Source organism: Stenella coeruleoalba (assembly GCF_951394435.1).
Source record: "Stenella coeruleoalba genome assembly, chromosome: 15".
In the NCBI taxonomy this organism is placed as follows: domain Eukaryota; kingdom Metazoa; phylum Chordata; class Mammalia; order Artiodactyla; family Delphinidae; genus Stenella; species Stenella coeruleoalba.
Genome location: NC_137161.1, coordinates 57,825,492 through 58,400,151, shown reverse-complemented (window position 1 = coordinate 58,400,151; position 574,660 = coordinate 57,825,492). Strand labels below are relative to the sequence as shown.

Genomic DNA, 574,660 nt, shown 5'->3' with positions numbered 1-574,660 from the left:
ATTGAAGATGACACAAACAGATGGAAAGATACACCATGTTCTTGGATTGGAAGAATGAATATTGTCAAAATGACTATACTACCCAAGGTAATCTACAGATTTGATGCGACCCCTATCAAATTACCAATGGCATTTTTTTTTTAACAGATCTAGAACAAAAAAATCTTAAAAATTTGTATGGAAACACAAAAGACCCAGAATAGCAAAGGCAATCTTGAGAAATAAAAATGGAACTAGAGGAATAAGGCTCCCTGACCTCAGACTATACTACAAAGCTACAGTAATCAAAACAGTATGGTACTGGTACAAAAACCGAAATATAGATCAATGGAACAGGATAGAAAGCCCAGAAATAGACCCACGCACCTATGGTCAATTTATCTATGACAAAGGAGGCAAGAATATACAGTGGAGAAAAGACAGTCTCTTCAATAAGTGGTGCTGGGAAAACTGGACAGCTACATGTAAAAGAATGAAATTAGAACATTCTATAACACCATACATAAAAATAAACTCAAAATGGATTAAAGACCTACATGTAAGATCGGATACTATAAAACTCTTAGAGGAAAACATAGGCAGAACACTCTGACATAAATCATAGCGATATCTTTTGGGATCCACCTCCTAGAGTAATGAAAATAAAAGCAAAAATAAACAAATGGGACCTAATTAAACTTCAAAGCTTTTGCATAGCAAAGGAAACCATAAACAAAACGAAAAGACAACCCACAGAATGGGAGAAGATATTTGCAGACGAAGCGACCAACAAGGAATTAATCTCCAAAATATACAAACGTCTTGTGCAGCTCAATATAAAAAAAAACCAAACAACCCAATCAAAAAATGGGCAGAAGATCCAAATGGACATTTCTCCAAAGAGACATACAGATGGCCTAAAAGCACATGAAAAGGTGCTCAACAATGCTAATTATTAGAGAAATGCAAATCAAAACTACAATGAAGTACCACCTCACACTGGTCAGAATGGCCATCATCAAAAAGTCTACCAACAATAAATGCTGGAGAGGGTTTGGAGAAAAGGGAACCCTCCTACACTGTTGGTAGGAATGTGAATTGGTACAGCCACTATGGAGAACTGTATGGAGGTGCCTCAAAAAACTAAAAATAGAGTTGCCATATGATCCAGCAATCCTACTCCTGGGCATATATCTGGAGAAAACCAAGATACATGCACCCCAATGTTCATTGCAGCACTATTTACATAGCCAAGACATGGAAGCAACCTAAGTGTCCATCGACAGATGAATGGATAAAGAAGATGTGGTATACACACACACACACGCACACACACACACAATGGAATATTATTGAGCTATAAAAAGAACAAAATAATGCCATTTGCAGCAACATGGATGGACCTAGAGATTATCACACTAAGTGAAGTAAGTCAGGCAGAGAAAGACAAATATCATATGATAACACTTATATGCAGAATCTAAAAAATGATACAAATGAACTTATTTACAAAACAGAAACAGACTCACAGACTTAGGGGAAAAAAACCCAAAAAGACAACTTTTGGTTACCAAAGGGGAAAGGTGGGGCAGAGGGATAAATTAGAAGGTTGGGATTAACATATACGTACTAGTATATATAAAATAGATAATCAAAAAGGATCTATTGTATAGCATAGGGAACTCTACCCAATACTCTGTAATAATCTATATGGGAAAAGAATCTGAAAAAGAATGGATATATGTATAACTAAATCACGTTGCTGTACACCTGAAACTAACACAGCATTGTACATCAACTATACTCCAATATAAAATAAAAATTTTAAAAATAAAAAAGTGGTCTCTCCATGCAATGGAATACTATTCAGCCTTAAAAAGGAAGAAAATTCTGATGCATCTTACAACATGGATGAACTTTGAGGACATTATGCTAAGTGAAGTAAGCCAGACATAAAAGGACAAACGTCATAGAATTCCACTTATCTGAGGTTCCTAGAGTAGTTAAACCCTTAGAGACAGAAGGTAGGTGAGGGTTGCCAGGGCAGGAGAGAGAGCGAAGGGTACTTAGGGTTTAAGGAGTATAGAGTGTCAGCTGGGGAAGACCAAAATGTTCTGGAGATGGATGGCGGCGAAGGTTGCACAACACCGTCAATGTATTTAATGCCACTGAATTATCCACTTAAAAATGTTTAAAATGGTAAATGTTATATGTATTTTACTACAATTTTTTTTAACAGAAAAAAGAAAGGAAGGAAGAGGCTCAAAGGATTTTTTTTCTGAAATTGAGGGGCTGGGGAGCAACGACCAGTGCTTGTTTATAGGGACAGAAGCCTAGAGGGTGTGCGAAGGTAGACACAGCAGTGAGTGAGGAGGAGGAGGAAGGAGGTAGAGGCAGCTTGGTGAGGAAGCAAATACCCTTTCCTACTTGAAGGTGGAGTTCTAGTTTCAGGGAAAATAACATGCAAGCCATTTGCTGGCAGAAACTTGTGTAAGGAAGGGAAAAATTGCTTTTCTCTCTTCCCATCTTAGGTTCATTGGCTGGGGCCCTGTAAGTGAGACTGAGCAAAGACAGACAGAAACAGAAGTTTGCTAGCACCTGCATCAGGCATGCACATGGGAGCACTCAGAGATGAGTAGCTCAAAGGAGTGGTTAGCACTTGGGCTTATGTAGCATCGTAACAAAAGAACAATACATTTTTAGAAAAGTGACCAGATAAAGGAAAAGGACTTGGAGCGTCTACGGGCAGTAAATTGTGGTGGGAGGGTAAATATATGGGGAGCTAGGGGTAGAGAAAGGCTAGTTTTTGGCAGGATTTGTTATGTAGATTACTCTGTGCAGACAAGGGCCTAGTGTTGTCTCCAGTAATTAACCTCTGTCCCTCTGGTAGAGAGAGGAGGGGAGACACATTCACATATTACGTCCTGCTTTCAGGCGAATAAGGGGAGGGCAGAGCTTTTCTTATATCTGCTTCTTCTCAACTGCCTTCAGCTCAAAATAACCTAATTTACACCGAAGTAGCATATTTTGGGGTGCCATGTTCTGCTCCCCTTCACCACCATCAGTCTCACTCTTGCCATGTGTTGGGGTTACGACCAAATTAAAGGGTGGCTATTGTTTAAGTGTGAGCCTGAGTTTTACAACAGAAGTGGAAGAGGAAAAACAGTTCATGTTGACCCTTGTCAAGTGAGGAGGAAAGTGACCCAGTCAACCCACATCTTATGAAAAACTTAGTCAGCTTTTATTACCTAACCTCGCTTTTCAATTCTTTTCAAAGACAGGGAAGGAGTGGGTGGAAATGAGGTCACGCTGAAGCACTCTGGCCAGTAAACTTGGAATTGAGCTGCCCGGAGAGGAGCAATACGCTTGACTGTCTAACAAAGATGCTTTCCAGTGAGTTCCTGTTGCCCCGGGGGGTCTGGGATGTGATGTGTGTCTTAGTGTATTTCTCCTTGGAAGCATGTGTCCATTTCCTGAATGTAAAAGTTTTCACAAATTAATAAATGAACAGAAAAATGCTGACCTTAAGTCAATCCAAAAGTTGTTTTATTGGGGGTGGGGGGTGTTGAGCTAATCAAGATGAGAAGGGGACAACCAAGGCTGACTGTCTATGCAAAAAAAATTTGAAAACTTAGAGGAAATGGATATTTTCTAGGGGGAAAAAAAGTACCCACAAATACCAAAACAGAAAGTATCTAACTAGACTACAAGAAACTACATCCATCCCCCAAGCCCCCGTGGTGGTGGCGGTGAGGAACAGAGCCTGATCTCAGGCAGGGATGGTTTCCCAGGTGATGTCAGCCAGTTTAAATGCTAACTCCAATGCTATTTAAACTGCTCCAGGGCCTAGAAGAAGAAGAAACACTTCCAAATTCTTGATCAGGAACCTGTAGAACACTGATGCCAAAAGCCAACAACTATAGCACAACAAAGGAAAACCACAGGCCAATTTCATTTATGTAAATATCAGTGCAAAGGTCCAAAATAAAACATTAGCAAATAAAATCCACAGGAACATCAAAAGGGAAAAATCACCAGAACCGAGTGAGACTTGTACAGTACGACAAGGACGGTTTGATATTAGGACATCTTTTAATTCACTTTATATTAATATATTAGAGAAGAAAAATCATGATTGTAACAGATGTTAAATGGCATTTGACAATATTTACCCATTTGTTAGAAAATCTTTCACAGAATCAGAAAAGGGATACTTCATTAACATGATAAAATTACACACACAAACGAACGCACACACATCCAGCCGAAATTCAGCATCATTTGTGATGGCTGGAAGCAACAAGTTCCCATGAGACTCTGGAACAAAAGAATGCCCTACACCACTACTTTGTTTGGAAGTTTCTAACTGATGAAAGTAGGCAAGAGAAAAAATAAGCAATTTAAGGAGAAAGAAAGAGGTGAAATAATTATGTTTACTCTGGAAACTCCAAGAGAAGCAACCAAAAATGTGGCAGGCAGTGAGAGATTTCTCTAAGGGGTCAGCTAGAGAAGTAACCGACCAAAACAACTAGCTTTCCTATGTACAAACGGCAAGCAGCTGGAAAAGTTAACAGAAGAATATATCCCGCTTACAACAGCACCCCTCCTCAGTAAACCTCCCAGAAATAAATGCACAAAGATGTGTACGATCTATGTGAAGAAATCTATTAAAAGCTGCGAGGGATGTAAAACACTACAAATGCAAAGAAAGCCATACTGCGTATGTTCTGATCTAGAAAGGTTCAACACTACAAAGATATAACTATCAATACCAAGCGTTAGGGAGTGTGTGGGACTGGAGCTCTCACGCATGCTTGTGGGAATGTAAGATGGTGTGGCCACCCTGGGAAACTAGCAATTTCTTAAAAGTTAAACATAAATTTACCATATGGCTCAATGATTCCACTCCCAGGTATCTACTCGAGAGAAATGAAAATGTACACTCACACAAAGACTTGTGCACAAACGCCCATCAGCTGTTAAATGAATAAACAAAAGGCAGCATGTCCACACTACAGGATGCCACTCAGCAATAAAAAGGAACAGAGATGAATCTTAAAAACATGGTGCTAAGTGAAAGACAGATGCAAAGACCACATGTTGTATGATTCCATTTATATGAAATGTCCAGAAAAGGAAATTAGACAGAAAGAGAAAACAGGTTGTTGTTGCCTAAGGATGTGGATAGAGAAAGTGGCTGCAAATGGGCACAGGGAATTTTCTTGGGTGATGGAAACGTTCTAAAATATGTAAAGATGGCAGCACAACTCTAAATTCACTAAACATCATTGAAACGTACACTTAAAATGAGTGATTTTTATAGTATAAAAATAAAGCCATTAAAAAGGTAACTTCTCGGGGCTTCCCTGGTGGCGCAGTGGTTGACAGTCCGCCTACCGATGCAGCGGACATGGGTTCGTGCCCCGGTCCGGGAAGATCCCACATGCTGGCGGAGCGGCTGGGCCCGTGAGCCAGGGCCGCTGAGCCTGCGCGTCCGGAGCCTGTGCTCCGCAACGGGAAAGGCCACAACAGTGAGAGGCCCTTGTACCGCAAAAAAAAAAAAAAAAAAAAAAAAGAATTAAGAAAAAAATTAACTTCATAAATTTAACATACAAATAACATGATCTCAATAAAAATACCCCACAGGGATATACATGCATGTATGTGTATATGTTCATGCATATTTTTTAAACTAGACAAACTGATTCTAAAGTTTATGAAACTTTTGGGCTTCCCTGGTGGCACAGTGGTTGAGAATCCACCTGCCAATGCAGGGGACACGGGTACGAGCCCTGGTCCGGGAAGATCCCACATGCTGCGGAGCAACTAAGCCCGTGCACCACAGCTACTGAGCCTGTGCTCTAGAGCCCATGAGCCACAACTACTGAGGCTTCGTGCTGCAGCTACTGAAGCCCGCGAACCTAGAGCCTGTGCTCCGCAACGAGAGAAGTCACAGCAATGAGAAGCCCACGCACCACAACAAAGAGTAGCCCCCACTCTCCACAACTAGAGAAAGCCCGTGCGCAACAACGAAGACCCAACGCAGCCAAAAATAAATACATTTATAAAAAAATAAAGTTTATGAAATTTTAAACAACCAGAAAGTTTCTGAAAAGAAGAATAATGAAGTAAAACTAACCCTACTAGATACTAAATCAGATTATACTACAGTAATTAAAGCAATTTCATACCAACAAGTATCCATGCATGTATACATACGTATAACAAATCAATGGCACAGAAGAAAAAGTCAGATACACATAATACATTCAAAAATTTAGTATATAAATAAGACTTTATTTCAAATCAGTGGAGAGGGGGCACTCTCTAGTTACTGGTACTAGAACAACTGGGTAGCGTCTGGGGTAAAACTTGTTAGGTCCCTCTACCTTATTCCTTCCACCAAAATAAATTCTGAATGAGTAGATGATTTAAACATAAAAAATTAAACAGTAAAAGTACTAGAAGAAACTTTTTAAACCATCTCTTGTTAGGGAAGTCCTTTCTAAGCATGACTCAAAACCCAGAAATCATATATATATATATATACATATATAAAATAAAAAGTTGTAGAAGTTTGCATGGCCAGCCCCAAAGGATTATCCCTCCCTCATCATAAACAACTCTAAAAGTAAACAGTATATATATACCAGTTGTTTGCAGGAATTGGGCAGTGCAGCACAGAACTGCAATCCTTGAGAGAAGGGAAGTACATGAGATAAAATCTCACCAAGGCTTTCTTTGGAAAGGAGCACTTTCCAAACTGCTGAGTGAGGATGTACAGTTGAAATAGAAAGCAGCAGTCTTGTTAACTGGAGGAAACAGAGATCAGAGTTCAAGGATGCTAGGGAATCTGGGACTTCCAGGACGAGGCACAGAGCGGGAAGGAGCCGCACAGAAGGAGGCACAGAAATCTGCACAGGGGATCCTCAGATCGTTGGCCAAATTCTAAACCATGCTTGTATACAGTGAGACTCTATGAGGTGCAGTGGAAAACCCATTCTAACAAAGTTGAAAACCAAGCCTTGATATGTTCAAAGGTGATCAGTCACTAATTTAACTCTCTGCAAGAACAAAACTCAACATTTTTTAGAGCAAGATAACATATCTGGAATCTTTACATGTTATCCACAATGCTCAGCATACAATCCAAATTACTAGCTGTGTGAAACAGGAACACACTGTTCATAAAAGCAGATCCGTGCATGACCCAGATGTTGGAACTAGCAGACAAGGACTTTAAAGTATGTTAAAGGGCTTCCCTGGTGGCGCAGTGGTTGAGAGTCCGCCTGCCGATGCAGGGGACGCGGGTTCGTGCCCCGGTCCGGGAAGATCCCACATGCTGCGGAGTGGCTGGGCCCGTGAGCCGTGGCCGCTGAGCCTTCGCGTCCAGAGCCTGTGCTCCGCAACGAGAGAGGCCACAACAGTGAGAGGCCCGCGTACCGCACACACACACAAAGAAGTCGTTCACACCTAAGAGAAATGATCCTATGTGGAAGCCCAAATCTGCAGAACAGGATGAGAAACAATCCAAAGAACTGATTTTTACAAGTGTTTTACTCCTGCTAATCTGAACTGGGAAGGAAAGGATAAGAAATTTTACCCTCTTCTCTCGACTGGGCACTACAGAGAGATCTGGAAGAGCTGACTTTGGTAAGAATTTTTATTGTCCACTGGCTTCTGCCAGTTTACTCAGAATCCCATCTTCAGGATCCAGAGCAAGTAGGGCATCCCAGTGGGTCTCATCTGGGTCACCAGAAACTGAAGGGGAGGAAACATAATTTTCCCTCTATCCTTCCTAGTTCTTAGCTGAGACTTTTGTAATAAAAGACAGATTAACAACAGAAAAATGAATAGAAGTTTATTAATACGTCTACCTCATGTAAACATGGGAGATACTTGGGGGGAAAAATGAGTTAACACCCCAGGTGACCTAAGCCACCAGCTTAAATGCTATCCTCAGCTAAAGACGAAAGATGTGGAGAAGTCAGTTGTGGGGAGGTTACCAGGAAAAGCATAGTTAACAAGGGTAAGAGAGGGAGGCACCCTTACAAATAGAGATTTCCTTTAAAAATGTAAATTTCCCTACAAAAGGGTAACTTCTGCTCTGTTTTGAAGGTTTCTCATGTATCTGCTATTTCTCAAAATAATCAGCTCAAAATAATCCTATGTCAAAGAAACGTATTTTGGGGTGGCATATTCTGTTACCCTTCAGTACTTTTGGATGGAATGGTTAAAAACTGAGAAATGGGCTTTTTTAATGAGGAATACCAAATACTACACTATCTGTTCCCTAACTTCCAAGTAAATGTTTCTGTTTCCTAGGAGCCAGGCACAGCTCTGAGATTCCTGTTTCATTAGGTGTTAGGAGTCCCTTTTCCCAAAAACTAGAAACAACCAACTGCCCATTGACTGATGAATAGATAAACAAAATATGGTCTCTCCATGCAATGGAATATAATTCAATCATAAAAAGGAATGAAGCACTGACATGCTATCACATTGATGGGCCATGAAAACATTATGCTAAGTGAAAGAAGTGTGAAAATTAAACCAGAAACCTCATTTAAAATGGAGTCAGGAGGCCTGAAGGGGGAGTTCTCATGCCCCACTACTGGATGTCAATCCCAGACCCCAATAGGAGGGGATGTACCTTGCATCTCCACAGTACTACTTTACTACCCCAGCAGAAGGAAGATTTTCTCCTCACCCAGCAACTGCCCAGCCAATGAGAGACTGTCACAATTCAGCGAGTGAAAAGCCACTACACTTCAAACTCCCAGTTTCCTCCAATGGACTCTTTGTTTATAACAGCCCCTCCCAACTCTCCTTTCTCCTCTATACAAGAACCTGCCTCTCTTTTGTTCTCTATACTTGCCTGTGGTTCGCCATGGATTGCATGTCCTGAATTGCAATTCTTTGCTGTTCCCTACTAAACCTATTTTACTGGTAAAATAATTGGCTGTTTTATTGTTTTAGGTCAACAGAAGCCAGACACAAAATGCCACGTTATATGATTCCGTGTACAGGATATGTCCAGAACAGATAAACCCAAAGGGACAGAAAGTAGATTCATGGTTGTCAGGGCATGAGGGGGATGGGAGGACTGTGGGGAGATGATGGGTATAGAGTTTCCTTCAGGGGTGATGGAAATGTTCTGGAATTAGTGGTGAGGGTCGCACAACCTTATGAATACACTAAAAACACTGAACTGTACACTTTAAAGGGGTGAATTGTATATTATGTGAATTATACCTCGATTGTTTAAGAAAGACTAGTAGGAGAAGGAAAGTGCTGCAAATGGTATTTTGGTTTCATAATAAAACAAGGGATTTTCAAAAAAAAATAAGAAAGGAAGGAAGGAAAAGAAAAAGAAATCTCTTTCAGTCTCTGCAGACTTCTTTCATCCCCCCATCCACCCACCCAGAGAATCTATTGTGTGCTCCCACCCAATCAGATAAAAGGCCTTTGTTTGCCTTTGAATTTGGAGCCCAGCAGGTAAAATAGAAATGGGTCCCAAGTAAAGAGAGGGGAGTCCCGCAGCCCCACTTAGATCTGAGCCTCCCATACTCCATGACTCACTTTACTCAGTAACAGCCTTCCCTTCCTGTTTACCATCTGCAAGAAAGAATAAAGTGGCACTCGTTTTTCCTTTTTCGCCAATAATTTATATATGCCAAACTTTGCAAACAATGGTTTCCTTAGCAACCTCTGACCCAGTCTCTTCAGATACAAATTGCTCTCCAGGTGAACTGTCCTTTTCCAGCCAATCTAAGTTTATTTCGAAATCTCACTTAAGACAGAAAAGTTGAGGTTTTCACAAAGGTTGGCCATGGGCAAAGCATTAGCAGGAATGCCCAGGGCTGAGGGCCAAAGGCCAAGGAAACAAGGAGTAAGTGCTTTTACCATGTTTTAGTTTATCCTTCCATGCCCATGGTTAGTAAGGTCTGGCAGTAATGGATTTGCTTTTGAAGTTCATCAATTTGGTCTGTTTTCTCCAGTAGCAGTAAAAAAAAAAAAAAAAAAAAAAAAAAAGATGCATAATCCAAAATCACAGATAGGACAAATTAGGAAAAAAAAAGTGGTTTTGGAAAATGTTGACTTGGGGAGTGACAATTGTAACACATCATTGTCTGGTTTTACTTTGAACCCTGGGAAAGATGATCAGACCAGGTGTCCACGCTCAGGGACCTTCTGTTCTAGAGAAAAGACGCTGCCTGGAACCCTGCCCCCCCTTTGTCACTGCATGTCACACTCAGCCCAACTCTCAGCTCTGCTCATCTCACCAGCCTTCCCCAACCAACAGTCTAGAAAAGAGACGTGTCCACTCACCCAAAGGGTAGGGTGGTCACCCGAGTACTGTGGACCAGCTGCCTGCCTTGTGCTCTCTCTCCAGACCAGGGCTGGCTTCACAGGTGAGCAAAGTGTACAGCCAGGGCCCTGCGCTCAGAAGGACGCGCACACTTTCCTGCATGCTCTGTGTCACCATCTTGATTCTTAATTTTTTTTTTTTTTTTGGCTGCACTGCGTGGCATGCAGGATCCTAGTTCCCCAACCAGGGATTGAACCCATGCCCTCTGCAGTGGAAGTGTGGAGTCTTAACCACTGGACCGCCAGGGAAGTCCCTTGAATCTTAATTTTTGAATGAGGGGCCCTGCATTTTCATTTTATACTGGGCCCACCAAATCTGGTGGCAGGTCCTGCTTCAGAGCTGTTTAACGCAGGTCCTCAGGTGACTGGAACAGGTCAGAGTGTCCATAAAACAAGGGGCTGGCCAGCCATGGGACCCCTCCCAACAGGGAGACCCATCCCTGGCTCTAGAATCACTGTCTCGGAGCCACTTCCTAATGGAGCCTTAAACAGCTTGGTAACCGACCCCGAGACTATTTTCAGATTGGCAGCTCACCGCTGCAAGAGCAGGTCTGTTTCACATAGCTGTGGCATTAATAGTAACAAGAGGGGCTAGTGCCAAAGGACTAGGACCTGTTGTACGCGTTCTATGCTAAAAATTCCTGGGAGGCACAGGACCAAGTCTGTCCTTATGGTGTTACTCTAAGTGGCATGTCCTGAGCACAAGACCTGACCATCCTCTTCATCTGTGTTGGAGCACCTCTCAGGGGTGTACAAAGGCGATGTTTGCAGGATGGCTGGTAGCACCCAGCGGTTGGCCAGCTGTGCCTCAGTGGCCCTGGTGGATCAAACCCACAACCCAGCCTAGTCACCCTGGGCTCCAAGCCATTCCCAGCTGCGTGCCGGGATCTGAAAGGCCCTTCCTTTCCCGAGAAGCCTCTTCTGGAAGGAAGTGAAGACAGAGAGGAAACCACAAACCCTTATAACTCTAATAGCAGAGTCACCTTTTGGCCCACGGCCCCCTCCTAGAGACACGCTAGGTGGGGGTGGGGTGGAGGGATGGGGGAGGGAGCTGCATGTGCTGCATTTCATCCTGAAACCACCCTGGGGAGGGGAGGGTGTCATTCTCCCATCTTTTTTTTTTTTTTTTGCGGTACGCGGGCCTCTCACTGTTGTGGCCTCTCCCGTTGCGGAGCACAGGCTCCGGACGCGCAGGCTCAGCGGCCATGGCTCACGGGCCTAGCTGCTCCGCGTCATGTGGGATCTTCCCGGACCGGGGCATGAGCCTGTGTCCCCTGCATTGGCAGGCAGACTCTCAACCACTGCGCCACCAGGGAAGCCCCATTCTCCCATCTTATAAGCAACGCCATAGTGGCTGTGAGAGATGAAGCCCAGGCACTGAGAGAGGCCAGCAAAGCCGGGACAGGGACATGCTGAGTCTCTCTGACCTGGGGGCCTGAGGTGGGCCATTTGTTTCTACACCACCTGGACCAGAGGAGCGGTGGTGTTAGCCAGGGCTGAGTTTCACTCTGCTGACAGAGGCTTCCCTCTTAAGGACACTGGTGGGGCAGGGCCCAGCCAGACCATCTGTCCCTGGGAACATTCTCTTACAGAGAAATCCAGCAAGGAAGTGACCGTGGGACCATCAACTTCTGCATCTCTGAAAAGAACTTCGTAAAAGAATGGAAGGACGCAAGCACTGTGCTTACGATCAAAGGCTCAGGGGTTTCTCAGCTCAGAGAGGACTGTCGGCAGTTTCCTTTTCCTGTCTGGGTCCCAAATTCTGCCTCCAGATTTCTCAGTTCCAAAGGCTAACTTTAAAGCCAGAATCAACCCCTACTCTCTACTATGCCTGACACCTACCCCTTGGCCCTCGCCAGGAAGGCTGGTGACCCACCAGGTCTTTGCTCCCCTAGACCGAGCTGGCAACAGCTGCAGGACTCTCAGACGCAGGCATGAGCTCTTTGCCCCCTTTTTCACCGTAATGACCACCCTGGGAGCCTATTAGGCCCCCTTAAACCTTCTGGGAACACTTAAGGCCTGAGCACTGCAAAAAGGATTAAGGCAACCGAGAAGAGGCATGTTTTTCCAATTAGTTATAAACCACCCATGTTGGAACTTTTGCAAAAACTGGCCACTCGCTTATGCATTATCCACGATTCCTCATTCTTTCTTTCTGCATTAATAAGTTCACAAGGTTTTCAGGCAGACTTGGTACTAAAGGCCCATAACCATGGACTAAACATGGAATAAACCATGGCAAAATGCCTACACCAGAATCCCAACACCAAAAGTCCCATCTTCCGTGAGCCGTGCAACGAGGGAGGAGATGGAAATTAACCTCTACCTACCAAATGTTCCCCACCTCGGGCTATTAACACAGTCCAATGCGTGCAATTACCTTTATTTTGGATTTGGATATACATTTTACTATGCGCATACGTTTTTAAAAAGATTTTCCCTGCTGACATTTCTACCCCCTGTCAAGTCCGGTCCAGCCTGCCAAGAAGGGGAGACCAAGGTCCCAAGCCATGAGCTCATTCTCCTTAAAGAGCCGTGTAAGAAAGGCAGGGAATGTGGGGAAAGCAGGGGAAACGCCATTCTCACGTCTACAAAGTAGGTCTGACAATGGATAGGGCGGCTCTGGCAGCAGAAAGAGAACAGCAGGAATGCCAGAGCATCAGTGCCAGATACAGGCCGCCTGGTGAGCTAACAAGGTCATTCTGATTCCCCTTTTGCAGATGAGGAAACAGGCTCGAAGAGGCTGTGTGTCCCAGGCCACACACACTTTGAGTGGTGGTGGAGCTGGGTGCTGAAACCATGTTTTCTGTCTCTAGAACCTGCTTGACCCCTTATGCTGCTGCACCCAGTGGGTCCTTGTGATGGACAGAATTCTAAGATGTCCCCTCCCTAGAGTCCCACCCTTGGTGTGTACACATCTTCTCCCCAGTCATTCAATCCAACACTAATCTAGGTGTGGCTGTGAAGGGAATTTAGAGATGTAATGAAAGTCCCAAATCAGCTGACCTTGAGACAGATGGGCCTGACCTTATCATATGAGCCCCTTAAACTGGGGCTGAGAGGACAAATGAAATCAGATTGGAAGCACGAGAAGAATTTGACACTGTTTGGGGCTTGAAGATGGGGAGGGATACATGGCAAGGAATGAGGATGGCCCAGGAGCTAAGAGCAGTCCCCAACTTACAGCCAGCAAGGGAAGGGGACCTCAGTCCTGCAAATGCAACAGTGCCGCATCAGAGAAGCTGCTGAATTTGGGCCGATTTGTTAGGAGGCACTACAGTCCCTGACCAATGGTCTGGAGCACCAGTCCCGGCTGTCACACCTTCCAAAGACTGCACGCTCAATGCCTCTCCAGGCCCCCGAGGCCTCACGCTGCCCCTTCGGGCTCCCACAGGCCCTTAGAGCACCATTCTTTTCTGCAGGAACCAGGTAAGTGCAGTGAGAAGAGGACTGCCCTTGGAATTAGAAAATTCTGAGCAAGTCTTGAGCCTCTCAGGGCCTCACCTGCTTTAACTGCTGACCTCAGGGTGAGCCAGACAGCTCTACACCTGTGCCACCCAAGACTACCTGTAGCCATTAGCCACAAATGGCTGTTTAAATTCAAATTCATGAAAATTAACTAGAATTAAAAATTCAGGGGCTTCCCTGGTGGCGCAGCGGTTGAGAGTCTGCCTGCCGATGCGGGGGACACGAGTTCGTGCCCCGGTTCGGGAAGATCCCACGTGCCGCGGAGCGGCTGGGCCCGTGAGCCATGGCCGCTGAGCCTGTGTGTCCGGAGCCTGTGCTCCGCAACAGGAGAGGCCACAGCAGTGAGAGGCCCGCGTACCGCAAAAAAAAAAAAAAAAAAAAAAATTCAGTTTGGTGAGTTGGCTTGCCAGATAAAATACAGGGCTCCCAGTTAAATTTGAATTTTAGGTAAATAGATCATTTTTTAGTATAACCAAGTCCCAAATATTGCATGGGACATACTTATACTAAAAGAAGTTTTCGTTTCTCAAATTCAAATGTAATTGGCCAGCCTTATTTTTTTTTACTAATTCATTTTTCAGAACAGTTTTAGATCTACAGAAAAATCATGACAACAGTAGAGTTCCCAAATACCTCACACCCAGTACCCATTACTACTGTCTTACATTCATATGGTACATTTGTTGCAATTAATGGACCAATGTTACTATGTTATTATTAATGAAAGTGCATACTCTATTCAGATCTTAGTTTTTTCCTAGTGTCCTTTTTCTGTTCCATGATCCCATGTTACTTTGAGTCATCACGCCAGCTTGCCCTGGCCATGACAATTTCTCAAGCTTTCCTTATTTTGATGACCTTGACAGTTCTGCAGAATGTTTAGTAGAATGTCCCTCAACTGGGATTTGTCTGATGGTTTTCTCATGAGGAGACCAGGGGTTATGGGTTTGAGGGAGGAAGATCACAGAGGTTAAGTGCTGTTCTCATCACATCAGACCAAGGGCACATGCCTTCTTTCTTTCCTTTTTTTTTTGGCCACGCAGCACAGCATGCGGGATCTTAGTTCCTCCACCAGGGATTGAACCCATGCCTCTTGCAGTGGAAGCATAGAGTCCTAGCCACTGGAGCACCAGGGAATTCCCAAAGGGCACATGCTTTCAACATGACTTACCACAGCTGATGTTGACCTTGATCACCTGGTTGAGGTGTGTTTGTCAGGTTTCCTCCACTGTGTTTACTCTTATCCTCCTCCCCCCACCCCGACGGTGTCCTCTCTGGAATGGAGTTACCACACACCGCCCGTGCTTAAGGAGTGGGAGGCATCCTGTTTTTTGGGTTTTTTTTTGCGGTACGCGGGCCTCTCACTGCTGTGGCCTCTCCCGTTGCGGAGCACAGGCTCCGGACGCGCAGGCTCAGCGGCCATGGCTCACGGGCCCAGCCGCTCCGCGGCATGTGGGATCTTCCCAGCCCGGGGCACGAACCCGTGTCCCCTGCATCGGCAGGCAGACTCTCAACCACTGCGCCACCAGGGAAGCCCATCCTGTATTTTTATTTACTAAATTTGGCAACCCTATCAGTGGTACCCGCCACATGTCAAGTGCTCAGTAGCTACCTGAGGCCAGTGGCTACCATAGTGGACAGCATCAAGTCAAAGCACACGGGCTGTCCAAACATGGGTTGTTCACGTACCGCCCCCCACTACCGTTCACTTAACATTTTCCTGTAAATGCGCTCACTTTTTAAAAAAAGGAAACGGAATATCACTACCTTACGACATCATTAGCAGCAGCGCAGCACCGAGGATGCCTCAGGACGTCCAAGAGTGCTTGTAGGTGGTCCGGCCCAGTTCCTCCCTGTTGGCTTTTTCCATCCTCTGTTTCTCCTCCTCTTCAGGGAAGCTGGGGGGTGAGTGGCCCCCTTGGTCCTGGTCCTATGGGCTCCTGAGTTCTTCATTTGTCCTTCCTCTGGCCAAGGCCCATTTCCCCTGGACGCAGGATCCCCAACCGAGGAGGCAAAGCGCTCAGCAGTCAACAAGTGCGGGGGCAGCTCTGACTTCCGCCAGGTGCCTCCAAGCTAAGAAGCTGTAGATCTGCAGCTGCTACACCTGGTTGATTATAAGACTTGCCTGGAGAGCTTTCTAATGCTTATATTTTCCTGAGCCCCACCCATGCGGATTCAAATTAAAGACGTTGGCAGACCAGTATTCATAGCAGCACTATTTACAATACAGTAGCCAAGACATGGAAGCAACCTAAATATTCATACACAGATGAATGGAGAAAGAAGATGTGGTGTATATATATACAATGGAATAATACTCAACCATAAAAAGGAATGAAAGGACCTCCCTGGTGGCGCAGTGGTTAAGAAGCCGCCTGCCAATGCAGGGGACATGGGTTCGAGCCCTGGTCCGGGAAGATCCCACATGCTGCGGAGCAACTAAGCCCGTGCGCCACCACTACTAAGCCTGGCTCTAGAGCCCACGAGCCACAACTACTGAAGCCCTCACGCCTAGAGCCCATGCTCTGCAACAACAGAAGCCACTGCAATGAGAAGCCCATGCACTGCAACAAAGAGTAGGCCCCACTCGTCGCAACTAGAGAAAGCCTGTGTGCAGCAAGAAAGACCCAACGCGGCCAAAAATAAATAAAAATTTTTAAAAAAAGAATGAAATAATTCCATTTGCAGCAACATGGATGGACCTAGAGATTATCATACTAAATGAAGTCAGAAAGAGAAAGACAAATACCATATGATATCACTTATATGTGGAATCTAAAATATGACACAAATGAACTTATCCACAAAATGGAAATAGACTCACAGACACAGAGGACAAACTTGTGGTTACCAAGGGGAGGGCGGGGTGGGGGAGGGATGGATTGGGAGTTTGGGATTAGCAGGTGCAAACTATTATATATAGGATGGATAAACAACAAGGTCCTACAGGGAACTATATTCAATATCCTGTGATAAACGAAACGGAAAAGAATATGAAAAAGAATATATATGTATAACTGTAGAAATTAACACGACATTGTAAATCAACTATACTTCAATTAAATAGATAAATAAAGATGCGGGTAGAGAAGAGGCTAAAAGCAGCCCAGTGGGGCTGGTAATCAGCCCTGAGGCTGCCGTGCGGGAGGCCCAGGCTGGGCGGTTCTCTGGGAAAGTCTGCAACCAGAGGCAGCGCAGTTGTACCCTGAAGACCCCAGGGCAGGGCCTGAGTCTGACTGACGTTTTAAAACAAGCACTACCTGTTTGATGAGAAGTTCTGCTTCTGCTTCTTCCTCAGTGGACACAGAATTAGGTGCTAACAGACCTTCAGAGAAACTCCTCTCCTCGTCCTTCTTGCCCAGGTGGAAGAGAAGCTTACTTAGTATTTTGTTATTTTCAGGTGCTAGAGCCTCATTGTTTCTTCTTTCTTCTTCTTTTTCTGGCCCATAACACATCTCTGGTCCCCTTGGATCAGGGACAGAGCTAGACTGCATCCCCTCTGGGTTGCCACCCATTGTATTTTGGGAGATTAACTTGTTTCTTGGGATCCACACGTTCACAGATGGAAAGGAACTGCTCTCAGGATGAATTACGTCCAGACCCTCCCCCCACCAGACACAGATAATTTAGATAATGAGATTTGGCTGAGATGTGGGACTGAGTTGTGCTGTAAATGGGATGAGATCTTCGGGGACCTTGGGACCAGGTGAATGTATTTTGCATTTGGGATGGACGTGCATCTTTGTGGGGCAGAGGGCAGGCTGGGTAGGCTGAATGCCCTGCCCCAAAGGTGTCCATGTTCTAACCCCTGGAACCTGTAAAAATACATTACCTTTCAAAGCAAAGGGGACTTTGCAGATGTGATTGGAGATGGGGAGATTGCCCTGGTGAGCCTAATCTAATCACAGGAGTCCTTAAAAGTAGGGAAATTTCTTGGGCGGTAAGAAGGAGAGATGAGGCAGAGTGGGAGGGCAGAGAGACAACCACATGTCTTTTGTTCATGTGACTTTTCGTGTCACCGAGCCTGGAACTTCTCAGGAAGTGCTTGGTGACAGAAAGAACAGTGAAGTGAAAATGTTTTGAGCACCTGCTAAGACTGGATTCTATAACAGCCACGTAGACAAGTTACTTCACCTCTCTGACCCCAAACCATCCCTTTTCTACAGATAACAGAAATAAGGCTCAGAGAGGTGAAGTGACTCACCCAAGGTCACCCAGTTAATAAACAGCAGGGCTGAGATTCAAAAGTGGGACCATCAGAAGCCATCTGGTTGCCAAACTCTACCCACCCCATTAGGGCTCGGCGATAATGGGCGAAACTGCCGGGGTGGACAGCCTCGAAACTGCTCGTGGCCCCATTTGTTCCTTTGCTTCCTTCTGTGGCTTTTCATTCAGGTCACTGGCTGTCAGCCCGTTTCTGATGGAACGGGGCAGCTCTGCCCGGGACACACCAGCAGAGGGTGCTAGCACCGAGGAGTAAAGACCTAACGTTCCCAGAGGATCTGACGAGTTTCTCAGAATGAAGGCCCTGGCCACCTCTCCCACGGCGAGGGACACCAACTGGCCTGAGACCCGTCTCTGCCATAGCCTACTGGCCAGATGTCCTGGGGCAAAGGGCTCCATTCCTTGGTGGCACTTTTCCCAGAGGAGGGGGAAAGCACCTCCCAGGGGCACTGACACAGAATGAAGTAACACAAGGGAAAGCTCCTAGCCCAGTCCCTGGCGTGCAACCCTTGCTTGAATTTGCATTCTTTATCAAGAGATGTTCCATGATTCTCATAGGACTATAATTTCAGATTCTGCCCAAACCACATGAATCTTTTATTTTGACTCAGCTGTCTCTCTCCTTTTCCTTTTATGTTTTTTACCAAGTCTTCCCTATTTGTACTTCAGAGGGCTCTCAAACATTCTGGCATGCACCCTCAGGCCGATTATAAACTACCAAAGAAGCTTGATTCAAAAGGCCCTCTTAGACGGCCTGTCACGGGGCTCCTGGCATTTGGAAACTCTGGAGTGCTGAGTGTAAATTCAAGAACATGGTGCCTTTCCACGTGTGTTTCCTCTGCCTTCCTACCTAAAAACCAGCCATTCACGGAACATTTACTGACTGCCGTGTGTGCTATGCATGTACGGAGACAGATAAATAAGATACAGTCACATCACCGGAGGCCCCTCCGACAGGGACAGAGATACTAACAGACATTTCAGAACAATTTATGTGTCTGTCTACAAACCGCACTAGGAAGGGGCATCTAATCCAGTTTCCATGACCCTACCACGTACCATCCACTTCACAGACTGACCTCCAAGCCCAAGGTCAGGGCTTCCCTGGTGGCGCAGTTGTTGAGAGTCCGCCTGCCGATGCAGGGGACACGGGTTCGTGCCCCGGTCCGGGAAGATCCCACATGCCGCGGAGCGGCTGGGCCCGTGAAGCCATGGCCGCTGAGCCTGCGTGTCCGGAGCCTGTGCTCCGCAACGCGAGAGGCCGCAACAGTGAGAGGCCCGCGGACCGCAAAAAAAAAAAAAAAAAAAAAAAGCCCAAGGTCAGATAGGCAAGAGCAGGACCAGGACTGCTCAGGTGTGGCTAAGCCTCTCTCTCCCTCATCCTCAGCAGGCAGGGGCCCCTGAAAGTCATCCTTTGCACAGGCTCCACGATGTCTGCTAAATGTAGGTCACTATGGCCGAGGATGTGTGTTTTCCCCTCATCCTGACACACAGGCAGCTGCTCAGTGAATCTGGACCATGACCTGAGGTTTAGTAACACCAGCCTAGCCCATCTGGTGACCCAGCGGATTTCAGGGCCGCGCAGTCGCAGCTGGATCCCTGGGGTTCGAAGATGATTCTGTCCGCGGTGTGTTCCCCAGGTTCTTTGCCTTCTCACCATTAAATCACACACAACAGGCCAGGAGACAAAACACTCGACTTTTTCATGTGGTCATTCCTTCTCCTTCCTGCTTCACCTGATGCATAAGAATTTTGCGGTAAAACTTCAGCTTTACAAGAATAGGCAACAGAAAGAATTAGGGAACTCAGTGATCCAAAACTAGCTAAATGAGGGTTTTTTGTTTTTTTTTTTCTTATAATGTAAAGCAGTTCCAAGAAAAGTGAAGTCACAGCCCAGGGTGCTTATTTTCAGTTCTTAGAAAAGAGCCAATTTCAAAAGGGAAGCTTTGCAGCCAGAGCACACAGCCTGCCCTTGTCTGGTGAGGGGAGCTTGCTGATAAACCAGCTTTGATTTGGCATCAGGAAACTAAAACCCCCGCCCGAGATGCATTTTCATTGGTGATGTCAAGGAGGAAACGCTAGCCGAAACAGTGAGAGTTCTTAATATTCAGGGAAACCGCAACAGCTCAGCTAACAGCTAACATGCTGATGGCACACCGCCAGCTCGGAGCCACCGGGAGCCGTCGGCAGTCTGCGCGGACTGTCGGAAAAACATGGGGCACCCTCGTTTTCCCACCTCCCACACTCCTGAGGTTGTTCGCTGCCCAGGCGACGATACCGGCCCAATCAGCGATTTTCAATCAGGCATTTGTTACCAGAAGTTAGGTGAGGACGAAGTGGGCAGGATATGGTTCTCAGCAGCCTGGGTCAGTCTTCTAGCAGAAGAGCAGGCATCACATAAGGGAACCTCAGTAGGGTCGACTTCGGTTTCAAGGTCTTCGGGAGGCTACCACACACCCAGCTCAGGGGCTACTATTGGGAAACCCACACTAGTTTTGGAATAGTGTTGACCTAAGAATCCTATAATAGAGATGCCATGGACTACATCAAAATTAAATGTCAATGTAATCAAAAGCAACTGGTCAACCGTCCCAGCCAGAAGGAGCCTAAGGAGACAAGATGACTCCATGTCACAGGGTGTCCTGGATGGGATCCTGGAACAGAAAAAGGACATTAGGAAAAACACTAAGGGAATCTGAATAAAGGATAGAGTTTGGTTAATAACATCTCAGTGTTGGTTCACTAATTGTAACCAATGTGTCATATTCATGTAAGATGTTAATAAAGGAAACAGGGTGCAGGTGTATGGGAACTCTTTGTATTGTCTTTGCAATTTTTCTGTGGATCTAAAGCTATTCTAAAAGTATATAGGGAATTCCCTGGCAGTCCAGTGGTTAGGACTCTGCACTTTCACTGCCGAGGGCCTAGGTTCAATTCCTGGTCGGGGAACTAAGATCCCACAAGCCGTGTGGTGTGGCCAAAAACAAGAAAAAAGTAAAAATAATAAAAATATATAAAATTTTAAAGAGGCAACTAATGGATGTGAGTAGGAACTTACTGCTCTTCCCAGCAACAATCATTTGGGGCCTACCATGTGCCAGACACATGTAAAAGTGATTTACACACACCTTCACAACAGTGCTGTGAGCTCGGTATAATCTACATTTTATAGATAAGGAAACTAAAGCACAGAGAAGGTAGGTAACTTGCTCTCAGTCACACAGCAAGTTTAATGACAAATGAAGGGCTTGGGGGCTTCCCTGGTGGCGCAGTGGTTAAGAATCCACCTGCCAATGCAGGGGACATAGGTTCGAGCCCTGGTCTGGGAAGATCCCACATGCCGCGGAGCAACTAAGCTCGTGTGCCACAACTACTGAGCCTGCTCTCTACGCCCACGAGCCACAACTACTGAGTCCATGCGCCTAGAGCCTGTGTTCCACAATGATAAGCCACTGCAATGAGAAGTCTGTGCACTGCAACGAAGAGTAGACCCCGCTCGCTGCAACTAGAGAAAGCCCACATGCAGCAACAAAGACCCAACGCAGCCAAAAATAAGTTTATTATAAAAACAAAAAAACAGTGCACACTTTCCAATTTTCCCACCTTTAAAAGAAAATGCTAGAGTTTAAAACTATGGCACATCCAAAACACTGACAACATCAAATGTTGGTGAGGCTGCAGAACAAGAACTCCGTACACTGCTGATGGGAAAGCAAAATGGTGCAGCCACGTTGGAAGGTAGTGCTATAGATTGAATATGTCCCCTCCAAAGTGCTATAGACTGAATATGTATTCTCCCTAACCCAAGTTCATACGTTGAAACCTAGCCCCCAGTGTAATGGTATAGAGGTGGGGCCTTTGGGAGGTGAACGGGATCAGTGCCCTTACAGGAGACCCCAGGGAGCAACCTTGCCCCCTGGTACCATGTGAGGACACAGTGAGAGGACAGCCACCTGTGAAACAGGAAGCAGCACCTTGACTTTGGCCTCCAGAACTTTGAAAAGTAAATGTCGGATGTTTTTAAGCCCCAGCTCTATGGTGTTTAGTTATGGCAGTCTGAGACAGTCTGGCCGTTTCTCACAAGGCTAGACACAGGCTGACCGTGTAACCAACAATCACGCTCCCAGGCATTTACCCTGGTATGTTGAAAACCTATGTCCACACAAAATCTGCACACGAGTGTTTACAACAGCCCTATTAATAATTGCCACAAACTGGAATCAAGCAGATGTCCTTCAATAAGTGAATGGATAAACAAACTAGGGTACATCCATCCAGTGGAGGATTAGGATAAAAAGAAATGAGCTATCAAGCTACAAAACTACATGGAGGGACCTTAAATGCATATTGCTAACTGAAAGAAGCTGGTCTGAAAAGGCTATAGACTGTGTGATTCCAACTATATAACATCCTGGAAAAGGCAAACTATGGAGACAGTAGAAAAATCAGTGGTTGCCAGGGGTTACGGTGGAGGGAAGGATGATTAGGTGGAGCACAGAGGACTTTTAGGGCAACAAAACTATTCTGTATGATACTGTAACAGTGGATACGCGATATTATGCCTATTGTGCGTCACAAAGCATGACCCCTAAGTAAACAATGGACTTTAATTAATAATAACGTATCAATGCTGGCTCATCGATTTTAACAAAGGTACCACACCAGTGCAAGATGTTAATAACAGGGGAAACTGAGGGAGGGCATGTAAAGGTCATCTCTATAGGTTCTGATCTTTTTTGTTTTTCTAGAAATCTAAGCCGCCTAAAAAATAAAATCTATTTTAAAAAATACGGCATAGAAAACAATTTACTAGTGGTAGAGATAAATAATCCAGCAAAACTCCACAGCAATGAGGAGCATAACCCGACCCCCTTGATATTTACAGCAAAGTGAAGGTTGTGCAAGGAGTGAAGAGCTGCCACCCAACACTGAACACAATCACAACAGAAGGACATTCCCTACCAAAAACAACATAAAGACTCTAACCAGGAGGCTGCCTCCTCACAGCATCTCACCAAAAGTTATGAGGCAGAAGTTGAGTTCATGCCTGGAAGTTGTTCTTAGTCTTGATTTTTAGTTTCAACAAGAAATTCTGAGAGTGTTTCAACAGCCCTAAGTGAAGGAAGAAGGGCAGACATCGTCGTCCGCATCTGCAGGGAATGGACCTTACACATTTAGGGCTGAGTGGTGTCTGAAGCAGAAAGAGGGCTGTGTCTTTGAGAGGCCCCAGTGCCTGCAGTTAGAAAATGCCGTTTGACTTGCAAACTGGATACGGAGCTGTTGATGGAGAAGACTGCCGAGCCATGAGGTCATTCCTTTTTTATGCAGCCTCTTTTCCTGCCCATAACCACACACTTTACTCTCTTCTGACAATGACTGAGGTTCAAATTCTGCCTCGTAAAGTAGGGTTGCAGTGGTAATGGAAAAAGTATCATCACTTGTAAAACTTGGAAAATGCAACATGAGATTTCTGTGTGCTTTAGAGAGAGAGAATTAACACACATAAAGCAAAAAAAAAAAAAAAAAAAAAAAGGAGAGGAAAAAGAGAACAAAACATCTGCTTTTCATCAGCAAACAGTCATAGCAAGGGGCAGCAGGGGCTGAGTTCACTGGAGTGTCCCAGCATTTAGAAATCCTACATCCAGACTCCTCGAAGCAAAGCTCTCTGATAAACTTTTGAGAAATACATATTGAGTGATGTCCATGAAATCCATACGGTATAAGAACCTAAGTTGTTTCTGAATTTCGGTTGTTTTTATCGACGTTTCCAACATCCTCTAAGGAATATTCCTGTGTAAATCTTCCACTTCCAGCTCCCACATGCTTTCATGGAGGGGATTATCAGAAAGATCTGTCATCTTCACAGCCTGCAGGCATGGCTCCGGTTTGCAGGCCTGAACCACTCCCATCACCATCACATACTTTCCTAGAAGAAGAAAAGCTCAGTGGTAAAGTTCACATTGATAGAGAAGATAAAAACAAAACAGACACCTGAAGTCCTTGAGAGGGCTTAAATTTATCAGGGAGGCAAACTGGAGACAAAAAAAAAGCAGAGAGTAGATACCAAAGTGCCAAGGCAGCTAGTGGTCAAAATACATATATTGCCAACAAATTCCGCATTTAACCTGGAGAATGACATTTGTATCTTCTTTGGTTTCTGGTTTTAAAATGCTAAAACAGGGACTTCCCTGGTGGCGCAGTGGACAGGACTCCGCACTTCCAGTGCAGGGGACCCGGGTTCGATCCCTGGTCAGGGAACTAGATCCCACATGCATAACACAACTAAGAGTTCACGTGCCCCAACTAAGGAGCCAGTGAGCCGCAACTAAGACCCCACACAACCAAATAAACAAATATTAAAATAAAATGCTAAAACAAAATCACAGCACACTGCATAAAGCTATCACGCCCAAAGAGTGGAAGAGTCTCTCACATCAGAGAAAGAGTTGTAATTAGACAGACTGCTCTAAGGCGGGGCCTGAAAACCCGAGCTTTTCTCTTCTCCCTGTTCCTTGCTCCATGCCAGAGCCTGTGACTGGTCTCTGTGCACAGGACTGGTCCCCCTTCTGCAAAGACAACCCCTGACAGCCCCAAAGCAAATCCAATTTTCCCTTTATGTTGCCAAAAGAGCTGGGCAGGTGGTAGCACCCCCATGCCACCGTTATTGCAACTGCCTGGGACCAATGCCTGCCACCTCCTGCCGCCAGCTGGGCATACACAAGCAAATCAACAAGAGGGCTGGCTGCCATCACAAGGATCTAGTGACATATTAACCACGACGCTATTCCCATTCCCTTGGGGAAGTGGCTCTCCTTGAAAGCAAAAATGGCCAGTCTTAACCACACAAAACTCAACTGTGTAAAAAACCCCAAACACAGCAGGAAGAGCAGGCACGTCGCCAGCCCCCACTGAGTGCCCCTGCGAGGCTGCTTTAATCACACTGCTTCCAACATCAGGACTGGGTTGGTACTCGGGCCTGGGGCTCTGACTGAAGGAAGCCAGGCAGGCTGACACCTTACCCTCTGGTCTATCAGCTCCTGGCACGGCGTACTAAGGTTTCCCTGAGCCCATCCCTACATTCTACCTGAGCAAGTAACGTGGGGTTCCTCAGCGACAGAGGCTCATTCTGAAAATACACTTGTCATACCCTCTGAATGGGCCTAAAAAGCTGGTGGAGATGGAGCCCTCAGAAAATGACTGAAGACCCTGGAAAGGAAGAACAAGCCCACAGACAGGCCCAACAGGCGAGGTAAACACAGAATCCACGTACTCAAAACCTACATACACCAAGGCGTATAACACAACTATACGGGTGAACTCAAAGGCCTGAGCTCTTTCCTCCAGAGAACAGACCACCTGGTTACTAGTCTGGTTCATTCTACCCACACTCTCTCCCCCAGCCAGAGTGTCTCTCCACTGTCTCTCCTTCTCCTTCCCCATCACGCCGCTCCCTTCTATCAGGCCTTCACCCCGACCATACAGGCCTGGATCAGTTGTCCCTCTTCTGCGCCCACGACATCACTTTGTGTTTCAGTGGCCTGCTTACTCTTCAGGCTCCCTACCTGAAGCCAGCGTCAGACTTGTCAATCAAGCCCTGGTATTAATTAGCAAGAGGAAATGGTACGGCCCAGGCACACAGGCCAGTAGGTAAGTCAGATGGGTTCACCAACGTGCAATGCCCACTCAGGTACCTACTGGTGCCAACCTTATGCCAGGGCTGGGGCCAGACATGGGAGACAGCCCCAGCTTGCCTTCAAAGAGCACTGCCTGGGGACCAGCACACCAAACAGCTCGTGCTACATGCTACGCCAAGGGTGGCAAACTTTTTCTGTAAAGGGCCAGATACTAAATATTTCAGGCTTTGAGGCCATCGCGTCTCTGTTGCAACTATTCAGATCTGTAGCTGTAATGGGAAAACAGCCCTAGACAATACCTAAATGACGGTGCCCCAATAAAACTTTACTTATGGACACGGATATTTGAATTTCATATATTGATACTTTTCCCATGTCATGAAATCTTCTGTTTTTTTTTAACCATTTGAAAACATTTTTAGCTCACGGGCCGTGCAAAAACAGGTGGCAGCCTGTAGTTTGCCGATCTTGTGCTAGACTAACATTGCAATGGAGGGCAGACAGAGAGGGAGGCTGAAGGATGGCGCCAGGGTGGGGTGACAAGCGTGCAGGAGCACTGCCTAGTAAAAGAACATTGGTCACTATGGCCTAGGAGCTGTGGTAAGGACATTTTTTAAATGTATTGAATCCACACAACGGGCAGGAATTATTGGTCCCTTTGGTAAGAGGTCCAGAAAGGTTAAGAAAAGTGCTCCTGGGAGCTCAGCCAGAAAGGGCCAGGGCCAGAAAAAGTTCAACCTAACACTGAGAATAGTTGTCAGAAAGACACAGAGCCCGCCCTGCCGTAGTCTGGCCCAGTGGTTCTCAAAGTGTGGCCCCCAGGCCACCGGCACCAGCAGCACCTGGAAGCTGGTTAGAAATGCAAATTCTCAGCCCCGCCCAGACCAACAGACTCAAACTCTGAGGGTGGTGCCCAGCCTTCAGTTTTAACAAGCCCTCAGGGTGAGTCTGATGCATGTTCAAATTTGCACACCACTGGTTTAAAAGGAAACAGTAGTGAACTACAGCCTAAGACAGTCCCACGAAGAAGGGGTACAGCAGGGCTCCTCATTCCTGGGAACTGGGGAGAGCTTCCCAAAGGAAGGTACATTTGAGTAGAGTCGTTAGGGATGTACCAAGTTCCCCACTATGATATTTTCCAAAACTTGATAGGGAGAAAAAAAATCACCCGTGGGGAAGGGACTCTGTTAACAAATACACATGCTGGGGGTCCCTCCCCCGGAGACTCCAGCTGGGAGGGCTGGTGGAGTCCTCGGAAACTATTTTTTGAATGGGCTGCAGGTGATGCGTATCATCAGAACTGCTTGGGTGGCGCTTGGCTGGGGAGGGGAGGGAAGAAAGGGTATCGAGGCGGGGGACCGGCACCGCAAACACCGGGAGGTGGGACGGCCAGGCCCCGCCCTCGGGCGGTACAAACCCAGGGTCAGCCGCGCGATGTCGACTCCGGCTGTTACCTGGGACGAGGCAGGGCCGCCCGCGCGGCACCCGCTCCAGGCCGCAAACCGAGAAGGCCCCGCTCGGGTCCCGCAGCCGCGCCTCGCCGCCGCCCGCCGCCAGCACCGTGCCCTGCATCCATACGGCCGTCAGCTCCAGCGGCCCGCGGCCCGCCGCCTCCCGCGACAGCCGCCACGCGCCCGGGCAGCCCTCCGCGTCGCGCCGCAGCTGCTCCGCCAGAACCTTGAGCGGCGGCGACCGCGGCAGCCTCACAGACGTGGGGCACCCGCCGGGCGAGGAGGCAGTGGGCGCCGCCGCCATTCTGCCCCGCCTCCTCTTTCCCGCCAACCTTGATGAGCGGCGAGACCCGGTCCGCAGCCACCAATCAGGGCGCGCTGGCGGAGCCGGCCAGTGGTCGGCGTTGGGAGGCGGGGCCGCCGGACAGAGCGGCCCCACTCCCACCCCAGGAGTGCGCAGGCGTACGTAAAGTAAATAACCGACCCGCAAGCTAGGAATGGATGAAATGAATTAAAAGAGAAAAAATAAATGGAGGGAGGTACAGAACTCCCTGTTTCCAGGCACCTCAAAATTTGGCGTGCACGCAAATCATCTGGAGAATGTGAGTATTCATCTTTATATCGCCTTGCCTAGTACGGTTCTCTGAGGCTAACAAATAACCTGCAAATACTGAAATGGATTGTAGCAATGGTGAGCCTATGTTTATTGGGAGTTATCAAGAATCGAGTCGAGAGATAAGGCTGTAAAGAGGGACAGGAACAGCTAGTAAAATTGCCCTTTCTTTTATTACTATTTTTATTTATTATATTTTAATAACAAAATACTTTAAAAGTTAATAAGATATATTACTATATTTTTCACAAAAGGAATGCACGTTCATTGTAGAAAATTTAGAAAAGGAAATCTAGAATAAGAAAAGAATTGTAAAAATCACTCAGAGATATCTACCCACTATTGGTGTATTAGCATTCAGGTTTTAAACTATATACATGTGTATATATATTTTTATACACAAATATTGTTTTGTATATTACTTTCACTTAATAATAAACATCTTTCCATATCAACAAATATCCCTCTGCGTCCTCTTGAATGACTGCGTTAAGATTCTATTTGTCTCATCACCTACCTAACCAATATCCTAGAGGTGGACATTAGGCTATTTCCAGTTTTTCACTTTATAAGTCGCTACTGTGAACCTATCTAGAGCTAAATCTTTGTGCATGTTTCAGATAACTTTCTAGAAATGGAATTGCTCCCTAAAAATTGCATGTCCCCAATCAGTCAAATCCACAAATCCTAAACCAAGCAATCCTGTAAATCAAGACCAGTTGTCAGAAGACTTTGTCCTCCCAGGGCCTCCCGCAATACCTGGCTCACAGAGGGTATTCACCAAGAGGTCGATTTTTATAAAGCAGCTAAGAAATACTCAGCCAGGTTCTGACCTAAGAGCTTTAAAGGGAGTATCCCATGTACCCACACCCTGTAAATACTGTTCTACAAAGGGGGAAACGAAGGCTCACAGAAGCTAGGTGGCTTGCCCACAGCCTCTCTGGCAGTAGCCTCCGTGGGATCCTGGCCTCTATACCTCAACCCTAAGTTGTAGAGTAACCAGGCTTCTAACTTCAGAAGGAAGCAGAGATTTTAACCAAGAGAGAATCCCACCCCCTTCAAGCCTGGTGAGTCCCCACTGGCCTTCCCCAAGGCACCTGAAGGCCAGAAAAGTGATGGGGAAGGGAGTTGAAGTAAAGGCCTGGGAATTTCCCACCATTCTCTTGGCCTTCAAATTTGTGTGTGTGTGTGCACGGACACACGGACACACACACACACACACACACACACACACACACACACACACACACACACACTGGGCACTGATATGTTCAGACTAGTGTTTTGGAAAGATCACTCTGCCAGCAACACGCATGGAGCTTGAGGGGTGTCCCAGTTTATAACCTCCTATGGTGTCATTCCTCCACCTGGAATATGAGCATCCCTCCAGGTAGAGCAAAATGTACAAGGAGGGCCCAGAAAGGAGAGCGAGCAGGAAGCATTGAGCAAACTGCCAGGATATCAGAACAGCTGGGACACAGAGTGCAAACAGAGGAGTGGGGATATAGGAGGCTGTACCTACATAACCTCACTTCTTACCCCCATTTTACAGATGATGAAACTGAGGTTCAGGCTAATGACAAGGCTGAGGCCACACGGCTAGCGAGGGGTGGAGCCAGGACTCAACCCAAGTCCATCTGACCCCAAACTTCATGCTCCTTGAACCACATCTGCCATCTCACTCTCCACACTATCGCCCATCTCCCCATCAAAGATGTCTCAGGGGCTTCCCTGGTGGCGCAGTGGTTGAGAGTCCGCCTGCCGATGCAGGGGACACGGGTTCGTGCCCTGGTCCGGGAAGATCCCACATGCCGCGGAGCGGCTGGGCCCGTGAGCCATGGCCGCTGAGCCTGTGCTCCGCAACGGGAGAGGCCACAACAGTGAGAGGCCCGCGTACCGCCAAAAAAAAAAAAGATGTCTCAGTACCTTTGCTTATGCTGTTCTCTGCCTGACATGCCTTCCCCCAGTCTCTCCCAGCTAACTCAGTCACCACATGCCTGCCACCACCAAGACCACTTCTCTTCAGGGAGCCATTCTTGAGCCCACAACTGGAGTCAACCCCTCCCTTCCAGACCAGGCTGCTGACACCCCTAATCCAGGGTTTCTCAGCCTCAGCCCCACTGACTTTTGGGGCGGGGTAATCCTGTGTTGAGGGAGCTGTCCTGTGTGCCCTGTGGGATGTTGAGCAGCATCCGCGGCCTCCACCCACTAGATGCCAGTAGTACTCTCCTCAAGGTGGCAATCAGAAGTGGCTTCAGGGCTTCCCTGGTGGCGCACTGGTTGAGAGTCCGCCTGCCGATGCAGGGGACACGGGTTTGTGCCCCGGTCCGGGAGGATCCCACATGCCGCGGAGCGGCTGGGCCCGTGAGCCATGGCCGCTGAGCCTGCGCATCCGGAGCCTGTGCTCCGCAACGGGAGAGGCCACAACAGTGAGAGGCCCGCGTACCGCAAAACAAACAAAAAAGTGCCTTCAGACATTGCCAATGTCCCCTGGAGCGTGAAATCACCGCCTGCTGAGAGCCACTGCTGGCATCTACAGACTCACTGCATTCTGTCTTGAACCATAAATACTTGAGTCTGAGTCCGCCTCACCAGCAGATCAGGGGTCTAAACTCTGATGCCAACAGCAGCCAGGCAGGTAACCCTGGTGGAGCAGTGACACACTGGCCTTCACAGGCCCCAATAAAGGGGCCAATCACACTTATGTAGGGCCTTCCTGGGCCCCAGCTTCCCAGTGAGATCAAAGACTCCTGCAAGGGGGTTTCCTGCCACCTTGAGGACAAAGGTAAGGCAAGGGGAATTTTGGGCCTTGGCCTCACACTCAACCTACACATTCACCAGTTCCTGGGCAGATCAGGCCCCAAACGCTTCTGATTGCCAGGAACAAAACCAAACCCTAGTGCCCAAGGAAAAGAGTTTGTTCTGGAAGATTATCCACGCAGTAACATCTACAAAATGGCAAAACTGTCATTAGCCAAGTGCTTACTATGTACTAAACACCATGCCAGACGCTTCACGTGCAGAGTCTGTGACTCTTCAGGAAAACCCTAAGATGTAAGTGCTTTGCTTTTCTTTTTCTTTAAACTTTTTATTTTATATTGGAATATAGGTGATTAACAATGTTATAGTTTCAGGTGTACAGCAAAGTGATTCAGGTATACATATATCTATTCTTTTTTTTTTTTTTTACATCTTTATTGGAGTATAATTGCTTTACAATGGTGTGTTAGTTTCTGCTCCCTCTTGAGCCTCCCTCCCACCCTTCCTATCCCACCCCTCTAGGTCGTCACAAAACACCCAGCTGATTTCCCTGTGCTACGCAGCAGCTTCCCACTAGCCATCCCATGTATCTATTCTTTCTCAAATTCTTTTCCCATTTAGGTTGTTACATAATATTGAGCAGAGTTCCCTGTGCTGTACAGTAGGTCCTTGTTGGTTATCCATTTTATTTTATTTTATTATTTATTTATTTTGGCTGCGTTGGGTCTTTGTTGCTGTGAGCGGGCTTTCTCTAGTTGCAGCGAGCAGGGGCTACTCTTCGTTGCGGTGAGAGGGCTTCTCATTGCGGTGGCTTCTCTTGTTGCTGAGCACAGGCTCTAGGCGTGTGGGCTTCAGCAGCTGCAGCACACGGACTCAGTAATTGTGGCACACAGGCCCTAGAGTGTGTGGCCTTCAGTTGTGGCACACGGGCTCTAGGGCGCACAGCCTTCAATAGTTGTGGCGCGCGGGCTCAGTAGTTGTGGCTCGCAGGCTTAAATATAACAGCGTGTACATGTCAATCTCAAACTCCCTAACTATCCCTTCCCCCCACCCTTCCCCCCGGTAATCATGAGTTTGTTCTCTAAGTCGGTGAGTCTGTTTCTGTTTTGTAAGTTCATTTGTACCATTTCTTTTTAGATCCTGCTTATGAGCGATATCATACAATATTTCCCTTACTCTCTCTGACTTACTTCACTCAGTGTGACAATCTCTAGGTCCGCCCATGTGGCTACAAACGGCATTATTTCATTCTTTTTAATGGCTGAGTGATATTCCATTGTATATATGTGCCACATCTTCTTTAGTAAGTGCTTTTCTTAAGCCCATTTTATAGATGGGGAAACTGAGGCTTGGACAGGTGATGTGACCTGCCCAAAACCACACAGCTGGTAAGAGGTAGGGCCAGGGATTCCAATCCTCATCTGGAACAAAGCATCCCTCTCCCGTGTCTTTCAATAATCAGGACCCCAGATAAGGTGGGGTCTTACCCACTATCCTGGGTCTTCACCAGGGTGAATTCCCTGGGGAAACATTTTTAAGTACAGGTTCTATCAAAAAGACATATCTTGGGGACTTCCCTGGTGGTCCAGTGGTAAAGAATCTGCCTTCCAATGCAGGTGACGCAGGTTCGATCCCTGGTCGGGGAACTAAGACTCCCATATGCCTTGGGGCAACTAAGCCTGCGTGCCACAACTACTGAGCTTGGGTGCCTCAACTAGAGAGCCCGCGTGCCGCAAACTACAGACCTGACTCAGGCAAAAAATAAAGAAAGAAAAAGAAAAAATAATAGAGACATATCTTGAACTTTAGTTAACAAAATACACAGGGATAAGTGGGTGTACAGATGTCTGCAACTTGCTTTGAAGGTCAGCAAAAAGTAAGGTAGATTGAGGGGTGGACAGAGGGGAGGATAGGAGACTAGATACGTCATATGGCGAGTAAATTTCATTGTAGAATCTAAGTGGTGGATGCAATGGGGGTCCGCTGCACAATTCTTTCAATAATACAGTGATGGGGGATAATTCTAGGTTCCAGGGCCTCACCACAGCCTTCCTACATCAGAATCTCAGGCAGTGAGAACCTAGAATGATTCTGAGGCCCAGCCAACACCCAGCCCCCACCCAGTGACCAGCATGCTTCCTATTCCTTCATCACAGAATATCACCAGACCATCTCAGGACCGTCTCTGGTCGCTTCTTGGTCTCTGGCACCCCTTTTTCATGACTCCACGCCAGAGCACGATGTCCTCCTTTCCACAGGCCCCAGCCATAGAAGCCGCAGTGCAGGCTAGCTCTGGGCTGGGCTCAGAGGAGATCAGGAGGAAGAGGTGGAGTTTCATGCCTTAGTGCATGATGACCGGCACTCCTGGGCCCTGTGAAGCAATGGTGATGTCTGCTCTCCACTGCATACTCGAGGTGGCCAGCCGCTTTCCAGCTTCCTGGAGGAGCCCCAAAGCACAACCTACATTTTGAAAGTAAGAACCATCCTTCTAGGCTAATAATAATAATAAAAGCAACTGCTTCTGCCACGACCACTACAGGCCAGGCATGGTACCAGCTGCTATATCTAAATCAGCTCATTTCATCCACAAACCCCTGCTGGGGACCTACCTCCACCCCTACTTTACAGAGGAGGAAACTGAGGCTCAAAAAGGCACTAAGCCTAGAACAATCAAACCCACGTGGTACTGACATAGGAGAGACAAATAGATCAAGGGAGTGGAATTGAGGGTCCAGGCATAAACTCATGTACCTAGGACCAGCTGCTTTTTGACAAGGGTCGACAAGGTCATTCAGTGAGGAAAAAACAGTCGGTTCAGTAAATGTGCTGGAACAACATGCAAAAGATGGAAGTTAGACCCCTACCTCATACCACACACAACACGGATCAAAGACCTACATACAAGAGCGAAAACGATAAGACTCTTAGAAGAAAACATAGGGATAGATTTTCACGACTTTGGATATGGTGATAGATTCTTGGAAATGGTACCAAAAGCACAAGCAACAAAAGAAAAAACACAAACTGGACTTCATCAAAATTAAAAATGTTTGCACATCAAAGGACATTATAAAGAAAGACAAGACAATCTACAGAATGGGAGAAAACATTTACAAATCGTATATCTGATGAAAGTCCAGTATCCAGAATATATTCAAGAACACCTGCAACTCAGTAACAAAAAGACAACGCGAGTTACAAATGGGACTTGAATTTTCTCCAAAGAAGATATACAAATGGCCAATAGGCACATGAATAGATGCTCAGTGTCATTAGTCATCAGGGAGATGCAAAAGCACTAAGCTAGAGTTTGAGCCTGGATCTGTCTGACTCCAGAGCCCTGAGCTTCCTGGGTCTGCTCTCTTACCGCCCCCCAACATGAGCCCACACCCTCTAAGGGCCTCTACGGGCCAGCCCAGGGAGCTGAAGCACAGTCAGATCACCTGGCCACGGCGGCAGGGGGTGGGGCTGGCAATGGTGGGGCTGGGAGATGAGTTGGTCTTGGTGAAGTCTGAAAACCTGATTGCCAACATCCCTCAAACAAACAGTCCTGGTCTGTCTGGAGTTGCTGCTGGGCCCCAAAACGATGTCTGGGACATTGTAGTTGTTCAATACATATTTGTTGAATGAATGAATGCTGGTCCAGCTGGAACAGCCCCACAGGGGTGTCCTACCTGGGGAAAGAGGGCTGGACCTTTGTATTCCACGTAGGCCAGTCATTGGAGTGGTATGTACGACTTTGGGTCATTTCCAGAGAGGGACTCAGGTGGGTGCCGTCAGTCAGCCACCAACTTCCTCAGCAGCCGTGGAGTGAGCACCTCAGTCCAGAAGGTGGATCCAGGCAACACCACAGTCGCCACTGCAACAGGCAACAAATTTGTCCTCTCCCTCCTGGCTGCTCAGTTCGGCTCAGCTACACTCAGTTCCCACTGACATGCATTCATTCATTCACCAGGCATATAACAGGCACTTACTATATGGCAGGCACTGTGCTGACCTCTGGAGTTATAAAGACCTACAGGGCAGACCCAGCCCCTGCCCCAAAGGAGCAACACTCAAGTGGGGGGACAGACACAGGAACAGACACCACAAGGTCACCTCTCTGCCTTCATCTCCTCTCTCTTTCTCTCCGTTTCCTCCACTCCCACCCCACTTGCCTCCCTGCTGTGCCTCAAATACACCAGGCACCCTCCTGCCTCAGGACCTTTGCACATACTGAGTCTTTGAAATCCATAGTGTATTGACACTGACAGCCCATCTCAACTCACATTAGCCACAGTTCAAGTGCTCAGTCATCTCATGTGGCTAGTGGCTGCCGTGCTAGACAGTGCAGCTCTGAGTAGAAGGCAGGGCACTCTCAGCTGCTGGCAACAGGGCCCTGGGCGTGACTTGACCCACGTTTTCCTTGACTTTTCAATAAATCACAAACCACTGAGAAGCAGATCTGTTCTGTCTCTGGCAGATCCATCAATGCCCTGAAGTCTATTTGCAACCCTGCCATGTTCCTGTCATTAATTCCTTCATTAAGAAAGTTGCTTTTATTGACACTTACTGTGTGCCTGGCACTGATACGAGCTTTTGCACACTTAACTCATTTAAGCCTCTTGATGACTGTATTTGGTACACACAATCATTATGCCCATTTTATAGATAAAGAAATTGAGGTTTGCCTCCTACATTGTTGGTGGGAATGTAAATTGGTGCAGCCACTATGGAAAACAATATGGAGGTTCCTCAGAAAACTAAAAATAGAGTTTCCATATGATCCAGCAATCCCACTCATGGACATATATCTGAACGAAACTATAATTCAAAAAGATACATGCACCCCTATGTTCAATGCAGTACTATTTACAATAGCCAAGACATGGAAGCAACTTAAATGTCCATCGACAGATGAATGGATAAAGAAGATGTCATATGTGTGTGTGTGTGTGTGTGTGTGTGTGTGTGTGTGTGTGTGTGTGTAATGGAATATTACTCAGCCATAAAAAATGAAATAATGCCATTTGTAGCAACAATGGATGGACCTACAGATTACCATACTAAGTAAAGTAAGAAAAAGACAAATACCATATGATATCACTTACATGTGGAATCTTAAAAAATGACACAAATGAACTTATCTCAGAAACAGAAACAGACTCATAGACATAGAGAACAGACTTGTGGTTGCCAAGGGGCAGGGGGGAGGGGTGGATTAGGAGTTGGGGACTAGCAGATGCAAACTATGATACAGGGAATGGATCAACAGCAAGGTTCTACTGTACAGCACAGGGAACTATATTCAATATCCTGTGATAAACCTAATAGAAAAGAATATTAAAAAGAATATATATATATATAAAAAACGGAATCACTTTGCTGTACACCAGAAACTAACACACATTGTGAATTAACTGTACTTCAAAAACATAAATTAGGGGCTTCCCTGGTGGTGCAGTGGTTAAGAATCCGCCTGCCAACGCAGGGGACATGGGTTCAAGCCCTGGTGCAGGAAGATCCCACTTGCCGTGGACCAACTAAGCCCTGCGCCACAACTACTGAGCCTGTGCTCTAGAGCCCACGTGCCACAACTACTGAAGCCCGTGCGCCTAGAGCCTGTGCTCCACAACAAGAGAAGCCACCGCTATGAGAAGCCCATGCACCGCAACGAAGAGTAGCCTCTGCTCTCTGCAACTAGAGAAAGCCCGCACAGCAACAAAGACCCAACACAGCCAAAAATAAATAAATTAAATAAATATATTTTAAAAAATAAATTAAAAAAAAAAGAAATTGAGCTTCAGCGAGGTCAAGACACATGCTCAAGTCACACAGTTCTATGTGAGGAAGAGCTAGATGTGAAAACCTGGAAGGCTGGCTGCAGAGCCTGTGCTCACACCTGTTACACTGCTCTCACTCACTCATTCACTCATTTATCAAACACTGGGCCCTGGAACCAAGGTGGGGTTACACTGGGCTGGCACATCAGGAGCCCTGGGGCCAGGTCCTTCTCTGCCACAGGCTGGCTGGGTGGCCTTGGGCAAGACTCCATCCCTCTCTGAGCTTCAGTTTCCCCTTCTGTGGATTTAAGGAGCGAGGTCATCCTAACTCACAGCTCTCCTGCAGATAGGACCTCTGTCTGCAGCCAGACTTGAAAATGAATTCCCCAGGAATTCAACATCTGGCCCCAGAAGGGAAATCCTCTGGTCCCAAGGAAATCCTCACATCTCAGCTCTCATGCCAACATTGGCTGGTAACCCCCCCCACTGAAGGTGAAAAGTTGGCCCAAAACATGGATGACCACACACCCCTAAAAGAGCTAGAACATTTACTCTATGCCTTATGAACGTCATTGCATTTCATCCTCACAATAACCTGATGAGGCAGCAGTGTTATTACGCCCATTTTACAGATGTGAGAGACTGAGGCCCGGTGTGGTTTAACTTACCCAGGGTCAAACGTAGAAGAATCACACACACTCACGTTACAACCCAGCGTTCCCACTCCTGGGAATCTAGCCTAGAGAAATGAAAACTTAGGTTCGCACAAAAACACGGATGTTTATGGCAGTCTATTCATGATTGCCCCAAACTGCAGACAACCCAGATGTCATTCAACAGGTGAATGGAGAAGCAAACTGCGGTACATCCACACCACAAAATACTACTCAGCCTTAACCAGGAATGGACAACTAAGACACACAGCAACTTGGACGAATCTCAAATCCATTACAGTGGGCAAAGGAAGCCAGACTTAAAAGTTCACATACTGTAGGATTCCATTTATACGACATTCTTGAATGGCTAAAACTATAGGGACAGAAAACAGATGAGTGGTTGACAGGGGCTGGGGGAGGTGGAGGGGGCTGACTAGAAAGGGGCATGAGGAGGGAACTTTTGGGGTGCTAGAATTATTTTGTGAGCTGGCTGTGGTGGTAGTTACATCACACAGTGTCTACCTGTGTTAAAGTTCAAAGAACTGTACACACACACATACACACCCAAAGCAGAATCCTAGCCCCAGGATAGGCAACTCCATGAAATGGACAGCAGGTTGCCTGTTGTCACTGGCTGTGGCCCAGCTGGAAAACACCATCTCTTCTTCAAGGGACTCAGCCTAGGAGACCCAGGGAAGTCCGGCATTATGCAAATTAATGCTTAAAAGTACTGAAGGAGTGGGGAGAGTGATTGCTCATGGGTACAGTGTCTCATTTTGGGCTGCTGAAAATGTTTTGGAACTAGATAAAGGTGGTGGTTGTACACCATTGTGGATGTGCTAAATACCATTGAATTGTTCACTTTAAAATGGTTAATTTTATGCTACGTGAATTTCATCTTTATTTTTTTAAGAAGTTTCAAACAAGAAAAAAAAGAAGTATCCAGGGATAACTGTGCCCTAAATCTACCCCAAGGAAGCCAGGCCTCAGAGAGGTGAGGTAACTTGCCCAAGGCCACACAGCCAGTAGGAGGCTGACCCTAAGTCAGTCTGCCTCCAAAGCTTGAGTCCTTTCCATGGGCAGATGTGATAGAATGGGTTAAATATTACCCCCAAAAGTGAGTGGTTATTACCAGGAAGCTCTAGCCGACCTTTTCTCCTTTGCCAAGGACAACCTCTGATCAGTATACGTGTGGCTTCACAGAACATATTTTTCAAACCAAAACCAGGGACACAAAGCCTAGTCCAGGTTTCCTTCCTCCCTGAATGGTGTGACCTGATTTACATGAAAAGTCTTCCAGGGCTGTAAAAGACACCTGGGCCAATATATTGTACTGTAATGAACCGCTTTCCCAAAAGGATCACAATTCTGTGAAAGTAGAACTATTCTAGAAAATCAAGGCTGGGCACCACTGTGCACATCTGCACAGAAAAAAACCCTTCTGAGCAAGACAGGGAATAGGAATGCCTTATTTTGTGGGGTAGGAAGGGAAAGTACGGGACATGTGATGTTGAAATGGCCCCCCAAGGGCAGCAGGTGCCTTTTTCTGCTGGGTTTCAGGCAGTCTTAGGCTGGGAGGCAAAGGGGTAGACATGATGACTGCCCGCAGAAGCCTCAAAGCAGTTTCTCCAAACCGGAATGCCCCAAGCGCCAGAAAGAGTTGTTTCCCAACTGTCTTGAGATTGAGGTTTTCGAGGAGGGGCATGATCCTCATTACAGGGTCACTGAGGCAGACAGCAGAGTCAAACCTCAGCCTTGTAAAACAGCAACACTCTTGAGTGAACCCAGCTGGGAACAAAGGAAGTATGAGTCAACCCCAAAAGTTCTTTTAAAAAGGCTGTATTAGGGTGCCACAGCTGCTGGGCCGGGAGACAGAGTTTGCATGAGCCTGGGGCTGGGGCTCTGGGGGCCAGGCCCTCAGCCATCCTCAGAGACCTGTGGGCAGAGAGCCAGCTGCAGAGAGCCGGCTGGACTGGGCAGTGCCAGTCCAGGAGCTCGCAGGACAGTCCTTCCTTCCAGGGAGCACTTGGACGAGGGGAGAAGAACTCCGGCTATGCGCAAGCATTACCTCTGAGCCACACCTCCCTGTCAGGGAGCTCTGATGAGGCCCCACTTTACAGACAGAAAGACTGAGTCTGATCTCTCTACTCATTTCTCCACTTCAGGTATTCACCTGGGACTTTCCTGGCGGTCCGGTGGTTAAGACTCTGAGCTTCCACTGCCGGGGGCATGGGTTCGATCCCTGGTCAGGGAACTAAGATCCCACATGCCGCTGGCCGCAGCCAAACAAAAACAAACAAACAAAGAAAAAACAAGTATTCACCAAGTGCCTGCTATATGCCAGGCAGTGGGATGCAGCAGTAAACAAAAGAGACGAGGACTCTGAGTTTAGGAAATTTATAGCTTCGTGAAGGGTGAGGAGATAGAGGCCGTGTATGTGTACGGGTGATGTGTATGCAGGGGGCCAGGGAGCGGGTCTTTATCTGGAAAGGCTCTGTCAGCTGGCGATGTTTAGTCTGAGACCTGAAGGATGAGAAGGAACCAGTGATTCGAGGAAGGGCACTCCTGGCAGAGGGACCAACACAGGCAAAGGCCCTGAGGTGGGAATGACCCTTGTGAGAGGAGCAGAGAGGCCAGCATGGGTGGGTGACCTGAGTGGCGGGTAGTGTGTGGTGAGGTCAAGAGGTCGGCGGGGGCCTGATCAGGCAGAGACTCACGTTTTGTTCTAAATGCAACAGGGATTCTCTGGAGGGTTGAGAGAGACAGGGAAAGAGAGGTGTGCTCTGATTTCCATTGTTAGCAGATGCTGTCCGGGCAGAGGCGCAGGGAGATCAGCCAGGAGGCCTGCAGTAACCGGAGATGCCAAGGCTTGGGCAGGAGGTACGAGATGAGGGGAAGTGGCTGGTTTCAGCCCAACCCCTGTGGTCCGATAAGGGGTGACAGAGGAGTCAAGGATGATGGCCTGGTTTGGAGCTTGAGCAACTGGGTGACTGAGACAAGGACGATATGAGCAAGTCACCCAGCCAGGAACTGACTCTGCCCTTCCCCCTGTGACTCCCATCGCCTGCTCCCGCCCCCCGCCCGAAAAGCCTAGAGTGCTCACGGCTGCGTTCAAGCACCGCTGTGCTCCGACCTTCTGGCTTCTCCATCCTCATCCCCACCTCACGCTGCTCCACAAGGGGTTCTTCCCACTCTCTCCCCTGACACGCCACGCTCACGCTCGGTCCCACCTCCTCACCTTTGCTTTCTCCCTTCCTCCAGCCTGTTCCTCTTGTCTGAGGGCTCTCCCTCCTCCTGGGACAGAGTGGAAGCCCCACCCCCTTCTACGGAGGCCTCTGAAGGGCTATCTGGGGCAGCAGCTCTAAAGCCAGTCCCTACTTGACTAGAATTCCCGCTTCACCACCTCCCAGCAGCGGATCCTGAGCAAGTTCCCTAATGGGATTCAGTTTCTTCATCTGCAAAATGGGTTGAAAATAAAAGTACCCACCACATGTGGGTAGGTGCAGGATTAACAAAGGACCACTCACTCATCTGGCCACTCCAACATAAAGACGGTTAGTCAGTGTTATTTCCAGGTGGAACAGAAGTGGTGTGGGGAAGCAACTGCTCTTTGATACGTCCGTGCTCAGGCCTCTGTGCTCACTCAGGGAAGCACATATGGGTGTATGAAGAGGCTGGCGCCCACGAGGACTGTCCCATTCATGGCTGAGTCTCCAAAGCCTCACCGATGGATGCATGAATGACTGCATGGTCCCCTGCACTGAGGACTTACTACCCCTCTTTTACAGGAGGGGAAACTGAAGCCCAGGGCCATATGGCTGGATATGCCGATAGTGGATTTCTACACCAGTCATTCACTCCGGCCAGTTGGACCCGGGTGACCCCTGAGAAGGGGTCCCAAGATGCACCCACATTTCCTGAGGCAGCTGTGCCCTGGCCAGCCTAGGTAGTGTGTGACTTTCCTCGGGCTCTTACAGTTGGCTTCATGCCACAGATGCCACAGCCTGCGAGCTTGCAGCTGGCAGTGGGGACAGGTGTCCTGCCCTCATTAACATCCCCTCCACCCACTGCAGCCAGAGGAGTGAGAATAGGAAGCCACGAATCAGACCCAGCCGAGGTCTTGGTGCCCATCGCCACTGCCGCACAGTCTGCTGGAAACCAGACCAAGAGGTTTACAGGAATCGGGGCCTCTGAGCAGCAATGAATGCGAAAGCAAAACTCTCTCACACACACACACACAGGCACATACATGTGTGTGCACATGCATATGTGCACACACACACACACCTCTCATACAGGTACATGCAGAGACGATCATAAGGCAGGCACGTGCAAGGCACACACACTCCTGTCCCTACAAACCACCACCCATCCAAGTGGTCGGCTCCCACCAGCCCCACCCACCAGGAAGCCCCCTCCAGCAATCACTGCTGCTCAGAAGTGGGGGACACATGGGCTGGGGTCCTGGCTCGCCCTCTCAGCTGGCTTGGTGCCTGCCACAAAGGATTTACCCTCTCTGGACCTCAGTCTCCCTTGTTACTAGAGTTGAGATAATTATAATCATAACAAGAACCTTTGTCCTTGAGAGGGGTTGCATGGCCAGCCAAGCAGGCAGTAGGTACTCAGTAAAAGCTCATTAAAGGAATAAGAACGACATTTGTGGCAGACGAAGGCTGGCCATGTTTACAGGAGGAGCCCTGTGAATGCTCCAGTGACTGCAGGAGGCCAGAGGGCTCTCATCTCCCAGAAGAGGAAACTGAGACCCTGCGGGTCGTGGTGTCTTGTCCAAGTCACCAAGGTCAGCAGCGGAGCCCAATCTACTGACCCCAGCCTCACCTGTCTGCATGGGAGACAGGTCTAGGCACAAACCCACCGCGGCCCATCCAGTGCTGTCCCAGGGGAGGCTCCCCGGCCCGCCACACTCCCCACAGGTCCTGAAGGGGTCCCCGGGCAGCTGGCATCAAGGGCCAGTGAGCAGGGGACCTGGCAGCTGCACGGTGGGAGCTGAGGCGAGGATAGAGAGGCCCAGAGAGGGAAGGGGACTTGCCCAGTGTTACCCAGCATATCAGTTTCCAGGGCTGTGGTAACAAATGAACTTGACGGCTTAAAACAATAGAAATTTATTCGCTCACAGTTCTGGAGGCCAGAAGTCTCAAATCAAGGTGGCTGCATGATTCTAGTCTCTGCCACCATCTTATTATGGCCCCCGCCCACCCCATTCCCCGCTCCCCACCCCCATGTCTATGTGTCTCAAACCTCCCTCTGCCCTTCTCTTATAAGGACACCTGGTGATGGATTTAGGGCCCACCCTACATCCAGGAGGGTCTCATCTCCAGATCCTTAATTACATTTGCAAAGACCTTCCTCCCTCCCCAAATAAGGTCACATTCACAGGTTCGGGGGTGTAGGACAGAGACCTATCTCTTTGGGGGACACTGTTTAACCCACTACACCCAGTAAGCCAGGGTTAGTACCAGGCAGAGCTCTCCCCACACCCCAGCCCTGATCTGGGCTGTCATTACCAAGACCACAGGTGGGACAAGGGACAGATTCTGGAGCCTTCGAGCCTGGCTTGGAATCCTGACCTTACCTCTTATTTGCTGTGAGACCTCAGGCAAGTAACTTACCCTCTCTGTCCCTCCGTTTCTTCACCTGTAAAATGAGGATAAGCGAGTCCATTATCCTTCTCATAATGGAAATGAAGTGAGTTGATAAACATAGAACCTCAGAGCAGTGCCTGCCTGGAACCTAGAGAGCTCTCAATAAATGTTTGATAACTAAATACGTAAAACGGTGTCTGGCACACTGTGGATGCTCAGTAAATGCCAATTATCATCTGAGGGCGCCTGGTAAAAAGGATTCCTTACCAATCATCTCCTGGTTCCCCTCCTTACTCCCCTGCCCCCTGGAGAGAGACAGAGAGGGGCACAATAGTCCCATTTGTCAGATGGGACCACTGAGCCCTGGTGGTAGGGGGGCAGCCCAAATCTGGCATCCTGGCCCCACTGAGGGTACCATGTGCTGGCTCCCAGACGAGGTCTGACCCCTGACAACATCTTCAAAGCAAAACGAGAAAAGCAGAACAAGTTAGCAGGTGTTTCCTAGAGTTAAAGCTAACCACAGGGACAGTATCACAAAGACTAGTGGTTCCCAGAGGGTGATCCCCGGGCCAACGTCACCTGGGGACTTGTTAGGAATGCACGTTCTCACTGATGCCTGAAGTTGGGGACCACTGGCCTAGGGCTGCAAAGCACAGGTGGAGAGCTGGCCCCCGTGGGCTAGAGTTACGTATCTGCCACCTAAGAGCTCTGTGGCCTCAGGCACGTCCCTTCATGTCCCGCAGCATCCTCCTCCCAGATGGAAACGACGTGTCTGGCTCCTGGGGCTGCACCTCAGTGAGTTCAGACCTGGCACCGCTGATCACTGTAATTATTGCCTAGGACTAGCTTGCATTTGACATTATGAGCTTCCTTGTGTGCGTGCGTGTGTGCACGTGTGTGTGTGTGTGTGTGTGTGTGTATGCACACATGCACAGTGAACATTTTTCCTTTTAGGAAGGGATGAAAACAGTAGATATTAGTTGGTTTCTTCAAAACTCCATACTTTGTACATTTTTAAAAATTTTAATTAATTTATTTTTGGCTGCGTTGGGTCTTCATTGCTGTGCGCAGGCTTTCTCTAGTTGCGGTGAGCAGGGGCTACTCTTCATTGCAGTGCACGGCTTTCTTATTGCAGTGGCTTCTCTTGTTGCAGAGCACGGGCTCTAGGTGCATGGGCTTCAGTAGTTGTGGCACATGGGCCCAGTAGTTGTGGCTCACGGGCTTAGTTGCTCCGTGGCGTGTGGGATCTTCCTGGACCAGGGCTCAAACCCATGTCCCCTGCATTGGCAGGTGGATTCTTAACCGCTGTGCCACCAGGGAAGTCTTAGAATTTTAATATTAAAATATTTGCACATTTCATTCTCACAAACGTCCCCACGAGGTCGCTTTTAACAGGCAAGAAAATCAGGGCACAGAGAAGTTAGGTAGCGGCCCACGGTCATACAGCAGGTCAGTGTGGAGCGATTCTGACCTCACACACCGGTTCCAGATCCCACACTTGGCACCCCTCAGCTCTGTGGCCCTGGGGGACCAGAGACTCAGTGGGGAAATGAAGGAATAGAGAGAGGCAGTGGGGTCTGGAGGAGATGGGCAGGACACAGCGAGAGCGGCCAAGGGTGGGGGCAGGTGGGCTGGGCAGAAAGCCCTGGGGGTCTCTGACAGCAAGGGGTTGGGGGGACAGCGGGAGAGCGGGCCCTGCTGCAGAATCATCCCTGCCTGGACCTCACTAAGCAAAGCAGGGCTTGTCTGGGCCCTTCTGGAAGGCAGTTATCAGTTATCAGCCGCCTTGAGCCGTGCACTCCCTTCACAGCAGTAATCCCACTTCTTGGAAACCCTCCTAAGGAAATTCCCCCCTTCCTCCTCCTGGGGCTAAGCTACTAAGAGGGTGGCTTTGTCTCTCAGCCCGGGGACCACACACATTTCCTGAGAAAGGCGAGGCTGCTGGGTGTAAGGCGCTCCCCTCCCCCCAGCACCTGGTGGGAAGGGTGGATGGGAAGGGTAATGTGGTGGGGTATGGAAGGCGGAGGCTGAGGGGCCCTGTGGGTGGCCAAGGCCAGGCCGGGGTTCATTAACCTTTCTGAGTTCCTCTTGAGACCATTTTTGGGCTGAATTTTTTTCTGAATGTTATTTAATGCTGTTTAATTCCCTGTCCATGTGGCACCCAAAATCGATCGTGTGTGTGTGTGTGTGTGTGTGTGTGTGTGTGTGTGTGTGTGTGTGTGTGTGGTTTTTTTCATCGAGGTATATACAACCTACATACAGTAAAGTGTACAGCTTTGGGAATTTTTACACCTACGTACACATATGTAAACCGAGACCCAGATCAAGATTCGAGCCCTGGCTACTCCAAGCGTGGTCCTTAGACCAGCAGCATCCACCTCTCCAGGGAGCTCTTGGAAATGCAGAACTGCAGGCCCCACCAGTATCTCGCGTGGGTCAGAATCTGCTTCCACTGAACAAGACCCCAGGGGATCCGTCAGGTCCTGGGTCTGGAAGCAGGCTCAGCCGTGCCTGGACCTCACTCTCACCAGGCCTCACTCTCTCACGACTGCTCAGAGAGCCTTTCCAACGGAGGGAAGGGAGTCACACAGCGGGTGACTAACGGGTCCAGGGCACCAGTTGCCGCAACCAGGCCTCTTGCCCTGGACATTGCTACTTTGGGTCTCTACTTACCCATCTGCAAATAGGCATAAATATCTCTTCCCAACCGCCTCCCACAGCCGTGGGAGCCCTTGTAACACGGGGCCTGTGCCCCACCGGGCACTTTCTCAGGCATGTCTGTGCACCGCCTCACTTAAGCCAACAAGCTTAGAAGACAGGAACTATTATTAATACCAACACCATATCGATACAAATATATCATCTCAATAACGGGCCATTTTACAGGGCAGAAAACCAAGGCTTGGGGAGGTTAGACAACTTTCCCGAGATCACTACAAAGCAGGGCAGCCAAGCTTTGAACCCATTCTGTCTGAATCCAGAGCCCTGACTGATTTTAACCTGAGTCTCTCACACAGTAAGCAACATGGGACGTCCCTCCAGCAAGCTAGTTTGAGAAAGAAAGCTTCTTTCTTCTCTTTCTTCCTTTGGGAAAAAACAAAAACAAACCGGAAAACCCAACCACAAGAATAATGCATGCACATGATGTAAACAAATATTCAAAGCATCCAAAGGCTTTGCTGGAGAAAGTAGGCTTCCCTCCCACGCCATCCCCAGCCTCCCATGGCCCTCCCTGGAGACAATCCCTGTGATCAATTTCTTGTGCCCCTTTTCAAACATGCTCTGCGTGGACAGTACGTGGAAATACATACTGTGTTTTCTCACTTATATTGTACAAATGGGGGCATGCTCTATATCCAGACCTGCTCCTTGCTTTTACTGCCCTGCACTTTGTCTTCCTATCAGCCCATAAAACCCGGGTTATGGTTTGGCTGTGCTGTAATTCACCTCGCTGCCTCCAGATTGCCCAGCACATGGGTCGTCTCCAGTCTTTTATGACCACAGCATTGCTGTGCCCAGGCCCCTTGCACTCCCATTCTTTCGAGCTCCGATGAACCTTTCTGTAAGATGCCACCCAGAGGTGGAACGCCCAGCCCTGGGTGTGTGTGGTTTCAGGCTTGGCAGATACAAGGGGCATTTCTTATCTGCCAGCCTTGGACCGGGCTCAAGTTGCCTGAAGCCTCTGGTGCCCAGATCCTGGGTGGGGGCTGACGGGAGGGGCCCAGGGTAGGGAACGTCAGTGCTTTCCAAGAAACTAAAAATGGAACCAGAGAAAGGTGCTAGCAGCTCCTTGGGAGAGAGGGACCTGGCTGTGCAGCTACTTCTCCAGAGATAAGGGTCTGGAGCTTCCCTTTCCCTGAACATCTTGGGGGACAGCCTTGCCGCACACCCACCCCACTCACATCCTTCGAGGCCTCTCAGACCTGAGCTTTGCCTTGGACCAGGGCCTGGAAGGCAGCGGAAGATTTTCTGTGTGTTCACTTCATCGACGGTCATACGGCAGCGACGTGCGAGGACGCGTTGGTGCCAACCTCCCTGGGCCAGGCAGAGCCCCTCTTTTACTTTCACAGCTATTTGTTGGGTGCTAGCTAGGCGCCAGTGTTTATTTCAAGTTCCAGTGACTGTGTAGACATTAGTTCACTTAATCCTTGAAAATATACCGTGAGGTAGGTATGGTTATTATGCCCATCTTACAGATGAGGAAACAGAGGCCTGACAGGTTAAGAACCACATCAAGGTGACACAGCTAATGAGGAGCAGAGCCCATGTCCTCACCATTAAGCTGCAGGCAGTGGCTCTCACGGGTGAGTGAGCTCCAGCAGCCCCTGGGGGACTTGTTAAAACATGTTGTGCTGTCCACACCCCCCAAGTTCTTGACTCCATAGGTATGAGTTGGTCATCAAGGCCCTCAGACCAGGGATTCCTCACGAAAGGTCTCATGTGTGCCCACCCCCACACCACGGCCTGTGGCCTTGGCTTCACCAGTGTCCCCAACCCCAAATAAGGAGCCACTCAGGACACACCCACCAGAAGTTGCAAAATGAAAAAGAGACCGGACGTGGCGAGGGAGGGCGGAGCTGCTGCTTGTTGCTGGGGTGAAGGTGGTACAACGCTGCGGACATCTGCTTGGCAGCACTGACCGAGGCTGGACGCAACCCCGCAATCCCACCTCTGAGTCTCTGCGAGACTCAGAGAAATGCAGCTGCATGTTCACCAAAAGACAGACAAGAGTGCTCGGATCGGCGCTATTCATAACAGCCCAGTTGGGGACGTAGAACTCATCGATAATAGAGCAGATAAATAAACTGTGGTCTGTTCGTACAACAGAATATTATACAGCAATGAGGATGAACTAATGTAACCACACACATCAACAGAGTGAGGAAAACAGACCTAGCGTTCAGACAAAGAAGCCAGACACAAAAGAGGACGCCTGCAGGACTGCATTTACGAGGAACAGGGCAGGGACTCTGGTGACACAGTCTGATGGCCAGGGACCTGTTGGGGGAGGGGCATCGGCTGTGCAGCGCGGGTGGGAGCTGCCGGGAGCTGCCTGTCCTCTGTCTCAGTCTGGTGGCCACCACACAAGCGTGCACACAGGCGTGCGCACATGTAACATTCCATCAAAGTTCTGGGAACTCTGCTATTTACGTTTTCCCACAATAATTTATTTTACAATACAATAAAATTTATTTTAATTGTAGCAAAATACACATAAAACTTACCATCGTAACCATTTTTAAGCATCCAGTAGTGGTAAGTAGGTTCATATTGTTGATAGCCAATCTCCAGATCTCTTTCCCCCTCACGAAACGGAAACTCTACACCTAGGAAGAAACCACGCCCCATCTCTCCACTCCCTGCAGTCCCTGGCAACCACCATTCCACTGTGTCTCTGTGACTGTAACTACTCTAGGGACACATGTAAGTGGCATCATACAATAGCTGTCCTTTTGTGACTGGCTTCTTTCACTGAGCGTAGTGACCTAGTGACCGTAAGGTTCACCCATGCTGTAAGATGTCAGAATTTCCTTCCTTTTTAAAGCTGAGTAATATTCCGTTGTATGGATACCCCACATTTTGTTTATCCATTCCCCCGTGATGGACACTTGGGTTGTTTCCACCTTTTGGCCATTGTGAAGAATGCTGCTATGAACGTGACTGTGCAAAGGCCCAATTTTGTTTTACGATTTCACACCCACAAATGACGAGGCACGGAGGCTGGCAGGACAGAGGTTCTAAGGCAGAGTTCTGGAGTCAGACTGGGTTGGAGACCCAGCCCAGGCACTGTCAAACTGTGTGACCTTGGGTCAGACACTTTCCCTCTCTGACCTTCCATCCTTATGTCCTCATCTCTACGGGGTGAATAATGGAGAGCACTTAGCGTATCAGCTACTGTTACTATTCTCACTATCGTCACCCCCACAACACACACACACACACACACACACACACACAGCCTCTGTACTCAGCTCCCAGACCCTAGAAAGGGTTTTGATCTCCCTAGATCAGTCATTCTCACAGAGTGGGGCAGGGGCCAGGAGAACCCCCTCGAGGAGCACCAAAACCACTGAAAATCCAAAGGCTGCCTTCTTTTCCTGAAGGCCAGGATCTACCTGTTTTTCAGTAGGGGTGGGGGGCGGGGGGCCATGGAGATGTGGAGGGAGGCTTCTTACAAAGAACGGAGTGAGTTATTGAGGGTCATTAAAAATGGGACAGTTTTGGGCTTCCCTGGTGGCGCAGTGGTTGAGAGTCCTCCTGTCGATGCAGGGGACACGGGTTCGTGCCCCGGTCTGGGAAGATCCCACGTGCCGCGGAGCGGCTGGGCCCGTGAGCCATGGCCGCTGAGCCTGCACGTCCGGAGCCTGTGCTCCGCAACGGGAGAGGCCACAACAGTGAGAGGCCCGCGTACCGCAAAAAAAAAAAAAAAAAAAAGACAGTTTTAACTTTACTTTATTGCCCTCCAATCCTTTGTTACCACCAAGCTGATTTCTCTTCAGTTACAAGCTGCTCGCGGTTGTGTCCTGTGTCCCAAGGGCCCAGGGGTCCTCAAGCCCCTGAGATCTCGGCATCGTGCAGTTTCTGGGCAGAGGGTCCTCGCGCTCGGCAGCTGGGCCCCCTCACGCACACAGCTGTCTTAAACCAGAGGGTTTAGTCCTCGCATGTGGAGGTGTTTTAAGATCCACATTCCCAGCCCCATTTCTCTACAGCATCGGATGAGGGGCTGGGGTGGACCCCCAGAACCTGCATTTTAATAAAACTGCAGGAGAGGCCACAGTCCACGCTTGGAACTACCCGGCTCCCACCTCGTCCCTGCCTCCTCTGCCTCTGGGGGCCCGTGGGTACCAGGTCCTCTGTGCTCACCTGCCCCAGCACTATGGTTCTGGGCCAGGGCGAGAAGATTTTCTCTCCTAGAAAGTTTTAAAATAACAGCTCTATTGAGATACAACCCACAAACCATACACTTCGCCCATTTAAAGTGGTTTTTAGCGCATTCACAGAGTTGTGCAACCATCCCCACAATCAATTTCAGAACGTTCTCATCATCCCAAAAGACACCCTGTACCCATTTACGGCCCCTCCCCACATCACCTCCCCCCAGTCCTAGGCAACCACTAGTCTACTTTCTGCCTCTATGGATTCATATTTAAACATTTCTTATAAATGGAATCATACAAAATGTGGTCTTTTGTGTCTGGCTTCCTTCAAATAGCATGTTCTCAAGTTTGATCCGCGGTATAGCATGTGTCAGCACTTCATTATTATTTTTTTTACATCTTTATTGGTATATAATTGCTTTACAATGCCGTGTTGGACTTCACTCATCTTTTATGTTATTTTATTTATTTTTTATATAGCAGGTTCCTATTAGTTATCCATTTTATACATATTAGTGTATAGATGTCAATCCCAATCTCCCAATTCATTCCACCCCCTACCCCCCACCACATCCAGAATTAGAGTCTGTCATACAGAATGAAGGAAGTCAGAAAGAGAAAAACAAATATCGTATATTAACGTATATATGTGGAACCTAGAAACAAGGTACTGATGAACCGGTTTGCAGGGCAGAAATAGAGGCACAGATAAAGAGACTTCATTCATTTTTATCGCCAAATGATATTCTGTCATACACCCAGGAGCTTTTTTTTTTTTTTTGATCGATGATTGATTATTTTGCGGGGGGTGGGGGGTGGTTCTTCCTTGCTGTGTGCGGGCTTTCTTTAGTTGCGGCGAGCAGGGGCTACACTTCGTTGTGGTGCGTGGGCTTCTTATTGCTGTGGCTTCTCTTGTTGCAGAGCTCGGGCTCTAGGTGTGCAGGCTTCAGTAGTTGCAGCACGTGGGCTCAGTAGTTGTGGCTCACGGGCTCTAGAGCGCAGGCTCAGTATTTGTGGCATACGGGCTTCGTTGCTCCGTGGCATGTGGGATCTTCTTGGACCAGGGATCGAACATCTGTCCCCTTCATTGGCAGGCGGATTCTTAACCACTGCACCACCAGGGAAGTCCCACCCAGGAGCTTTTATTTATTTATTTTTTTAATGTTTTTTGTTGTTGTTGTTTTGTTTTTTGGCCTCGAGGCATATGGGATCTTAGCTCCCTGACCAGGGATCGAACCCATGCCCCCTGCATTGGAAGGCAAAGGCTTAACCACTGGACCGCCAGGGAAGTCCCCACCCAGGAGCTTTTAAAACATACTGATGTGGCCGCCCCACCCCAGACTGATCCAATTAGTTGGAGGGGAGGGGACAGGACAGGATTTGTAAAGCTCCCTGGACAGACTAGGAGAATCCCTGCTGTCACTCCTTCAAAACTCCAAGCCATAAAAAAAAGATAAAATCTTGCCGTCTGTGATGAGGTGGATGGACCTTGAGGGTATTATGCTAAGTGAAATAAGTCAGATGGAGAGAGACATATACCGACCGCATGATTTCACTCATATGTGGAATGGAAAAAACAACAACAGAAACGCACACACAAAATTAATGAACACATCGAACAAGAACAAACAATTTGATTCAGAGATCAGAGTGGTGGTTACCAGGGGGGTGGGCAGGGGATCGAAATGGGTAAAGAGAATCAACTGTGATGGATAGAAACTAAATTTTTGGTGTTGAGCACGCTACAGTGTATACAAAAGTAGAAATATAATGTTGTACACATGAAACATATGTTATAAACCAATGTTACCGCAATAAAAAATAAATTAAAAAAAACAAGATTCCAGGGCAGGTCTTATGAGCACCATTTCACAGACTAGGAAATTGGGGCTCAGAGAGGGGATTGTGTCACCAGCCCAGGGTCCTGCAGACAGAACTGCTGAAGTGGATCTGACTTCCTCCCTCCACTTGTTCAACATCAACAAGGTGCCAACTGTATGCCTGGCACCATGAGATTCAAATGATCCAATGACTGAGACATTCCTTCATGTTATTTAGTTATTTAGCCTGGCCTCTGTTTAACCACGAGTAGAATGAATGGAATGAGGATGGGAAGGCCGAGCGACTGCAAGGGCAGGTGATGGGTTCATCAGTGTTTTAAATCAAGTGGTGCTTCTCAGTCTTTGGGGAGTGCCCACCCCACAGAGAATCTAATGGACACAATGGGAAATGCTTTTATGGTGACCACATTTTTGCCTATAATTATAGGGGATTCTCCATCCTTTGAAGCCCACTGGTAAGAACCCAACCATACACTGAATACCTTCTTCTCTGAGCATCTGTGATTTGCCAGGCGCTGGGGCTGCAGCCATGAGCTGGTCCACGTCCTTGCTCTCAAGGGGACTGAGATCTGGTACAGGGCGGCAAACAAATAAGGAGGCAGGACCGTCCAGCTGTGTGGAGGACAGAGAATGCAAGCGGGCTGGGAAAGGCTCCCTGTGCCTGGGAGGGCAGGGCAGACCTGTGACATTTTGCTGAGATCTGATGATAAGAAGGGCATTCCAGGCAGAGGGAACAGCCCGGCAAAGGCCCTGAGGTGGGAACAGGATTGGAATTCTGGGAACTGAAAGAGGGCCATACATAATGCGTAAGAAGGTGGGTAGGGGCCAGGGTCTGGCTCTTTTCTAGGCAAGAGGACGGGGCAGGGAACAGGCCAGACTTGGCCAAGTCCTCTTGGAGCTGGGGGTGGACAGAGCCAGCGCTTTCACAAAACACATCTCAACAGCCGGGAGGGTGAGGGCCGGGGCATGGTGTCTAGGCAGGGAGACGCGGAGGCCTGAGGTTGGGCAAACAAAGGCCCATTTGCAGGCAAAGTGTCACAGGAGGGACTTGCACAGACCTGAAGCTGGAATAGTGGTTGTTTCCCAAGCGGAGAATGAGACTAAAGGTGGTTTCAACAAAGTCCCGAGAGAAGGGGTCCCAGCTGCAGTCAAACCCACTGGCATTTGCTAAAACTTCTAAACTGGGCAAAACCGGAGCGCCCAAATGTTTTCTCTGAGCCGGAACATTTTATATATGGAAATAAATGTAGACATTCTTTTGAGCACCCACAATGTGCCTGGCCCTGGGCTGTAGGCTGATATAGCTACTATTCATATCCTGGTTGTTATTTTCAGACAGCTTCCTGAGTCCTTTCAGCATATTTACCTGCATCTCCCATGGAGTGGGTTGAACAGTGCCTCTAAAAAGATATGTCCCTGTCCTAACCCCCAAAACCTGTGAAGACGACCTAATTTGGAAATAGGTTCTTCGCAGATGTAATTAAAATAAGGCTCTCAAGTTTGGGATTGACTGCTATATTTAAAAAGGATAACCAGCAAGTATAGCACAGGGAACTCTGCTCAATGTTATGTGGCAGCCTGGATGGGAGGGGAGTTTGGGGGAGAATGGATACATGTATATGTATGGCTGAGTCCCTTTGCTGTGCACCTGAAACTATCACAACATTGTTTTTATTTTTTACTTTTTTGTGGTACGCGGGCCTCTCACTGTTATGGCCTCTCCCGTTGCGGAGCACAGGCTCCGGACGCGCAGGCTCAGCGGCCATGGCTCACGGGCCCAGCCGCTCCGCGGCACGTGGGATTTTCCCGGACCGGGGCACGAACCCATGTCCCCTGCATCAGCAGGCGGACTCTCAACCACTGCGCCACCAGGGAAGCCCTCACAACATTGTTAATTGGCTATACTCCAATATAAACTAAACAGTTTTAAAAAACACATAAAATAAGGCTCTCAAGATGAGCTAATCCTGGACTAGGGTGAGCCCTAACTCCAGAGACAAGAAGGCCATGTGAAGATGCAGGCAGAGCTTGGAGTGACATATCTACAATCCGAGGAACACCAAAGCCTTCTGGTGGCCTCCAGAAGCAGGGAAAGAGGCCTGGGGATTCTCCCCCAGAGCCTCCAGGAGAAACCAGCCCTGTGGACACCTTTTTTCAGACTTCTGGCCTCCAGAACTGTGGCAGAAGACATTTCTGTAGTTTGAAGCCACCCAGTCTGTGGTCACTTGTTACAGCAGCCCAAGGAAACTAACACAACATATATAATTTATTACAGGGTTCACATACACAGGGGTTTGTGCTGACCTTTTACACTGATATGGGAACGGAGCTCAAAAACTTTGGGGGAGGGCTTCCCTGGTGGTGCAGTGGTTGAGAATCTGCCTGCCAATGTAGGGGACACGGGTTTGAGCCCTGGTCTGGGAAGATCCCACATGCCGCAGAGCAACTAGGCCCATGAGCCACAACTACTGAGCCTGCGCGTCTGGAGCTCGTGCTCTGCAACAAGAGGGGCCACAACAGTGAGAGGCCCGCGCACCGCCATGAAGAGTGGTCCCCGCTCGCTGCAACTAGAGAAAGCCCTCACACAGAAACAAAGCCCCAACACAGCCAAAAATAAATAAATAAATAAAAATTAAAAAAAAAACAACAACTTCAGGGGACCCCTCGCTTAGCCTGCCTGATTTCGAACCTCCCCCTCACGCTGTAACCTTGGACAAGTTCTTTGGTTTATCTGGCTTCAGTTGCCTCATCTGTCCAAAGAGATTAACCAATGGGTTAAATGAAATTCCGATATGAGGCTCATGTGGTGTGGACATGTAGTGGATCTCCATCACCAGCTGCTGGGAGTTCTGTTGTCAGGGCTGCTGCCTTAGAGTCAGTGGTGGCTTCCGCTTCGGCAAGCCCTGTCTGGCCCCACGATCCCCCTCCCTTCAGGAAAGGGGCAGGAGTAGGTTTCCGGGTCATGGGGTAAAGCCTCCAGGTGGGATTCCGCAGAGGGAACACTGTTCCCTGGAAAATTCTGGGCCAGGTTTTCAGTCCAGCAATGGAGGCCTCCCAAGAAGAGGTCAGGGGGGTGATTTATGAACTGAGAAAGCCCAAGCAGGGTGACCTCTCTGCTGGGCTCAGAAGGAACAGTCCCTGTGGCCAGGATACTTCTGGGGGCCCACTGAAATGTTCTGAGTGCTTTTAACATAGGAGGGAAAAACAGATGTGGTAATAATGAATATGTAATAATGACTCCAGCCTAGATTATAGTCACTTCATACAATGTGGCCATAAAATACAGCTTTATTTTTCCTTTTTTTTATGGAGGAGGTATTCATGGAAGCATCCCTGGACCAACGACCCCGGAGAGGGATTGAAGCTGAGGGACAAGAGGGCTTGGCCGGCCCAAGTAAGGAGTTTCAGAACCCAGACCAGCAAGGGAGCAGAGAGCCCTGATCTGGAAAGCGGTGCCGGCCATGCCCATACTCCCTGCCCTACTGGTCATCAGGCCACCATTGCGGGAGGGCCGCTGCTCCTGGAACAGCAAACCAAGTGCTCGCTGACCAGGTGCTGTGCCCAGGCTACATGGGGAAAATAATATTTAATCCTTCCCATGACCCTGTGCGGGAGGACTGTTATTCCCATTGGGCAGATGGAGAAACTGAGGCCAAGAGAGTCCCTGCACATAACGCAGGGCCTCAATAAATGTCTGCTGAGTGTGAACTGGATGCATAGAAGGTCCTGCGCCCAAACTATCACCACTGGTAAGGGTAGAGCTGGGATTTGAAACCAAGCATCCCTGCTCCAGACCCTCAGCTATAACCACCACCTTCTACGGCCTTGCGGTACACATGCCAGCCCTGCTCTGGTGGTATTTCTAATCCTGTACGGTTGACCTTACCAGCCCTGTTTCCAGGTGAGGAAACAGAGGTTCAGAGGGCTGAACACGCCTGTCCAATTTCCACTTGACTCTGTAAGTGGCTTCCTTTCCCTCCCTCTGCAGTGTCCTTTGATCCAAAAGCCGGGGAGGGGCAAGCGGCAGTGCCTATCCAGGCTGCAGAGCGTTGGTGTTTATCTGACGCCCTACCCGACCACAGCAGGCTGACCCTTGCCCATTATCCCAGCAGGAAAACAAGGGAGGGGTTCCTGCCAGCCCTGGGGGCAGGGGCAGGGCTGGCTGCTGCCCACCCCTGTTGTCTTGATAGCCAAAGGGCCACCATCTGAATTTCAGGGACAGGCCTTCCCGGGCTGTGGGGCAAGAGAGAAGGGTCTGGGCAGGGGAGGCTCCCCCAGGGGAATGAAAAGAACTTCAGACCCAAGTTCCCCCAGTTGGCTCTCACCTTGGATAAATCAGTTCGTCCCTCTGATCCACCTGTGAAATGGGGCCTTCCAAGAGGGGCTTCAGGGATGAGACAGCCAGTGTGGGCCAGCCTCGGCTTCCTCACCTTTAAACTGGGGATAAGGACACCGACCCTGAGGGCTTCTCCTGGAGCGCAGATGTGGGAGGTGCCCAGCACAGCCGCCCTCATCACATGATGCATGTAGGCTCCTGCATTTTTTTAAAAAAAATTAATTGATTAATTTTTTAATGGCTGCGTTGGGTCTTCGTTGCTGCGAGCAGGCTTTCTCTAGTTGTGGCGAGCGGGGGCTACTCTTCTTTACGGTGTGCGGGCTTCTCATTGTGGTGGCTTCTCTTGTTGCGGAGCACAGGCTCTAGGTGCACGGGCTCAGTAGTTGTGGCACGTGGGCTCAGAAGTTGTGGCTCGCGGGCTTCAGAGCACAGGCTCAGTAGTTGTGGCGCACGGGCTTAGTTGCTCCGCGGCATGTGGGATCTTCCTGGACCAGGGCTCGAACCCGTGTCCCCTGCATTGGCAGGCAGATTCTTAACCACTGAGCCACCAGGGAAGCCCAGACTCCTGCTTTTTAACAGATGTCATGGAGGTTCTGACCCAAAGGATCTGGGGACAGCTATAAATAGTTCTCAAAGCACCTTTTTCTCTGGTCTTATTAGCTTTTTGTTGTTGTTTTTTAAACCACAAAACTACCACTATGTGTGCTGGATCATGTCACTCAGGACAAGGCAGCTGTGCTGAAGGGCCCATCATCTCCCTTACTTTTTTTTTTTTTTTTTTGCGGTACGCAGGCCTCTCACTGTTGTGGCCTCTCCCGTTGCGGAGCACAGGCTCCGGACACGCAGGCTCAGCGGCCATGGCTCACGGGCCCAGCCACTCCGCGGCATGTGGGATCTTCCCGGACCGGGGCACGAACCCGTGTCCCCTGCATCGGCAGGCGGACTCTCAACCACTGCGCCACCAGGGAAGCCCCATCATCTCTCTTCCTTTAATCCAACCTTTGGGGAAAAACAGGGGTAACAGTTCGGTGTTATACAAGTTTCACACTTTTCTCTCTTCTCAGACAAACCTATTTGGACATAATTTGGGTTCCCTTCTTCTAGGTTTTTTTTTTTTTTGGCCACGCTTGTGGGATTTTAGTTCCCCTACCAGAAATCAAACCTGGGCCCTCAGCAGTGATCACACAGAGCCCTAACTGCTGGACCGCCAAGGAATTCCCTAGTTTTTTTTTAAATTGAGGTATAGTTGATGTACCGTATTATACGTTACAGATGTACAACATAGTGATTCACAACTTTTAAAAGGTATGCTCTATTTATAGTTATTATAGATTATCGGCTATATTCCCCGTGGTGTACAGCATTTCCTTGTAGCTTATTTTATACATAATAGTTTGTACCTCTTACTCCCCTACCCCGATGTTGCCCCTCCCCCCTTTCCTCTCCCCACTGGTAACCACTAGTTTGTTATCTACATCTGTGCATCTGCTTCTTTTTTGTCATATTCACTAGTTTGTTGTATATTTTAGATTCCACATGTAAGTGATATCATAGAGTATTTGTCTTTCTCTGTCTGACTTATTTCACTTAGCATAATGCGCTCCAAGTCCATCCTTGTTGCTGTAAATTGAAATATTTCATTCTTTTTTATGGCTGATATTTTAAAAATTTTATTTAAAAAAAAATTCATGTTTTCTGCATTCTTGTTTTGACAGCCCCTAGTGTCGACACACAGAGCATGGAGGAGGGGGCTTTGGGGAAACGGAGGCCCGCCTGGAGGGAGTCCCAGCGGAGGCACTGAAGCCTCGGAGGTGATCTGGGGACCGGGCGGCCCAGCAGGGGTACCTGGGCTTCCTGCAGTCCTCCCCAGGGAGCTGCTCACGTGCCGCCTCCCCTGCCCGGGTGCGTGAGGGCCCACGACTAGCTGCACAGCCCGGCCAACCGCAGACCAGGCGGGAAAGTGAAAATAAACGCTGGCTGGCATCCGAGTTTCTGTTTCCTGTCACACAAATGCCTTATCGTCCCCTGGGCCGTGTGTGCAGTGGGGTCACCTGGGCTGCTTTTGATTTTCTTAAGGAATAACATTTACATAACGAGTGTAGGAACCATATCAAAAAATTGTCAATGCCCAGCTCGACAATTTTATACATTCGCCACTCAAATCAAAATCAAGGTCATGCCCAGCCTCCCAGAGGGTTTCTTTACACCCTTTCCCACCCACCCCCTAGCAGAGGTAACCACTGCTCTGCCGTCTAGAAATATCAGTTAGCTGTGCCTGTTCGTGAACTGTGTACAAAGCAAGCAGTCACACGGTATGAGTCTCTCTTTTCTGGTTTCTTTCACCCAGAGTGACGTGGGTGAGGGTCGTGTATGACGTTGCATGATGGGCAGCTGCTCCGTTTTATTGCTGAGACGTGTCCTACTGTGCAGATATGCCTCAGTTTGTGTATCCAATCTCCTGTTGATGGATATTCGGGATGTTTCCAGTTTGGGGCTGTTAGGAACAAAGTTGCTGTGAGCATTTGTGTGCGAGTCTTTGCGTGGACACAGGCTTTCTTTCCTCTTGGGTAAATACCTAGGAATGGGGCTGCTGGGTCATCAGCTATGTTTACTTTATAAGAGATTGCCAAATGGCTTTCCTCGCTGGCTGCTCACAGCTGTTTCTAGACCTCAGAGGCTCCGCTCCACATCACAGCAAACCTATAAAACGACCCGTGAGCCACATTAAACATCTTTGTTGTTTTGGAGTAAAAATAGTTTTTTTCAGGGGCTTTGCTAATTTTGCTTTTTTAAATAATTTGGCCCGAGTAACTCATTTGCTCAGGTGGGTCTGCTGGAGTTTCTCAGCAATCACGTTTGGGCAGTCTGACAAGGGAGATAACTGAACACCCAAATTGTTTTTCATTTAGAGTAAGGTTTTTATGAATAATACATTTAGAACCCATGAATGTCCTTCCCTTTCTCAATGGATTTGTGAACTCCTTTGCACCCCTCAAAACCCCACTCAAAGGTCCACACATCCATGAAGGCTTCTGGTTATAGACAATGGCAGCCTCTCCTCCCCCACCCCACCCCCAGCGCAAAGCCTGATGGCACACTCCCTTGGAGGAGAGCACTGGGCACTATCACAGTTAGTGCACCGAGGAGCGTGTATCTGGAGTACAGGGAGTGCTGCACGCCTTCCCGGATGCTTGGCCCAGGCTGGATGCCTGGCACATGTTTGTTGATCTGATTTTCCAGAGTTCTCTGTATGTCAGGTGCCCTAACCTAGAAATGCAGGGTCCGGTGGCAGAGGAGCTCATACCACCTTGAACATGGATGTAAGATACTAAGTGCTGGGGGGGCAAAGACCATGTTTTCTTCCAATTCTCTGAGAAGCTGTCTGTGACCCCCAAAGGACTGAGGGGGAGAATCTTTGATGGCCCTGGAAAGAGTGTTCCCTGGGAGAGGGCACTGGTGACTTGTAAGCATGGGGAACAAAGGAGGGGACAGAGGGGGTTCATTCAATGAGCATTTAGAACACACCACCGCCCCTGCACTGGGCCCTGGGGATGTGGCAGGAACAAGACAGACAAGGTCTAGGGGTAGACAGTAAGCAAAGAAAGATGACTTTAGATGTGAAAGATGCGATAAAGAGGAGGAGCGAGAGCAGAAGCGAGCTCAGGGAGGGCCCCTCTGAAGAGCCAAAGCCCTGTATGGCAAGAAGCAGCCAGCCAGGCAAGGCTACAGGCCAGCGTGCTCCACACTGGGGAACAGCCAGTGCAACGGTCCTAAGGCTGGAACACCTTGCTGTGCTGGAAGGCTAGCCAGGTGGCCCTCGGCATCCCAGGTGTCTGCAGCATGCAGAGTGGCGGAGGTGAAGATGGGTGTGTGCAGGGGAGGGGAGTGGGTTTGTCTCAGGCCAGCTCTGGGGGCCCATGGGACTTGGGGCTGAGGGGATTCCAGGCATAGTGACAGCCTGGCGCCTCTAAGTACAACCAGGACAACCCAAGTACACCTCTGGGTGGGTGGCAGATTAGACAAGGGACAAGTGACTTGTCCAAGGTCCCTTGGCACCCTGTGCATGCTCCCTCACTGTACCCCAGCCTGCTGGTCCTCTAGCATGTCCTGACTCCCCAAACTCTCTCCCTTCTCAGGGCTGTTCCACTGCCCAGAACACCCTTCCCTGTGCTCCTCCCAGCCAACTCCTACCTGCCCTGTCGGCTCTCAGCTTAAAGAACATTTATCAGAGACGCCACCCAGACTGCACCCCCAAATTAAACTAGGTCCTCCCTTCAATCTCCCTCTTACAAGCTTGACCTTTTCCTTTGTGGCGTTTAACACAATTGGCAATTTATTTTACGTGTGTATTTGTGTAAGTCTTTGTTTACCGAGGGTCTCCCCACCTGAGAGGCCCTGGGAGGCTCATGCTCTCTGCCATCTTGCCCCACAGCACAGTGCTGGCCCACGCTTACTACAGGAGGGAAAGGCCTGGATTCTAAGTCCAGCCCCCTCCGAGCCTCTTCCCCCTCTCCAGCTTCCTCTACACAGGGGACCCGAGTCCCCTTCCCCAACCTCTCCCATGTCCCCAGGATGTAAAAGCCCAGGTTATCCCCGATCCCTCTAATTACAGTGCCGCCCTGGAAGCCCACCCACCCCAGGGCCTGAAGATGACAAAGCCTCCCCCCAGCCCCAGCCGGCCAGAGGAGCAGGTCCCTTGGCCAGAGGGGAGAGGGACCCACCAAGGGAGCCAAGCCCCTGGCCCTCTAGCACTGCCCCTTCCCCGACTCCTCATGGAACACATCTGCACTTGTAGGGTTTTCTCCAGGTTTGCTCATTACTAAATTAATTTTAAAAGGAATACACCAAATGCAACATGGAATTCTGATTTAGATCCTCGAACAGAAAGAGGACATTAGTGGGAAAACTTGAAATCTGAATAAAGTCGGTAGCATCTTTTTTTTTTTTTTTTTTTTGCAGTACGTGGGCCTCTCACTGTTGTGGCCTCTCCCGTTGCGGAGCGCAGGCTCAGCGGCCATGGCTCACGGGCCTAGCCACTCCGCGGCATGTGGGATCTTCCCGGATCGGGGCACAAACCCATGTCCTCTGCATCGGCAGGCGGACTCTCAACCCCTGCGCCACCAGGGAAGCCCCAGTAGCCTCTTAATGTGCTGTGTTTCTAGTTTTCACCAATGTAATGTGACAACGTAAGATGTGAACAGTGGGGGAAACTGGGTGAGGTGGTTTATGGGAACTCTCTGTACTAACCTCGCGAGTTTTCGGTAAATCTACAATTATTCAAACAGAAGAGGTTTGGTTTCAAAAAATAAATTAAAGGAAAAAGAAAGAAAAGCAAGCCACCCATCAGATTGGTAAAAAAGGTAAAGTCAGACAATGCCAAACGTCCGTAAGGACTTGGATAAAGAACAGGGGTGTGTGTGTGTGTGTGTGTGTGTGTGTGTGTGTGTGTGTGAAGTGGAACAAGCACTCTGCAAAGCCAGGTAGCACCTGGGGTCAAGTTCAAAACGGGTCTATCCTGCAGCCTCACAATCTTCTACTGCAGGGGCTCTCAGAGTGTGGTACTCAGACCAGCAGTGTCAGCATCACCTGGAAACTTATTAGAAATGCAGGCCCACTAGAGATTATCATACTAAGTGAAGTAAGTCAGAAAGAGAAAGACTAATACCATATGATATCACTTATATGTGGAATCTAAAATATGACACAAATGAACCTATCTACGAAACAGAAACAGACTCAGAGACACGGAGAACAGACTGGTGGCTGCTAAGGGGGAGGGTTGGGGGAGGGATGATTGGGAGTTTGGGATTAATAGATGCAAACTCTTATATATAGGATGGATAAACAATAAGGTCCTACTGTAGAGCACAGGGAACTATATTCTATCCTGTAATAAACCATAATGGAAAAGAATATGAGAAAGAACGCATATATATGTATAACTGAATCACTTTGCTATACAGCAGAAATTCACACAACACTGTAAATCAACCAAACTATAATAAAATAAGTTAAAAAAAAAAAAAGAAAGAAAGAAATACACATCCACAGGCTCCACCCCAGACAAACTGAAAAAAAGGAAAACAAAACCCAAAACAAGTCAAAGCCCTGGGCTGGGTGGCAGCAATGGGTGTTTTCACAAGCCCTCCAGGTGACTCTGATGCGTGCTGAAATTTGAGAACTACTAGTCTACCAATGTATTCTAGAGTAATCCTTGAGCATGGTCACAGAGAGAACTGGAATCAGCCTAAGTGTCCATCACGAGGAAATGAAGATATTAGGGAAAAGGCGGAGTGCAACAGTGCAGATGAGGCTCAGCCCCACTGACCTCTTCCTTGCGTGTCCACAGGGGTGAGTCTCACACACAAAACCCCGCAAACAAAGCAGGTCACAAGATACATGCAAAGGTTTCGTCGCCCAAAAGTGTTCTGATTGGGAACATACACGTATGGATATAAAGATGGGCCCAGGAATGATACACACCAATCTTCTAGGAGAGAGAGGGAAAGGGAATGAGGTGGGGAAGGAAGGAGTGGAAGGGGGGATTCAGATCGGCCTAAAGCGTTTTAAGTCTTAAGCCAGGGACTGGGGAGAAGATACTCTGCATGTCTGAGAAGCTTCGTTAACATAATTTTTATGAGTACATGCTCTTTAAAAGTGATTCATCGAAAAAAAAAAAAAAGTGATTCATCGAGACCCACACAAAGTTAAAAGTGAGGGCCCCTCATTTCAACCCCACAACTACTCTGAATATTTGGTGAATATACCTGCAAAATTGAGTCTCTGCATTCTTTAAAGAACGATGAGTGTAATATGCTGGAAAAGACAAAACTATGGAGACAGTAAAGAGATCAGCGGTTGCCGGGGTAGGGGAGAGGAGGGAGGGATGAACAGTTGGCGCACAGAGAATTTTTAGGCCCGTGAAACTATTCTGTACGATACCATCACTGGGGACACATGTCATTATACATCTGTCAAAACCCTAATATAAAGCCATAAACTTTAGCTACTAATAACGTATCAATATTGGTTCATCAGTTATAACAAATGCACCACAGCAATGCAAGATGTTAATAATAACGGGGAAAGTGGGGAGGGGCTGCCGGGAGGGGTTGGAGAGGGGGTATATGAGAACTCCCTGTACTTGCTGCTCAATTATCTGTAAACCTAAAACCGCTCTTAAAAAAAAAAAGCAATTCATTTAGAGAAATAAATCAACCCCCCAAATGAATGTTTTCTTTGATGATGGATGTTGTAATGTTTTGTAAAATGCACAGCAGCTCTCAGTAACACGTGGACCTCACCCTCCAGGTGCGTATTCTCCGAGCAGGTAGCCTTGCCACGGACCTGCTGTAAGTTTCTGGCCAGCCTCCGGTGAGGGGCACTGAGATTGGCTCCAACGCTGGCCAGCAGGGCTGCAACGAACTGTGACCTAGTCTCTGCTCATCCTTGACAGCTCATGGCTCATCACCGTGGGCCGCACTTTCCAACGCAGGAGCCTCGAGCCCTGCGTGGCAGATGAACACCTGAAACGTGGCTTGTCTGAACTGAGAAGTGCCGTGAGGGGGAACCTACCCAGACCTCCCGGACTCGGCACAAAGAGAAGGTAAAGCATGTCGTCATTTCTATATTGACGGCAGCCGTCCCTCCTCCCGCCAGCACTGACACAGCCGCCCTTAAACTCCGCCCGGCAGCCCTTCTCCACGTGGCTCCCAGGACTCTGTACACTCTCCCAGCTCCCTCAGACCCGGCTGCTCCCCAGCTCCCCAGCTTCCTAACACTGGGGGGCCCCAGGCCTAGTGCTTGGGACTGTCTTTGTCTCCATCTCCACTCACCCCCTTGATGCTCGTAGTGGGCCCCCAGAGATGTCCCCATTCTAATCCCCGAACCCATGAACATGTTACCTTACATGGCAAAAGGATTTTCCAAGTATGATTAAATTAAGCATCTTGAGATGGGGCGATTATCCTGGATTGTCCTGGTGAGACTAATGCAATCACAAGCAACCAGAAAAAGGGAAAGAAGGAGGGAGGAGGAGAGCCAGAGTCGGAAATGTCTGAAGATGGAGGGGAGAAAACACCATGAGCCAAAGAACATGGGCGGCCAGAGGCTGAGAGAGGCAAGGGAACGGATTCTCCCCTGGAGCCTCCAGAAAGGACTGCAGCCCTGTGGACACCTTGATTTTAGCCCCATAAGACCAATTTTGGAATTCTGACTTGCAGAACAGTAAGGTAATAAATTTGTGTTGCTTTACGCTGCAAGTTTGTAGTATCAATACTATGTCACAGCAGCAATAGGAAACCGAGACAGTGATATGATCCAGTCTCATAATTTAAATGCTGACAATGCCCAAATGTATCACCTCCAGCCCTGACGTCAGGTTCAGAGCACCTCCGCTTAGATGTCTGAATTCTGGACCTTTTCCCACAAGCCTTCTCTACTCCTTGCCTCCTACATCTCAGCTGATGGCAACTCCATCCTTCCAGGTGCTCATGCCAAAAGCCTCAGCTTTGGAGAGTCCTTGACTCTTCTTTCTCTCTTGCTCCCCTCATTCAGGCTGCTAGTAAGCCCTGTTGGCTCCATCTACAAAACTGAGCCAGAATCTGACCACTCCTCGCCAAGCCCGCCACTAACACCCTGCTCTGAGCCACGATCGCCTCTCCTCTGCAGGATGGACACAGCCTCCGAACTGGACCCTCTGCCTCCACCCCTGTCCCCCACGTCCTTCCAACACAGTAGCAGCAGGGGGGCCCTTGAGGCAGAGAACGTCATACCTGTGGTCCCCATCTCCTTCAGAGTAAAGGCCAAATCTTTAGCATGGCCGACAAAGCCATCCATACTGTGCTACCCACCCCCCACCTCTATGACCTTGTCTCCCCCAACCCTCGCCTCTCTCTGCTGCAGCCACACCGGCCTCCTTACTGTTCCTTGAACACGGCAGATACATTCCCAACCAGGAGCCTTTGCACTGGCTGTTCCCTCTGCCTGAGTATATTCCCCAGATATCCACATCACCGACTCCCTCACTGCCTTCAGGATTTGCTCAAATGTCACCTTACCAACAAGGCCTAGGGCTTCCCTGGTGGCGCAGTAGGTAAGAATCCACCTGTCAACACAGGGGACCTGGGTTTGAGCCCTGGTCCGGGAAGATCCCACGTGCCACACAGCAACTAAGCCCGTGTGCCACAACTACCGAGCCTGCACTCTAGAGCCCGTGGGCCACAACTACTGAGTTTGCATGCCACAACTATTGAGCCCGCGTGCCTAGAGCCTGTGCTCCGCAACAAAAGAAGCCACCGCAATGAGGAGCCCACGCACTGCAGCGAAGAGTAGCTCGTTGCAACTAGAGATAGCCTGCGTGCAGCAATGAAGACCCAACGCAGCCAAAAATAAATATAAATAAATAAACAAATTTATATTAAAAAAAAAGAAACAAAAAACAAGGCCTGCCCTGATCACCCTGAATTGCCACTCATCCCAACCACCCGCAGCAAGCCCAGCCATCCTCATCCTGTTCTACTTTCTCTGTTTTCCTCTCAACATACTATATGATTATTTATTATACTTATTGCTCTGTTGCCTGCACTAGAATATAAACTCCATGCGGGCAGGCATCTTTGTTTTGTTTATTGTGCTTAGGACAGTGCTCAGCACAAAAGGCATTCAATAAATATCGGCTGAATAAACTTATAAAAGGAAAGGTATTGGGGTAAAGGTTAACAATTCTAAAACCACTATACATGCATGCTGGAGTTGAACATAAGAAAATGGACGGTGGATGGTAGGAGCCAGGTCTCCCACTGTTGGGGTAAGAAGTTAACAGCTAAGCAAGGGGAGGAGGCTGGAGGCTAGAGTGATCCATGTGGTGGTGGATTAGGGTTAGAGACATCAGGATGAACTTATGTTTAAAAGTGATACAGATGGCTACACATACAGATATTTACAGATTTGTATACATACACAGGTTAGTATACACATTATATTCCCCAGAGAGCCTAGAAGAAACAACACCCCACAGCAACGAGCACACCTAGTATCCAGACTTTGGTTTCTAACACCATTCTCCAATAAAAGGAACTAGGGCTCCTTGGAGAAATGGTTGATTCTAGGTTTAAAGCAGGAAATACACAATATGGGCCTGGGGTATCTAACAGGGCCAGAAAGTAAGGAGGCATGAAAAACTCACAATGATGGGCCATGTCAAAGGGACACAGGGGCCAACTGAAGAGCTCCTATAGGCCGAAGTGGGAACAATTTGAGCAATACAATAAAGTAGTACTGGATTATAACCCACAGTATGAAATATCCATGAGCCTATACTGATGTAAATATATGACTGAATAAATAAATGAGGGAGCACAGGCACATTTCCAGTGCAGAAGAATTTCAAATAATTTATGTATATACTCTGCCCTCAGGGAGGTGGGGCATAACTTCCCAGCCCTTACATGTGGGATGCACAGTGACTCACCTCCAAATACTGTATTAAATGAAGTAGAGAAACCTGACACACAGTGCCTCAGTCAGGTGATAAGGGTCAACTTCAACCGTTATAAGGCAGCTCAAGACCATGTGCCCTTGTTAGGAGGTGGGGAGAATGACCCTTTCCCTCTGTGATCTTCCTCCTCCAAACACATAATCCCCAGTCTAATCATGAGAAAACATCAGACAAATCCTAATTGACATTCTGCAAAATACCTGAATAGTGCTCCTCAAAACTGTCACAATCATCAAAGACAAGTCTGAGAAACCAGCACAGTCCAGAGGAACCGAAGGAGACATGATGATTAAACGGGATCCTGGAACAGAAAAAGGATATTAAGGAAAAACTAAGGGAATATGAATAAGGCATAGAGTTTAGTTAATAATAATGCATCAAAATCGGTTTATTGTGACAAACACACTATCCCTAATAAGATGTTAATAATAAGGAAAACTGGATGTGATACCCTGAACTAGATCCTGGAACAAAAATGGGCATTAGTGGAAAAATTGGTGAAATCCAAAGAGAGTCTGGAGTTGGTTAACAGTAACGTTCCGGCGTTGGTTTCTCAGTTGTGACAAATGTGCCATGGTGATATAAGATGTTAACAGTGGGGGAAACTGGGTGAGAAGTAAATGGGAACTCTCTGTAACTAACTTTTCAACTTTTCCCCAAAGAAAAGTGTATTAAAGGAAAAAAAAATAACCCGTATTAAAGGAAAAATAAATAACCTGACAACTAAATGGGATCACGGCACGTGGCAGTTGCTCAGGTAACAAGGTAACGTGTATTATGAGTTTCCATTATTTTTTTCCACATGATGGAAATAACTCATCCAGTATTCAGCAATGCCATGGCCCTTAGGTAAAAAATTCCAAACAATAAAAAAATGAATAAAGTAGAAAGTGAAACCTTCCCCACTGCTAAGTCAATATATTATATTCTGGACTTTTCCCTATGCTTATGTAAACATTTATTTAAAAATTTTTACAAACGTGGGGTGACACCCTACATCTCAGTTTGCTTAGAGCTGATAACACTGTGGACTTCCTTTCGTATCAGGGCACATAACTCTACTGTTCTTTTTATCTTTTTTAATTTTTATTTTATATTGGAGTAGAGTTGAGTAACAATGTTGTGTTAGTTTCAGGTGTACAGCAAAGTGGTTCAGTTATACATATACATGTATCTATTCTTTTTCAAGTTCTTTTCCCATTTAGGTTATTACAGAATATTGAGCAGTTCCCTGTGCTATACAGTAGGTCCTTGTTGATTGTCTATTTTAAATATAGCAGTGTGTACATGTCAATCCCAGACTCCCAATCTATCCCTCCTCCCTTCCCCTTGGTAACCATAAATTCATTCTCTAAGTCTGTGCGTCTGTTTCTGTTTTTTAAATAAATTCATCTGTAGCTTTTTTTTTTTTAGATTCCACATATAAGTGAGTGATATGTGATACTTGTCTTTCTCTGCCTGACTTACTTTGCTTAGTATGATAATCTCCAGGTCCATCCATGTTGCTGCAAATGGCATTGTTTCATAGATACAATGGAATATTACTCAGCCATTAAAAAGAATGAAATATAGTGTTCTCCTGAACAGCTGCAATATGGATGTAACAATGGACCATTTCCTTAAGGTCAATAGTAAGGCATTGCCAATTTTCTTCCCACAAACAGTGCTCTAGTGGGCACCCTCCTACACACACCTTCATGCCCACATGTGGGAATTCCTGCAGGACAGACCCCTGGCTGCAGAATGGTGGGCACAGTGGCACATTTAAAACATTGTCTTCCTACTGCTGATCATCCTCTCGTTACCCTGAGAATGAACTGCCTGGCTCTGTCCTTCTCAAAGGCAGAGGGGAGCATATAGCCCCTACCCCTCCCTTCATCTCTTTGGTGACATCTTCCCTGGATCCAGGCAGCCGCGGTGGCCATTGTGACCTCACGGATGTGGCTGGGAAGGGGGGGGACACAGGACACACCATGCGATTGACCAACTGGGACCTCAGAGGACAGAATTGGACATCCTTCTGAGATTCAGGTTGTGTTTGAGATGACAGGAGTCTTGGGGATTTCTCAGCAGAGCTAGGGCAGTGGGCAGGGAGAGGGTGTGTGACATTTCAAAAGTCGTAATCTGAAACCATGATTTTATATTTGAAAATGACAATAAAAGAATTTTACCACACAAAGCATCCATTTATTGTTCAGTTCTTCAACAAATATTTGGATTTCTTTTATGTACTGATTATTCAGTGCTAGGATGGCCTCAGTGAACAAAATTAAGTTCCTGATCACACAGAACTTATATTCTCCTTGGAGACAAACAATAAACTCAATAAGTATGAGTTAGTAGCAAGTGCTGCATTATTTAGGGTAACAGGTGGCTGCTAGAACCCAAAATCCCAACATTTCTGGTGGCCCCCGCAGTCCTCCGACTCCAGAGCAGACCAAACGTCCCATCCCAGAACTCCGAGGGCCTCCTCTTTGCAGGACGCCTCACCTGTTTCTGTGATGATTTGACTCATACCCATCTCCTCCACTAAACCGTAAGGCCGAGAACTGCTTTCTCCTCTGCAGCCACAGGGGCCTCCTTTCAGTTCCAAACTTTTTCCTGTCCCCCTGCCGAGTCCTCAAACCAATGGGCTGCTCCCGCCAGCCAAGTCTCGGCTCACATGTCCCTTCCACCGAGCGGAGTCCCTGAGTGACCGCTCCCTCCCCAGCTGGGAGACCCACATGGGACAGATGTTGGCACACCTGGCTCCTTCTTCTCACTCAGCTCTCAGCTCAAATACTGCCTCCTCAAGAAGGCCTGTCCCCAGCATCCTAAACTAAACCTCCAGTCAGCTGCTGTCATATCAACTGGTTCTACGCACACTTGTAATAAAATTCAAAGCCTTTTGTTCAGTTGTTTGTTCACTTGAATAATGCCGTCTGTCCCAACTAGAATGTAAGCTTCTTGGGGGCAAGAACTTTGACCTCTCTTGCTCATGCTGTAATCCCACCGCCTAGAAGAGTGCCTGGCACAGAGTAGATGCTCAATAAAAACCTGAGTGAGGGAGGGATCTGGCCTGGGTGTCTCAAATTCCTCATCAGCAAAATAGGGTAAATTCCCATCTCTGTCATCTCATGGGGTTCCTCCGGGATCATGTAGGTTATCTTCAAAAAGTACTAAGTGTTACAAGATTGGGGGTGATAATTTTAAGTCAGTCTAGACATGAGTCAATAATCGAGAATTTACTGCTGACCTCCTATGTGCCAAGTGCAACATGCTTGTAACTTACTGGACTTCAGCTTCAAATTCATGGTTTTCCCACCTTGCTGTGGGTTGCAGGGTGGGGTCCTGGAAGTTTCTGGGTGCACCCCCTCTGGGTATTAACTATCCACTGGCCCCGTTCTCCTTCCTAAGAACCACAGCTTTATCCTCAGAGGCAGGGTGCTCTCATGGTAAGGAAAGTGATCAGAAGAAGTTGCTGGGTGGGGGTGTCTGGGAAAGCTCTTTATAGAGTTATAACTCCTTTGCCCCCCGCCCCCTTTCTTCTTCTTCATTTATTCTTGCACAGTGGATAGAGCTGAATTTCCAGCAGGGCCGAGCCTAGCCCTTAATGTGCCTTTGTTCAAATTAGGAAAGACTTCCACTGTGAGCAGTCTAATTAGAAAAAGATAGCTCCCATGGGCAGAAGCATGCTTATGGGTGCTGGGCCTGGCCTGCACCATTCAATCCCCTGGCTGAGAGCTTTGAGCAGTACACGAACTGCACAACCGTCCATGGCAGCCCTGATTTTGGACTGCGAGGCAACCTTGAGGATGGAAAGTACTTGCCTAGGGCAGAGGCGAAAGATAAAAGAAGTCTGGGCCCTTGTTAAGGGTGGAGTCCCTATACCAGCCCTGGAAGGCCTTCCTCCTGACTTTCCCCGGCACCCCCCCCCCTTTTTTTTTAATCTCCATAATTTATTTTGAAATAACTTCGAATTAGAGAAAAGTTGCAAGAACCATACAAAGAACTTCCCTTCATCCAGACTGGTCAATTGTTAACATTCTATTCCATTTACTCCACTCCCCCTCCCTTCCTCCCTCCCTCCCTCCCTCTCCCTCTTTCTCTATGTAGATACGCACCCCTTGTTACTGTTCTTTTTCTGAATCACCTGAGAGCAGTTGGCAAACATGATACCCATTATCCCCAAATACTCCAGCGTGTGGATCCCCCAAACAAGACACTCTAATGATCATCGAAATCACCTCTGACTTCTTCAATGAAACAAAACTTCTATGCCAAAGTCACTTCTTTTGGTTTCCTGTTATAGTTAATGAAATCGAATTCTAACCGCTGCCCTCTTTATCCCTAAAGTTCATGGGGATGTGGGAAAGGTTAGACGAAGCTGAGAGTGGTCTGGCCCTGTCTCGCCCCCCTCCGCCACAGTCTCTGCTCCTCCGCCTGGGCCTCCTTTTGATTCCTTACACCTTTCAAGCACCTTTCAGCCCCAGAACCTTTTTTTCTTTCAATTGAGGTAAAATTCACATCATGTAAAATCCAGCCTTCTAAAGTGAAAATTCAGTGGCATTGAGTACAATCACAACGTTGGGTAACCATCGCTACTCTCTGGGTCCCAAGCATGTTCATCACCCCAAAAGGAGACCCTGCCCCCGCTGAGCAGCCGTTCCCATTCCAGCCGCTTCTAGGCACCCACCCACCCATCTCTGTGTCTCTGACTCTCCCTCTCTGGACATTTCACGTGAGTGAAATCACACACACGTGCTGCCTCTGATCTTCACAACAGCTGTTCCCTCTTCCCAGATGCTTTTCCCACCTCCCATTCTGACTCATCCTCCTTAGGAGGCTTTCCTAGGGCCTCTCCTGAGGTCAAGCACCACCCCCCCCAACACGCATTCTCATAAAAACCTGAAGTTCCTCTCCTCGGCACTTTTCACAATTATAGTTACTCTGCGTGGTAATTTCATTCACGTTTCCTGTAGTTAGACTGTAAAGTTTATTAGGCAGGAACACGTCTGCCTTGTTTATCACTGTGTGCTGGGGTCTCGCCAGAACCTGGCATATAGCAGGTGTTCAGTGATGCTTTGCAAACTGACTGACTAAGTGAAGGAGCGAGTGAGTGTCCTTACAGGGAAGTCACCTCGTCTCCCCTCCGCTGATGACCCGGAGGCCCACACGCATCACGTCCCCGCCCTCCTTCAGCGAGGGCCTCCCACATGCCCATATATGGACATGATGCAGGCCGGCTCTGGCCCTCTTCTGTGACGTCCAGGCCTCTGTGACCTTACAGTGAGCAGGGCCCCTGCCACACCTATAAGAGGCCCAGGGGTCAGCCCCTGGCTCACAGCCCACAGAGTTCCACCTGCTCACAGGTTGGCTGGCTCAACCAAGGCGGCATCCCCTGCTCTGAGCATCCAGGCCGATTCCATCCGTCACCATGGCCAGAAACAGATGCCGCAGCCCGAGCCAGAGCAGATGCCGCCGCCCGAGGCGCAGATGTCGCAGGAGGAGACTGTGCTGCCGGAGGCGGAGGAGAGGTGAGGGGGTCCGCTCCGCGGGTGGGGGCCGGGGAGCTGGGGTGGAGTGGGGGTTCAGCCCATGCTGAAGTCTGCTCTCGCCCCCTCGTTCTCCGCAGTGTGCTGCCGCCGCTACACCACCACAAGGTGTGCAAGACAGTAAGCGCCCAGTAGCAAGACCACCACACTCCTGCCTGAAACGCTACCAGCCTTCAAGACCCTCTTGCCACATCTCGAACATGCCACCATTCCGATGAAATGAACAGCAGCCTGCCAGCGAACAATGCCGCCTGTCAATAAACGCTGAAGGAAAAATGTCACTCTCGTCTCTTTACTTTCAGGGACTCAGTGGCGAGGAGGGCTTGGGGACACCGGGAAGAGGGGACGCGAGGGATGGTTGTCGCACGGGATCGTGTTTCCAACTCTTGACTACTCCCAAGTCACAACCCAAATCTGCCTCCCCAGCCACCCCTTTACAGGCCCCACGGCCGTGCTGGTTTCTGAACACACGCTCCCCAGCTCTGTGCTCAGTGGCTTTCCGCTGGCAGCCTGAAATGGGCCACAAACTGGCAAGTGCTACCAATCAAGACTGGCTTGCCACCCCTACTCCCCACCCCCGAGAGCCAGTAAACATTTCCCAGCTCAAGCTCGATTCACCAGCCGTCACTACATCCCACCAATTCCCCAAGGTGCCAGATGCCGAAATTCCCGTTTTTTAAAAGATGGCTCCGTTTGGGTACAGTGAGAGTAACCTGTCCAGACAGTGGTTGAGCTAAGCTTTCATTTAATCCTCGGGTACGACATCACCCCTGGCTGAGGAAACAAGATAACTTGGTCCACTAACCATAGGATACACTGAGATATGCGAAGGTGGTTCACAAAACACTTCCGTCGCCTGGCCTCAGAGAGAGCTGTCAGATCTTTTAACACAAGAGCCTGGGTCACGATCTCATTGCAGACCAAAGCCCAGGGCATTTCAGCAGTGACCAGAACCCTGACCCAGTTGCCTTGACAGGGCCACGCCTTCCATTTATAGAGCACAGGTACTGGGCATTCGCCACTTCCGGGCCTCACACCCAACCTGCGAGGCAGGTATTGACTGCCTCGTCTTTGCAGGTGAGGTCACTGAGCTGGGAGATGAACTTGCTTCCACGACCCAACTACTAGATTGGTTCCACAGCCAGTCAGAAGATGCTGGCAGGACGGCTGAACATGGGCCCCCGGGCAGGCTCCAGCTATGGAGGTTCTGACTTAGCAGGGTCTGGGGGTAAGGCCTGGGCATTCGTATTTTGAGCAAGTGCCCTGGGGGAGCCTGAGGGCACTAATATAAGAGGCCTCTGTATTAGTTTCCTATCACCATTGTAATAAATTACCACGAACTTCATAGCTTAAAACACAAATTTATTTTCTCACATGGGCCTTATGGCGCTAAAAGCAAGGTGCAAGCAGGTTCTGAAGGCTCTCGGGAAGCATAACCTTTCTCCTAGTCTTTCAGCTCCTAGAGGCCTCTGGCTTTCCTGGGCTCGGGGCCCCTCCCTCCGCCTTCACAGCCAGTGGTGTAGCATCTTCAGATCTCTTCCTGTGACCCTCCTGTCTCCCTCTCCCATCTTATAAGGACCCATGTGATTACACTGAACCCACAGTGAATCTTCCATCTCCTTAAGTCACTCACATCCAGAAAGTCCCTTCTGCACGTCAGGTGACAGTCACAGGTTCAGGGCTTAGGGCACAGACATCTTTGGGAGGAGGCATTAATGTGTCTATCACATCCTCCCTGCAGTTGCTATGACTCCGATTCTAGATTTTAATGGGTCATCAAAGTACAGTGAGAGGTGCAGGAGGAGGCCAGAGGTGGAGGGAAGAGGACACATTTGTCCCCGGGGCTGGGGAGGGGGCGGAGGGCCAAGGGCATGGAGTCTGAAGCCCAGCCTTGCCTCTTACTTGCAGGGACCATGAGCAAGTCACTTAACCTCTTCGTGCCTCAGTTAATGAGTAAATGTATGGAATTTCCGGAATTTCTGGCATAGAGTAAGCACAAGATAACTCTGTGGACAGATAAGCCCCACCCCGACCCCTGAGAGACCCCGGCACAGCTGCAAAGGCGGTGAGGAAGCTTCCGGAAGGACTACGTGTGGATTCGCACCAGCTGGAGGGGTTGGGGAATGAGGGCTTGGATTTGGACAAGAAGGCTGGCGCTCTTCTTGTGAGAGTCCCCCCGTTACGAGGCACAGGGACACGTTTTATGGGCGGGGCGAGGGGCGGCTGCTGTGCTCTGTGCTGCTTTCACAGAAGGTGGGGGGACTTATACACACCTTATACACAAGGCCCCAGAGAGCTGCCGACAGACCCGACCAACACTGTTAACAGTAAGAGCAGGAGGGCAGGCCTCAGCCTCCTCCCCCTACCCCCAAGGCCAGCTGCAGCCTCAGCCCCAGCTGCCCCACCCATGAGCATGATGGTCGGATGCTGCCTGAGGAGCCCGAACGAAGGTCTCCGTCCGCAGCAGGGCTCTGGGCAGCAGGGCAAAAGCGAGCACCTGCATCAGGTGCAGGAGCTGAGGCTGGAGGATGTCCCGATCTACGGGAGGACCCACAGAGGCCCTATCGTGACAGACAGGAGCCACAGGTGGGGGGCTTGTGCAGTGCTGGGACCCCACCCTGTCTGAAAGCCCCCCAAGCCCATCCCCACCCAGATTCCCCAGATGGCCCCGTAACTAGAACTTTTTCCAAAAGGCTGCAGAAGGATCGGGAGGAGGAGAAGATGCATAAGGCAGCTCCCAGCCTCCCTGGGCCCACCAGGAAGAGTCGCCTGCCAGGAAGCACCTCGCGAGACCATAGCAAGTCCCCCTCGAATGCCCAAGCCCCAAGTTTGCAAGGAGCCCACAAGATTTTGAGTAAAATGAGCAAAAGTCATTTGCCAGATAAAGCTTGAGATAAGAAACTTGCTGGCCTGTCAGGGTCTCCATTATGCAAACGGCACAAACAAGGCTTCTATTCACCATGGGGTCAGGGGAGGAGGAGAGGGTCAGGGCAGGGGCCTCATCCCTGAGTGCTGTGCTGGTGTGTTACCCTGTGACACTGTGCGTGTCCTCTCACCCGGAGCCATCATGATGCCCAAGGCCACACTACTCCCCCCTTGACCTTTCCATTTCCTTGTCATGGAAACATGATGACAAAAGTGTGAAAATGTGACCCGTTATGAGATGGGAAGCAGGTCTAGCGTGCTCCAGCAAGAACAAGGCCAGCGTAGAGGGAACAAAAGGCAAGGGGCAGAACTGGGTGAGGCCTTGTGGGCCGCTGGGATTCTGAGATGGGACCCTCATTATCACAACAGGGCCATGGAGGCTCACGGGCAGAATCCATTCCTGCCTCTTCCGAGCTTCTGGGGGCTCCTCGTAATCCTTGGCGTTCCTCTGCTGTGGCCGCATCTCCAGTCTCTGCTTCCTGTGTGAAATCTCTCTGCCTCCCTCTTAGAGGGACGCTTGTGGTTGCACTCAGCGTCCACCCAGATAACCCAGGATCATCTCCCTGTCATCTCCCCGTCTCACTCGAGGCAGGGGAAGTTGGCAGTCAGAGTGGAGGGGTGCGGGGAGTGGTGGAGAGGGTCCAGAGACCCAGACACAGTCTTCACCACGTGGCCCCAACCAGCCCTACTGGGACCACACCAGGCAGGGCCGTTAGAACAGAGCCGCACGTGCCTCCTTAATCCCCTCGGAGGCCTTAGTGACCACGAGGCTGGACTAGAGGGGATCAGGCCCGACTCTGAATCCAGGCTCCACCACTGACTAGCTGTGGGACTCTGGGCTGGTTACTCAGCCTCTCTGAGCCTGCTCTCCCTTTGTAAAATGTAACAATCGTACCTACCTCACGGGGTACATTAGCTTCTTTCCTCTCAGCCTACCACAGCCACCGAGGATCTGGGACAATATCTGTATTATACGTCAGAAAACAGATTCCTAGTGCTCAGCAATGACCAAGGAGACTTAACCCCCTCCCGGGCTGAAACTGTGCTGGGTGGGCATGTGTAGCTAGAGGCTGGTGGCCCCAAAAGCTTACAAGCCGCTGCCTTTAAAGGGTGATTTTGGAGAACAGGAGAGAGTGAGTAGGGTTTTCTTTAGTTTTATAAAAGTATAGTGCACAAGTTTTAAGTATGCAGGTCAAGAAGCCAGACATTGCCAGTGCCCCCTGGAAGGCTCCCTCGTGGCTACTTTTCATCACATACTGTCAGCAGCTCTCTTGGGCTGGATACTTCTGGGATGTGGGGAGGAGTCTGTGTGCTCTCCTGCTTCTGGAAATTCTATCCCCAACTCTCATCCCAGCTAAAAGGGGGACTTTTGCCAGGGCAAACAAGGCCAGACGGAGGAGGCAACACAGCAGGGCGAGGCTGCACGGGTGTGGGCCCGGCATTTGGCCTCGATCCTGCCCCGTATGTGGCAGGGGCTCAGTGGGACAGCTGGTAGCCTAGGTTTGAGTTCAGGTGTCGGCTCAGACTCAGGTATCCCAGGGTGACATCCCCTTTGTGATGTCAGCGCTCTGCTTACCACCCTCGCCGGCCCCTCCATACCCCACCAGTGGCCTTTCCTCCCAGTCCAGAGAGGCAGCCAAAGTGGGCAATGGGTTCCCACTGTGCCAAGCTCGGCACGGGCCACGGCCGGGGCCATGAATCCTCCATGAAGAAGTTCGTGGCCTGCGTGAGTCAGGATAACTTCTCCTTGTCGTCGGCGGGTGAGGAGGAGGGAGAGGCAGAGGGAGAGGCGGAGGAGCTCCCGGTGCAGGGCAAGCTGCTGCTGCTGGAGCCTGAGTGGCAGGAGGAAGGTGCCAAAGACGACTCTGTGGCCCAGAAGAACCCCAAGCCCAAGCAGACGCAGTCCTGACCCATGACGTGGCCCGGGCAGAGGTGCCGGTCGCTGTTCCAGAGAGAAGAACTTCAGAAGAGAGTAAATAAAGAGTCTCCAAGGAATCCTCCTCCCGCTGCTCTCCCCCCGCCGCCACACCCCGACCCCGGGCCCGTGGCACCGCGCGCACACGTGTGCGTGTATGCAGGGAGGTTGAAGAGCAGGAGTCACTGAGCCCCGTCCCTGAACTCCAGCCAGAAGCCCTCACAAGGCCCACTCCCTGTGACTTCTCAGCCGCCGTCCCGTGCTGCAGGGGGTGGAGAATGTGGTAGCCTGGGCTAGAAAGTCACCTCAGCCAGTCCCGTCTCCAGGGAAGATTCCTCCCCGAGTCTGAGCAGATGCAGGCTGAGAGCACCCGATGGGACAGTACCATCTCCCTCTGCAAACCCCCATTTTGCTGCTCTAACCATAAACGGTCTTAAAGAGCACAGACTTGGGAGGTCAGCAGACCTGCTTGCAATTTCTTTGCGCTCGCTGTGTGACACTGAGCAAGTCGCTGTCTGTCTCTGAACCTCAGCCTGCCCTTCCTGCCTAAGGGTGACGTTAATAGCTACCCACAGGTCAGCGGGTCGGGAGAAATGACTGAAACGCTGGGTGGGACCGGGCCTGGCACGCAGTGAGTGTTTCACCAAGACGGGCACTGTTGTTGGAGCCACGGTGGTTCCATCCGACTCGCAGGCCCCAGTTTTGGGGGCTGAGCAGGTTGGAGGGGTCTGAGTCCTTCTCAAGCCACTGATTCTTCTGCCATCCCTACACTCAAGGTGACCATCTGTACCCTCATGAGAGGCTCACTTCTGCCTTGTTCAAGGGTTCCAGCTGTGGGGGCAGAGCCAATGCCCTCATTAGAACAATGGGCAGAGGAAGCCCAGAGAAGGGGCCAGACACAGACCTAAGACCCAGACCCTGGGTCCACTCACTCTGGCCTTCCTCAAGAAGCATCGTAATGTGTCTGCTGCCCCTCCTGTCCCTGGCTCCCTTAACCTTTTTCTTTCCAATAGAAATAACAAATGTGATCTCCACCCTCTTCCCTCAATAGCCCCCAAGCACCAGCTATCTGAGCCCGAGAAGGATCCTGATCAGGGCTGCTGGGAGGGGTGGGGAGGCAGTATTTCCAGGGACGTCTCTATTTCTTTGGGGGCTGGGTGAGGGGTAAGGAGAGGCCTTGGGCTACTCAAAGAGGAGGCCACCACTGAGGCCTGCAGATGGCCCACGGCACCTGAGGCTTGAAGGAGGTGGCCCTGCTGTCTGTGACCACCCACCCCCGTCCTGACCAAGCAAGTCGGTCAGCAGCTTTGTCCTTCTGTCCAAGGCCTACAGATCCACCCGCGCATTCATCTGCCCAGCAAACATTTGTTGGGCCCCTACTGTATGCCAGGCACTGTGCCAGTCATACAGTATGGGCCCTGGGATCAATAAACACAGTCTCTGTCCCACTACATACTCGAGGCTGGGGAAGTCGGCAGTCGGATTGGAGGGGTGCGGGGAGTGGTGGAGAGGGTCCAGAGACCCAGACACAGTCTTCACCGCGTGGCCCCCAACCAGCCCTACTGAGACCACACCAGGCAGGGCCGTTAGAACAGAGCCGCACGTGCCTCCTTAATCCCCTCGGAGGCCTTAGTGACCACGAGGCTGGACTAGAGGGGACCAGGCCCGACTCTGAATCCAGGCTCCACCACTGACTAGCTGTGGGACTCTGGGCTGGTTACTCAGCCTCTCTGAGCCTGCTCTCCCTTTGTAAAATGTAACAATCGTACCTACCTCACGGGGCACATTAGTTTCTCAGGGCTGCTGTAACAAATGATCACAAACCTGGTGGCTTAAAACAAAGAATCGTATCCTTTCACTTCTAGAGGCCAGAAGTCTCGAGTCACGGAGTTCTCTGGGCCACATTCCCCCGGAGGCCCCAAGGGAGAATCCTCCCTCCCTCGTTGAGCTCACCGTGGCTGTGGCTGCACAGCTCTAATCTTGGCCTCTGACTTCCCGTGGTCTCTTCTCCCTGAGCCTTCTCTTCTGTCTCTTATAAGGACACTAGCCATTAGATTTAGGGCCCACCTGGATAATCCAGGATGCTCTAAATATCTTTACATCTGCAAAGAGGCTTTTTCCAAGTATGGTCACACTGACAGGTTTCAGGGGTTAGGATGTGGACACATCTTTTGGAGGGGCCACTGTTCAGCCCACTATGAAGGGTCACTAAAGCCGCCTAGAAGGAGTGGGGCCCGGACGGAGCCCAGCCATGTAGGAAGTGCTCTGTGAACGAGGGTGGTTTTCACCATGAGTGCTATGACATGTTTATTAAGAAATAAACTACAATAAGAGCAGACGATAGCAAAGTTGTGCACGAGCTATAGACAGGGGTAAGTAGACATGGGCTGGGGGGCCTGCCAGTGGGAGGGGAGATGGAGATGGAGGGAGTTTCCTGAGGGGAGGAGCAGGCTGAGAGTGGCCAAAAGCTAAGACCAAGGGCTTCGGCCAAGGCGTGGGGAGGGGTGGGTGGCTGTGGAGAGAACACCCGAGACTAGGGAGCTCCCACTGGGCCCCGTGTGCACACACAGGTGGGCTTTCTTCCACAGGAGGTCTGAGCAGGGATGCAGGGCCCTCATTAGCAGGGAAGGGAGCTGAGTTGGCAGGCAGGAATCGAGGGAGGAAAACAGTTTTCAAGGGCCTCCTGTGGTTTGACAGACATCTCAGGCTCACAAGAATACCAGGAAGGAAGGGATGACATTCCTTTGTCAGATAAGGAAACCAGGCCTTGAAAACCAAAACGAACTACCCGAGACTGGACATCAGAACAAAGTGGGCTTTGAACCTGACTCTAAATCTCCCAGCTTTAAATCTTGCTGGGGAGGTGGGCTTGCCAGTCAGGCCCCAGGACCACCGTCAGTCCATGTGGTTATTCTTATCATCTTATCCAGTAAGTCATCCAGTCATTCACCCATCCAATTCATTCATGGATGTATGATAAATGGATGGGATAAACAGATGGATTTGCAAGTCAAGAGGACCTTAATGATTGTCTCAGGTCTATCCATGCCCCATATTCAAATACACATGAGCATCCAAAACCCAGCGGAGACAGTTAAGCGACTTTAGGAAGCACTCAGCTATTAAAGGCTCCCTTCCCCATTCTCATCTCTTAGGTTGAAAGTACAGCTAAGATGGCACCCCATGGCTCTGTTCCTGTGTCAGGTTCGCCCAGATGAGAAATGCCATCATGCATGGAACGCTAGAAGGAGGAAGTCAAACTCTCCGCAGGAACGTGTTACTACAGTGATTTCTATGCAACACCGATTAAAGCTTGTACACTGGATGACTTATCCTTGAGTCGGCATTTTGAGTTCATTAAACGTGTCACGTGTTTGGGGGCCTGGTTTGGAAGCACAAAGCAGGGAAGAGGTTGGGTAGGGAGGAGGGACATGCCTTGTGATGGGACCTCACGAAAGTATAAGGAACAAATCCTCACACAGGGTCACAAATGAATGGGAGGTGGAGACATCAAGAAGACTTTGGAGTAGATGGGCGACACTTTACTTGGGCAGAGCCCTCCTTTGTCCTATATGCTCCCATGTTCATGCACACAGGTGCACACACACACACTCACACACGGGATGCCCACGGGCCCACACACTGTTCGTGTGATCCACATGCAGTAGGCAGTCCAGAACCGTAGCAGGAAGAGGGGTTAGGTATGTGCATTTTGCAGTCCAGAGTTTGAATCCTGGCTCATCCTGTTTCCCTGCTGCGTGGCCTTGGGCTGGTGATCAACCTCTGAGCCTCACTTGTTTCAACAAACTTTACCAAGGGACCAAGTGTTTTCAGGGGCTGGGCTAGGTTCTGGGAACACAGAGGACACACAAAGCCCTGTCCACAGAAAGAACACAAACGTGTAAGCACAAGACTTGCCGGTCACAATAAGCAGTATCAAAGGAGCAAGGTCTGGATGTAACGCAGAGCAACTCTGGTGCAGCAGGGCTGGGGACAGAGGTCAAGGAAGGCCCAGTGGAGGAGACCTGAGGGAAGCACATTCCAGGTCAAGGGGACAGTATGTACAAAGCCCCAAGGAAGGAAAGAGCTTGAGGTGTTCCAAAGACTGGCGGGCTGGCACAGATGTGCAGGTGGCCGCCAGGGGGTGGCAGCACCAGGTGGGGCCAGGCCACGCAGGATCTGCAGGGCCTTGGGGAGCTTGGACATTTTATTTGGTGTGATAAGTCACTAGGGGGTCTTAATCAGGCAAGAGACAGGGTCTAGTGTCTTTGCTGGGTGGAGACTGAATGGTAGGGGAAAGAAGGGACAAGAGGAAGAGCTGTGGGAGGTCATGGCCAGGAGGGAGGGAGCAGGGCCTGGACCAAGGGCGGCACAGGAGACCTTCCTCTTGGAGGGCAGGTCTGAGATCTGAGATTCATGCTTCCTTCCCCCCAAACCTCCTGGTTCCCTGTTTAAGAACAAAAGCCACATAACGTCATGATAGTCATTGACACCTCAGTGCTGAAGAGTTTGGGAAGTGCTTCTAGAGAGCAGTTTTAAGGGAGGAGGTGGAGACAGAGGGTCAGAGGATAAGGTCAGGGACTTTGAGCCCCACTCACCAAAGGACTTCCCTATTCCCTGGACAGTGTCCTTTTATGATACAGTCACTGAAGGCAGGAGCTCTACTGTAGAGACATCAACTCTGTAATAGAGGAAGTGAACTGGGAAGCAGACAAACCGGGTCGCGTGTGTGGTTTATGGCCCCATCTTAACCCCACATTTCCCTGAAACCAACACTCAGAAAAAAGTGGTACAAATACACAGACATCCAGTCACATATACAAAGAAATTGCCATTCAAACCCACTCAGACGCAGAGCCCGAGGTTCACGTGCGGACTCCCAGCTCCACACCCCCCCATACACACACGCAGGCTCTCACCCGCCTCCCCTCCCACACACCGAAACACACACAAGCAAGCACATGTGGGCACACAGCTGCCCTCCCGCAGGCAGACACACGACGACAAGAGGACAAAAATCAAACCACAGATTCATTCTTTCACTTGCTTGGTTTGGGGTGGGGCGGTAGTAGTTTGGGGGCAGGCCTGCGGAAAACCCAAATTCAGGAAACAGAGAGAAACAGATGCTAAACTCAGCCACCTAGAGGTCCTGCACATTCCCCCCACCCCCACCCCCGTGTTGGGATGTTGGGTTGAAGTGAGGTCTGAGAAATAGACACAGCCCCGCCTGTGGTGGGACTGCTCACTCAGCTGCCCGGGCACCACTAAGGGGACCCAACAGTCCTGGGGGTGGCGGGGGGAGCAGCCAGGGAAGAGGGTACAGAGCCTGCGTTGAGATGCCCATTTGAGGTATGATTCAGGAGGAAAAAGACCTCAAACTCTGTAGATTCAGCTCCCCTATTCCCTCGCTGGGTGACCCTGGGGCTGTCTCTTAACCTCTCTGAGCCTTATTTGCACCTCAGGCTTTGTCAAGAGGTCCAAGGCGCCATGCTGTTCTTGATCGCTACATCCCCTGTACCTAGCACATATTAGAAGCTCAGCAAATATTTGCTGAATAAATGAAAGAATGTGCAGGCATTAAAGCAATAGTGAGGGGCTTCCCCGGTGGCGCATGGTTAAGAATCCGCCTGCCAGTGCAGGGGACATGGGTTCGAGCCCTGGTCCAGGAAGATCCCACATGCCGCGGAGCAACTAAGCCCTGGCGCCACAACTACTGAGCCCACGTGTCACAACTACTTAAGCCCATGTGCCTAGAGCCCGTGCTCCACAACAAGAGAAGCCACTGCAATGAGAAGCTCGCGCACCACAACAAAGAGCAGCCCTCACTCGCCACAACTAGAGAAAGCCCGCACGCAGTAAGGAAGACCCAACGCAGCCAAAAATAAATAAATTTATTAAAAAAAAAAAAGCAACAGTGAGATGCCACTTTTGAACCCAGTGAATGGGCAAAACCAGAAAAGTTTTGATAATAACAAGCACTGGGAGAACCCAGTGAAGCAGATACAGTTGAATGCAGTTGCCAAGGGGTCAATGTGCGTGCACATGTTGGCAGGCGAATGGGGCAGTGTCTCTGAACATTTACAGTGTGCAAAGCATTTCTCTCATGTGCGCCAGGGCCACATGGCTTGCAAGAGCAAAAAACTGCAAACAACCCATAGGATGGCTAAATGAACACGCAGGTTCACTGAGGACTATCGTGCAGTTTTTAGAAGAATGGGGTTGATCTCTATGCTATCTAGTCAGATTGCCAGGACATGCTGTTGGGTGAAAAGGGCTAGATGGAGAAAGATATACCATTGATGGAGGGGAAAAATTCTACACAAAGAATTCTACACTGTACTTTTATGGGGGAAAATGCAGGTATGTAAGTGCTTAGAAAAAGATCTGGAAGGACATAGACTAAGCTGGTGCCTGGGGATATGTCTGGGGAGGAGAAATACTTTATTTTCCACTAGGAAATGAAAATCAGGGAGAAAAGGCATGAGCATCAGTGAAGTATCTAATAAGCGCTCAGCAAAGCTCTGTTGACTCTGGAAAAAGATAGCACAGGAATGCTGAATGTAAACTCTGCCTCTGGAACTGGTCCAGGCAAGGTGACCCAGAAGGCTCTCCTTGGTGGGACTCACCACCCCAGGGCAGGGAAAGGCCACGGCTAGCCACCCACTGCCTTCCCCCAGCCAAGCCTCTGCCTATAAACCAGCAGGGTGGCACCAGGGCCTCTCCTGCTCCCTGGAGCCTCATCTCCTGCCACCTGCCATTCGGGTCCTCAAATTTTGGCCTCCAGGCCCTTGCTGACGCCATGCTCTGCCAGGAGTGCTCTCCCTTCTCCTCCCAGAGGCTGCTCATCCCTGCTGGCTCGGCCAGGGGCCCATGCGGCACGGGCCACCGTCAAGTCTCCTGCTGGTCAGTGTGCCCTGAAGCAACGGGCCTTAAGCGAAAGAACTGGGGCGCGATCAGCCCCTCCAAACGGCTTTCCCATGGTGTGGCGGCCGCAGAGCTGAGAAGCCCTCCTGCCCCCGCCCCCAGTGTCCCCAGACTGTGATGGTCAGCCCTCGTGTCTAGTTGCACAGCTTCTGCAAATTCTTGTTTCCCCTCTGTGTCAACTGCCAAAGGTAACCACCATTGCTCTTTTCATCAGCTGCTAACACCTACTTTGCCACTTATGGGATGGGGTAGGGTGGGAACCAGATCGGCCTATTACAATAATGCCCAAAAAGAGGCTCCAAGCAAGATCCTGGGAGATTTACTGATGAAAAGGCACTGGGCCTGCCAGGCTTGGGCTTTCTGACAGCTCTATCGGCCACTGCATTAAGGGAACTTGCCTGAAGCCACAGGGAGGGTGGGAGGGAGGGGGGTGGGGGTGGGGTGGGGAGCTGGGACCAGGACCTGGTGTGCCACAACCGGGGCTCTCAGAAATCCTCCTTCCCGCCCCTCCTTTTTTTGAGTTATTAACACAGTACCAGCAACTGCTTAATGAAAGCCGGTTAATACTGGATACTTCACGTAATCTCTGACCTAATCTCTCCTTTTTCACCTGTTACCCGGGGATAATAGGCCTGCTGGAATGTTCCCACCAAGTCTCCCCAGGACCTTGGAAGACCAGCCACCAGCTCAGTCCATCACTCCTCCTCCGCCGGACGAGAGCCTTCTCCTTGGGCTCGAGCATCCCCTCCCCTCCACGGAAACACACCACCTTTCCTGCCGGGACTAGGTTCCAGCTGGGACTAGGTTCTACCCCATGTAATGCAGCAACCTCTCTGCACAGAGGCCAAGCTCCAGGTCTCTCCAAAACACTTTCACCAAGTTCCATCAGCTCCCCGAGTAGCGCTTTTCTCATCTGGTAAATGGCGACATAATTTCTACCTCACAGAACCATGGGGGAGAGTAAATAAGACAACATACCAAGACACTGTCACCTGGCCCACAGCAGGCTCAGCAAATGGTGACTCCTCTTCCAGGGAGTGACGGGTGACCCCAGAACTCAGGTCTTGGACTCCTCAAGCAGTGTTCTCTACTACAAAGCTTGAATGTCCTGGCTTTCCCTTAGGACTGTCTTTGTACCCATTTGGGGGGCTAGTGTGGTAACATCCTGGGAGAGGGAGGTCAGGGACAGTTGTGAGGTGTGTCCCAAGGCCCCCACTGTAGGTCTCTGTGGCTAATACCCAAGCTGTCCAGAATTTCAGCAGCCAGAGGGTTTTTTCTACACCCAATCCTGTAGTGTCTCCTGGGCCTGAAGGAATGTCTCCTGCAGTCAGGGTGAAATCCAAACCCCTCCCACGTTCCAACAAAGCCCTGCCCCATCAACTGGACCCCTGTCAACCTCTATAACTCACCCCTGCACTCACCCTCTGGCTCTCTACACCAACTATACACGTCTCCTTTCTGATCCTCAACTATGCCAATCGCTCCCACCACAGGGCCTTTGCACTGGCTGTTCTCGCTACCTGGAATCCTCATCACCCCACTTTGAGAAAGGCCTCAACTCCAGCCTCCAAGAGGCTTTCCCTGACTGCCTTATCTCAGTCCAGAAACACCTTGTTGTTCCCTTTTTCCCTCTTTATTTTCCCATAGCACTTACCATGATCTGAGATGATCATGTGAATTCACTGTCTCCCCTATGTCTGCTTGAAGACCCCTGAGTTCCCAGTGCCTGGCAGATAAATACCTACTGAATAAATACTGAAAGAGTGAAATAAATGTCATTACCCCTATCTTGCATATGAGGAAATCGAGCCACAGAGAAGCTAAGAAGCTGGCCCCAGGCCATGTGTTCATTAAGTGATAGATTGAAACCAGAATCCATGCTCTAAGCCAGCAGTCCCCAACCTTTTTGGCACCAGGGACCAGTTTCATGGAAGACAATTCTTCCACAGACGGGGGTAGGGGTGGTGACGGATCAGACAGTAATGCGAGCGATGGGGAGCGGCAGATGAAGCCACGAAGCTTCGCTCTCTTGCCGCCGCTCACCTCCTGCTGTGCAGCCTGGTTCCTAACAGGCCGTCCGTGGCCCGGGGGTTGGGGACCCCTGCTCTAAGCCCCACAGCTCGAGGCTCCCCAGAGGCACAGACTCCCATGGGAATCATGGCTGTAAAGAAAGGCTGATGAGCGCTGGGGCAGAGGGCAGTTTCAAGATTACACGACCTGATCAGGGACTGTTTTTCCCGGCAGGACTTTGCCAAAGCTAGAAAGAGAAACTGAAAAACTGAGCTCCGAGGGCCAAGATCTTGACTCTCCCCAGCTGCTGGCTGGGCTCCTCACTTCTGGGGCAGCCAGGGCTGCTGAGGGTGGGGGTGGGGGGAGGAGAACCAGCCGACAGGTCTGGCTGTGACCCAGCAAGCTGTGGACATGGGGCTGACCCAACTGCCCTGTGACAAGAAGTCACTGTGCTAAGCACTTCTCGGTACCTGGCCCTTTGCTTCCATGCTGCTCTGTGAGGCACAAAACCTCCACAGCTCATTTTGCAGCTGGGGCAAATGAGGCCCAGAGAGGGCAAGTTGCTGGCCTATGGTCTCCACAGCTGTGGAGCCTGAGCTCCTCAGGGCTCCCACGTGGCCTAGCCTCCTGCGAGTCTACTGCCAGTCCTCCAGGGAGAACAGCCCAGGAGACAAAGGATTGTCAATCAGTGTATTTCTTTTTCCCTTTTGTATCTGGATTCGGTTTCGTTTTGAACTCAGGACTTCAGAAAATGAAACCAAAGCTGTAGTAACTGTCACTACTGGTGGTGAGGAGAGCCCATGTGTGCTCGGCAGCTTGTGCCTACCTCACGATGGCTTGCACAACCAGGATCTGCTCAGGGTAGGCGATGAGGCCCACTGTACAGGCAAGGAAACCAAGACTCAGAACGGCCCAAAGCCACAAAGTGGGAGACAGAGGCTTGGCTGGCAAGACCTGGGGCCTCCACAAGCTTATAAATAGGAAAGTCGGCAGAACGGTCCTCGCTCCTCCCCAAGCAGGCTCAGGTTGCAAATGAATCTGATTTCTTTGGCATCTACTGTTTTACCAGAAGACAGACTGGGATTCGAGATCACCAGGAATCTGGTTAGGGTTGGGGGGGGAGGAGGTGGGGAGGGAGTTTACAGCACAGTAGACAAGCGCTAAAGCTTTGGGGTCTGACACCCTGGGTATGAAGCTCCGCCCTGCCCCTTCTGAGTTGTGTGCCCCTGGGCAGGTGACTCCCCCCCACCTCAGTTTCCCTATCTGTAAAATGAGCAGATTGGATTGTTGTGTCAATCCAATGGTCTGAGGACTGTAAAGCATTTATCACCCAGTCAGTTTAGGCCAATACACCATAGGTATCAGTAAATGAAATGAAGGCGGGGGCTCCAGGGGGATGGGTGGGCATGTGGCAGCAAGTAGGGGGCCGAGAGGAGGAGGCCCCGGTGCCCGGGAAAAAGAGGTGGCTCTCCCAAGTAGTCATCCGGTCTGTCAATGGAAGGTGGGGGGGCATATGGGCCATCAGCTATTTATAAATCTCCCTCTGCCCAGAGGCCTGCCAAGGAGACATGCTGGCAGGAAGACAAGTCGTGCAGGAGCCAGCCCAGCCTGGCCACCTTCTCTGAGCCTGGACCACCCGCCTCCAGCTCAAGTGAGAAGGAGGTGCTATGCCTCCCCACTGCCAGCACCCAGGGGCCTGGTTTACCTTCTTCTACTCCACCCATGCCTTCTATGGCCTGCTTTCCCTGGGCTAGAACTTCTGAAATGAAGCCACGTGTCTGCAGGCTCCATTTTGCTGTCACAGCCACGGACAGCCGCTGATAAACAACAGCAGCAACAGCAAACACCTACTGAATGCTTATTATATACCAGGGACTGGTCTAGGCATTTGACCCATAACCACTCATTTAATCCCCACGCTACGAGGAGATATTATTACCTCCTTCACAGATGAAGAAACCAGGCAAGGGAGTTAACTACATGTTCAAGGTCACAAGGATAGAGAGTTGCAAAATTGGAACTGGAAACCAGATAGATTGGGTCCAAAGTCCAATACTTTATATTGTCACCTACCACAGGGCAGCCCCCCATAGGTGCTCCAGAATGACCACAGCACCTGACCACTGACACATGCATGGCTCTGCATCTTCTCACTCCCTTGCACACAAGTGCATGAGCACTCTCTCTCTAACACACACACACACACCCCAAGACAACCACATTAATGACCAACACCAGCTGCTGCCAACACGAATTAATGGAGACGATGGGGCCCTAAGCAAGGCTGGTTCTGGGCCACCCCTTTGTGTTTACGAGGAAACATGGGGGTCCTGGGATCTACCTAGGGCCAGGGAAGGAAATCACCAGGGAGGCGGGCAGGAGGACCTGGCTCCAGCCAGGGCTCGGAGCAGAGGAGCTAGCTGGGCTGCAGCCTGAGAGCTGCCTGTAGAGGGCAGTGTGTGCCAGCGTGAGGCCAGTCCCTGCCAAGCCTGGCGTCTTCCCCGGGACCCCTCCCAGACTGTGAGACAGGCTACCCACCAGCCCCCAAGCTCATTTGTTCTTTCTTTCATTCAAAAATACATGTACCAGCCAGGCACCTTCTCCGTGCCTTCCCACGACAGAGAGGATCACACACAAATGTACAAATCGTAGCTGGTACCCCATCATTCCAAGGCGGAGGTGTGAGTGTGGGGAGGGGACAGATGCGAGCAGTGGGGGGGAATCTGTAAAGCAGAAGTCGGAGGAGAGGAGGGGCTGGCCAGGAAAACTCAAAGTAGGTTTTTGGAATTATCACATCTGAAAACGAACTATCTTTTCACTGGGCTCCCAAGTGCATTTAGGGGTGTCCAGATGCGACTTCCTCTCCCCAAAATAAAAGCGAGGAGGGCGTGCCTCGTTTGGAGCTCCCCCTCTGCCAACCACTGGGCCTCGGTTTCTCCAGCAGTCGTGCAGTCGAATTATCACATCTGAAAACGAACTATCTTTTCACTGGGCTCCCAAGTGCATTTAGGGGTGTCCAGATGCGACTTCCTCTCCCCAAAATAAAAGCGAGGAGGGCGTGCCTCGTTTGGAGCTCCCCCTCTGCCAACCACTGGGCCTCGGTTTCTCCAGCAGTCGTGCAGTAGGGAGGGCTGGCCAAGGCCGCCGGTACCTTGCCGGGCCTCACCCGGTTTCCGAGGAACTGGGCTCGCAGCCGAGGCACCCCTCCCGTACCGCCAAAGGGTTCCTCCGAAGCCTGTGGTCAGGCCGCCGCTTCCTCGGAAGCCCACACCAAGACCAGGGACAGCGACAGGCAGGGAGGGGTGCGGAGGCGGCCATCTAGAGGCTCCGAGACTATGTGGGCAGGGCAGTGGAGGGAGCAGTCCCGAGGGGTCCGAAGTGGGACCCCAGGGTCGGGTGGAGTAGAGGACACAGCTCTACCAGAGATGGGTGCTGAGACACCTGGAGGGTAAGAGGGGTGTGTCACGGTTAGTCCAGAGTATCCTAAAGGGCTTGCCTGCAGAAATCTGCGACCGAAGGTACGTGGGGGCAAAGTAGGGCCGCCAGTTCCGAAGGGGGCTTCTGAGAAGTGCCCAGGAGGTTCAGAGGTGGTGCTAGAGACCTTGACAGAGGGGGGTCCTAGGACAGATGCGAGGCTAGGTCAGGGCGGGGGGCTTCCCCGGGTAGGGCTCCCTGATTTGTGGAAAAGGTCGAGCCGGCTTGGCTTCCACGGCGCGCAGAAAAAGAAACCGAAAGTGGCGCGGAAGGGTGGGCCTGTAAGGGGGTGGGGTCTGTAGGGGGAGGAGCCTTCTGCCGACCACGCCCCCAAGCCAGTTTAAAAGACTGGTGCAGGGGCAGGCGCGCAGCAGACAGAGCTGCGGCCGTGGCAGCTGCACGGCTCCTGGCCCTGGAGCATGCGCGAGAGCCGCCCCGGAGACCCCAGCCGCCCCGCTTGCGGCGCCCCGCGCCCCGCCGCCAGGTGAGCGGGGCACTGGGCTAGGAAGCGGGAGGGAGAGGGAAGGAAAGCACAGGACAGCCGGGTGTCTGGCGGCCTCGGGGGCTGCGTGGTGGGGTCGCGGCCACCACGCTCCTGGCCCCCTCTGGCCCCACCCTGGCAGACCCCGCGCGTGGAGTTCCCGCAGCGCAGCTTTTCTCCTGCCTTTGCCCAATTCGCCCGGACAAGGCGCCAATTCCAGGCCTGGCCAGGAGGCGGCGGTCACGGGGCGGTGAGCCGAGGGCCGGTTGGCCGGAATCGGGGCAGGCTTCTCCCCGGCACCTCTCCACGCCCCCTTCTTGTACCCAAACTCGGAGCGACTCGGGGGCTGCACTCCGCTCCACCGAGCTCCCACCCGCCTTGAAGTGCTCCGCAAGCGGGGAAGCCCATTTTCTAGATGAGCCCACTGAGGCTCAAAGGGCTGCGCGGACTTGGTCTTGAGCCCTCGGCCCTTTAGGAGCGGCTCACCCCAGAGCCCCACCCCTCCCAAGTTGCCTCGCGGGCCCTCACCTGCCCAGCCCCACCCAGACTCCCTGCTGACAGCCTGTCTCTCCCATCAGCGCACCCCCGGACGCTATGGCCCACCCCTCCGGCCGGCCCCGCGTGTAGGATGGTAGCACACAACCAGGTGGCAGCCGACAATGCAATCTCCACGGCAGCAGAGACCCGACGGCGGCCAGAGCCTTCCTCCTCCTCCTCTTCTTCCTCCTCCTCGCCCGCGGCCCCTGCGCGCCCGCGGCCCTGCCCGGCTGCTCCGGCTCCGACCCCGGGCGAGACGCACTTCCGCACGTTCCGCTCGCACGCCGACTACCGGCGCATCACCCGGGCCAGCGCTCTCCTGGACGCCTGCGGCTTCTACTGGGGACCCCTGAGCGTGCACGGGGCGCACGAGCGGCTGCGCGCCGAGCCCGTGGGCACCTTTCTGGTGCGCGACAGCCGCCAGCGGAACTGCTTCTTTGCCCTCAGCGTGAAGATGGCCTCGGGCCCCACGAGCATCCGCGTGCACTTCCAGGCCGGCCGCTTCCACCTGGACGGCAGCCGCGAGAGCTTCGACTGCCTCTTCGAGCTGCTGGAGCACTACGTGGCGGCGCCGCCCCGCATGCTGGGGGCCCCGCTGCGCCAGCGCCGTGTGCGGCCGCTTCAGGAGCTGTGCCGCCAGCGCATTGTGGCCACCGTGGGCCGCGAGAACCTGGCGCGCATCCCCCTCAACCCCGTCCTCCGGGACTACTTGAGCTCCTTCCCCTTCCAGATCTGACCGGCCGCGCACGCAGCATTAACTGGGACGTCTTATTATTTTCTATTATTATTATCTCCCTGGAACCACGTGGGTGCCCTCCCCGCCTGGGTTGGAGGGAGAGGGTGTAGGGGGCGAGGCGCCTTCTACCCTGGGTTGGAGACAAGGCCGCAGACCCCTCCCCACCTCTTGTGGGGATGCCCCCTCCCGGTGCTCCCTCTGGGTCCCCCTGGTTGTCGTAGCAGCTTAACTTAATTGTATCTGGGGCCAGGACCTGAACTCATACCTCCTACCTCTTCATGTTTACATATACCCAGTATCTTTGCACAAACCAGGGGTTGGGGGAGGGTCTCTGGCTTTATTTTTCTGCTGTGCAGAATCCTATTTTATATTTTTTACCACCAGTTTAGGTAATAAACTTTATTATGAAAGTTTTTTTTTTTAAGAAAAAAGGTTTCTAGAGCGTGTGCTTTGGGCAAAGGTTTTCCATGGTTCTGAGTGGGTCCAGGTTCCTAAGACTGACCCGTGTGGCCGAAGATGGTGTGTGGCCTGTGTTCTGTGGCTGGGAACCCTGCATGGCTCCTCCCTCAGCTCTCAGGGGTAGACGAACCGTTGGTCTAGTTTTGGTATTGTGTGTAAAATGGCAGCTCACGTTTGAGCTCTTAATGTGTGCCCGGCCCTGTTCTGTGCTTTACATGCTTAACTTTACTTTAAAGACAACCCTATGAAGCAAGGCACTTATCCCCATTTTACAGAAGAGAAAACTGAGGTGGGGTAAATTTGCCTGTGGCCATTCTTGTGTCAGAGAAGATACTGGGGCCTTTTTTGGCTGTCCTCCCAGAAATCTGTTTGAATGGATGACAGAGAGGAAACTTCTTTCATTCTATGACCACAACTTTTTCCAGGAAGAGGGTGGGGGTGGGGGCTTGTTGAGTTTTTGGAAGGAGGCGTGGCACATTCTGAAACTCAGCATATAGGAAGGCATATTTTAGATGGGATGGGGATACAGGGTTGGGTCTGAACTTCCTTCTGCCCACCCTGTTCTGTCCTGTGTACTTTTTGGTGAACACACAACTTGGAGCCAGAAAGATGCTCTGTGGTCTGTGGTGTCAGAAGGGCCCTGTTGGCAGCTTTGGGCAATTCCCTTTACCTCTCGGGGCCTCAGTGACTACCTCTAAAATGGGCTTGCTGGAAGAGGTGCTTTGCTGTAACCCTCAGCAGCAGGCACTGATGCAAAGGGGATGGAGGAGGTGATGTTTTCTGGAGCTTGGGCCTGCCAGCATCACCAGAGAGTGCCCAGGAAACGGGTTTTATGGCTACTCCTTGTATCTGTGGCCGGTCTGCTGGCCACTCAGGGCTGTGTTGCTGCACCCAGTGAATCGAGTCATTTTCAGGTTTAGGGTTAAACGGCTTTACAGACACATTTTTAGAAGTCAGAATGGCCCTCTGCAGCCTTGGACATGCTTACAATGGAGTGTCCTAATATTTAACAATACCTTTCAGACTTGAAAGTGCAGCATAAAATTAACTTGATAGTTGGAGAGCTGCAGCGGCCCAGACTTGTCTTAGGGATTAAATAGGTTCCAGACCTCAAGGTTAAGAATGACCAGGAGAGGTTTAGTATCTCAGAGAGCTTTGGCAATATCATCCTTCAATGAAGTGGGGTGGGAGGAAAGGAGGTGATGTCTGTGTGCCTCCAAGGAGCCACTGCTTTTTCTTCTTCGGACCATCTCCCTGCCCTTTGTTCTCTACTGTGTGGACCAACTCCTGTCCTTGTTCTGACTCTCCTGTCTCCTACCCAGCTTGGGCAGTGCCGGGAGAAACCCAGGAAAGCAGTGCTTGCGCATATGGCAAACACTTAATGAGCGCTTACTGTATGCTGGGCCCTGTGCTACCTTGTTTAAGCCGCACAACCAGCCTGTGAGTTAGCAACCTCTCCCCCATTTTACAGATGGGAAAACTGAGGCTCAGAGAGGCAAAGTAGGGCATACAGCAAGTGGTGGAGTCAGATTTTCAAACTTAGTACTGCTTCAGAGGCTGGGTACCACTAGGCAACACAGTCTCCCACAAGGGCCTAATGGTTGCAGTAATAATAACAGTAGCAGCTGCTAACATTTATATATAGCATCATTGGGCAGGTACCATTCCGAGCACCTAGTTACCTATGTTAAGCATTCAACCTTCACCCGAGCCTTAGGATTTAGGTACTATTAACATCCTCATTTTGCAGACGAGGAAACAGCTCCTCATCTAAAGAGGGACGAATCGCAGTTAGTTTACAATATTTCCAGGGTTTTTTTCCTCCTTTCAAAAAAAGCTTAAATATCACATCTTCATTATACAAACTCATACACAAACCCATTCCCCTTAGCAAAACAGCTAAGACTAAAGCTCCTCTAATCACACTTCCCAGAGTTGGCCCCTTCTCTTTGTGAGTCATTTTTAAAAAAGCTATACCGGACTTCCCTGGTGGTGCTGTGGTTAAGAATCCGCCTGCCAATGCAGGGGACACGGGTTCGAGCCCTGGTCCAGGAAGACTCCACATGCCACAGAGCAACTAAGCCCATGTGCCACAACTACTGAGCCTGCGCTCTACAGCCCGCAAGCCACAACTACTGAAGCCCGTGCGCCTAGAGCCTGTGCTCCCCAACAAGAGAAGCCACCACAATGAGAAGCCCGCACACTGCAACGAAGAGTAGCCCCCACTCGCTGCAACTAGAGAAAGCCTGCGTGCAGCAACGAAGACCCAATGCAGCCAAAAAAAAAAAAAGAAAGAAAAGCTATATTAACACACATACTGTGACCTAGAAGCCCCCCAGGAGCTGCACTCCAGGCCCTGAGGGACAGATCTCCGGCATACACCAGTGCAGACACACTGCAGAGCAGGAGGGCAGGGAGGGGGGCAGTGCACGCTGTGTGGCTTCCCCGTGGTATAGGTTCTCTCAAACCTCAGCTTCATGATTCAGCAGTGCTGACGTCAATTTACAAGAATAAAAAGTGAGAGGAGGGTTGGTGTGTGTGGGTGGAACTGGTCTGGGGGCCCAGGAGCGTCTGAGCTGGGCAGTGGAGGGCAAACAGGATGGAAAAGGGGCAGCTCTTTAGAAGGTGGGGACTGCCTGTGGGTGTGGGAACAACCTCTGACCTGCATCAAAGCCATTCCAGAGCTGGGGACGCTGCTCCCCATTTTAGAGATGAGGAAACGGGGGCTCAGAGAAGTATAGTCACTCAGGGTCACACAGCTCAACAGTGATAGCCAAGACTTGCACCAGATCCACCCCACTCTCAAGGCAATTGGTTTCCTCAAGAGTGGAGGAGGCAAGAGGGAGGAACCCTGTGAAGATGCATATTCCCAGGCCTCACCTCAGCCTGCCTGATCCTCCCAACTTTATGAGTGGAACTGTTACTGTCCCCCAGTCAGGAAGTGGAGAGGTGAGCCTCTTCCTGAGGTGAGGCACGTAAGGCATTTAGCCCAGAGCCTGGCAGTATGTCTCTGCATGATGTGGTATTCAGTAAATGATAATGAGGTTCATATAACAAAGATTCACTGAACACCAACTATGTTCCAGGCATTACTCTAAGCCCAAAGGATACATGAATGGACAAAACTGAGGGAGTCCAGTCCCTGCTCTCATGGAGTTCACATTCAGGGCCTCAGACAATAACTAAATATGAAACTAAAGGCACGAGAACAACCAAGGAGTGACAGTACTCAGATGGAAACTCAACAAGGTGGTTGGGCAGTGGGTGGGGCTATTTTAGAAAGAAAGGTCAGGAAGGCTCCTCTAAGGTGACGCGGAAATTGTGCCTGGAATGACAGGTCAGCGCCAGCCTGGGAGGCAGGCGTTCTGGGCAGAGGGAACAGCAAGTGCAAAGGCCGTCGGCTGGGAACAAGTTCAGCCCATTCCAGTCGCTGGCTGAGCTGGAAGGGAGATGATGGAGTGAAGGCCAGCGGCAGGAGATGAGGTGGAATGGGTGGACAGTGGGCAGAGCCACTAGTGAGGAGTGTGGATCTGAAGTGTGATGGGGAGCCTGGGCATGAGCTGATCTAATCTGTTAGATCCTCTGACTCCTAGGTAGAGGTGCACCAAGGCAGGGAGGCTTGGGGAGAAGGTCTTAGGCTTCTTGCCTTGTTATGTGTGTATTTGGGGATTGGGGTGGGGGGTGTCATTCTTGGTCAGACCCCTCAATCCCTCAGCTTAAGCCAATCAGGCCACAAAGAGGCAGGGAAAGCCACAGGACCAATGCTGAGACCAAGTATGGGCCAGGCCTGGTGTGGCCAGCCCTGGGGCCGGCATCAGTCAGAAACCCCATTTATTATCAGACCGCAAGCCTAGGTCTGAACACAGCCCCAGGGCATAGCCCCCCAGAGTCCAGTGAGGGGCTTCTTGGAGCAGTGCTCACCTGTGCAGGGCGGAGCTGGCCTCAACTTTGGGGAAGGACACACAGGACCTGAAAGTAGGTGGATTAGGCTGACACAGGGTGGGTGCGGCCACCTGGAGGCTTTGCTTTGCATCCCCCTCACCTGGTGTCTACTACCATCATCCAGAGACTCCCCAGGGTGAGGCTTCTGGGGAATAACATGGGCCTGGCCTGATTCTAGGGGCTCTCAAGGTCCCTTACAGAGAGGAGTGCAGTCTTCAACAAAGCAAATTCACAGAGGGACAACAGTGCCCAAGGTGGGCGCTCAACTGCCCCTCCCACCTGGTCCTGGCCCTCAGACAGCCCACAGGAGAAACAGGTTCCACGATCTACACGGGTTGTTTGGCCCCAATACAACCCCCTACCCTCCCTCCCACCCCCACCAAAACCACACACTCCATGTGAGGTCGGGCATCTCCAAGCCCCAGTCCTCCAGTGGCTCCCCGCCGCGCTCAGAAGGCCCACCTCCCACGAGGACCCATGAGGCGGCAGGGTGTCCCTGCCCACGCGTCTGGCCTCAGCACTCACCTCACTCCCTCCCGCTACCGGGCCTTTGCACATGCTGTTCCGCGCCTCCAGCAGTTTTAAGGTGAAGGGCTCATACAGGTACAAGTGCCGTGACCCAAGGGCTCCGCACGGCTCCGGAGCTCCCAGGCCGCCACGTGCCGCGCGCTGATGACGTCACCACGCCGCCCTCACCTGCCGCTGTCTCGGATCCCACCGGACGCGAACTCGTATCTGTCGGCGGCGGGCCCCGGCGATGCTCGGCTCTGTTCGGCCGCACTCGGCTCCCCGAGGCCTCTCCGAGCAGCCGCAGGATACCTGGCCCCTCTGGGCTCCGCGTGGTCCTAACGCCGCCCTGTGCGTGCTGCCCACTTGGAAGACCCCACGCCCCCACAACCCCCACCCCGCCACCCACCCAGAGGACGGTCGGGTCAAGGCCGTAATAGCGGGCCCTCCCCGCCCCCTCTAGTCTTAAGAAACCAAAAAGCGCTTCCACCGCATCCCAGTCCGCACCGAACCCTGCTGCCCCAACTCACACAGCCCTTAGATCCCGAACCCCATTTTCCTTACCTGGAAATGAGATTAATCACTGTACCCACCCCATGGACGAAATTAAGTAAGAGGGTGCCTGTAAGGTGCTTAACACGTGATAGGTATCCAATAATTGGGACTGCCCTCTCTGCTTCTTGATTCTTGTACTGCTGCTGTTTTAAAATAATGCCAATTACTGAGCACCTAACGGGTGCTAATACTTCACCTAGTTTGCATCATAGGAGTTGGCCTCAGAAAGGTGAAGGAATTGCCCCCCTAATGTGTAAATGGCAAAGCCAGAGTTTGACTCCCGTCGCTTACCCACTACAATGCTCAAGGGTTCATGGGTTAATGTGTTTCTGACACTTAGGACCACCCTGGAAGATGTTCAGAGCCATAGAACCAGCCAGGGCTCAGAGCACCTCACTCGCCTGTCCTTTTCCCCCAGCACAGCCTGGGAAGCCAGGCGAGACAGTGGGCTGGTAACTTACCTGCAAGGCTGCATCAGAGTTCAGCCTAGGAGAATGGCCAGGGCTGCTTGATCAGAAAGGACCCTGGGGGAGTGGCTCTGGGTCAGCCCTGATAGCTGGTGGGGGGAGCCATGAATGCAAATGAGGATGGGCAAGAACAGAGCCGGGAGGGTGACGTTCAGGGCTGGCCCCACCTGGGGACCTGCAGGGGCCTGTGTGATGACATACTCCCCTCCGTACCTCTCACACCTGGGTGCAGCCGGGAGGGGTATCCAGAGGCAGGATGGAGAGGCGGGGGCAAGGCCTGGGTAAGTCCACCTTGGAAGGCCCCTCCCCACCAACATTTCACTGTGGGAGGCAGCACAGAGGAGCAGGAAGAGCTGGGACCCAGGCCCTGGGTTTGAGTCCTGACTGTTAACAGTGTGACTGTAGTGGCCTTATCTATAAAACAATAATTAGACTCAATTAGACCCACTCTGCCTTGCTTCAGAAGGGTCATGAGGATCAAATGATTTACCATAAGTGGAAATAAAATGGATCACCACCCAAATATAGGAACTGTAATAATTATTACTATCTTGCATCACACGGGCTGCACAGATGTATTTGAATCAGCACAGCCATGAAGCCAGACAGACCTGGTTCCATTCCCAACTTGCCATTTGCTACGAACAGCAGTGGCTACCAGCTCGTCCATGTCAAATGCTCACTAGACAGTAGGCATTGTTCTTTGTATTGATAATTCATGCATTGTATCTCATTTAACCCTCACAAGAACCATATGAAACAGGTACTATTATGGTTATTATACTCATTTTGCAGATGAGGAAACTGAGGCACAGAGAGGTTAAATAAAGTGCCCAGGGTCACACAGCAGCTAGGTGGCAGAACCTAGAGGGTTCCAACACAGGCAGCCCGATTTTACAGCCATTCCCTCATTTTAAGCTTTAAACTGAGGTTTCCAAACCGTCAGACGCTGGAGATACACTTTTATGATTTTTGCCAGTTCTATTCAAGTTCCAGCTGTGATGTTATTCAATTATATTCTCCAAATCAAGTTACTTGGTTTCCTTAAGTTTTATTCAAAGGGAAACAGAATTACTATACATGGAAAGCCAGAATCACCTGCCACAGAGGTAACCCTTAAAAAAATGCAGTGAAATTTAAACAATGTTATTAAGTTCCAGCTAGAGATTGGTGTCTTGCTCTGCTCTGAGAGAAGGTCTGCTTTGTGTTTGGTTGAGAGGGAGGGAGGGAGAGAGAGAGAGAGAGAGACAGGGAGGCACGTGTCAAGTGTCAGGTGTTTAACACACAGTAGCAGCCATATGAGACTGTCTCCTTGTCTTAAGGGGAAAATCTGAAATCTCTGTTTCACAGCAGCTCAATGTTTTATCAAAATGTCCCTGGGTCCCACCAAAAACCACCATCCAGGGACCCTTCAGGGCACCCATCCCATACCTGGAAACACTGCCCAACGTGGCTGCCAGCTGTGTGTCGTGGGCACTGACTCTGAGCCTCAGTTTCCTCACCTGTGAAATGGGGTAAGCATCTGGATCTCACAGGGTACGAGGGATTAAAAGGAAGTGATTATAAGCACAGAGTACGTGCTCAATAAGAGTCATGATGTTGGCAGGGCAGGGTGGGCCCTATATCAGGGGCCCTGGCCCCCACCCCCACCCCGTCTCCAGCTTGGGGCACTGAAAATGAAAGCCCAGTGTGGCCAGCCTGGGGCTCTTCTGTGCTGTTTATCTGATCTTTTGCCAAGTGCCCTCTGCACTAACCTGGTGACAGGAAGGGCCACAGTTTCTGGAAGGTGGGTCAAAGTGAAACTACTTCAGGTCCAGGCAGGAGGGGTCCTGGCGGGCTCCCCCAGCCAAGTGGGCAGGGCGTGGGAGTGGGGCAAGGAATGCAGGCTTGAGCCTTAAAGTGGCCTCCCCTTCACTGGATTGGAGATGGTGAAACTGAGGACCAGAGATGTGGGCTCAGGCTCCTTTGCAGGCACTGGAGGCAGTTGGGTGTGATCATCTAAATTACCAATTTGATCACCTCACACCCCTGGTCACATACACCCCCTCACTCCCACTGCAAATGAGTATTGCTGTTGGCTCCCTTTTATCTAGCCCTTTCTAAAGAGGTACCATTATTGTCTCATTTCACAGACAAGGCACCCTAGCCCAGGAGAGGTTGAGTTCCTTGTCTATGATCTCACAGCTGATAAAAGTAGTAGAAGCAGTATTTGAACCAAGCTAGATGACCCCAGAGCATTCTAGCGGTTCCCAACTGCTAGATACTGAAATATGACCACTTTCCCATGGGATCTGTGGGCCTTCACTGCCTGGTCCCACCGTACATGTCTAGTCCCTCACCGTTCCCTTCACGTTCCTCATCTGCTTCAATCATCCCCATTTTCTCATCATTCCTTTGGCCTTTTGAGCAACCCAGGGAAAGTCTTTAATGTTTCTCATGCTTGCTTGTCACTTGGCAAACTCCTACTCAACCTTCAAAGCCCAGCTCAGCCATCTCCTCCCCCAGGAATAAAAGGGCAAGTGAGTCAGAGAAAGGGGGGAAGAAAGAGATGGAGACAGGCAGAGAGAGGGAGCAAGAGGCAGAGATGGGGAGGCGGGAGGGGTGAGAGGAGAGGAGGGGAGAGAAGAGGAAAGATGAGAAGGGAAAATAGGAAGGAAAGAGCAAATAGAGAGAGGGCCTAGGAATGAGAGAAAGGACTTGTGGATGGATGGGTGAGTAAATGAATGAGTGCATGAATGAATGAATAAATGAATGAGTGGGTGAAGGAATAAATAATCCAAATCACGTACAAAATAAAGGGCAAGTGAATAAAGAGGAAGCATTGGCGGCCGGGCCGGGTGGCAGGCTGTTACCCCCAGTGGCCCCTTCTCCTACCCTCATGGCTCTGGATGGGGCCGGGCAGGACCTCTCTGGGCTCCAGGCCTGGTCCATGTCCTGAAGTGGTGGCTGTGTCCTTGACATTTGACAAAGCCTTGCCTGCAACACCCTCCCCTCCCAACCAAGAACCTTGGGCACCTACTCTGCTCCAGCTCCAGAAAACTGAAAGTAAAAGCCATGCTGAGCTTTGCCCAGCCTTCGTGTCCCTCAGTGGTTTCTTAGAAATCAGCTGCCTGGGCGACCAGCTGCAGCCTGGACTTCCTCCCTCACCCAAGGGCCCCCTCCCCTGGTGGGTGTCATGCTCCCAGAAGAGATGGGACCAAAGGCCTGTGCTGGAGTTGGGGGGACCCCTCCAGAAAGCTTGGGAGTCATGCATTCATCCCACAAATGTTTATTCATGCTTTCTGTGTGCCGGGTACAAGGGAACAGATGAACCTGAGCCATTCAGAGAGTTAGGAGAAAAAGGACTTACATAGGGTCGCCGTATCACCTGATCCAGGCCCCAGGTGGCTGGAGGGTGGGTGGGTGGGGCACCAAGAAAAGAATAGCTAATTAGCTTAAGACTCATGAGGAGGAGGGTGGGAGATGCGGAGTCAGGTGAGGCTCCAATTCACCTGGGCAGCCAAGGTGGGGAAGGGCATCTCAGGCAGAGGGAACAGCATATGCAAAGTGACCTATGTTATCTCCCATAATCCGTATAGCTGCCACTGAAGTAGGCATGTTTCTCTGGCTTTTGCAGGCAAAGAATCTGAGGCTCAGAGAAGTGTGGTGATTTATTTGCCCAAGACCTCACGGCTAGAGTGGAGATCTGAATGCAGCCCATGTGCCTAGCCTCTCTTAACTGAGCCCCAGGTAGCATCCCAGATCCTTACCATGGCTGTCTCACTGGAGCATGCCCTCTGCCCCAGGCCCTGGACTCCTGCACACCTCACTTAAATCCTCAGCACCACTCTGTAGAGAGACATGGTTAGGAGAAAAAATAAGGCTCAGAGAGGTAAAGTGACTTGCCTAGGCCACACAGCCTGCTGGGGCAGAGCAGGGATTCACATCCAGGTTTGTGGGATTCCAAAGTGCCCCCTCCTTCCTCTACATGAGGCATCTGTGTCCTCACAGAACACAGACCTGACCTGACAGTCTCTTTCCCCACATTCGAAAGAGGTGGAGGGGACAGCAAGTACAAAGGCTCAGTGGCTGGAGAGCAGCATACACATAGGGTGTACTGCGAGCTAGAGCTTTGCTCTCAGGGAACTGCCCCACATCATTCTGTAAGGTCCTGAAGGGGCTGTCGGTCACAGTGCTCTGGCCACAGGTGGATGTGGACCAGACCCGGCCAGAGTTCCCCATGCCCCAGTTCAGGGAAGGCACGTGACCTAAGCTTGACCAGTCAGAGGCCCTCCTGGGACTTTTTTGCTGGAACAGGAACTCATTCCTCTATACTGAGGCCTGCTGGCAGCCATTGTGCCCGTTGGGTCAAAGAGTGGAAGAGAAGGAGCACAAGACAGAGCCCTGATGCATTGTGGGAGCTCCTACATCCAGCCATGCCTGAAATCCACCTCTGGACTTACCTGTTACACACGTTTCCTTTTTTGCTTATGTTTGTCTGAGTTATGTTTCTGCCATTTGCAACCCAAAGAGTCTTGGGTAATCAGAGTTTGAAGAGCAGCAAGGGGTCAGGTTTGGCTAGAACGAAGGGTAGGCGAGTAAAATGGAACCACTCATCCTAAGAAGAGGCCAAACAACTCTCCTACTGAGAGAAGCGAGACTACTTTTGCCAGGGGCTGGGGCCCACAATGCTCCCCTCTCTCGCTGATATCTGCCCTCAAAGAAAGCTGGAATGCAGACTTTCACACCTCCTGATTCATGGTTGCTCTTAATAACTTCTTTTTGTGCTGGAAAAAAAAATTCCACATTAAAAAAATTTTCCTTCCCTTTAAAAAACAGACTTTATTTTTAGAACAGTTTTAGATTCACATCAAAATTGAGTGGAAATCACAGTTTCCATATCCTTACTGCCCCCCTGGCCTCCCCCCACCACTATCAACATCCCCCATCAGTTCACATTATGTTTTTTTTGTTTTATAAATTTATTTATTTTTGGCTGCGTTGGGTCTTCGTTGCTGTGTGTGGGCTTTCTCTAGTTGCAGCGAGCGGGGGCTACTCTTCGTTGCAGTGTGTGGGCTTCTCATTGCGGCGGCTTCTCTTGTTGCGGAGCACAGGCTCTAGGCGCACGGGCTTCAATAGTTGTGGCACGCAGACTCAATATTTGTGGCTCGCGGGCTCTAGAGCGCAGGCTCAGTAGTTGTGGTGCACGGGCTTAGTTGCTCCGTGGCATGTGGGATCTTCCCGGACCAGGGCTCGAACCCGTGTCCCCTGCATTGGCAGGCAGATTCTCAACCACTGCGCCACCAGGGAAGCCCCCACATTATGTTTTAATCTCCACATTTATTTTAAATTTGTAAAAGCATCTACCAATAATGTTAGTATGAAATACATTCTATATTTTCCTGATTTCCACAGATACATATATTTTTTCTTTTTTTTAAAAAAGACACCATTCTTTATGACTCATATGGTAACCCACTTTTTCCACTGAGCATTTCGTGAGCAGCCTTCCAGGTCATTGGTTGAGAAGGTAGGGATGATGGTACCCGTTTCATCAGTAAGGAAGCCGAGGCCCAGCGGGAACCGGGAAGGGACACATGTTGACCTTGTGAGGCACATTTCATTGGATGCTCTCAACTGCCCACTGAGGTTTTGTTTCTTCTTCAGGGATGGGAAAACTGCTGTGCAGAGAGGGAAAGTCACTCTTTTTTGGGGGGAGGGGAGCCCCCAAATCCCTGGGCGGGGTGAGGGGGAGGGGCTGCTGGTCAACAGGGCTACACCAGCAGGGGCTCTAGGCGCTCTGTCCTGAGGGGAGGGAGGCTGGTCCTCTGAGGAGCCCTCTGATGTGTCCCTGAGGGACAGCCTTGCTTCACGCCTGCCTCAGCCATGCTGCTACTAAACTTTCCAGGATGCATCCGGCGCAGAAAAGATTTGTGCCTCTGGCTAATTCTCATATTCAGGCTGGTACTGAGTACCTACCGGACACCGCTGGGGGCACCATGCACACGGTCTCGGTTAGTCCTTCTTACCACCCTGCAGGGTAGGACTGTTAGCATCCCCATGTCTCAGATGAGGAAACTGAGGCCCAGAGAAGTGAAATGACTTGCCAAAGGCCACACAGCTAACATGTGGTAAAACCAAAATTGGACCTCAGTGAGGTCTGAATCCAGACAGAAGCATCAACATCCTGGTCGGGCCTCTGACTTTGTAAATTGTTAACCACACACACACACACGTGCACACACCCCCCAACTGGCCAAGAGGTCTTGAGTGGTGTGCCCCAGAGCTCTGGCCGCAGCTACATCCTTCCTTCCATCTTCCCAGTTTCCTTCATGAGAATCCAAACAACCTGCTTATTGCAAAGACGGTGAACCCCCTGGGCAACAGAGTCAGGATCCCAAACGAGCCCTGCATTAAGACATTGAGTGGACACCAGGGTGACATTTAAGACATTGATATAAAGTCCTACCCTGGGATTAGAAAAAGCAATCACTCCAATACTGGTTGACTTCTGTCCCTAATACCATGGTTGAATGTAGCTCAAGACGACCTGTGAGCCAGCTGCAGTGTGCACAGGTTGGCAGTGGGACCTTCCAGTAAGGATGCTTGGGATGACAAGCGACACGCAGTGACAGTGACAGCGTTGGCTTAGGCACCTGTGTACACAAATGTTGAGCCCTCGCCTCATGCCTGCACAGGGCACATGCTCAGGAATCAGGGGTGACATCAAGCGTCGGTGACAATGAAGAATGCTTACACCCCTCCTGGGCACACGCTGCATGATCAATAAACATGGATTTGACAAGGGGAGGATGGGGGAGAGAATGGATAACATTTAGCGTCAGTAATATCATGGGTGTTATGTCATTAGATAGGAGATAACAAGTATTATCATATGACATAAGGGCTATTCTTGAGTTAGCACTAATTACATACAGGCATGGTGCTAAGCACTTCACATTATCTCATTTAATTCTTGAAACAGTCTTGCGGTGGATCGTGTTAAGCTGAATCACATGAAATTGCTGTTTTTGTAGGTCAAAAACACAAGAGTATTGGCAATACGGTTCAACCTCACAGCATCTTCATTTCTACAGACTGAGTAAACCCCACTGGCAGGGCCCGGAGGCGCCTGCCTGCTCGGAGGACTCTGGTTTTGTCCTTGCTTCCTCCTCTTCACCCCCCCTCTCATTCTGGCGACGCGTGCCCCCGCCCCCCGCCCTGTTGCGGCCAGGTCTATATTTACAGCCTGGGTTTCTGTGAAGTGGGGACTCGAGGAAGTGACTTATTCCAGAGTCATCACAGCCACCCAGAGATAACGACATCCAAGAACCTTCAGTTTGACTGTCCCCCCTCCCCCGCCAATATGGGACTTCCCCCCCCGCCCCCTCTGGATTTCCAAGGCCCAAACCAGCCAGACAGAAACAGAAATTGTATGTCTGTCTACCAAGTGTCCCCCATCTGGTGGGCAGATGAAATGGAGCAGAATATCTGTGTCCATTTTCCTACCAGTAACACCGAGGAAAATCTGTGCCCAACCTGGTCGTCAACTGCCCCCGTCAGGGGCAGAGAGGAGACAGGGTGGGTTTCTGGACATCCGGGGTCCCAGCCCGGTCCAGCTCAGCCCGAGCATCCCAGAGGTCATTGGAAGGACTTTCTGGACCAGCCTTACCCCGCCACTCCTGGGGCCGGTGCTGACCTGACAGCCAAACCATAGGGGTGCTGGGCCCGGAGGGGTGGAGTATTTCCAGGTAGTCAGACTGAGATAGAGAGTGGCAGCTGTGGGGGCAGCGGAGGAGGAAGGCAGCAGCCCGGTCCCCTCCGTGCACAGCCCGCCCGCCAGGCACAGCCGGTCTTCGGGGAAGTCGCGGAGTCGGAGTTCCAGGAAGCGATAATGCTTGTTGAAACCTCTTTCTTGTGGCCTGGTCTCGTCACATGGCTTGGTGGGGACCAACGTCAAGCAGGGCCACAGGTCTGGGCCAGCTCGCACCCTGGCAGCTGCTGCCACCCTGTGCTCTTCCCCAGAGGCTGAAGGGGGAGGGGGGGTTGGGCAGGAAGGCAGGCGTGTGTGGCTCCCATCTCCACGCACCTGTCCCAGGCTGAAAGCAAACGACCCCTGGGCCAAAGGGGTTCGTGAAAGTGTGTAGTAGGTGCTGAGGAGATAGAAATTCTTTGTTCCTTTCCCATGAAGCCAGGGAACGCGTTTTTCTTCATTCCAGAGCAGGGCTCTCCACCTTGGCACTACTGACTTTTCTGTTGTGGGGATGGTCCTTTGTATTGTAGCAGCATCCCTGGCCTCTACCCACTAGACACCAGTAGTACCCACACCCACTCCCCAGTGGTGACAACAAAAATGTCTCCAGACATAGCCAACTGTTCCCTGAGGGACAAAACCCTGATCCAGATTCAGCGTCTGGCACATAGTAGGTGCTCGGAAATTAGTAGGTCCTCATCCCTGATGGCAGAGCATGTCTGGTTCATTTTTAAAAAATATATTTATTTATTTATTTGGTTGCGCTGGGTCTTAGTTGTGGCAGGTGGGCTCCTTAGTTGCAGCTTGCAGGCTCCTTGATTGTGGCTCTCTGGCTCCTTAGGTGTGGCACACGGGCTCCTTAGTTGTGGCGTGTGAACTCTTAGTTGCAGCATTCATGTGGGATCTAGTTCCCTGACCAGGGATTGAACCCGGGCCCCCTAAATTGGGAGCACGGAGTCTTAACCACTGTGTCACCAGGGAAGTCCCTGGTTCATTTTTATACCCCAACATCTGGCATCATGGAGGTGCAAAGTGATAATTTGGGAGGCTGTTAGCCCTCCAATCTCTATCAGCCACTAATAAACATACCATCTAAATAAAAATTGTGCTGAGGGCCTTGAACTTGAGGACAGGAGGCTGAATTGAGGGTGGGGTCAGGCCTGACACGAGGGGTAAAGGGAAAGGCCATGTGCCCGTCAGTGAGACGCCCTTTTTCCCCATCCCCCTGTATGGTCTCTGGAAGCTGGCCTCCCTGCTTTCCCCGAGGCAGGAGATTGGGGGATGCTCTTTGGAGAAACTGACATGCCTAGGAGAGGACACTTCAGATGCTGACTCTGGGATTCTACTGTGACAGCCAGATCCTGCCCAGTCGCCTGGATAAGACTCACCCGTCCACATGCCCTGCCCACAGGCAGGGAGCTTCTGATGATCTGTTTTCAGTTTCCTGCTCTTCAATATGAACTCACAGCCAAGGATCACTGGACACGGGAGGCCGGCTTGTACAATGAAAGACAGAGATCAAAACCAGCAGAAGAAAAGAACTCCTGGAAAACAGGGCCAAGGCAGGGAGGAGGAAAAATCAAGACAACAAAAGCCCCCGTAGAAATAAAATATGTTGCATCTATAAAACAAGAACAAGAGGCTGCGTAAAGGAACATTCAGTGACCAAGAAAGAACTAGAGAGGTGAGAACAGAAAGAAAAACTTCAAAATTAGCATTGCAAGAGGAGATTGGAAAATCTCCCAGAAAGACAAAGAGATTGAAAATATGACATAAAAGATAAAGAAATGAGGGGATCATCCCACAAGATACAGCATCTGACTCATAGGTGTTGAAGAGAGAACAGAGAAAATGGAGGGAAAAAATTTTCTAAAACTGAAGGACTTGAGCTTCCACATTGGAAAAGCTTATCAATAACTGCATTAGTTTTCTATTTCCATGTACAAATCACCCCAGCTCTCGGCGCTACGGTAGGAAAAATTCTAAGATAGTCCCCATCGTTTCCCGCCACCCAGTCTAATCCCCAGGACGTGTATATAATGGATTTTGCTCCTGTGATTAGGTTATAGTATAAGGTTGGTTTTACAAAAGCCCTTGAAAATCGGAGCATTTTCTCTGGCTGGTGCCAGAAAAGGAAGTCAGAGATTTGAAGCACAGGAAAGATGTGATGCAGTGTCGCTGGAGTGGAGGAGGAGGGGCCGCGTGTGGATGAAATGTGGGTCACCTCGAGTTAAGAGCAGCCCTCGGCTGATACTCAGCAAGGAAACAGGGACCTCAGACCTACAACCACAGGAACTGAATTTTGCCAAAAATCAAGAATGAGCTTGGAAGCAAATTTTTTCCCTGGAGCCTCCAGATGGGAACTGGAACCCCAGCTGACCCCTTGATTTTGGCCCAGTAAGACCCTGAGCAGCAAACTGCACCGTGCTGTGCCAAACTTCTGACCTGAGAAAACTGTGAGATAATACATTTGTGGTTTTTGAAGCCACTAAGTTTGTGATAATTTGTTATACAGAAAAGAAAGAAAGAAAGAGAGAGGGAGAGAGAGAGAGAGAGGGAGGGAGGGAGGGCGGGAGGGAGAGGGAGAGAGAGGGAGGGAGGGGGGGAGAGAGAGAGAGAGAGAGAAAGAGAGAGAAAGAAAGGAAGGAAGGAAGGAGGAAGGAAGGAAAGGAAGGAAGGAAAGGAAGGAAGGAAGGAAGGAAGGAAGGAAGGAAGAAAGAAAGAAAGAGAAAGAAAGAAAGAAAGAAAGAAAGAAAGAAAGAAAGAAAGAAAGAAAGAAAGAAAGAAAGAAAGAAGGAAGGAAGGAAGAAAAAAAGAAAGAAAGAGAAAAAGAAAAGAAAAAAAGGGAAAGCCCATAGACCTGCTTAAAGGAACAGGTATTTATCTCACGGCACTGTTTCTGTGGGTCAGGAATCAGGGAGAGATTCAGCTGGATGGTTGTAGCACAGGGTCTCCCATGAGGTTGCAGTCAAGGTGTCAGCTGGGGCTGGAGGACCCGCTTCAATGGGGGCTCACTCACACAGCTGTAGGCAGGAGGCCTCAGTTCCTCAATGCAAAGGCCTCTCTGTGGGGCTGCTTGAGTGCCCTCACAACATGGAAGCTGGCTTCCCCCAGAGCAAGTGAGCCAAGAGGGGGTAACATAGAAGCCACATGCCTTTTATGAGCTGGCTTTGGGAGTCACATTATTATTATCATTGTCATCAACCCAGATCTATTCCTTCCTAGCCAAGTGACCCAGGGAAGGTTCCTTAACCACTTCGAGCCTCAGTTTCTCCATCTGTGAAATGGGGAGATACTCTCCACCAGAAGGATAAGAACAGAGCTGAGATGAAATAAAAATAATACCCCTTGAAGGACCCAGCATGCAACTGTTGGGTCTGAGGAATCTTACTTTGTCTCCATCTCCCACTCTTCTATCCAAGTCCAAATCATCCCTGGGATCTTAGGCCCAAGCGAGAGAGGCTGAGACCCACGGCTCAGGGAAGGTTTGGGGCCTGAATTGATCACGGAACAGTCCCGACTCTGACTCCTGAGCTGTGAGGGACACTGTCCTCTCTGGAGCTGGTCCAGCCCCTTGGGGCTCCCTCCTGTCATCTGCTTGCTGCTCAGAAACGTCTTTGTCCACTTGGGTGGCCCCTGGTGACTCCTGATTCTGCTCCAAGCCTCCATGGCTCTGCCTGTCACATGCCACCATTAGAGGACACACAAGATTTTGCACAGGTACCAACAAGAACAGCACTGTTGGAGTCCCGCCCTGTATCAGGCTCCATCTGACAGATTCAGGAGCAGAGGCAGGAATGAGGACGAGAGTGACCTGAGATAGGTGCTGGGAGTGAGTCCTGGCCCTGAAGTTCAAGGCCTGGGTTCTGCCAGCTCCGGGTTAGAGTCCTGCCACGGCTCCTTCTGTTGTATGACCAGAGCACGTTTTCTTCCCTGAGCTCATGTATCCCAGCTAGAAAATCAGAGTAACACTGGTATTTATCTCTTAGGGGCATGCATTTGTTCATTCACTCAACAAATATGTATTGAGCACCTACTATGTGCCAGGCATTCTCCCTGGCTCTGGGTTCTCAGCAGTGACAAAAACAGACCAAGTTCCCTGCCCTCCAGGACTTCACAGCCTAGCAGGTGGAGAGACAGACCATAACCATGAAGCACACTAAGGAGTATGTCAGAGGGAGATAAGTGCTCTGGAGTAAATAAAGCAGGTGGGCGCTAGGAGATGCCAGGGATGGGTTGCTAGTCTATTTGTATGGTCAGGGAAGCCTCTCTGAGAAGCAGAAAACTAAAAGAGGTAAGTCAGCTACCCATTTGGATGTGGAAAGAGCATTCTAGGCAGAAGCGAGAGCAGGTGCAAAGGCCCTGAGGCAGCATTTTCAAGGAAAGGGGTAAGCGTAGCTGGTACAGCATGAGTGAGGGGGTGAAGAGTAGATGAGGTCAGAGAGGTGGGGGGTGGTATCTGATCAGGTAGGGACTTGTGGGTTCTTGAAAGGGTTTTGGCTTTTACTCAGAGTGAGATGGGAGCATAGAAGTGTTCTGAGCCTAGGAGCTGCTAGGAGGATTCAATGAGACATGTATGTAAAGCCCTCAGCAGTGTGCCCGGCACATAGTAGGGCTCCATAATTGCAGGCTGTTATGACTGTTGTTATTACTGTTTAGGTACTAGGAAGCAAATTGGAAACTATAAAAAGCTATAGGGATGCAAATCTTCATTGCCCGACAGAACTTCTAAGATGTTTTCAAATGCTATCATTAAGCAACAACCATACAAAAGGTAGGTTTCGGTTCATTTTCTGGAAGAGCGACGTAAGGCTCAGAGAGGTGAGGAGACTTGCCTGACTGCACAGTGAAAAAGGGCAGAGCCCAACTCACCAGAACCCAGGACTTCTGAATCCAGCTGATGCCCGCTGGTTCGGCCGTTGCGGCTGAGGGTCCTCGGTGCAGTGGGCAGGTGGTGGTCCCTGTGCAAAACGCAAGTAGAAGCTTGGGGGCTGCATTTGGGACCATCCAGCATCATCAAAGGGAAAAGCCTAGAGCCTCCAGTTCTGACCTGGCGCATCAGGCAGAGCAAGTTCCCAGAGACCAAAAGAGTCCCCAGGGCATCACTGAGGATGCCTTTGGTCCAAGGAACAGGAAGCCTGATGTAAAGTGGCTTAAAGAAGCTGGAAATGTAATATCTTGTTCAACAGGAAGTCCAGAGGTAGGGTAGGTTTCTGGCCTGGTGGATTCAGCAGCCCCACCCAGCCTCCGCTGACCCAGGTTCCTTCATTTCTCTGCTCTGGCGTCTCGGCCTTGGTTTCACCTGCGGCTGGACCTTGGATGGCAGATACAAATACAGGCGCCATAACCAGAAGGAAAATAGAGGCCATCTCTCTCCAGGGCTCCCCCTTAGGAGCAAGGAAACCTTTCCCAGAAAACCCCAGCCGGCTTTCCTCCTGTCTCATTGCCCAGAATTGGGTTACCTGCCCGTTGTTGAAGCAATCACTGACCAGGGACTAGAACTTCCTTAACTGATACGGAATGAGGTTGGAGCGTGGGTCAAATTGAGCTTTGAAAATAAAGCCCCCATCTTCCCTCCCTCCCTGTATCCATGCCCTTGACAATATGACTTTGCTGCTCCTCTCATGAAGAAATCTAGGTCTCTATCCTAGAACCTGGGCCGCTTTAGCCAACAGGAAGTGATTAGGGTGATGAAAGCACGTCCTGCTTCCTAGCCTGGGCCTCAAGATGCCTTCCGGCTTCTACTTGTTCTCTTGGGATTCTGCATCCACCACGAGAACAAGCCCAAGCTGGCCTGCTGGGTGACGAGAGGCCACACAGAGCAGAGAAGAACCAACCTAGCTGAGGCCACTCGAGACCAGCTAGCCCCAGCTGACCCACCAGCTGACTGTGGACGCAAGAGTGCACCAGCCAAGATCAACCGAGCCCCGCCCAGACCAGAAGAACCACCCAGCCAACCCACAGACTACGAGCAATAGTAAGTGCTGATCATTTTAAACCACTCGTTCCGGGGGTGGTGGCGGTTATGCAGCAATAGATAACTGATCCAGGGAACTGACCACCTTATGCAGTTAGCCACTCACTGGAGGCTAGTCCTTTTAGAGGTGCAGGAAATGTCATTCATTGATTGACTACATCTTCCTGCCCACTCTGAGGCAGGCAACTCAAAGACTGATAAGGCCTGGTCCCTGCCTCAGGAAGTCCCCAGTCTGGATGGGAAATGAATTTGTCAACTGAAGTGTATAGACATCCCATGGTTCCCCACTGCCTGGGGAGCAGGATCTGACAGGCTGTGTGAGCTGTTCCTGCAGGCCAGCCTCATTCCTTCCCCCCTACCCCCACCCCCCACCTCACCTGTCCCCAAGCCCCACACCCTCTTCCCCTGCACCTTTGCACACACTGATTTCTCCCTCTGGACTGCTCTGGCCCACCTTCTATGATCTATGAACACTACTCTCCTCTGTGACTCAGCTCAGGTGTCCCATCTCCCAGGAGCCTTCCCAGAACCACTTTCCACCCAAGTCAAGAGTGCCCTTGGGGCTCTCACAGTCCCCTGGGCTCCCTCTAGCTCTGCCTTCATCTCTCTGCGTTGTGACTCTTTGTCCTTCAGTCCAGCTGCCCCACTTCACAGATATGGAAACTGAGGTCCAGAAAGGAGAAATGGCTCGCCCAAGGCAGAGCCAAGCTAAGCCCCACCCGGGGCTGTCTTGGCTGCCCCACCTGCAGTTTTGCTGCTTTCCTTTCCTCAAGCCCCATGGGGGGCGGGACATGGCAGCAGGGGGCTGGGGGGACTACCTGTGCTCGGGTGAGATTCCTGGGAAGTTCTCCTGGCAGCCTCCATCCTCCCAACGGCGCTGCAAGGTAGGCATAGCATAAGCAGCATCCCCCTCTCAGGTGGGGACAGGGGGCTCAGAGGGAAGAGGCTTGCCCAGGTCACACGGCCGGGAAGGGACAAAGCAGGGACTCGAACCCAGACCTCACCACACTCTGCATCTGGCCTCCTCTAGGGCTTTCAGGCTGAGCTGAGGCCACTCATGGTGGGAGAGGGGTATGGAGAGAAGGCTGGGGCGGGCAGGGGGGAGCAGGGGATGTCGGGGAACCACCGAGGCAGGAAGAGGCAGAGCAGAAAGTGAAAGGGGCTAGAGGCCAAGAATAGTTGCGGGTGACAGAAGCAGGGGACTACAGATGCCGCCAGAAAGAGAAACCAGGCTGGGCCCCAGGGAGGGGGTGGCGCCCACTCCCCAGCCCCCACCTGACTGGCAGGCCTGGGAGGATGCCCCAAAAGGTGGGAAAGGAATTGGGGGTGAAGGGGCTGTCTGGAGGAGGAGAGGATTTCATAGCTGGCTTTACGCAGACCTCCACTTATTTCAATGAGCTTCGAGGTTTTGGGGACCAATAAAACCCATCAAGACAAAACAGCCTGTGAACCGCCAGCCTTTGCTGCAAAGAGAAACCGGTTTATCAATGTCTCCACCATCGGCTACCACTGTCTCCAGCGGCAGTTCAGTGCAGTGGTTAAGCACCTGGGTTCAATCCTAGCTCTGCCACTGGATGGCTGTGTGACCTTGGGCAAGTCACTTCACCTCTCTGGGCCTCTGCTGACATCGCCTACTTCGTGGGGGTGTCCTGAGGATTAGTTGAGTGGGTATGTATAAAGCACACGGAACAGGTCAGAGAAAGTGCTCAACAGACATCTCAGCTTGTATTCTCCATCATCTATATCTATAGTTAACAACACACACACACACACACACACACACACACACACACACACACACAGTCCCTCCAGAATGTAAATGGTGCAATAGCAGGGATTTGGTTTTGTTCACCACTGTGTCTCCAGTGCCTGGAGCAGTACCTGGCATACAGCAGGTGCTCAAAAAATGTTTGTGGAAAGAAGGAAGGAGGGAGGTATTTCCAGGGGTGGGGCTTCCATTCTGTTTCGCTGTATTTTATCTTTTATCATGTTGCCATGCACCACTTGGATTGAAAAAAAAAAATTTTCAGGGAGATCCAAGAGGAGAGGTGGCTTGCAAGCTGTGATGGCTTTCAGCTCAAGATAGCTCCCTCCCTGCTGGGAGCCCCAGAGACTAGCCTCTCCAGGGCCCAGCAGGGGTGGCAGCCGTGGGGCCAGCAGGCAGTGAGAGAGGCAACAGGAAACTCATCAGGACAGGCTGTTCCCAGCCTACCGAGAACCGCAGGCGAGAGAACACGCTGTTCAGGGTTGAGATCTGTACGTCCCCCCTGCCATCCCCCACTACCCCCGCCCCAGGGGAAGTGTCACCAATGTCCAGGGTGGGGATCTCTGCCCTGGCCTGGGGTTCTTGTGGCTCCTCTGATCTCTACGAGGAATGCGGGGCAGCTTGCTTTCCAGGAACCCTTCCTGCAACAATGGGTGATGGCTCACAGCCAAGGTCTGGGAGGCTGTGTGACCCCGGACGGATCACTCACCTCTCTGGGCCTTCACTTCCTCACCTGCCGAATGGAGAAAATAGGGCACCATTCAGCAGCATGGTGAGGATCAAGAGGGAGGTTCAATTGTTTTGCTTTACCATCAGTTAAATTATTTTATCAAAAATTGTAATAAATACACATAACAGAAAAGTCATCATTTTAAAGTGTGCAGTTCAGTGGCATTTAGTACATTCCCAAAGCTATACGACCATCACCTCCATTTAGTTCCAGAACATTTTCATCAGCCCCAAATAGAACCCTGTACCCATTAGCATTCATTCAACACACCCCCCTGCTCCCAGCCCCTGGCAACCACTAACCTACTTTCCTCTGTGGACTTGCCTATTCTGGACGTTTCATACGAATAGAATCATACAGTCTGTGGCCTTTCATGTCTGGCTTCTTTCACTTAGCATGGTGATTCCCAGGTTCATCCATGTTGTAGCAGGTGTCCGTACTTCTTTCCTAGAATCCATCAATTATTTTTTAAAAATGATTTTCAAAAGTGTTTATTGGGTAAAACACACAATCATAGTGTGTGCTCATACAAAGTGTCCAACTTGATATATTTTGACATAGGTGGATGCCTGTGGAACTACCACCTGGCTTAAGATACAGGACATTTCCGGTACCCAAGAAGATTTCCTCAGACCACCCTGACCCTCCTCCCCGCAGACGTAGTCACTGGTTCTGGTCTCTGCCACCGTTGATGAATTTTACCTTCAGATAAGTGGAATTATACGGTGTGTGAGGTTTTATGTCGGACTTCTTTCACTCAACACTGTGTCCGTGACCTCCATCCATGCTGTTAATAAGGTGGGAGTTTGTTCTTTTTCTTCACCAAGCAGTGTTCCGTCCGATGGCTGCATCACACTGTTTATCCACTGTCCTGCTGGGACGTTCCCTGAGTGCTGCTGCTGCTGTGAACATCTGTGCATCTGCCTGTGGGGGAGGGCCCCTGGGGTCTCGGGGTTAACCCCCAGGAGTGGGATTGCTGGGGCCCGGGGGCTGTGTAGGTTTTCTGAGGTGGGGGGGGGTTAGTGACTACCATTCCCCCGCAGTGGGCCTGAGAGTGCCTGGGGGTCTGCATCCCCTGCAGCCCTCGGTGTGGTCAGCCTTGCTGATTTTAGTCCTTCGGTTAGGGGTTGTCATCACTCCTTTAGATTAAATAAATACAATGATGAGAGAAAACGACAGGATAAAATTCTGCACCTATACTGAAGCAAATAGACAATTGTTTCCAGAGTGAGATTTGAAACCGAGGCGCTGGCAATAACAGCAGTTAACGCCTTCCATGGTTCCCACACCCCGGGGCCTGGGCCCAGCACTTTCTAAGTAGCAACCCCTGGAATCCTCGCAACCATCCTATGAGGCCCGGGTATTATCCCCATCTCACTGATGTGCAAACCGAAGCACAGGAGGGGTTACGTGGGCCACCGAGGTTACACAGTCAGCAAGAGGCAGCTTAGTCTCAAGTCGAAGAACCCCAGTCCCCAGGCCCCCCGACTCTGCCCTGAGACTAGGGCATGGCACGTGTGGTTTGGGGGTGTCTCAAAGAGCTCCTCTGGAGCTTGATTTCAGAAGGGTGGAGTGCCCAACCCTCACCTCACAGCCCCACTCACACCCTCCACACGGCCCCACACACCACACACACTCACACACACACCCTGGCACAAGTACATTCACACCCACCCACACACCACACACATACACATCTGACACCACACACTCCACATTCACAAAAGACACACACTATACACTCTTACACAAACGCCACACACCATACATGCTCACACACTCTTATACACACACACGAATACGCTCACACACACCACACACCCTGACACACATACTCACACACCATCACACATGTCACTTACCCATACACACCACATATACCCTCACTTGCACGCACACATATACACACACACACACACACACACACACACACACACACACACAGGCTTTAGAGAGCAGAGCCTTGTCTGGGACACCTGCATACAAAAGGCGGGTGACAGGTGACACATTGTTGCAAAGCAAAGCTGACCCCCCCTTCCCAGACCCTCCTGTCCTCAACTCTGACCTGGGTCCTCTGGGAACAATCCGCTGGGGTAGCACAGGCAACTTCCTGACAGCCCCCAGGCCTGCAGGGCTCACTGACCCCAGGCCAGGCTCTGGGCCAGGAGATTTCCCTGGGTTGTTTCTCTTGACCCTCACGTGAGTCTGTGAGGTGGGATGTTATCCCCCTTTTCAGAGGAGAAAGCCAAGGCCCAGAGCAGGAAGCCACCTGGGCGGCTGTCTCCTGCCCGGGGTGGCATTTAGAGACAGGTGTCAGGCACTGGCCTGCTTGCTCTCGAGCCATTCCCGCTCACCTCTGTGTGGCGAGAACTGACACTCCCAGGCTGCCTTGGCCCTGGTTTCAGCTGGGTTCCGCCAGCAGGAGACTGGAGGGTGGAGGAGGGGAGAAGCGGGGGGTGGGGGTCTCCCTCTGCATCAGGTGGCATCTTTGGCAGCAGCGGGGACTTCTCTGTGGCACCAGCTCCCGTGGGAAAGTCCTCCCCCTGAGCAGTTCCACGGCCATTCCTCCGCCCACGGGTGGCCCGGCTCTTGGGCTCTGGAAAACCGTCCCCCCGTCTCCCTCCCATCTCGCGAGTGCTCAGGGTGCCGTCCTATTGGTGCTCATCATACCCTGATTTGACCCATCATTCAGGTAACCATTTTCCTTTGCTAGAAACACCTGGTGTGGTTTCTGTTTTCCTGACATATGTCAGGGCGGGGATTTAAACCCTGAACACCTGACTCCTGAGACGGCCGGTTTCACCGTCAGGCAGCACTGCTTCTTAGTGGAGCCTTCCTTGGAAGTGGGTCTCCTGTGTAAGCTGCTCTCACCTCCCTGTGGTCTGAGCTGAGCTGCAATACCACCCACCACCAGTAGGGGAGAAATCACCCAGGGATGGGGACTCCACCTACTCCCCAGCAGAGTGCTTAGACAGAATCCCACGTTTGGAGAGCTTTCTTCCCCCTAAAGGAAGTAATATCTTCATTTGTTTGTTAATCAAAGGGGTTACTAACTGCTAGAAAAAACCTCTGACCCGCCAAGGTTCTCAATGAACTGAATTCCTGGCAATAATAGAGAGCTTACACAGTCTTCCCTGACTAAACCACACTGGCAGAGAGAATAAACACACAATTTCCATGGGGTTATTGCCAAAAATAGCTCCCAAAGGTCCCAGGCTTGGAACTTCTAATCTAACCCAGTGTGTTCTTCAGGTCTAGGAATTCCATACGGTTAAGACTGAAAGTTTGGTACAGTGACTTGCTTCTCTCCTTCAGCAGACAACCCTGTGACCACATGAGAGGGTGGGTCTGGAGTCAGAAAGACCCAGGTTAGCATCTCAGCTCTTTGAGTCATCTGCTGTGAGGTTTTAAGCAAGTTGCCAAACCTCTCTGAGCTTCAGTCTCCCAATCTGTAAAATGAGGATGATAATACCTGCCCTGAAGGATTGTTAGGAAGATGGAATGAGCTAAGGTGTGTGTTAAGTGCTTGGCACACAAAAAAAATACCCATACCCTTTATTCCAGTTTTCTACGGTTTATTTCTGCTCCATGAAGTCTAAGGCCTCAGCTGGGGGTGACTCAATGTCTGGAGGCTTCTTCTTCACTCTCATGAGTGGCATCTTCGCTGGCATGACTCAAAGGCTGGGTATCACTGGGACTGTTGATTCATGTGCCAACATGTGGCCTCTTCATGTATCTTGGGCCTTCTTACAGCTTGGCAGCCTCACACGGTGGTTCAGGACTCCAAAGGCAAGCATTCCAGCAAACAAGGTGGGAACTGCATGGCCTTTCATGAACCAGCCTTGGATGTCACATAGCATCATCGCTTCTGCAATACTCCCTTGGTTAAGTTCATCAAAAGTCCACTTGGTGGGCTTTTTTCTTTTTTCTTCATCAGAAATTTTATGACTACATTTTCAAAGCACCACACCCTTTGACTTAGCCATTCCATCCCTGAGTATTATTCCTCCAGATATACTGGAAATAATTCCTGTACAACGACAGTCATTGCAGCCCTGACTGTAACAGCAAAACATCAGGAACAACCGCAACAGAGACCTCAATACAGGACTGGGTAAATATTGGGTTGGCCAAAAAGCTCGTTCTGGAAAACCTGAATAAATCAATCAATCAATCATGGGGCACCCACGTGCAATACCACACATTTAAAAAGATGAGGTCACTCTATGTGTACTGATATGGAACTATTCTGAAGACCACTGCTCAGTGAAAAAAAGGAAGGTGCAGGACAATACGTGTGGCAGGCAGCCTCCAGGTGAACCACAATAATTCTTGCCTCCTATTATTCACGCCCTTGTGTGGTCCTCTCCCACATTAACCAGGGCTGACCTGTGTAATTAATAGGCTATGGCAGAAATGTGTGTCTTTCGAGCCTAGGTCATAAAAGAGAATGCAGCCTCCACCTTGTCCCCTTTGGACCACTCGCCCGGGGGAAGCCAGTTGCCATGTTGTGAGGACACTCAAGTATCCGTGTGGTGGGAACTGAGGCCTCCTGCCAACAGCCACATGAGTGATCCATCTTGGAAGTGGGTCCTTCAGTCCCCGTTGAGCCCTCAGATAATTACAGCTCCAGCCGACAACTTGACTGCAACCTCATGTGAGACTCTGAGCCAGAACTTCCCAGCTGAGTTGCTCCCAAATTCCTGACCCTCAGAAACTGTGAGGTAATAAAGATTTATTGATATTTTAAGCTGCTAAGTAGGGGAGTAACTTGTTATGCAGCAATAGATAACTAATACAGTATGTACAGTATACTAGGATTGGGGTGAATGCATTAACTATCTCACCAAGGAAACTTAAGAAACTTGCATCAGAGAGGGTGGCTGAGGGACAGAGGGGTGGCGATGGGAACCTCTTTGTCCCTTTGGCATCTTGAACCATCTTTTCAAAAAGATCACCTGAATGGCAAATAAGTAAATAAAAACGTAGGCAGCCCTCAGAGAGTAGCAGCTGTGATTGTTCATTCCATGGATATTTCTCAAGCTGCCAGAAGCCCCCCCTTGAGTATGCATGGCTGAATCTACAACATGGGTTTATGAAGAATACAAAGGCCGGGGATTGAGAGTCGCATAGGGGTCCCACCTTGTACTAGCTGTGTGCCTTGGGGTAGGTTGCTTAACCTCTCTGAGCTTCAGTTTCCTTATCTTAAAAATGGGGATCATCAGTACAACGACAAGGGGCCTAATGTTCAGCCAAAGACCAGGCATGGGGTAAACACTTAATAGACTTGGTTGTTATTGATAATAAGCTTCCAGGATCCTGACCTGGGCCAGGAGACTGGAGACCCCACCGAGTCCCTTGCCCCCAGCTCTGGAGGCAGGCTAGGGTAGGTGGCCTACAGGGGACAGCCGAGCCAGCCTTCCAGGGTAGGAGCTGGGCGAGAGGGTTATGAAGGCCAGGAGAGACCAGAGGGAGAGAGAGACCCCGCTCCAGGATCACCTGCCCACCCAGCCCCCCATCCTCCCTGTGCACGTTCTGGCCTTGCCCCAGGACTCACAGCTGGGAGCGGCAGGGCGGAGGCCCACCAACCACGAGGCATCACTTGGAGGAGTTGGAGGGTCTAGGGGTGCAGGGAGGGGCTGAGGGGTCCTGAGGTCAGGGTGCCCTGGGCTTCAGTCCACCCAGAGCTGGGCTCTCTCCCTGTCCTGTGCTGGGAAGGGCGTTCGGATGACTGGTACCCACATGCCACATGACTCTACAGGGGGCCGGCGCAGGGGGCGGGGCGGGGCCCTGGGGAATTCGTATGTGGGAAACCGGAGCATCAGCTTGGTCGAGCAGAAAGGTGTCAGGAAGCTGGCTGAGGCTCTGTGCCACCGTGTGAGCCTGGTGAGTCCTGAGGCCCAGCCACCCCACCTGCTGATGGGCACGTCTTCTGGGCCCAGGGGGGTCTGTGGGCTGCCTGGGATCAAGGCAGAGATAGGAGGAGGGGTCCCCATATCCGTCCTGATCTGAGGATGACAGGGAGGCTGAGTCCCTTTGGGGCAAGCGCCTGGGAGGCACTGCCTGCCCTGGCCCTGGGGAGGGGGAGGGCAGGGGCCCGACTGAGTTGCTTTGCTCATGACTCACGCTTTCTGGGACCAGCCCTGTCCCCGGGGAGGCACTTTCCAGGAAGGCTCCCTTTGGTTCCCTCTGTCCTGTGCAGATGTCCGGGGTTCAGCTGTGCCCGCCCATCCAGGCCAGGAAAAGGCTCATCAGCCCCCCGCTGGGAGGGGAGCCTCACCGGGTTGGGGCACCTTTTTTTCTGGATGGTGAACTGCCCAGTGCACTTCTGGCAACGTGACCAATATAGCAACTTGTCCACCAGGAAACCTGCACCCCTGCCCTGCCTCCAGCCGGGGCTCCCAGTCCAATGCGCCCTGTCTCAGGACGGCCGCCCTCGTAGCCTGGACTCAACGTCTCCCCTCCTCTCAGCCCCCAGATCTGATCAGCGACTGTCCTCAGTGTGGGTTCCCTGGAAGCAGACCCAAGGTGAGGGTCCAGCTGTGTTCCCAGGAAAGATATGGGTGGGGGGAAGCTCGGCAAGGGGGCGGACCCCGTGGGGGCCTCACGCCGGAGCAGTGAGGGCCACCCCGCGGGGGACCTGATCAGGCCAGTGAGGTGGAGACTTTTTACCCCCATGTCCCGGGACTGGTAGGGGCACACCCCTTGCGGGAGTGGATGCCCAGGCTGTTCGGCTCTCTTGGGTGCAGGCAAAGCTGGTGCTGCCAGTGAATGGTGGTCTGACAGAAGGGCAGGTGCTGACTGCTGCAGAGGAAGTTCCTTGAGAGGAGGCAGGAGGCTGTGAAGGGCTGGGGGACGTGGACGGGGCACCCACAGCATCTGCGGCCGCTGCTGAATACTCCTGATTTGACTCCTGTTTCTGGAAAATGTTTGCTTCTCTCCATCCCCACAGCTACCTTCATGTCTCGTGGGGATGCCCAGGGGCCTCCTGACGGGAGTTGTGGCCTCCCTCCGGCCCCGCTGTCCACACAGAGCTCGTGGATAACACCCTCCTCTCAGGTGGCCCCCAGCCCTCGGAGGTCGCAAACTCAGCTGCCTCTAGGTGCAGGGAAGTGACATAAATGAATGAACCAAGAGTGGCCTGTACCAGCCCACCGCCCTCCCCAGACACCCCGTTTGATGGAGACCAAGGATGAGAAATGCACCTCACGTCTAAGAAGACGATAAAACAAGTGCCATGATAGATCGGGGGGTGGAGCCATGGGGAGCAGAGGGCCCAGGCTGCCCAAGGGGGGAGCCCCTGCTTGACTTCAACTAACCGGTCCCACAGGGCCGAGGGACCAGCATGTGTGAAGGAGGCAGGGGGGTCACAAGGATTCAGAGGTGCAGACAGGGAAGGCAGGTGGGGTAGGAGCATGGAGAGGGGTGGGCGGGGAGCCCCACGCAGGGGTCCTCCACCTGGCCTTGCAGGCCCAGGCCTGGACCTCGTCCTGACAGCAGGCAAAGCAGGATGGCAAGTGGAACAGTGGAAGAGTGGGGTTCAGGAGACCAGGCTGTTGCCACGAGCAGTCCAGGTGAGAGAGGGGGCGCCTGGACCAGGGTGGTGGCCACAGGGATGGAGAGGGGTGTACACACATGGCCAGGAGCCCTTGCTGAAGGGCTGGGTGTGCGATGGGGAATAGCCACCGCTAAATCTCGGGTAGGAGGCTTAGAGTCAAGACCGCCCATCCCAGAATGCCCCTTCCCATTGCTTCCAGGAACCCCCAGGGCGCTCAGGCAAGGAGGACTCCTGGTGGATCTAAGAGGCGTTCCAGAGTCCCAAAGCTCCCTGGGGTGGGTGGGAGGGAGTCAGGCTTGGTCCAGTCTGAGGTCAGGCACGTCCCACACAGGTTCTGCGGTGCAGCAGGCGGGGAAGAGGAAGAGGTAAAAGGTCCAGAAAGCCCTTCAATATCCAAGAAGGGATGGAGTCCCTAACAGCTCCCAGTGTCCGCATCCAGGTCCTACCCTGGGTTTGCTCATTCCCCTGCAAGGTGGTGCAAGGTGGAGAGGGGGTCCCCCATTGTCCAGGTAAGGTTCAGAGAAAGCGGGGGGGGCATGCCCAAGACCACCCCTGGTCTAGCTTCCCCCGAGCAGCAGAGTGAGTTTTCTAAAACACAGATCTGATCAGCACACCTCCAGTTAAAGCAGTCATTTGGTCCGTACTGCCTGCAAGACAGCATCCACGCTTCCTCTTGTCCTGGCATTCGGGGCTGTCTTGGATCTGACCCCTGACATCTCCTACCTCATCCTCCACCTTGAACCCCACATTCCAAACCCAGATGAGCCGTCACGCCTAACACTCCCTATATGTCCCTGAAGCCTGACCTTGACCCTGGTCAGCTGTTCCTGCACGCGAATGCACTTCCTGTCCTTCCAGAAACACTGACTCCTCCTTCAAGTTGACTCCAGTGGTGCCCTGTCTCCCCAGGGGACTCCACGGTTCTTAGTGACAAACAACAGAATCCAACCGTGGCTCATTTAAACAGAAGAACATACTGAACAGATATTGGGGAGCTCACCGAAGGCCTAGGAGGGCAGGCAGCCCACATGAAGAAGCCCAACTCCAATGCTGCCACAGAGCCAGCCTGGCGATGCCCACATTCCTTCACAGCTGCCCCAGGAACTCCATGCTGCCCAGGCTCCCTCCAAAAAGACTTTCCAGATCCTTCCTTTGCATGGCCAGCTCCTAGTGCTAACTCCAGAGCAGGTGCCTCTGATTGGCTGAGCCCAGGTCACATGGTCACAGCAAGGGACGATGGGAAAGTAGGTGTGGCCTATTTGTGCTCCTCCAATGGGAGGCGGCTCTGTCCTGCCCCAAGGCCCATGGTAGGCAGGACAGCGAGATTCCTAATGTGGGAAGGGGGATCGGGCGGTGGGAGGCTCTAAGGTGACCAAAGTTTCAGTGTCTTCCTGACCCCCAGCATTCTGGCAAAGGAACAGTGCAATATCCTGTCACTCCTTCCTTGACACCTCCCTCTACCTCCCACCATGTCCAATCCTTCATCAAACCTGTAGGCTATCTCCCTGCCTTCTCTATGCCAGCTCCTCAAGGAGCCCCCAGGTCAGGGGAGGAGACGGGAGCTAAAGGGGCCATGACAGCCCAGCATGACACATGCGGTGATGGAAGGACATGCAGGGTTGGGGGAGCCCAGAGGAGGCACCTGGTCCTGCTGGGGGTATCTGGAAGGCTACCTGGAGGTGGCAGTGCTGTCTTAAAGGATGTATAGGAGTTAGAGAAGCAATGGTGGAGGAAATGCCATCCCAGGAAAAGACGACAGATTGAGCAAAGCTACGGAGGCTCAAGAGGGACCTTGGAGGAGTTCTGGAAGCCTCCAGGGTATGCATGAGGCAGGGGTGCTGAGAGATGAGGCCACACAGAGCGGAGGGGCCTGATGATGGGCCATCTGTGGGGCCCGGCTTCGAACGAGGACTTGATGCCAGGGTGGAGGAGTGAAATGGTCAGATGTGAGCTTGAGAAGGACCCCTTAGACAGCCTGACTGGTGCGGGGTCGGGGGGCAGCCAGGGGTATGGCGAGAATCCCAGCTAGCCAGGTTTGGGCTGGCCCACTAGGCTGGTGAGGCAGCAGAAACCAGAAGACGGATTCAGAGGCCCAGTAGGCTTCTGGTGGCAACCAGAGGTTTGCCACGGTGCTGGGATGTGTCCAGGTGAGTGGGAGGGGAAGAGATCTGGGCAAGTTCCCAGACCACCCTGGGGTCCTCAGTTTCCTCATTTGTAAAGAGGGGATTGGCTGTGGCCGTCTCTGGGACAGGGACCAACAGCCAATGAGGCCACCTCTGCTTCCTGCTCCCCCACGTCCCACGAGCTGAGGACACAGTGAGGAGATGTGGAAGCTGCCACCCGGCTCTCCCGGAAGGCTGGGCCAGGTGGGTTGGCCACGTGATTAATCCGCCCAGGTCTGAGCTGAAGATGCTTTCCCAGCAGGGCAGCAGCCCAGCACACAGCTCCGGCTCCTGCATCAAGTGCTGCACCAGGAGACAAAGGGATCTTAGCCATTTACACCCTCCCCCTCCCGTGGGGGCCCCACTGGGGCCAGGTTTCTCGGGACAATCAATGCCATCATTCCGGGAAGCCTGCTCCAGGAGAGGCCCTGATTACCCCCCATTTGCATAGCCACAGTAACAGGAAACAGGACTCACATTGCCTCATCAGCAGGGGCTGGGCCCCGGCAAAGCCAGCTCAGGGCTCAGCTGGGATGACCTAGCTTGGGCTGCCCACCCCAGCTCCCCGCTCCCCAGACAGCTGGCAGAAGCCCGAGCTGAGTGCCCTGTCCAGCAGTCAGACAAGTGGCCAGACATGTGGCCTGATAGGCACACCTGGATTTCAGACATACAGACTCCAAGCAGGCCAGCTGTGCCGTCAACAGTGACAGCTCGGTGCTCCTCTGGGGTCAAAGTGCACCATGCTATTGTTGAGCCACTCTGTTTCCCAGAAGTGACGGGTAGACTTTATTCCAGCAGGAAGTACGCCTGCCTGCTACCTGACCCACTCCACATCCCTTCCCAATTCCCCCAGCGCCTTTCCCAAAAGCAAACTGGACTTTGAGCTGGAAGCCGATTTCTCAGATGCCTCTCAGCCGGCGCTGGACGGGGCTCAGTGACTCCACGTACCGAGCCAGACTCAGAAGCCAGGAGTTCAGGGACCATGCCAGGGCTTATCCGCATCGGAGCCCGGTAGCCTCGGAGCCCTGGATGGCCCCCACCCCAGGGCCTTAATCTCCCCATCTGTACAATGGGGATATACGTGCCTACCTCTCATGATTGGCAAAGAGGAGAACTGAGGGAGGGCACCACAGACATGTGAGTTACTGCAAGTCTAGGGCTCACATCTGACCTAGGCTGCTATGCTTTGGGCCTCTTTACGGCAGTTATAGAACGAGAAACCAGATTCTAGCATTTTCTGAAGATGTAGCATGGCGAAGGAAGGTTAACCCCCGAGACACCCTGCAGACACAGCCCGACCCAGGTTTGGGTCCTGGCTCTGCCACTTGCTGGTTGTGTGACCCAGGGAGAGTTGCTTAGTTTCCTTGAGGCTCGGCTTCTGCATCTATAAAATGGGAATGAACAGCGGTACCCGCCCCTTAGGATGGTGGTGAGAACTGCATGAGATGAGGCATGAAAAGGGCCTGGTGGGAGGAGAAGTGCAATTCCAGGTGGCCATGAGCCCACCAAGCTCCACTCTGCAGAAGCCCCCATGGGAGGGGCTGAGATTACAGAAATGAACCCTACATGGCTGCGTCCATGGCTCTCAGAGAGGTCAGGGTTGAGGGGAGGAGGCTGGAAGCACCAAGTCTCATATGAGAAGTCCAGAGAAGGGCTAAGTGGGGATATCCAGGGAGGCTTCCTGGAGGAGGGGATAGCTGAGCTGGCCTCAAAGACTGACAGGTTTGACAATGAGGATGGAAGAGGAGATAGCCCAGGCACAGGAGTCAGCCTGGGCACCAATGTGCCTCCCCCGAGCCCCTCCCACCCCACCCACAGGGCCCCTGAGCCTCCCCACCTGGACACTGCCACTCTCTCCCTTGCTCTGGGGTCCTCAGACACCCATTAAAGGGGATGTCCCCTTTCCCAAGACATGGGAGCTCTTGTCACAGATAAGGCAGAACAGCTTTGTGGCACCATGCCTGGTGGGCTGCGCCCCACCCTTCCCCATGGGACCGCTCTCTCCCTCCTTCAGGGTCACTGCTGCCAGCATTGTAACATACAACTGTTTTCTGCTTGTTTTTCTATGCAAACACTTGCTAAATGAACGAAAACAGAGTTGTCGTTTTCAAACTCTTGCAACTTGCTTTTTCCCTTAATGAAAGACCATGGGCATTTTCTCAGAGGAAACAAATTTTCCAAATCATCATTTTAATGTGGAGAGTCCATGGTATGGACAGACTGTAATAAACTTAACCAGGTCTGTAATTTCAGCAAACATTTCTGGAGGCAGCTGAGGTGTGTGGGCCAAAAGAACAAGGGCCCAGAATCCTTTGGTTCTGTGTTTTGATCCTGGCTCCACCTTCCAGAGCTGTGCGACTCTGGACAAGTTACTCAGCCTCTCTGGCTGTTCTTGGCTTCTTGGAAGATGGGGAAAGAGCAGCCTCTGCTTATGCTTTATGGTGGGACTTCTGGAGACCCTGTGTAGGGGGTACTTAATTAAGCACAGTGCCCTGTAGACAGAGGATGCCCCATCCACGGGGTAAGGGGTGTTGGTGTTGTTGTTGGTGGTGGTACCTGAGCCAGGCCTGAGTTCACAATCTGGGGGGTGAAGGGTTCCCTTGTGACCACATTTCGAAGCAGAAGGAGAAACTGCTTCAGGGCTGCTTCCTCCCCTCCCCACCCCCTTTCACAGAAAGCATCTGCATCTCCTCGAGGTTGGCCAGATTCCAATTCCCAGAACCATCTGGGGCTGGTTGGCCCACAGACCAATTACATGGGTGCCCATCTGCCCAGAGGGTTGCCGAGTTCTAGAAAGGCCTCCCCACCCTCCCTGCCCACAGAGGAAGCCGGGCTCAAGTCTGCCTGAAGCACCATCATCACCAACCCCTTCCTTTGAGTTGGCATTCCCCTCTGCCTTGGTCCCCTTTTCTTAGGCAAATTAATGCCCCAGGGAGGCTCCGTAGACTGCTTCAGTGAGGGTCACCCCTGGGGTGGGGATGGAGGCACAAGCACCCCCACTCCCCAAGGGGCCCCAGAGGAAGGGCCAGAAAGCCCCAGCCTAAGACTCCAACTGCTCAAATCCCCAGCACCAAATTCCCCTGCGGGGATCGCCAGGGGCAGCCTTCCATCCCCTGAGTCAACACCCAGGCCTCCTTATTCCTGCCCCTCCTCCCCAAGCGCTCCCGACAGTCTCCCCCCTCCCATCCCCCTCTCCAGGCTGCTAGGCTACCCTGAGCCTCAGTTTTCTGCAAAATGGGGCTATCGAAACAACTAGATGAAGGACACCCGGGACTGTCGTTTCTAAAATCAGTGGCCTGTCGGTTGTGCCCTGGGGCTCCATCATTTCCACCCGTCCCCGCCACCCCATAGGTAAGAGAACTGGATGAAGAAATGAGCAGCAGCCCTTGGCCCCGTGCCTGGCTCCGTAAACCTTTCGTTGCCATTACTATTATTCCTTGTGGCGGGCAGGGCTGACTGAGACGTGTGACCTCAGCGCCCAGAGGCTCATCCCAGAGCAGAGGGGCGCAGGCGGGCCACGCGGTCCCACCCCAGGGACCTCCAAGCTCTGCAGCCATGGGAGGGTGGCCCCTACTCCAGGGAGGGGCCAGCCTCTGACTTGCTGGGACGCTCTTTGCTGAGTCTGGATTTTCACCCCTCCTCACCCCTCGAAAGCCCCGATTCAGTGTCTGCCTGGCCTGGGGTTGGGGGCGTGGGGGTTAGTTGAGTTGCAGGCCTGGAGGCCTGGCCTGCAGGAAAGGTGATCCAGGGGGATCCCGCTAAGGCCCTTGGCATGTTACCACGGGGGAGTGATTAAGTGGGGTGTCATGGGTGTGTGCCCTGCGCCATGGGGAGCCATCATCTGACCTCTGGCCAGGTTCTGACTCAGGGCGGGCATCTCCTCCCCTCCCCGGGGCTAAGATCCCCTCTCGGCAGGCAAGTACCTAACTTTTCATTCATTGATTCATTTCTCTCATCTGCCCATTCATTGCATCAGATCGATCAGGGTGGCTCATTTGGGTGACTCATCTTCATTCATTAATAATAAGCCCAGCCATCCTTCTGCAGGCCTGGGCTCCCAGCAGCTGCCCGGCCAAGTGCCTTATCTTTTACAATCCTCCCGGGGCCCCGGAGGAGGGCTGTTATTACCCCCATTGCACAGAGGGGAAAACTGAGGCACATGAAAACTCAGCACCATTGTGTGGAGTCAGATTTGAATCCAGGCCTGCCACCGTCTCTAGAAAAAAAATGTCACTGTACCTCTCAAGCCGTGCCTCTGCCACTGGGTCGGGGACCCCTCCTCTGTTCTCCTGTACCAGCCCCGGGGCACCCCACACCGCTCGAGTCATCTGCCTCGCTCTGGGACTGTGATGGCAGGGACCTGGTTGACCCCTTGGATTTCTGCTCCGATCACGGCATCTTCACACTCAGCTCTTGGAGATTCACAGCTCTCCCATCCTGCATTCAGCCCCTGCGGGAGGCCCCGCAGCTGTCTCCAGTTCTCTGAGGACTTCTAGAGGCTTCAGTGCCTGTGGTCTCCCCACTGCACACTGCACCTGGGCTCTCTCTGTCTTCACTTCGTGTACCCAGGGGAGACAGCTCCTCCCGCACCCCGGAATTCCTCAACATGAACCCCAGGCTCCCACGAGGAGCTGGTGAGAAGCGTGGTTTCCCAGGTTTGGGAGTGTAGACAGGCAAGGGGGTTGGGGCAGGGGATGGCAGAGCTGCTGACTGCTCGGCGGGTAAAGACCGCCCAGGTGAGGCTCCTCCCGCCAGGTGGGATTCCTCTGGTGGTTTCTAAGGTTCACTGTGAGCTCATCTTCAGTGGGAGGATCTCGAGCCTGCTTGTGCCTGTGCGAACGGGAGTCCCACTTGCCTCAAGATGGGAGGCTTCCCCAGAGGCCTGTTGAGGCTGCTCTGCTGATACTGCAGGGGGCTTGCCAGCGGGAGACAGGTCTTCATAGGATGCTCTGGTTTGAGACTGTAGTGACCCAGGGCAGCATCAGTCCGGATCCCAGATCCACCTGCCCCACTCCCACCCTCCCAGTCTCAGACTTTGAAGTTCTCACCAGATGCTTCAGCCCCCTTGTCTTCAGCTGCATCCCTGGGTGGGTGGGCAGAGTGCAGCCCCCTTTCTTGGAGGGGCGGCCTCACACGGTCCTGCGTCATGCTGGTTCTGCACCCCTGGCCCCCTCCAGGCTCCGTTCCAAGATCCCGTCTGCCGGCCCCAGGTGGGCAGGAAGTTCCAGCGTCCACCTTAGGTCATGTCCAGCCTACCTTGAATTCCCTCTTTATTGCTGGCCCCTGGGATTTGCTTTTCTTTCTTCTCAGCCCATCAATATGTATTTTAAAATTTGTTCTATTTATTACATTTGATCCCCCTGAAAACTCCACCGGGCTCATGGGCTCATGACGAAGTCCAGGCTCCTTGAAGCAGCCCCGCCAGCCTACACATGATTTCATTTAATTTGCACAATCCCAGGAAGAAAGTATTACTGTCTCCGTGAATCAGATGAGAAAACCGAGGCACAGGGAGGGGAGAAGGAGGCCTGCCTGGGGCAGGGGTGGAGGGGGAAGGGGACCTCAGAGTCGGAGCCTCCTGCTTTTCCCACCTCCTGGGTGCCAACGGGAGGGCGGATTCACAGGAGCCCTGCCCGAGGCGCCCTGACTGCTCGCTGTCTCCCCTGGAAGGGGACATGTGACAGAGCCCGCCGGCCACGGGCACCTGGTGCCAGCAGGTAAACGCTGGGTGAGGCCCTTCCTTCTAGGAACAGGCTGCCTGAAGGTTTCCTTCAAAGGTGTCCTGCCCATCATGGCCGTCCCCATGCTGAGCCATTCTGTGCCGGGGCTGTACGGGCAGAGAGCACTGGCCATCCTCGTCTTGCTGGTGACCATGCGCTCGGTCAGGGGGCGAGAGCCTGGGCTGAAGCTGGACGTGTGGCCGAGCGAGACCTCACCCTGGCTGCATTCAGCCACATGTTTCTCGGCAGACCCAGGCCGAGACCTGAGCCAGGTGGACACACAAACCCTCGAGCCTCTAGCTGGATTCCGGAATCCTTAGGACCTGGGCGCGTGGGAACTTCTGGAGTTTCTGCAGTCCCTTCACAGGTTGAGGACACCGGGGTGGGCACAGTCTCAGGCCCTCCCTCGGCTTGTGTGTGTGTCGCAGCCACGTCAACCTAGACGCCACCCACATTCAGCTGTGCCCCCTCCGTCCTCTCGGGGTTTACACAGCCCCACACCCATCCTCCTGGGCTGAGCCAGAGCTGGTCTCCCTTTTTTCACCTGGTAACAACAAATCCGATCTCTGTTTCTATGAGTTCATTTGTTTGTTTAGATTCCACATATAAATGTGATAGGCCGGTATTTGTCTTTCTCTGACTTATTTTATTTAGCATAATGCTCTCAGGGTCCATCCATGCTGTCTCAGGTTGTGGCAGGATTTCCTTCCTTTTTTGTGGCTGAATAACATTCTATTGTGAACATATACACATCTTCTTTATCCATTCATCCATTGACAAGACACTTAGGTTGTTTCCGTGTCTTGACTATTGTGACTGATGCTGCAAGGGGCCGCAGGTGTGCAGAAATCCCTTTGACACGGCGCCTTCATTTCCTTCAGATATATACCCAGGAGTGGAACTGCTGGATCGTATGGTAGTCCTAGTTTTAATTTTTTTTGAGGAACCTCCACACTGTTCTCCACAGTGGCTGCACAAATTTACATTCCCACCAACAGTGCACAAGGGTTCCCTTTTCTCCACACCCTCTCCAGCGTTTGTTATCTTTTTGATGACGGCCATTCTAACAGGTGTGAGGTGATATCTCACTATGGTTAATAAATTTATTTTAAAAGCTAATTTTAATCAAAAAGGACATTTCACAATATCACCACAAGAGAAACACCAGTCCCACTTGCCGTAAGTAGCGTGTAACTGTAAACAAGCACAATGAAAATAAAACAGTTCTGGCTCCAGAGGTTGCCAGTTGAAGATTGGGGGCGGCAGGAGGGGGGTTCTTTCTTTTGCAAAAAGGGGAAATCAGGAAATGTTCAAAAGGCTGTTAAAGATAGACAAGCACCCAATGGAGGTTTTCTCTTTGTCTCCACCTGAAGGACCAGAAGGGAATAAGAAAAGAGGAATCACTTTCTCTCCTGTGATCTGAGGTTATTTGAGACCCCAAGGCATCTCTCTCACTTGGGGGGACCCAGTGGGGACATCAAGAGCCACTGGGGGAACTTGAGGGGGGTGGAGGGTGGTTTTAGAGCCTGGAGGCTGCGGTGGAGGGGGGTATACTCCGTGGTTGGTAACACTGTCCCCAGCCTCACAGGCTGCCCCCCTCTCACCAGCCCCCCACGGACGCAGTGTGGGGAGAGGACTTGGGTTTGAATCCTGCGCTTACTACCTGAGTAAGTCTGCCTCTCCCCACCTCAGTTGCCCCCTCTGGGAAGCAGGGCCGATCCTCCCTGACCCAGGGAAAGGGAAAGCCCTGAGGGAGAGGCAGGGCATCAGTGCAGACGTGGACGAGGTACAGTGACCCCAGCAAGGGCAGGGCCTGCGTACAAAGCCTGCCAACAGGGCCCGGGCCATGACTGGGGCTTCCCCACTGGGCTGGGGTCAAGGTCAGGGCACTCAAGCAGGCCTATCAGCGTGGAAATCAATCCCAGCTCTGTCCCCCAGACCTGTGACTTTGGGCAAGTCTTGTAATCTGTCTGTGCCTCAGTTTGGAAAATGGGGAGATCATAGTACCCACCTCACAAGGTTATTGAGAGGATTAAATGAGATGGAGCGTAACAATATGCTTGGCACAGGGCCTGATACCGAGGTGACGCTTTGTAAAGGCTAGTGAAGACGATAACGAGGATGAGGATTTTGACGAAGAAGAAGATGAGGATGAAGAAGATGGTGATGAAGATTATAATGAAGACAATGATGAAGAGGATGCTGAGGATGAGGATGAAGGGGATGATGGTGATGAAGATGAAGATGAAGAACATGATGAAGATGATGAGGATGAAGGTGAGGATGAAGATGAAGAAGGTGAGGATGAGGATAAAGAAGATAAAAAAGATGAGAATGAAGATGATGCTGAGGATGAGGATGAGGATGAAGGTGGTGAAGGTGAAGGTAAAGGTGACGAGGATGATGATACGTGTTTGTGGAGTAACGCAGGGCAGGAAAGTGTGGGTTCGACCTTCGGAACGTGCTTCCACGTGTGTTTCTCACGGTTACCGTCTCACAATTTAGAAGCATCCAAGGTGGATCTGTGAGGCTGGAGGGTCCCAGACCCTCGGCTGGACCCTGTGGTGGGCTGTTTATGGGGATGCCTCCCCAGAGGCTGGGCACTCCCTAAGGGCAGAGGTGGTCCCTTGCAGCTCCCTGCCCAGCCTGGGACAATCCTGACCAGAGGCACCTTCCGGCAGCCACTCCCTGGAGTCAGAAGCCAGGGTAACCGGTTCATTCACCATCCACAGCACGTCAAGGAGAAAGGGTCATTGTGTGGGTGCCGCTGGGGGCCACCCACTCACCATCCCTCCTCTCGGCAAATTGCAAATTTGCCCATTGGTACTTTGGGAAGAAGGTGTCTGAACTTCCATCTTCCAGGAGGGGAAACTGAGGCTCAGAGATGGGAAGATGCTGACTCTTGGTCACAAAGAAAGTTGGTTGTGGGGTCAGGGGTGGAGCCTGGGTCTCTCTGGTCCCAAGGTCTACGGGTGTGTGTATGCACGTGCACGTGTGTGGACGTGTGCACATTTACACGTCAGCGTGTGTACACGTAGCCCTAGGGGCAAAGCTACAGGGCCTCGTCAGATTGGTGAGCTGGATTTTTGGCAATTGCCTCCATTCTTACCCTGATCCAGAATTTTCTCCAAGAAGCAGTCTGGGTGACCCTGTTAAAATCTAGGTCATGACATCGTCCTCCTCTCCTCACAGTCCTCCCAGGGCTCCCCATCTGCCTCAGAGAAAAGTCCAAGGGCCCCCATGGCCTCCCAGTCCATTCCATTATTGCTACTCATCTCAGGTCTCACCCTCCTTGAGTCCTCCCCAGCCACACCAGCACTCACAGTTCCTCCAATGTGCCCCAGGGCCTTTGCACTGGCTGTTCCCGCTGGCTGGGATACTTTAACCCCAGATGTCTGTCCCTCCCTCACTTCCTTCCATCTTTGTTCACATGTCCTTTCTCAGCACAACCTTCCCTGATCTCCCTGATTAAGTTGCAGCAGCCCCTTCTTCTTCTCACCAGTTGGCCTGAGACCCCTACCTCAGCTCTATTTGTATCTTCTCATGCACTCAGTACTTTTTCTAGTCACTACGGAATTTCTATACTTTTTTTTTTTTATTGCTGGCCTCCCCCTCCTGGGAGGTCTGCTCCAGGGGCACGGAGTTCTGTCTGACTTGTTCACTGCTGCCTCCCCAGTGCCTGGTACACAGTAGGTGCTCAATCAATGTTTGTTGAATAAATGTTCAAACGATGGGGGAAGTGAAACCTTTCCTCCTTGCCCACCGGGGCCTCCCAGGGAGGGGCCAGAGGGAGGTGGGGCTTTGAGTCACCTCTTCTCAGTGACAGATGCCACCAAGGCCAGGCAGATGGTGCAGTCTCCAAGGTATTTGGCAGTGGGTGCCCCAAAAGGGCTGTTCCTGCCCAGGTGGATTGGCAGGAAGGCCAAGTCAATAAAGTGCAGGAGATAAGCAGGTTCAAGAGAAGATGCGGAGATAGGGCAGGATCCAAGCAGTTCCTGGGAGCTCGCTGGAGTTGGTGAGGGGCCTGCTTGGCCTGGCCCCTCGCACGTGGGGTGGTGGTTCCTGGCTTTGCTCTCTGAGAGGCGAGAGATGTGACTGGAAGCCTAACAGACTCCGGCTTGAGGCTCCACCACTCCTGAGCTGGGTGACCTTGGGTCTCGGGTTCCTCATTTGTAAAATGGGGATAATAATTGTGCCGGTCGGGTAGGGTTGTTGAGGTACATGAGATCAGGCATGTACCTCGCTTAGCTGGGCTTGGCCTGAAGAAAGTCTCCGTTAAGCAGGAGTTGTTGCTATTCGAGCCCCTGCAATACCACTTAGCAGCTGTGCAACCTTGGGTAAATCACTTGGCCTCTCTGGGCTGTGTCTCAGTTCCTCCTCTGTAAAAGAGCATAATGCTGACCTCATAGGCTGTTGGGGAAGCTTCTTGGCATCTTACAGCGGCTCAAAATGTGCTGGCTAGTTGGGGCCAGGAAGCTGGGTGGGTGGGGGACTCATCTGCCTGATGCCTGGGAATATCAGACCAAAGTCAACCACAGCTGGGATGGACTCGGGGCAAGTGGAGGGAGGGGAGCGACTGGCCTCGGAAAGTGGAGGATGGAGAGGAGAAATCCCAGGAGGCTTTGCAGAGGAGGTGAGCTTTGAGCTGGGCTGTAAGAATGGGGAGGATTTAAAAATTGGCAACACTCAGGCAGAGGAAGCTGTGGTGAAATGGCACATGGCTGGTGGGAGTGTCGATGGGCCGACCTGAAAGCCACTTGGCAGTTTACAGCCAGAGCCTTAAAGTGATTTATGTTTCTATGACCTATGCTCGGAACCTCTTCTAGGGACTGATAATATAAAACATGGACAAAGGTTTATGTGTAAAGGTGTTCATTGCAGGGTAATTTAAAATAATGAAAGCGGAAGCAACTTTAAGGTCCACCCCTGGGCAACAGCTAACCCGAGGGACACGTCCCCCCACATTTTATACTCTTTGGAAATGGAGCTTCCAGTAACACGGGAAATGCTGACACCAGGGGGCTAAGTGTCAAAAGCAGGACATGAAATCCCACCCACTGTATTATGTCAATCGCTAAAATGCATAGAAAAAAGACTGGAAGGAAATCTGCCAGTGTGCCGACAGGAGCTGTCCCTTCATGGTGGAACTGTGGAAAATACTATTTTTCTATGCTTTGCCAAATTGTCACCAGCGTTCTGCAATCCTTTGGCGATCCGTGGAAGCAACAGAGTAAAAGAGAAGCAAACACATCAAAGAAGAAAGGAGTGGAGAGAGGAGGTGACAGCTGGCTGTTTGGAGGACACTGAGCTCTCTCCCCTGTGGCCAGTCCAGCAAACCTGTCGGTCTTACCTCCTAAATATGCCTCGGGCCACCCACTTCCCTAGCGACCCCTCCGCACTGCGATGGGCCTCTCCTGACTGTCCTTCACCTGCAGGCCCAGTGATCTCTTGCAACACGCATCAGATTACATCACTTTTTGGCTTTTAAACCCCCACTGCATCCACTGCTCTCGGCACGGAGGCTAAAGCTCCTGGAACAGCTTCAGGGGCCTCGAGTGGCCGCCCAGGCAGGTGCCTTGGGCCGAGGCTCACATTCAGCATGCCCTCCTGCCTTTCTTTCCATCTTATTCACCATCATTTATCTATGCGGAGCCCAGCCCGGCACAGAAGCCATTGCAAATCAGGGGCCTCGGCACGGATACACAGATTGAATGAACTAGGGAGGTGGTTTCAGGTGGCAGTGACATTCAGGTGTTGAGCCTGGTGTGTCCAGGTGGGCACCTGGTACTGTTCTGGGGGGAAACCAGGCTGGGTTGGATGGCTGTGGCCCAGGAGGAGGACTGGCAGGGCCAGAGGAGGCTGAGCTGGGGGGGTGTGGAGCAGAGGTTCTGGTGGGGGGTTTGCGGGGAGGCCTTGCACGGCCCCATCTGTACTCTAGTAAGTTCCCAGGAAGCCCCCGCCTGTTCCCGGTTTGGTGATTCAAGCCTATCTTCCTTCAGAGAAAAGCACTTCAGATGTTGAGGGTTTTTTCCCCACTGCCCTTAAGGGCTGTGAGGAGGCAGGACAGCAGGGGGAGGGGTTTCCAGCCGGCGGCCAGCTGGGAAGTGGTCATCCTGTGCGGGATGCAAGGTCACTCACAGGCAGAATACTGCCCGCCCGCCCTCACCTGCCTTTCCACTTTCTAGGTACCGTCAGAGGAGGCTCGGCTAGGCCTGCCGGGCACCTCCCCCAGGGCAGAGCCCCAGGGGAACACGGGGCCACTTCCAGTTGGAGGGCACACGTGGCCTGGGGGCTCCTCAGCCTGCCTTACAGACAAAGAACTGGAGACTAGGAGAGGCAGTGACCGGCCCAAGGCCACCAAACAGGCCATGTGCCGTTCCCGGGAAAAGGGTGGTGGAAGCTGCCACTGAGGGTCTCACACCAAGAGCCCGGGGCCCCCAGGCCGCCTGCCCTGAGTCGAGCACTACGCCTGTGAGGCTCTCCCCATCCGAGCCACCCACGGGTCAGCCTGTTTCTGTCCCTGCTTTGCTGACAGGAAACCCAAGCATGCGGGGGTGACCTGGCTCCAGACTCTGCCTCCTGAAGAGAGGCCGGCATTTCCCTAAGAGCCGGGAGGCCCTCTGTGCCACGCTGTGCAAGGGTCTCCTGCCGGACACCATCTCGGCTCTCACTTACCCCGTCTGGGGCGGCACGTGGTTCAAGATGGTGGACAAGTGTTCCAGATGATTCTGACAGCCATTCACGTCCCAGAACTGCTGCTTGCCTCCTTCCTGTAAACAGCCTGGGATGCTCGGCCCAGCAGCCTGGGGGTAGCACAAAGCGCAGGCCGGCTGTGCTCCAGGGCTGGTGCGTGGGAAGGTTGCAGAGCCCTGCTGGGCCTGTTTCCTCACCTGTGCGAGGGCAGGGCTGTGCTGCAGGAGAGCGCCTGCCCGGCTCCTCGCCCCGCTCCCCTGACCTGTTGCCCCCTCCTCCCACCAACCCCGAGGCCTGGCCCTCAGCTGACCCAGCTGACCCAGCGAGGCTCTGAGGCACTCTGGAGGGAGCCCTGGGGCAGGAGGGAGCCGAACCCCCAACAGCTGCTGTCCCTGGTTCTACCCGTCCTGAGGCCGGTCTTCCACCTTTTCCCTGGGCATCCTTCCAGCGAGTGCCTTTTTCTAGACCAAAGTCGTCATGACACGAGTGTCCATGTGCCTGCGAGGCTGCAGGCCGGTCCCGGCCCAGCACCGGGCACCCAGCAGGCCCCCGGTGCAGAGCGGGGTCCAACCTCAGCTGCAGGCCTCATGGGCAGATTTCGGAGGAACCTACTGGGGCTGAACCCCTGCTGGCAGCCAGTGCGAGCCTGGACGCGGAGCAGCGGCCCACACTTTCCACCAACATCACCTCAACCCTCGGCACGAGTGGGGTGCCCCATTCATGCCTTGCACTCAACTCGGGTTTTACCTCAAGGCCCAGAAGGTCCGGCTGTTTCTGGGCCAGGCTTGAGGTGGAGAGTCAGAAGTTTCTGGAAGAACCGTGATCCCATCTCCAGGGATTTCCAGAGCTCATGCTGGTGCACGTCGGTGTGCTCAGGAAAGTTGCCCGCCTCAGCACGACTTCACCTGACTGTCCTCGAGACAGGAATGTGAGGAGCCCGCCCTCCGGGCGTGGAACCTGAGGCTCAATGGAGCCCAACAGCTGAGGGATGGAGACATGGACCAGGCTCACGGCACCTGCCTGAAGCTGGGGCCCTTTCTGAAGGGAGCACCTGAGGCGTTCTCCCAGCCCTGGGTAGGAGCTACGCCACCTCCCTTTAAGGAAGTGGGGATCCCGGGGCCCAGCTGCTGTCCCTCGCCAAGCAGCTGCAGACGGCCAAGGACCTTCCCCTTCGCCTGGCCGTGACCTTCCCGCTACAGAGCCATGGAGCAGCAGCCACACTCTTGGTAACTTTTTTTCTTTTATTGCCAAGTTCAGATTTACAAGGAAGTTCCAGTTTTCATTTCCACCCTCGTGTTCAGTACCCACGAAACATGAGTCATGCTGGCGAGAGCAGGTACTTCCCTGGAACGGTCCCGTAGCCCAGAAGCATGAGGTTTCCCAGCCCCGCTCCTCCTTGGGACAAGAATTATTTACATATTTTCAACTCAGAGGAACTTAAGGAACCCTTACAGTTTATGCCCAATATCATCATGACTACATTAAATATTTCTTATTTATTGCGTCTAGAAAAGAAGATGAGAATTGGTTCACCCTGTGCCTTTTTGAACAGTGCATCTTGAGACCTTAGAGAAATCTTGGTGTATGCCTGTTAAGACGTGCGTTTCCTCGCCCACCCCCAGGTCGCAGTGCCGGTGCTTGGGTGGGAGCTGCCTTCTGCAGAGAGCAGCAAGCAGGGCAGGCGTGATGGGGGGAGGGGCAGCACAGAGGGCCTGCTGGTGGCAGGAGGACAATCCCTCCCCCCCACACCCCGCCTCCCGGGGCGGGGCACGTACCTGTCTGACTCTGAGAGGCGTCCTCGCTGGCTCAAGGTCCCAAACTGGAAAGGACATGTGCTTCTCCCCAGCAACTTTCAAAGCTGACGTTTGGGGGTTCATGTGGCCAGCCCTGCCCCTGACTTGGCAAACTCAGTGGGCCCGATGTGGACTTGGGGAGGGTCTCTGCGGGGACATGGAGATAGCGGGCTGGACGGGCCTGCTGAGGCCGAGTCTGGTACTCACGTGTCACAGGCCATGGCCCCTGCCCCGGGCTCGCCAAGGATTCCTGGCTCTACCTCTCTGCCCCAGAGTCCCAGCACCTGCTGTCTGGACGGGCCCCTCTGGAGGTGCCCCCACTGTTAGATTTTCTGGGGGCTCCTGAAGACATAGCTGTGCCACTGCTGCCAAGACAGTGGAGACCTGGCTGCCAGCCGGCTGTGGGCTGCCCACAACCAACCCCTCGAGCCCACCCGGGGAGAGGCCTGCCCTTGGGCCAGACGTGGGGCGGAAGCTTGGTCTGATCGCACCTGCTATTCAAGAGCCCATGGAGGCTGGGCTGCGTTCAGCTCTCCTGCCTGGGTGATACTGCTGCGGGTCCTCCTGGGCATGCTGTCCCCCGGCCGAGACTTTCCTCCCGTAGAGCTTGAAGCCACCTGGAGCCACTGGATTTCAGACAGCAGGCTGGTGGTCCCAGGGCAGGGTCCACGTGCCTCGGCTTGTTCCTCACGATAATGCCACCGGCTGGGAGGTCACTGGCCTCTCATTTCTGCTGCTCCAGAATTGTTTCAAAACCGGCAGTGAGTGGCTCTGGGGCTGGCCTGCCGCTGCATCCTGGCAGAATAACCAGGGGGCCCCTGTCCCTGACAACATGGACTTTCTCCCTCTTTCCGTTCCCCCTGCCTGTCCTTTCCAGGGGACTCTCCTGAAGGTCATGGCTTGTCCCTCCTTGCCAGGGCCCCTGGAATTTCTGCCTAAATGGCTGCGTTTCTGAGCTGGGTCTTTCCCCTGTTGGTGCTGGCTGGGCTCACCTGCCCGGAGGGCTTCTTAAGGCTGGAGAGATCTGTCCTGCAGGCGCCACTCCCCTTCCTCAGGGGACCAGTGTGTTTCCTTCAGGAGGCTGAAGTCTGGCCCGGGCAGGCCCTGCCTGACAGCAGATTGGGGGAGGTACCGGGGAGCGGGTCCTCTAAGAGGTAAGCGTGCGGAGCATTTCCTGAGGCCACCTGATAACCCGGACCGGCTGACACTGACACCACGGTGCTGGCACTCCTGGGGGACACGTGGAGGCAAGTTTTGGAAGGTCTGAGCATCAACCAGAGAGGTGAGGGTCGATTGGCCTTGCCTGGCTGAGTAGAAAGAACATTTTGGGAGCTTTATCGGATATAGCGGAGACCTGGCCTGCACACACCCAGCCCAAATGGAGAAGGAACTGGGGGTTTCCATTTTAAAAACGAGCTTGCATCTTTACAGCAGCAGCTGAGAGGAAGAGGGACAAACCCCGAGCTCCTAGGATGGCCCTGTGAGCTCGGACGTCATGTCCTTGCAGCTGGGCGGGGGCTGGCTCTCGGGATGTCCCTGCATGCAGGCACCCACACCACTGAGCTGCAGGCGACGGACTCAGAGGACGGTTTCCATGGCCTTTCCTTTCCATCACGGCCACGGGGGCTGGAGTGTCTGCAGTCCCAAATCGTTCTCTCTTAGACAAATAGAGAGATGGGGACAACCGAAGGTGATGCCGGAAAACCGTCCTGTTTGGTTTCAGTCCGGAGAGACGAGGAATGGTCCTGAGCGGGGAGCTGACTGCACTATCCCCCTTTCATGGAAAGATCTTCTGGGTAACGCAAGGCCCCTGGGCTGCCACGGCAGAGAAACTTTCGGCCCTCCCAGCTCTGTGTGTACCTGAGAATATGAGTCTCTCCCTTATTTTTGCTTAAAAAATACTCTAACCTTTCCAGGAAGGGACTTTTATCATTCCATAGGCTTGCAGAGTTAGTGAGTAATAAAGAAATGGAATCCCTTAAGACAATGGAGAAAGCCAGACTGAGAACTCTAAACCCAAAACGCTGGGAAGTTCAAGGCAAAATGAAAATGAAATCTCGACAGTAATATTACACTTCTAACATGACATCAAACCTCAGGGTGGAGGATTTTTTTTTGAACTTTTAAAATAGATGTTTTTCATCTGCTGCCAGAAGCAGGAATAAATATCCAAAGGAGATGTTTATCGAAGTTTGCTTTTCTACAAATTTCTACACAAAGTGACCACGTCCGCTTCTTCTGTGCTCACTGGGGACGCTGGCAGAGGACCTTCGAGACTGGGGAGGGGCTGGCTGATGAAGGGAGTGTTGTCGGTGGGTCCTGCTGCCCTGGGGCCGTGGGCTCTGACACCAGCCCAACCTCCTCTGCCTCAGTCATCTGGGTTCGCTGGGGTGTCGCCACTGGTCCCAGCCTGCTCTCAAAGAGGTGTGAAGTAAAAGGGGAATTCAAACGGAGCAAAGGACTGCAAGGATGGTTCGAGGCGGTTACCGGGCCGAGGAGAACTTCAGACGCTCCCGAGGTGTCTGTCGTGTCAGCTGCTCCGGGTCCCTGCCAGCGGGGCCGCACGCACGAAGGGAGGTCAACTCAGTGCTCAGCGGGGCCCACTGGCTCTGGCTGCGCAGCCCCCTCGCCCGGGGTCCCTGTGCCCACCGCGGCTGGTGTGGGTGGCGGGGGGATGCCGGTGAGGGTGCGGAGGCTATGGGGGTCGACGGGCGGGACGAGAGTCAGTGACTCCACGCTCAGCGTGTCGGCAGTGTCCTCGCAAAGCAGGGAGATGGTGGGCTGCTGGGCGGGGATGAGGCTGGGGCACAGGTTGACTGTCTCCACATCCGCGCTCCTCGCCAGGCTCTTGCTGGGCCTGGCCTCTGCTTCTGTTTCACTGATGATCACCAACTGGTCGGGAAGGTTAGGCTGAGGCTGCTCCATAGTCATGGGGTCATCTGGGTGGGGGGTGGGGGCGGGAGAAAAAACAAAGGTATGCTCAGCTCTGAGATGCTCTGCTCACGCTGGCACCCCGTTCCCCTGTTGAACAAAGGCCCAGGGAGGTCTGGTTGGGGGATGATGTGCTGGGGGAATAGCTTGTCTCCACTTCCTCCTGGGGACACAGAAGCTGGCAAATCCAGCCCTACCTAGGCCTGGGGGAAACCTGTCAGGGCCCATGGTTACTCTGACTTGTGATGCAAGGGACACATTAGGGGCTTGTGCAGAACCAATGAGTGGGTGCCAGAAGCCCAGTTCCTGGTGCCAGGAAACAGCCCAGACAGGCCCTGTGTGTGAACCACCTCCCTGATGATAAACATGCATTTAGGTAGAGAACAGGCTTGGGTGTGCTTATCACCTCAGGCCATGCCCAGAGTCTATATTTGGTAACATTTCCCCAAGAGGGAACTCACTGCAGTATTAAAAAAAAAAAAAAAAAGGAATTCTATACAATTTTTCAGCTTTGCAAAGCTAAAACAAAACCTCTGACTGTGGTTTTGTCACCTGGTCCTCCTCTAAGTGCTGAGTTAGCACCCAGAAAGGGGCTGTGATCGCTCAGGCCATTCTTATCCCGAGGGTCTCCCCCAGGGGCCACGGAGAGAAACCACGTCACAAGGGAGGAGTGGCCCAATGCAGTTATTTTAGGAGCGGCAATTTCATTTTTTGGTGCTTTTCGAAATCCGTGATTAGATTACAGACAAGTGGCCTCTTTGCTTTCCAAAGACGAGCTGGCTTGGACAGAGATACCAGCTGCCACTGGGGTTCCTCGTGGGAAACATCTTCCACGACTTTATGTGCCAGTGATTTGAAAACATGGGTACGAAGCCCGTGGGCATCTCGCTTGGAAAGCACATCTCCTCTGTTACAGATCTTCGGGCCAAAAAGGCACTGAGGACACTGTGTGGACAATGAATCTGAAAGCACTCTGGGCCCTGGGATGATGGCAGACATTTTTTGCTTCAATGTGATTCCACTTAAGTCAGTTGTATTTTTTTTGTTTTTTCTTAAGTTAAGCCAAAACAAAACAGAACCGCAAATTGAACACAGAGCAAAAGAATGGAAAAACCAAGAGCAAAATAAAACCGAAGGGCATACAGAATGGGAGGAAGGAGAGGAAGAGGATCCCCAGCGTGGAGAGGAAACTCAAGCAACAGATCAAGTCTCCCAAAGGACATGTCGTAGCTTCCCACAGGACTCCCGGGCACGGTGAGCTCAGAAAGGCCCCAGGTCACTTCTTCACAAGGCCTTTTTTCTTCTTTCTTTCTTTTCTTTAAAAGAGAAATAAGGCCCAGAGAAAACCACTGCATGGGGCTTTGGGTCTGTCCTCGCTCTGAGAGGGTGGCAGTGGGACATGGATGAGCACTAGTGGAAAAAATGATTTGAGGTGTGATCTCAGCCCACAAATGCTGAGTAAACACCCCACACACTTTCTGGTTTCTCTGAATTTCAATGAATTTGCTCCACTCAGGACGCCTTGTGGTGACGGGCTGGTTTCAAGGCCTGGGCTCAGGTTGTGACCCATCGCAATCTGAACGTGGGGCTCTGAGTACAGGCTCACCTTGCTTCAAACAAGCGTGTCCAGGAACTTACGTACATAAGGACCCACGTGTCAACTTAGCTGCTGACGAGGCAGTTTAGAAATGACTGATTCTCCAAGGGCACTTTTGTGCCACCTGGAGACAGAGCTTCAGAGCATTTCTTTCACGTTTTCTCCAGACTTCTCTGTGAGAATTCCCTCTTTGCTCAGGTCTGCATTTGCACGCAGATACTCAAAAGGGCTGACAAACCTCTTCCCCTGATCCCTAATGGGGTTTCTGGTGATAAGAATGATCAAGTGTGTGGGAAAGTTGCTATCAAATATATTAGAAAACAAATAAACCAGCGAACGGTGCCACACACACAAAACTGGTTCCTTCTTTAGGAAGAGAACCAACAATTTTATTAAAAGGGTTGGTTTTTCCCCTGAAAAACAGACTCTTCCTATTTTTTTTTTTAAATAGGAAAAATAACCTCCTCTTACCCATCACCTACAACACTGTTCTTTCTACCTATCTATCTATCTACCTACCTACCTATTAAAATTTTTTTATTTTTGGCTGTGTTGGGTCATCGTTACTGCGCGGGGGCTTTCCCTAGTTGTGGCGAGCAGGGTCTACTCTTTGTTGCAGTGTGCAGACTTCTCATTATGGTGTTGTCTCCTATTGCGGAGCACGGGCTCTAGAGCGCAGGCTCAGTAGTTGTGGTGCGCGGGCTTAGCTGCTCTGCGGCATGTGGGATCTTCCCGGACCAGGGCTGGAACCCGTGTCCCCTGCAGGTGGATTCTTAACCACTGCGCCACCAGGGAAGCCCCCTACCTACCTATTTTTAAACCAAGAACTGCTTCCTGAATGTTAGCTACAAATTTGTGCATTCAAGAGGCAGAAAAAAACCAAGAACTCTGCCGAGTTCTCACGGGGGGGAAATTACCTAGCGAGGACACAGTTTATGGTCAGTGTATGGTCAACCCACAGCGGCCACCGCCGACCCTCTGGCCTCGCTCACCTGCTGGTGTTTCCGAGCTCTGAGGGCACAGGTTGGGGCCTGACCCAGGAAACGAGTGGAGGCTGGAGCGGGAAAGCCCAACGTCCAGGTTCCCGTGAGGGGTGCTCGGCCTCCCCATGGTGCTGCCTCAAGTTGACACCAAGGCAGCGGGTCCCCCGAGTCCCTGGCCGGCACCCTCGGAAGCTGATCTGTGGCTCTAGGGCAGGGGCTCAGCTGACCCCTGGCGAGTGAGTGACAGTTTCCAATAAAAATGAGGATTGGATGTACTCAGGCCAGGGGAGGTGGGACTGAGAGACATGGGGAAGAAAAGGACAGTGCAGCACAGCAAGTTGGAGGGTAAAGCTCAGAGGAAGCAGCTTTTAAACACAAGAGAAGGCAAAGGCTCCTGCCTGGCAAGTGCAGCTGCCCAGCGGGAGGGCACAGGTGGGAAACCTTACGAGAAGCATCGCGGGAGGGTAGCAGTGACCACGGCCCACCCGCGGCCACTATTTGGAGCTCTAAACGCAAGAAGGGGAGCTGATGGAGTCACATCTGCCAGTGCGCTTACAAGTGAAATGACTTGGCCTCTGGCTGGAACGTGATGGAATCTACCACTTAGCTTCGAGCAAGGCTGGGGGATAAAGGGAAAAGGAAAAGAAAAAAAGCAACTAGTTGACTTCTTTGTGGCTTTTTGCAAATTCTAATGCCCAACCCTGTGGCCTAAACTGGGGGGGCCCTGTGGGGATGGGGCTGGAGAACCCCCCTAGCTCAGGGCCTGCACCGAGCCTGGTGCGGAGGACAGCGTTTCCAGGCTGCCCAAGGCTGCCTCGGAGGAGCTGACACAGGGGTGAAGGGCCGGGGGTTCGGTCCTCAGGCGGGATGAGGCCAGAAAGGGACTGGAGCTGAGGAAATGGCTCGGGTTGGTGGCCCGGGCTCCCCGTGCCCTCGCCTGGCGTCCTGGGAGCCTGCTGGTGTGGAAATGCAGCGTGCAGGGGCGTCGCGGGCCGAGGAGGCTACCGGAGGAGACCTGCCTGCAGTGACCGTGCCAGAGGTGCCGTGACAGCTGCCGATCGAAGCACTAAACCCAGTGGCCGCCGTGACTGTCGGCCTCCGACAGGCTGAACACTCGCCGGCGTCCTTTCCTGCCACTCCTGACTAGAGGGAAACACAGCGACAGATCATAGAAAGCCTTTAACAACGGGACGGAGAAGGTGACACGGAGAGGGGACACAGAGCAGCGATGGACGCGAAGCATCGACGAGAGCGTGAGGCAGGGGGGCCTGACCCAGCGGGTGCTGGTGACGCTGCCCCCATGCAGGTGGGACACCCCCATTCTGCCCCCCACGATGAGGCAGTGTTGGGACAGCTAAGAACCAGATCATCCGCTTGTGGGACTCAAAGACGGGTAAAGACGGCGGAGGTCAGTCCTGTCGGGAAGGAAATTCTTGGGGTCAGCGGCGACACTTGGTCTCGGTGAGCACCCTCGGGGGCGGAGGAACAGAACTGCCTGTCGGTGAAGATGAAAACCCTGCATCCATGGGCCAGTCTGAGGAGGGAAGGGTGTGTGGTTGGGGGATCGGAGCCAAAGCAGTTAGGGAAACAAGTAGATTTCTGACCCCAACTGATGACACCGAGGGCTCTCAGTGGCAGCCACCGAAGCCACCAGTGCGGCTCTGGGAGAGCCTCCCGTGACCCCCTCCCTAGTCACCCCCTCCCCAGCCACGAGGTGACGCTCTCCCGACCACACTCTGGTGATCCGCACCTTTGAAACCAAGACTGAACCACAGCAGCAAGATCTGAGGGCAGATGCCAAGCAGCTGCAACAAAAACGTTAGGAGCATCTCCCTGGGGAGGAACCGCCACCTCTGAGACACAATAGGGATTACGGCAGAGCTTAAGATGAGTGCCACGGAGCACAGCAAGGCGAATGGACTGAACTGTAGGCTGAAAAATGGTTAAAATGGCACATTTGATGTTACGTGTATTTTACCGCAATAAAAAAAATTAACGTCATGGATAAAACTGGTGAGAAAAGAGAACACGTTTGGCTTGGGGTTTTGTCCTTAAAAGTCCCACCTGACCACGGTGCCCGGGTTCAGTAACACGCAGGTCGGTCCTGGGCTGTCTGGTGCTCAGTTGGCCCAAATGGGATGGTGCTCTGGGGTGAAGGTCGTACTTTCAGACAACCGTCTCAGGGAGCAGGTGAGGATGGGGGAGGGAAGGCCCGTGTCAGGCTCCCAGCACAGGGGCCACCAGGAACCAAGCTCTTCCTTCTTTCTATAAACCCTTAGGGGAGAGTCAGAGTGGCCCCAGCTCAGAACTCCCTGGGTCTGAAAATGGATGCTGGAAAGAGCAGCCTGGCCTTCAGTCTGACTTCATTTTTTTTTTTTTTTTTTTGTGGTACGCGGGCCTCTCACTGCTGTGGCCTCTCCCGTTGCGGAGCACAGGCTCCGGACGCGCAGGCTCAGCGGCCATGGCTCATGGGCCTAGCTGCTCCGCGGCACGTGGGATCTTCCCAGACCGGGGCACAAACCCGTGTCCCCTGCATCGGCAGGCAGACTCTCAACCACTGCGCCACCAGGGAAGCCTCTGACTTCATTTTTTAACAAACGATTTTCTGTCATCCTCCTCAAAGTGGCTCACCCAGAACACCTGTGAAACGCAACAGATTGGAGATTGGAGGCAGAGTGGCTGTTTGAGGAACTTGGTGTAGGTCACGGAGCTCTTAGCTGAGGAGACGGCTTTCTTACTAGAATCCCACGCTGTGTGTGTGTGTGTGTGCGTGTGTGCGTGTGTGTGTGTGCGCGCGTGTACAGGCATAACCCAGAAGATGTTTCTAAAGTATTCCTACTGATCCTACATTTGGTTCTAAAATTGGATCTATTTTCTCTTTCCCGCCATATGTTTTCTGCAATTTCAGCTTCTCAAAACCATAAAATGTTTAAGGAAAGAAAAATGCCGATTCCAACCCCGTAATTTTCTCCCTGGGGAACAAGCCGAGGCCCACGAGGCTGGCTATGCCGGATGAGCAGGCAAGAGGTTCCTGGACTTTTCCACAGTGTGGGGTGCCCAGCCCTCCCGGGAAAGACTAGAGGATTTCGGGGCACTGTCTTTAAAGGACAATGGGAACAGGTGGACTCGTGCATCAGGTGTTAAAACCAGACGGTAAACCCTGTTGGGCACAGCTTTAACAGGTAAATAATCAACAATGAAAATAAAATACCCTTGCCCCCAACTCCTTCTGGTTGGTTCCTTTGGTTACCACAGAATTCAGTTTTGACCTTTCTGTCTGGGGTGTCTCTTGGCCCCGATTTGAGGGCCTGTACTTGCTGAGAAGCCACTCACAAGGGTCTACCACGTGCCTCTGGTGTGTGAAGGAGACTCAGAAGCAGCGCAGAGGGTGTCTCTGGGCGACTGGCAACGCGGTGGCACCTCTAGGCGGTGTCGCTTCCCCCTTCTGGTGACGGTCCCTCTGCCTGCGCTGCGCCTGCAGCCGGCACTTGGGCCTCGGCCCTGATGGGCATAGGGGCTGTTTCTCAGACACAGACCGCCCCCTGGGTCTGTATGTGGAAGAGTGGAATTGATAGGTAGATCCCAGAACGATAGGGAAAAGGAATCAACTCGTCACCAGGCAGTTTCCGGGCTGGGCCTCGGTGGATTGTGCGACACCCAAAGGCCACCTTCTTCAGGGAGCCCTGGCCCAGTCACCCACTCATCCTCGGGTTTTCACCTCCAGTGACACCTTCTCTGGGAGTCTCTGGCCCCGCCCGCAGCCTATAGTTCACAGCTTATAACTGGACACTTATCTGTGTGGTCCTCCCCTGCCAGCCTGTGCCTTCCATGCTTTGCTACCCTCTGGGCCCAGGACATGTGCATAGTAGCGGGTGGCGTGGGGTACCAAGGCCGAGGTAGTAAGAGGCAGAGAGAACAGCCTCTTAGGTGGGGTGTCGGGGCTGGCAGGTGGAGGGCCACGCTCAGAGGGACCCTTCTGAGATCAGGCCTGGTGTCCACAAGGCCTGAGGCGCTCAGACTGGAGGCCCCATGGGAAGCTGAGGAAATCTGTATTAGGGATAAGCGTGGGCCTCTTTCAACCCCAGGCAGGGAACGCTAAGGTCCCCTGGGCTGGACAGAGGGCGGGGGCGGAAAACACAACCGAGCATCAGAACAGTTTCACACCCTTATCTGGGGGTGAACCCATCTGGACTGGCAGAGGCGGCCATCTGGGGTCCATTTTGCTGCCGATTTGGGGACCACTGGGCTTCCCCCCACCCGGAGCTGCATAGCCCTGCTTTCGCCGGCTGGGGCTGCACAGCCACCTGGGCCTCTGTGAATGGGCTGAGGCTCTTCATCTGGCTCTAGAGCAACCGTCGTGTGGGGAGGAGAGATGCGCGCCCTTCATAGGCGGCCCCCAACCGCGATCGGAACCCGGGGCCCAGGTCTCAAGGACGCCCCATGGAGGCACCTGGGACAGACTTAGGAACCGAAGCGATGCTCCGCTGGGCTGTCTCAGGAGGCGGAGTAGGGCTCTGGGTTGCCAAGGCTGGGTCCCTATCTGGGCCCCCCTGCTACCAGCTGCAGCGCATGGCCAAGCTGTGTGACCTCTCCAAGCCCCCGTGTTTTCAACAGCACAGTGTGAGGCGGGAGGGTGGTAGGACGCAACAAGGGGGTGTCTGTAACGTATTTGTGAGCACCGTGCCTGACACGTGGGTTTTGGGAGCAGTGCCTACTGGGACGCCCCGTGGTGGGTGCACACCCAGGGCTGGGCGGGGTGGCAGGGGGCAGGCCACATCAATGGCTGAGAGTGAGAGGGTTGCCTCTGGCTTTTACGGGTATCCCTGTGCGATTCCAGGTTTCGACCCAATGGAGCAGAGACATGGAAAACCGGGCCTGTCTCATGCCCTGGTAGACGGTATCTCTCAGGTGCTTTCCTGACCAAACCCTGACGTGCAAAGTGTGGCTTCAAGAGCAAAAAAGCCCCTGGAGTTTGCTAATCCCGGCTGCAAAGGGCCTGGTGGCTGCTCTCCACTCTAAGAACTTCCTGGATTCCGGGAAGCTCTGGAAACACAGGGTCAGGAATGCTTCTGATTCTGCACCGTGTCCTCCAAAACCACGTTGAGGACAAGTGGCTCCGTGGCTGGGCTGCAGCTGTTTGCCATCCAGGCTGGGTGGGCTGTGGAGGAGAGGCCCTGGCCCATCCTGCGGCCCCGGCTGGCCCTCCAAGGATGCTGCCTCTGGCAGGTGGTGGCCAGGCCATGCGGTGGAAAGTCTGGTGGCTTCCAAATCAGACGCCTGAACACTGGGCCACCACCCTGGGCTGACGTCAACCAGGCACCTGTCCCGACAAAAACCTGCCTCTCTTCTTCCACCCAGCATGGGTCGGTAGGACAGGCAGACGCTGGCACCGTCTGGGTAGACCTGCCCTACAGGGAACACGGAAACCCCGCGTGGTGTCCTCTGGGTGCACCCGGTGGCTGAGGGCCGGCCTGCAAGTTCGGCATTGAGAGGAAGGGACTGGTGGTCCTCCTGAGATCTGCCACCCCAGTCCGTGGGCACCAGTGCTCTCTCCTTCCAGGGGTCAACAGCTGGCTCCTCAGTGGAGAGGGAAGCGCCAGCCGCCCAACAGGACGGCCCTGCATCAGAAGGTGAGTTATTTCAGCGTCTACGGAGATTTGGACAGGCAGGCTGGGCCCCAGGCTTTTACTGTCAGGCAGCATAAAAAATGGGGCCTTGCACGCTTGCCTCCGCAGGCCTGCCAGGGACACACCGATCGGGAGCAGACACCCGGGGGCCTGACCATCACTTATCGACCTGACAGCCAGGCTAACAGCCCCTGCATTTCTGAGTTGAGAAGACATGTCGTTGGCACCGAGCAGGGGATGGTGGGGGTAGAGATAGAGGGGCTGAGGGAGGCCAAGAACAAAGAAAGTAGTGTAAGGTGCAAGGTGGGCGAGGTGCGGAGCCCCAGGGCCCACGGTCAGGTGGACAGCTGCACACCCAGGCACGATTTTCATAATGTGGGTCTTTGCTGGCTTCGGTTTTAGGCAAAGAAGTGTGTGGCTCATCGGTCCGCTTAGCTGTTGGCTGTGCCGCCTTAAAAATGAAAAAAGCCATACACAGCGGCACCAGGAAGGACCTTTCACCCAAAATGCAACTGTAAGTATGTGTGTGTGTTTGGGTCCACACAACAGAGACAAAGAACTCCGTGCACATGCAGGCAGGACGCGGGTACACACGTGAGCACATAAACACACAACCCTGCACTCTGGTTCCCAGAGCCAGCGTGAGACCAGGCTTCAGGGGGAGGCAGAGGGCTGATCTCGGCTTCTGAGAAAGCTCTGTCTGAATTTCCCAGCTACGGGCCTGGGAACAGCAGCAGCGACTGCTCGGATACACAGCCAACCTTAAGTCGGGCTCAGAAATAGCTCAGACAGGGCAGCCATCTTCCCTGGGCTGGGGCAGGGAGCGGAGCAGGTGCCGAGTGGACGGGGGTCTATGGGAGGTGGCTTGAGGGTCACCTTGCTGCCGGGGCCCCATGAATGTCAGTCGGAGATGGAGGTAATGGATGCTTGTGGGAGGAGGAGGGAGGGGCTGCAGGCAAGAGGTGCCCTGAGCCACAGGCACAGAGACCAGGCGGGGTTAACGCTTTGCTGAGAAAAGTGGAAGCTGAAAACTCCGCAGAGAGGTGCGGGAGCCCAAGGGGATCTCTGTCTCTGGTGCCGAGTGGATGGTGGCCAGGGGCCCCCAATTTCCTGGCGCCGTGGTGGCTGCCGCCCTGAAGCACCGCTTTTGTCAAGACCCATCGATCCATCACTTAACAAGAGTTTGCACAGGTACCCCTGAAATATGATGGGTGAGGGCTCTGGATGGGACCCTGCAGGAACAGCAAAGGACACTGAGGGTTCCCAAATGGGGGCGCAGACCAGAATTATGGGGTGATCTCTCACATCAGAGATGTCCGGGGCCCTCCAGAACCACGGGTCCCCCGCCGGGGTGCAAAGCGTCATGCGCTCTCAAGGCCCTGCTCCTCTGGCTGCATTTTGGGGCTGTGCTGCTCAGGAAATAAGCCGGCATCTGCACTCCCGGGATCTTAGGCACTGCGGCGAGGTGCTCACGTGCGAGGGGCTCACGGCAGCTCAGAGCACAGGGTGACCACGTACACGTCTCACTCCAGGCTCCCTGCTCATGGGCTCTCTCCGTGCCACATCTACACTTGTGACAGTTACAGGAGGGCAGGATGTGACTCTAGCCCACGCTGACAGACTCTCAAAAGGGCGGCAAGATGCACCCCCTCGTCACAGACAAGTGGACTGCACCAAACATTTAAAGAAGAAACTGGTGTGTTACGGAGGAGAAAAAAAAAATTAGCAGAGACACGATTCTTTCGCCAGAGTTCAAACAATCACGTCTGGGAGACCCCTCCTTGTGACACCTAAGACTCCGGAGGTGACAATGGGGAGAATTTAGGCTCAGCTACCTGCCGCCGGGGAGGCCTTCCAGTGGGCCAGCCTGCAAAGGGAGTGATTCCTCCCCTGCGGGGAGCCGAGCCAGCCGCCCGCCGCCAACAGCCACGTCCCAGCAGATGCGGAACCCCGAGTGGCAGTGTCCCCAGACACGGTGGTGAGGAGCAGCCGGGGGTCAGGGCTCTCAGGTGGAGGGGTCGCAGGGTTCCCTCAAGTCCCCCCACGGCACCGTGTCCATGGCCAATACCTGCAGGGCTCTGGGCGGCCGAGGGGCTGGACGACGAGCGGGCGCCCCCCGAGTCGCAGTGACTGGCGCTCCCACTGCCGCTGGGGCTCCCGCTGGCAGACGGCGACGGCGAGGACAGGGAGGATGAGCTGTGCTGGTTCATGCACTGGGCCACGGCGAAGCCTGCAAGACAAGGCGGGGACGTGACCCGGCGGGAGGGACAGGCGGCCTGGCGGGAGGGGTGCCACCTCCCCGGGGACGGCGTGTGTGGCCCCCTGGGAAAGCTCCCACCGCGAAGGCTGGGCTGGCGGCCTCCGCGTGAGGGTGGCGGTAAGCGACACAAAGCGGGCTCCTTTGGAGTCTGGCTCTGCTCCCCGTTATCAGCTGAGCTCGCCGGGCCTGGGACTGACCTGGACACGCTGCGAAGCTGTTTCAAGGGAAAGGGTGCAACCGCCATAGCCGGGGTGCGGGGGGCTTGGGGTGGGGCTGAGCCGTAAATCGGTGCTGACGCTGGCTCTGCACCGCGCCGGCTGCGCCCTTGAAGGGGACACACAGCCTCGGGGCTCAGAGGCGTCCTGGTGAAGTTCACAGAGGGACTTGGGACATCCTCACGGCCGAACCTCGGGACCTTTGCAACACACTCAAGTTCTGCCAGGGGCTCTTAACGCCGCACTGGACGGGAGGGGAGACCCTGAAAACGCTCCCTGCCAGAGAATCTGCTCTGCCCTGGCGGGTCTGGTGGCGAGTCTGGTGGGAAGAAGGAAAGCTCTGGTGAAAAGCTAGCAATCACAGAGATTCACTTGGCCCTCAGAGCAACTCCAGGTTTGGAGACGGGGACTGCACATTTCTGGGGCCTGCGGCCTTTCCAGCCCGGGAAGAGCCCGGGGGGAGTGGAGGAGCTTCACAATTTGGAGACCTGCAGACCTGGGCAAACCCTGCTTCACCAGCAGAAGCACTAGGACGCGTGCCCAGTGTCGTTTCCCAGCTGCCGGTGGGCCGTGTGTCACCGGCCTCTCCCCACCCCGCTGCAGCGGGGGTACAAGGGGAGAACAAGGGGGGTACAAGCAGGCCCATCCAGCCTGCTCGGCGCTTGGCACTCGGTGGAAGCAGGCTGTTCTCTAAGATGGGAGGGGGCCCTTCTGACCGAGCCGCCGGAGCCCCTCCTCCGGTAGGCATGTGCCTTCCCAGACCGTGACTCCTGCCCTGGTACAGCCTGCTTTTCTAAAGGGCCGCGGCTTCTGATTCCATCCACAGAACACGGGACAGCTCCCAAGGAATAAACTCGTCGATGCTCCCAGGAGCCTGTGCAGACTGTGCTGGTTCCCCAGGAGCTCTGTGCTCTGTGCCCCAGCCTGTTTCTGCACCGAGTCAGGGCAGGGATGGGGGCAAGTCCTCCTCCCACCTGAGAGTGGGGACCCCAACCCTCCTGGCCAGTCACATCAAGCCTTGCCACCCCAAGCACACTCACCCCGGCCCCAAACCTCATGCTCTCCATCTGCGCCGCCTGCACCTCCCTCGGCCCAGAGCCACTGACACTTCTTCCAGCAGGTTCTCCAGGCCTGACCGCGCCTTTCTCAGAACTCAGGAAGGCAGCGGGGTGTCGAGCAGGGGTTGGAGAACTATGGCCCTCTGACTGTTTGTTAAATAAAGTTTTACTGGAACACAGCCGTGCCCTTTGCTTACATTCTGCCTGCAGATGCTTTCAAGCTACAGTGGCGGCACTGAGCCGTTGCAAGAGAGGCTGCGCGGCCCACAAAGCCTGAAATATTGGCCCTCGATGGAAACAGTGTGCACAGCCTGGAAGAGGATGGGGGCACTGGCTCTGGCACCAGGAAAGCCTGGGCTCCATACTGATCCATTTGCTTACCAGCCGCGGGGTCCTGGGCAAGTCTCCCCACTTCCCTGAGCCTCCTTCCCTCCACCCACTGGCGGGCAGGCCTGGGGGGTGGCGCATGCAAGGGGACCCGATGCTCTGTCCCCACCTCAGGACTTAGGGGAACCCACACCCAGCCACCGTGGAGAAGCTCTTTTGTACTAATGTTTGTGTAAGATTATTTTTGTCTAAGGATCAAAAGCTGGGTCTATTTATACCCCCAGCCAGGCCATCCCAGGTTTCAGGCGATGTGACTGCATGCAGATGCGAGGCCTGGAGGGAGCACGGTGGGTAAATTCCCCGCAGCCACCTACGGTGGAGAACAGTAGGATCACCGTGCTGGAGTTCTCAGGAAGAGGCATCCTGTGATATACTGTGTGTGTGGTGGCAGGGCCTCTGATTAAGCACGGCAAACATCAAGGCGAATCCAAACACCAGTCAGGAAGATTCCCAGGGGGCAGGCAGCCACAGCCCCACAGAACCAGCTTAATAGCTGCTTACTTCTTAATCACTTCAAGTGGTAAACCCCCAAGTTTACAAGCCGTTTACTTGCCTTGAAAATGAATCACTCCTTAACAAATCAAAATGTCAGGACAGTTTTCCCTGAGCTGCTTATTTATCAGAACCATGAACAGAGGGGCCGGAGAGTGTGGTAAGAGAGCTGAGACCAAGCCGACCCTGTTACATTCCCGACAAACGCCCCAGCCCAGCCAGAACGAAGGAATGACGTGGCAGTCACCAAGGTGGTCACCCACCCCTTCTCTTAAGATACACATCTTGGGACTTCCCTCGTGGTGCAGCGGTTAAGAATCTGCCTGCCAATGCAGGGCACATGGGTTCGATCCCTGGTCCAGGAAGACCCCACGTGCCACGGAGCAACTAAGCCCGTGTGCCACAACTACTGAGCCCGCGCTCTAGAGCCTGCGAGCCACAACTATTGAGCCCGTGTGCCACAACTACTGAGCCCGTGTGCCTAGAGCCTGTGCTCCGAAACAAAGAGAAGCCACTACAATGAGAAGCCTGCGCACCGCAACGAACAGTAGCCCCCACTCGCTGCAACTAGAGAAAAGCCCACACGCAGCAACGAAGACCCAATGCAGCCCCCCCCCCCCAAAAAAAGACACACATCTTCTCTCTCATGCACTTTAACGCCCTGGTTTATTACTGTAAGACATGTGGGGGGGAGTGCGTGGGGTAGCAGACGAGATGCTAAGACTGAGGTCAGGATACTCAACTTCCTTCATTTGGAGAACGTATTAGGGGTCAAGCCATAGGTTGACAAAAAATATGGTGCACCTTCTGTAGGTGCTAAGAGTTAGAGAGAAAAAAAAAAAAAAATCACCAACCGCTGATACCACCCATTTGCGGGTCTAGCTGAGCAGAGGCAACTGAATGCATCTTTCCCTTGTCTGCTGCTACTAAAAATCCACCTCCCTTCTTTCCATGGCTTGGGGACTCAGAAAGGCTCAGCGAAGGTTTTTGTTTGTTTGTTTTTTAGCTCGGTGCCCAGACTCCCCTTGCAATTTCATGGGGCTCCTCCCCAAATCGAGGTGGCAACACTTTGGGAGCCAGTTTGACATGTCAGGGGTCAGGAGGGCTCTGCAGAGAACTCAAGACAAGCACCTGGCCCCGTGCTCCTCTCCCGGGGAGGCAGTTCTCGATGAAGTAGCTTTGGCGGGGGAGCCGAGAGGTTTTCTGGGCGCGAGTCAAACACACACAGGCTGCCAAGTACTTGCAAACGCACAGATGCGCCAGAGATCATGGGACAAGGGCACAGACAGACAGGTCTCCCTGAGAGCTCCTCCAGCAGATAAAATTCTTGGCCGTCCCCGAGTATGTCTCAAGAACAGCCTGTGAGATGCGTATCAAAGGCCGTATGGGTTTTCACACCAGCCGGCTGATTCCCCATCTAGAACCTGACTGATGCTGCGGAAGGCACCGTGGGTGGGTCCACAGATGTTCAAAGCACTGGTGTGTGTGACAGGGAGGTGGAGGCACTCGGAACATCCACCAATCAGGGAAAAGCCAAATCGAGTCTCCTACGCCGGGTTGACCAAATCCTCAGCCGCTGTTAGACATGCTGGCGTAAAAGCAGATGAAGTGGGGCTTCCCTGGTGGCGCAGTGGTTGAGAGTCCGCCTGCCGATGCAGGGGACACGGGTTTGTGCCCCGGTCCGGGATGGTCCCACGTGCCGCGGAGCGGCTGGGCCCGTGAGCCATGGCCACTGAGTCTGCGTGTCCGGAGCCTGTGCTCCGCAACGGGAGAGGCCACAACAGTGAGAGGCCCGCGAGCCGCAAAAAAAAAAAAAAAAAAGCAGATGAAGTGCTGAGGGAAACGCTCAAGACATAGTAAATAAAAAAAGGTTAGAAAGAGCACGTCCCACCTGCTCCCACTGTTGTAAAAGAAAAAAAGATATATGAAAAAAAAAATCTAGGCTCTGCCTCCCTCCTTGTGCGGGGAGCAGAGCAAACAGATTGGAGGGATTGAAGCAGAAGTCGTGGGAGAACCAGGTGGTTTGCTGTGGTGAGTTTGTTTAATTTTTTCATGCTTGTCTGAGTTTTCCAGGACTCCTACCACAAATAGTATCTTGAACCAAAAAAAGAATGGAGGATGAAGGAAGGCACACGAGACGTCTGGGAGCTGGGCAGGCTGAAGCTGCTGGGTCCCTAACACAGCCCTGGGATCTGTTCTGGCCTCCAAAGCTCTCTCCCCTGGACCCACTAAGAACCTCCCCACAGCTGGGGCCAGATGCCAAGCTCCACAGCAGGCGGGCCAACGGTGAAATGCACCCCTCGCTTTCCAGGAGCCCTGGGCTTCACAGGGTCAGGCTGGGGTCTTCCTGCTGCCCTCTGGCCCCATTCTGACAGTTATTCTGGGAAGGCGAACTCGTGAGTAACTCCCCGTTCTTTGTCAAGTACAAAAATACCACAAAAAGGTCAGCCTTCTATTTTAGGTCCACTGGTAGAGGGAGCACCCAGCTGGGAGTCAGAACCCCAAGTTCGAACTGAAGCTCTGCCCAAACGGCCTTGTGACCTTGGACAAGCCCCCTCTTCTCCACGAGTCTTCACGTCTTTATGCGAAACACAGTACAGTGAGTGAGGGTCTCCTGGCTTAAATGGCCAGTAGTTTTCTTTTCACCTATAAATCTGAATTTGACTTGAACCCCACAGCCTTTTTGGGACATAGGCAAAGGAGAAGACGCTGAAAAGTGCACCCCAAATATACACTGGGCACACCACTGTCTTTGGGTGGAACACCCACGAAGCTTTCCCCAGGAGAAGCAGGATGCCATGGCAGGCAGGGCCCAGTGCCGGCCAACCGCAGCCCAGAAGCCCGCAGATGCGTCTGGCTTTGCTCACATCGTGTTTGTGCTTGTCTGCTTGTTTTAGGCGCCGCCATTCACACACTGGGAGACTGTACATACAAGTCTGGATTTCTGGCTTCTTTAAGAAAGATCTGGCATCGCTGGGCCCCATTCGCGTGTGGCAGCAACCGGAGGGAGGGGGTGAGCTGGCTCCTTCCCCTCCCCAACCTGGCGCGCCGGGTGCTCGTCAGCATTTCAGTCATTAATCTCTTGCTCTGTATCCTTGGATTCTTGGTCAGATCCACAGGACTTAGGGTTCCAACCTCCAGCAACATTTTGTCAGCTCCCTCCTCAAACCCTACCCTCACCCCGCCCCAATCAGTGGGGGTGAGGGGAGGGCCGGTGGAGATGGGGCTGCCTGCCTCTAGCAGCTCAGACAGGTCTCATCTCAGACTGTGTGACAAGAACCACTTGCTCTTGGCCTCAGCTGGGCAGTTCCCTTGGTCTGGAATTCCCTCTTGCCTCTTTCCTGTCTTCACAGATCCCTTCCCTATCTTTTAAGGCTCACACAGCTCAGCGCCAGCTTGGGCAAGAGTTTCTGCAGCCAGTGGGGTTAACGGGTTCTTTCCCCTGTGCTCCCGAAGCCTGCCCTGTCCAGCCTGGGGGCCCCGTCAGCCCACGTAAGGCACAGGCCAAAAGGGCATAAGAAACTTGACTGCAAAGACGCTTTGCTATTTTGGGAAACAACTGTCATTATTTTAACAGCCAGCACCTGGAATCCTCTGGGGTTCAGAGGGTTTTAGAAAGTGTTTCTGATATTGTGAGCTGTCTCCCAATACCCATTCTCCCCTCCATCTGCAATTACAGAATCTGACAGCTAGGCACGACCCTGTGGCGAAGCTGTGGCCAATGAGATAGAAGTGATATGTTTGATTTCTAGGAAGGCTTCTTAAAAGGAAGGAGGTATGCTTTCCTCCATTCTGCTTCCTGAAACGTTAATGTGATGGCTGGAACTCCAGCAGCTGTCATGGCCCACAAGGATGAATCACATATTAGGGACAGCAGAGCACTGAGCAGGAAGGATCTTGGGTCCCTGATGCCTCTGTGGAGCCCCTGACCACCTTCATACGGGCTTCCTCTCTCTGAGAGGGAAATAAAACTCTTTGGGGTTTTTCTCTATTATGTAGTTGAACCTAATCTTAGCTGACAATTGGGAAAAAGCTTTGTTAAGGCAGGGATGTGAGCTGAGCTCTGTAGGGACAGGGACTCGCCGGCCCCCAGAGCTTCCAGTGTAGGGAAAGCTGCCCTGCACTTCCTGGGGGCAAGCTGGGAGAGGTGAAGTGAGGAGAAAGAGGAGAAGGGGTAATTGAGATAGGGGAGGTGACCCCCACGACCCCCCACATCTTTAGGAAATGCTCCTTCAACTCTTTCCTTGTGTGGTGCAAGTGGACTTTTTTTGGTGGATACAGTGAAGGAACTGTGTTTCCATCTGGGTTCACACCAGGCCACACAGAGACTACACGTGAAGGCCAAGACCTGGAAACAGCCGGAACCATGTGAGAGTAAAGGGTGGGAAGGCTTGCACGTGTGCAGGCAAGGGAACTGGGGGTCTGAGCCAAAGGTTTCCTAAACCTCCGAGGAGCAGGGAGGCCTCAGCTGACCTCTTCGGTCTGTCCAGAGCTTGTGCTGCTTTGCACACTATAACTATATATAACAGATACTGGTTACGTGACTGAAGTGCAACTATTTCAGGTTAAAAACTGGAAAGTGTGAAAACTACCTGAGCAGATAGGAGATTCCACAGGGACCTTTTAGAGAGCTGAAGGGGAAGGAACCCCACGGGCTTAGACTTCATCTCGGGGACTGTGACCACTGAACGGCACCAACCTCACCCCACAGCCTTGCCCCTATAGACGCTCCTACAGACCTCCCGCTTCCAGGAAGGATTTGAGGTGACTGGTATTTTAAAACCCAAACCCAAATGCCTGGCTATTAAATAATGAAAATACTAAATGCGGAAAGCCACGAAAACACAAACTAAACGGTGAGAGTCCAACAATAAAGGTGGGTGGAAAGTGAAAAGTTGTACCAGAACAACTTCCAGGGAGGGGAAGCTGAGGTTACCACCTGGCTCTCGCTTCCCGGGAGCCAAGACCTCTAGGAACACTGTCCCAAGTGACCGAGCTCTTGTGACATCCCAGTTCATGTGCAAGATTCCTGTCCCATTACACCCTCCTGGGCAAGGTCCCTGAGGGCAGCTTCTCGGAAGATCCAGCTGCCTGGCTGGAGATGGGGCCTCGTTCTGGAAAGATAACAGCACATCACAGCACTTTGCAAACTTTTTTTCTCGACGGTGAAATTCTAGTTTATATGCAAGATGAAAACAGAACTGCCCTGGCTGCACGGTGCCTGATCAAGGGTGGGCTTCCCATCCCCTGTCTTTTCTAGAACCTCTGCAGAAGCTACCTTTGAAAATCACAGACATGTCAGGGGGGAACCTCAAAGCCTCGAGCCTACAGGCTGCAAACTCGAGCACCAAGGGCTGGACGGCTAACACTGGTGAAAGAGGAGAGGCCAGGGGTGAAAGGCAGACAGTCCCCCCACTCGCCATCTGTTTCCTCTTGTTGGATTGCGACATGGGCACTGACAAACCGTTCTCTTCTATCAGGAAAATAAACATGATACATGGGACATTCGGCCTGTGTCAGGGAGATGATAGGGACTGGTGGAGACTGGAGAAAACTGGAAACTGCAGCTCCGCAGCCTCTCCTGACTGCTGCTACCTGAGAACGTGGCCATGGCTCCCTGTTCTTCAAGAGAAGCTGGATATCTGGATTTTGGTGTAAAACGTCCTGATTTTTTAAATTGCCGACAACTCGCCTCACCTCCCTTTTTTAAAAAAAGAAGCAGGCAGCCCCAGGCAAGTCAAACCAGGCATGTCTCCTGTCCAGGAGCCTCTGCTCCAGGCTGAGACCGGGGCCATCACAGCCGAGGCCACCCTGCCCAGCTCCTGAAGTGTGTGCCTTCTGAGTCTGAAGGACATGACCCCAAGCCATTTAAGGCTCACATGGATGTGCTTCAAAGAAGTCCACTTTTCAAGAGACATCTTTTAGGAAAAAGATCTAAGATTTGGAGGGGAGGGCTGTCCACCCTGACAAAACTCGGGCCCTGCGTTTCAACAGTCTCGGCTGGAATGAGGACCGTGGGGTGGGGGTGTACCCCGGGTCAGCCTTTCATTAGAAAATTCATCCCGTGGCTGTGGTTCAGGTTGTGAGGATGCAGTGTTCGTATTTTTCTCACCACTCCTCAATGCTGGGAAACAGTAAAAAAATCAATTGGCCTCGTGACCTCGCGCACAAAGCCGAAGACGGCAAGCGCAGCCGCGGTCTTATTTCTCCCCTCGCTGGCTCCTTCCTCGGCTCTGCCCTTTCACCTCCCAGCACAGCCTGCCTGGGCCCTGGGGCCAGAGAGGAGGCGCTGGGCTGGGACTGAGTGTGGGACTCAGCCTGCAGCCCACAGGGTCTACAGGCGACACAGAGCTTTCTCGTCCATGTTTCTGACTCGAGAGGCTGGCTCTAGAGCCCATCCCCCTCCCCCCCACCCCCCCACCCCCCCGGCAAGATGACAGCGATGCCCAGCGATGGGGGCTGGAAGCCATGGAGTTGGGGGCCACACCAGAAAAGCCAAAGTACCCGCAAATGTTCAAAGAACACGGGGGGCGTGGAAGCAGGGTTCAGAGTCAAGTCCGACAGCGGCGCACCCACTGGGCCAGGCGAGGCCAGGTGCTCACGCAGGCCTCCTCTGAGGAATTCGCACAAAAATAAAGGAATTCACCAACATGGGTCAGGGTTCAGAATGGCAGAGACCCTGCAGCCTGGCGGGACCCTGGGGACCCCCTGCAGTCCCCTCACTCCCTGCTAGGACAAGCCCGTGGCTCTCACATGTAAAGCGGGGGTGACAACAGCTCACCTCACAGGGCCCACGAGGACTGAACAAGTTGCTATGGTCTAAGTGTTCAGTTGGCGTTAGCTCTTCTGACTACTTAGCTGGCATGTATGGTACCTGGAATTTGGGCCCAGTCAGGCAAGAACTGGGGATTTTCATTTTTATGAGGGTCTCTACACATGGGGTATGGGACAGAAGAAACGGCTCAGCTCGCTAGAGAAAACAACACAACACAGAGCAGAATCGTTCCTTGTGTTAGCTATTAGGAATGAAGGTTTTAGGAGTTAATAGAGACAGGGCTTTCTTTCTTTTATTTATTTTTGGCTGCGTTGGGTCTTCGCTGCTGCACGCGGGCTTCCTCTAACTTGCGGTGCGCGGGCTTCTCATTGCGGTGGCTTCTCTTGTTGCAGAGCACGGGCTCTAGGCACGTGGGCTTCAGTAGTTGTGGCTCGCAGGCTCTAGAGCTCAGGCTCAGTAGTTGTGGCACACAGTCTTAGTTGCTCCGCGGCATGTGGGATCTTCCCGGACCAGGGCTCAAACCCGTGTCCCCTGCGTTGGCAGGCGGATTCTTAACCACTGCGCCACCAGGGAAGTCCCAAGACAGGACTTTTCTAAAGGAACTTTAAATATCTGAGTTTAAAGGATTTATATGAAAACAGTATATAAGAAAATGGGGTTCTTGTTACTTTCACCTAGATTCTTAAAATCTCATCTGTTATGTTTGGGTTCAAGACACACAAGACTGTGTTCTGTTTGTTAGTATTTCTTCACTGGAGAGTTGAGTGCGTTGTGGAACCATATGAAATTGCCCCTATTTCAACCAACATGACCAATAAAATCAGAAATTTCCTATGGTTCAACCTAATATGAATTCGTTCCTCTTAAAGACCTCCACTGGAGTGATTCCTGGAGGAAGTGGAGGGGAACACAGTCGGCTGGGTACTGTGTAGTCAAACAAGTGGCTTTCCCCAGCTCTCCCTTCTCAGTTGCCATTACAGCTGTGTGTGTGTGTGTGTGTGTCTGTGCTCACATGTGTGTGGCCCTTTCTCCAGCTCAGATTCATCTTTTCATTTCCAAAAGGCAGTGGCTTTAACAAAATGTTCGGCAATGATGTTGGGACTTAAGGAGAGGTGTGTGTCTTCTTGATGGAAGACGGCTGAAAAGGGGGCTTACAGGGGCTTGGAGAGGCTTCTCAGGTGGGTTCCTGTCTTCCCCTTGTGCTTTCACTTTGTGCTTCCTTGCAAATGCTAAGCTAACGCGTTCGTTACAATCATCGCGGCTGTTCTTCATTTGTAGTTCTGACTTATTTTTTTTAATATTATTAATATTTCATCATAAAAGTATTGATTTCCTTTAACCAAGAGACTTTAAAGTTTGCTGCATCCTTAAGCATGATTTTATTATGTCTTGGGGCCAAATGTTTTTTGCCTCCCCCCAAAGGAATGCTTTTCCTTTTATGTAATGTGTGTCAAGCAGAAAAAAGGAATTGATTCACAGAATTCTGCCATCATAGGCAACTTTGAAGGAACGTATCCAGAAGGGGGTACTTGGACAGACATTTCCTAAACATGACCAGAGTGTCTCACTGTTAAGCCAGAAATAAGAACCAAAGCACAAAATTTACGTTAAAATACAAGACAGCTCCAAGAGAAGCTAGTATGGGAAAATTAAAGACAACTTGAGACATGACCCCAAAGCTTAAAAACTCCTTTCGAGCACCTGAAGAGTCATAAAAACCTCAGTCTCCACACTTTCATCTCTCTTCCCGCCCTTCAGAAAGCCTGCAGAAAACAGGCAGAAATACTGCCGGTTTGGGGTTGCCTAGAGAAGGCTCCGTTTCCCTCTCTCTCTAAATCACCAGCATCAGATGCCAGTTGTAGAGTTAGGGAAAGGATGCTCGGCTTTACAGACCCGTCCAGGAAGTGTGTGGAGGGCAGTGACTGGCAAACCAAGCGAGGCGCTCCGCAATGTTTAAATATTGAGCATTGGGCTTCCCTGGTGGCGCGGTGCTTGAGAGTCCGCCTGCCGATGCAGGGGACGCGGGTTCGTGCCCCGGCCCAGGAGGATCCCACGTGCCGCGGAGCGGCTGGGCCCGTGAGCCGTGGCCGCTGAGCCTGCGCGTCCGGAGCCTGTGCTCCGCAACGGGAGAGGCCACAACAGTGAGAGGCCCGCGTACCGCAAAAAAAAAAAAAAAAAAAAAAAAAAATTGAGCAGCCTTTTTCCTCCCTCCACATTTATTATTAACTTGGACCCACATCACTGTGTACATTGACTTCATTTCTTCCCAAGAATCCGAGACACAATGGACAATGAGTCGGGGTGGGGCTGAGATTTGGGTTTCTTTCTTTCACATCCTCCCTGGATATTCTTTACGGTCAGCCCCACGTCTTTAGAGCCACGAATTCCTGGAAATGTCTCAGCCTCTCAGTGACCCCTGGTGCCGGAATGCAGACGATTAGTGCCCCAAATATTGACAGACTGGACTCTCTTCCCCTTCCAAACAAGGGAGCAGTGTCAGAGTGAGGCTGCATGAGAGATGTCATTGCCACCGGGCGAGTGAGGTCGCGGAAATGTCATTCAGACAGGTGCTCTATTGCTTGGGACGAATCGCGGTTCCCTCAGTTTGGCCCAGGTAGAAGCGATGCCTGAGATGCCACGTGAATGTCAGAGGTGTCCAGTTTAAAAAAAAAAAACACCTGTCTATGGCCACCAGAAGTCCTTTGCTCAGTGACGGGACAACCGGGACGGGGGCTGGCGGTGGCCCTGCTCTGACACATGAGCCACGTCGGATGTCAGCAGCCTGGCCAGCGGCAGAGCAAACTCGGCGCCTGGGCCTTGCGTCACTCACTGTGAGGATGAACATTTGGGACTGGAAACAGAAACCTCAAATCTTGCCAGAAAGCAAAGCAGCACCTTTTCTTGGGAACGAGCAAGGGGGGTTGGGGGTGGACCATCCATCATGCCCCTGCAGAAACCAGCCGCCTTCCTGTCAAAAGAAGATCCTCTGGATCTGCCGGTAGGAATAAGCCAGCTACAAGTGTTCCTTTTTCCTGGGCTTTTATCTGTTCAAGAGAACTTGTCCCAAATGACCGGCCTGCAGCTTCCACTTTCTTTTAAAAGACAGTACTACATTTGAGATCGATGTTTTCCCCTGAAACGCCGGCTAAATTTATCCTTCCCTGCATCCTGCTCTCTGGTCTCTGCACGCAGCTGGCCCTCGTCTTGCTAAGTGAAGCGTCTGTCTTCAGACTCCCACCTCGCTGGTGGTACTCAAGCACCTGGCCCTGTCCTGCTGTGCATCAGGCATACAACCCCCCTGGCCCCCAATTTCCTCCAAGAGTCCTCTGCTGCCTCGTTCCCTCAAGTCCCTGCGTATTAAACCTCAACTACCCGAGGTCTTCACCTGGCTCCAGCTCTCAAAAATCTACCCCAAAAAGCCTTCAGGTTGGCTGGCTTCGAACGGCTCATGAGCACCCCCTCCCCGCCCAGTCCTGCACCCCAAAGTGGCTGAGTGCTTGTTATCTGACTGCTGTTAGAGGGAGTGAGGTGATGTAGACCGCCAAGGGCCTTATGGACTGAACTGACCAGAGAACTTACTTCTCTCTCCTGGTCTCTCTTGGCAAGCTGTCCTGTGAGTGAAATCTCACTGACTGATTTCATGCCTGATGCCCAGAGAGCCCAGTATTTCCGAAACCTTTATTCGTATACGTGGTTGCAAGAGAATGTGCCCTAAACAGACATTTGGAGCCATGGTTTCCAGTTTGCTGTTAACCTGTGGACTCTCTCTTTTTGGCAGGAATAAGAAATAAAATAAAATCCTTGCTAGAAAGGACGCACGGGCCCATGCTGGAAGCACGTACACACATGCTGTGGAGAGGATTCTGACCTGAAGTGCTGAGCAGGCTGGCGGCTCTGGAGAGCCCGGGGGATGAACATACGGGGTCCAGGTGTGGCCAGATGGGCATCCCCCACTCTGCTTTCTGGAAAGCAACCTAGCAAGGGGCTATCAAGAGCCTTAAACATGATCCTACGGAATGCTTTCTAAAGAAATCACTGGAAACCCGGACAAGGATTTCCGTGTAAGGAGGTTCATCACAGGGTGGTTCATGACGCAACAGAAACAACGTAAGTAGCCAAATACGGGGCCTGGCTAAGTAAATATCTGCTAAACTCCAGACTTCTCAAGTTGAATTATGTCTCCTCCATATTCTTATGTTGATGTCCTAACCCCAACTACCTCAAAATGTGACCTTATTTGGAAAGAAGGTCATTCCACAGATGTAATTAGTTGAGATTAGAGTGAGCCCTAATCCAATGTGAGTGGTGTCCTAATGAAATGGGGGACATTTGGACACAGGCATATGCAGGGAGAACACCACGTGAAAGCAGAGATCGGGCTGATGTGTGTAGCAACCGAGGAACAACAAGATCGCCAGCAAACCACCAGAAGCCAGAAGAGAGGCCTGATTCCTCCTCATCGCCTTCAAAAGGAACCAACCCTGCTGATGCTTTGATCTCAGACTTCCACCCTTCAGAACTGCGACACAATACATTTCTGTTGTTTTAAGCCACCCAGTTTGTGGTACTGTATTATAGCAGCTGTAAGAAATGAATACCCAGACCCAGACTATATGTAGCCATGAAAAATGAAGTATTAGGAAGAGGTGTTTGACAGCACAGGGAAATGCTTCTGGCATGATAGCAACGTTGTTAAAAACAAAACCCCTACACAACAAGGAGTTACTGTAGAGCACAGGGAACTACATTCAATATCTCATAATAACCTATCATGGAAAAGGATCTGAAGCTGTATGCCTGAAACTAACACAATATTATAAATTAACTATAGTTAAATTTTAAAAAAGGAACCCTCTGTTGTATAGGGAATAGCAGGTGTGTGGGGACAGGGAGAAGGGAAAAACAAACAAACAAAACAAAAAACACCCCATGACCCAGCAGTTCTGATCTTAGGCTGCACACGCGTCCAAGGGTGCCCACAGCAACACTGTCTGGGGTGGCAAAAACCAGGAAACACCTAAAACGCCCAGCCAAAGGAATACGTGGATCCACACTATGGAATATTACACAACCCTGAAAAGGAATGCGCGAAATCTATACGCTTTAACACAGGAAGATCTGTGATTCACAGTGGTGTCTGAAAAGCAGGCTGCAGAAGGGTATGCAGAATGATGATTCTGTTTAGGTTAAAAAAAAAAAAAAAGAGCAGCCCAAATCATAAGACAACCACAGATCCATAAGCCCTTATCCTAAACCTTTGAGGCTGGATGTGTTCTAGACTTTAGACCCTCAGCTGGGTCTTAGGCAGCTAAAAACCAAACCTATTAAATTTCTGCAGGAAAAAACCAAGTCTATTCACAATAAATGGTATCTGCAAGTCTTTTTTTTTTTCTTAGTATTTATTTATTTTTCGGCTGCTTCGGGTCTTAGTTGCGGCACGGGGGATCTTTCACTGCGGCACTCGGGCTTCTCTCTAGCCGTGGTTTGCAGGCTTAGTTGCCCCACAGCATTGGGATCTTAGTTCCCTAAGCAGGGATCGAACCGGCATCCCCTGCATTGCAAGACTGATTCTTAACCACTTGGACTACCAGGGAAGTCCCTGCAAGTCTTATACATAGCCTATAAATAGTTCAGGGCAGGTTTTGCCACCAAGTGGGTTATATAGACTCCTTTGGTGCTCAGGGCTGTGTGGATTTCAGAACTGCAGGGAAGGGCTGAGGCCCTGCGCTGCCCACTGGCTATGGTGCACATATGGATGCAGCTGCACAGAGAAGGTTCTGGAAGGAGATGAGCCAAACCGTGGACGTCCAGGGAGTGGGGGGAATGCGGAGGAGTGGTCAAAGGGGACTTAGGTCCCGTTTGTAACATTTTATTTATTTTTTTAATAAAGAGTCAACGCATGCATTTCTTGGGTAATTAAAGATTAGGGAAAAAAGAGAAAGAGAATAAAAAACAGAGAAAGCACAGATAAGAAGTAAAGTGAAATATTAGTGATGGTTTTTCTCTGGGGTGGAGGGACCATGGTGCTCTCTTCTTCTTGTAGCCTTACAGTTTCCACTGACAATTTTCTACGTGCATGCGTTAACGCCACAGATGCATACAAGGGGCCTGCAGCAACAGCAGACACAGGACTGCTTCCATCCATTCCTGTCATTGCCAGCTCATCCCCAGGGCCCTGGTGACATTACAGGGCTGAGTCCCACTCTCCCTGACTCACTGCCACCACCACCCCCTTTCGCTCGTGCTCCGCTCGGCTGCCACACCTCCATCACCATGAAATACGGCCCCTTCCTGGGGCGCTACTCACATACTTGCCACTTTGATTCATCATCTCTCTTACTCTCTCCGTCCTTTATTTTTCTTTGGCCTTTGACTGCTTTTTGGGAGTTTATCATATTGAACTTTTATCCCTTTCCAGGAAACCCTGTTCTTTTCTTCTTCCCTTTCACAATTAATAAATAATCGTAAGAGCACTTCTTTGGACAGAAGCACATCCTGCCTCCTAAACAGAACTGCTGGAGCGTCTCTTTTGGGGACCCTCCAGGCCTGTGAAGGGCACATCACCCGTCACTAGTCCATCACTGCCATGCGTGGGGGGAGGGTGCCAACAGTGTTTTCAGTATCTGAGCTGCTCTCCATCCTACAAGACTGCTGCGCTTTCACAGCTATCCTCAGAGAAGGGACGGGAGGATGGAGTACCGGGCTGGCCGGTCTAAGTGCCAGGGTATGGACAGGGAAATAGAGGTAAGGCGAGTGCGAGTGTGGGCTTTGGAAACAGACATGTTCAAGTCCCAGCCCTGGGATGCTGACCTCCTGTGGAGCCTTGAGCCTTGGATTCCCTGAGTACAATATGGAGGAAAATAATCCCTACCTCCTGCATTGTTGTGAGGATTAAATGAGAAGAATACATACAACCATGCTTGGCATAGGGGCTGATATATAGTAACTGCTCAATTAATAGGAGCTGGCATTATTAAGTCATAGCACTAGGCATGGCTCTGAGCCAGGGCTCCAGACCCCCTCGCCAGTTTCAACCACACAAAAAGAGGAGCACAACTAGCCCTAAGCATCTCCAAGAAATAACGTGGGGCATTTAGGATCAAATTTTAAAAGTCACTGGAGTGAGCTGGAAAGAGTGGCTGATGTGTCATCTACCAACAGCAGGAAGTGACCTGCAGAGCGACCAGCAGGTAGTATTCACCTGTTTTCTGTCTCAGATCTACAACGCAAATGAACCCTTGCTACTTCAGAGGTTTTCAACAAATGCTTGCAGCAGTGATTCTAATACCTACTTTCTTTCCCAGAAGTCATGATTCTGAGGTCAGACCACAATCAACAGAGATTTCTGGAAAGGTATGAAATGCAAACTTATCTCATAATTTACAGGAAAGGGAACAGGAGGCTATTTTACCAGCAAGAACAGAGTCATTTCTTCAAAGTCAAAAAGAAATGGAAAAAAGGCAAATTTTAGGGAAGAGGAAGGGTGCCAGGTGAGACTGGATTGCATGAAGGTTTCCAAATTATTCCAGAATGTTTTGCGGGTTCCAATTTCTTTTTTCACAGTTGGATTGCTTGAAGGAAAATGTTGCATAAATCGGACTGTTTTATAATTAAATGGGACACAAATGAGATAACCTGGTCGTCAGAAAAAGATGACAATTTTGTGAGTCCTACTAGTTTAGAACTCGTTTTAAAAATACAACACCTTTATTGAGGTGTAACTCACCTAACTGTATAATCTATACATTTAAAGGTATAATCCAATGATTTTTAGTCCATTCAGAGTTATGCAGCCATCACTACAATCAATTTTAGAACATTTTCATCCCCTGTGTAACTAGTTGTGAATTAACTTGGGGGTTACAAACACATGTATCCCCGACTATGCTGAATGAGCCCACCACCTGACCTTTTCAAGAAACTCCCACTCCAGATTCTGCCATCTGTTCTGTGAGTATTATAAAATGTTTCATTCTTCACATCAGGTTCTGCGCCAAGAACTATCCCTTCCAACAGAATTCATCAGAAAAATGTCCTAGGTCCAGTTTCTCCTTCCTCTTCACTAACGAGGGGAGGAGCTGTTGCTGGGGGCCTGGGGCTAAACACCTTCCTGGGAAGCAGGACCAAGGTCTTGGGCCCCACTTATGTGGCCACGGCGGAAACTGATCACAAAGGGGAATTGTGTGTCCAGCCAAACTGGCAGCAGGTGTCACATGGACAGTAATGTTTTTATTCCTTGAGGATCTGGGCAGCCTGTGGGACCAGGCATCAACGGCTCTCCCATCTGTGTGGGCTCCTGTCTGGGATGGATTCCTACCCTCAGGAATCCTGTCCAGGTCAGATCCCTCTGTTGCACACTGTCCCAGCTCTTGGCCGGTCCCTTCAGGGCCCCGATCACGGTCAGTGTTCTGGACTATCTATGGCATCCACATGGCCTGGGAGCTCCAAAAGGACGGATCTGTTTTGCTCACCCCTGAGTCCACAACGAACAATGTCTAGCATGTAAAGGGGTACTGAAGACTTGTTGGCTCCATCCATCCATCGATCCATCCATCGATCCATGCACCCATCCATGCGTCCATCCATCCACCCAATGCTTTCTAAGCAACACCTATATACCTCCCGGTACATCTCCAGGAGAGCTGGGCATTTAGCAGTAAACAAAACAGTGTCTGCTGTCTTGGAGCTTACAGTTCAATAATGGGATGGGACAGGATTGGGGGGGTGGGGTGGGCAGATAATGAAGAAACAGAAAGTGTTGGGAGGGAATGAATGCGACGAAGAGAGTTAAGCAGGGCAGGGGGCGTCTGGAGGGCTGGGAGTGGGGCACAGGATGGTCAGGGAAGACCCCTCGGAGATAGCGAGGTCTGAGGAATGAGACAGAGGACAGAGCCAGGCAGGTACCTGGGAAGACAGTGTTCTAAGCAGAGGCCAACCCAGTGCAGGTGCTGCAAGGTAGGGGCATCTGGCACAGTGGAGGCTCAGCTGAGGCCCCTGAGGCTGCCTTGGAGTGGCCAGGGGACAGTGGGAAGAGGCAAGGTCAGTCTTAGGAGCAGCAGAGGGAGCAGACTGTGTGGGACCTCCGGAGCCACTGTAAGGAATTTGGCTTTCGTCCTGAGTAAAATGGGAGACAGTGACGGATTTAAGCAGAGGACACACATGATCTGACTTACACCTGAAAAGGATCTCTCTAGCTACGGTGCTGAGAATACCAAATTGGCCATGGAGAGAAGCAGCACGACGGATTTTGAAGGCCAAGGTCAGGAGGCAGCAAACAACCTCCGGAAGGCCAAATCCCCAAATCAGGCAATGGGCCTGGTTTTATAAGTGAAGGCCCCGCCTGCTCATTTGCATATTGTCCTGCGAGGCTGCAGGTGGAGCCTCCTTCTGACAGACATCACACGCCCCTGTAGGAAAAGTCAGTGAACCCCTGGCCTAGGATACGGGGCGCAGTGGTGAGAGGGGACTGGATCGGGGCTGCACTTCCCGGACAGTGCCTGGGGCTGGGTGAGCTCTGGCCCTGGAATGGAGAAGTGGTTTGTCTCCAGCTGCTCTACGTGAAGACATGTTTTCGGCCGCATATTCCTTCCAGCTAAGTGTGGGTCATGGGCTCCCGTGGGCAGCCCAGCCTGGGGCCGGCCCCTGGGGCCGGCTATTTGTGGTCATTTAGTGGGCAGCCTTTAGCTCCCCCTGCTTGAAGCCCATCAGTGCTTCCCTGGGTCCTCCGAGGAAGTCCAGGACAGTCAACAGGCACGGGGGTCATGCCTGCGCGGGCCTCATCTCCTGCTGCCTCCTGCCTGCATGGCTCAGGCTGCTTGCAGGACGCACATGCACACCATGGTTTTTACGGCCTGGGTACTGCCGCCTGCCCGGGACGCCCCACATTTAACCTAGCCCATCTGTCAAGACCTCCCTCAGGAGCCCTCCTTGCCCTCCAGTTCTGGGAGGGCCGGTGCCCCTGTCCTGGACTCCCACACCATCATGCATGACCAGACTACACAGCAAGAGTGGGTAAGGCGTCATCTTCCTCAGGACACTGTGAACTCCCTGAGGGCAGGGTCTGTCTAGAACCTTCCACTCCCCAGACTTGGCAGAGCGTGGCGCAGGGCAGTGCTCATAAGGTTTCCCGAAAGTGGGACAAGTTTGAAGAATTGGCCTCTCCTGAAACTGGGCCCAGGGTATTGAATACATCCTGCTCCTATACCAGACCCCCTGGTTCCCCCAAACTCGCTAAGCAGAAGCTGCTCTGATGGAGGAGAGCTCCTGACTAAGCACCCCGCAGCCTGCCAAGCTGTCAATCCATCTCTAGGCGGCCACCGAGGCTGCTGGCCCATGGAGAAGGGACCTCGGTCATGCTGGGCCCCGTGTCGTGCAAACCCATGGTAGATGCTCGGTGAGCATTTGAGGGTTAAAGGAATGACAATCAGGACACAGCATTTGATCCCAGTGGTCACCGAGAACCCTCTTGTAAAGCCACCTAAAAGGACTTCGTCTCCGATTGTGTTCTCAAGACTGGGTGGACATTTGAACGAGCCAGGGCGAGTCACCGAACACAGTGACCCTCGCCTCACTCTTTTAACTGGGCTGCACTGGGCATGGACACTGGGGCTTCTCAAATGCTCTCCAAGGCGATTCTAGAAACACGTAGCCAAGATGGAGGGCACAGGGGTAGGCTGGCTTGGGCCAGGGCCTCAGGCGGGAGAAGATCTTGCCTGGGCTGGGACTCCATGCTTCCACAAGGGCTATGCCTCTTCCCCGGGCACCGTGGGGGCAGTGCCTGTGTGCCTCTCCAGCTGAGTGTAGGGGTTCTAGTCGACTGACTTCCTGATCACCTAGTTGGCCACCCCACGGAAGATGCGGAGGTACAGGACCGTGGAAGGACAAGCCCACGTGCCTGGAGGACCAAGGAGCTGAGCCGAAGGCTGTGCTGAGCTGAGGAGGCCCCATGACCCCAGTGCTGGTGGGAGAATGAGGCCACTCTCTAGCCTGAGGCTGGAGGGACGCCCTGGGATGCTGGACAGTGCACTCGGCCCCCTTGGCTCCTCAGGCACGGCACCACTGCCCCTCATTTGGATGTGCTTCCTGACGGAGATTCAGGGACGTGCTTACTCTAAGGTGGATGAAGTGAGGTGGAGAGTCAATCAACTGAGTGGTTTGCTGAGCAAGTGCCACATGCTGGGGACAGGAGACACTTTCAAGGCACAGATTTGAGCTTCTGGCTGTTTGCAGATTTGAGGCCAATAACTTAGAAGGAATTCTCCTCCAGCGGGCTTGTTAGTTATGGGGCTCTGAGCCTTCTGGCAGGCCCCTGAGCCATGTCAGTAATAACAAAGATAGGGAATAAGAGTAAAAACGAGAACATAGAAAGTGAGGCTATGAGCTGGAGTCAGAGTCAGGCAGAGGTAGGATGGACACCCGTGCGGCTGACTTGCTGTGCAGGTCCAGGTAAGTTACTTACCCACCCTGAGCCTCAGAAAACCTCAAATGCAAACTGAACACGTGCCTACCTCTCCCCAGGAGGTTCTGAAGGTGAGATAATGAATCCGTGAACATGCGTGGAACAGACCTTGAAGCACAGAAGGTGGACCATTGATGGGGAGCCAGTGGAGCCTGCCCCCCTCACTCTGTGGCTCAGTCCCTTCCTGACTCGGGGCCCCCGCACATGCTGTTCCTACCTGGAACACCCTCTTACCTCCCCATCCAGTTTATCCAATGAAACCTTCCACTGTCAACACGCACCACCTACTCAGGGAAGGCTTCCCCGATCCCCATTAGAGAAGGCCAGGTTCCCCATCATCAACCAGTTATTTACTGGTAGGATTCTATGAAAAATGCCTACTATTCTTATAAGATTGCAAGCTCCATGTGGCAGGGCCATACATGTCTTGTTTGCTCATGGCTGTCACCTCAAACCCAAGCACAGCGCCTGGCACACAGTGGATGCTCGATAAATGTTTACGGAACAAAAGAATGAATGAAAAGGTGAACTCCACTGCTTTCCCCAAAACCCATCCATCTTTGTGGCTTCACAAAGGCAAAGAGCTAAAGAAGTCCCCAGACTCACATCGCTGCAGGCCTTGACTATATTCTGCCAGCCCCAGAACTTTCCAGAAGGTTTCTAAATGTATCCTTGACCAGCAGACCTTAAATTTCTACTGCAGAGGCTTCTGCTTGGCTGGTGCACCAGCATTTTCCATTGCAGGTCGGCACCTTACTATATATTTTTAAAGAGTTCTGGCTGACAGCCAGCCTGGGCTACAAAAGGTAGGAGAAAAAGCTGTTGATACATCACGCCTATTGGGCAAATGTCAATTGGCTCGAGGAGACCTAGACAACCACTTAGTGCGGCCAGCCAAGCACAGGCGCCTCAGGCCTGATTTATCAGCACGCTCTCACAGGTGTGCTCAGAAAACCCTTCTCGGCCTAGTAGTGGGAACTGGAGCTCAGGAACCACGTGTGAGGGGACATCACGTGTGAGTTGAGATCACGGTGTCTCAGCTTCCACCTGTGACTCCTCCAGGGTGAGGCCAAGAATTTCTTCAGGTCCCCAAGCCCTGAGCAGACTGTGGGGTGAGATGGCCTTGGAGTGACCGACAACACCACGTAGTCACTGTGTGACTTAACCTCTGGGCCTCAGCTGCCTCACCTGTTAGGTGGGGATGGTACAGGGCCTTCCCCTGCAGGCTGCTGTGACCCCTGAGTATGGAGACACCTAGCCTGAGGCTAGCAACGTGGCGAGCCTCAAGAAACCCTCTTCAGTGCTGCCCGAGCCGCTGAGACATTTCAACCTCAGAACGGCTCAGCGGGGCAGAGATCCAAGCACATTACTGCTTCTTGGAGGTGCGAGCTGGCTGGTCACCTCGCCTCTCCAGCCTCAGTTTCTCCATCTCCCCCTCCTCGTGGTGTTGCTGAGATCACGAGTGGGAAATGCTCTGCCAACCCTGAGGTGCTATCGACGTGCGGGGAGAGCACCATCCTCAGGGGCAGATCTGCCACAACCTGGCAAGCTGTACCCGAACCCATCACCGACCATGCCAGCTAAGGGCGTACCCCCGCCCGCCTGGCTCCCGGCTCCTGGGTGGACCCCAATGGCCCCCGCACCGCCGTCTCCAATCCACTCCCCCCCCCAGCTGCCACACAGCTCAGACAGACATGAATCAGGCGCAGCCCTCCCCTGAGCGCTCAGTATGAAATCCACACGCCCTCCCCAGGCCGGCCCCCTCCCACCTCGGCCACCTGCTCCCCGACCCCCGCACCTTACTTCCTGCATTCCAGTGCATGGGTCTTGTAGGCAACACCCCTGTAGTGACTGCCCCCAGGATCTCTAGCACAATGGTCACCCCATTTCTATGTGTGCCTCCCCACGTGGCCGTCAGCCGCAGGAGGTGCTGTAAGAGTGCACGCCGCCTACGGGGGCTCCTTCTTTGGTGGCTCTATCAGGGAAGCTGCCCAGAGGTGCCCTTGCCTGGCAGAGCCTGAGGGCATTGGGGAGATTACATGCAAGCTCCCTGTGGAGTGGCCTGGAGGAGCTGGGCCAGCTGCCCTGCGAGGGGTGGGGGGGCGGGCTGCTCGAGCCCTCTGGCTCCCCCCAGCCCCTCAACAAGCAGCTGTTCAGATACTGGGACAGCGTGAAGCACCCACAGGGCTGAGCTGCCCCAGTGAGGCAGGTTCTATCATCAGCCCCATTTGACAGAAGAGGAGACTGAGGCTCAGAGGCCTTACGGAACTTCCTGACATCACACAGCTGTTGATGGGCAGGTACCGAGTTAAACCCAGATGGGCCGACTCCAGGACATGTGCCCCTGACTTCCTTGTGGCAAGGGCTCCCTGGCAGGGACGTGGCAGGTTTGAACAGCATGGTGGCACACACTGGTGCCCAAATGCTGGTATCCTTTAAGTGGCTTGAGGCCAGGAGCTTCCTGTGGGTGTCCCAGCTGGCATGGAGGGCCCCTCTGCTGACAGTGGGGCCAGGAGTCAGTACAGGGTGGTTTCCGCATTTGCTCTCTGCTCAGGGTGGAGTGAAGAGATCAGAGAGGGGACGATGAGTGGGCCACAGCCTCCCCCAGGCCCGGGCACTATTACAGGGCGCTGGGATGCTGCTCTGAGTGGGTGGACATCTCCCTTGGGCATCGGGCAGGAAATCTGGCACACACACACACAAAACGTTTTTCCAAAACACCTAAGATTTTATAAATGTCAACTATTTCAGAACATTCTCCAGTTTACTAAGAGTGAGGGGGCAGGGGGAGGTTTAGGGGAGGCTCCATCGCATTGACAGGGACCTGCTAGATTCAAGAAGCTGGAGGGTGCATGGGACCCAGCATCTGAGGCCCAACCGTAGCTGATGAAGTCGACACGCTCAGAAAGCCACAACAAAGGGCAGCTTTACCCCAGAAGCACCACGGAGGCTTCAAGTCAACATAGCAGGAAAGGAAAGAACACTGAGCAGGAGATAATCTCTTTCTCAGGAAGCAGGTAGAAGCATTAGAAAGAGCAGGAGTCTGAAGCCAGGCTCAGTCTCTCTGGGATATGGGGCAAGTGACTCTGCTTTTGACTTCTGCTTGCCCATCTGCAAAAGTGGGATTAGTCACAAGACAGTTTTCACATATTTACCTCCTGATTTTCTGTAAAGCAACTGGCCTAGCGCCTAGCACATAGCTGGCATTCAATAAAAGGGACTTTTATCCTGGGGCCTTAAAAAAAACCTGTGACGCTAGAAGTACGTACCACACGCACCACGCACCTGAATTTTTATCAACTCACAAATACTTCGGGGGGAGTCACTGCAAAGCGCAGTCTGAACTTAGTATTTCACACAGTTAAAGTGTCTACTCTCAAATCATGTTGTAAGGATGCAGCTTTCAAGGACTTGAGTTCACAGCAGGCAGAGACAGGGACAGAGTAAAACAATTCATCAGCCGCAATTTGATGGGCTTTGGAATGTTTTTGTGATTACCCTGGGGCGTAAAGGAAGCAGGCTCCTTAAGTGTGAAAGATGTCACAAAGCAGCCATTCCCGTTATGCTGGGATAATATTGACTTCTGGCCCTTTGGGGATTTGAGATGTTAAAAAAAAAAATACTGTGTGTGTGTGTTTTTGGAGAAAAGCACACTTATACAAAATGCCATGGCTGGACAGCCACAAATAAAGGAAGCTGTATTTCAGTCATGGGATGCTGGCTACAGACAGAAAAGTATCCCAGAGAGCCGGACCCTCAGCAGGGGTGCCAGGAGGTAGGGGCAGACCCCACTGGTGGCTCTGTCCTGCCACCACACTCTGTCTGTGACAACAAGCCATGGGTGCGCCGGCCCTTGGAGACCCCTGCCAGCCCCTGGGAACTTTCCCAATCATCACAGCTCCTGAAGGCCTCCTGGACAGAAAAACATCCACAAGTAATGAGGATTTTCCTGGGTCAGAAGTTGGGATCATCAAAATGCCCTTGTTAAATACACAGAGAACATTCCGAGAGAAACTGAGGCTCCTTGATATTCTGCCTGAAACTAGCCCTGTGGCCGTCCACCCACCCACTTCACTGGTCACCAAATCCTGCCAGTTCCACGGCCTAGCTATTTCTGGACTTGCTTCATGTTTCTTGCCCCAGGGAAATCCTTGTGCAAAGGGCCAGGGAGGCGCTCCTATTTGTTAAAGACAAAAAATTGGCCACAACCTAAACATCCAGCAATGGGAGACTGGCTAAATAAACAACAGTTTGCCCACATGACAGACTGCTCCGCAGCAGTCAAAAATGAATGAGGGCACTCTTATGAACTCACACAAAACAAAGGCAAGACATACTGCTGATGAAAACAGCATTCATTCAGGTTAAAAAATAAAAAGACAATATAATACTATAGTACAAGTATAGTATGTAAATGCCCTGAAAAGGTATCGAAGGATATATACCAAGCTGAGGAAGAGGGCACCTCTGTGGAGACTTGTTCTCGTCCATAAGACGGGCACAGCCTCAAACTGCACCGGTGGTGAGCGCCAAGGGAGGGGCTGAGTGCGCTTCGCTCCTTTCTGGCACCCCCGTCTCCCCTGCCCTTCTGACTCCAGTCAATCAAACCCCAAGCCCCCCGACTCATAACTCCTCTTCCTTAGTCCCTTCCCTATTGCTTCCAGGGTAAAAGTACAACCCTTCGGCAGGCCCGGAAGCCCTTCACCCTCTGACCCTGCCTAGCTTTCCAGGCTGTGCCTAGTCACGTCTCATGGCTGTGACATCAAATGTTACCCGCTCCCTCAAGCCTTTGCACGTGTTAGCCTCACCATGCCCGCCTCTCTGCTCTGCACGACCTGTTAATAGGTCCTTCTCCCTGATCTGGTCCTCTTTATATGTAGCTCTGCACAGCATTTATTTACTTCACGAGAGACCTCAGAAAGATCCTCCCTTTCCTGACCCTAGTTAGTGTATGCATCATGTAACTTCCTTGGAATGTTTAAAGTCCTTAAAAAAAAAAAAATGCCAGTTCTTCCCTCACCTGCCCCCCGCCCCCAATTCCTTCTCTCCTGGTGGTCTCCTACCCTGGCCCCTAGGAGCTGCCGTGCTTTGAGGGGGCCGTATAGGGCACAGAGGAGAGGACATGTGGAAGACCCAATGACTTAGGCCTCTGTGAACCTGTGAGTGCTATTATTGTGTCCCGTCCCCGCCTTCTGTTCTGGTTCTTCTCCTGCTTTGCAGGTCCTCGTGAATTAACAACTCTCCTTCCAGCCGTCTGCACACTAAGCAATGCCGCTTACTTGGCATCTCATCCTCTTAGATCTCAAGGTGGGCACTATGACTGATTCTTGGGAAGTGGTAAAGTGGTTCTCAAACCCGGTTCCAGGGGGAACCCTGGGGTTCCTCAAGCTAGTTGGGAGACATTTTAAGGCAAAAAAAAAAAAATCAAATCAAAGTGGTCTAGAATTCAAAGGGCTAGAATTTTCTCAGTTTCTGAGTTTTATCCCACAAACGAGCCTTCGATCCTTAGCATTTGTAATCACTTATCTGCTAATGATAACTTGCAGTTAATAAAACAAATGACTCAGCAGAAAAAAACATCAATGGGAAAAAGCTTGGAAAGTTTCTTCAAATAACTTTATGGACTTTCCCTTTAGACGTGGAGACTTGCATCCACAGAGCACTGTCACATTCTCTGCTGGTTTCTGTGCTCCTGGAACGGGAGACAGCGATGGTTCCCAGGGTTCCTGAAGCACACCTGATCCTCAGGGGTTCTGCCACCGGATAATCTTCAGGACTGAAGACACAGGGGTTTGTGGAGTGGGAAGCCGACGGGCCAGGTGCTCCCCTTCTCCAAGCTCCGGTTTCCTGGTCAGCACACTGAGGAAAGGCGCCAGCCCCACAGGGCTGTTGCGAGGCTCAGCGGGAACTGCCCGGCTCAGGCAGGCGTGGAGTCGATGATGGCAGCCAGTATCTGGTGCAGGGTATGTGCTGGGGCCGGGGCTGCAGGGGACGTGTCTCTGTTTGTCTCTGGCTCTGGCTCTGCCTCTAGAGCTGTGGGACCTCAGGCAAATCATGTGACCAGAAATCTCATGGCCCTTCTGCAGGGGAAAGGAAACTCTGCCCTGGTGTTTTATCAGCACTTGATAAAAGCCTTTCTGAAATGAGCAAATCTGTACAACTGCGGGGTTTTTTTTGGTTATTTACAGCAGGAGGGGCCCCTGGATTATTAACTTTGTGCAAACTGATTTAACGTGTAGAAAGGGAACTTATTTGGGGTCCCAAGGGTCAGCCTTGACTAATAACAACGACCATAAAAAGTACTGAGATAACCTTTAAAGCACCCTGCACATGGGGAGGCAATCGTTCCAGGTACTTATGTGAATTAACTCACTTTATGCTCACGGGAGCTTAATGAGGTAGGTGACATTTCCATCCTCTTTTTTTTCCTTTTTAATTGTGGTAAAATACACATAACATAAAATGTACCACCTTAAATATTATTTAGCACACAGTTCAGTCGTGTTAAGTACATTCACACTGCTGTGTATCATCCCCATTTTTTATGTGGATAAACAGGCCCAGAGGGGTGACTAACTGTCCCAAGGCCACGTAACGAGGATGAGGTGGAGCCAGGACTTGAACCTGACTGTCTGTTCCAGGGCTGTGCTAAGCCGCCTCCTTCGCTGACTCTCACCTGGGCAAGCACTGCTGCTGAGAAAAGAAACCCCACAAAGGATGAACAGAAAGAACAATGGGGCAGGACACCGGACAGTCTATCCTTTCTATCTTTTCTTGGTACTTTCCCATCCTTCCAATTGTTCTGCAATAAACGTACTTCACTTATACTAAGAAGTCCGGAGTCGAGAAGTGACAGGAGCTGCGTTCTGGGCGCGGGGACAGGCATGCACACGAGTAGCTGTGCTGCTTGCTCTGGAACACGCCTGCCTGTCCTGTGCTACCAGCGAGGCTGCCCCGTGTGCGCCTGCCTGAGCCCACAGAACGATCCAAGGTGTAGCCAAGGTCAAATGGCAGCGTGAAGCTGGGGTTTCGGTCTCTTCCCACACCCCACTGCCTGGGCTCCCAAGCTTTTCTCTGCCGGCAACACACTCCCTGATGCACTGTCATTGCCAGAAGGCTCCAGGGCACCCAGCTGCTTCATCATCTGAGGTGGGTAATGACCTCAAGAAGTGAAGCAACACTCAGTTCCTCGGAACTCTGTTCTCCTTCCAGCCTCCGCGCCCCCCGGAAAAGCCTGTCTGGAGCACGATGGCTGGCTCTGCCTACTGAGTGCTCATCTCACAAGAGGGCTCCTCAGACAAGTGCTGGTGTGTCTACTGGGAAAGTGTCTGTCGGGGGGTGCACATTCCAGGGGGAAACACTGTGGGCCCTGGTTTGGAAACGTGGTTCCTTCCGAGGCCTGTGTGCTCCCAGCCTGGCAGTATCCTCAGGCTCTCTCTTCACAGCTGCCCTGGGGACACCGAGAAGCAGTCTGGCAAGCAGGAACCTCATGGACTCAGCTCAGCCACTTGAAGACTGATCTCTTAGACACAATTGCCAGACAGCTTTGAAAGAAGCACAAATCCTGCTACTTTTGCTCAGGCAGGATTCTGAAATCTCGTTTCTGCTTTTTGTTCGTGAAAGATCAGGAACAAATTTCTACGAGGATGGCCTTTGAGTGACCCTGACCCCTAGCCTGGTTTGGAAGCGGTGGCTCTGGGAGAAGAGTGTCTTTCTGCATCACAGCCTTGCAGGTTTGTCCCTGATCCAGTGGAGGCAGGCTTGGAGTGGGAGGACTCGGGAGCAGGTGTGTCACACAGAAGACAGGGATGCGGAGTGATCTGCCTGGGCCAGGGCCACCCAAGAGTCCCCTCTCTCCTGAGGCTCTGTCCTGCCAACCTCTCACATGGCAGAGCCGTCAGGTGGAGCTGCTCAGCCATCACCAAGCCAGCCTTGAAGCAAGTGGTCTTCAGAGGCAGGAAGTGGAGGTAGGGATCTCGGCCACGCGTGGGAGCTCTGTGGGCTTGGTCTGAGCCTGTTTCCTATCTGTACAGCAGAGCAAGTGCTACTTGCTTCCAGAGCTGTGCGGAGGATAGAATTAATGTATACAAAGTGCCTGGCACAGTTAATTCTTCCAGTCAAACTGTACCCCACACTTCCAGAAACAGAGGACTTTTCTGTCTGAAACATGCTGAGGGTTGGAGCCAGCAATGTGATTCTGCCCAATACCACTGAGGCCTCAGGTGGGGAGAAGTCACTTCGGGAGCATCAAAACTGAGTCAGGAATGCAAGGGACTGGCGGTGGTGGCAGTGGGGGCTCAGGGTGTGACCTGGGCAGGCCTGTGTTCAAAGCCTTGCTGTGGATGGGTATCGGGTGTGTGTGACCTTGGGTGGGTGGCTTCCTCGTATGTAGAAGAGGAAAATGGTAAAACTTCCTTCTGAGGCAGATCAAATGAGAACCCTGCATAAAGTGCTTAGCAGCTCTATATATTTTGCTTTAAATAAAAAAAACAAAGGCCTCTTGGGGTCAGATTCAAGTTTCTGTAACTCACCAACCCAGTGGCCCGAGGCTCTGACCAGGGAGCTGGTGGCTGGGAGGGGTTGACATGGGACTAGGGAGACTGGAGCGGGGAGGGGAGGGCTCTCCTCCCCATGTGGCTCCAGAAAGGGGCGAGCTGGTAGGAGAGAGCTGGCTCCAGTTTTATAATTAGAAACAAGAAAAATAACAGGCCTAAATAATTAGTTTCTGGAGAACACTGCCATGAGATGACATTAGCACCTAGTATGTTCTCCCCAGGGGAGAAGTCAGAACTGAGGTCTATGAATTAAACATTGATATTTTTCTCCCTTTCTTTTTCTTTTTTTTTCTTCCGGATGTCAGTCGAGGCTTTGTGGTCAGCTGGGCTGGCACTGTAATCTTGCATCCTTCCTCAGTTCCTCAGCTGCCAAAGGCTGGCTCTGGAACCGCACTGCCTTTCCACGGAACTATTTAGTATTCTGGGTCAGTGACTGATAAGGCCGCTCTGTTTGCCTTTGACAAAGATCACACCTATGGAAAGCACAGCGCTCGCCCTCGTGCTCAGTGATTCCGATGTTTGCCCAGAGAGAGATGGCACCCTGAATCCAGTGGGATAAGAAGTGAGGGAAGCTGACTCTCCCACTGGCACCCCGAGCCCCTACCGACTGGGGCCGGAGCCAGACCCAGGTGCGAGCGAGGCAAGTAAGTCACAGTCTGCTGGGAACAATTCACCCGTCCGAGCCTCCAGCTACCAATCCACGTCCCCACCCGCCTTCGCCTTCGACAGTCACTGAGCACCTGCTCGCTCATGAAGTGTCAGCCATCGAGGGCAGGACGAACAGGGCCCCAGAACCTTCTATCCTAGCGCAGGGCAGTGATGCAGACAAGAAGACAAGTGGGCAACTTCAGTGAAAGGTGAGGGCTCTGAAGACTGTGGGAAAGCAGCTCCTCAAAAAGTTAAATTCCTATTCGACCCAGCAATTCCACTCCTAGGTAGATGGCCCAAAAGGCTGAACACTGGTGTTCAAACAAGAACTCATACACACACACTCGTAGCAGCACTATTCACATTGGCTAAAAGGTGGAGACAACCCCCATGGCCACCAACAGGTGTAAGAATGGATAAATCAAAGGAGGTCTATCCACACAATGGGCTGTTATTCGGCCACGAAAAGGGATGAAGCTCTGACATACGCCACAATGTGGATGAACCTCCAAAACATCATGCTAAGTTAAAGAAGCCAGAAACAAAAGGTCACACATTGTAGGGTTTGTATGAGATATCCAGAAGAGATAAATCCAGAGACAGAGTGGATGAGTGAGTGCCAGAAGCCTGGGGGGAGCGGGGATGGGGAGTGACGGCTTAGTGGGTACAGCGTTGACTGGGGCTGAGGAGAATGTTTTGGAACTAGTAGAGGGGATGGTGGCACAAGACTGTTAAGGTACTAAATGCCACTGAGTTGTATACTGTCAAATGGTTAATTTCACCTCAATTGAAAAACTAAAACCCAGCTGCTGCACAGAGGGGGACTGGGGTGGGTGGGGCCCCTGGGGAGGCCTCCGAAGAGGAACGTGAGCAGAGCGCTGAACGCTGAGAAGGCACCAGCCTCACAGAGGGTTTCAGGCTCCAGCCACAGGGCAGCGCGAGGACAGAGGTCCTGAATAGGACGCGCCTGGCCCTCGCGAGGTGCAGACAGAAAGCCAATGGGGCTGAAATGCTGGGTTGTTTTATTATCTGCAAAGAGAGCCCAGGACAGAGAAGAGAGAGGAGCTGATTGTGGAAAGGGGGCAGGGGCCAGACTGCAACAGGACTATCCTGAACAGGGTAGAGGGCAGTGAAAGAGGCAGACCGTCCTTTCCCTGGAGCTAAAAGGCTGGTGGGAGGCAGCTGACTGTCCTCAGCTGGGGAAGGGTCACTTTTTTAAACATGTCACTGAGCCCTCGTCAGTAAGGGCCAGTGGGTGTCAACCTGCTTGGCTGTCCCACTCCAATCCCCGTAACACGCTGGGTTCTAAGAGCCCTTCTGTTTGGGTAAGAATTAGGAAGGGCCTGGGTAGGACCCGAGCCAGAGGGACGGTGGTGTTCTGTCACCAGCCCTCCCACCCCCAGGTGAACGCCTGTGAGCAGCCTCTGGGCCAGAAGGAGCCCAGAAGGGGTCAGGAAGGCCAGAGCCCCGGCCCGTGGACTGCAGCCCACTGCCCCCTGATGCCCAGGCTTACTTCCGGGAATAGCCTCTGCTCTGGGGTCTGCTGGTCCACGGGTGTTCATGGGAAGACTGCACTGTGGGCTAGTTTTCAACACCCCGCCCTGCCTTGGCAGATTCTGGCAATCAGCCGTCACCGTGCGTCAGTGGAACAAACCCTCGAGGCCACCAGCCATGGAGCACCGCACCTCAGAGCCGGACCCTAGAGCCGGCCGCGCCTGCCCGCCAGGCACGCCCGTCACTGCTGACCCCTCCCTCCCCGGCCATGCGCACACCGGCCTCTGCCCTCGTGGAGCTGAACATTCTATGGGGGCGAGAGCCATAAACATAAAGCCGGCCAATAAACAGAATTTGTGGTTTCTTTCCAAGCCAAATGGAGGAAGAAAAATATACCAAAGTGGCTACTCGCCTATTAGTCCTGATTTATATTCTACTTTAATATCTCTTCCAAGGAAATGAAAGGTATATTTTCATCAAATATAATCATGTATAGCTTGGAAAGGGGGAGACAAATGGCTCTGTGACAATTACTTGGACCTGCAGATAAAATTGGAAGATGTGTCACAGTAGAGCTGCCTCTTCCCGCAATCTCCCAGAGGCCGGTGGCCAGCACTGTTTCTTCCCCTGTGAACTGTTCCCAGGCAGGAGCAAGGATCCCACCCGGCCTGGGATGTTGCAACAGTGTGGCCTATGGCAAGGGACACAGAGCAATACCCGGATGGCGGCTATGGGTGCCACAGCATTGGAGGCCAAGCTGGGCCGGGCTTCCGATGACCCCTCCAGCAAACTCTGAGCAAGGTGAGCGCGATGAAACTGACGTGCAACCAACCCAAGTCTTATCACCCGGGTGCCCGGGACGCACATCTCACTCTCTTTGTGACAGAAGTTAAGCCGAGGAATGCTGCTGAAGATCTGGGGGCTGCCGTTCCCTCGTGTTCCCTTGTCAAAGTGCCTCAGCCTAAACCACCCAACGTCTGGGGCCCCTGTGGGAATTGCTCGTCTCCGTGGTGTCCGCACAGGGAGAAGGCATCTGGCGGGATCTGCTCTGAGGCTGTGCGGAGAATAAGAACAAAGCCTCACTCCTTACGCAGTGAAGACTGAATGAAGGTACCGTGCTAGGCGCTGCGGTACAGCGGTGAAGGGGACACTCCAGGTCCCCGTGGAAGTGACCCTCTCCATGGGGGAGGAAGGTACACAAATACGTCAATTAGGTACGGAGCCCCAGGGCCACGGAGAACATAAACCAGGCTAATGATGCGGGGGGGCTGGGGGTGGGGGTGGGGATCAGGAAAGGCCTCTCTGAGCAGGTGGCACGCAGACTGAAGCCTGAGTGATTGGCAGGAAGTAGCCACACACAGATGTAGGGAAGAACATTCAATGCAAAGGCCCTGGGGCAGGAGAGAGCACAGTGAGTTAGGGTAGTGGTTCTCAAAGCATGGTCTGGGGACTCCTGGGGGGCGTCCCAGGGTCAGAACTTTCATAAAAATAATGTTGGCATTTTCCTTTTACACTCATTCTCCCAGGAGTACACAGAGGAGTTTTCTAGAGCCCAGGCTCTCACAACAGGTTGAAAGCAGAAGCAGATACGAGAATTCTGCTGTCTTCTATTAAGCCAGATATTAAAGAGACTTGCAAAAATATAAACTTTTTTTGTTTTGGAAAACAGTGATTGTTCATAAAGAACTATGTTATTTATTTTTACATAGGATGGCTTATTATTATTTTTTAAACGAATAAGTAAATATTTAAAGTATTTCTCAGTTTTAATTTCCAATACCTGAAATATCAATCAACATGATCCATACAAACTGAAGCTCTGTGAGTTCCTCAATACCTTTCAAAGAGTATGAAGGGTCCTGGGACTTCCCTGGCGGTCCAGTGGTTAGGACTCCGAGCTTCCATTGCAGGGGGCGTGGGTTCGATCCCTGGTGGGGGACTTAAGATCCCACATGCCATGCGGCCAAAAAAAAAAAAAAAAAGAAGAAGAAGGAATCCTGAGGCCAAAACCTTGAGAAGCGCTGACTTGGAGGAGCAGCAGGGGTGGTACAGCCAGGGCAGGGACAGCACGAAGGCGGGGGTGGCTGCGTCTGAGAGGCCGGCTGGGGCCCATCCCACAACGATCACACAAGGTCAGAGCGAGAGATCTGGATTTTGTTTCGGGCGCAACGGGAAGCGTACTGGAGGGCTACAGGCAGGGGCAAGATATGACCTGACTTATGTTCTAGAAAGATGCCTCTGGCTGCATGGAAGGGAGGGAACGAGGCTGGAAGCCAGGGAACGCCGCTGATGCTGCTGCCACAATCTAGGAAGAGATGCTGGTGGCGGGGGAAGATGGTGGGGTGTGTTCTGGAGGCAGAGCAGCCCTGTGGGTGTGGGAGAGCAAAGGGAAAACGAAGGATGACCTCAAGATGCTGGGCATCTGCGGGGCCAAATCTGAGCTAGCAGGTGGTGAGGAGCGGGGCGGGCGGGTTCCTTTCCCTCTCTCGAGTCACGCTAAGGCTCACTCTTCAGGTCACATCTCTGGCCCAGGCGAGGACAGGGGGGCAGCGAGCCCTCTTCACCCAAGGCCCCAGAGCAGCTGCCCTCCGGGGCACAGCTGAGAGAATGTCCCCACCACCAGGGGCTGTCGAGGGGGAGACACTGCCAAGGGGTGGATGGCTGCGTTCAGGTGCCGCCTTTGACTTCCACAGTCCCAACTGGCCCAGCGTCACGTATCCCGACCCTGGGACCAGCAAGAAGACACTGGGCATTCCAGCTGTGCCCCCCTGCCCACTCCCCAACCCGTGAGGCAGCAGGCCTGGGCCACTGTCGGCAGGGTGACACCCCCAGCACTGGATAACCTCACTCTACCCCTGGAGCCCAGGCAGGATGGGAGAAGTAAGTAATTGCAAAGCCTTCTGCAAACAGAGGGGTGGCTATGCAGAGGCCGAAGACCCCGTGACATCCGGCTCTGTTTATATTTACACTTGCCTTGTTCCAAAGATGGGGGAGCGGAAATAAGGACCAAGCTTTTCTCCTTAACCCATTAGTTCCTGAGCTCAGAGAAGCCCTGATGACCCTAAAGAACTGATTTCTTAAGTAATATCATCTTAAATGTCAATTATATTTCAATTTAAAAAATTACAAAGCGGTCCTTATACAAATGTTATAATAAAATTACAACTGTGTGTTTATTGATTTTTTTTTTTTTTTTGCAGTACACGGGCCTCTCACTGTTGTGGCCTCTCCCGTCGCGGAGCACAGGCTCCGGACACGCAGGTTCAGCGGCCATGGCTCACCGACCTAGCCGCTCCGCGGCATGTGAGATCTTCCCGGACTGGGGCACGAACCCATATCCCCTGCATCGGCAGGCGGACTCCCAACCACTGCGCCACCAGGGAAGCCCACAACTGTGTGTTTAAAAAAAAAAAAAAAGGAAGAAAGAGATGATTTCTTACCAGGCCAGTGTGTATTTAGTTAACCTAGACTCATGGTCATCATTTATATTTACTTAGCAACCATCTCTACAGGGCAGAAAGCAACCTGGAGAATTTTTAACAAAGAAGCCTCCAGACCCCTGAGCAGGCAGAATCATCTCATATTGCATGGCTGAAAACAGAGGCAGGGCTACAATCAGTCTTGTAGCCTAAGACTGGATTTAAGAATGAAAGCAAGATTGCTTTGGCTATTTAGGGTCTTCTGTGTTTCCATACAAATTGTGAAATTTTTTGTTCTAGTTCTGTGAAAAATGCCAGTGGTAGTTTGATAGGGATTGCATTGAATCTGTAGATTGCTTTGGGTAGTAGAGTCATTTTCACAATGTTGATTCTTCCAATCCAAGAACATGGTATATCTCTCCATCTATTTGTATCATCTTTAATTTTTTCATCAGTGTCTTATCATTTTCTGCATACAGGTCTTTTGTCTCCTTAGGTAGGTTTATTCCTAGATATTTTATTCTTTTTGTTGCAATGGTAAATGGGAGTGTTTCCTTGATTTCACTTTCAGATTTTTCATCATTAGTGTATAGGAATGCAAGAGATTTCTGTGCATTAATTTTGTATCCTGCAGCTTTACCAAATTCATTGATTAGCTCTAGTAGTTTTCTGGTAGCATCTTTAGGATTCTCTATGTATAGTATCATGTCATCTGCAAACAGTGACAGCTTTACTTCTTCTTTTCCGATTTGGATTCCTTTTATTTCCTTTTCTTCTCTGATTGCTGTGGCTAAAACTTCCAAAACTATGTTGAATAAGAGTGGGCAAACGGAGCTGGAGGAATCAGGCTCCCTGACTTCAGACTATACTACAAAGCTATAGTAATCAAGACATTATGATACTGGCACAAAAACAGAAAGATAGATCAATGGAACAGGATAGAAAGCCCAGAGGTAAACCCATGCACATATGGTCACCTTATCTTTGATAAAGGAGGCAGGAATGTACAGTGGAGAAAGGACAGCCTCTTCAATAAGTGGTGCTGGGAAAACTGGACAGGTACATGTAAAAGTATGAGATTAAATCACTCCCTAACACCATACACAAAAATAAGCTCAAAATGGATTAAAGACCTAAATGTAAGGCCAGAATCTATCAAACTGTTAGAGGAAAACATAGGCAGAACACTCTATGACATAAATCACAGCAAGATCCTTTTTGACCCACCTCCTAGAGAAATGGAAATAAAAACAAAAATAAACAAATGGGACCTAATGAAACTTCAAAGCTTTTGCACAGCAAAGGAAACCATAAACAAGACCAAAACACAACCCTCAGAATGGGAGGAAATATTTGCAAATGAAGCAACTGACAAAGGATTAATCTCCAAAATTTATAAGCAGCTCGTGCAGCTCAATAACAAAAAAACAAACAACCCAATCCAAAAATGGGCAGAAGACCTAAATAGACATTTCTCCAAAGAAGATATACAGACTGCCAACAAACGCATGAAAGAATGCTCAACGTCATTAATCATTAGAGAAATGCAAATCAAAACTACAATGAGATATCATCTCACACCAGTCAGAATGACCATCATCAAAAAATCTAGAAACAATAAATGCTGGAGAGGGTGTGGAGAAAAGGGAACACTCCTGCACTGCTTGTGGGAATGTGAATTGGTACAGCCACTATGGAGAACAGTATGGAGGTTCCTTAAAAAACTACAAATAGAACTACCATATGACCCAGCAATCCCACTCCTGGGCATATACCCTGAGAAAACCATAATTCAAAAAGAGTCATGTACCAAAATGTTCATTGCAGCTCTATTTACAATAGCCCAGGGATGGAAACAACCTAAGTGCCCATCATCAGATGAATGGATAAAGAAGATGTGGCACATATATACAATGGAATATTACTCAGCCATAAAAAGTAACGAAATTGAGCTATTTGTAATGAGGTGGATAGACCTAGAGTCTGTCATACAGAGTGAAGCAAGTCAGAAAGAAAAAGACAAATACCGTATGCTAACACATATATATGGAATTTAAGAAAAAAAAATGTCACGAAGAACCTAGGGGTAAGACAGGAATAAAGACACAGACCTACTGGAGAACGGACTTGAGGATATGGGGAGCGGGAAGGGTGAGCTGTGACAAAGCGCGAGAGAGGCATGGACATATATACACTACCAAACGTAAGGTAGATAGCTAGTGGGAAGCAGCCGTATAGCACAGGGAGATCAGCTCAGCGCTTTGTGACCGCCTGGAGGGGTGGAATAGGGAGGGTGGGAGGGAGGGAGATGCAAGAGGGAAGAGATATGGGAACATATGTATATGTATAACTGATTCACTTTGTTATAAAGCAGAAACTAACACACCTTTGTAAAGCAATTATACCCCAATAAAGATGTTAAAAAAAAAAAAAAAAGAATGAAAGCAGTCGCAGGCAGTGGGTGGCAGCGTGAACTGGGGCACTTTTTCCAGAGTGCATGTTGGGACTACATATATTAAGATGAAAAAACCTCCCCTTTGACTCAGCAGATCCACCGCTGGGAATTTATCCCATAGACACGTGAGATTTGCACACTTACACAAAGATACCCCGAGGAGGTTCACTTTGACAATGGAAGAGCAAGACACTGGAAATGACTCAAATGTCCATCAATACAAAACGTTATAAAAGACTTTTTTGTTCCGTCCATATGATAAAATACCACACAACAGTGCATGAGCGTTAGGTCGACTGACATGTGCTTACACGTAACACTGACTTGTCAATACGTGAAAACAGCAAGATGTAGCATCACACATATGGTATAACCCCGGGCGTAAAGACAGACAAGCAAAACATTTCTGGAAGGAAATGCAAGAAACTGTTAACCATGGTCACTTCTGGGGCCAAGTAGTCTTATTTTTCATTTTATCATGTCCTGTTTGGGTTTAAAGAAATCATATGCTTATAGTAGATACTATATTTCTGAAATGAATTAATCAAATCAAAGAATGAAATCAGAATGAATCACGGGGTGGAGGGGAAACAGGGATCCTTGTTTGGGTCAGGTTCTTTTCACTAGATTTTGTTCTTAAATGTATAACTGCTTTTGAAAACATTTTGCCACATTTGCAATTGAGGTTCGAAGCCCTAACTGCGGAGAAGTGAAGTTGCAGGGGACAGCTCGGCCAGTTTTCTGAAGCTTTGTAACCAAGGGCAAGGTTGTCTTTCGAGGGGTTGGGATGCATATGGATTTACTTAAAGCAGACATGTCAGAACAGGAAGGGGGAGCCTGCCGGCCCTTCTGGAGAACCAGTACTTTCAGCTCCACCAGGCGACCTTGAACTTTCTATTCATGCTTCTCTTTTGGAGAGGCAGGGAGGAAAGTTAGAGATGCGCTTCGGGGAAAGTGGGAAGAGAGGCTCCCAGAAAGAAGAGAGTGGCAGCCGCCCCAGGGGCAGCGGGACCTTCTTCTGAAGTCTCACTTCTTCAGGGGCTTAAACAGGAACTGCACACACTAGTTCTTTCTAGTCATCCTACATGGAGGAACTGACTCTCCCACAACCTCGTTACTAATAATCTAAAGTAGTTCCAAGAAATTTCCAAGAAATTTTTAGCCTTAATTCTGAGAAGTTCTTCCACACCCTCAAACAAATCTCTGGAAAACCAAACCCCGGCGGCAGAACACCAAAGAGAAAGCCAAGATTTCTTTCTGGGGCTTGTGTTTAATCTTGTGTAGCACTTTGATAAGTTCTAAGAAACGGGGTTTCTGAGAGGGGAAGGAAAGCCTACACAGGCTCAAGACAGAGAAGGTCCTGGAACCACCCCTCTCCCGCTCCCCGGAGGGGACAGGAGGTGGCACAGGGTGGGGGCCGGCTTACCTGGCACCTTGTCCACCGACGCAAACACAGAGCGCTGTACTGTGGGGTCGCTGCTGCCCCGGCGGCACTGGTCGTAGAAGCGGAAAGGCAGGTGCTGGGTAGAGGACGAGCTGAGACCAAACCCCAGGACTTCAGTTGTCGGCTGGATCGGGAGGTCCAGGAGGGCTACGTTCAAACAAACCCGTGGTTCAAGCTCAGCACGTGCGTGGGATGGGAATGTAGGTGACAAGATTTTGGGTGGCACGGCTGTAGCAGGTGTGGCCACATCCCTGCCAGGCACATCCCTCGGACAATGCCAAGCAGGCAGCCAGCAGCCTCGAGCTGGGGAGACCAGCGTGACACCAAGGGTCCCGCCTGAGGCTCATAACACAAGCAGTGCCTACAGAGTGGTTCAGAGATGAACGCCAGGCCCATCTTCACCTCGGATTCTTGGCTTCCATACACTAAAGACCCTACCAAGGCTTAGCCCTGGGTACAGTTTCAGACCCCAAAGCAAACGGGGCCAATTCTGCTGTGAAAGTTCATAAATCTATGCGTGTGGGGAAGAGTGTGTGAGACAGAACTTACACGCACGTGTGCCTGTGTATTTATGAGTGTGTGTGTCTCTGCTGCTGTCCTCTCTTCCACGCAGAAATCTCACGATACAGCAATTTGGAGGGGCTTTAAAATCAATGTGAGAAACACCCAAGGCGTTAGTTCTAACAGCCACTTTACGGCATAATTCTCAATTTTCAAATGAAATATTTAGCCTTGATGCCAGCTGTGAGAAATTGCTTTACATTAAAAAAAAACAAACAACCCTCTGGAAATAAATCTTAAGAGAAAGGACTGAATGATTTAAGTCACTTTGCACATTACAAAATGCTTCTGTAATGATTTTGGAGGCCAAGTTTCAGCTAAGTGAGAAATAAGATGAGGACTATATGGGATGCAAGCCTGCGCAAATCAACGGGGCACGTGCAGGAAATGACTGAGTTCGCGATATCCAGAAACCCTGCCCTCCAAGTGTTTCTTTTTAGGTGACCCCTCGAGAACGCTCCCCTTCTCTCCCAGTGGACTGGAAAGCCTCCCAGTGACCACACCAGAACGACCACTGGTGCTTGAGCTGAAAGGCACTGGTTTCTTGTGAAAGGCTGTTCGTGATTTTAGGAGTTGACAGAACGCCTTTTCCCCGAGGAGGACGCTGTGCCTTCCACCCTGATGAAGGGAATGCCCTCATTTCAGTGCCCTCACTTCTAAGAAAGCTGGGGTCTTCCTGACACTGGGCGGTGTAGGGCCACCTCACAGATTCACCACAGTCCCGGTGCAATGTGAAATAACACTTCCGAATCCAGTGCTGGGTTACGGCCCCTCACCAGGCAGGGCTGCCTCTCATGAGAGCTGGGAACGGAGAGGAGGAAGGGATGGGCTTTAGTGTAGGAAGTTCTGTGTTTGGGTTCTGCCAACTAACTGCCTGCGTGGCTGTGGGCAAGTCACTGAGCCTCAGTTTACTCTTCTGTAAAATGGGCAGAACAGGCCCTACTCATCTCAAGGGTTGTTTTAAGGGTCAGAGGTGGCAGAGGAACGTCGAAGCGCTTTGCAGGCATACGCTAGAGAACGTCCGTGTGCGGGAGGGAGAACCGTCGTCCCACACTGACAGCTGCCTCTTGCCTGGGAGGGAGGGCTTGCCTCTTCCAAGCAGCCCTAGACTTGTAGAAACCAAACACTCAAGGTTCTCCATTCTCTCACCAAAACACAACTTATTCCTGAACCATACGTTTCCTCTTCTAGAGGAGTCACAAGGGTTCTCAAGGTCAACGCGAGAGTCATGCTAATGGCCTGCGGCAGCTGCTGCCCCACTGCCGAGAGGACACCCGCCGGGGCTGCACTCACCAGCTATTCTCTGCATCTTCATGCGTCTCGCCTGGATGCGGCCCTTGGCCAGGCGCTGCTTGGCGATGATGCAGCGGATGTGGTCCGAGAAGACGAAGGTGGCCTGCAGGATGGGGAAGGGCTTGGAATGGGGGCTGGATGCAGGCTTGTGGATGGTGATATTCAGGGCGCGGCTGTCGTCCTCCACGCCAGTCACCTGCATGTCCTGCGGGGGGAGGAGGCCAAAGAAAGGGTGTCTGTTAGGTTCAGGGGGAAGGTAGCTGCTCGGAAGCTGTGGATTCACGTCTCATCTAGAATGAGGTCCCCCAGATTGAACTTTGCTTTTGCTCTGGAGGAGACCATCAGCCCCCCAAGTCTGAGAGAGTCAAGGATGGGCACAAACCAGGCCAGGCCAGGCCTGGCGGGAAGTGAGCGGTGGGAAGCACAGACAGCTCAAGTGGCTGATGCTGGCCGTGGCGGCCGGTTCCATCCCCGCGAGAACTTGAGGCAGCTAGTAAACACACGGGACACCAGCCTCTACATGGGGCCTCAGGGAGCCCAACAGACTCCAACAATTCTTGCTTCGGAGAACTAGAGATAACAAACCCAAGTTCCTAGTCCTTTCCAGTGTGATCTCCTCCAGCGTAACAATTCCTTCCTTGCTTCTCTTAAGAAGGGGGCATCCTTAGCTCCCATTTGTATGTCTCTGACAAATTCCTGGTCCCTAAAGGAAATAGCTAACTCCGAGAAAGGAACAGGGGAGGACCACTTAGCAGACATTTGAAGAAAGTTACACTTGAAAGGTAGAGGAGAACTCACGTACAGCAAGTATCCTCAGGACAAATCCAATCTAAAACCTCAGATTGGATTCTGTGCAAAGAATTTGCTTCCCACTAAGTAAGGTTTGAGATAAAAGCAGGAGACAGGAGACAGACATGAAAGTCAGAAAGGTGGGGAAAATGTTGAAAAGGCTCATGAAGCAAGACAGATACTGTTCACAGGCATTCAATCTGGCACAAAATGTTGCAGTGGGAATTAGATGAGATATTATGCTTTTAAGACGGAGAGAGAGGCTGGCATGTAATAATGGCCTGACAAATGGAAGCTACTGGAAGACAACCAAAAGAAAAGGTTTATGTGCCTTTCATTGTCTGAGGGACGACATGTGTTAATCCTTTGAGGGATAAAAACACTTTCCTGACACTAAATTCTAAAGGAAATTGATCATAAACCTAGATAAATAAGAAGCACAAAGTCACCTAATGGACAGTCTCGTACGTGGAAGTCTTTTTCTAAATGAGAGGTTCTTCAGATAGCTGCTTCTCACACCACCTTCTGTAAAAGACCTTTTTTAAATGGAAAGATCTTGAAAAAGAGGAGGCTGGGAAATGGTTGCAACAGCATCCTCAAACACGTGGGTGGTCCTCTTGGGGAGTGGGTTGCCCTGGAGAGGTGGATGTGGGTCGCCCCAGCAAGGCCTTGCCAGCAACCAGGACTGCCCAGCAAGGAAACGGACTCAGCGCAGGGCAACTCAGGGCCCAGGGGTCTGGCGGGGGTGATGGTTGGGGAGGGCGTGAGCTGGAGGCTGTTTTCAACTCATCTGGTTCCACGCTTCATTCGACCAACTAGCTGGCATTAGTCACCCATCATTTAGACAAACATTAAGAAAACCCACGCTCCAGCTTGACGTTTGACAGTTTAGAGCCCAGGCCTGCTGGAGAGGTGGAGGACACAGGAACGTCTATAAATCACCAGCGGCAACAATCATTCTAGAGAGGAAATAGACACAGCCCAACTTCCTGGTATCTTCCCTAGGGAAACGTTGGCCCAAGTGCACGAGGAAGTCAGGGCAATTCTGTTCACGGCAGCACTGTCTGTAAGGGTAAAAAGCTGGAAGCAGCCACAGGGTGCTGGCTAACTCTGCCTTGGTGTGTGGTCAGGAAGCAGTTAAAAGAACACCAGTAAGCCTGCAGAGACTAACACAGTCAGTTCTCCAGAACATTAGTTGAGTGAAACATTAGTTGAGTGAAAAAAGCAAAGTTTACAATACATTCAATGTGACAGGATAAAAAATACACACACACACACACCCCATTCCAACTATATGTTGTACAATTTTTAAAAACAGTACATGTAGTTATAGTCATACACATATTCGGCAAAGCACCGTATCTGATAATGGATGAGAGGAGTCAGAATTGGGTTTTGGTCAAAGGGGACTAGGCTCTTATCTGTGAGGTATTCTAACTTTTGTCAATGATAATCTGTTCATGTGGCCCTTATGTCATTAGAACTTGACCGTAAAGATGACACTTTTGTGGGTGTTTGTACAGCCGACCGAGAAGAGCTTCCGGAGCTCTCGGCCATCGTACCTGCAGAAGGCCTGCGAACTTGACCACTCCCCAGCCCAGCCTGGACACGTCAGGCTCCACCAAACTCATCTGGTAAATGTCGACAGCCAGGAACCGCTGGAGCATGCTGCCATCCTTGGTGATCACCGTGCACGCGATCAGGTCGCTGTTGTCTGTGGTAGAGGGGGACAGAGAGCATAGTGAGGTGCAGTCCGCTGCCCAGCTTGACGGACACACTCCAGCTGACTTGTGTTCTGCCGGGCAATGCAGCTTGGCACCGGAGCCTGGGCTGGAAGTCACACACACCTGGGTCTGAGTCCCTCCTCCAAGTCATGGTAGGCAACTTACTGTACCTCTCTGGGCTTCAGATTCCTCATCTGAAAAATGGGGATCATGCCCCTCCCACTCAAAGCACTGTTTGTGAGGACTAACTCAGATAAAGTACATAAAGCATCAGTACAATGTTAGCTGTGGATTAGGCACTGCACCTGTAGCTAAAAAAATAACCAACAAATCCGGAATCCCAGTAACATTTCAGTGCTTCCCTGCAGGCGCTGGTGGTTTACACCTGTGACGGCGTTCACCTAGATTAAGTGAAGACGGGAAAGGAAGAGCCCCTCGCTCGGTTATAGAATCACCAAGACCTCAGTTTGGTGTCTGACAACTTAGAGCCGAGCTCTACACTAGATGATGCGCCATCTGGGGCAAGGCTCTTGGCCTCTCTAAACCACGGTTTCCCATCTGTAAAATGGGAATAATGTCCCCTATCTTGAGATGTCTGATGCCTTAAAATGAGAACAGGTAGGTAAAGCATTTAGCAGGGGGTCCTCAGCTTATGCTCGGTCCCTTCTCTTAGCTGGAAGTTACTCCCAGATTTGAGGTCTAATTTACTGCTTGTCCTTGATGGCTTTGAAATCACCAGAGTAACGCAGGGCCATTAAGTATACAGTCTGCTTTGAGTTCCCTCCAGTGAAACCCTCTGTAACATGTTTTTTTTTTTTTTTTTGGTGGTATGTGGGCCTCTCACTGTTGTGGCCTCTCCCGTTGTGGAGCACAGGCTCCGGACGCGCAGGCTCAACGGCCATGGCTCACGGGCCCAGCCGCTCTGTGGCATGTGGGATCTTCCCGGACCGGGGCACGAACCCGTGTCCCCTGCATCGGCAGGCGGACTCTCAACCACTGTGCCACCAGGGAAGCCCCTCTGTAACATGTTTTAAAAGAAACAGCTGAACTAGGAAACAACCTAAATGCCCCCAAATAGGGGAACCACTTGAGTATGATTTTTTTCCCATCATATGGAAAATTATATACCCATTTAAAAATTATGTTTAACTAAACTGTGAACTGTGGTTACCTATGGGGAGGGAAGTGAGAACTGGGGTGGGTGGGAGAGTGTGTGTGTGTGTGTGTGTGTGTGTGTGTGTGTGTGTGTCTGTGGTATCAACAGGAGAACTTTAATTTTTGCCCTCTATACCACTGTATTACTTGAAATTATTTTAAAATGAGAAAGTATTCAACATGTACTTTTGAAATACGTATTACAGACCCAAGTAAAAAATCCTATTTACAAATAACTGCAATGGCATTGGAAAAGACATTACAATTTTAAATGAACAAGGTGATAAAAACTTTATAACTATGATGTTGATATGTTAAAAAAAAAAGTATCCCTACAAAGAAATACAAGCACAGAGAAATATACTGAAACATTAAAAGACAGTCCTGAGGGCTTCCCTGGTGGCGCAGTGGTTGAGAGTCCGCCTGCCGATGCAGGGGACACGGGTTCGTGCCCCGGTCCGGGAAGATCCCACATGCCACAGAGCGGCTGGGCCCGTGAGCCATGGCTGTTGAGCCTGCGCGTCCGGAGCCTGTGCTCCGCAACGGGAGAGGCCACAACAGCGAGAGGTTCACGTTCCGCAAAAAAAAAAAAAACAAAAAAAAAACAAAACGACAGTCCTGATTAGAAGAATGGTAGGTGGGGTTTTTTTTCGTAAACAGCTTTATTGAGGGATAATTTATATACCATAAAATTGTCCCATTTTAAGTGTACAGTTTGAGTTTTAGTAAATTTACAGCTGTGCACTGACGGTGACACTCCAGTTGTAGAGCACTTTCATCACCCCAATACGTTCTGTGACCTAATATTTGGCTTCATTTTATTGGTGGCCGGTTGGGGGGAAAGTTAACACAGATAGTAACAATTCTGGCCCCAAGCACATGTGACAAAGTTGGGCTCAGGGGCTTCCCTGGTGGCGCAGTGGTTAAGAATCCACCTGTCAATGCAGGGGACACGGGTTTGAGCCCTGGTCCGGGAAGACTCCACATGCCGCGGAGCAACTGAGCCCGTGCGCCACAGCTACTGAGCCTGTGCTCTGGAGCCCACGAGCCACAACTACTGAGCCTGCGTGCCGCAACTACTGAAGCCTGCATGCCTGGAGCCCGTGCTCGGCAACAAGAGAAGCCACTGCAATGAGAAGCCCGCACACCACAATGAAGAGTAGTCACTGCTCGCCGCAACTAGAAAAAGCCTGCATGCGGAAACGAAGGCCCAACGCAGCCAAAAATAAATGAATAAAATAAATAAATTTATAAACAAACAAAAGAACAACAAAAAACCCTTGGGCTCAGGTATTCTGCCAAGGTTTCGCCACACACCCCCTCTCCATTTTTACTTTTCATTTAGGTCTAAGGGATGATAGGTACATTTCTCCTCTGCCATCTTCTTTTCCCCTCCCTCCTCTTCCCCCTCCCCCCACCTCCCACACTACCTCAGTTTAACCCTCTGAGAGCATAATCCGTCTGAGATCCTGGCTTCATGGGATGCCTTCCGGTCTATCGTCTCAGCTTTGAAAGACCTTGTGTTTCTGTCTTTCCTCCCCAGCATATGACCACCTGGCACAGCCAGATACCCTGTGGCAAACACCAGCACCAGACAGGCTCAGCGGTCTGGATTGCACATTCCCTTATTGAGGGCAAGAAACGTCCTCCCTTTCCCAAGGGTCCAGCCAAGTATTTAAGAAGAGTTCTAAAAATGACTGTATCCAGAATTTCTAGTTCCACATGGAAGACACTAGTCTCCTGTATTATCAGAAATGGAAGTCCTCACACTCTTTCTTACAAACATTTTCTTTGTGGTAGGTAGAGTTTATTTTCTTTACTCAATACTTAAAACATGTTCCCCAATTAGAATCTTTTACTTTTTAAAAAGAGAAAACTAAACTCATAAAGGATGCCTTTTCTTTCCTTTTTCCTTTCTCTTTCTCTCCCCCTTCCCTTCCCCCCTCAACAGGACAACCTGGCTCTTCTTTCCCCACATTCACAGAAGAGGTTCATGTGCGGGTGAGAGCCGGGAAAGCGGGCACAGCCAGGGCGTTGGTGTCAGTGGGGTCTGTCGGCAGGCAACCCCCTTTACAAAGCCCAGGGGCCTTAGGGACTTCAGGGGCAAAAATAGACCTACCACCTCTGCCACAAAGAACAAAAAAGGAAGGACAAAACCCCAAAGTGGAACAACTTTCAGAAATGCAATTGAGACATCAAAGCCCCGTGAGAGATTTTGTAAGAAAACTAAGAGGCAACCGTCACCAGTGAGACAGGATGGCTCCAAGAGGGAGGGAGCCCTTGGCTTTTCAGCAGCTGTGGGGGCAGTTAAGGAGAAATGAAGCGGCTTCCGTGGACTAACAGAAGGGCATATGGGTACCCTGCAGAGAGATCAAGGGAGTCTGGCTGGGGTGACATCTGCGGGCCCCTGGGGCGGCATCTTAGGAAACGCCTTCACCCCCTGGGCTCTCCCCTCAGCTGCTCCACATGCTGGCTGTGAGCATTCCCGTCGGAGGAGGACCCAGGAGAGAGAGCTGTGGAACGGGGCCCAGCTCTGCCCACGGTCCAAGTCCTTCACCTGCTGCCTGCGAGCGGGCGCCCGTGGATTTCACTCTGAGCCGGGCGGAGGCGTGCCGGGTACCCAGGTAGCGGGAGCGAGGGATGCAGGCTTGTGGGGAGGACTCAGAAGCGGGCGGCTATGTCGGGGTGCGTGGCGGCCTCTCAGGATTGGCTTGTGGTCGGGGGAGGCCCGTGCAGGTGACGGGCGACCCCTACACTGGCACTGCTCAAATCTCTCGGCCCACCTGGGTCTCCTGCGTCCTTCCCCCACCAACTTCACTTCAAAAGGGGTGGGGCCGAGGGCTTTAGTTTTTAAACTGACAGAAATTTATCAGACTATCCATATGACCTTAGGGAAGGATTTCTCTAAAAAAGAAACGAGGATCCACACATATGAATAAATAAGTGTAAGGCTGATAAACTACCTCAAAATTAAAATTTACCTCACGGATAACAGACGAGCCCACAAACAGACGAGGGGAAATATTTGCAAAATACCTTTAAAAGGCAAAAGATGAATAAAGGAGAAAATATGAAGAACTCCACAGGCCATTCACAGACAAGAGAATGAACACACACACAGGTGCTCCCCCTTGTGCTAAATCAGGAGACAAATGAGAACTGGATCCCACCGCACTGGCAAAAATAAAAATGGCTGATAACATCAGGTACTGGGGAGGCCACAGAAAAACTGACATTCTCAAACGCTGCTTGTAGAATTAATTAACGTAGCCATTTTGAAGGGCAAATCAGCATTATTTATTAAAACTGAAAGTTTCACACTCTATGACCCGGCAATTGGTATGTTCCCAGGAAGACACACGCGTGGGCTGAGAGACAGGAACAAGGATGTTGACAGCTGGATTTCGGTCTGTAATGACCCAGATGTCCAGTGAGAAGGGAAAGCTTTTTTAAAAAATGTATGTTTATTCGGTGTAAAAACATATGGCAATAACAAGGAAGGAATGAGATCTCTAGATGTTTCAACAAGGTTTAGTCTCAAGAACGTGCTGCTGAGTGGAAAATGTTGCAGCATGACACATGCAGCATGACACAATCTGTATAAAATCAAACCACACAAAATCACACTGCATATTTTCTATGGACTCAAGTATGTGTGTGTAAAAGAAAAGTTTAAGAAAATGTCTGGCAGGGTGCAGAGTGATTATCTCTTTGGAGGGGAGGAGGTGGGACTGTGGGTGAGGGGTCAAGTCGTTTTAATTTATATGCAGTGTTCTGATTTTTCCAAGAGGTATGTTGTTTGTGTACTTAAATTTAAAAAAAAGTGACTCTCCTACACAAAGGGCCTCAGGTCCTTCCGGGGCCCAGCCAGGGTTGGGAAGCAGCACCAGGCCCAGCTGTCGGCCGGCCGGCTCTCCCTGGTCCCTAAGTGCAGTGACCATCATTGAGACCAGGGCAACGGCAAGAAACCGGCAGCGCCTCTGGGCACACAGGTGTGCACGTTTCCAAACTGGCCAGATGTGTGAGCTGAAGAGCTCTGGCATCCAGCTCAACAAACGTGTGGGTGTTAGATCCTGTATTAGGGAACCAGACCGTGAAGAATGAGGCTTGGCACTGCCGCAAGGGGCTTGGGGGCCGGCAGGGATGCTGGGGCTCGGGACCACAAACCATAATGGAGACCAAGTCTCCATGTGGGGAGGGACCGGGCCCTAGGGGCAGAGCAGGTGGGATGACAGACGTCTCCACTGCACCCCAGGACCAGAAGGAACCTCCCTCCAGGGAGGGGTGATGTGTTCCTCCTACCCTTAGGCACTGCCTTTCGGTTCATTTATTTGAAAGGGGGAAAGATTTGTCACTTTATTCTATTTGAAGACATTAAGCTTATCAATCTCTTTGAATAAATAATACATTAGCATGTTCCTATTTTAAAAGGTGTGGAATTTTTTCTTTGCTTCTGGGCAGGGGACTCTGGTCTTAGAATTTAGATATAACTGAATTGTAGATGGCAACACAAAAGAAAACGAAACAAAAAAACAAAACTGATGTTGTGTCGTGTTTTTGTTTTCAAGAGATTGAAACGGGTCAATTTTCAAAAACAAAAAAAAGATGTGGAATTTTTTATAGTGGATGGTAAATCTCCCCAGTCCTCTTCTGCAGAGGCAACCACTACTGATGTCTTGTTATCTGTCCACTCTGCATTTCCAAGTGGACATGTAGCTGTACCCCCCACCCCCTGCCTTGCCTTTCACAGATGCCACATACACCCTTTGCTTTTACCAATGAAGCCTGCGTTTTGGTGATACATCAGCACGCAGGGACGTGCCTCACTATTTTTCATAGCTGCATTCTCTCCCACTGCAGTCGTGACTCTTAATGATGTCACAGCTCCCCAGCTGATGGCCATTCAGGTTGTTTATAAACTTTTGCTACAACAGACAAAGGAACCTCCTATTCATATGCTCAGGTGAGAGTAAATCTAGAGCAGCAAAGTAGAACTTGTCCTTAATTTTCCTCTTGAAAGCACTCATGTTTTACCAAAATAAATTTATTTTAAAAGTTAACTTCCTATCATTACAATGAATGGAAAAGCTGAATTACTTATAATAAACAAGGTGACCATGAAAATAGATTGAAAAGATCTTTTTATTAAATTATAGCCTAAAGCCTGCTCTTTTGATAAAAAGGGAGTCCCAGGAGTTAGAGAAGTTCTAAGACAAACGAGTACCAATCTGAGACCTTCTCCTTGATGTAACAGAAAGGACCCGAGGGGCACTGAAACGTATTTTCTTGTGGACTATACTTTCTATGGTTGGCCACAGCAATAGCTCCCCCACTATGTGCTCTTCTTACAGTGTGACCTTGACCCTCCTCCCATCAGGTTGTAGTGTCTGTGTCCCTTCTCCTTGAACCTGGGTGGGCCTCTGTGATTGCCTAGACCAACAGAGTACAGTGGAGGCGATCCTGTATGATTTCTAAGCAAGGTCATGAAAATGCTCTTGGAACCTATCCGCCATGCTGTGAGGAAGCCCAAGCAACCATGGAGACACCGACTGAGAGAAACCAAGGCCCTGGACCCACAGCCCCCAGCTGATCCTCTAGTCCCCAGCTGGTACCATGTGTAGCAGAGATAAGCTATTCCCACTGAGCCCTGGGCAAATTATAGATCTGTGAGCAAAGTGAATGACGGTAGTTGTTTTAAGCCACTGAATTTTAAGGTGGTTTGTTACTCAGCAACAGAGAATTGCAACTGTGATTTAGTGTAATTTAGTACTGTATCCAGGCACACTTAAAATTCTAAAATTCTTCCAGCACCACCAAGGGGCTGTACACCACACCATGGAGCACCAGCCTGGAGAAACAGCCCAGGGCTGATGTGGATGCACGAAAGGTCCTGCAGTGTTTAGCAGCATGAAGGGAAAGGAGTGCAGCCATTTTCCAACAGAAGTTTAAGATGCTGGGAGAGAGGAGGAGAAGAGGAAAAAGCTTGAAAGAGCCACCTTGCCATGAAGTGCAGAATCAGGGCAACTTGTCTGGGTAAGAACGGCTTGGGTTTTGGAGCTGTAGAGACCTGGGTTTAAATCCCAGCTCTGCCATTAAAAGCTGTGTGACCCTGGACAAGCCACCTCCCTCTCTGCATCTCAGGTTACTTATAACCCTGGCAGGACCATCAAGAGATCTGAGGGAGGCCTGGGGCCGCACCCAGCACAGCAGTGGTTGTTGCCTGGAAGTGCCCTGACTTTTTCTGGAGCCCTGACTCACTGGTCAGAACCCCTCCGCCTGAGGTAAAGTCACGCTTGCTGGATGCAGGCTCTAGACTAAGGCTCTTCAGAGGGAGAAACTAAATCATGGCTTTTGGCTGTTTCTCAGAACTCTTGTGGGGTGATGGACCCAGCCACCCCTTCACTCTCCACCACATCTACCCACCTTAGCCCCCTGCTGATCCCTAACGCCTGCCAGCCTCCAAGGGTCCCGTTTACTCCTTCCTCCCTGGTTGGGGCCTGCTCCCTATCTGGACAGAAGCCCCAAGAAGGCAGGGCCTGACCTGTCTCACTCACTGTTGTACCCACAGGAGCGGGGCTGGGCAGTGGCAGGCGATGAAGAAGTATTTATCACTGGATGCAGAGATGCTAACATCTTCTGGTCCTCCCCTACTGAAGGCAAAGGACTTTGCAACGGCTGTCCTCTTAGCCCCCCCCGGGCTGAAGCCTTCTTCCTCCACAGCTCCCTCTGACAGGCCATAGCTCATTACTGAGCAATAAATGGGGCTGATTGACTTTTGCTGTATTTAAATGATCCCTTCATAATAAAGTATGGATGCCAATACCGTAATTTAATTCTTGGCTTGGTGGCTGCAGATACATTTAGAATCGAGGTCTTTATCCTTACAGTGGGATTTCTGGGCCAGCTGAATTCCAGCGCTTTGAAATCCAATACCCTGGGCTTTAGGTCCAATTCTTGGAACACCACCACAGCTGGAGTTTAGATTACCAACTCTGTAAACACTACCAAGTCTTTCAGGTGCCTTCTGTTAATCAGAGGTCAGGAAGGGCTGGGAACAAGGTACCGATTCCTTGAGAAAGGCAGGCTTACCCTGGGATTCTAAGATAACAGGCCCACAGGGACCTTTCACAGCTAATAGGAGACCAGGATTTCCTTTGTGAGCAGAAAAGCATCTGAGTCCTTTTGCAAGGAATGTGTGGTCCTGGCCTCTCTCTGGATCCAAGAGCAGGCTGGGTTTCTCTTCCAGACCTGCAGGTGTGCCAGGGATTAGTGAGGAAGAAACTGCAGGGGACCGTGGGCCCTCGCAGGGAGAGCTAAGACATGGAGATGCCTGACTTCCCTGGGAGCTGGTGGCCGCGTCCAGGGGGGACGCCGGGCCATTCGGGCCTGTGGTTCTCAAAAACCACATGCTGAAAGACTGTCAGGGCTGTCTTTGGACAGGGCCCCCTCCCCTGCCCCCAGCAGTTCTGTGCTGACGCCACAACCAGTGCTTCTGTGGGCCAGGCACTGAGCTCCGACTTGACAAGCTCCTGGGATCCTATGAGGCGGGTTCACTGATTCCCAAGGACACAAACTGCAGGATGTCAAGTAACATCCCCAACGGCACATGGCTGACACAATGTGATGAGCTATGAAGCCAGAGGGAACATGCAGCCTTCACAGCATCCTGAACAAGCTGATTGTGACCTGGGGTTTTAGTCTTCAGGATGGGGCCAGAGAGAGCAGCGACCCCTGTTTCCCTCAGAGAAGGGGGCACCCCTGATCCCGGCTAGATCTGAAGGGTGAAGGATACTGGTTGGGTCCAGCAGGGGGACAGTCGAATGACCAGAGCTCTCTGCAGGCAGGTCCCAGGGGTTTGATCTCATGGTGGCTGATGGCGTGAACCGGCTGTGTGCTCCTGGGCAAGGTCCCCCTTCACCAGGCACTTGGCGGCCCCTTCTAGTGGCAGCCCTGGGACCTCCTCTTTCTGGCACGCTGGGTACCTGCCGCCCTGGGGCTCCATTCAGGTGCAGGGATACAGTGCGAGCAGGATGGGCCGAGCCCCTGCCCTCATGAAGCCTTCAGACTAGTGGGCAGATGGCAGCCCTTTGAGACAGAGAAGGTACCCTGTGGCACTGAATACAGCTTTGACAGCCACTCCACGGAAAACCAGCCTGGCGTGGCTCTCTGATGACAGGATGCAGCTGAGGGGAGAGGCCTTAACCAGTAATGCAGGGCTGGGAAGCAGCTGATGAATCATCGGGCCCCATCAGGCTCTCTGGGGGAGGTCTGGGAGGAGAGGGAGGCACAGGCGGTACAAGGCAGTCCACCAGATGCCCTCTGGGAAACTGCAATCCATCTCCCAGATGTCACCACTCCATCAACATCTGCTACAAAACTGAAAACGATAGCCGTTCCGGGGCATGAGAAAGTCACATGCATTTCCTTGGGAGCTACTCTGAGTGCCAAGAAAAGGAAGTCTTGTGCTGATTCAAATGTAACCCGGCAGAGCTGGGTGACAGGGAACCGGGCCCTGGTGATTCTACAGACCCAGAAAGGAGGAGAATGGTCCTGTACGGGTGACACCCAGACCTTCTGGAGCCTTCTGAGCACCAAGGGGAGACTCCACGCACGGCCCATGACATTCCGAAATCAAAAGGAGAAAGAGATGTGACGGTTCCCACTTAGGGTGTGAACCAGCACACACTCAATTAGGTTGGCTGCGTTTCCTGACAGTCCAATCAATCCTTTGAAGAAAATTAAGTAACTGTTTCTCCATCAACCCAGCAACAGCTTATGGGTTATTTGCTGCAAGTAGCAATCAATTACTGTGTCTTCTTTGAAGCTCCCTAAAGCCTTCCTTCCCAGCACGGCACAGGGCAGATGTAAAGTGTGATATTTCCTGGATGGAGAGCAGGTCTTGGCAATTTCTACTGCCAGGTATATGAGTCTTGTCCCTCCAAGAATAAAGGGGGAAAGGTACAGGTGTTCCTCGGGTTTGCAAGGGGGTGTAGCAATCAGGGATGCAGGTCTTAGGATATGTACTGAAACCCAACCACCCAGGGAAACTGTCACCTAGTGCTCGGCTCCAATATTTTAGCCATGATCACCAGGCTATCCCCAAACCCACACTGATGACCTGGCCTTCGGTGTCCTTGCCACCGGCCCCTCCCCCAGAGCTCCAAGAGACAATTGCCTGAAACACTCCCAAGGCACCTAGCTCTGCTCCCCACCCCATAACTACAGCTCGAAAGGCAGGGATGGCTGCAGCGAACAGTCACGAGCCAGGCTGCCTGAGGTTGAGATGTGGCCCTGCCACTTTCTAGCTGTGTTGACCCCGAGCTCCTGACTGCTTTGGTTGCCTCATCTGTAGGCCAGGGTAATAAAAGGCCTGTTTGCTCTACTGTACCATATGTATGCTGATGTTTTTAGGGAGAAGGGTACTGGTGTCTGCAGCTGACTTTGCAAAAAAGAAAAAAATAACAAGGAAAAAGAAAGAAAAGATGGGCTGATGGCTGGATACAAGAGTAGACATGTGATAAAAGAAGTACAGATGATCCTTGAACAACAAGGGGGTTAGGGGTGCGGACCACTTGTGCAGTTGAAAATCCACTTAGTGCTTTTTCTGCCTCAAAAACAAAGGAAGTGGGGCTTCCCTGGTGGCGCAGTGGTTAAGAATCCATCTGTCAATGCAGGGGACACGGGATTGAGTGCTGGTCTGGGAAGATCCCACATGCCGCAGAGCAACTAAGCCCATGCACCACAACTACTGAGCCTGCGCTCTAGAGCCCGCGAGCCACAACTCCCGAGCCCACGCACCACAACTACTGAAGCCTGTGCCCCTAGAGCTCATGCTCTGCGACAAGAGAAGCCACCGCAATGAGAAGCCTGTGCACTGCAATGAAGAGTAGCCCCCGTTCGCTGCAACTAAAGCCCGTGCGCAGCAACAAAGACCCAATGCAGCCAAAGATAAATAAAAATAAATTAAAAACGAAAAAAAAACCAAACAAAGGAAGTGATAAATGGCACCCAAGGGCAGGAAGCTAGCTGAACACTGGATAGAATCAGGACTTAAACCCTAGTTCTTTTGATTCCACATACTGTGATCTCTAATCCAACACAAACTTTTCCCCACACTTAAAGATCTATAAAATGAAAATAGAGGTAGTACTTATTGAAAAAAAATCTATGTATAAGTGGACCCACCGCTGTTCAAGGGTCAACCGTACAGTACATTGTTAGTGGCAGAATGTGGATGATGGGTACAGGGTGTTCCGTATACAATTCCGTCATCTTGGTTGCATGCTTGAAATTTTTTAAAAGAAAATGTTGGGGGAAAAACGGACCACCTAGGGTTGTTGTGAAAGGTGCAGAAGTACACAGCAGCGTGCGTAACACACTCAGGCTGGGCAATCAAAGGTTATTATTAATTCTCGCCGTGAAGATCTATTTGGTTCCCGAGTTTGAATTTAACAGGAAGAGTTGGGGCCTGAGGGGTACCTGTAGTGTTCTTTGTAGCATTTCTTAACCTTGTAGAATCTTAACATCACCCAGTGGATTCCAGGGCCACTGAGGATATTACATCAACACTCACTTTGTTGATATGGGTGGATAAGTCTGCCATTTGTTCATTCAGCAATTATTCAAGCAGTTACCGTGTGATGGGTTGGTGCCTTGGTGACTATTAAGTGACCCAGGAGCAAGAACTAGCTGGAGGGAGGGCCTGCTGCCATTTTCAGACAAGGAGCTGAAGGCCTGGGGAGGCCAGACGCACAGGCTGGGGACAGAGCTGGGCTCGGGCTCAGTTCTACCTGCTTCCCGAGGATGGGTTTGCCATGGCTGCTTCCTCACTCTTGGTTGGAAAGCACATGTCATGTTTAGCAAAATAATGTGACTGATTTTCACAAAGTGGCCAAGAAAACCCATCCCCTCTCTGTCTTCACCATTCCCCTTGGAAAATTTCAAGAGACTCTCTTCTTGGGAGAACAAAGGGCAAGAATTTGACTTTTCTTGTGCCACATGTCTAGATGTGTGTGGGGCAGCTCCCTCTGACTGTTCTGAGCCTACATGAGGATGCGCCACTTGCAAGTGCTTTATTCCCTGTTCCTTCTTTGCACTCAACAAAGTTCACAGACAGACAACTCGGTGGAAATGTAATTACCAGAATCTGAATCCAAGTGAGCGGCAATTCCAGGTAGAGCATGGCATATCCCCTTATCAAGTGACACACAGCCTGCCACCAGAGGCACAGCGATCTGATCTTTATAACACATTGGCAACCACACTTATCTTGACGCTCACTCTCCAGATGCCACATCTGCATAGGACATTGCATAATTTCCTCTCAGAAAATGGCCCTGTTTAGCATGAGTAAATAAAGTTAACCTAATTCTGAGGCAGCCGAATGGAATACTTGAGATTTCCAAGAAAAGATTTGAATACCTAAGCTCTTCCCCATGCATTGCAAGACAGACTTGAGACAGACAGAATGGACTTTGGGTGGGGCTCCCTCCTTCCTGCTACTCAGAAGCCCAGCAGCCAATGAAGGAGGGTACCCTGGGCTTCAGAAGCCCAGGTGTCCCCCACCCCCAAGATTTCTCTGCTCTGGGCCCCTCCCCAGGATATGAAGGCTCCGTCTTTCCCTTCCTTCTTTTATTCTTCCACCTGGCATTTGCCTGGCGGCCACTGGGTGCCAGACACTTGGCTACAGGGATGACGGAGGTCCCTGCTCTGGGTGACCTTTCTGAGCCTCAGTTTCCTTATCTGAAAAATGGATATACCACTTACTTCACAGGGATTCTGTGAGGAGCAGATGAGATGAGGTACAGAGAAGGCCTGTGATTTTCTCTGCTTGGGTCATGTGGGCACATCTCCTTTTTCCCTCTTGACAGAAGGTTCTTGAGGATAGGGCCGAATCTTCTCTTTCCCTCAGATTTCCTCTTTATGATACTTCATCAGAAAAGTACACAGGGTATTCTAGAGAGCAGATCTGGCCCAGGGGATTTTCCCTCCTTGGGCAGGGGTGGGAGGAAGGGGGTTCCTTCTGGCAGAGGGCATGGGCTAGAGTGTTTCCCCCAAGTGTTAAAACTGCCAGGATTTATACTATTAACATCACTAGAGAAGCCATATTTGGGCGTCACACAGGCATCTGTGGGGGATCTGTGCACCCACAGATGCTGGCTGGACTTCAGGGGGCTCTTCTGGTCAACGGCTCTGAGCTTGACCTTCAAGGCCCTTCTTGGGTGGGGAATGTTCTGTCTTCCTAATATCCAACCAGGACCCTCCTCTCTCTAGACAGGACGGTGGTAGAAGGAAATGGCTTTGTAGATAGAACCATTCATATCCTCTTTCCCCTTCACTGTCTCACACTTTTCATTCCAACATTTCTGAAGCACTTTCCTCCAGGCTGGACCCTGTGCTTGGCAAAGGCGTCCACAGAGATGGGCAAGACTCACCCCTCAGGGGCTCCTGTGTTCCATGGGGGAGACCAAACAAGTGACCATTACATTACAACGTGACAAAGGCCGTGGCAGGGAAAGGCCAGCAGCTGCAGAAGGCCAGAAGAAGCCCACTGACACAGGTCAGAGTCAAGGAAGGCTTCCTGCAGGAGGTGAAGTTTTAACTGAATCCTGAAAGAAGCCCAGAAATTGACCAAGCAGGGGAAGAGAGCAGTGCTTCAGGCCAAATCAAGCCATTATCCCTCTCCAGAGGGCTCGCGGGTTCCTCTTTGATACGGTTTTGCATCTGACCTTTCATGGCCTAGCACTAGCCTCCCACTTATCACCTGTCCCTTGGGGTTTCAAGCTCTTTGCCTGATTTTGGTCAGAATGTCTGGAGGGGCATCCACACGCATTCCCTGGCCCATCACTTGGGTCCTGCCTCTATATCTGTCCTTTCTCTGGGTCTTAGCCTCCTGGGACAGCATAGCCTGGTGGTGAAGAGCATGGGGAAGGGGCCAGACTGCCTGGTGCGGGTCCTCAGCACGCTGCTGTCCACCCTCTGGACCTCAGGTATCTCATCCATCAAATGGGGTGATGACAGCGCTACAGTATTGCTGCCGTGGAGACTCCGTGATATTTGTCAAGTGCTAGAATAGTGCCTGTCACCTAGGGATAACAGAATTAGCATTCTAAACTCCTCGGCGAGAGCATGAAGGGTTTGGTGAGAATAGTGAGCTGAGAGCGAGAAGAGGCCTGGGTCTGAATCCCAGCTGGGCACGTACGAGGCTGTGTGGCCTCAGTTAGGGCAAGTGACCTTTCCGGGCGGGCCTCAGTTTCCTTCTCCCTGAAATGAAGAGGTTGGGACTAAGCCACACACCTCTTTTCTGATGGGAAAGAACATCTAAATTTCATACCAGGGGACACATTTATGGCCGTTTGGCAGAAATTAGTTCACAGAGTGAATGCTTACTGGCACAGCAGCCTGATTTTTAATTAGCTGGTGGGAATTCAGTATACTTCAAACATTAACAGTAAAATATGGGAGACCTCTGGTGGAGACAAGCCATACCTTTGGGCTTAAACAAACGCTGTATCCTTCACACACCAAACTGCCTGCTTTCTGTTTTTAATCGCTAGTGCTCAAATTGAGTATCGATAGACATTTGGGCATTGGAACAACACTTCCAAAGCGTGATTTGAAGTGATGCAGTTAGGCAGAGATAGAGACACAGATGTAGAGAACAAACGTACGGACACCAAAGGGGGAAAGGTGGTGGTGGGGTGATGGTGGTGGGATGAATTGGGAGATTCGGATTAACATATATAAACTAATATGTATAAAATAGATAACTAACAAGAACCTGCTGTATAAAAAATAAAGAAAAAAAATAAAGTGATGCAGTTAATATGAAACTAAATCTTATCAGCTAACTCTGTATAATCCTAGGCACCCAATCAGATGGCCTTCTTTTAAATTACTAAACTGCGTTTCAAACAAGATAAGAATCAAGAATCTCAACTATTTTTCCCCTCTGAGCTTTTTCTTCTTTTGAAAGTAAACTTGAACATGAACCACTCTATGAAATTCATGAAGAGCAAAATAAGGAAAGCAATTCATTCTTCATTCATTCCTTTTACTTTAGCTTTTCAAGGCGGGTGGGTCCTCACAGACTTTTGAAGGATATGTTGCAGTTGGCAGGGGGAAGTGTGTGAGCCGTGGGTCAGCGACATATGAGAACATGAGGAGTCTGGGAGACTGCTGTCCTTCACGGGGGCTGGAGTACGTGGAACAAGGCAGCAAGGGCTGGTGGAGGGCGGGGCTTCAGGACCTGGGGAACCTGTCAGTAACGGCTGTTTATTAAAGCCATACCAAGGAGTGTAACCAGATGCTCAGAACTGGGGACTCAGGGAAGATTGCCGTGGCAACTAAAGGTTTTGCCTGTGGTTATTTGCTGAACCTTAATTCAGGAATTTAATTGGAAGTTTCTAATTAAGACCCAGTCTGGAACTTATAATATACATGAAAAAAGGGCTTACTAAGGATATGAAAAAAAATTAATAAGGTTTCCCAATCGGTCCTTTATTTATCAATTTAGCCAATATTTACTGTGTATTTGCTACAGCCCCAAGTACTAAGGATGCAGGAGTGAAGAAGAATGTCCCCGTCTTCACACAGCTCACAGTCTGGTGGATGCAGACAGACCATAAACAAATAACTTGAATAAACCTATTAGTATAAAGTATGCTTACACAATGGGAAGGCAACGCTTACCCTGCTTATAAAGAGACTCTTCAAAAGTTAATTTGCAAATCCTGCAAACAGACTATTCAGAAGTTTCACTTGCAAAAAAGGGAACCCTCCTACACTGTTGGTGGGGATGTAAATTGGTACAGCCACTATGGAAAACAGTATGGAGGTGGCTTAAAAAACTAAAAACAGAGTTACCACATGATCCAGCAATCCCACTCCTGGGCATATATCTGGAGGAAACTCTAATTTGAAAAGATACATGGGCCCCAATGTTCACAGCAGCACTATTTACAACAGTCAAGACATGGAAGCAACCTAAGTGTCCATCGACAGATGAATGGATAACGATGTGGTATACACACACACACACACACACACACACACACACGCGCGCGCGCGCGCACACAAAATGGAATATTACTCAGCCATAAAGATGAAATAATGCCTTTGCAGCAACACGGATGGACCTAGAGATTATCATACTAAGTGAAATCAGACAAAGACAAATATCATATGATATAACTTATATGTGTAATCTAAAAAAATGACACAGATGAACTTATTTGTAAAACAGAGACAGACTCATAGACATAGAAAACAAACTTATGGTTACCAAAGGGGAAGGGGTGGGGAGGGAAAAATTAGGAGTTTGGGATTAGCAGAAACACACTACTACATATAAAATAAACAAGGTCCTACTGTATAGCACAGGGAACTATATTCAATGTCTTATAATAACCCATAAGAGAAAGGAATCTGAAAAAATATATATATGTATAACTGAATCACTTTGCTGTACACCAGAAACTAACCCAGCATGGTAAATCAACTCTACTCCAATTAAAAAAAAAGTGCCGCTTGCAAATGCACATCTATGCTAATTTCAAAAGTTAACAGTTGCAGTTTATTGAGAATTTTAATAAGTGCCTGGCTCTGTGCTTCAAAACAATCCAACGAAGAAGGTACTATCATCTACAGGTCACAGATGAGGAAACTGAGACCTCGCCAGAGTTATCCACTTGCCCGAGGCTGTGCCGCTGTGATTTTCAGTACGGTCAATTCCCAGGACCCCAGGCAGGAAATACCCACGGTGAGTCAGACCCAAGTGCCTCCACACACTTGAAACCACTTAAAACCAAACCCCAATCCTGTAAGAAGACTCCGTGGGTCACACTCTATGCTAAGTTGGATGAATCTGGACCAGCCGGGGAAACGACGTTTGACCACCTGTGCTCAGACACGGCTGCTTTTAGAGCAAGAGCCGAGTGGCTCCGTTTTGGCTGGGTTGTGTGAACGTCACTGCCTTTGGCTGCTTTGCTGATTTCTTAGCAGAGGAAATCCACCAACAGGGAAAGAAAGGGAAAGGTTAAGAGAGACAGAGATTTGGGCGGGATGGTAGAAGGGAGCAACAGATGGCAAGGAAGCACAGAATCCGGGGAGCTGAGAGCCCCGCACACCCACCTCCTTGCGACAGCATGGTGGGCGCTGAAAACCCCTTGCCTCCCTGAGCCTGATGCACAGAGCACGTCTGCAGAGCTAGGATGCCATGGATTCAAATTTATCAAGCAAAAGGAAGGCAAAGAAAAGGCGGGAGGTGCCTTTTCTGCTCTCTATGTGGGAGCTAGTCAGGCTGTCCACCAGGAGATAAATAATAAGGCACGGGCCGAGGAAAAGAGGAGACAGCCAGGCTGCGGAGGTCTGCCTGGACGCTGGGTAGTGGGCGGAGACACCTCCAGCAGCCGTGCCTCTAACCCCCACGTGCAGCTCTGGCTGGACAAGGCTCGCAAGCCTCACCGTTTCTGTTTCCTGCCATGTGCTGGGGGCTTACATGCAGGGCAGGCTCTGGGCCTCCACTTTCCCAACTGTAAAGAGGGGTGATGAGAGCACTTAGCTCCCAGGCACTGGAGACTAAACAAGCAGGGGATCAGTGCCCAGTAACCACTGTTTCTGTGATCATCACTGCCGCACCTGCCCTCCAGGCCACAGATGAGGGCACTTGAGGGGTTCTCAGAACACAGAGCCGGGGTTCTGAAAGACCCCAAGACCTGTGCTTTCCCTGTTTCCTGACTTTATCCCCCCAACTGGCCTAACAGGACTCTCTGCGTTGATGGAAATGCCCTTCATCTGTGCTGTCAAGATGGGAGCCACCCGCATGTGTGGCTATTTAAATGAAAATAAAGTGAAATTTTTCATTCTCTGTCGTGCCAGCCACATGTGGCTACTGAGTACCTGAAACGTGGCTTGTGTGACTGAGGGACAGAATCTTTAGCCTTACTTAATGTTATTTTCATTAATTGAAATTTAGATAGCCATGCGCGGCTCGTGGCTAGAGGGACCCAAAGAGAAAGCAGGGATCTGACCATGTATGGCCTGTGGGAAGTGGCCCTTCTTCACTTCTGGCAGGAGCTCCGACTGAGAATGACTTCTCAGGAAACCTTGGTGACACCAGGCAGCGTGAGCCAGGGCCTGGGAGCTCCCTGACCTGGAAGGAGGGGGGTGCCCCGGCCACCTGTACTCTTGGCTCCCGGCTCACTCAGTGTGGGAGCCTAGTGTCCATGAGTCACCTCAGGTCCCTGCAGATCCACAGCGGACACGCCCACACAGTGCTCTGCAGCACTGGGGACTCACCGAGGGCAACAGGCTCTGCATCTCCATCTTGCACTGGGTGGGGAGTCCTCATGGGCCTCCTGCTTCTCTGCAGGCAGGGTCTGGCGTCCACTGCCAGGCTTTCTCGACGTCCTGGCCCCCACGTGTAGGGGGCAGGAAAGCCTCGTGGAACGAATGGGCTGGAAAGTTATGCTACGCATCTAATACTTGGAAGGGAAGGTTCAAACACCTGAAGAGGCTGCAGCTCAGACACATCACCTTGGGAGTGGGCCAGGGCATCTCACAGTGAGGGCCACTGATGGCCGGGGCACCGGTGGTCAGTGCAGAGCTCAGGACTCTGGACTTAGCGGGTGGAGCCCGGGAGGGTCTCTGGACACATGACTGGAGACCTGTGAGGGCCCAAAGAGCTGTACCGGTGGTTACACGGAGGATCAGCGCTTATGACAGTGAAGAAGCCACAGCCAGGCCGGTTCTCCTTACTGAGAAGTCTGGCAGTTCTCCCAGGAGGGGACGTAGAGCTACCAGGTGGCAATTTAGAACAAGAGGCTGAGAGCTCCTCGGGCCTGCCGTCTGCGTCACGCAGACATCCTCTCCAGCACGCAGGCTCACCCGGCCCTCACGCAGAGAGGGGCTGAGCAGGACTGACTTCTGGTGCTCCAACTTCTCCCCAAACCAGTTTTTTTGAGGGGTGGGCACGGAGCACCCTTCTGTTAGTCAGCAGGCTAGAGTCTGCCACAGAGGCCTAATTAAACCTTACAGCAGTGGCACCCAAACTCTGTTGCACGTGGAATCACTCGGGGATCTTTAAAATCACTCATGCGGCTCCCACCCCTGCACATCTGATTTCACGAGTACAGGGTGTGACCTGGGCACTGGGAGTCTCCAGGCGACTCTGGTTTGCAGCAAAGTCCGCAGACCACTGCCTTACAGCATCGCCTGAGGAGGCAGATGCCCCCTCCTTGTCCCCCTGGTCCAGCTGAGGAGACAGACTTGGCCAAGACCACACCCTGACCAACAGTGAACCAGGCCTTGATGAAGAAAGAGGCTTACGATCCTGCTATTAAAACGCAAGGAACTTGCGCCCATCAATTAATCCAAAACAAAACAAATCACAAAATCCTTTCCCTCATCTTACTCTAAGACACTGGGGCAAGATGTTTTCAGGCCATTCACAAAACAGATGTTCAGCAGGGCCGGAAAGCTGGTGGGGGTCTCACGCACAGGGGAGGGTATGTTGAAAAACACCAGTAAATACATGGGGCTGTAACGCTATCCCGGGTCTGATGGATTGCTTACGGCATCTTCCGGAGTTAATTAGAATAGCCCTGAACTCAGTCCTGTATGTCAGCACTCTTTGCCATTAATGATTCAGGTAAAGAAAGACATAAAATAATACGGCAGGGAATGAAGTTAATTGAACTAAGCCTTTTAAAAATATTTCTGATACATCAAATTCTAATTAAAGATTAACACACACAATGGAAATATTAAAAGGCACTTACACAGGCCCCCAGAACACAGGGAGAGAGAATGAAATCTGTCAAGGCTGAGGGCAGTGATTAAATCGTTCAGATAAAGGAATTGGTAAGTGATGAGAGGCATTTACTTACAGCTGTGATTTAAATGAGGAAAACAGCGCTTGGTTACTTACCCAGCTGCCCATACTGGTACAGCCTTCCTGGAGGGAAACTTGGCAATAAGGAAGGAAATCTTCCAATTGAGCTTGAACCTGCAAGCCCACTTCTAGAACTGTATGGTACGGCTCACTGTGTGTGTGTGTGTGTGTGTGTGTGTGTGTGTGTGTGTGTGTGTGTGTGTGTGTGTGTGTGTGTGTGTGTGTGTGTGTGTGTGTGTGTAGAGGGCTTAAGTAGGGAAAAACTCATGGATAAAAGGAAACTAAACCTTGGCAGACTCTCGCGACGGGGTGTTATATAGGCAGTCTTAAAAAATGCTGTTAAAATAGTGTTTCCTAAACCTCAGTCATTTCTTTACCACCCTAGGGATTTTTCCATGGTTGTACCACCATCTGTACCATTTATCTGATATTTTCCTTAAGTTCTGTCCCTCCCTTTTAACTTTATTTTAAAAGGAAACTTTGTATCATTTACAGAAGTGCAAAATTAGCATCATCTGTCAACAGAAGACAACTATTTAAATGCACAAAATATTCATCCATGCACCACCCCAAACCGTCTCAGGCACCCCCTCTTGAAAAGCACACTAAGAAGAGTGGCTGATATGAGGAAAGGCGTGCCCGTGGGGCCTGATGTGAAAAATGAAGGTGACCAAACAGCACGCACAGAAAGACCTCGTTTTTTGTAAAACAAACTCATGGTTATCTTCGGGTTACGGTTACGGTACGGTTATAAGTGATTTTTAAAATGCTTCTCTGTATTTTCTAAATTTTCCACAATGAACCGACAAGACTTTTATAATAAAAATTTTTATAAAAATTTCAGTGGCCCTGTATTTCTCCTATAGGTCCCCATGTACTTCTTGGGAGGTAGGTCTGGAAGGACACAAGGCCCGACTTATAATCTGTTACCCCTGGGGAAGTCGGAGGGATGGGGCAGGGAGGGAGAGGGGCAGGAGTTACTTAGTTTTGTTTTCTTATGAGGACAGCATATTTGTACGGTATTTATGTAATTAGAAGTTAATGAAAAACATTAACTCCCAAAGCAAAGGCCCCGTTTGGTGGCAATCTTACGCCGCTACCACACCTTGACCATCCAGAGGCGTGCGGCCAATTGCCCGGCCACGCGGCTGGCTCGTTCCCCGTGAGACGGAGCTGGCTGTGGGGAGAAGCCAGGTGCCAGCAAGGTGAAGATGGGTGGCAGGGAGAGCCCCGGACCCAGAGTGAGAACACACTGTGGCCAGGCTGGGATCAGGGCTCACACAGCCTACATCCCTCACGGGGTTTTTTTCTTACCCTTTCTTGTTCATTCTCCACTCTCCTTTCGGCTACCTGTTCCCCTTCCTGTCTCTCTTCTCTCTGGTTTTCGCTCTTAAAGCACAGCCTAGAAAAGGCAGGCCACGTTCCATAACATTACCGCCCACTTTTTCCTGCTATTTACATCAAAGACCCCAAGCTCACACATTTGAAACTGAATGTCATATAAAAGATTACCAACTTAAAAAAAAGATTATCAACTATTCAAAGAAGAAACAAGTCACGGAAAATCTGACTTTCATTCTGGTTCTGCTTGATCACACCTCCCAAGAAGAAAGTAGAAACTTCAAAGGCATCCCGGGTACTGAGGAAGCCCAGCGGCTGAGAAAGGTTACTTGCTTTTTCGTGGCTGATCCACTGGGGGACAACTTTTTCCATCCCTGACAAGGAGGGGTATGTTTAAAGGTCCACGGCCCTTTTAAAGGGGCCCCCCCTTCTTCACAATAAGGATAACTGCATTCATTCTACAGACTTATTGGTTTACATATGATTCAAGTAAAATTCATGCAAAGCTGGTTTTTCACATTTGAGTTATGTTATAAACTCCATGGCAGAGGCAATAGGGAAATGAGAGCAGGCATATTTGGGCAGTGGTGAGGGCCCAGGCAGGCATGCAGGGCCCCAAAGGAAAAAAGGGAAAGATTCTTTCTAAAGAACTCAGATGCACACAGGACACGTGAGGTCAGTTCTCAAGAAGGGAAATGCCGGGTGAACCAGGCAGCTGTGATAAATGGGCCTGGGGGTTGGGCGGGGGAGGCAGAGCCTGCAAAGGCCTCAAACTTCAGAGGGCAGGTCTCCTGCGGGGCTCAGCTGCCCCTGGCCTGAGCAGCTGTGCCTAGAGGGCCCGTTAAGCCACAAGTGAGCACTGTCTGCCTCCTCCCACCAACCTCGCACCTGTAGGTGAAGGCTGGCCTTCGTGGAGGGCAGGGGCCTCCAGACCATTTACTGTAATCACCCGTTAGGGCTGGAAACTTCTCCGGCACGGCCTGACTGGCACTGGCGCTCGCAGCTTCTGGGTCAAGCCTATGGAACCCCTGACTCACATCACCTTTCAGTTTCCCTTTGAGCCCCCAGAGGCCACATCTTCTGTCACCAAAAGGTGACACAGCAGCAGGGCCTATTACAACGCAGTTCCTTAGGACACCGGCTGGGAAGGGCCCTGCAGGGCCAGCAAGTACCCCGGAGAAGAGGTTGAGACCTGGGCATCACTTAGAAGATTGGGGTCAGTCCTGCTTCCTAACAGCACCGTTATAAAGGAAGGCAGAGCTAAACCACTGTGGCGCGGTGTGGCCAGAGAGACCTGCCCGACTAACCAAGGGCGCTCGCCCCACGCCCACCCTCTCCAACAGGGCATGAGGCCAAAGGACCCTCTCTACCCCTTGGGCCCTTGGCCCCATCCCCACGGGCCGCCTTGGTTCGTGCCATCATCCTCTAGCTCCAGATCCAGCAAGAGGCCCCTTCCACCAGCTGCCCGCCTAAGGTCTTGCTGCCTCACCACTGCCCATGACCATGGTGTGGCAGGACCTTTCTGGAGCGCACATCCCAGTTTGTCACACCTGTGCTCAAAGCACAGCTTTTCCTTCCTTGTGAGCGGCCCCCTCGACCCCGCCATATCCTCTGTGCGCTCTGCTCTCCCCTCTCCCCTCCCTGCTCTTCGGTCAGTCCTGTGCACAGCCTGCCCTTCTCCACCCATCTGTGCCCTCTGCCTGGTGGGTTTCCACCCTCCCCTGAAGGCCTGGCTGATGCTTACTTCTTCAAAAATGAGTTTACTTTGCTCCAAGAGGCAGGTATTTGGTGGCTACCCACTGCCAGGAAGCACAGAGAGAAAGCTGCCCTCCTTCCACCAAGGGGAGCAGAGCAGAAAGAGAAAACCAAGTCTGGGCAAAACCACCCAAGTGCCCGCCAGGGCGTGCTCTACGGCCCCTGCCACCGGGAGCCTGCTGTTTCTTCGGCTGAGCACCGCAGGCTGTGTCGGCTGGTCTTTAGGAGACCGCGATGCACTCCAAACACACGTTTTTGAGATGTGGCCTCATACTGGCTAAGGGACAGCTGCTTCTTTTCTCCAGAGGCCCTGGCTCCAGGGCCCAGGCTCTGTGTGAGGGATGACAAGAATGAGCCACTATATGCGGCCTTTCCCTCTCTTTGCTTTGCTGAGCAGGTCTAGTTGAGCTCACGTGAGATAAAGGTCACTTTTATGCACTGCTCCCAAAGCTCCACAGGGTTGGAGGGTGTGGGGACTCCGGAGACCGAGAATCCAGGGATGGGCCCTGAGGGAATGGTCCAGGCGAGGACGGTCCTCGCTGGTTCTGGCTCCCCGCTGCTGCACGCAAAGCTCAGTACTCTGTGGAGGGAGGCTGCCTGCCTCCTGGCCTGTCTCCCACTGGGCTGGGGACAGTCGTGACAATGAGGACAATAATGACAGCTGACATGCACCGAGCATTATATTACAGGCCAGGTGCTGGCAGGCACTTTCTGGTATATTAAGTAATTTAATTCTCACAATAACCCTGTTTTCCAGATGAGGAAGTTGGGGTCCTCAGAGTTTAATGAACTTGTCCAAGGTCATGTAGTTAATAGACAACAGAGCTGGTACTCAAACCCTGATACATTCTGACATGGGAGCCCCTACTCTTACCGCTGGGCCCAGAACAAAAGAAGGGAAGAAAAAAGAGAGAAAGCAAACCAAAAGTTTTTGGGGTGAGAACTGGAATCAATTACGTTTGAATTTGTATTTGCAAATCCACTTTCAAGGAAACGCTGGGAGTGCCTGTGAGCCAGGGACTGGTTTCTGTGTGTTTTTAGAGCTTAAAGAGCTTCCTTCCAATCACATACGCAGGGCTCCTGCATATCAGGCCCAAGTGGACCCTGCAGTGGGCATGGGCCGGCTGGTGGGGAACCATTCTGACCAAGCAAACCCCTGGCAGTTGTGGGTAACATTGCTCAGAACTGCCCACGGGGGTTCAGAGCACCCTTGTTCAGGACATGCCTTCCCTGCAAAGAGAAGTGGGGTGCTTTAGAAGGGAAAGCTCCGGCCCTGCCTGGGCTGGAGCTCAGTTACCAGAAGCCTAGCAGGTCACCTTGCAGCCTCAGTGGTAACTCTCTGGTTCACATTTCTTAGAAGCCTGCTGTGTTTCAGGCACTGTGCTCAGGGCCTTCCTGACAATTCTCCTCATTTTCCAGATGAAGGGAAGCTCAGGCTACTGTTCAGTGTCTCTGCAAAGTCACCCAGCTGACCAGCGGCAGGGCAGGCTGGAGGGCTGGGGGGTAGGCATTCGGGGTGCACCACTCCCTCCCTACCTCTCCCTGCCGCTGGGCCAGGGCCCCTCCCTCTGTGGCGCCTGCACCTCCTGACAGCCCTGCAGAGGTGGGTGGGAAGCTCTGAGCCCCGGGGTTGGGTGGGGGGAGGGGGGGGCAGGAGCTGCCCAGGGCGCACAGCTCTGCCACCCCAAGTGGCTGGGCCAGAATTCCAGCCTCCAAAGGCCCTACTCTCTCAGACCCCGGAGCACCCCTACAAAGCGAGCCTTCTTCATGGAGTGGCTGACACTGAATAAGCTGAATAAGCCAGCGAGCTTTTACTGAGCCACACACAACTTCCCTTTCACCCTTCAGAATAAGTGATACCTTTCTCTATGCCGGTTATCAATCTCCTGTGTCTTTTATTTTTTTTTTTTTGTGGTACGCGGGCCTCTCACCGTTGCGGCCTCTCCCGCTGCGGAGCACAGGCTCCGGACGCGCAGGCTCAGCGGCCATGGCCCACGGGCCCAGCCGCTCCGTGGCACGTGGGATCCTCCCGGACCGGGGCACGAACCCGCGTCCCCTGCATCGGCAGGCGGACCCCCAACCACTGCGCCACCAGGGAAGCCCTCCTGTGGCTTTTAATAGAAGCAGTTCATGGTGTGAGTCGGGGCAGATATAAACATAGGACGGAAAACTGTTTACCTCAGGACTTTACTGAGAAAGGAGATTGGTAGCTTTTAAAAGCGATGTCTATGGGAGCCTCTGAAGACACGGGGCTGCCGATTCCATGCTGGGGGGCCAGGGTGGGCAGGTGGCTGGGGAGTTAGTGGAAGAGATGGAGAAATAAAACGGTCTGCTGTGGGGTTGCAGAGGCTCCACGGCACTATTTGAGATGCCCTCAGACATCACCCTGTGCTCCCTTACCCATGGTATAAGAATTCCAGTTCGAGGACCCCATGGTCCCTTTCCTGACCAGCCCCTAAGAATCATTCAGTGAATCCACAAACATGGGAAAAGGATGAAACATTCTGAGGGCTCTTCTTCAAGCCACATGAATGTTGATGGGCCACCCGTGGGACTGATGAAGCTTTAGTCCTATGAGGCAGGTCCCCTTCTGTGGTTCTTCTGAGGAACCAGAATTCATACAGGGGATGTATTATTTTATGAGATGGAGGCTTGGCAGAGAATCAAATAACTAAGCAAGCATATTTCTGGTACTGTGTTAAAATAAACAACTGCCAAGCAGGGGGTTGGGAACATCTAAACATATACTTGAGTGTGAAGGATGGTGGAGGTTTGAGAGGACACAGCTGCGCGCCCCCTAGTGCACACGGAGGAGGCAGGCTTGCCAAGGGCTGGAAGTCTCTTCTGGCGCCTCTCCGAGGAGCAAAGCGGGGGATGGGAAACACGGAGCAGAGCACGGGGTTGACTGGTCTGGGTGGCGCCTCAAGGGGCTGGGTGGGCTGAACCCAAGCCGGGAGCTGAGCCCGGGCTCCTCAGCGAGCACCCAGGCTGCCTGGGGTCTGGAAGGCGGAGCTCCTGCAGGCCCCTCTGCCCACTTAACCAGGCTGACGGTACCTAGCAGATGGCTGTGCTCTCGTCCATCACACTGGCACAAATGAAGAAGGCTGACAGTGGTCACTGAGGGCGAGGGGTGAGGAAATGGGCCTTCCCTATGCTGTCAGCAAGAGGCCTGATGGGTACAGCAGCTTCCGTGGAGGGCAACTTGATAGAAGCTGTCGTACATGGCGAGATACCTAACTCTACCCCAGCGGTTTCACAGCGAAGCAGAGCTGCTCTCCAGGCCCAACCCTCCTGGGTTGTTGGGACAGTGAACAGTGGGGAGCTGGCCAAACGCCCATCAACGGGAGTGGCTGCCCGAGGACAGCACTTCGGGCCCCTCCATTCAACGCATAATGTGCAAACAAGCTCCATCCGTGTGTCCTGACAAAGGAAAGCCCCACTGTTAATTGCAAAAAGCAAGCTGCAGACCAAGATATGCGTGATCCCATCTGTGTAAAAACTACAGCGATGGTCATGCATTCAACAAGCATTTATCACGTGCCTACTAAGTGCCAGGCCCGTGCCTGGACCGGGGTGACGGTGATAAATGAGGCAGAGTTTGTGCCTACGAGTATGAACTTATGTGCACTAGTGCAGAGAACAAGGTCTGGGAGGAGACATGCCCAGCCCGAGCTGAGAGTCACTGCTGTAGAGGCTGGAGGGTTAGGGAACGGCCGCAGGACGCTGGGAGGGGTGAAAGGGTACTTTCACTTTTTACTCCACACACTGTATTATCTGATCTTCTAATTTAAACAACATGAATGTGTTTCTGTATTATTTGGTGACCTTTAAACAGCAAAGAAAAACATGGAATTACTGACTCAATGGCAGGATCCCAACCTGACTGTTCCCAGGATGGGTGACCACTCTAGGGGTGGGTGAGGGGCAGAGACGGCGTTAAGTATGAGGACATTTTCCAACCAGAGCTGAGGTTGTGATTCTGCATCATTTCCAGGCTCTTTGGGAAAAAAAGGTTTGCAGAGCACTGACTCCAGCTGCCCATCATCTCCTTTGGAGATGGTCTTGGCCATGACTAGGGTCACGGGCACACTCTCAAGACTGAGGCTGTGCATCAGACAGCCTCAGCGCTCACAGCGCTGCGCTGCCCAGCCGGGGATCACTGCGGGCCTTCTATCAGCAGCTCTCTCTCTTTTCTAGGCCCCATCAAGGCCCTTACCCACACCCAGCCGAAAAGTGGTACACGGAGGACAGCCCATGAACATCAGCCCTCCTGGCTAAGGACAGCCTGACTCTGCCTAGGCCGTGAAGAAGAAAGCAAGGAGTCTTGGGGGCCAGGCAGCCAGGGTCCCCAGACTGGTTCTGCTGTGTCTTAGCTGTGTAAACTCAGGCCAATCACGTGACCTCTGGGAGCCTCAGTCCTCAAAGATGTAAAATGAAGATGTTACCTCTTCAGAGGTGCAGAAAGATTCCACAAGAACCCCCTCCCCACTCCGTGAACCCATGTAAGGGGACCACTGAAACCAGGTGTGGCCTCCAACGCCCTGGGGAACTTGGTAACAAATGCAGATTCCAGACTAGTTTATCAGCATTTTAAATATATATCCCTGGTGACTGTGATACATAATTTGTTGGTATATGTTCCCTGATTCCCTGGAAGAATTGTTGAGACAGGAATAGAACTTTCTTCCCTGGGGCGAAAAGAAATCTGGGATCGAAACCCCCTGTATTACGCCAGCTCAGCCTTCTAAACCCACGCTCCACCAAGCAAAATCTGTCTCATTTAATATCTATAGGTGGCCGTAAAAAAATAAGTAGTAGTTTGGGTTTATTTCGTAAATTAAAAATAACAGTACTGAATATTAAATGTGGCTGTACCACTGCCTTACCACCCCACCGCTGTAAGATAAAAATCACAGCCAAGCCCAAGGGAGGGGGCACTACTTCCTGGACGCCCTGGGAACCAGACGGGGCTCTGCAGGCCGGTGGGGTCCTGGGGGTGACTAAAAGCACACCTTACGTGCAGACCCCGGGGGAACGTGAGGTGGCTTTAGAAGGCACACGTGCGAATGGTTACTTTACTTTAGTCATTCTATATTTATGCTCATGTGTAGTGAGAAAACTATACGCTTATTAATTACTATGGATCCCAAGATTGCTGGTAAAAGTTAGGATTAGCTTAACCTAGCCCACCTGGCCCTGCGAGGGAGTTATTGTGAACACAGTCAAAGAAAAAGATTAAATGAATGATAATACACTTGGTTCTTTTACGTGGCAAACACCTCCGAGGTGGTATTTGAATACTTCCCGCATGGGGAACACTGGTACCCGGGTGCCTCTGCTGAGAGGAGTGGACGTGAATTGAACGGAAGAGACAGGGTAGCACTGATTTAGAAGATGACACCAGGCTCCTGAGAGGCAAGCACTGGGGCCGTGTCCAGGCACTCAGGCCTTCACGCCGTCTCCGGGGCAGTGGTATAAAATGACTCGGCAACTGCCACTACCTGAGGGCCACACGTCTCGGCTAAGTCTTTAACAGGGAAAGTAGCTACCCCTGAGTTACTGTCCCAAGTATTTATTATGGCAAAGCACTGTGAAAACAGTGCTCACAGAATCCTCATTATACCCCCTAGAAGGGGGAAATGGTTACTATCCCCATATCATGGGTGACATGAAGTCACCTGCCCACGGCACAGAGGTAGCAAGTGGGGACCTGAGCTGGGGGGACAGGCCCAGCCCAGGCTCCTAACCACGACATCCAGGGCCGCCACCTGTCAGGCCAGGGCATGAGCCCAGGAACCCCCACCTGAGCCTCATCCTTGGCTCTGGTGCTTGTGTGCATACCCCAGAAACCAAAGAAGTTTCTCAGACAAAATCTTCTTCAAAAACAAGCACACCACCAACAGCGGCAATAATAGTAACAGTGCACTGCCAGCAAACCGTGGCTCTGTGCTTTACACACGTTATCTTGTTCCATCCTCATGACATCCTGGTTGAGTACCCATGATTTATTATTCTCCCTACATCACAGAGGAGGCAACAGAGGGCTCGAGAGGTGAGGTCACTTCCCATGGCACACAACCACCAACTGGCAGAGCTGCAAGTGGGGCCCGGGCCAGCCAGGCCCCAAACCTCATGTCCACAGCCCCTTCCGGCCCTTCCACCTCCCAGGCTTCAGCCTTGCCACCCGTGTCATTATCTCCCTCAGTCCACACACTGCTGAAGCCCTGCAGGGGCAGCCGACCAAGATGGTCAAGTGGTGTCCATGCTCTGCCGGCCTCCCTCTTCTCTGGTGGCAGTGCTGGGGGGGGGGGACCCAAGGGCAGTTCTGGAGCTTCCTCTGGTGCCGGATGGTCAGCCAGCAAGAGTGATGGTTTAGGGACATGACCATTTGCAAATGAACGCTGCTCCCTGAGTGGGCCTGCCCCATCTCAGCCCGGCCCAGAACTTGCTAACATCTTGAAATCAGTCAAGGCCTTTTTGCTGAGATTTTCCCTTTGCTTTTCAGCTTCGGTCTTTGCTTCTCCCTCATGGTCAGTCCCTCAGATTTCTTCCTGGCTGAGTAGGGGGTGGGCCTGGGTCCTGCAACTGGTCCCGCAACTGCCAGTTGTTGAACTAAGAGGCTCCCAGGGATTAAGCAGAGGATGTGTATTCACCAGCATGGCAGAGACATTCACTGCACCGAACAGGCACACCCTCCCATCTCCCCACCCTCCACTGTCTCTCCACCCTCTGACAGTGGTGAGGCCACAGAGACAGTGAGCAAAAAGCTCGCCCTTCTGGCTGAAGCAGCTCTGTCGCTTTTCCCTGCCCTTCACTGTGAGAAGGGGTGTGCCAGGCGGTGCAGCTACGGGACGGTGGAGCCTCCGTCACCCCAGCCTTGGAGCGATGTGAGGAGCAGGGCACCCCGCTGACCCACGTGGGACAAGCAGCGTGAGCAGGAAATAAATCTTCACCATGTTAGGGAACGGAGGTTCCTCGTTCCCGCAGCGCAGCCCGGCCTGACCTGGAGAAAGCGGCACCCGGCACTCGGGGCCACAGACGCGATGAAGCCGCTTACGAGTAAGCTGCGAGGTTGGCCTTGGGTCTGGCAAGCCAAGACCACAGCACGCAGTGACTGCCTGTAGCGCACAGGCGCTGTGCTAAATGGTCTTAAATGCATTTTCTCACCAAATCTTCTTTGCAGTCCTATATTATGCTGTTGGGCCTCCTTATCCTTATTTTGCAGATGGAAAAACAGACACTAGTAAAGATGAAGAGAGAGATCGAGGCCTCGTGGTGACTGACAGAGCTGGGACTTGGCCTGAGCCCGGCTGTGATCGCCAGTCTGCTGCCTCCCAGCAGCTCCCTCCCTGGGGACTCAATCTGAGGTGATCGTTCTCTCTCCTTCTGTGAAATCGCCACACCGTTTGTCTTTTATAAGCCACGGATGTGCCCTCTGACCATCCAACTACGGCTTGCGGCATGAAAATGGGCCTGTCATGTTCTTCTCTGACAACAAGGCTGAAAGCCCCTTCCCACGATCCCACCAGGGACAAGGATATGGGCTTCTCAGCCCCGTCTGTGAACGAGTCCAGAGCTCGGCCCCAGTTGGGAACAGGTGTCGAAGAGGTGCCTTTCAACCCCTCAGACAACGACGACGAAAGGCTCCCAGGAAGAGGGGCTCTGGAGCTGGCTCCCTTCTCCCACCCCTGCAAAGCCATCTGTTTGCTATCGGCAGAAGAACCACTGATTTATAGGCGAGGCCAGGAGGGGCCTCCCCAAACCAGGGCCCACAACCGCCCTGAGTTATTCCAGCCAATGCACAGCCATCTGGCCACGGGCCCTTTCTGCCTCTGGAATTGATGGCACAGTATTAATTTTCCTCGAGGTAGCCACCATCTGTGCCTGGGCTGCTTCTCCCTAAGCAGAGTCTTCCAGAGCAGCTGCACAAGGGCAGGCATTTCAAGGGGCTGGAAGCAGCACCAGGTGGAGAGCAGCGTGATTTACCACGCATTCGGACGCATCGATCGACCTGTAGAGTCTCAGATTGCCCCCCTCCACAGTGGAGATGACTCACACAGCTGGGCACGCTCAGAGGACGAATGCTGGACCGTCAAGTCCAGTCCTGATCTCATTCTAACTCCCAGTGAGCAAAGAGACCAACCCAAAGCCAGGGAGAATGTCAGATGCTGTCAGAACGGAGAGGCCCCCAAGTATGCCCCTGGCCCCTGGAATCACTGTCTGCTTTTTGAAAACAAAGTCAGTGCCCCCATTTGCAGGCTGGACCCTAAGCCACTCTCCTGTTTCCATTCATTCACCTGCGGCAAATCTTCACCCAAGGACCCGTTACGCTGTCAGTCCTAGGATTCAACCGTGAACAAAAGAGTCAGGGTTCCTGCCCCAAGCAGCTTGGTGCCCACATGAATCAAATAGCAGCACGAAAATAGAAAGTTGGGAATTAAAAGTGAGACTGGACAAGGCTTAAATCCTGATGGGTTTATGGGTGAGTGGCCAATGCAGTGAAGAGAGAGATCTGGTGGCCAGATAAGGTTCTGCTGGGAAGTGAGCTGTCAGCAGAGATCTGAAGGATGTCAGGGAGTGAGCCAAGCAAAGAGGCCCTGGTGGCAGGAGAGAGCGTCCCAAGCAGAGGGGCCTGGCCTGTGCGAGGGTCAGAAGCATGGTCAGGGAAACTAAAGACAGCGATGCAGCCAGGACCCAGGGTGGGTGGTGCAGCTGGAGAGGAGGCTAAGGGCCCGACTGTGCAGGCATGGTGGCCCTGGAGGGCTCAGGCCTTGAACTCTGCTGGTCAACAGCGACAGCAGCAAGGGAGAGCTGAGCTTAGATGTGCTGCTGACAGAGGACAGGGGCCTGTGTTCCCCGCACTCTCTCCCTGACCAGGCCAAAAGCCCACCACTGGTTTCCATCCTGGTAGGTTATCACAGGCAAAGGCAGCTCAGGGCCGTCCTTCCCTCTCCCGAGGCAACCTCTACGACAGGTTCCCCTCAGACGGCCTGCCTGGCCCTCCCAGCCGACAGAGCAGCTCGACAGGCAGGGGGAGATTGGCAGGAGAGGGTCCCCAGGTCAGGAGAGAGGGCTGGGACCCTGGACCAGGGCCTCGTGTTTATTCTGGTCTCCAAGCTCCACCATCGGCCAAAACCAGCACTGGAGAAACTGGAAATGTTATTACCTGTGCTGAGGAGGAATAAGGCTTTAGGGCTGAAAGAGTTGGGTGACACAGGATGGGGGAGGTGGTGGTGGGGTTTGGTGGGTGGGAGCCTGGGCACTGGAGGAGAACGGGCCTGGGGTCAGGTGCTAGCTGGGCCCCTCCAGGCTGTGGGGTGAGGCGTCTGCAATAAACCCTCAGACAGTGCCTGGTGTCTGATGAGCTGCCAATGAGGGGCAGCTCCTACCACCCCTACCTGCTCAGTGGCTTTGGGTCTGCAGGATGTCTCAGAGCCCTTGACCAGGCTCTGCAGGGGTCACAGCCAGGAGGATAAGCCGGAGGACTTGCTGGAGGAGGAGCTGCACCCTTAGACCCCGATGGGGAGCTCCCACTCTCTCCCTGATGAGGCAGGGAAGCCATCCATCTGACTCTCCACCTCCCACAATTTTCTGAGTTAAATACAATTTCACACCCACACACAACCAAACAGCAAAACCAGCATACAGATTCACCAAACATGGATATTTTAAAACTTTAGATTCCGGGTGGGAAGGACCTGCTACCCTGGACCCGGCTGCACATGAGTCTGGCCTTAGGAAGAGTGTGTGTCTTTCTTTTCAAGAGAAGAGGGAAGGCTGTAGAAAGGAACTGAAGAGGCAGGGCCCCCCTGTCTCTATTCCCAGTGACTGGCCTGGGCCCAGCTGGCACGTAGCAGGGCCTCAGTAAATGGCTGCGGAGCCAATGCAGAGGCATCCCTTTGGCCATCTGGACACACAACTCATTCCCAACCCACCCGTAAACCCATCAGGATTTAAGCCTTGTCCGATCTCACTTTTAATTCCCAACTTTTCACCCAAATGAGTTCCTGTCTTGGTGTCACCCGGTGTCATTTAGGGCATGGGGTGGGGGCTGTCGCTTGTTTTCAGGAGAAACGCTGTCTTCCCAGCAGGAGGAAGTGAAAGCTGGACCTGCGTGTAGGGGTGGGGCGGCCTGGGTGGGGAAGTGGCACCACCCATGAGCACAGGTCCCTGGCCCTGAGGGGAGAGTGACTGTAAATCAGTGGATGTGGATTCCATAAAGCAAGCCACTGTGCTTTCCTGTTACGTACACACAGGTGCTCGAACGCACACACATACACCTAATCACACACGCGTGCACACACGCAGTATCTAAGGTTATGGTGGGTTTTGTGTTGTTTTGTTCTGTTTTTTTAAACAAGAGCTATCAAAATCGAGGGAGGTGTCTGCACAATTTTGCAAAACCTCAATTCTCATACGTATACTTAAGGCCTGAATCAGAATGTTTTTCCATCATGGTCAACAATGTTCTCATTTCTTGAGAAAAACAAAAAAAACAACAACCCCAAAACACATTTATTTTATTTCATTTTTACATCCAGCTAGTTTAGTCAAGGACTAACATTCTGCCACAGACCATTTAATGACCAGAACCCTCTAATCCTTTCCTGGAAAAAGGTCCTTCTCAAAACCCAATAGGGGCTTTTGATTAAAATTCCTCCTGGCCAAAATTGGCTGGAGAGAACCCGCACTCTTAGCACGGCTGTCTTAGACTAATGGCATGGGGGAAGAAACCATAAGGACCCCTGTGGTTTAAGGACCCGAGGGAGTGGTGTGTGTGTGTGTGTGTGTGTGTGTGTGTGTGTGTGTGTGTGTGTGTGTGTGTGTGTGTGTGTGTGTGTGTGTGTGTGCGTGCGCTGGTCCAGGACTGGGGGGGTCACATGGCCATGGAAGGTGACATTGGAGCCTTTTAGGTCAAAAGGAGAGCTTTGGTGAGAAGGGAGACTGAGCTGCCTGGGAGAACACCAACCACAGGAAGAGCCTCGGCACCAGGAACCCAGAGGACGGAAAGACCGGCAGGAAAGACAGGAAGTGGCAGGGTGCTGGAACCGGGGGAGGCGACCTGGGGAATGTCAGTGGGCAGAGACCAGGGACCACCTGGGGATGGTGGCAAGAAGTGGGGAGGCATGGAGAGAAGAGTTTTAATCTGTACCACCAGAGTGGGGCCCTGCCGGGCATGCCTCAGCCCTACATGGGCTGAAGGTTCTGGAAGATGTGGTGGGAGGTGGGGTCTGGTCACATAACCCAGGAGCACCCGAGGGGTAGCTGTCCCTAGCCGGTGCATCTGCTGTTGGTTCTCAGGGACTCCTTAACTGCAGGGCGTCACGCAGGGCCTCCGCCCCATCTGCTGCCAGTTTCCACATCCCACCCGTGGTAGGCAGCATAATGGCCTCCAAGGATGTCCATACTTGAGTCCCTGGAACTTGTGAAGGTTTCTTACAAAAGGGATATCACAGATGTGATTGAATTAATGGCTCTGAGATGGGGAGATGATCCTGGATTATCTGGGTGAGCCCTCTCTAATCAGAAGAGGTCCTTAAAAGTAGAAGAGGGAGGCAGACAAGGAGGTGAGAGTGATGGGATATCAGAATGGTCCAACCCACCGCAGCTGGTTTGAAGATGAAGGACGGGCCCAGGAGCCAAGAATGCAGGCAGCTAGAAGCTGGAAAAGGCAAGGAAACGATTCTGCCCTGGAGCTTCCAGAAAGGAAAGCAGGCCAGTGAGTTTAGCCCAGTGAGACTTCTGACCTACAGAACTGTGACATAATAAATGTATGTATCATTTTAAGTCATTAAGTTTGTAGAAATTTGTTATAGCAGCCACAGGAAACAAACACATCACTCAACATTCTAGACACAGGGTATGACCAGGCTGCCACACCACCCACGCTGTCTTCACTTAGGACACCCCCTGCTTGAAACGTTCTTGCCCAGCTTGTCTGCCTTCTGAACACCCACTCAGAACAACACTTAGCTCAATGGCTGGGGCTCTCAGAAGCAATTCCTGTCCCTATTCACCCCCACCCCCAGCCAAGGCCCAACTCCCCCCTGTTCTCCCCACTGCACCCTGCAGTTCCCATCAAAGCACCCATTGTCCATCTGCTGCTGTAATTCCTGCCAGAACGCCGCCAGCTGCCTGCAGGGAGGGCTGTGTCTTACTCTTCTTCCTTCACATTTCTAGCGCCCTGGCAGTGCTTACCACTCTGTAAACGATGGACACGTTAGTGGGTAAGTGAATGGATGGAGGGGTTGTAGCCCAGAGTCAAGTGTTCAAGTTCTGCGGTCTGAATCCTGTGTGTGTGTCCTGGCTCCCCCACTTCCTGGCAGAGTGTGACCCTGGGCAGGTTATTTTACCTCTCTGTGCTTTGGCTTCCTCGTCCATAAGATGGGGATAATAACACGACCTACTTGGCCAGGTTGTGAGGGTTAAATTAGTTAACCCATGTCAAATACTTACAACAGTGCCTGGCCCAAGGAAATGGACCAACAGGTGGCACCTATTATCATTCCTGTGGGGTCCAGCAGAGGATGCTGAGCACGAAGGGAAGAGCTAAAGCCAGGGGCCAGGAGACCTCAGGGAGTGGCATCAGGCTGCACAAATCTAGTCTAGAACCTTCAGGAGACACTGCCTGGCCCTCATGTTTCTACCTCCAGCTTCCTCTGTATGAGTCTGGTGCTGGGGCTCATCGGGCTGAAGGGAGCAAAGGGAAGGGGGCCCAGCGGGGAACAGAGAAAGCGGTAGATTTTCATCAATTTTGCTGCTCTGGAGAACGCAAGCCATCACTGGGAGGGAGGCACATTTTATGAGGCACCAGTTACAGGCTAAAGGTTAACTGGAGTTATTTAAACGACATGCCTATTTCCTGGCTTTGCACAGCTCTGGAAAACCCCAACTGCACTTAGAAAAATGTAAAGCATATTATAAAATTCAAAGGCCTGGGTACGGGTGATGAAACAGATGAACGCAAAAGATAACCTGGATGTGCCAAACTGAAAACCAGGAAGCTGCACGGGGCTTTTCTGCACAAGGATTTGGCAGGGAGAGGAAAGGTCTACTTCACCTTGAACCTGGTATAAAAAAATGGCGGCCCTGAGCAGACCAAGGGAGGAAGGAAGGGAAGATGGGATGAGGACGTTTAGCTCTCAATTATAAGCAAAACAATTTAAACAGTGGGGAGACCTGGAAAGGCAGGCTCAGTCCATGGCTCCTGAGCCTCCTGGTCTGGCTGTCTGCTCCCAAGACATTTTTACAACCGTGCCTGAAGCAGAGCAGGCTGTTTCCAGGTCTGGCGCTGGTCCAGGACACCTGGAGAGTTAGGAATGGGCTGGGGCTTCAGTGCTGCAGAGACTGCTGGGTCAGCAAGGGTGGTTCTCGCCCAGCCCGCATGCACTGGATGGAGCAGCAGGGCTGGGCTGGGGTGGCGGTCTAGGAGGCCCAGCCGGTCACTAGGCGCTTCGTTTCTCAAAAAAGGTGCCCCAGGCTGGAGAGGTGACGTGATCTGCCTTCAACTAAGGCAGAAGCACACTGCATGCACAGTTAACTTACACAAACTCATGCATTCAGGAAGGGACTGGGGAGAGAAATGTAAGTTTAGATGTTGTGGCTGCTCTGGCCGCCACCCCACTGAAGGAGCACAGCCTGAGGGGCAGGTGAGACTCAGTGCCTCCCTCGAGGGTCCTCAGGCTCTCCTGCCTCTACCCTAGGGGCCCCTCCCAGTGCCCAGCAAGACGCTCCCAGGTAAAGACTTGCACGCTCACACAGGAAGCCAACCTCCTCTTCTCTGGCGCTCAGGACAGGTCAATTTCAGCCCTGGAGCGAAGACCAGCTGTGTTGGCTCACTGAGGGACGTGACTCTCCTACGCTTCACCTTCCCAAGGGATGTGTAAGGGTAACCTGCACGGCACAAGCTTTCCACCTGACAAGTGGACTTCAGAACCTAGAGAGAGATGTGGCCGCTGCATCATGCCACAAAGCCAGCCTCCCTGGTGACATCTGGTTGATCAGGAGGTGGGCAAGGAGAGCTCCGAGAGGGAACTGGAATTCATGAAGATCAGCAAAGCAGAGACCAAGTGTTAAGTTCCAGAAACTTCCTCACTCTGTCTAACCCAAAGTTTTGCAACACTGGCTATACGATGGAATCCTCTAGGGAGCACTTACAACTAGAGAGGCCAGGGCCCAGCCCCAGAACAAGTGAATCAGAACCTTCTGGAGTGGGGTCTGGGCACAGATAGTTTTTGAAACTCCTAAAGTGATTCTGAGGCACATGGCAGGTTCTGATACAGGGAGCCCTGGACCAGAGACTGCCCGCTCCGTCCCCACCCTGGCCTGCAGAGTTAGGGGCAAGTGAGCCACCCCCAGGGCAGCTCCTCTGGTATGCAGCCACAGGCAGGGCAGCGTGGCAAACCAATTTTCGCTTCTATTTCCAGGCAGGTCAAAGTGGAAATGACAATTGAAGCATTTCAATATCCCAAGATCAGTACTCCATACATTTCTCGAAAGCTCAGCAGAGCAAACTACATTTGACATTCATTGGAAAAATCAGTGCAGACGGCTTGCTGTGCTGGGAAGAGGGCGGTCCTCCTCATGGGACTCCTTCAGTCTTTAATCAGGACATTCTCTTAAGGCAGATTCAATGGTCTAGTCTATGTTATTCCAGTTGCTTCCCATGCCTCGACTTCAAAACATACTCAGGACTCTAGGTGTCAACCTTCCTAGTGCTTCTGCCTCATCTGAATGCAACGTGTCTCTCTCCTCAGCAAGAGGTGGAGGAAGGTGCTGGTCCCTTTCTCCCCATTCCTGGTCTTTAATGGGGGACGGGGGTGGGCTGGAGGCTGAGGATTGGCTGAAAGCAGAGCAGGGTTGGCAGCAAGACAGGTGCTGGAGACGGTGGCACCGGTGTCCTGGACCGAGGGAGATGGCAGGCTCAGGGCAGGCGCCTGCGCCTGTCACAGACCTTTGGTAAAGGTCACGCTGTCTGTCGCTGCTTCAGTCTCCCCAGGGATTTGTTTTGGGGGTTCTGTGGTTAATCAGAGAGCAGGGCCAGAGGCCAACACTCCGCTCCAAGGCCTGAGCAGTCACTGGATCCCGTGCGGTCCCCGGCGGCAAGGCAGGGCGGTGGAGGTGAGCAGGAACCGGCGGCTTCGGGGTGGGGAGGCCTGTGTAGGCAGAGCCCCAGACGGCCTCGCCGAGCGGGCTGGAGCGAGGGATGTCTTGAAACTCAATGTTAACCCTCAACCCCACTACCCCCTGAATTTCTGTTTCCTGTGGCAGCTCACTGCCACCGCTGTGCCATCAGCCAGAGTAAAGAAGTGATCACAGAGGCTGGCTTCAGTGCCCAGGGCGGGACTCACCTGCGAGCCTGTGACTGGAGGAGCACAGGAGGGAGAGAACGGGGAGGAGGGCGGGGGCCTCTTCACGAAGGCTCTGAAGAGCCCAGGCAGGACTCTGGAGGGGCCACTGTACGGAGGAGAGGGGAGAATGGGCAGTGGAGGAAGATGCACGTCAGCCACAGGGCGGCTTCCAGAGTTCAGATCAGGGTGGAGGCGCTGAAGCTCTAAGCAGGAGTGAGATTCCGGATCTATCTGATGCCTGAACTGGCAGAATTGGCAGAGCTTGGTTGAAGGGATGAGAGGAGGTAGGATTCTCCAAGGCTTTTGGCCCGAGTGACTACAAGGACCAAACTTCCGTCTGCTGACAGGGAAAGATGGTCAAGTACGAGGGGCCACTCTGTTGGCCTCTGCTGGCTGGGCCCCATAAAGTCGCCAAGCACTGTGCTCAGCCCGACAGGCAGCATCTCTCCCGTGAGGCACAGAGAGAGATCTGAGGTTGGGGGACATGGTCATGTCTGACACAGAGTGTGACAGTGCTAACGCTGGGACCCCACCACTACCCGGACGCCCATCCACTCTCCCGGCTGCCCTGAGATGCGGCCGCAACCACTTCCTAAGGGTGTGACATGCCTCAGAAGATGCTCCTTTAGCAAATCTAAGCCACAGGTCCCCTGTGATCAGAGAAATCAAAACCGTGGCCCCATTTTCAAATGCCTGGGAAGGACTGGGGTTTGGGAAAAAAATACTTAAATTGTAGAGTGCCTTCAGCAGAAACGATCATTTGAACAGGCAAAGAAGGAGAAAGCTCAGAACCCAGTCTCTACACTCACACACCTCATCTCCCCAATGCACAGAACGGAATCTAGAAATTCTGCTTTGTAGAGGGAAAAAATAATAATTTTTGGCTTCTTCAGAACTGTCTAGGACTACTTTAATACATAACCAACAACGGAGGGCACAGCCATTAGGTGACCTTGTGATTTCAGCAGAACATGTCTCTCTAATGTAGCTCAATTATGATTGTAAGTTTATAAAACAGGGAAAGATTACAGGAATATACATTAAACCACATCAATGAGTGCTACTGAGGAAAAAAAAAAAGGTCCAGCAGACAGGTACCAATCAAATAATCAATACGTAGGAAATGGCTACATCACTCTGCTTTAAAAGAACCAAATAATGCTGCAACTGGATTTACTTTAAAATTTTCCACTTGAACAAAACTGACAGCTGTATTATAATCACATTTCCAGTCACTTTATAAGATACAAATTTCATTTCTCCATATTTCTACTTCATTTCTGAAAAGGGGCCAGCAACATTATTCATCAAGCACACGGAGAAGCAGCCTAATTCATGGGGGGGGGGGGGCGGGAAACGCTGTTAATTCCATGTTTTCCGTTTCCTTAGAGAATTGGTGGTTTAATTCAAACGTGACTTTTTCTGATCAGTCTAGTTCAGGGTTCTAGTTTCAAAGAAGGATAGGGAAAAGAAGAGCAGCATGTTATCCCTTAGGTAAAATGATTTGGAATAGCTCAACTGTTGAAATTAGGACAATCTACATTTTTAGAAAATACCAAGGTGAGTTTAAGATTCTTGGTATATTTCAAAAGGGGGGGAAAAGCCTGCATTGGGAACCTGACTATTCAAATGTTATGGTAACGATGAACAAACATCATGCTTTCAATTCACAATCCAGCTGCCTCAAATTACTCAAGACAACCTTTAGAAATGCCACTTTCATGTTAATGAAAGTGCCTTATGTGTTTATGCATAATTTAAGAGAGTGCTAAAGCTTTAATCAGTTCAATCCAACAAGCCTTCTTTGAGTGCCTACTATGTGCCAGGCCCTGTGCCAGGTACTAGGGATAGAAAAAACAAAGTGCTAAGTGCATGTTTGAGGTGTGCCTGGGGAGGGTGGAGGAGGAGGGCTACCCAACCCAGCACTGAGGAGGAGGGAGGCTGGGAGCGGGGCTGGGAGGGCAAGCCTGGCAGAGGGGCCACCTGGGCAAAGGCCCAGCAGAGGGGAAAGGCAGGAAGGCTGTGTCTAGGAACCTGCAAGCAGCACCACAGGCAGGTGGGCTCAGAGGCAGGGAGACATAAGGCAGAGGTGGAAGGCCAGGGGCTCTGAAATCTACAAGTGAGGAAAGTGATGTGTTAAATCTACAAGTGTGGGCTAGATTCGCCTTTCAGACACAGCAGTAGGGTAGATGGACCAATGTGGAGCAAGGCCATGGGCTGGGATCCCACATGGAAGACACTGGGCACAGAGAGTCTGGGCTGGGGAGGGGGCAGAGCTGCAGAGGTGGGATGGCTGCTGACCCCCTGGCCCTGGGGTTGGAGCAGGGTCAGGAGTGGTTCCAAGTCAGCAGGTGGGGATGTGAAGAGACCCAGCTTGGACCGTATTCCCTTTAAAGACAAAACACGGTGGGGGAGTGCAGGCCGAAGAGCCACAAAACCACACTTGCCTGAGATGGGACTTCAAATGCCACATCCAGACTTGCCTCTTGGGTTTCAGGCTAACATTAGTCCTCTTCAGCGTCAGCACAAAACAAACCAGTTCTCCGGAGCCCCAGGCCTGAATGCTTGAACTAAGCTGTCCCTGAGGAGCCATCTGGGTCTGAATCAAGCCTTCCCCTACAGGTTTCAGTTCTTCTCCAGTTAGCGGGCACCCACTTTCCTGAAAGTCATCTCTCCAGGAAATTTATCTAATTCACAAGCTTGTGTGACCTCCTCCACTTCTCAGTGTATCCCCTGGACGGAAACAGTCACGAGGCTTTGCTTTCTCAGAACTCCTAAAGAGCACCTGCTAGTTCAGAAGACTCATTCCGTGCCCAGTGCGCCGTCCAAACGAAGAATGCTACTGACTGTTTCCACTGGGAAAGCCTTCGCACGCTGAGGACGGTGCGGTGCTGAGCAGTTTTTGATGGACTCACCCTTTATCAACAGAACGGTTCTGAAGCAGGCAGTATCATCTCCCCACTTTCACAGATGAGGAGAAGGCTCAGGGAGATTAACTAGTTTGCTCAAGGCCACACAGCTGGGATTCAAACCCAGGTTCTTCTGAATCCAGAGCCCCGAATCCTAAACGTTACACTCCTTGTTAATTAAATGTCGGACTTTTCAAGGACTTGATTTCTCTCTTTCCACTTCATTAAGCTTTTATTTTGAAAAATTTCAAACTTTCAAAAAAATTTAAAGAACAGTACAATAAACACATATGCTCTTAGCCTAGATTCATCAATGGTTAATATTCAGTGGCACTTGCCTCCTCCCTCACTATACCCACACACTCACACATTTCTACCTTGTGAATCATTCCAAAGTTGTAAGCAGCATGGCGCTTTACTCCTAAACTCTTCAGCCTGTATTTCCTAAGAACGAGGACATTCTCCCACAGAACCACAATGCCATCAACATCCCCAAGAAAGGTAATACTGATCTCGATTACGTTATCCAATCGCAATCTATGTGCAAATTTTTCCAATTTCACAAAAAAAGCCCTCTAAAGCCACTTTGTTTTTATTCCTCAATCCAAGATCCAATCTCAGGCGACAGTTGTCATGTCTCTTCCATTTCAGTAATCTAGAACAGTACCTGGCCCTCTCCATTCCGTTTGCTCTTCCCTGACACTCCCATTTGTGAAACGTTGTCTAAATGTCCCGCATTCTGGGTTTGTCTTCAGAATCTTTATTATTTATGCTCTTTTCTCATTTTTGCCAAGATGAGGCACATGACAGTGACTGGGCCATCAGCAAAATAAGGCAACATAGAGGATTTTGCAGAACTGACAGGACCACAAAACTAGCCTTGGCCTTGCAAGAGAAGCAAATCAACGAGCTCACATTTTCACGGACTTACAATCAAACCACATAACTTGCTTAGGGAGCTTCACAATACTCCTGCTGGAAACGACTCTTTAGGCATTCAGATGAGTACAGCCAGAGATGTCCACTTTGTCTAAAAGCTCTCGCCTGCAAGGGCGTTAGGACGAAGCACACAGAGTGCTGGAAACTGGGGAAACAGGGAATATATAACATTCACATTCACATTCGTTAACAAGAGGATAATAAAGAGAGTGGGGCTTGGTCCAGAATTCAAACGTAGATGGAGCATTTGGAGTACGATTGCCACATGTGGGCGTCGTGAGCCTTGTACGTGCCCATAGCTGTGCTTGTTCTGGGGCACGAGCGGTCTGCAGGCGGCGGGGGGGGTGGGGGGTGGACACAGCCAGAGCAGAGGCCCATGGTGGGAACATGCCTGGTGTGTCTGAAGAACAGCAAAGACGCAGAGAGAGCCAGGTGGTATCGGGTGATGCCCAGCCTCATAGGCCCCTGTAAACATCTCTCCTCTTCGTCAGAGGCCACTTTGAGCAAAGGAAGGACGTGATCTGACTTAACGTGTTAAGAGGATGACACTGCACACAGTGTCAAGAATAAACTGTAGGGGACCAGGCAGAAGCCAGTGACCGGTTAAGAGGCTGCTGCCAACAGTGCAGGTGAGAGATGATGGCAAGCCAGGCACTAAGGGGTCGAGCTGGGAGAGACGGTCAGATCCCGGATATATCTGGAGGGAAGCGCGACCTAGGTGTGCTGACCAACAGGAAGTTGAGTTTGAGAGAAGGAGGGGAGACAAGGAAGAGCCCCAGGTGTTTGCCCCCAGGATGGAGCGGCCTGCTCCCACGTGGCAGGGGGGAAGGCTGCGTCCCCACGCCTCATTCCCCACTGCCACTGGCCCTATCACAACCTCTTAACTGGCCTCCCTATGACTGTGCCAGGCGCACCACATACCCTGACTCACTGACTCCTCCCAACAGCTCTGATTTACATGCGACGAAACTGAAGTGCCAAGAGATTAAGTTACTCGTTGAAGGTCATACGATGGCAGGTGGCAAGGGGCCGAGCTGGGATTTCTCCCAGCACAGCGTAGCTCCCAAGCCCACACTCATAACCACTAGGTTACATGGCCTCTCCAGACCCTCGACATGGCTCATAGGCCTCTGCTGGCACCGTCTGACCCAGCAGTTCCGGTTCTAGAAGTGAACATTCAGGATGGCTGTCCCCGTGGACACCCTTTGATGGCTTCCCACTGCACTGGAGTTGAGATCCTGCTCATCGCAGCCGCTCTCTCCCCTGCTCCTTTCCTGCCAGCCGCATGGGCCTCCTCCAGGATTCTGGGAGGCCGTAGCAAGCTCACGCTCGCCTTCGCCTCCCACTCTGACATCTTCTCGAACTCCCAGGCCTCATCTCTGCATTTTCTCATGCAATCTGCTGGTCCCTCCTTGCCTGTGCCTCTCCAGAGAGGCTTCCCTCGCCAGCCTGTGAGCCCTCTTCTCCTAGTTATTCTCTAGCCCTGGACCCTGTTCATCACCTCCACAGAGCCACCTCAGTCAACCTGTGATTGTGCCTTTAGTATTTACTTCCTCACCTGTTTATGGTCCCTTCCCCTTGCCCCCAACTGTAAGCACCACAGAGCAAGTCTGACTTCAGTTCACTATGACAGCCTAGATCCCAGCACTGTGCCTGGCATGCAGCAGGTGCTCAGTAAGCTGAATTAATGGATGGGTTTCACTGAATGGATTTAAAGAACCAGAATACAAGGTTAGGTGCGTGCCGCAAATGGCATGGTTACAACTATGTGAATGTCAAGTGCCCACATGGATGCTTCCTGAGGATGCCTGGTGGCTGCCTGGCATCTCTTTTTGGGTGTTTGGGTAAGGGGGGACTTTCCCATACTGTCACTGCCCATGTTGTCTGGACGCAGGCAGACGGGCAGGAACCTGGCTTCTCCTCTGCTTGTCCTCAGAACACTACTGGGCTGTCGGTCAGTAGGCCCGGCGGTGACTGTGCAGGAGTGCCCCGCCCTCCTGGATGCCTGGATGCAGTACAGCGCCCTTCATCTGGGCCCACGCAGCCAGAGCCATCTTTCTTACCCCCCAAAACGGCGTCATCATACAAGTGATGAACTGATTTAAATATTTCAAGATGTGCTCCTCAAAGCAGAAAATGCCAACCCCTCAGCATCCCGCAGCATGAGTTCTATCTCGTTGATTCAGCAGCTGCTGAGGGGACGCCAGCTCTCATTCACCGAGCACCTGCTACGTGCCAAGCTGGGCGCCCTGTGCTTCACGAACGTGATCTCTTTTGATCTTCAACAGCCCTCCTCACAAGGTCTTTTAGAACCATTTTAAAGGCAAGGCCACTGAGCCTCACGAGCATTAAGACCCTGAGGAAGGTCACAAAGCTGCTTGCTTCCCACTACAGCAGGGGCCGCAAAACCAAACGTCAATGGGGCCAGGTGGTTGGAACACAGGAGAGCGCGCCCCGTCTCCGGGCTCTACCCAGAGGAGCGTCGGGGCTGGGGAAGCTCACCATCTGCAACGGTGGCAACCAATTCAATCAAGGAGAGAAACCCAAACTCCTTAACTGTTAGAGAGAAGTATTTACAGACGCAGTAACATGATGTCTTCCCTTTGCTTTAACACGCTGGGGGCGGCGGGGAGCAGGGGTGGTTAAAAGAGAAACGGAAGAGCCAAGGAAATGAGGCTCAGCACAAGGCACAAACTTCTGAAGCTGAAGCCTGCGTGTACAGAGACTCTATGTTCCCTCTAAAATCGAATCGACTTCGCCTAGTCAAGTCTACTCTAGTCTTCCCTTCCCCTCCCCCTTCCCTCCCTCCCTCCCTCGCCTTCCCCTCCTTCCTTTATGGCTGCCAGTCCTGACCTCCTCCCCACACCACACTTTTTTCCAGTGAAAACGAAACAGGCTTTCAGCACAGTTCACATTTTTTCTGAAGGGGTGATGGCCTCTTTGATGCTCTTCTTTGGAAGCCACCTTGACAGAGCTCACCTGCCATACCTGGCCCCCCAGCTGGCTGCTGGACATGTGGGATGGCTCCTGAGTGCTCTTATGCTGTGGTTTCTTATCAAAGTGTGACAAGTTTAGCAAATACAGTTAAAGTCTCTTCCTGCTGCAGAGCTGGCATTCCTTTAAGCAGACCCTATCACCTTAGATAAAAGTTGACCAACCCCCAAACACTTCTCCCTGAGTCAGCTTCCTCAAGCTTCAGGGAGACAAAACACGGCCTCATAAGAAGCAAGCCCAGCCTCCAACATTCAGCAACTATGAATGCCTTCACCTACATTAGGAGGTTTCCTACCTTTAGTATACACAGGAAGGCATTTTGTGAAGTGCAAAGCATGTTAATTTTTCCCCAATGGAAGGTGAGAAGCTCCAGCATTTAAGAATAAACACCGAAAAGAAAAGTCAACACATGCGTATCTTACTCTAGTACCATATGCTCATAAAATCCATAATTCATAGTATTTTCTGGACGGCACCCTCTTTAGCAAAGACATAATTTGCAATCAGGTTGGGTAAAGACAGACAGCCATTACTTTCTTTTTTGTTTGTTTATTTGTTTTTGCGGTACGCGGGCCTCTCACTGTTGTGGCCTCTCCTGTTGTGGAGCACAGGCTCCAGACGCGCAGGCTCAGCGGTCATGGCTCACGGGCCTAGCCGCTCCGCGGCATGTGGGATCTTCCAGGACCGGGGCACGAACCCGTGTCCCCTGCATCGGCAGGCAGACTCTCAACCACTGTGCCACCAGGGAAGCCCCAGCCATTGCTTTCTTAATGGCCAACTACCCAAAAAGGCTCAGTTAAGTGATCTCAACTAGCAATCTAATCAATTAAAATTGATAAGTGAAATACTTTTAACCTTTGTTTCAGCAGGCCATTCCTAGCGGGAGGAGGGAGGGAATATGAATTCCCAGCATAAAATTTAATTCCATTTCAGGGATGCAAACATTCTTGCTGCCTTGATGGAGTGGCCCCCTTTAAAGCACACTGTTTCTCTCTCTTTCCTTGAATCCAATCAGAGAAAGATGGGTTTATGGGTCTCTCCAGCCAATTCCATCAATTTAAACCTTTACAGAAACCCCTGTGACCATTTCTCAAGGGGGAAAAGGGCCAAAGAAGATGGGCATAGAGCACAGAGGGGACGTAGCTTCCTTGTTCTTCTGAGAGAGAAGGAAAAAAGAGCAGAAACCAAGAGGAGGCAAGAAAAAGGAGTCGGACAATCAGGTAAAACCCATAATAATCATTTACCGAGAACCTTCCGTGTGTCAGGCAGCGTGCCCTGCTCTTCACAGGCACCACCGCATTCGATTATTGGGTAATACTCCGGTCTCCTGAGCATATGCGAGGCACTATGCTCGGTCATATTCTATTTCATATTACAGTTCACTCAAGTCTCAAAACAGCCCCGTAATGTAAGGAAGATCATCCTGATTTTACAGGTGAGGAAACAGAAGCTGTGATGGTTTCAATCATTTGCTCGAGGGAATACAGAGCAGGGCAGGGGTACCTGGCTCAAAAGCCAGCCCTCGATGGTCTATATCATAATCGCTGGTCACACAACTGAATGAGTTTTGTTAAAACTCATTCAGTTGTACACTAAAACTTGATGAATTTTACAGGATGTAAACTATATTTCAATAACGCTGATTTAAAACAAGGGCCCTCTCATCACTGTACACTACAGAGTGGCCATCTGCTGCTCCTGCCTCTCCAGCTCCCATCTCTTCTTTGTGATTTTCCTTTGAGGGTCCCCTCCTTCCTCATCCCCAGGTGATGGGGTTCAAAAGGAACAGGTCCCACCTCCCAGCACCACAGCTGAGCATGTGACCTTGGCCTAGCCAACTTCTAAAAAGTTATAGGGAAAGAGAAGCTCTGTTTTTGTCAGCGCTGCTTAGCCAGTTCAGCAGATCTTGGCCATCTTGTCACTACTCGGTGAGAGCCCTCTGGAGGATGAAGCCAGAACAAAGGAAAGCAGAGCTGAGAGATGGAGGGTGGCAGCTTCCTGATGACACTGCTTGAGTCCCTAGATCTAGCCATGCCTGAAGGCAGAACTACTTCTGGTTTGACAGTGGTTATCAGCGAATTCCCCTTTCTTTCTCCTTAAGCTAGTCTAAGTTGGGTTTTCTATCTCTTATAACCAAAGAGTCCTAAAATATCATAATGTCTTTAAGAAACAAAAAACTATCTTGCCCGTCAGTGTGCACGTGCCCCACAGCAAACAGAGGAAAAAGAGAGTTATATGAATATGAGAAGGGTTACGGGAACATGACCAGGCTTTGTACCCACTGTCTCCTTTAAATCTCAGCCTCACACTGCAGGGTAGAGCACTGAGGCACTGCGTGGTTAAATAAGAAGCCCAGGCTTGCAGGCTAAGCACATGGTTCTCTGGCTTCCAAAGCCATCATCTTTACCTAAATGCTGGTGATTTGCATTTTTGAAAGTTTTCTTTGTTTTAGCAGCAGAATCCTTTAGAATCCTCATTAAAATCATACAGACAACCTTTAATACACAAAACCAATCAGACTGGTGCTGCTATGACTATACGGAGGGTAGGGACCCTGGAGCTGTGCCCACCCCCGCTTGAGACCCCAATCACTGTGCACAGATCTTTCAGCAAAACCCCCGCACAGCGCCCACTGGTCTCCAGAAAGCAGGGCCCACAGACTGACTTCAAGGTGCCCAGAATCTAGGGCCCTTTCTTCGAAAGTTTCGTGTGACAAGCACACTCTGTTAGCTCATGGTCACGAATCAATCCCAGTACAACATGCAGGTCGCACATGACCCTCCGAGCGACGCGTGAGCCAGCTTGGTGGTGCCCCCCCCTCCCACCCCCGCCGTGACTTGGGGTGACCAACTCACTCAGATCAAGGACGTCATCCGTTTTGATCAGGTCTTCCTCCCGCGTCAGCGGCAGCTGGGTCTCGGGCTGCCCTCGCAGTTGCAGTGACAGGGAACGGAGCATGAAGAACACCCGGATGGCCTGGACCAACAGTTCGGAGAGCAGAGAAGATGGAAACTGAAGTGAGATGCTCCGTATGGAGAAATCACACAGTGACTCTTGATTTACAACAAACAAAATAAAGCCCCCCCTCTCAGTATCATGGTTCTGGTGCTTTCAGAGCCAAGATAAAAAACAATCAAGGATGCACCCTGTTTTCAATTATCCACAGGTTCAGGTTTGGGCCACTTCACCTCACTGAGCACCTGTCACTTGCCAAGACCTTTCCTCTAGTGTCATGTGACCTTCATGGCACCCCTGCTCAGCAGGCAGCCCCGCTTCGCAGATGAGGCACTGAGACCCAAGGAGGCCAAGTGACCTGCCCCCTGCTCACATCTACGGAGGGCAAGAACCAGGCCTCTTCCAACTAAACCAGCACAGAATTTGGAAATCCAAATCACGAGTGTTTCAAGGACCCACCTACTGGATGTGGGGGTGAGGGAGACAGAAGGTGAGATGCTGGTGGGGTTCAGGGATGGCCAGACCCGGCAGCCCTTCACCCAGGAGCCTTGGCCCCTTGGCCTTACAACAGGGGCTGTGCCACTGACAGGGCAGAGGATCTGCCACCTGGCAAGTGTGCAGTGATGTCAGTGCCCCGAGAGCCCCTCAGACTTCCCCAGCCAGCTTTCTGGGGACAGAGGTGGCCCCCATCAGCACAGGGATTCCTGGCCCATTGAGGAGTCTTGGCAGACTCCAGTGTGAGCAGGCATTTCCAGGGAGCAGAAACAAAGCAGAATCCCAGGCCTTGGAAGCCAGACAAGTTTGTGCAGAAAGCAGCCTTCACCCTGGGGCTAGCCTGCTCTGGAGGTACCCTCCGCTTGAGTCCTAGATTGGGGCTGACTTGCCCACCAACAAGAGGCCAGGAGGGGGAGGGGCAGCCACAGGGGAGGTGGTCTCTGGGCCACTTTCCCTGACTCGTAGCTGGTGGGCCTGCCCGAGGCAAACGGCTCCTGAGTCAGACATACAGGTCCGCGTTGGACTCTCAGCTCCACCACGCTGGGCAAGGCCCCTGACCCCCACGAGCTTCCATTCCCTCCTGCGTGAAATGGGGGTGGGAGTCTCTACCGCACGGGGCTGCTGGGAGATTCTGAGATGACCCTGGCGGGGCAGCAGCCAGCACGGGGTCCATAAAGGGGCAGCCACCCCTTACTCCCGCCACTCAACATCTGGGCACAGGGAGGCGACGGGGACAAACCACTGTCGCCACTGGTGAGCCATGCAGCCGCTTTTGGGTCCTCTTGTTTCCAAGTTCTGAGGCTGTAGGCCTGGGTCACTGAGACGGGAGGCTGCCCTTTATAAGACAAGGTGCCTCCCAAAGCAAGAGGCGGGGGGACAGATGACTGCTCGCAAAGAGCCAGGCTTGCACTGGCTCCCGATGACCCAGACAACCAGGGTGCCCGTGGGCACCTCTAAACCCTAATCCTGCCTTGGCCCAGAACTGGCAGGAGACCTTGGGCCAATTACTTAATTTCCTAATGCAGAAAACTGGAAGAACAGTCCTATCTCCTGGACCTATTGTGAGGTCAGGTATCCCCTGTCAACCAGAAGCACTAGAGAAAAGATAAGCTTTTATATGATAATGATGGTGGTGGTGGTGGCATTGATCAGATTGTTTTTAATGTTTTAAAGTGCAGTCTTCATAAAGACATCTGTAATAATCAGAAGAAAAAGAGTTGTAGTTTCACTATAAACCCAGCAACACAGGTTTTCTATATTAAGCACCAATTGCGTGCCAGGCACCATAGGCACCTTACTGCAATGTAAAGATTTTAAGCAGGAAGGAATGGAGCTGAGAGGGGCAGGGTGATCAAGTTCACACTTGAGAGAAGTGAGGTGGGGACTGAAACCAGGAATGTTTGATACTTGTGTCACTTAGGCATATACACAAGGGAATTCAAACCCAGCCCAAGTGCAGAAAGCCCAAGATGTGGGTGGTCACTTAAACTACTTGGCTGCTTGAGCTCTCAAGTAAGGAGCCCTGACCTCAGAGATGAGGGGAAATAAAACAGAAAACAGAAATAAAACAGAAGAAGGGTTTTTCTGTGTCAAAAACCCATTCCTCTCAGAGTTCTGAAGGCAAAGAAATCAAGCAGGACCAAAGCTGGGGGATGAGAAAGGAGAAACGTGTGTGGCTTTCTACAGCCCGATCACTCTGAAAACCAGAAACCTTCCAACATTAAAGGAGCCTGGAATTTGGCTCCTAAGGTAGACCTTTTTGATAAAACATCTGCTTTTGCTCTTCAAGTAACAAAATGGAAGATATTTCCAGGAATACAAAATAATAACAATAATAAAATAATTAAAAATATAAAACAAAATAAACACCCCCAATAATACTTTTCCTGTGTCCTGCCCCAACTCCTAAGAGAAGGAAGAGCATGTGAGAAGCCCACACACATGAATGTGAGGGCATGTTCCCACAGGGCCAAGTACTCCACTTGGGCGAAAGCGGGGCTCCCATGGGCGTCTATGGGGTTTGGCAGGCATGGTGACCAGCCCCACAACTCCGAGAATCCACAAAAGAAAGGTGAGATACCAGGATAAGGGTCATCAGGTCATCCCACTGCCCTCTAAAACAATAACCGCTCCCTCTGTTTACCCATGGCCTGCCAGGTACAGGTGAGGATTGTACTGTGTCACTTCGTTCCAGTCTTTTAACAACCCTGCATGGTTCCCACTTTACAGACAGGAAACCAAAGCCTACAGACGTTAGGTAGCCTGCCCAAGGTGATTCAACTAATAACCAGACTCCAAAGTCTGTGTTCTTCCAACCACATGCCTTTGCCTTCATAAGATTGAAGGATTAGGGCCCAGGCTTTTATTGAGTGTTTTTCTTGACTTTGCTAAATAAATGTGCAAGTTTAAAAGTATTACTGAAAAGGAAAAAGGCATCCTTCTTCTGTGAGATGCTATCATAGAACGATACAAAGACTGATTCTGGAAGAAGAGATTAGATTTGGAAAGGCGTGACGGCTGACCAAGCTCAAATATAAAGAAGAGACTTTTCCGGTTTGCTTCCATGCAGCTGGGAGTAAGCCCTGGCAAGGAGAGCCCCATGAGTGGGGTGGGGGATGGCTTCCGAGTCAGACAGAGCTTGGTTCATACTGGAGTCAGGCGAGTCACGTGGATCCCCCGAGCCTGGGCTGGAGCTCTGCAAATGGAGTGTCCACCACCCCGATCACAGGGTGGGAGACAGTGGAGGGGACACCTTGAGCCCTGGAGCAACGCTTGGTCCGAGCCCTCTCTCCCGCTGCCCTTGCCGGGTGCACAAGCTGATGAGTTCAGGCGACAGTCACTCAAGTTAGGAGCGCACCGAGGCCGTGGAAGTCAGTCATTCTTAAAAGAGTGCTGAAGCAGTTGAAAGTGGGCACAGCCCTTTGGGAAAGCAATTTGGCAACATGTAGCGTCACACAACAAAATATTCATACCCTTTGAACCAGAAATTCCACTTCTGGGAACTTATCCTAAAGAAATAAGCCAAAAGAAAGGAAACACTGTATTTGTGAAGCTGCTCATTACAGTTTAGTTGAAAATAATGTAATACTGGGAGCAACCAAAATGTCCACCAGCAGGAAAATGCCTGAGTAAATTATGGCAAAAGTCACCAGATGAACGTTTTATGCAGCAGTAAGAAATTAGGCTTATTAAAACTGTATCACAGTATGAAAAACTTCTTGCTCTACAATGGAGAGAGAAAAGCAGCAAGGATGAATGCAAGTCCATGGGTCCATACCCACGCAACCATGAAAAGATGTGTTTGCAAACAAAAATGGGAGAAGACACACAAAATGTACTGTTTGTTTAGGGTGATGAAATCACAGGAAATTCTTTCCCCCTACCTTTGAAACTTCATGAGATGTTATTGTATTTTCTTTAATGTGTAATATACATCCAAAGAGTAAAAGAAAAATAGCCTATTTCCTCAATGTCAATAGCGATAAACACAAAAACTGTTTGTGGTTTTACGAGGGAACAGGGACACAGAACGTACGGAGGGACAAATAAAACTTCATGCAAGTATCTTTATTTCATGATGGCTTCCATGGTTACTCCATAAAGATGGCTACCTAGTGTAAAAGAGATAGCTAGTGGGAAGCAGCTGCATAGCACAGGGAGATCAGCTCGGTGCTTTGTGACCACCTACAGGGGTGGGATAGGGAGGGTGGGAGGGAGGCGCAAGAGGGAGGAGATATGGTGATATATGTATATGTATAGCTGATTCACTTTGTTATACAGAAAAAACTAACACACCATTGCAAAGCAAATATACTCCAATAAAGATGTTAAAAAAAAAAAAAAGATGGCTAGTGGCTTAAATTCAGTTTTGGGTATTTACCAGAAAGTCCTCTCCCTAACTCTCTTTTCTCTAGCATTAAGCTTCAGTAGGTTTAGATCATTAAAAGACTCTGTTTCTTTCCCACTCAAGATGCTAGAATGCTCTACCACTCTTCAGGCACCTCACAGCTGCTCTCTCCCATTTACTCTGGGCAAGACCTGACAGGCAGGATACATGAGGAACCTGAGGCTCAGGGAGGTTAAGTAACTTGCTCAAGGTCACACAGCTAAAGTTGGGATTGAACCTTGGTTGGTCTGTGAGCCTGTGTTCTTTCTTAACTGCTTCTCTCAACTGCCCTTCCATGTGGGGTGGGTCCAGCTCAAGTCCAAGGTTCTGCATGCATGTCCTCATCAGATGCCAGTAGTTCCTGTGACCTCATTTCAACATGAATCTCCCTTCTTAGCTGGGATGGCTCAGTGGCACTCTTGCTATTTTGGTCTTATTTTGTATTATTTGTTTTCTCTCTATTCTTGCATCTAGCACAGTGCCTAGAAAATGCTTGATAAATATGTCGAATGATAGGCTAAATGGTGTAACTTGCAAAAGGCAAGAGGCAAAACATGACTTTATTGCCAGATGTCTCCCCGCGGTCTGCAAGGCTCTGACCCTCCTCTCCTAACCCCTTCCCTCACTCCGCTCCAGTCACCCTGCTCCCTGGACATGCCTTACTCTTCTGCATCTCGCAGCCTTTGCACTTACTGCTCCCTCTGTCTGGAAAGTGCCTCCTTTACATCTTTGCCTGGCTGGCTCCTTCTCACTCTCTAGGTCTCTGCTCAGATGTCACCTTGGCCGAGCAGCTTCCCCTGATCACTCTCTCCAAAGCGGTGTCCCCTCTTTCCTTCATAGCCCTCACTGCAGCCTGGTATCACACTTGTTCATAAACTTTGCCTCTCTCCATGCGATGAGAGGCCCCGAGTAGGGCCGCATGCCCTACTCACTCCTGCACCCTCAGGAGTCCAGCGGCTCTTTGACGAACGTACGAAGGAATGATTTACCAGTAAGGGTGGTTTGAACTACTTTGACAAGTCCTTAAGGAAAATAAAGGGTGGGATTTCTGAAAAGGGTCAGCCTCCTAAAAGTTAGAAAAGCCTATACTCGGCAGAAGGAAAAAAGAAAGGGAAGGAAAACCTTTGAATCCAACAGGACGAAATGGAATGTTCTCTGGATACAAGCAAAGAACATGAAACAAACCACATAAGCCCTCAATTGCTTGCTAAACCATACACTTCCTTTAGCTCAAATTCAAAGCACACTGCTGTGTTCTGATGCTTGAAATGGGCCGAGGAGCTAAGCTTCTGGAGGATTCCAGACAGCTGCCTTGCATCAGGAACTGGACTGGGGCGAAGGGTCAAAATTCCCCTTCAGAAATGGATCCTGGAAGTCACAAACGGAAGCTTCTCTCAGGTGGATGGCTCTGCTTTGAGATGGCCAGCCCCCTTTTATCTCATCCTGCCACCTTCTCCCTGGCTCTATACCCACGGATGCTGGGACTTGAGAGTTGCTTTTATAAACTCACCGGACACAAGCGACCCCAGGGAAGCCCAGACGTCCCAGGGGCTCTGCCTGTGCTTCAGTTAGCAGCCCATCTGGGGCAAGGGAGGCGTGCAGCACAGTCCTGGGAACTTGAACTAAGAGAGATGTGAGGGCAAGGGAGGAAGAACCCCAGCCTCAGGCACCTACTGGCCTTTGTGTTTTTGCCTTACTGCTGAGTCCTCCTGAGGACGCTGGCAGGACAGGCACTGCTGCTTTCTGGGTGAGGAGACAGTGGCTCAGAAGGGAGCAGGAACCCCAAAGCCCAAGCAACCTTCCCTCTGCCATACGCCTCACCCCTAAATTTCTCCTGTGGATCAAAATCGTTTGCCCCAAGCCAGCAGGACATGATGCCAGGAACCAGCCAACAAGGCCAAGGTCCTCGCTGGGCTCCAAGGCCTCTGGGAACTGCCTCCTTCAGCTCCTCCCAGCCCCATCACTTCCCACGTAGCCTCCCTCACGGTGGGCTCCGGCCACAGTCCCCTCTTTGTCGGAGGTGCTGGAATGTGCCACGTCTTTCTGGGCCTTTGCCTCCCCCAGCTGCCCAGCCCTTCCCCACAGTCTCGGCTCAAGGACCAGCCCTCTGTGCTGCTCCACCTCCTTCCCCGGGTAGGATTAGGGACCTGACCCCATGTTCCTTTAGAAACGGCCTTGGCCCATGGAATGGCACTGCCTCTTCCCACCTCGCCCTCTAGACTCTGATTCCTTGAGGAGTGGGGCTAATAAACACAATGAAGGCGGCAGTGGCAGGCAGCGGGTCAGAATGGCCACGCTGCCTAGGTTGCATTCTGGCTCTGCTACTTATTAGCTGGGGGACCTTGAGCAAATCACTTGACCTCTTCGTGCCTCAGTTTATCCCTCTGCAAGATGGGGATAATACTAGCGCCAACCTTCTAGAGTGGTTGTAGAATTACGTGAGGAAATTCATATAAAGAACTGATATGAATGATCTGCTTTATCACACAGGCTATGAGCTCACGTGACTGTTAATGAAACCTGACGGACTGTGGACTGAAAAGAAGGCAGGATGCAACCCAGAGCAGCAGCTCTCAACGTTCACAATCTTCTGGACCTTCTGGCTCAGGGTCCAAGGAGGACCTGGGGACGGGGTCCTCTCTGGCCTGGGGATACAACAGCTTGACTGGGTGTGTTGCCATTACCCTGCTTGGGAGCATCTCCTAGGCCAACCAAAGGTTAAGGGTGAGCGTGTCCACTCCATGAAGGAGTGCAGACATGACATGCATTTGTCAGAACCAATCCCCCCGTAAAGGCCGGTGCCAAGGATGCCCAGTGCAAACACTGCCGCCCGCAAACAATCACGTGCCCGGCCATGGGGCCCACAGCCCTGGCTGGGAGCACAAGGAAGGAAGGTGTCACTGGCCCGGAGAGAGGGTGGGTCCTGCGGTGAGGGCTGTGGGTTTGGTCAGACAGCAGGGAAGGTGGATTGACTGCAGACACGGGTCCAACTTCCTCTGTGACCCACCCCCACCCGGCCAGGCATCTGAGGCAAAATCACCAGCAGGAAGGCCATGGAATCCTCTTGCTTTAGGCAGATCCAGCAAGTTAATCCCGCTCCTCAAAATCTAAAGGTTAAAACACTTCTGCCACTCTGGTTACACTTGGATTAACTCAGAGGAAGATGCGGCCTGATAACGGGAGCCGAGTGCAATGAATTCCTCTAATTTATCCACTAACCGCCACATCTCCAGGGAACGATTTTCTAGGAAAAGGTTATGGTGCTTTCTAAGAAAGAAACTGATCTTACCAGGGAGATAAAATACCCTGAACAGCCCTGGGAGATTGCTTCAGAAAAAAAGTGCTGATAACGGAAGCACACACTGCAGCTGGGTTCTGAGAACTAATCTCTTCACACACCTCTCCTGCAGGCCAGCAAGAATCACAATTGCATTTGCATGTGCCTCGTCCCCAAGATCCCTCAGATACCTTAACACCACCATCTCTGGGGGACCCGGCCTCACGGGGCTGCTTTCATAGCAGCCTCACCTGCACTATGTCGACTGCTCACCCCCCATGCTCCTTCGCAGAAGCCTGGCCCCGCTTCCTCTTTCAGAGCTCTGGGGTTGGGGCCAGCTCCGCGCCAGCGAAGGCAGCCTGCCTGCCACCAACACCGACATCCGGCATCTGTGGCCAGATACGATGGAATTTCAATCTCTGCTTTAACAAAGGGCAGCGCGCCTGGGGAAGTTAGGCCTGGTGGCGGGGTGCGAGGGAGGAGCTCTGGCTCTCCTGAAGGCGTGTTGGAAGGCAGGTCTGGATGTGGTCGGGAACCCTCCGCCCCCCGCTCCGGAGGTGCTCCTGGAGGGCAGCAGCCCAGGAGAGGCTGAGTAGAGCGCCCACTCACCCGCCGGGTCTTCTCCACGTCACCACACGGCAGCCGCTTCACAAAGTCAATGCCCGTCAGCGGCGTGCCCGTGGGGGGCAGCAGGATGGAGGCATCCATCATGAGATATTCCACATTCATGGGCTTCATCTAGAAGACAGACATCGAAGGGAAGCTCACTGAAGGGAGGAAGGCGCTGGGGCAGGTGACACTGGCCTCTCACCTCCATCGGCACATATTAAAGAGCACATCAACTGAGATTCAGACTGAGTGAAGCCTCGAGGCAGCCAGATGTGAGAGACGTGCCTTGTTGTTTTTGAAGTTGCAGATGTCCCCTCATCTGCAGTGACAGCTCAGACACTCTGGAGAAGCTGCCTCCCTGCTGTGGAAAGCTCTTCTTTCTCACCCTCTTGTTCCCCTCGCCGCAGCAGGGAGAGGGGCCTCAGTAAGGAGGCCAGCCCTTTACGGTGGTCCCTTTAGGGTGGTCTGCCCTGTGTGCGGAAGCCTGACTGCTGCCCGCCTCCTTCGCTGGCACTTCCAATACGATGACAGCAGATGTAGCGACGTGGCCCCCGTTTAAGGGGACCTGACTGCGGGCCAGGCAGAGAACTAGCGGCTTTGCGCGTAGGCCCTGTCCAAGCCTCCCAACAACCCCAGCAGGGAGGCTGCCGAACTTACCGAGAAAACGGAGGCTTGGGGAAGCCGAAGAATGGATGTGGGCGCACTCAGCCGGCTGGCGGCAGAACCATGGCACGGACCCAGGCCTGCCCTTCTCCAGACCCACTATGATTTCCACAACACAACCCGCATTTCCCCTTCCTTCCTTGTCCCCCTGGCTTCTTACCTGGGGTAACAGAACCAAGTCACTTATTAAGCACCTACTTCTCGCCAGGCCCCTGCAGGGCTCACCTCCTACTGGGCGGGTGCTGGGGCTGTCCCATACTACAGAGGGGATCGCTGAGCTCGGAGGGAGGGTGCGTGCCCACAGCCACTGGGCCAGAGGGGCAGAGCTGTCTGCCTCCTTCCACACCGCCTCCAGGAAGCCTTCTCCGATTACCAAGACACATGCTAACATCACCTCCCCTCCTGGAACTTTGTTGCGTCAGTACTGACCCCTTAATTGCACGTGTTGTTGGACACTGACACTTCATTTACCTGGCATCATAAAGGAATGACATTTCACAAAGGTAAATATTCTATAGAATTAATTTTACTCCTTTAAGCATCATGAGCTTTTTCTGGACTCTTTTAGAAAGTGGGCTTCAATCATATCACACTTTTTTCCCTCCTGTAACATAAAGCTGACTAAACAAGGCAGAGCTGTGGAGAGGGTCCGGCCGTCCAGAGACCCGGTGAACAGGGAGCCCCTTCGCACGTGCTGCCTACCTTCTTATTTTGGACCCGTGAAGCCTTCCTCCAAAGGCCTGAGGTCTACCGTCGCTATTCCTTTACGCCAGAGTGGGGGTGGCAGAGCCCTGTCTCCGGGGCACCTGGGGTTCCAGCCTTCCCGCAGGGCCTTCCCGGCCTGCCTTCGGCTCCCTCGCAGCTCCCTCCTCTCCACCCCTCCGCTCCCAACCACCTCCGACAAGCCCCCTCGAGGACTCCTGCCCATTATGCCTCTGCATGAAGCAAGAGGTGACGGGAGAAACAGTGAAGGGTCAGAAGTGGAGGCCTGGCTTTGGCAGCACCCGAGAGGCTGTGCCAACTTCGCTGAGCTTAGTGCTGATTTCCTTAAGTCTGAGCTAACAACTCAGATAGGGGTGCTGGGTATATGCCAGCTGTTCCTTCCCTAGAGTTCCAGGCTTTGTGCAAAACATGCAATAAATGTGTCACTGAGACAAACAAACAAAACCCAGGAAGCTCCCTAGGGCAGGAGGGAGGGGAACCGAATATCCGTGGTGCTGAACCTCTATAGGAGGCAGCCCTTAGGTATTTCACAACCAGCCTGGAAAGCTGTGTGGTCTGGGCCCCATTTTACAGATGGAAAAATCCAGGCTCAGAAGTAAGCAACCCGCTCAGGGTTCCAGTTAGTAAGTAGCAAAAGCAGAAACTGTGCAGGGGTTTAGGAGCCCAAGCTTTACTGTGTTGTCAAGTGACACACGAGCCTTACGTTTCCAAACAAGAAGCCAAACTTCTGGAGAATTACATTGTGGAAGGGGACGTCACGGGCATAACATAAGGCGGCAGCTGACCACTGACTCCACTCCACTCCAATTCATGGTCCAAAGAGTAGAAGACTGAGACACTCTTTGGGGGGGTCGAGGGGATAATGGGGTGTGGGCATCAAAGGTGTGAGGCGCACACGGGCGGCTCACATAGCACCGAGAGGAGGCCTGGTCACTGCTGGGGCACTTCTGGAGGTGAATTATACCAATTTACACTTTTCCCTTGAAAAGGTTCCGCGAGGCCTCAGATGTGCTGTGAGCGAGGATGTGGTGAGGGCCCAGCCATCCAGACACCCGGAGATGGGCCAGGGAGCCACGCAGCACACGCTGTCTTTTTCTTTTTGACATTTTAAACCCTTGGGTTTATTGTAAAGTTCCCGAATCACTTCACTCTTTTGTCCGTGAAAAGGGCGATTTATCATCTAGTTACTGAGTGTCAACTAAGGGGCAGGTGCTGGGGATCCAGAGGCGAATGAACAAAACAGAGCAACCTGCAATCTTCTGCAAGACAGGGGAGACCCCGGGCTGGCACTGCAGGTTCGAGGAAAAGCCAGGTGCGGGAACATTCTGGTGGCACAGAGAAGAAGGAGGCAGCACAATATGCAGAGCAGGGCAGGGCACTGGGAGGTGACGGCTCTGCTCCTCGATGCCTGGGCACATGTGGGCGCCTCCCTCAAGCTCCCTGACTCTTATTTCCTTATCGGCAAAAGCAGGATAATGATAGCAGTGACTCCCATCAGGCTGACATGGGGATTAAGAGATTTCACATGTACGACATGCTGCACACACCTGACACGGACTCACCTGACACGGACTAAGCCCTCAATCAAATACTATTCATATCAAAGTGAATCTTTCTGAACCATCTTATGACTCAGCCCAACTTAGGGGGAGTGAATGTCATCTGAAGTTTCACTGGTGGGGATCAAAAGGCACTGTTTTCAATGCACTTCCCCACCAGTCTCTGTCATTCAGATGGAAAGCTCCGAGTGAGATGAGTTCTCCCCTGGTTCGGCAGGACAAGCTTTGCATACCCACAAGCGCGTCTGGCCCCTCACTCACCGTCATGCTCCTGTACTCATCTTCAAACATGTCCAAAAAGATTTCTTCTCCCTAAAAAGAAAGGAAGGAAAGAGAAGATTATGCACATTTTTTCCCCATAAACAACAAAGTATTATAAACTCCAGTTTGAGGTTTTGGGGACCATCTGTTTCTTATTAGCGAGTTCTGGTAAATCACCAGGAAGTGAAATACACACGTGAATAAGAACACACACACACCCAAAAGAAAGCCCAAATATCAAATGGAACCTCAACGCTTTTCTCCTTTTTTTCAAGCATGTGTAGTTAGATTTCTAGTGTCAAGGCAATTAAGTAAAAACAACAAAAATAACTTCATATATAATTAAAATATAAAAAGGGTTAACGTTTCAAGTATTTAAGGCCATCTGCTTGCTGAGAATGGTTGGAGAAAATAAGAATCTCGGTTAAGTTGTCATGTTAAAGCTATGAGGCTCCACACCTCTGAAAGGAAGAGTATGATTAAATATGCTTAACTCTAAAATTATACGGCTTGTTCCATTTGTTTTTGAGGTGCGCCTTTGGGGTTTTGGAGTTCCTGCAGCCCAGATGACTCTGCCCCGGAGGTCCCTCCCAGAACAGGGTGGCGGGGAGGAATTGGCTGTGAGACACATAGACCAGGGGCCAATCTCAGCCGTACCTCTTGGAGCCTCTCTTTGTTTCACTGCAAGACTGGGATGAGAGCCCACGTCTGTGCAATAGGAAGACAAAATGAGTTGATGCACACAAGTCATTATGACCACCCTGGATAGGCCTGCAACGGGGGAGGGCAGGGGAGACTTGGCTGAGCGTGTCAGGGCTGCTAGACCTGGCCTGTCTCCTAAGCGCCCTCCCCGCCCCCCCACCCCACACACAGTTGGGGGTGGGAAAAGCAATAGGTCCTCTATATGTTTTTCCAGTGATCAGAACCACAGGTAAACTTGGAAGTTCTTGTGTGGTGTGAGAACCATGCAATAACCACAGAAATAGCAACCCTTGAGAATATCCATAAGCTTGTGAGATACTGTACTTAGGGTGCAAACCTTTTAGGATACAAGAGAGAAAAATCTGGGTTGGGAGAAGGGAGCTGCAATTCAAATACAGTTCTCCTTTTGTCAGTGAGAAAGAAAAATCCTCTGGGAAGATGCCTACCTATATGTCTTCCTGTTTTTGCAATCCAGAAGCTTTTTGGGGGCCAGGGTGGGGGTGGGGGGCAGGGGAATAAACTAAGAGCAGTTATACCGGAAAGAGGTTCAAAGATGCCTCTGCCGAGGACTCGTATCCTCACTTCAAGGCCAAGTGTGGTTTGGGCCGGTCTAAGGGGAGACTGGGATTTCTGCCCAGGTGCGTGGGGCCCACAGTGGTACCACCCTCGTCTGGGCATGTCCGCCGTACTGCAGCTGCGTGGCGTCATCTGATCGCGGCAAGGTACACTTCCAGATTACATAACCTGGTTTTATCTCAACGAACACTGACAATGATGGGCGGTGGCTTAAAAAGCTTCTTACGAAGAAAAAGATTCCCGTTCATATGTGTATCTAGCTCACAGCTAAACTGCTGTGAGTACAAACAATGAATAACAGCGCAAGTGAATGAGAAAAGGGTGGGGCCCACGCCTTTCCTCCTCCAGGGAGGATCTCTTCATCAGCCAGAGTACAAGGGGAAACCACCACTCACTGGATCTGGAGAGATCTGATGTGGAGGCCAAAGAGTCAGAAACTAAGACTGCTTGGCATATGGATTAATCCACTGTTGCTGACAAATGATGAGCCTTGCCTAAGGCTATATTATGCCTTAAGAAAAGAGGTAAACAAAACCATCACAATGCAGTATCTTAAAACGAATCATCTGGAAACTGAAGACAGATCTACAAGTTTTCCAAATACTGAAAGTTATGGTGGTCCTTTACCAGCTCTCACTACATTCATGATAAATGTTTAGAGCCCGTATGTGCACACAGGCACACTTCATTTTATTGCACTTTGCTTTACTGCTTCACAGATACTGAATGTTTTTTACAAATTGAAAGTCCATGGCAACCCTGTGTTGTCAGATGATAGTTAGCATGTTTTAGCAGTAAAGTATTTTTAATTAAGGTATGTACTCTTTTTTCAGACACCATGCTATCACACACTTAGCAGACCACAGTACAATGTAAGCATAACTTTGATTAGCGCTGGGAAACCAAAACGTTTGCGTGACTCTCTTTATTGTGACATTTGCTCTATTGTGGTGATCTGGAACCAAACCCACAGGATCTCTGAGGTCTGCCTGTACATGTATATAAATAATACACATGCATATAATTTATAAACTCATATGTAATTCAGTAATTTTATATGTATAAGCATATGTAATTCATGAACACGTAAGTTCATATGTATTATTTAGTCATATGACTATCTGTATATAATTCATCATTTACATGTAAATCCATCAATGAACAAATTCATATATAATTGATAAATAAACAGTCCCATACTAGGGGTGAGTCCTCAGAAGTTGTTCTGATACAAGAGCATGGACAGAAAAGTGCAGAGACCACTGCTCCGGAGAGGATGAAATTGAACATTTTTACTCAGGACCCATAGGGTGTAAGAAATAACTGAAGACACTACAGTCTGGTTTATACGACACACACACACACTGCTGTACCCCTGAGTTCCGGCAGTTTACCTTATAGAAATGCCGCACCAGGTGGACACTTTCTTCTCGGGCTCCCTGTTAAAAGAGAGGGAGGGTGTGAGGGGGCAGGTCTCATGGAGGCGAGTGAGTTGGGTAAATCACAAATTCTAAAGTCTGAGTCTATATAAGACAGACGCTGGGCTAATAATCTTAATCTATAAAGTGGTTCTTCGTAAGGGGGTGGGGGAGAAGGAGCTCAAAATAAAAATGGGCAAAGGACAGACGATTCAATGTGATGACATGGAAAGCTGCTGATACACAGTTACATGAGAGAAACGGGTTCTACAACATGGCCTTGATAACTCTGTTTTTATAAAAAGAAAAATTCACTTGTAAACGTGTGTGTGAGTGTATGTGGTATCTGGAAAGACACACACCGAAGTGTCAACTATCATTACCTTTTACCTCTCTGTAGTTTCTAAACTTTCTAAAATAAACATGGAAAATAAGAGGGAAGACAATGAGAGCTATTTAAAACAATGAATGAACATAGTAGCACGATAAACCATAAATAAATAAATGTGTATCTGTACACGTATAAAACTTTCATAATATAAAAAGAAAAAAATCCCGGAGACAAATTCAGAGCCAAATAATACAAGAGAACTACTAAAACTCACTAGTAAGTGGGCTTCTCGGGCCCATCTCAGTGGAAGGGTAGGTCTGCGGGAGCAAGTGGGCAGAGGGGGCGGCAGGGGTCTGGGGCCCAGCTTCCTCGCAGTGGCGCCGCGGACCGGGCTGCGGTCTGGATGCAGCAGCTTCCCTCGACCTCCCCCTGCCCTCCCCCGGGGCACGGGTGCAGGAGGAAGGGGGCCTCACCTCCAGGCAGGCCAGGTGTACGTCCTTTATGACACAGCCCGTGCTGCTCACGACTTGCTGCTTTAGGAGCAGGCAGCTCAGCTCCAGCGTCGCCAGCCGGATCTTGCCATCTGCGGAGCACACCGGGGTCAGCCGCGCGTACCCCGGGCTGCATGCCCTCACAGGCAGTCTCTTGCCTTCCCGACTTGGAGGTCAGCTGACAGGTCCCCCGACATCCAGTGGGGGTACAGAGGGAGCCCCCATGTGCCAACCTCCTTCCCAATCAATTGCAATTGAATGTTCTCATCAAAATCGCCTGTACCAAATGCTACCCAAAGTCCCCTTATGGGGGGAGAGGAGGCAGGAAAAATGGGTAACTACTTATTATTGAAGGCCTAGAAAGTGGCCATCTGCGGTCACTTTGCTTGTCCAGCATTCCTTCCCTTTCTTCAGGGACAAGCACCCCCAGTTTCCCTTGGAGATCCACTAGCCCTGCTCTCGGTCATGTGATTTGGGTGGAGCTGGTCCTGCTTCCCCTGTCCCAGGGGTGGGCACATCCCCCAGGCTGGTCAGGGCCATCCAGCCCCCTGGTCACAGTGACTGGGTAGGGGGCGAGCAAGGGAGCCAGTCACAGTCAGTAAGGCTCAGTTCCACAACTTACTGGAACCACCGGGCTCAAGACCCTCTCCTCGTGCTGGGCTGCGGAGAGGACAGGGACAGCGGTGGGGCCCTGATGGCCCGAGCACTATAGTCCGCAGTGGTCACCTCACCAGCGTGTTCTACAAACTGAGCCCTGAGTCCTCCCTTCCACCAGGCTGCCCAGCGTCTCTGCTACAGCAAGTCTAGAGCCCGACAGAGACAGGTGGCGGGAGCTGCAGGCAGTCATCTGGCCAAGGCAGAAGGCCACAGAGCCCAAAGACAGGCTTGAAAACACTGTTTGAGCCCCGGATTCAGCTGTGCCTCAAGCCAGCGCCCAACAGACTTGAAGTCATGCAAGCCAACAGTCTTGTTTGTTTGTTTGTATTGTCTCAGCGAGTCTCAGTTGGGTTTCTGTCAACTGCAACCAAGTTCTGACTAACACAACCTGCTGTCCTGCTGTGAGCCAGGCATGGTCTGGGTGCTTTAGAGACGCTCCCTCAAGGAGTCTCTCTAAAACCCCACTGCAATGGGTTCTCTAAAGGCTGAGGTTTAGAAAAGTGAAGTGGCTTGTCCCAAGTCTCACCCTGGGCTGTGGTGGACTCCAGGTGCGCTGAATGCCAAAACCCACATCTGGCATCGTGCCTAGAAAGCACCCGTGACCGCTGACTGAAGGGCATTCTGCTCTTAGCAAACTCCCCCTGAGTCTTTAATCTCATTTCTGGGGAGAGGCCTCCATGTGGAAGGAGGGGCCAGGAGAGGGGGTAGTTTCTAGGCCACATCTCGGAGGTCTTGGAAACAACAGGGACCAGGATGGACCACTGGGGAAAAACTCAAGGCAGACACACCGCTGCACACCTCCCTGGCTGGCCTTTAACGCTGCGCGCACGCGTGCGTGCGTGCGTGTGTGTGTGTGTGTGTGTGTGTGTGTGTTAGGGCAGTGGTGGGGGTAGGGCAGCAAACAGGTGAGAAGAGGGAATCTGTTTGCCCAAAAATGAACTGGTTACATACGAGCAAAACCAGGCCTTCCTAAGCACGACACAACCCCAGGGGCCACCCGGGCAGAGGCTGGTTAGTCTCAGCTCGGCCGTTCTCCCCGTCCCAGCCCCACCACCACTTCTGCACCGCGGCCCAGGCCCAGCAGTGCCCCCCCTCCCCCTGCCCTCCTGCAAGCTCAGGAGTTCTCCGGAGCACAGTCTCACTCCCGCCTGCCCCTCCACAGAGCTGCGCTGTGGGCCAGGTCAGAAACGCCCCTCCTGCTGCCTCCAGGCAAGCGGATGGTGATTTTCCACCAAGACCCTTCTTCCTTTGCAAGTTCCTGCCAAGTTGCTGACTATTCCTCCTGCTGGTCCATCTCTCCAGGGGAACAGAGGGAGCAGCAAACTCCTGAGGCCTCATCGAAGCTTCCAGATTGTCCCTCTGAGCTGCCCCAACCTCTTCTCTTCAGAAATACACCGTCCTCAGGGGGCCTGCCGATCCTCCCCACCGTGGACGCTCCTCCCCAGCACCCAGGCCATGCTCCACCTTCCCCATCACCGAGGCCCGTCCAGTTACACAGCTCCTGCCAACCGGTCTGGGGCCACCATCCTCAGGAACGTGCTCCGCCTCCCCCAACTAGACCTCCCGTGGAAACTGACTCCACCGAGCGCCCCTTGGTCCTGAGCCACCCACATCTTTCTTGCCACCCAGGACACCTTCCTCCTGGCCCTCCCCCTCCCACGTGGGGCCTGGCCCAGGCTCTGGAGCTGGCTCCCCCTCTATATCACCTTCAGAGATCGGTAGTGGCCCAGAGCTCAGTCCTAGACACGCCTCTCTCCTCTCCTGTGACTTTAAAAACCATCTGTGAGGGCTTCCCTGGTGGCGCAGTGGTTGAGAGTCTGCCTGCCGATGCAGGGGACACGAGTTCGTACCCCGGTCCGGGAAGATCCCACATGCCAAGGAGCGACTAGGCCCGTGAGCCATGGCCACTGAGCCTGTGCATCCGGAGCCTGTGCTCCTCAACGTGAGAGGCCATAACAGTGAGAGGCCCGCATACCGCAAAAACAAACAAACAAACAAAAAAAACATCTGTGAGCCCCACAGTGTTAGTTCTGGCCCTGACCCCACACTGAGGTCTAGATTCCACAGACCCCCAGCCGTGGCTCCTGGAGTGCAGGATCCACGTCTGTCCCCTACTTCCTATACCCTCGTCCCTCGCATACAGAGGCTGGCATGCAGGAGGCACTCAATAAACATTTGTTGAGTTTACTGATACCCTTTAGGCCCTGGACCCGGTTCTCCAAGCCCCTGCACTCACTCCGCAGCAGTCACACTGTGCTTCTGGCCACCTCCCCCCTTGACTCTGAGGTCCTCATCTGCAGTCCCAACCCTGGACGCCTGCCCTTCTCCTGAGCCTGACTGGGGCCACCCCCTGGACTGCTCCTGATCACTCAGCCCAGCGGTTCTCTCTCCACCAGGCTGCATCTCCGTCCGGCCCTTCCCCGCGCACTCACTCACGCCCCGATGGCCTCTCTCCCTGCCTTGCAATTAGGGTTTCTCAGCCTCGGCATCATTGACATTTGGGGCCAGATGATCCTTTGCTGTGGGGGCCTGTCCTGTGCACTGTAGGATGTTTAGCAGCATCCTGGCCTCTGCTTACCAGATGCCAGTAGCAACCCCTCCCCAAGTTGTGACCACCAAAAATGTCCCAGGCAAAGCTGCCCCCAGCCGAGACCCACTGTGCTAGTTCATTCCACTTGCTCTTTCTAGCCCCTAGTGTGGCTGTAGGTCGGTGCTGGCCAAGACCTCAGAACTAGGCTGACACGTGCCAGACACTGGGCACATCTCGTACTCATACTCTCAGCCTAGTTCATGCTCAAATGTGGCCTTGGGCCACCCCAAGAGGAGGGCTGCAGACACAGGCAAAACTGACCAAAGCAGGGTTGAGTATGGAAGGAGAAGAAACAGAGGGTCTGGCACAAACACCATGGGGGAAGGAAAGAGGAGGAGACCTCGAGACGAAGACACAGCTGGATGGGAGGGGTCCGGGTGGCCCAGGACACGGGGGTATGTGGCAGGGGAATGGCTGAGGTCTGCCTGGATTCCCAGCAGGGCCAGATCTAGAAGCCAGGGCTCCTGGTGCCAGTGTGGGGCCTGGTCCCCGTAACTCTACCAACCCTGGGAACCGCCTGCACGCCCGGGCACCTGGCTGGGCTGCGTTGTTCATGATCCTGATGAGTCTTTCAGCCAGTAGGTGGTTGTAGGTCGTCTTCTCGGCCGCAGTGGGCACCGGCAGCTGGATCCGCTCGAGTTTCTCAGGATCCATGCCTGAAACGGAGGGAAGGGGCCGGCTGTAGGCGCAGCTGCCATACCGAGTGCCCTCCGTGTCCTGAATGGCCCCTTCGAGCAGGTCTTCCTCAACCTCGGCCGTCCACGGTCCGTCTTTGTGATTCCTGCCATGACCGGTGCTGCCTGTACTATGACTCACCTCAGAGTTTTCTGTAACTGGAACTTAAGTAAATATATTAAAACATATCTTTTCTTTTCTTTTCTTTTTTTTTTTGGCCATGCCGCTCAGCTTGAGGGACCTTAGTTCCCAACCAGAGATTGAACCCAGGCCCTCGGCAGTGAAAGCGCCGAGTCCTAACCACTGGACCGCCAGGGAATTCCCTAAAACATACATTTTCTAATACTACTTGCAAATGGGAAATCAGCATGGCTGCAATACCAACAGCAACAAGGTTTTTACGTTTCAGCCAAAGACTGTTGACTGGCTACTCACTGTGGCCCGAGGCCTGCTCTGAATTAGAAAGGGCGATCGGCAGGTGCGTGAAAGGTGCTGAGGTTACACTAGCCCAACTGTGACATGCTCCTGGGCACAGTCAGAGGAGCGGGAAGGGGGTGGGAAAAGGAGAAACTCTGGCACTGTGGGGTTTGCTGCCGTTTCGGGGCTGGTCTGCGCACCCCCCGAGGGCACCCCTGTGTGAGACCCGTCCCACAATGGGGGAAACAGACCAGACAGAAAGGAACCTACAATCGTGCCCACCAATTGCATCTCCTGCTCTTAACACCAAACTGGAGAGCTGGGCCCCCGCGTGGGAAACACAGAGGCGGCAGCCCCATGCCGGGCTCACAGAAAGGCGCGAGAGCGGATCTATGGGGCTACGTTTAAGGGGCAGAGGAATCACTTTTCCTCCAGGGAAATCTAACAGCATTTCAATGACCAAGATGAGACGGGGGTGGGGGTGGGGTGGGGGAGGGGGAGGGTGGGGTGGGGGGCTTGGGAAAGGAGAGAGGGCCCACTCAGGGTCTAAGTGAACCGAGCATCACTTTTCCTAAAGCAGGACCTGGGGGCTAGGGCGACAGGACGACCCCGCTGGGGTCACTTCGCCAGGCCAGGTGTGAGACGGGCAGTGCTCCAAAACCCTCTCCTCTCGCCGAGCACGGCTCTGGAAAACTAGGCTTGCAGAAAAGCTCGCAGAAACAAACATTTCACTTGCTCCACGCCTGGGGAGCTGGAAGGATTGTTTGTGCCTGAAGCACGTCTTTTCCTGTTATTCTGCAAAAGGGGGGTGGTGGCACTTCTGGGAACTCTTGAAATACGGCCCCTTGAGTACTAGATGATGCTTCATTTAGAACCCTGACAAAATACTGCAGGACAGCAGCGAGGAGCTGATTGTCTGGATTCTAAGTAACTCCCACACTCACACGTTGACGTAATAAAGCATAACAATATATCTTGCGCTACTGAATTCCTTCCAACTCCGAACCGGAGGCTAAGTCATGCCAAGGAGATGACACGGGTGGAGGCAGCCCGAGGGCTGGAGGTAAGCAGGTCCCCCTCTCACACCGCACCGATGTGGCTTCATCCAAAAATTTGATTGTGATGAAAATTTGATTTGTGGATTCTGTATCTCGTTTTGATGCTAAATGTCTAACTCTGAAGCATTCTGGTTTATTAAATGGCAAGAAGGACATCAACTGAATCTTTCTACCATTTGCTTTTTTCCAGAAATGTCAACACCGCGTGAATCTCTCTCTACCCTTTCGTTCTTGGCCCTCTGGGAACTGTCAGCAGCAGTTTTGGGGAAAACAATGGCTCCCCGGCCTGCCCGGCACATCACCCACTTCCATGACCCCCAACCCGTCACCCCACTTCAAAGAAGACGGAGCCAGCTTTTGGCTCCCCCGGGGACGCAGCGGCAGCCGTGAGGGCCTGGGAGGCAGACTCAGGAGCAGCTCTTGAATTTCCATGGCGAGTTCCTTTTTTTGTCTCTTGCCTATTATTGCCCTGACTCCCTTAGAATTTGTCAAAAATGAGGAAATCTGTGGCAAAATCTTCTCTCAACAGGAAGAAAAATCTGCCAAGGTTATCCTGACCTTCCTCGGCTGGTAGCTCCACCCTCCGTGAAGCGGGGGAACCAGGGGGACTGAAAAACCTCAAGACATCACAGGACCAGATTCCAATGCAACCTCTTCCTTTAGTGAGGAAATTAAGGCCCAGAGATGTTAAGTCACGTCCCCAAGGTCACAGACCACGTTAGAGGCACAGTTAGAACTAGGTTGATTCTGGAGATGGACAGGATCCAGCTGGGAAGGGGGTGGCACCCCCTGTGTGGTGAGCTGACCACAGCAACAGTTTGAGAGGGGCCTGCCCTCTGGTCTGACAAAAGCAACCGCCCGCCCCGCAAGGCCTCCTCGTGCCCTTGGGCTCGTTCTCTCCCAGGGTTCTTGCTGCACTGTGGCCGGGATGGAAGGGGAAAGAGCCAGGTGCCAGGTGCTGGAAGAATTTTGTTTTGATACTTACCTCTTGGACTCTCAGCCTCCTTACATGTTCAATGGGAATAATTACAGAAACTGCCCGTCCCAGGGTTGCTGTCAGGACACAGTAAGAAGCAGCACTCGGTCACGTTCAATAGTTACCTGTCGTTACCTTGCACTGATGGGAATTTTTACTTTGAACGTGGCTTAATGTAGTTCTATATCAGCTGTGTTATAAGAGGAAAGAAAGAATGAAAGAACAAAAGGACAGAAAGGAAAACAAGCTAACCAAAGCTAACGTCAAGCTATTCTAGAAGGCCCAAAGAAGGCATGCTGAACTGTCTGTGGGGAGTGCAGGGGACGAGCAGCTAGGTTGGATTCTGAAGGATGAGCTGTTCAGGGACGACCAGGACTTGCCAGGCCAAGGGGCAGGGCAGGGAGTATGGGAGAGCTCGGGGAGAGTGGGATCGGGGCTTTGGGTGGAAGTGATGAGGCAGAAGCTAGGGGAGGGACAGACATGGCTTGGATGCCAGGACCCCTGGAGGGCAGCTAGCAGGTGACATGATCTGGTTGTCACGGCCAACTCTAGAGCAGCCTCCATCCCCCTGGCCACTCAAGGTGATCTCCCTGCTTCCAGCACTTTCCCAAAACAGACTCCATGTTGCAATGCATCCTATGTGCAGTAGATTTTACCACCAGCCAAGGGGAGGCAGAGAGCAGGGTCCATTCCACACAACACATGGCAAAACTTCGTAAAGAACCCCTCTGGGCATCTCCGCTCTTTCCCCAAAGTTCCTGCTCGGCCAGGTGCCTCATTCCCTCCCCGTCTCTCTCTTTTTCCCACCACTGTCTCTAAGACATTCTTCTGGGTCCAAACAAAACAGTGGCTCACAGCTGTGAATGAACAAGGTCAGTGTGACAATATGACAATGATATGCATGTGAAAGGGAAATGGCACATGTGCAGGTGGACGGATGGACAGGCAGACAGACAGACACAGACACAGACACACACACACACACACACACACAGGTTTCCAGTCACTGAGATGCAGGTTTTGTTGCAAACCCGATCGAGTTCCTTCGCCAGCCATTTCCCTCTGACTAAAATAAACACTGTAGATAATATACTGTCCTATTTGCTTCAACCCCCTAAGTGCCGAGTGACAAATTCCAGAGAAACCCAGATGCACTTCACATGGCCCGGGAAGCTGCGTTCGCACGTCCAGATTCCAGCAGACCACACGCTTCCTCGTTCCCTCCCCACCGGGGTCAGATCCCGCTCTGCCCCAGTGAGTCAGAACGGGTCTCCCTTGTCATCACTCCCACCCTACAAGCAGCGGGCTGCGGCCTGGTGGGGGCCAAACTCCCAACTAACTAATTCAAAGAATCCCAAATAGAAGGGAAGGGTGTGGCTCCGTGATGTCAGTAACCAGCTCCTAAGCTTCCCCTCTGGGTTCTAGATTCTTCCTCCTTAGTGGAAACCCCCATTCAGGACAAGGGTAGAACAGACCCAGACCAAAGCTACATAAAAAGAAGTAGACAGACAAACCTGCATAAAGAGACCACAATAGTGCCAGGTAAAAATAATAGTCAAAAATTTTTTTCTTGGACTTCCCTGGTGGCGCAGGTTAAGAATCCTCCTGCCAATGCAGGGGACATGGGTTTGAACCCTGGTCCGGGAAGATCCCACATGCCGCGGAGCAACTAAGCCCGTGTGCCACAACTACTGAGTCTGTGCTCTAGGGCCTGCGAGCCACAACTAGTGAGCCCGTGTGCCACAAGAACTGAAGCCCGCGTGCCTAGAGCCCATGCTCCACAACCAGAAGCCCGCACACTGCAACGAAGAGTGGACCCTGCTCACCGCAACTAGAGAAAGCCTGCACGCAGCAATGAAGATCCAATGCAGCCAAAAATAAATTAATTAATTAAAAAAAATTTTTTTTTTCTTTCTTTAGGTCTCCTTTGCTGGAGTCACACAAGCATTGCCAGCTTTGGAAGACTATAGACCAACTATTTCGAAAGCTAACCAGATGTTGGGCCAATTTCCAATGTACTTCCAGTTCTGATTATGTGTCAGTCGAGATCCAAAAGGATATTTTCCCAACTCTCCGCATAGCAAAAGCCTCCCTTTATTATCCTGTTACCTTTCAACCTTTCCCATACCTCTCATCCATGTTCCAGTAACTTCTCAGCAAAACAAAAAGAGCAAAAAGCCCAAGATTCCTCTTGTGTAAACAATGATAAATGGAGGGGGCAGGGAGTAGAAGGGTTAGTGGGTGGAGCAGGGGAACCTTTAGGAAGACAAAGCTACAAAACTCACCCCCCTTCCCCTTCCCCTGGGCCAGGGCCCTGCAGACTTGACAAAGGAGAGAGGGCTGCATCTGCTATTACAGATAGGAACCAGTCTTCATCACGGGGCCCGACTGAATCACAGCGAGAGCCTTCCTCCAACCGGTCAACCCTTTCCACTGTGATATTCATTTCGGTGCAGCATCTAATCTATTATGATTTACTGGAAGGCCTGAGCTAACATTTGGTTTTTATTAACATTGCTTTTATGTTAAAATTGTCTTATGATGGAAAATCTATCGGAAAGAGACCATTTCATTAGGGGCCCTGCCTAGAGGGCACGGATCTGGAAAAGAGAGGCTGAAGGTTAAGTGCAGCTAACTGCCTGCTGCCTAACCAAAACAGCAACCACCCACCCACCCACCGCCGCCGCCACCACCACCACCAAATGGCCCCCCCAAATGCAGACCTGTGCTTGCAGGCCAGACTGGAGCATAAACCAAGCGGCAGCTCCCCCTGCTAGGCAGTTTCCCATGGGGGTACCCCAGGCACCTGGGCTTCAGGGTGCTGAACTTGAAGTCTCCAGCTTCCTCTCCAAACCTGCTTCATAGCCCACACTTGCTGGTTCTGGAAATGGCACCACCAGTCACACAGTGGCAGGAGGCAGGGCCCTGGGCATCACACAGACTCCTCTCGTGGTGCCCACTCCCACCCAAATCAAGCAGAAATCTCTGCCCCCGGCCCCACTCCTGCCCTTGTCTCCCTGTCTTCATAAATGGCCACACACAGCTGCCCCAGTGTCCCTTTCACTCACCCCCCACATCCAGTCCATCAGCTCGTCCTGGCTGTAGCTCCAAAATGTATCGTAAAACTTTCCAGTTTTTCTCCATCTCCGTGGCCAATATGCCATAATTCAGTCTACATTACCCCTGTCTGGACTACTGCAACATCTTCCTCACAAGCCTCCCAGTTTTCTGCCTTGCAACTCACTCCCCCACCCCCATTAACTTACTTTCCATCCAGCAGCCAGAGTAATCTTCCAAAAATTTCCATCTGACCATGTCACTCTTCTACTTAAAAATTCTTTAGGTGTTTCCCACTGCACCTGGGATAAAATCTAAATTCCTTTTTGTGGCCTTCAAGGCCCTTCACGATCTGGTCCCTGCCCACCTGGTCAGCCTCACCTTGACCGGCTTTCTGCTCCTCAAACCTGTAAGGTCTTTTGCACCTCAGGGCCTTTGCACAGGCTGTTCCCTTTGCCTGGAGCACTCCTGCCTCAGATCTTTGCAGAGCCGATTCTTTCCCATTCTTCAGGCCTCAGCTCTGATGTCTGTTCCTCAGAGAAGCCTTCCCTGACCACCCAAGCTAGTGACCCCTGCACCACCACCCCTGGCTTCCTCCACAATCACAGATCACACCCGTCACGCTGTCTTCTCCTCCACCACTGTCGCCTTGCTCCCTCCGCAGCAGCCACACTCACCACCAGAAGAATCTCTGTTTGGTTCACCGCTGTGTTCTCAATATTAACCACAGTGCCTGGCATCTAAGAAGGGCTTCAGAAATATTTGTCAGAAGGGTGAATGAATAAATAAATGAAAAGCATTAGCAGGAAGTGGAAGAAGGAATTAAATTCCCTCGAATACACAGTCCCACTCTTAGGAAGAGAGGTGGGCTCCCCAACAGGACCTCGGCAGGGTCGTCTCTCTGGCCACATCATGGACGAAGGAGCGTGGCGTGCCAGCCACCACTTCTCCACTCCCCAGCACACGGCGGGGCTCCTGGAAGGAAGCCTGCTCAGAAAGCCAGCCCTCCGTAAGACGAAGTGTTCACCCACGTGCCCCCTGACCCTCTGGAGCTGGGCATCCCCACCGCCCCCAACAGCACCCTCCCTGCGGAGGCCCTGAGCACCGAGCACCGGCTGCCAGGAAGAGAGCAGCGCTGGGGAGCTGCCACTCGGCTGAGAGGCAATCAGTCAGCAAGCTCTGGCTGAGTGCTGACCGGGTGTCGGGCACCGAGCTGAGTACTGCAGGAGGCCGTTGAGAGCAACACGGTCTCTGCCTTCAGAGGCCCAGCGGTCCAGAGTGGGAGAGAAAACATGCAGAGCAAAAGTATAAAAAAGTGCCATGGGAACTTCATGGAAATTAAAAGCGTCTGCTTTTCCAAAGGTATTATTAAGAAAATGAAAAGGCCAGCCACAGACTGGGAGGAAATCTTTGCAAAACACATCTGATAAAGGACTTGTATATAGAATATAAAGAACTCTCAAAACTCAACAATAAGAAAATGGACAATCCATTAAAACACGGGCAAAGGAAATGAGAAGATGGCAGACTAAGCACTGAAAAAGCTGTTCAACGTCATTAGTCGTTAGGGAAACGCAAATTAAAATCACAATACGACACCACTATGTACCCATTAAAATGACTAAAATAAAAAAGGTGGTCGTGCCACCCACTGGTGAGGGTGTCAGAACACCAGAACCCTCGTGCACTGGAGGTGGGATGTAAGAGCACGCGTTCGCTTTGGAAGATAGTTTGACAGTTTCTTAAGAACAAACACACACACACCTATCACATGATTCAGTCATCCCATTCCTCAGCATTTGTCCAAGAAAAATGGAAATACATGCCCATACAAAGACTTATATACAAGTGTTCACGGCAGCTTTGTTTGTAATGGTCAAAAGCTGGAAACAACCCAAACGTCCGTTCACAGGTGAACGGGTAAACAAATTGTGGTACATTTACACATGGAATACTACTCAAACATAAGAAGAAAGGAACCACAGATACACACAGCAACATGGACGAATCTCAAAATAATTATGCAGATTGAAAAAAGCCATACAAACGAAGAGTATTTATCGCATGATTTTATTTACATAAAAGTCTAGAAAGTGCAAACCAAGCTATAGTGGCAGGGAGCAGTTCAGAGTTGCCTAGGGAGAGGGGTGGGAGAAGAGAGGGACGGAGGGGTGACAAAGGGCAGGAGAAAACTTTTGGAGTGATGGATACGTACACTGACTTGACTGTGGTGATAGTTTCATGGGTGTATAAATGTGTCAAAACTTATCAAATTGTACACTTTAAATATGTGCAGCTCACTGTTTATCAATTATACCTTGATAAAACTTTCTTTTTTAAATGCTACAGCTTCCAGCCAAGAAAGGCAAACCATCTAAAACAATGGTTATGAGACACTGGACAAGACAACAGGCATCACAGGAGGGTGATCCTGAGAGAGAAGAAACTAAGGCCGTGTGCCCAGTGATTGCTCCAGGTCACCGTCTGGAAAGTTTCCAGGACTCACCACAGACTGAGAAAACCCAAACAAAGCTCACGGTCTCTCTGAGGTGAGAAGGCAGAGTCTGCAGTTCAGAGAGGCCAAGTGGCTGGAATTGATATAAGACAGTAGCAGAGACGGGGGAACTGCACAGATAGGCAAGAGGGTTCCTTCTTAGGCTCCCGCTGTGGTCTGCCCTGTGCATGCAGGTGAGGAAAGGGAAAGGCCTGCTGGGAGGAGGCAGGTGGAACAACCCCAGGAGCTCACACGGGGCTGAGAAGAGCTCACATTCCCAGCGGCCAGCGTGGAAGGACTACCTAATCATGGCTCGTCCAGTAGAGCCCTTGGAAGGGGACGGCCTCTGTACTGGGGTCAAGTGAGCCAGAGACTAAAGGGTGTTCTGGACTAGCCCCAACCAAGCTCAAAAGCAAGCGCCTAAGAAGACCCAAACGACTCCTAGTAACTTCACCTTGTCCCAGGACAAAGCCCAGAAATCTTGAAAGGAAGCAAGAATTCAGCATCCAACAACATAAAATTCATAGTAACGTCAACCAATCAAAAAATATCTGGGGGCTTCCCTGGTGGCGCAGTGCTTGAGAGTCCGCCTGCCAATGCTGAGAACACGGGTTCGTGCCCCGGTCTGGGAAGATCCCACATGCCGCGGAGCGGCTAGGCCCGTGAGCCATGGCCGCTGAGCCTGCGCGTCCGGAGCCTGTGCTCCGCAACGGGAGAGGCCACAACAGTGAGAGGCCTGCGTACCGTCAAAAAAAAAAAAAAAAAAAAAAAAAAAAATCTGGCATGCCAAAAAAAAAAGGGAAAATATAACAAATATAACCTAAAATCAAACCAGAAGAAAAATCAATAATAGAAATATAGCTAGAAATTACACAGATGATAGAATAGACAAAAAGAAATCAGAAGGGAAATTATAAAATATTTTAAACTGAATAAAAATTAAACCACATATATCAAAATTTACTGCAGGCAGCTAAAGCAGTGCTTAGAGGAAAATGTACAGCATTAAAGTCATATTTTATAAAAGAAGAAAAGTTTAAAAATCAATGACTGGTATTGAGAGGCTATGACTGAAAAGGAATAGCATGAGGGAATTTTTTGCTTGATAGAACTACAACGTAACACCCGATTATAGCAGTGTTCACACAAATCCATAAATATGCTAAAATTAATGGAACTACACACAAAATGAGTCAATTTTATTGTATGTTAATTTTCAAAAGTAAAATAAAATAAACTGAGTGGCATAAAAAAAAAATCAATGATTTAAGCTTCCATCTTAACAAAAAGAAGAGTAAATTAAAATTGAAGTAAGCAGCTAAAGGTAAGAAATAAAGAACAGAAATCAATGAAATATAAAACAGAGAAAAAAAATAAATGAAACCAAAAGAAAGTTCTTTGAGAGGACAAATAAAATTAATATAAAATTGATAAATTTCTAGCCAAACTGATCAGGAAAAAAAAAAATGAAGACCTCAACTATCGATACCATGAATTAGAAAGGGGGCACTACTATAGATCCTACAGACATTAAGAGGCTAATAAAAGGGGAATTCCCTGGTAGTCCAGTGGTTAGGACTCTGTGCTTTCACTGCAGGGGGCACAGGTTCGATCCCTGATCGGGGAACTTAGATCCCACATGCTGCACAGCACGACCGAAAAAAAAGGAAAAATGAAAAAAAAAAAAAAAAGGAGGATAATATAGGAATATAGTAAAAAAGTTTATGCCAATAAATTCAACAGTTTAGATGAAATGACAAATTCCTTGAAAGACACAAGCTACCAAAACTTGAACAGAAGAAACAGATAAGCTTTAATAGCCCAATACCTACTATAGAAATTGAATACTTTGAAACCTTTTCTCAAAGAAAACTCCAGGCCCAGATGGCTTCACTGGTGAATTCTACCAAATAGTAAAATAAAGGAAGAAATAATACCAGTTCTCCCAAAACTCCTCCAAGAAATTCAGGAGGAGGGAATACTTTCCAATTAATTTCATAAGGTAAGCATAACTTGAGAGCAAACAAAACAAGAGAATTACAGGGAGACCACAGACTAATAACACTCAGGAACACAGATGCAAAAATCCTTAACAAAGTTTTAGCAAATCAAATCCAGCAAAGTATAAAATGTGCCTGCCACACTAGGCGGTACTAACCCAGAGTGAGTATCACCTGAAGGGATCAGAGAAAATTCCAGGAGAAGGTGAGTTCTCAGCAGACCCTTGACAGTTGAGCAGAATTTCAATAGGTGGTGATGTTACGGCAGAGAAAACCACAGGAAAAAACAGATGGATACAAGAAGGTGGCAGATCAGCCAAGAACAGGTAGGCGTGTTGGCTCTGACTGGGGTGGCTGCCAGCCTTCCAAAGAAGCTCCCTTCTCTGGGAGCAGTTCCAGACACAGAGCTGAAACCCCTGGAGCCAGCTCTGTGCTATGTGACCCTGACTCTCACCCACCCCACCCCCAGCCATAACTGACTGTTCCGGAGTTAGACGTATCACCAACCTGGAACAATGAGATCTCTTGCCCAACAGTTTGAAACCTGAACGGAGACAGTCTCCCTGCCTGGGATTTGATGGGCCCACAACACGATCTACCTTAAGGGAAGTCCCCAGAGCTGGTCCTGCCCTTCCCTTGGCTTTTCGGCAACTTCTTGGATCCCATGAGCTGCCCCAGGGGCCTTCCTATAAGACTCTCTCTCTTCGTTAAGTTAATGTGAGGTGGTTTCCGCGCCTTGCAACCAAAGGAATATTAAAGAGTTCAGTGAGTACCATGACAGCCACTGCAAGTTTATCTCCATGCAAGAGTTCAATCACTGCGTAGTAAAGTTTGACTCCCTGGGCCGGAGCCAAGGGTCTATGACAGTGAAGTTGGTGGAATCTGGTCAAGTTAGAATGGTGGGTGCGATCCAGATACTCAAAATGGCAGGTACAGGAGACTGGAGTTCAAGGGAGAGAAGAAAGCACCAAAGGTTTCTGAACAGGGGAAGGACACGGTCAACACAGTCTTACAGAGAATCACCCGGCAGTGCTGTGGAGGATGGATTATAAAATGGCCGTGTGTTTGACCCCTCGGGGAGGCTGCGATAATGGCCACCGGGATGACGTGCTCAATATCTCTCTTGCTCTCGTGCCTTTGGTTCTCGCCTCTAGCACCTAACTTAGAGCCAGGCACTGAGTTGTGCTCAGTTAAATTCTGCTGATCAGATAGGCTGAAGAGGGAGAAATGACAACACCTGATGACTAAATGCTGGGATCAAAGGAGGGAAAGAGCTAAAGGTCGTGGCAGTTTCAACCTTGGCTGGCAATTTCAACTGAACCAGAAATGGCAGGAAGCGTGATGAGGTCAGGGTATATTTTGGGGGGATGAGTGTGGTGTAGACAGACTGTTTCAAAGTGTTGCTCAATCACCTAGGTAGAAGTCTCCAGCGTGCAAGGGTCAGGAGTTCAGACTGCAGGGCTGGAGTGAGGCGGGCATGGAAGGGGAGGGTCGGGGGAACGGCAGGCAATCCATGGGTGGGACCGACTCCCATCGGTCAGGCTTGGAGTTCTGTTTACTCCCACTCACTGAGGGCTCCCGTGTGCCAGTCACCAAGGCAGGAGCTGGAGGGAGTCGCAGAAGCCATGGGAGTGAACGAGATTGTGGAGGGAGGATTCGGAGCTCGCTAGGCATCTTTTAGAGAAGCCTCGGGCTAGATCTACACCCTTGCACGCGAGCACAATGACTTATACAGGAGAAGAGCCATCATGGCCGGTCCTGTCTCTAGTGGGAAAAGCCTGGAAATGGACTCAGTGTCATTCAGTAAAGGGATGGCGCAATAAATGATGGCACAGACACAGGATTAAAAAGCACGAGGCAGCTCTAAAGGGATGGGAAGTGACGTGTTGATACATGATGATGTGAGAAAAGCAAGGCACAAAACAGACAATAAAGAATGAACCTCCATGTTGGGCAGGGAGTGGGGAACCCACATAAATAAAATAATATACACTTGTACTTGGGTTTGCATGGATATCTTTAAAAAGACACACAAGAAACTGTTAACGTGAACTGCCGGTGAAGAAGAGAACTGGAGGACAAATGAGAGAGGAGGCCTCTCACTATATTTCCTTTTGCCACTAATCAACTTATCATGATTAATGATTTAAGAGTAAGTACATACTTTATGTTGAGTGCTTTCTAAATGACTCCAGGCATAGGCTGTCTTAGTAAAACCCACCTCCAACTACCTCCCAATAAGCTCATGAAAAACCTACTAAAACAACACTTGATGCAAAGTCTCATCTATGCCAAGCCCAGCACTTGGCAGGGGCCAGAGGAATATTCTTGACTTCTTCTTCAAAGAGATTCTGATGTGGTGCTTTGAGAACTTGCCCGTGTCAAGCCAGGTGGCACACACACCAGCGACTGTTCTCAGAGAGGAAGTAAATGAATGGATTCTAATCAAATCTGTCAGCTCCGCGGGAGTCTGATCCTGACCACTCGGCCTCAACGAGGGAAGCCAGAGAACCACACCTTTCTTCAGAAAGGAAACCTACGCTTCCACACAATCCACTCAGAGTCTATTTTAGCTCTGAACCCAGAACAGCACATCAACTTTTATAAATAGCAAAACCAAGATTACAACTTGACTGATTTCTGTTCTGATGTTAGGAAAGAGGTAGGAAGCCTAGGTCAGTTGTAAACCAAGGGGTGGAAAGCAAAGCACAGTGCGAACAGTCATGCTGGGTTGGACGGTCAACACTTGAAACTCCCCCTCTGCCTGCCCCAGCCCCGTGCTGCCTGAGTAACCGATTCCCGCGGCTTTAGTCTGTAGAAAAGCACCTGAGAAATTCTAACGAGGTTGAAGAGAAGTCCTGTGGGAGTCTGCCAAAACCAGAAAGGAAATTCTTCAAGGAAAGCAGCTTTCCTTTTCCCTGAAGGCGGACAAGCTGAGCAGCTTACCTTTGTTATGAGACATCGCGTACAAGAGGCAGAGCACGAAGAGCGCGTGGTAATCGTCATCTGGGCTGTCTAGGGCATGGTACACCATATCCAGGAAGGGTCTGGAAAAGAGGGGCACGCATGAGCCTCGTGGCACGCACGAGCCTCACCTGCACACGGGAAGCAGCTGCCTTAGCCCTTTACAGCCCCACCGCCAGCATGCAGCACATCCGCTGTGTGCCCAGTCCAGCACCAGGCCTGGAGGACACAAAGGGGACTGAGAGGCAGGCCCCGCCCGTGCGAAGCTGTCGTCTCCAGGGTAAACCGACTAAGGAACGAACCAACCACTTAATCACTCGGCATCGTTCACCCGCTGTCCCAGACACTGGGGATAAATGATACCAAGTCTCTGGTCTTGTGGCACTTCCATGCCAGGGGGCAGACAGAGAATGGACACGCCACATCATCACTTCAAAGAGTGGCAAGAGAATGAAGAAAACGGGGCAATGTAATAGACTCACGCTAGCAGACAAGGTACCAACAAGTCTGAACAATTTTAGAATGTGGACCCTGGAGCAAGAACTGCCTGGGTTCGACTTCTGATTCTGCCTCTACTTAGCTGCAAACCCTTGGGTACATTACCTAAAGCTTTCCCCCATCTGCAAGGTGGGGATTAAACCCTTCGGGGTTACAGTGAAGATTCAAGTGAAATGAAAACAGAGAGGCATTTAACACAGGCCCAGGCACAGGGTGGAAAGTGCTCTTACATGAGAGCTGCTGTTGGATTTCTATTTTGAGTATTCCAAGGGCACTTCTCCACGATCTCACTTTGGCAGGTCCTGGCCCAGTGATTTCTTGGGCTGACCTTCCCGGACTGGAAGGGATCGATAGGAAGTCTCTCGCCTGATGCTTTGTGGGTGAGATCTATAGAGCGGCTGCAAATATCACAAACCGCACACCCTAAATGCTGCCCTTCCAGGTGAAGGGCCTGGCCTGGAAAGACTCTTCAACACGAGGATAATAGAATATGCACAGATCTGGCCTGTAGGCAGGAGGCTCTGATCCCATGACTGTCTGCGGCTGCCCCCGGATGCCAGGTTGAAGCCAAGAGAACACAGCAACTCGATGAGTGACCAAGGGCACACTTTACCCCTGGAAGGACACAAGCTACTGTCAACACTGCTGACTGGGCGGGGAGGTGGGGGGGCGAGATGGTGCAGCAGAGAAACAGGGAGACTATTCACTGCAAAACATTTTATACTTTTTTGAATTTTGATACTCCACAAATGTATCACCGATTCAAAATATTATATTGAAAAATGCAGAAGCAGTGAAACGCACTTGTCATAACATTTCAAACAAACACGTGACACACAGAAATTAAAGGAAGAAACTTTTAAGGAACATTTATGTTCAGGCTCTATTTCTCCGGAGCCCCCGATCTGTCATCACCATTCAAATGCGCGAATAGTTTTGCCATGTGTGGATCTGTTTTTTTCTAAGCCCCTAGCAATAACGCTTCCAAACGTAAGAGCAGGATAAAGTATAAAACACTTTCTTGTAAGCCAGCTGCTTGGAATTTGGACTGTATTTTCCTTTGGGAATAATAAGAATAACCAAATGCCCAGTAGCAGAGGGAGGGCTCAGTGGATATACCATCTTGCATGAGACGAAGTATTATGAAGCCATTAGAATTTTGTTTACTAAGAGTACAATAAAGTGAAAAAGATGCTTGGGGTTTGATATTAGAGAAAACCAAGAATAAAAAGTAATATACATGGCTATTGGGGGTATAAGCTATTGGGGAGAAGAAGGGCAGAATTCCCACTATATTGGCACTGAAAACTGACTAGCAGGAAATCACCAAAATGCTAATAACAGCTGCCTTTGAATTATGGAGAGCTTTTTTCCCTTCTTTATACTTTTCAAGCTTTTTTACATTTTCTGAATGTATATTACTTTTTAAATTTTAAAAGGATTTTTTTTTTTTTTAAAGAAAAGAGAGAATGTTGTGAATGGTTTCTGGTTTCTTACGCCTGTATTTAACCATGAATGCAGATACAGCCCACAGTGTATGGCAAATATAAGGACAGTTCCACTTTGTACTATGCTGTTTCTTTGGACAAATAGACCAATGTCAAGATCCAATTCATGTCAAGGACAAACTGTCCCCTCCCTCACCCTCAGTGCCCTCCTCCTGGCTCAGTGCAGGTGAGAGGACAGAAGTCCGTGGCGGTGTCTCTGACAGCCAACAACTCAATACCTTTGCAAAGGTATTGGCAACTCTCCACCAGGGACAGTCTCTCCCTAGCACCTGGTCTCAGAACAGAGCGCAGCTCCTGCCCAGAGTCCCTGGGGGTCACAAATCTGCATGTGGCCCAACTTAAGACACAGGATCAGCTTCCATTATGAACCACGTGGTAGAAGATGACAAGGTCACCGAAAGTTAAGAAACAATCTCAATCAACTCTAAGAAAACCCCTCTCTTCATTAAAATTCAGGAAAAAAAGAAGTCTCAACTCCAACACTCCAACGTAACTTTCTGGTCGGTTGACTTTTTGTTTTTGACAATACATGGGTATTTTTCCTCCTTTAGGAAAGCTACAGTATTACCATACTATGCAAAATACATGCTGTTTCCATTTATTAGATCCTAAGAAGCTGAACACATCATGACAGTATTCATGGAAAGGCAGCCGCTAATATTCTATTAAGTAGATGCGCCTACATTAGCCTAAGCATCCCCCACGACATGTCAGTTTTGGTTTTTCAATGATTCATATTCAAATTAAAGCCATGCAAGCACCTAAAGTTTGCTTCCCCCTCCCTTTCTGTGTTTAGAATGATTTTCTTAATTTTCAGAGCTTCAGGTGTCACATTTTGTGGTCACAACACAAAATCAGAAAGGTCCTTGTCAGTACAACTGACGGCCCACATTGTGCTGCAATGACTTTTATTTAACCAAAACTAAAAGTGGCTCCCCTGTGCAACTGATAAAAATTAATCCTGTCTGTTAGGCAATTGAAACACGTGCCAGGAAAGAGGTAAACAAGACGCAGAGGAAAAAATTAGCCTGCTTCGAGTCTTTAAGTTGCATTAATAAATAGGATGTGTGTGTGTGTGTGTGTGTGTGTGTGCGCGCGCGCGCGTGTGTGTGTTTCATCCACCCCACCGTGAGAGTTCAGGAAGTGAATGCCTTGCAGGCTGACAGAGAAACCACGTTGCTGTGCATTTATTACCACTAATATGGGATTAGGAGGTTATTGCAGGCATCTGCGCAGTAGGGCCATCTGATAAGGATGAAGAAGCCCTCCTAACAGTTTGCTGCAACCTCAGGAGCAGCCCTCCACCCAATTCCTTCTGGAAGGGGTGGTGCTACAGCAAGGCTGCAGGCAATGTGGCATCTGGAAGCTTTCAGAGGATGTAGTTTGGGCAGCCATCACTGAAATGAACAATCAGGCAAGAAGTTGAAGGTGGACAGCAGCGTTAAATCCAGCATTAAATCGTGCCGGCTGAGTCACGAGGTCAGGCCCTACGGACGGTGGTGCACGTGGCGGCAGCAAATGAATGAAATCCAAACGCTTCCCCCAAGGGGATCCTTTCTGGGAACAGCAGAGTATGGCCAGGAGCGGCTGGTACAAGGCCACACTCGTTAGGACGCGGCCCAGCACCGAAGTGCTTGGGGTGGTAGTGCCATGCCTCGGTCATTCATTCCAAGGGGCGAATACCACGGCCTTGAGGGCCAGCTCTGTCCCTGTGGCCTCTCGAGAGGAGCCGTGTCTCTGGTGGAGAAGCATAACGGCTTGGCCGGGAGGCAGAAGAGGCCATCGGCAGGGGCCGGGGGCAGGAAGAGGCCTGGCTTATCCTCTGTGGGCACCCGGCCAAGGCACCCCCTTCCACAACATCCCAGAGACTGAGCAGCGGTGCCCTACCCCCAGCCCCCGATGGCTGGCTCGGGGGCAGCCCTCCCGCAGCCCCGGCGACTACCTGCTCCACTGGACGCTGTCCAGGCCAGTGGCGGCGCTCTTCTCCTCGTCCGTGGTGTTCTGCTCCTGCACCGAGGTGCTGGGCGCCAGCTCCGGGAGCTTGCTGCGCTCCATGATTACCATCTCTATCTCTGGAAGCAAACACAAGACACCAGGATGAGCCCACACGGCCCCAGACCGAGCTTTACAGATACTCTCGTGCTCAAGAAGGAGCCTGGCAGACTGCTCCGCACGTGTCCAGCAAACGCTCGACGGCGGTGGTGGGGCCCCTGCAATACGCACGCTGGGGGGAAATAAGACCGAGGCCTGAACCTCTCTCTCCTTTCATCTTGGTAGCGTTGAGAAATGGGGCCCTGATTTTGACAAGAAAGCACAGATCGCAATGATTTATTTCAAGATTTTTTTCTTCAACAGTTATTTATTCTACTTTATTGATACCATGCTTCCTTCCCAGAGGAGTTGAGGAGCGTGGAAGAAATGACACGTGGTTAATAAAACATAACCAAATTCACTGAAAATATTCTGAAACTGTTTACACTGTAGAAAGGCTCTGACATGACTGAAGCGTTTGTTTTCCCTTCCCACTTAACAACTTCCAGAAAGCAGAGAGGGGGAGGGACCCCGTTTTATTTTTCCCAATTAAGTAGGGGCAACTTTTGTAGCACCTGACTTGAGCACGGTGTACACTTTCATTTTGAGAAAAAGGTCTGAACCAACAAAGGAAAACATCCTGAGTTAGAGGTGGACGGTTGTTGCGCCGTGAGGTGTCCTGTTATAGAGTTCCTTGATGCACAGGTGTGGACCTTCAAATACTTAGTTCTTAGAACCCAGGGTTCAGGTAATGCCCCCCATCTTCGGGAGACATGATGAGGGGAAACAGAGGATGAAATGTGAATCTGCATCTCTGTTCAGGAATGATGGGCCGTGGAGCTGGGCTCTGCCACGGCCTTGTCATCGTCTTCCCCTGGACTCGTGCCTCCCACGTGGCTTCTGCTTCTCTTCTCGCCCCCTTAGTTTGTGGTCCACACCGAACCAAGTGATTTTAAGTGGAAATTAGCCCAGGTCCCCTTCTGCCTTCCCATCACACTCAGGATGGAATCCAAATGCCATTCATGGTATGAAGGCCTCGCACGGCCTGGCCCCCGTCCACCTCTGATCTCACCTCGGGGCCCTCCCCGCCCTGCCAGCTGTGCTGAGCTTCCTTCCCACTTGTCTTTGACCGGAGTGAGTTTGTTTCTGCCCCAGTATCTTTACAGAGCTGTCTGCTCTGCCTGGAACGCTCTCACCCCAGTCCTCCCTACCCAGGCACAACTCAATCACATTATTCGGGGCTCAGTTCAAACATCACCATCTCAGAGACGTCTTCTCAGACACCCTCCCCACTGGTTTTTCCTTTACCTCTTTTAGTTATCATGAACTAAACTCCATACTTCATTCAGACTTCCTTAGTTTCTCCCTAATATCCTTTTTCTATTCTAGGATCCCATCCTGGATATCACGTTATACCCAGCTGTCATATCTCCTTAGGCTCCTCTCAGTTGTGACAGTTTCTCAGACCTTCCTTCCTTATAGTTTGAGGAGACTGGTCCTCATTTTGTAGCATGCCCCTCAATCTGGGGCATTCTGACTGACGTTTTTCTGATAATTAGACTGGGGTTATGGGTTTCTGGGAGGAAGACCGCAGAGGGGAAGTGCTCCTCTCATCACATCCTATCAAGGGCACAGGCTATTGACATGACTTATGGCTGTGGATGTTCATCTGAATCATTTGGCCAAGAGAATGTTGGTCAAGTTTCTCCACTGGAAAGTGACTTTTCCTCCTCCTTGCATCCCACACCCTTTGGAAGCAAGTCATTAAGCACAGCCCACACTTAAGGATTAAGGAGTTCTGTTCTGTCTCCCTGAGGGAGGAACAGCTACATAAATTACTGGGAATTCTCCTGCATAGATCTGTCCCCTCCCCCCATCTTGATTTTACTTTATAGCATGTATAGCTACAGGTATCCCCACCTTTTCGAAAAGTTTGCTTTAGGCCACTTCGCTTTTATGAAAGACCTACATTAGTACCTCTTTTTCTAACCAAAAGAAACCTGAAAAGGATTTTCCCTTTTACAAAAATAGGCAAAAAGCAGAAATAGCATTGAGCGTTGGTGTTGCAGCAACCGTTATAGAGGCGTCAGGCACCCCATGCAGCGGGAGCGGCCCCGCCAAGCTCCTTCCCGGGAACCCCGCTCAGCACCTCAGCGTCAAGCTGCCGTAGCTCTGAACTGTGTCTGGAAGCACAGGTGCTTTACCTCCATTTATTTTGTGAATCTGTTACCAAGATGTGTCCTAAGGTAATTGCGTCTTGGCTTTACGCCATCTTGTCCTCCAAAAGGTTTCATAGGACCGCTCTACTTTTGGATCCCGGGGGGGAAACCTGCATCTGGATTTTCTATTTTCTATTTACTGGTTTGCTTGTTTCTTGTCTGCCTTCCCCAACTAGGATGTGGGCTTCCTGAGAGTAGCTGCCTTATCTGTCTTGTTCTCCACCAGAACTCCAGTGTCTAGTCCAGGGCCTGGCACACGGCAAGTGCTCACTACACATCTCTGGAGTGGAGCAATGGATGACAGGCCACCGGGGGTGGTTTTGGCGGCAGGCAGGGCTGGCAATGATGCACGGCAGCTGTGGCGTGCAGGGCGCCCCACTCAGCCTGCGATCAGTGTGTGCACAGTGGCTTCACCGGGGGATGTCGCATCCTCGCCACCTTTCTGGGACTCTGTTAGGCGTGACCGTGCTTGCAACTATCCTCTGGCTTGAGGACTGCATCCCCACATGCCCATGTGGGCCCGGACCCGGAGGAGGGGGCTTGCCTGCACCAGGCCCTTCCCTCCCAATGTGGTCTGGAGTCAGACACCACAGATCAGAGTCTCCCACAGGGCCGACCCTCTCACACAGGTGGGGGCTGACACATGATTTTTAAGTGGAATGTGCCTGCATAGTTTTGTATTTATTTTAATGTGCATTAGAAGAAAATTCTAGCTGCACATAAAACCTGTTCTTTTGTGGATGTTACTGCTTAGGATGAAGCTAAATTTAAGAAAAAACAAGTGAATCAATTCACCAAGAGCTACGGAGTAAACAGCAGTCCACGCAGCCTGCGGCCACGGCAAAGGGCGGGAGGCGCTGCAGACTGCTGTCTGAGAAGCACCATTCTCTCTCGTACTCGCATCCTCCCCTCCACCAGCCTCCTTCAGATGCCGCCCAACTACCCCCGTCTTCTCCAAAGTGGGGCGCAGACACACTTCAGTGGGTATGCCAGATGATTCGCTAGGCAGTACCTCTTTTATTTTTAATTATCATCTTTTAAAAATCTACTCTGTGTTATGATGTACATAACATTTGTACATTAATACAGATATGTACAGTTTATAATAAATGTATATCTATTGGGGAGATGCATGCTCAATTATGCATTTATTTCTGTTTACTACTAGGGCGTGTCATCAAAGACATCTGAAGACTACTAAGTGAGATGATGGTGCCAGTCTCCGGCTTCTGCCCTGTGACCTTTGACCTGCTTCCCATACTGCTGCGAGGCCCCCTTCCTCCTCGACTGCCTGGCTGACACAGCAGGAACTCAGCTCCAAGGACTCCCCAAGGTTCCGGGGCCAAGCCCTAGTGCCTCCACCTGCTGTGACATGGTTGTCCCTTTTTGGCTTCTTAATCTCCCTGGACTCTGAGAATTCTGGAATAGAGGAGAGGTTAAAGACAATCCAGTCGAGTGCTCACCAAACTTTGCTGAGCAGGTGCATGTTAATTCTGAATGACAACTTCCCAGGGCACCACCATGGTACGAGGTGAGAGCAGAGCTGCTCCAAGTACAGAGTGGGTGGGCGGGTGCCCGAACATCTCCAACCACGGGTTCCCTCACGGCCTCCACAGAGGCCCCTAAAGCTCCTTTCTGGAATTCTGGAGCTTCCCACACAATGGCCTGAAAACCACTAGTTTGGTCCTGAATACTGAATCTGAAGAAACAGAAACCCAGAAGTATGACTCAACACAGCTAGAAAAGCAGCAGCAGAAGCCAAGCCTGCTCCCCCTCCCACCTCCTAGGTCATGTCCTGGTGCAGAACCAGGCCCACAAGGGAATCTCCATGCACAACGAGGTTTCTGAACCTCGGCTGTGGCACCCTGGTTCTCACAGCTGCGCCCCTGTTCCCCCCGACATACTCCTCCTCCAGCTGGCATGGCTGTGGGATGAGCTGCTCCACTTAGTTTTCTAGGTAAAGTACACAATGCTTCTTTCAAAGCCAAACAGGTTTTTCCCCTTCTTTTAAACAATTTTATCCAAACAACTCTTAAAAGTAGTGATGCTTACCTAGGTCTGCCAGCTCCCTGCAACTGTATGCAAAATGCTATGTGGGCATGAGAGGAGTGGGTAATAGGTTTTTGAGGAGAGGGTCTCGCCAGATTCTCACCGTTCCAAAATGGATTCTACAGCCATCTTCAAAAGTGGCTGCCCAAGAGCATCTGGCCTGTCTTGGTGATCGAGGGTCAAAGGGCACCCCTCTTTATGCCACACCAGGAGGTCCGGCATGGTTCTGCACAGCCTTGTGGGCCCCCACTGCCACACCTCTCTGCTGACACTACACCCGCCTCAGAGAGGCCTAGCTCCCCTCCCAAGGTGCATTCGTCACGCTGCCGCCACCAGGGAAAGCAGAACAGTGGGCTCACGTGGACACAGATTTCCACTGATGGTCCCTGAGGCCAGGACCCAGGTGCTGACGATGAATTCCCAGGGGGCTCCATCTGCCCCTCAGTTATTAGGTTCTTTACCATGAGCTCCCACCCCACCAGGTTTCTGTTTTGGAGTCTGAAGGGACTGCAGCAACACTCTAGCCCAGTTTTGCTCAAACTTCAGTCATTTGCCTGCCTTTACAATTCCTGCCATGTCTGTGTGTTGCTTGTACTATTTGTTATTAATCATTTTATTTGAACTCCCACTTTTTTTTTTTTTTTTACTTAAATACATTTTCAACGAAAACTTTAAATCACTCCTATATCCTTCAATTGAGCAAGCCCACTCACAGGAATTTATCTGGAAGATACACCTCCAACGATATAAAAATGCACACTTACAAGGGTATTCAGTGCACTATTACTTGTAATTGCAAAATACTGGAAACTACCTAAATGTCTGAGCATAAAGATTGGTTGAATCAACTATGGTATGCACAGTGCAGCTGGGAAAGGAATGAGGAAGATCGCTGGTGAACTGATACGGAGTGATTTCCGGAGATAGTGCTAAGTGAAGAGAGCCAAGTGCCAAAGAGCATACACCGTGGGCTACACCCTGCATGTAAGAAAGAAGGGAAAATAAGGAAGCATTACCTACCTCTGCTGCTTTTTACACAAAGAAGTGCAGGAAGGATATTCCAGAGAACAATAAGTTAGTTATCTACAAGAGGGAGGGGAACAGGATGGAGAGAATGTGGGAGGAAGGACACTTCTTTGTACAAACCCTTTTGCAAAAGTTTTGAGTTTGTTAACATTCCAAATTATTAAAAAAAAGATATTAAATCAATATGAATGAGAAGGGAGACCCCTAAACTAAAACAAACAAACAAACAACAAAAAAAAAGACCAAAATATATTTCAAATGAATACCATACCTATCCTGAAGGGGGAAAAGAAAGGCAAGGCAGACAGATCCAAGTAGTTCATGACACAATACTTGACTCTATACCCTCAATTTGTGGACTGGGGATACATGAAGTATTTGGTGGTGGTGGGGAGCAGGAAACTGCAAACAACCCTGAACTCTTTATTTATCAAACAATGAACAGTTCTGGAACTTTTAAAAGATGTATTATAGATTGAGCAAATCGTAAATGTTTTGATGTCACTGGGAGCCAGGGCTCTCGCTGTAAAAGAAGAGACATCCAAATCTGGAGGGGGAGAAGGCAAGAAAGGACCCTCTGGGAATTGACTGGAATTGGAGGAATCGGTAATGTGTATTTTGTATACATACACGCATATATTTCCTAGCTCTGTGCACTGAAAGGGCCAAAAAGCAAGACACCCCATGTAGTCATGAGCACATCTGGTGCCCAGATCTTGGCCTCTAACACCATCACCCATTGAAAGGAACCAGGGCTTTTCAGAGAAATTAACCCTGAGGAAGGGCACAGTAGGTGGGAAATGAACCTTGAATACCTTGTTATGACAGAAAGTGTCAGGACTGATTGAAAAAAAATGATGGGGGCAGATCACAAAGACATAGGAGCCAGCTTGAAAGGGTTCTCAAGGGCCAAATCTGGGATGATTTGAGTATCAAATTAGTTAAACACAGTAATGAAATATAAACCACTAAAAAACTGGAATCCATGAGTCTGTGCCAAGAAGAGATAGATAAATAAATAAATGAGTGGGAGGAAGGGAGGAATCTTGCTTACAATGGAATACCGAGTGCTGACACTGGAAAACCAACATTGTACCACCATCCTGGTAAAGACTGCGTCAGCAAGAATCATCAATGAATGCCATATCTAAGGGGGAGTTTTTTTTAACTTAAGTATGGTTGACTTACAATATTATGTTAGTTTCAGGTGTACAGCAAAGTACACACACATATATATATTCTTGAACATATATATATTCTTTTTCAGATTCTTTTTCATTACAGGGTATTACAAGATATTGAATATATAGTTCCCCATGCTATACAGTAGGTCCCGTTGTGTATATCTGTTGATCTCATACTCTTAATTTATCCCTCCCCACCACTTACCCTTTTGTAACCATAAGTTTGTTTTCTATGTCTGTGAGTCTGTCTTGTAAATAAGTTCATTTGCATTTTTTAGATTCCATGTATAAGGGATATATGATATTTGTCTTTCTCTGTCTGACTTACTTCACTTAGTATGATAATCTCTAGGTCCATCTGTGTTGCTGCAAGTGGCATTATTTCATTCTTTTTTATGGCTGAGTAATATTCCATTGCACATATACACCACATCTTTATCCATTCATCTGCTAATGAACACTTAGGTTGCTTCCATGTCTTGGGTATTGTAAATAGTGCTGTTATGAACATTGGGGTATGTGTATCTTTTCCAATCAGGATTTTTGTTCTTTCTGGATGTATGCCCAGGAGTGGGATTGCTGGTTCATATGGTAAAACTATTTTTAGTTTTTAAAGGAATATCCATACTGTTTTCCACAGTGGCTGCACCCAGTTTATTGGGTTGGCCAAAAGGCTCCTTCGGTTTTTAAAGTAAAATTAAAAGACACATTTTTCATTTTCACCAAGAACTTTATTGAACAACATATTTACCATTTTGTTCCCCACCTTCTGCCATTTTTCAGGCAGCTTCATAATTCCATCTTCCCAAAACTTTTTATCTTTTTGAGCAAAGAACTGTTCCAGGTGCCTTTTACAGTCTCCAGGGAATTGAAAATTTTTCCATGAGGAGAATTTTGTAAAGACCGAAATAAATGGAAATCTGAAGGTGCAATGTCTGGTGAATATTGCAGATGAATTGGAACTTACCAGCCAAGATATAACAGTTTTTGCCTGGTCATTGAAGAAACATGCAGTCTTGCATTATCCTGATGGAAGATTATGCGTTTTCTGTTGACTAATTCTCGATGCTTTTTTGCTGCTTTCAGTTGGCCTAAATGGGAGTAGTATTTGTTGGAATTAATTGTTTGGTTTTCTGGAAAAAGGTCATAGAGGACTCCCTTCCAATCACACCATATACACAACATCACCTTCTTTGGATGAAGACCAGCCTTTGGTGTGGCGGGTGGTGGTTCATTTTGCTTGCCCCACGGTCTCTTCCGTTCCACATTATTGTACAGCATCCACTTTTCACTGCCTGTCACAATTTGCTTTAAAAACAGAATGCTTTCCTTACGTTTAAGTAGAGAATCGCATGAGGAAATACGGTCAAGAAGGTTTTTTTCCGCTTAACTTACGTGGAACCCAAACACAAAAGCGATTAACGTAACCAAGCTGGTGCAAATGATTTTCAACGCTTGATTTGGTTATTTTGAGTAGGTCGGCTATCTCCCGTGTGGTATAACGTTGTCTGTTCTCAATTAATGTCTCGATTTGATCTCTATCAACTTCAACTGGTCTACCCAACCCTGGAGCATCGTCCAGCAAGAAATCTCCAGCACTAAACTTCACAAACCACTTTTGATATGTTCGATCAGTCACAGCACCTTCTCCATACACTGCATAAATCTTTTTTTTTTGCGTTTCAGTTGTGTTTTTACCTTTCTTGAAATAATAAAGCATAATATGCCGAAAATGTTGCTTTTTTCTTCCATCTTCAATATTAAAATGTCTACACAAAAATTCACCAATTTTGGTAAGTTTTTTTTTTAAATGCACACTGATATGACAGCTATCACAATACAATCTAACAAAATTGTTTCAAATGAAGTTAAAGACAACTAAGCACTACTGGAGCCATCTTATGGAAAAAACCAAATGAAATTTTTGGCCAACCCAATACATCCCCACCAACAGTGCAGGAGGGTTCTAAGGGAGAATTTTAATGAGGCACAGGATATCTGCATTATCTCCAAGTGTTTCCCCATGGATTGCTAATTAGTTGCTAAGAAAAGGGAAAGTAACAATACAGTGCAGAATCTAGGCCTTACCTTAACCAGGTGGCCAAAATTAACATCACCTACGAAGGACAGACAGAAGGGCATCATGTGCCTCCAGATGTAAACAGGTGTTCTTTATACTATTTTTGCTTTTTTTCACTTTTTATACATTTGAAATTATTTTCAAATAAAATATTTTTAGCAATTGCTACAATCAGCATAAAACCAGTATAAACAGAAAGCAACTGTGGAAATATACACACGATGAATAAACAAAACAGTGCTGAGGCCTGTTGTGCGCATGGAAAGGGGAGATGAGGGAAAGTGAGGGGGTGTCAGACACATACACCCACCACGAGGCTCCCCTGAAGCTGAGCTCTCGGCAAAAATCCTCACACTATGGTGTTCAAGGCCCTCTCTGTCCCACCCAAAGCCATCTCCATGTCCACAGTTGGGGCAATGCTGATCTAGCGGAATCTCGGCAGCTTACGGAAGGGAAACTGAGGCGCAGAGGGGTCAGGAGGTGGGCTCTGCCCCTGGCTGCTGTAGGCGCCTCTTCCAGCTCTGCCCGTCAGCTGTGTCGTGTAAAGGAGCATCTGTGCGATATCAGCTCCTGTGCCAGGCACCGTGGCCCATGATCGTGAAGGCTCCAGCACCCGAGCCTGCTGGTGGGGGGGCCCCTCACACCACTGAGTTTTGAGCCTCTGGGAGTGGAGGGACATGCCTGTGAAGCTGCCAGGCTGGGAGCAAGAACCCAAATGTCCAGCTCCTCTGGCTTCAGCAGGCCCTGACTGGGCCCTCCTTGGCCTCTACTGTTTCCACAAAAACCTCCAAAAGCAAAAGAGGATCTGCACATCCATATTCACAGCAGCATTATTCACAGTAGCCAAAAGGCAGAAGCAACCCAGGTGTCCACCAATGCATGGAAGGATAAGCAAAATGTAGTATATCCAAAAAATGAAATATCGTTCAGATTTAAAAAGGAAGAAAATCCTGCCACATGTTACAACATGGATGAATCTTGTGGACATGATGCTCAGTGAAATAAGCCAGTCATAAAAAGACAAATACTGTATTGATTCCACTTATAAGAGGCACCCGGACTAGTCAAATTCATAGAGCCAGGAAGCAGAGTAGTGGCTGCCAGGGGCAGGAGGGAGGGAAAATGGGGAGATGTTTTGTGGGTACAGTTACAGTTTGGGATAATGAAGCATTCTGGGGCTGGAAGGTGGTGATGGCTGCACCACGATGCAAATGTGCAGGAGAGGCCCAAGGACTCTCAGGACCCAAGGACGTCAACCTCCGTCCCTTGATATGACAACTCTGGCCCAACCTGTGAGCTTCCCCAGTACTCTGACACACTTGATTTTTTTAAATAACAGCCATAATTCATCAACTTCCCAGGATGACGGGCATTCTAATCTGATTAGTATTTGGTAAACAAAGTGCTTTTCAGGGAAATGACAGGCATGACCTCCCAACAGTCTTTGACTTTCCAAGTTCAAGGATTTTCTCAGTTGTCCTCTGTGGTCAACATTCCAGCAATCACGGTGAGGCCAGACAATAAAAAGAGGGGAAGGGGATGATAAGAAAGCCTTCAGAAGAAGGTTAAGGGAAAGAGGAGAAAGATGCCCTTGCTGGTTACCTAGGAAATATGGGAAGGACCACATGCTACTGGCTGGCTTTGGAGCAGAACTGCAAGAGGCCAACAAAGCCTGGCAATGACAGGGTGTGTATGTGCTGAGTGTCTGGGGGTACCCCTTCCTTTGCTTTTATTACCGTTTACTGGACAGCACGAGATTGAACTCAGAATGTTTTTTCTGGGAAGTTGCTTTTCAGAGGATTTGTCTAAACTGACCTCCAATCCTTCTCCTTATACTAGTTAAGCCCATTGGAAAAGCTGGTGCTCCCACACCTCTCTACCCCAGTGGCCCATGCCCCACCACAACTCACCTCACTATTCGTTACAGAAATGAACAGAGAAAGAGGCCCCGCAGAAACTCGCCGGGGTGACCAAGCACAGAGTCCCCCGAGCCAAGCTCAAGTCCCCCGTCCAGGCTCCTCTGTTCTTCATCTTGCCAGGGCTCCTATTCAGTGCTCATGTGTCACAGGCTAAATGCTGAGGCACCGATGTTCTCATCGCTGACAACCTGAGGGCTGGGCATCGTGCAGCCCCCTCTATCGGTCAAGAAGCACAGAAAGGGTGATGACTTGCCCAGGGTCACACAGCTCCTCGGGGGCTGAGCCACAGGTGTCTGGGATGCAGACCCCGACCTCCTGATAGCTAGTCCCTGGCTCGCCCCAATCAGAAAATTGCCGGGCCTGGGGCTGGCTCTGGCTTTGCAGAAATGAGGCCAGGATCCATTTCATTTCAGTAGAAACTTCAAAGGAAAAAAAAAAAAAAAGCCAAGCTGGGGCTCTAAACTCCTAGGCACCCCCAACGCCCAGCTGACTTGGCAGGTTCAAAGTCAGTGCCATTCCCTTCCCTCCATGCCCACGTGGGGATTCAAGATAGGAGTAAGCTTTGAAGGTCAGGCTGTGAAACTGATGCCTACACTTTTTCCATAAGCAAAAAACCTATTTTTCCATAGGCCAAACCCTATTTTTCAAACAAGAAGTTCAAACGATTCAGTCTCTTGTCCTAGGCCCATTTATTAAGTTACTGCTCTAACTGAATCCAAAAAGAGATGACGGTCCTTCCAGACTGAAGAGGAGACTGACATGGAAGTGCATCTGGGTGGACTCGCCTCTGGCCAGAGGGACCAGGGCACCCTGGTCTTCCTTTCAGCACTCAAATTCTGAAAAGTGAGGGGGCCCTGTGATTTTTTTGGGTTTCAGAATGAGTTGCCCATCACTTGGGACCCGAGGCAGAGCACATTTCTTTGCAAACTGGGGGTGAGAGTGGAGGGTCCAGGGGTGCATATTCATTTCACACAACTCTTGTCAGGGCTTAAATGTGGAGGAGGTGTGAATTCTGGGTGCTGCATTGGTAGGAAAAAAACAAGTCAATGCCACATACAAATCAGGTCATGGCAGAACTGTGACTCGTGACATGTCTTTTGACTCCTGTGCTTTACGCCCCCTTTCTAAGTAAAGATTTCACCACTGAAATGGATGAAAATGGCAGGGTATGCAGGGGGGAACTGGCGCCAGCACCTCTTTACTCAGAGTCGAGGCTGTCATCAAGCCCCTAGATCCAGGGACAATGCAAGAAAGCACGCTAGAGAAGAAATGACTTGGAGGAGAAAACAGCCACATGTCCACCTCAAAACAGGAAGGGAATGGAAAAGAAAAATAAAATACAGGAAGGGAGAAGACGGCCTGAGGAAAATGGCGGAGTACACAGAAATAGTGTGGCTTTCTAAGGGAACACCTGCTGTTTCTGCTGGCCTGGCACCCACGCCCCCTCCTTCTGATAAATGCGCCTCATTTCTTTCTGAGGCAGTCACCTTAGGGTAGAAACACAGGGCCTGGCCACTCAGCACAGAACATCCCTCTACAGGGTGGGCAAGCCAGGTCCGTCAGCACCAACGAGCATCGGCTCCCAGACTCCAGCTGCAGCCCGTGGGAAGGAGCAGCTCCCTTTCCACTCGGTGGTAGGCTGGCAGGATGCGAGCCTCTCACGGCCAATGGTTGTCTGTGCACCCGGTCCAGCCCCGCCCAGGCCTCCCAGTCGCATGAACGATAACTGCCTTTTGTGCTTGAGCTAGTCTGAGTTGAATGTCTAAATCTTACAACTACAAGAATCCTAACATAGCCTCATTAAAAAAAATAAAAGTCATTACATTTCCTACAGTCACAATTTCCAGATGGGGAAAATGAGGTCCAGAGCTTGAGGAGGCCATCCAAGGCACACAATAGGTCTAGCTGGTGAGACAGGACCGTAGGTCACATCTCCCATCTCCTAGGCACCTCCCCCATCTACACTGTCCTCTGGCTTGAAAATGTGCCTGACACCCTTCCAAGTCACAGGAATTAACAGCTGTGTGGTTTCACCCAAACACAGATACAGTCTAAGGAGAGAACACCTTCAAACAGGAGACTAACTAAGAGATCAAATAAACAATTCAAAAAGCCCCAGAATACAGCTGCTGCTGCCCAGTTAGGTGTCTCTTTGCTGGACAGGCCTGTGAAAGTTGTATTTATTTACAGTGAGCTGGGTGGGAAGACAAACATGCATTCGAGAAAGCAGGAGGGCACTACAAAGCCAAGGAGTCGCGGACAGCCTCGCTCCACCGGGCTCTGAAGTCTGCATCAGCCGTCCAAGTAAAGCCTCTGGGGAAATTCCTGGGCCCTGCCTGGCACAACCTGGCTGAGTAACCGCCCAGAAAACAGTGTTTTGGAGGCTGGTGAACATTTCTCCCCGTGCCCCCTGCACAGGGCAGGTGGGCCCAGCCTGCAGGGAGTCCTTCCCCCGACCCCAACCTGGGAGCTGGGACGGCAGCCTTGCTGAACCTCTGAAGCCCCTGTGCGCCAGGACTGGGCCGCCTGGCTGAGTCATTTGATTGTGTGTTTGAGGCCAAGCCTGCCCTTGTCCACACCACGGTTAGTCACGGCCCCGGCCTGGTTAGACAGCAGCCCTTAAAAGGACTGGAACAAAAGAGGTAGCATCTTTCCAAAACAAAATTGACGAGAACACAGGGTGCAAAATGGGGTGAAGTCGTCCATTTTTCCCCCCTGCATGGCTACAGGACAGCTAAACCCAGGGGTTTAAGCAGACAGTTTTCTCCCAAGTTAGAAAAAAAGTCAAAACGATCCAAATAAGCAAACACGTATGGCTTACCTTGTGTCTGCCCCTCACCTCCCCACCAAAGTGACATTTGTTGGCAAAGGTTTCCCAAGCCAAAAAGGAATTCCTAAACCAAGATGCTTACTGCACACTTTGAACAGAAATAAAAGCGTACTAGAGATCTCAGCCTTAAAAAGAGGGCTGGTGGCACTGGGGAGACACTCTGGTTATACTTATCGAAATGTGATCGTGGCATTCGCTGAGAACTGCCAAGAAAATCAGAATGGGGCCAGCAGGGTGGGGATGGGGTGGGGTTTGGCTGCCCAATTGCAGCAAACTCCCCAGAACAAATGTGTTCTCAGTCACTGATTTACTGAGCTGCTCTGTTTTCCAGCTTCAGAGGCCCTGGACGCACACAGTCCGGGCTGATGGGCTGGGGAGCTGACTGCAGAGCAGCCACTGCTAGCCCAGGACTCAGGAGGATGGCTCGCAGGAAATGCTCCCCACACCCCCAGCAGAACACAGCTGGGAGCTGAGGAGAGCCCATGTCTGTCCCAAGAGGTGTGGTGGGAGCTCCCCTCTGGCGAGCAGAGCCCCTACCCCACTTGATCCCATCACCTCCTCCACCCTGAGTGCCTGGGGCCACGGCCAGAGACCCCATCTGTGTGGCTGTGAGCCTGGCCCATGACACAAGCAGCTGGACAGTTCAAGCTTGCTTCATCCCAGAGCAGACAACGCTCTCCAGATGGAGGAGGTGTTAGCATCTAAACGACAGGGGGGTGAAAAATAAACCAGAATCATTCCTGACAACGGCAGAAAAGAGGACAAAACGATTCTGTTTATTGAGCACATAGGCACCAAACACAAGTGTACCTCACTCTAAACAGATGAGGGCTTGAAAAAAATCTTTATGTAAGAATCTAGGGGATTATATTTGATCATTTGATGCCAAAAAACCATAATCTTATTAAAAGCACCTAATTTCATTAAACATGGGCTATTTTTCTTCCTGCAGTGAACTGGAAATAATGACTTCTGTCAAAAATCATAATCCCGGGTTATCGGGAGTAATAAGAACAGCAGTAATGATAAAGATTGACAATAATAACAGTAGTAACAGTAGCGGGAGATACTTATGACATGTGCCAGGCACTGCTCTGAGCATGTTACTTGTATTAATCTGTTTAATTCTCTTAATAACAAAGTATACTTTGTTATCAAGAGGCTACTATTTGTTAGCCTCTTGACAGATGGGGAAACGGAGGCACGGGGCTAAAAGGAAAGGGCCTTGCTCCAAGCCACCCATCCGACAAGGGCAGGCCTTGAACCAGATCTGCCCACAGCTGCTTCCCAGTGGCTGGCTGTGTAGAATGAGGTACACCGGTGCCTGGAATGACAGCTGCACCCACTGACACACAAGGGGGACCAGACACAGAGGACAGCCTGGCTGTCAGGTCGGCGTTCACGGGCGCAACTCACCTTCACTCTCCCCACTCGTCTTGGTGCCTTTTGAACCACCCTCTGTACCTTTAGCCTTCTCGGCGTCTTCTTGGGCATCCTCGGCGGGCCCTTTCTCCTCATCTTCTTCCTCCCCAACGTTTTTGTAGTTGGGTCTCTTTTGCACCCGCCTCTTGCCCTTGTGCTTGTTCATCTCAAGGGACCGCTCTAGCGTCTCGGTGGGTTTAATGAAGCACCGAATGCTGGGCTTGGCCTGGAAAGTCAAACCAAGGTAACAGACGGATTTGAACGTTGCAATCTCACTGGCTCCTCTCAAGCTTCCTGAGAGTTTCTGCCCCAAGAAATTCCTTTCAATACAACAAATTCTACCTCCTCGTTGATTATTATGACTATTATTAACATCAGCACTATTAAATAATCCAAACCACAGCACCAGCTACCATTTATTGCCCACAGTCCTAAGTCACTCTGCACTTAACCCACACCAGCTCCCTGCTTCCCAAAGGTCAGAAACACACTTTGAAAGTGGTACTTTTATGGTACTTTCTATGTGCCCGATGCTGTTCTAAGGGCTCTGACTATATTATCTCACTTAAAGTTTACAAAAACCCCACAAAATAGTACTGTTGCTATGCCCATGTTATGCTCAGATGAGAAAACTGAGGTTCAGAAATGTTACGTGACCGCCCAAGGCCACACAGCCAGGAGGTGGCAAAGCTGGGATTCAAAACCACTTACCATCTGCACAATTTATGTCTTAACCACAGCACACTATTAACTTCTAATTTAAATATATTTATTTTAAAAGGAACTGTATATCACAACAGAAATGGAACACCAGTGTACCTTGCTAATATAACAATAAAAAATAGAAAAGAAAAAGCAACGTGTATTGGATGTAACCAAATGCTGGCTCTCTTTAGAAGGGGAGCCTGGCAAGTATGAGTGATAAGTTAAAGCTCATCCCCAAAGGAAGCCTGCCCCCGAGGAAGACGTTTTCCCCTGAAAAGTCGGAAGGCTTCTAAGAGAAATGAAAAAGACCTGTGTGTCACCATGGTTCATATCCTGCGTTGTGGAAAACATGGCTGTATCTCAGTCCTTATAGCAACCATGAGATGTAGGGATTATCAGTCCCATTTTACAGATGAGAAATGAGGTTCAGAAGGGTTAAGTGACTTGCCCAATGTCACACAGCTACTGAGCTGCAGAGTCAGAATTTGAATTGAAGCTTGCCCAATCCCAAAGCCCACGCTCTTTCTAAAATAACAGTGCTTCACCAGGAGCTCAAACTCAGTTCCATGTTTAGTGCTCTTTAAAAAGTATTTACATGCAAATGAACCAGGTCTAGAAAGTAGCAAAGACCACACACACACAAAAATTGTCCCTGATTTGTTTGGGGCAGGATTCTGATTGAAGTGTTTTTCTCCAGGGTCTGGATGATATTCCGACATCATTTTGTCATTGAAAAACAGAAAAGTTTTAAAGTAAACTTTTCCATTATCTTGATATGGTCTATCCATCTTATGAATTTACCCCAAACAACCACCAATTGTGTTCTGGGGGCCACCGTACCTTGCCAATAAGTGGAATGTGCTCCAAGAACACAGATTAATTTCAATAACACTCAAAACAAAACCTAATTGAAAGTTAAATTAGCATCTAAATCCAGACATTAATTTTTATTTACCTACTTTGGATCATTCATCCACAAAAATGACAGATAAATTGAGACATGATTCTACTGTCCAAGAAACCCAGATAGTGAATTACAGATGCCAATAACCAAGAGCCCAGAGAAGGGAGCGTGCCGGGCGCGCACCACTTGACAGACAGCATCAATCAGAGCCCACTTAGGACGCTGTGCGATTGAACGCAGCCCCGGATGCCCCCCTCATCCTCTCCTAAAGGACCCAAACCCGCTAAGTTAGGGCCCCAAGATGAAGTGACTGTTTCCTCTGATTACCACTTACTCCCAGTGAATTTTAGAGCATACCATACTCAAAGCTTTTCAGAAACAGAAAACTGAGACCAAACGCAGAGCAAAACACCACTCAGTTAGAAGCTGAGAGCAGAAATTCACATGGATAGATGCAGAAACCTCTCCCTGAGCTCTGTATAGACTTAGATGTACAGAAAAACCGGCAGCACTAAGGGAAGCGGAGCAGTGCACGAGTTCCAGGGCTGGTCAGAGCGGTGTGAACCCCAGCTGAATCCTACATGAGTGGTGGGGCCTCTCTGAGCTTCTGGCTACTTGTCTAAAACATGGAGCAATTCTGGCTTCCTAGAACTAAAGGAAATCAGGGATAGAAAGTTCCTTCAGAGCCTGGCAATGCACTAAGCAAACAACAGTTACCTTCCTTTCCCTGACTATACTAAAAAAAAAAAAAAAAAAAAAAAAAGTCAACTGTGAAAATGAATTCAAAAACTTTCCAAGGGGTCTGCTTTTCTCCATGATCAGGTGTTGGGGAGGGAGGGGGGAAGGATGCTTAACAGGGACATTTCAAACCTTTAAAATGCAACCTACCCAGTAAATAGCTGGAAATAACCTAAACGCCCATCAACAGGGAAGTGATTAGGTAATTATGGTCTGTCCATAAAGTGGGAATCCACGTAGATGTTAAAAAGACTGAGGACTTTTTATATCTACATAATGCTGATGCGGAAACAGCATCAGGATAAAAAAGCAAGAACAAGAAACAAAGCAGAGTCCCTTTTGGGTAAAGCTTTATGATGGTATAAACACAACTTTTCCTGGAAAGCTGCATAAGAATATATTAGCATTTCATGTTGGGGGAAAGAAAGAAGGCAGGTGGTACTGTGTGTGCACACCCACAGAAGTGCACTTAAGAGTTTTTCATTTCTATACCTTTCTGTTTGGTTTGAAATTTCTAATCATGTATGCATGCTAACTTCTAAAAAAGTTCAACAGGGATCCTTTGGACACTGGAGTTATAGACTTTATTTTCCCCCCTTTTCTTCTATATTTAAAAAGCCTGATTTTTGTTGTTGTTGTTAATACTAACAACATCAAGATCCCATAGTTATCATGGAGAAGCTGATATGGTGTGGCTGGGAAATGTGGGCAGGCATTCCTGATCATTTCTGCTGCTTCTCATCAAGAGCCTTCTGGCTGCTAGCCCCCCAGGAATCTCTGTGTTACACTGGACAACCTCAGATGTTCCAGACGAAAAGCCCCCAGGAGAAGGGCCACCTCGCACCCCACTGTGCTCGCCCACTAAACCAGGAGCCTGGAGCAGGGCAAGCCTTGACAGGCTGCTGAATGGTGGCCTGTATCATAACACATCCAATGTGATGGAGAGAACAAGAAGAAAAGGGAGGGGCGATGAAGAAAGGAGCCTAACATCTCAGGAGGTGTGCTTAGTAGAAGAGCCAGCACAGTGGAATCAACCAGAAGAAATGGGAAAGCTCACTTCAGAGTCAAAAAACAGAAGGCCTTTGGGTTTATCTTCTCATAAAGAAAGCACACCACGCATGCCTCAGAGAAAAGCCTTCTGCAAATAAGGTCTAGGTTTCCCAAAGGCCGCAGGCTCGGGTTTCACCAAGGGCTCACCTCCCAGGGCCCTGGAGTCTGAGCTGCAGGAGGCATGGAGACTCGGGGCGCTCCTTGCTGACTCCAGAGATGCTGCCGGGTACCCGAGTGGGGGATGCAGGAGGGGAGCCTTGGGCTCTGTGGCTGGGACATTCAGGCTGGCTTCTGGGGTCAGAGGCAGCTGAAGGCCAGCAACGCCTTCCGCCAGCCTTCATGCCTCCGACCTTTGGTCCTTGTTTCAAAGTTAAATATCGAAAAGGTGACTCCCCAGGGGGCAGCGATAACTAAGGCCTTTCAGGGGCTGTGGGATCTGAGAACAGGTTCTGCAAGGACAGTGAGAGGGGTCAGGGGCAAGGGGTCAGGAAGAAGGACGGAAACATGCAAGGCCCGGGCATCTGAGTGGAAACGGAGAGGCAGTATCACCAATGCCACAGACATCAAACGGAATGTCCTCCACTAGTTCTTGGTGCAGCCCTTTGAAAGACCCTGACACAGACCGGACCAAGTTGCAATCAATCAGTCGAGGATTCCGTTCACAGTTAAAAAACAAAACTATCAACTTAAAACATGTACATGTACACCATGTTTTCCTGTGTTGATAGATATTTGCATGACAGTACACAGAGCAAGGTCTGGAAGGATACACAAACTGAAAACAGTGGTTCCTTTTGAGGAAGATACTGAGGTTGGGGGAACTTTCACTTTCTACTCTAGTCACTTCTGTACCATTCAGTTGTTTTACCCCAAGAAAGTATTACCAGTGCCATTAAAATGTAAAGAATACCTTTAAAGAATGTACCTAACGCCACTGAATTGTATACTTAAAAATGGTTAATCCATTGTAAACATTACTTGTTATAGGTATTTCACCACAATTTAAAAAAAAACTTTAAAAAAGGCACCTCTGAAAGTCAGAGTGGTGATTAGCTGGTGGGAGGGGGGTGGGGTGCTGGTTACAGACTGAGAAGGAGCTGCATGGGATGCCAGAGATGTTTTCTATCTTGACCTGAATTACAAGCTTTCCCCGCAATCTGAAAGTAGAGCATTCCCATGAAACCTTCTGTAAGCCAGGACGGTGCAAAGCAAGAAGCAATTGCCTTAGGACACATCTTGCTAACAGATATGCAAAATAAACGGTGATAAAGCAGATGCTCACAGACACAGTACAAAGCTACGGGGGTTTGACGCTGAGGTGCTGAGTGTGGTTCCCGGGAAGAAGCTCCCACTGCTTGGGGTGCGCACTGCCTCTGTAACAGCTGCTGCAAAACCAACACTGTACCTGATTTTCACTTTTCACCTTTTTTCGTAAAAGTGAAAATCCTCTTTAGATTTCTTTCAGTCTTTTGCAAAGTGGGCTTTGGTAACGGAGAAGCAGCCTCAAGCAAACTTTTGAAAAGTGGGAGACGCCTGCACACATTAATGTAATCATAGGTACAAAGCCATCAAGCAGTACAGCGAAGATTACTGCACTTTTATGCACTTGACTCATGTTATCCCTCGATTTTAAAAAATGTTTGCTAGAGGATTTCCAATAAATTCAGATCGTCATTATGCCCTAAATATAAGCTAGGAGCAAATCAGACAACTCGAGAAGCTGGCTTCGCGGCAGTAGCCAGGGGGCTGAGCCCCGACTAAACACCAGGCGCTGGGCTAGGAGCTCACAGACCAGCCAGGAGCTGCAATGTGCTGCTGTGCATCCCACATGGACACCAGGAGACAGAGGACACTGCGGGCACAGAGGAAGAGTGGGGAACTGTGCTAGGACAGGCGTGGGTGGGTGGGGAGCTTTGGAAGCCTTTGTGGCAAAGGAAATGACTGGTCTGAGTCTTGAGTGTTAGCAGGTCACTGGAATACATGGGAGTAGAGGAGAATGGTTTGAAGGCCAGCTCAGAGCTCTGGACAGTCACCTTTATTTCTGTCAAGGCCAGGACCACCTGGAGCTGGTGCACGTGGTGACAGCGGTGGTGCCCTGGGACACAGTGTGCTTGGCCAGCTCCCAGGTAGCAGCAGGGGGTGCTGCTGAGCCAGTCAGGTGGCCTCTCCAGCCAGTTGTTCAAGAAGGAGTTCGTGATGCTCATAGCCTGGGAAAGGAGGTCTGTGGCCCCTGCCTTGGCACATACAACCTGTTGAGTGGGTTTCCTGGTGCCACTCAGTGCTGCAGAGGGAAGGGGAGAAGGCAGCATGGGGACAAGAGGCAGACCACCCAGGGCAGAATCCTGACTGAGAAGAAAAGGAGGGAGAAAGAGACTGGTGGCTGGAAGGGGCAGGTAAGGGAAAGGACAGGTGACATGGCCCGGAATTCTGTCTGGATTTGTGGGAGCTGTCACAATGGTCAAGCTAAGAGAGCTCACCTTCCAGGCTTTCCCAGGCCCTAGTCTGCTCACCTTCAGAGGAAGCAACTAGAATCCTTTTGCTCAAACAGCTTTCTAAGGGACTTGAGAACTAGGAGACAGGTTTTCCTCTATGGAAGAAGGCAGGTCATGATGCTAACAAAAACATGTGCAGCATAAGGGCAGACCTGAGCCCAGATCTCTGACCCACTTGCTGGCCAAGCGAGCAGCGAACCTGACCAAATGAGCCTCAGTTCCCCCATCTGAAAAACAGGGACAATAGCAGCTCCATCACACGCTGCCATGGGGCTGAAGTAAGATGCTGAACACAAAACAGCTGGCATGACGCCTGCCACAAAGAGGCACTCTAGAAATATTTATTCACCTTCGAATATTGCCCTCCCACCCCCGCCCCGGCAAATAGATCACTAGGCTGGAAGAGATGGCAGGGGAGGGGGGCTAACTTTTAAAATCCAATCAAACTAGCAACTTACCATTCGCTGGCTTTCTGGTTTGTGAGTGCGTGAGACTCACCTCCCCAAAGTGCTCCTGGGCCCCGGCCCCCCTCCCTGACCTCCAGCCTCTGGCCCTGCAGGGTGTACGGCACAAAGGAAGGGTGGGATCCACGGGGCGCTGGAGCAGTCGGAGTCCGGCTCGCTGTCCCATGCACCCTGCTTGCTGCTTTCTCCTCCACGGGCCTCAGTTTCCATGTGTATCGAATGGGCCTCACATTGGCACTTCCCCGTAGGGCTCCTGTGAGGTGCCCAGAGGTAGTAACGTGCTTTCTTGTTATTTTTTTCAGGTAATGATAACAACCATGGCTAACACCCAGTGAGCATGTGCAATGTGCCCAGCGCTGCTCTGGGCACTTGACATATACTGACTCACTTTATCCTGCAAACAACAGAAGCGGGAGGGAGCTGCCAAGGGCGAGGGACTTGCCCTAGGTCACTGCTCATGAGAGGCAGTGGTTTGAACCTGAGAAGTGTAGCTTCAGCGCTCCCCACGTGCTCAACCATTCTGCTGTCCCACTCAAGCGTTCACTCCCTCCCACAAGCACCTGCCGAGCCTCCCCATGTGAGCCCGGTCCCCTGAAGGGTGGATGTAAAGGCCCTGCCATACCGGGGTCACACTGCTCGGAGGAGCAGGTAGCCCTGCTTGGGGACAGTCCACACATCACATCACTTACTGGGTGGCCCTCTGACCTGACAGGCATCAGGGACGAGCACAGTGTGTCATTATTTCCCATTTTTGTCTCACATGCACAGGGGTCACAGTGACCCAGGTTTACGCCAACCGTAACCAATGGCACTGCAGCACAAGCTTGGCAACTGGCTTCGCAGGGAAGCAGGGCCGCTAATTGCCGCCAAGCGAGCCTATGCTCATTTCAGAACGAGGTGATCAGCAAGCAAACATCAGACGCAATAAACTCCTGGGTGATGTATGGGTGCGTGTGCTACATGCCAAACCCTGAGTGACACGGGGCTGCTGAGCCAAAGCCCACACACGTGTCCAGAATTCACAACTGCAGCCACATCAGCGAGGCGACTGGGCCACACAGCTGAGCTTAATGGCGAAAATAAAACCCGTGGCGGGGGAAACATGAAGAGGTAACAGGCCACTTCCATTAACAAGAGGAGCGTGGCTTCTTCCCCACGATCGGCCAATTATCAGGGAGTGTTGTGGCGGCCAAGGCATAACCCAAAGCAGTGTGCATTTATCTGGAATCAGAGCCCTCTCGGAGCTCAGACGCCTTGCGCTGCACACAGACGGTGCTCAGACTCTGTGGGGACCCGCAGGTCACGTCAAGATGGTGTTGGGACTTCTTAGAAAGCAACCTCGGGGTGCTGCTGGGTCTGTAGGAGACCAGCCTCATCCCCTGTCCTTCCCCCTGGTCATCTTCTCTGTCCCTCTCAACGTCTAGCATTGCCTAGTCTGTCCCTCTGACGCTGCATCTGGCACTCCATCAAGAACTAATGAATGCTTGTAGGATGAATTAATCCCAAGATATTTATGATTGAAGAGGCATGTTCAACGCTCATGCAAAATAAAATACCCTGTACTCTGATTAAACAGTGACAAACCAAGCACTTAGTTGGTATTTCTTTAGAAGGAGTATTTTACATCTTGTCCTCTAAGAAAACATAATGAACTATGAAGTAGTGGTGACTCTCAGTGACCTGAAATGTTCGGTCCAGAACCCCACATCTCACGCTAACCTGGAGACCATCATTGGGGATGGTGGCAGAAGAGCACGAAGTAGAAACAGCCTGGGGACTTGGGGTTGGATGCGTGCAGTCCCGCACAATTGGGGGATGACAGAATGACCCCTTAACCCCTGTTAAGTTAGCGTTGGCTTCCTCATGCAGAGAATGTGATGATGACACTACCTCACTCCGTGGGTTATTAGGAGCCTAAAATGAGCTGGTAAAGGAGGCGAATGAGCGCGCTCCTCGTTTGTAAAGTTTACACGTCCCCCTCCCCCGCTGACCCAGCATGCTGCTTGCCTTCTGGCCCCTCTTCCGATCCCAGACAGCCAGTTCATAACCAGCAAGGTCTCTGGCCCACCATTTTCCGTGCCTTGACCTCCCAACCCTCACCACCACCCCACTCTCATCAAGGTGAGCTCCTCATCCTTCGTCCTCAGATCCGGTGTCACCTCACCTCCCTCGCCGTCATCTCCCAAAGCTGTTTTCCATGTCTTCCCAGACGCAAACCTTAAATCTGTGTTGACATGCTTGTTTACCGTCTGTTTCCCCACCAGGATGTCAGGACAGGGACCTCATCTGTCCATCTTGCTTGTCCTGAAGCCCCTGGGGGCAGCACCACGCCAGCCTGGAATGGGTGGGTGCTCCTGGAATACCGTGGCGGGAGGTGGGGGAGGAGGGAGAGCAAGCACGCCAACCAGTCTGGCATGCGGTCAGTGCCTGACAGAGGGGCGCTGCTCCTGCTAGGGACGGACCACCCACAGTCCAAGTTTCACCCAGAACAATACCGATGGCCCGAATAAAGCCCTTTCAAGTTTCTTTTCTTTGCTCATGAAGCTTTCAAGAATCTGCCCCCATACCTGGCTAGAGGTTCCCGGGGCGGGGGGGGGGGGGGGTCCCCTGAGGTTATGAGCATCGCAGCAAGTGGTCAGTGGGCAGTCAATCTCAGGCCAGCCAGGACTCAGAGCTCACGGGGGCAACCACACTATCCATCCTCCAGGATGAGAGTTACACCCACCCGCCATGCTGACTTGTCCTAGGTTGGGCAGTGAGTGACCGGAGTGGCCCTATTCTTACCCGTGTGCGGACCCCCAGCCTCCTGTCAGGTGAAGCACCCCCCCAACCCCCGAGCAAAACCCAGTTTCCTGGATGGAGGACTTTGGCCCTGACCAGGACGGGATTTCCTTGCTCCTTAGAGATACGGTGCTTGCTGTCCCTGTTGAGATTCATTATTTCAAGACAACTGAAGTTGTCTTGCATGACAAACACCGTGGACCCTGAGGTTAGGATGTTCCCACTTCCCCCAGCATAAACTCCTGAGTCCTCCGATGGCCTGAAAGGCGCCACCTGCTTCGGACTCTCATTACCGCCCCCCCCGCCCCGCCCCGTCTCATCCCCCACCACGCCTCATCCCCCACCACACTCTGCCTCACCATGCTGCTCTTTGCCGGTCCTGACACACCAGGCACACCCGCCTCAGGGCCTTTGCACTGGCTGTTCTTTCTGGCCCAAATGCTCTTCCCCCCAGATTTCTACATGACTTGCTCCCTCAATTCCTTAAAATCTACGCTCTAATGTCACTTTCCCCGTGAGGCCACCCTATGGAGAAGTGCACCCCTCCCAAGCCTCCTAGCACAGCCCCCCTCCCTCCTCTGCTTCACTATAGCTGCTCTTCCAGAGCTCGTCTCACATCAGAACATGCTCTGCTGTTCATTAATAGTTTTATGGTTCCTGTCTCTCTTCCCACTACGAGAGAAGCTCCCGGAAGTCAGGGGGTCTTTGTTTTGTTCATGGTGTCTCTCTAGTCCTAGAACACTGCCTGGTACACACCCAGTAATTATGTATCGAACAGATGAATAAATAATGCTGTCCCAGCTTCAAGGAACCCAAAGTCTAGTTAAAAAACTCAAATGCCGGGCTTCCCTGGTGGCGCGGTGGTTGAGAGTCCGCCTGCCGATGCAGGGGACACGGGTTCGTGCCCCGGTCTGGGAGGATCCCACATGCCGCAGGAGCCATGGCCACTGGGCCTGCACATCCGGAGCCTGTGCTCCGCAACGGGAGAGGCCACAACAGTGAGAGGCCCGGGTACGCAAAAAAAAAAAAAAAAAAAAAACCACCTCAAATGCCCAAAGGGGCCTGGCCACTGATAAAAATTCACAAAGCCCCAGGGCACAGACAGCAGAAGTGGTGGGTGCCTCCTCTTCCTGTCCCCACCCTTGATTTTCCTGATTTCAGGCGAGACCTGGAAGAAGCCACCAATGGCTCAATGCAGACTAGGGGAGGTCTCCATTCAGTGACACTGCCTCGCCCCTCCGAGCCACCTCTGAGCGGTCTCCAGCCTGGTGGCTGCCCCAGTCCGTTCTGTGTCATGCTGCTGGGCAGACAGAAAAGCCAGCTCAGGCCTGAGTCACAGAACCTTCTCCGTGCCCACTCCCGCATTACCCACTGTGTTTTGCCCTGTCAGCTCCTCCAGGCTGTAGCCATCCAGAGAATCCCTGGCCCTCCTCTGTTCCCTGGACCAGGACCTGCCCCTCAACCCCGCAGGTCAGTCGCCGGTGGCCCTGGCTACAGGTCATGCCTCTGTGAGCCTCCACGCCGCAGGGCTTCCATCAGCTGTGCAGCCCCCTGCTTCCACACAGCAGGAAGGGAGAGGCGACGGTTCCTACGTGGAATGTGCTGCACCCTGGATTCTCTCTGATTCTGTTAAACCCCCATGGCCTACGAGCCAGCGCTGCCACACACAGGGCTCTGCAGGCAGCGGGGGCGCCTGGGAGCTATAACCCCATTGAGGGATAATGGGCTAGACCACAACGGCCCCGCAAAAAGGGAGAATACACACAAATTCTAGTTCTTTGTGGGAATGCTTGAAATGGTGCCAGCTAAGGCCCTTGATTTATACAAGTCTATTCTTTCCCTTTGGTGTTCCCGACCAACCCCCTCCCAGAAGCTGATTACGACTTTCAGGAAGAAGAACACGTGTGCTCTGGAACCAGCATTGGTTACCCTGGGGGTCGCAGGTAAGGTCAGGGGCACCGAAAGATATGGGGGAACTCTAATCCCAGCCGCAGAGGGCTATTCTGCCCGATGCATTCAATTCTTGGGGGCCTCTGCTGCCGTCTGATTTAAGCCTGGTTTGGAAAGCCTGCCATGCACTGGCAACCCGGGGACCCAAGCCAATGATGAACTCTCTGCTTCTGCAAACACACAAGCCAGAGAAGCCAGGCTGCTACTTCCTTAGCTGCCAGCTCCACACACCACGCCCCAGCAGAATCTTCTGCCAACAGAGGGTCCAGCTCCCAGGAAGGACAGGTGTCACGTAGAGAACCGGTGGCTAACATTTTGAGTGTGCGCTCACCCTTCTGGATCCCCCAAGAATCACCTGGAGACCATCCCAACTGGCTGAACCGGTGCCTATAGAGAGACAGCAGATGTTCTCATTTTGGGACAAACAAGCCTATTCTGCCCCAGAATTCTGTCCCCACTCTGAATTCAGAGCCAGCCAACCACGTAAATGCACGCTGGCTGGCTAAGAATTTGCACTTTCCAGAGTAGAATCTGGGGCCAGCTGAGGTGGAGGCCCAGCTGCACACAGAGGCTCAGCTGCTGGCACTAGACGGCAACGTTCACAACTGGTGCTGTCACCGCTGTCGTCACAGTAGTCGTCATGGCTGCTACACTTGACCCTCTGCGCCCTTGTGTCTGGTCACAGGACACCTCCTTTTGGGGCACACTAAGTGTGCCTCTGTGTTAACCATCCCAAGAAGGGACGTCCCAAGTAGGGGATGCAGGGTTGTTCCAAAGCCTCAGAAACTAAGACCTTTCTTTGCTTTTTCTTTCTTTTTTTATTTTTACATCTTTATTGGAGTATAATTGCTTTACAATGGTGTGTTAGTTTCTGCTTTATAACAAAGTGAATCAGTTATACATATACATATGTTCCCATATCTTTTCCCTCTCGCGTCTCCCTCCCTCCCACCCTCCTGGCACACTGAGCTGATCTCCCTGTGCTATGCGAGCTGATCTCCCTGTGCTATGCGGCTGCTTCCCACTAGCTATCTACCTTACGTTTAGTAGTGTATATATGTCCATGCCTCTCTCTCGCTTTGTCACAGCTCACCCTTCCCCCTCCCCATATCCTCAAGTCCGTTCTCTAGTAGGTCTGTGTCTTTATTCCTGTCTTACCCCTAGGTTCTTCATGACTTTTTTTTTTCTTAAATTCCGTATATATGTGTTAGCATACGGTATTTGTCTTTCTCTTTCTGACTTACTTCACTCTAAGACCTTTCTGAAGCTAACATCTGCTATTTAGGCCGTGATGTCTGCCAGACTTCGGAATAAGCACATTACGCTGCTGCATTTAATCCTCTCCGAAAATCCACTGTTTTTATTCTAATTGGAGAGGTGAGGACGCTGAGGCCCGGAGAGGTGGACTAGCCTGCCCGGGGACACACCTAGTGAGACGAGGAGCCAGGCAGCCTGGCTGCAGAGTCCATTGCACCAGACAGAATGTGAAACAGCACCAAAAGCACCCCTCTGCCACTCCCTCCCCACTGTGCCTCTGAGCAGAGAGAAGGTGGCATGTGAGGGTCAGGTTCTAAGAGTCATGAAGGACATCACAAGAGCCCTTGTGACCCCACCGCCAGTTCACCCACTGAGTCATTCGTGCCTGCTGTGAGCCCTCGAGCATCCCCGGCCAGTCCCGGGACAGCATAGGCGACGCAGACGTCTCTAAGACACCGTCTCCTGTCCTCTAGGGGGGCTGGGAAGCCCAGTGAGGGCAGGGGTCGTGTCTTGCCTGGGCACCAGTGCATCTCCACTCAGGGAATGGATGAATGAATGCAAAAACCAAGGAAGCGATTCCGCAGAAACCCAGGATGAAAAAAGTCCCTTCAAAAACAAAAAAGTACCTACAGGTAATGATGCATATCCCATAATCTAATCTGTATGTTCATTTTGCAAAAATAATGAGATGTTAGCAGTTTCAGAATGAGTGTTCTCTTACTCTGCTTCCCCCGACAAGAAACACTATCTGCTCTGCATTAAAATTATAGCAAGAATTATCCCTTAGCAGGAACCATATGATTTGAATGCACAGATGAATTTCAATTAGACATTTATCTAACCATGCTGATGTGTTTTCAATTTAACCCTAAATTACAGACTTTTCAAATAACTCTACTCTCCCCTCTGCTTCTCTCTCTTCAATTTTGGTTTGGTTTTGTGAAATGTCTGCTGGTAAAATGAAGCAATACCAGTAACTTATCTACAAATTACGGGAAGGAGAAAGTAGGTTAAAAAAGACCAAGAAACTTAAAACAAGCATTATCAAACCACATCCGAGTTAGGCAGGAAACAATAGGAGACAGTTCTTGCTCAGAGGGAAGGAAGGTAAATCTTACCAGGACTATTGTCAAACAAGTCACAGATGAGATAAACTCTTCCCGAATTTCAACTGCAGTCATCAGAATACACAAACTTCGAATTCGCACCCAGGGAAAGGCAATAACCGGAAGTAGAAAGCTGACACTTTCACTTGGGCTGGCAATTCCTTCCACACTCAAAAGAATCTCCTTTTCAGTTCAGGTGTCCACCACACGAGCGCCATGCATCTATCACAGCGGAGGCAGGAATTCATCCCAAGGGGAGGCCATTGGGAAAAAGAACAGATCTCCTAGACAATCCCGCCAATTAGAGGGTTCAACTAAAGTGGGTATCCTAAGCTGAGAGGTCACCAGTAACTTCCTGCAATTTGCTTTTGCTCTAATTGCAAATCCTCCATGTATCAATGTCAATATCCTGCTTGTGACACTGTACTAGTGTTTTGCAAGATGTCACCACTGGGGAACAACTAGGGAAAGGGTAAGGGATCTCTCTGTATTATTTCCTGCAACTGCACGTCAATGAATTGCAATGAAAAAACCCTGCAAACCCAAGCACCCCAACAATCTCTGGGTCCATCTCTTGGAACACCAAGTCTAACTTCGGCAGCGAGGGTCTTATAGGGTCTTATAGACATTCTGCAATGAGCTATTAGCAGCTATCTTGGGCTCTGGAAATCATGTGACAAAACAAAGTCCAAAGGAACCCACTCCATTCCGGTCTGTTATTAACATAAATTTAGTATGAGTTAGCAGCAGGCTGGGTGGGGGCGGACTGGGCAAATCTGACGGCAGACACATGCCTCATCTGATGCGGGCGGCTTCTGAGAAGCTTCCTGCAGGAACATATGCACAACCGGGACCAGATCTTCTGACTGTTCAAGACCATCCTGAAATCTGGACTTTCATGTGAAACTTCCCAAATGTTAAAGTTGGCGATTCATAAAATTTTCTTTCAAACACTGTAAAGACCAAACCAAGCAGCTCTGAGGGCTAGACTGCAGCCTGTCAAGCACTTGATGGGCACTTTAAATCTATATTCTCCCCATCCTCACCACGGCCCTCCCGAGTGGGACCTACACTCGCTGTTTTCTAAATGGAGTAAAACGACTTGCCCAGGGTGACCCACTGGCTGGAGGGGTCCTCAGCAGCCCTGCCTGGGGGCCCTGCTGATTCTTCTGACTCAACGTTCCATTACTTGCATTCATTCAGCAAAAGCGGGTTTAGGAAAGTTGCAAACAAATTATCTCCAGCTGCATCAACACTAAGCCAACTCCACATTCTCTAGCCCATGTGTCGTCACAACATGGACCACTAGGGGAGCCCTATCCTATTCATCACTCGTCACCCCATCACTTCCAGGTTAAATCCTCTCACCAAACACTACTCCTTCCTTTTAGAGCACATATAAGACTTGAGATAGTACACTTGCTTGTAAGCTTAATCAAAATCTGTCTCTCCTGCTGGACTGTAAAGCTCCAGCGTGACAAGGGCTATCTAGGTTTTGTATATCCCCAGAGATAGCATGATGCCTGAGCCAAAGAAGGGGCTTAATAAATACTTCTTGAATGAAGCAAAGAAGGGATAGGCCAGACAAGAACCATGACAAGGCCCTATTCAATTCAGCTGAACTAACGCCACCACCAATGAGGACAGAAGGTTTCTGGAAACCTTTTCAGAGGCTCTAATGAGCCTTAAAAAGCACAGTGGCCCGGCCAAGACACTGTACAGGGGAAAACCCAGAAGGGCAGGGACCTCTTATAATTGTACTCCATGCAGTGCTGGCCCTTCACGCTCCGGGATCACTCTCCAGGATCACTCTCCACCCACTCGCTCAGATATGACCAGAGTCGACTGCCCAAGGGTAAGCCCAGCCCCTTCACCTGCGTGCCGACTGAGAACCGGGCTGCAGAGACAGAGCTCTCATGAAACGGCCTTTGTGTAAACACCTCTCATTTCAGACGTGTATGTGGAGCCTACGCTGCAGCAGATCCAATGACAGACAAGACGCCTGCTCAGAGCAGGTAAGACCTTTAACGAGAAGGAACCAGGAGCAAGGGCCTTCCAGGCAGTGCGTAGGGTTAAGGGCACAGGTGTGGAGGGAAGAAAGCACAGAGCACGCTGGGGAAGAAGCAAGCAGGGCCAGGACTGAGGTAGCCCAGAGCTCAGTGTGTGTGTGAACAGGATGGGAGGAGGGAAGGCAGGCAAGACACAGGGCCAAGCAGGGAAAGCCTTGGGAGAAGTCATCACCCTGGTGATCAGGGTTTCCCTTTAGCAGAGCACAAACATGCACAAACCACAAACATGCTGTTTAGGCCACAGTTGGTGATAATTTAAAACTTGCGAGTATCTGCCTAAAAATGAAGCTTTCCAGTGTCTCCAGAAACATGAGAAAACCTGGCAATACAGCATCCACGTTCCTGCAGAACAACTGGAGGCTGGGGTGAGCAACAGCTGCTCACAAAGGACATATACACCCTCCAATTTGTCACAGTCCCCACTGCTCCCTACTACCCTCTCATGGGGCCCGTGTCATTCACAGATGCTCCCTGCCCATCCTCTGTAGATGCTGGTGCCTCGGACAAAGTATTCTCTCATTCGGACCCAGTAACAGTGTCTCACAGATACACAACCGAGGCCCCAGAACAGGACAATTCCATGTTCAATAACACACGCTCAGTCACATCCACTCTTAGTACCCGACCCCAGATTCCTCTGGGTATGCATGTCAAGACTGATTAGGTTCCCTGAATCCCAGACCAGCTTATGCATCATCAGTGCTGTAATAAGCAGGATGTTGGTTTCTGGTTTTAAAGAAACACACATTAACAAAATGAGCAATGGCTTTTTATCAGGGTCTCAAAACAGTCCCCCACTAATGACTTACACAGCTTCTCTGAACATCCTGTTCGGGCTTAGTGTACGTCTCAGACAGATCGCCGTTCAGAATGACTTCAGCTAATGAGTTCACCAGGGGTGCGTGATGTATAATTAGGAAGACCTGGTGAGGGGGAAAAAAAATGGGATGCACATTAAAGTGTGCAGACTTTCAACCTCTTCCTTCCTTGATCTGAAACAACAAGGCTGGGCTACATGAGTCTCAGCAGCAATCCTGGTGGTGCAAAACCCAAAGAATGGGTCACACTGGGGAGAAACCAGGTATACTCTTCTCCTTCTAGGGTTGGGCCCTCCTTCTTTCAGACTGTTACCTATTTGGCTGGCTGTTCTTCGGCGGAAGGAAGTGCATCAAAGCGAGACTGTCCCTCAGGCCGGCTGCAGCCAAATCTGGCTGAAGTGGAGCAACGTGAGAAGGGAGTGCCAAACCCACACCCTCCTTCCTCTCCACAGGCATTTCAGTGTCAAGTCCAATTAGGATAAGACTAGGAGGCACCGGCCCAGCACTTCGGTTACATGGAAGAAGGGGCTGGCGAGCCCTGCTCCAATCGAGGACTTGGCAGAGGATGTCTATGCGGAGATCCCATCCTGGAATGAGCTCTGACCCTTGCGGTGGGTTTGAGCGCACCAGAATTCCAGGGCAGCACTGGGAGGTGTGGAAGCCATGGGGAGGAAAAGCCGCACAAGCCAGAGACAGACCGAGTTGTGCCAGGAGGCAACATCAGAAGGTGCTGGGCTGTCGGGGATGGCCCGGCCACCCCACCCTGCTGCCCAGCGTTCAGAGGAATGGCTTGAGTAATCAGGGTACCAAAACCGCCTTGCAAAGCTGGCTCAGACACACCTGCTGGTTTCTTTTAAAATGTAAAGGCAACACGGTACCACAGTGCAGTGTGGGATGTACCGACCATCTGTATATCAGAGGGTGTGTGCGCCCATTTGTATTTGCTTATATATACAGGGAACAGGGTCTCGAATCCTCGGCACTACTGTCAGGCGATCCATCTTTGCTGTGGGGGGCTGTCCTGGGCACTGGAGGATATTTGGCAGCATCTCTGGCCTCTACCCACTAGATGCCAGCCGCAGCCCCTCCCCCAGGCGTGACAACCAGAAATATCTTCGGACACTGCCAGACGTCCCCCCGGGTGGGGCGAAATCGCCACCAGTTGAGAATCCCTGGCAGAGTTCTCCCCGTCTCTGGAAGGACCCGGGAAGACCCTGTAACTATAGCTGTCTCTGGGGAGAGAAACCAGGAGACTGAACAAAAGTAGAAAGGCAGCTTGGTTTTCACCTGTTTGAACTTTATAACTTAAAAAAAAAATTATTAAAAAAAATATTGTGAAAAAAAAAAAAGGAAAGGCGTAAACTAAAACACTGGCTGCCTCTGGGGAGCGGGACTGGGTGTGTGGGGGACAGAGGTAAGAGGGAGATTTTTCCCTACATGTTATTTTGTACTGTTTGAGTAGGGTGAATATATTGTTCAAAAAAATAAATACAATTCAGATTAAAGGTACAGGCAGAATAGACAAATGTGATACCTACCTAAAAACAACAAAAAAAGCACACTTGTTTTTAAAACACCAAAGAAACGCTACCATAGACAATATGACCAAATGGGTTAGCCCATGTCCAGGGCTGTGGCAGGCATTCAAGCATGGGTGACTATGATGATGACGAAGGAATTCAGTCCAAAAACATTCAGCGAGCACCTGCTAAGGCCGGTGTGGACACACATGGTGTTCGTTCCCTCCTGGGCTCTGGACGGAGAAAAGCCTGAGGAGGGCCGGTCACTGCAAGGTACGTGGAAGCGTGTGTGGGCCAGACTCGAAAGGCTGGGCCAGCCTGTCCGAGTCACGCTCTTGTCCCCAGTGGTGGTTTAGTTTCGGCTGGACAGCATCCTCGTCACACCAAATTAACATCGTTAATGTGAATTTTCTTGGTTTAGTAGCGATGTTTGTAAAATAATTTGTAAGGATGTTCTGATATAGAGTTTAATTAAGGACCGGGATTTATACCCAATTCGAGGTTTTCACACATTCGGGCAACGTGATGATAAAGCCCCATGGAAATGCAGGGGAGCGAGAGCCGTTTACTCAGGCTGAGGAACGCCAATGACAATGCTTTTTGTGAGAGACTGAAACAAGTAATTAGGTGCCTGAGCTGCTGGTCCTTCACGAGGAAAGCAGGAGAAAACGGGTTCTCGGAGAAAAAGTGTGTCCTGACCCCCGTGCTCCTCGGGGTGCACCAGCAGCTGAAGGGTCCTGGGGGCCTTGCCATGGGATTCCTGTGGCTCAGCATCTGGCCTGCTCGGGTCCTGCCAGACTCCCAGAATCCCAAGCAGGAGAAGCTGGCGGATTTGTAATGAGGCGGCGGAAATTGCTGCCAGGAGGGGCGGGGCTTGCACGGAGCTCCATCGCACAGAGGGGCATTCAGGAGTCGGCGTGCAGCTCTGAGCAAACAGAGCCCCCAGAACAAGACTCCGGGAGCAACGTGAGCTGGCCACATGCGGATCCTGGTTGGCCCGGCCACTGAGAAGAGGCCAACAGGAGACAGACCCGCCTCAAACTCAAAACGGCCCAGGGACCAAGTGAGAAGGACATGCTCTCAGCAAAGCAAATAAATACCTGGGCCACTGCAAAAGTGGGAACAGAGCTCTGGTCAAACGTCTGGCTACTTGACAGTCTAATGAGATGGCCTGAGAGTCTGGACTGCTTGTAATAAAAATATTTTTAAAGTTATGTAACTGGGTCACCATGGAGTTTTTCCCTTCTTGTAAATATTATATAATTACGAGAAGGAAACACACTTGTTTAAGAGGAGGAGGCAGACAAACTGGCTCAAGACACAAATCTGGGTGCTAAGCCTGCTACAAGACACTTTCCATAAGGTAATCTGGGAACTAGAACCATGACAAAAGCCTTTAAAAACAGCCTCATTAGTAGAAGCTTGTTAAGCCCCGGTTGCTGTGTGTGTACACACACTGGGTTCTGCAGTTTGGGGCTTATTTCAACATGGCTGAGAACAGGGGCCACCCAGCCTACATTTCCAGGGTATTTAGAAGACTCCTTGCTTGTTTTGGAAACCTCAGGCCCCACAGTAGAAACCAGCTACATATTTGTCAGGTCTGATTTATTTCTCCTTAAATTTCCAAGTACTACCACGAAAAAGATACATAGCCCCTCTACTCAGTGTCGTTACTTTACTTCAAGATGGGGGACACAGAGAAGGAAGATGGGGCAATGTGGCCTGGGAAATTTCTGAAAGGCAGCAGCACTCCAAGGACCCCCAGTGTGCTGGAGGCACAGGTGAACGATCAGACGTACCTGGGACAGAAGGTAGAGAGAAACCGGCAGGCTGATTTTCGGTCGTTCTCCTCCCTGGTGAAGGTTGGGGGAAAGAGAAAGAGAAACCTGGGTTACACATGTGAGCAGCACAAAATCCATGAAGCCAGAAGCCATCTGTCTGAAGGAGCAGCGCCCAGCACCCCGACTTCCTCCAAGACCCTAAGATTCTTCTTTCCTGGTGGCAAAGTCCACCCTGCAAAATAAGCTCACAACCTAATCCTATCCGATACCATTTGCAAGGCCGCTATTCTTCCACCTGAGAAATCTTTCACCATGAGTCATGGATTAGAGGCTGGACCCGAGAGAAGAACTAGCTCCTTAAATTACCAAGAATGTTAATTTCCCCCAGCTTGGGCACCGAGAGCCGGAAGCCCGGCAGGAGAGGCCCCAGGGGGCCTGTTCTCAGGAGAGGGGCAGGGAGAAGTTGGGGCACTCTGGTCTCCGAGAAGCCCCTCATTTGTACTGGGCTTCAACAAGCTCCATCTCCTACCAACCCGGTGAGGATCTTCAAGACCCCCGTTTTGCTCAGGCAGGTTGACTGCCTCATCCAATGTCGCAGAATGAGGAAAGGGAAGAGGCAGAGTTTAAACCCACGTCTGAAAACTCCAATTCCCATGCTTTCTCTCTGCCTCCCAGAGCTGCAGCTGGCAGATCTCGTTAGGGTTGCAATTTTCTTTTATTCACTTATTTTTAACAAGAAGCACCATGTTCCATCTCCAAAAAGAAAGCTATACCTCCTTGGGACACATCTGCAGAGGCCGAAGCCCCTGCAGAGTAACCAGTTGGCTCTGTCCCGCCTCCTGCCAAGGCCTCTGTCCCTTAACTCTTAGAGGTACTGGCCGAAGGTCTCCCCTCCTTGAAGTGGCATTTCTCACGGGGGCACCGAGAGCCACCAGCTCAGAATCACTTGTGGGGCAGGTTCCCGGTCCACTCCAGACCCACTGAGCCAGCATCCCTGAGAGGAGTGAGAGGGCATCCGAGGATGTGCACTTGAACAGGCTCTATCCCCACAAGGGCTTCGAGCCGTAACTGTGGACAATCACTGCCCCGGAATCTTTTCCTAGGTGCGCTCCATCCCCTCCTGTCCATTCTGTGCAAGTGTTGTGGCTGGCTGGATCTTCTCCAAATCAATTACCTCTGGCAGCTATCCGAAAAAGTTACCAGGGATGAGAACACCTCAAGAGAAGGATGCATAGAAACCAAAAGCCTGAATCTGTAGAGGTTTCCTGTTTCCTTCTGATGTCAGTAATCTTTTCTCATTCATTTACAGTCCACACACACACACGCACACACATATACTCTGTCTCTCTCTCCCTCTCCTTCCACCCCCTCTCAGGAAATAAGAGGAAAGGAAAGGGAAGCCAGCGTGCTTTGAAAAGAATCTCCCTCAGGCTCAAAGGCTTGGTCCCTTGCAAAGCCCCGTCCTGTTGGGGTGACTGCTCTTCCCCTCCTACAGACGACCCTCAGCCCGGCCCACCTTGTCCTGGTTCTCCAGCGAGTACACGTAGAGCGGCAGGAAGAGCCTGTTGAGCAGGTGGTCTGTGAGCACGTCGTTGAGGAACTCGCAGTTAATGATCAGGATGTCATTGAGATAGTGCAGGTGGTCCAGATGCTCAGCCACCAGGTCACTCAGCTTCCCCCGATTCCGATGCCTGCCGGGAGAAATGCCCATCTCAGCCCGGACGCCAAAGCTCAGAGCCTAGAACCAATGGCCTGAGACTGAGGTCGCAGGTGGCACTTCATTCACAAACGAATACCTGAGCCAGTCCCGAGAGACACCCATCCTGGCCCGACCAGTGGATTTCAGAAAGAGAGGATGGACAGGTCTGCTTCATTCGATCTTAGGGGACTCATGGGGTCCCCCCACTTTCCGGGGGCCTCAGTACAACTCACCCCACCATCACCACAACAGCGCAAAACAAAAGGGGTAAACAAAGCAAAACCCAATGAAGCTCTTAGCAAGCCATTTCAAGCAAGAGCAGCCACTGGTCCAAGTGGCAAGATCCCTTGGCTCCCAAGATCAGCAGCATCAATGGAACAACAAATCCGCGATAATTAAAATGCTCCAGGGGAGTTCTGAAGAGAGAAGCAGGCCTCAGCAGCCGCGTCCGACCCACAGGCCCCGTCCGTATGGGGGGCACAGTGCAAGGACGTGACACCCCACCCCAAGCCCAGGAGGCCCTGCCTGCTTCCAGTGAAGAGTGGATCGGTCTCTGCCAAGGACGAAGCCTTGAAACACCGATGGGGCACTTTCACCTCCCCCTAAGTGCTGTCGGTTGCAAAGAGCAATCTAGCTACCATAAGACCTTTTATTTTTATTATGATTATTATTCAAGTAATAGATGGTCATTGTAGAAGACAGACGAAGAAAATAAAAGCAAAAAGAAATCAAAGTCTCCTAGTCCCACCACTAACAGATAATATTACGTTATTTCCACGTCCCTATAGTCACATCTAAAAGGCAGGTGTTACATGTCTATCAATCTAATCACATATGCTTTAAAAAAAAAAAAATTTGCTTCTTTTACATAATTTTGGATAATTATTCCTTATTATGCTTTAATAAGATGTTTAGTAAATATTTATAGCAAATACACATTGTAAAGTCTAATACTATAATGAGCACCCATGAATCTACCTCCCATGAGACCCAGAACATTTATTTATACACAATGTTTTGCAACCCCTCCCCCGCACTTAATAAGATACTGTGTTCATTTTCCTCCAGCAAGATCATTAATGCACTTCACTTTTTAAACCTTTAGTTTAAAAAATATCTAAGTAATACATGCAGATGGATTTAAAAATCAAATAGTACTGATGAGCTGATAATAAAACACAGCTGCTCCTGGCCTCGCCTCCCCAACCCCTGTCCACTCTCCAGAGGAAGCGGTTTTCAACTCTTTTAGGTGTTTCTGTGGATAGTTCCTCCTGTATTTCTATAAAATCGACAAGGACCTCTATTTTGCGACTGAGCCATTTTAGATGTTACATAATGACCTCCTTTCATTGTGTTCCCTCCACCCGTCCCCACCCGGCAGTCATCAGCAACTGGTGTTGACATTATAATCATTCACTGCAGAGCCCCAGGGAGGACCAGGAGTTCACTTCCTTCCTCGTATAACTTTCTGTTCTTTCTGGAGTTGTGTCTCGTTATGCCTCATATCCATGACTATCCATATCTATATGGGTCCTTATCCTCCCAAATGCCCCATCAGATCTGCCATCCACCTCACCTTGCTTCTTTCCCAATATGGAAGCTAATATTTTCTCTCTCTCTAGCCCTCTGCCCCCAGGAGACCTCCTTCCTGAGTCCCTTCATCGTCCTGACCCCATCTAGGTGTGCCTCTTACCAGATCTGTGCGAAGCTGTCACCCTGGGGCAGTGGTTCTCAACTGATACAATTTTTCCTTAAGGGAGACGTCTGGCAGTGTCTGGAAACATTTTTGGTCTTCACAATTGGAAAGGGGGTGCTACTGGCATCTAGTGGGTGGAGGCCAGGGATGCTGCTAAACACCCTACAACGCATAGGACAGCCCCACACAAAGAATTCCCTAGTTCGAAAGATCAATAGTGCAGAGTCTGAGAAATCCTGTTCTGGAACTTATATTCATCACCAACTTAATTTTTTTTAACAGATTTACTGAAATATAATTCACATACCAAAAACGTCACCCAAAGTACACAATTCAATGTGTTTTAGTATATTCATTTCCCCCACACACCCCTCCTCCAGCCCTAGGAAACCACTAATCTACTGTTTCTAGGGATTTGCCTATTCTGGGCATTTCATATAAGTGGAATCATACACTAGGTTGTCCCTTGCATCCTTTCACCGAGCATAATGCTTTCAAGGTTCATCCATGGTATATGTGTCAGTACTTCATTCCTTTTTATCGCCAAATACTATTCCACTGCATGCAAATACCATATTTTGTTCATCCATTTACCAGTGGCAGATCATCTTCATCTTTTTACCAGCTGCCTAGCACCCCATCTATGGATGTACTGGATTCACTTACCCTATTCCCCTCTGGGAGGTATCTGAGTTGTTTCCAACTTCCTACTGTTATGCAAAGTGGAAAGATGGGCAGAACCTTTCAGAGTATGGAAGTCCATATTCCGCGAACACATAGGTGGGTAAATTTTGTTCTAGTGTTTATTTTTTCTCTACAAAAACGGAATTCTCCCCTAAGCACCCTGTCTACCTAACAGGCACCCTGGGGGATCACTTACTCCTCATCCGTCTGCACACAGTTGTCAAGTTCGATCACGTGGCTCCCGATGAACCAGACCAAATTGGAGAAGTAAGGGACAGCAGTTTTATCTCTGATATAGTGCAGCATGGCCTGGTTATCCACTGAGAAAATCCACAAAAGAAGAGGGGAAAAAAAAAAGTCAAGCTACCAAATATAACTTGGGGGATATTAACAACAACAACAAAACCACAATAAAAAGCCCTCTACTATAATCTGAATCTTTTCTGTCTTTCCTGGAAATACTTTAAAATGGTTACCTTATGCAGAAAACTATACTCATCAAGGTAGTTCTTACGTTATTTTTATAATTAATAAAATTAATTAATAAAGGTAGACATTAATAGTGCTTTAGGGGCTTCCCTGGTGGCGCAGTGGTTGAGAGTCCGCCTGCCGATGCAGGGGACACAGGTTTGTGCCCTGGTCCGGGAAGATCCCACATGCCGCAGAGCGGCTGGGCCCATGAGCCATGGCCGCTGAGCCTGCGCGTCCGGAGCCTGTGCTCCGCAGCGGGAGAGGCTACAACAGTGAGAGGCCCGCGTACCACAAAAAAAAAAAGAAAAAAATAGTGCTTTAGGAAGCCTACTTATCAGCAGTGCATTTAGCTAGACTACAATGAAAACTACACCATTCTCAAGCAAGTTTCCTGTATTTGCATGTAAGGATAAGTTAAGAAAGCAGAAAACCAGAAGTTATTAACTTACATGACACTGGAATAAGGAACACGGGAATCGTCATTGAAGGAAAGGCAAAAAACAGACAACAGTTAACAGGGTTAGGAACTGGGAGGGTGAGACAGCTGCTCAGAGGGGCAGAGAGCTAGGGCAGGAGGCGTCTAGACAGAAAGACGCAGGTTAGAAGAGAACAGAGAGAGCAGAGAGCAGGAGGCGGCCAGACTGGGGGTCAGACCAGGTCGCAAACTCAGAAGCCCACAGGCTGGCCAACAATAACTTGGTGAGCGAAGCCAGCCGGCCCAGTGGGTGAATGGGGCAGCACAGGCCTTGACCCCAAAGGGGGAAGCTGCTTCTCCGCGTCAGCTCACCACTGCCCTGCAGGACTGTGGGCCCAAACAGCCACATCTACATTTTCAAGTCAGAAATCCAGACTGTTACCCAACCTCTCCCAAGTTTTAAATACTGACAACTATATTTTTTTTTCAAAAAATATCTAAGCCAATGAAAACCTGTCTGAGAGCTGGATTTGGCCCTCAGGTCCTCAGTTTGCGACCCCCGGATGGGCCCCTCTGGGCTCTTCAAAGGCTCTCCAATTTAAGGCAACCCCAGAACCAGGCTGGAGTGAGTCCCCGAGGAGCTCCCGCCCCCTCCCAATTAGGAGTCATCTCAATTAATAACATCATAACTCATGAAGGTCAAAACATTGGTCCCTGAGAAAATGGGATCCCAGCTCTAGGGTGGTGACTACACGGGAAATAACCCCGGTGTTAGGCAGAGAGGCTGTAGCCTTGGAGGGCAATTCCAGGTCGGGAAACTCGTGTCCAGCCAGCCTTTGTGCTAGTGCAGGCAGGGAGCCACGGAAGGGCTTTCTCCTGGAGGCAATGATTTGGGCATTAAGTACTTCTTGGGAGAAAGGAGGAATTTGTTGTTGGGCTTTGTAGCCGGTTGAGAATGCAATACTGCCCCCTGCTGTTTGCGACAAGAAATGCTCTCATACATTATTTAAAGATAACATACCCCCTGGCTATACTGAAGTATATTTTACAGGCCAAAGGCAAGAATTTAACTCTCACATTTCAAAGACAGCTTTGCCTTACCTAATTATCACATGGCCGATCCGAGTCCCACATGTGCCTCTCTTAGGACATGCATGACTTCTGTGTATCAGTAACAAGTTGGGCTTTAAAATGCAGAAGGTGGTGGCACACAAATTTATGTAAGGGGGCAGCTAAATGTTCAGTGATGACAACCTTTCATGAGACAGGCAGCCCCAGCTACAATAAATGAGCTCTGTTACCACCAGGGAATTGTTTGTATGGACTCAGGAGAGCAAGCACTAGCAGTCAAGTTAGAAACCCGATGAGGCATGAGCTCATAAGGAACCTTACCTTTGTAGACGTTTAAGGTTATGGTTCTTACAGCAATTCTAACCATACTTTCGGGGTGATTGAAAAATTTGATGGCTTCTGTGTACAGGGCGAAGTCATTAGTGTGCTAAAACACAAGAAGTACCGAAAATGAGTTACAGACCCATAAGACAGGCTGGCCCCTATCCCAGCTTTCTGAATCCTATCAGAGACTTCAGTAAAAGACCAAAAAAAAAAAAAAAAGTACCCACGTGACCCTTAAGCCAGTGGTTCATTCCCAATGGGGAATGTGGGGAGGGTTGGGAAGGTGAGACCGTGGAAGAAACAGAAGCGGGTCCAGGAAATGCCAAGCCTGGGTTCATGATCTTTCCTACCACTTCTTAGCTGTGTGATGTAATATTTCTAAGCCTCCGATTCTTCATCTGTAAAATGAGGATAATAATTCCCACTTTATGGTTGCTGGGATTAAATGAAACTATTTCAGGTACAGTGATTACCCTGGCACCTGATACCTAATGAGCACTCGGTAGTAATGCTAGTTGTTATTATTAGATGCCGCTTCTACTAATAAAAGGCAAATGCAAAGTCTGACTACATTCAGAATCTATAATATATATTTCCCTATTTGGAAACACTAAAAGTGTAAACATCATCATGGAAAAGGAGGGTCTCGGGAATCTTCTGCCATTAAAAAGGGGTCAGCAGAACAGATCAAAACAGTTCAGAACCAAAGAACTCTACTGATGGAGCCCCAAGGAAAAGGCACACAGGATCCGGGCTACAGCACGCTGCGGCGCACTCTGCTGCCCTCTTCTGGCCAGTCTTCCACATAGCTCCGGATCAGACTGGAGGGCACCCCCAGGCAGTGAGGGGCGGGGAAGAGGGAACCCATGACCTTCAGCGAGGTGACACCTGTCTAATGAAGGCAACGGCACTTTGAGCACTAGAAGCAGATGTGCACGTAACAGGTGGTAGCTACTGCACTGGTCCACAGAAAAGGAAACTAAGTCCACCTCAAAAATCAGCCTCCTACCACTCCTCTGGTGATCAGCAGGATACTCTTCCAGAAGCATCACTCGGGCCCCAGAATCCCCACATTCTGCCCTCCCCACCAGGTGCACAGAAGCCCAGTTGCACCCGAGTGGGGGAACAATCTGGCTCCCTCTCTGGTCTGAACTTTGCAGGTGGGTTTTCTTCCACCCGGGAGAGCCTCTGGGAGAACGCGAACAGCACACCTCTGGTCTCTGGACACGTTTAGTGAGCACCAACTGTGTGCCAGGCACTGGGCCGCACAATGTCCATCTTCCAAAGTGCCCCACACTTTGTGACTGGCAGCTAGGACTTCTCCCCTCTGAGGCCAGCTCTCGCCACTACAAATCTAGACAAAGAAAGTCAAGGTGCAGGCTGCTGCTGCCACATCCCGTGGAGACAGCTAGATGAATTTTGCCCGAACTCAGAGGAAATGTTTGGGACTATGGTCTGACTTCAAATACAGGCTGTGCAGCATGTGTGACCACCGATCAGAAGACACCTGCCATGCAGACAGCACATGGCCTCCAAGATGGCCCAATGACCCTCTCCTCCTGAAGTCACAACTTGTGCGTCCTCTCACGCTAAGTCAGGGCTGGCCTGTGCGGCCTAAAGATACAATGGAAGTGATGGCATGTGGCTTCCAAGGCCGAGTCCTGAAAGGCATTACAGTTTGCCTTGGTCTCTTAGGATCGTTTGTTCTACGGGAAGCCAGCTGCCGTGCTGTGAGGACACTCAAGCAGACCCTGGAGGAGCCTGTGTAACCAAGGCCTGCCGCCGATGGCCAGCACCAAATGGTCAGCCATGTGAGCAAGCCACCTTGGAAGCAGATCCCCCGACCCTAACCCAGTCTTCAGATGACTGCAGCCTCGGAGAGACTGAGCCAGAACTGCCCTGCCAGCCCACTCCCCAACGTCAGACACACTGTGAGAGAAATGTGACAGAACTCTGACCTGCAAGACAGGAAAGGAAGTCTGCTGGGAGGCTTCTGGGAAAGAAGTTTTTTGGAAAGTTAGAAGGGGGCACAAGAAGGGATGTGATCTCATCAGGCTTTTCGGCAGTGGCATGTAAGTATGTGATGTTTGGAGCTCCTGCAGCCATCCTGAGACCATGAGGGGTTGAGCCTCAAGACAGATGCCAACTGTATGGTCAGCAGAGTAGGAAGATGGAAAAGCTTGGGTCACTGATGAAGTGGTCGAGCCACAGGATGAGCCAGCCCCAAGACAGCCAGCATCTGTACCTTTTGGAATGTGAGATAAATTGACCTGATTGTTCAAGCTCCTCTTCATTGTGAGAACAACAGTTACTTATTTATTTAAATTGTTAGTGATTCTCTCAAGGAATACCAGAGATTTTAGCTTATAAGGAATGGCAATGGGTACAGTTTTAGGGAGCCAGGTATATACTAGTTGCTTTGAAGACATCAGCTTATTTAATTCAACCCCTGGAAAACCCTCCAAGGTAGAAACTAACATCCCCATTTCTCAGATGAGGAAACTGAGGTTCAGAGGACTGGGACTTCTCTAAGGTTACACAGCAGGGAAGTGGCAAAGCTGGGCCTGACTGGAGTTCCTGTTTTGCCAACAGAGGAACACGACCCCAAGTTAATTTCTGGGCACTTCTCCCTACCAAGAGTATCATGCTCTCAGGTAGTGCAAATTGCATTTTACATTAAAAACGGAAAAGGTAGCTTGTTAAATAAAAAAGAAATTTAAAGCATGCCAAGGTCAAACAGTGTTGCTATGAAAATGAGGAAACAGTGAATGCATAAGTGCTTTGTAAACAGAGGCCACCCAGACCAAAGGGGCTGCTCTGATTGGCTAGCTTTCCACCCAAATGTGCCCCTCTGCAATTACTTACCTCATTGTAAAAGAAATGGACCGTGTGGTTGTTGAGTTTTAACGAAAGCGTTTTCAGGAACGATATATAATATGCCATAATCTCCTCATCAGAAAAGTCAAACTTATGGACAATGATAGAATTTACATAGTTATTAGAGAGCAAATAATCTAGAGGGAGAAAAAAAAAACACAAAAGAAAACAGGTTAGTTAATTCATGCTGGAGGAAAGGCAAGCAGAGAAAGTCCAGGAACACGCAGATGACCATGAGAATGTATCAGTACTTGAACCAGTCAAGTTAATAGGGAGCAGCTTAACCTTTAACCAGCAAAGAAATCAGCCACCAGGTGTAGTCACTAGAAAGTTCAAGAGCAATGCCAGAGAAAAGTCGGGTCACCCTGCCTCCCACACCACAGAAAAGAACACTTGAGCATTTTCTTTCGTTGCTGGCAGAGTTCAACAAGAGAGCCAGGGGGTGGGGCAGACGAGCTGGTATTTGGGTATTTTCACAAACCACCCACGGATGAGGGTAAGCTGCACTGTATCTTATAAAAGCTGGCCCCATTTTGCCATCAAAAGTCACACTGTCACCCTCGAATGCCACAAAGGGCTCCGTGTGGTTTTTTCCTTCCCATAAGGCAACATGATTTCATAAAGGCCACTTGAGGCTGAACCTCCACTACCTGCCCAGCACCAGGCTGACTGCTTTACATTATCATTCACTGTCATGATGATGCTGCAGAGTGGGCCTTGTTTTCCTCATTTTGCAGATGAGTAAAAACTAAGGCTAATTACCTGCCCGAGGACACAGAGACAGTAAGTCAGAGATGGAATTCAAACTCAGGTCCGATGTCCTGTGTTAATACCATGCACTAATGGGGGCCAAGGATGAAAACTGGATGACGAGGCCCTGTGGGCACTGGAGCCACAGGAGAGCGGCTACCCCTGCTAAGCTCCCAGGGCCCAGCCCCTGCAGAAGTGCAGGCCCAGCGTGGTGAGAGCTTCCAACTGTGCAAAGGAAGCTGGAAAACACAGATCATAATGCTGTATCTTGGATGTTGAAATGTCAGCCGCTAGATCAACTCATTCTGAAAGCTGTGCTGGCCAGTGAAAATGGGTCTACAGACCCACTGCGACCCATGGGCCCACTGTCTGCAATCTTGGTCTTGGGCCCTGGCCAGACACGTTATCCTCTGAGTCCTTACCAGACACCCCGCGAAGCCAGTGCTGCCATGCCCACTGTCTGCCTTTCGGGCTGCCAGCCTGTGAGCTCTGCACCATCCCAGCTGCCTCCCCACTGACAGGGAAAGGCAGGACGTGACCCACACATGTACCACGGGCAGACGCAGTGAGGCAGGGGAGCAGGATGGGGCACAGCCTTGCTACTCAAAGTCTGGTCGTGGGACCGGCAGCACAGGAGCTTGTCAGACGTGCGGAGGCTTGGGCCTCAGCCCTGGCCTCCCACTCAGATCTCTGGGAGGGCCCAGCACTCCGTGTGTTAAGAAGCCCTGCAGGGCTTCCTGTCATGCTCATATCTCAGAGGCACTGGGTTCAAAGGTAAACTTGGACCCACACTGCCTCTGTCACTTCCTAGCTGGGTGACCTTGGGCAAGACACTTACCTGCCCCAGCTTCCCTGTCTGAAAACAGGAACAAGAGGACCTTCCTCGTGGGGCAGGGCATTGTGAGGATTAAAGGAGATAATGCACAAAAAGCACTGAGGGCCGGAGGAGCACAGAGGCAGCACCCAATCACATGAGCTGCCGCCCCTCATCTTCTCACTAAAGCTTGGAGACTCCTAACCTCCACCACCAGTCCTCCGGTTACCATGACTGTTGTCCTTGGGGGGAACAGAAATAAACCGTTAAGTTTTATTTGGTGCCAAAGAGGTACCTAACTTAGGCCAATCACAGTATACTGAAAAGGCTAGAATCACCAAACACAACACTAAGAGCCATCCAGGAGCACGGGTCATGAGATGGGCCACAGCGTGGGCTGGGTGCTCCTCAGAACACAGTCTCAGAGCAGGCTTTGCAGGTAGGACGTCATGTCTGTAGTTTTCAAAATCTCCTAATTATAACAATTCCTGAGGTCAATCTTGGGGCCCACGTTAAGAGAGGAGGCAGTAGATCTGAAGTGGGGTCCTAAGAATTTTAATATGTTTAAAAATGAGGTTACACACACTATACAAAATCTATGGGATGCAGCAAAAGCAGTCCTAAGAAGGAAGCTCATAGCGATACAGCCCTTCCTCAAAAAAACAAGAAAAATCTTTAAAAAAAAAAAAAAAAAACAAAACCAACGTAACCTACCACCTAAAAGAACAAGAAGAAAAAACAAAACCTAAAGTCAGCAGAAGGAAGGAAATAATAAAGATCAGAGAGGAAATAAATAAAAGATAAAGAAAACAATAGGAAAAAAATATCTATAAAACCAAGAGCTAGTTTTTTGAAAGGATAAACAAAATCAACAAACCTCTGACTAGGCTCACCAAGAAGAAAAGAGAGAGAACCCAAATAAGAAAATAAGAAATGAAAGAAGAGAAATAACAACCGATACTGCAGAAAAACAAAAAAAACATAAGAGAATACTGTGAAGAGTTATATGCCAACAAAATGGACAACCTAGAAGAAATGGACAAGTTTCTAGAAACATACAGCCCACCAAAACTGAATCAAGAAGAAATAGATAGGGCTTCCCTGGTGGCACAGTGGTTGAGAGTCCGCCTGCCGAAGCAGGGGACACGGGTTCGTGCCCCGGTCCGGGAAGATCCCATATGCCGTGGAGCGGCTGGGCCTGTGAGCCATGGCCGCTGAGCCTGCGCGTCCAGAGTCTGTGCTCTGCAACGGGAGAGGCCACAACAGTGAGAGGCCCGCGCACCGCAAAAAAAAAAAAAAAAAAAAAAAAAAAAAGAAGAAATAGATAATTTGAACAGACCGATCACTAGAAGTGAAATAAAATCTGTAATTAAAAAAACAACCAAACAAACAAAAAAGACTCCCTGCAAACAAAGGTCCAGGACCAGATGGCTTCACTGGGGAATTCTACCAAACATAAAAAGAAGAACTTACAGTGATCCTCCTCAAACTCTTCCAAAAGACTGTAGAGAAGGGAACATTCCCAAAGTCATTCTATGATGCCACCATGACCCTGATACCAAAATCAGACAAAGACACTAACAAAAAAGAAAATTACAGGCAAGTGTCTTTGATGAATATAGATGCAAAAATCCTCAACAAACTGAATCCAACAACATATAAAAAAGATCATACACCATGATCAAGTTGGATTCATCCCAGGGTCACAAGGATGATTCAACACATGCAAATCAATCACTGTGATATACCACATCAACAAAAGAAAAGACAAAAGCCACGTAATCATCGTAATCATCGCAGATGATAGATGATTAGATGTGGGAAAAGCGTTTGATAAAATTCAACATCCATTCATGATAAAAACTCTCACCAAAGTGGGTACAGAGGGAACATATCTCAACATAATTAAAGCCACTTATGACAAACCCACAGCCAACATGATACTCAATGGTGAAAAGCTGAAAGCCTTCCCACTAAATTCTAGAACAAGACAAGGATGCCCACTCTCACCACTTCTATTCAACATAGTATTGGAAGTCTTAGCCACAACAATCAGAAAAGAAAAAGAAATAAAAGGCATCCAAATTGGAAAGGAAGAGGTAAAACTGTCATTATATGCAGATGACATGATACTCTCTAAAGAAAACCGTCAAGATTCCATACAAAAACTATTAGAACTGATAAATGAACTCAGCAAGGTAGCAGGATACAAGATTAACATACAGAACTCTGTTGCATGTCTTTACACTAAAATGAAATATAAGAAGGAGAAAGTTAAAAAAAAAAAAAGACAATCCCTTTTAAAATCATGTCAAAAAAATAATAATAAAATACCTAGGAATAAACCTGACCAAGGAGATGAAAGACTTATACGCTGAGAACTATAAAACATTGAGAGAAGAAACTGAAGATGCTTTAAAGAAATGGAAAGATATCCCATGCTCTTGGACTGAAGAATTAGTATTGTTGAAATGGCCATACTACCCAAAGCAATCTATAGATTTAATGTGATCCCTATCAAATTACCCATGACATCTTTCACAGAACTAAAACAAATAATCCTGAAATTTATATGGAACCACAAAAGACCCAGAATTGCCAAAGTAATCCTGAGGGAAAAGAACAAAGCTGGAGGCATAACCTTCCCAGACTTCAGACAATACTACAAAGCTACAGTAATCAAAACAGTGTGGTATTGGCATAAAAACAGACATATGGATCAATGGAACAGAACAGAGATCCCAGAAATAAACTCACACACCTACAGTCAATTAACCTTCAACAAAGGAGGCAAGAAATACAATGGAGAAAAGACAGTCTCTTCAGCAAGTGGTGTTGAGAAAGCTGGACAGCCGCATGTAAATCAGTGAAGTTAGAACATACCCTCTCACCATATACAAAAATAAACTCAAAATGGCTTAAACACTTAAATATAAGACATGACACCATAAAACTCCTAGAAGAAATCATAGGCAAAACATTCTCTGACATAAATCATACCAGTGTTTTCTTAGGTCAGTCTCCCAAAGCAACAGAAATAAAAGCAAAAACAAACAAATGGGACCTAACCAAACTCATAAGCTTTTGCACAGCAGAAGAAACCATAAACAAAACGAAAAGACAACCTATGGAATGGGAGAAAATATTTGCAAACAGTGTGACCAACAAGGGCTTAACTTCCAAAATATACAAACAGCTCACACAGCTCAATATCAAAAAAACAAACAACCAAATCAAAAATTGGGCAGAAGACATACAGATGGCCAACAGCCACATGAAAAGATGTTCAACGTTGCTAATTAGAGAAATGCAAATCAAAACTACAACGAGGTATCACCTCACTCCAGTCAGAATGTCAATCATCAAAAAGTCTACAAATAACAAACCCTGGAGAAGGTGTGGAGAAAAGGGAACCCTCCTACACTGTTGGTGGGAATGTATATTGGTGCAGCCACTATGGAGGACAGTATGGAGGTTCTTTAACAAACTAAAAATAGAACTAGCATATGACCCAGCAATTCCACTCCTGTGCAGCATATACCTGGAAAAGATGAAAACTCTAATTCAAAAAGACACATGCACCCCAATGTTCACAGCAGCACTATTTACAAAAGCCAAGACATGGAAGCAATCTAAGTGTCCATCAACAGATGAATGGATAAAGATGATGTGAGATAGATACATACACACACACACACACACACACACACACACACACACACACACACACAGAGGAATATTACTCAGCCATAAAAAAGAATGAAATACTGCCATTTGTAGCAACAAGGATGGACCTAGAAATTTTCATACTAAGTGAATTAAGTCACACAGAGAAAGACAAATATCCTATAATATCACTTATATGTGGAATCTAAAAAAATGATACAAATGAACTTATTTACAAAATAGAAACAGACTCACAGACATAGAAAACAAACTTATGGTTACCAAAGGGGAAAGGGGGGTGGGGGAGGGATAAATTAGGAGCTTGAGATTAACAGATACACGTGACTATATATAAAATAAATAACAAAGACCTACTGTATACCACAAGGAACTATATTTACTATCTTGTAAAAAAAATGAAGTTACATATATCACAAATCTAAAGCTTGATATATGTGAAAATGTACATATATATGAATCTTAAGTACTCATACCTGTGTGTGTGTGTATATACACATATATATATGTATATACACACACACGCACACATCTCACAAACCTTAGGTGTCCAGCTTGATGAATTTTTGCAAATAAATACACCACCCAGATCAGGCAGTGCATTTCCAGCTCCCCGAAAGGTCCCTCACACCCCTACCCCGTCAATACTCTCTTCCCAAAGCCAGCCCCTAGCCTAACTTCCAGCACCACAGACTCGCTTTGCCTGATCTTGAACTTCATATACATGGACTCATACAGGAAGCTCCCTCTGGTGTCTGGCCTCTTTCACTCATCACCACATCTCAGTTATCCATGTTGCTGCATGTGTGCTAGCAGTGCATTCCTTTTTCTTCCTTCCTCCTATATAGTATCCTGTTCCTTGAACAGTCCACAATCTACCCACCCAGAATCCACACCTGTAACAACCAGCCAGGTGATGCTGATGCCTCGAGCACTTCTTTTCATGCTGTCTTGCCAGCTGTGGTTGGCTGGGGATGAATGGGCTTGCCGGAGAAGGAATGTTAGCCCCACTGTGACTGGCTAGTGGCTGCCGGGCCACCAGGGGCACAGACGCCTATGCTGGCAGCTTGAGATGTGCAAGCTCGGGCTTCTCGGCTGCAGTCTTGAAGTGGAAGAACCACACGCTCCCATCCTTCCCCAGCAGGGACTTTACCAGGGCCTCCACGACATGACTCTGTGGTTGGTGAGGCCACCATGGGGGTGGCGGAGATGCCTCTATTAATCGACTGGGATTTTTCTACTACCCCCTTACTGTGTGGCCAGCTTTCTGTGGTCTCTTTTTATAATAAACCCAGGAGTCTATAAGTAATCTCAGGCTCTCAGGCCTTCTGTCACGTAGGTCACCAAACCCAACAGGCAACAGGTGCACTCGTGAAATGGCTGCTTGTAATAATGAAAACCCGGAAACCACCTAAACGCCCATGGTCACGTTAAATAAGTTATGGCCCAGCAAGACGCAGCTCTTAAACCAAACAAGGTAGGGATGCATGAACGGACAATATGAAAAATCTAAGATACGCTAGTAAGTTGGGAAAAATAAAACAAACAGCAAAATGGTATGTGTCCACTGAACTTTTAGGGTGAGATTCTATAGAACTTTTGCTTTCTACAGTTTTTTAATGTTTGATTTTTGTTGTTGTTGTTGTTTTATAATGAGGACATTTTCTCTCTATAATTAGAAAATAAAAAAAAAAGCAAAACTCACCCATCCTTCTCACCCCCATACATCCAAGTTCTGTAAACTGTGAGTAATTTCTGCTGCTTTGGCAGGCCTTATGAAAGCACTCCCCTGTATGGCCAGCAGCATCTGCCTGGGTTTTCTTATAGCACAGCACCCTTTTTAGTCCTAGTATAAGAAAGGCCACATGATCCAGAAAGCCCAGAATTTTCAACCCCCTCTTCAATCCAGTAGCCCTGGGGTTAGCTGGGTTATCAGAAAACAGTCATTTGGGGGAATGCTGGATTTCATGATAAAACCAACTCTAACTGGACACTTCCACCTGCCAGACCCGATCCTACACTCTGCACACCCACTGTCACACTCAATCCTCAAACCACTCTAATCACCAGGTACTAGCATTATCTCTCCTTCACAGATGCAGAAACTGCAGCTTGGACAGTTCACTCCCCAGAATACACCTGGGGTGTTTGCGGCAGAACCAGGGCTCAGAACTGCTTGGGTCTGAGTCCATGGCCCGTACCAGCGAGCTGGGTCTTCCCCTCTCGGAGTTTTCAGAAACCACATGCAACTGATATCCAGGGTAACAAAAGCTGTTGGGAAACCACTCAGGGAGAGTGAGTCAACTCACATTTGGCAACTCACAGACGTGGGGAAGCGCATAAGGAGAGTCTCCTGGGACAGCAGCACCATCTAGTGGCCATCACTCTGCAGCTCTTTCCTATCCCTCCCTCCTCCCTCCTCAGGAGGAATGCCACCATCTCTACCTCTCTCCACCCATCAAAAACTTTTTAAAACCTGTCTTGGGGACCTAGGGCCTGCCTGTGGCATAGACATTCCATCACTTGTCTTCTCTTCCCTGCTTCCTGCAGGCAGGGCCTGGGGCTTGGTGCAGTCATCTTGGAAAATAAAACTCGTGATCAAGCCCGGATGATTAGGAGCTAAACCAGGGTTTCTAACCCTCGGCACTGTTGACATTTTGGGCTAACTAATCCTTTATTGTTGGGGGCTGTCCTGTGTGTTGTCCCTGGTCTCTACCCACTAGATGCCAGTAGCACCCGCCCCCCAGGAATGTCTCCAGACACTGACAAATGTCCACTGGGAGCACAGTCACCCCCAGCTGAGGACCACTGAGCTAGCTCACCTGGGCTGAAACCCATTCTCAATTCCTGCCTTGCTAGAGCTGTCACCTGGGGCCAGTGACTCAAACTCTCTAGGTGTTAAATGAGGGCACTGACAGCACCTGCCTCGCAGGTTGGTTGTTTCAGACAAGATCGAGGGCCGGGAAGAGGCTCTGAGTCACACCCTTGTCAGTCGGGCAGTGGGACTGAAGCAGGCAGGTCAGGGGCCAAAGCCACACCCTTCGGTGACTGTATTTGGAGATGCAGCCTTTCAGGAGGTAATTAAGGTTAAATGAGGTCATAGGGTGGGGCCCTGATCCGAGAAGACTGGTGTCCTTCTAAGAAAAGGAAGAGAAACCAAAACTCTCTCTCTCTCCATGTGCACAGAGGAAAGAACACATGAGGACACAAAGAGAATGTGGCCATTTGCAAACAGGAAGAGAGGCCTCACCAGAAACCCTGATGGCACCATGATCTTGGACTTCCAGCCTACAGAACTATGAGAAAATAAATTTCTGTCGTCTAAGCTGCCCAGCTGGGTAGTTTGCTATGGCAGCCCAAGCACACCAAGACACACAGTAAGCACAGACATTCAAACAGCAACATGAATGCCACGGCAAACGACACGCAGCTGACACTCAGAGGTGCAGAGGCAAGTGTCAGGACTGTCCTTACAAAGTGAGGTCTCGTGACTGATATTCTCGAAGAGGATGTTCAAGGTCTGCAGCAGCTGAACGCACACGTAGCGGCCTGACTTCTGCCGCAGGATGTTCAAGAAGAAGACGAACATGTTCTTCTCCAGGAAGAAGCTGGGGAGAGAATGGGAAAGTGTCAGTGGTCTGCTTCTACACGTGGGAATGCATGTCGTCCTCTGGTTGCACGCCCAGCACACGTGTGTGCACCTGAACAAAGGCATCCGCAGAGCAGCCAGATCACACCACCCGTGTGGCCTCGGCTTCTGCGATACCCAGCTCCCACGATGCTGTCCTCCATCAAGAAAAACGCGACCTTTCAGACTCTCTTCCCGGAACGTGAGAACAGTGCTGATTCTGGGAAGCAGTGATTTCTGACAGAGTGGGAAAGATCTTTCCCGACTAAATGATTACACAGTGACCTACCTACACTTATAAACCCAACAAGCAGCATTTTCCATCCAATATTTTATAAGCTCAGTTTTCCTCACTAAAGCCTCTTTCCTTTGCTTTCATAGCTTTGAGTGCTCACCAACAACCTGGGAACCAGAGTAATTCCCTACAAAGGGGTAAGATCATGCTGAATATTAAGAGTTTGGGTTTCTCAATTAACAAGTTTGTCATTTCCACATCTAGGGTATGAGAACTGGAAGGAAAGAGAAGGTGCTGATGTGGTCATGGGACCCCAGCTGGTCCCCAAGTCTGCTTTGCCCTTTTTGTCCTGGACGGGACATTTGTCTACATGCAGCCTGGGGGCAATGACTTTGGGAGGCACACATTGGCTCTTTTAGTCTTGAAATGCAGACCCCCTAATGCCTGTCTTTAAAGGAAGAAAATGACGTTTCTAGTTTGGTGTTCTCTGTATTCACGCTAAGACCAGATGATCTCTCATCTGGGATACTCAGAACAATTCCCGGCAGTCCCGTGGGTCTGTTGGTTGACTCAGTGTTGGGTCTCCCTCTTCCCTCTGCTGTCAAGTGGCAGGAACATGGGCCTGGCACTTGCTCAGTGCTGCAGATCTTCTGTTTGAATCCATGAAAGGGTAAATGAATAAATAAATATGACCTTAAAGAGACCTCTAAATTATTTTCCAACTCTGATTCTGGGAGCCCGTGTGCCTACAAACGCCATCCATGTTGATCCCCAGAATATTTCATTCATTGGACCTATCGTGTCTTCCTTTGCGGCAGGTTGTACAAAGCACTGACTCCCAAGTATCACCCAACAAGCTCACTGCAGCCCAAGACCGACTTGGGAACTTGTTAAAATGCTTGTACCTACATCTTGCCCAGGGGTAGATTCCGTAGGTCTAGTGTGAAATCCAGGAGCCTGGATTTTTAAAACTCCCTAGGGTAGTAAGGGGCTCCGTGGAAAAGTGGCTAATTCTAGGGCTGGGGCAGATAAAATGCAAGATGAGCCTGGAGCACCTCAGAGTACCAGAAAGTAAGGAAGTGCTCCAAAAACCAAAAGGATGGGGCTGAGGCAAAGGGACACAGGAAGCAGCCTGAAAGAGCTCCTAGTGCCTGAAGCTGGAACAATGCCAGCAAAAAAATAAATAACGTAGTATTGGATTATAACCCAGAGGATAAAATAAATATCCATGAGTCCATATTGATATACATGTGCCTTGCAGATACTGTGTTTTTTTTTACAGATTGAAGGTTTGTGGTGACCTTGTGTTGAGCAAGTCTATTGGTGCCATTTTCCCAACAGCATTATTTTTTAACTGAGGTATGTACATTGTTTCTCAGACACAATGCTATTGGACACTTAACAGACTACAGTACAGTGTAAACGTAACTTTTATATACAGTGGGACACCAAAAAAATTCATGTAACTCGCTGTACTGCAATATTCGCCTGATGGCGGTGGCCTGGAACCAAACCTGCAAGATCTTCAAGGGATGCATATAAATAAATGATTGAATAGATAAATAAATGAGGAGAAGAGACAAACCTTCCACGAAGAAGAATTTCAAACAGTGTATGTAGAGACTCCCCCCTTTACGAAGGTGGAGCTTAATTCCCACGCCCCCAAGGTCCAGGTGGGCTGAACTTAGCAACTCACTTTCGGAGACTACTGTAGGGGAGGGGGAAAGAGTAACTTTAAAGTAAAAAAGCCTGGCAGACACCACCTGAGCCAAGTGATCAGGTTAACCTCTCCAGGAATCATGTGGATATCAGGAACGCTGACATTCTGGGATGGGAAGGACACTTCCCCTCTGTGACACTCTTCCCCAAAATTCCCAGGCTAATCGGGAGTGAAACCCAGATTGGGGGACATTCTACAGGACAGCTGGTCAGTACTTCTCAAAACTATCAAGGTCATAAAAAACAGGAGAAGACTAAAACACTGTCACAGGACACTGGGGAGACGCGACAACTAAAATGACTGTGGGTGCCTGGATTGGGATCCTGGAGCAGAAAGAGGATGTTAATGGAAAAACTGATAAATTCCAAATCAAGTCTGGAGTTGATGTAATGGTGATGTTTTAAGAAATGCACTCTAGTCATATAAGATATTAACAGGGAAACGGTGTGAGGGGTAAATGGGAACTTTCTGTACAATCTAAATCTAAAATTATCCCAAACTTAAAAATGGATTAAAAACAAGCTCTCTTGGGGCCTCTTTGGGGCAGTGATTTAAGAATAACTGGGCCTCTAAGAGCTCGGTAGTTTTTCTAAGACGACGGATGGACTCGGCCATTCTAGTAAAGGTGACGTGGTTTCTAATCTTTAACCCAAGGGTCTTTCTCATTTCCATAAACAGATATCAAGCAACCAACAAATAGTAAATTCCCCATGGATCCTGAAAGGCAACTAGTCCCGTATATGAGCAACACCTATTTATTACTCGTGTTTTCCCTTGGGGAACTCAGCCAGTGTCACAGGCCTGCATTTTAAACAATTTGCATTTTCCACAAGTAGCTCCATATTAGCTAACCTCGCTGACGAAAATATAGAGCTATCCAGAAAATCACAATATCTAATAAGAAGCCAGGTTGGAATGGAACACCTGTATTTGTTTTAAATGTGTTTTTTAAGTGGCCTCAACACTTATAATTGAGATTATTTTATATAAAAATAAAATCTGTGTTTGGTGGTTGTCATAACCCTAATCCTTCTGCACTCAGATGCTGGGACAGGTCTGTTGAGGAAAGTAGTTCATGGGTTACGGTCTTTGCTTTTTAACTGTCCAATAGGGACACCCTTTTTTTTAAATAAATTTATTTAGTTATTTATATTTTATTTTTGGCTGCATTGGGTCTTCATTGTGGCGTGCGGGCTTTCTCTAGTTGCGGCGAGGGGGGCTACTCTTCGTTGTGGTGCATGGGCTCTAGGCGCGTGGACTTCAGTAGTTGTGGCACGCGGGCTCAGTAGTTGTGGCTCACGGGCTCCAGAGAGCAGGCTCAGTAGTTGTGGCGCACGGGCTTAGTTGCTCCGTGGCATGTGGGATCTTCCCGGACCAGGGCTCAAACCTGTGTCCCCTGCATTGGCAGGCGATTCTTAACCACTGTGCCACCAGGGAAGTCCCAATAGGGACACCTTTTAAAATGATCATTTGCTAACATTTCTTGAGTGCCTAACTCTGTAACAGGCACTGGGCAGGGAACTTGCTCTCTCTCACTTAAAGATGAGCAAACTGAGGCGGGCCTGAGACTCTTCACCTAGGAAGTATGAGAGTGAGGAGAAATCCCTCCATGGGCTCTAGGTGTGAGCCGTTTGACCTTGAGCATAAAAAGCGGGGGGGAATAGGATAAGGATGGGCATGGGGATGAAGATGGGGAAGGGGATGGGGATGATGATGGTCCTCTACCCTCGGGTAGTTGGGAGACTTAGAAGGATTATCTCATCAAGAGCTCAACACTGTGGCCACCCATCAGTAAACACAATCAACGTTAGCCCTTAGTGTCTCCACCTGGGGAAGGGTCTTTTCAGTTCACTTAGAATCTAACTACTCAAGACATTTTCTCCTTCCTTTGGGGGAGATAATCAGACATTACTTGGAAAATTATCCATGATCTTTTCAAATTTTTCTAGGGACACTGTTTTCCATAACTTCCCCATTTTCAGCAGGCCTTTTTACAGTGTTTCAAGGACATTTTAGAGAGACAGAGAGAGAGACAGAGAGGGAGAGAGACAGATATCTGTGCAGGACCAAATTGGCATCAAACCCTGACATCATCAGGAATGACTCATGGTACACATTTAGAAAATTATTCAAAGGAAGAAGAAGAATCAAAAAGCAAAAAACCAGAAACCCTTACTCAAATACAGAGCTGTCATTCTGATCCCCCCAGATCAGAATCTCGGTGATGGATCGGATGGTCTCCACCAGCAGGTTCCTGTTCTGTTCTGTGACGGTGGTGTTTTTGGTCAAAACGTGGTACAGATATCTGAGAGAAAGGAAAAGAAAAGAGAACTAAAGGTTACCAGTTGAAATGTAAGCCAAGCTCAGTGACCATTAGCAACATTTTAGCGACAATTTGGCTGTGCTTTTTACAGACACAGTTGTTAGCACAATTCCCATTTAGAAGAGACATAACTCACCACCCGAGAAAAATGGCAGACAATGCTTCGAAGTGTTCAATAACCAGGGACACACCAACCCAAACTGAGGCAAGACTGTCAAGCTTTTGAAGACAACCATCCTCAAACTCCAGTGTGTGCAAGAGAATGACCTGGAGAGCTGGACAAAGCGGGGCCACTGAGCCCACCGGAGACTCAGATTTAGCGGCACTGAGGGAAGACCAGGCATCGGCCTTTATCACTCTCCTGGGTGATTCTGACGCTGGCGGAGCAAGTGGAGACACACGGCTCAGTGCCAAAAGCCTAAGACCCGCTGCCTGGCTGATGCAGAGATCAGACGTGGAGTCACACAGCAGGGAGGGTGGTCCCAGAGCCAGTGGCTGGGGCACAAATCAGGTGCCGTCATGATCACCCTTGGAATGCCCTTAATCCCCCATGAAGCACAGAACTGATGGCTCAGATGAAGCAGGTGGCTTGCAGTTCAAGGGCACAGCTCTTATTTGCTGTGTACAGAGTAAAGTGAAGGTTTGAGAGGCGATGGCCATGTATTCAATACTTCACCCACCTGAATGTGCAGGGACGGGCGGGCCCGGCCTAGTCCTGAAGGCCCTCTGCCGCTGGTGAGGGCAAAAGCCAAAGAATCGCAGAGGCCGCTCCTGAGCGGTGTGGGGACTAGCAGCCTGGCCGATGCCCTGGGAGCGCCACCTGGCACGGTTTTAAGAGTGTCTCCAGGGCCGGCAGACTGAGGCAACTTCAGTTGTCACGGCTTGGGAAGGAAAAGGGGGCAGCAAGAGGGAGTGACTCAGGAGTATTCACTTCCCGACTTCTTTCCTGGCCACCTTCAGTTTGGAGGTGGGGGACTGGCGAGAGAAAGGCAGGGAAAGGCTAGATAGGTCATACCATTGACGATCTCTAAAAATGGGTAGGGTGTAAAGAGGTAGAATCTTGCAAATGGAACCACAGGGGCCATCTGCTGCTTTAGGGGGTTTTAGTTATTAGTGCTTGTGCTGTTTGTCTAAAGACACACTATAATCATTTTTTTAATCATTTAGTTAATCTAATTAATTAAAACTACATGCAACTTTTAACATGCAGTAACTAGCATAGCTCTCCCAAAACAGAACTCTCTAGCACCTGTGCCCAAATCCACCGGCAGGGCTGTGTGTGGGGGGGGGTGAGGCCAGTGGTCCCCTGTGATTAGGTGACTCCACAGCACTGACCCACCCTGGGATGAATCCAGTGGACCCACTCATGAATCTACATCTCCATCTTGCCTCGAGTGCCTCTTCCTCAAAAGGCTCAAAGAGCAGAGTTTTTCAAACTGTGGTTCACAGGCCTCCTACATCAGAATCACCTGCTTAAGGTGCAGATTCTGGCTTCCGACCCCGGACTCCCAGAATCTGAGCCCTGGGTGCAGGGTCCCAAATCTGCATTTTGAAGGAGCTCCCACTCTTGTTTCAGAGCAACGGCATCACTCACGCCATGGCCGTCAGTGACACTGCCCATGTAGTGAACAGTACGCCCCCCACCTGCTGTGACAGGCGTTGTTGGCAACATGGGGAGAGGCGGATTCTCCCCAGTCTGGTGTTTCCTTCTGCGTAGAGGACAACATGCATTATCACCTCACTATCACACTCCTGGCCCAGGAGGCAGCAGCCTGGGTAAGTGGGTCCGCTCTGAAGACCCCCAATAGGGATAGGAGAGGTTAAAATCTTGACGATCAGCCCTGACTTCTATTCACTGTGCTTTCTGCCTGAAATACCCTTGCTGCCCTGACCAACCAGCAAACTCTTACTCATATGTCGAAACCCAGCTCAGGCATCTCTTGGTGAAGCCTTCTCTCTGGCACCTCTGTACCCATATGCATTTGCTGCTGCACAGACCACCCTGATTGGCAATGATCTGCCTCCTTTACTAGACCTGAGCTCCTCAAGGTCAGGAACATCATCTTATTGATCTTGGTGACCTCAAAAGACTCCAGAATGTCTGGAACACAGTAGGCGCTAAATAAATGCTGAATGGGGGAAGGGTAAGGGACCATCTCCATGAATATGAGGTAGATCAGAGCATACAAGACCAAACATAGTCAAGGGGCCAAATGCCAAACACAGCAAGTAGTGGAACAGAGCGGTAGTGAAGAGTTCAAACATTTGGAGTCCAGTAGACAGACCTGGGCTTGATTCCTGGCCCTGTCTCTTCCTATAAGTGGCCTTGGACAAGGCACTTCACCTCTCTGGGCGTCAGCTTCTACAACCATCAAGGCCTCCTTGCTGGACTGTTCCAGAGATTTGATGTGATACCACATAGAAAGAGCTGAGCATGGTGCCTGGCACACAGTAAGCGCTCAACGGATGCAGGGCTAGCTGCTGCTACTATTATTATAAGGTGGTTGTTATGAGGGGGGCTATTAAAATCATTATTACATTATACAAAGAATATTCCAAGAAGGTAGGAAGGAGAGATCAGGTTGGATCCAAACAGTCATGAAAAGAGGACTTCACTGCAGGAGTTATGGGAAGGTCCAGAGAAACCAGAGCAGGAAGTGGAACGTTTGGTATTAGCTGGGTGATGTCAAGCAAGTTACTTAATCTCTGTACCTCAGTTATCTCACCTGTAAAATAGGAGAGGCAATAGCACCTAAATACTTTAGTACCTACCTATCATGGTGTCGTTAGGAACAAACAAGTAAAAAGGTAGACAACTAACCTGGCAGTTCCCGTGGATGACACAAGTGCCGGCTATTACTGTTATCATTGCCTTCACTAAATAACCCCTCAAAAAAATTCTAGTAACTATGAGGAGGCCCTTACAGACAAACCCAGGGTAAGGGGAGGGTGTTAAGTCTTGAAAAGAAGATTCTAGGCGCTCCCATGTGCGGTGCATGGCCTACATGCCTGGCCCTGTGTGCCGGCCTTCCTGTGACCCTCACACTCGCAGTAACCTGGGGCTGTGCACATCACTAGCACGGCACAGGCCAGGACAGGAACTGAGGGACGCTCGCTCAGCAGCTCATCTGCAGCCAAAGGGCAGAGGCTGGCTCAGAGGGCTCCAGCCAATCCCCCACCTCGGCAGGGCTTAATGCGCTCTGCCTTTCTCAGTGGCGCCATCTGCTGGCATGTGGTGATGCCGCACCAGGGTTTCACCGCATGACCACGCATGAAGTTGGGTGTCTTTTCACATGTTCAGAGCCATTTAAATATCTACTTTTGTGAGGTGTCTGTGAAAGTTTTTTGCCCATTTTTTCTAGGTAGAGAGCCTTTTTCTTATTAACTTTATGGAGTTTATGCATTCTGAATACAAATCCTTTACTGGATATACCTATGGCAAACATTTTCTCTGAATGTGGCTTGCCTTTTCACTCTCTTTACAGTGGTCTTTCGATGAGCAAAAGTTCCTAATTTTAATGCGGTCCAGTTTATCAATCTTTCCCTTGGACAGTGTTTTTTGTATCAACCTTAAGACCTCCTTACCTACCCCAAGGTCATGAAGAAATGCTGTTTTCTTCTTTTAAAAAGTTACTATTTTACCTTTCACATTTTGACTTAGAGTACATTTGAAACTCATTTTTGTGTATGGTGTAAGATACTGGCCAAAATTCATTTCTTCCATATGACTATCTAGTTGATTCAGCATCATCTACTGAAAAGGTCCTCATTTCTCCAAAGCACACCGATGTCACTGTTGCCATTAATCAGGTGACCACGCATGGGACTCTTTCTGGATGCTCTAGTTCCACTGATCTATCTGTTTACCTTTGTGCCAACACCATGCTGTCTGATCACTGTAGCTTTATAATAAATCTTGCAATGTGATAATGTAAGTCTTCCAACTTCTTTCCTTTTGTTTTTCTTTTATTATTATATTGGCTATTCTTGGTCCTTTGAATTTCCATATATATTTTAAAATCACCTTCTCAATTTCCACAAAAATACCTGCTAAGATTTCCTTTAAGACTGCCCTAAACCTATAGCTAAATACAGAGAGAACTGACATCTTTTGGAGAGTGTAACATGATGACATTTACATTTCCTTCAAGGTTTGCTGGATAGGGGGCTTGCACATCTTTTGTGAGATTTATTCCTAGGTATTTGATGGGTTTTTTGATGCTGTTGTAAATGGGAGTGTTTTAAAATACTCATTTTCTAAATGTTTGTTGTTGGTAGATGGAAACACCCGCTGGATCTCAAGCTCTAAATTCCCACCGCACTGGCTCATCTTTTTGCCCTCACGATGCCCTAGCACACTGTTTCAGGTAATCTTTTTGGAAGAGACCCTCAATATATGTTTGCTTAAATGTAGTGGGGGGAGAAAGGAAAGAAAGCTGAATGGATTAAATATTAATATTTTAATGCTGCGTCTAATTCCAGGACTTTGGAAGCTCAAGTAATTCACTACCTCAGAGATACTAATATAGTTTAATAACTTTCTGGTCTTAAACGTAACACTCATTTTAGAAAGGTTGGAAACCTCAACAACAACAAAAAGAGAAACGGCAATTGTCAATCATGCCACTGCCCAGAGATGACCACTGCTGGAGTTGCAATCTATTTCCTTGGGTCTTTTTCTTTCCTATGGATATTAACATAGTTGAGCTCATGCTGTATGTCCATTACCATGCCCATCTTTCTTCCCACCTCTGGCTAAAATAAAAGCATTTTTGTTATTGGCAACTGTTCTCAAGCATCAGTAGTGACTACGTAGTACACCACTAAAAGGACGGCACAGCAGTTCCTGGGCATTAGATTCCTAATCGTTCAGATGATCAACAAGCTAACAGCCATCTCTATGTGCAAAGCTGTGTTCCCTATCTAGATAAGATTCCAAGGACAGTGACAGATTTTTCTCTTACAATGATAGTAACTGCTACAATGATAACATTTTCTCTCAAACTCTATGTGTGTATATTTTTACCATCATCATCATAAAAACAGTTGCAGCCTCCTGGGCTTCCCTGGTGGTGCAGTGGTTGGGAGCCCGCCTGCCAATGGAGGGGACACGGGTTCAAGCCCTGGTCCGGGAAGATCCCACATGCCGCAGAGCAACTAAGCCTGTGCGCCACAACTACTAAGCCTGCGCTCTAGAGCCTAGAGCAAGCCTAGAGCCCATGCTCCACAACAAAGAGAGGTCACTGCAATGAGAAGCCCGCGCACCACAGCAAAGAGTGGCCCTCGCTTGTTGCAACTAGAGAAAGCCTGCGTGTAGCAATGAAAACCCAACGCAGCCAAAACTAAATTAATTTTTTAAAAAATAAATAAATATAAAAACAGTTGCAGTCTCCTATTGCCAGGCCCTGTTCTGAATGCTTCAGATGTGTTCACTCATTAAACCCTTACAACAATCCTGCAGGGCTGATGATCTGGGGAGCTGAGGCTCTGGGAGGCTAGGACCCACCCAGAGTCCCAACACAAGGACAGGGCACCCAGGCAGTAACCCCGTGCTTGTAACCATTATAGTACAGAAGATGCAAACAATGAGTTAAATGCTTTTATTAGCCAAGCATTTCCATGAAGTTAAGAATGCCTAGCACACAAGACAACCAAATAAACAAACTGAAAAGGCATGACAACACGTATCAGATCTCAAGATAAGTGCTTATCACTGACCCTTATTCCACTTTATTGGAAGAGAGCCGGCATTATCATATCTCCAGAGGAAGTTCTGCAGAATGTAGAATCCCAATTTCAGACTCTTGCACATGAGCAAACTTTACTTTGAGAGAAAAGCTTAGGAGTTTGAAGCACCTGGAGACAGAAAAACTGCAGCCTGTTACCAACGTGCAACCAATACATTAGAGGCTCATCACCAAGGACCACGGACTGTAAACAAATCCTTCCTCCACAGACTCTGCTTTCTCAAGAGACTCACTTATTTCACAAGTTAAACCATTACAGTTAATAATAATTATGTCCACTTCAGAGACAGACATACTAAATTCAAATTCATACAAGTTTTATGACTTGTATCATGTCTCTTAGGATGCTCCCATTGGAAGATACTGAAACATGCGCAAGCTAGAGTGTGAGGAAGGATAGGGCCTAGGGGGACTGGAAATCCATTCCCCCAAAGCACACCCCCCAAATAACAACGTCTGGGGTGAGGGGACATGGAGCCTGTGTCTGTGTGGCCTCCTCAGCACCAGGGAAGACATCTCCCAGAGGGTCCTACTCTGTGTCCCGAAAACCTCCATTTGGTCAGGATCCAGCCCTCTGGCCAGCAGGACAAGGAGAAGCTCCCGGCAGGGTGGAGGCGGACTAGAAGACTAGCAAAAGGTGTTAAAGGCAGTGCTTCTCCTGATGAATCACCCCTGAAAGATGTCAAACTGGGCCAGCGAGTGAGGCCGGGACTGAGATGCTGAGGTGCCGGGGAGCCGGCAATCACGGCGAGATTGCCGTAGCAAGGCTTTCAGCCCTAGAAGAAGTCACAGCTCTGGCACAGGCGCGGTGCCCAAACTGGCAAGAGCTGTTAGGAACTGCTGTTAGGAAAAGTCAGGCCAGAACTCGCCTCTTTCATTCATCCTATGACGAATTCTTGTTGATCTTTCACTGCGTGCTAGGCCCTGTACTGGCATCTGACAATTTCCACGTGAATAAGCCACCCAGGCCTCTGTCCTCACAAAGCTTATGTTCAAATCTGGGAGAAGGAAACAAACATATATTCAAGTAAGACCATTTCTGATAGCGAAAGGTCATGCCTGAGGAACCCTGGCCAGCTTCCTGGGGATCTAACTCACAGGTGGGATAAAGCTTGAAGAGCCCAGAGCACCCACCAGCTGGTCTAACTCTTTGGCGATGAGAGGACCTTATGATGACATGTTGAGTGAGACGGTGGGAGCAAGAACAGGAGAAGCTGCAGATGACAGTAAAACTTCTTGTTGGCTTAAGTCACCAGGGCAATTTTTATGAAAGAATTGTTTAGGTTTGTTTTGTTTTGTTCTGTTTTTTGTGGCCATGCAGCTTGTGGGATCTTAGTTCCCGGACCAGAGATTGAACCCGGGCCACTGCAGTGAAAGTGCTGAGTCCTAACCACTGGACTGCCAGGGAATTCCCAAGAATTGGTATTTTAAGGATACAGTTCGGCATCTGGAGACAGCACAGATGCAGACAGGTGAGGTGTGTGCAACAGTGAGTGAGAGAAGGACCATCAACGTGAAATGGCACAAGAAACACTCCTGGGTTACTGCAGGCACTACCCTCACGTACTATAAGACAGAAGCAGCCCCTGAGGGGACGCTCCTCCAATCCATTCTCCAAACTTCGGCCAGACCACAGCACACGGCTCCCCACTGTTCTCAGCCTAGTGTCCAAATTCCTACACAGAATTTACAAGGCCCAGTGGGACCTAGGCTCTGTGACCTCTCCCGCCTCATGGCTTTGCTCTCGGGCCCTACACACCCCCTTGCCCTGTGTCTCTCTCCTGCAGGCTTCTCAAACGCTGTTTCCTCTGCCTGCAGCATCCCCCCTTCCAGCCTGCCCCCTACTGCCTGTAACAACCACTCATCCTTTATGTCTCCATGTAAATGGGTGTCTGCCTACCAAGGATGCTCCTGGCTCCCCAGCTGGGGTTAGAGGGTCTTCATCTGTGCTCCCAAGCTTAGATGGGTGGGAACAGTCTGGAGTGCTCTGATGGCCTGGGGGAACTTTAGACTTGACATAATGGATGCGTCGTACTCACTATGAGTGATACGATGAATATGACACTCTAAGAAAATGAATCTGGCGATATTGTACCCCAAGCTCTAAAAATAATCAGTGCTATCTTAGGCAAAAGTTGAATATACCAAGAGTAGGTGAACGTCTGCCTGCTGGGTATACATTCCTCTTCTCCCTAATTTTCCTACGCTGAACCATCCCTTTCTCTCATTCTCTGTCCACTAGCTTGGAAGGAGCTGATGCCACCCTGACTCCAGGGAAGGGCCACTTAGAGTACCCCATGCCCCCCTGTCACAGTGACTAGCTCAGGGGCGGGCATGAGACCCCAGGCTTGTTCAATGGTGCTCATTTCTGGACTTCTGCTGGCAATATTAAGAAAAGAAGCTCTCTTTTTCCCAGGGGTTGCTAAGCTGATATGATGTAAGCCTGAAGCATGCTGAGAATGACACCAACCCAGAAGAAAGCGGAGACAAGAACTGGAAAGAAGCACATACAGACAGCTTCGTCTGAACACTGAGACGCAGCCATGGCTTAGCTAGGACAGCCTGCTCAGTGGCAAGAGCCAATCAGTTCCATTTGGGGCTTAAGGCAATTCCAGCTGGGCGTCTGTCACTTAAAACCAAGAATCTTGACCCATACACAAAGGCGATTAGAATTAAGGCAACAACACCAAGAACCTTGACCCATACACAAAGGCGATTAGATTTAAGGCAACAACACAACCCAACACCAAGAAAGTTCTAGCAGTTTGTGGACTCGCAGTCCCTAGTGAAGGTGATGCTTCAGTAGCAATCAGGCAATTCCATCAGTCAAGGTTTCCGCTTGTCAATGTCACAGCCTTGCCACTAGTCTGGGCAATAAACCACCCATGATGTGTAGCAAATGACCTCTTACTATTTCAATCTGCCTCAACTAAATCACTAACTCCATTCAGTAGACAGAGACCACAGTACACAGCTTTCTATTAATTAGCAAAAGTAAAACCCTGTCTTACAGCAAGATTCCTTTACAGTTTGAAAGCCAGGAATGTTATGAATAATGTGGTTCAAAAAGGGTTTCCAGCTGCCCGTACTATCTTCTCAGTTGTTCTGTAAATCTCAAACTGCTCTTAACAGTAAAGTCTATTTAGAAAAAAAAAAAAGGAAGAGGGTTCTCAGATGCTTTGTGTGCCCCCCTCCCAAAACTGTCAATTCTAAATTCGTTTAAGTATCTTAATCTCTCCTCTCTACCCACACTGCCCTAGGTCAGGGTAACAGTGTATTAGGAACTGTCACTTGTCACTGGTAGAGTGACCAATTAGTACTGGCTGCCCAGGACTTTCCCAGTTTTAGCACTGAAAGTCCCACGTCCTGGGAAACCCTTTAGTCCCAGGTGCCCCGCAACGGTTGGTGGCTCTCTGTATCAGAGGAGGCCCAAGCCCTGTTCCACCTCCAGCCTTGTGTCCCATAACCACCAGCCCCACCTTGACACTCCACAGACCCCAGGGCCGTGTGCACACGGTGGCTCCTGCTCATCCTTGACAACTCTGCTCTGGTTGCCTCCCCCAGAGGGCTTCCAAGAAGGGTTCCCACAAAGCCCTGAACCTACGGTGATCCCAGCACTTGTCATACCACAGTCACTGGCTCTATGGCTATCTCCCCCACCAGCCGGCGAGCTCCCTCAGGGAACGGGCTGTTCTGTGCCCAAGCACTGGGGTGGGCACTAGCTGTTTATGGCACTCTTTCCCAAGTCGCTTTGGGATCTTCTAAGCCCCCCTCCAACACACAAATCGCCAGGTTCTTCAGGCTACAGTGTGGATTCAGCTGATCCACCAGATCCAGGGCAGGCAGCTCTGGTTTCCAAAAAGCACCCAACAGCCGTGTGACCTGAACAATGAACCTGGGCAGTTCCCAGGATACTTCAAAGGAACCTGAGAACCTTCACCATTCCCTGGCTGGGCAGAGGGCGAAGATGGCCATTGGGCAGTGAGACTCAGCCAAGTTGAAAGTCTTCCCAAACTGACTTTTAGGAAATTTTACTCAAAAAGACAGTGTAATGAGTGCAAACACTGAAGTCAAATCCTGGCTTTGACACTTTTCAGCTGTTGTCACCTTGGGCAAGTGACTGAACCTCTTTGGACCTTAATTTCCAGGCTAAGAAATAGAAACAATAATATTTCTGACAACTCCTAAGACTTATGAGGACTAAAGGAAATAACACACAGGAATTCCTTAACAAGCACCTGGCACCGAAATGCATTCAATAATTACTAAAGTAATTTAAAAGGGTTAGAATCAGGCAGAGTTAGGTGAGAGCTTGCAGGTACCTGGATGCTGGCAGCAGGCCCAATCTCCTTTAGATATCTCTCCTCCCCTTCTCGGCCTCATCCACCCACTCTCTAAATTCCTGAAATCTCTAAGCCTCTCCCTTTCCTGTCCAGCTGCCCTCCCATTTAAGATTCCTGTTTCCCTACACAGCCCCGTGCTTGCCCTAGGTCTCTCTCCTCCCCATGTCCTCTCTCATCACCACCCCCAAAAACCATTCCTTATTACATAATGATCCCTCCTGCCGCCCACTCTTTGAGACCCACAAACATTTATTAAACACCTGCTCCATGCTAGAAAGGACACAGCTGAGAATTACAGCACCCCTACCCCCAGCCAAATGAGAAGCCCCCATCTAACTTCCCTCCCACCAACACTTTCCAGGGGCCCCTGTCTTCCTCCTACTGTTCCCTGCCCGCCCTCTCCATCCTTCTTTCCCATTAGTAATCCTGAGAGCTCCTTCTGGAAATCAGCCAATTTCTTACCACCAAAGGTTTGCTTACTCCCCCACTCTCTCCCCCCACCCCTCAACACTGTATTTTCTTCCCTGAAGTCATTCCCTCTTCAAAGGTCTCTATTTTCCTTCACCTCCACCCCGCCCCCCCGCTAAAATATCCTAGGCTCTGCCTGCATGCTCTGCACCTCTCCCCGATTCATTAATTTTTTTCATTCTTTAAGTATCTATTGAGCTCCTACTGTGTGAGAGGCTCAGAGCTAGATGCTGGGAATACAGCTTTGAGCAAAACAAGCCATCTCTGCCCTCCGGGAAGTACCAGTTTAGTAGCAAACAGAACAGCAGTAAAAAACAAAACAAAACAAAACAAAAACCCACACAGGATAATTGCAGATAGTGGAGATTAATCAAATGAATGAAATCTAACAGAAAGGAATTGAGGCAGGGGAGGCACTTTAGGTAGGGCGGTCTGGGAAGGCCTTGCCCAGCTGATAAACACTGCTACCATTATTGGCCACCATTATTGGCTACCATTATTGGCCATACAACTGTTATACAGTTGTATAACAGACACTGGATCGATCTCTTTCCACACACAATATTACTGAATCCTTGCACAATGTTCACCATTCCCATTTGCAGATGAGGAATCAGAGGCTCAGAGAGGTGAAACAATTTGTCCAAGGTCACAAAGCCATTAAATGGTGGAATCAGGATTTGAATGCCAGTCTAACTGCAAAGCCACTCTGTGTACTCCTGCTTCCCAGGACCACCTTTGCCACCTACCTCCCTCGGAGCTCTACTTCTGACGCTTTAGACTCCCCTAAGAAACTACTTTGTTTTTTTGTTTGTTTGTTTGTTTTTTGCGGTACACGGGCCTCTCACTGTTGTGGCCTCTCCCGTTGCGGAGCACAGCTCTGGACGCGCAGGCTCAGCGGCCATGGCTCACGGGCCCAGCCGCTCCGCGGCATGTGGGATCTTCCCGGACCGAGGCACGAACCCGTGTCCCCTGCATCGGCAGGCGGACTCTCAAACACTGCGCCACCAGGGAAGCCCACTAGTTTGTTTTTTAATTATTGTTCTTTATTGAGCACTTGTAGAAGCTTCCAGCTTTACGTACATTCTCTGACCCTACCCTCAAAACAATCGTAGAAAGCAGGTGCTCTCACTATATCCATTTTACAACTGAGGAAACTGAGGCCTAAATTCATCCACTTAAGTTCAAACCCACATCTGTCTGACTCCAGGATCCAGACCTCTGACCCGTAAGCTGTCCAGCCTAAGAAGTACCACCCCGGGGAAGCTTGGTGCCCATCATCCGGCCCCAGCAAGACCGAAGTCTGCATCCGTAAACCGAAATCTCATCCCCTTACTTTACAGATGGGGATACTGAGACTCTGAGAAGCGGAGCGACTTGCCCAAGGTCACACAGAGAGGACCTACGGGGTCAGGGTTCGAACTCAGGCGCCCTATGTCCAGAGCCCTAGCGCTTAACCGCCGAACAGCCTTTCCCGAGCGCCTCTCTCGGCCCTCCGCCTCCGCTCTCACACTTCCCAGCGCCCCCGGCCAGGGGCTATGCGCCTCCATCCCCAAGTCCAGCCCCGCGGCCTCCCCCTTCTGCCCCCAGTACACTCACTTGAGGTGGTCCAAGGAGTGGATATTGCGGGAAGACTTGCCATGGCCCCCGCCCACCCAGCTCCGCGAGCGGCCAAACATGTCGGCGGCCCCGGCCAGTCGCTTGCCTCACGGTCTCATGCCCAAGCGGCCGAGCGGCCAGGCGCCCGCGGCGGCGGCACAAGCGGAGGAAGCAGCGGCTGAGGTGCTCGAGAGACTGCCAACCACCTTCCCCCCCGGCCCACAGTCCAGCACTGACATTCAGCCGGAACCGGCCCTTCGACCGCCGCGCTTTACGGCGCCGTCACGAGGAACGCTGGGAAATGCAGTTCGCCCGCGAGGCCCCCGCTGACAAGACTCTCCGAAGGAACTACAAGGCCCGGAGTGCATCACGCAACTTCAGGCCGGCGACCTTGGAAAAGAGGCGGAGCGAGAGGAGGACAGTCCGCAGTATCTTAGGGATAGGCGGGAATGGGAAACCTATGGGCGGAGCCCTGAGAAACGAATCCGTGAAGATTGGGGAATAAAAGTTACCACAATATTAACAATTATTACCTTTATGATAAGACTAAGAATAGCTGTTGCTTGGCGTATGCCGCGTGCCACTGCCCTAAGCGCTTTACATATATTGTTATTTAATTCTCACAACATCCCTGTGAGGTGGGTACTGCTATTATCCCCATTTTACCCAGGAGGAAACTGAATCACAGAGGGATTGATTTGTCCAAGGTCATACAGTTAATAAGCGGCAGACCCAAGGTTCAAACCCAGGCACCCTTATTTTTATGCCCCAACAAACGAAACTTCACAAAACCGGTAACGTCCTGGTTTGTCCTCACAGCCTTTTTCTTTTTCTACTTCAATTAAAAAATAAATATTGAAAGGCCTTCAAGCAACAATGTACCAAAACTGAATGTCCTGTGCTTTCAGAGCATTTCTCTGGTCTTCGCCGAAAATCCATGCCATTTCCAAAACAACCACACTTATAAAAATAAGGAAACACACAGCTTCCTACACCAGCCAAGAAGATGTATCTAAATTTCTCTCCTGTATCGGGAGTGGGAAGCTCCATGGAGGCGATACTGCCCTGTTCACCATTCATTCATCCATTCATTCATTTCTACACCTCACAGTTATCTAAGGTCTACTGTGTCCCATTAACTGTGCCCAGGACAGAATTGGGCTAAGGGTCAATATTCTCCCCAGTGCCTAGCACAAGGTTTGGCATATAATAAATGTTCAACAAATATTGTCAGAGTGAATAAGTGAATGAATGAAGATTTGTTTCACCTTCAGCAGTTGGAGGGTTAATGGTTTGCTGTGTAATTCACCTAAAGGGGCAAGAGACAGTCATGGAGAAAAAAGGGCAGGTTCTGGCCTCCAAACACACACAGGCCCAGCAGCTTCCAGGGTCCTCCTGTTTCTCTGGGCCTCAGTTTCCTCATCAGCAAAAATGAGTAACATACACTTCCCCATCTGGCTCCAATTAAACAATGCCTGTAGAGCACCCAGCTCAACGTGACCTGAGATTTAAAGGTCTGTGGACTCCTTTGGGAGCCACCTTGGGCAAAATCAGTCTCCTGAAGGACGTACAGGGGTTACCGCTGGGGAGGGGAATCAGCGAGTGGAAGAGACTCACTTTTCTGTGTACTTCTTGGTTGTTTGAATGTTTAACCACGTGCACTATTATTGTTTTAAAACGTGTTTTACAAAGTAAAAACAAGAAGCAACCCTAGTGCTGCAGGTCTGACTTGCCGGGAGTTTCTTTACTCAGGTGTCACGGAACCCTATTAGGCAGATTTCCATCTACCAAAATCCCCGGCCCGCCCCGCTGAGGGGGCAGACCTTCCAGCAGCCAGAATTTGGAGAGATGAAGGGGGCACTGATTGATCTTCCCCACCGTGGAAAATTGCCACTTTAGGAAAGGCCAAAATTTTCAAGGTAAGGTCCACCGCCCCGCCCCCCCGCCCCCTTTTTCAGCAGGTAAACTGAGTCCCAAAAAGGCGTGACGCCAGTACTCAAGTCCAGCCGGGTGCTGATGAAGTTCGCGGTTACCTTCAGCTTTTGTAGCCTTAGGATACGTCTAGGTTTGAATTGCGTTCTGACTCTTTCCCCTCCCCCTACTCTGTCGCGGATTCGCAGAGCGAATTGGATTCCAGATCGGCCCTGAATCCGGAACTAGTAAAGCAACTCAGAAGCCAGCGGCTCTAGGGGCGGAGCGAGGCGGTACCCGCCCCCGGACGGCTCGGGCCAGTGAGCTCGGACGTTGGGCGAGCCAATGAGCGAGGGCAGGGGGCGATGGGCCAATGAGCGCAGGGCTGCTCCGGAGGCGGTGCTCGGAACGCTACCAGGAGGGCGACGCGGCGGTCGCAGCAATGGGTGCTGGGCTTTCGGGGGTGCGCATGGGGCTCGGAGAACGGCCGGGAGCGGCTGAAGAGACCGTCGCCGGGACTGGCCCTTGACGCTGAACTGCGGTGGGGTCCCCGCAGGCGCTGCGAGGGCCCTTGAGCGGGAGCGGGGAGCATCGGAGGAACCGGGCCGCTGCCGGCCACTTCAGGGGCCCGCCTGACCGTTGGGTGGATCGACAGTGCCGTGTGGGCACCTCTGGGGGTGGGGTGACCCTCCTGGCACGTTTCGGGGGCCGGGGCGCCTCCGCAGGGGCCGACGCACATCCCAGGGGGGGCACCGCCGGGGCCCAGCGCTGCCTCGGCCAGCCCCCGGGCGCCCCTGGATGGCTGAGCTGCCCTCTCGCCGGCCGCCCGGGCGCCGCAGCGGCTGAGCTCGCTGGGATCGCCGGGCCGCCGCCGCCCTCGCCGCCCCCTGCATGCCCGGCGCCCGGGTCGCGGCCCACCTGGACGCGCTGGGCCCCTTGGTCCCTTCCGTGCCGCCGCCCCTGCTGCCCTCTATGTTCTACGTGGGCCTGTTCTTCGTCAATGTGCTGATCCTATACTACGCCTTCCTCATGGAGTACATCGTCCTTAACGTGGGCCTCGTATTCCTGCCCGAGGACATGGACCAGGCGCTCGTGGACCTCGGCGTGCTCTCCGACCCCGGCTCGGGCCTCTACGATGCCGACTCGGAGCTCGACGTCTTCGATGGTTACTTGGAGTAGGCCTGGCTGCTGTCCCCCGCTCTCCCCACGACCCGCAACCCTCGGCCCGGACCGGAGCACGAACCATGCCGCCGCTGCTGTTTGAGGGCACCGTCTGGCCAGGGATGGGACTCCCAGGACGAGGCCCTCTTCGGCCTCCGAGGCCTGTAAGTGCCCTCTGCGCAGGATGAGGGCGGGTTGGGGCGCTGGCGAGGAAGAGGGAGGCATCCCAAGCCGGACACACACCCCTCCCCCAGGCTTCTGGTTTCTCCATCCACCTCTTCCAGGTCTGTTTGGATGCCAGGAATGGCTGGACTCTTCTTAGGACCTTAGTTAGGGCAGGAAAGCTTCCCCTTAGTGAAGGTGACATCTATTGAAGAAGGGAAGGGAGGCAGGACCTAAGTCGCTTCTTGGTTAGCTGTAGTACCAACTGTCAAAGCCTTTGCACCCAGATACATTTGAGACAGGCCTGTCAACTCCTCCCCCCATCCTTAACCTGTCTTGATGGTGACCTTGGCTTTTGGGGGATTCTCATTAGTCCTGGAAGGATAAAGACTTGCAGTGTTAAAAGAGGTTGGAAGCCAGGCACTGATCACCTTTGTCCTGTGGCCCCTTGGGGACTGGGTGGGGACTGAGAGCAAGGGCTCCAGGCTGATGCTGTGAGAGGAGAAACCTCCCTCAGCACAGAACCCTGTACTTCCTTTGGCATCGGCTGGGCTGCCGTTTTGGAGTCAGATTTCAGAGTGCCAGCAGCTCCAATCTTCAGGGGCTGCCAGTTTCGCAGGCTGCTTTCACAGACCAGGCCAGCGAGGGGGTTGGTGCTTGGGTGGCTTTGCCTGCAGTGTTTGCAAGGCAAACTCAAGGGGCTCTTGGGCTAGCGGAAGAAGGGACCACAGGATCATTGCACTGAGCTGTTAAAGTCCTGCCTCTGAGCTGCCACCAGGAAGCTGTATCCAGCCCCACCTTGTGTGTTTCTGGGAGGGAAATGAAGATCCAGAAAGGAGGAAGATTTGGCCAAAGTCACAGGAAGGAAGAGAGGCAGCTGGACTAGAGGAGAGAGGGCCTGGTGAGGGTTCATCGGACAGGAAGGAATTCCTCGGCTCAGCCCCTCAGCTGGACGGTGCTAGACACAGGTCCTGAGTGGCAGTGGCGGGGGGATACTGAGGTGGTGGGCAAGGGCTCCTTTTACCTTTTTTTGGCGGCCCAGCATGTGGGATGTGGGATCTTAGCTCCCTGACCAGGGATCGAACCCGTGCCCCCTGCAGTGGAAGCATGGAGTCTTAACCACTGGACCACCAGGGAAGTCACAAGGGCTCCTTTTGGAAGATGGACACTAATGTCACTCACCCCAAGCATGCTACGTTTACCCCCCTCTTCTTGCCTATCTTAGCCAAGATGACCATAGTCAGAGGGTGATGCAAGGCGGGCAGGACCCACTAGCAGTGTCAACCTGAGGGGCTGACAGTGAGATTTCTTTGAAGAAAGCTTCATTTGAGCTCAGGGAGACCTTAGCCAGGGCCAAGGGCCAGGTGTAGCATGTGTCAGCTGCTCTGCGTACCTAACCAGTTGGCCTGCCTGCCTGCCATCCATCCATCAATTTGTTCTTTTATTAAACAGATATTTACTGAGTACCTAATGTGCTTGGCGGGTGAACACAGTGAACAAGACAGACTCAGCACCAGCCCTCCTGGCACTTTGTGAGAAGAGGAGCAGGTTCCCAAACAAGGCAGTGAGATTTTTTGAGAGCTCTGAAGGCATGGCATCCTCTATTGTGTTCATTACTATTTCCTCGGCACTTAGAACAGCACCTGGCATCTAGTAGGTGCTCAATAAATGCCTCGGTAAGTGAAGCAGAAGACTAGAGATAGGCTGCTTCAGACAGGGGCTTCAGAGAAGGCCTCTCTGAGGAAATGACACCTTTGAGCTGAGCCCTAAATTGATGGAAGGAGCCACATGTAAAGATGTGGAGAAGGGCTTCCCTGGTGGCACAGTGGTTGAGAGTCCGCCTGCCGATGCAGGGGACACGGGTTCGTGCCCCGGTCCGGGAAGATCCCACATGCCGCAGAGCAGCTGGACCTGTGAGCCATGGCCGCTGAGCCTGCACGTCCGGAGCCTGTGCTCCGCAATGGGAGAGGCCACAACAGTGAGAGGCCCGTGTACCGCAAAAAAAAAAAAAAAAGTTGTGGAGAAAAGCTATCCAGGCAGAGGGACCCGCAGTGCCAAGTACGTGGAGGGGGAGGGGCAGGGGAGAGAGTTGGTTCTTCCAGCAACTGAAAGGAGGCCAGTGTGACAGGAGAGCAGCCCCAGGAGAAGTCAGTGAGGTGGGCAAGGCCAGATCATGCAGGACCTGGGAGGCCCGGCCACGAGTGATGGGAAGCCATCAGAAGGTTTTAGGCAGGGCATGAGACAATTCCAGTCCACATTTTGCAAAGAGAGCTGGCGGTTGTGGGCAAGATGAGCCGTAGGGGCAAGTGCGGAAATAGGGAAGCCAGTTAGGAGCTGGTTAGTTGCTCAGGCCAGAGGTGATGCAGGCTTGGATGAGGCAAAGTTAGTGAAGGTGGAGAAACACACAGAGACCAAGAATACCTTTTGGAGGTAGAACCTATGGGGTCTGTTCAGAACCTGTACTGAGTATTGATCATACCACACCTGGTTCTAGACCTTTTGCATATTCACTCATTGGGTCATTCAGCAAACGTTAGCCCTGCTCTTCTGCCAGGCCCTGGGGATTCTAAGATGAATCCCTGCCCCCAAGCCAAGCTCTTGACTTTCAGTCAGTGTAACTTGGTGAAGAATGTCTTATTTTATCTCTTCACATCAACAGAAACACTTCCCCTTCCAAATGAAAACATTGGCATACTCTGAAACAAAAACTGAAGCCCAAATGCCTTGGCATACTTTGCAGCAAACGCTGTTTGAGCAGAAACACCAGGAAGTGTGTCTCAGGGACAATCTTGCAAAGCTCTCAAAGTGACAGTGCCTGACTCTGGCAGGTGGGGAGGCCTGGGGCTGTGGGAAATACTCGTCCCTCCTTGCTCAGTCCCAGGTCCAAGCCACCAGATTCGGGTGGGGGAGGGGTGGCTAGCAGCAGGAAAAGCCTGTGGGAAAGATTAAAGATGATCTGACTGCACCTCCTGTCCCGGCCCCTTTGCATAAGCAGAGGAACACTGGTAGTCAAATCTCGCTCCTTCTCGCTCTTTCTCACGTAGGCACTATCTGATGTTACACACAGGCCGATCCAGGAAACACTGACTAAGGGTGTGGGCACGCCAGGCACTGGGGACTGGGGTGATCTCAAGATGAAAGCTGCACTCATTTCACTCACTCTCGTTCTCTTTTCTCTTTTTTCCACATAATTCAGTTCCTCAAACCTTTGTTGAGCACCTATTTAAGGAGGCAGTATTAGGGTCATGATCAGGAGCAAAGTCCCTAGATTCAGATGACCTAGGTTCAAATCCCAATCCTTGTGACCTTGGGCATGCTACGTATCTCCCCATGTGTCAGATTCCTCTTCTATAAAGCGGGGATAATGAAAATCTACCTCGTTCTGAGGACTGAATGAGATAGATGTAAAGCTCTTAGACGGTACCGTGTATGTAAGTAATATATTAAAATTAACCACTATTATTGTTAACACTCAGACATAATGGAAGGTGTGTACACTTAGTCCCTTGTGAATGTATAAACCTGCACGTACACTCATGAATGAATATTTATATGCCACAATGAGCAAAAGAGGACTAGCTGCCTGAGTGCTGGGTGGGTCCCGGTCGACCAGGACAGGCTTCCCACTCTGCCTTGCTGGCCTGGGACGCTCAAGAGACCTTTGCCACTGCCCTGTGGTCTCTAAAGGCCACCAGGCCTGGAACCCAGGAAAGCTGCGGCTCTGTGGTCTTCCTAGAGTGTTCATCGTTGCCCAGGAGCAGGGAGTGGGGATCAGGAGCTCCCACCTTCTCCGGGGAAAGGACCACTGGCCCAGGAGCTGGGGAGAGTCCTCACTTCCCAGTGGTTCCAGTGTGGAGGCAGCTCAGCTGGATTGATTTGTCCTGATGAAAGCAGCTGGTGCCTGCCAGCCCTCTCTTGCCACGGAGGGAGGGCTTTGGGAGAGGAACCTCTCTGTGCTGGAAATGGAGAGACTGGAAAGCGTTGCCACAGTCAGCGTCGCCTGGTGGAGGCCAGATTTGGAGCTAAGGGTAACCAGACTAGTCTACTTATTACAGGGTTTCCCTGGTGTCAGTGTCCCGACTGGGCGCTACAGCTGCTCCTTCCTGATCTGCCTGCCCTGGTCCCTTGGTGCCAATCTGTGGCCTGTGCCATCAGCCGAACACCCAGGTTCGGCATATGGCTTCCCTGCTCAGAAACCCAAACCTCCCTTGGGGACAGTGGAGCTCCGGAGGGGTGGGGTCAGGGGAGCCAGGTGGGAGGCTGTGGCTGTCGTCCAGGTGAGAGACAGGGTGGTAACGAGGGGAGGCATGTGCACCCCCTGTCCCAGCCGGCTCTCCACCTCTGTCCTGACGTGAGGCTGCCTTGGAAGTGTGCTGGCTGCCCCTTTGGACAGGAGGAGACCCCAATCTGTGTCTCAAGACAACTGAGATGCCAGGGCTCCTGCTCCCTTGTGCCTGAGTTATGCGAACTGGAGACTTCATCCAAGGCAAACCCTCACAGCCCTTGCATCTGTTTTACTGAACGAAGAAATTAAGGGCTCCTATCAACCTGACCGTTTGTATTCCTGGTTTATCTGCTGTTGTCCGCCCCCTCCCCACCCCGGGACTCCTGAAAGCATAGTTTGCTTTTGGGAAACCAAGATCACAATAAAAGGGACAGGAATCCTCATCCCCATCTCTCAAATAAAGGAACTGAGTCTCAGAAAGGGTGAGGGTCCAGGGGTACAAAGTGAGTAAGACAGCGGAGCCTTCTGACCGAGTGCTGACCGAGGGTGCAGGGGGCCTCCAGAGGGGGACTCCCAACCTCCGTCCTTGGAACACCACTCACCTGGCTCTACCAGGCCTGCCTCATATGTACTCTCACTCCTTTTTCTGAGGTTTTTTTTAAACTTTATTTTGAGATAATTTCATAATTACACAAAAGTTGCAAAGAATTCCCTTATACACTTCACAAAAAATGCACCAATTGCATCAATTCACATTTGCCACGTTCGCTCATGTATGCAAAATGCTCACTCTGTGTGTACATGTGTATATATTTTTCTGAACCATTTTTGAAAATGGATTGCAGACATGTTCCTTTTCTCCTAAATATTTCAGTGTGTATTTCCTTAGAACAAGGACATTCACTTACATAATCACAATACAACTGTCAAAATCGGCAAATGTAACATTGATACAATCGTATGACCAATCTAAGCTATGACCATTCAGATTGCATCAATTGTCCCAATAGTGGCCTTTCACAATAAAAAGGGATGGGTGGGGGCGGGGGGCAGCTGAGGTACAGGATCCAACCCCAGATCACGCTTTGTATCACTTGTCACATCGCTTGTGCCGTCTTCAGTCTGAACAGTCCCTCAGTCTGTGTATCTTTCATGACTGACATTTTTGAAGAGTACAAGTCTGGTGTTTTTTTATTTTTTTTGTTTATTTTTTGGGTGTGCTGCGCGGCATGTGGGATCTTAGTTCCCCGACCAGGGATCGAACCTGTGCCCTCTGCGGTGGAAGCACAGAGTCTTAACCACTGGACTGCCAGGGAAGTCCAAGAGTACAAGTCTGGTATTTTGTAGATTTTCTCTCAGTTTGGGTTTGTCTGATGTTTACTCTTGAGATTAGATTCGGATGGTGCATTTTTGGCAGGAATACCACAGAGAAGTGAGAGTGTGTCCTGAGTGCATCGTATTGGGGGACACGTGATGTCTGTCATCACTCATTACTGGTGATGTTAATGCTGACCACTTGGCTAAGGTCTTGTCTGCCAGCTCTCTCCACTGCAAAGTTACTGTTCTTCCCTTTATAGTTTAAGTACACTCGTTTTAGTGCTTCCTTTTTTAAAAATCTACTTTTTGTGTGTGAATTTATTTTTAAAAGAATGTTTATGTCACTGAAAAGAGACAACCAGCATCACTTGGCATGGATAAAAATACTAAGTGCCAAAGTCATTAACTTCTGGCCAATTACTGAAGCCAGCTAAAGGCACAGGGCCCCTGGTTCTTCGTTAAAAAGTCAGGTTAGCAACTGTCACATGATAAACTCCGGCACCAAAGTGAAACTTTCTTGTCCAAGTAATCATAAAGATTGGCTAAGAACCGAAGAAAAGCCAATCACTAGCTCACTGGGTGTGTCTCAGTGTTATCTCAGGCCATCTCCATGTACCCCCTAAGACTGGTGCTTCGAGGCTTTGAAGTCAGACAGACTTGGGTTTAAATCCCAGCTCCACCAACACCTTGGACGAGTGACTTCACCTCCCCAAGCCTCAGTTTCCTTCTCTGTAAAATGGGGAGGATAGTAGTTAGTACCTGCTGAAGGGCTCATGCACATTAGATGAGATGCTGATGGTCGTGTAGTTGGTTCTTAATGATGCCATCAGTGTTGGTGGCGTGTCACACCCAGAGGAGGCTTGGCCCGGGAAGCCTTCCCCTTTCTCAGGCCCCCTTCCTCTGTGTGAGGGCCAGTTACCAAGGAGGGTGTGTCTGTGTGGGCAGCCTTCGAAGGAGCCCGAGGGCCGTGATAACTGGTGCCTGGGAGCCCAGGTGATGCTGGTGCCTTCATAGTTGTCAGGCCCCAAGCCTGGGGGTGGCTGGGAGCAGGTTCCAGTTTCAGTCACCCCCAAAGGGGCAGGCTCCATTCCTGGGAATCCTTCCTGACAGGGGGCTTAGCTTCCCCTGAGCGTCACCCCATGAAGCAGGCAGCACAGCACTCATTAGCTCCATTAGACAGGGCCGAAAACTGAGGCTCGGGGAGGTTCAGGGACTTGCCCTAGATACCAGGCTGTGAGGTGGACGAGCGGGGCCTCCTGGCCACATTCCCAGTGCTTCCCTCAGTGAGGTCCTCAGGCGTCCTCAGGTCACAGGCATCCCCGGGAGGCAGTGAATACACCAAAGCCTAGTGTGACCCACCTGTCGGTGTCCTGCCCCCTCTTGGGCACTTGCTACCTTTCCCTTTTGAGCAGAGAAACCAGGCCCAGGCTCCCTTTTTGCAGGCCAGGGGTATCTGGCTAGAGTTAATGGTTTCATTTTCATCATTTGTTTTTAGTGTTGCTTTCTGTTTATGATAAATGATACTGTTTTATTCATGATAGTGACATAAAGATTCCTTTGAAAATTTTGGAGTTTGAGGAAAAAAGTGCCTTGACTTAAAATACTAAATAAATAGGAGTCCAGGTGGTTCTTGGCTGTGACAGGACTCAGGAAGGTGTTGGGCAGATGCTGCCCTTCAGAAGGCCTCACTGAGTCTGGGGTGCAGGCCAGCTGGAGACACGTACTGGACCAAGAATCTTCACAGAACCCACGGCTGAGGAACACCAACAGCTGACATATAATCCAGAAACTCTGGAGAAACTGGCCCGGACACTGGCTTCCATCAGGAACCTGGACCCAGGCAGACAGGCAGGATCTCCTTTCCCACCCCTTCAGGCCACGCGCTCGTCAACCGGACAAGGCAGAGGCCTTCCTGTTGCGTGGCCCGGCGCTGAGACGGCAATGGAGACAGTGGGCAAATCATATCTGGGTGACATCTGTCTTTAGCCACTTTAATTGGCTGGTTGGTACGTTGAGAAAGAGGAATAGCCATGGGCGTCCAGCTGGCAAGGTCTTTGGAGGAGGAAAGGGCTGCCCCTTTCAGAAGGCCCCCTGCACTGAGGAGACCCCCCGCCCCTGCCCTGTGTGTTTTCTAGGTGGGGACACGGAGGGGAGGGGCCGTGTGTACTGGGTATTGCAGGCATTCCACCAACACAATTTCATATAATCCTCGTAACAAACAGCCAGATGAGGTAGGCATTGTTTCAGGTGGGGGCACAGCTCCAGGGAGACTAGGTGACTTGCCTGAGGTCACACAGCTAGGAAGGGGCAGAGCCAGAATGACTCGAGATGGGCCAATTCCAGACCTTGCCCTGGCTACCCCATGGGAGCAGGACAGTGGGACGGCCCAGCTGCAAAAAGAATCCTCTTCCAGCAGGTCCAGAGCATCATCCCACCAGCACCTTTAAGACACAAGGTCATTTTCTCCCTTAAGCCAAACCAAACTAGGCAGCATCTCCACAGGGGTATCCAGCTGAGACATTGCTTCTTAAAATGGATCAAGTGCCCAGCTGTCATTCTGATGACAAACCAGTCAGCCAGCCACTCCTTCTGTCCAGCTCTGGAGAGTGGCCTGGAATGAAAGGTTACAGTTTCAGAAAGAAAGAAAAACAGCCAAAGCCAATAGCTGGTGAGTCATGCTCTAAGGATGTTAGGAGGTTGGAGAAGCCAGTGCCTGGACTCTTAAGCTGCAGCCTCAGGGTGCTTCTCAGCCCGGGGCTTCTGATGCCCAAGGAAAGAGATGAACTAGATGATGAGAGGAACTGAGATAGACGTGACGTCAGACCACAGAGGTTCAAACCCTGGCTCTGCCGTGAGTTTTTGAGCTGTGTGACGTTGCTCAGTCACAAGCGTAACCTCTCTGAGCCCCATCTGAAATTCAGGAATGATAGTCCTCCTCGGCCCCGCCTCCTAGGGTTGTTTTGAGGAATAAACGAGCTAAGCCATGAGTTAAAGCAGATAGTACAAGGTAAGCACAGGTACTTGATAAATGTCAGCTGGTTTGCTATGAGACCAGACCTGTAATCAAAGGAGCAAAGGGATTGACCTTTAACAGCCATGGTGTGTAGCACAGAGGAGAGGACCCAGGACATCCTCCAGCCACAGATACAGAGGCCTGGGGCCACATCTCTGTCCTCAGTGTGCTGTGTGGCTTAGGGCAGGTCACCGCCCTCTCTGGGCCCCTTCATTCTCTGTGGAGTGACCAGCTCAGATCAGGGTCTCCTAAACCTCATATGACACCATCAACAATTTCTGCTCTATCTGCTCGTTGCCTGAACAGTTACTTATGCAGTTATTGTCTTTAAACCGGAGGCTTTTTTTAAAGTGAAATTAATGATGTGGAAAAAGAGGAACTTTATAGTATTACTATCAAAAATGGAAAACTGGCATCATTCGCCATAAATAGAGGTGACCCTACAGATAAACAATGAGAACGAGAGGGCGTTAGTGAATTCCAGCTGGAACCGGCACCTGCAAGGCTCTGCACCTGTTCCCATCGGAGGTTAGCACGTGTGACAGAGTCACGCCAGCCAGACTGACGCTTGCCTGGGACTCAATGCTGTTTGCTATCACGAGCGTTGGGAGGGGAGTGAGTCCCTGTTCCAAGGGGTGGTCCCATGTTCTCTAACAGCCCTTTCGCCCAAGTCTGAGATGAGCTCAAGTACCATCCCATGCCTTGGGGAGTGCGCAGTGAGCCCTGGTAATGCTGTATCGGAATAAACAGTTCTGCTCCAGTTTCCTGGATGCCAGTGCTCTCGGCAGCACCACTGCTGACCCCAACAGGGAACCCCAGAGTCTCCTTGGAGGAGGGAGGTCAGCCAAAGGTGGGCTCCTGGCAGGACAGGAGGGGAACCCACGAACAACTTTCTGGAGGGCCGAGCTCTCTGATGCTCTGGTTTAGCTCCGGCTTCCCCTCCCGCCTACCAGGTCCAGTGGGGAGACCGGATGGGGCCCGAGGATGAGAGGACTTGCGTGTGTCATCAGTGGGAGCCGAGGAAGATCTCTGAGCAGTGGAAGGGCACGTTCCTGGCTGACACTAGGGATGAATCTGGCAGAGGACGCAAGAAACTTGGCCGATTTGGCCCCTGCTCACCTCTCCAGCCATGTCTCCCCCATGGCCAGCCTTCAACCCCTTACTCTCCACCCCAAACCAAACTACAGGAGGTTCCAGGACCTGATCACCAGTCCTCCCTCTACCTGGCATGTCCTTCGTGCACAGCCTTCCCCAGACTCTGGGCTCCATCCGTCTCCTGTGCTTCTTTCCAGCGTCAGTGCGTTAACTTGGGCTAAAATTGCTCACTAGATTGTGTGTCAAAGGCAGAGGCTGCACTCATCTTAGGGTCCCCAGTGCTCAGCTCAGGACATGGCACACAGGAGGTATGAGATTATGTAGTGTTTAAGATCTCCAGCAGGACAAAGCCCTGGAGAGCTGAGCATCCTTAGACAAGTTTCTTACCCTCTCTGAACCTTAGTGTCTTCATCTGTAAAATGGAATCATTATAGTACCTAACTCCTGGGGTGTTGGGAGGGTTGAACGAAATGGCCTTTGTAATGCTCCATCTCAGGCATGCTCTCCGGGGAGCAGACCCTGGGACGAGGGTTCAAGTGAAAATTGTTTACTTGGGAGGTGATCCCAGGAACTACTGGTGGGGAGGGGGGCAGTGAGACAGGGAAGGGATGTGTCGTCTAGCAGGTTACCACCGCAGCCCTGGGCTCAGTCCTGCTCAGGAGCTCTGGGAACCAGTGTAGATGGAGAATATGCCTCAGAGTCATCCCAGCTGCTGGGTGAGAGAGCTGGGGTATTGATCCACCAGCTTTCTGGCCGTTACTGGTTGGAAGGCAGCTGTGGGAAGCTCTGCCTGCCCTTGCAGCCTGGGGCCCAAGCAGGCTCTAGAGGTGGAGAGGCCTCAGGCAAGGAGGGGTGTCCCTGCAGGTGGAAGCTGCCAGGTCAGTCGGCCTCGGGAGGGTGAGTGGAGGAAACGGGGTGAGGCACCCGTGCTCTGCCTAGGGCTCGTGGCACACAGTAAAAGCTCAGGAAGTGGCAGCTGCCCTGACTGTGATTGTCTGCATCGCTGTCACTAGTCCACCGCCAGCCCTGCTTGTCACAGTTATGCAGCTTTGGCTTCTCTGAACCTCTGTTTCTTAGCCTATAAAATGGGGAGATTCATGGTTCTCAGTGGAAGCAGTTCTGCCCCATTGGGTGGCCCCTGGAAATGGGGTGAGGGGACATTTTTAGTTGTCACAGGGACTGGGAATGCTACTGGCACTTAGCAGTCAGCGACCAGGGATGCTGCTAAGCCTCCTGCAGTGCCCCGAACAGGTCCTCCCCCGCCCCCACCTCATCAGAGGATTGTCCTGCCCCCAATAGCAGCAGCGCCTGATGAACAGTAATACACGCTGTGTTTAATGTATACGTTTTATCTGATGCTCGATGACATTTGCGGAAGTAGGCTGAGCTGGCAGAGGTGAGGCTCAGAACTGGGGCGGGACTTGTGGAGGCTGTAGGGAGGGTGGGCGTGGGAATACGAGATGCTGCAAACATATTAGCACCCGGCTGGACCTAGAGAGAGAAAGGGACAGTAAGTGAGGACGTGCGGGGAGCCAGGCGCTGGGGATGATGCCGCGTCCTGGGAGAACGAGCCAAGTGGGGCTGCTGAGTAGCTTGGCTGTGGCCACAGCCTTCCTGTAGGCTGCGAAGCATCTTCCGGGCAAGGTGGGAGCTGCCGCCAAGCCCTGCCCACTTGCCAGAGCTGACTCAGCTGCCCTAGAGCTCAAGTAAGCCAGCAGACCCCGGGTGACCCTGGAGCAGGCTGCCCTCCTTTGTCAGGTCCCAGGATCCCCCTCCTGGGGATTATCTCCCAAGATAGTGACAGTCCTTCCTCTCCCAGGTGAAACTGCACCGCTTCTCCAGCCTAGGGTCCTTAGAAATCGGACACACTCATAAAAATTTTTTAATAAAAAATTATAGGACCTCACCCCCAGCCTGAAGTTTCTGGTGGTTCCCCAAATTCAAGCCTCCAGTTGGGTGGTGGGGCGGTGCTTCTGTGCTGGTAACGCCCCTCTGTCCCTCTTGTTAGGCCTGCTCCCCTCGAAAGCCCTGTGCCAACAGAGAGGTGCCCGTCCAGACCCAGGATGGTGGGACAGAGAGATTGAGACTGGGTGCCGAGGTCCGGAAGGCACGCGCCCCTGCCCAAAGGGTAAGGCAGGGGCGCCCGGAGACCTTGCCCGCCTGCAGCGTCGCGCAAACGGCCTTGCCTTGGCTTCCGAGCTTTCGCCGTTGCAATGGATGTTTACAGGAACCCAGCCAGAGTCTGCCTCCCTGCTCTTCACCCCCGGCTGCATCTGCTTCTCCCACTTAATCTTCGGAGCGGACACTTCACACACAAAAGCGACTCCCAGCTCTGTTTGGTGCCAGTGGAGCTCTAAGCCCAACGGGGTTTGGCCCGAGGCCGGGCTTAGATGCAGCCTTTGTTTCAGAGAGTGACTCAGAGGAAAAGAAGAACACCTGGGGGACCGAGGGTGGGGTTTTGACTCATTCATTTCAAATTGTTTGCTCTCCATCAAGTTGCCAGAACTGATACATTGCACCGGGGACAGTGCTCCTCCAGCCAGAAATATTTTTCGAAAATGTGAGTGGTATGAATACTTGACTTCGATAAACCTGTAAAAGCAATACTTAGGAGGCTAACTTCTTTCAATTAAAAAAATGTATGCAACTCCAACCCCTGGGGCCCTGCGGGGGTTGGGGGTGTTTGTTTTGTTCTTTTCCTTTGAGATTCCGGAAAGGAGTCCTTATGGAGAACCTCATGGTTGAGAAAGGGCAGAAGGGTCAGGGCCTCCCCAGTTGGAGATCCAGTGGGGTTTGGAGAGTCTGTCCAAGCTGCGTTGGTGTCGGAGTCCCAACCCGGCCCCCTCCCGGCTTCCACGAGCCTGACAAGCAAGGGCCCACCTTGGTTGTGGAGGGAAAGTCCTGGTGGCCAAGCTGAAAATCAGGCCTGAATCCCAGAGCAGTCGGAGGTGGGGATCCCCTGTGCTGGGCACATGGTAGATCTCCCCTAAAGATGAGGGGAGTGGGCGGGTGAGGGAAGGAGCAAACGAACGACTGAAGTTGGGTCCACGTGCAGTAATTCTCCCCGTTTGCAGAACAGCTGATGCTTTTCAAAGTACCTTCACGTATATACTGTGTTGAACAAGGAATGGGTGGTCAGCTCCATTCTACAGGTGAGGAGACCAAAGTGTGGGAGAGGAAAGGTCCAGCAGAACTCAAGAGAAGGCAGTTACATACCACCTGTCTTCATGTGATTCTAAGAAGGGTTGCTAAGGAATGTGAACTGGAAGACATTCAAGACAAAGGGGAGCAGGAGAAGGGAGACATTTCTTTGGGAGAGAGGCCTGAGGGGAAAGGCAAGGGCTTAAAAGGTGCATGACCTTGAAGTCCACTGAACGTGGAATCATGCCGTCAATGGACAGTGTGTCTCCAGACGTCAGCTGCCTTGATTCCTCTGGGCCTCCCTTCTCCCACCCAGCAAATGGGGAGCAATTCCAGCATTTGCCTGCAATTCCGGTGCCTATGCCTGCAGAGTGACCCTCCAGAGAAGTCAGAAGTGGAGTTTGTATCTTGACTCCCTCTTTTACAGGAGTGTGACCTTAGGCAAGTCACATCTGTGAAGTGGGGACAGTCATTTACGCACCTCATAAGATGAGTTTGTGTTAATGACAAAGGTGCCCCTCTGGGCAGACACTGCTCCACACCAGGACTCACAGCTTGGCAAGCAGAGCCCAGACTGGATTGCAGACCCCATTTGCTCCCATGTCCAGGCGCCTTGTGCACTGCACAGACTGCCCAACCACACCTGACAGCCCTGCCCAGGGAGTTTTTTAAACTTACTAGAATGCAAGCTTTAACAGAGCAGGGACCTTGAGCATTTTATTGAGTACGCCACGGTGTCACTATATATTTGTGGCATGAATACAGCAAATAAAGAAAGCAAAGTTGTGGTGAGAATTATTCGTTCATTCCACAAACATTTATTGAGCCCTTACTATGTGCAGGCCCCTTGCTGGGTGCAGAGGGTGCTTCTGCACAGCAGTGAACAAACAGGTTACCTGCGCTCTTGGAGCTCACATCCTAGGACTAGAGCAGACAACACAACAAATAAGTGTGAAAAAGATAAACTAGTGACGGGATAGGCCGGGGGAGGGGTGTCTGCAGCTGTCCTTTAAACTGAGTCCTGCAGGCCATGTGCAGAGCTGGGAAAACATTCCAGGCAGAGGTGAGAATGAAACACACGGATGTGTGTAATAATGACAGCCCACACGTAGGGAACTGGATGCCAGGCTCTTGTTCTCAGCATATTTGCTCATTGAATCTCCACGTAACCCCATGAAGAAGGTACTGTGATTATGCCCATTTTACACATGAGGAGACCGAGGCACAGAGAAGTAATTTGCACAAGTGAGTGGTGAGCTGGACACTGAGCCCAAGCAGTCTAGCTCTAGAGTCTGAGATGCCTGACCCTACGCCGTGGTCCCTCTTGGTAGGGCGGAGGGGCTCAGCACTTTGGCACAAAGTAATAATACGTGCTAACATTTATTGAGCACTTACTGTGTCCCCTGTGCTGTGATAAGCACTTTACATGTATCAACTCATTTAATAAGTGGTAGCTATCATTTAAAGTCATTACTATGAATAATTACAGCCTCTGACCTCATTGTATCACCTCTGAACAGACCAAAAGCAGTGGGGACAGTTGTGCCCACCCCGCCTGGCTGAAGGGTGCCGCAGATGCCTGGATCAGGAGGAGACTGTCTTCCTGTGGCTGCGCAAGTGGGAGTTCCGTGGACTCTACAAGGTCCACAAATGCAGGTACACCCTGAGGGGTGATGGCCCAGCTACAAGGCCTGATGCCCTTAGCCACTGGACCAAGGCGGAAGGCACTACCTTTCTGCGAGGATTGCCAGCGGGGCAGCGGGGTCAGAATCCCTCTGACCCTCCCAACCCCCAACACCCACTTACTGGGAAGAGGAGGAGAGTTTGAGGAACCAGGCATCAGGGCTGGTGCACTGGAGCACAGACAGCTCCCACAGCCACCAGCAGAGGGCCAAGTTGTCCCAAATCAGGGCTTCTGACCGAGCCAGCCGTGCCCCAGTGGAAAACAACAACAGGCGACCTGGCAGCTCTCAGCGTAGACAGCAAAGCTGCCAAGTCCCTTCCAGGCTTGCCGTGGCCAGGGCCGGATTCCAGCTCAGCTAAGAAGCGACTCCCAGGGTAGAGCAGAGGATCCGAGACAGAGGAAAACATTCTGCAAGGCTCACGGTGCTTCAGCCTTGCTGACCCCCAGATAATGAATTTTCCAATGAATGGTAGGAAGCCATAGAGAAAATCCTTTCCCGAAAGACAGGACTTGAGCCGAAGTGGACTCTGCTGTGTGTGTTGGGCTGAGGGGGGTGGGGAGGGCAAGAGAGCAAGGGCCTCCGTCAACTCGCCGTAGAATATGGCAGAAGTGATGCTGTGTGACAGCTTCTAGGGCTGGGTTACAGAAAGGGCAGGGCTGTTCCCCATGGTCTCGATCTCCTCTGCCCCCGCAACGTCTCTTCCTCTTGGGGTGATCACCCTTCAACGCAGCCACCATGCTGTGAGGAAGCCCAAACTCGCCCACAGGGAGAGTCCCCCTGCCACTTCCTTAGGGGAACCAAGGCCCCCGGCCGCTGGGCAGCATCGGGTGCCACACATATGCGTGACTGAGCCTCCAGACAACCTCAGCCGACACTGAGTGGGGCAGAGACGTGCTGTCCCCGCCAAGCCCTGCCCAGAGACAGGTGTGTGAGCAGAATAAGTGTGTGCTGTCGTAAGCCACTGCGTTTGGGGGCGGTTTGTGACGCATTAGCTAGCCGGAAGAGTGGGCATCCAAGATGGTAAGCACGGTATAACTCAAACACAGGACCTGCCCGTGGGATTAAATGAGCCATTTATCATGTAGTGAAAAAAGACACAGGAAATGAAGGCAAAAAGGTAGACGTGGTTCCAGTCCATCGCCCCTGCCCTCCTCTGTTAGTGTACCATCAGCTCTTTTCCTGCTAAGGTCCAGTGTGTCTGGCCAGGCCTAGATTTGGCCTCGGCAAACAAAGTTATTGCAAACCAGTGAGTCCCAGAGACAGAAGGCAGTTGCTGTAGAATCCCAGCCGGTCATGGTTTGGGAGGTCAGCAGGCAGGGGATGGTCGCTGGTATCCTCAGAGCTTGCCCTTTAGGAGAGCAGCGTGGAGCAGTGCTTTCTCCCCAGGCCGGCAGGGACCTGGGCAGCTGGGGATGTGGCCGCTTCATCCCTCTCTCTGGCCTGGCCACAGCTGTCTGCAGTGTCCTGCAGGGAATGCCTCAGGGCTCTTGGGTGCACAGCACCTGCCACCAGGCACTGGCCCATCTGCCAGGGCTGCAGTGGCTGAGCAGGGCTGACATCAACCTGCTCTCCGAAGGAGCCTAGGGCCGGGCCTGGGTCTGTTCGCAGAACAGGCCATGGGTCCTTTCCGCAGCTGGGCGGGGGCCGACTCTGAGCCACCAGGGCTGGGCACCAGGACGCCGAGGCTCATGGGAAACAGCCCAAGAAGAGTTGTGTCCATAAATAACCAGGTCAGGGTCCAGCATGTCAGTGTCCTCGGAGAACATGCTGTGAGAGGTCAGGATGGGTGGAGATCAGGAAGTTTTAGGACAGGGCAGTTTAACACATGGGTAAAGTGCGGTCGAGATTGGGGATGGGAGGGATGGGAGGAATGGAGGAGGGGGATGTCCCAGGTCGGGGGAGCATGGAAGTGAGGGGACAGTCATCCGCACAGAGAGAGGCAGGAAACTGGTAGAGCAAATTCCTATGAAAACAATGCCGGGCATCGGGGGCAGCCGACAGGTTGAAACAGCAGCCGAGGCTGGGGAGTCCTCGAAGGCAGACCTTCCCAATGCTGAGGGCCGTGGGACGTGCACGGCTGACCCACCTGTCCTTCCCCGGGTCCCACGCCTGCCCATAGGGAGGATCCTCAGAGCCCAAGTCCTCAAAGCCTTTAGAAGACACCGCACCGAGCCCAGCTCAGGGGGATACGGGGTGGGCCCAGATGGCACATGGTCCAGGAGTTGTCACCCAGCTCCCACCTGCTGCCCCGCCCACCTTTTATGGATTCTGACTTCACAGGACACTGTCCCCAGGGACCCCCGTGGTTCTCCCCTTCCAAGCTCACCTCAGTTACCTTGTCCCAGGCACAGCCTGGATCATCTCAGGATGATCCTTGAGTCCAGCTGCTGCAGGTGTTCCTGGACGCCAAAAGGGATGGTGGGCGTCCACATCCTGTGATGGGGGCATGGCACACAGAGGTTAGAGGAGAGGGGGTGGTCCCCACGCAAGCTGCCCCCAAATCCCTCCTCCCACCTAGCCTAGTGTGGGGTCATGGGGACACCAGAGGCCTAGGAGCCCCAAGACCCCTTTTTAAAAACTGATTCTGCCACTGACTTGCTGTGTGATCTCAAAAAGTTTAGTTAACTTATCTGTGCCTTATTCTCCTCATCTGCAAAATGGGTCTTACAAGAGCCACCCTATCCCTCCTAGAAGATATGAGTGATTATGTAGACAAAAGTGCTTTGAAAGACAATCAAGTACAGTACTGGACAGTAGACATCATAGTGATGTAATGATAAATAAGTTTCAACCATATGAAATGGCCAGGTGTGTAGGTCAAAAATGGTTGAATATAAGCGATTTCATATTGTTCAGCCTAGTATATAGAACATTTTTGTGTACCAGACACTCTTCTGAGTATATTGACAAATTAAAACCCCACAATTTAAATATAAATATTTAAATAGGGGGTAAATATTATTGTCACTCCCATTTTACAGACGAAGAAACTGAGGCCAGGGACTTCCCTGCGGTCCAGTGGTTAGGACTTGGTGCTCTCACTGCTGAGGGCCCAGGTTCAATCCCTGGTCCGGGAACTAAGATACCGCAAGCCATGCAGCGTTGCCAAAAGAAAAAAAAAAAAAAAGAAGATAAGAAACTAGGTCCAGAGGGTTGATGTGTCTGCTTGCCCAAGGTTGAACGCTGGTGAGGGACAGGGTGGGATTTGGTCTCAGGGCTCACAAGGTGAACCACACACTGACTCTCCCTCCACCACTGCTGAGACTTACGCCAGCTTCTCCACGTGAGGGCACTTTCTCAGGCTGGCAGTGAGCTGCTGGGCCCCGGCAGCTGTGAACTTGTTGTACTGGACACTGAGAAGAGAAACCCATTGTGGATCCTGGCCCTGGGGACCAATAAGCCCCAGACCAAGGTCATCACCACGCTCTTGACAACCAGACCTCAGCCCAGCCCTTCCCATGATGCCAGCAGGAGACCCCGGTCCTCCCAAGTCCTGGCCCCACCCCCACTGCCCAGGTTCCCACACTCACTCCAGCACCCGGAGGGACACCATGTCTGGAAGCACGTGTGCCAGGCTCTCAGCTCCCGCATCGCAGATGCAGTTATTGTACAAGCTGCCGGAGAAAGAGGTCAGGGCAGGGGCCGGGGGTGCTGGGGGGTCAGGGCCCAGGGAGAGCCACACCCAGCCAGAATTACTGCCCCATTTAACAGAGGGGGAAACTGAGGCCCAGAGAGTTGAGGCTGCTTCTCTGTGGTCACTCAGTGAGTTCAGGGAAGCAGCAGGACTAAATGGAGGTAGCTTCCCATCTGAAACAGCCCAAGTTCAAATCCCAGCTCTGTGGCTTGCTGCCTGTCTGATCTTTGGTGAGTTACTCAGCTCTCCTGTGACTCAGTTTGCTCCTCCATAAAATGGGCATGATAGAGTAATTGTGGGGAGGAGTAAATGAGTTAATGTTGGTAAAACACCCAGAACAGGGCCTGACATGTGGAATGAACTACATGTTAACTATGGTTATTATACCTCCCAAGAGGGTTTGTGGGGGTTATACAAGTTACTGTGGGGGGTGGGGCAGCGTCGGGAATAGCAGGAGAGAGAGAAACCCAGAGTCACTGGGCAGGCTCAGGTTTCTATAATATATTCAGTCACCATCAGCAGTGTCAGAAATAGCACGACACCTTCACTGGTGCCAGCTTAAGCCGTATATTCATTAACGAGCATCCTTTTAACAAGCCAGGTGCAGCCACGGTTCTAATTTCAAGGCCGTGACTTTGCCTTGTCTCAGCCTCAGAGCAACACAGCAGGGCTGCATGTAAAAGCAGCAAGTCTACACTGCAGCAAAGTGGATTCAAGCTAAACTCCAGGAACCCCTGATGTCGTGGGTCGGCCGGTACCAGGGCAGGAACCAGGTAGGGGTTTTACAATTCCTTCCTGGGATGGATCTTAGAACCAGGAGGCCCTTCCTCACCCACAGGAAGAGGATTCTTCCCATATTTCATTGATGCCAAGATGTACATGTTCACATTTGAAAATCATTGCGATCAGGATGTGTCTGATAATCAATGGATGTCATTTAATTAGCAGCGTTTTGTCCCCTTAATGATGTCTTACAAATGGATGGCATCTTACAGTCCATAAAATATGAGGTTCCTTTGTTTTTTGGCCACGCTGCGCAGCTTGCAGGATCTCAGTTCCGCGACCAGGGACTGAACCCAGGCCACAGCAGTGAAAGCGCGGAATCCTAACCACTAGGCCACCAGGGAACTCCCAATATGAGGTTTCTTAAAGTGTCAATCAGATCACATATCACCCCCACATGCCCCACCTGCTTCTCCATTCACAATGGAAAAACCTCCAACCACTCTCGTGGCCCGCAAGGGTCTCCCTGCATGATCTGGCCTTCCCTGACCTCTCCCGCCTTATCTCCCACCCTCTGTCCCTCATTCCCTATAGCCAGACACAGAGGCCCCCCTTCTGGCCCTCAAAGACCCAACCTCTTTCCCACCTCAGGGCCTTTGTCTCTACTGTTCCCTCTCCCTGGAATGCTTTTCCCTGAGAGCATCCCACAGGAGGGGGAGGGTCCCCTCCTCAGGGGTCTCCTGACCCCCCTGGTGAATTCAGCACTCCCTATTGTACCCTCTGGGGCCTTTGTTAGTTTCTTCATTCCCAGCATGAATCAGCATTTTAAACATTTTGTTTATGCACGTGCTTACTTGTTTATTACGCAAGGAACTTGAAAGCAAGATCCACCCTGGTTTTGTTCATAGCTGTAGCTCTAGTTTCTAGCACAGGTTCTGGCCCATGGTTGATATTAGAGAATATTAGATACCCTCACAACTCTAGGGCGTGCCAATCACATAGACTACAAACTGCACAGCACACAACCTATACAGCTGCACTCAGGGACCCTGGCTGGAAGGATAATGGGCTGGAAGGACCCATTAGTCCCAGGGAACCACCAGGCACCGGGCTGGAAGTAAGCAAAAGCAAGAATGTGGGGCTTCCCTGGTGGCGCAGTGGTTGAGAGTCCGCCTGCCGACACAGGGGACGTGGGTTCATGCCCCGGTCCGGGAAGATCCCACATGCTGTGGAGCGGCTGGGCCCGTGAGCCATGGCCGCTGAGCCTGCGCGTCCGGAGCCTGTGCTCCGCAATGGGAGAGGCCACAACAGTGAGAGGCCCACGTACCGCAAAAAAAAAAAAAAAAAAAAAAAAAAAAGAAGCAAGAATGTGCTATTCCAAGGCCCGCCAGAAGGTGACAGTGTAGGCACGGAGTGATGTGTGCATGACAAGAGCCAGCCAAGGCTACCTGTGCATAGTCAGCATTCTAGAAACCACCCCGGACTCCAGAAAAGGCCCAGTCCTGCCATGCCCTGGGGAAAGAGGGCCAAGATTTATTAAGCACCAGAGCCAGGCATTGCACCAAGCGCTTTCCATAGGCTATTGGGATGGTACCCATTTTCCAGATGAGGAAACAGAGACTCGAGATGAGTAAGTGATTTGCCCAGAGTTTGCCAGATGCCCTTCCCCAGGGGCTGCTAATCTCGTTCAGGGCGGTGGCATCACCCAACTCCAGGGGTGTGCGTTCATGTTGGATTTTAGGTCGGCGCCCCCCACTCCCTACCCCCACCAAGTTGTGCAACACTGATGTGGTAGAACAGCCTGTAGTGATTGCTTTCAGGGTCCCAGTGTTGGACCTTACAGCTGCCACCAAGGGGGTTCTCTGCCCGCCCTCCAGCCCACCAGCTCAGCACCTGACCAATAAAGGGCCCCACTCACCTCAGCCTGAGGAGGGACGCAGCCAGCAAGGGCAGGGCCTCCGCCAGCTTGCAGGCACCCAAGTCAGTGATATTGTTCTGGGACAAACTGCGGGAGTACAAAAAGGGGAGGGCTCAGGGCCAAACCTGAATGCCCCTCCCCATCAGTGTCCATCACCCCAGGCTCCGGCAGGGCTGGGAACCCCTGCTTCCTCACAGGGCATCCCAGGGCAGCAAGCACAGGACATTCTACCTGGATGAGAGTCGTGGGTGCTGAACTGTGTGAGGGCGCTATGGGTAGACTTGGGCTAAATCAGTAAAATGATGCAGTCACGCCCTGAGGCTGAGTGGGATGATGGGGGTGAGGATGCAGATGTAGCATCCATTCTTTTCCCTTTGGACCACTTTTCAGCACTGTCATTACGTAAGGGTTTACATTATTTGTTTAATGACGTGGACTCCACGAGGTGAGGGGTCGAGTCTGTTCCTTACTCTATCCCTGTGCCTACAGCCATGCCAAGCACATAGTAGGTGCTCAGAAAATATTTAAGTGGGGTAAAAAAGGAAGGAAGGAAAGGTGGGAGAGAGAGGGAAATGGAGGGAGGGAGGGAGGATGTAAGGAAGGACGAAGGGAGGGAAATCTAGCTTACTCACTCTGTTTCCTCAAACACTATAAATTACTTAATAAGTCTCAGTGTCCTACCATCAAGGAAATCCCTAAGTGAATTCTGGTGAGTTCTGTGGCGGCCCTGATCGTGGTTGTGGAGTAGAGTGTGGGTAGATTTTGATGATCCCTCTAGGTTCAGTAAAAAAATCATGTTGACCCTCCTGCATCATATCCATCTGCTATTTCCCAAACCCAGAACAGTTTTTTTTAATAGAAATTCACTATTTTGATAATAATGTGTTACTGATAAATCCTAATCTATCTCTCCTGTCTCACCTCCCCAGTCTTTCTCTCACTAAACATTGCTCACAGTCATTACTGTACACTTCATAATTATGGACGCTTGTTTGCTTGTTTACTGCGTCTCCTCCCTAGCAGATCCCTGAGGTCAGGGGCTTTGCTTTGTTTAAAGCTGGCTCTCCAGGGCCTTGAATGGTGTCTGTACACAGTAAGTGCTTCTTACGTATTTGTTGATTAAATGAATAAATGATTGGTTGAATGGCTGATTAAAGAAATGATTGAATGAATGAATGGGTGGATGATTAAACGAATGCACGATTGAATGGATGAGTGAAAGAAAGAATAAAAAAGCTGGACTTTGGGGACAAATGCAGCAGGAAGGGCCGGCCCAGTGCACTCACTTGAGCGTCTCCAGGGCCTTCAGCTGAGGGAAGGTGGCCGAGAGCTGGGCGACACCCTCATCCCCGATCTTGTTCTCACTCAGTGAGTCCAGGCTGCAGATGGAATCAGATTGAGGGCCATCAGCCAGCACCCTGGAGGCCACCCGATTCTCCCCCACCTTCCGACCCAGCAGTGGCTTCCTCCCATGCTCCCACCCCTGGACACACCACGGCCAGATGCAGCTGCAACTCCGAGCATTTGAGAGCAAATCTTCATCACCTGGGACTGCCAGGCCAACAAGTGGACAGGGCCCTATCTACCCATGGACCTGAATCACTGTTTTCCTTCCTGGCAGCCCCATGAGCTGGAGCAACTTCCTTAACCTCTAGAGACCTCAGGTGTACAATGGGATCATGTTCCCCGGCCCTGCCTCCCCATGGGATTGCTGGGAGCAGCACATGAGGGGAAAAGAGTTTCGAAGATCTCGAAAGGATTCAACCTATTTTTATTGTTGGGGATTTCCTTCTGCCATCGCTTCCCTGCAGTGGGGGCGTCTGGTCACTCACACCAGCCACACTGAGGAAGCAGCAGGACACACACAGAGAGAGAAAGGGATAAACAAGGCCAGGGTCTGGGGTTGTCAAAGCCCAGTGTCTCCAGGAGGGATTCCGGGGTCTATACTCACTCCAGATGCTGAAGGGAAGAAAAGGCCTCAAGGATCTTCACCAGTTTGGGAAAAGCCTGAGGGCCCAAGATGGGGCCCAGCCTAGAAGGCAAAGCGCAGAGTTAAGACCCTGAAGCAGTCATGGCCCCTCTACTGGACCCCACAGAAGGCAGGCCCATCTGAGACCTTAACTACCCCCAGCTCCACCTGGTGGGACCCCAATCCCTCCTGCTTCAGGCACATTTCACAAAGCCCACTCAAGAGGCCATCTGGGCTCCCAGCTGGGGGCTCCCCATCTTTCATCTCTGAGTGGGGAGCCAGTTCTTACTCCTGCTGACATCCACATGCACCTTCTCCCACCCTGGCCTGGGGAAGTGGTTCCCAAATGCTGGCCTGAGGACCACCACCAGTGATGAGAAAGATGGTTTACTTATTTGCCATTGCTTTTTAACAACAAATAGAACCATTTCTTGAGCACTTTTTATGTGCCAGGAACACACTGGGCCCATCACTCAGATCAGACCTCATTTAATCCTCACAATGACTCTGAGCTAAGAGCACTTCTTATCCCCATTTTACAGATGGGGAAACTGAAGCACAGAGAGGTTAACGAACTCATACAAGGTCACACAGCCTGGATGGACATTTAGACCAGATTTTGAGAGAATGAGAAAAATAAAGACAACAGAGGGCTATTTTGGGTTTTTTTTGTTTTTCTTTTCTTTGTTCTTTTTTTTTTTTTTTTTTTTTTTTAATTTTTGGCCATGCCACGCAGCATGTGAGATTTTAGTTCCCCGACCAGGGATCAAACCCACGGCCCCTGCCTTGGAAGTACAGAGTCTTAACCACTGGACCGCCAGGGAAGTCCCTGTTTTTAAAATATGGTTAAGTGTACTCAGTGTAAAGAACAGTCTTTTATTCTGAAATTATATCCTTTGAACTTTTTTGACATTAAAATGTTCATTTTTAATAAAATTATGGTGTCAGCAGCAGTTATTTCACTTGTTTGAATGAACATACTTGATACAAATTAAAAGATGGTAACTGCACATAGTCACTGAAATTCACTCTGAAATATTCTCAGTCTTTGAAACCCCGAAGTCTGGGAACCACTAGCCTCAATGAAAGGTCACAAGATGGGAATCTGTAATCTGATTTGAATCTGGGCTCTACCACTTAGCTTCTGTGGGGCTTTTTGGGCAAATCCCTTAATCTCTGAGTCTCAATCTTCTCAAATTTAGCCCCAATCTTAGGAGGTTTTTGGAGATTAAGGAATTCATTTATCAAATATTGATTGCTTGCCTACTGTGTTCCAGGCCCATCAAGCCTGTCACGCAGACAGCCATGAACAAAACAGACAAAAATCATTGCCCTCGTGGAGCTGACATTCCAGGGGGCAAGACAGATAATCAAAGAAATTGGTAAACTGTCTGGTGTGGGAGATAATTGATACAGAGAAAAGCACAGTGTGAGCAGGGCAGAACTGTACTTTTAAATACAGGAGTCAAAAAGGCCTCTCTCACTGAAAACTGGAAGAAAGTGAGGGCGTGGGCCATGCTGATACCTGGGGAAGAGTGTCCTGGGTGGAAGGCACAGCCAGTGCAAAGGCCCAGGGGTCGGACCATGCCTAGTGAGGTTGAAAACCATTAAGAGGACCCACGTGGCTGGAAAGAGTGCAGGAGGCGAGGGTGAAGAGGTAAATGGGGGCTGAATCAGGGGAGAATCGTCCACCAGCAGAGCCCCTGCAGGGTTCTGAGCGGCTGAGGGACCTAATCTACATGCACATGAGATCTACAGGGTGCCCGGCATGGTGGCTGCCAGTCTCATGCCCAAAATAGTCCTTTCCTTCCTTCCTTCTTTCCTCAGAACTTTCTCAGGGCTTCTGGCCTGCAGGTGGCTACTCTCCGGGTTCTGGGCTGTTCTACCCCATGGCTGCTGTTCCCCAGAGCATAGTTCCGACCTTGAATTAGGGGCTTTTTAAGCTAAAAATAATTCAAAGCCAGAAGGGGCCCTTGGTGATTGTTTTCATACAGTTCCTCTTTTCAGCAATATTTTTCACCTCTGCACAAATTTGGCCTCTTGTCGCTGTTCAAAAGAAGAAACGCTTGGCTTTTTCTTGGCACGGGGGGAGCTGTGATCAGGAAGAGCAGACAGCTTGTGGGTGACCAGCTGGGGACCTTGGACAAGTTACTTAACCTCACTAGGCCTCAGTTTCCTCATCTGTAAAATTGGGATGATAATGACTATCTCCCAGAGTGGCTCTTGAAATTAATAAGATTATGGCACTGAGTACACTGTAGTTGTTTAATAATTCCTTCTTAATTGTTGGATGATTTTAGATCCCTAACAAGGACCTACCATGAATTTAACTTTTTTGTTTGTTGGAGCAACAGCCAGGCTGACCTGACATTTGTGACTTTGGACAAACAATTTACACTCTCAAGGCCTCAGTGTCTGCTTCTGTACAGTGGGGAGATAATATCTCCACCCAGCATGGTTCATTCCTATTTCTTTGTCAAGCTTCAAGCCTTCAGTCTCCTCTTCCAGGAAGTCATCTTGACCTCCCCTAAGTCTTCACGCTCACAGCCCTTGAGTTTCTGGCCACTAATCACAGCAGGTGGTAATTGTCTATTTACACTGGACAGCAAGCTCATTGAGAACAGTGGCCTCGGTCATATGAGTAGGTCTGTTGAATGAGTGGATGCGAACGAGTATGTTCACCAGCAAATGGGCAAGTTAGCTTCACCCCCGAGAACCTCCAGGACTAGCCCAGACCGGCCATGCCCCAGCTGCTGGAAGCTGGTTTCCAGAGTGGTGGGGCAAGAGGGTAAGAATGATTCTGAGGACCCATCTCCATTCTGGTGGCACAAGCCCAGCTAATGCCAGAGGAGAAACCTCGTGGGGACCCGAGACAATTTACCCCTTTGCTTACGCAAACTCCAGCTTCTTTAAGTCTCGGATGGCAGGGAGTTCCCCAGGCGTGTCTTCAGAGGAACTTCTTGTCCTGGAGAGAACGGGCAACGCTAGGGAAGAGCTGGCTCCTCACCTGTCATGGAGCCCCCTCCTAGGGGGGACGCCTGCCCCAGTGCCCAAAATTCCCCAGAAGGACTACCTTCCTTGGGCTACTGTTGTCCCCTTGTTAAAAAGAAAAACCTCAGGACAGGATATTATTAAGGCATTACTGTGTGTTTCACGGAAAAGAGCCTTAGAGGAGGCATTACCCACACCCATCCCAGACAGCGCATAGTAGGTGCTCAAACAATGTATGATGAAGGAATGAGGGAAAGACAGCTGCTCTGTGGTCACGTTTCCTCTGCCCTCTGAACCTTAGACCTCTGCCATCTAGAAAATGGGAATGATACTGGTCCTGGCTGCCTTGAAAGGTGGCCATAGGTGTCATTTGTGTTACTGGATGCAGAAGGCAGCTTATGAACTCTTAGCAGGAGAGAATATCTCCTTGGCTTTAGCTGAGAAAGAATTGGGTACATGATGGCAAGTTCTGAAGTGGACAGAGTGATAAATCTTGGGGACTCTGCCTGGGTGGTGACTGCAGTGAGAGATTTTAGATGGTCATTGGCTGGCGGGGAGCAGGGGAGGTCCCCCCAAAAGAGGAAGAAGTGTTAATAGCAAACTTAATATTAGGTCCTGCATGGTCTGGACCAACTCCCATGCCCTTCCCCTCTCACCTCTGGATCTGCACGAGGTTGCCCAGGTCTTCCACATCCTTCATGGATTCAGCCTTGAAAGGCTCAATGGTGAACTTCTCCTTCACTGCTCGGAGTAACTTGGCCTCCCCATGCTGCTGTAGGGACTCCCACAGCTCCACTGTGTCACTCAAGGCAGCCCTGTGGAGGAAGGGCTTCAGACCCAGTCATGGTGACTGGGCTAGACCATAATGTGGGGGGTGGGGGGGTGGCGGCTCCATGAAGGACCTCCTACCTATTCAGATATTTTCCTTCCTCAACTTAACCCCTACTTCCTCTAGAACGTTTTCCATGACCACTCAAGTCTTTATCAATTCCTCCTTTTTCTCAACTCTCCCAGTGGTTTTATTTCCCTTTTTGCTTTGGCTACCAGGAAGCTCAGTGCTAAATTCTCAGTTGAACCACTGCAATGGTGTAGACCTTACAGCTTGGGTAAAGTATGCTTAGGGGGAAGGTGGCAGAGATTCTCTGGAGATTAGGCTTAAATGATCAAACAGATCACTGAAGGATTTAGATTCCTTAATTTAAATTAAGGAACTTTGACTTCATCCTGAGGGAGGTGGGGTGCCTCTGAAAGATTGTAAGGAAGGATGGAATATGATCAGATGCAATTTCTAGGGAGATGTGCGCTGATGGTTGAATATAAAGTGGCGTGGAAGAGGAGAATGGAGGCAGGGAGGCCAGGGGAGGCTATGGCTTTAATCTAACCATGACAAAACAGTGGCTTGATCAGGGGATGGAGAAAAGAAAACGAATTCAAACCCAGGTCAGTCTTAGATTCTAGACGTGGCCCAGCGCCTGTCATAAGGCCAGCCTTCAAATACTGGTTGAAAGAATGATGCTGGCTGTGTGACCTTGGGCAAGCTACCGTACCCCTCTGAGCCTTGGCTTCCTCATCTTAAAAAAGGATAGAATCACTTCTGCCCCCATCTGACTGCCATTCATGCTGAATGAGACCCCACAGAGTCAGCACTGGGCACAGCACCAAGACCGCTGTAGGTGCCCAAGGCAAAGGATCCCACTCTCCTGCCCCCGGCCCCCACCTGAAATGGGTGACACAGCTGAGTCCCACGAGGCTCCCCAGTCCAGAGGGGTCAACGCCAGTGCTGCGGAGGTCCAGGGAGAAGTCTCGGCCCGCCGCCTCCAAGGCGCTGCCCAGCACGTAGGTGTCGGGAGGTGTGAGCCGGGTGCCCAGGAACGAGAGGTGGGCCGGGAGCCCCTGCAGCACATGCTGCCAAAGCCCGGCATCCAGCGCCTCGTGGGCGCAGTGCAGCAGCTCCAGCAGCCGCCCCGCCTTCAGCGCCCCAGGCTGCAGCCGCTTCAGGTACCTGGTGAGCACCTCCTGCTTCCTGACCGCTGAGGTGGAGCCCGCCAGCCCTGCCAGGGCTCCCAGGCAGCAGGCACGAGGCTGGAAGACCAGCCCAACCAGAAAGCGCGGCACGCCCTCCAGCCAGTTGTCATAGGGCCTCTTCTTCCTCGGGGTCAATGCCAAATACTGCGGCAGCTCCTTGTCCTTGATTTCGCTGCTCAGAGCCAGCCACATGGCGCCCAGGAAGCATTGCAGGAGGAAGCTGGAGAAGGCCAGCTTGGTCTCCGGGGCCCCCGGGGTGGGCTGCACCAAGCCTTGGGCCACAGCCCAGACCCTCACCTCGGCCGATGGGAACTGGCCCTCCCGCAGGCTGCTCTGGTGACCGCGGCCCAGCTCCCAGGCCAGCCTGGCCAGTCCCACCAGGGCCCCTGGGGGGCTGTCACGGGCTCCTGGGCCTAGTAAGCCAACATAGAGTCCCGTGAGCGTGGAAGGCAGCTGGGCCTCATCACCTAGCTCCAGGAGGGCCTCCAAGAGCTGGCACACGGCCCGGCACACAGTGGGGCTATGGCTGTGACTCAGGAGAAATGGCTGGGACTGGAGGAGCGCCAGGGCTCTCTTTTGGTGCTCGGTGGTCCCCGAACACTCAAAGTAGCGCATCACATAGGTCTCGGCCTGCTGGGCGGAGAAGCCGGCCACTTCGAACAGAGCGTCGGCCTTGCTCAGGCTCTGGGCCAGGCGGCCCCGGGGCCGGGCTGTAAGCAGCAGGGTGCAGCCTCTCAGCAGCTTGCGCTGGAAGAGGCCCGCCAGCAGCCCCCGGAGGGAGCGGGCTTCTGCCGACGTGGGTCCGCCCGCACTGTGCAGGAAGCCGTCTTGGGCTTCGAGCTCCTCGAAGGCATCCAGGATGAGCAGAATGCGGTCGGGCCTCCTCAAGATGTAACTGAAGACCTCGTCGTCCACTGACAGTGGCTGTGAACCCAGGGAGAAGAGCAGATCCTGCAGGCGGTAGGTGTCCCCCGGACGGTCCAAACAGTGGCAGGGGATGCAGAAGATAAAGTCGTACTGTGGCAGCTGGCCGCAGGCCCAGGCCCAGCTCACGGCCTGGACCCAGTGACTCTTCCCCTGTCCTGCTTTGCCCAGCACGGCGATCACCTGCGTCTCACGTGGCCGCCGGTGGTTGCTAGAGGCCAGCAGCACCTCGCCCAGACTTCCTCGGGCCGGCTGCCGCTCTGCCCAGTCCAGGGTGGTCAGCTCTCTGTCCTGGCTTTTGCCGCCGCTCCTCTCCAGCCTTACCCTCACCAGGTCCACCTCCACCAGGATGCCTTCTGGGCCTGCGGGCTTAGCCTGGTACTTGTTCCGTAGCGAGCAGTAGAATTGTTCCACACTCTCTGCACATGTCAAAGGGTGTGGGGTGGGGGAGAGGAGGATGCTAGTGGCAGGATTGGCCACTGTGAGGGCAGCAGAGTGGCCAGCCCGGCCACCATCACTAGCTTGTTCATCCATTCGTCAAAGTCTTCCCCGACTGCCTTCTTGATTAGCTGCCTCCTTCAATTACCCAGACACTCATTCATTCATTCCTACACCCATTCATTCACTCATCTTCTCACTTGATTATCTGTCCACTCTTTCATTTACTCACTAACCCTCTTCTTTTGTTCACTGACCATAGGGAGGTCATGGTGGGGTTGGTGGTGCTAAGAGTTAAGATAGTGGAATCCAGGTTTCTGGTTCAAGTTCCAGCTCTACCACTTATTGCTGTTACGTTGAGCATGTGATATACCCCACTAGCCCTCAGTCTCCTCATCTGTAAAATGGGGATCATACTGGGGTTATTTATGACTTTGTTTGTTTGTTTTGGCCGCAAACAATCCCGGGAGGCATGCGGGATCTTAGTTCCCTGACCAGCGATTAAACCCGCGCCCCCTGCAATGGAAGCGCAGAGTCTTAACCACTGGACCACCAGGAAGTCCCTGTTTACAACTTTAATGATTGACCACATCTCATGTGCCTGGAAGTGTACCTGGAACAGAGTCAGACTCAGTCGTCTGGCCGTTCTCTCAGCTGCCCTTTCATTCCCACCTTCCATCTCTCCCACACCCATCATCCACTCCTGCCTTCACCCACTCTCCCAATCACCCTCCCTTCCCTGTTTCATTCTCTCAGCCTCACAAACAAGATGTCAACACCTAGCATGGGCTTACGAGGGGCAGGTCCTCAGTAAATATTGCTCTAAGTGTAGGTATAACTGGCGGAATGAATGCTGAGATGGCGGAATCAAATGAGCAAGTGAATGAATGAATGAGCCAACAAGTGAGGGATTGAATAAGTGTTGGGTGAATGAGTGACAGGAAGTCTCCAGCACCCAGGCAGAGGGACCCTGCCACCACTCACCAGGCCACTTGGGAAGCTTGCTGGATGCCTCGTGAGCTGCTGGGCATTGGGTGGGGGACATCTCATCCTCTGGAGGGGAAGAAGCCAGTGTCAGAGTTAGGGTGAGGGGCGCCCCAGGGACCTCCCTCCCTCTGGGGCATCGGTCCTCTGAGTATCGCAAGGTCAGAGCTGACGTGGGCTGAGTCTCCGCAAGATGGAGGTTACCAGGTGGTGACCTGAGGCTGTATCCTGCTCAAAGGTGTCTTTTTTTGGCCAGTTGTACTTTTAAAATTTTCACCAGTGTTTTAAAAATCACAATATCTATGTTAAAATCAAGATCTCCAGGGCTTCCTTGGTGGTGCAGTGGTTGAGAGTCCACCTGCCGATGCAGGGGACATGGGTTCGTGCCCTGGTCCGGGAGGATCCCACATGCAGCGGAGCGGCTGGGCCCGTGAGCCATGGCCGCTGGGCCTGCGCGTCCGGAGCTTGTGCTCCGCAACAGGAGAGGCCATGACAGTGAGAGGCCCACGTACCGCAAAAAAAAAAAAAAAAAAAAAAAAAAAAAAAAATCAAGATCTCCAGATTCTGCTGACAATTCAGAAGATCTGGCTGCATTGAGCCTGTTTTCCTGCCATGTAACAAGATGGTGAAGGCTGGTGGTGGCCCATGGATTCTCCAATTGTTCCCCTCACCAACCCTCCCACGTATGCCCCCTCCCTGGAGACCCTCCCTGCCCCGTTTTACACAAAAACACAACTTGCCCGTGTCTGCAGGCAGCTCTGTTCGTGGACCTCATTGTCTGAGGCAATCCCTTCCCCCAGGGCCTCAGTTCTGCTTCCAGTAACTCTCACAGGTCCTGCTGATTCTTACCTGTTAGGTTTGTGCGGGAGGTCAGGGCTGGTTCAGGCATGCTGGGGAGGTCAGCTGCCGATGGGGCAAAGGGGCTGGTGGAGCCGGGCCGGTCTGGGGACTTTGGGAGGCTGTGGACAGCTGTGCTGCTGGAGGCGGGTGTTTGGCTGGCCTGGGGCATCTCACCTACATGGGGAGGGCAAGGAGTACAGAAACAACAAGGAGCCCACTTGGGTGACCCCCTTCCCAAATCAGGCTGTAGGGCTGGGAGTCTGGGGAAAGGTGAGGGGAACTTCCAGAGGAAGAAATTTCAGGCCGAAGTTGAGGAAAGAGCTCTGGAGTTACAACTAGGCTCCCAGAGCCTTGGTTTTCCCATCTGTGAAATGGACACAATCAGCTCATAGGGAGCTTAGGGCAAGTGCTATACAGCACTTTTCCCACTGTGTGGTCAGTACTCATTTTCCTGGATGCCCAGAACACCCTCTTGCTCCTGGGGCACCAACGCATTATACAAAAACTGGCATGCAACCTTCAAAAGATGCTCTTGAATTGAGTGGAAGTATCCCCCTTAGCCTCATTCTCTCTCCCATCCCTTAGAGACCAACATGCCTTCCTTTGGACAATTCACAACCTTTCAATGTGGCAGGTCAGCAGGGACCATTTTACTGACCTGGAAACAAGGCAATTCAGAGAAAGCTATGCAAGGATGCATACCAAACTGTTCACAACGGTATACTAAAAGAGTGAGGGAGAGACTCAGGAACTCTTGTAAGTATCTCTTATTGCTTGGTTTGTTAATGAGCATGCATTGATGTTGTGCTTTTATTTTAGATTTTTTTTTTTTTGATGTGGACCATTTTTAAAGTCTTTATTGAATTTGTTACAGTATTGCTTCTGTTTTTGTTTTGGTTGTTTGGCCATGAGGCATGTGGGATATTAGCTCTGAGACCAGGGATTGAACACACACCCCCTGCACTGGAAGGCAAAGTCTTAACCACTGGACTGTCAGGAAAGTCCCGATGCTGTGATTTTAAAATATAATAAAGTTTATTTTTTTTTGATAGAAAAGGAGAAACTAAGGCTTACTCGGGGAAAGTGACCCAAAAAATGCCACTTAGCCACTTGGTGTATCACTCACCCAGACCACGTTGGGGAGCCCTGCTCCTCCGCTTTGATTTTTGGGAAATGGGGACAGAGATGGGTGTTCTGGGGAAGGAGGATCATGAGAAGGTGCTAGGCTAAAACTGCCAAATATCTGGGACAGGGGTGGGGTGGAGGGGGGATGGGATCAGGGAGTAGTCAGGTCACAGGCAGAGGGGGTGGGGCGTCCGGCCTCGCATACTCACCTTGGTAGATGAGTATACTGGAGACCCCTGTCCCAGCCCCTGAGATTTGCCAGAGCCCCTGGGGCAGAGTGGAGAGAGTGGGGATGATCTGGATGGGTCCAGGAGGGAGACTCAGGCAGCTCAACAAGGAACTGGAAGGGGGCACTGCAAGAGACAAAGGCGGTGAGGTGGGATTCTCCATTAACATCTTAATTAACAGCTGACTCCCTTCTAAAGGGCTCCAGTCTTCCAGAGAGCCGCAGCTGTGTCTGCTTGCCTGTGGTGGTGGTGCTGGCACAGAGAGGGCGCTCAGTTCCCAGCTGATGAAAGCAGAGGGCTGGCGGGTGAATTCCCTAATTGGCGGGGATTCCCTGCTGTGTTTCCTAGGAATGCGTTTCCTTCCAGGGCATGTTTTCTGGCACAGGCTGGGTTGATGGGGACATCGAGGATGGCATTGGCTGGGACAGAAGTGGGGGACACTAGTAGGGGAGGAATTCCCGTCCCTGGCGGCTCCTGCCTCTGGGCAGCGGGGAAGCCCACCCTCTGCAAGCCCCTAACATACCGGTGTCCTCCAGCCGGGTCTGGCTGGGTGCTGGCTCCTTGTTGAACAGAGCAGGTGGTGACGGGCAGGGCTGAGCTGAAGATTCACTCACTAGCCCCACCAGGAAAGCACCGGTCACCACGGGCATGGCTAGGGGCTCAGCTGTGAGGAAGGGCCAATGTTAGAGGCTGGGTGAGATCTGGGTGGGTGCCTGCAGGGGCCTTCCCAGGGTAGGGAGCGCTCTGGGAGCAGATCTCTACTGGCAGTGGAAGGAAACTCCTGTCCTCTTCGCTGCCCTGGGTGAAGCTGGTTTTATCAGCAACTGCTCTGTGCCAGGCAGCCCTCTACCCCCAGCCTCCTCTTTGTGACTGGGCCCTGAGAGCTTCCTGCCATGGAGAGCTAGGGGTGGGATAGACCTATGAATAGGCTGTTAGCCCAGGCCCCTACCAGCTTGTACAGCCAGTCACTGAGCCCCCGGCCCCCTAAGAGGCCCCAAGCACTGCCCATCAGACTGGGGCAGGAGTTTATCTCCTCCATTTAATTGGGAGCCCTAGGAGGGTGGAGACTTGCCTCCCCCATCAGATTGGGAGCTCCCTGAAGACAGAGACTATTTCTCCATCATCCTGGGGTCTTCGTGGACAGGGTCCCTGTCTTCTCCATCCGATTAGAACTTTCTGAGGGCAGGGACCAGGCTTCCTCCATCGGACTATGAGGCTTTCATTCCTCAGTCTGTTCCCGCAGAGGGGCTGGTTGCCCAACCTTTGCAATAACAACTGAGTGGGAGGGGAGCGGGACTGATGAGTATGGGGGAAGAGGCTCACTGAGGCATGGGGGCTCTACGGAGGGTGGGAGGGCACTGGGTAACTAGCTGATCCGAGATGACTCTACACTCTGAAAGGAGACATGTGGCCTGGAGGGGCAGTGGAACTAGGTGGTGGTGGCAGGATGGGGTCTCAGCTCTGACTCAGAGTTAAGAGGAGGGAGGTGTTAGGGGAGAGCCTTTGTAGGAGGAGTTGAATCTCCCAGCAGTCCCTGAACTTCAGAGCACGGGCTATGGAATCATGATCTTGGTTTGAATCTCAACTCCACCTCTCACTTGCTGTGTGATCTCAGACAAGTGGCTTCACCTCTCTGAGCCCTGGCTTTCAAAGGCCAGTTTACATGTGGGCCTGAGGAGGCCCTGGCTTTCCTGCCCATCAATCTCCCAGGACCCACCCGCCTTGCTCACCTAGCTTCCTGTGCTTCAGATCCACAGGCAGCTCCTCTGGGAAGGCTGCAGAGAGAACACTATGGTCATCAGCCCCAGGGAAGGGGTATTCCAAGCCAGGAGGGGCTTGTGGACCCCAGCAGGCCCTATAGAATTGCCTTAAATGGCTGGGAAGTGGCCTTGGGGGTCCCTTTCCCTCCCCAGCCCCCAACAATTTCTGCCCCTACTCATTTGCTTGAGCCCAAACCCCATCTTGAAGCACCCAGGACAGTGAGGCACTGGGAGAGGCAGAGCCACAGAGGGGACACAAGAGGAGTTTGAGTTAAAAAAAATAATACTAAAAATTTAAAAAACCCTGCTTTTGGTCCCTTCCTAGCTGTGCGTCTCTGCAACACAGCCTCTCTGAGCCTTTGGTCTCTCATCTGTGAAATGGGGGCAGTGATTCCCACTTGGCAGGAATGCATTGGAAATCAGTTGAGTGAGTATCAAGCATGTAACACATTGAGAAAACCCCTATGTGTCCCTTAGCAAGAGGCTGATGAACCAAATTATGGTTGATCATGTGAAATACCACACAGCCCTAAAAATAACAAGGATGCTGAAGGACATATGGGGCAGTACTGGTGTCTGCAATTTACCTTGAACTGTTCTAAAAATAAAATGGTTGGATGGGCGGATGAATAGAGGGATGGCTAGAGATGTGTTAGGACCACTATAGCCAAACACTGATGGTAGAATGGAAGTGATGGGTATATGGTTGTTTGTAGTACAACTCTTTCATCTTTGCTGTATGTTGAAATTTTTCATAATAAAATATTAGGGAAAATGTTTATGAAATGAAAAGAAAGGAAGAAAGAAGGAAGGGAAGGAGGGAGGAAGGAAAGGAGGAAGAATAAAAGAGAGAGGAAGAGAAAGAAAGAAAGAAAGAAAGAGAGAGAGAGAGAAAGAAAGAAAGAAAAAGAAAGGAAGGAAAAAAATAGAAAGAAAGGGAAATTCCTGGAGGCAGGACCATGCGTTTTCCATTAGTGCTAAGAAAATAACCTCCCAGACATGTTAAATGAAGAAAGAGTGTAGGTAAAATGTGGTCATTTGTGTGAAAAAAAATTTTTTTTTAAGAGCTGGCTTTTAGACAAATAGAATATTCCTAACAAGACTAAAAGGGCACTGGCAACATAGGTTGTCTTCAGGGAGGGAAAATGAGGGACTGGGGGAAAAGGATGGGAGGGAGATTTTTTTTCACTGAATATTTTTTACACATTTTGAATTTTTATGCCATGCACCTGTTTACCTGTTCAAATTAAATAACTAGGTACAGGGTTTACACATGGTCTGGCACATAGTAAGCTTTTGATTAACTGTTAGGCCCATTTTATGGAAATTTTCATTCAGTGGATATTTATTGAGGTGCTCCTGCATGCCAGCCATGTGCCAGGTGCTGGGGATGTAGTAATAAGAAAGACAAGGTCCCTGTCCTCACAGTGGGGGAACTAAGCAAAAGGCAATAAATAAAATAAGTCCAAATTATGACAAGTGCGACAGGGAAGGAGAGACACAAACAAGGTGAAAATAAGTGAGGTAATTTATATGGAAAAAGTTGGTCTAGGAAAGCCTTCAGGAGGAGGTGACATGCTGGCCAAGACCTAACAGATTCCCAAGCCCACCATGGGAAGGGGGAGGACATTCCAGATAGAGAGAACAGCAAGTGCAAAGGCCCTGAGGCTGAAAAGGATACATGGGTTACAGGAATGGAAAGAAGCCAGTATGGCTGGAGCATGGTGGCTCATAGTGAGTTAGGAGAGGTGGGAAGGGCCAGCTCAAACAGCCCTTGTGGTGTGTATTTTGTAGCCATTGGAGGGTTAGCAGGGCAGCAAAATGATCTGATTTGCATTTAAAAGTCCACATTGGCTGCCGGGTAAGGACAGATTAAGGAGGCAGGGAGACTGACCAGGAGGCTCAGAGAGATGCAGGTACTTGCCCAAGTTCATATAGACTATAAACAGCAGATCCAGGATTCAAACCCAGATCTTGCTGGGAAAAAACTGTGCTTGAAGAGACCTCCCTTAAATACAGGGGTGACAACTAAGGATGGAAGAGAAGCCAGAGCCCAGAGGTCCTTTTGGAAATGGCAATCAAAACAGCCAGAGGTAGAGACCCATCAGGAGAGGGGCCATTTGATCCTGGGCCGTCTGCTTCCTCCCTGGGTCACCAGGGAGCAGTGGTGAGGGAAGAGGTGGGTGGGACACCCAAGCCTGGCAGAGCAGACAGAACTTAACGAGGGAAGCAACGGGGAGCCGTAACAGGTTTTAGAGCCAAGGCATGGCTGGAAGTCAAGCAAGGCTAGGCCGGATCAGGGAGGGGCTCACTCACGTCTTTTCTGACTTTTCTGTCCTGCTTCCTCCAGCACCTCCACACTCTCGCTGATCATTTCTTCCAGTCCTATGTGCTCGACTTCGGGGAAAAACCAAAGACACCAACACACACAGTCAGTGGACGTCCAAGGTGAGCTCCCATTGTCCCTATGTTGGGGATGATCTGACCATCCATCAAAGGTGGTTGTCGGGTATTACAGCACTCTCCAAGGAACAAGGAAGGAAATGCAGGCTAAGACAAGACCCCCCCAACTTACTGAAAATGTCTTTGCTCAGGCCCTCCAGCTGGGAATCCTGGAAGACATACTGGTCCAGTTCCGCTGCCCAGACAAGAAAAAGTGCAGTCAATCAACTAGTTCTCACCGAATGCTGGGCAATGCTTATTGCCCAGCCCGGCCTTGGGCTGGGCATCGGGGAACCGTGACCCTCCAGACCTAGCGCACACTGGGGCTCAATAAATGTTGCTCAATGAATGATCAAATTAATGAAGGAACACTGAAACTTCATGGGCTCTTAATCTAATTGAAGGGATGATATGTATGCATACAAATTTATCTATTGCTATAAAGTAGTGCAACACAGCGTAGTAGAGTTGTCTTGAGTTTGAGTTTAAATTCCAGTTCTACTCCCCAATTGCCTTACAAGCTGTACAATCTTGGGTCAGTTACTTAACCTCTCTGGGCCCCCATTTCCTCATCTGTGTAATGAGAATAAATAACACCTACGACCGAGGGATGGATGGTGAGGGTTAGAGGCTCTGCATTTAAAGCAATCAACACAGTAGCTAGTACACAGTAGACAACCAATGGTGGTTAATTATAGGAAGTGGAACATGGCATGGAGCCAAATGGAAGACAGTTATCATGGCAAGAGGAGAGAGTGTATATAGTGGGATGGGGCAATCAGGGAGGGCTTCCCAGAGGAAGGGGTCCTGAAGCCAGACTTTGAAAGATGGGGGTTGGGGTAGATTCTGAGAGGTGAAAAGTGTAGGGCTATCTGGGTAGTGGGGACAGAGTGAGGAGAGGTGTTTGGGAAACTCTTAGAAATAGGTGTCTTCAGTAAAGGTTTCATGTTGGGGAAAGTTAGGACTGGATTTTACAGGCCATGGGGAGCCATAAAAGGCTTCTGAGTGAGGAATGGAGTGAGGGCATAAATGGTGATAATGATGATGATGGTGTTGATGGCAGTGGTGGGGTGGTACCTAACACTTACTGAATGCTTACTCTTCTCAAATTCCTGCTCTAAACACTTTACGCACAGAAACTTATTCAATCCTCACAGTGATCCCATGAGGCAGGTGTGATTATTATTCCCATTTTATGGGAATGGAAGCCAATGTAATCCTTCGGGGTGCCTCAGATGACTGCATGCCCAGGACCAGAGACTTCAGGAACAGACTCGGGTGAAGCTGCCTCCTCCACTTGCTCCCACTTCCTGTGTAGATGCCCCTAAGGGGAGAAAGCCCCCAAATCCTAAGTGATTTGGGAAAAAGCCCAACTCATTCATTACTGCCTCCAGTTGTGAGGAAATGTGAATACTCTCAGCCCTAAACATTTCTGCTTCTTCCAAGTAAATTCTCAGGAAGGGAAGGAAGCAGGCAGGTTCTCAGTTCTGTAATCTTTGAGACACATACAGTTACTGCTCCTCTCCATTTTCTGCCCTTGTATGATGCTGGATTAACTATGTGTTGGGGAATGTCTAGCCATGTTCATGCCAGACCTCCTAAGTGATGTGATTCTTGGGATGCCAGGAAAAGGGCCACGAAGAACATCTGTGCAGGTTGTTCACTGTACAGGATGCCCAGAAAAAAGGGCAAATGGGGGCAGGAATCCAGCCTTCACTTTGATAGCCAAGCTGTTACATCTTAATGGGGGCTGCATCCTCTAGAAGAAGGGGCATCTTTTTCTAATTCAACAAAGCCTCTGTATGAGACAGTGGTGAACCTGGTAAGGAGGGATCCTTCACCCCCCACAAAAAACAACAGAAACACCTCTCCCCAGAGAGTCCCAAAGAGTTCTGCCCTTGTCTGAAAACTGTAGGTCTTTTTCAAGCTGCCAACCAGCCTCTCAGCTTGAGCCTTACCAAACCTCCCCACTCTAGATACCTTCCCTCTTGTGGTGAAAAATAAGGACTTTGAATTTCAGACCTACCCATTACTATCTCTAATGCAGCCTTGGGTAGATTCTTTATCTCTCTAAACCTCAATTTCCTCATCTGTAAAATGAAGATACTAATAGTACCTACTTCCTTTGTTTTTGTAAGATTTCAATATGATAACACATGCACAGTGGTTTGCAGGCTGCAAGTGCCCCCCAAAGGTAGTTATTACAAATACTAGAGTAGTTTAGCTTAGGAGCTGAGGAGAAAGGGAGGGAGGGAGGGGCATATGATACGGGCTTTGTGGGAAGGAAAGAAGAGCAACAAATAGAAAAATGTATAGAAATGGAGGCAGAAGATGGAAAAGTGAGATTTGTTTGCCTGGTGTTCATTAGTGAAGGGCTCTATTTCCCTACCTTTCTCCATCTCCCTTCTTTCCCCGATTCTCTGTCCTTTTAGCCCTCGCTCCCCATCCCCCCTTGCCCCGATTTCTGAGGGAGGGCCTGGAGGCTCCTGGTGAATGGGTGAGATTAACAAAACAGATAAAAGAATCTTTTCCCTCAATTGTCCTTTTTCTGGGTTCATAATGCTTCCTCACCGATATTGGCATAAGCCTCCCTGGTCTCTTCATCACCTTCCATATCACACAACAGCCTGCTGAACTGTTCGCAGTTGATGGTGTCCGTATCAGGTTCTGGGAGGAAAAGCCACTTGGATGAAGCAGGAAAGATCTGGGAAGAGGGCTGGTGGGGAAGGAGGGAGAGGCAGGGCGGGCTGGGAGATATTTCCATCAGGAGCCGGAGTGGCAGGGAGTTGGAGCTGTCCGTGGTGCTGACCGGAATTCCACAGCCAGGGCTTCCCCTGGTTGCCATCTCTACTGCAGGCAGAGGGGTGGGGAGGGACTTGGAAGGGGCCAGAGGGAGGAGAACCCACCTGAGCAGAGCTCTAGCTCTTCTTCTCCAGCCAGGTCCATCCGGTCATAGAGGTGGTAGAGATGCAAAGGGTCAGCATTGCTGTTGAGAAGCTCCAGGTACCCACCTTCTAGAGGCCCCAACTCCATGGTTGTGTGCTGTCCACTGCCTGGAAGGGAGACGCACTCAGTTAGCTCATGGGGTGTTGGAAAGATGCAGGGAATTAACACCTATCACAGTCTCCAGCTGGGTCTCTTGGTGAAGGCCAGGGTTGGCAGAAACCAAAGAAAGTGAGCAAAGGTTCTCATTCAGCACCTCTTATGTGCTCAGGGCAGTGGGGAGAAGCAGCCCTATGTCCTTCCTCCACAGAACCTACAGTCACACTGGGAAGATGCCCGTGACACAGAAAAGGGAACTGGAGAAGTGTAGATTCAAGACCTCTCATACCTGGGAGCCAGGAGACCTAAGTTCTGCTGCTGGCACTACCATGAACGACAACAGCTAAGATGTACAGAGCACCTACTATGTGCCAGACACGTGGTCTAGCACATTTAATCCTCACATCAACAACCATATGAGGTACGTACTATTACTAACCTCATTTTGCACATGAGTAAACTGAGGCTCGTAGAGGTGAAGTGACCTACCTAAGGTAACCCAAGTCCAAACAAGATTTAGTTCTGGGCAGTCTGATTCATGGACCTGCATGTAAGTGTTATGCTCTCCTGCCTTGGATGACCTCAAGCAAGTCTGTGCTCCTCTCCATGCTTCAGTTTCCTAATCTGTAAATTGAAAGAGTTGGGGCATATTTCCTCTAATATCTTTCATTATTAATTGTTGGAGGACATATCAGATGCCTTAGGTTCTACTTCATTTAATCTTCAAAACAACCCTGGCTGTATCCACACAAAAACTTGTATACAAATGTGCATAAAAACATACTTCATAATACCCCAAAAATGGAAACAATTCAAATGCCCATCAATGGATAAATGGATAAACAAAATGTGGTCTATCCATACAGTACTCAGACATAAAAAGGAAGAAAGTACTGATACATGCTTCAACATGGATGAAATTTGAAAACATCCTGATAAGTGAGAGAAGCCAGACACAAAGGCACATCTTGTATGATTCCATTTATATGAAATATACAGAACAGACAAATCTTTGGACATAGAAAGTAAATTCGTAGTTGGCTACGGTGGAGGGAGAATTGTGGAGGGAAATGGGGAACCATTGCTCGTGGGTATGAGGTTCCTTCTGGGGGAACGATGAAGTGTTCTAAAGTTGGCTGAGGGTTGGTTGCACAACTGTGTGAATGTACCAAAAAGGCCATTGAATTGTACCCTTTAAATGAGTGAATTGTCTGACATTTGAATTATATCCCAATAAAGCTGTTAAAGCAAAACAAAACACTGGCACTGGGAGGTAGGCATTATGGTCTCCCTCTTGCAGACGAGCAGCGTGAGGCTCAGAGAGGCTAACAGCCCCCTGACGTGCAGCTCTTGCTGGCTAGAGCCAGTGTGAAGCTGCATCTGCGTGGCTCCAATGACCCCGCCCTACTCTCTAGTGCAGGGAGTCTATGATTCCATGGTCTGTTCATTTCCTGTTGCTATTGCAACAAAGTACCACAAGCCTAGTAGCTTGAAGCAACTGAGTCTTATGCCCTCACAGTTCTGGAGGCCAGAAGTCGAAAATCAAGGTGCAGGCAGGGCCGTGGTCCCTCTGGAGGCTCCAGGGGAGAATCCTCCCTTGCCTCTTCCATATTTGGGAATTGATGGCATTCCTTGACTTGTGACCTTGTGGCCACATCATTCCGTTCTCTGCCTTAGTGGTCACATCACCTCCTAATCTTCTGCCTTTCTCTTAAATGGACATTGATTTAGGGCCCACCCAGATAATCCAGGATATTAGTTCAAGATCCTTAACTTAATTACATCTGCAAAGACCTTTTTTTCCCCACATAAGGTAGCATTCAAGGTTCCAGGGATTTGATGTGGGCATATCTTTGGCGGGGGCACTATTCAACCCGCTATACTTGGGATGCAGATACATGCTGGAAAGAATCAAAAGAAGCTTCTCGGAGAAGGTGAGAAGAGAGCTGGCCAGAGGATCTAAGACAGCCTTCTGAGTGCCCAGCCTGGGCCAGAATAAAATGAAACTGAAGCAGGGAAATGTTGTGAGAAAACACACACGCACAACTTACCACCACCTCCCCAGGTGTTTCTTCTCCTTTCACTCATCAACAACTCTTGCTAGCTCTGGAGGGTCTCAACACAGACGCACATATCACAGAGAATGAACTTTCCAGTCCAACGAGAGGCCCTGGCCGGGGTGGACTGTTTATAATGGGTTGGGTGTGGGCTACAGGAACACAAACATAGCAGGCTTGCGTTAAAGGCCCAGCCAACCATGACTGGAGGAAGCAGAACTGAAAGATGGGGCCGCCATCTCCCGTTTCTTGGAGAGGGGCCAAGGCTGGGAGGTGCGGGGAGGGTTCCACTTCTTCCAACAAGTTGTCCTGGGAGCCAACGAAGCAATCTACTGTTCTGTCCAGGGTGGTAAGAGAAGACCTCCCTGTCCCAAATCTTGCCTGCTGCCTGCCTCCCATTTTTCAGTCTGTGGTCTTTATTGCGAGCCTACATTGTAGCCATCTGCCTTTCTCCAGACTGTGGCATCTGGGGACAAGAGCTCAGGACGAACCCCAGTAATTCCATGAACGAAATGTGTGACTTTAGTCAAGTCACTCAAATTCTCAGTTTTCCCACAAGGTCAGCCAGGGACCTTCAAGCTCAATCTCCTTCATCCTACAGAGGAGAAGATGAGACCCTGAGAGGGGACGTACTTTGCACGAGGCCCAAGAGTCTGCCGGTGGTGGGGCCTGCACCTGATCCCCTAGCACAAGACTCCCCGTCCACGCTCTTTCCTGCCAATCAGAATATATCCAGTCAAATAAGCACTCCCATTTATCTAGGCTCAGGAATAGAAACTGGGTCCCATCACAGATGGGCAATGGAGGGAGGTACAGTGGGGAAGAGCCTGAAGAAGTCTAGCTAATTGACAAGCTCAGCTTCAAACATTGGACAGCATCACCAAATGTGATCAAATACCAGGGCAATACACTGACAGTAGAGAAAGAAGGCAACTCCTTTGAGCTTTTGGAGTCAAACTGCCTGGCTCTGAAACCACTCCTATCTACCAACTCACCACAACCTGGGTTTTTTTAATCTCATTTTTTAAATCTTTTTAATCTCATTTTTTAAATCTCTTGAAGCCTCAGTTTCCTCATCTTTATTTTTATTTTTTGGCCACGTGCACGGCTTGCAGGATCTTAGTTCCCTGACCAGGGATTGAATCCAGGCCCCCTGCAGTGGAAGTGCAGAGTCTTAACCACTGGACCACCAGGGAATTCCCTCAGTTTCTTCATCTGTAAAATGGGAATAATAATACTTGGTAGCTCATAAGGCTTAGGTGAGTTAATTCATGTAGAGCCCTTAGGAAGGTGACCATCACTTAGTAAGTGCTTAATGAATGGAAGCATAGAATAGCGTCCAGCACACACTTGATGAGCACAACGTGGGTGATGGTCCTTATTATTATTATTAATTCACCTCTTACCTCTGTGAGACTGATAAAGGGATCCTTTCTCTTCCATTCCTGCGTTACCACATTGTGAAGCCAAGCTTTCTGTTCTTTTGCATAAGGAGACCCCACAACCTCCACAGGAACAAGCAAGCCCCAGAGGCAGCAGTGCAACCTGGAAAGTCTGCTCTCAGACACCCCCAACATATACCTCAGCACCTTCCTGCATCTCCAAGACAAAGCATGCATCTTACACATTTCCTCTTGACTAGACAAAGATTTGCAGCTCACAACAGACTTCTGCCTCTAGCCCCCAATCTGAGCTCACAAAGAGCCCTAGGGAGAAGGCATGTGGAGTATTATGCCTATTTGACCAAGGAGGATACTCAGACACCTCGCTGAAATGGCCTGTCCAAGGTCACCTGGTTGGAGAACTTGAGTTTGAATCCTGGCTGGGAGACCTTAGGCAAGTGACTTAACCTCTCTGAATATCAGCTTTCCCACCACTAGATTGGGATAATGATACTTACCTTGTGGGACCATCAAAAGGCCAAGAAGGGCTCTGTGTGGTGTGCCAGGCACACAGGAGGCCCACGGTCAAAGGAAGTCCATTATATTGGGAGCCTGAGAATCTAGGCTTGCAGTTTAGAGCTCCCCGAAGTACCATAGCGCCTCCCATTCATGCCAAAATCAACTTGGCCTGGGACCTCCCGGGGTTCCCACAACCATGTTTCCTGTGTCTCTAGATGCTTAGGAAGTGCTTCAGAGCCTCCTAACTGGACTCTTTCCTCCTCCTGCAATTCCAGAGCAGGCTGGAGGCAGAGAGCCCTGACCACCTCACTGCAGAGGAGCGAGTCCCTGTCAGCTGCCCCAGCACAGGACAGATCCTACAGCCAAGGAGCCCTTGAGTGCAAGAACCCTTCCTCTAGCTCACCTACCCCCGGGTTCTCTCCATCAGTAGGACTGATGGTGCCTAGCTAGAATTCATAGGTGCCCTCTGAGTGCCAGGTACCAAACAACATGATTTATAGACATTATCCCGTTTAGCTGAACTCACACATTAGCTATTTGTATTTCCATTTCTCAGATGAAGAAACAGGCTCAAAGAGAAGAGTAATGAGCTGGGATCTGAAGCAGCTGCCTGGCACCAAGGCTCAGCTTCTTCCAGGCTCTGGCCCCCTGGCCACCCTGGGGAGGTGCCTTCGCCCGGAGCGAGGAGGCATGGGTGGCAAGACAAGTTCTCCTTTTGAGGAGCTGTCTGGGGTGCAGCAGAGGAGTGGGCTGTGTCTTTCTGGTAAGTGGGCAGTATTTTTAGAAGGTTCTCTTTGGACCCGCCCTTCCCCCTGGGCCACCACCTTCCACATCCAACTTGAGAAAAAGTTCTTAATCCTTTTGCCACCAAAAGTCCCTTTTGGGGTTTGTTTCCATCCCCATTTCACACTACACTGCAGGTTTTGAAAGCACATACACACCAAAATCGTTTTTGAAATAAAGGTTCATTCCTCTCTCCCCTGAGGGAAATCAAGTATTACCAGAATGTTCTAGCTCAGACCTTGATATTCAGTTTCTGCAGCCTTTCTGTGCTCCATCTCTGCTGGGGAGAGTCTTTTGTGTCTGGGGTTGTGCTGGACGCTCTCTATTTATTATCTTGTTTCAATTGTCACAACAGTTCTGGGAGATTGGTATCATTGTACACATTGTACAGATGATGACAGTGAGGTTAGGCTCAGTTATCAGCTGCTTTCTTCCCAGAGAGGGGGGTGTATCCTTGAAGGTCTGAGGAGGCATTCAGAGGGAGAAGGGGACTCCTTTGCTACCCCAAAGCCTTCAGCACTGCTATGCACTGTGATGAAAGAGCATGAGAAGAAATACTTCCCTACTTGTTGACTGGGATCTTCTCCTGAGGAAGGAATGGAAAATCTCTGAACCATGTGTCTAGAGACATGGGTTTGAGTTCCAGCTCTGCCTTTGATCTTGAATACCATTCTCTACCCTTACGAGCTTTAGTTTCACCAACTGGGTGTGGGAGCCCACTCAGATGAGGCATTTGGGGATTCTAGATTCCTCATTGCCTATCGGCTTTCCCCCCTGCCTTTCCCCAAAGGCCCCCTAACACCACTCTGCTCCCCAACTTCATGACAAGCTGCTTCCGCAGGCCACATGGTGGCCAGAAGCCAGGAGCCCAGGGTTACTTATCTACCACAACCAGCCCCCAGTCAGCAACCCTGTGGATCAAACAAGTTCCTCTTTGCTTCTTGCACCCTGTAGCCCTCCAGATAAACTCAACAAGACACCTTGCACTTTTTTTCTCTCCAAACCTATAAAACAATGATTTACTGAGCATCCCCTGTAAGAAAGTCACTGGGCTCAGTTCTCCGGGGGCCCTAGAGAGGTTTAAAACACAGCCCCTGACAAGAAGCTTGCAGTGTAGACCCGGATGATATCTTAGAAAAGAGACAAAATGTGTTGATAATGGTACAGTGGTTAAGAGTGTGTTGGGGGGCTTCCCTGGTGGTGCAGTGGTTGAGAGTCTGCCTGCCGATGCAGGGGACATGAGTTCGTGCCCCGGTCCGGGAAGATCCCACATGCCGCAGAGCGGCTGGGCCCGTGAGCCATGGCCGCTGAGCCTACGCATCCGGAGCCTGTGCTCCGCAGCGGGAGAGGCCGCAACAGTGAGAGGCCCGCGTATGCAAAAAACTAAAAAAAAGAAAGAAAAAAAAAGAGTGTGAACTCTGGGTTCAAATTACAGTTCCACACTAACTGTTAGACCTCAGATAAGTTATTCAGCCTCTCTGAGTTGTGGAATCTATTGCCTTTAGGTGGCATAGTGTCAATCTCAGTAGGTTGCTATGACTTGCTTAAAGCGACATAGCCAAGAAGTGCTACTAAGATGTAAGTTCCAGAATGAGAGCAGCAAGGTGTCACTTGCCACTGTACAACTGGCAAAAATTAGAAAGCTGGGCAACACCAAGGGGTTGGTGGGAGTGGATGTGTGTGGCCACCTGCAGAACAGCCTGGTACCACTTAGAATACCTAAGGATGCAGAGATCCTACAACCCAGTGATTCAATTCTTGGGTATATACATACCAAAGAAATGCTCCCCCAGCTCCACAAGGACACCCATCTGAAGTTGCTCACCGCTGTGCTATTTGTGGTGACCAGGAGTTGGAGGCCACCTGGGTGTCTATTGCTAGGGGAAGGACAGTACAAAGCAGCTGCTGCAATCTGTAGAGGATGGAGCAATAATTAGAAGCAACAGACCAAATGAACATGGAGGTGGATCTTAATAACATAGTACAGGGACTTCCCTGGCAGTCCAGTGGTTAGGACTCTTCCTTCCGGTGCAGGGGGTGTGGATACAATCCTTGGCTGGGGAGCTGGGATCCCACATGCCTCGTGGCCAAAAAACCAAAACATAAAACAGAAGCAATATTGTAACAAATTCAATAAAGATGTTAAAAATGCCACATCCAAAACAAATCTTAAAAAAAATATAACATAGTACAGAGTGAAAAAGTAAGAAGCAGAATGAGCTCTGATAGCCCAATTCTAGATGTGCAGAGTGACACACAGGCACATAAAAAAAGCAACACGTATTTAAGAACACATGCAAACAAAAGGATACACCCTGAGTGCATTCGAATGGGTGCCCAGAAAGAAGAAAGAGAATGGGGGAAACGGAAATTAACTAAGAGAGATGCCTCACGTGGACCAAAGATCATAGTGTACTGCGAATTGAGATATGAAGTTAACTGAAGATTGAAAGGCTCCTGAAGTTAAAAAGAAACCAAACCAAACCAAACCCAAAATGATGGACGCCTCACGGGGCTTCTGTGTTTCTGTGGCTCACCAAAAGAGGCCTGACACATGTAGATGCTCAAAAAGGAAGAAAGCTGCACTCTTGCCACCCTGTAGGCTGTCCAGGGATGGGGGGATTTGGGCCCAGGAGCCCCCAGTCCTGGGGGAGGAGATGAGAACGTGCAGGACTTGGAGATGAACAGGGAAAGGTGGGCACCATCTGTAGAGGAGGAAGCCCTAGCACTCTGGCCCCCGTTGCTGGTCCAGTAGGGGCAACCCAGGAAAATGAGGCAGAGAGGACTTCCGGAAACTGCTGGTCTCACTCAAGACTTTCACTTCCTGGAGAGGCTTGTGGAGGTCACAAGAGACAGAGTGGAGACTAAGGTATTTGGCAATGCTGAGGGGCAATGGGGCTGGAAGGCAGCTGGAGGTTCTAGTCACTTCTCCTCCAGGCGGGGAGATTGGAAGGTGTGTGTGTGTGTGTGTGTGTGTGTGTGTGTGTGTCTCCTATTACATCTTCCAATGTAGTAGGAGCCAGCAGACACAACAAGGAGAGGTCTTGAAATACTGTAATTGGGTGGCTTTGGTGCCTGACTCTGACCGTAGGCTCCTCCTCTGCACCGAAGGGGGATTGGCTTGGAGTGCGGATTCAAAATGAAGAGTGACTCAGGCCTACAGGCCTAGGTATTTTGTTTCCCAAGACAATTTGTGTGTGTATATGTGTGTCTTAATTACCATCGCAGTGTCTCCATATAGAATATACAATTAATTGTTGCCAAAGACCCCACTGCTCCCTATTGCATTCTGCTGGGTCCCATTGGGCACAGTTACGGCCCCTTAGGTATTTGGGTTTGCAACTGTTGGCCTGCAGGCCTTCTAAGGTCATGTCTATCTCTGATCTGCTGGAAATGGGATGGATGGGTGATTGGGGAAGGGAAAGGCAGGGCTGAATTCTGTCCTGCCCCATGGTGGGATTGGGACGCACATGAGGGTGTCTTCCAAAAGAAAGGCTTGGAGGGGACTGGCCCTGAGTGCCCAAACTGGCCAGTTCCACAAAGCAAGGAGCAGGAAGCATGGGAGTTGTGGTATCTGGGGTGCTGGGTATGTTTCCCCAGCTCTGGCACCAGCTCAGACTGAAAAGGGATTAGGAAATAAGCTGTCTGGGAACCACAGGGCACAAAGAGTTATTCCCCATTGGACCTAGCCTGCTGCTTCACCTCGCCCTCCTCAGTTCCAGCCCCCTCAAGGATCTTGGCATTTCCATCATAGCTCTCCAGCCTCTCTGGGCTGAGACTAGCCTGTTCCCGGATAAAGGGGTCTCAGAGCAGGAAAGCTGGAAATGGAAGCAGGATGGGCTCCACTCCTCTCCACAGAGCTTCTCAGCAGTTGGAGTGAGGGCAGAGGAAATGGACTGATGCAGCTACGGATCGCTGAGTTTACAACAGACTGGTGAGACAGGATCCACACAGGGAGTCGTGAGACCTGAGATCTGCGCCCTGCTCTGCACCTGACAGGCTATGTGACCCTGGGCAAGCCCCTTTCCCTCTCTGGTCCCCAGCGGCCTCATCTGTTAAATAAGAATGTCATGCTAGAACAGCGGCTTTCAAATGAAATTGTACAAGGAGCCCAAATCCCAGAACAGGTGATAATGGAGCTATTCAATTAAAGGGGATGGGGTTGAGGTGGGGGTGGGGAAGCAGAACCCACCCCTCCCCAAAAGGGCCTGCACAGAAGACAGTAAAAAAGACAACTCCAGATGACAGTTTAAGCCTTGGCCACCAGATGCTCTCTGATTTGACAATTTCAAAAAAAAAATGTGGTAGATTCTGTGGTGTGCTACAGTCCCTTAAGGACCAACTGCTAGAGGGCAACAGGCTCACAGGTCACAGCTCAACCTCTCTGGGGGGATTTCCCTGGTGGTCCAGTGGTTAAGACTCCATGCTTGCACTGCAGGGGGCGTGGGTTGGATCCCTGGTGGGGTCACTAAGATTCTGCATGCCACGCTGTGTGGCCGAAAAAACAAACAAACAAACAAACAAAAACAACTCAACCTCTCTGGGAATAGCCCAAAGTCACACCCTTTTCCAATCACTGTACCCACATGCAGTGATTGCTGCCTGTAGGCATGCAAAGGTCTGGTCTGGGAGTCTCAATTTGGGATAACCCTGGCCATCCCAGCTTCAGCCCTCCCCACGGGATCGGCTGAGACCTCTCTTTTGACTGTATTGCAGCCCAACTCCTCACTCTGCCCAATGCTGCTTCTTCCCTTTCCCCCAGGGGCCCTCTCCCCAACCTGGAGACCTCTCCCCAATAAACGTCCCATGTGCAAATCTCCACCTCTAAGTCTGCTTCCCAGGGAACCCCACCTGAGACAACTTGGCTCTGTTTTTCCTCAGGTAGGGCCTGGAAATCATACGGAAGCCCACAAAAGACCCCACAGAGACCACCTCTGAGCCCTTGGGCAAGGCACCTATCTTCTCTGGACTCCCTGGAGGACATCCACCTCATCACAACTTGGAAAATCTTGGAACTCAAACAAGACAAGCTTGGCTGCTGAGCGCAGTGCCTGTAAATGGCACAGTTACTAGGGCTGAGGGGCCTGATGGGCCTGGGGGGAGGGGGAGGGGAGGAGGGCGGAGACAGCTGGAAGAGCTGCAGCCAGGGGAGGAGGGGGCCCCAGCGCTTGACCAGAACGCAAGCCTCCCTGACCTCCTCGTGGCCTTCCCTCTGCAAGCCCCAACCTTCCCAGCTGCGGTCGGTGAGCCGAAAAGGAGTCCAACAAGTTTTTCCTGGAAGAAAACCTGAGCTGGGTGCTGGAGTGCGGAATGAGGGGCTTGTGGCTGCAGTTAGCAAAGCCAGGCTCCCAAATCCAGTCCTAACCCCCAGCTTGGCCTAACACGGCACCTAAGCCTGCGGCAGGTCCTTCGCTCCATGCTGGAGGCTCCGAGGTAAATAAATCACATCCTAGCCCTGCCGGCCAGCATCTGATGACAGTTAGCAAGCTTGGCTGTGAATCAAAATTGCCTGAAGTGGGTGCTAAACACACGGCAGCTGGACCTCACCCCCTGAGGTTCTGACCGTAAGTCTGGGGTGGGGTCCAGAAATCTGTATTTTTACATGAGCATCGCCCCTGGGCACCCCCTCGTCCAACACACTCACATACACACACTTGCCTTGTGGTGACTGAGAACTTAGATAGGTTTTATTTCCAAGGCGGCCTGAGTTTCCACTTGCCGAGAAGACATTGCCTCTCAGTTTGCATGGCTCTATGGCTTTTCCTTCCTCCAAGGGAACCTTCCAGACCCTGCATTTCTACCACCTTTCTACTTCTCCCCAGCTGGAAACCCCAAGACTCGGCGCTTAGGTTAGGTTGGTCCCCAGTTCCTGTATTTTTGCTTCCAAAAGTCCCTCAGCAGCCATCCCCTTGACCTAGTAGCCCCATCCCCCGAGCCTAGATTGTTACAAGAGCTACTAGGTCTTTCCACTAATCCAGAGTCTTCCAAACTTCAGACATTCGCCTGCCTCCTTTACAGTTTTTTTGGTCCTATCTGCATACCACCTGTTGTATAATTTACCCAAGCATTTCCCTTAAATTAACTTGAAAAAAACCCAAACATATTTATTTTAAAAGAAAATTTTCTAGAATTAAAAGCAGGGATGCAAATACATACTTGTCCACAAATGTTTGTAGCAGCACTATTCACGAAAGACAAAAGATGGAAACAACCCAAGTGTCCGCTGACAGATGAATGGATCACAATGGAATATTATTCAGCCATAAAAAGGAATGAAGTTTTGACACATGCTGCAACATGGTTGAACCTTGAAGATGTTATGCCAAGTGAAAAAAGCCAGACACAAAAGAACAAATGTATAATTCCACTTATGTGAGTCACCTAGAGTGGTCAAACTCATAGAAACAGAAAGTGGAAGGGTGGTTGCCAGGGCCCGGGGGCAAGGGGAGAATGGGGAGTTAGTGCTTAATGGGGACAGAGTTTCAGCTTGGACCATGAAAAAGTTTGGGAGATGGATGGTGGTGACGGCTGCACAACATCATGAATGTACTTAATGCCGTTGAATTGTACACTTAAACATGATTACCTTGCTAAATTTTGTGTTTAAAAAAGATGAAAACTTTCTTTCACTACCTTGCATGAAAAAAACCCCCAAAACAAAAACTGCAGTCTCATTTGCCATTGAAAGCAAAACACTGTTATCAAATTAATGTCAGCTGCCCTCCCACTTTGTTAAAAAGAAACATTAGTATTAGAGTGCTGTCATCATGCCTACTCACAAAAAAAGGAGGATTAAAAGAGAATCAGAAAAGCACCAATGTCCTCCCTATGAGACCCAGTGTCAATCAAGGCTTCTCTGAGAATTGTCCTTGGACCACGGATCACGTATGCGCCAAAGTCTTTGGAAACACAAGGGACGTGTGCCCAATGACGACCTCTCAGATCGTTCTAAACGATCCCTCTAGAATCTGTAAGGGTTACACCAGGCACACGTGTATTCTTTGGTGGTTTTTGCAAAGTGCTTCTGTGCAGGTCAGGAAATCATCAAGAAAGCACTCGTGTCTTATCTTATAGATGCCCCTCGGGAGGGGAAGTCAGTTACTCAGGGTGACGGATGCCAAGTCTGAAAGCCAAGTACCTAAGCTTTACCCTCTCCCTCAGGCCACTTCCCTGATTGCCCAAGACTGACCCCAGACCTTGGAGCAGGGTCGCTGTGTTAATTTTCTGATTCTACTCTCCACAAGGTACTAGATGCCAGGTCCCAGCCATCAGACAGACTTTGCTGTATCAACAAGTCTCCCTCCGACTATCCAGGACCCGCCCTGTATTTGTGGAGGCTCACACCTCCGCCCAGGTACTGGATGGGCTCTCAGTGGACCTGGTTTCAAATCCTGGTTCCGCTAATAACTTGGCTATGTGGACTTCGACAGAACCTCCCAGGAAGTCCCCAGAGGTTTTGTAACATGGAGTAGGTACTGGGGTTGGACCTCAGTGCCTTTCAATGTATGTATGACCTCTGGACCTCTGAGATAGGAAACACACACACACACACACACACACACACATCCCATAGCCAGTTAACCTGCCATTGGAAGCGCCACCCCAGGCCCAGTCAATGGGATCTGGGGGTGGGGGCTGGGAACCTGCACTCTAAACAGCCTTCTGGGTGATTCCCACGTGTGGGAAGCCTGGGACCCCCTGGCTCAGTCGTCTCTGAGGACCCTTCCACTCCATATTCTGGGATCTTGGAGGCCAGGTCCTTGCCTAAGGCAGGCTGGGATTTGGAAAGTGATGATTTGCTGGGGTCTCATCTTCTCCACTTTCAGCTCCACCAGGCCCTAGAGCAAGAAGCACTAATTTCCTTAACTTTCTGATTGGCTGGGAATGGTATTTCTTTTTTGGGGGGGGGGGGGTGGAGTGGCACATAGATGGAAGACTTCCTGCCAAATTTAGGAACTCCTGGCCGCAATTGGAGGTGGGGCACTTATGTCCCCTCCCATGTGTCACCTAGGGTGGAGAGAGATGCTGTGGGACTCAAGCGAGAACTGCGGTTTTAAGGGTCCCAGACAGAGCTAGACATGGTGGCTCCAATTCTGATATGCTGGGACCCCGGACAGCCCCACCCCAATCCCTTTCCGGAGGCCCCTAGTTTCTCTCCTTAGAGGATGTGGCTCAGGACCCCAACTTGCGGTAGAGATGCGGACTGTCAAACACAGTCCAGGAAAGACCCTGCCCGCCAAGACGGTAAAAGAGAAGTGAGGATTTCTCCAATCCGGCATTTAAATGTCTCCCCATAGCCCTCCCTGCGCTGGGGACCCCACCAAGAGGGCCGGGTACCCAGACTCCTGAGTCAGTGCGGGAACGTGATTCAAGAGGGAAGCTGAGGCTCAGAGAAGGGCAGCCCCGGTCCTAGGTTCCCCATAGAAGAAAAGTCTGTGTCTCCCTCCGCGCAGCCCTAGGCGCTTCTTCAGATTCTAGGACGCGCAGGGAGATTGCCTACTGATCGTTTGGCCACACCGCCTCCCTTCTCTGCGTGCTCCTTCTGTGTCCCAATCTCTCTGCAGACGCTGCCGCTCCCACCGGCTCTCCCTGCCGCCTCCCCTGGGCCCCGGTGCTCTGGGCAAAGCAGCCCAGCTCCGGGTTCCCCGCTCCCAGTTCCTGCGTGGAATCCTTCCAGGGATGCTGGAAACGAGGAGTTTCTAGGGTGTGCACTCCGCACATTACCTTCCTCCTCCTCCCAGCCTTGCTATGTGATCTCAGGCAAGTAGCTACCAGTCTCTGAACCTCTATTCCCAGCCCCACTTCAGGGGCTGCTAAGGGGACTTTGGTTACCTACCGCTGTTCCCTGGACTCCCGCGCGCTGCCAGTGGCTTCTCCCTCCCGCCAGCTCTGGGGCTGCGGTGAGCGAGCAAGCTTGGGGAGAGCAGTCGCCTGGCCACCCCAGCTCCACCCACTGTGGCTGCCCTTTTTCTCTTTCACTTTCTCTCTGCAGCAAGGGGCTTGGGCCAGCCCAAGCTGGGGAGTAAACAGGCACCCGAGCCTCCTCCTGCTGCGCCTGCCATGTGCTTTCTCAGAAGCGCCTAGTCCAGCCCCCACACTCCCTGGAGAGTCTAATCAGTTCCTAAAAATGGCCAGTGCCCAGCTTTGGAGGAGGCAGCCTGCCCGTACGCATATGATATACAAGCCCTGGTTTGCAGGGAGCTCATCCACCCCTGTCTGGCCCTCAATTTCCCTCCACCTCAGCCCCACCTTGAAGCTGGCAAACCACCCCTGCAGGGCACAGGGGCTTGCTCGCTGAGCCATTCACTCCTGGGAAGCCGAGCCATTCACTCCTGGGAAGCCGGATGCCCTTGGGAGGAAGAGAAAATTCCTCAAGGAACTTCCCTGGCTGGAAATTCAGCCCTGGCAGCCCTGAGTTCCCATCACCACACACCTCCTAGCTGCCTTCCTCTCACCCTTCCTCTTCCAGAGGTCCTGGACCCCTGCTCCATCCACCCTGAGACCTTGGGGAGGTCACCTCCCTTCCCAGGCTTGGATTTCCTCATCTGGTATTGAGGGAGGGGTGGGTCAAGGTGACTTCTGACCTCTCTCTCCCCCTGGAAAACTCCCCCAACAAGCTCTGGCTGCAACCAACAGAGCTGGCAAACTTGTCATCCATCTGCAGGTTCAGAGGAAGCCTCGCATTTTAGCAGCATCTGTGAAGAGGAGTCCTACAGTCTCAACCACACTAATAACGGGCTCCTATGTGTGTCTTCAGATCCTACAATGCACCAGGCACTGCGCTAGACCCTTTGATTCCTCACCTTTGTCTTGTAATAAGAGTTTCCCCCTAATCGCATTTAACAGCCCAGGAAAACAGACTCAGAGTAGGTTGGGGACTTGTTCAGTGTCACTTCACACCCAGGCAACAGTGCAGCTGTGATTCAAACCTGCCGTGCTGCCTTCAGAGCTGGTACCAGATGTCTGTGCTATGCTGTCTCTCACATCTGTCCCCTGTCCCCCACTTTTCCCCCCAAACACCGTTTGGAAACTGGGGAGAGGGCAGCATCGGTCCAGGTGACTGTATTGCTCACCAGCTGGGGCTCAACATCTAGACCAAGGGGCTGACTCTGGCTTCCCGGGGATGGGGTGGATCTGGCAGGGGTTCCACCCTTCAAGGGCGAGCTCCTCAGTGTTTACCTGGCAGAGAGAGGAACTTGTGGTTGGCCTAGCCGGGTCATGAATGCTGAGAGCTAACAACACGCCCCGTGAAAGTCAGCCCTTTAGTACCCTTCAGGCTGATAAAGCCCTCTTACATTCCAGGCATCTGGGCAGACCGAATGTCCCTCAGTGGAAGGAAATGGCAAACCACCTCACTTCTTCCAAAAGCCCCAGCAGGACAAAGACCCCTCTCGCCACCCTCACACTCCAGTTCAGAGCAATGTCTCTGACAATTTGGGACGGCGGGACGAGCTGAGACGTCACCCTAAATCAAGAAGCGTTCTCAGCCCCAACGTCTTCCACCCGCCTTTTTACCTTGGGGCTCTGGCAGGTAGGACCCGGCTGGGCGCGTAGCCAGGCAACGCATGGTGTGAGAAACAGAGTGAGGCAGCAGCTCCCGGACTCTGGCAGCCCCTCCTGTTGCCCTCAGTCCGCCCAGCTATGCCTTCGGATGCCCAGCTCAGAAGCAGGCAGCCTCATCTCTGACCAGTCTCCCTACAAAAGTCTGGAGCCTGCCAAGCCTAAGTAAACATGCAAAGGAAGCAAGTAAGGGACCAGCAGAAAATTCTCACCCTACCAGGTGGTCTGAGCTGTCAGATTTCTCGCATCTAGACATGCTCTAATTTGCCCATGCTCCCTTAAACACGGACTTGCACCTAATGTTAATTTCAGTTCCTTGTTTTGGACCAAATCGGTGACCGACCTCAGAAGGTTATGAGTTGTCTATTGGAGGGTCTTCAACACGCTGACATTCTGAAATAACGGCAACCACAGTGGAGCCACGCTGGTGCCAGCTGCCAATATCTGCCATCCTCTGCAGGATGGGGCCGTGGTCAGAGCCCCACAAATGCCTCAAGACAAGCTGAACTAGCTTCCAGCAAACTCCCGGGATTCCACTCCCATCCACCATCCCACCCCCACACCAAATTGCCCTGAATTTCCTTGGAGAACACGAGTGGTCCACTCATCATTTTTATTCTAAGAACATTGGACTAAAACATAAATTACACATAAAAAGGTCTTACCCCCAAATATGGTATACTTATAGCCGCGTGGTTTGGGGGTACCACCTAGATGTGGCGGAGAGACTGTCAGTCTCACGCAGGGAGAAAGTTAGCGCCCTTTTAACCCTCTGCCCAGGCTCCTGGAAACCTTGAGAAGAAAGTCTCAGTTTGGGGCTAAGGAGCTTTTAACACCTCTTCTAATGCGTGATCCACCCATTTCACAGAGAGCAGCCCCCAGCCTCAAGCCTTCCGTAGACATCAGTGTCTGGCTAGAATGGAATAACGTTATTCTGCTCTCCTGTTTCATAGTTACCTTCTATGTGTGGCATTCTTTTTCATTTATGGTGGACATAAACTTTCCTTGGGAAATAAAGTTGAAAAAAAAATGTGAGTAGTTTGGAAAAAAAAACAACAACTGTCCAGCTAAGAATAATGTAGGTGGTGAAAAGAAATCATGAGGGTGGTACCAAAATGAATGACGATTGGGAAACAATGACTTCATTTTTACAGAAAGAACACTGGATTGGGAGTCTGAAGCGCTATGGTCCAGCCCCCGTGGTTATTAGCGGATGGGTGACCTTGGACCCCTCACTTCCTTTGTGTGGGCCTCAGTTTCTCCATGTGTGTAATGGGGATAATGATGCTTATATTTGTATGGTGATTATTTTTGAAGCAGTTGCTGCTGTCAGAAGTCCCAGGGGGGTAAGTAGGCAGACAAATAAGAAAGCTGAGAGTCAATTTGAAACAATCTTGCTTAGTTAGGCTAACAAAACAGACATGATGAATATGAGAAGTCCCAAGAAGTTTCATCTTCCTCTGACCTGATGTGCCCGGGGAGAGGCACACCTGGCCATTCAGTGAGGCCAACTTCCTGTCCTCAGAGGGAGCCAGCTCTGATGGCCGTGGCCGAGGCAGCTCTGAATCAGCTTCGTGGCAGGGCCGAGCTTGGAATGAGAGTCCCCTGGGCCTGGGGTACACCTGCTTGGATGCTCTCATCTCTCACCTGGACCACAGCAGCAGTCTGCTACCTGGTCTCCCCATGTCCTCCTTCACCTGCCCCCGCCCCAGACCCACACTCCACAAGACCTGAATCTGGTCCTGCTGGCGTTTCTGAGCAGGGTGACCGCGTGCTAGCCTGTGTTTTAACTGATGGTAGAGGCCGTAAATCAGCACCAGGAGGGCCTCGTATATGGAGACCAGGGAGGAGCGCCATGGCGCCCTGCCAGGAGCCGATGGCGGTCTGAGTTCCAGCAGAGGCAGTGGAGGTGAGGAGAGGGGTTGCTGAGTTGGAGTGACAGGCCTCCAGGACTGAGTGGGGGCAGAGGGGCTAAGCCAACCCCAGGGTATCTTCCTATTAAAGCATCCTGCGTGCCTGCTGAGGCTCCTCTTCAAAACTCCCCTAGAGGTGGTGACCATTCTCCAGAGCCCGGGATAAAGCCAATTCCCTTCTGACGGAGGGCCCCTCTCAGCGCTGCTGAGGCCAGCCTTGCCCTGGGCACCCAAATCCCTTTGTCTCAAGTCAGGATCCAGCATGACAAAGCTGCAGTCAGAAGCGTTGTTCAAGTTACCAGTCTGGGGCCCCCTGCCAAGTACCAGGGAGAGGAGATGGGGGAACTTGGTCTTACAAGTAGGATTCCTGAAAGCTTGCCACCCCTTGCTGCAGCTGGGCCCTACCTATGTACTTCTGCTCAAGCAGAGGGTCCCCCACCCTCCCCCCAACCCCAGGACCACCCTCCTGCCTCCTCCCATCAGGCTGTATTTTAGCCATCCTTCAATGCCCAAGTTCCCGCTTTCATCACCTTTCCAGCTGACAACAACCTCCTGCCCTACTCATTTTTAGCAAACTTGCTGCCGCGTATTTGGCAATACATGGTGAACTTCCTGTTTCATGAGTATCCCCCCCGCTGCCTCTGATTAGGTCACAAGGTCCTTAATGTCTGTCTTACTGTGTTTGATTTTCTTATTTAAAAGACACAGGACTCCAAGATTGGTTGAGCGAATGGATGGCGTTTGGATTTGAATGATCAAGGCAGACAAGTTCCACATGGACGGAGAGTCCTACCTTACTAAGTTTTAAGTGTCTTTTCTTATGTTTGTTTGTGACCACCCCCCTCATTTCTGGCAGATGCTAAGTAAATGCTTAAGGAGGAGAGAAGAAAGGAGGTGAGAAAGAAAGGAAAAGAGATCGGTGGAGAGGTGGGTGAATAGATAGAAAAACACTGGTATGTAGGCAAATTAGGCAGGTAGGAAGGTATCTGAGAATGTAGGCCTGTCCGTGGGCAAAGGTACAAGTGGATTAGTAGGTAGGAATGCAGGTAAGTATGCTGGTACATAAATATACAGGCAGTCAGATAAATGAAAGATTGATAAATTGATAAGTAGATAGAAGTAGATAGTAGATGTAAGTTGTTGAATTGGTAAGTAGATATTAGTAGGTGGTTAAGTAGACCAGGTAGTTTGACGGTAGGCAGGTAGGTGGATGGGCAGGTAGGTGGAGAGACCAATAAATGGTAAGTAAGGACACAGGTGAGGTGCTCAAGGTAACAACAAAGAACAGAAACAGTTCCTGGTTGAGTCAGGTGCCAGACTTGGAGCCAAGCTGAGTATAGAACAGGCCACTGGTCAGCCTGGGAAAACCCATGGGGACGTGCCAACTTCCAATGCAGGTGCTTCTACTGCTGCGGCTCCTGCGGGTGAAGGTGAAGTAGGTCTGACTAGATGGGAAGCTACTCAAGGTGAAGAAACAAGTGGTCCTTGCCAACACATCTCCTTCCAGGAGTCCACGGAGACTCCCTGATCAGGGATCAGAGCAGGAACAGGTTTGGGGAAAGGAAGGTGTCAGAGAAAGGGAGGGCGCTGCCCCCCTCCCCTCTGATTCCTGGCTCTGAGGACTCTCATCCTAAGAAGCAAATGGGGAAGGAAGTAGGAGGAAGAGCTTAGCAGCCTGGGGTGTGTCCCTCCCTTTCCAATAAATCAGGCAACATCCTAGAAGGAGTCTTTGTTCTGTGGTTCCTAGAACAGAGTCTTCACGGGCAAAAGTACCACATCGTGAAGACATAGAGCGACAAACCAGCAAAGGAAAGCCGAGGAAAACAATAATATATAAAACCATAGCAGGGGCGTCCTACAGCCTCTGAGAAAGCTCACCCCAGAAGCACCGCTGTGCCTCCATTCACAAGCTGGGGTCGGCTGGCTCTGACCTTGCCCCCAGTCATCCTTCTGTGCGCCTTGGGTCTGTGGTTGCCCCAACTGCCACCCTCGAGGCTGACGAGTCAGAACGAGCTTTCCTCTTGCCAAGAATGCAAGTGCCTTATTCTGGATGATGTCACTGAATTCTCAGAATAGCCACTCTGGATGCTAGTATCACCTCCATTTTACAGGTGCGGAAACTGAGGCCCAGAGGGGTCCCAGGAAGGGCTCACTGTCATAGCCCTTGGAATCAGGGAGTCACAGCTGGCATGGAGGCCACAGCCCATGTGCTTAACTAACGTGCCAACTTGAGGGTTGGGGGCACATTGGCCCATTTCTCAGATGCACAGAGCACCAAGCACTCAGCACTGGAGTAGCTGTCTAGATATGGCATGGGGGCCCCAGTGAGACTGCAGACTCAAACCCCTGGTATATCTGCCCCCTGTCCAATATTCCTGGAGTTATCTGCCAAGAACCGCCTTGGATGGTTTACCAGTTACCATCTCATTTAACCCTCACTATAACCCTGGGAGGTTTATATCACCACTCCCATTTTAGAGATGAAGAAACCGAGGGTCAGAGTGGTTCAGGCATGTGGCCAAGGTTACACAGTTGGTAAGCAGCAGCAGAGCATGGCCTCAGAACCAGAGCTGTCCGGCTTCCCGCCTGGTTCTTTTTCCATCACTGCCATCTAAAATCTCTCTTCTCTGGCATCTGATTGTCCTCCAGGTGTTGTCAGCCGCTGTCAGCCAAAGACTGCCTGAGTGTTTGCTTTGCTTCCCCAGTCAGGCTGCGGAGCTCTGTCAGGACTCTTGGGCCTCCCCCGAGCTTGCCTATGGGCAGGACGCACATGTGCTGCTCTGTGCAGTAGAGTCAATCCCCAAGGTCACGTCCCCAGAAGTGGGCTTCCTACACAATTGCAACTGAAGCATTATAATATCTAAAGGTGACTTCTGAATCATCGGGCTGGTTTCAGTTTGAAGGTGGTCAGCCTGTTTTGGGTAGACTTACGGTATCCCTTTAGGTTATGCAGAAGAGGCAGCCAAGCAGAAAGTGCAGCGAGAGATCCAGACTCATGAGATCCAATATCTCATAGCCCCCCACTCCTAGGCTATGAGCGAGGCAAATCACTTAACCTCCCTGTGCCTCAGTGTACTTACCTGTAAAGTGAGAGTAATGGGACTACACAAGCCACCACGCACCCACCCACCTATCACCCATCCACCTACCCACCTACCCATCAACCATTTCCCTGTCCCCCCACCCAGCCATTCCCCATCCAATCATCGCCCAGCCACCTACCCACCCACACTGCCATCACCCATCCACCTAACCATCTACCCACCTATCCATCACCCATTCACCTATTCACCACCCATCAACCATTCACCTATCCACCCACCCACCTATCCACTCATCACCCACCCATCCATCCATCCATCTACCATCCCTCAGTCTAATATTTAACAAACACATATCGCACACCTATCCTTTGCCAGGCACTGTGTTAAGCGTTTGGGATGCATCCGTGATGAAAGCATAGATCCCTGCCCACAGGGAGCTTATTTTCCGGTGAGGGAGTCAGACAATAAACAACAAACATAGGGACTTCCCTGGCAGTCTAGTGGTTAGGACTCCGCACTCTCATTGCTGAGGGCTCGAGTTCAATCCCTGGTCGAGGAACTAAGAAACCACAAGCCTCGTGGTGCAGCCCAAAACAAACAAACAACAAATGTAATACAAGAGTAAAGTATATAGAAGGTGAATGTGTCAATGGGGGAGGGGGCCACTTCTCAGAGTGTGAAGGGGGAGTTGCAATTCTAAATGGAATGATCAAGGTAGGCATCCCTGAGAAGGTGACATCTGAGCAAAGATCTGAAGGATTCAAGGATGTTGGCCAAGAGGATATCTGGAGAAAAGAGTGGTTCAGATGGAGGGAATGGCACGTGCAGAGGTCCTGTGGCAGAGAGCGTGCCTGTCCTGTCCCAGGGACAGTGAGGGTGCCAGCACGTCTGGAGAAGATGAGAAGGCAGGAGTACAGGATGGGAGCAGAGCAGTGATGAAAGCCAGATCATGAAGGGCCTTGTGGGAATCGTCCAGATTTAGCTTTCCTCTGAGTGACACGGGAAGTCGGTGCAGAGTTTAGAGCGGCGGAGGGTGCAGATCCTGATAGGGTTGTAGAGAGAGTGACAGAAACGTCACATACTGATTTCCTTTTCTGAACCCCTGTTGAAACTAAAGTCGGTGCCCTTTATTTACAAACCCCACAATTCTCTTCCCCAGTTCCCTTTCTCCCCCTCTGAAGGCTGCTTCTTCTCTCTGCCCCAAAGCAGCACACCTGCCCGTAGTCCTTACAGTTGAGTCTTTCATGCCTGGGGGTAGCTGGCCTGGAAGAGGGGGAGGTAAGCAACGGGGAAAGGAAGCGATTTATCCTTCCTTGTCTCCCAGCCTCTGAAGCCCACAGCGCCCTGAGCCCAGTTCCATTTCTAGAGTCACGTGGGATCAGAAATAAAAATATTATGTCCCCAGGGAGGAAATGGGGTTTAATAACAGGAACCAGCCCTCGCCGAGAGAGGAGGGCAGGGCAGAGGTGTTGGGTAGCCTGCGGTATGAAGGAGCCTGCAGTTTGCAGGGGGCGAGTCAAGGAGGGAGGAAGGCTTTGACATCCCCGGAAGTTGGCATCTGCACCCGCATCAAGACCGCATAGGTTGTTTGTGTCGTCTTCCATTTCTTTTCATCAGTGTCTTATAGTTTTCGGAGTATAGGTTTTTGCCTCCTTAGGTAGGTTTATTCCTAGGTATTTTATTCTTTTTGCTGTGATGGTAAATGGGATTGTTTCTTTAATTTCTCTTTCTGATCTTTCATTGTTAATGTATAGAAATGCAATAGATTTTTGTGTACTAATTTTGTAACCTGCAACTTTACCGAATTCATTGATGAGCTCTGGTGGTTTTCTGGTATCATCTTTAGGACTGACATGTACACACTGCTGTATTTAAAACAGATAAGCAACAAGGACCTACTGTATAGCACAGAGATCTCTGCTCAATATTATGTAACAACCTAAATGGGAAAAGAATTTGAAAAAGAATAGATACATGTATATGTATAACTGAGCCACTTTGCTGTGCACCTGAAACTAACACAACATCGTTAATCAACTATACTCCAATATAAAATAAAAAGTTAAAAAAAAGAAACGACCACATAGGCCTCTTGCATTCCCATTAAGAAGTCAGGGAGATCGTTCAGCTGGTAAAGACGCCCCAGCCCCCCAGGGGTCTGTTAGGAGGGGGAGAGTAAAAGATGTGTCCGAGGAATAGATAGAGACCATCTGAGTGAGAGTTCAGCCAGGAGGACAGCCAACCCTATGTAAACTTGAATCTTGGCAGAAGAGTTGGAGAAATACCTTCAAAGCCCTGGTACCCATGGCAAAATCATCAAGGGGCTTTTTTACCCCTCAAGGTCAGATTGAGGCTAAAAGCTTGTCTGCCTTCAAATCCAGCCTCCACCACTTCCCAGCTGGGGACTGGGGTTGCTCACTTCTGGGCAGCCTCTGCTTTTTCTTTCTGCATAAAATACGGTTGGAGATCATCAAAGCCTTTAGGGTGGATGTGAGAACTACCTGCTGGCTTGGGCTGAGCCTGGCACACAGTAAATACTCAATAAATGTGAATCATGGTGATGATCTTGTTTCAAGTTACTCCAGAGCCATGAAAGGACCAAGAAGGACTAGAGTTTATGACACCAGCTCACAAAATTGGAGAAGCTCAGATCTACGCAGAGGAGACTGAAAGACGTGTGTCTTTAGGAAGACTGTTGGTTGCATTGAAGTGAGAACCTCTTTGGAACTGGGAAGGAAGACCTAAAATGTTTGGGGAGCCAAGGGTGTGAGTGGAAACGGTATGGTATAGGCTTGTTTTCCTGATTTAAGATGCATCAGTTGCTATCAGTACTTTTAAAAAATAAGACACTCTCTCTCTGCAGTCTGGTTCCTCTTCTGTCTCTCTCTCTTTCCCCCACCATCTCCCTCTTTCTCTTCCTCTTTCCATCTCTCTTCTTTCCTCCCATCCTCCCTCCCTTCTTCCCTCCTTCTCTCCATCTCCATTTCTGTCTCTTTCTCTCCTGTCTCTCCCTCCCTTTCTCTCTCTCCCTGTCTGTCTTTCAGTTTCTGTCTCTCTCCATGACCCAGACGCACACACACACATGTGCACACATACACACACATGCACAAACAAGTACATACACATGCAACCGTATGCCCACACATACGTGCGCCTGCACACACATGCACTCTTGCACGCATGCACACATACGCGCACACACACATGGCAATCTCTGCTCCCCGGCTCTTCGGCCCTTCCTCTCCGTGGCAACCTATTTTTCCACACACTGATTGTGCCTGCACCTGTCTTCCCCACTTGCAGGCAATAGCTGATTTGTCCATCTGTGCCCCTCACCGGTGCCTTGCATCATGCCTAAGGTATCAAGGCGGCTCAGAGAGTGACCCAAGTGGGCATTTGGCCGCGTGGACAGTTTACTTTTAAGTAGAGTGGGGAGCACACTGTTTCTCCAGTGCCCTCAGCATCACAGCCTGAGCTCTCCAAGCACTTACTGCTCCTGCCAGCTCAACCAGGGACCTTGATTCCTGTCCAAGTCTGCCTTTCTAACTTGGGACCTGGATGATCACATTGACTTCCTTTTCAGAGAGAAGAGGGAAAATCCCTGAGCTGCCTACAGCCAGGCGTTGCTCCATGAGAAAAGGGGATGGTACTTACCCCCAGGGTCCTTGTAGCCGGAGTCCCTCTCGGCTGCCGGGGCCTGCAGCCCACTCCAGATCCACCCCAAGGGGGCCAAGTCTGGGTCTCCTTTCTCCATCAGGGTCAAGGAGATCTTCCTGGCCAGAGCCTCACCATCAGGCTCATGGAGCAGGGCGTAGTGGTACTCCCTGGAGAGAAGATCCTCTGCCAGCAGGTTGTCCAGAAGCGCCTGCACTTGGCTCGGCCGATGGCTGGAGAGCAGCATCCGGACCTGACTCAGGATGGTCTGGAAGTGATTCATGGTAGCTCTCGGATGCAGGGCTGCCCGGGACAGCGCCTGGGACCTCTGCTCACCCGGCTTGCAGCATCCAAAACTTGAAGTGAGAAACAGGATGAGGGAACCTCTGCAGTTTATTGCAGTTTATTCCTGCTTAGGAGGATTTCCTCATTTGCACGTTAGGCTGGGGTTGCCTGATGAATTAGTGGAAGTGGGTTCTGGGGCTGATTTAGACCCCATAGATATTCGCTGGTACCACTCATGCGCATGTACCAGAGAAGCTCACAGCTTTGTGGACTCCTTTAGATCCAATCCAGTGTTTATTATACTAAGAGGAAGGGGGCTTGCCTCTTTGAGGACCTATGAGGTGATAAGCCTTTTTAGATGTTGTATCATAACAAGAAGGCATTGGGGCGTAGAGGTTAAGCAGTTGGGCTTGGAGCCAATCTGCCTGTGTTCAAATCCCAGATTACTTGATATTGGACACGTTACTTAGCCTCTTCTTGTCCCCATTTCTCCATCTGAAAAGATGTAGTGATAATAATAGTACTTACCTCTTAGAGTTGTAGGGAGGATTAAATAAGATAATGCATGTAGAGTACCTAGCACATTATCTACAACTTGATAATAGCTCAATACACCTGAGTTCAATAAATATGAGCTATTATTATTATTGATTAATCATGCAAACAGCTGTGTCACCTTGGGCTCAACCTCACTAAACCTCAGACTCTTCCTCTGAAAAATCTCCCGATAAAAGTAATTCGGGCTTCCCTGGTGGCGCAGTGGTTGAGAGTCCGCCTGCCGATGCAGGGGACACGGGTTCGTGCCCAGGTCCGGGACGATCCCACGTGCTGCGGAGCGGCTGGTCCCGTGAGCCATGGCCGCTGAGCCTGCGCTTCCGGAGCCTGTGCTCCACAATGGGAGAGGCCACAACAGTGAGAGGCAAAAAAAAAAAAAAAAATGTAATTCAATCTCATCAAGTTGTCTTGAGGATTAAAAGAGATAATGCCTTTAAAGGGCTTAGTACTGGCCGTAGTAAGCACTTCATGAACATTGACTCTATACTAATATTATCCCCAATTTACTAACACACAAAACAGAGGCTTTGCATAGGAGCCAGTCTGTTGTAGGATTCTACCCTGAAAGACACCAACCCCCACCTTTTCTTTAAAATCATAGTTGATTGCTCTTCCAGAAACACACTGTGACCTGGTTTCCTCTCCTGCCCTCAGCTTTACCATCTCTCAGATGGGACCATTTGCATTGTTCATTTCAATGAGACAAATAGGGATTTCCACTTCCAGTATGGGTGAGAGCTCCTATCTGACTAACTCTACCATAAATGACAACTATAAACTCTGGTGGGGCAGGGGGGAGGTTATAAAAAATGACTACCTGAGGGCCCTGGGGAGTGACTAGAGCAGGCAGACCCTGGAAGGGAGTCCACATGTGGAAGACAAGAATATCACTGATGAATTCCCAGCTCATTAGCTTAGCTCAAAGAGGTCTCAATTAGTGCCGTGCAGGGCAACTAAAATTCTGTAAAAAATGAAAAGTTTTACTGCCCTGAATAACTAGAGAACAGAATTTGGGATAACAATCGTAGCTGGAAAGTGAGAGTAGAAATTCCAGGAAGGAGAAAGACAGAAGTTGCTCCAAATTCTGTGTATAAACTGCCCAAGTATCTGGCTCACCTCTGAACCTTGAATTCATGGCTCATTCATATTCTTGCTCATTCATGCATTCATGGGCAGACTCCAAACAACTCAACTAAGGCTGAAGGAACTGGGCTGAGACTTGAGTTGCAACCTACTATGGGGGTGGGGTGGGGTAGGAGACTATGCACTTGATTCCAGCCAAGATATGAGCCTGCCAAAACAACAACAGCAACAAAATTAACCCTGTTCAGATTATAACATAATCCAGAGTGTTTACAATATATCATTCATGATGGGCAGTGCACATCCAAAATTACCTGACTATAAAGAGATAGGAAATAGGGACCCACTCTCAAGAGAAAAGAACAATCAATGGAAATTGACCCCAAGATGACCCAGATGTTGAAATTAGCAGGCAAGGATTTGTTTTAAAGCAGTGACTCTAACCATGAATGAAAAAGACATAAAGGATGTCAAGGAAAATATGCTCATGAAAATAAAAAGATAGGAACTTTCAGCAGAAAAACAGAAAATACTAAAAATTACCAAATGGAAATTATAAAAGTGAAAATTACAATATATGAAAATTTAAAAGTAATTGAGTGGGATTAATAGTAAAATGGGGATGACAAAAGAAACTTTAAGATGCAGCAATAGAAATCACCCGATCTGAAGAACAGAGAGAAAAAGATTGAAAGAAAATGAGCTTCAAGGATATGTGGGACAATGTCAAAAGGTCCAACTTATACATATTTAGAGTCACAGAAGGAGAAGAGAGAGAATGGGGTAGAAAAAAGATTTGAAGAAATAAACTTCTCAAATTTGGTGAAAAGAAAACAGCATGAAAACCATGAAACTCAGCAGGACAAATACAAGGGAATCCACACCTAGGCACATCATAATCAAACTGCTGAAAACCATAGATAAGGAGAAACTCATGAAAGCAGCCAGATCAAAAGAACACATTACATTCAGTGGGGCGCGTGAATAATCACCGACTTCTCATTACAAATCATGGAGGCCAGAAGACAGTGGAACAGTATCTTGGAAAAACTGAGAAGAAAAAAAAAATGTCAACCCAGATTTCTAAATACAGTGAAAATATCCCTCCAGAATGCAGGAAAAATAGATATTTTCAGATTTAAAAGACTAAAAGAATGTGTTGCAACAGACCTGCATTATAAGAAATGCTAAAATAAGTTCTTTAGGTGGAAGGAAAATGATATCAGTTAGAAACTCAGCTCTACAGGACGGACTGAGGAGCATCAGGAATAGTAATCTCTGGGTAAGTATAAAAGATTGCTTCTTTTCCTCTTCATTTATTTAAAAACATAACTGCTTAAAGCAAAAGGTATGGTACTATCTTGTGATTTTAAATATATGTAGATATGATACGTATGAAGTCTATACCATAAAGGGTGGTATAGCATACAGGGTGGTTATTGGACCCATATGGTAGCAAGGTTTCTATATATGAAGTGGTACAATATTACCTCTATGTAGGTTGAGAGAATGGACGATGTATATTAAAAGCCCTTGGACAACCACTAAAACATCATGCAAAAAGGTATAGCTAAGCAGCAATTTGAAATTAATACAGAATTTTAAATGAGATGGATTCAACTCTTGGCTTGAATAAGCAGTCCAACAAGATCATGACATTATAAATTTTATGTATAAAGGCAGAAGGCAGAGAAGTAGAAATTCTAAAGCTTTTCTCACCTAATAAAGTACTTATACTTTTAAAGCAAACAGAGATGTAGATGTAAATATTATCCTCCTGGCAACAAATTATCAATTAAGATAATCAAAATTGCACACATTTTAGGCATTAAAGTTATAATTCACAGGGCAAATTACTAATTTTGCAGGCTGGGTATCTTGTACTTCTTTATGCAAATAATACTTTTTTTTTTTTAATGTTGAGCCTTCATTTAATTTATTTATTTTTTTAAATTTTTGGCTGTGTTGAGTCTTCGTTTCTGTGCAAGGGCTTTCTCTAGTTGTGGCAAGCGGGGGCCACTCTTCATCGCGGTGCGTGGGCCTCTCACTGTCGTGGCCTCTCTTGTTGCGGAGCACAGGCTCCAGACGCGCAGGCCCAGTAGTTGTGGCTCACGGGCCTAGTTGCTCCGCGGCACGTGGGATCTTCCCAGACCAGGGCGCGAACCCATGTCCCCTGCATTAGCAGGCAGATTCTCAACCACTGCGCCACCAGGGAAGCCTGCAAATAATACTTTTAAGAATAGTTTTACAATCACAAAACAAAGTTTTACATCTTCACACAGGTCTTCCCCCATGACAAAAGAATGAGGTAGATACCTGTGCAAATGTTCTCAGTTTCATCAGAACTAACTTTGTGATGCAGAAAAGTGTGTGCTTTACTGCAGCTAGAGAGTAAGAGGAAACTTTTACCCCCACTTCCCCTTTCTTTCTGAGATTTCTTTCCCCAGCAGTTGGAAGACCACACAGTTTCTTGGACAAGGTGGTAATGCCCATCAATTATCCCTGAGAGAAAAAGAGGAGATTTGAGAGCTTAAAACTCATTAGTTAGGAAAGAAGGGGGCCAAAAGAGAATTTTAACAGAAGGAATAGATGGCATCTTCAGCCATGGTTGTGGAGAAGATGGCAGGTGGGTCAGTTGCTGAGAGGAATAAGGAAACTGTGTTCTAAAGTACCTCACCTCTGAGGCACTTGAGAGAGAGGACCAGGCCTGAGAATCCATCCCCCAGCATCCAACGTGGGAATAAGAACAGGGCCATAAGTCTCCATCAAACATCCCAAGGGGGGATGAGAACCAGAGCATGAGAATCCATCCCCAAGCATCCAAGGTGGAGATGATGGATAATGAAACAGCAAACACTGGGTGCACGGAACCAGGGACTAGGGTAGCTTTTCCTAGCCGTTTCCAAGGCTACCTTCCTCTTTCCTATCAATCCAGTCCACTACCAGGTCACATGCTTAGTCAGGAAAATCTGAATGTCAGCTTCTACTTGGTCACTGACTCACTGTGCCACCACAAGCAATACCTTTCCTCTCTCTGGCCCACTATTTCATCACATGTGAAAGAGTAGGTCAGATTACATGATCCCTAGAATTTCTTTCAGTTCTGAAATGCTGCTGTTTATAGGGAGGTGTTACCTTGCTGCAGAACCCACTGGTCCCAGAGCTCCACAGTCTTCCCTTGTGATGAGTCATGAGCGCAGCATTTCCTCTGTCTACAGTCATTCAAATCTCCCTGTAAGACTTTTTTCTTATAGTCACATGCAATGTGTGCTATTATTTACCTGATACTTTACTTTAATCTGGATTATTTCTTTCATATATCATAAAAGGAAATTTCATATTCCTATCACAGTTGGAAAGTCTTATCACTTGCCCAAGAATAGTGGTAAATGGATGGAAAGTAAAATGATGTTTATATTCTGCTGCTTGTTGAAGTTTCTGATCCTGAGGTCCAATGTCTCTTTGCGACAAAGGGTGGTTAGCAAATGTTACGCAGGGGTTAAAGGTAGACCAGCACCTAGCTGAAGCTGTCTGCATCAGAAAACTAGTAAAAATTTTAAAAGCTACCACTGAGGATGTAGAAAAACAAGCACTCTCCTACTCGGCTGGAGAGCACTTAGAATAGTGTGATCATCTAGGGTAACCCTTTGGCAATACCTATTGAAATGGGAGAAGTACATACCCAGTATTTCCACTCCTCACCATATAACCCAGGAAAATTCTTACACATGTGCAGGACACACCAAGCGGCATTATTTGTGATGGCAAAAAATAAGAAATAACAATCAACATAGAATAGAGATGAATGTCTTTTATAAGCATTCTGGGACACATGCGGATTTAATGAATTGCATATAATGGACCCAATCAGAGTGAAGGAATTTAATGGCTGTTAAAAATGGAGTCAGTCAAATCAATTACTTTGAGATATAGTGCAAGTTTTAAAGGGTTAATGGTTGTGTCTTTACAATTTCATATCCTTCTGTTTCATGATAGTATGGTGTTACACACAAAGGTGAATCCAAAAGCTGCTAAATCCATGAGGGTGTCATGTTTCTAAGAAGAGAACCTTAAAACAGGTTACCAAGGGCTCTGAATTCTGATATAGGCATTCCAGAAGCTTCTCACGAGCTCAGCTGATAGTATAATCTCTATCTCTTTTGTGGCATTGGTCATTATGATTGCCTACCTGTAATTCCTTCCAGAATCTTCACATGTGTGACGATTGTGTCAAGAAGGCTATCTGACTGTACTTTCATGAAAAACTGATAATTTTAAAGAAAAGTGCTGTTCATCTTTATGTGTATTGAAGGATAATGTCTTTAAATGGTTTCTGTTTGACCATCCCACAGTGGTAAAATGACCACATTAAACTTGCCTCGTGGAAGGCTGCTGTTTGGAGTATAGCAAGAGGTTGGAGAGTCTGAGTTCCATTCCCAATTCTGGTTGTATTCTAGGTTTTTTAAGATTATATGATTATTGTTACAAAGTTGGATGCTTTTTATGCTAATGGCAAATTTCTATATATTGTGTCTAAGGCTTAAGAATGTCTATCTCAGAGAGAAAGGCATTATAAAATTTATGAACAGCGACAAATACACCGTGCATATGTGTAATTTCATCCTTGAGTGTTTGTGACTTGATCAGGTCTGTCCTGTGTGATGTAACCGAGCATAGAGTCAATGAGTCCTTATGATGTTTTGTGTGGCTGAAGACTTTGAAGACATGAAAATGATACGTGAAGCAAGGTTTTATGATTCTAGAATCAAAGCTATTGGATTTTATTATTAAAAGTTGAAACTTAACGTGTATAAATGAAAACCAATGAAAGAAGGTAGTCATTTCATTGACCCATAAAAAATCACCCTAAGAACCTAGAAACAACCTAAATATGTTTCCAAAGAAGACTGTGTAAACAATATGCAATATATTGTTTACCATATATTGTTTATATATTGTTTATATATTGCAATATATTGCTACATATACACTAATATGTATAAAATAGATAACAAGAACCTGCTGCATAAAAAAATAAATAAATAAAATTCAAAAAATATATATTGCTACAATGGAATCTCACACAGTAGCTAAAATACATGAACCAGGGCTGCATACGTTAACATGCCAAGCTCAACGACATAACAAGCATAAAACCAATTGCAGTCTGCAAAATACTGTCTAGGCATGCGATACATACAAGGGGGGGATGTGCATGAAAATGATCAACTGTCAGTTCAGGAGACTGGTTATTTCTAGAGTGAAGAGGCGTGGCCGTGAGAGGGAGGAAGGGGAACAGCATCGCGGAGAGATTCAAGGGGACTTAGATAAAACTTTAATGTTTTATTTCATTAGCAGAATTGCGATTACATACCTATTCCTATTCTTATTTGTTATAACTCCTTGTGTGTCTAAAATATCCGATGAGGCTGAGGCATATGACATTGCTGATATCTGTCTGTTTTAATCTACAAAACAGCCACATCATGTGGTGTGACCAGTATAATGATGATGGCGATGATGACGAAGAATTGAAAGGTAACTCTCTTGCCATGGGATGCACTGTCATTTAAAGCCTGTAGGCGAACCCCTCCTCTCCTGTTATCTGGTTACCAGCAGGGTGGTACAGGAGCCACACTTGGGAAACTGATTTAGTGAACGTTTTCATGGTTTTGTCATAAATCGAGACCTGTGGTCTGGACTTGGGGATGAGAAACTTGTGGTCTGAGACTAGAAGTGGTGAAAGAGAGGGTGCTCTAGGGTCTGCAGAGAGGAGGCAGTGCAGCTGGGTCACATGCAAGATGCTCAGGCCCTAGGCTCAGGGCTCAGGGAGTCCTTGAGGTCACCTACCTGCTGAGTGAGAGACCATTGCCTTCTTACTATTTCCTGTTCCTCTGACTTGGAGATAGATGATGATAATGATGATGTATTAAAATATTCAGATACCATATCTTGAGTGAAAGTAGTGGGGAGCTGGGCACTTTCTGTATATGGTCTCATCATCACCAAAGGCACCGCAAGGTGTGCATAATCATCTCATTTCACAGATGAGGCTCAGAGACGTGAAGTCGCAGAACCTAGCAGGAACCTGAGGAGGAACCCCGGCTGTGGGCTTGCAAAAGGAAGAGAGATCCTGGCTACTTCCTCCTGAGGGGCCAGGAGAGCAGCTTCCTGCATCCACAGGTCCTGTAAGCACAGCAGGACTGGGCCCTGTGGCTGCCCTTTGTCTGCCCACAGACCAGGGCAATGAGCCGCTGCGTTGCAGCCTGAGTCACCTTAACCACCGCTCAGGGGTGTGGACGGTTGCTTTTGCTTCTTGGGTTTTCTCCTGGCTTGTGACTGCAGTCATAGTGGGGAGAGTGGGTGGGGACTGACATGTAGTTTACAGGATGATGTCATGACCTGCCTAGGCTCATGGGGGCCAGAGTTGGAGTCAGGAGACCTGGGCCCAGTGGGGTGCTGGAGTCAGCTTCACCATCTCCCCCTCCACCACTGCCAGTAATCACCACCACCATTTCCTTCTCCAGCATCACTACCTTTATCTCCCTTCATCTCCTACCTCCATCGTTCCCACCACTACTTCCATTATCACAAGCACCACCATCTCTACCACCTCTATCATCACCACTACCATTGATACCACCTCTATCATTTCTATCATCTCCACCACTTCTACTACATCTATCATTTTCAACACCACCTCCATCATCTCCCCCTCCATCACCACCATCATCTCCCCCTCTGCCACCTCCATCATTTCCACCACCACCATCGCCTTCCCCATCATCACCAGTACCATCTGCCTCTCCACTTCCATTACCGCCACCATCATTTCCCTCTCCACCACCTCCATCATCCCTGCCATTACTTCCATGATCACCATCACCTCCATCATCTTCTTCCCACCACCTTTATCGTTTCCACCATCCCTACCACCACTTTCACCACTTTTCACCTCCATCGTTCATGATCACCATCACCTTCACCAGCTCCAAACCTCCATCATCATAAGCACTGTTCCCACCACAACATTATTACCACCTCTGGCACCATACATCATCTTCTTCAATTCAGAAATTTCTACACCAGCCTATAAGGTGAGTTTTCTTATTATCACCATTGTACGAGGAAACTTGAAGAAGATTCAAAAGCAGGCCCATGTGATTCCTCTTGATATTCTTAACAAGGGGGTATTGGGACAATTTGTTAACATGGAATTTGACCCAATGTGGAAATGCTATCTTTTTCTCTCAGTGGGTCAGTTCTAGGGATGCAGAGAAGATCAAACTGTTTTCTATAAGTTCTCTACACTTATGAAAGGAATTTGGGTACCACAGGGACCTGAGACTCAGAGACATTGTGTCTTGCTCAAGGTCATATAGTCATAACCGCCGGGATTTAATCAGAGGGTGTCTACTGTCAAAGCCTACAGGATCACAAACTTAACCACTGCCTTAGTCATGGAGCTGAGGTGATGTGAGTCCTTCGTAAACTATCGAGGTTTTGGCAGCCCTGGAGATGTGCCACTTGACTCTCCTCAAGAGAGAACCTGCCACAGACCGTGCAGTCAGCTGACAGCTTCCAGCCCTGGGTGCCGCGGGACTCTGCCTCTGCTTGTAGGTTCATGCTAGCTGCTTCCCAGGCAGTCTCTGGCCAATGACTGAGCATGGCAGTGATACAAGGCCATTTCTGGGCAGTGTGGGGCTCTTCTATGGGCATCCTAAGTACCCAGGCTCCCTGTTGACCTGTCTGAGGCTTCTCAGAGCTGCACCACATCCGAAGCTCTTTCTACATAATCCTCCTTTCTTTTCAAACATGTCGGATCTGCTCACCTAGTCCTGTTCTCTCTCCCCTTTATCTTTTGGAGGCATTATCCCCTAACAGTCTCTTGAATTCCAACTCTGTCTTGGTGTCTGCTTCCTGGAGGACCTCAAATGGCACAAAGGTAGAAGTTTGTACCATCATAGCAGAGGGAATTGTTTTCCTTCTTTAAGATATGACTTTAGACACTCATACCCTTTAGCCTGTGGAATGAGTGTGTACTAACGTAACCGTTTCCTGTAACAAGTAAAAAATTAATATAAATCTACTGCAGTGTCATAAAACTGCACTGATGTACATCTGGCCCATGCTAACTGAAAGGAAGCCAGGGAGTGTGAGGGAATGGCTGGTTTTGTTGTTAGTATAGGTGGATTGGCATCCCTATTCTACCAGATACAAGTTTGAACATGCCCTTTTACTCCTCTGTGCCTTACTGCCTTCATTTCCTCATCTTTGAAATGGTGTTAATCATCCCAGCCGTCCAGGGAGGTTTTGAGGACATAATTCTTTTTCTTTTTATTTATTTATATATATTTTTTGCGGTATGCGGGCCTCTCACTGCTGTGGCCTCTCCCGTTGTGGAGCACAGGCTCCGGACGCGCAGGCTCAGCGGCCATGGCTCACGGGCCCAGCCGCTCCACGGCATGTGGGATCTTCCCAGACCGGGGCACGAACCCGCGTCCCCTGCATCGGCAGGCGGACTCTCAACCACTGCGCCACCAGGGAAGCCCTTGAGGACATAATTCTTTATTTAAGTTATCAGAAAACATGTATACATGTCCTGACACATAGTAGGTATCCAACAAATTATTTCATTTACTGAGTGCCTAACCCAAGTGTGGTACTATGTTTACTAGGCATTGGGAATATAGCAGTGAATGAAAAAGACAAAAATTCCTTTTCTCATGGACATTAGTCTTATCGGTTAAAGCTAAATCTGAAATATCTTGAATATCTGAACAGCTGTTGAAACCAAGTAAGATAAGCCTCTCCTTTGAGAAGGGAAAAACTTGAGAGCAGAACTAGAATTGTTACATCTTCTTGTTGAATTGAACTTGTTATCATTATACGATGACTCTCTTGTCCTCTGATAATGCTTTTACCTTAAAGTCTATTTGTCTTATACTAATATAGTGACACTGACTTTATTTTAATTATATTTATCTGGCATATCTTTTCCCCATATCATTTGACTTTTTATCTTATTTATTTATTTATTTGGCCACGCTGCATGGCTTTTGGGATCTTAGTTCCCCAACCAGGGATTGGACCCGGGCCATGGCAGTGTAAGTGCAGAGTTCTAACCACTGGACCGCCAGGGAATTCCTCATTTGACTTTTAATCTCTCTAGAGCTCTTAAACTTTAAATATACCTCTTATGCATAATATATCCATTCTAAAAATCATTGTCTTTTGACTAGAGAGTTTGATCCATTTACATTTCTACTCATGGTGCTGTACTTCCTTTCCTCTGCGTGGGATTTTTTTACCTGTGGGCTATTTGTTTCTTTAGAAATTTATTGTAGGTGTCGTATGAGTTCTGTTGTAAAGTTAAGTTCCATTAGTGAGTAGTCATCTTCCCTTCTGCTAACCCCTGGGGACCCTACTTTCAACTTGTGACATCTTTAAATTACATTATTTGCTTGAGGGTTTTTTTTTAAAAATTTTTTATTTGCTACTTACGTAGCATGAATTCAGGTCACAAGCCTGAGTGAAGACCCCCTTGTGATGACAGATTCTCAGGTGAAATTTTTTTTCTCCTACACTCACCCCCATGATTGAGACAGACAAGTTTTGTAGCTATCTCTTCTGTCTGGCAGGGATGTTTCTCACACATCCTTCCAGAGAGGGTGTAATCCTCTGTGGTTCTGCTCTATTACGGGATCTACTGTTAAATTCTCAGTTGGGGGTTCCCTAGACTGTGTTCTGCCCTTATACCTACTGCATCCTTTAAAGGTGAAGCTCAAATTATCCAGAGTTTGAAAGAAACCCTCAGGAAAAAACTGGCTTTGATGGACGCTCACCACCCAGTATCCCTGACTTTATGTCTTTGGGGACTCCGTGGATTCCCTACCTTTGTGCTAGGTCAGGAAAGTGTTTAAAAGATGCATTCAAGTATTTTATGCAGCATTTTAGTTGTTTCAGTGGGTGGAGTATTAGGGTTCTAATCCTCCATAGAGCTAGAATTAGGAGTCTCTCTATTACTTCTAATATAAATGACTTCAGGGTATGGAAATTTCCTAGAATTTTGTTTAGTCCTCTCCCTTCTTGAACAAACTATGTTTTTCTTCGGACTATAAAAGTTTGGTGTAATTTCTAGTGGTTGAGATAGCTACCATGGTTCCTCTAGTTCTTTATGGAACTATTTATGACAAACTTGCCTTAAATAAAAACATTCCTGACACAAAGATAAAATTTCCTAGCTATGATAGGTCATCTCATCTTTCTACGCATGCTCAAAGCCAAAACTACTGACTCTGAACTCAAAACCTGCTCCTCTTTCTTTGTTTCCTGAATCAGTGAATGACGTTCCCTCTACCCGGGCAGCCAGGTCAAAGACCTGAAGTCCGTCTTCCGCCTGAACCACATCCTTCCCCTACCTGCAATTTGTTCCTGGGTCATTTGATTATATGGCCAATGCATATCCGGAGTTTCTAATCCACCTTCATCTCTACCAAGCCTAAATTATAATCCTTAATATAACCTTCCCCATCATGTCTCATCTAGCCTCCAATGTGGTCCTTATCTAATAGCAGAATATCTGACAGTTAATCTTCCTGAAGATCCTATGACGGGTATACTGTTACTATTCCCATTATGCAGATGAAGAAGCTGAGGCTTGTGAAGGCTAAGGGAGTGTCCCAGGGCTAGTCAGTGGTGGAGCCTGACTCCACACAGTGGTCTAATCTAGAGCCTATATCTTAGCCACCACTCTCTAAATGTGTTTTCCTGGTCCAGTGGTTAGGACTCTTTGCTTTCACTGCTGAGGACCAGGTTCAATCCCTGGTCGGGGGAACTAAGATCCCACAAGCCCTGTGGCACGGCCAAAAAAAAAAAAAAAAAATTTGTTTTCCTACCTTCACCCTCACCTCCTCTAATTCACAGCCGCAGCAGCTACGGGAATCTTTCTAAACTGCAACAATGATCATGTCCTGCCTCAGCTCAACACCCTCTGCTCAAAACCCTTTATCCCCACTGCCTTGGGATAAAGCATCAGCACTTCAATGAGGTCTCATGTGCACAGCCTCTGTGCCTTCACCTCCTACTACAAAAAACAGCCCTTACCCCATCCCAGTCTACTGCAGCTACATCGTGACCCACTCACAGTATCTGAAGGGAAGCCATGCTCTTCCATCCTCCTGTGACTTCAACTCACACCATTCTCTTACTGTATACATTTTCTCCTCTTCTTCACTTGGTGAACTCCTACACATTCTTCAATACCCAGCCCAAATGTTACTTAGGGGAAGACTCTCCTGACCCCCTCCAGGAAGAATTAGTCATTGTGTCTTTTGCCCTTTAATACCTTGTCAGGAAATTCTTGATCTTTGAGGATCATTTGTACCAAAAAAGTAAAGTAAAAGCAAATCCAGTTAGAATAGAACTAAAATGTCATAGTAATTGTCAAGAGGAAAAAAAGGATTTGATTGAGACTCTACCTTTAAAAGTGAAACTAAATGAAACTAAAATTTACAGGCATTATTCTATCTTTAGCTAACAAAATTACAATTGCAATTCTGTACTAATTCTTAGACTAAACAGATGATGAAGCCAGGGCCGATATTTCTTTTTCTCTTTGACATAACTTCCTGACAAAAATTTGTTTGAAAGCTATGATATGACATCCTTTTCTACAAGTTTCACACCACGATCATACAGAGAGTTGTGCTTGTAAAAATATTATAAGATGCTATCAGTTTCCCAGAAGGCATTTCTTAGTCTTTTCATAATGAAATTGTTCTTTTTTAAGCACCTGTCCTGTCTTCTTCTCCTCATTTTCCTCTTCTTTGGTTGTGTCTTGGTCTAAGAATCACATAGGCCGGATGCTCATTTGTCAATATCTTTGGGTGTGTTTGAATGGTTCTCCAATATCACTTACATCAACTTCAGGAAATTCTGTAACTTTGCAAGAATGGCAATTTTATTTTGCAAATGGTGGCAAACATTCAGACAAACTGACCAACACCCAAGAAAGAGGGTGATGGACAGAGCCAGATGCTGCATGCAATAGGGAGTGTTCGACAGGTCTGTAGTCTGGTTAATTTTATTGGGCCAATGTCAGTTTCCTGGGTCTGCCAATGCACTGTAGTTATGTGAGATGTTGCCATTGGGGGAAGCTGGGTGAGGGACACACCACACTGCTTGATACTATTTTTGCAACAGCTTATGAGTCTATAATTATTTCTCAATAAAAAGTTACAAATATAAAAACAGTTCACAGCCAATAGGAGCCTAAGGAAATATGGAGACTAAACTCATGAGAACTAAACTTATAAATTAAACTTATAAAGGACCAGACACATCATTAAAATTTTCTTGTGATGATTGCTTTTGTTTTTCTAGGCATCCAGGTGGGGAGTAGGGGTTTTCACTAAATACTTGGGTTTTCACTAACTCCTCTCATGAAATTATAATTATTTACTTAACTGCCTACCTTCTCCCATTGGACTGTGTGCTCCTTAAAGGCAGAGAATGGTTCTCATCCATCTTTCTATTTCCAGGGTCCATCATAAGGTCTGCCATAGATAAAGCCTTTGATAAAAACTTAATGAGTGAATAAATGAATGAAGACGTGAACAAAGGCACTAGAAGATTGGGTTTCTAATATGGTCCTGGCATAGCTAAGCCCTGGGAAGGGCAGTGCCAAGCCGATTTCTTCTAGAGGTGGTTTGGTTGGAGTTTTGGATGTAACCATAGCTGCCACAGGTGATGGGAAGCCTGCCCGTAGGATTTACTCCACTTGTTCTTAGCAGATGCAAGCATATGGTGTTTTGCCCACATACCTCTCCTGGCCCCCCGTAATCAGTGAGGAGGGCTTGGGGAATTTCAGAAGTGGTATGTTCAGGAAAGCCCATTTTGGGTGAAACCAACTTCATTGCCCCCTGGAAAGTGCCCCGTAGCTAAGAATCCACTCTTCCCCACACAGCTCAACCTCAGGCTCAGCAAGGGGGGTTAGAAAGTTGGTTTTGCCTCCTGGGAAATAACAACTCCATCTGCAAAGTGGGGGATCAATTCCTACACTGGCTTTGCCTCCTTTCTTTTCCCTGAAACTGATAAAAAATAAATCCTGCTAGCCATACTTGTCCTTGTCCTTTCTAACATCCTACTACACATACTGCTATGCAGCTAGATCTTTAAATATCTCATTTAATGTATTTTGGACATCATTCTATATCCATGCATGTAAATCTCTTTCCTTCTTTTTGACAGTGCGATAATATTGTATGGAATGGATATATCATTGTTTACCTAGCCAATTCCTCTTAAGAATGGGCACTGATGTTACTTTGGTTTTTTTTTACAGACAACACTGCAATGATCACACACCTCTAAATGCCTAGAGGTTGCTGGCTAGTACCAATCTGTCCTCCCGAAGGTTGAGCCTGTGGTCACACTCTCAGCTACAGCGTAGAACCATCAAGCCAAGTCTTTGGAAAGAAGAAGGAAATCCTTTTATATATGATGACGACACTTCCCGTACCAGAGAAGAATGAACCTCACTTTACCAGGAGGTCTCTTGGCTATTTTTGTTCTACTTTCAGTCTCCTAACAACCTTGTGGGGACAATGGGACTGGCGACTGGCATTGCTATTATAATCATTATTTATTTTACAAACCTTTAGTGCCAAGCCCCAGTTGGTTGCCAAGCAGCGGGTGGGGCAGGGAGATAACAATGGCCAGGAAGAGAGGTAGGTCCTCTGAGGTGCCTCTCTCTGCTGCACAGCTCCTCCAGCCCCAGCTCCACTTCTCAGCTCCTTTTATTTTTCATTTTTTCCCCAACTTTATTATATCATTGACACAGAACATTGTGTAAATTTAAGGGGTACGGCCTGTTGATTTGATACACTTGTATATTGCCACACAATTACCACTGCCATGTTAGTTAACACCTCCATCATGTCACATAATTAACACTTCTTTTTGTGGTGAGAACATTTAACATCTACTCTCGGGCAACTTTCAAGTGCCTAGTGCAGTACTGTTATCTATATTCACAGCGCTGTGCATCCCTTCCCCAGAGCTTATTCATCTTCTAACTGGAACCAGCATCTCCCCGTTTCCCCCGCCCCCAGCCCCTGGTAACCACCACTCTACTCTGTTTCTTTGAGTTCGGCTTTTTAAGATTCCGCATACCGGTGAGGTCATACAGTATTTGTCTTTCTCTGTTTGACCTTATGTCACTTAGCGTAACGTCGTCAAGGATCATCCATGTTGCTACAAACGGTGGGATTTCATTCTTTCTCATAGTTGAATAATATTCCACTGTATATGTGTACCACATCTTTATCCACTCACCTGCTGACACACACTTAGGTTGCTTCCATGTCTTGGCTATTGTGAATAGTGCTGCAATGTACATGGGGGTGCAGGATCGTGAAGAAATCCTGGCTTCATTTCCTTAGGATCAATTCCCAGGAGTGGGATTGCTGGATCACATGATAGTTCTGTTTGTAAGTTTTTGAGGAATGTACCTACTGTTTTCCATAGTGTCTGCACCAAGTTACATTCCCACCAACAGTGCACAAGTGTGGTCTTTTCTCTACATCCTCGCCGACATGTTATCTCTTGTGTTTTTATGAAAGCCATTCGAGCAGGGGTGGGGTGATATCTCTCTCAGCTCCCTTTAAAGCCAAACTCCTTGAAAGCACTACCTATATTCCTTGTCTTGAATTCTTGTCCTCCCATTCTCTCTCTCTTTGTTTCCGTTTATTTAAAAATGTTGTTTCCTTCCAGTTTTATTGAGATGTACTTGACATACAGCACTGTGTAAGTTTAAGGTGTACAGCATAATGATTTGACTTAAATACCTCATGAAATGATGACCACAAGTTTAGTGAGCATCACCATTTCATATAGATACAAAATTAAAGAAATAGGAAAACAACTTCTTTCCTTGTGATGAGAACTCTTAGGATTTACCCTTTTAACAACCTTCACTTATAGCAAACAGCAGTATTAATTATATTTATCATGTTGTACGTTACATCCCTAGTACTTATTTATCTTTTTTTTAAATTGAAGTGTAGCTGACTTACAATATTGTGTTAGTTTCAGGTGTACAGCAAAGTGATTTGGTTATCCATATATATCTATATTCTTTTTTTCTCTTCTTTTCCATTAGAGTCTATTACAAGGCATTGAATACAGTTCCCTGTGCTATATAGTAAATCCTTGTTGTTTGTACTTATTTATCTTGTAACTGGAAGTTTGCACCTGTTGACTGCCCGCATCCAATCCTCCCAACCTCCCTCCAACCAGGCTTTCTCTCCTGCCATCCACCGAAATTGCTCTTGTCAAGGTTACTCTTGCCGCCATGCTGTTAAAACCAACATGTAACTTGAACAACCTGTACTGCATGACACAGTCCATCACTCTCTTTCTGCAATACTTTCCCCACTTGGGGTTGCTTCTCCTCCTATATCTTGCCTTGGTTGCCCCCCTCTCTCAAAGTTAGAGCACTCCAAGGCTCTGTCCTCACACCTCTTCTCTTCTTCAGCCACACTCAACCCCTGAGTGATCACATCCAGCCCCATGGTTTTAAGCGCCATCCATACGCTCTTCCTTTTTTTTTTTTTGCGGTATGCTGGCCTGTCACTGTTGTGGCCTCTCCCGTTGTGGAGCACAGGGTCCGGACTCGCAGGCTCAGTGGCCATGGCTCACGGGCCCAGCCGCTCCGCAGCATGTGGGATCTTCCCGGACCAGGGCACAAACCCGTGTCCCCTGCATCGGCAGGCGGACTCTCAACCACTGCACCACCAGGGAAGCCCCCGTACGCTCTTGACTCCAATATTTATGTCACCCTCCGAGGCCTCTGCCACGAACTCTAGGCCTCCATGTCCATCTGTCTGTGCCTCATCTGTCTGTGCTCTATCTGGATGTCCAGCAGACATCTCCAATGTAACACACTCACACAGGAACAGATGCTCAATATCATCAGTCATCAGGGAAATGCAAACCAAAACCACTCCACACTCACTGGGATGGCGAAAAAGATGAACAATAGCAAGTGTTGGCAAAAACGTGGAGAAACTGGAACCCTCATACGTTGTTGGGAATGTGAAATGGTGCAGCCACTTTGGAAAACAGTTTGGCAATTCCTCAGAAAGTTACACAGGGTTATCACGTGACCCAGCAATTCCACTCTTAGGCATATACCCAAGAGAAGTAAAAACATGTCCACACAAAAAATTGTACACGAATACTCATAGCAGCATTATTCGAAACAGCCCCAAAGTAGAGACAACCCAAACATCCATCAGTGGAGGAGTGGATAAACAAAATGTGATATATCCCCACAAAGGAATATTTTTCATTCATAAAAAATGAAGTCAGTACATCGTCTGTAGTCATGCTGCAACTTGGATGAACCTTCAAGACATTATGCTGAGTGAGAGAAACCAAACACAAGAGGTTGTAAAGTATGTGATTCCATTTGTATGAAATGTCCAGGATTGGCAAATCCATAGAGACGGAAAGCAGATATGTGGTTGCCAGGGGCTGGAGGAGAAGGAATGGGGCGTGACTGCTAATGGGGTTTCTTTTGGGGGTGATGAAAATTTTCTCGAGTTAGATAGTGACGAAGGTTGCACAAGTTTGTGAATATGCTAATCACTGCTTATATTATGTCAATTTATTTCAATTTAGAAAAGAAGTTAAAGTCCCTTTCAGATAAAAAAATATAACAAACTCACAATTTCCTTCTTCACGCCCACCCAGCCACCACCTTCTTTATCTCTGTTGAGGATGATGCCATCCTTCTGGTTCCTCACATCAATGAGGAACCAAGCCACCAATGAAGCCTATTGGCTTTACCTTTGGAATTACTACCCTGAACTGGACCACTTCTTACCACTTCCACTGCCACCATCCATGTCTGAGCCACTAGCCTGTCACCTACCTTTCCCTGTAGCCACTCAGTACGTTCTCCACCTAGCAGCTAGATGCTCTTCTACAAAATCAGCTCACTCCTCTGCTTGCCCGAAGCTCCGAGGGCTCCCATCTTACTCAGAGGAAAATCCGGCTCCTCCCTGTGCCTGTAAGACCCTGACATTCCCACCCCCCTCTACCTCTCTGACCTCACCTCCTCCCAGCCTCCCCCTGCCCATTCTGTTCCAGCTCTGTTGACCTCCCTGCTGTTCCTCAAGTATGGCGCACCTGATCCAGCCCAGGGCCTTTGCACTTGCTGCTCTCTTTGCCTGGAATGTTCTTCTTCTCAGTTATCCACATGGCTCTCTCCTTCCCTACCCTCTTGGTCTGCTTTATTTTTCTCCATAGCATGTGTTTCTCACCTGAATGGGAGCTAACCAGGGACAGTGATGTTTTCTGTCTTGTCCACTCTTGAATCCCCAGGGCCTGGCACCTGCTGGGTGCTCAGTAAATGCTTGTAGAATGCATGAAGGAATGAAATGTACACAGGGCGCGCTCAGGGGCGCCCCCAAGAGAATGGGGACCAGGAAGCCGCAAGTATGTTTCTGGGCTTACAAGAGTTGGACACCTATTCTTTCAAATAATCCTCATAACAGCTCTGAGAGATAGGCAACTGTTTAACCTCTTTTCAGATAAGAAAACTGACGTTTAGAGCTAAGTGTTAGAGTACCCAGTACAGAGCAAGACTTCAATCAATACTAACACAGTTGTGGTTATAACACAATTATAATTTCCTCCCATTTACCTTTTTAACCCCACTCAGTTCATCTCAGCCTTCTCGCCAGTACCCTCCAATGAGAGACGATCTGCTTTCCCACCGGTGCACAGAGCTTGCTAATTCCCCCCTCCCTGCCTTTGCCCCGTCAATCCACCCACCTGGAATTCCCTCACCCGTCTCTCTATTTGTCAATAGGCCTAATCTTCTTCAAGACCTGACCACATCTGTTTCTTCCAGCAAGGTTTCTCAGATTTACCCACCCACTACTCACCACTTCTGTATTCTCCCCACCTCCACTCCCTCTCCCCTTGCAATCACTGACAACATTGTAGCTTTGTTTGAAGTTTGACATCTTATAAGCACTTTCACAGATCGACTAGCCCACATTTGAGAGCCTGGTAAACCTCTCCCAAGCTGTGTGACTCTGGGCAAGTTAATTGACTTCTCTGAGCTTCATCCGTGAAATGGAAGTAGAAATTAGTCCCTACCCCTTGGAGCTGCCATGGGGCTAAAATGAGGAATGGTGAACGAAACACCTGAGCCCAGCACAGAGTAAGGGTCCAGTGCAGATTAGTGCCGATTAGTATTGATTATTATGATCTCAAAATGGCTCCAAAAGTTAAATACTTTGATCTCCATCTTACAGAAGAGGAGCCCAAGGAGCACAGGGTGGACAATTTGTGTAGCTCACAGTAATGAACTGAAACCCAACTTCTTGCCTTTCTGCTCTACTTCACCGCATCTTTTTAGGGACTTCGTTTCTGATATTTCACTGGCATGCGTCTCATTCTGATTTTGAGTTTCCCCCAACTGTGATGACAATGCCCATACTTCCCAGGCCTTCATGACTTTTGAAAGCACACTCATCTAGGTTTTCACACTTGAGTCACCTGGCAACCCTACAAGGTGGGTGAGGCTCATCCTCATTCTGAGGACAGGAAAACTGAGGCTCAGAGAGGCAAAGCCACTTGCTTGTGATCTCACAGCAAAAAAGTAAAAATGTCATCATTAGAACTAGCTCAGCACGCACTCTTCACAAAACACATACCTTCTCATTTCTCCTCTCCCCTACCACCAAAAGGTTCTGTATTCATCAGGCACTCAATTAGTGTTTCTCTGAAGCTGCCACATCCAGAGTGGGTGTTAAGAAACGTGCGTGATGACCAGCTACAGAGACACTGAGAAGGCGGTTGAGTGTGAGTAAGAAACGTGCGTGATGACCAGCTACAGAGACACTGAGAAGGCGGGTGAGTGTGAGTAAGAAACGTGCGTGATGACCAGCTACAGAGACACTGAGAAGGCGGGTGAGTGTGAGGTGCTGCCTTAGACTCACTCAACCCAAAATTCCTCGTCCCCAAGCCAGACCTGGCCGGGTTCCTCCAGGCATCATCGGGGAAGGAGGGCGGTAATTCTAAGTATCCAACATATTTTGGGAGAAAGTGCTTCAAAAACAAGTTTTGTTTTGTTTTGTTTTCATGGAACTTCCTCCCAAGATGGAGAAACCACAGGAGTGAGTTCTCCTTTCCAAATAAATATGCATGAATCTACTTCTCCAAACCTGGACAGTGCAGGGAACAAAGATCACCCCAATTCCAGCAAAGTCTGGCTTTCTCCCTTCTAGGAAGAAATGCCCACCGTTCTTCAGTCAACAAATGTGCTGCAGCAAAGCCTGCAAACAGTCAGGGGGTGAAAGCGATTGGCATGCGAAATGAATTTGTTTTCTAATGTGAAAGGGAATATTCTCATGGAGAATGTTGTGTGCTGAATTGGGCCCCCTCCCCAAATTCATATATTGAAGTCTTGACCCTCAGTACCTCAGAATGTGACTACATTAAAGATGGGGTCTTTAAAGAGGTAATTAGGTTAACATGAGGTCGTTGGGGTGGGGCCCTAATCCAATGTGATTGGGGGCCCTATAAGAATGTACAGAGTGAAGACACAGGGAGAAGGCAGCCATCTACAAGCCGAGGAGAGAGGACTCAGGAGAAACTAATCCTGCTGACACCTTGATCTCAGACTTCTAACCCTGGAATTGTGAGAAAATCATTTTTTGCTATTTAAGCCACCCAGTCTATAGTACTTTGTTATGGCAGCTGTAGCAAACTAATACAGGGGCAATGTCCTTCTTAGTTAGACACAATCTCCACCACTCCCTAATGCATGACACCCACCTGCTTTACCCATTTACGTTGCCTCTTTTCTCCTGGTGGTGTCTGAGTTATACCTACTAAAAGGCTACTTGTGGAAAGTAAAAAAAAAGTAGCTACTTCTTTTCCCCCCAATTTTTTTATTGTGGTAAAATACACACAACATAAAACTTACCATCTTTACCATTTTTCAGTATACTGTTCAGTGGTATTAAATACATTCATAATCTTGTGCTACCATCACCACCAACCATCTCAGAACACTTTTCACCTTGTAAACCTAAAACTCTACACACATTAAACAATAACCCCCCATCCCCCACTTACCCCCAGCCCCTGGCAACCACCATTCTACTTTCCATCTCTATGAATTTGACTATTCTAAGTACTTTACATAAGTGGAGTCATACAGTATTTGTCTTAGAATAATATCCTCAAGATTCATCCGTATTGTAACAAGGGTCAGAATTTCCTTCCTCTTTAAGACTGAATAATATTCTGCTGTAGGTATGTATCCATTTTGCTCATTGACTCATTCGTTGATGGACACAGGTTGCTTCCATGCTTTAGCTACTGTGAATAATGCTGCTGTGAATATGGGTGCACAGATGTGTCTTTGAGACCTTACTTTCAGTTCTTTTGGATGTATAACCAGAAGTGGAATTGCTGGATCATGTGGTAGTTTTATTTTTAATTTTTTGCGGAACTGCCATACTGTTTTCCACAGTGGCTGTACCATTTTACATTCTCATCAACAATTCATAAGGGTTTTAATTTCTCCACATCATCAGCAACAGTTTTTTTTTTTTCATAGTAGTCATCCAGTGGGTGTGAGTTGATATCTCATTGTAGTCTTGATTTGCACTTCCTTAATGGTTAGTAATGTTGAATTCCTTTTCACGTGTTTATTGGCCATTTGCATATACTCTTTGAAGAAATGGCTAAGTTCTTTGCCCATTTTGGATTGGGTTGTTGAGTTTTAGGAATTTTCAATATAATCTGGATATTAATCCCTTAACAGATACACGATTTGCAAATTTTTTTCCATTCTGTGGGTTGCTTTTTACTCTGTTGACAGTGCCTTTTTTTTTTTTTTTTTTTTTTTTTTGTGGTACGCAGGCCTCCCACTGCTGTGGCCTCTCCCGTTGCGGAGCACAGGGTCCAGACGTGCAGGCTCAGCGGCCATGGCTCACGGGCCCAGCCTCTCCGCGGCATGTGGGATCTTCCTGGACCGGGGCACAAACCCGCGTCCCCTGCATCGGCAGGCGGACTCTCAACCACTGCGCCACCAGGGAAGCCCGACAGTGCCTTTTGATGTACAATTTAAACTTTTTTCATGAAGTTCAATTTGTCTATTTTTTGGTTGTTGTTGCCTGTGCCTTTGTGTCATATCCAAGAAATCATTGCCAAATGCAGGGTTTGAAGCTTTTGCCCTATGTTTTCTTCCGAGAGTTAAAACTTGTTTCAGGTCCTTGACACATTTTGAGTTAATTTTTCTATATGGTGTTAGGTAAGGGTCCAACTTCATTCTTTGGCATGTGGATATTCACTTTTTCCAGCACCATTTGTTGAAAAGACTGTCTTTTCCCCATTGAATGATCTTGGCACCCTTGTCAAAATCATTTGACCACATATATGAGCGTTTATTTCTAGGTGCTTTATTCTTTTCTATTGATCTATATATCTGTCTTTATGCTAGTACCACACTTTTGATTTCTGTAGCTTTGTAGGAAGTTTTGGAATCAAGAAGTGCGAATCCTCCAGCTTTGTTCTTTTTCAAGATTGGGATCCCTTGAGATTCCATATGAATTTTAGTATGGATTTTTCTATTTCTACAAAAAAAAAAGACCATTGGGATTTTGATAGGGGTTGCATTGCTCCGTGGATTGATTTGGGTAATATCGACAGCTTCACAATATTGTCTTCCAGTCTATGAACACGGGTTGGATTTCCATTTATTTACGTTCTGATTTCTTTCAGCAATGTTTTGAAGTTTTGATTGTACGAGTCGTTCACCTCCCTGGTCAAATTAATTCCTAAGTATTTTATTCATTTTGATGCTATTGTATTCTTAATTTCCTTTTTGGGTCATTCATTGTTAGTATATGGAAATGCAACTGACTTCTGTGTATTGGTTTCTTAACCTGCTACTTTGCTGAATTCATTGATTAATTCTAACAAATTTTTTGGTGTGGACTCTTTAGGGTTTTCTACACATCAGATCATATCATCCATGAACAGAGATAATTTTACTTCTTCCTTCTCCAACCAGAGATGGAAACCGCGTCCCTTGCATTGGAAGGTGAATTCTTGGGACTTCCCTGGTGGTGCAGTGGTTAAGAATCACTGATTTGAGTTCAGTGGGTCTGGGGTGGGGCCTGAGATTCTGCATTTCCATCAAGCTCCCAGGTGATGCTGAGGAGGGCATTGGAGACCATTCCTAAGACCTGGGGCCTAAAGGGGGTCACTGGGATCGCCTTGAATGCTGGAGAGATGTTTCTAAATCCTTTCTCTGCCCTTTGCAATGTAAATCTACCATCCAAAACCGTTTTCTCCTGGACCTGGGTATCTTCTCTTTGAAAAGCAAACATTCAGGTACAGAGGGATCCTCCCTCGGCCCCCCTCCCCTGGTTAGAGCAAGGCCTTCTCTGTTCTTCAGAGTAAGAAGAGCCAGGCACGCTTCAAGAAGGAGGCAGGTTGCCTCACCTCTGCTCACACTGTTTTCCTTTTCCATTGCCAAATACTGCTTTTATTTGCTTGCACTGAAGAGTACAGTTTCTTTTTTTTTTAATTTAATTAATTAATTAATTTATTTTGGCTGTGCTGGGTCTTCGTTGCAGCGCACAGTCTTCTCTAGTTGTGGTGCGCCGGCTTAGCTGCAGTATATGGGATCTAGTTCCCTGACCAGGAATCGAACCCTGGCCCCTTGCATTAGGAGCACAGAGTCTTAACCGCTGGACCTCCAGGGAAGTCCCAAGAGTATAGTTTCTGAGCCAAAAAGCATACACACTCTGCTCCTCACAAAACACACTTTCTCTCCTAGTCCCTATGGGAGGATAAGGACCTCACTTTGTGGGCACCTCACTTCACTCTGCACCACCGCCTCCTGTCGTAAAGGTAGCAGAAGTTTTTTTTCCTCCAGACAAATGTCAGTTAACAAAGCCAGGTGACATAATCCGATGGACAAATCCCCTTCCCACCCTGCAGTGCCCTTCCCTTAGCAGACCCAGCCTTTAACAGTCTCCATCCTTTTATTTCAGGGAAGTTGAGTCCCATTCACACTGGTCCCTCTTCCTTATTACAAGAGTATCACTGAATAAAACCCGTCCTCACCACTTTAACTCGTGTCCAAGTTTGTTGACCTTTGATGGAGTCTCCCCTACATTCTGACCTCCTGTCGGGGTCCCTCACTGGCCACTGGAAGCTGGAGGGCTCGGGAGCCTGCCTGTTCATGTGTTGCTTAAGGGTCAGAGCCCTGTGCAGAGAGCAAGGGTGGCGGGTGATAAAGGCGGGAGGGTCCATCCAGAGGGCGACAGAAGGGCACAAGCTGTGACCTCTGGGGTCCTCTCACTGCAGCCTAACAGTAGTCATGTCTGTACTTCAACACAGGCCCTGCCGCCACCCCCGCTCCCCGGGAGATTGTGCTCCGGGTACCAGATCCCCCTCCCAACCACGTGTGTCTGGGCCAGGCTAAGACGTCTGGGCTCTCCGGAGGACTTCTGATGTCAAACAGATGAAGATGCTCAGGCCACATGTGTTAAGACTTTGAAGTTACTGTGTCTGGCCTGAGCCCTAATCTCAGACAAGAGAAGTCACAGCTCAGACCAACCCCAGCTTTCGGTTTCAGGCTGAGTGTTGGAGCTCGAGGCCAAGCCAAGATCAAGAAAAATGTCTCTTGGTTCTGTAACTTCGGGAAAGCCCCTAAAACTCCCAGCAGGCTGTCGCCGGGGAGGCACGGGGGCTGCATGAAGGCCCATAGACCCCATTGCCAGCCTCCCTGGCTCCATATTTGGGAGTGTGTTTCCCTCCCGGCATGTTCCCAGCCTGAAGTCACCCGGCCTCCTGGGCCTTCCTGCCTCTTCTTGCGAGACAAAGAAACAGAAAAAAGGATTCCTGAGAGGTGAGGCAATCTGCTTCCTTCTTGAAGCTTGCCAAGCTCTTCCCACTCTGGTGAACAGAGAAGGCATTCCTCTGACTTGGTGGGAGGTGGAAGGATTCCTCTGTACCTGGAGGGTTGAGGGTCCCCCATGCTGGAAGGGGACACGGAGTCTTGGTTATGAACATGGGCTGCCAACCCTCCCCAGGGTGGAGAATATTTTAAATCCAGAAAGGAACATGAACTTGTGCTATTACAGGGCAAAACAATGGTTCCCCTTGGGGAGGGGACTGGAGGGCTGGAAGCATCCTGCTCCTTGATTTCTGGGAGCTGGTGACATGGGACTGCTCAGTTTGTGAAAACACATTAAGTCGCACATTTACAATTTTGCACTTGTCTGTATATATGTTATGTTCTGCTTCCATTAATTTTTTTTTAAATTCAATAAAGCTTTGGAGAACAGTCTGGCAGTTCCTCAAAAGATATATAGACCTAGCAATCCCACTCCTAGGTATATCCACAGCAAAAGAATTGAAAAAAAATCTATCCATACAAAAATTTATACAGGAATGTTCATAGTAGCTTATTCAGAATAGTCAAAAAGTGAAAACAACCCAAATGTCCATCCAGGGATAAATGGATAAATCAGGTGTGACCTACCCATACAATAGAATATTATTCAGCCTTAAAAAGGAGTGAAGCACTGACACATGCTACAACATGGATGAACCTTGAAAGTATCATACTGAGTGAAAGAAGCCAGACACAAAGGACCACATATTGTATGATTCCATTTATATGAAATGTCCAAATAGGCAAATCCATAGAGACAGTAGAATAGATTACTGGGTGCCTAGGGCTGGGGAAGATGAAGGTTTGGGGAAATAGTGTATTAGATGTACAAGTTATCTTGGACCAATGAAAATGTCCTAAACTTGACTGTAGTGATGGTTAGACATCTAGTTCATATACTAAAAGCTATTGAATTGTGTACTTTAAATGAATAAACTGTATAGTATGGGAATTACACCTCAATAAAGCTGGTCTAACCATTCAGTGGGGCATCAGCATTAGAAAGTGTACCGGACCATCAGAATGAACACTAGCCAGGCGCACCCGCAGGGCTACACTGGTGCCTACCAGGTGGCCCCAGTCATTGGGCAAACAGGGGTGGTCTGTTGGTTTCTCAGGCCCAGGAAGACTGAGATCACAAACTGGGGCTGAATATCTTGAATGCAGGAAGTGGAAACAAAATGGGGCCCAGCCAGTACACTCCTCAGAAAGGGATCCCGAGAAAAGGATGTGGATGGAAATCGTTCATTTGGGAAGGGATCCCAGGAAGGAAGGGAAGTCCCACCTCATGGCGAGGGAGCTGGGGCATTGATCCTCCACTGCAGGGCTGCTCCTGGGGCAGGAGGAATTCAGGAATGGCCTGGTTGTTCCCAGCTGACATGATTATCAATCTCTTACATGCCTTTATTCATGCAACCTCTGTTGACTGAGCACCTACTGTGTGCCAGGCCCTAGTAGGGAACACTGAGGAGGCAGCAAACCAAGCCTGACCCCAAAAGCCTCTCACAATGAGTCTGCAGTGCCCACAAACCACATGGGAGCATCCTTCTGTTAGAATCTAACAGAAAATTCTTCTGTTAGAATCGTGCCTGCCTCGGGGGGTGGGGGGCTGGCTATCCATCATCAGCACCAGCTGCCTGAGTCCCAGGCCCCCATCCCACCCCCACCCCCCACTGTCCAGCTGCGGCCCTGTCCCTCTTTTCTGACGTCCACGTGGTTAGAGCAGGCACCCATGGGCGCCTGCTCTAGATAGTAGGGATTCCTTCTTCTAAGAGCGGCTAGGATGGGATGTGGCTGGCTGGGTGGAATATCGTTCACAAGGCTTGAGGAACGCTTATACCAGCTCATCCTGATTGGCTGCGTTGGTCGTGGCTTCAGCACTGCAAGTCCTACACCCCTGGAACTCCCTCAGTCCAGGCAAACTGGGTTGGTGGGTCCCTCTCGAACTCTGGCCCTAGCTTGTTCCCCACTCCCCATCTAAACCAATGCTTCCCAGCCCTGGCTCCCCTTTGGCATCACCTGGAGGATTTTTTAAAAAATGCTGCTGCCTGGGTCCCACCTTGGACCAGTTCATTCAGAATCTCAGGAATGGGGCTGGGCCTGGGGCTTGTGAAAAAATCTCTAGGGGATTCTAATGTGCCACCAGGTTGAGAGCTCCAGAACTATAGAGAATGAGGCCAAGGTTAGTTGGGGATGGATATTTGTCTTCTAGATCAGGTGGGAGCTGAGGAGTGGACAAGGACCGCTAGACAGGGGTCCATTGGCTCATTCATTCATTAATCAGTTCTGTACAGAGGACCTATCATGGGTCAGGTGCAGTCCTGGGGCTGAGATACAGGGTGGGGCAAAGAGGACAGTTAGGGCCTGCTTTCATTCTAGAGAGGGACACAGACAGCAAACAGGTCACCTGCATACTTTCTGATGAAGATGTTCAACTGAGTGATGTGTTGAGTGAACTGGGGTCTGTTGAGTGAACTGGGGTGCAGAGCTACTTAGATATTGCCTTATTTTCCTGGAGCTGCCATAACAGATTACCACCAACTGGGTGGCTTAAAACAACAGGAATGTATTCTCTCAGTTCTGGAGGCCAGGAGTCTGAGATCAAGGTGTTTGCAGAATTGGTTCCCTCTGGAGGGTCTAGGGGAGAATCTGTCCCACGCCTCTCTCCTGAATTCTGGGGGCCGCCGGCACTCCTTGGCTTGTAGGGGCATCATTCCATTCTCTGCCTCTGACTGCACATGGCATTTTCCTCTGTGTCTGTGTCATCACATAGCCTTCTTCCCTCTCTCTGTGTGTCCTCTCCTCATCTTATAAGGACACCAGTTCCTGGACCTAGGGCCCACCTGGGTAATCCAGGATGACCTTATTTCTAGATCCTTAATTACATCTGCAAATATGCCTTTTCCAAATAAGATCACATTCTCAGGTTCTAAGGGTTCGGATGTGGACATATCTTTTCTGGGGCTACAAGTCAACCTCCTACAGGTACGGTGGGCAGGGACGGCCTCTGAGGATGTGTCTTGGTGTGAATCATTCCAGAAGCCGACCCCGAGGCCAGGTTGTAGGGGGTGGCAGGAAGCACTGCTGGGAAGCAGAGAAGAGAGACCTTGAGCATCAGGTACCTGGGGCTCTGTTCTGCTGGGGACCTCCAGGATGCCGCTCAGAACCGGAGCCTCAGAGCTACCCACCCACCCAAAGGGCAAGGGCACTGGGGCATTTAGACACCAACTCTTGAAAGTCACTGGCACGGGGAGCCCTGGAGTGTTTACCACCCCACCACTGGGCCTGGTGACCTCTGGATGACAGAGAAAGCCTCCAGCAAAGAATGGAATGTGCTTTCAAGCATGGGAACCAAGAGATGCCAGTGAGTCACCAACTGTGGCTGTTCCAGGAAGTGACATTTGAGGAACCACCTGAAGGATGTAAAAGAGTTAGTCTGTGATGAGCATGTCAGGACATGTGGTGGGCATGCTAGTCACAGCAGAAGCAAGAGAAAACCCCCTGAGGCAGGGGCAAACTCCCTGCACTCTGAGAGCAGCAAGGATGGCGGTGTGGCTGCCGTAGGCCTGGGAGGGGAGGTGGCAGGAGCTGGGTGGGGATGTCCTGGGTGCAGCACGCAGAGCCCAGAGCTGAGATCTGATTTATGCAGACAATGGGAAGCCTTCGGAGAGTCTGAAGCAGGAGTCCAACAAGATCCAGTTACTGTCTGACAACAGTCTCACCTTGAGTGAAGTCCAGAGAGTGGGCTGCAGGAAGGGGGGCAAGAAGAGTAAAGCGGAGGAGCTGAGTTATGCAGGGCCCGGCTCTGTCTCACCCAGCAGCGTGGCCCCAGGCCAACACCTTCCCTTTCCTGGGCGTGAGCTTCCCATCAGAAAAGTGAGGGCGACAAGCTGGGTCTCGTCTGCTCCAGAGGGATGTTTGGTGACTCCACTGAGGTCCCGGGAGCAGAAGTACCCTGAGCACAGCTGGATGAGGGCCTCCTGCCTGTGTTGGAAGCAGAAGGAGGGGTCTTGGCACATCCCCTCAGGCAGGAGTGGTCATGCCTGGACCAATCAAGTTCAGGGTGGGTCCTTTCTCAAGGTCTCTGCTGGGTGGCTGAGATTTTCCAAAAGCGAGCTGAGTTAACATTATGAATTAAGAATGCTGTGTCCTGGAGGCACAGAGACCAAGTGAGTCTGAGAAATGAAGACTTAGTCTTCGAGGTAACCTGGCCACGTCCAATCAACCCTGGGGTTGGCTGGTCACCTCGTTCAGGGCTCTGGAAGGCAGGAGCTAAGGCTGATTATTCTCTGGAACTGGCAACATGGCGCTTACTCAATGTTCACACCTGAATGTGGAGAGTGTTGAACTGAATTCTGAGAAAGCTGTGGAACTGTAGACGCTTGGGTTTCCCCGGATGGAGTCCAAGTGTTGTTGGTCGTGTTTTAGTTAATGTCCCAAATCTCAATATGCCTGACCCCTCCTGCCTAGCAGGAGGTCCAGTCTTCCCCAAAATATCCAAGAACCCCAAGGGTGGCTACAGGTATCTGGTAATGCTGGATGCCCATTTATCAAGGGTTAACCATGTGCCAGGCACAGCGCTAAGCAGTTTACGTGAGGAAGGACTGTCGTTCCCATTTTACAGTCAAGAAGATGGGACCCCAGAGACATTAACTCACCTTGGAGAAGATGCTATAGATATCCAATGAAAGCTGTCTTCTCCATCCTCTATAAAAGTAGGATTGTAGTCAAGCACACAACTGGACCACATTTCCCAGCCTCCCTTGCATTTAGGTGTGGTCATGTGACCAATTCACTCCGGTGGCATCTCTGCCTCTTCTGCGTCCTTTAAGAGAGCGAATCTACCTCCCTCCCCCATGTCCTCTTTTCCCCTTCCACTTTCTGGGTATGGAAGACAACAAGGTCCTAGGGCATAGCAGCCATGGGATAGAAAAAGCCTGGATTCTTCCAAGTGGAGAACTGCCCTGCCAGCCTGAGCAACCACTCAGGGCCATTAAGTGAGCAGGAGACCAATTTCTATTATGTTAAGGCTCAGAAAATGTACGGTCTATTTGTTAGAGCAACCTAGCCCGGGCTAAGTTGTGGCAGAGCTGGGACTGGAACCAGATTGTCAGACTCCAGGGGTGTCAGCTCTGACTTGCAGTGGTGTATGGCCATGAGGTTTGTTCCACAAGCACTGATGCCACTGGCACGTCCAGCTTCAGTTCATTCTCCCACATCTGCTGGCCTCGACCGCCCTCAGCTGCTAGTGGGTTTAGAGTCAGGGGTACAGCGGGTGTGGTCCAGGCCAGTTCACCGCTGCCACCAGGAATCCATGGAACTGGACGGTGCACAGATGTCCCTGCTGGTTCTGCTGGCCAAGCTGACACTTCGAGCTCAAACCTTGATGTTCTCGCAGGTCAAGGCTGCCATATGCCACCAGGATACCAGATGCCCCCTGGGCACGATGTCTGTGTGCATCTCCCAGACAGCACTGCTGCCTCCTTCTTTGCGTTATGCTCCCAGCAGGTGATCCAAAGCAAACTGCCTGGACCTCCCAGGCACATTGCACACAAGAACTTAAGTGCCCAGGTGGCTGGAGTGGGGACAAATCTTGTCACCTTTTCACGTGCACCTGGAGCACCACTCCTCTCTGACTCCTGCCTGCAGTGCTGAGTCAAATTCACCACTCTAGGACCCCCATTTCCTCACTGTTATCCTCATTTCTGGCACCCCTTCCTGCCTACAGATGCTGCATTTCATGAGCTGTGGTTTCAGAGCTGGGGGTCCCATTTCTCCCAGGGCTCCTCAGCCCCTCTGTAGGTGAGGCTGGCAGGTATGAGGGCTCTGCACACCTCCACCTGCCAGTGGGGTCAGGGTACCCATGGATTGGGGGTTGGTGCATGTGTTCCACACCTGCCCCAGCAGCTCCAGTCCAGCTAAATGTGGACTGTATGTAGATAAAGGAAGGCATGGAGGTGCCAATCTACCCCAAGCAAGTGGGTGGCAGATGTGGGCTGAAGGTTCTTCTTTCAGTGCATCTGACAGATGGTGGGCACAGCAGGTGCCCATGTCCCTCAGATCCCCTTCCCACCTTCATGCCCACCAGCCTCCTTCGAGCTTTCACTCCCAACAGCACCACCTGCTCCTCCTTGCTAGAGGACAGCCCTCATGCTGCTGGAACCTGCTTTGCCTGTGTGTGCCCCGAGTCGGAAGTGCCTGGGAATTCCTGTCCCTGCTGGGGGCAGCCCTGAACCGATAGCTGATGCATGGGGGAGTATAAATACTTCCACTCCCTCCCCCAAGTAGAGATTGTGAGTGAGCCACAGTTACCTTCTATTATGGGCTGCATTGTTCCCCCCCTGCCCCCTGTCCCCAAATTCATATGTTAAAGTCCTAACCCCCAGTACCTCAGAATGTGACCTTATTTGGAAATAAAGTCGTGGCCGATGTAAATATTTAAGATGAGGTCATACCCCAGTATGAAGGGTGGGCCTTCAATCCAACATGACTGGTATCCCTATAAAAAAGGGATGGGCAGAGACCCGCTGCCTGGCACATTCCTCAGGGTCATTCATCTCTTCATTCACTTACTCACCAGACACTGGTCGAATGTCCACAGTGTGCCCAGCACTGTGCTAGGTGGACAGAATGGGCACCTGCTCTCATGGAGATAATATTCTAGTGGGGAGATGGGGAGGAGAAAGTTTGCTTAACTAATAAGAAACAAGGTAATTAAACATCATGGAAAGAGTTAGAAACAGGACAAAACATGTCTAGATCCCAGACCCTAGAAAAAGATTGAGTGGAATATGAGCTGGGGCTCAGGGAAGGCCTCTTGGAGAGAGATCTCATATTTTCAGTCCTAAGAAAACCTGGAGGGGTAGGGCACTCCTGGCAGGGGAAACAGCAGGTGCAAAGGCCCTGAGGCAGGAAGGGGGATGGGGTTGCTGGAAATCTTAGAGTCTGGCCAGTGTTACCATGATGAGTGGTGGAGAGTGAGGTGGGAAAAATCAATAGGTCCCCACCAAGCAGGGCCCACTGGGGACATCTTCTCTAGTGCGGGAGGATCCAAACTGGACCTCCAGCTGCTGGGGGAGAGACCAGCCTTATGATCTCCCCTGGGCCTGTGGGAGAGACCTGCCAAGCTCCCACTGCTCCAAGAGGAGGCCAGAGCTCAAGATGGGTAACAACTTCCACCCGCTGTCCCTGATATAGCCCTGCCATGAACCTGCCATTTCTGCCCTTGTCCCAGCCCTTGAGTGATAAGAGGCCTTCTCTGGCCTGTTTGCCGACTCCTCTACAGCCTGGCGAGATGTCAGATGGCTTTAGAGGCCAGGCCGGATGCATCAAAGCTTGGCTGTCCCTTTTGTCCCCTGGTCTGGAATTTCCCTTCTTGGGGGAGTGGCCGGCCAGCCTTTTTTTTTTTTTAGAGAAAAACTTCCTTCCGAGGGACCCTTAGGACCCCCATCAGAATCACTACTTCATCCTGATGGCCTCTTCACTACACTTGCTGGAGGGTGTCTTTGATCTGTCACTCTACACAGGGTCAGGGATCCCTGAGTTGGGGGGCAGAGTGGAGTCCCTCCTCAGCCCCATCCCTGAAGAAGGTGGCTTCCCCTGGGGAGGAGCTGTTTCCACAGTCCATGCACTGCACAAATGACACAAGTGACTGGCCTTCATCGGTGGAAATGTGCGTCTACATCCACACACACGCCTGTGTGGAGGGGCCTGTGAGTGTGGGGTTGGCACTGTCCATGGACACGTGTCTACACATACGGCTGCGTGCTCCTGAGTCTAGATATTAGTGTGCATCTGCGTCTCTGTGTGGGCCTGTGTTTGCACTGGGGTCAGAGCGTGTGGCTTCGCTAGGCCAGCTCCCCACAGCCCGCCCCCCAGGGAAGGGCAGACCAGAGCAAGGAGCAAGCTTCCGGCACAGAGAGGCAGCATCACAGGACTTCGGAGAAGGAGGCCTCAGCAGAAACGGGTGGCCAGCGGGGGTCACATGAGGGGATGAGATTGGCAGCTGCAGGAAGGATGGTGACTGTCCAGCTCCTCGTGCCAGGCGCTCAACCCGGATCAATGTGTTAATTGATCCCCACCACCCTACCAGGGAGGGGCCCATATCATGTGGGCACTGCCTTTGGGGAAACAGAGTCACACAGCAGCTAAGTCACTTGCAGACCATGCCGGGCTCTAAGCCATGCAGACTTTCTGCCTTCATCCTGACGGTAAAGGGCGGCTGGCACAGAGGGGTACGTAGTGAGTAGGCGTAGGGTGTGTGATCAGACCTGGGCCTGGGAAAGACCCTGAGCTGCCCCTGATCCCCCATCAGACAGGGGGAAGCAGCAGCCCCCAGGCCTGTCATTGCCGGGCCAGCAGCCGCTTCTCACCCTCAGCCTGGCCTTCCCACTGGTGCCTAAGGTCTGTCTGCCTGGCGCCTGGCAGTGGTCCTGCCCAAGTCGGGCTGCCAGATCTAGCAAGTAAAAATAAGGGAGCCCGGTGAAAGTGAACTTGACGTAAACCACTTTTTAGTATAAGTACATCCCATGCACTATTTGGGGCATAGTTATACTAAAATATTGTCAGCTGTTCATCTCAACTTCAGGTTTACCTGGTGTCCTCTATTGCATCTGGCAAACCTATGATTCCAGGCCAGGGTGCATCCAGGCCCACAAACCTGCCCAGCTGCCCCTGTGTCTCTCACCTTCCTGCTTCCCCGCAGAAGCGGCGCTCACTTCACAGGGCTCCTCCCACCCGAACTGGGCCCTGTCCTTCTCCACGCTGGCAGCCCCGGCAGGTGCCCAGGAAGGCAGAACAGATGGCCAAGGGGGAAAAGTGGGTCCCTCCTGTGGGCTGCCCGTGCAGCACCCATCCACCTTCCCAAGGGCAGGTGGTGCACAGGGTGAGCCCTCGATTTCTATCCAGACGGACCTCAGCTGTGCCTGGGCCTCTATTTCCCCATCTGTGAGATGGGCAGAGAATCGCTGCCCTGCGCACTCCTGGGTCCTTCACTTACCTGCTCATGCATCTCCTCTGTGCTCAAATCTAGACGCAGGGCCCCACCCTCACGGAGCTAAGATTCTAGTTCAGAGAGAATATGAATAACCAAACACAGCAAGCAAAAGGAAAGAGTTGGGAGGGACATGCAAGGTCTCTCAAGAACTCAAAACAGAGAGAGCAAAGGCATAGAGATAGTCGTTGTGTGGGATAGTAGGCAGGAGATCAGGAAGGGTGGCTTGGAGCCTGTATGTTATCAGCCCTGTGAAAAATCAGCGTGTGTACTGGGAAGCATTGATGCAGAAGAAACAGCACGTGTGAAGGCCCCGAGGAAGGAAAGACCCATGTGGGTGTTCTGATGACAGGGGGGGTCTGGCCAGCGTACAGTAGCAGAGTGAGTCTCTGAGCCAGCTGGCAGAGGGTAGCTGGTTCGGCCCTGCAAAGCCTTATGAGCCAGGGTGGGAGTTTGGGGTCCACCTGATGAGAGGGGGAAGGTGGAAGCCTCTCAGCTGAGGATGGAGACCCAGGTTTCCTGCTCCCGCCTCTGCACGGGGCAGGATACAGCTCTGGCAGCAGAGGTGGGAGGGGTGGAGTGCCCTGTGAAATCTGTGCTAAGTGGAAAGATAAGAGGACCCAGGAAAAGTCCTGTTCGTTGGGGAAGTCCTGGTCTCTCTGACAATATTCTTGTAGCAGTTTGCAGGTAAGGCCTAGCCCTTGCTATTTACCTGGCACCCAGGCTCTGTCCCAGCCCCTACCTTGCAGCAATATTTCTTTGTCAAGTCAGCTGCCATAGGGGTGGGCCGAGGTGGAGTGCCCTATTTAACAGGCTGAGAATGTGGGGTTCCCTACCCCAGGGAGGCAATAGAACACAGACTGCGGGAAGATGCAGAAGACAGTCTGGGTCCTTCACAGACACATTGCAAGAGAAGAGCTAGGGAGAGGAACCGTCTGGTTTTGAGAGATTTATCTGTGCATTAATCACTTGCAGGTTGTGGCCCTGGTAGGTATGTGACTGGAACAAACCATGGGAAATAAAAATATTTATGAAACACTTGGGAAATGAACCCTGACGGGATTTTGGATAAGATCTCTAACACTAGGGGTTATTATTCATTGTGTTAGTCATGATGATGAGATTGCAACTTTTAAAAATGGGCATATAATTCAAATACCATAAAATTCACCCTTTTAAAGTGTAACATGTGGTGACTTTTAGGATATTCCCAAAGCTGTGCGATCGTCACCACTATCTAATTCCAGAACACTTTCATCACCCGCAAAAGAAATTTTGTACTAATTAGCAATCATCCCCTAACCCCTGGCAACCATTAATCTACTTTCTGTCTCTAGGGATTTGCCAATTCTGGACATTTCGTAAAAATGGAATCAGGCAATATGTGCATACAGCTTCCTTCACTGCGCATAATGTTTGCGAGATTCATCCAGGTGTAGCAGGTATGGGCACTTCATTCCTTTTTATTGTGGAGATTATTCATTGTTTGGATAGGGTACATTTTGTTTATTTCCTCATCAGCTGACAGGCATTTGGGCTGTTTCTATCTTTGGGCTACTATGAATTATGTTGCTATGAACATTCCTGTACAAGGTTTTTTGAGAACATGTTTTCGGTTCTCTTGGGGACGTACCTAGGAGTGGAATTGCTGTGGCTTTGTTTTTTTCAAGAGTCCATTCTTAGAGCTATGTACCAAAATCTTACAGTGAAATGATAAGATGCTGGGGTTTGCTTCAAAATCATACAGAAGGAAAGAGGGAATGGATCAATGCGAAAAGATGGGCTGTATGAGTTGAGAATTTTGAATCAGGACAAGTGCATGAGGGTTTATTATGCTATTTACTTTATATTTGTTTCAATTTGGGCATAAAAATTCTTTTTAATATCAAGGCTCAGTTCAGAGTGGCTTTCCTGTCCTCCTTCTGAATTCCCAGCCCATCACTCTCTAGAATAGAAATGTAACGCGAGCCACACGCATCATAGTAAATGTGCTGGTAGCCACATTTAAAAAAGTAAAAACAGGGCAAGTTGATTTTAATTGTACTTTAACCCAATAGAGCCAAAACAGGATCATTGAAACATGTGAGCAACTTTAAAATTATATTTTACATCCTTTTTTCCTGCTAAGTCTTCAAACCTCACTGTGTATTTTATGCCGACAGAACACCGCCGTTGGTCTCGCCCCCTTTCAAAGGCTCCATAGTGACTCCTGGCTCCCAGATTGGACAGGGCAGCTTCGTTTGGGGGCACTTAATGCACTTTTCAAAAAGCTCTTGTGACTTTTTTTTTAACTTGGTTGTTTTTATCCATCTACAACTGGGATATCAGCCTAAAGAGGCCAAGCACCTTATATGTCTCACCAAGTGCTGTGTCCCTGTGTCTAGACTAGCATATCAAGCACAGAGCAGGTGAGGACTGAGTGAGTGAAGGACCCGGGAGTGTTCAGGGCAGTGAATCTCTACCCATTTCACAGATGGGGAATCAGAGGCCCAGGCACAGCTGAGGTCCATCTGGGTAGAAATCCAGGGCTCACCACGTGCACTGCCTCCCCGCTGGCAAGGTGGATGGGGATCCCGAGGGCAGCCCCTACACACCCTCCCCCTACTTACTACTTCATCTGTGCTAGCTGCCCTTGTCCTGCAGGATAAAGAGCAGAAAGTCTGCACGCAGAAAGCCAGCGTGGTCCAGCCAGGCTGACTCCTCCCGCCCCCCCAGCCATGCTCCGGGCCCCCGTGTTCAGCCATGTTAGTCCAATCCAAGTCTCTGCCTTCTGGTTCAGGGCTCCTGGGGTCCTGTCTGGGGGAGAGGGCCATGCACGGTCCTCTATTCCAGCTGCGCCGGGTACACACAGATAGGAAATGGCCAACAGAACTGAATGTGCAGCTCCTGTTCCCCCATGAAGGTGGATGTCCCTCAGCAGAAGGAATGACTGTGGCCTGAGGCTCAGGTCCTGTGTGCTGCCCAGCCCACAGGGGTTCCTTGGACCTCGAGCCCCTCTGCTGATGACCACAGCCAGTGTCACCAGGGCCACTATTTCTGAGCCCCTACTCTGAGGCAAGCTTTTCACATGTGTTTTCTCTAATCCTTGCATCATCCTTGCCAGGTGAGGGGACGTGCAGTCCCATTTTACAGGTGTGGAGACGAGACCAGAGAGGTGAAGCCCCCTGCCCAAGGCCATCCAGCCAGGGAACGGTGGAGCCACATTCGCAGCTGGGGCTGCCTGACTCCAGAGTTGACCTCCGAGGGCCGACTAGAGGCCAGTGGCTGCCTGAGCCTGGAGACCCTGCCCTTGGGTTGTTCTGGCTTCAGGGCTGGAAGCCACACTGCAGGGATCAGAGATGGCGCTGCTTCTCAAAGCTCTGTTCCCCAAGCCCCTCCTGGGCCAAGACGAGCAGAGGTGACTCGAGGCAGGTTTCAGTGGCCATGTTCAGTGGCACCAGTGTGAGGGGAGAAGGTCAGTGTTTCCTGGAAGTCTCTGAACCCAAGGATTCCCCAGGGCCCTTATTAAAAGCAGATGCCCAGGCCTGGCCCTGGAGCTTCAGAAGGCCCAGAGTGGGGCCCTGGAATATGCATTTAACCAGCAGCCCCAGGTGAAACCACTACAGCTGGTTTCGAAGCCAATGATGAATTCCCTGCAGAATCCTCGGGTGCTCTGCCCACTCGCACATTCCACAGGCTGAGCCCACAGAGGCTCAGCCAGGTGTATGGGGGAGGGAGGGCGCTTTCCCCTGGAGGCCCCGCTTTAGGCCCCAACATCTGCACCCTCAGCCTATGCCCCCCTGAGTACAGCTCAGGAGCATGTGACCTCCGCATGGTGGGAGCTGAGGCTCTTCTGAAGGTACCCCCAACCCCATGACTGAGAATGACAGTTTGTCCCCAAATGGGGCTTCCAAGGGGGCTTTCCTACCTCCTCTCCCCCTTGGGGACTCTCTAAGCCCCAACATGCCAGATACCAACAGTTGGTGATTCTCAGAGAGGAAAAGCCCCTAAATGTTCTGTAACGGCTTCTCATCTCCACCTGCCCTCTGCTGTGGCCCTTTTTCACCCCGCCCCTATTACCCCTCGCAGGCAGCTGGGGCCCAGAGGGGGAGGGGAGCTTAGGGCACCCCAGTCTCTCAGTGTGACACTCTTTTGGGCCTGGAGCCAACTTTGAGCTGGAAGAGCCAATAGGCTTTTCTAGAAAGCCAGGCTTTGGTGGTTTAGATCCTTACAGTTCAAAGGGTGGTCCAAAGGCCTGTACCATCAGCATCACCCGAGCACTTGTTAGAGCTGCAGCCTCCCAGGTTTCTCCCAGATCCCCTGACTCCTGAAGATGGCATTCCCAGGAGAAAACACTTTCCCTCCACAAAACCTGGCAGACCCTTCATGGGTTCAGGTTAGGGCATTGAGTGGGGTGCCTGACCAGGGCTCAGAACTTAGGTACATTCTTGCAGCTCTGCTCCCTACCCTTCCTCCAGGGCATACCCCAGGCGGCCACCCCTGTGGGGACCAGCAGTGGGTTAATTGTTTCAGGAGCTTGTGGACCACTAGTCCTTTTCTGGGTCACCAGGGATGGGGGAACAGGTACTTATTGTCCGTGGCAGGAGGGCAAAGGGCAGGAGTAGGGGCCTTGGCATCTAGACTCTAGGCCCTCTGTCCCTGGGTAAGTGGCCAGGAGGACGAGAGGGCAGAAAGGAGAGGAGTGAACTTGTTCTGGGCCAGGAAAAAGTTTCAGGTGGCAAGCCTTCTTTCCTGGGAAGGCCTTTACATCCAGAAACACTACTATTACTGCTAATAAAAATTATTTTGGGGGCTTCCCTGGTGGCGCAGTGGTTGAGAGTCCACCTGCCGATGCAGGGGACATGGGTTCGTGCCCCGGTCCGGGAAGATCCTACATGCCGCGGAGCAGCTGGGCCCATGAGCCATGGCCACTGAGCCCGCGCGTCTGGAGCCTGTGCTCCGCAGCGGGAGAGGCCACAACTGTGAGAGGCCTGCGTACCGCAAAAAAAAAAAAAAGAAAATTATTTTGTGCACAATATGTGTCTGGCACCACGATGCATGCAGATGTCAACTGTGGGCAGCAGTGGTACCCAAGCTGAGGCTGCAGCAGATTCGCCTGTTAAAAGGCAGAATCCCGGGCTCCACTCCAGGCCTTATGAATCTGAAGGGTTGGGCCTGGGAAACTGCTTTTAATAATGGCCCTAGGGAATTCTTGGGATTCGAGAGTTTTGGGAAACACTGACTTTCTCCAAACCCTGAAAGAGGCTTCCCAACACTGACATTCATTCATTCACCCTCTCACTCGCTCATTCGACACCTCTGGACCATCCACCTCATTCACTGACCCACCCGCTCTATTCCTCCCTGGATCACTGGTCTCGGTTCCCAAGTCCTCCTCTGAGCCCGTGTCGTCCCCTCCCTGCCTCCGCTCTGTCTTCGCCCTCCATCCTTCCACTGGGCGCCAGCTCTTTCTTTCCTAGGCGCTGTCCGCAGCGAGCCCGGGGCCGAGGGACCCTCCCAAGCCCCGCCCCCGCCCGGGCAGCAGAGCCCACCTCCCCAGCCCGCGACTGCGCTCTGGGCCCCGCGCGCCCCGCCCCCACCGGAGACCAGAGCGGAGGCCGCACCGAGGGCCTCAGGTTCCGACCCCACCGCGCCTCTAGCCGCAGCTGCCCGCCGGGCATCCCAGCCCTTCCGCAGCGAGAGGTGGAGCCGGAGGCTGGGTTGTGGGCTCCAGGTGGGCTCTGGGAGGGATGAAGCAGGTAGGGCCGCGGGGATGTGGGGATGGGAGGGTGGTGGCGAGGACGCCAGGAGCCTGCGGGAGCGCTGGGAGAAGCGGGGAGGAGGAGGAGGGATGCGGGAGCCGGGGCTTGGGCCTGCTCTGGACCCCAAATGGGCCGAAGGTGGAGAAGAGGAGGGGTCCCGCCAGCAGAGAGGGTTGGGGCCAAAGGGCCTGTGAACCGCGTAAGGGTCTTTCACCCGCCTTTGGTGTCCCCCAGGCCCTGGTGGACGATACTGAGGATGTGTCCCTGGATTTTGGCAACGAAGAGGAACTGGCGTTTCGGAAAGCCAAGATCAGGTATGCTGGGACTGGGCACTGGGCAAGCATCCCCAGAGCTGCAAATGCATTCATTCACATTCATTCATTCAGAATGTATTGAGCACCTGGTGTGTGCCAGGCATGGGGCAAGGGACACACCCTGGACAGATCAGACAAGGTCCTGCCCTCCTGGAGGCTGCAGTCTTGGGGGGAGGGGACTAACATTGAACGGGCAAACAAAGATATTAACAAGATAATTAGTGTGAGAAGAGTTGGGAAGAAAATCAACCGGATGATGAAAGAGAAAGTAATTGGGGGAGGCCAGTTGCCTTAGTGCAGCCAGGGAGGGCCTCTCTGAGGAGGTGATGTTTCGGCTGGGACCTGAATGATGAGAGGCAGCCAGCCATGCATGGGAGACTCTGCAGGAAGCCCATGCAGAAGGAACAGCAGGTTCAAGGGCCCCAGGCTGTGTTTGCAAGGTCAGAGAAAAGCCACTGTGTCTGGAGGGTAGTGGGGGAGAAGACAGGGGTTGGCAGGAGGCTGGAGAGGTGGACAAGGGCTTGAATTTTTATTCTTATCCCTGCTTCAGCTCCAGCCAGCCAGACGTAGTGTTGGCTTAAAACAACAGAGATTTATTCTCTCACAGTTCTGGAGGCTAGAAGTCCAAAATCAGTTTCACTAGGCTGAGACCAAAGTGTCTGCAGGACAACACTCCTTCTGGAGGTTCTTGGGGAAAATCTATTCTTTGCCTTTTCCAGCTTCTGATGGCCCCTTCCTCTGCCCCTCAAGGGCAGCAGTGGAGCATCTTCCAGTCTTTCTCTGTTCCATTTCATATCGCCTTTTCCTCTGTGTGAAATCTCCCTCTGCCTTCCTCTTACAGGGTTACTTGTGATTGCATTTACAGCCCACCTGGGTAATCCAGGGTAATCTCCCCATTTGAAGAGCCTTAATTTAATCACACCTGCAAAGCCCTTTTTCAGTATGTGGTAACATTCACAGCTTCCAGGGATTAGGACCCTGGATTGAGGGGCCATTATTGAGCTTATCATAATGGCCAATGATTGTTTTTAAGAAAAGACACAATAAGAGAACTGGAATGCTGGGGAATCTTCTAGAACATCTAACTGCATTATATGTTCAGTCTTTATTGAGCTCCTTCTGTATGCTCCCCTGGGCTGGTGGCTGGGGATATACAGTATACAGGACACACCCCCTGCCTCTGTGGAGTCGCCTGGTCTGGAGCAGGGATGGTCACCCTCGACACTGCTGACATTTGGGGCCAGATACCTCTTTGCTGTGGGGGCTGTCCTGTGCATTGTAGGATATTTAGCAGTAAAGCCATGGCCTTTACTGACCAGATGCCCAGTAGTATCCCACCAGTAGAGTCTGCAGACACTGCCAAACATTCCCTGGGAGGCAGACTCGCCCCGGGTTGCAAACTGTCGGTGTGGGGATGTGGGGTGTAAGCATGCCCATGGCTGTTATGATTCAGTGGGTTTTTTTGTTTTTTTTTTTGCGGTACGCGGGCCTCTCACTGTTGTGGCCTCTCCCGTTGCGGAGCACAGGCTCCGGACGCGCAGGCTCAGCAGCCATGGCTCACGGGCCCAGCCCCTCTGCGGCATGTGGGATCTTCCTGGACCGGGGCACGAACCCGTGTCCCCTGCATCGGCAGGCGGACTCTCAACCACTGCGCCACCAGGGAAGCCCTGATTCAGTGTTTTAAATGCTGTGATTGGCAAAAGCTTGGGCACTTATGCTGGTCAGGGGAGGAAGTGACAACTAAGCTGAGACCTGAAGGATGGGTAGGAGTTAACTAAGCGGGGGAGGAGCGAGGGGGGGACACATGCAAAGGCTTAGAGGTGAGGTCATGAGTTTAGGGAGCTGAGACTGCTTTAGTGGAGAGTAGTCTGAGCAGAGGCTGGGGCCACACCGGAAGGGCTTACAAGGGAAGTTCTGGAGTTGCACTGTCCATTACAACATATGGGAATGTACTACGTCTGTGCTCTCTGGTGTGGTAGCCACCAGCCACTGTGGCTGGTGAACACTTGATATGTGGCTAGTGTGACTGAGGGACAGACATTTGGATATTTAATTTTAATAGCCACATGTGGCTACTATACTGGACAGTGCAATTCTAGAGTTGGAATTTTCACAATGCAGTGACATGATCAGAATTACACAATAGACAGTGGATTGTAAGAGCAGAAGGAATCGCAAAGCAGAAGCTGGGAGCTTGGGCCAGGGCACGGGCAGGGGTGATGGAGGGAAGTGGAGGGGCCCAGAGGCACAGAAGAGGCAGAATCAGCCAGCCTCGGTGATGATCAAGATGTGGGCTGCGGATGGGAATAGTCAAGGGTGATGCCCAGGCCTCTGGCCTAGTGACCCAGGTGAAGGAGCACTTATGGGGGAAAGACATTGAGCCCAGAGTCATCTTCATTGGGTTGTGGTAGAATGTTCTAATGGCCAGGTGTGATGGGCAGCAGGGAAGAGGGGCTGGGAGCTCTGGGGGCGTCATCTGGGCTGAATGCAGAGATCGGGGAGGCAGCAGCTCATGGCTGTGTGTGTGTTTGAGAGCTGCCCATCCCAGAATCCTCTGTGCCTAATGCAGATTTCTGGTCCAGACCTGGACCTGTGTAACCAGATTCACAGGGGATGGGCATCTCTAGTTGATTCTGATGCTCAAGAAGAATATAGGGATGGCTCTAAATCCTGAGCATAAATGAAGTCACCCAGATAGCAGGATGGAAAGGACGTTCTTAACTGGGGTCTATATATGGGCTTAACAGGGTTCAGGAACCCTGTGTAAACTATTATCTAAGTTTCACATGTGTGCTGCTTTAGGAAAAGGACTCAAACTTTAATTACATTGTCAAATGGATCCATGATCCAAACAAGAATCACTAGTATCAGGTGAGAATTGTTATTTGTCAATTCCATGTTGAAATGGATTCCAGGTTGACTTTGAAGGGAGGTGAAGTGATGGAAGGGGCCCTATAACAAGAGTCTGGGATTTCAGGGCCACTTCTTCCTTTACCACTTGCTGGCTTTGTGATTTTGGACAGTGTTCACCTTGCCTTGTTGAGCCTCGACCCACCTGTATAATGGGGGTACTTGTACCATCCTGACCTCCCCACGTGGTGACTATACAATTTGTTCAGTACATATTTACCCAGCATCTGTGTACAGGTGCTAGCTAAGCCCTGGGGATAGAGACCTGGTCCCTTCCCTTCCTGTCCCTGGTTCCAGGTCAGTGAAGTGCAGTGTGGTGGGGAGAGCACCTTGCAGAATCAGTGAAGGATGTGAGTCCATAGCAGGTAGAGGAAATGTTAGGTATGCTGCCTGTGTTTTTCCCCAGTGTGCTACTTTTTTTTTTCTTTTTTACCTTTTCTTATCATAGAAAAAAAATCCCCACAACATAAAGTTTGTCATTTTAACCATTTTTTTAAGTGTTCAGTAGTGTTAAATATATTCATGTTATTGTAAAACAGATCTCCAGAACTTTTTCGTCTTGCAAATCTGAACCTCTGTCGCCATTAAACACCACCTCTCCATCCCCCCTCCCCTCAGCCCCTGGCAACCATCATTCTTCTTTCTGTCTCTCTAAACTTGACAAATTTAGATACTTCATGTAAATGGAATCTTAGAGAATATGTCTTTTTGTGACTGGCTTTTTTCACTTAACATAATATTCTCAAGGTTCATCATGTTGTATCACGTATCAGAATTTTCTTCCTTTTAAAGACTGAAAAATATTCCATTGTGTGTATAGACCACACTTTGTTCATCGATTCGTCTGTTAATGGACACTTGGGTTGCGTCCACGTTTTAGCCCTTGCAAATAGTACTGCAATGAATATAGATATGCAATTATCTCTTAAAGACCCTGCTTTCAATTCTTGATATATACCCAGAAGTGGAACCGTTGGGTCATATGATAATTCTAGTTCTAATTTTTTCTTTCTTTCTTTCTTTCTTTTTTTTTTTTTTTTTAACTTTTTGACTGTACCAAGTGGCATGTGGGATCCTCGTTCCCTGACCAGGGACTGAACCCACACCCCCTGCAGTGGGAGCTCAGAGTCTTTGACCACCAGGGAAGTCCCTAGTTTTAATTTTTTGAGGAACTTTCATACTATTTTCCATAACAATTGAACCATTTTACAATCCCAAAAGCAATGCACAGGGTTCCAATTTCTCTCCATCCTCACCAACAATTGTTACTTTCTGTTTTTTCAGAGTATCCATCTTGATGGATGTGAGGTGGTATCTCATTGTGGACTTGATTGCATTTCCCGAGTGATTAGTGATGTTGAGCATCTTTTCATGTGCATCTTTGCCATTTGTGTATCATCTTAGGAGAAATGTCTATCCAAAGTCCTTTGCCTAGTTTTTAATCAGGTTATTGGATTTTTTGTTGTTGTTCAGTTGTAGAAGTTCTTTATATATTCTGGATATTAAGCCCTTATGAAATGTATGATTTGCAAGTATTTTCTCCCATTTCATGGGTTGCCTTTCCACTCTGTTGATGGTGTCCTTTGATGCACAGAAGTTTCTAAATTTTATATAGTTCCATTTCTCTATTTTTACTTTTGTTGTCTTTGCTTTTGGTGTCATATTGTATGTGTGAGTGTATGTTTTTACTGAAATATAATTCACATATCATAAATTCACACTTTAAGATATGCAATTCAGTGTGGTTTTTGGTCTATTCACAAGGTTGTGCAATCATCGTCACTGTCTAGTTTCAGAATTGTTGATCACCCCAGATGGAAGCCCTGTACCCATTAAGCTGTCATTTCCCATTTCTCTTCCAAGCCTCTGGAAACCACTAATCTACTTTCTGGTCCTTTGAATTGGCCTATTCTGGACATTTCATGTAAATGGGATCATACAGTGTGTGGCCTTTCATCTGGCTTTTTTCACTGAGCATAATGTTTTCAAGGTTCATCCATGTTTTGGCATGTACTTCATTACTTATTACTGCTGAATAATATTTCATTGTATGGATAGAGTACATTTTTCTTATCCTTCGTAAGTTGATGGGCATTGGAGTCGGTTCTGCTTTTTGGTTCTTGTGAATAACGCTGCTGTGAACATCCACGTACAAGTTTATGTACGAACATATGTTTTCAGTTCTCTTGGGCATCAACCTAGAATCAAAACTGCTTGGCCAAATGGTAACTCTGTGTTTTAGCCATGCTGTGTTACAGACCAACTTTTAGTGAGTACTCTGGGCTTCCAGCTGCCTTGAGGAGCAGGAGAAGCCTGGACTCGAGGTCAGACGGACCCAGGTTTGGATCTTGATTCCGCCATTCCCCAGCCAACTAACGGCGGTTGTGGGTTAGATTGGCAGACAGCCTCACCAGACACAAACAGGCTTTCATATGCACCTGTTTACTTGGGTCTCTAGAAGGTTACGAGGCAGAGACACAGCATCTTCATCTCATCGAGGGACTCAGCGGCTACCCACACACACAGCTGCTTGTGCTCTGTCACTACGGGGGCTCTGTTGGGCTATCAGGGACAAGAGCCAGAGACTGTGGGTCACCTTGAGGCATAAAAGCTTCAGTTCTGTTTCCTGCCAACCTTTTCTAGGATTCTGTTCACCGAGGTCCAAGGCCTGCTTGCCAGCTCACAGATCCTCCAACCCAGGGGCAGTTCCACACCACAAGCAGGCACATTGGACACTGCCATGGGAGACCCAGATCATTCCCAGGCGGGCAGTCCTGATGTTAACCCTTCACTCACAGTGACCTTGAACCAATCAGGGCACCTCCGGATCCCCCATTTTCTCATCTGTAAAATGTGAATGATGTTAGCTCCGTCAGAGGGCTCAATTGGGTGACGAATGTATGTAACGAATCCAGCGGGACCCCTGACACCTTGTATGTCCTTCATAAATGGGACTTGCTGTCATAAGTGTACTTCAGTGTCTTGACTGTGTGGGCAGGGCTGGGGCAGAGGCATGTCCTCAGTTGCAACAGGACATCACACTGGGGTTGTCCCTGGAGCTGGAGACTGTCCCTCATATGGAAAGATTGGTTTATGCTTTCAAGGCACTGTCTTCACAAAATTCATTTGGACCCAAAGGTCGTGGTTTCCAATGGCTTCCCACCCAAAGTAGGATGATGTCCTCTTGCCCCAGGCAGAGTTATTGGATCTGATTTTGGTCTCAGTTGTCAGGGCTGGTGTATTGGCAGGGTTTGGTCAGTGTTCCATGGTTGGTCCTCATTCAGCACAGTGGGCATTAAATTGAGGGGAATGCCACTCTCTGGTGTCAGGTGCCACTGGGAGTCACATGTTAGTGGGACCAGGACCCAAGGCAGAAATCACATAGAATCAAAACTGCCCCTGCAAATCCCCATCTAGCCTGTCAAGTAGAATAACATTTTGTCTTTCAGGAAGTCACCCACCGTCCATTCATCTTCCCATGTTGGATACCAGAGCTGTTCCTCAAAATGAGCTGCAGATGAAATTGTTGGCTGCTTTTTAGGGGAAGTTAGATTGAATGAAAAACAATAGCAAACACTTACTCACCTAGCACTTACTAGGCGCAGGCACTGTTCTCAGTGTTTTACTCATAAAATTCATTTAAGCTGTATTACAAACCTATGAAGTCGATACTATGATTTTTATCAATTTCAAGATGAAAGAAATTGAGGGAAAGAGTTGAGGGATTGGCCCGACGTCACACAGTTGTGAAATTGTGGGGTGGGGATTTGAACCCTTAGATCCGGCTCTGGAGTTGCATCTTAGGTTATGCTGTGCTTAGGGGCACAGATGCTCATGCAGGGAGGGATGCTTGGGGGGACAGGCTCTGCCCTGGGAACGGCATTCTCAGGCCTTCCGTCGTGTGCTTCCTCTGAGGAGTACTTTATACTTTCCTTGTGTACGTGAGAATGTGGAATTGCCCACTCTTTAGATCAGGCTTTCTCAACCCTCGGCACTGTGATACATGGCGCTGGGTGATTCTTTGTGGGGGCTGTCCTGTGTATTGTAGGACTTCAGCGGCATCCCTGGACTTCACCTACTAGAAGCCAGTGACACTGCCTTCTACAGTCGTGACAACCAAAGAAGACTCCAGACATTGCCAAGTGAAGTCCCCTAGGGGCAAAATTGCCCCCGGTTGAGAACCCTGATTTAGATTATTCTCTTGCTCTCTCTGGGGTTTGGATTTGGAGAAATTAAATTTGCATTTGAGGGAACTCAGAGGTCTGAGACCTCTGTGTTTGACCCAAGAGAAGCTGGTGGGGCGGGGGCCAAGGAAGGAGGGGGGCAGGTGATGGTACAGATGCACCTTGGTGGCTGTCCATTATTCCCAGAAATCAACACAAGCACATCTCTAATTGCTACACACACACACACACACACACACACACACACACACACACACACACACACACACACACACACACTGTGCTACAACACACAGATAAGAATAATTTTGGTTTTTCTTTGTTGTTAGGAAGTCTGATTGCCTTGATAAGTCTGATTGCCTCTGGATCCGTCGCCCAGACCCCTGTCCCCAGTGACTTTGGGCAACAAGTCATGCTGCCCCTCTTCCCACTCTAAAATCTATTTTTAAAATATAGAAATAATGACACATAAGCAGGTCTCACCAATGGCTGATGGTTTAAATTTAAGGAAGGTTCATGATTACCAAGGAAAATAATCCACAGAATCAAGGAACTAGACAGATTTCAGTTCTCTCTTTTTTTTTTTTTTAACATCTTTATTGGGGTATAATTGCTTTACAATGGTGTGTTAGTTTCTGCTTTATAACAAAGTGAATCAGTTATACATATGTTCCCATATCTCTTCCCTCTTTTCAGTTCTCTTTGATTAGGGTGAGGGATTACATGTTTTGAAATTAACCCCTTACATCTCCAGCTGCTTTACTTCCCCTTATTTATATTTCTTGTTACCATGAAATTGATTGCATAAGCAGCGCCAGCAGTAAAGCCACCAAAGGGAGATTTCTTCTAAACTACGACCCACACAATTGGGGAAGGCATTTGGGACCAGAAGGAGACTTTGGTCAGAAGTTGGTTCCTTGATGTTCAGTATTGGAGCACAGCTGGACTGTGTGGACCTGGAGTGTTTAACTCACTCAATCATTTATTCCAGGGTTGATGCTATTGACATTTGGGGCTGGACGTTCTTTGCTGTGGAGGCCTGTCCTGGGCACTATAGGATGTTTAGCAGCATCCTGGCCTCTACCCACTAGATGCCAGTAGCAGCCCCCTAGTTGTGAAAACCAAAAATGTTTCCAGACATTGCTGGTGGGGAACCCTGAATCACTTCCATTTGAGAAGCACTGATTTATTCTTTCACTCATTCGTTTATTCATTAAGTCAACAAAACCTTTCAAAGACCTTTGCGTGCCAAACACTGTTCTAAGGGCCCCAGAGAAAACCAGACAGGCCTGGTCCTTGCCTTCATGGAGCTGACTTTCTCCTGTCACGGAGAGACGGTGAACACATAAGCAAATATCTAAACAAAGTGACATCAGAGAGTGGTAAGTGCCATGAAAAAGGGGGCCAGGGATGAGGCCCCTTTAGATTCTAGGGGAGGGTCAGAGGAGGCCTGAGGAGGTACATTATTTGGTCTGAGACCCAAATATGGAGGAGGAGCCAGGCACGGGAAGATGCACAGGAAGAGACTTCTGGCAGAGGAAACAGCAGGTGCAAAGGCCCTGTGGTGGGAGCATATTCTAGGGATTGTTGGAACCAGGCTAGGGTGTAGAAAGTGGGATAATAGGAGAGGAGACATTTGGAGATTTGTTAGGGAAAGGATGTGGGGGCTTTGAAAATTCTGATGGGAATTTGGAATTTTGTCTGCTTTGATGGGCAATCTTTGGAGAGATTTGAGCAGGGGAGAGGTATTATCTGATTGACACTTGAGAAAGCTGCCCGTGACTGCCAGGTGGCCTGTAGGGGAAGAAAAGCAGCAGGGAGATCTGTTACGGGCTGGTGGAGGGGTCAGGGTGAAAGATGCTGGTGGCCTGGACTGGCTGGACTCCAGGGACACACATGGGATCTTGGCTCAAATTGGTCTTTGTCCAAATTCTGCCAGCTGCTGGGACTTCTGAGATTGGACAGAGATGGTTGAAGGTGGTGGGTTCCAGATGCAGGTTGTGGGACATGCATTCCCAGGAGATGTCAACTTCATCAGCATCCCTCAGGAACTCAGCAAACAAAGGGCCAAAACTTCAGGGTCTGTATCCCTGAAGATTTGACTCAGTAGGTGTTGAGATGGGTGTGAAAGTGTCCTGCAACGTGATTCTGCTCTGCTCCAAGTGACTTGGCGAATTTTTCTAGGTTGTCTATTTCTGGATTAAGTAGGGAGTGTGTGTGTGTGTGTGTGTGTGTGTGTGTGTGTGTGTGTTCACCTTCATTGGAGTGGGGTTTGGTGTTGATACAAGGCTCAGCTATATCTTCTGGCAAGTGACGCTGATGACGTTTCCTCAGTAAAGACCAGCTCAATAAATTCGGGTTGGAATCCAAGGGGAAAGGCCTGGGTCTGGCCCTACTCCAGCCCTAAGGAAATTCTCTTCACACAGGGGCTCAGCCTTGGGTGTTCCACGGCCAATGACTCACTCCTGACTCATTACAGGAGTAAGGAGGCTTCCAGAATGACTCAGAAGCAGCCAGAGATCGTGTTAATGGATCCTTATTTTTTCTGGCATTATAGTACAGATGTATCTCCCCCGCAGATCGTAAAGTACTTTAGAATAGGAAGTGCAAAGGGACAGTCAGCCGACTGACTCCAAGCCTCAGACGTACTCTCTTGGGCCATGGAGGTATTTTAACTGAATGTGAATTTCTATTTAAATACTGGAACAGGTCACATTAGCAATCTGACTTTCTCAGAATAGATGAGCCACAGGGACAGAAGGCAGATTGGTGGTTGCCGGGGGCTGTGGAGAGGAAAACATGGGGAGAAACTGCCCAATTGGTATGGGGTTTTACTTTGGAATGATGGAAATGTTTTGGAACGACAGTGTGAAGTATTAAATGCCGCTGAATTCTTCACTTTAAAATGGTTAATTTTATGTGATGTGAATTTCACCTCGATACATTTTTTGTTGTATTATTTTTAAATATTACATTTAAATATTTAACATATTAAATTAAAATATTTAAATATCTTTAAATATTTTAAAGTATTAAAAAATACTTTAGACCTTATATTTTTGGAACAGTTTTAAGTTCACAGCAAAATTAAGGGGAAGGGACAGAGATTTCTCATATACCCTCCTCCCCGCCTCCCACAAATAGCTTCCCTCATTATCAACATCCCCTGCCAGAGGAAACATTTGCTACAATTGATGAACCTACATTGACACGTCACCATCACCCAAAGTCCATAGTTTACATTAGGGTTCACTCTTGGTGGTGTACCTTGGTGGTTTGGACAAATATAATAACATGTCTCCACCATCACAGTATCATACAGAATAGTTTCACTGCCCCCCAAAAACCTGTTCACTCCCTCCCTCCACCCTAATCCCTGATCTTTTTACTGCCACCATAGTTTTGCCTTTTCTAGAATGGCATGTAGTTGGAATCATACAGTATGCAGCTTTTTCAGAGTGGCTTCTTTCACTTAGTAATATGCAATTAAATCTTTTTTTTTTAACTTTACTCTGGATTGCTGACTTCTTGTGAATGGCTGTTAGATTTGGAAGGGTGGACCTGTCCCTTCAGGGTGAGCCCCAGCTCTCACCCGACGAGCTGACTTATTTCCTACCCCAGCTCAGCCCTCTAAGTACCTTGAGTTTGCAGCACCCCCATCGCCACCCCTCAAGGACAATGGGGAAGAAACAACAATACTCCAACAATAGCATTTCTACTAGGCTTTCCAGAGGCGCAAGAAGCTTTGAGTTGGAATTTCTAATGCTGTAGTTTTCTCCGCAAACCTCTTGAGGTTGATTGAGGGGCCTGTTTGCGGTAGCCCGGCCTTGGGGGTCAGGCTGTACATGGCCATCCTAGCCCACTTACCCTGAGCCCCCGTGTTCCTGCTCATCCCCTGGCCTTTTATATGCTTCACTCTCTGCTGCCTAAATTTGTCCTTTAGATCTTAAAATATTTTTTGTGTGTGTCCAAATCCCTATTATCTTTTTACAAAATTAAAAAAAAATTTTATTGAAGTATAGTTGGTTTACAATGTTGTGTTAGTTTCAGGTGTAAAGCAAAGTGATTCAGTTATACTATATATGTGTGTGTGTGTATATGTGTGTGTGTATATATATATGTATATTCTTTTTCAGATTCTTTTCCCTTATAGGTTATTACAAAATATTGAGTACAGTTCCCTGTGCTATACAGTAGGTCCTTATTAGTTATCTATTTTATATATAGTAGTGTGTATATGTTAATCCCAAACTCCTAATTTAACCTGATCTTAAAGTATTTTTTAAAAATTCATTTATTTTTAATTGAGATATAATTCATATACCATAGCATTTACCACTTTAAAGGCTACAATTCAGTGGCCTTTGGTATATTCCAAAGGTTGTGCAACCATCATTACTGTCTAATTCCAGAATGTTTTCATCACCTGCAAAAGAAACCCCATGTCCTTTAGATCTTCATCCTCATCACTAAGAACCATCCCCTACTCTGAGCTAGGTGCCCCTCCTGTCAGCCCCAAGTGCCCCCGTGTCTACCCCAGCCTGGTGGCCAGCTGTTGTGCCCACCTCTTGGGTTTGCTAAAATGTCACGAAATAGCCAAGAGCCTTGTGGATACCCTGCCCTCATAACTAAAGGATTAGCACCTGGAATAGCAGGGGCAGCTGGGGGCACCCTGCACCACTGTCCATTCTGACAGGATAGTGGCCATGCCATGTTGAATATTTTGATCATGACTCTGCTTACCCCATTAATGACACCTTTCAGACTGAGTTGAAATTGCCCATTTGCACATATATACAATGGAATATTACTCAGCCATAATAAGAAACGAAATTGAGTTATTTGTAGTGAGGTGGATGGACCTAGAGTCTGTCATACAGAGTGAAGTAAGTCAGAAAGAGAAAAACAAATACCATATGCTAACACATATATGGAATCAAAAAAAAAGGAAAAAGTTCTGATGAACCTAGGGGCAAGACAGGAATAAAGACGCAGACGTAGAGAATGGACTTGACACGGGGAGGGGGAAGGGTAAGCTGGGATGAAGTGAGAGAGTGGCATGGACATATATACACTACTAAATGTAAAATTGATAGCTAGTGGGAAGCAGCCGCATAGCACAGGGAGATCAGCTCGGTGCTTTGTGTCCACCTAGAGGGGTGGGATAGGGAGGGTGGAAACGCAAGAGGGAGGGGATGTGGGGATATATGTATATGTATAGCTGACTCACTTTGTGATACAGCAGAAACTAACACACCATTGTAAAGCAATTATACTCCAGTAAAGATGTTGGGGAAAAAAAAAAGAAATTTCCCATTTGCTTCCCTCCCCCACATGCCCCCCACCCCAGTGATGTTCATGAGGGCAGGACTTGGTGCATTTGGTTCACTGTACTTCGCTTGGATCTGGCATGGTGCTTGGTAAATAATAGGTGTTCAATAAACGTGGTGCCGTTGCTCTAGGCCCAATTTCTCAAACTGCCTTATTTCTTAAGCAATTTTGAAAATCAGTTTAAAGCATCTATAATTAAGTTGACTATGAACTTAATTTTATGTTGTTGGACAATTTAAACTGCAATTTCCATTTTAGTCATCACTTTGAATATCGAATTATCCTGCAAACGATAAACACACATGCACGGCAATTACAAAACTTACTGCTTTCAGAGTGATGGGGAATTTTAGTGGTTGATGAGACCCCAGGTTAAAGAATTGTAAAATATAGCAACAAAATATGTTAAATTGGAAAATCATGTTTGGAAGCAATGTCCTTAAAACGACTTAAAAAACTTTTTACTTTGAAATAATTTCAAACTTACAGGAAAGTAGCAAGAATAGTACAAAGAACTGAGACGTGTCCTTTACCTTGATTCAGCTATTGTTAACACTTTGCTGTGTGTGTGCTTATTTTATGAAGTGTTTAAGAGTAAAATGAACATATAATGCTCACTTCCTCCTGAATCCTTCAATGTGTATTCTACGAACAGGATATTCTCTTACATAAACAGAGGACAGTGATTCAAAATGAGACACTTACCTAATCTTCAGTCCATATTCCCATGTCTTTTATTGTAATTTTTTTTTTCCCAGTTCAAGGTCCAATTAGGATCACCCATTGCATTTAGTTATTCTTTTTTTTTTGGCCACACTGCATGGCATGTGGTATCTTAGTTCCCTGACCAGGGATTGAACCCACGCCCCCTGCAGTGGAAGCGTGGTGTCTTAACCACTGGACTGCCAGAGAAGTCCCTGCAGTTAGTTATTCTTGAGCTTTTCTCAGCCTTTTTCTGTCTTTCGTGACATGGACAGTTTTGAGGAGTAAAGGTTTGCTATTTTGAGGAATGTACCTGAACTTGGGTCTGTCTTATATTATTCATGACTAGATCCAGGTCATGATTTTTGGCAGAAATGCTGCAGAAATGATGTTGTGTTCTAAAAGGCCTTTTTTTCAAGTTCTGTCACTACTAAAGGTGGCCCAGATTTGGCACTTTTTTTGCCCTCCACCACATCTTACCTGCATTTTGCTGCTCAAAGAACCCAGGCTCCTTAGAGAGGAGCCACTTCCAAATCTTGAGGCAGAAACTGGTCAGACTGCATCTGGAACATCCTTTTGTTGCCAGCAAACACAGATATTTTTTAAAGTGTCACAGGCTGTTCTAAAGAAGAAAAACTAGTTTAATGAGGCTCCCACAGTGTTTGCTAAATGAATTAATATGATTTTATTCAATTCTCTCGTTAAATAACCTGTAAGGCTCTTTGTTTCTAAGATGCTATCATTTTAAAAAATTATTTTATTGACATATAGTTGAGTTACAACGTTGTGTTAATTTCCGTTATACATGTGTGTGTATATATATACACATTCTTTTTCATATTCTTTTCCATTATAGTTTATCACAGGATAATATTGAATATAGTTCCCTGTGCTATACAGTAGGAACTTATTGTTTATTCTATGTATAATAGTTTGCATAAGATGCTATCATTTGAAGGTACACTGGTTCAGTTATAGCTCTTGGGGGTGGGGAATAAACACCATATTAATATTTGCATCCTTTAGTGGATGCATCCTGATTCCAGACACATTAAAATGGTCAAAAAAGGGACTTCCCTGGTGGTCCAGTGGTAAAGAATCCGCCTTCCAATTCAGGGGACGTGGGTTTGATCCCTGGTCAGGGAACCAAGATCCTACGTGCCACTGGGCAACTAAGCCCGTATGCCACAACTGTTGAGCTCACACACCTCAACAAGAGAGCCTGTGTGCTGCAAACTACAGAGCCCACGCGCCACAACTGCAGAGCCCATGTGCCCTGGTGCCTGGCGCCTCAACGAAGATCTCATGTGCTGCAACTAAGAACTGATGCAGCCAAAAAAATAAGGAAAATAAATAAATATTTTTTTAAAATTTAAAATGGTCAAAAATAAAAATGCAGGGAAAGACAGGATTCTATTTTGCAGATGAGGAAACCGATGCTCCCAAGAGCCAGATTACAGACCCAACCTCACTTAAGGGTATTTGATGACTTCAGATCCTGCCCACTGTTGAGCAGAATCTAGTAGCTAAAGCACATTAAATAGGTGAATTCTACTCTCTGCTTCCCGTGCAAAAAAAAAAAAAACAAACATCTCACTCAGAGTGAGGGTGACAACAAACAGGAATACAGGTTTCTTACCTCCTTCAACCTCCCTGAGGTACCACCTGCTCTAAGTGCCTTCCTGCTGGCTGACTTCTGCTCTGACCTTCTGGAAAAATCAGTCCTTGGCCTCTCTGCTTTTTTCTCGCCCTCAGTTAATAACTCTGAGTCTCCTGGTTAAAAGAGGTGAGCGTAACTGCAGCTGCCCTCGTGATCTCCCCCCACCACCAGCTGTCTTCAAGTAAGACTGCAACTCTTCATTTTATCACCCGGATTCTTGGAGGAAGCTGACTCTCGTTGCCCTTTCTGCCCTTTGAAACCACTGGCCAAAACATAATGTGGATTATACAGAGTTTAAACTCTTCAACATTAGAGCCTGTATGTGTTAGCTACTGCTGTATAACAAGTTACCCCAAACTTAGCAGCTTCAGACAACAAACATTTATGATCTCACACTGTGCCTGAAGCTCAGGAAACTGGGGCAGCTTAGCTGGATAGTTCTGTCTCAGGGTCTCATGAGGCTGCTGTCATATTAAGGCTTGACTGGGGCAGGAGGAGCTGCTTCCAAGAGGGCTCCCTCATGTGGCTGTTGGCTGGAGGCCTCAGTTTCTTAGACATGTGGACCTCTCCATAGGGCTGCTCCCAACGTGGCAGCTGGTTTCCCCCAGGGAAAGCAAGGGAGAGAGCAAAAGAGAGTGACCAAGACAGAAGCCACAGTGTCTTTTATGACCTAATATCAGGTATGATAAACAATTACTTCTAATGTGTACTATCAGTCATGCAGACCAGCCCCAGTGATGCATTGTTGGAGGGGACTGTACAAGGGTATAAATGCCAGGGGGTCGGGATCATGGGGGCCAATTCAGAGGCTGGCTACTTACAGATCCCAGCCCAAAAAAGGAACAAATGCATGTGTGTCTACAGATGTAGACACTGTACTCCAGGCCCTGATGTTAAGTAGGTGTGATTAGCCCCATTTTACAGGTGAGGAAACTGAACAAGAAAGGTTGAGTCACTGGTCTAAGGTCACACAGTAAATGACAGAACTGGAATTCGAAAGGCAGTAGTCTGCTTCCTTAAAAAAAAATTATTGAAGAGTTCCAAACGTATACCAAATAGAATAATATAAATGAGCCCCATGTGGCCATCACACAGCTTCAGAAATGATCAACTCCTGAACGATCTTCTTTCATTTATACCCTGCCTCTCCCCCTCCCCCTGATTATTTTGAAACAAACCCCAGACATTACATCACTTCAAACATAAATATTGTGATGTTATCTCTAAAAGACAAGAATTGGTTTTTAAAAGCAAAACCACAATAGCATTTTCTCACTTTAAAAATGGTTAACAATTCCCATGATATTTCAATCAAGAAATACCCGGGGTCCAAATTCCCTTGATTGTCTCATAACTTTATTATTTGTTGGAACCACAATTGAATATCTTCCACATTTTGCAATTGGTGGCTGGATTTCTTAGGTCCCTTTTCATCTGTAGATTTCCCAGTCCTCTCCTTGCTCTCTCTCATTTTTTTCCCCCTTTGCAATTGATTTGTTGTTCTGTAGAGCTTCTCACAGTCTGGAAAATTGCTGATCGCAACCCTGATGTGTCCTTCAATCTTTGCCTTTGTTCCCTATGTTTCTTGAGCTTGGTGAGATTCAGGTGTGATATTTTGGGGGCACAGCTGACTTCAAGGGAGGGGGTGAGTTCTTCCATCAGGGGCTCCCAATGCCTGGTTGTCCTCAGCTGCTTCTCTTTTTTTTTTTTTTTTTTTGTGGTACGCGGGCCTCTCACTGTTGTGGCCTCTCCCGTTGCGGGGCACAGGCTCCGGACGCGCAGGCTCAGCGGCCATGGCTCACGGTCCCAGCCGCTCCGCTGCATGTGGGATCTTCCCGGACCGGGGCACGAACCCGTGTCCCCTGCATCGGCAGGCGGACTCTCAACCACTGCGCCACCAGGGAAGCCCTCAGCTGCTTCTCTTGAATGCACTAGGGGCTTCAGCATGGTGGCATTCTAACGCTATCATTCTGTCTCCATTCGTAAGCTGAAGGAATCCAGAACGAGAAACTCCCCCTCTTCAAATATTTAGTCATTGCAAGATACACTTTACAGAGAAAAGACATAGTAAACGTTTGATGCTTGCTCTTCATTTTTCCGCTTTCAAGGGATGAGTTTGTTCGCCAGCATCCCCCATAAGGGACCACTGAGGGTTCTGATTAAGCATCACATGACTCACGGGCTACAACATTCTTATTGCTGCTCAAGTTGTCCCATCTTTGGCCAGTGGGAGGCTCTACCCATTGGCCGCTGAGTCTCTTGACCTGGCGCTCATGGTCTTTGACAGCTTCCTTGCAACCTGGGATGTTCCGATGTCCCAGCCTCATCAAGCTGGGATGGCCTGGAATCGCCACTTCTCCAAGCAGCCCTGGCTCCTTTGGAGAATGGAGTTTAGAAGCCACAGTCTGGTTTCCTCTCCTGTGCCAGCTCTCTGGCTCTGTGGCTAGGAAGTGCATCAAGCAGGGCTGATAGCATCTCTTAGTGGACGTATTTTGGGGATTCACTGTTGTCACCAAGCACGGGTCCCTTTCAGTTGACCTGCAGTTCATCGGGGCAGCCAACAGGAGGGGCAGCTATGAAACTCTGGGCTGAGATTGTGTGGCTGATTCTGCCACTCAGAGCAGCTGCCAGCCCATGATGCACCTCCTCCGTGCAAATCAGAAAAGATGGTCCTTCCATGGGCAGCAGTTCTCTCCAGGGCCTGCAGCTGGAGAGCAGAGCACGCACCTGATTCCAGCAGCGCATCACCTGGGCAATTGCTTCTTTGCTCTGACCCTGGGGCAGTTCACTTCACCTCCCTGAGCTCCCGACTCATCTGCAAAATGGCTCTCTGTCCCTTTCCAACCTCGCTGCTTATTTTCTTTGGGCTCATTTGTCCCCAGGCGGGTGTTATGGGTTGACTTGTATCCTCCCCGAAAGAGATATATGGACGTCCTAACCTGCAGTACCTCAAAACGTGACTTCATTTGGAAATAGGGGTTTTGCAGATGTAATTAGTTAAGATGAGGTCATCCTGGAGTAGGGTGGGCCCCTAGTCCTAGATGACTGGTGTCATTATAAAAAGATGGCCATGTGAAGACAAACACTTGGAGAAGGCCATGAGACAACACAGGCAGAGGTTGGAGCGAGGCAGCTACAAGCCAGGGAAGGCCAAGGGTGCCAGTTGTCATCAGAAGGTAGGAGAGAGTCCTGGGATAGAGTATCCCCCAGAAGGAACCAATCCTGCAGACAGAGATTTTGGTGTTTGTTTTGTTTTGCTTTGTTGTTTTGAGCACAGCGAAAAAGGCAGGTTCTAAGACAACGTGATTTTGGTGTTTGAAGTTGCCCAGTTTTCTGTGCATTGTTACAACAGCCCTGGGAAATGGGTACAGCAGTGACTGCTTTCCCCTGTTCCCTGCTACTCCGAGGGTGGTCCATGGACCTGCAACATCAGCATCACCTGGGTGCTCATTAAAATGCATCTCAGGCCCCATCCCAGACCTCCTGAATCAGCGTCTGCATTTAAAAAGAGAGCCGGGTGGTTTGTATGTGGAGAAGCACTGCATTATATAACAGGAAGGTGGCGGAATGATTAGCCCCCAGGGCAAATGCACAGTTATTTCTGTTCATAGTTGGTACTGAACTCTCACTGCCCACCAGGCAGTATCCCCAGCCCTTTATGTACATCATGATTCTCATGTAATCTTCCCGGCAGCTCCGTGCACTCGGTACTTCCCAGTGTGTGCACTGCACTACTCCAGGGAACACGATTCACACTGACTATGATGGAATGATGCCCCCCGGTGTTGTGCAACTCAGCATCCCTGACTCTTATTATCCCATTTTATAGATGAGGAAACTGACGCACAGCGAGGTTAAGTCACTTGCTCAAGGTCACACAGGTCCTCAGTGGTGGAGCTGGGATTTGAATCTGCTAATTTGTCTCTGAACTTGTACCCAGGACCTTTTACTCACCGCCCAACCTCTCTCTCTAAAGGAGAGCCAGTGAAGGCCGCGTCTTTTCTCCCGCCATTTCTTTTCTCTTTTAAATTGTAAAATGCACATAGCGTCAAAGTGATGTTTTTAACCATTTTATTTTATGTATTCATTTTTTTGGCAGCATCACGTGGCTCGTGAGATCCTAGTTCCCTAACCAGGGATCAAACCTGGGCCCTTGGCAGTGAAAGTGCTGAATCCTAAATGCCAGACCGCTGGGAAGTCCCTTAACCATTTTAAAGTGAACGATTCAATGGCATTTAGGACATTCACAATGTTAAGCAACCATCATCACTATTCCATTCCAGAGTATTTTTATCACCCCAAAAGGAAACCCCATAGCTGTTAAGCAGACACTCCCCGTTCCCCCAAGCCCCCGCAACCAGTGTTCTGCTTTCTGTCTCTATGAACTGGCCTATTCTGGACATTTCAAGAATGGAATCCTACAATATGGGGCCTTTTCTGTCTGGCTTCTTTGACTTAGTATGTTTTCAAGGTCCCTCCATGTTGTCGCATGCATCAGTACTCCAATAATTCTTTTCATGTTTTTTTTTTTTTAAGTTGTGGTTAAATGTACATAGCAAAAAAATCTACCATTTTAACCATTTTCAACTCAGTGGCAATAAGTCCATTCACGCTGTTGTGTCACCGTCACCACCATCCATCTCTAGAACCGCTTCGTCACCCTAACCTGAGAGCTTGTGTCCATGGAGCAATCACTCCCCATTTCCTCCTCCCGCCAGCCCCCAGGAGCCTCTGTTCTACTTTCTGTCTCTATGAATTTGCCTTTTCTGGGTAGCTTAGGTTAAGTGGAATCATACAGTATCTGTGCTTTCGTGTCTGGCTTCTTTCCCTGAGCCTAAGGTTTTCAAGGTTCGCCCACATTGTAGCAGGTATCTGTGCTTCATTCCTTTTTATGGCTGAGTGACGTCCCATTGCGTGGACAGGCCACGTTTTGCTCATCTGCTTGTCCGCTGATGGACATTTGGGTGGTTTCCACCTTTCGGTGATGGTGAATGTTGCTGCCGTGGACATGCGTGTACACGTTTTTGTTTGAAGGCTTGTTTTCAGCTCTTTTGTTTTCCCATTTCTTCTGAAAACTCTGGGTCTTTAAGGAATTTGGCCCGTGGTTCCAGCAGCAGCAGCAGGGGGCAGTGAGCAGTAGCTGGGGTGGAGGTAGGGGAATTGGCCTGGGTGCCCCCAGGGGAGAGGTGAGGGTCCTTGCACAGGGCCCATCCAGGGCCGAGCGGCCAGGGGCCCGCTGACATTTTGCCGGCGTTTTGCTGCCACGCATACCCAGCCAATAAAGTTGGAGTGTCTCTCTAAAAAGAAAGAAAGAACAGAAACTAGAGGGAAGACTTAGTGCCCAGAGGGACGTCTGTTCTTTTATTCGCTTCCACACTCAAACCTCTATTGTGCTGACCTTTGAATCAAAGCTATGAGGACTTAGCAATCAGCATCTGCTCAGACATCCCAACAGCCTTAAACCTGCCCGTCCCGGGCCCAGATGTCGGGGGAGGAGGAGGATGTGCTGTCATTTGAAGCAAGAAGTTGGAGTCTGAAGGATGACGGAGCTGTGGTTGCATCTGGAGCATTCTAGAGAAGAACAGTCCCGCCCCCATGGCGCACGCCCTGGGTTAGCCAGGCCCACACGGTTTCTGAAGGGCTCATAGGGTCCTCTGCTTTTTTGGGTGTGGTTTCCTTCCTTCCTGCTTTGTTCCCCGAACTGAGTTTATCTTGAAAATGGAACAAAGGAGGGCTCCTGGATGGCAGTGAGCATACAGATCACCTGGGGTCTTGTTAACATGAAGATTCGGGCTCAGGGGGCCTGGGGTGGGGCTGCTGATCCTGCATTTCTAACAGGCTCCAGGGCACGTGGGGAGCAGGTGGATGGGCCGAGGGCTGGGCAGATGTGGTCTTAGCCGTCTCTCCGTCACACCTCGGAGTCCCCTTCCTCCCACGTCTTCCTGGTGTTACGCTGCTGTTAGCAGAAGAGCCACCTGACTCTAAGTGGGTGTCGGGGCTGAAGAAATAAATAGCAGCATCGTACTTCTTTTCAACAACAGGGAAAAACATCTAACGGAAGACATCCAAAAAGATCGTCACCTGCCGAGGCTTTTTCTCACTTTCTCCTGTTCTCAAAGATCTCGACCGTGAATGAATCAAACAATAAATAGAGTGATATTAACCACAGTGACCTGAGGCCCCCTCTGATCTGGAATCGTAGGTAGTTTTCATCCCAGAAGCCTTGGACGTCTGAGGTTAAATGTAACTCTCCCATTTTATAGATGAGTAAACTGAGGCTCTGAGTGGTTTAGTGCCCTGTCCAGGACCATGTGTGCAGCAAGGATGGAGCATGAATGTGGATCCGGGTTCTCTGGCTTCCACTGTACCCACTGTCCAGGTAGGGGCCAGAGTGGGCATTTTTACTCCACAGAGAGTGGTGGCCCTTTTTTTTGCATAGGGACTGGTAAGCCCAGACGAAAGGACCTGCTTTCTGGAATTTTCTCACACATTCAACTGTAATGGCCAATTACTCAACTGGGGATTTTTAGGTCTGAATTTATTTTTATTTGGACCACAGATGGCCCCCAGAATATCAATGGGCTCGTTTTTTTCTGAAACGCGTCTTGCCTCAATGCAAAGTTGAGGCTGCCTCTGATCATTTCTTTGTTGTTCTATTTTTTAATTCAAATTTACATAAAAGTACAGAGAACAATGACCCTGGTATTCCCTTTGCCCTGCTCAGTCATGATCGGCACGTGACCAGCCTGTTTCGTCTTCACCCCCATCCACTCCCCACCCCCGGATTATCTTGAAACAAATTCTAGACATCATCTCAGATGCTATTTTCGTAGCAAAGTGAAGCAAGGAGAAAAGATACCATCTTTCCTCAGACCTTTGCCACAGTGAAAAGCATAAGACTTTGCAGAGTGTCTGAAAGAGAATTTAAAATAGGACGTCTGATGAGGAAGTCAGTCTTCAAAGTATTTGAAACCAATAAAGGGCAACTTTCAAAGAGACTATTAGATCACTGCTGAATTGAGGATTAAATCAACCTTCCCCCACCCGGCCCCAAATCAAACGTGCTTTAGAAGTTTGTGGGAAGGGGGATGCGTAGGGTGCCTGTGGGATGCAGTCCTCCCCACGCCCACCACCGACTTTACTCTGTCTAGACAGGGCACCGCCCCCAAACTGTGTCCATTTTTTAGAGCGGTTTTAGGTTTACAGAAAAACGGAGCAAAAAGTACAGAGAATCCCCATAAGCCCCTCCCCACCACAAAGTTCCCCCTATTATGAACATCTTGCATTCGTGTCATCCATTTGTTATGATGAGCCAGTACATTATTATTAACTAAAGTCCATAGTTTCCATCAGGGTTCACTCTTGGAATTGTACCTTCCACAGGCTTTGACAAATGTATAATACAGTATCATACAGACTAGTTTCACTGCCCTAAACATCCCCTGGGCTCCAATTATTCATCCTCCCTCTCCCCTAACCCCTGGCAACCACTGACCTTTTTACTATCTCTATAGCTAAGTCTTTTCCAAAATGTCATAGAGTTAGAATCATACAGTATGTAGTCTTTTCAGCCTGGCTTCTTTTACGGTGTCATATGCATGAAGGTTCCTCCATGTCTTTTCATGGCTTGGGAGCTCATTACTTTTTCGCGCTGAATAACGGTCCATTGTGTGGATGTACTATGATGTATCCATTCACCTATTGAAGGACATCTTAGTCGGTTCCAATCTGGGGCAACTATGACTAAAGGTGCTAGAAACATCTGTGTGCTGGTTTTTGTGCGGACGTAAGTTTTCAACTCCTTTGGGTAAATAGGAGTGCAGTTGCTGGGCTGTAGCTCGTGTAGAAATTTTAGGGTGACTTGCAGAGATTCTTCTTTGGTCAATGGCTTCAATCAGAATTTTTATTGAGGTGTAGCATACATACAGGAAAGGGCACTAATCCTAAATCCACAGTTGGATGAATTTTTTTTTTTTTTTTTGCGGTACGCGGGCCTCTCACTGCTGTGGCCTCTCCCGTTGCGGAGCACAGGCTCCGGACGCGCAGGCCCAGCGGCCATGGCTCACGGGCCCAGCCGCTCCGCGGCATGTGGGATCTTCCCGGACCGGGGCACGAACCCGTGTCCCCTGCATCGGCAGGCGGACTCTCAACCACTGCGCCACCAGGGAAGCCCTGGATGAATTTTTATACACATGCCCACACAGGTCAAGATGCGGAGCACCTCCAGCATTGGCGGCCCCCTTGTGCGCCTTCCCAGTTGCTGGCCCTCTACCATCCCCAGAGAGAACACTGCTCTGACCTCTAGCACAATCCATTGTTTCTGCCAGTCGGGCAGCTCCCACCCTGCAGCTTTGGAAAGGGGATTTTTTGGGGGTGCGGGTGGAGAGAAGAGGCCGTGAGTGACAGTTTGCTTCATTTTGGTTTGTTTTGAATGGAGCCTAATTTTATCACCAAGTTCTTCTTGCCCATCCAGAGCAGGGATTGGCACAAGTTCTGGGTAAATATTTTCGGCTTTGCCAGCGATTGAGTGAGCGTGGCTGCGTTCTAATAAAACTTTATTTACAGAAATAGGAAGTGGGCCAGATTTGGCCCTTGGGCTGGAGTTTGTGAATCCAGGGTAGAACAGTGCTTTTCCTTCACAAAGTTCATGTCCAGGCCCCACTCCAGATCTGAATCTGCATGTCCCGGGTCCAGGGCAGTGTTGCGTGCGTTTTAAGGCCTTCTCGGGTAACTTTCAAGCACATTCCATGAGAACCTACCGGGTTTCCCTCCAAGGTGGGGGACAAGGCATGTCCTGGGCCCAGAACTGTGAAAGTGGATTTAAATTTAAACAGAAGCCCAGCTAGACCCTCCCCACCTTGACTTAGGTGATCTCATTTCTCCTTTCTCCATCAGTCATTCTCTCCTCCTCCTCTTGAGATAACAGGCTTCTGCCTGGCGGGTGGAGGGAGCGAGATGGATACTGACCAGAAAATACTCACGTTGAGGATAAGGAAGTTTCGTTGGTGAAAGTGGAGGGGCTGGGGGAATATGGGGAGATCAGGAGTCTTGGGGGATCCCTGCACGGTTGAAAAGTCAGCCCCTGGGGAGTGAGAGAGAGAAGGTTGTGGTCAGAGGGGGAATTTTACAGTTTGGCTCCTTGGAACGGTTTTGAGTGACAGTGAGACTGTCAGCTGTTCACAATGACTGAGCATGGTGGGTGTTTCAGGCATTACATACCTGCTACCTTCACTTGATCTTTTTAATCGAATACCCTCGGCAGTGGCTCCTCTGGGCATTCCCATTTTACAGAAGTGGAGACTGAGGCGGTGAGAGGTTCCGTAGCTTAGGTTGGAGCCGGGATTTGGACCCTGGCAGTCAGGCACCTCTGTACTGTTTGCCTTTCAAGGGGGTGACCAGGTGGATGCCTGGGAGGGGGGAGTTGGAAGCTGGTGGCATTGAGAGGTGGAGGGGACTGTCGGCGCGTGTGTGCTCCGTGGCTGCGGAGGTGGCAGGAGAAAAGGCTGGGGGGGACGGAGGACCCCATGTCAGGGAAGGGTGGGCAGGCTCAAGCCATGGCCTTCAAAACTCTCCAAACTAGAAAGCTGATCTGAGACCACATCCACGTTAGCGGTGGGGCACAGGCTGGGCAAACTGCAGAGGTGGACAGAGTGAGGGTTTGGAGGGTTGCCCAGAGAACAACCCGCGTAAAACAGGATCAAAACAATGGAAGTACAACGGGCATCCTTTTCTACTTGCTTTGGATAATTATAACAACAGCAAGAACAACAATAATAAGACCTTCCATTCAAGTTACGGAAACAGTCAACCAGGACCCAACTAAATAAACAGAACCTTCCAACAGGTGGAATTTTTCCTGCATTTTATTTCAGGAAACCACAGTCAAAAATAGAAAACCAGTGGGTGGGCAGGGGATTTATTTGAATGCATAACTTCCAGGTTTCACCCTGGATCAGTGCACACTTGGGTCTCTTGTAAACCTTTTAAGTCTGTATTGTTCTACAACAGAGATCCCCAACCCCCAGGCCACAGACCGGTACCAGTCCGTGGCCTGTTAGGAACCAGGCCGCACAGCCACAGGTGAGCGAGCGAAGCTTCATCTGCCGCTCGCGCCCCATCGCTCACATTACCGCCCAAACCATTCTCCCACCCAGCACACCCCACCCCCGCCTCGTCCACGGAAACATTGTCTTCCATGAAATCTGTCTCTGGTGCCAAAAAGGACAGATGTCCCCAGTGAGCCTGAAGGGACTGGATTATAAGGTTCAACACAACAAATATTTGCCGAGAATCTTAATGCCAGGTGCTCTGGGGGATATAAAATTATTGAAAACATGGTCTCTGCCCTCGAAGGATGTTCAGTTATTGGAAAAGGACTCATTTATCTTGGAGTGAAGGGGGCAAAATTGTACTTAGACAATTAGTTGAAAGATCCTCAATAAGGTTTAAGGTGAAAAGGGTATAAGAGACTCCCAAGAGTCTTAACTTCTGGAACATTCCAGGTTTGGAAGTGCTACGTGATCATGTCTAATTCTTAAATGCCAGGTACGGTCGCCAGGAGAGCTCAGCATCTGAAAGGCACAGGTGAGAACGTTCTGGAGGACAGCTGGGGTTCCGCACAGCCCCTTCTTCCTTTAGAACATGAGGAGTAAATGCAGATGTCATTACACATCCTGCCTCTGAATCTTAGCTGACGCTCCCTTGGGCGTCAGAAACCCACGGTTCTATAGGAGCCTCCTGGGTGCTTACCCTGACCACCTTCCTTCTCGGAAGGTCAAGCAGGCTTGTCCCCCACAGGCCTGCTGGCTACCTTTGCTCCCCCTGATGTGGCAAGCCGGAGGCTCACAGGCCAGTGTGCAGCACAGCCTGTGGCATTTTTGTTAACATAATTAGTGACCTTTGTGTAAAAATCCGATTTCCCATGAAAAGTCTGTGTTTCTGGCTTCCCGTCAAGATATCGGATCTGGCACTACTAGGTGAGGTTTGCTGAGTAGAGTCGCCTGCCCTCCCCGCCCAGCAATGTATTGCCACCCGTCATGGGGCTCGCAGGGTTGCTTTTTATTTTTTTAAAGATAGTTTCTTTTTAATTGTATAGAAGTTTTTTAAAAAAAATTTTATTATAGTTGATTTACAATGTTGTTAATTACTGCTGTACAGCAGAGTGACTCAGTTATACATATATAAACATTATTTTTAAAAATTCGTATTATCTTATTTTTATTTTTTGGCTGCATCGGGTCTTAGTTGCGGTGCTCGGGCTCTTCGTTGTGATGCGCAGGCTTCTCTCTAGTTGAGGCGCAAGGGCTCAGTAGTTAGGCACACAGGCTTAGTTGCCCCGTGGCATGTGGGATCTTAGTTCCCCAACCAGGGATGGAACCAGTGTCCTCTGCGTTGGAAGGCAGATTCTTAACCACTGGACCACCAGGGAAGTCCCTATATACATTCTTTTTCATATTGTTTTCCATTATTGTTTATCACAGGGTATTGAATATTGTTCCCTGTGCTATACAGTAGGACTTGTTGATCCATCCTATATATAATAGTTTGCATCTGCTAATCCCCAACTCCCAGCCCATCCCTCCCCCACCCCCTCCTCCTTGCGCACAGCTGCTTTCTGGCTCCAGCGTTGAAATGCAGCTCATCACAAGTGGCCGGGGGTTGGCGCCGACTTGTGCATGTCGTGCTCGCTTCCCTCCATCAGGAACACGAGGCCCCCACTGATGTGAGGCTTCTGCACCCGTGGGCTGCACATGGCCGCGCTGTTCAGTCACTGGCGGAATAACCCAGCATTTCCCTTTGGGGAATTGGTCACTGTCGCTGCTAGGCAGGAAGGTGGTGATCACTGTCACCGACACAGCTTACTTCAAAGGTGACCCGTTTGCAAACAGGGCAGGTGATATTTGGAGTCAAATTAGGGGAAAGTACTGGATTCTTTAAGAGGGTGGGGAAAAAATGCTGGTGTGATGAGGATTGTTTCGAGCCTTCTAGGTTAGCGCTGCAGCCTGAAAGAGTTTGGGTTTAAATGTATGCGGAACACGTGGGACACGGAAACCACAGAGTGAGTTCAGCCACTGCCCTTTGGGCCCTGGAGTGAGGGGGCTCTGGGTTCTTCCCTAGGCACCCGGTGGCCACGTTTTTCCACCTGTTTTTCCGAGTGAGTGCCACCATCACCTATGTGGGCTGTGACTGGTTCAGCAGAAGCTTCGTGGGCTGTTTTGTCACCGTGCTTCTCCTCCTGTCCTTCGACTTCTGGTCTGTGAAGGTAAGGCCCCCTCACCTGTGACAGCCTCGCTCCTGAAACACGTGGCTGCGTTTCCAGATGCTCACAGTTCTGATGCATGTGGCTGATTTGGGCTCAGAGGCACTTTGGTTTAAACTGCTGATGTGTACTTAAGAATACTAAGCTGAATACTGTCACTTAAAGTTAGAGAAAAAAATACATTGCTTAGTCGAATAAATGGCTTCTGTCATGCTTGCAAACATGTAGTATATGAGGGTGACAACTCCATAGGGCTTTGGATTTTTTGTAAATTTTACATATGACATAATATTATAAATAATATATTTTAAAATTCCATATAATATGAATATATATGTGTGTGTGTGTGTGTGTGTCTGGGGAGTCCTTTTTTCATGAGTGAAACTTTGTTTTTAAAATTTTTATTGGAGTATAGTTGATTTACAATGTTGTGTTACTTTTCTGCTGTACAGCAAAGTGAGTCAGTTATACAGTTATACATATACATATATCCATTCTTTTTTAGATTCTTTTCCCATATAGGTCATTACAGAATATTGAGTAGAGTTCATGTGCTATACAGTAGGTCCTTATTAATTATCTATTTTAGATATAGTAGTGTGTATATGTCAATCCCAATCTCCCAATTTATCCCTCCCTCCCCTTCCCCACTGGTAACCGTAAGATTCTTTTCTACATCTGTGACTATTTCTGTTTCATTAATAAGTTCATTTGTACCACATTTTTAGATTCCACATATAAGCAATATCATATGATATTTGTCCTTCTCTTTCTGACTTACTTCACTCAGTGTGACAATCTCTAGGTCCATCCATGTTGCTGCAAATGGCGTTATTTCATTCTTTTTTATGGCTGGGTAATATTCCATTTTATATATGTACCACATCTTCTTTGTCCATTCTTCTGTCGATGGACATTTAGGTTGCTTTTTAAGGTAAGCTTAGTTAAGAATTAGAGGCCTCAAAACTGATTTTGAGAAAGCCCCACAGTTCAGTTCCCCTCTCCTCCTTCTCACGGTGCAAGTTTGGCATGAAATGGTGACTTTTATTCATCAATGAATGACCCGTGGCCTGCTTGGAGACATTCTGTCCATTTTCCTCAGAATGTAACCGGACGACTCCTGGTGGGCCTTCGCTGGTGGAACCAGATCGACGAAGATGGGAAAAGCCACTGGATTTTTGAAGCCAGAAAGGTATTCTCCAATACGTGTCAAGCTAGAACGGGAAAATGGCCGTGGAAAGTTCCCATGGGTTCCTTTTGAGCTTTGTGGGATCTGATCCCCGCCATACACAAAGCCCACTGATGCTGGCGCTCCGTTCAAAGTCACATGTGGCAGAAGCACGTGTGACGTGAACAAAAATCCTAGCACACTCCTTTGCAACCATTTTCGCTAGTATTGAAACCGAATCACTTTCCCGCCACAGGTCTCTCCAAATACCGTGGCTGCCACAGAGGCGGAAGCTCGGGTCTTCTGGCTCGGCCTCATCATCTGCCCCATGATTTGGATCGTGTTCTTTTTTAGCTCCTTATTTTCCTTGAAGCTCAAGTGGCTGGTAAGGCAACATTTGCTTGAAACATCTGTATAGAACCGGTGGTTGCAGGAGCGTGTTTTTGCTATTGATCGACCCATCAATCGAAACAGCTTTGAGATAGAATTCACATACCAGGCCGTGCACCCATTAATGTGTACAATTCAGGGGCTTCTAGTCTATTCACAGGGTTGTGCAACCATCACCACAATCAGTTTTAGGGTATTTTCATCACCCCGGAAGGAAACCTTGAGCCCTTCAGCCATCACCCTCCCCATACACCTGTCCCCCCCGCCCCTGCCACCCACTGATTTCTCTGTTTCTATAGATTTGGCTATTCTGGACATTTTCTGTAAAAGAATCATATAACATGCAGTCTTGTGTGACTGAGCCCTTTCACTTCGTATTGTTTTCAGGGTTCATCTCTGTTGTAGCTGGTGTCAGTGCTGCTTTCTTTTTTATGGATGAATACTATTCCACGGTATTAGACCACATTTTGTTTATCCATTTATCCATCAGTGAGATAATCAATGGTTATTTGTTTCCAGCTTTTGGCTCTGAATAATGCTGCTGAGAGAGGAGTTTTTAGAAAAAGTGCATGACGTCCTACCTTGGATAGGGAACCCTTCCTCAGTAGGAATAAGCTAGCCTCAGGGTTCTGCAGTTTTATTTCAGAGTTATCATATTGCATTGCCACGATCTGAGTCATTCAGTGAGGAAACAAAATATCTATGGACAGTCTGAGCAACAGCATAAAAAAGTGTGGGCTGGGCTTCCCTGGTGGTGCAGTGGTTGAGAGTCTGCCTGCCGATGCAGGGGACATGGTTTCGTGCCCGGGTCCGGGAAGATCCCACATGCCGCGGAGCGGCTGGGCCCGTGAGCCATGGCCGCTGAGCCTGCGCGTCCGGAGCCTGTGCTCCGCAACGGGAGAGGCCACAACAGTGAGAGGCCCGCGTACCGCAAAAAAAAAAGTGTGGGCTCTGGAGTCTGGATCACGGCTCAGCCTCGCTCCAGCTCTGCGACCTCAGGCAACTTTAGCTTCCCTGAGCTTCCATGTTCTCCCTGTAAAATGGGATAATAACGGCCCCAACCTCTCGGGTTCCTGGTGATTAAAAGCGGTCCATGAGTATTTGTAAGCACTCCAGAGAGGTTGGCTATTACTAGCAGGTGTGGGCTGGAGCCACTCCTACTTGTTTTGGGAGGAATATTTCAATACGTGCTCTTAGGAGAATTACATTTGCTTTGTCTGAGCGCAGGCCCTTGTGATAGCTGGGATTTCTCTCCAAGCCGCTAACCTGTACGGCTACGTCCTTTGTAAGATGGGAGGCGAGAGTGACATCAGCAAAGTCACAGCCAGTTTTCTGTCCCAGACGGTGCTCCAGACGGTGAGTTATTGAAGTCTGATTCCTGGACCCCTGATCTCCAGACACTTAAAAGTCAAGGAGGCCTGTTGGCAATGGCAGGTTTTGATGTTTTCCATATCAGCCAGGCCTCCATGGTTAGTTGCATTTTTGTGTGTGTGGTTAAAATATACCCAACAAAATTTACCCTTTTAACCATTTTTAAGTGTACAGTTCAGGGCTTCCCTGGTGGTGCAGTGGTTAAGAATCCGCCTGCCAATGCAGGGGACACGGGTTCGAGCCCTGGTCCAGGAAGATCCCACATGCCACGGAGCAACTAAGCCCGTGCGCCACAACTACTGAGCCTGCGCTCTAGAGCCCGTGAGCCACAACTACTGAGCCCACGAGCCACAACTACTGAAGCCCGCATGCCTAGAGCTTGTGTTTTGCAACATGAGAAGCCACCGCAATGAGAAGCCTACGCCCTGCAATGAAGAGTAGCCCCCACTCGCCGCAACTAGAGAAAACCTGTGCGCAGCAACGAAGACCCAACGCAGCCAAAAAAAAAGAAAAAAAAAAGGCAGAGTTCTTTAAAAAAAAGTGTACAGTTCAGTATATCCACATCATCATGTCACCACAACTCTGATCTTCACAAACCAAAACTCTGTACCCACTGAATGTTTAACTCCCCATTCCCCACCCTTCCCCCCACCAACAAGCTCCAGGTAACCACCTACTTCCTGTCCCCATGCATCTGACGACTCTAGGGACCTCACCTAAGTGAAATCATACAGCGCTTGTCTTTTTGTGACTGCCATTGTCGGTTTTGAGTGATTTCTTTAAACGACAGAATTAAGAACCATAACGTATTTTTTTTTAAAACCTAGCCTTAGTTCTAGGAGAGAAATAGATCTTCTAAATTTGACCAGGCTCTTCCTGAAATGGTCTGAACCATCTTAAATGTGAACAGTGCAGCTTCACACCAAGACCTTGAGCAACCAGCCCTACAGGCTTTCAGTTCACTGTGGGTTTGCTCTGGCCTTGAATCAGTGGGATCAGGCCACACACATGTGAGACAGAAAGCCAGGGCAGCCTCTTCCCCTTGCAGGCCTGTCCAAGAGACTTCCAGAAGCCTGGCCTTGAGGGGCTGGAGATTCACAAGTATTAGGTAAGAGGTGGGATCGAGGCGGCGGCCTGGACGGTGCAGGGCCGGGGGCTCCCGTGGAAGCGCAGCTCCCCTGGGTTCAGCTGGGCCTGTGGTCTGGGTGGGCCCTTTAGAGGGGTCCCACCTTCCTCACCTTGAACAGGTGGATTTGACTCTATGTAGGCAAGCGGGGTGGGCGACGAGAGAAGGGGAGGGCAAGGCATTTGCCCACCTTCCACTTCCATGCCTGGAATAAGATGGGAACTGGGAATTTACTCTTCCCTCAGCTGCTCTCAGTTCCTGTGTGTCTTCCAGAGTGAGCGTCTCATGGCAATGAGGATCTTCTTGGAGTTTGCATCTCTCTTTTTATGTAATGTTAGAAAACCCTGTAAGTCGTCTGACACTGGAAATTGCTGGATATAGTGAACACACATTCCTATACAGGGTGTCGACACTGACCCCCAAATCTGTTCTCATGTGGGTGATTCGAGGGTGTTTTGACTGTGCCCAGCCATGTGGTGTGCATTGACCTCAGGACAAGCCCCAGCAGGAGGATCTATCACTGCTTTAATTTCTTCTCCACCTGAGGAACAGCGTTTGCACTACGCTGTCTGCACCTGTGACTGTATATCTGCAGTGAAGCCACACATTCACCCCTTTGTCCCTTTGGTTCTTTTTCAGGCTTATTTTCCGAGGCAGCGAAGGCTCAAGTGAGAGGTTCTGTAGTGGAACAGCTTCCGACAGAGAAGAAAATTCCATGACCCACAAGCCGCTGGTTTTTTACACGAAGCAGGCCTTGGGGCAGAGGTCTGAGATGTTTTTATTTTTGAAACGGCACATCTGTAAAGAATGCCCTTTACATACGTTCTAAAGAAAAGTGTACAAATGTTAGATGATTAAAGTGTCTCTGAAAAAGTGACTTCACACCATGCCTGGGGCTGGTCCCTCTCTGCCTGTGACCCCTGCTCTGTCACGCAGCTGGTCAGGTGTGATGGGACGTGCTGCTTGGGTTCCGAACGTCCTCCTGTTTCAGGAGCCGACGAGGTTCTCCCCTTTTGGCTGACGCAGACTACAGAACTCCTGGATTCCTGGAAAACAAGACAGCAGGTAAGGAAGCAGTTGCGGCTCTTGGTGGCCCTGCCCTTTGCTGGCGAGGCCGCGTCTAGATGGGGTGGTGTCCTCAGGTGGCTTAATTCTCCCAATAGTCCCATTTCGGCTTATGCCCTGAATCTGAAAGTGAGCCCAATACTGTCCACTGCCCACCTGTGGTTATAACCACAACTGGAGGCCTCACGCTGGCCCATTCTACAGATCAAGAATCCCGGAAATGATGTGATTTACCCTCAACACCATTTCACTAGGTCAAAAGGACTCAGCCACAAACCGGGAGCCTAAAGCTTTAACTACTGACGACACCTGTGCCTTAGATTCAGCGCCCCTGATGGCTGCCTGTCGTTGACTGAATCAGGCCTGCACGTGGGCTGGGTCTGGCTCACTGTGCTGCTTTTTTCTTCTTCATTTCTTTTTATAGCTTTATTGAGGTGTATTTCCTATACCATAAACTTCACCGTGTTTTTTAAACTATGACTTAGTTCACAACACTGAGGTACCAGAAGATTTTTCAGGACTCCTGGCTTCCCGGGCTGATGGGGTCATGCCAGACCTCACTACCCCAGTGTCCCCACCAAAGCTGTGTGGCCACTTATGGCTGCAGTGACCACGTATGGTCCTGAACGGGGCCTTCTCACACCCAGCCCACTCTGCTCATTTAAGTCACTTCCTGGCCCCGTGCCGTCGGGATTCACAGGACTCGCTTCAACACTTACTCTGGATTATACTTCTGTAGGCTAAAGTGGCTGGTGAATCCGGGGCTTCAACCAAAAAAGACTGTCCTTTGTCGCAACTCTTACCTTAAACAAAGGAAAGAAAATCCATGAAGAAGCACAGTGGTGATGTGAACCTGGGGCTCTTTCTGTGCCCATGACACTGAAGGTCGAGCCCACCTCACTTGTAATGAAGATCAAAGCTGAGACAGAATGTCGGGGTCTCGAGGACCTCACCTTCCCCCCGCCATCCAGCAGGGACCCTGGCTAGCGTTTCCTCGCAGCTCTGACCTGTACCTGGCTGACCTGTACCTGGTGTTTAGTGTGTGTGCCTGCGAGTCATCTGGGTCATGTGCAGCAAATGCAGGTTCCAGGGCCCCCACTGTGATCAGATACAGCAGCTCCTAGGCAGGCCCAGGAACCTGCATTTAAAAGACCAATTCATTCTTTCAGTAAAAAGATAATGAAGGCACACAGTAAGAGTATGGAATACAAAAGGTTATACCATGAAGAATGAGTTCAAAGGAGGCTACCAGTGTTTCAAGTATCCTTCTAGAAATATATGCATATATATACATATACACACTCATGTATTTTAAAAAAAATGCTTGGGAGTGTATGACACACATATTCTGCCCGTTGCTTTCTCCATGTGTAATTTTATCTTGAAGGTCTCTCCAGGTTGGCATCCATCCATCTGCTCTGTGTACTGCAGTGCCGCCTCGGGACACACAGGTGGTCTCGCATCCAGGTGAGCACGGGGCGGGACCTTGGGCACGCGGCGTGCTCCCCTCCCGTCTGGTCCTGGGTAGACCCCGCTGCCAGCTCCTCTGCCCCCGCCCCCCCTGCTGGAGAAGCAGGATCAGTGGTTCCACGACCCACAGCCACTCCCCAGCCTCCTGGGGGGATCCTGGCCAGGCCAACCGTGGAGCAGTCGTCGCCTCAGCTCCCCAGCATGTTGCCCGGTGGGACAGGGACACCCGAGACGGGGGGCAAAGTGGGCCCCCATGTGGCCCGGGCACTGTGAACTGTGGCGGAAGCAGCTAGGGAAGCCTCCGAGTTCACGGTCGCTGGACTGGGTCTGGGAAGTCACAGGTCCCACAACAGGCTCGTGGGGTCACTTCCTTCTGATTTTCATCCAGCGTCCTCTCACTCCTCGTCCTCCCTTCCCCAGAGGACATGCCTGTCCCCTTATAAATGCGCTCTGGTCAGTTCCCCGTCTCCACAAACCTCCCCCTCCTGCCTGTCGCCTGCAGGCGGCACCCCTTGGGCACTGCCCTGTCCAAGGCTCCCCTTGTGGCCCTCCTTCCATCTGTGCAGCCCCTGGCTCCATCACCGTGCCCACCTCGCAGGTGCGGCCTGAGGTTCAGCGCCTGGCAAGGACCCGCCGGAGCCCGCAGCCAGCGCTGGGGCAGCGCGGATCTAGGCCAGGGCGCCCGGCCCCAGACGTGCTTCCGCGTGACCCTCAGGCGTGCGGGGCTGGGGAGGCTGAGGATCACGGTGCCAGAGCCCGGCCGCTCCTCTGCTGCACGTTCCCACAGGGGCTGAGGGCGTCCTTCGCGGCCTCTTGTCTGTTCCTGGTAACGTGGCTGTTCCCTCACCGGACAGAAGCGGCTCCAGAGGGTCACAGAGACCTCACTTGGCCCTGCCCGCCTCGCCGCAGCGCGTCACGGCATTAACCGCCTGTCCTTTCCGACGCCGGCCCAGCTCTCTGCAGCTACAACCAGAGGTGAGGTCTGGGGACATGAACCTTGTCACGCTAGACATGTACCCGCTGGACGGCACTGGATCAGAGGCTGCACCAGGCCACCTCTCCTGTAAGCTGCTCTAAGGACTAAGGCGGCAGCACAGCCTTGGAGCGGATGGCGGTGACAGGCTGCCACCACTCACTGTCCCCCACAAGTTCATGTGGGCCGCCCGCCTCTGGAGGCCTTTGAGGGGAGGTACCTGCTCCTACGGCCCAGAGGGAAGCTCTGGTCAATGCGAAGACAGTTTACAGCAGTGGGGAAGGCTGGAAAAGCAGCCGAGTTCTCTGTTTCTTGGGGAAACCACATACCAGAAGTGCTGCTGGGAGTGGAAACAAGCGAGGTGCGATCTCCGGAGCTGCCCCCCAGGTCCCCCGGGCTTCTCGGGGGCTCTTCCCGTCCACCTCCTCAAGGCAGGCCTCCTCCGAGCTGCGCTCTCGGCCCCTCCTCTCTGCACCTCCCACCCCCCCGTCGCGGGCACGTCCCCCTCCACTCCTGACCTCTCTGCCCAGCCCGCTGACCAAGCCAAGGCCTCACCCGCCTCCACACAGCGCCAGGAGGGAGCCAGCCGCTTCTCGGTGCTGCCCCCGTCTCCTCAGTGGCTCAGACTGGGCAGCACGGGCGTCCGTGACACCTCTCAAATCCTGGCACTTTCCCTCTCTGTGTACCCCCCTCCCTGGCAACGCCCAGGCCCCAGTCCAGCCCTAACCTCCTCCCCGTTCTCCTGCAGCACAGCCGCCACGGCCTCGGCCTCTAGGTGCACACGGCGCCGACGCTCCCAAGGCTCTCACTTCCTAACAACTGGGGCCCGAGCGCCGTCGGTCTCTGTCGGCTTCCCTCAGGCCCAGGCACCTCTGCGTAACCTAACTGTCCCACTTCCTCATGGTGGGGCTCACACCTAACTTCAGCAAGGTCAACTCCTGCTACTGTGGGGAAATATCTGGCGGTGGGTGTCCTCACCACTCCACTCAGCGAGCCGACGCCCTGGAGTGAGTGTGGGGTGGAGGTGGGGTCCCCGGAGGACTGTGACACTCAGGAGCGTGACCCCCGGAGGCAGGCCAGCGGCTTCCCCTCACGCTCACCGAGAGAAGCCGGGTGCAAGGAGGGCTGCGGCGGGATTCCCTGTACACTGGACATGCGGGGCACCTTCCTCGGGAGGCTTCAAGGCTAATTCTGTACCCGGCTTTGAGTCTGAACCTAATTCCTGTGTAAGAGAAGACTCGAAGGCACGCCCCTTGCCGCCTCCCCAGGTCACCCCCGGCCTGGCCCCTCCCCTTAGTGACTTCCTTTCCTCCTGCCCTCCTGCACCAGGCGTCTCCCTGACCAGTCTCTTCTCTCCTCTCCTCTGCAGGCCCCTCCCGCTGCCCCGAAGTTCTCCTGCTCCCTCGGCTACGCACCGCCACGCGTCTCACTGCTCCTCTCAGCTGGAGGGTGTGCAGCCTCCACCGGGGACTCACCCACCTATGCGCGGATCCAGAGGCACTTTGCCGAGAAGCGGGATCTTCAGGTCATGGCACATGACCTCCGCACCCCCAGTCGTCGGCGGGAATATCTGAGTCTCCTTCTGGGAGGCAAATTAAAGGGGGAGGAATCCTGATTTTGTTTCAGAATCATACGATGGACCACATTTTAAAGCAACTTTAAAAAATGGCTGTTTTGAATGTGAAAAGAATTTTCATTAAATCAGCAACAGAGGGTTTTAACTGATTCTACTTCCCGAAATGATGGGGAAAATAGAGACGGTTTCCCAGAGATCCACCCCTACGATTTCCTCAGGCACGGAGGACAGGACCTGGTTGGACGTACTCTCACCTGGCACTTGGGGCAGATGAAGCCGCTCATGTTCTCCACCACCCCGATGATGGGCAGCTTCACCTTGTGGCAGAAGCTGATCTCTTTCCGGACGTCCTGGAGCGACACCTCCTGTCAAGGTTCAAGAAGTCCAGTTATGTCAAAGTCAAAGCATAAAAAGAGAACATCCGCGTGGTGGAGGGATGGCTGCAGGGCCGTGGCATCGCCACCGTGAAGCGTTAGCGACCGTGCCCCGTGTTCCGTATTTGTTTCGTGCCGACCACGTGCGAGCCCTGTTCCAGGTGCTACTTACTTCCCACAAACCTCAAAGGATAAACCTGAACAGGCAATGTCCAATGTCCAACGAATCTACAGGAAAGCGACCCTTTAACACACCTCCATGCTCCCCTTTGCCGTCAGTGTACTAGGCTGATCCCGAGTAGGCACAGCCTTCCAGGTCAGGGCAGCCTGTGGGCTCGGCTGGCCGCCTATTTCCATAAATAAAGTTCTTCTGGAACACAGCCCGGCCCACTCTTCTGCACAGTATCTCGGGCCGCTTTCGCCCCACAATGGTACAGCTAAAGGGCCGTGACAGAGACCGTGTGACCCAAAAAGCCTGAAACAGTTACTCTCCGGTCCTTCACAGAAAAAGTACATCAACCTCTGATCCTGGTTATCATGAACCCAAGCAACTTTATGCACAAGAAGAAAATAAGGACTATTACCAGGTTTGGATCCCTTCAAATTCACTTCTGGACTCTCAATGTGCATCTTACAGCGTGAGGACTGTGGATAATCAGGGCTTAGTACCCACCCCAGTACCCCATTTAATTTTACTGCAGACACGTGTCCAAGGGTCGTGTGCTGTCAAATACGGCTACTGCTTAACATCTGTGGCTTTAACGGTCACAGGCCTTCAAAGGGTCCTGGCTTTGAGTCCTCTATTCTCCTGAGGCCCACGTTTGGCCCTCAAGCCCTTTGAGGCTGGGGTACAGGCGGAGGGGCATTTAGCTAGAAAGTAAACTGGCTGTTACTAAGCGTCTCACCGCAGTGCAGCTGTGGTTCTCTCCCTGGTATCCTCTACAAGCCCTGCTTTGTCAAAAATGACCCCACAGAAACTAACACACCACTGTAAAGCAATTATACTCCAATAAAGATGTTAAAATTAATTAATTAATTTTTAAAAATGCAGTTCTCACAAAAAAATAAAAATGACCCCTAAAGAAAGCCAGCTGCTGGACGTGCAGGGCTCCGAGAAAGTGGGCGTCCCCAGCCTGAAGTCACATTTTCTAGAGAAGTTACATACAGAGGTGCACAAACATGGGGCGTCCCCCCAGGCTTCCTGGAGAAGGGCCGGCATCTGCTCGGTCTGCTCCCCTCCTCCTGAATCCAAGGGGACTCTCTTTCCTTTCACAGTCAATATGGTATCAGAGAGGCCATCCTTGTGTCAACCCGATTGTTGCTGTTGCTTTAGACTTGACCTTTAGAGCGGTTTTAGGTTCACAGAAAGCACAGAGTTCCCACGTACCCCTGCCCCACGTGGAAAGCCCTGCCCACTGTCAGCACCCGCATCAGAGCGGACGTCCCCACTCCACTGTCCTCATAGGTCATTTCTTTGGGACCTACTCTTGAGAGCACTGCTGGTCTACGGGTGGGCCCCAGCCTCTCTTTAAAAATTCAGTAGGAAACATTCCTAACAACAAATTCGTCTTCTCTCCAGCGCCATCCTCGGGCCAGGCGCCCTTGGCCCCCACCCCCGCCCCAGCCACCTGATGCCTCCCTGTCCGCTGACAGCGGCTGGACCGAAGATAAACGTAAGGTTTCTGCGGATCCCAGGCAGGGCATGCTGCAGAGCCCAGGGTCTTGGGCTGTGGGAGAAAGAGGCCCTCCGGGGTGGGGGGCCCTGGCTCACCTGCGGTGTGGTGATGATCACCGCCCCATCGATGTGCGCTGCGGCCAGGTACTGCACGGCCGAGAGGTGCTCGTCCGACGTCCCGGGGGGGGTGTCCACGATGAGGTAGTCCACCTCGCCCCAGTCCACGTCCCGGAGGAACTGCTTGATCATGCCTGCAAGGAGAAGCCGCGGGGATGCCTCCTCTCTCCCGTCCTTCTGACTCTCTTTACAGAAGCACAGCTCGTGGCCTTTACGTACGGATCACCTGTGCTCTCAATCAGTGGTGTTTGGCAACGTCTGGGGACACGTCTGCTTGTCAATGACTAGGGTGGGAGTTCTACTCGCCTCTGGAGCACAGAGGCCAGGGTACTGCTAAGCCCCTGTGCCATGGAGGACAGCCCACCCTCCCCAAACAAGGAATTATCTGACTCAGTACGCCAACAGCACCGAGGCTGAGGAACCTTGCCCAGATAGGCACTTTCGCATCATTACCTGCAGCCTCAATGCCTAGCCAACCTGCTACTGATTTCACCTCACATACTTCTCTCTTTGACACAAATAAGAACACAAACCACCTTAGGAATAATTTCAGGGTTAGGGAGATTTTCAGGAGAGAAAAACCCCTAATAGATTTTAAAAATTATAACATTTTATTAAATAAAACTGGTATTTCTGTTGGCTCTCTTCAACCAGTGAAGAGGCAACCAGATGCATAAAAATAATGCTCTAGGAAGCCCAGCAGGATGAGCCTGAGGCCATCCTGACAGGACGGGATGCAATTCTGCCCTTGGAAGGACGTGATAAGAGACAGAAAGCAGAGTGGCAAACCATTTTTCTTTGGTCCCCTCCAGATAACGGCATCATCGGGGCTGCTGAGCAAGAAACCCACCGACATCACCCCCAAGTTGTCTTCCAGGAACTAGAAAGGATGACGCAAGAAACATTTTACTTAAAACCACAGTGCAAGGCACTTCCCTATGTCTTTTGTCTGAGCTCTGGCTGAAAAAAGTGGGGGGACAAAATTACTGTGTGATCTGTGAGTATATTCACTCTTTGAATCCTTAAATCTTTTTTCTTTTTTTCGAAAAAAATCATTAAAGAAAAAGGTTACCATATTGGGGGGATTGAAAGAGTCACCATACGGCCTTATGGCAACGACAGTGAACTCAGCTGAAATAAACAAACCTCGTCTCCTTTACTATCTTAACCTGGGTTGGCAAACTATGGCCCCACTTCTGGTTTTGTATAAAGTTTTATTGGAAAACGGCCACGGTCATTCATTTGCTTATCACTACTTTCCAGCTATGACGGTGGCAACTGTATGGCCCACAAACTGGAAATATTTACTCTCTGAGCCTTTACAGAAAAAGTGTGCCAAGCCCAGGTTGGAACTGGATTCCCTGTGCCTAGGAAAGTGCCTCAATAAATATCTGTTGACGATAAACAGTTACGACCCTTTATGTACACATACGACAAGAGATCCTGAAGAAAAGGGGGTCAGCACTCACCACTGGAGACCAGCCTGAGCCACTCTGGTGAACCTGCAGGAACAGAAGCCCATGCTTATTTGTGAGAAATTATACGCCCTGGTCACGCTTCTCTCACAGACGAAGTTTACGCAGTAGGAAGGCAGTTTTATAAATGACGATTCATTGTCTTAAATGCTACCACTAAATTCTTAATAGGGAGTGAACAGAGCGGGGTCAGGGGCTGGGTTATGGATGATAGAATTCATTTGCCTTTTCCCTCCCAGGTTGGGTTATTTGGAAACTGCTTAGATATCTGGTCAGGGGACCGATGTTACCGGAGTCCAAATATAATTTGGGATATTTTAAAAGTGTGACAGAAATCAGTTGGGGGTTGCTGAGAAGATGCAGGCAACTGTGGAGCAGCGAGGCAGTCTCTGTACAAGTCCAGGAGTGGAGGGATGACCTTTAGTGAAACAGTAGACACAGAACCCTCCCATCAGTGGTGTGAACTTCAGGGCTGAGCTGCTGCCCCCAGGGGACAACAACTGGGGAAGTGGTGTCAGTGGGAAGCTTGGGCTACTGCAAGACCCAGACCCTCTCCTCGCAGTAGGTGTTCACTAACTGCCAGGGTTCAAGTCCGTATCAACGCTTTACTATGAAACAGGAACTTACGCAACTTCCAACCACACATCAATCTTAGATTTACGGTTCAAGTAACGCTGGACCCAGAACAGAAAGCCCATTTTTCCTGATGAATTCTTACTTTTTTAAACAGTCTTTTGAGATATAATCCACATACCACACAACTCACCCATTTACACTGTACAGTTAAATGGCTTCAGGATATTCACAGAACTGTGCATCCACCGCTACACCAACGCTAGAACACCTTCGTTACTCTTAGAAGATACCCTGCACCCCTTAAGTGTCGCCCCCGATGCCCACGCTCCCCCCAGTCCTAGGGGACCACGGATCTACTGTGTCTACAGGTGTGCCTGCTGCTGACATTTCACAGAATTGCAATCAGATAACATGGGGTCCTTTGTCACTGGCTTTGAAGTCACACTTAAAAAAGAAAAACCCATTGATTCCTATTAATACTAATTCTCTAAGTCACTGGTTTTGAAAGAGGGGTAAACACGATGATCCAATAGCACAGGAGGAGAAAATAGTAGAACTTCTGTTATCTCACCATTTTAAATTTTCAATTTTTATAACTACTTGTGTCCTGGCCCAGTGAGTAGTACATGCACGTGACTGACGGTAACGGACCCCCGTGCTGGGGGGCCACGTGCTCAGAACTGCGATTCCTGCTGCTTCGCAGCAGGGCAGAAGCAAGTCCCAAGCCCTGAGCAGAGTCCCCGAGGACTGGCTCTGGCTACTCTCTGCCACCCCGTCCCTCTGCCCCGTCCCCGTGGGCCACTTTGCTGAGGACACGAGGACACTCCTGCACGCGCGCCCCATCCCAGCGCACCCTTCTCTGGGTTCTCTGAGCAGGGTGCCCTTGACCACCCCCTCCCAAAGAGCAGCTCCCCTGGCCGCCCTGCCCTGCCGAGTCTGTCCCCTTACCCTGCTTAGTGTCCTATTATCACCTGCCCCTCCCACAAGGGTAGGGTCTTTATCTGCCTTGTTCTCCTCTGAACCTCAGCACCCAGCGCTTCAGTAAAGAATGTACGGATCCCAACACCCCAGGAAAAGCCTAGTCCTCCAGCCCGGCTTCAGTGCACCCCCCAGGGGAACCTTTCTTGGATGGCTCTGTGCCACCTAGAAGGGAGGGAACAGCACGTGCTGCTCCACCCCCGCCCGCATTCTTTGCCTGCCTCGCAGTCTCACTTCCCCTCTGGTGACCACAGGAGCAGAGATATTTCCTTGCTTCCAGAGTACAGAACCCTAGTCAGCCCTGGTCTAGCTTTCCCAGCCAGGGCTAAGTTTCTGTGTCTGACTTCTGCATTTGACGTATTGTTTCCCTTCCCCTCTAAGAAGGCATTGAAACTAACAATTCTCAGAAGGTTTGAATGAACTTAAATATAATCCACACCGCCCCCAAACTCACGGCTGTTGTTAAAAGGAGACAGGCGGTCTAGTGAACCTTTACCTGATCTCGTCACGTCCCGGTAAAAAGGCACGGGCTCCGCTGACCCCCTGGCTTAGGGTTAGCGGCTTGGCGCTACAGTTTACCGTAAGAAAATGCTTCCCTGCATTTTGTCTTGTCACTATTACCTGTTCTCCTTCCAATCCCATGATCTTGGGAATTGACGGGCCGCATATATCAATGTCAAGAAGAGCCACCTGGGGAAAAGAGGAGACGTGATATAAGCAGATGTACAGTCCTCCAGATGTGCACAACCGGGAGGGGACGGGGCTCCAGGAAAAGGAGGGAGGGGAGAAGGTGAAGAAAAACTGGGCTGAACTTGGACCGAGCGGAATCTCATGAGGGAGAGTTACAACACTTATCTTCCGGGCCACAGAGACACAGACGAAACTCCTAACAAGAACCTGCAAAGTACACCCACACCCCCGGCGCTCTGCCCATGGCCCTGCTGCACCCCAGCCACCCTCAGTATGGCCTATTTTCAGGCTGAGCTTATAGTCCAGGGTATCAGGTCGCTTGACAATTCAGGCCCAGCCACTGTTTACGTAGCCCTTACCATGTATTGGGGGGGGGGTGTGTGTGTGTTTGCACACACACCTGTGTGTTCGGGATCATTATCTCTGCTTTATAGAAGAGGAAACTGAGGTTCAGAGAGGCCCAGAGACTTGTTCAACGAGCAAGAAGCAGAGCTGGGACATGAACTGAGGTCTCTGGACTCCGACGCCAGGGCTCTTCCCACTACCCCGGGGGCCTGGCAAGGAGGGCCTGAGTGGACCCTCTAGCTGAGCTCTGACCAAGCCCTGTTTTCCTGTGACGCTGAAGGTTAATGATGGCTTAGGCTCAACTTCTAAAAAAGAAAGTGAAAATAAGGAAATCTACAGAAGTTCTTTGCTAGTGATATGTGCAGCCTTCGATGACTCCTTCTACCCCAAACGCCCTGCTTTCCCCATCTGATTCGTGAGGTCTGAGACAGCCTTCAGAAACCTTCTAAGGAGCAGGGCCGTGCTCATCTTGAAAGCTCTCACATCCTAGATCCAAAGGAGAGCACCTCTGGGTAACTTTTTAACTTGCCCCAAATTAGTTTCTTGCTTTCCTCTTCAATCCTCTGGACAACCTCCTATGATCCTCACATGACTTCACACCAGGTCAGGAAAGTGGTTCCTTCGTACACTGGATAGTCGTTTGCCTCAAGCGCCCTCTGCTGGACCTCAAGAAGAATGCACCAGAACAACGCTCACCCTGAAGACCCATCAGGGTGAAGACCTCATCCTGAAGACCTGACTTCCGTGGCCTTCCTGATGCTTCAGGCTGATGTGTGCTTAATGATCCAGACATTTTACATCAGAGCCTCACAACTTGGGAAATTATACCATCGCTACGACCCTAACGGAGACTTTCGTCAATAATCTCGAGTTTCTAGCCACTTGGTCTAGAAAATCTCGCTCTCTTTTGGGAACAGTTTAATCAGTTTCCTTTGGAGGAATTACACCCCCTCTTCCCCACAACCAAGTGGGTATCTTGAGTGAAGTGATACAAGAAAGAGATCACATGCACTCACTCTGCGGTGGAACCCGAAAAGGCTGTGGTACATTCCTGCTATCCAGCTCTCCAGTGGCCGTGTCCTGTCCCCTTCAGACATTCTGCTGATCCTGCCGCTACCCCCATATCCATCCAATTAATTCCCTTTCTGCCCCAGTTACACCAGAGAACCCCAGCTGGAAGAAACATGCCTGCAATAATCCTCACAGGGTCTGTGGAAGGTGCTAGAAGACTGATGGGAAGAGGAGGCTTTGCCACACCTCTCCCAGCTAGAAAGTGGTGGAGTGGGTGCTGCAGGGCTGTCAGGATCCACAGCGTTCCCTACCTAGCGCCCCATACTTCCGGAAGCGGGCTCAGCACTAACTGCTGGCACTCTGAGGCCGTGTCACCTCGCACAAGCTGCTTCTCCTCCCCGATCTGTCTGAGCTTCTGATCTGCGAAACTAGTGTTTCGGGAGATCATTAGGCTCCTTCCAGCCCTCGAGTCTACAAGCCCCCGAGAGGGCCTCAGACACTATAGCCTGGACCTTTTAATGACACAGCTTGCCTTTCAGCTCACAGGGCAGGATGATAAGCTGGGAACTGACGGGAGCTGCTGACTCCTGCGGTGGGAAGGAGGCACGTGATTCTTGGATGTCTCACAGCTCAGGTCTGCGCCATAGAGGCTCCTCCTCTTCCCTTCGCTCCAACCTGCACATTCCCCGGCCCACCTGTGATCAGTAAGGGGCTACCCTGCGATTCAAGGCCCTCTGCAAACCATCAGACACCTGCCTGACCAAGTGCTATCATGGAACAGCCTTGCTTGCAGTCAGTAATGAGCTGCCACCGGGCGGCAGGCAGAAAAGGACAGGGCAGTCCTCACCACCCTGCTGAATTTAGGGCAGGGAGGGGTGTGAGCTGCTTGACTTTAGTCAACAAGACACTCGGTGTGCACTCTGTGCCCACGCCGGGCACCCTTTGGAGACAGTGATGTTTTCTGTCACCAGTAGGTCTGCCTGAGGGGAGACAGACTTTCTTAAGTGCTGACTTTTTTTTTTTTAAGCACCACTGCAAGAAAAAAATCCAGCTCATCTAGCCATGTTTCCACACAGCTGGTGAGCTTCCCTTCAGTTTACTGCAAAGTTTCAACGTGTGCGCAGTGGGACTTCAGAACGTAACAACACGGAAGCGTGATTCTATGTAAACAGCTGTCTATTCACAAGTGGTTCCTTGTAGCTGGCCTGGTTAAAGTACATCTCCAGGCAGCTGTTTAAGAAAATGCCTGACAGCTTCTGAAAGCAAAGATTATTCTGGGTAACATGGATCATCGCAGAAAACAGATTTCTTGGCTGGCCAACTGGCCAATACAAACTTGACCCTCAGACGGCAAAAGATTGTTGACTAACAGAAAAACAGATGGGCAAGTATATGTGAACCTGATTGGCACTGGACTCTGGGTGGGCTACAAACTCATTATCACCAAAGCAGAAATAGTCTTCACCCCTCCATATTCTATCAGGGACATTTACTGAGCACTTCCTATGCATCAGGCATCGTGTTAAGCATTTTACTGTTACGAGTATCATCTCACTCGGTCCTGAGTCCCATTTTACAGATGAGAAAACTGAGGCAGAGACAGTCTGATAACCTGCCCAAGGTCACAGCAGTGGTATCGGCGGCACTGGGATGTGATCGTGGGCAGACCGACTCCAGAGCCTGTGTCCTTGGCCACCAGTCGGTGCTTGGCCACCGACTCCAGAGCCTGTGTCCTTGGCCACCCACCTCCTGCCCCAAACGCTCAGCCAGACTTCTGACCCTCCTTCTTCTCCAAGAGTTGGAGGCCCTGCTGCTCCATTTGTTCCTGCCGTTGGTTCTAGCACTGCCCTGGTTGTGTCCTCGTGGCCTCTCATGGAGACAAGAGCAACACCACCTGCTGGTTTACCGTCACCCTCTGACGACACTCGATCACACACTCAGCTGCTGCTATAGCAACCCTCAAACCATGCCTCTTTCCCGCTGGAACATCTTCCCAGGGCGTTAAAGCCTCCCAGGTCTGGCTCAGGCTGAGCCTCACCCTCGGCCCCTCTGCTGCAGCAGCAGCAGCCCTGCCTGCCCAGCCTGTCTGCCCCGGCAGTCCCAGCTCTGCGCCTCTGCCTCCACCTCCTCCTGCCACATCCCATCAGCCGCCATCAGAGTCCAAGGCCGCCTTCTCCCACGAGCCTGCCCAGCTGTCCCCTGCCAGTCACTTCTCCCTTTCCCCAGATGCCTAGAGCACATCTTGGGTAACAGATACCAGATTCCAGAGAAGCCCATGTCAGTCATGTAGGCCAACAAAAGCAGCTCCACATGTCATAAAATGATCAGAAGAGAAATGAGTTATAAGCAGGATTCAGAGCCCTAGTGAGAGAAACACCAAGCTTTACAGGTCCCCTAGCCCAGCCTCTGCACTGTCCCAAGGCCACGGCCTCCCCAACGTTTCAATCCTCCCCCAAAGAAGTTCTTCCCCAGCCAGCACTAGTGCTTCTGGAGCTACAAACCAAACCAGGGGCTGGCGAACCACAACCCAGGGCCCAAACCCAGAATGCCACCTGTTTCTGTACAGCCCATAGCTAAGAATGGCTATTACGTTTCTAGAGTTGGGGGGAAAAAAATCAAAAGAATACATTTATTTCACGACAGGGTGAAAATTATGAAATTCAAATTATATGAAATTCAAAGTTTTATTAGAACACAGCCACACTCATTTGTTCACAGGTTGTCCATGGCTGCTTTCATGTTCAAGGGAAGAACTGAATAGTTGCTACAGAAACTGTATAGCCTACGAAGCCTAAAATATTTACCGTCTGGCTCTTTATATAAAAAGTCTGCTGACCCCTGAAGTAAACTCTACTTTCGTAACCCAACGAGTTAAAAAAATATATTCCTGGAGCCTTCGGTGAGGTATCTGAGAGGCCACTGTTTGTGTGTGTGTGTGTGTGTGTGTGTGTGCACGCGCGTGTGTGTGCGTGCACACACGCACACGCTCAAGCATATTGAGGGCAGGTCGGAATGGTGGGCTTGATCCCCCTGCCCAAGGTAGCTACCTTTACTGGGTTTTTTGTGGAGGAAATAAAGCCTTTATTTTATTAAGAATTTAGGGCGCTATTTCATACTGGAATAGAATGGTTTATCTCACACAAGTAGAAAGTATGCAGTTTATCCAGTTATTAGAGTTTAAAAAAAATAACTGGCAATATGTGGCAGTTTTGCACTCCCCACTAGCACTATCTTAAAAAAAAAAAGCCAAACAAAAGTGAAAGGTCATTTGCCAGTTATAAAATAAATGTGAACTGAAAGTTACTTAGCCCTTATTTATATAAAAATAAATTTCAACATTCAAAATGCACAAAGACAAAACTAATTTTCAAAAATATATCAGTGTATGGAAAGAAGGCACGCAACAAGACCAAGGAAAGAACTGGAATGGCTGTTTCAATGTTTGTTCAGTGTTTCAACATGAACACAATAAAATTGTTTCCATGTTACAAGGAACTCCTCTGCAGGCCCCAAACAGCGCTCTGACGGGAAAACAGCAGAGTCGGTGATCCACACAGAGTGTGGTGGGCTCTCTCACCCAGCGCACACACAGCACCAACACACAAGTTCTAACCACGGCTCGTATTTCAGGGCTCAACGTGTTGAGCAGTGGCGTCTAAGAGATACCAAAGCTTTTCTAGCAGTTCTGGTACGTATATATATTTTTTTCAATTAGAATTTTGAACATAATTTCATTTTGGCAAAACCAAATGGTGGAACGTGTTCTGTGTTAAAAAAACAAAAAACAAAAAAACCCCGCAGCATTCATGGTTTCATCAGGTATAAAATTGTAATCAAAGTGAATATTGGGATCATTTCCTAAGATCAGTGCAAAACCATCATGAGTCCCAATGAATAACCTGTATTTTTTAAATCACAGGTACTGCAAATTTCCATTTGATCTTTTTGGTAAAAGTAATTTTTTTCTTCCTCACCCTACCACACCTTTTATTAAAGCTGAAATCCTGAGAGCAGTACTGGGGAATTTGAGTTTTCAAGCTCCTCTGTGTACGTGGGTGTAAGTGAATGGCCTAGTGTAGGGGTTGGCAAGCGTTTTCTTCAAGGGCCAAACGGAAAGTATTATAGGCTTTGTGGGCAAAATCAAGGATTAAGAAGTACTAACGTAACACTGTAAAAGCAACCATTTATAAATGTAAAAACCATTCATAGCTCACAGGCCATAAAAAGACAGGAGATGGGCTGGATTTGACCACAGGCTATCGTTGGTAGACCCCTGACCTAGAAAAAGGCAGAAGGGGTTCATTAAGAGAAAGAAGCCTGAACTTAACATAATAAATAATCAGCAAGCCAAGAGAAATGTACACCTGCCAGCCATGTTCATGGCTAGAGAATCCAATGAAATAGTCATTTCATTGCTCGACGGCCTTGCACTTCCTCGTTCTCTCTGCAGGGATCTAGATTCCAAAGAGGCCAGATAAACTGACACTAACGAGTCAGCTCCCTACGAGCCATCATGAGCCCTAAGACACGAGCCTCTCCCAGTTTTTCCTTAAGGTCCCACCTGTGTGTTTTCATCTTCCGCTAGGCCGTGGGCCAGGTGGGCACTGAATGTGCTTTTCCCAACGCCGCCTTTCCCAGACAACACCAAGATCTTGTGTTTCACGGTCTTCATTTTTTCTTTGATTTCCTCTATGGCTGCAAAGAAAGCAATTCAGATGACCAAGCCCCTGACTCAATCTTTTTTTATTTTAAAAAAATTTTTATTGGAGTATAGTTGATTTACAATGTTGTGTTAGTTTCAGGTGTACAGCAAAGTGAATCAGTTATACATATATCCACTCTTTTTTAGATTCTTTTCCCACATAGGCCATTACAGAGTATTGAGTAGAGTTCTCTGTGCTATACAGTGGGTCCTTATTAGTTATCTATTTTATATATAGTAGTGTGTATATGTCAATCCCAATCTCCCAATTTATCCCTCCCCTTCCTTTCCCCCATGGTAACCATAAGTTTGTTTTCTCTATTTCTCATTTGTGACTCTATTTCTGTTTTGTAAATAAGTTCATTTGTACCATTTTTTTAGATTCTACATATAAGCGATATCATATGATATTTGTGTCTCTCTGAATGTCACTCTTCCCATGGGCTGGAAGAAGCTAAATCCTTGGGCTATTTCAAGGGATCATGAGTGAAACTGCACCTCATCAATGGTAGTAATAAGTGCTACCAAAAAACCCCAAACCAAAACCAAACAAAACAAAACCCAAGGCTACGAGTACATCTGACATTTCCTTATTTATCGGTTTACTTGTTTGTCTCCCCTACTAGAATATAAAGTCCATGAAGGGGGGGGCTCTGAAGTGTTCACACTATATTCCCAGTTCCAGAACAGAACTTTCAATGCAGCAATGATTCCCAACCTGCGGGCAAACCCCACCAGGGCACATCTGGCAATGTCTCGGGATATTTTTGGTTGTCACAGGAAGGAGTGTTGCTGGCAGGTAGTGGGTAGAGGCCAGGGATGCTGCTAAATGTTCTGGGCAGAGAAACAGGGCAGACATCCCCACCACAAAGAATTATCCAACCCTGAGGGTCAGTAGTGCCAAGAGTGAGAAACTGACACATTGCAGGCACTTAGTTACCTGTCACTGATAACTATCACTATTACACATTTACTATGCTTTCAATATTTCATCCTAGTTCAAATCCCTAAAACAACACTGTAACTATTTTCCCCCCATTTTTGATGAGGAAACGGAGGCTCAGAGAGGTTAAGGCTTTTTAATCACCTCATCTGTCTCATTCATAGCCGTATCCCCAGCACAGAGCACTGTGCCTGCAAGTGATCAATAGATACTTCTGTTGAATTAATGGGAGAATCGCTCCTCAAAAGGAAGGAAATTTTGTCCAAAGAAAACAGCTGGCGGAGCTAGGATTTAAGCCTAAGTTCCCTGACTTCAAACTTTATACCCTATTCCCTCTGGTGCCGGCCTCCTCCCAACCACTTCCAGTTACTGTCACTCAAACCGCTGGTCCCACCCCTCACCTCTTACGACTTTCTCCCATGCCCCGCCCCTCCTGAAGCCCCTTTTGATTCCACGCCAGTCACGGGTTCAGGCTCCGCCCCCACCCCGCCAATTTTCTCCTCTCCTAGCGTTTTAAAAACCCTGACCCTCTGGGCCCCGCTCCTGTCACTCATCCCTCAAGCCCCGCCCCTTATCCTGAAGACGACTCCACGACCCGCCTCCTCTGGGCCCCTGCCCCTCATCCTTAAGGCCCCTATCCCAACACCATCCACACCCCGCCCACGTCCCGCCTCTTCCAGGACAGCGCTTCTCACTTCCCGTTGGAGCCTTGCCCCTTCCTCACCCGGGTCCGGAGCGGCACCAGCTCCAGAAGCGCAGAGCCCCTGGTTGGGGCACCCCTGACATGAGGCCCCTCGACCTGCTTGGGCGCTGCCGACCCCGGGACAGTCTGCGCGAAGACAAGATCACAGTTAGAGTGGCTCCTGTCCTTTCAGGCCCGCCCCCCACGCCCCCTCCGCGCGCTCACCATGAGGCACCTCCTCCATCCCGCTGCCTTGGATGCGTACGCGGTCACCGGAAACCGCCGTTACGTATTTCCGCCTCGTTGCGCCCAATCTGACCCTCCAGCTGCGCGAAATTGTGTCTCGAAAGAGGGCTGTGCGCACGCGCGAGCCTTGTGATGGGAGTTTGGGACTGTTCTCTTTCTGTTACATTTAAAATTGAGTTGCAGATATCTATCATAAATACTTCGGCATGTATCTCCTAGGATCAAAGACTTTGTCCTACATGACGTCAATACCATTTTCATATCCGAGATTTAACATTAATGCAAAACTGTTAGCTAATATTCACTTTGTATTCAGATTAAGGAAGAGCCCCCTGCTCCCCCAACCCCCCTTGATTAGATTCAAGGATTTTTAAAAAATTAATTAATTTTATTTTGGGTCTTCGTTGCTGTGCACAGGCTTTCTCTAGTTGCGGTGAGCAGGGGCTACGCTTCGTTGCGGTGCGCGGGCTTCTCATTGCAGTGGCTTCTCTTGTTGCAGAGCCTGGGCTCTAGGTGCGCGGGCTTCAGTAGTTGTGGCACATGGGCTTAGTTGCTCCGTGCCTAAGCCCTGGTCCGGGAAGATCTTCCCGGACCAGGGCTCGAACCCGTGTCCCCTGCAGTGGAAGGCAGATTCTTAACCACTGCGTCACCAGGGAAGCCCCCAGGTTAACGTTTTTAGCAGAATGCACTTACAGTTGTGTCACAGCAGGAAGCACGTAATGCCAGTTGGTTCCATTATTGGTGACGTGAGGGCTTGATCACTTGATAAAGATGGTGTGTGTCCTGTTTCTCCAGGGAATGGCACCATTGTCCATTTGTAATTAATACAGACTCTCTGGGGAGACACATTGAGATCATATGAATATCCTGTTCTCGATCAGCCTTCACTCAGTGGTTTTAACATCCTTGCCTGGATCAGTTGCATAGGTGTTTGCAAAATTGTGCTTTTTCCCAGTCCTTATCCTTATCTCAATTAATTGGCATTCCTCAGTAAGTTTCCCTCCCGCCCTTTTCTTGAGAATCACTACGGACTCGTGGGTTTTTTAAAAATTCTGTATTTAAGAATAAATTATCATTATTCTTTATGGTCAATTTTCCCCCAAAATGTGGCCAGTGAAGCCTCATCAGGCTTCTGTGTCTTGGACATTAATCAAACCCCTTTGAGCACTTTCTTGCTTTCTGACAATAGGATGTTCCAGGCTCTCCTATTTTCTTTGCTACAGCTATTTCTCCAAGGACCCCTGGTTGCTTTTCCTGGAGAACTGTCTTTAGAAACCATCCAAGATGTGGATGCTATTTGCTCATTGCTACTGGAGTATCATTGCTTACAGGTTTGGGACAAATTTTAATGAGTGAACAAACTTTCCCCAGCCTCAGGCACTAAGGATATAGAAACTCATTAAAAATAATGTATCAGTTGCCTATCCCTGCCACCGATTATAGCTGGCACTTGTGGAATGCTTACGATTCGCCAGCTATTACCTGGTGCTTTTATGTGAATTACCTAATTTATGCTCTTCATCAATCCTGTCCTCTAGGTCCTACGATCTCTATTTTTGGATGAGAAAACTGCCTTTCACAATGATTAAATGACTTTCCTAAGGTCACACAGATAATAGCGAGGGAGCCAGACTGATGAACTTCGGCTGTCTGGCCCCAGAGCCTGAACTCTCATCCATAACATATGGTGCTAGCGATACCAAACTGATCTAGTTCCTGGAGCCCAACTCGGTTGGGACAACAGATACTGAAGCACGTAATTGCGATGTGATAAGTGCTACGACAGAAGAGGATCAGAGTGATAGGGGTCAGGAAAGAACTCCTGAGTAGGAGACACCCAGATTGGGGCAGGGTAGGGTGGAGGCAAGTAGCGTTTCAAACTGAGCAAACAGCCTGAGCAAAGCCTGGTGGTCAGAGGAGCTCCCTTATGAGGCAGGGAGTATCGTGATTTCTGTTTTGCAGGTCAGAAGACTGGGTCACAGAGAATGACTTGCCCAGGGTCTTAGGGCCAGTAAGTGGCAGAGCTGGGACTCCAACAAAGTCTGGTATAGGGCCTGGGCTTTTAACCACTCTGCTGTACACTGGGAGGCAGGATACAAGTTATGCTCCTTTCACTGAGGCTCAGAGAGCCTTGCCCGGGGTCTCACAGCCAGCAGGCTCCGCTGAATTCTTCTGAGCACAGGCTCTTTTTCTCCCAGTCACACTGCAGAAGCCTCAGGCCAGCCCACTTCAGGTGTTCCTTCCTGATGTCCCCTAAGACATTTCCTGCACGTTCCCCCTAGCTGTCTTCAGCGGCAGGGCCACTTCAGAGCTCTTTTGTCCCTAATTGCACAGGGCCCTCCCACTCAGCACTCGGTGGGTCTTTGCTCAGTGGCAGGGAGGAAAAAGTCTACTGTCCTTCAACCTTCCCCTCTCTACTCGCTTCTCTCCACAAGGCTGTAAGAATGATGGTGAAATCAAACAAACCTCTCAACTTGGCTCCAGGTCTCTCTCCTACTCTCCCAGCCAAATTCCTGTCTCACCTGGGATGGAACTTTCCACCTGTTGTATTTGGGAGCAGAAGGGTGGGAGCCAGGTGGCAAAGCAGATTCCCAGGCCCATCCCTGACCTCCTGACTCAGAAACTGGAGGGCTGGACCAGGGAATCTGTATCTTCACATTCTCACAGGATAGTAATTACATCCACTAAGTTTGAGAACCACTTCTTACAATGAGCACTCCTCAAGACTGTTCTTGGCCCACTTTTAGTCGCACTTGCCACATCCTCCCCACCATGAACAGCTTTATGTCCACGGCATCCTCCGATATTCCATATGAAACATTCCCCAGTCTCCAGCCCCTATTTCTCCCTAAGTTCACACACATGTATCTCAGTCGATGCTTATTGGATTTTACTGCACTGCTGTCCTATGAACATAAAACTCATGTCCACAACTTTCTGCTCAAACCAGTTCCTGTCTCTGGAGTTCTCATCTCAGAGACTGACACCACCACTGCCGAAGAACTCAAGTCATCAATCGGAGCACCAGCCTTGCTTAGTTGTTTCCATCTCCCCTGTATCAGTTATCAATTGCTGTGTAACAAATTACCCCAATATCTAGTAGTTAAGACAACAATGGTTTATTATTTCTCATGACTCCTCTGGTTTTATCCAGGATCACTCATGTGGCTTCATTCAGGCAGGAGTTGACTAGAAAATCTAAGATTCTCACTTGTGTCTGCCTGGATTTCCCTCCACATGACTTCTCCCCACCACGTGGCCTCTCATCATTCAGTGGTCCAGCCTGAGCATCTTTCCTTTGCAGCTGGGCACGGCTGAGAACTGGCACAGGGTCACTCTCTCACATTCTGTTGGTCAGAGCAAGTCCCAAGAGCAGCCCAGGTTCAAGGGGTGGGGAAACAGACACCATGTCTTGATGGGCGGAGTGGCAGGCGGGTACAGAGATGGCGTAAGTGTTGGCGGCCACTGTTGGAGACACCCGTGGTATCTCCCTTTACAGCCAGTCATCAAGTCCTGTAGCTGGGGGCTGTGGTGGCCTGGCTGCACAAGTGGCTTGATTCTTCACCCCCTTCTTTATCTGTGCCCTTCGCTATCTAGCTTTGCAGTACATTCTGTTCTACCCTTGACCCTGGGCTCAGGCATGTGACTTACTTTGCTAATGAGATGTTAGCAAATGGGATCTAAGAAAAACCTCATAAAAGCCCTTGCCTGTTTTCACTTCCCTCTCCTGCCCTTCCGCCATGGCTGTGAGGGTATCTCTGGCCTAGCCTGATAAAGGTAAGACATGGAGATGAGCCGAGCACCCCCTCCCCAGTGGTCCCAACCAAGGCCATCCCAAACCACTGACCCTGAGACACACAGGACCAAGTGCTGCAGACCCACAGATGACAACAGACGTATGAGTGAGTCCAGCCGAGTCCCCAAGAGCCACCCAGCCAACCCAAAGACTCATGAGCTAAATAATAAACACTGCTTTAAGCCACTGTGTTTGGGGTGGCGACATACAAGTCCCAGGCCACAACTTCCATCATTCCTACTGCCTTGGCTCAGGCCTTTGTCCTCCCGGGCCTGCAATAGTTTCTGTATCAGGCCAGGCTATGCTGCCAGACAAACATCCCCCAGGCTGCACAGGCTCAAGGCAGCAAGGTTTATTTTTTGCTCCTGTTCATATACAGCTTCATCGACAGAGGCCCCTGCTCACTGTAGCTCAGGCATACAGGCAGAGGCACTGTCACCTTACGTTGCAGCCATCTGAACACAAGGCTTCAAAGGTGGAGAGTGTGAATTGTACGCTGCTGCTTAAATGCGTCCCCCGAGATGTGACACCTACGTGCTCACTTTCCCCTGGCAAGATTGAGTTCCATGGTCATACCCAGAGAGGCATAGGGAGTGGGCCCTGCACTGTCCCCTGTAGTTCCTCACAGGGTTTCTCTGCTCCTGACCTTTCCCCATGCAGATCACATGGTGTCAATCTGCTGCTCTTAAACCTTCAATGGCTCCCTATGGCCCACAGGCTAACATCCAATCTTCGCATGGTTTTCAGTGGCCTTGGTGACCATCTGACCACTCCAGGCTCATTTCTTTCTTTTCTTTCTTTTTTTTTTTAAACATCTTTATTGGAGTATAATTGATTTACAATGGTGTGCTAGTTTCTGCTGTATAACAAAGTGAATCAGCTATACATAAACATATATCCCCGTCCAGGCTCATTTCTTGCCCTGGGCCAGTGTGAAGGCTGGGCCCTGACCACTGAACAGCCGGCACTTCCCCGGGGACCCCAGCCCATTACTCTGTTGCTCACATTGGTCATTCTGCCAGGAATGTCCCCGCTGCCCACCCCTCCCCCAGCCTTTGCCTGTCCGGCCATTACCCAGTCCTCCGTGAGAGACCTCTGAGCACCATCTTCTCACAGATGCTGTTCCTGGCCTGTGGAAGCAACTGGTTCTCCTTTCTCGAGTACAGCGTGTTCCAAAAGTCTGAGCCCAGTTTTCTCCTTTAGGAACTTTTGAAGCATGAACAAACTTACAAAAACCGGCCTTTGAAAGTTTACATTTCCTTTACATTCATTTCGCTTCCTGAGTTTGAAACAATAGACTTTAAATTTTTTATTTCAGTCCCTCTGATGGTAGATGGCCATGATGACTAAAACAACAAAATGAAAATTTAGGGAGTTCCCTGGTGGCCGAGTAGTTAGAATTCTGGGCTTTCACTGCTGGGGCCTGGGTTCAATCCCTGTTCGGGGAACTGAGTTCCTGCAAGCTGTGTGGCACGGCCAAAAAGAAAAAACAAAATTAAAGTTGAAAAACGTGTTGTTGTAGATTCAAATAGCTAAATTTTTAAATGATTAAAGAAATAAGTTTGTAGGGGCTTCCCTGGTGGCACAGTGGTTGAGAGTCCGCCTGCCGATGCAGGGGACACGGGTTCGTGCCCTGGTCCGGGAAGATCCCACATGCCGTGGAGCGGCTGGGCCCGTGAGCCATGGCCGCTGAGCCTGCGCGTCTGGAGCCTGTGCTCCGCAACGGGAGAGGCCACAGCAGTGAGAGGCCCGCGTACCACACACACAAAAAAATAATACGTTTGTAAAACCAGAGACAGTGAAAAGATTAGTGATTGCCAGGATTTGGGGGAGGGGTTAGGAGTGGGAGGGATGAAAAGCACAGGGGACTTCAGGGCAGTAAAACTATTCTGTGGGATACTGTAATGGTGGCCACAGGACATTACATTATGCATTTATCAAATCTCGTAGAAGGTACAACATTAAGAGTGAACCCTAACTTAAACTATGGACTTTAGTTAATAATAATGTATCAATATTGGTTCACCAATGACAACAAACATACCACACCAGTGCAAGATGTTAATAATAATGGGGGCAACGGGGTGGGGGGAATATATCAGAACTCTCCGAACTTTCTGAAAGTTTTTTTTCTGTACACCTAAAACTGCTCTAGAAACAAAATTTGTTTATACTTCTGAAATTATTAGAGCTTAAATCTGCACTGAGACTGGTGGGACACTGGGTATGTTCTTTCGACAGCAGGGTTTCTCAAACTGGCTACACATTACAATCACCTGGGGTATTTTATGCGCCGTTCTCCTCCTCCACGTCAATTAAATCAGAAACTTGTGCATGGGGCCTGGGCCTATAAAGAGGTTCTGAACCCAGTTTCCAATGTGGGTAGGAGGTGTGTGTGTGGGGGGGTTCCCCATGCCAGCGAAAAATGCCCCGGACACCAGATGGGTGTCCTACAATTCAACAATTTTGATGCTAATGGAGTTAGCATCAGATTCCACAGGTTAAGGGCTCAATTTTACAAGACTGCCCTCCTCCCCAAGATGCCAGTTGCAAGCCCAGGTTGTTACCTGTGCTTCTGACTGAGTGACTGACTATAAGTCAGAGGTACCCATGACCTCCTCCCGCTTTGGATTCAATTAATTTGCTAGAGTAGCTCACAGAAATCAGAGAAACATTTTACTTACTAGATACCGGTTTATCCTAAAAGCATATAACTCAGGAACAGCCAGGTGGAAGAGATGCACAGGGTAAGGCATGAGGAAAGAGCTCAGAGAGTCCAAGCCCTCTCCAGGGGCACCTCTCTCCTCAAATCTCCAAGTTTTCACCAAAACCTGTCCTTTTAAATGGAGGCTTCATTACCCCGTCACGATTGAGTAAGTCATCAGCGATTGGTTCAGTCCCAAGCTGGGGAGGTGGGACTGGAAGTTCCAACCCTCCAATCGCTAGGTTGGTTCCCCTGGCAACCAGCCCCCATCCTTAAGTGAGGTCCATTAACATAACAAGAGACACCTTTATTGCTCTCCGCCCTTAGGAAATTCCAAGGATTTTAGGAGCTCTGTGCCAGACATGGGAAAAAAGACCAAATATATGTTTCTTATTATAAATCATAATATCACAGCATGTTTAAAAAACTCCTCAGGGTTTCTAAGCGATGGCACTACAGACTTCCATGGTTGGGATGGGTGAGGGCAGATGACACAGGGGTTTACAGCTCGTGTTCTTTTTTTTGTTTGTTTTTGTTTTTTACTTTTTTTTTTTTAACATCTTTATTGGGGTATAATTGCTTTACAATGGTGTGTTAGTTTCTGCTTTATAACAAAGTGACTCAGTTATACATATACATGTGTTCCCATATCTCTTCCCTCTTGCGTCTCCTTCCCTCCCACCCTCCCTATCCCACCCCTCCAGGCGGTCTCAAAACCCCAAGCCGATATCCCTGTGCCATGCGGCTGCTTCCCACTAGCTATCTACCTTACTACGTTTGTTAGTGTGTATATGTCCATGACTCTCTCTCGCCGTGTCACAGCTCACCCTTCCCCCTCCCCATAACCTCAAGTCCGTTCTCTAGGAGGTCTGCGTCTTTATTCCTGCCTTACCCCTAGGTTCTTCATGACATTTTTTTTCTTAAATTCCATATATATGTGTTAGCATACGGTATTTGTCTTTTTCTTTCTGACTTACTTCACTCTGTATGACAGACTCTAGGTCTATCCACCTCATTACAAATAGCTCAATTTCGTTCTTTTTATGGCTGAGTAATATTCCATTGTATATATGTGCCACATCTTCTTTATCCATTCATCCGATGATGGGCACTTGGGTTGTTTCCATCTCCGGGCTATTGTAAATAGAGCTGCAATGAACATTTTGGTACATGACTCTTTTTGAATTTCGGTTTTCTCAGGGTATTCGTGTTCTTAAGTCAGATGACATGTGTTTAAATCCTGACTCTAATGAGCTGAATAACACTGGGCACGTCCCTTCTGGTCTCCAGCCTCAGCCTGTTCATCTGTAAAATGGGGATAATAAGAGCAATTTCCGCACCTGGAATTCCCTGGCGGTCCAGTGGATAGGACACGGCACTTTCAATGCCGTGACCCAGGTTCGATCCCTGGTCAGGGAACTAAGAGCCCACAAGTCGCGAGGCACGGCCAAAAAAAAAAAGAGCAATTGTCCAATGATGTAGCTGTGGGGATAAAATAATTTCATTCATGCAAAGCACCAAGTACAGAACAAAGGTCCAATACACAGTTGTGTTTAACTAAACTTGGGGTTGTAGGTGAGAGTTGCAGAGGTGAGATCCTGCACCCTTGTTTACAGATGGGGGAACTGAGGCCTAGACAGAGAAAATTGTCCCTAATCACATAGCAGGTTAGTGAGTGAAACAAGACTAGCACCTGGGTCAAACAGGTTAAGAATTTAGATGGTGATCTAGCAGGACTGGAGCATCTTAAACACACTGCAGGTGGTGAAAACGCTGCCCTGTGAAATGCACAGGAGATGCATGCAGTTCCACAATGTACCACCAGGTGGCACTCCTACCCCATCTATGACCAAAGTCAGGACGTGGAAAAAATTTTAAGTTCTGGAGTAGAGAATTTCCACCTCTTCCCTTGGATCCAGCAAAAATATCTAACGAAGATATTAAATATCTAATATCAGTTATATATCAAGCGCCTGCAGTGTATACAGGCACTTGATATATAACTGAGTCGAATACACTGCAGGCGCTTGATATATAACTGAGTCGAAAAATAAGGTTCAGATCCATTATATATGGAGAAGTTGACTCGTTTGCTGGTTAAGAACGTGGATTTTTGAATGCCAGCCGTCTGCGTTCAAATTCCAGCTCCCCATTTACCAGCTTTCAAATCTTTTCTTCATACCTTAGTTTCCTCCCCTGTAAAATGGCAACGATAATATCAACTCCCTCAGAGGATTATTGTTGGAAGGATTAAATAAGTTAATATGAGTAAAACAAGTTTTTTGAAAATTCCTCACACATTTGTGCAGTATATAGGTGTTAGCAATTGTTAGCAATTGTTAATTTCTTAAACAAACAGCTTTATTGATGGACAACTGATAAACAGACTGCACATATTTAAAGCGTACAGTTGATAAGTTTTGACTTATATACACTGTACCTGTGAAACCATCACCGCAGTCAAGATAGTGAACACACAGATCATCCCCCAAAGTTTCCTCATGACCTTTGCAAACCTGCCCCTGATCCCCGCCAGCAGTCACTGCCGTTTCCTGCCTCCATAGATGAGTGTGGATTTTCTAGAATTTTTTACCAGTGGAATCATATGGTGTGTGCTCCTTTTCATCTGGCTTCTTTCAGCATGTTTATTTCAGGTTCATCCACGTTGCTGAGTGTGTGAAGTTCATTTCTTCTGGCTTCGGTGAAGTATTTCATTGTATGAGTACACCACAGCTTGTTAATCCATTTACCTGTAGATGGGCATCTGGATTGCTTCCAGCCTGCGGGTCTTACAAATAAAGCTGCTGTGAGCATTGTTGTAAAAGATATCTTCCGAAATTCAAAGTGAAAAAAGAAAAAGCTATATTGTAAAATATAACTTCGGTTTTTGAATGATACAAACTGACACGGATGTTGAATTGAAAGCAGCTTCTTCTTGGATTTTTTCTCTCTTTCCTGTGTGTGACCCTATTTTTCCAGTTTTCTAAGCACTGCTCTGGAGTCACCTCCAGTCACAGATTTTGGCTGTGGGAAGGACAAGTGACAGATTCCTATCTACCTGCAGGGGGCGCCCAAGGAACGCTTGCTGACTCGTTGAGGTGACCGCTGCAGAAAGTTCTATCACTGGACAGCGCTGCTCCAGCCTTCACCTAAGACAGTCTCTCCAGGCCTTTCTTCTGCAGGCGGATGGATTTCACATTAAATTCACAGACGTGGAGCTGTCCCTTCACAGCCTGTGAAAGTCAGGGAGCCACACAACTACTGAGCCTGCGCTCCGCCAACAAGAGAGGCTGCGATAGTGAGAGGCCCCCGCACCGCGATGAAGAGTGGTCCCCCGCTGGCCGCAACTAGAGAAAGCCCTCTCACAGAAACGAAGACCCAACACAGAAAAAAAAAATAAATTAACTCCTACCCCCAACTTCTAAAAAAAAAAAGTCAGGCAGCCATCTCAATGCTGCAGCTGCAGGCAGAGATGGCAATGAAATAGAGTTAGTAAGGGCTTCCCTGGTGGCGTAGTGGTTGAGAGTCCGCCTGCCGATGCAGGGGTCACGGGTTCGTGCCCAGGTCCGGGAAGATCCCACACGCCGCGGAGCGGCTGGGCCCGTGAGTCATGGCCTATGAGCCTGCGCGTCCGGAGCCTGTGCTCCGCAACGGGAGAGGCCACAACAGTGAAAGGCCTGCGTACCGCAAAAAAAAAAAAAAAAAAAAAAATAGAGTTAATGCAATGCTAGGCCGGGGTCCCCAATGATCGGGAGGCGGAGCTGGGATGGAGGATTGCGAACCCCATTCCGGGGGTCAGTCGGGTCCCCTCTCCCCCATCTCCCCAGCATCTCCTAGTCCACTTCCCGTAGGGATTTCAGAAATTGAATGAGTTTTCCATCAGCCGGAAAGAGATTGAAAGAATCTCTTTTACAAGAGATTGAAAAAAACATCTTTTAGTGGTGGATGAGGGATCTCTAACCAGTGACGTGTGTAGTATATTCAACACCCAGAGCAGACTTTTTTTTTAACACCTTCCTCCTCTATACAATAATATTCCCAGTAATAATTATATTCCTGGTTACTTTCTTAGTTTTGATACAGTTGACAGATACAAAGATTACATTTCGATTTTAAAGATACTGAGTTCAGTAAAAGATGTCATGCATGAACTAAAATGTCCACGTTCCAAACAAAAATATTACGCCTTGCAGATCACACTCTGTTTCACTGCTTTACATCCTAGACACAAATAAAAACTCCCAGTGTCACATAGAATGACAGAATGGAAGCAGTCCGTGTTCCGGTTTCATTTTCCCATCACGGCTAACCTTGTGTGTGCTAAGTCTACTGTCTGGATGCAGGGGTGCAAAGCACCCCAAGGGCTTGGAGACACTAACTGAGCCCAAAGAGAGAGTCAACAATTCCCAGGCGTTAGGAACTTACTGTCCCACCAAATATGTGTGGCCCAGCCCGTGTGTGTGGTGGCTGACTGTGTAGTTGAGAGTTCCTTGAATTAACTTCTATGGATAATACAATATTTATTTAAAAACTAAGTAATAAAATGTGCTGATTTACATTTTATTAAAACTCAACAGTAATCAAAACAGAATTACCATAGGGCCCAGCAATTCCACTCTTTGGTAACTATTCAAGAAAATTGAAAACTTATGTCCACACAAAAACTTGCACAGAAATGTTCCCAGCAACATTATTCATAATAGCCAAAAAGTGGAAACAACCCAAATGTTCATCAACGGATGAATGGCTAAACGAAATGTGGTCTAGACATGTGATTGGGATAGTATTCAGCCATGAAAGGGAACGAAGTACTGACACCTGCTTCACCATGGATGAACCCTAAAAACTCCACTGCCCCATGCTTTGGAAGTCACTGCTCAGGAGTTCCCTAACAGTCACACACAAAGTATTTGAGTATTTTCACTTTCTAAACTTTTAGAAGGTGATTCCTTGAGTCTTTTGGACTGAGCTGTCAGGTTTTACTACTCCTTTTCGCTGAGTTTTGGTTGAACCATGGCCAACTGTTTTGAATTTACCTTTCTCATTTAATGGCATCTGAAATTTTGTCGCTTCATCTATCCATCCATCCATCCATCCATCCATCCATCCATCCATCTACACACCTAGCCATACACCCATCCACCTATCCATCTATCCATCCATTTAACAAACCCAAATTGTGCACCTACTATACTCCAGGTATTATTCTAAGTGCTATGAATACAAATATGAGCAAAAGCAAATAAGGTCCTTTCCCTCATAGGACTTATTTCAGGGCCCCACTACCCCAGGTGTGGTCTGTGGACCAGCCTCACCTGGGAGCTTGTAGGAACTGCAGCACCTCCAGCCCTGCCCCCAGCTCTACTCAATCAGAATATGCATTTTAATGCAGTCCTCAGGTGATTTGTGGACACATTCACGTGTGAGAGGAGCAGATTGAAAGGACTAGATGGGGACTAGAGTCCAGGTGAGACACACACAGTATTGTTTTTAGAACTTAAAACAAATGCATCATAAATAAACAAGACCTTGGGAAAAGCAACGGTTCAGGAGATGCTCTGATTCACCCCCTTAACCCTGGGTCTTCACATTTGGACAATCCACACACAGCACGGTACTTTTGTTTGCCTTTCTTATCACCCGGTATTCTTTTACATTGCTCACTGTGGTGGACAGAATAATAGCGCCCCCCCACCCAGAGATGTCTGTATTCTAATGCCAGGAACCTGTGGATATGTTACCTTACATGGTAAAGGGGCCTTTGCAGGTGTGACTAAGTTAAGGCTCTCCAATGGGGAGATTACCATGGATTATCTGGGTGGGTCTGATGTGATTAGAAGGGTCCTGTAAGAAGGAAGCAGGAGGGTGGGGGGAGGGGGAGAGAAGATGCTAGTGGCCGCCTTTGAAGATGAGGGCAGAGGTCACAAGCCAAAGGATGCAGGCAGCTTCTGGAAGCTGGAAAGGGCAAGGAATTGGATTCTTCCCGGAGCCTCCAGAAGGAACCAGCCCTCCTCACACCTTGATTTGAGCCCCTTGAGGCTCATTTTGGAACTCTGACCTCGAGAGCTGTAAGAGAATACATCTGTGTAGTGTCAAGTCACTAACTTTGTGGTGATTTGTGACAGCAGCCATAGGAAACCAATACACCACACTCACCTACGGCATGATTCCAGTTTCTTTTTTCTCAGGAAACATTGGTATATAATGTTATATTAGTTTCAGGTGTACAACCTAATAATTCAATATTTGTCTGCATTACAGAGTGATCACAGTAAATCTAGTTACGTGATTCCAAATTTAACAGAACGCTTTTTGATGATCATAACAATCATAGCGTTTCTCTAGGTAATTAGTGTGACTTCGGAAAACGTGGACATGGAGTCTGGCTTTTCCACTTCCTGGTAGGTGACCTTCGTGCCTCTGCCCTCGTGAAATGGGGAGGGGGGTGGGCTGAATCACGGTCTTCCCACTGTGCTCTGTGGAGCCCTAAGGACTTGGGGGAAGGGACCCCCCCGCACCTCTGGCTCCCTCCAGCCAGAGCAACTTAGGGGTCTGTGTCACGTGCCCTGCTTCTGTGCAAGAGTTTATTTGAAGACAACCTTCCATATTAGAGTGTTTTAAAACCACTGCATTTAAAAAAAATTGTTTATAATAAAATGTTGGCAGAAAAATAGAAACGACTTCACTGAGATGTTCTCTGAGCTCCCTGGCAGCCCCACTGCAAAGCACATCTACGGCTTTTATCTGGCTCTCCTTATCCTCAGGGGAAGCGGCATTACCTGAGCCATTTCCCAAGACTAGCTGTGTGCCCTTGGGCAAACAAATGCACCTCTCTGAGCCTCAGTTTGCCCCCCTGTAAAATGAGGGCTCGAATAACGCCACCTCCAGGCGTGAGCAAAAGGATTACATGAAATGATGTGGCAAAGTGTAGTCTAATAATAATAGTAACACCAATAACAACTGTTGATCACACACTAGGTGCTAAGTACCTTGTTCTGCGTTTACTTGATTCTCACAGCGTCCGAGGGAGGCACAATCCTGGGCATTTTCCAGGCTGGGAGAGGGGACGGAGCTGGGATTCCACTCGAGGGAAAGGCCTCTTCTGCCCGGAGAGCACTGAGCAGATTTCCTCACATGCGACCTTCCTGGCAATGAGAGCCCCTCAACCGCTGTCACTGACTCAGTGACTGACATTTCGTAAGCGGGTTGGAGTGGAGGCCAAGGCAGTGATCTGCAGATCTGATCAAGCGTCTCCCCTACTCTCCACACCTGTTAGCACAAGTTTGTGTGCCCCATGCACAGTGAGGCCAAACAAATGGAAACGCTGGAGTTTGGAGCAGAGAAAGGTTTATTGCAGGGCCATGCAAGGAGACAGGTGGCTCAGGCCCCCAAAAAACCCCCGAGCTCTCCGAAAATTTTTGGCAAAGCATTTTTTCTTTTTGCGGTACACGGGCCTCTCACTGCCGCGGCCCCTCCCGCCGCGGAGTACAGGCTCCGGACGCGCAAGCTCAGCGGCCATGGCTCATGGGCCCAGCATGTGGGATTCTCCCGGACCGGGACACGAACCCGTGTCCCCTGCATCGGCAGGCGGACTCTCAACCACTGCGCCACCAGGGAAGCACTGGCCTGGGTTTTGATTGTGATGCTATGGCCTCAGCTGGGGCAAGTGAGCAGGGGTCCCAGTAAGGCCCCACCCCCCCAGGCTTTATGACAACAGTGCCGAGTCATAGAGGTTCTGCCCATCCCTCAGAGAAGCTCCTTCCCCTTCCTGTGGTGCCTTGGCCCCCTTAGGCACAGTTTTGCCCTAGCGGAGCTGATGGTGGAAGATGGAGTTTCTTGGAACCACTCAGACTGCCAGTTACTGTGGCCCCAAGAAAGCCTGTCGCATCAGCACGCTGCCCCCGGTTGCGTCGGCCCCGGTGAGCCAGGGGTGTTACCAGCCCTATTACCTGCCTGGGTACCGCTACCTGAACTCATGGAGTCCCAGCCTCTTTTGCAAGGTCTCCAACACCCAGACCTGCCTGGACGAGGGAGCCACGTGCCGCAGCGCCCTGCGGCCGCCCACCACCCTGCCGGCCGTCCGCTCAGCGCTCTTCTGTCGCTACAGGCCCCATGACTGGGACCAGTCCAACCAGCTGCAGATACACACGGCCGAGGCCTCTCGGCTGTGGGCCAACCAACTGATGGGCGACTCCATGCGGCTCATGCAGAACAAGGACCAGCTGACGCGCCAGATGCAGGAGGGGACCGGCCGGAACCTGGGCCAGAGGCTGTCGGACATTGGCTTCTGGAAGTCGGAGCTGAGCTATGAGCTGGAGAAGCTTCTGAACGAGAACCACAGCCTGGATGAAGTCAAGAGGCGGCTGGAGTGCGCGGCCGAGGAACTGAACTGTCCACTGCAGGTGAGTGTGGGGTGCGGGGGGGGGGGGCCAGACGGCCGCTGGGATACCACGCCTGCAATGCAGCCCCCCACCCTCCCCTTGAGTGAAGATCAAGGTGATGGGCGCCGTGCAGCTCAGTTTGAGCTGCATCATCATCTATAATCAGCTTTAAGCTAAAATTATATAATATATATAACGTTTATTATATATTATATAATTTTATATAATTATATAATTTTATTATATAATTATATAATATATAATTTTATTATATATTATATAAATTATATATATATATAAAACTTAGTCAATTGACAATAATCCCAGTCCAATCAGGGTTCCTCAGACTGAATGGAATTTCCTTTTCTCCTTGGGGTTACATCAAAATCACAGGGATTTCATAAAGACATCACAAGCCTGTGTGTTAGTGTATGTGATGGTCTTTAGAAGATGTGTTTCAAATAACTGCTCTATTTTTCTCTGTAGCCCTTAAGACCTGCTAACATACTGTACAATGTCCTTCTTGTTTTGCCCTACACACTAGTGTATAGGCACCATGAGGGCAGGGATTTGTCTGCTTTTTCACCAAGGACTGCTGTTCAGCTGTGGGGGACCAGTATGTCTATGCTGGTCCTCAATGAGCAGTGTCTGTGCTCACTGCCTGTCATCTAGCCCAATGTTCTGAATGTCTTCCCATCCTGGCACAGTGTGTGGCACACAGCAGACACTCAAGAAGTATTTGTTGAATAAATACCTGAATGTGGACATCCTCCACACTTTGGTTTCCCAGTCTCCAGCCATATCCTGGAGCAGTTAGGATAGCTTTAGGCTGCATGTAAACAGCTATCTGAGTACAGGAGCTCAGCCAAATAGGAATTTCATTTTCTGTTATGAGAATTCCAGAGGAAAAGAGAGGAGGATGCTGCACCCTCCACGTGATACCAGAAGGGACCCAGCCTCCTATCTGCTTGGCCATCCTTAACACGGAGCTTTTGTCCTACTACTTTCAAGGACGTTTCAGATCTCATATTGCAAACTCCCGCTTGCCAGGAGCATTTGGAAATTCTCAGTCGAGGCAGGAGGATGGGGTAGGGAAGGGGCAAAATGCCAACTGTGTCTGTCCCTTTTTATCAGGGAATATCAATTTTCCAGCAGGTCCATTATGTGATTCCATTTTTAGCCCATTTGCCAGAACTCACATGGGCTCCCTGGGTGCAAAGGAGTCTGGGTAAGTGAGCATTTTTCACTGGGTCCTGGAGTGGACACTGGGTGAGGAACTGGGATTATCTGCCTTTGCTGTGGGAGATCATTGTGGCCACACGAGATGATGTTCTGCTGCTCCCTGGAGCGTGTGCGAATGCAGAACCCCTGCCTGCAAACCTCCTGCAGCCGCGCCTGCTCTGTGTCTGGCGTGGGGGCTTCTGTAGGAGAGGCCCTACCTCCATGTTTCCCCTGGAGCCAAGGCACAGGTTCTGACCACTATGGGATGGGGGTCCCTACTGTTTCCCTATGCCCCCATGTTCCCCCCTGGAAGGACAGTGGGCATGGCTGCTGCTCAGACACCCAAAGCAGAATCTGAAATCTAGTGCTCCTCCCTTCTCCCCGACTCTCTCCTCACTCCTCCAGCCTGTCTGGAAAGCCCAGCTCTGCCCCATCACGTGGCCCCCTGTGACAGCCACAAGGGGGCACAGGGACCAGAGGCATCTCACTTCCATCCACTTGTCTCCAACTCCAAGGTTACCACCTCATTCCAGGTGCCTCTCAATGGACAATGGTGACGGCCTCCTTCCTGGCCTCCCGACCTCTAGCCCCTCCAACGCATTTTCCAGACAGCAGCCAGAGGGAGGGTTTTAAATATTAAACTAGATCTCTGCACCTCCCCGCTAAAACCCCCTCAATGGCTTCCTAATGCATCCTAGTTAACATCTGAGTTCCTTGTCACAAGCCCAATGGCTTCCTGTCTACTGCTCCTCCTACCCCAGGGCCTTTGCACTGGCTGTTCCCTCTTCCTGGTGCATTATTCCCATTCATTTCTGCTGCTTCTCATAATTCAGGTCTCGGTCTGCCACCTCCTTAGAGAAGTCCTCCCTGACCACCCTGCTTGTTATTCCCCACCCACCCACAGCTCCCTATTTTCATCACAGCCCTTATCACAGTCAGAAACGATTGAGTTTCTTTCTATGTTCATTTGTGTGTGTTCTCTCTCTTCTGTTAGAACTCCATAAGAGCAGGGACTGTTTAGTTCACTGCAGTGTCCCCAGTGTGACACAGAGGGGGGCAGTAAATTCTTGTGGCATCAAGTGCTCGCCCTCCTTTCTGAGTTCCCAGATACATTTGCATCCCAACACCGGATGCCGTGCTCCCCTGCCTCCTTCTCACTGCCGCTGCTCTTCGTGACATGACAGGCCAGTGACCCATCACAATTCTTTGACAGTCTGCTGCTGCAGGAGCTCCACCGAGCAGCCACTCCCCTGGCTTCTGTTCTGCTCTGTTCGTGTCTCCATGATGGTTATAAGGTCCATGTGGCAGGGTTGCCTGGGTCTCACTTGGCCTATGTCACTTTCCAAAGCTCTTCCCCCATTTAGAGATCTCCAAAAAGGGTGTTCATATATATTCACAGGTAATTCTTATTGACAGTATTCTAAGTGCTTTACATTTGTCAAGCTGACTTAACCAGCATGGCCAGCTTGAGATGTGCACCGATTTTGCACCCATCTACCATCTCAGCATCCCACAGCCCTCATTGATGGAGAAGGGGAGGCAGAAGCCCATCCAAACGCACAGTGATGGGACCACATGAAGCATCCAGGTTTCCCAGGAATGAAACAGACCATGGCAAAGGTAGATGTGAGTCAATTCTGCTCACGGTCTACCTACAGCTGCAGGGAGAATACATGATTCCCTACGCCTCCTACAGGTGGCCCTGGAGTGTCTGTACCAGCGAGAGAAAAGGACCGGGATTGACTTGGTCCATGACAACGTGGAGAAAAATCTTATCCGGGTAAGATGCCCCCTGGGTCTGGCCAGCCCCCTGAGGGAGGAGGGAAGGCCAGCTGGTCAGAGAGGTTTCTGAGCTGCCTTTCAGGAGCAGAAGACACACGTGTCACCCCATGCAAAATTAGGGCTCAGAAAGTGTGGGTGGGGGCCTAGGTTGCAATTTAGAAACAGTGAGAAAGGAGGTCATTTGACCCTCAGTCTTTTCCTCTCCAAAATGGGCATCATAATAGTAATACCAATAAATAACAAAAGTGACAGCCAGTGTTTATTGAGCACCTGTTATATGCCACACACTGTATCACTTCATATGTATTATTTAATTCAATGATAAAATAGGAATGTATCATATTTTATGATAAATAAAGGGTCTATGAATGAACCCTAGGTGCATAGTAGGTGCTGCCTTTTCTTTTACTCTGGAAGTATATAAAAAGAAAGGACAGCAGGGCAGAGAAGGTGCAGCTTCCACAGTCGACCCTCAGGTGCCTGGCCCGGGGATCATGCTGGTCGAGGCAGGAAATGGACCCCCACCCTGACATTTCACCTCGTGGGATGGAGGGTGGGCAGTGAGAGGTGAGGGGTGGAACACTGGCCTGGGAGGCAGGAGGCTGTGAGTTTCTAAGGGACCTCACTCTTTCTGACATCTTTCATTGCAGGAAGTAGATTTGCTAAAATGTTGCCAACAACAGCTGAGAAAACTAGCTCAGAGGATTGACATCCAGATGCGGTAAGAGCTGCTTACTCTCCCTTTTCTTGGAGTTTGTTTTGGGTCTCCCAGGTTTCAGGGGTCCCGCGTCTCCAGGTGGTTCTTTCAATCAGTGGTGTACTGGCAAGCTTTTAACAGCCAGCTCTCCAGGAAAAGAAAAAAGTCCTGATCTGTGGCATTTGTCAGTTTCAGCGAGGTAAGTGCTACCACCATGGCTGATCTGTCTATCAGTATGATGTTACTGAGATGCACACTATTGATTTTCATGAGTTAGCACAGCATTGGTGGTTCTTGTTTGCGGTGAGAGCCTTGGCAAAAGAAATTGGCCTCACTGAGGCTCCTCTTAGCCTGTGGCTTCCGCATGCGAGTCCTGAACTTTGGGACATGGCAGAGAGTGGGTGGCGTTGGGTATCAAGGTGAGGGGCCCGGGCCTCTCCAGAGGGGAGCTGGTGGACACCTTGAGCCACTGTTCCTTTTAGTCTTCAAAGGAATCAGCTTTTTGTTCTTGGAAGATTATGTAACTGGTATCATGACAAGGCAGGAGGCTCCCCCATAATTAAAGGGAGGCTTGAGTTTTACCGGGCTTGGGACCCATAGATGAGCCCTTGGCACCCAGCTCGCCCGGAGGCAGCAGGCTTCCCGCCTGGCCCTTGAGCTGGGCACTTGCCTTTAACACTTGCAGGCAGGCTGCTCTGCTGGTTTCTCCTTGTTTACTCAGATATAGCTAACAAGACGGGCTGGCCACCTGGCCAGGGCTGCCCCTTCCCGCTGTGTGGAGGACGTAGGCAGCTTGCGTGGGATGCTAAGGGGTAAGGAAGCTTGCAGATAGGCTCCGGGAGCTTGGTGCCCTGGTTTGTTCTTCCCCAGAAACAGCAGTCGCCCCTACCTCACACACACACACAAACACACACACACACACACACACAGCAGCCCCTCAACTCCACTGAGGCTGTAAGAATGGGTGGCAGAGGTAGGAGAGAATTATCCTGTAAAAAGAAAATAAAGAGCGTCCAGGACAGTGTTGAAAAGCTGCCTGCAGATCCAAGGGTGTGGTCAGGGGCAGATGAGTTGGGAAAACCCAGGGAGACATCAGAGGTGGAGAAAAGTGGAAGTGAGATGCAAATGCAGCAGTGACTGAGGTGACAGTTGAATGGATGAAAGCGCGGTTGAATTCCATCACTATGTGCCTCTGTCTTGACTTCGACATTCCGACCTACCACTTGGACTATGTTTGCCTAATATTCGTCTACACATTAATCCACTTAAAACCCTTCGATACTTGTACTTAAACAGGAACGTTTTAACAAAGGGAGGTCTTTGGGCAAGCAAATGCCTTTGTTGTATTTTTCTTGCCCTATGTTTACAATCACCTATTTTTTGGCAAACGAGCATGGTTTTCCATTTGTGGTTGATGTGGGGCTGTGACAAGACTTGGTGTTAGAGTGACGGGAGGGCTGAGGTTTGGGAAATGGGACAGTTTGAGCCGGAAGAGTGAACAAAAGCCCACACTTGAAATTGGGGAGCTGGACTCCAGAAGGGAAATCTTGAAACTGGGGTGGGTGGAGCGCTGCTTGTGCAGGAAAAGTAGAAAGATCAAGACGGTCTCATCGACTGGGAGACACAGAATGAGAGACACAGTGAACTCTGATGTCAGAGGGAAAAAGAGACAGAAAGAGAAAGACCCGAAGCCATAAACAGAGAGAGATGAGTAGAGAGACAGAGGGACAGAGAGTTTCACAGACATGCCAGACAGAGAGAGAAATCAAGAGGTGAGAGAGATGAAGAGATGGAAAGGGACAGACACAGAGAAAGAGGAAAAGAGAGGAGGAGAGGCTGGGAGGAAAGCAGTGGAGGCAGTGTGGGTGGGGAGGGGATGAGAGCGGGTAGAAGGGACTCTCCTCTTTGCCAGGACCAGAGGCCCAGTCACCCTGGAGAGAGGCCCTTTGACCTTGGGCGGCGGCCCCTTTTCAGAGGACACCTGTCATCTTGCAGGGAGGAAGCTCTTGCTGAGGGGGCAGCCTAATTAACCTGGAAGTGGCCAGAGCCTCATCCACAGGGCAGAACTCAGTGCGACCTTGCCCTTGGGGAAGCTCTGCCGATAACCTGCTAAGGTGGCCGCCCTGGCCCCAGGCAGGGGATGGGCTGTTGACTCATGGTTTTCTAGGCGAGGCCTGAGGCCTGCATCTGCTCAGAGCTGTGTCCTCACCTCACCAGGTGCCCCAGCAAAGCAGAAAAGGCTTTCCTGACTGGGCAGGAGCCAGGCTCAGGCTTTTCCTTGTGGGCTGACAGCAGGGCGAGTCTTGGCACTGGCCAGGCTCTCCATCTGGGGGAGATGGGGCCTTCGTCTCCCTCCCCAGGCCTCATTAGCCAGGGCCAGGAGGCTGGACCAGCTGACCCGGGATTCTGAGGCCCCAGGTTCCCCTCTGATGCTCTGGAACGTTTCTCTTCTACATTCTGGTCTTTCTTCACACTCCACCTCATGAGGCAGGATGGGGCCCCATTTCCCCACGGCTCTGCCAATTCCAAAGGCCATAAGGGCCCCAGGATGGCTCTCCTTGCTCCAACATGACCCTCTGTGCATCCTGATGGGTGCAGACCCAGCATGAGGATTTAATTTCTTTGTTCCTAGCCTGTTTGAAACCTCTCACCAGCTTTCAGTATCCATAGCAGAAAAAGAACGTGGCAGAAAGATAGAGACAGGCAGGGGAGAGGTAGAGAGAGACATACACTGAGTCCCCGAGACAGAGAGAAACCAAGCAAGAGGAGGCAGAAGGAGATAAAGATGAGAGAGACAGAGGGACAGAGACAGGGAGAGGAAGGGAGATGCCAATGCAAGGGACACGGGTTCGAGCCCTGGTCCGGGAAGATCCCACATGCCGCAGAACAATTAAGCCCAAGCGCCACAACTACTGAGCCTGCGTGCCACAACTATGGAAACCCCGTGCCTATAGCCCATGCTCTGCAACAAGAGAAGCCCCTGCAATGAGAAGCCTGCACACTGCAACAAAGAGTAGCCCCCGCTCGCCGCAACTAGAGAAAGCTCGCGCGTAGCAATGAAGACCCAATGCAGCCAAAAATAAAATAAATTAAAAAAATTTTTTAATTTTATAAAAAGAAAGTAAGAGAAAAACCAGAGCCTAATAAAAATAAATAAATAAATAAATGGTACAAATGAACTTATTTACAAAACAGAAATAGAGTCATAGATGAAAAACAAACTTATGGTTACCAGGGGGAAAGGGAAGGAGGGATAAATTGGGAGATTGGGACTGACATATACACAGTGCTATATATAAACTAGATAACTAGTAAAGACCTACTGTATAGCACAGGGAACTCTTCTCAATACTCTGTAATGACCTATATGGGAAAGGAATTTTAAAAAGAGTGGATATATCTATATGTGTAACTGATTCACTTTGCTGTATAGCAGAAACTAATACAACATTGTAAATCATCTACACTCCAATAAAAATTTTTAAAAAATAATAAATTAAAAAAAAAAGACATCAAGGCAAAACTCCCAATCAATGCTTATGCGTCTTTAATTTCCCTTTTTCAACCAAAAAAGAAACAGAAAAAGTTTCAGGCTTAGAACCTACTGGAGACAACAGATTCTAGCTAGCATTCTGTTAGTGTTTACTTTGCATTTAGGTTTGGAAACAGTTACTGGTTTTCTTTTAAAGACAGTGATGTAGATTTTTCCTTTTGAAATACATTTATTTATTTATTTTTTAAACATCTTTATTGGAGTATAATTGCTTTACAATGGTGTGTTAGTTTCTGCTTTATAACAAAGTGAATCAGCCATACATATACATATATCCCCATATCTCCTCCCTCTTGCGTCTCCCTCCCTCCCATCCTACCTATCCCACCCCTCTAGGTGGTCACAAAGCACTGAGCTGATCTCCCTGTGCTGTGCGGCTGCTTCCCACTAGCTATCAGTTTTACATTTGGTAGTGTATATATGTCCATGCCACTCTCTCACTTCGTCCCAGCTTACCCTTTCCCCTCCCCATGTCCTCAAGTTCATTCTCTACGTCTGTGTCTTTATTCCTGTCTTGTCCCTAGATTCTTCAGAACCATTTTTTTTTTTTAGATTCCATATATATGTGTTAGCATACGGTATTTGTTTTTCTCTTTCTGACTTGCTTCACTCTGTATGACAGACTCTAGGTCCATCCACCTCACTACAAATAACTCAATTTTGTTTCTTTTTATGTCTGAGTAATATTCCATTGTATATATGTGCCACATCTTCTTTATCCATTCATCTGTCGATGGACACTTAGGTTGCTTCCATGTCCTGGCTATTGTAAATAGAGCTGCAATGAGCATTGTGGTACATGACTCTTTTTGAATTAAAAATGCATTTATTTATGTATTTTATTTATTTATGATTGAAAAAGAAAATTAGCAGGTAAATAATAGTACAGGTACTTTGGGAATATGGCAAGAATCATGAAAGTGGGTCTCCAATGTCTGGAGTCTTGGCACACAGTGACATTTAAGTCTAAACTTCTCAGCCAAGATACCAGCCCTTCAGGCTCAAGTCCTGGCCCCACCCAATTGTGTTCTCCTCACCTGGCTCAGTTCCAGACTCCACCCACTCCCTGACTCCGCCCACTCCTTGACCCTGCCTAGGCCATGACTCTGCCCAGTCCCTGAATCTACCCAATTCCTGACCCTGCCCAGTCCATGACTCCACCCACTCCCTGACTCCACCCAGTCCCTGATTCTGCCAGCCTTTTGAGCTGCTTATGGGTCCCTAAATACCTGGATGTCTCTAGCTTCTCTGCTTTTGCACATGTGGTATCCTCAGCTTGGAATTCTCATCCCCCCAACCCAACTTTGTCCATAATATCTGCTCCTATTGTTATGAAAACCCAGCTGAGACACTTTCTGGGGAAGCCTTCCCTGACCACCCCTCACCCAGAGTTAATGGCTTCCTCCTCTGTGTTACTGTGTATCCTTTTTGAACCTGCACTGTTGCTCTTTTCATTCTTTCTTTCTTTTTTATGGTATTTATTTACACAAATCCGTGAGCCACTTGAAGGTAGTGACTGAGGCTTATTCATGTCTTCCCTCTGTGCCTGGCATAGCATCAGACACAAGGATTTGTGAACTAATTTAAATTGAAACCTGGCTTTGTCCAAAGTGTGAATTCATATCTTCTATATTAGGTCAGCAAACTACAGCTGGAGAGCCAAATCTGGCCCACCACCTGTTTTTGTAAATAAAGTTTTATTGGAACACAGCCACAACCATTCATTTACACATTATCTATGCCTGTTTTCCTACGTAGTTGAGTAGTTGCAAGAGAGACCATATGACCCACAAACCCTAAAATATGTAGTATCTGACCCTTTACAGTAAATGTTTTCTAAGTGACAACAGGTCTGCTTGGATTAGGGGGAGGGTGGGGTAGTGCAGGGAGGCCCTGGGTGTGCGGGGAGGCATCAAGGCGGGAAGAGGGCTGGAAGCCACTGGGGGTGGACAGAGCACCCTCCTGGGGGTCCAGAGACTTGGCTTCCAGCAGTGGCTCTGCACCGACCTCCCCTGTGACCTTGGGTGAGGTACGCTGGGTGAGTGCACAGTTTAGGGACATGTCCTTGCCCCCACAGGGATAACCGGGATGCTCAGCATGTCCTGGAGAGGGACCTCGAGCACAAAAACTCAGCCGAGTTCATCGACGAGAAGTGCCTTAACCTACGGAACACATCAGATTGCATCAGCTTCTTCCACGGCGTGGAGAAAATTGATTGCACGTAAGTACCGGGCTGTCAGTCTTCACCTGGCCGTGCCCGAGGACAGCAGGGGTTTCTGGGTCTGAGCCTGCTAAGGAAACGTAAAGGGGCATCGCGCACCGGTCAAGTGTGAGGCTGTGTGGTTGAGTGGGGATCCTGAGTTGCAAGCTACAGAATCCGATTCTGGCTCACTTAAGATGGAATTTACTGGAAGGCTGTTGGGCAGCCACTGGCTCCAGGGGAAGGCTGGAGGGGAGGTTCTGGCAGCCTGAAGGAGCCAGTGGGAGAGAGCTAATCGGCCTTGTTGTTGGAGCACCACTGTCTTTCCACGTTTGCCCCACTTCACCCAAGATCCCAATTCCAGCAAGACAGGGCAAGATATTGGCTCGTGAGGGTCCCACAGCTGCTGCTGCTGAGGCACCTGGATTGGCAAGTCCACCAAACAAATTCCAAGAGGAATTTCCAGAAGGAGGAGGAATTCAAGTTTGGCTGGGAGAGCCAGCTGGTGCCTGCCCATGCTGGCAGTGGCTTAGGGTGGGTTCTGGAGCCAGGCTGTCTGCCTTCAAATCCAGCCTCCACATTAACCCTCGGGACAAAGGATTTAATTTCTCTGGGCCCCGTTTCATCACCTCTACCACTGGGATAAAAATAGCACCCACCTCCCAGAGTTGCTGTGAGTGTGGAAAGGTGGGCGTGTGAAGTGCTAGGCACAGAGCCTCGTGTCGGGGAATGACGACGGCTAACATTTATCGAGTGCTTGCTGTGTGACCTCATTTTCTCGTCACAACAGCTATGAGGGTGGCGTCTCCTGTCTGCCTGACACTGCCATGGACACGTCCTAGCATCGCGGAATTGCGTGCAGAACGAAGGCGTGCTTTCCCCATCGGCAGTCCGAGGTCTGGGATAATGAGGGCTGGAGAGAGATGCTCTGGGTACATGCAGAGGGAGGGGTCTATCTTGGTCCTTTTTAAAAAAATCTCTAGCACATAGCATTGTGCTTGGTACATAGTAGGTGTGCAATAAATATTTGTTGAATGAAAGAATGAATGAAAGGGGGAAGGGAGGGAAAGGAGAGAAGGAAAGGGAAGGTCTTCTTGGCCCACACCAGGGTCGCTTTCTGGATCGTAGTAAATATGCAGGTGTTGAAAGGACCCTTTGGGGTTTCCTGCGATGACAGCTCCTGGGGACCCTTCTCCTCCTCCTGACAAGGTTGACTGCCCACGGCGCTGGCAAAGTGAACAAGACCTCCAGGGGGCCTAGTCCTCTCAGCCACGGCTGCCCACCTGGACAGGGAGTCTGGAAGTTTCCCTTCCCAAACAGATGCCTCCCTGAAAGCTGGGCAGCCAGGCTGGCTGGCAGAGACTCTGATTTCCGTGCCCAGGAGGGGTCTGCTGTTTAAAGTCCTCCATCCAGCGACTCCAGCTGGAAAGCCAGAGCTGCCATTTGTGACTAATTGCTCCCCAGATGTACTAGCTCAGGGCTTTGTATGTGAGGTTTTCTTAAAGCGGGGCCATGTCTGGGCAGGCAACAGGACGTTTGGAGGCTCTGTGTTGCCGTATCTCTGTTCACCGAAGGTCTCATTGCCACGGATTAACCACTGATAATGAAGATGAAGATGCGAGCTGATGCCTTTTACCTGCTGTTTGCTATAGGTTGGGCCCTGTGCTGAGCGCTTCCACGGTCTCGTGAATAATAAACATTTATCAAGTGCTTACTATTGTCAGGTGCCGTGATAGGGGTTTCACAGTTGGTCAAAAACCCTGGGGGTAGGTACCATTTTTATCCCCATTTTACAGAGGAGACTAAGACTCAGAGAGGTGCAGTGACTGGTCCAAGCTCACACAGCGAGTGGCAGAGCCACAGTCTGAGCCCACGTTGGACACTGGGCCTTTGTTTTACCATAGCGCCTTCCTGCCTCCCCAGCAAAGCCTGCTGGGTCCTATGTTTTTAGAGTACGCAGGCTCCAGAAAGCACGTTCCCCCTACTGAAGCACATCACCTGTGAGGAGACAGGCTGCCTCGGCAAATTCCCCCAGGGAGAGTGTGATTAAGCGGGTTGTTTTCCCTGGGGAGCTCAGCTGTCTGCTCCAGGGGAGGGCTTAGCAGCTGCTGCCCTTGACACTGACAGTGTCCCATTGAGCAGTGGGAGGTACCCTCGGAATAAATCTGCAGGTCACTCTCTGCCGTCCTTGTTGCCTCCTCGTTCCTCTATTGACGGTGAGTAGCTGTGTGACCTTGGAAAAGAAGACACTTCGCCTCCCTGAGCCTCAGGTCTTCGTTGGATGAACGCTCTGGATCAGACTCAGTGCCCTCTCACATCTTTAGGAGCCCAAGGCCTCTCCAGAGGCTTGATTTTAACTCCTGCAAAAGCCAGACAAAACAACCACATTTTGTATGTTTTTAAAAATATTTCTATTCACTATGTAATCTAAGTGTGCTTTAAAATGTCCTGAAAGAGACTTCTATTTCAGATGATTGAATCTCTTTTTTTCCTACTGCCTGAGAATAAAAATCTGCTTTATTTTAAGAACTGGAGACTTCCCGGCTAGAAAAGACCTTGAAAAGTTATCTAATCTGGTTTATCCGGAGACTGAAGTCAGCTCAAAGAAGCATGTGTCTCTGTTTCTCAAAAGGTTCCCAGAGGAGAAAACTCCTGTACAATAGTGGATTGCTTATTGCCTGAATTTACATACTCGGCCAGGAAGAACTTTCTGTTCCCTAAACTGAATCCCTTATGTGTCACTGCCTCCAAGAAGCCTTCCCAGTCTGCCCTTTCCCTAGTTTGCCCTTTCCAATATAGCCTGAGCTCCATTTGTCCTCCCAGATCCATTCTCTAGCTGCCTTGTTGTGAGTCCTAGAGAGGAGCCTGCCCTCTACAAACTGCCGCTCCTGGGTCTTTGCCATCTGGTTCCCAGTTGGGTTCAGCCAATAGGAGGGTCACCAACATGAGATGGAGGAGAAAGATGTTGGGGATTTATTCTACATGGCTCCCTCTCTTGCCTTTCACACCTGGGGTGGTGACAACTTCGTGCATTTGCTAGTCTATGAGCGCCTCGGCGCTATCTGAGAATAAATTCCATTTCCTTTTATGGCCCTGACTGACACGTAATGACCCACTCCATTTGTCTCTCTTCCATCATCCTGCTTCTAAATTCTTTCATAGAACATAACACAATGTGTGAACATCTTCTTTATTTATTGTCTATCTCCCCCGCCTCCCTCGGAAATTTATCACTATGAGGACAGGGATGTTGCCCACTCTATCCCAAGTGCCTAGAACAAGGCTTGGCATGTGGTAGGTGTTCAAAGAACACTTGTTGAATGAATAAGTCAGTGCGAGTAGCATGGCCACAGGCTCATCCCTGAATCATGCCCGATGCCCGCTTCTTGGCCTGTCTCTCTGTTTTTGGTGATGGTGGAGGGAGTGTTAGAGAAAAAAGCTCTTTGGGGGAATCTCTCCTCTCCTACAACTCACCAAGTGCCCTTTCGGGAAGCCAGCTAGTCTGCAGTTGCCTCATCTGTAAATGAGGTGTTTGGGTCAGCTCAGTGGCTCTCAACTGGGGGCAATTGTGCCCCGTCCCCCAAGGGACATTTGGTAAATGTCTAGAGACTCTTGATTATCACAACTGGAGAACCGTTACTACTTGCATCTAGTGGGTAGAGGCCAGGGATGCTGTTAAACATCCTACGGTGCACAGGACAGCCCCCTCCAACGGAGAATTATCCTGACCCCAATGTCAGAAGTGCCAAGGTTGGGAAACCCCGGATTCAGCGATCTCCAAGCCTGCTGGAGACCTCCGACTCCTCGCCTGGTAAGTCCTCTCTCGTGCCTCTTGCAGGATCTCCGTTCCCGAGACATGGGCCAAGTTCAGTAACGACAATATCAGGCACTCGCAGAACATGCAGGCCAACTCTGTCCAGCTGCGGGAGGAGGCCCAGAACCTCTTCGATGTGCTGTTGGATCAGATGTGGAAGCAGTTTACCAACACCAATCTGGCCTTCAATGCCCGCATCGCCGAGGTGACAGATGTGAAGAACAAGATGCAGATGCAGCTGGCTAAGGTAAGCGAGATGCCTGTGCGGACCACCGTCCATGATGCCAGGCCCCCGGCCCTCGCCCTTGGGTCTCAGCAGCTTCTGGTCAAGCTGCCCGCCCCACTGCTGCTGCTGAAATGGTCCCAGCAACCCATGGTCTATGAGCCTGTCCACCCAAAAGGGGGCAGAGGCTGTGAGCTTCCTTTGGGGGATTCCAGCATCTTGGGTGTGAATCTTCCTTGCTCACTGGATGATGGAGCTTGGAGCTTGGCCTGGCTGTCACAGCAACACCCAAAGGTGTTGCCGATGGCCCCCAGGTCTCTTTTCTCCATCTGAGCGCACGTGGCCAAGCGTGACCAACGAGGGTGGGTGCCAGTATCAGAGCCCCAGGAAACGGGTCTGAGCAGGTCTTTTGCGCCCACATCAGCATCTTTGGAAATGTAACCTCTTGACCTTCAAAGGCTTCAAGAGCGTCAGGAGGGGTGGGGTGCTTTTTGAATTTGAGGAGCGGGAAGGACAGCCTAATCCTGCCACCATCTCCTGCTGTTCCCACACTGACATGCCCTTTTCCTGCTCCTGTATTTGAACACGTCATGCTGTTTCTCACCCCTGGGGGAGTCCTCTCTGCATGGAATTTATACTCTGCTCAATTTAGAGCACCTACTGGGTGCCAGATGCTGTGCTAGGGACTGGAATGAAAAGAGGAGTCACACAAACAGTCCCCTGGTGCCTGTCCTCAGGGGATTTATATTCTGGTCGGGGAGCAGTGGTGGCTGCACAATTGGTACACAGGAAGGACTTAGGGATGACAATCTGGTGGGAAGGGGGTGGGGAGACAGGGGACTAGTCTTGAACCTGAACTTGCCAAACAGTACCCCTTTTTACTGTATATATATTTGGGGAGGTTTTGTGGGCTGCAGGCAGGGTTTAATGGAAATTACAGGGGCAGTCTAAGCCCACCCACATAGGCCACCCTTTGGCCTGGGGTATGGACAGACAGATAAAACAAGTTTCTCTAAAATAATTGCAAGGTTATGATAAGTGGTAATGAGAGGAAGCAAGGAGATTCGCCAGAGATTCTCCTGGAGTTCTTACACCAGGTAGATCGGACAGGCAGGTGACATTGACATTAAGAGCAGAGGATAAGGAGTTAGGCAGCCAAAGGATGGGGTGGGGCGAGTGCTCCCAAGAGGATGGATGTGGGATGAGGCTGGAGGAAGGAGCAGGCACAGGGACCTCCTGCGGATTCTTTCTTTCTTCCTTCCCTCCTTCCTTCCTTCCTTCCTTCATTTCTCTCTCTCCCTCCCTCCCTTCCTTCCTTTCCTTCCTTCCATCCTTTCCTCCCTTCCCTTCCCTCCTTCCCTTTCCTTCCTTCCTTCTTTCTTTCTTCCTTTCCTTGAAAAATCATTCTATTATTGTGGTAAAATATACACAACAAAGCATTTGCCATTTCTTACTCTGTCTGCACTGCTCTAACAAAAATACCATAGACTGGGTGACTTATAAACAACAGAAATTTATTTCTCACACTTCTGAGGACTGGGAAGTCCAGGATCGAGGTACTGGGAGATGTGGTGTCTGGCGAGAACCCACTTCTTGGTTCATGGATGCTGTCCTCCCGCTGTGTCCTCACATGGCAGAGAGGTGCAGGATCACTCTTTCATAAGGGCACCAATCCCATTGATGAGCTGATGACCTCATCACCTCCCATAGACCCCCACCTCCTACTACTGTCACAATGGGGATTGGGTGTCATATCTGAATTTGGGGGAACACAGACATTCAGTCCATAGCAACCATTATTAAGTGTAGAGTTCTCTGTTATGTATCTTCACATGTGGCGCAGATTTCAACACCATCCATCTCTAGAACAATTTTTCATCTTCCCAAAGTGAAAAGAACCCTGTGTTTAAACTTTGTACTCATTAAACAATGACTCCCCATTCCCCTCTCCCCTGGCAACCACCAGCTCTACTTTCTGTCTCTATGAATTGCCTAGGTACCTCATATAGGTGGCACCATACAGTATTTGTCCTTTTGTGTCTGGCTTATTTTACTTAGCACAATGTCTTTAAGGTTCATCCATGTTGTAGATTGCATCAGAATGTCCTTCCTTTGTAAGGATGAACGATATTCCATGGACGTATGTGCCGTGTATCCATTCATTCCTCCATGGACGCCTGGATTGCTTTCGCCTTTTGCCTGTTGTGCAAGTGTTTTCTTTTAATGAGACATTTTCTATAGTGGATCAAATACAGTTCATTGTCAAGTTTTACCACATGAGTCTGAGGCCTGGAGGTGGCTTGGGAACTCCTTTGCAAGTCCTTTGGTGGGACTTGGTGGCTGGTTTCTCATCTGTGAAACGAGGAGTAAGAATTCCTACTTGGTGATGATAGTGTAAGGATTAGTGAGTTGACCTCTGTGGAGCTGTTAGTGCTTGGCACACAGTAAACACTCAGTAAAAGGTAACTGTAAGTATTAGTATTATTGATGGAGAGAAAACGGATCTTCTGGGTGGGGTGGGGTGCATACCCTTTTCCCTATCCACATTTCTCCATGGAAGTTTGGAATTATTACTAGCAGCTCCATCACTGCTGATCACAGAGTTTTTGCTACCACGTGGATTTTTATTAAGAGTCATTATTTAATAACCAGCTGCTTTGCAAGTAAGTGAGCACCCATTTGAGATATGCCAGACCCCAACATGACACGACTGGCATTTCACTTGTCTTCTGGTTGGTGACCATCTCACATAGTGTTTTTCTAAGATAGTAAAGGAAAGAGTTGATATAATGAAAATAAATATATAGCAACCATTTCACCTTTCAATAGTTTGCTTTAGCTGGAGGACTTGAAATGCTCTCTTTAAAATTTCAGCTGTTAATTGTTGAGCTTGGCCTGATTCCCCTTGACAAGAGGCATTTCTGGAAAATTCTAGGCCCCCATCCCTACCTGTGCTGCAAAGCAATTATTGCCCAGGTGGTCATAGGAATCCACTTTGGAAGGCCAGGTCTCCACAGTTCCCCATGCAGACTTTGAATGCCCCAGTGGTTTAGGGCTGTCTTGGTCATGTTCACCATGATCCCGGGGTTCTATCCCCAAGGCCATACCCCAAGCCTTGTAACTTGTCCTGGGTCCTCACACTTTGGGGCCTTGGGGTATCAACCAGTCATACTGACCACTGCTTAAAGAAGGGCTGGTGACCTCTTTGGGCTGAGTCAGTTGATAGCCACAGAGTGGGTGGCTCCTGAGAACCAGGGGCCCAGTGCGGGGTGGGGGGTGGGGGAGGGGCGTGTCTCCAGATAAGCGTAAGTACCCTGCATCCAATTGCCCAGTCCAAGGTGCCTTTTAGTAGAAGACTCAATGTGGAGGGCAAGGTGCAAGGACCTGGGGGGAGGGGGCACGGGGGCAGGGACGCTGCTACAGCACAGTGCTTATTCTACACTTGTGGGAACGAGGCCCCAGCAGGGGAAATGCCGGTAGGTGTGTTACACGGACGCAGCGTTAATATCACTGAATCACACAGTGAGAAAGTTATTCCTTCTTCAGTCCTTTTTCAATCCTTGTGATGCTCTCAAGAGGAGAGTCTTGATGGGATACTAGACGGCCTTCCTCACCTCTTTAACCCCGTCTGATCTCCCTTTTAAACAGAGAGCGCCGGCCTCGGGCTGAGAGCACTGGGCAGCAGCTGTATCCAGCCAGAGTTTCAGTCACATGGTTTTACTTTCATCTTGTTCGTGCATTTTTATGGTTATTTCCATTATGGCAAATGATGCTGATTTTCCACTGATGATAGTGATATAGTTTTATTTTTAAACAAATGCATTTAAGGTTTGTATTTTTGTTTTTTAAAAAGCCAGTTGCCTTGAGAAGATTGTGAATCATGTCACAGGTGGTGTATGGTGTATGTGAGGGGATATGGCCATAATGGTAAGGACCTGACAACCTGACTGTTGGAGAAGAGCAAAGTGGACCTGTGCATCTCAGGTATTACTTTGTGTGCAGTAGTCACCCATGTTACCTGGAGACTGCATCGAAATGCAGATTCTGACTGAGCAGGTCTGGGGTTGGGCCTGAGCATATGCCTGTTGAACAGCCTCAGGAAGTTGCCAGTACCACCGGTGGGAGGTAAGGCAGAGTGCAGGTTGTAAAGCGAGTTGGCTTTGACAAAGAAGCTGTCTCCTTCTCTTCTTTCCTTCCTTCTTCCTGCCTCTCTCTCCCAAACTCAAAATATTGGGGGAACCAAATCCTTCCAAAAGGCAAGCCACAGTCATCCAATTCTAACCAGATTTTCTCTAATTGCATTTTGCTTCCAAGCTTCCCAGCCAAGCCCAGCCATTCCTCCCTCGAGGGATCAGGCCCGCTCGGCCCATCCCATAGATCTTCCCTGCCCCGACTTCGCAGATGCAAACACCCCTCTGGGATTTCTGCCGCCCCTTCCGGATGCATGCCCTTGAATCAAAATCTCATTTTTCCATCTTGGTTATTAATGTGGTCGGGGCAATTGACCTTAGGAGCTGGGGAGGATAAGCCAGAAGCGCGGCCTCGACTGGGTTGTCGGAGAGATGCGTCGGATTTCTCTGCTTCCTCTCAACAGCACACCGCCCCCTGCAAGCTGTAGGCTTTCTTGTAGCAAACAGGAGCCAACTTTCACCCTACTGCCTCCTCCACCTGGAGCTCCAACCATCTCAGTTGGTGGCTCTCACTTCCAGATGCTTCCAGAAGCTTCCAGGGGCTCAATCCCAAATTCTGGAGTCCACTTAGATGCTCCTCTTTCTCTACCATCTCACATCCCCTCCACCAGCAAACCCTGTTGGTTCTACTTTCGGAATCTCCTCACTCCCCATGCCCTCCTCTGCTTCCGCCCTGCCCCAGGCCTCTACCATCTCTTGCCTGGACCATTGCTGTGATCTCCTAATGGCTCTGTTTGCTTTTTTTTTTTCTTTTTTTTTTGCGGTACGGGGGCCTGTCACTGTTGTGGCCTCTCCCGTTGCGGAGCACAGGCTCCGGACGCGCAGGCTCAGCGGCCATGGCTCACGGGCCCAGCCGCTCCGTGGCACGTGGGATCCTCCCGGACCGGGGCACGAACCCGTGTCCCCTGCATCAGCAGGCGGACTCTCAACCACTGCGCCACCAGGGAAGCCCTCTGTTTGCTTTTGATACAGCCACCTGTTTAGCTGGAGGCTTGTTGAGAGGACATTCGATACTAGAATAGGCCGACTAGACTGACAGAGGGAAAAAGTTCAATTGCTTTAGATTTTTCAGAAAACCTTGAGAGTTTAGCTGGAGAATGCAGGTGACAGGCTCTCTCTGCTGGTGTCCCTGGGTCACCATCTTCACCGTGGCCAGGCCTGTCTGCACCACTGCTGTCATGAGAATTTCTCAGCACCCCTCACCTTTGCAATGGCAGCGCCTCCCCAAATGCACGGAGCTCAGTGAAGTCTAAGGTAATGCAGACGGACTAGTTTTTAAATCAGGGGATAAACACCTGTAGTCCAGGGGTTAAACTTGACCCACCTATTATTTGGCCTCTCACATTTTTCTTATAACAGCTCTGTTTTTACTTGACACACAATTAACTGTACATATTTCAAGTGTAGAATCTGAGAAGCTTTAACACATATATGTCGTGAAGCCACCACCTCAGTCAAGGTAGTGAACACACAAAAAGGTTTCCTTATGTCTTTTGTCATCGCTCCCTCCCTCATTTCCAACACAACCACTGATCTGCTGTCACTGAAGATCAATTTGCATTTTCTAGAATAATTACATAAAGGGCACCATACCCTATCCATTCTTTTTTCATTAGTCGTCTTTCACTCAGCGTAGTCGAGATTCCTAGTTTGTTCCTTCTTACTCCTGTGTCTTGTGTGGATACCGTATCGTATGTATACACCCCTGGTATGTATCGTATCCATACACCACAATTTGTTTATCCATTCACTTGTCGATGGACATTAGGGTTGTTTCCAGTTTGGGGCTGTTACCAATATAGCTACTATGAACATTCATATACATACCTTTCTGTGCATTCTCAGGTTTTGTTTTTTTTAATATCTTGGTAAAAAATGGAGATTTTATGTAGAAGTTCAGATTTCTAGAATCTCTGGAAAAATGGGTGGCTCTAGCAATTCCGAGCCCACTTTCCTACAGGGGAGCAACAAACAGGAGTTGAACGGCCACAGCCCCTCGTTGGACAGGGCCTGGGCCCTCCGATTGGCTCAGTCCCCACGGTCTTCCCTCACGGCCCCCTTTGCGCATTTGCATCACCTGCCTGATTCCAGCAGGCTTGTACCTTGGCACGTTCTGCTCTGTGCACTGGAGGAAACGCAAGAAAGCAGCCAGGCCTGGAAAGGATTGTAGAGAACCCAGAGGGGCTCTGAGTTTTCCCCTTGAAACGTTTTGCTTTTACTCTGAAGTTTCTTTGGGGTTTCGACTTCCAATTGGTCATTAACACCAGCAGAACCTCTCCTGCCCCAGGAGGCAACGCCAGGGCAGGAAGGCGCGTGTCTGTGGGGTGAGGGCCCGCAGTCGCCATCTGAGGGCCCCAGCGCCTGCCGCCAGCCCCTCTGTTTGTCTAACGAGGCCTGGAACCCGTGATGGAGTGGGAAAAGCTTTTGTGCTTTGCAAGCAGTCGGATCCCTTCCAGCACAAGTGCCCGCAGACAAGCTCCTGACGGCTCGTTTCTAAAACCAGCCCAGCCCAGGGGATGTGGAGCCAGCCCGCCTGCCTCTGGTGAGGAGGGGCCGGGCCAGGCTTTAAACACCATTGCATCCTAGTGAGAAAGTTCTCGTTTCAAGTTCCCTCCATCAATCCTCCCAATAGTGTCGAGGAACAAGGCTTGATGTGATGCTAATCTGTCTTTGCCATCGCTCTTTTGTTTGGGAATCCCCCTTTCCAGCCAGGCCTCAAGCCTCAAGCTGGCACTGAACTTTGAAAGACAACAGAACTTAGAATCAAGGTCTTTCTTTCCATCTTTTCTACTGTGATGGTACTTTCTATCAATGGCAAGAGATACTCATTTTCCATGTGTGGCAATGACATAAAGATGCCATTTCAAATACATTTGTTCAAGGCTGAAAAAGGAGTTGATTTGAAGCAGTAGATAAATAATTGTTCAGACATGCTTGGGTATGTGGGTGTGTAGAGGGTTTCCAAGGTAACCCTCAGGAGAGGCCTCGGGGCTGTGTTCAGTAGGTCTCTCTGCCTGATGCTCACCTTAGTACCAAGAGGAATCAAAGGCTCCCTGGTGTCATGTAGGCTCAGGTCTCATCACTGTACTTGGGAGGTATGGGCCTGGGGACACCCGGTTGAGGGGTCCACGAGAGCTCAGATACGGGCAGTTCTGAAATGTGAAATGGCGGGATGATGGGGCGGGGGTGCTGGGTCACCGCTGTCTGTCCACGGTGACACTGTGCCAAATGAGAGAGGAACGGCTGGGATCAGGGAAAGAGGGCCAAGGTCCAGAGCTGGGAAGGCAGCCAACAAATGCAGGATGCTGGAGGGACCAGACAGCAGAGGGGGCCGAAAATGAGCGTGGGTCAGCATGGCCCGGGTAGGAGCTGAGGACAGTGCAAATGAGGTAGTTTGGAGCTCACTTTGTGGACCACTGATACTCAAGGAAGCCATTACTGCCCTCTGCAGTTGGTGTTAGCCAATCGTATGCTTTGACTGGAAGCCCTGGGTGGGGCAATCACCGGGATTGGTTGCTGCTGAGACAAGAAGAATGTAAGATGCAAGCCTGGCGGAGGCAGAGGGTTGACTTGGCACCTCCTGGGTATGGGTGTGTCCCAGCAATCTCCTAGTTTCTTCCAATTTGTGACTTGTTCAGTTTTGGGTCCTCAGCTCCTTGCCTACTCAGGACCTGCTGCCCAGCCTCACCTATACACCTGGCTTTCACATATGCTTGCCTCATCCTGGTCCAGATTCCTCTTCCATCTTGACACTCTTCTCTCACATGTGAGCCCCATAGTGCAGTGCAGATGGCTGGGTTCAATTCTGGTTCTAGCATTTCCTGGCCATGTGACCAAGATCAGATTGCCCCACCTCTCTGTACCTCAGTTTCTCCCTCTGTCAAATGGGAGCAATAATGGTTGGCAAATATTTGCTCTGAGAATAAGAGCATCCACACTGGACTGGTCGCCTTGTAAGTGCTCAGTGACTATTAACTATAAAAATGGTAAAAAAAAAAAAAAAAAAAAAACCCAACAACAACCCAAAAAACAAAACTATGGTCTGATTTATAACCTGTTGACGGGGAGGGACAAGCAAAGTGACTGAAAGAATATGGCCTCTGGAATCAAAAGACCAGTGTTGGATTTGGTAAAGTAACTCCTCTGATTCTCGATTTCCTAATTTCTGAGAGAGGAATAATCCTGCGAGGATTGAAAGAAAAGGTACAGCTAAGCAGTTCTCAACCCTCGTACGTTGGAATCACCCTGATCTCTAGGAATTCTGATTTAATTGGTTGGGGTGTGGCCTGGGCATCCAACCTTTTAAACTCCCCAGCCAAGGTTGAGAGCTAAAGGTTCAGAGTTCAGATCAGTGGTTCTCCAGGTGTGGTCCCCGGACCAGCATCATCAGCATCCCCTGGGAACTTGTTAGAAGTGCACATTCTTGGGCCCCATCCTGGACCTTCTGAATCAGAAACTCTGGGCTCCAGCCATCTGAGTTTTAACCAGCTCTCCAGATGTGCCTCCCAGGTGTAGACGTGCAACAAATGTTTTCTAATCTCCTCTCTCCTCCCTCCGTCCCTGAGAGGTATTTACTAAGCACATCCTGTTTGCTAGACTCTGAATTAGGAGCTGGGGGCACAATGATCCCTGCTCTCAGTGGGGCTTATGTTCTAGTGGGAGAGACCAATTTAAAAAAAATAAGTAAATACATGATTCATTAAAAATTGTGATAAGCATTAAGAAGAAGAACCTCAGGGGCCTGAGCTAGTAGATTTCCATGAATTTTCACAGAATCATACAAGTGTCCTCTCTAGCAGGGAGCTCCCACCCCTCCAGGACTTTCAGGACCCCTGACCCAAGACGGCCTCTGAGCAGCTGATACTTGTATTGGCCTGGCATTGTCTGAAGGCAGCCGGCCGCCTCTGGACAGAAACAACTGCGAGCAGGGTTGACTCAACATCTCTCCTCCAGAGTCGTAATCCTCACCCGGGCTGAATTTACTCCCCGGTGGCATTTGCCGATGTCTGGAGACATTTTGTTTGTTACAACTTGCGGGGGGCAGCGTGCTGCTACCAGATAGATAGTGGGTAGAGCCCAGGGAGGCTGCTAAACACTGCAACGCACGAGACAGCCTCCCGCAACAAAGACGTTGTGGCCCCAAACGTCAGGAGTGCCGAGTTTGACTATTAACTATAAAAATGGTAAAAAAAAAAAAATGCTCTGGCACTCTCACGCCCTGCATTTCTGGCCAAGTCCCTCTGGAGCCCTCCTCAACTCGTTCTTGCCCCTGGGCTTGGCCGCGCTTGAAAATCTTCCACCGTTTGACCAAAAAAAAGGATTCCAAGCTGCCTTCCTAAGCTGGGGAACCGCACTGAGCCAGGCATCTCCTTGGAAACCCCTTGGCTTCATGCAATTTGGAAAACAATAAATTTGCAAGGTTGCACAAAGCACCCAGAAGCCGGCTGGAACTGCTAAATCTGTTTTTTCCCTCCACATCAAAAATAATTTCCCAGCCCTAGAGAAAGCCTAGAAGCTTTCTCTACTGTCACAAGACAAGATGCAGGCAGATAGTTTTACACGGCCAACAACTCTGCCAAACACATTCCCCCTTTCAAAGGCTTTGGGTGGATTTCTACTCCAGCCAGGAATATCAGCGCCCTTTTCCACTGAGCCGAGGTTGGTTTCGTCCGAGGCAGACCTGGCAAGTGCTTTTCACACCCCATTCAAGACCAGAGACCATTTCCAGCTCAGACCTCACCCTTTCCCCACGCTGGGAACCCCAACAAGGTCTGAGGGTGGACGATCACGGTCTAGTTTGCCATCCGATTACAAGTAGCAGGAGAGAGAAAAAAAATTCACCATTACCACAAAAGACATATTAACCTTCCTCTGTGCAGGCAGAGTTCTAAGTGCTTTTCTAACATTAACTCATCTTCCCTCCTACAACCCCATGAAGAAGGGATTACTATTAGCCCCATTTTACAGATGAGGAAACTGAAGACAAGTATTTTCCTAAAGCCCCCTACCCCCACCCACCGCAGCAAGTAAATGGCAGAGTCAGGATTTGAATCTAGGTGTTCCGCTCTGGAGTTCATTCTTTAAGTTAATGTGAACATCTCCCCCACTCCCACCACCACAGCCTAACAACAACAATAATAACCACTAGATCGGTGGCCTTCCAACAGGCAGTTTTATACCCCAAGGACATCTGATAACGTCTACAGACATTTTTGGTTATTACAACTTGGTAGGGGGTGCTACTGGCATCTAGTGGGTAGAGGCCAGGGATGCAGCTAAACATCCTACAGTGCATGGGACGCCCCACAGTAGAGAATGACCCAGCCCCAAATGTCAATAGTGCCAGGACTGAGAAGCCTTGGTCTCCTGGTTTGACTTAAGAAAAAAAGAAGAAAGGATAAAAGGTAGAAGGTAGGTAGATGGATGGATACGTGGATGGAGGCATGGATACATGGATGGATGGATGGGTATATAGATGGATACATGGATAGATGGATGGATGGATGGATAGATGGATGGATAGAAAGTGCTGAGGTCTATAGAGTGCCTGTTAGGTGCCAGCCACTGTGCTAAACATGGGGTACCTAAATCAATCCTTGCAGTCACCCTCTGAGGTAGATACTGTTATTATCTCCATTATACAGATGGGGAAACTGAGGCTCAGAGAGGCTTGGCACTTTGCCAAGGCCACGTGCTCAGTCCTGTGGTGCTGGCATTTGAACACAGGCTGGAGGCCCCTCCTGATTTTAGGGGCTGCCCCTCCTCCCTTGGCACACCCCAGCCATTACCAGTGCTCCCCATTTGTATAGTCTTGTGAACTCGTTCCTTCGGTGTCTCTCCATCCTGCCTTGGTGTGGGCCCTCCTGCCTCTCAGTTCCTCACTGGCCATCTTCTTCCCTCCTTTGTCCCCTCTGTCCACCCTCCAAATGGCAGCCGGAGAGATTTGCCTCAAACTACAAACATGACCATGTCCTGCTTTAAAACATTAATGTGCCTGTGATCACCTGAGCGTTTTGTTAAAATGCACGGTTCCTTCGTAGGTCTGGGGTAGGGCCTGAGAGTCTCTGCATTTCTGCCAAGCGCTCAGAATCCAGTGATGCTGGTCTACAGACCACACCTTGAGTAGCGAGGAGCTAGAGAAATTGTTCTCTCTGTACGTGGGAAACCTCGGAGGCGCAGCAGCCTTGTGTGCGCTGGGCTGCTCAGAGGGACCAGAACTTCCTCTGTGAGGGACCACAGCGGGGGCCTCAAACTACCAGCCCCAGGGCCAAATCTGCACCCCGCCTCCGCCTGTTTCTGTAAATAAAGTTTTTACTGGAACACAGATCCCCCCATACATTTACGTATTGTCCGGGGCTACTTCTGCACTGCAGTGGCCAAGTTGAGCAGTTGTGACAGAAACCATATGGCTCCTAAAGCCTAAAATATCTACCACCCAGACCTTTACAGAAAAACGTGTCCACTGTCTACAGCATCTTCAAAAGGCTCCGGAAGACTGCGTGCTGGGGACTCCCAGCCATCTGAGGGGGGTTGACTTGAAGACTTAAAATCTCACACACACACACACACACACACACACACACACAGCCATACCTGCGGCTAACAGCTCTCAGGCGGATCTCAGAGGCAGTGGCTCTGGGCACGCGGGGCTGATGGGTGATGGGTTAGAGCGTGTACGTGGTCCGGGAGCACTTGCAGTGCCCTAGCCAGTGAGGAAGACAGGCCTCGAGTCCTCATTCACTGGATGAGGAAGTTGGGCCCCTCCCCACAGCCCAGGGCTCTGAGCGGGGTGTGAGCGCCACAGCTGGTTTGCATTGGGGCTTAGACAGGACCCTAGTCTCCTGACTTCCCGCCCAGGGCTCTTACCTCCAAGAGCCTGCACGGAGGCCTCTGTGGCTGGGAATCTGCCTGGAGCGGAGCAGGTAGGGGTTGTTAACAGAAAGACCTTTGGTTCCCCAAGCCGGTGGGGGGATGGGGGGATGTGGCCCACCTTCTGCCTTGAGCTGACTCGCCTCTGAGCCACATTCCAGAGGCTGACAAAGAGGACGCTCCTCGATTGCGCAGGTGACCCCTGCCCTGACCCCTTACGCCCAAAGAAGTGGGTTGATGGAGGTTGACCCTGAGCCCTGGACTGGAGGTCTGCCTGCAAAGACAAATTCTGTCAAACGAATCTGAGTTTCTTCAGATTGCCTGACATTAAAAAGAAAAAAAAGACCAATGATCACAGAGGAAAAATCTCCTAACAGACTGAACGCTGCAGGATGGGAGTTGGGGGTAGGGTGGGGAGGCAGGACAGCCCATGGCATATGCCAGCACTGGACTAAGCACTTCATACACGTTATTTCATTTAATCTGCACAGCAACCTGGTGGGTGAGTTGCTATTGTCGTACTGGCTTTACAGACAAGAGAACAAGCGCCCTGCACAGTGTCTGGCCCCATAGAAGGGGCTACTGAGTGAAGGGCTCAGTAGATATTGAATGCATGATTGCATGAGGCTCAGAGAGGTTAAGTGACCCATTGAAGGTCACACAGCGGGGAAAAGCAGGAGCTGGAATTTGAACCTAGATCTGTGTGATCACAGAGGGACTCAGTGAGCTGAAGTGACCTGCCCTCCCTGCGCCCCCATGCACGGTATGTGGGAGGCTGAGAATAGTCTCCCAACCTTGACTGGCAGGCAGCCTGCAGCACAGGGCCCAGAGCTAGGGCCTGGGGAGGGGAGTGAGGTGACCCTTCCACTCCCACCCCCTCCTTCTCAGCTTCCGGCCAAGGCTGCTGAGACTCCTCCCATGGGGTGACCCCCTCGGCCAATCCCACAGCGGCTCGCCCAGCTGCTCCGGTGAGCCAGCCTGCACCCTGCCCCAGGGCAGCTTTCCCCCTACTTCCTTGGTTTTGTGGGAGCAGAAAGGCTAACATCCCTGGGGACTCTGGGAGAGGGGGCTTCTGGGGCTCAGGGCAGCCCTTCCCCAGCTTAGGGACTGGGGAGAGAGGAAGAGAGGGAAGGAGGGAAAGAGATCTCCAGCTGGCCAAGGAAAGATGGGAGAAGGGGCAGGATGACTTCCTCGTGGCACTTTCCAGGGTGTGTTTGTGGGAGAAACACACACACACAGGTACACGCTTGCTTTGGGAAGAGCAGGACTTGGTACCAATGCTTTTCAAGTTACTGCAAATGAGTGCGAGTGTCACCAGTTTTGTGTGCCCACAGTGAAGGGGTTTGTACACTTGCTAAGGTTTCCAAGAGCTCCTTCTCCCAGGCCTGGCAGTAATGGCCTCACCTCTACTCTATGGAGTGGGAATGGCTATGATCCCCGTTTTACTAGAAAGGCTCAGAGAGCCTAGGACACTTGCCTAAGGTCACCCAGCTTGGATGTGCTGGGGCTGGGATTTGGAGAGACTCAGGCCGTCTAGTGCCAACGTCTGTTCTCTCTTCTTAACCAAACACCCCATGGTGTGTACTGGTCCACCCAGGGAGGAAGTGTTCATTAAGCACCTACTAATTGGTCGATATACACAAAGCCCTTAGCAAAATGCCTGGCACACAGTAAACACTATTTTAAGTGTTAGATGATATTGTTGTTGTTATTATTATTATTATTACTGTGTCCCAGGCATTGATAGGTTTAGGCACTGGGGATTCAGCAGTGAGTAAAACAAAAATCCCTCCCCACGTGGAGCTTACTCTGTGGTGGGGGATGATGAACAATATTAATGAGTAAAGCTCAGTATGACAGAAGGGTAAGGACTATAAAGAAAATAAAGCAGGCTTTGGACAATTGGGAGTGCGGGCCGGCTTGGGGGTTGTAATTTTAGGGTTTTTTTTGGCTACGCCATGATGCTTGTGGGATCTTACTTCCCCGACCAGGGATTAATCCCGGGCCTTTGGCAGTGAAAGCGTGGAGTCCTAACTACTAGACCACCAGGGCATTCCTGGGGGTTATAATTTTAAAGGAAATGATCAGGGAAGGCCTTCTGAGCATTTTAGCCACAACCAGAAGGGAGTGAGGGAATGAGCCATGTGGATATCTGGGGAAGGCAGAGGGAATAGTCCGTGCAAAGGCCCTGTGGTGGGAGTATGCTGGGTTTGACGTGGATGTGTGAGATACACCAGCTCTGGGGGCAGGTAGGTGGGTGAGTGTCTCAAACACCTCCACCTCCCTCCCCCTGCAGAGGGAGGTGGAGGTTTGAGACACTCATTGTGTGTGTGTGTGTGTGTGTGTGTGTGTGTGTGTTTGTGTGCACGTGTGCACATGCACGTAACAGGCACCTGGGTCTGAGGGATTCTAAGTTGCAGAGCATGTGCAAACTTGCCCAGGCCTTCCCACCTTGGAAGGCTGCCTGTGCCCTGAGCTTCCTGCCTGCCTGGGCAGGGGTCTGGATTGCCTGGGTAGCCATGGTGGGACAAGGGCTCAGCTCTGGGACTGGGGGTTGGAGCACCACGGTTTCAAATTGCTGACATCGGACTTCCCCCAGAAACCTGAAAACCCTGTGATGAGGCAGCGACCCCTTCCCTAGACCCCTTCCTGGAAACCCAAGCCCATAGCGAACAGATCACCCACATGTATATCTCCAAAAATATCTTCTACCTAGGGATGAAATTACTCCCTTGACCCCATTTGGGGTTTCCTGCCAAGACAGACAGCTTTGATTTGCTACTTCAAGTCCCTAACTGTGGTCCGTAATCCATCTCCTTTCCTCTGAGACTTTGTAACGTTTGCACGTCTCTGTTTCACCTGCACCAATGGTTCTTGACTCTGGCTACACCTGTAGGGAGCTCCTAAAACATCCTGACACCCAGGCTGCACCCCAGACCAATGAAATCTGAACCTCTTGCAGGGGGCAGGCATCCACAATTTAAAATACTCTCAAGGTAATGCTAACGCGCAAACCAATTTAAGAATTAATACCCTTTACTATTAGATAGTATTTTGTCCTTAATTGAATTTCTCCCTTTAAAAAAACTAAAAAAGTTATTTTAAAAGGAAACCTTAGATCTGTTAGGATTGTGGGGATTTTTTTCCCTTTTGACCCTGTTGAAGAGAGGTGAGCTTATCATATTCCTTGGTTCCTTGCACATATGTTTGTACAAAGCCCCTCGTTTCTTTATTCCCTTTTATCCCCACTCTTTGTGGTCACTCCCTTTCTCCCATAGATGACTTTCCATAGACGACCATTGTAATGAATGAATGAGTGAATATGACCTCTTTAATTGAGTGAATATGGACTGTTGATTTAAATGTGTTCTCACAAAATGTGGATGACCGTGGTATGTGCATGGATTTTTAGTTTCCTCACAAGGGATTGTATAAAATAGCTCATTGTTTCCCGGCTTTCTCACCTTGCATCATTTTAAAGACCCACCGTTGTTCCTATGTGAGGTTAATGCTCTCCACCTATTGGCTGCCGAAATCCTCCATCGGCTCATTTACCGTTTTTTAATGTGTCTGTCTCCATGGTCGTGGGCACCCAGATGCTGCCAGCTCACTGAACCTTCTTGACAGGTGCATTCCTTAGTGGTCCTGAGCTCCTACAGTACATACCAGGAGTGGACATGCTGAGATGTGTGCGTCACCCTCTTAGACTTCAGACTCTTCTCCTAGGGGCTATCATGGAATTTGGGGTCTAGGGACCAGGCTGTCCTGGAGCTCAGAGCTCGGTGTTGGCACTCTAACTTCCTCCTGAGCATGAAGGTCAAGGCTATTCTGCCTCCAGCCCCTGCCTCTGGTCAGCCCATGTGGTCTCTGCCTCCTGGCCCTTGGGGGTCACACTCCCCAAACTTCTGGAGGCTGAGTCACTGCCCCCAGGGCTTTTGGAGGTTCACAGGCTGGCAGGACTGGGGTGGGCATCAGGGGCTGCCCCCATGACGGAGTGTGTGTGTGTGTCTTTTTTCTCCCTTCCAAGGAAGAGGACCCTGACAGTGAGTGACAGAGGCTGGACAGGAGGTTCCGGAGAACCTTTATGTCGGAGTATAGACCCACCTGGACAGACTTGCTTTGGCTGTGAGTCCTCAGTGGGTTCTAGAGCAGCCAATTCTGGAAACCCCTACTGTTGTGGAAAATCCCCAGGCAGGCCCGCTCAAGAAATGCCAGTGGGGACAGCGGGTGGTGAAGAAAAACCAACAGTTGGTTCCAGCTACCCCGCCTCCCCCAGCACCTCCAGAAGCCAGCCCCGAGGAGGAGACTGGGGGCAGGGGGCTGCACAGTGGCCCTTGCCCCTTACCACCCTCCCTCCACCATCACCGCCCCCGAGCTCCGCAGCTCCCTCTCAATTCTCTCACCTGATGAATCTAGGTGCCCAGGGGGGACACACAGTATGATACAGGGTTTTCCAAATTCAGTCACGCCTGGGCGGCCTTCGCGATTTTACCCCCGTGCCACCTGGGCTGCTGTTTACTTTATACTTCTGTTTCAATCAAGTCGTTTCAAATGTATATTACTGGAGCCTGTGCTCCGCCACGAAAGAGGCCACAACGGTGAGAGGCCCGCGCACCGCAAAAAAAAAAAAAAATGTGTATTACTTCTACAGCTGGAAAACGAACAGCACTTGACAGAAGTAGAGAGTAGCTAGAAAGAGACATATAACAAGGCAGAGCAGGCTTGTTAAAATGTAGCTGGAGCCTGTTGCCTGCAGAAGTCTCTGGATTTCCCAGCTGCTTTTTGTCAATCAAGGGGGATGAGCAAGTGTTAGGAGGCGGTGCTCACCCTCCTGCAGGTGGTCAGCAGGTTTGAAAAAATAATTCGTAGGTTTTAGTTCTCCAGGAGCTCCCGTTTGTTGTGTTGCTGTGTCCCTGTCCCTCTGCTGTGCTCACACGAGAGTTCCTGGAACACTGAAATGTATTGGATGCCTCTTAGGTGATGGTACCTCCCACCAATGTCCTGCACACTGAAGGCATCCAACATGTGTTTTTAACAGACAGGAAGGAACTTGAACTTCTGTGCTGGTAAAGATGGTTGCAGTTGTACAGTAGTAACGGCTTGTGGGTGCTGAATAAATGTTGCATACAGGAGCAAAGGAATGGGTGAATAATCCACTAGCATGTAACTCTGTGAAGATGGGTCTTTCTGCCTGTTCTGTGCACTGCTGTGTCCACTGCCTAGAACAGTGCTTAGCACCCAGTAGGTGCCGAGTCAGCAGTTAAGTCAACAAGCGAATCAATGAATCTGTAAATTAATGAGTGAATGAAGAAATGATTGAACACGTGAATGAATGTCAGCCCTTTTTTTAGACTCAAGAGATAGGCCTTTTCATCATTAAAAAGTCTACAAGTAATACATGCTGGAGAGTGTGTGGAGAAAAGGGAACCCTCTGCACTGTTGGTGGGAATGTAAATTGGTGCAGTCACTGTGGAGAACAGTATGGAGGTTCCTTAAAACACTAAAAATGGAGTTACCATATGATCCAGCAATCCCAATCCTGAGCATATACCCAGAGGAAACTCTAATTCAAAAAGATACATGCACCCCTATGTTCATAGCAGCACTATTCACCATAGTCAAGACAGGGAAACAACCTAAATGTCCATCAACAGATGAATGGATAAAGAAGATGTGGTACATATATACAGTGGAATACTACTCAGCCATAAAAAAGAATGAAATAATGCCATTTGCAGCAACATGGATGGACCTAGAGATTATCATACTAAGTGAAGTAGGCCAGACAGAGAAAGACAAATACCATATGATACCACTTATATGTGGAATCTAAAATATGACACAAATGAACTTACTTACAAAAGAGAAACTGACTCATAGGCATAGAAAACAAACTTATGGTTACCAAAGGGGAAAGGGAGTGGGGGAGGGATAAATAAGGAGTTTGGGATTAGCAGATACACACTACTATATGTAAAATAGATAAACAACAAGGTCCTATTGTATGCACAGGACACTATATTCAATATCCTGTAATAAACCATAATGGAAAAGAATATACTTAACTAAATCGCTTTGCTGCAGACCTGAAACTAACACAACATTGTAAATCAACTGTACTACAATAAAATTTTTTTAAAAAACAGAGCGATAGGTCTTTTGTAACATTTCAGGCCCCAAGCTGGGGGCCAGAGGGGCAGGAGAGGGAACAAAGAGGAGAAGCCAAGGTAGGCACAACCACAGGCCACTGGCTTTGGTTCCACCGGCAGCAGCCTTCTGGCGAGAGAGAAGCATCCCAGGCTGGGCACCGCCAGCAGCCCAAACCTCAGTAATGTCCCCCTCACTGCACGCCAGCAGTAGGTACCCCCCAATAGGGCCATCTAGGTAGTAGGTCGGGGCAGTGTGGTGCCGAGAAGCATTTCTCCTGTTTAGAAGGGCTCCATTTTCTTCCACAGGACGCTGGGGTGGTGTTTTCTGAGCTCTGCGTATCTGCATACCCAAAGGGCAGGTTTCTGAGGGAAATCCCCAGGGCTTCTAGGAGAGGTGTTCCCCCCACTTACTGGAGTGTTGACCTTCCCACGTGTTGGGCACAGAACATTCTCATGGGATAATATTTAACCAGCGTGTGGTTGGCGTCGCTCTGGTCTGGGTGGCTCACTGAGGACCAGGTGAGGGGTCAGTCTTCCTCCTCGGTGGGCTTTGAAAGAGGCAGTGCCGCCCCCTGCCCTCAGACAACTCTGCCTCCATCTCACCCCCAGGAGGAAAAGGACATCCTTTTGTTCTCCTGAAGTAGAGAAATGCTCTCCTTGTAGGCTTTTTTTCTTAAGGTAGTAGGGAAGCCAGTACTTTAATTCTTTGGAAAAAATCATCTTTTAAGCAGTTTCTTGTTGCCCATAGAATATGGGCCCAACCCAGCTAAAATAGTCATCCCAGTACCTGTTATGATTTGTGAATGTTTCATAGCTCATGGCAAAGAGAAAGACAACATGACTGTAAAGTCCCTGAAGGTGAGACGGGGTCTTAGACTTGCAGTCCCCACTGCATTCAGGAGTGCTGGCATACTCACGTGTAAGTACTGCTCCCCACATTAAAATCTGAGATGGACAGGACCAGATAAATTTCAGGGCACACTGTTCCCAAACTTCAGTGTGCATAAGGACCATTGGGGAGCTAGCTAAAAATCTACACTCCTGGATCCCACTGTCATTCATTCATTCATTCATTCAATGAATATTTATCGAGCTCCTACTATGAGTTGCCAAATTTAGCAAATAAAAATGCAGGATGTCCAGTTAAACTTGAATTTCAAAATCAACGACAAGTGGATTTTTAGTGTAACTATGTCTCATGCAGTAGTTGAGACATATGATAAAAAACGCTTTGTCGTGAGTCTGAAATTCACGTTTAACTGGGTGTCCTGTATTTTATCTGATAGCCCTCACTCTCACCAAGCTCTGTTCCTGGCAATGGGGGATACAGCAATGGACGAGGCAAAGCCCCTGACCTCTGGGAGCTTACATGCTAGTGAGGGAGACAGACAGCAAACGAATAGATTAGCCAAAGGAAGGATGTTGGGGGGCACCATGGCAAGGTACAGCTTCTAGGCTTGTCAGGAACAGAGCACATGTCACCTCGCCATTGGGACCTGCTGAGTCTGAGAGGGGTGTTAGCACAGCCCACCCACAAAGAGCCTTCTCGCAGGGGAGGGGCCCCATGAAAACTAGAACTGCTCGCAGATCTAGGGCATCCAGTGATGATAGGAGGAGAATGCATGTTTCACCCACAGTGAGGTGACATCTGTTGAGAACACTCGGTTCTGGGGGTACTCATGGCTGGCTAAGTTCAAGATCAGGTTCCTTCTGATACCGCAAATGTTCTCTGCAGACGCTGCAGGAGATCTTCCAGACGGAGAACACCATCATGCTGCTGGAAAGGTCCATCATGGCCAAGGAGAGCCCGCTGAAGGTGGCGCAGACAAGGCTGGAGTGCCGGACCCGGCGGCCCTGTGTGGAGCTGTGCAGGGACATGCCCCAGTTCAAGTGAGTGGTGGAGGCCAGAGGGGAGGGGTGGGTCTCTGGAGCTGCCAGGAAGCCTGGGTCTGGAAAACGGACCCTCCACCAATCAGGACGTCCAGGCCCACAACTCCACAGGGCACTGGGTGGGGGCCTGGGGCTCTGGGGTGCCCTTGATGGCCTCCCCACCGTGGAGACCGCCCCCCTGCACTGCAGCCCTCTCATCTAAGTGAGGATGGTTTTGTAGCTCTGTTCTGCTCTGGGAACCCTCCAGCTGTCCCCTAAAAGCCAACAAGAGGGAACCACCCAGCCCAGAGGTGTGGCCCTTGCCCTTGCGGGCGTCACTCTCTCTCTCTCCAGGCTCCCATGAAAGAGGCGCCCAGCCCACACCTCAGTCATCCTCCACCGCCCTTTCTGTGAAGTTCTCAGCTGAGAGCCCTCGGAATAGCCTAACCCTGCCTGTGCCGCTTAGCTAAGGAGGGCTTCTTCTGTTGACAAAGGGCCTCCTCACAGGAGAGGGGCAAAACACTCATGCAGCCCCAGAGACAGGATTTGTGAGTCTGGAGGAGGGGTTTGGAATGGGATGATGACCAGGCAAGGAAGGAAGTGGTCATTGGCCATGGGGGATTCGTTTCCCATGAACATGCTGTGTGACTTGGGGCTGGTCACTTGGCTGCTCTGTTCCCTCCATTCTCTATTGCTGCATAACAAATGCCCCCACAACTCAGTGGCTTGTCTTCCTTCTGAGCTGAGATGTGGAGAAGAGCGCTGGAGAAGTAAGGAGGAGGGAAAGTATTTGGAGAGAAAACGCCAGGTGGTTCCATGTGCTGAGGTTTGCACGGCCTCGGTTACTGCCTGAGATAATCTTGTGGGACACAGAAAAGCTGGCTGTGTCAGGGGTGGGGTGCAAAGCGACGCCTGGCTTTGAGCTTGAAGGCCTGGCTACCTGCTCCTCAGCCCGCTGCTGGCCTGGAAAGTCTTCACCCCAGAAGCGGGTGCCGTGTGGCCAGGGTCCTGCCCCACCTGGGCTGGGTGGGGTCCAGGTCCTTGGTGAGGGGTTGGGGAAGCTCTCCTGACCCCTCCTCCACCTGCCCCTGCATCAGCTCAGGTTGGGCTCCAGCAGCCCTGGTGCAGAGGCTCTGATCACCCATTTGTCCACCCCAGGGAGGCTTACACACAACCGAGCTTTGAGGGGAGGGACCAGATGTTGTCCCGGGGGACTTACTGCTCTGGGACACACTCCCTGCCTCCCCGTCCACCAACTGTGTCACCAAGGGGTGTAGACAGAGAACATGGATGAGGCGTGTTCGGCTCAAGAGTCCTGGGCAGTGTGTGTGTGTGTGTGTGTGTGTGCGCATGTGTGTGTGTATGTGTGTGTGTGTGTGCACAACTATATGCACGTGTGTTGGGAACTGAGCGGACAACAGCACTCAAGCTGTCTGCCTTCTGCAGCAGCTTAATTGCCCCGTCCATGCATTACATTCTTTGTCCCTCCATCCCCTCCCTTACCACCTCTGGGTCTTTCTCCTCTACCTCCCACAGGTGGCCCCTCTTCTCCTGACCCTCTCTGAGCATGCAGGTCCCTTCCGTGTCCATCCCTCCATTCCTCAGACTGAAAGTCCCTTTAGATTTGCATTTCAATTAGTTAAAATGAAATAAAATTTAAAATTCAGGTCCTGATTCACACAAACTGCATATCAAGTGGTCAGGAGCCACGTGTGGCCGGGGGCACGGAACAGAATATTTCCATCGCTGGACAGCACTGCTCAAGAGAGCCCCCAGGAAAGAAGGATCTCCAGGCTGCTTCTGTCGCCTCTCTCTAGCTCAGGCTTGTCATGGGGGTGCTCATCCTTGGGATATCAACCCAAGTCCTCCCAGCAGCGTGTCCTCCAGTCCTGAGCACAGTTTCACTGTCCCTCCCCACCACCCCCAAGGTGGGTCCCAGGGCACAGCCCCAAAACCAACCCACCGTCACAGCTCACCAGGTATATTCCTGTCTTAGGGCTGCTGTGACCAATTACCAGAAACTGGGTGGCTTACAACAGAAATTTATTTTTTCAAACTTGCGGAGGCCAAGCATCTGAAATCAAGGTATCGACAGGGTTGGTTCTCTCTGGGGCCTCTGAGAGAGCATCCTTTCCCGGCCCCTCAACTGGCTTCTGGTGGTGGCTGGCGGTCCTTGGCTAGTAGCTGCATCACTGCATCTGCATCCGTCTTCACATGACCTTCTTCCCTGTATGTCTCTGTGTCTCAAATCTCCCCCTCCTTTCTCTTACAAGACCAGTCGTTGGATTTAGGGCCCATCCTAAATCGAGGATGATTTCTTCTCAAGATCCTTAACTCAGTTACATCTACAAAAACCCCTTCTTCCAAAGAGCATCACATTCACAGGTACTGGGGTTCAGACTTGGACATATCTTTTGGGGGACACTATTCAACCCACTCAATCTGGATATTGAAATAACCCTAATCTCTCTCCCGCCTCCACTCTTATCCCCGTCCAATCTAATCTTTACCCAGCAGCCTGGAGGTTATCCTAAATCTGAATCAGCACATCATTCCCCATTTCAGCGCCCACCGCCTCACCAGCGCCTTCCCATTGCCCTGAGAACAAAATCCAGACCAATCGATTTTGCATGTGCTCTTCTCTGTAGAACCACACGGTCCAATTCAGTAGCCACCAGCTGGGTGTGGCTCTTCCATTTACATTTAAATGATTTAAAATGAAAAACGATGAAAAATCCAGCTCCTCAGTTGATCTTGCTGCATTGCAATTACTCATGAGCTCCGCATGGCTAGTGGCCGCCGGATCCAGCAGTGCGGATATAGAACATTACTAGCATCGCACAGAGTTCTCTAGATCAGCGGCTGTAGAGTGCTTCCCTCTTGATCTTTACACAGCCAGCTCATTCGCTCAAACGTTCCCTCCTCAGAAAGCCTTTTCCTGGTGCCTTGGGAAGGTCCCACAGGAGCAGAGCTTCAGGATAGGGGAGCCCCGCTTCAGCCTGATCCCACGGGGAACTCTGGAGCGTGAATTACACCACGGAGCTGGTTCCACCCTGAGGCAGGGGATGGCCTTTTGTACCCACTGCCGTTGGTGAGCCATTGGCTTCCCTGGAGACATGTGGACCTAGGAGCCATCAACAGCCAACACTCCCGGCAGCTGGGGCACAGGTGGGACCTGAGATGGATGCCAAGAGCAGACATCACACCTGACCATCTTAGTTACATGAGGCTGGCCCTGTTATCTGGGTTTTTTAAAAAACTGTGATAAAATACGTACAACATAAAGTAACATACCATTAGTGGCACCTAGTACATTTACAATGTGTAGCTAGCTCCAGAACGTTTTCATTCATTTGACCCAAAAGGAAGTCCTATCCTCATTAGCAGTCGCTCCCTATCCCTCTCCCTTCAGCCCCTGGCAACCCCTAATCTACTACCTCTTGTTATGGATTTGCCTATTCTGATCATTTCATATAAATGGGATCGGACAATATATAAGCTTTGGTGTCGGTATCTTTCACTCAGCATCATGTCTTCAAGGTCCATCCATGTTGTAGCTCGTACCGCTGCTCCATTTCTTTTCATTACATCTCAACAATATCCTAGTGTGGGGATAGACCATATTTTGTGTATGCATTCATCTGTCGATGGACATTTGGGCTGTGTCTACCTGTTGACTCTTGTTATTAGTGCCCCACGAGTATTTGTGCAAGTATTTGAGTGTCTGTTTTTAGTTCTTGTGGGTACATACTCAGGAGTGGAATTGCTGTGTCCTTTGGCGAGTCTGTGTTTAACTGAGGAACTGCCAGATTGTTTTCCTGAACATCTCATCTACTTCTCCCTTTGCACTCATTGCCCTCAGCAGCTCTGCTGTGTGTTCACCTGTCTGCTTGCTCCCCCTCTGTCTTCTCTGCCAGCCGAGCCCCTCCCACCTGGCTCCTGACACAAGGGAGACCTGTGCCGCCCGGCTGGCTGGACCGTGCCTTCCCCTCTGCTCTCTCCCCAGGCTCATGAGTGAGGTGTGCACCATCAACGACACCGTGCAGACCCTCAAGCTGAGGCTGCGGGAGACGCAGGACACGCAGCAGCTGCTGGTCATGACCAAGTGCCGACTGGAACACGAGCTGGCCATGAAGGCCAACACCCTGTGCATTGACAAGAAGTGCATGGGCATGAGGAAGACCTTCCCCAGTGCCCCCTGCCTGGGGATCTGCCCCTGAGCCGCCGCTGCTCCTGGCGCCCCTGGTGCCCCGCTCCATGCACGTTCCTTACACAGCATAGAATTTGCAAAGTCAGAAAAACAAAAGAGTCATTTTCTTCCTTTCCTCCTATCATGGGGAAAAAAAAATATATATATATATAAAGAGCTAAAATAAATGTGCCATGCCAGGAATCCTGGAGCTTGTTCCTTGCTGCAGAACCACCTTTCTGGCTGATCCCAGGAGGAGACAGACTGTGACCCCCTCTCGGTGACGGAGCATTGTAAGGTTGTCAGCCGTGCCAGGAATGGAAGAGGCCACCTTTTCTAAACCTGTTTGTCCATTTAGGAGCACAGTATAGACCATGGTGTCCAAAGATTGGACATCAGAGCTGAGAGTCCAGAGACCAGCTGTCACTCAGGAGCCGAGTGGCCTTGAACAAGCTCCCAGACTGAGCCTGTTCTATAAAACGAGGTCAGTCTGAGGTGGAAGTAACTGTCAGCCATGTAGGGCAGTGCAAAAAAAAATAGGATTTGGAGTCAAAAGTCCTGGGTTTGGATCCTGGCCTTGCTAGACATTTTTAGAAATTGCAGTGGGAGAAGGGGGCAGCAAAATTCATTCTGTGTTGGGGCAGGAGGAAGCAGGTCAGGGTTGAGGGAAAGCTCTGTGAAGAAGGGACATTGCTTCAGAAAGTTAAACACGACCCAGCAATTCTACTCCTGGTTATACAACCAAGAGCATTGAAAACAGATAAATATTTGTCCACGAAAGTTCATAGCAACTCTAATCACAATAGTTACAAGGTAGAAACAACCCAAATGTCCATCAGTGGGTTCACAGATAAACAAAATGTGGTCTACCCACACAATAGAATATTATTCAGCCGTTAAAAATGAACAAAGCACTGATACCTGCTACAACCCGGATAAACCCTGAAGACATCATACTCAGTGAAAGAAACCAGACACATATTGTATGATTCCATTGATATGAAATGCCCAGAATATGCACCTCCATAGAAATAGCAGATGGGTGGTTGCCAGGGAGAGGGGATTGAAGTGACTGCTTAGCGGGTACAGAGTTTTATTTTGAGGTGGCGAGAACGTTTGGGACCAGGTAGAAGTGGCTGGACAACATTGTCAATGGGCTAAATGCCATAGAATGGTCCACTTTAGGTGGTCAACTTTATGTTACGTGAAATTCATCTCAAACAACAGAAAAAAGAACTTACTATTAGAGCTGAGTCCTGAATGATGAGAAGGTTGAGGGAGAAAAGGACAGTATTTCTGGTGAGAGGAATGGCATGGGTTGAGGCAGAAAGTTGCGCCCGGGATGGAGAAGCCCTTGGAAAGGCTGTGAATCATCTAGAAGGACTGGATGAGGCCAGGTCGTGAAGGACAAATAGCTTTGACTTTTTCCTGGTTCATTATTCACATCGGTGCTTCCCAACCCTTTAAAAGCATGTGCGGATCACCTGGCGATCCTGTTAAAATGCAGATTCTGAGTCAGTAGGTCTCGGGTGGAGCCTGAGATTCTGAACTTCTAACAAGCTCCCTGAGGATGCTGATAGTCTAGGGACCAGACTCTGAGTAGCAAATAACACCTCCACAATTTTTGCCATGACCAAGTACAGGCATCTCTTGTTTTATCACACTTTGCTTTACTGTGGTTCGCCGATAATACGTTTTTTATAAATCGAGGGTTTGTGGCCACCCTGCATTGAGCAAGTCTCTTGGTGCCATTTTTCCAATAGCATTTGCTCACTTTGTGTCTCTGTGTCACACTGTAGTAATTCTCACAATACTTCAAACTTGTTCATCATTATTGTATTTGTTATGGTGACCTGTGATCAGTGATCTTTGACGTTACTACTACGACTTGCTGAAGGCGTAGATGATGGTTAGCATTTTTTAGCAATAAGGTGTTTTTAAAATAAGGTATATACTTTTTAAAAGACATAGCACTCACACACTTAATAAACTACAGTATAATGTGAACATAACTTTGATATGCACTGGGAAACCAGAAAAATTCATATGACTCGCTTTATTGCGATATTGGCTTCATTGCAATCGTCTGGAACTGAACGCGTGGTATCTCCGAGGTATGTCTGTACCATCTTTACTGTTATTCACTCAATCTTTTAGATTGTTGCACTTTAAAAAAAGACAAATTTATTTTAAAAGGCAGATTTATAGCATGACTGCAAACAGGAAACCTGCTTTGCCAGGAGTTGAAAAAACAAAATACTGCTAATGGTGTCTGTTTAGGTAATATTGTCTGCCCAAGGTAATATTGTCTGAAGTCTTCTTTGGTTCAAAAAGGAGATCAGAGAGTCTTAAAGAGGTGTTAAAGGCTACTTAGCATCCAATAGAAACTCCGTGCTTGAGGAAATTTCGCTTGAAAGAGGATAGAAGAGTCAGTTTTCCTACAAATGAGTGGCAATGCTATTGGGTGACTTGAATGCATTGCACCCAAGGAGTCATGGCGATGGGCAGTAGGGAGCCCATAGGATCTTTAAAGTGGGGATGTGAAAATTACCAGGTTAGTGTTTCAGAAATAATTCCTCATGAGGAGCAGAAGGATGATGGAGGGAGGTGGGGAGACCAAGCTGTTAGAATGTCAGGCACAAGAGGCAGAAGTTCTGGATCAGGACAGGTGCGTGAGGAGCACTCATGTGGTTGAGGCCCAAATCCTTAGAGTATGGACTGAAGAGGGCAAGTGGGAGACTGGGATGGGGCAGAGATGGCTGGCTTGAGTAGCTGATGCTTGGGGATGCTGTGCCCTTGAGCAGTGGAGTGAGTGGGGTGATGGATAGAGGCAGAGAAAATGTAGACAACTTCCCTTTCATGCGTGGAGTTTGAATCATCGCCTAAGGGATGTCCTGGTGTAACTATCTGAAAGGAGAGTGGAAATGTAAACTTAGAGCTCAAGAGAGAGGCTAGTGAGGCTGTGCCTGGGGATGCAGGAGATATCCGAAGCCTCAGGGATAGATGGACTAGTGCAGGAGATGCTAAAGCCTGAAAGAGGTTCACTGGAGGAATGTGATGCTGGAGTGAACAGAGGACCAAGGAGGGAAGAGAGAGCGCAGAGAGAGGCAAACAGCCCAGAAGAAGCAACGTCAAGGGGACTGCAGAAAGAGGTGCAAGAGTGAGGGTATTCAGATGAAGAATAAGGAAAGCCCTTTGGAAGCAGGCATCCTAAACACACCATGGACCTGTGTACCCATGGGTGTACACTTTTGGAAAGTAAATTGGCAATAAGTGTCAAGAGCTTTAAAAATACCCACACCCTTCAACTTATAAATGTCTTCCTTAAGACTCTATCATTAGAAAACTATCCCAGATGCAGACTCAGATTAAGCACTAAAGAGTTAGTTATCATAGGAAACCTCTGAAAGATACGTCCAACAGCAGAGAGAGCAGCTAAGTAAAATACAGCGCAACCAAGTCATGGAATATTAAGTAGCTACCAAAATGAAGCTCGCCGAATGCTTGAGTGCTGAAGGAATATGCTTGTAAGGCTAAAAGTGCAGCGTACATCAGGCATAAAAGAGAACAAAATAATACCATTTGCAGCAACATGGATGGAAGTAGAGATTATCATACTATGTGAAGTAAGTCAGAAAGAGAAAGACAAATACCATGTGATATCACTTATATGTGGAATCTAAAATATGGCACAAATGAACTTATCTACAAAACAGAAACAGACTCACAAAGAGAACAGACCTGTGGTTGTCAAGGGGGAGGGGGATGGAGGAGGGATGGAGTGGGAATTTGGAGTTAGCAGATGCAAACTAGTATATACAGAATGGATAAACAGCAAGGTCCTACTGTATATTCCATATCCTGTGATAAACCATAATGGAAAAGAATATTAAAAAGAATGTACGTACATGTATAACTGAATCACTTTGTTGTACAACAGAAATTAGCACCACATTGTAAATCAACTATACTTCAATTTTAAAAAAAAGTGCAGAGAACAAAATTGTGCACAGGAAAAAAGATTGCATTGAAATACACTGGAATGTTAACAGAGTTGATGGTAAGTAACTGCTGGTTTCTTATTTGCTTATATTAAGAATTATCTACAGTGAACCTGTGTTCCTTTTTAATCAGGAGGAAATGCTTTTTTTTTTTTTGCATTACGTAGGCCTCTCACTGTTGTGGCCTCTCCTGTTGCGGAGCACAGGCTCCGGACGCGCAGGCTCAGCAGCCATGGCTCACGGGCCCAGCCGCTTCACGGCATGTGGGATCTTCCCAGACCGGGGCACGAACCCGTGTCCCCTGCATCGGCAGGCGGACCCTCAACCACTGCGCCACCAGGGAAGCCCAGGAAATGCTTTTTTAAATAGACTTTTTATTGTGCAATAGGTTTAGATTCACAGAAAAGTTGCAAAGACAACACGGAGAGTTCCCATATACCCTTCACCCACCTCCCCCTAATGTTAACATCTTATATAACTGTTTGTTATGGTGCATTTGTCAAAACTAAGAAATTAACATTTGTGCATTACTATTAACTAAACTCCAGAATTTGTTTTTCCTGTTTACCTTTATCTGTTCTAAGGTCCAATCCAGGGTACCACGCTGCACTTAGTTATCAGCCTCCTCTGTCTATGACCATTTCTCCATATTTCCTTGTTTTTCATGACCTTGACAGTTTTGAAGAGTCCCTGTATTTGTTGGTGTTTGTTAAATGTCCCTGAACTTGGGTTTGTCTGATGTTTTTCTCATGACTAGTCTGGGGTTACAGTTTTGGCAGGGAAGACCGGAGGTGCAGTATCCTTCTCGTCCCTTCCTATGAGGGCATTCATGATGTCTGCATGACATACCTGCTGATGTAAAACTGATCACGTGGTTAAGGTGGCATCTGCCAGCCTTCTCCCTTGTACAGTTATTGCTCTCCCCTTTCCATACTTCATTCTTTAGAAGTGAGTCATTAGTCCAGCTCACACTCAAGGATGGGGGGATTAAGCTCCACCTCTTAGAAGGGGAGTATTTTGTAATTCTTCTCTAAGAAAAATACTACATTATTTCTTGTGTTGCTCAAATTGTTCCAGCTTTGGGCATTGGGAGCTCTTCTGGGTTGGTTCCTGTGTCTCTTTGACACCCCCCATCCTTTTGTTTTTTGAGTACTTCCTTACTTTCTGGCCCTATAAGATGCCAGATAAAATTCAAGCCTCATCTTGAATTTTTTTCTGCTCCAGCCTTAGAATCAGCCCTTTCTCCAAGGAGCCCTGTTTCCTTTTATTGGAGAATGGTATTTAGAAACCGAAGTCTGGGTGCTGGGGGTGCTCATTAATAAGATATTTTTTCAGTTTTTCTTATTGTGGTAAAATCCACGTAATGTAAAATGTATCATCTTAACCATTGTTAGGTGTACAGTTCATTGGTAATAAATACATTCATAATATTGTGCAGCCATCGCCACCACCCATCACCATAATTCTTTTCATCTTATAAAACTAAAAGTCTGTAGCCATTAAACAATAACTCCCCATATTTCCCCATGCCAACTCCATTCTACTTTCTGTCTCTATGATTTTTGAGTCTTCTAAGTATCTCATATAAGGGGAATCACACAGTAGTTGCCTCTTCTCTTTGTGACTGGCTTATTTCACTTAGCATAATGTCCTCAAGGCTCATCCATGTTGTAGTATATTGCAAAACCCTTTCCCTTTTTTTTTTTTTTTGCGGTACGCGGACCTCTCACTGTTGTGGCCTCTCCCGTTGCGGAGCACAGGCTCCCGACGCGCAGGCTCAGTGGCCATGGCTCACGGGCCCAGCCGCTCCGCGGCATGTGGGATCCTCCCGGACCGGGGCACGAACCCGTGTCCCCTGCATCGGCAGGCTGACTCTCAACCTCTGCGCCACCAGGGAAGCCCCCTCTTTCCCTTTTTAAAGCTGAATAATATTCCATTGTACTGCATTTTGCTTATCCATTCATCTATTAATGGGTGCTCAGTTTGCTTCCACATTTTAGTTATTATGAATAATCCTACAATGAACACAGGCATACAAATATCTCTTTGAGACCCTACTTTCAAATATTTTGAGCATATACCCAGAAGAGGAATTACTAGATAATATGATAATTCTGTTTGTAAATTTTTGAGGAACCACCATACTATTCCCACCAAAAAGGGGTCCTATTTCTTTATATGCTTGTCAAAACTTATTTTCTGTTTTTTCTTTTTTATAGTAGCCATCCTAATGGGTGTGAGATGGTGTCTGTGAGATGGTAGTTTTGATTTGCATTTCCCTAATGATATTGGATGTGCTCATTGCTAAGAAAAAATTTTAAGAAGAAAAACAGATTATTGGGTTTAGTCCCCAGGAGGCTTTGGATAACTGTAAGAATAGGTTTTGGCAGAGTGATGGGGGAAGAAAGCAAAGTGGAGGGAATGGGGATGCCCTGAGATTTTAGTCAGCTCTGTACCCTCAGTCCCTGTACACAATGGATGTCCCATAAACACTTTATTGGGCACATAGTAAATAGGCAAACAAATATATACAAATGCATGTATATCCATCTTGGACAGGAGGGATGATTTCTGAGTTTTAGGAGGAGAAGGGTGTAGTTGCATTATGATGTGGGGAAGGTAAGCCTCCTATGTGCTGTTTACAACTGAGGGACCAGTGTGTGATTCCCACTGTGGCTCTCAGAAGCTGGCACGCTGACCACAGCCTTACAGGATGTCTCCCCTGCTGCAGCCCAGGCAGGAAATCCTAGAGACAACCCCAAGTGCTGGTTCCCTGCCAGGCCTGAGAACAAATTGGGAGAAGTTGGAGGATCTCCCAGTTGACTTGCTTTCCCTGTGGGCTCACGAGGGATGCTGTCCAGCTGGCTCCAGGGAACACACCACTCCCTAAGCAGGGTGTGCGTGTGTGCGTGTGTGTGTGTGTGCACGCGTGTGCAAGCATGTGCTCACATTTGTATCCTTTCCTGCCTCCATGGCCTCACCCAGCATTTTAGCATTTCTCAGAAGACCAGACCTGTGCTAGAAATCCAGCGGACTTTGGAGACAAAGTGAGAAACCACAAGAAAGGAGATAGAGTTGAAAATGTAAGGCTGATGGGCATGGACCTGAGTCTTGATTAGTAGGAAGCCTTCAAAAATGTATTGAATTGAATTAATTGCTGACAACTAAATAATACATTCTGCGTGCACACACACACACACACACACACACACACACACACATTTGGCTTCTCTTAAAGATGGGATTATCTGGCTACCCTGCGTGCACACTGCCCCTATAGCTGTTATACTGAGCTTGCAGCATTCATTTTGCCACAGTCCCCACCACTCCCTATTGTCTCACACTAGTCCTGCTTCATTCACAAATAATGCCTGCTGACCCTTTAGGCAGCTGATTTTGTCACTCTGCCTTGTTGAGGCTCCTGAAAGACCCTCTAGAAGATCCAGCCTAGAAAATTGAGGCCCGGGGGTTGTGGAGGAGAAGGGGTCACATTTCAAGTGGGGTCACATGACTACAGAGCAGGCAGATTTGGGGTGGGGACCAGTTTGCTTGACTCCTCTCTGGTTGACTTCCTATGACCACAGGCTTCTCCTTGTGTGAATTGTTCAGAATTTATTATCATGCCTAACACCAAAAGTGACTCTCTGACCTTGCTGTCAGTCTACTCCCCAGTAGGGGTGCACTAAAACAAGGGGCAAAAACAAAAAATTTAAAAATTTAAAAATAAAAGAAGGGGCATAGGGTCTGAGACATAAAGGCTGGAGCCATTGGGGGCCAGGACACTTATTAATTTGAATGCTATTGTATTCTCTTTCCCAATTCCATTTCACTAATTCAGCAAAACTGAGTCCAGGAAAAGTATAGTAAAACCTCAACAGCAATGCTCTAGGACTGCGAAAGCATTGGGGGTTTTTTACTTTCTGGTTAAAAAGGGTGATCTGGAGGTCCTTTTTTTTTTGGTTTTAACCTTTAGAATCACAGGATGTTTCTTGAGTGAATGGATGAAGGAATAGATGGAGCTCATGAAGGCCTCAGGAGGTGAAACTTTCAACCACCCATTTTTTCAGAAGAGAAGGCCCAGAGAGGCACAGTGACTTGCTCAGAGTCACACAGCAAGTTAGAGGTGGAGCGGGTACCCTGTTCTCTTCAGAACTTCCAGACCTGTTGCAGGAAACCCTCAGCCCACTTTTTCCCCCTGGTTAAGGAGAGCTGAGGGGTCACACTGAGCCTGTCTTTGCTGTCGATGACTTTGAAGGGCCGAGAGTTGTACCATCTGGTCTGGGAATGAAGGTGGCTATGGATTAGGACACACAGGCCTGGCACCGAGCACCCGGCACGTGCCAACACCTGTGCTGGGCACTGTGGCCCCAGCAGGGACTCTGCCTGACTGAGTCTTGCCTTCACAGAACTCACAGCCACAGCTGTCTGTCAAACAACCCAGGGAAAACAGTTCTGTTTCACTGAGGAGTCAAATGAGATTTTAAAAAATGGGCTTCAAATGGACACTCATCTCTTGAAAAGGTGAATTTGCGAGGTCTTCTTTTACTCAACAGCTGGATCAGAAGGGGCACCGGGGTCTGAATTCCCTGAAGCTGAGCTCCGCCTGCTCCACGGGGACCCCTCCACCCTCCTCTCTGCCTGAGCAGCATCCCCAGGCCCTGCTGCAACCCGGGCTTCTGCCCCAGGTCTGTTCGCTGAACCACATCATGTCCCCTCACCACTGAAATCCACTTGCGGCTTCCGAAATCTTTCCCAGCTTCATTGACATGTAAGCAATGAATTGCAAACTGCACATATTTAAGAAGTACGGTATGATCAGTTTAACATATGTGTCCAACCAACAAGCCACAGCCACTAATCAAGATAGTGAATGAATCCATCACCCCCAAAAGTTTCCTCACCCCCTTGGTCATCCCTCCCTCAACCAGGCACACACTGATTAGTTCGTGGTTTCTAGAACTTCACATAAATGGACTCATACACCGTGCGCTCCTTTTTTGTCTTGCTTCTTACACTCAGCATATTTGTTCTGAGACTCGTCCATGTCGTCACATGCATCAATAGTTGGTTCCTTTTTATTGTTGAGTAGTCCACTGTCTTTCCCATTGTGAGCTGAATAAAACTCAGGCCTCTGACTGGCGTTCCACAAACCTGCACCGTCTGCCCTCTGCTCCCCGCCACAGCCTCAGCTCCTCTTCATTTCTCCACTCACTATGTGCTGACCGTCCTCTATTTTTCTCAACACACCAAGTTCTGCCTGCCGCAGGGCCTTTGCACTCACTGTCCCCACTTCCTGGAATACTCTGTGTGTGTGTGGCTCCAGCTTGTCGTTCAGGTCTGAACCCAAATACCACCCCCTCCGTGAAGCCTGCCGTGACTACTCTACCTCACCTCCCATCTCTGTGACTGTCCCGTTACCTTGTTTTACATACTTCACAGAACTTATCACCACCTGAAATCCACAAGAGCAGGATGAATGAATGAATGAAACTATAAACAACCCATTTCTGTCATGATGCTTAGGTGTAGGTTAAAAACTCCAGACAAAGACAAAATTATCCATCAACTACAGAGTTTGAAGAAACCTGAGAACATCTACTTAGATGTCCAGGCTTGAGTCAGGTAGTGCATTTAATTCCCACTTCAGGAAGCAATAACTAAAGAGCAGAACCCTCCTCAGACTCAAACCCAGCTCTAGGGCTTTATTCACTCCCATTGCTAGCCATCTTATACTCAAAAGGCCTGGCTTCATTCCATTGAGATGATCCCAGAAATGTGACCCTTGTGCCCCCAGGATCCGTTTCCTTGGACCCTCACCCCCGCAACTCTCCCTCAGTTGTAGACTTGATGATGCCCACCTCGTGGCCCACACAGGTGTCAATCAATGTGAAAAGACTCACTTCCCACTCTGGGGGCCGAAGCCAACCACTTGGGGAACAGGGACCCCAGATATCTAGAGTCTGTTCAGACAATTTCCCAGCTCTGACGGCAGCAGGCCCTGGGGCTGCTGTCTCCTCCCTCTTACGCACCTTTTCTGTGGCAGTCTCACCTACATCCCTCCTTTAATTCCATTCACCCCCTACTGACCCCCAGATTCTTGTCTCCCAACCCCAGACTCCTGTGTCCCTGCCTGACAACATCTCCAGGTTCATTTGTCCAGAAATAGTGCCACCACCGGTCCTTCTCTAAGTAAACCACCCCCACTCACTGCCCCCAACCTGGGGGTCATCTTTGGCTCCTCCTCTCTCGCACCCTACATTTAATCCATCAGCAAGTCCCCCGCCTCAGGGTAGTCTAAAGGAACAGAGGATTCCATAGCTTTACTCACCAAGCAGCTGACCTGGGGGGACAGCATTTCTCTGTTCTCTGCTAACAAAAAGCAATAATAATAATAATAATAACAGGAGATAACATCTTGAAAGCTTGTGAGATGCCAGGTGCTTTACCCTCTTTCTCAGGTGATCCCACACTCCTCCTCTGAAGTAGCTGCTGCGCCTATCCCCATTTTACAGATGAGGAAACTGAGGCACGGGGAGGCTTAGGAAGTTGTCTGAGGTTACAGAGATGGTGGAACCAGGATTCACACCCAGGCAGTAGGCTCAGAGTTCATACTTCCAACCACATTGTTACGGAGGGCCCACAGTGGCACAGCTAGGATGAGCTGGCATCGACCCCCAGGTGGCTCCCCCCATCCCCCGCTCTCCCCCAGCCAGTGTCAGGGCATAAGGCGCTGGGAGGGAGGCGGCTGCATTTTTTGCCTTGCCCAGAAATGTCAGTGCGTCACCATCACACAAAGTCCTGGCTGTTTGCTCCTGTGGTTCCCCGGGCGCTCTTGACAAGTGTCCCCTCACACAGGCTGAGGGGGGCGGGGCAGGAATGGGAGGCAGGTTCAAGGCATACAATTCAAATTCCTAAGGAACTATGAAGAGTCCTTCTATTCCTCCCCTGAAAACACAAAAAACATTCTTAGTCTCTATATTGGGCTGGGGGCTGGGCTTTGAGCCTTTTGCTGCACCTTCTTGGGTCCCTTGTGACTGCAGACAGGCTCCGTGGAGGAATTCTCTGTGTCCCAGAGACAGCTGGTCCTTCCCTCCTCCCCGCCCAACTATGCTGCTTGGGATTCCTGGCGCTCCTCCGCGGGCAGGCCCGGGTGTGGGCACCCATGGGGAGTAGAGCCCAGGATAGCCTGGGTTGGGCGTGTCCGAGAGGCTGCTGGCATGGCCCCTCCCCTGCCACATGCTTAGTGGGTTTGAGCCTGGCTGTGTGTGTATGTGTGTGTGTGTGTGTGTGTGTGTGTGTGTCTTGGGAGGGGGTCTCTGCAGCGCCCACAGCTCAGCCCCAGGCTGTTGGTGGTCTCAGAAGATGAGGGAGACCCATCAGCGGAGGATGTGAGTCAGAGAACTGGCCTTTCCAAGGGGTGTCTGGCCTCCTGTCCTGATAAGGGGCCATCCGGATAGGGAACCGCAAGCAGGCCAGCGAGCTCTCATGCCCTAGCAGGACGGGGCTACAAGGAGGTGTGCCCGCTCAGGTTCACCTTACTCTTTAAGGGTCCGGGGGGAGGAGGGAAGGGGAGTGAGTGAGTACTTAATGGGTATATGTCCTCCTTTTTGAAACTAGAAAAGTGATGGCTACACAACATTGTAAATGTACTAAACACCACTGAATTGTACACCTTTAAATGGTTAATTTTATGTTAGGTGAATTTCACCTCAATTTAAAAAAGGAAAAGAAAAGAAAAGAAAAAGCAAATCAGCTACAACTGGCATGGCCCAACCCATTCCCTCCTTCTTCCAACCTTATTCTAGTACCTAAGTAAATATCTGTGTGGACTCTGGAACGTTTCCTTCATATACAAGAAAACATATTAATTGAAAAATTGGAAAATATCTTGAAATCTTACAGAATAACTCAATACACAGGCATGTAAGGGGGCCCTCCCACTCAGGTGCCTGCAAGTACAAGGCCCACACTCCCAGGGGCCCAAGGTCTTCCTCATGTTTGCTCCTCGCTTGCCTTACCTGTCCTGGTCCCACCCCCAGTCACTTCCTGAGGTGCTCTGGGCTTCTGTCTCCTGTCACCACTTTTCCCTTTGGGTACAGGTGAGGAGGACAACTTTAACCTTCTTTGTGGGTAGGCCTGAGGGTTAAAATCACCCATTGTAAGGGGTCTGAAGCCCCTCTGCAGGGGTTTAAATCCAGGCACTGCAACTCACTCTCTAGGTGACTGTGGACAACTCACTTAACTGTTCTGAGCCTCGGTTTCCTCATCTGTAAAATGGGAACAACAATAATAGTTTCTACTTATGGGGGGCTTAGTGAGTTATCTGGGGTAACATCTATGAAATGCAGGCCACAGAGACTGGAGCACAGCAGGGACACCTAGCTGGTGGGGATCGTTAAGGGGGTCCTGCTTGCCCAGTATCTGTTAGGGACCTCAGCCAGGCAGAGAGCTGCAGGCCAGGGAGACCCTTCAGAGGCCTGGCTAGCCTCGGACTCGCTGATCCACACGCCGACTTAGTAAATCGCGAAGTGAGCTTGGTGACTGGGGTCCCCACGCTGCCCCAGAACAAAGGAGGGGGAGAGAGTTTGCAGCACCCAGGAGGGACATGAAGGAGACGCATCACCCTTGGAATGGAATGACGCAGAAAAGGCTGGCTCAGCCTCACCCCGCCTCTCCATCCTGGCTTCTCATAAACCCCAGTGGGCTCAATTTTCCCCAGAAGTCTTTGCAGGAGCATTTTCATCAGTTTGAAGGATGTGAGTCTTTTCTCCTCTCCACCCTCCCTGGATTCCAGGAACTGGTCCAGGAGCTTTAAATCCAGTCAAAGAGGAGATAAAGACACTGGGCGGGTGGGGGACAGTGTCCCCCAGGTTATGGGGGCAGTGGGCTTGGCCACTGTGGAGGTGGGGAGATGGCATGCCAGCTGCCTTGCCCCACCCCTCATGGCTGTATACAAATAAGGCCCAGTTTGTAGCCCCACCCCATGAGCCGTGCCCCGACCCCCAAGCCCCTGAGCTGATGTCAGGGCACCAGGCCAACTCCGTGCCAAGCGTGATTGGCAGCTCAACCCCTGTGGGCACTGCCTACCTTCTCCCACTGCCTTTTACCCACAACCTCTGTGGACTGAAGAGAGGCTGAGAACCCTCCTGTCTTCCTCTGCCAGCCAGACTTCAGGGCGTGTGGGTAGTGGGAGAACGGCTCACTCAGGTGCTGGCGAGGGGAGGAGAGTCCCCTGAGGGCCTGAATGTCTGCTCTTCTGCACTCTCTTGCTCCCATCCGTTAGCACCTTGGCAGGTGACCCCAGAGGGCAGAGGAGGTGGGTGGAATGGTGGGCAGGGGGGAAGAATTGGTCCTGGTACCGCATTCTGAGGGGCAAGGAAGCCAGAGGTGGATCTTGGCAGTGGGACTGGCAAACAGCTTCCCTCCCTCCGGAGCTGCCCCTGGCTGCTGGGCCCTAGGGGATGCAGAGGTGGGCACAGCTCGTGAGAGCAGAAACCAAGTCCAGAGCCTCCTGTCTGCCGAGGTGGGCCTCCAGGCTACCTGTGTCCCTCTCCTCCCTCTGCCAGGGCCCCAGGAAGGAGGCAGCTGGGTGAGAAACCTCATTCTGCCAGGAGCTGGATGGACCTGTAAGGCTCAGTGTGTGTATCTGAAGAATGAAAAATCTTTTCAAAGCAGCAGTCATGACAGCCCCTCTTGCACAAAACCCTTCCAGGGCTCCCCAGGGCCCTGGCTCCTAGGGCAGCCTCCACCCCGATTTAAACTCTGACCCACCTCTCCAGCTCCCTTCTCTCCTGCACTCCAGCCACACTGGACTTTCACTTCCCGCTGCAGGACCGCTGCACGTGCTGTTCTTGTCCCAGGAACATGAGTCTCTTCTGCTCCCAGTTAACAGCCTTGTGCTTTAGTTCGCAGCTCTCAGTCAGTTCCCTAGGAAGGCCTTACCTGATCTCTCAGAAGGATCCTATCAGCTTCCTTTCCTTCCCGACTCTGGGTGTAAATCCTATTCCTTAGGGCAATGTTTCCAAACTCCCTTGATAATAAGAACCATGTGAAGTTCTTTTTAAAAATGCAGGTTCCTGGGCACTTCCCAGCCTTAGAGTCAGAAACGCCAGGAGAGGGGCCTGGGCGCTGTTTAATGAGCCCCTCAGGTGATTCTTCCCTCACCATGGGTGGGTGGGTGGCTGACAGATGTGCACCCACCCCTGCTCGGCTCCGAGTGCCTGCAAGTGGGCACCGTCCTCTTTACTCTTGCAACCCTACCCCCAGCTCGGCATCTGGCGCACGATAGGCCTCAAGAAATATTTTTTAAATGAATGGATGACTATAGAATGAATAGAATTAGTTTCAGTGACTAACTTTAATTCAATTCCAAGTGTATGTATTTCCCTGCCTACACAAGACCAGCACACTAGGAGAGTCCCAAGATGGATTGACATGTCCCTCAACTGAGTGAACAGGATAAGAATAAACCCAAGCTGGGGACCCTGCCTGTGCTGTGAGCCCCAAGCAGAGGACAGAAGTGTCCTGGAGACCATCCTAAGGCAGCTAAACCCACCCCCTTCTCTGGGAAGGCAACGTCCCCCCAGTACAGGTGGAGGCAGAGACACTGTGTACACCTGTGGGGAACTGAGGCCCCAGAGAGAGGACAGGGTGACAACAAGAACAGCAGCAATAATAATAATAATAAGTAAGACACGCATGTTTGGCATCCCTGTAACGCTAGCCCTGCTCTGAGATTACACAAGTTAGCTCATGCAATGTGGTAGCTGTTTGGGCAGAGATAGTACCTTAATTTCCCGCCCTGCACCCTCTTCCTCTCCCTTTCCTCCCCCTCAACTCCCACCAAGTGTTAAACTCTGAATTGGAAGAGATCCATCGTCCCTCCTTCCACCCTGCTGGGTCCTGGGTTTCAAACAGCCCCCCTCCCCCACCGCCATCTTTCCATGCAAGCATGACTGCCTCTTACACCATGCTCTTGCTTTTGGGTTCTGAAAACATCGCCACCGCCCTAGAGTCGGGGTGTGGGTCGTGGTGGGGAGAGATGCAAGGGTGGACAGTGTAGGGGTTAGGGGAGGAGGGATTGGGTGCCACAGGGGGAGCCAGCCTCACCCCAGCTCTTCCCATCCCGAAGCCAGGCACCCACGAGGCAGCGGCTTTCAGTTCAAGATTTTGAGTTTGGCAGGACTCCTGCGAGGTTCATTTCTGAGGGGGCAGGAAATGGAAAGAGAGGGTGGGAGGAGCCAGAGGCTTTCCCCAGGCCCTGCCCAAGCTGGGATGGACAGGATCTTTGAGATAAAGAACCAGCTGGCCTGCACCCAGGTCTGCGGGGAGTCCCTCCCCCTTGATGAAGGAGAGGATGGATGGGTATGTAAAATAGGGGTGGGAGGTGGCGAGTACCCGCCAGTCCCTGGGCCCTCAGGGGTTACTATCAGGCCCCACCCCCAGAAGACAGAAAGACGTGTTTCAGAGCCGGGTGGGCTGCGCTGACACTGAAGTCTTGTTTGCCTGCTGCCCACACTGGCTGGGAATCGCCTGCATGACTGGGCACCCCGGGGCTGCCACTTACGCGCTGCCTGTGCCAGTGGCTCCTCCTCCCCTGCCCTGCCTGAACCCCTGCATCTCTGGGGGCAGCTTCAAGTGCCCCAGAGGGCAAGGGCCTCTGGGTGGTGACCCTGGGGGCAGGATAGGCAAGGACCAGAGTGAGCTGGAGCCCATGGACTTTACCAGGCCTGGTAAACAGAGTCCCTGAAGGCAAAAATCTCCGAAGTCTCCAGCAGCCTCACCCCCCGGAGAGGGCAGGGGGCTGTGCACGTCCAGCTGGGCGACTGGGGGGTGGGGAGTGCGTGGACAGGCCAGGACTTGTTCCTTCCCAGGGCTCCCTGGAGCAGACGTCCCCCTGAAACCAGGAACACTCAGCCCACCCCTGAGCAAGGCTTCCCAGAATCAGTATTAGCTCCGCAATCCCCCTTCCCAAACCTGGGCCCCAGTTCTGCTCCAGTGGGTCTAGGAAGGAGGCCCCTTAAGAATCCTGGGTTTAGGATTTCAAAAGAAAGCAGGCAGCAAAGTGTTTCTTTGGCAAGGAGCACATCTGGGCCAGGGTTCCATCCGTCTGGAGGAGTGAGGTATGCTCACAGCCAGGAGGTCACTGTGTTTCTGACCTGTCAGGTGGAGCAGACCGGGGCAGGGGAGGGGGAGGGGGAGGGGCGGCATGGTTGGCCTCCTGGATTCTGACCTAGCCCTCTCAGTCTGTGGCTCTTCTGCAGAGCCAGCTTCATGGGCATGAGGCCTGTGCGGTCACACAGACGTGCCCTGCCTTTGATTTAATGCTCTGCCAGGACCTACTTGGAGTTCCTAAATATTTTGAATAGGGGGTCCTGCACTTTCATTTTGCACTGGACCTTAAAAATTATGTAGGCGATCTTGGCTTAAAACTCAAGGAAAAAGTGGTGGTTCTGGAGTTTCTATTTAGGGGAAGCTTGGAAGTGAAAAGCTGGTTGGTAGTGAGAGCTGAGCAACTTGTCCTGAAGCTACAATTGATAATAATAACAACAACAAAAACAGCATGCTCTTGCAGTGCTTACCGTGTGCCAGTCACTATTCTAAATGCTTTATATGAATTAGCTCATTGAATTCTCACAACACCTCTACACAATCATAACTAATACTGTACCCATTTTACAGAAGAAAAAACTGAGTCTCAGCAAGGTTAAAGCAGCAGCCCAATCAATCCTGGGCAGTTTGGCTCCACAGCCTTTCACTTTCTGCTAGAGCTCCCACTCGTTCATATTTAAAGTGGGTTTCTCGTAGACATGTGGTTGAGTCTTGTTTTTTCAATTTACTCTGACAGTCTCTGTTTTTTCATTGGTGTATTTATACCTTTCACATTTAATATAATGGTACAGTTGCATTGATATCTACCATGTTTATAACTGTATTCAGCATATTTGTTCCTTTTTAAAAAAATTCTTCCCTTCTCTTTATGCCTTCTGCTTTTAAATGTTTTATATGATTCTATTTCTTCTCCTCTATTAGTCGATCAATTATATTTTTTAAAAATATAGTGGTGCCCTTGAGGCTTTACAGTATCCATCACAACTAATCTAAGTCCACTTTCAAATAGCACTACACTACTTCAGAGAGTTTTCCCAATTTCTCCCTCCTCTCCTTTACAATGTGGCTGCCACCCATTTCCCCGATCCACGTGGTACAATCACCGAACACGTTGCTTCTGTTATCGGGCACTTATTGCAGTTGTTTGTTTCTTGAATCCTCATAATGACTTTGTAAGGTGTGGTGAGGAGTGTCCTCAGCTACATTATACAGAGGTGTTGACAAAGGCACAAATGTTTACAGTTGCCCAGGGCAGAGCTGAGCTTTGAACACAGCCATGCTCGCCGTATGTGGCAAGCAGCCTGCTTTCCTTTAGTTATTCTATTCCATGTCAAACAATGGAGCCAAGTTTTCTAAAGAGACATTTATTCTTGTTTGCTATGGAGTTTTCATTTACTATTGTTCTGGTCAGTGTATTGTTATTATGGGTGGTTTTGGAAGGGCTGATGGAGATGGAGAGCCACCAAAAGAGAACCGGGGTTCAGGCCTTATCCGTTGACTCCACCACAAATCTCACCCCGCTCCCCGCAGGCTTAGAGCAAGAGGGAGGGGCTTGCAGTGCCGCCTTGTGGCGTGAGGTGCGAGGGCTGGGGCACCTTATGTAGAAACATGGGCATCAGCTCCCCAAGGTCAATATTCTGGTTTGTGTTGCAAAACCTCTTCACAGAAGAGCCTAGTCTCTGGATTCTCAGGCTGTTCCCTGGTGGCCTTCAGAGGGAGGCCAGAAGTGGCATTTTGGGGACCCTCCCTGCAGGAGCTCCATTGTCCGAGCCAGCCCAGATAGCCCCATTCTCAGGGGCGGGCAGGAAGGAGCATTTTCTGTTTGTAAACAGCAGCTACGCCCTGCAGGCATCCTTCCTTCCTCCTCCAACCCCGCCCCCGAGCTCTCCCTCCTTTGGCAGGGAGGTGAAATCTGGCCAAGGGTCCTGGGGTAGCAGTGGGCAGGACAGTCCTCCCCAGCCTTGCTGGGCTGATTTTCCAGGCCACCGGGAATCCCCCTACAAGGGCACCTGGAGTCAGATCTGACTTCCTGGGGCAGACACAACCCTAGCTGGTCTTTTGAGGGGGAAGCAGGCTAGAACAGAGGGGATTGAGGACCCCTCTTCCCAAATGCCTACAGAGCTGGAGCGGTGGGTCACCCAGGGACAGGCTAGGAGGGTATACACTATGGTAGGCAACTGTTTGTCTGACTAGCATTCCAATTTCCCTTTGAGGAAACACCCTCCCCACTTTCTCAAGTGACCGTACCCCTCTCTTCCAGAAGGAGACAAGTGGGTCAGCCCTGGCCAGTCAGCATACTCCCTGCTGCCATGTTGGTTCAAGCTGTC

General features: G+C 50.0%; 9 protein-coding genes across 15 annotated transcripts; 5 read left to right on the top strand and 4 right to left on the bottom strand.

The window, feature by feature from the left end:
* Positions 1 to 21,455: 21,455 nt before the first annotated feature.
* Positions 21,456 to 27,434, bottom strand: RMI2 (RecQ mediated genome instability 2). Its single transcript, XM_079945224.1, has 2 exons — positions 27,131 to 27,434; positions 21,456 to 23,968 (listed from the first exon to the last, which is right to left on the bottom strand). The coding sequence occupies exons 1-2, from the start codon at positions 27,429 to 27,431 to the stop codon at positions 23,820 to 23,822; spliced, it is 450 nt and encodes a 149-aa protein (XP_079801350.1). The 5' UTR covers positions 27,432 to 27,434; the 3' UTR covers positions 21,456 to 23,819.
* Positions 27,435 to 76,033: 48,599 nt separating this feature from the next.
* Positions 76,034 to 76,439, top strand: PRM3 (protamine 3; the record flags this gene model as incomplete). The annotated part of the gene is made up of 1 exon (XM_079945137.1): positions 76,034 to 76,439. The coding sequence occupies exon 1, from the start codon at positions 76,179 to 76,181 to the stop codon at positions 76,437 to 76,439; it is 261 nt and encodes an 86-aa protein (XP_079801263.1). The 5' UTR covers positions 76,034 to 76,178.
* Positions 76,440 to 89,239: 12,800 nt separating this feature from the next.
* SOCS1 (suppressor of cytokine signaling 1) lies at positions 89,240 to 90,908 on the top strand. The gene is made up of 2 exons (XM_079944876.1): positions 89,240 to 89,337; positions 89,913 to 90,908. Exon 2 carries the CDS (start codon positions 89,963 to 89,965, stop codon positions 90,605 to 90,607), a length of 645 nt encoding a protein of 214 aa, XP_079801002.1. The 5' UTR covers positions 89,240 to 89,337; positions 89,913 to 89,962; the 3' UTR covers positions 90,608 to 90,908.
* A 45,215-nt stretch (positions 90,909 to 136,123) lies between these two features.
* On the bottom strand, positions 136,124 to 346,201 carry CLEC16A (C-type lectin domain containing 16A). 3 transcript variants are annotated; one of them, XM_079943839.1, is made up of 23 exons: positions 345,951 to 346,201; positions 333,647 to 333,775; positions 329,362 to 329,495; positions 320,628 to 320,776; positions 317,760 to 317,865; positions 315,678 to 315,801; positions 312,919 to 313,093; positions 311,421 to 311,474; positions 308,093 to 308,206; positions 291,762 to 291,993; positions 276,950 to 277,079; positions 272,984 to 273,084; positions 259,894 to 260,016; positions 256,096 to 256,205; positions 255,268 to 255,312; positions 252,596 to 252,646; positions 249,390 to 249,518; positions 241,023 to 241,143; positions 192,671 to 192,822; positions 190,320 to 190,524; positions 188,448 to 188,612; positions 149,874 to 150,035; positions 136,124 to 139,606 (listed from the first exon to the last, which is right to left on the bottom strand). In XM_079943839.1, the coding sequence occupies exons 1-23, from the start codon at positions 346,028 to 346,030 to the stop codon at positions 139,251 to 139,253; spliced, it is 3,147 nt and encodes a 1,048-aa protein (XP_079799965.1). In that variant the 5' UTR covers positions 346,031 to 346,201; the 3' UTR covers positions 136,124 to 139,250. The 3 variants fall into 3 exon arrangements, with proteins under 3 accessions (XP_079799965.1, XP_079799966.1, XP_079799967.1); XM_079943840.1 differs by having other exon boundaries at positions 291,810 to 291,993; XM_079943841.1 differs by lacking the exon at positions 136,124 to 139,606 and adding an exon at positions 143,198 to 143,321.
* A 1,963-nt stretch (positions 346,202 to 348,164) lies between these two features.
* On the top strand, positions 348,165 to 363,161 carry DEXI (Dexi homolog). Its single transcript, XM_079945323.1, has 2 exons — positions 348,165 to 349,186; positions 360,843 to 363,161. The coding sequence occupies exon 1, from the start codon at positions 348,753 to 348,755 to the stop codon at positions 349,038 to 349,040; it is 288 nt and encodes a 95-aa protein (XP_079801449.1). The 5' UTR covers positions 348,165 to 348,752; the 3' UTR covers positions 349,041 to 349,186; positions 360,843 to 363,161.
* A 1,580-nt stretch (positions 363,162 to 364,741) lies between these two features.
* On the bottom strand, positions 364,742 to 413,319 carry CIITA (class II major histocompatibility complex transactivator; the record flags this gene model as incomplete). Of its 4 annotated transcripts, none has more annotated exons than XM_079944070.1 (20): positions 364,742 to 365,427; positions 365,987 to 366,093; positions 366,930 to 367,013; positions 367,191 to 367,274; positions 369,936 to 370,022; positions 371,222 to 371,314; positions 371,887 to 371,967; positions 374,798 to 374,869; positions 375,552 to 375,710; positions 376,613 to 378,263; positions 379,267 to 379,335; positions 380,116 to 380,280; positions 381,441 to 381,584; positions 381,982 to 382,122; positions 383,189 to 383,233; positions 385,535 to 385,615; positions 385,794 to 385,856; positions 388,232 to 388,327; positions 388,567 to 388,713; positions 412,615 to 413,319. In XM_079944070.1, 19 exons carry the CDS (start codon positions 412,895 to 412,897, stop codon positions 366,018 to 366,020), a joined length of 3,621 nt encoding a protein of 1,206 aa, XP_079800196.1. In that variant the 3' UTR covers positions 364,742 to 365,427; positions 365,987 to 366,017. The 4 variants fall into 4 exon arrangements, with proteins under 4 accessions (XP_079800196.1, XP_079800197.1, XP_079800198.1 ...); XM_079944071.1 differs by lacking the exon at positions 412,615 to 413,319 and adding an exon at positions 403,959 to 404,010; XM_079944072.1 differs by lacking the exon at positions 412,615 to 413,319 and adding an exon at positions 402,280 to 402,304.
* A 39,887-nt stretch (positions 413,320 to 453,206) lies between these two features.
* Positions 453,207 to 485,343, top strand: TVP23A (trans-golgi network vesicle protein 23 homolog A). 2 transcript variants are annotated; one of them, XM_079944528.1, is made up of 7 exons: positions 453,207 to 453,585; positions 480,490 to 480,634; positions 481,734 to 481,823; positions 482,056 to 482,184; positions 483,417 to 483,545; positions 484,609 to 484,668; positions 485,326 to 485,343. In XM_079944528.1, exons 1-6 carry the CDS (start codon positions 453,260 to 453,262, stop codon positions 484,666 to 484,668), a joined length of 879 nt encoding a protein of 292 aa, XP_079800654.1. In that variant the 5' UTR covers positions 453,207 to 453,259; the 3' UTR covers positions 485,326 to 485,343. The 2 variants fall into 2 exon arrangements, with proteins under 2 accessions (XP_079800654.1, XP_079800655.1); XM_079944529.1 differs by lacking the exon at positions 482,056 to 482,184.
* A 189-nt stretch (positions 485,344 to 485,532) lies between these two features.
* On the bottom strand, positions 485,533 to 503,598 carry NUBP1 (NUBP iron-sulfur cluster assembly factor 1, cytosolic). Its single transcript, XM_079944527.1, has 11 exons — positions 503,564 to 503,598; positions 503,381 to 503,485; positions 501,573 to 501,706; positions 495,587 to 495,655; positions 493,406 to 493,438; positions 492,726 to 492,816; positions 491,916 to 492,070; positions 490,025 to 490,135; positions 489,674 to 489,776; positions 486,471 to 486,554; positions 485,533 to 485,732 (listed from the first exon to the last, which is right to left on the bottom strand). Exons 1-11 carry the CDS (start codon positions 503,580 to 503,582, stop codon positions 485,674 to 485,676), a joined length of 963 nt encoding a protein of 320 aa, XP_079800653.1. The 5' UTR covers positions 503,583 to 503,598; the 3' UTR covers positions 485,533 to 485,673.
* A 14,312-nt stretch (positions 503,599 to 517,910) lies between these two features.
* On the top strand, positions 517,911 to 556,582 carry TEKT5 (tektin 5; the record flags this gene model as incomplete). Its single annotated transcript, XM_079945768.1, has 7 exons — positions 517,911 to 518,486; positions 521,383 to 521,466; positions 522,119 to 522,189; positions 527,796 to 527,939; positions 531,757 to 531,979; positions 551,899 to 552,053; positions 556,039 to 556,582. 7 exons carry the CDS (start codon positions 517,911 to 517,913, stop codon positions 556,250 to 556,252), a joined length of 1,467 nt encoding a protein of 488 aa, XP_079801894.1. The 3' UTR covers positions 556,253 to 556,582.
* Between the last annotated feature and the right edge of the window lie 18,078 nt (positions 556,583 to 574,660).

Coding starts and splice junctions, on each gene's coding strand:
- NUBP1 (XM_079944527.1), bottom strand. Junction 495,656..501,572: donor CGGAAGATGAAAACACACAG/GTGGGACCTTAA, acceptor TCTTTTCCCCAG/GTGGCTCTTCTTGACATTGA. Junction 486,555..489,673: donor GCCTCTGGATCCGCGCATAG/GTGGGTGAGTCC, acceptor CCTTTGTTTAAG/GTAAGAGTTGCGACAAAGGA.
- CLEC16A (XM_079943839.1), bottom strand. CDS start 346,030: ATGTTTGGCCGCTCGCGGAGCTGGGTGGGCGGGGGCCATGGCAAGTCT. Junction 277,080..291,761: donor GACGAGTGGGGAGAGTGAAG/GTGAGTTGCGCC, acceptor GTTTGCTTCCAG/AGATAGAGATGGTAATCATG. Junction 249,519..252,595: donor ATGAGTACAGGAGCATGACG/GTGAGTGAGGGG, acceptor TCTGTCTTCTAG/ATGAAGCCCATGAATGTGGA.
- TVP23A (XM_079944528.1), top strand. CDS start 453,260: ATGAAGCAGGTAGGGCCGCGGGGATGTGGGGATGGGAGGGTGGTGGCG. Junction 453,586..480,489: donor TTTCGGAAAGCCAAGATCAG/GTATGCTGGGAC, acceptor GTTCTTCCCTAG/GCACCCGGTGGCCACGTTTT. Junction 483,546..484,608: donor CCCAGACGGTGCTCCAGACG/GTGAGTTATTGA, acceptor TTCCCCTTGCAG/GCCTGTCCAAGAGACTTCCA.
- SOCS1 (XM_079944876.1), top strand. CDS start 89,963: ATGGTAGCACACAACCAGGTGGCAGCCGACAATGCAATCTCCACGGCA.
- RMI2 (XM_079945224.1), bottom strand. CDS start 27,431: ATGGCGGCGGCGCCCACTGCCTCCTCGCCCGGCGGGTGCCCCACGTCT. Junction 23,969..27,130: donor GCGGCCCTGCCTCGTCCCAG/GTAACAGCCGGA, acceptor TTCTTCTTCTAG/GAAAGTATGTGATGGTGATG.
- DEXI (XM_079945323.1), top strand. CDS start 348,753: ATGCCCGGCGCCCGGGTCGCGGCCCACCTGGACGCGCTGGGCCCCTTG.